The sequence below is a fragment of the Lynx rufus genome, unplaced genomic scaffold, assembly GCF_022079265.1.
Source record: "Lynx rufus isolate CCGP_SWC_20201006 ecotype Redwood Valley unplaced genomic scaffold, mLynRuf1.p SCAF_15, whole genome shotgun sequence".
Taxonomy (NCBI): Eukaryota; Metazoa; Chordata; class Mammalia; order Carnivora; family Felidae; genus Lynx; species Lynx rufus.
In genome coordinates this window covers 18,421,017-18,997,732 of record NW_025814829.1, presented here as the reverse complement: position 1 = coordinate 18,997,732, position 576,716 = coordinate 18,421,017, and the positions used below count along the sequence as shown (strand labels likewise).

The following is a 576,716-nucleotide window of genomic DNA, read 5'->3' as shown; positions in this document are numbered from 1 at the left end:
GAGACAAACCATTAGGGACTCTTAAATACAGAGATCAAATGGACGGTTGATGGGAGGGGGCTGGGGAAAGGGGAAAATGGGTGATGGGCACTGAGGAGGGCAACTGTTGGCATGAGCACTGGGTATTGTATGTAAGCAATCGACGATGGGAATCTACCCCCAAAACCAAGAGCACACGGTACACACAGTATGTAGCCAATTTGACAACAAATTACATTAAGAAAAAAAAAAAAAGATATTGTTTGTGATGAAGACACACTGGAGGTGACCACAAGGTCCACTCGGAGAGGACCTCTTCCATCACCACACAGCAGGCAAGAAGGCTCAGCGTCCCTGAGCTTGCTGACCTGGAAAATGTCCCCACGATCTTAAGTGGAAAAACAATACAGATAAAGCATAATTCCATTTGGTTGTATTTTTAACCATACACAACAAAATTGTACGTTTTCATAAGCACACATATGCATGTATTCAAGAAGGCTGACAAGGATGTATGCATCAAATGATACGGTTACTTCTAGGACAAAAGGTTTGTGAGGTGAGGGGGCTTTTGATTTTTCGGAACTGTTCCTATGAATACTTCCTTATTTATGTTTAAAGGCTGAACAACTCTGTAAAAATACACTACAAATCACCGAAATGTACCTTTGGAGTTAGTGAATTTTGTAGTATGTAAAATATATCTCAAGAAAACTATCCAAATAACTTAGGAGCATCTGGGTGGCTCAGTCAGTTAAGCGTCTGACTCTTGGTTACAGCTCAGGTCATGATCCCGGGGCACATGGATTGAGTCCCATGTCGGGGGATTCTCTCTCTCTCTCTCTCTCTCTCTCTCTCTGCCTCTGCCCACTGACACCTTCTCCTTTTCAAAAATAAATAATGAAAAACAGAATTAAAAGAGAGGATGATGATGTAGATGATGAAGAAAAAGGTGTTAAGGCAATGAAAGTCCAAGAAAGACCAAGAAAATGTCACAGACCAGAGACTAAGACAACATTTACATGCAAAGTGGTATGGAAAGACATTTCGTGAATAAAGTCTACAATTGTATTCATAGGACTGTGCCAATGTTAATTCCTTACTTTTGATACCTGTACTCTGGTTATAAAAAACGTTATCGTTACAGGAAGCTGGATAAGAACTCTACACTATCTTTGCGACTCTTCCGTAAATGTAAAATTACTAGAAAAAAAAAAAAATCAGCAGCAGCAAATACACTTGGCCCAGATATAAAGACACCTCCACAGGCTCACTGCCAAGGCCCCAGTGGCCCACTCCAGAAAAACCTGTTTGTTTTTTTCTCGTGTAATCCTTTATCCATATGCATTGGAAGCTGTCATTTCTCAAATCTTCCCCCAGTTTTACCCAAGCTTTTCCCCCAAAGGCACAGCGGACTGACACAGTACCTGTTCCCCAGCAAGGCAATGGCACAGAGGTCACCCTTCTGTACCTGAGGCAGACCAGCAGGGGGCACCACGAGTCCTGGCAGCATCAAAACTGCAGCAAACGAAAACAAATGCATCACAACCTGTATTCTGCCTCTAAACAATTCCAAGTTCTACTTCATCATTTATTCGTTCACTCAACCTACAAACCTTTATCAGGTATCAGCAAGGTTATTCATAATGAAAATTAAAAGACGGCAACCTGAGTATCACAGCATTTCCCTAGGGGGGCTAGTGTCCAACTGAAGCATCAAGGCCAGTTCCATGACCTATCTTATTCTGGTTTCCCAAATTTAGCCTACTGACTTAAAGGACAGCATATGGCAGTTCACAAACTATTTTCTCATTGATGTACAAAGTACAAAGCTGACTGAAGCCTTTCAACAGCGTCGTAGAGGCCCAGGGACCTCACGGAAGCAGTCAAGAGAGAGATGAAACGCAAACGGGGGAAAAATTCCATTTTTCAACCATATGAACGCAGGAAGCGGGTACATTTATTAGAGGAGTCGGTCCTTCCTAAGCGGGTTTCAGTCGATAGCCAGAATATAGGGAAATCTTCTTACCTGCTCCCCCCACCAGTTTTTCAAGCACCAGAGGCCACGTCGTGAAAGCTGGGAGAAGGTCAGGATAGGACCACAAGGCATACACTGCCCAAAAAGAGACACAGATTTATTGCCAAAAAGTCAATCCCCTGGGGCACTGGCAAAGCCAAATGCGAAGGCCACTTTAATTCAGGGACAGTAAAGGAACTCAGCTCAAAGCTAGAGAAGAGACTGTGAGGCCCAAAGAGGGTTCATTCTGTTTTTTGTGTGTTTTTTTTCAAATTTAAATGTATTTATTTAAATTCAAGTTAGTTAACATACAGTGTAGCCTTGGTTTCTAGGGGCTTCCTTTCTTAAACTAGGCAGATTCTTTTTTTTTCTAATATACCTTTTTATCTTTTAATAATCGCAATATAAGCGATTACAAATATACATAAAAATGCTTACAAACCACATAAACATATTTATACCATTATACAGCCATATAAAATGGAAATATGGAAGGATAAATATTAGGATATCACCAAGAATTTCCCCATTTGTGAAGGTGGTAAAACTACTAAAAATTGAAAAAGTATACATATATACAAAAGTACATGTGAATATAATTTTTAAAAATTATAAATGGTTATCACTCCTTGTCTTTAAAGCTCTCTCCTCAGTGACTAAGGAAATCTTCTGTGGGTATGCTTAGGAAATAACAGGGAGGCAGTGGGCCCACAGGCTTTGCTATTGGAATGAAGAAGGTAGATTCTTAAAAACCTGGATGACACCTGAGACTGGGAGGCCCCATCATTCCACCTGATTGTAGCTGTAGAAATGGGCACAGCAGGTAAAAGCGGGGACAAAGACCAAGGAGGATTCCATTTGTGACCTCAGAAACAAGTAGACTAAGAACAGGTAAACAATTTGGAAATTTCCGCATGTTTATTATTTGTATTCCCTCTGTTTTCATAGTGATTAGTGGTAAAAACCCTTAGATCAAAAAGCGCCTCCTGTGTCCCTACAGCAGCAAAGTGGGGTGGGGGCAGGAGCGGCCCAAGGAGACCTCCCTACGCTGCTGCAGCCCGGCTTAGGGCAAGAAAAGCCCCAGTGACAAAGCAGGTGTCAGCAGCTAGAGACAAAAGGACCCTAGATGTCTGAGTTCTGTCACAAGGAGAGAAAGCAAAGGATCCTGAGAGCCAGATAGAGCCGAAGGAAGAATCCCTGTGAGGTATCTCGATGGGAGTACATCACTAAGACCGCTGGGTACGTGGTTTCATTAACCCAGCTTCTTTCCTATCACAGGATCTTTTCAGTCTCTAAAGAAAATCCTGCCAGTCATCGTTTTAAGACGTATTTCCTACATGTCCTGAAATGCCACCCTTTTCGAGACCCCTGCCCCATCCCTAGTTAACCCACTAGGAACTACTATTCCTTCATCTCAGAATATCTCTTGGCAACCGCGCTCTTTCTGTATTGGCCCTTTCATTCTCCCTCCTACGGCAGTAAGTCTCGACCTTGAAAGACCCAATTCTAGGGACACTGGGCCCGAAACGATTCTTAGGGATGGTACTGGGAGATTTGGCACTTACTGTTTTGAGTAAGACAGGTGAATGAAAGAAATAAGGAGTAACGGATGCCAGGCAAGGATTACAGTAATGGCCATGTCCATCCTGTTGCCATACCTGTCGGGTACAGATTTTTCTCCACTTCGAACAGGATGGGGTTACCACCGCTCACGTACACAGTCACTGCATCCCCTCTGTGAGCATACAGTTTCACAATGTTGAGCTCCTCCTTTCCAGGTACCAACACAGAGACCTGATCTGTTCCTAGAGTGGGGAAAGCAGCCATCACCTCAGCCCAAAGCTTTCTCCTGCAGAAAGCAAACCAATGAGTGGTATGAATCGTGCCTGGATGCGTTTTGAGAAATGCAAAGGATTCGGAAGGACTTACTATCAAATCAAGGGGCCAAGGAAAAACTGCTTTATGATGCCCTACTCTCGTACACTCTTCCAAAACATCCTATTCTCTTTCACATCCCATGTCTCCTCTATTGTCACATATTCTTGGGGGCAAGACTTTCCATTTTACGAAGAAAGAGGGAAACTGAGATCCAGGCAGTAACCAAGTTAGCCTGACTTTGGAAATTCAGCCCTGCCTTCCTGCCTCTATGCCTAGCCCTCGCACCCACTCCCTTCTCTCTATGCTTGGCAAACCTGTCCCAGATGGTTAAAAAGCTATACCAGGGCACCAAGAGTGGTAACTATAGAACACGGGGGCCAAAATTCGCCACGTGCTATCTGCGTTTGCGACACTGTCTGAACAGATACAGGTCTCCTCAAAACATGTCCCGTAATTCTCCCTCACCTCTCCCTCCATCTGTCTCTCCTGCCAGAAGTAATCACCAGACACTTTTCCTCCTATCGTTGTAGTTCTCGGTTCCCCATCTGATTTCTCCTCAGGGACTCTAAGCTCTTAGGAGAGTGGCACCCTGTCTGTCTGTCTGTCTTCCTTCTTTCCTTTCTTTCTTTTTTGGCGCCCTCCGCAATACCTTCTACAGATCGCAGTCAGTAAGCGCTGATTGAATTACGTTTTCCTTTAAACGAACTACAATATCCAAAAGATAGCCTGGGAGATAAATTCAGGCCTCCTCTCCCTCTTCACCCTCAAAACATGTCTATTCCAGCCTGGTCCCCTGGGGTCCCTTCCCCCGCTGGACCCCGCGGCCTCCACCCCGGGTCGGCTGAGCTAGTCCAAAAGGGCTGTGGGCCAGCCGGGATGGAGAAATGGCTGGGTGTCCTGGTGGGCGGAACAGGGCCCTCCTCTCCCTCACCTGTCCGACCCCTTGATGGCCGTGTTGGACTTGACCCGAAAGGCCTTGGCAAACATGTCTGCTGGAGTGGCCTGGGGAAGAGAAGGAGAGCACAGACGCCAGGGGCCGTCAGGAACGCGACAACGCGGCACCGTCCCCACCCGCAGCCCTGGGGGCAGCCATGCTGGGGCCCGGCCGGGAAAGAGGCCCGGCTGGAAACCCGGGCCGCGCAGCTTCGCGGCTTTGGCCGCTGCCCAGACCGCGGCCGCCCCTACTGACAGGACCCGGAACTGAAGCGGGGGGGGCGGGGCCCGGGGAAGGCGGGGCGGATTCCCGCTCCCGCCCTGCGCCTGCGCGACTGGCTGGCTCCTGCACGCCTGCAGGGGTCCCGCGGTGGCTAAGTGCCTCTGTCTATTGCCGCTCGGTAGGCGTTAGGGCGTCTTGACTTCCCTTCAGTTTAATTCAGCCCCACAGAAGTAATTGACCCTTGTGTTTTATTCGTTTCGTAGCCCTCTCGAATGGTTTTCTTAAGGGCTTTGTCTTTGCAATTAATTGCACGCTAGGAAGTCTCCGAATTTTCTCTTTTGTTTTAAATTTACATGGGGTGATAGCAATACGGGAATCCGCCCTAGTCCAAGGTTTGCGCCTCATGTTATGAGTAAAAACACTACAAACAATCTTCAAATCTGTTTTAAAATATTTTTGACCACCTCGAGGTAACTTTTGCAAAGCGTTACTGCATTTTGCGTTCAGGTGTTATTTGGGGAGGAGAGGGGTTTCCAAAACTAATTAAATTATTCACGTTGCTTATTAAAAAAAAAAAAAATCTGTGAGCCAGATTAGGGTCAGGTTATGGCTTGGCTTCTCCCTAGCAATGTGATCCTGGGCCAACGGCTTATTCTTTCTAAAACCCTTGCATTCTCTGAAAGATGTGGATGGAGTACCTACATCATGGGGTTTCCATGAGAAACGATTGAGGTAATGAGTGTGATGTGTTACACAGTGTTTTGCAAATTTGCAGTCATATTTTTCAAAACTCTGACAGGTGTGAAGTTTTGGGTTTCCCTGAAAGGGACTGCTGTGTGCCCTGGAGGCATGGATTTAAAGACCTGGGGTCTTGGCTCCTACTAGGTTAATTTTTGCGTGTGGGAACGGTTAAGGGCAGAGTGTCCATCCACCAAGAAATAAATACTAATTGCTCATTCGCTGACACAGTTACACAAAGGAGGATTTCACACTGGGCGTCCAAAGATTAGGTCTCCCAGTGTCTGCCCGCCACCAGGATTCTTACAAGGGCCCCTAACGTGGCCTGGGGCCAGGCGCAACTTGGGCTCCTCCTACCCTTCTGACCTAGGAGGCCTTTCTTCTCAAGCACCCCAGCGACAAGGCCAAGGTCAGAGGAGCCCAGAGGAGCCCAGAGGAGGGCAGTGCCAGACAGCCTTTTCCCTTCTGGCTCCCAACGCAGCCACATGTGGGGACGCTTGATCCAGACTGTGCTGGTGACCAGTGTCTACCGCAGCACAGCTACTGAGGCAGCCTCGGTGCAGGGAGCTGAGGAAGGCTATTCAAGAGAAGATTAGAATGATAAATACGAAAACAGCAAGGTACAGATAAATGTGTAAAATCACCTCCCTTCTATATATTGAAAAAAGGAGATTAATAAACACTGGGAGGATGACAGAAACTAATAAAAATATAACTTTATTAAATGAGGAAACAGATAAATGATGGAAAAAGCTTACTCTTCAGAGAGCCTTGTCATGTGACTTTGACTTTTGAAACATGTAGCTGTTTTCCATATCTAAAAAGTTTAGCTTAATAGAGGAAGAAGCATGATTTAAAATTAAAATATGAATGCAAATAAATGTAAAAGTGTATTAAGTTGGGAAGTGAACCAATCAGAGATAAGGATTATTTGAAGTCATTTTGGAAGAGAGTACTTACATTCAGAGTTGAACATCCCGGGACAAAATAAATGCAAAGACATTGTAACCTTCATTCAGTAGTTTACCTGGTAGTAGTAATGTTTGCATTAAACTTTTTATATTATTTTTGCAAATGTTGAAACATAAGAATATGTGAGTAAAGAGAAGAGACAGAAAATGTACTAGAAAGTTTTTAACCCTGTGTTATTAAACTTGAATTGTAAGATCCAATAGGAGCAAATGAATTTTATTTTTTTTTTTATTTTTTATTTTTTTTTTCAACGTTTTTTATTTATTTTTGGGACAGAGAGAGACAGAGCATGAACGGGGGAGGCGCAGAGAGAGAGGGAGACACAGAATCGGAAACAGGCTCCAGGCTCCGAGCCATCAGCCCAGAGCCTGACGCGGGGCTCGAACTCACGGACCGCGAGATCGTGACCTGGCTGAAGTCGGACGCTTAACCGACTGCGCCACCCAGGCGCCCCGCAAATGAATTTTAAATTTCACTTCTGTTTCAGTCTTCTGACAAGCCAAAAGACATTTAAAGACGTTTCCACGGTGTTGAACATTTCTATTTCAACATAATTCTCTTCACAGGATGGTACAATTCTTGGGCTCTAAACACTATTTCCCAGTAAAAGGAATCAGACCCCTTTGGAAAGGTGTATGCTTACAGGCATTGGGCAGGGAAATACCCAGCGAGCCTGGAACATCATGTTGTCTTAAGAAATGCTCAAAGAATAATGGGGTATAACAAAGCAATCAGCAGCTAGTTTCAAGAGGCTCTCAACTAGCCAAATTTGGGATAATTTGAGCTTCAAAGACAATGGCTAGGATTAATTATGACAAATTGAATAAATAACAATTCAGGAATCCATGCTGATTATTTATTTATTTATTTATTTATTTATTTATTTCTTATTTTGAGAGAGAGGAGAGCTCGGTGGGGAGAGTGGGGCAAATGGAAAGAGAGAAAGAATCTTAAGCACACTCAGCGCACAGCCCAGAGCTCAAGCCCTGGGCTCGATCCCATGACCTGAGCCAAAATCCTGTTGGTTGCTCCACTGACTGAGCCACCCAGGTGCCCCGGTGATACATTAAAAAAAAAAAAAAAAAAAAAAAAAAAAAAAAAATATATATATATATATATATATATATATATATATATATATATATAGGGCCCCTGGGTGGCTCAGTCGGTGGAGCATCTGACTTCAGCTCAGGTCATGATCTCGCCGCTGTGAGTTCCCGTCCCGCGTTGGGCTGTGGGCTGGCAGCTCAGAGCCTGGAACCTGCTTCAGATTCTGTGTCTCCCCCTGTCTCTGCCCCAACCCACTCGCATTCTATTTCTGTCTCTCTCAAAAATAAATAAACATTAAAAAAAAATTAAAAAAATGTGTATATATGTAAAGCTATCAGAAGGTCACTATTATCAAGTTCTTATTCTAAAATATTCCTAGTTAGTACCAAGGGCACAATAGTTGGATTCTAAACACTATTTCCCAGTAAAAAGAATCACGGGTGCCTGGGTGGCTCAGTTGGTTAAGTGTCCGACCTCCACTCAGGTCACAATCCTGTGGTTCATAGGCTCATGCCCTGTGTCTGGCTCTGTGGTGCTGACTGCTCAGAGCCTGGAGCCTGTTTTAGATTCTGTGTCTCCCTCTCTCTCTGCCCCTCCCCCACTCATGCCCTATCTCTCTCTCTCTCTCTCTCTCTCTCTCTCTCTCAAAAAGAAATAAACATTAAAAAAAAAGATTCAGACCTTTTTGGAGACATGTATGCTTACAGGTATTGGGCAGGGAAGTATACAGCAAACCTGGAACATCATGTTGTACTAAAAAGAAAAGAAATGCTCAAAGAATAATGGGGTACAACAAGGCAATAAGGAGCTCATTTCAAGAGGCTCTCACTAGCCAAATTTGGGATAATTTGAGCTTCAGAAATAATGACTATCTTTAATTGTGACAGTTGAATAAATAAAAATTCATGAATTCATGCTGATACATTTATTATTTTGTCAAATTTTTAAATTTATTATTATTATTTTTTTTTTTTTGAGAGTGAGAACTCAATGGGTGGAAGAGGGGCAAAGGGAGAGAGAGCAAGAATCTTAAACAGGCTCCACAGTCAGCACAGAGGCTGAGCTGGAGCCCAGGGCTCAATCCCATGACCCTGGGATCATGAACTGAGCCAAAATCTAGTCACATGCTCAACCAACTGAGCTACCCAGGCTCCCCACTGATACAACATTTAAAAAAAGAAAAAGAAAAAGAACAAATATCTCTAAAGCCATCAGAAGGTGGCTTTATCAAGTCCTTACTCCAAAAATTGGAAATTAAAGAGCAAATATAAAGATTTACCAAATCTTTTTAGGTAAAAGTATTAAGGAGTTGGCAAATCAACAGTCATCTTTACACGGGAATGGCAATAAATGCAGAAAAATATTAGATTAATCTTAAAAGTTGCTATTTCGCAGCCAAAAATGAAAATAATTGGTTATAGGCCATATTGGTTACAAGGCAAGTGTCGTACATGCATTCCACAAGCTTTGGGTGAAAGGTTCTGGAGAAATAGTCTATACACCAATATTGACAGCAAAGATAACTTGTGGATTGTAACAATATTCCTTTAAATGTGAGAAAACTGACTGTCATTTGTGATTCAGATTTAGATAAATTGGCTCCAGTAGAGACAGCCTGGTTTCTCATCCTGAGAATACCACTTGATTTGATGCAAATGAAGGAAGAAGATATCACCTTAAGATACTTTTACCTTGGATGAGCACTGGGTGTTGTATGGAAACCAATTTGACAACAAATTTCATATATTAAAAAAAAATACTTTTACCTTGATTATATCTTTATTTTCATCCTAAAAATTTCATGTTTTTGTAGAAGTTAAAAATGTTTTCGGTCAACTGATTTTAACTGTTTATGTTGTTTGAAATGTATGAATTTAAAAATTGCATTTCAGACTCTTGTGGTTGAATGTGTTCAAAACTCTCTATACCAAGAAAATCATGGAGATGTCATTAGATTTGAACATCTTTACCAAAGAGGTCTTCATAGTTCTCAACATGTATTGCCTTACTTTATCTTTATTTTAAAACATCATATTCTTGTGGTTCAAAGGTGATGTATGTTAAAGACAGATACAATGCAGAATGCAGGTTAGTATTAAGAAGTTAAACAGCTACTCTTAACCCTAGTTTCTCTAAATTCTGCTGTCAATTTTTTATTGTGCTTCCTGACAATCTTTGTTTTATAAATATTTATTCAGTGTTCAAAGCACACTGTGTGTGTGTTTACACTTGACATCAGATTTTTTGTTACTTTTCATGTCATGTTATCATAGTTATGTACCCAGTTCGATTCTAATCTCCCTTTATTCTTTCTTTAATTTTTATTGTGCTAGAGAGTTGTCTTGTAGGAGATCATGTATTCCATTATTTTTTTGGTATATCTGTCTTTTGATAGATAAGCAAAAGTAAGTAATAACTACTTACATCGTGTTAACATAGGTATGACATAGTTAGGTTTTGAAGTGTTTGTGAAGTGAAACTATTTTGAAGATGGAAAAGCCTTTTCTCCCATTTCCTCCAAAACGGACGGTCTCAGGAAGCCTCAGAAGTTACCGAGGAAGATTTGAGAAAGGTAGGAGAAAGATGCATAGAAGTCGTCACTGAAGTGATTGAATCTCATTTCTTGTCATAGATATTTTTTTAATAGGACACAAAGCATTTTGGTTTGCCAAGTTTTAATGAAGTGCTTTTAAGAAGTGATTTATTCACTTCTCAGATTATAATTACATCATCCATGAAATATTTAACACAAATTCTGATATGAATATAAAGGAGTTTAACAATACCTGACAAAATAAGCATGAAAAATTTGAATAAATGTACATGTTTTAATTTTAGGACTGCATCTTAACCATGTTTTATACACAAACAGGATAGGTCAGTTTCCCGTCCCAACAGGTTGCTTGGAATGTTTGTTGTGATGTCTGTCTACGATATCCAGATTTACATTGAAATTGAACAGTTTCCCTTGTTTGGAAATATCTCTTTTTCTTAGAAGACCATCCTAATTGTATGTTATGTTTTCTCATGGTTTCTTCTGATACCATACAAACATCTGAAGATTTAAAAAAAATGAACATAAGCATTAAGTAGTAAACAAATATTTTCCACAGAATTTCAGACTTTCAAAGCAGAATTGTCTGCACTGGTCCAGGGCTTTGTTCTCAAAACCTTTTCCAACCAGTTCATTGAAAATCCATCACATAGATGTAAATCATTTTAATGATTAACGATGTAAAAATGAGGTCCTGTGTTTAAGGTGTGCTAATTAAATGTTATAATGAAAGATGCATCATGTCAATAACAATAGGAAGAGCTTTCATTAAAGAATATTTTGTTGCTGTGGTTGCTTGAATAAGACTTTTTTTCTAATTTTATTTCTTCACATATTAATATTTGGTAGTCAAACATTTGATAGAATGATTGTGGTTAATCCACGAATATTCTGTTAATAAAGCAAAACACCTTTCTCATTATAGTGATTTTCCCAGGATCCAGGTGAATATTAAGATATTTACCCAAGCATTTTGGCGGTTCTGACCACTGTCCATATCTGCATGTGATGACCTTGTTTCCCTCAAGCACATACAAGGACTGGCACTGGTACTGAACAGATGACCCTGGAGCATATTCTGATGTTGGGAATGTGGTCATGTCTCCATTGTCAATAGCCGGAGGGGGCCCACATTTTTCTTTAGGGTCTAAAAAAGAATATTATTTGATTTATTGAACATCCAAAGAAAAACAGGGTAAAGTAAAGCAAATAAAAATATAGCATAATATACAACATCAAGACTTGTGATTTCTGCTGACAGAAATGATTCATTGGAGAAATTCTAATCACTTAAACTGAGAAGAACACTTTTAAGCACTTCCTTTTATCCCACATGAAAGCACACACAAAGCATTAACAAATTGTCTGCTTTGCAGTATTCTGGTATTCAAAAACATTTTCCCTAGTGAATAAATGCCAGACAGATGGAGAGCTAATATACACAAAGAAATTTTCTCATTAGTTACAACATATTGTAGTGTCTATTGGATCTCAAGTCACTGTGTATTGACTTTCATTGTTACTACAAAAGAAACATCAGCTTTAATTAAGTCAAAGAAATACAAATTTGTATAATGTGAAAGGGAATTGTTGGCCTCCTATTCTGGACAAGGTGAGGTAGAAACATTTCTGCTAATCCCTTTGCTAAGTAAAACTAAAAACCCTGAACGTATCATAAAAAACAATAAAAGGGATTATGGAAGATGCAGAGTAGATATCGATCTAATCAGAGACCTTGGGATTCAAGGAATTACACTGTAGTTAGTGAGTTTGGGTTTTCATTGTCTCTTCTATGGATCCTGGACTGAGCACTGAAGAAGACTGGAACCCAGAAACAATATCAAGTTAATGGAAAAAAAAAAAAATTCCAAGAATTGCCTGCTCTCTTTAGCCAAAGGCCCAGGAAAGGAGTATTCTAACAGGACAGAAGTATTTTTTACAGTATTCGAATAACTCCGAAAAAACATCATCAAGAAACCTTGACCATTCCTCTCCACGTGTTGCTCAGAGATCAACAGTGATCAACACAGGCCACGTGAGGTGCCCAGACTTCTATCCACACTCAGGGAACAAGACGCCTCTCCACTTTCCATGGTGTCAGTGGAGGCCAAGTGGGAAGTCTGCACTTGCACTCTGGCAGCTTTGGAGGCCTGATAAATAAGAGATGTCAATAAAATCCGGAGCCTTAAAACATAATATCCCAAATGTCTAGAATACAACTGAAAATCACTCATTATAGGGGTGCCTGGGTGGCTCAGTGGGTTGAGCATCCAACTCTTGATTTGCACACAGGTCACGATCTCACGGTTCGTGAGTTTGAGCCCCGTGTTGGGCTCTGTGCTGGCAGAGAGGAGCCTGCTTGGGATTCTCGCTCCCTCTCTCTGCCCCTCCCCTGCTCACACTGGAATGAGTGCTCACTTTCCTAAAATAAATACACCTTTAAAAAAAGAGAGAAAAACATCACTCATTATGCCAAAGACCAGGAAAACCTCAAAAGAGAAAAGGTAATCAACACATGGCAACATTGAGATGACACAGATAATGGAATTATTTAGTGATGGTTTTTCAAAATCCAATGGGAATTATAGAACAGAAAAATAGAATAATGGATTTTTAAAAATCCTCACTGGATGGGCTCTATCATGGATTACAGATGACAGAAGGATAAATAAACTCGAATATAGAATACAGACTACTCACTTTGAAAACAAACAAAAGTGGACAGGGCTTCAGGGACCAGTAAGAGTATAGCAAAAGACTGGACAACCAGAAAGGGAAAAGAAAGGGGTTAGAGATGAAAACAAACAAACAAACAAACAAAAAACCCTCAAACAATAATGGCTGAAAATTTCCCAAGTTGGGCACAAGGCAGAAACATTCATACTGAAAAAGCCAAACAGGACAATCCTAAAGAAATTCAAGCCAAGATACATCATAATCAAACTGAGGAAAACTAAAGAAAAGGAAAAATCTCAAAGCAGCTACACAGAAATTAGGCAAACCTCTAAGGGAAAAGGGTTCAAGTGTCCGTGGGGTTCTCATCTGTGTCCATGGAGCCAGAGAGAAGTGACAACGTTTCTCAAGTGCTAGAAGAAAAGAAACTGTCATCTCTGAATGCCACATCCAGTGATGCCATCCTTAGGATACAAGGGAGAAATAAAGACGTTCTGAGACAATGGAAAAGGGGGAAAATATCTCCAGCAGACCTATCTTTAAAGAACTGCTAACGGAATTCTTCAAATAGCACCGAAAAGATAACAGAAGGAGGACTGAGACTTCATGCAGGAAGAAAGAACAAGGCAACTGAGAAAAATAAGGGTAAATATAATAGACTCTTTTTCCTAAGGAGTTTGTTATATTGGATGTTTGGGCAACATTGTGTCATTTCCTATAGTGCTCAACATATGTAGAAGAAACACTTAACATTTATCCCCCCCCCAACCCCACAAAAGGTTTATGTTTAAAATGTGGGAGGGTAAGAGGTGCCTGAGGGTTTTAGTCATGTAAGCACCTGACTCTTGATCTCAGCTCAAGTCTTGATCTCAGGGTGGTGAGTTCAAGCCCCGCAATGGGTTCAACGCTGGCTGTGAAGCCTACTTAAAAAAAAAAAAAAAAAAGTAAAATAAAATAAAATGTGGGGAGGATAAATGGACCTAAATCGAAGTAAGGTTTCCACATTTTACTTGAAGTGATAAAATGTCAATTCCGGGAGGAGTGATAAGCTATCTATGTACATCTTAATATTAGGGCAACCACTAATGAAACTATACAATGAGATATGCCCCCAAACAATATAGAGGTGTCAAAATAATATTATTTTAAGATGTTTCAAAAATCTACAGTGATGAGAAGAAAGGAAATGGAAGTGAGAAACAGGAAACACAAAACAAACAGTAAAATGCCTGACACAGCCCCTAATCTATCAAAAACTACTTTAAGTGTAAGTGGTTTAAATACTTCAGTGAAAAGACTGAAATGGCAGAGTGCACACATAAACAAGAACCAACCGTCTGGTGTCTAAAGAAACTCACTTTAAACATGAAAACATAGGTGGGATCAAAGTAAAAGACTGGAAAATACATATGCCAGGCGAAAGTGGATTTGAAAAACAAGTGGCTATAATATCTCCTTTGTTGGCTCCCCTTCTTTCGTAAACTCTAAATGCTGGAGTGTCCTATGATCAAGTTCTCAGACTCTTTCTTCAGTATACACTAATTCCTGGGTTGAGCTCAACTAGTAACCTCCCTTTAAATATAATCCACACGCTGAAGAAGCCCAAATTTGTATCAAATTCTGTGATCACGCCCCAGCTGCGGATTCCATGTCTCCAAGTGGAATTTCATGGAGCTGTCAAATGTCCTCAATGTATCTTTAATACATTTATTCCTCAGGAAATAACCGAGGGTCTTAATGCTTAACACAGAGAGAATTTTCCATGATTCCAGCTGTCCTAATCTGGTCAAATCTTTCATAAAATAAATACATCCACAAAAGAGTCCACTGAAAGAAAAAACTGGATTTTAAGCACCATCATTTTATTTGAGATTAAAAAATGAACCAAAATAACTACTTCATTATATATTTATATTAACATATTTAGTCCCTGAAATATTCTCTTAATATTTAAAGAGAATATTTTAAGGGAAATAAAACACTTTACCTAGGCACTGAGGTGGTTGTGTCCAGTTCCCATTTGAACATGTCACTTCTCTGCCCCCAACCAGGTAAAAAGGTATGATGCATTCATAACGTGCCCTCTGACCAGGTAGATACTTAGACATCTCATCCAGTATAATAGCATTTTTCACTCTGGGTGGATTCCCACAGGAAATATCTGAATAGAAAGAAAAAAAATCGCATCTCTAACATAATGGTCATTTTGAATAGCAAATCAACGAATGGGATTCCAAATAGATCTCTAAGAGGATTTTAAATCAACAGTTAATGTGTCATGAAAGGCTGCTAATTTTAAGAAATTTACATATAAGATTGAAGAAAAGGAGATAAAGCAATATATTTTATTTTATAAGACTTAAACTTCTATGAAACTGAGAGCTTTTCTGGACATATCCCTTAGGGTCTAGTCAAATCACTCTTCCAAATTATGTATTTTCAAAATGAATTTATAAACCACAAGAAAATCAAAATAAAAAGATTATTCGACATCAGAATTTGGCTTGCAATTATCCTGTTTATGAATGTAATTTTAGGCCCTTAGAAAAATAAACACAGCAGCCACTTCCTTAGAGAATAAATGAAGAATTAACACGCTTTGAAGAATACCAGAGCTGAAGGAAAAAGATGATTAACCGAGAGTGCAAACAGGAGATGAGTGGCAAAATAACAGAAAAATAAATGTACAATTGACAAAAACAGCCTTCAATGATTCTTTTTTGCAAACGCTTAAGGACATTTCAATGCATAATGTAGAATTCACCAGTGAGATTCAGGTGGACGTAAATATAACAGGCTATCGGTATGGCTCCTAGACTGGAGTATACACTGAATCCCTTGGGAATTGTTAAGACACTTTCAGGGTTGCAGCCCCAGAGTTTTTGCCACCACAGGTCTGAGCAAGCCTGTGAATTCACATTTGCATTTCTAACCATTTCCCAGAAGATGCTGATTCTGTTCTTCCAGAGACCACAGTTTGAGAACCACTGGGCTTTCAGATTGACCACTGACTACACAATTATGTCCCTTTATGTTAAAACATAAACTTCTTCGACCTGGCCTAAAAGAATAATCCATGTCCATTTCATAAGTGCTGTTAGAAGGAATTGCATATTATATTAGTTAAGACATTTTCACAAATAGGTTTCAAAATTGCATTGAAGTACCTCTGCATATTGGCTTTCCTATCCATTGGCTGTTAATACACTGGATAGTATTTGGTCCATCCAAAAGGTAATTATTTGGACATTTATAAGTCACTTTTTCTCCTGACCTATATAACGTCTTCTTCTGGCCTATGGGTGTGGCATTACCGAAGTCGGGTAAGCTAAAACAATCCGTGTCTGAAAGAAAAAGAATATGTACTTGTTCAGTAAATATTTTAAAATACATAATGGCTAATAACTATAATGTAGAATAATAGGTACACACCGAACCAATGAATACCTTGCAAAATTTTTTCTTGTACCCTGAAAAAATATGTTAGAAGTCTTGCTTAATTATATTGAATAGTCCTATGTTTATTAAAGTATAACATGGGGATGATGACATCGTAAGCCTGAAGAGATATGGATACATGTAATGCTTGAGATCACACTTCTTGCATTCAAATTCTTTCTTGCCCATACAAGCCATCTACCTTATGTATTTGCATTTCCACCTCTGTCAAAATCTGTTACCTTTATTCGTGTCAAATATCTCAGAAAACTATATACATACAAGGAGATAACTGACAAACTAACAGTAAATTGAATAATGATGGGATTGATGAGCAGGGACCAGCTGTGACACAGGAACAGGGATGAGAAGTCTGAGGATGTGTATCACAGGAGGTCTAATGTGCACACACGGTGACATGAAAGTGAAATAATTTGGCTCATGCTGTCACACTTTTATTATTACTATGGCTATTAATTCTCTACTAGAATCCACAGCTTCCCAGAGATACCCTGTTGAATTCTGGAATTACTGCCTAGTTTCATATTTGTACCATTTATGCTCTGAATTAAGAATATTTATCAGTCGTAGAGTAAAATTAAATACACTATACTTTTGCACTCTGGTGGATGGGACCATTTTCCTCCTAAACATCTTATGAATGAAGGTCCATTAATCTCAAAACCTTTGGTGCATTTGTACGTTACTTCTTCTCCATATTGGTAACTGTCTGATACGTGAGATAGAATACCATGTGGAATCAAGTGTGGTGGCGCACAGGAAAGTCCTAAAAAAAGAAAGAGACAAAGAAAGAATGACTCCATGTTTTACTAAAACTGAAACTTAATTTTATGCATTGGTTGCCATATTTGGCAGTTTTATTTGAAAAAAATAACACAGGATCTGCAATTATATCACGGAGATGGTGTGCAAATGCTTCCTAAAACCATCATTCTGATGTATCCAGTTGACAACCTGAGTAGGAATTTGAAACTAAACATGTCAGTACATTATCGGCCATAGCAACTTCTTTCTAGATAGGTTTCCTGAGGCAAGGGAAACAAAAGCAAAAAATAAAGTGTTGGGATTACATCAAAATAAAACACTCGTGTACAGTGAAGGGAACAATCAACAAAACTAAAAGACAAGCTACAGAAAGGGAGAAGATATTTGTGAATGATGTAACTGATAAAGCGTTAGTAACCAAAATATATAAAGACCTTATAAAACTCAACACCCCCAAACCGTAACCCAGTTAAAAATGGGCAGAAGGCAAGAACAGACATAGATCCAAAGAGGACATACAGACAGCCAACAGACACATAAAGAGATGCTCAACATCACTGATCATCAGGGAGATGCAATTCAAAACTACAATGGGATATCACCTCACACCTGTCAGATAGGCTAAAATCAACACACAAGAAACAACAGGTGTTGGCAAAGATGTGGAGAAAGGGAAACCCTCCTGCAGTGTTGGTGTGGGAATGCAAACTTGTGCAGCCACTCTGGAAAACAGGGTGAAGATTCCTCAAAAAGTTAAACGTCGAACTACCCTATGATCCAGCAATTGCACTACTAGATATTTCCCCAAAGAATACAAAAATATTACTTCAAAGGGACTCATATGCCTTGATGTTTATAGCAGCATTATTTCCAATAGCCGAGATACAATGAATAAAGAAGAGGGGGTACAAACACACAATGGAATATTACTCAGTCACAAAAGAAAGAAATCTTGCCATTTGCAATGACACAGATAGAGCTACAGAATGTAATGCTAAGCGAAATAAGTCAGAGAAAGATAAATAATATATGATTTCACTTATATGTGGAAGTTAAGAAACAAAGCAAATGAGCAAAGGGCGGGGGGGTTGGGGGAAGAGGGAGAGAGGCAAACCAAGAAACAGACTCTTAATTATAGAGAACAATGTGACGGTTACCAGAAGGGAGGTGGGTGGGAGGATGGGTTTAGCAGGTGATGGGGATTAAGGAGGGCACTTGTGATGAGCACCGAGTGTTGTATGGAAGTGTTGAATCACCATATCCTACACCTGAAACTAATATTACACTACATGTTAACTACCTGGAATTTAAACTAAAACTTAAATAATAAAAATAAAAAAATAAAAATGTCAATATATTTATGAAAGACACTATCAGTGTTTCTCAAACTAATAGCGAATAATAAAAGAAGAGCATTGAGAATTAATCATCTTATGTACCATGTGTTGTAAGAACTCAAATGACATTATAGGAAAAACAAAAGAAATTTATAAAAACTCATGGCAAAGCAATCAGTACAAGTTCCATATATAAATGGGTAGGAATATGAATAGGCGGTATGTATATGGACAGAGAGGTTTAGTTGTACTACACATCTAGTTTTCATTAAACAATTGCAGGAATTCAAAGTGAGTCTGTAATGAGTGAATGAAATTAACACAAAGAGGATAGATTTGATTATGCAAAAATTGCTGGTAAGGTACATAAATATATAAATGATTTTAGATATTTAGCTATAAATGAGTTTGTATATTTAGAAATCTAAAGGATTCTTTCTCACGAATTTGACAATTGATTATGCTTAATGGATTATATCGAAAATAGAATTGTGGTTTGCATACTGTCCTCACCTACACACCGAGGTGGAGAACTCCATTTTCCTATGTGGCACGTTATCTCATCTTTTCCAGATATCCTGAAACCATCCTCGCAAGTGTAATTTAATTTGGTGCCATGTACATAAACCTCAGGTTTCAAAGTTTCGTCCATCTCTTCTGAAAATTGAGATGATTTAATGGTTCCATTTTCTATCTGAGGTGGTTGAGGACATGGGCTTTTTTCTGTATAAACAACAGAGATCAATGTTTAAATTGAAAAATGTAATCAAATACTAGTTGAGGTTGTAAAATAAGGATAATCTGAAAAATTAAATTACTGAAAAACTAAAAAACATCTGAAATTTGCAAGCTCATGTCTCCAACAAATCTACAGTAGTATCTGCTTGTTCACTCTGCCCCCACATTCTTGTCCTGTTCATCATGAGGGAAATTTTCTATGGTATTTACACAGTAACCCAAAGTTTTGGTCTGTTTCTTTCATAGTAGAAGTGAAAGAATGCCGATTGATTTGTATACTTAGATTGCAATTTACTGTTTCAAGATAAAGTGAAATACATAGACAGAAAGGTCCTTATCTTGTTCATTTACACAAAGCACGGGGAGTATTAACCTCATTTGAAAGAATGTTACAAAGCAAGTTATGCATTACTGACCAACGCAGTGTGGTATTGACTGCCATCTTCCATCCTTGCACACGATTTCCTCTGCATCCTGAATTATATAATTGTCTTGACAGACAACAGATACTTTTTCTCCATCCTGATAATTTACCGTCGTTGCCATATTGTGAGCATTGGGAATCTGAGGTGGAGGTGGGCATGACTGCATTTGTACTTCTACAAATATGAAAATTAGATTTCGTGATGAAATCAGAGTTAAAAATATTAAAGAGAAAAATTAAAGAGAAAACTCAATAATAATGTATCATAAACAATCAAATAATAATGTTATGCTTAAATATGTGATACTCTTCAGCTTGTAGAGCGCTTTAATACATCACACGTGGTCTTAATGGTAGTATCTTCCTTTTATTCCTTCTGTGATAAATTGTGCATAATTTATGTAAAACTTCTTTTAATTATTTCTAATCATTACGATGTACTAACTGAATCATCCACTCAGTAACAGGCACTAAATAAATACTGATATTAGGATCTTTTTACAGCTATCTATAATCAAATGTATTGTGATTGCATTAAAACCCGTATAAGATGTGGAATGGAAAATAATTAGCCAAAGGAAGAATTACATGTAGTTAAAGATCAACTATTTGATACAGGTCCTGGCCAAGACATGAATTAGATATGGTCATTAGTGATTAACAGTGTGTTGTTTAAAGTTCAAAACTCTCTGGAGATACTGTTGACTAGGTTGCCGACACTGTTTAGAGATACACAGATGATGAAATGCACCCTGTTTAACGGATTAGACAGCCTGACTTTCCTTCTATGACCAGCAAGGTATACAAGATTCCTTTGCAAACTTGCGTTTGAGCTCCCATAAAGCAGAGATACCTCACATGTATCGTGGCAGTTCATAACCTGGAGACAAAGATGTCCTGTTCCACTGAGGGAAGACTCTGGACGGCTAACCCTGGAGGCTTTTGGACCTCTCTGTGATACCTACGTTTTGCTTTCTCCTGCCATGCGTTCATTTCATTAAAGACCTTATGTGACTGCACATTGGGAAGTCTCCTGAGTCCGTCCAATTATCTGACACTTTGTATTCAATTCAGAGAAATTGTTGACGGAATATAATTCATTCATGCTGACTAATATGCTCATATTTTCTATTTCTATCTTTAGACAGATGCAGGAGTATTTTATATTTAATCAAAAGTTTTTTTCTTATTTCTGTTTTCATTATCTTGGCATATTTTTTCAATGTATTCTCAAGGATTTATTCTCTTCTATATCTGCTTGTTTAAGCATTTTTGTCCTAATAATCTTAATTTGTACTTCCTCTTGATACATTTTACCAGAGGTTGGTCTGGCAACTAAATCTCCGGCAGGTGCCATGTCTGCACTTTCCCTCTACCTTGATGGCACCAGTGGGTGCACTCCAGCCCAGGGCTCTCCTGTGGCTTCATCCAAGCCGGCGAGCGGGCCCCAGCCCTGCATTCTGCTGCCTCGCTAAAGCTGGCCAGCATGCTCAGCCCACAGAGGGCACACTCCTTGATCCCCAGGCTCTAGTGGCCTGAGGGGCTTGCATTTCTGGGGCCTGCAACACACTACAACAATCCGAGAGATAACTCTTGGTGGGCCACGACCTCCGGGGCACCACAAAGCAGCCTGAAACACAGCCCAGACTTTCTGGGGAACAAGCCTAATTATCTGTCTTAGACCGGTAGCCTGAGGGGTGGACTTGAGATTTGCCACACATCTGGAGGCCACCGAGGTGCTCTCAGGGAACGTGGACCAGTGGATGCCATCTTTGTGCTCTCCTCAGCCTCAAAGAAAACCAAATCACTATTTCTTAAAGATACCCGACCAGCGTTAATTTGAGGCCATCAAGTTTCTGGGTGGGTTGTTTTATAGCTGACTGAAGCACTGATGCACTTAATATCTAGAAATGATGTTTTGCTTAGTTTCTAAATTCCCTTCTGGCTTCAAAGTTATTTGTAATAATAAATAGCTAAACATGTTTAAAAGATGCCCAAATACTGCTTTGGCAAGTTCGGAGGAAATAGAGTAAGATTTTGAAAGTACTATAAACAAGAGCTTACCTGTGCAGTTTAGTTCAGGATCCCATCTTCCATTTATGCACGTTGAGTGTTTCTGTTCTAATTTTCCTCTACATTTGTAAGTTATGTTCTCATTATGATCAAATTCGGTCTTCAATGGATTTACCTCACGTATAGTTAAGCTGTGTTTACACTTCTGAAGTTCATCTGTTGCTAGAAAATGAAAATATTGCCTTGAAAAGACTACTTATAAGAATCAAAGCAGTTAATGCAGAACAATAGCTTAGACTCAATAGTATATCGAAATTAGAATATATGCCCGTAAGTCCCACCAACCAAGTCATTCCTGATCATATTGCATGTGATGGGCTATTTATTATGTCTGAACATAAGTCCCGTGTCCAGGCTTTGAAATTTCAGAGAAAATGTCTGCCATAAATACAGCCTGCACTTTGGGGATTAGAAAAGCATTAAGAGGCTCACTTTTTTGGATGATTTACACACTGAACAGTCATAACCTGGTTAACTTTGGTCTCTTATTTATCTGTGGAAATAGAATATATGAAGCTGCCAATTTAAATATCGTGTTTCAAAAAAACGAATATATTTTTTCACTTATGGTAATTTAATAAGCACATCTAAGATGTATTACGTAAAATGTGAACACTTAAGCAGATCTTTTGCATGATCACTAAAATGGGACAAATACTTGGTAAGAAATTGGGTGCTTCAAGTCACAACCTGTTTACTGTATATACTCTTCCAATCTTTGGAAAACGATTTTGTACATCAGGTCAACCTATAATTCAATAATATTGTAAGAGTCCATTTTGTTGACTCTAATACGAGTATAACAACTTTTTATACAACTACATACTTCAAAACTTCAATGCAGCCCAGAGTACTTTGTCAAGTTGATAAAATATCAATTGATGTAGGTCTTTGGATTTTTTAATAAGTACCCAAAGAAGTAATGATTTTGTAATACAATAAAAAATAAAACAAAGGGGACTAATTCAAAACACACTAGAGGCTGAAAATAAATTCTGGTTTTAGGGCTTGTCCTCAGTTGTGAAGAGAAAACAAGGTTTTCTTCAGGTGATAGCAACTCACCTATAGTCAAAAGGAGTGGTGGTGGGTGTTGTCATGGTCCTATGATTGACTGGTTTCTGAAAGAATTTCCTTGATTCTTACGAGAAAAACATTTTGAGAAGAGTGAAAAGCTAGATAGCTAGACGTACAAAATAAACACTGAGAGGAGAAAATTGGAGTAAGGTCTATGATAGTTAAAACTGGATTATGGTAAACTTGAATATAGGTCGAAGATTAACCTTGGAAAGGCAAACTCTGAGATCTAAAAAGAGTAATAAATGAAATAGAGGTTTTAGTATAAGAGTGAAAAGTTGAGAGTTTTCATGCCTGTTACAACCTTGGGTTTTCCCCCATATAAAATGAGGGGAAATCGTTTGTGGAGATAGAAGAGGACAAAGATGAAATTTGGTCTTGAAGGACTGGCAACACTTCTCGTGGGAATGTGTCTAGCAAAAATGTAAGGATTAAAAAGCAACAAAACTTAAGGGTTCATTCAACAAACTCCTACTTAATGTCTGCTGTATGTTCACCAGTCCTTTGTATATTGGGAATACATCGTGAACAAAACAGGTGTCAATCTCTGCTCTCATGGAACATGAGCCTAAGCCCTACCTTCTCCTTGGAACAATTAATGCCTAGACATCTGGTGAATAAGTAAGATTGGACATCCAGGACTCTCTTTGAATGTAGGACCCAAGAAAACTGTAGGAAAGAACTCATTCCAAGGGAAAAAGGAACAGGGCCCCCAATATTTTCTCAGCTAGTCATCAAAGACATGGTCATCCAAAGGTCAGGATGATGCACATACATCAACCAGAGTGAAGTCCAACAATCAGGTTTGTTTCCTGGCCCCACCCTGACTGCCTCCTTTGACTGACTTATACTGCAAACCCAGAGGATCTGCAGCTCACCCACCCTTTGGCACATTAACTTCTTGCTGCCGCATTTGAAACAGACTGAGAAATCCTTAGAAGCTTTGAGAGAGGCAAGATTCCTATAGGGACGTAGCAAGTGGGCACTTTCTTGACTTTGTCTGTTTTCCAGGGCCTGGAAACAAGAGTGCCGCGTAAAACAAAAATGGGATTTATGCAAATACGCTTCTATTTTCCTGGCGATTAATACTCAGATTTAAATCATATGAATAACTGTAAGTAAAATTTAGCTTCACACTTAAAAACCATGTTAATTTCAGGGATAGAAAGGGTGATCAGACTCTCTTGCTAGTTTATATTTTTCCTTTGTAGATGATAAGCAATCATTATAATTTAAGACCTGACATTTTCAAGCATATATCTAAATTTCAAAACTATGTTTGCAAATACAGTTTTTACAATACAAATATTACATTTCATTGACCGTCTATTTGAGAAGTGTCTTCTCACCAATGCACTGAGGAAGTTGGGTCCATAATCCTCTTATACATGTAATTGATTTCTGTCCAATCATTGTGAATCCTTCTCTGCAATTGAACTCCACTGAATCTCCATGGTGATAGGGAGGGTTAGAAGTCTGAACAGCGTAGCCGTAATTAAGTTCTGGTATATCTCCACATGTAGTCTCCACCTCTGTGAAAAGTTCAGAAAAATATGTTTACTTATAAAATATAATTTATGTGTTTCTATAAATATAAAAGGTTGGTTTATTTTAAATATGAATATATTTTATACATTACCAATACAAACAGGCAAGTCTGTCCACTGTCCATCAACACACTGAATTTTATTAAAACCCTTCATCAGAAATCTAGGATTGCACACATATTCCACCAAATCGTTGTGTTCATAGTTTTCTTTCTGTGTTTCTTTAACTTTCCCATTAAGGAGTTGAGGAGGTGGAGAACACTGTCTTGGTTGCTCTACAGGAGAAATAATGTGTAAATAATGATCAAATTACCTATTTCACAACTTAAAAAACAATAAAATGGGGAGTTTTTTCTTTAATTAATTTATATTACTTATAATGTACTTTATTATAGCCTTCTTAAGCAATGAAAAACAAATAGTGCTTAAACAAGAAACATGTTTCCCAGTTCCTTTTTCAAAATTATTATTTTAGAAAGAGAGATAGAAGATAAGAAGGGAGAGGAGAAAGAGAGAGAGTGAGAATCTTAAGCAGGCTCTATATGTTCAGCATGGAACCCGACATGGGGCTCGATCCCATGACCCAGGGATCATGACCTGAGCTGAAATCAGGATTCAGATGCTCAACCAACTGAGCCACCCAGGCACCGCAACCCGGTACTGTTAATTACACTGAACTAGTATATTGGAAGTATATTGAAACCCAGAAAACATGTTTAATAATCTAGATATTCTAAAGATGTATGCAAACCAATTAATAAATATGGTCATGTAAATGTTAACAATATTCATATGCCATGGAAAAATTTTATCAAAACTGTTTGAAAAAAATGTCATCATTTGAGGCTAGCATTTTATCAACATATTTTAACTTTGGTTAAGGCATACATGTGATTGAATGGACTCAATTAACTATACATTGCTTGAATATTGTTTAGACACTCGATGAAGGTTGAGGGAAGGCCCATGCCATACCAAGTGTCCACTATTAACAGTGGAATTGTAGTCAAAAGGAAAAGTAACAAACACTGAGGCATAATATACGTATCTATGGCTATTACCACTACATATTTCAAGAAACAAGTGGAGATTGAGTTCTTAAATAAGAAAATCTGAGATATCTACTACGCAACACATGTCCTGGCTTAATGAATTAGATTACAGACACACACACTTGAAGCCAACAGAAAATTAAGCGTGAGAGAAACAAAAACATAAAAATGTTGGTTTCAAAAATCCTATTTCTTGTTGTAGCATTTAGAAGATAAACATTCACCTTTACATGTTGGAAGATTAGGGGACCATCCAAAGTCGTAACACTGAACTGAATCTGGTCCAACTCTTTTAAGTCTTTGTGTGCAGAAAAATTTCAACACATCTCCGACTTTATATTTGTCTTCTTTAGGCTGAATATTTAAGTTATCTTCGATTTCAGGAATCTTGCATTCTATTTCTATAAAAATGTTCAAATAATTTGGTGTGAATATAAAATTAATCATTGGCAAAGTAAATTTTATATGTGTCTTATAAAAATGAGGTGCTGGGTACTGCTTATACAGAGGAACCACAGAAAATTTTACATATTAGGTTTTCTATGCCCTCTAAATTCATAGGGGACCCTGAGAAATATTAAGGCATTGAAGAGCAACATATGTACCCTGAAAATGTATTTGGAAGATCAACTTGCTTATACTGGATCTGATTTTATAACTGACATTTATAAAATAAATGCTATATTATTTTGTACTCCCAAAACAGAAACATATTCTTCACATTAAAAAAAAAAAACCCTGATGCTACATTTTTAGAATTGCACTCAAATAAGATTAGTATTTTGTTTAATGTAAATATAATGGGACAACCAGAACACTAGGAGACATTTCTAACAGTTTCTAAGAAACTATTAAAATAGCTTAATTTATATTGATTATATTATATTAGTACAGAAATCAAACTGAAAAATGAAACAAAATAAGGAACCATGTTCAAAGCCAAATAGGCATATTCTAGGCATCCTGAGTATTTATATCATACCCAATTATCTATTCTTATTAAACCTTTATACTATCTATTAATAAATTATTGATTATTCTGATTCAAATTAAGAATGTGTAAAATTATCCCTTCAAGTTTGTCAAGTTTGTGACATTCATGACATTCCCAAATAAAAATAAGATAAATTCCTAAAATAAAGAGCTTCTCTCAGGGTCTGCAGAAATTAACACTCAAGGCAGAAGGTGTAAAAGCAGAAACTCAGGAGCAAAATAGCTGAGGAAATTCTAAGACTACCATTTTGGTTTTCATATAGCATACACTCAAAGAACCCAGTTTTAAATAATATGATAGCCTGCATTTAGAATAACAAACAAAATTATTCTTTGTTTATAAACCTATCATGTATATGGCCCATAGGAAACACTGTGTTAAAGAGAGATAATAGTCCTTGGGCTTTCAAACACCCTCTTCTCCCAGGTTACAGTAAATCAGAAGAAGACATCTTGATTTTAATCATGACTTCTTAAAACTTAATTAATTAATTAATTATTTTTAGATGATTATTTGTTTTTGAGAGAGAGAGAGAGACAGAGTGTGAGTGGGAGGGGTGGAGAGAGAGAGTGAGACACAGAATCCGAAGCAGGCTTCAGGCTCTGAACTGTCAGCATAGAGCCCCACATGGGGCTTAAACCCGAGAACTGTGAGATCATGACCTGAGCCAAAGTCTGAGGTTCAACCCACTGAGCGACCCAGATGCCCCCAAAATGACTTTAAATAATGCAAATTTGTTCAAATTGGGATATCTTAAACACGTCTTGTTAATTTTGTTAATCCTGAAAAAAAATACCTGGAAAAATGGTACTTACCATAACATATTGGTTTATGAGACCAACCATCGTTCCCACACACTATTGAACCTGCGCGCCCATCTTGGCTTTTGTATCCATCGTGGCATTCATAGTCCAACTTGTCATTGAGTTTAAACCACGTGACATTGCTTTTGGCTTTGGCATTCTCAAATACTGGCATGTCACAAGATTCTAATGCATAACAGAATTGAAGATTTCAATTCTAATATTATTTAATGGACGATGTAATTAAGTGCCATTCCAAGGAGGTAAAAAAACACCTTTATCAATTAGCTTGTGCTAGTAAATTCAGTATCATATTAAATTAATCTAAGAATACCAGTGATAAATCATTGTCTTGAAAGTTACTCGAAATGAAAAAATATGTTTCTACACAGCATTTTTCTTATCACTTAAACACTCTGAAAAAATTTTTCTACGAACACTTTTCTCAATCAGTTATACTTATGTGTTTATGCAATGCTTGTAATCAAATAGGTCATTACAGGTGCATCCTATTTTAACTAGCAGAGAGGAATAGGATTTTGTGAACTAAGATGCCACATTCACTAGCAAGGTGACAAATATTCCAGACAAAACTGGATCAGTTGAATACGACTGGTTTTCAAAAATGCAAGTAAATTTTTAAACATTCTATAAAACTCTACTTTAAAACATCACAATTTCTAAAGCTCACATGCTGATTTTCTTCCTCAAATATTTTCCTAATGGCTGTTTATTTTTCTAAACTTACCAAGATTGAATGGAGAGATAACTATTTTTATTATTAGTTATAAGAAAGTAAATTGTTAAAAGTTTTAATTTTTGCTAACAGTGTGTTCATAAAGATTAGGTAATTCATCTCAAATTCTATGCTGTGTTACGGAGCCAGCTACCTTAAAGCTTTAAAAAACAAAGCAAAACTATACTAGTGAAGAGAGACAGTGTGTTTCTCTTCCATAGTAAGTATTACAATGGATAACTAACTAACATTCAGTATAAAATGACTTTATATGGGAGCCACTTTTATGATTTTTTTTGTGGCTAGTGCCCATAGTAAGCATGGAAATTGAAAAAAAAAAAAAAGGAAATGAAAACAGTACAAAAGGATATTCAAATATCCACTTCCTTTAAAGTGAATATGTAAATATCGGTTCAAAACTATCACTGTGTAGCTTTGGAGGATAAGATAAACTGAGGAAACTGTTCATAGAAATCTTCATAAACATCCAGGGACAGGGAAATCTTTCAACACAGCTGTAGTTGGCACCATCTAGCAGTATTTCTTCTCCACTAACTAGATGTTTACGAAGATTTTCTAAAGGAGAGGATTTTTAAAGTGGTCTACCCTGGAATGTCAACCATGAACTCCATACTTTAATTAAAATTCTGCACTATGGACCCACATCTTCACTTACAAACATAACTTTCATGTCTAGAAACAAAGATTCTGTCATCAAAGTCCGATCACCTAAAAGCAGGAATAGGCACAAATATATTTTGCCAGCCAAAAATAAGTGAGTTTCCAGGAGAATACACATAAGGCTCCCTAACTCGTTTCCAAATCACAGGATGTTTTAAAGTGGAAAATAACGTAAACTGAAAGATGTCCTGCTACTACGCTGTATAAGTGATTACTCTTAAAGGCAAAAACTTACATCGTTTTTCATTTATCTTTTCAAAGGGGAATCGTGTCAGCCCCTCCCCTCAGAAAAGAAGTAATTTAGAGTAAACTTTTGTTCAATAGCCATCAGCATAATGAATAGGAACATAATAAATTACTCACTAATACATGTGGGTTGAGGTGACCATCCACTTTCCAGACATGTAACCGATCCTGAAGTTTTACCATCTGGTGTTACATATCCTGGTTTACATTGATACTGTGTTTCTTTATTTAAGGAATATGTAGGTTCATATTCAGAAAAAAATCCATTTTCAATTGTTATCTCTGATTTTGAACATGTTTCTGAAAGGCAGAATGTATAAGGAAAAGATATGCATATAAATAAACATTTTTATAAAGATTCACTGTAACAACACAAAAATAAGGAGTCATTTACAAATGAAAACCTGAAAAAATCTCAATCATCCAAATTCCTGGGACAGAAAAAGTAAGCGACAAAGATACTAAATCAAAATAGTTCATTAATTTTTTCTCTTTGGAATGAAGTGACATTTAGAATACCCAGAATCCGGGGTGCCTGGGTGGTGCAGTCAGTTAAGCGACTTCAGCCAGGTCACGATCTCACAGTCCAGGAGTTCGGGCCCCGCTTCAGGATCTGGGCTGATGGCTCAGAGCCTGGAGCGTGTTTCCCATTTTGTGTCTCCCTCTGTCTCTGCCCCTCCCCCGTTCATGCTCTGTCTCTCTCTGTCCGGAAAATAAATAAACGTTCAAAAAAAAAAAAAAAAAAAAAAAGAAAACTGTTACCATTTTCCTGATGAATGGACTCATTATTATTATATAATGATCTTCATCTCTAGAGACAGTTTTAGATTAAGTCAGTTTTTTTTTTTTCTCATAGAAGTTTAATCACTCCATCATTCTTTGGTTGCCATTTGCATGAAATATCTTCTTCCATTCCTTCACTTTAGCCTATTGTGTCTTTAAATCTAAAGTGATTTCTTGGTTATTTTATTTTAAATCATTCAGGTACTCTATTCCTTTTAATAGGTAAATTTAAATTTAAGGAATTACTGGTAGGTGAACACTTACTATTAACATGTGGCTAATTGTCTTCTGTTTTGCATCTGTTTTTTTCAATTTGCTCCTCTTTTGATGACTTCCTTTGTTATTTGATTATAGTTTGCAGTTATTTACTTTGATTCTTAGTATGCAGTACATTAGATCTCCGGAATTATTTATCTTATAACTGAAGGCTTACACGCTTGGACCAGCATCCACACCCACCACCGGTACAGAACTTCCATTCCACATTCTGCTTCTAGGAATTTGATGTTTTCTTTTTTCTTTTTTGATTTCATATAGAAGTTTTATCATGAAGTATTTGCTATCTCTGGATTATTACACTTAACGTATTGTCCTCTAGGTTCAACCATGTTGTGAATATCAAGATTTTCTTCTTTCTCATGGGTAAATAATATTCTACTGTGTGTGTGTGTGTGTGTGTGTGTGTGTGTGTGTGTGTATCTCATATCTTCCTTATCCATTCATTTATCAGTGGATCCTAAGCAGGGTCCATTCCCAGTGTGGAGCTCCACATGGGACTCGATCTCAAGACTGAGATCATGACCTGAGCTGAATCAAGAGTCTGATGCTTAACCAATTGAGCCACCCAGGAGCCATGTTCCTCAGTCTTGAATGTCCTCCTCCCTGGCATCCTTATTTCCATGACTCCCATCCAAACTTCAAAGCCTACCCAAGATGCCATCGTGACCCTGACAGATTTGGCTCTCTTCATTCCACCTCTTACAAACAAACTCCCCAACCTGATCCCACTCCAAACTCTCATTCCAACTTGGATTTCTTGCCTCCTCTAAATGATCCTGTAGTCTCTCTTTTGCTTGCCTCCATCACAATGCTTTATACAGTAAAATACAGTATGTTGACGAAATACAATAATCATTCCTTTTGTTTTCCGCACTAAATGGCCTTTTGGTAAATGCTAGTCCTAATGCCTGGCACTTAGCAGGCACTTAAAAAGTGACCACTGGATGGGCAAATAAATGAATGAAAGAATGAATGGATGAATATGAAGCTCTTTTGGAACCTTTCCATTATATCCGCAGATTGCAGGCAACCCATGGGAACAGCACAGTGGACGGCAACCAGTGTAAAAGGTAAGACATGAGAACACCTGTGCAGTGATCTCAACGCTCTATTGCATGAACCCAAGAAACCCTGCTATCTGTAACTCCATTGTACCTCTTGTCTACATGTCTTAATTTTGAATTTATGCCATAATTTTGAAGTCAGGAATCATTTTAATTTTGTTCAAAAAGGCTTTTGGGAGCCTTTGAAGGAACAATTGTATAATCACTTTCCTATCTATTACATTTTTGGTCAACATGGTTTGAGAAACTTGGTTCTTTCAGTTAAAATGTCCAAACACATAAAAGTGCTCTGTCAAATACTTTTACCCCTTTCCTTTTGTTCTTTTTTTCTAAAATATAGCACTTTTTACCTCAATTACATCATCTCTTGTTTATGCACCATATTCTGAAACTAGTTAAAGTTGTTAAGATATGGGTAAAGTGCACATCAGGTAAGTGAGCACAGGATAGACTGGTTGGGAAAATCTTACATCCTGCGCAGGTAGGGGATGGTGTGTGGGGTGAGGGGCGAGGCATAACTGGTATGAAGGAAAAGTGCAAAGGTTGTAGAACAATGAGGGATTGAGCAAAGAAAAGTGGATCAATGTAGACTTTGGCAGAAGCCCTAGCAATCAAAGGCCAAAGATGAAGAACCTACTAATTTATTTATCATTGGGGGACTTACTTTCAGCTAAGAACAATTCCATCAATACTTAATAATTCAGTTCTAGTTTAACATTATGTGCAGGCAGAAGAGTACCATATGGATTCTCTACATATGTCTACATTAAAAACAAGGCTTGCTGTGGCACACCTCTCCCTCTTGTGACACTACTGGGGCATCTGCTCTGACCCTTCTCATGGCGCTCACTGTCACGCTTCACCCATCAGATCTCCCCTCCCCAGGGCCACCTCACCTTCCAGAGTTCCTTAGTCCCCTTCTTCACCCTCATCATCCGTTTCTACCTTTCCTCACTGAAATTGTAATAGAGAACTTTTCAGCTTATAATGATTCACAGTAAACTGCAGTAAATACTATTGGATTTTACTATTCTAAAGTATTTATTCACAGTGTTTGTTACTCCACATAAATTTCAGGTTTGTTGAATCTAGTAATATCAATACAGTTCTTTTTTTCTTTTTTAAAAAAACATTTTCTTTTTTCTTTTTTTAAATAGAATTTATTTTTTTAATGTTCATTTATTTATTTTGAGAGAGTGCAAACAGTAGAGGGGGAGAGGGGGAGAGGGGGAGGGGGGTAGAGGGAGAGGGAGAGGGGGAGAGAGAGAGAGAGAGAGAGAGAGAGAGAGAGAGAGAGAGAGAGAGAAATCCCAAGCAGGCTCCCAGGTGTCAGGGCAGAGCCTGCTGTGGGGCTCAATGCCACAAACTGTGAGATCATGAGCTGAGCTACAATCAAGAGTCGGATGCCGAACCTACGGAGCCACCCAGGTGCCCCTACTACATTTCAAAGAAGAGAGGATACTGAAGGCAGTTGGGCCACTGCACAACTTTAAATCACACCATATAGGTAAACATCACACAACTATTTCTAAAAACTGGAGTTTTCTTGACAGCAGATGGCGAATTCCTATTTATCACATTGGCATTGAAACACAGAATTCGGGATTAAACGCCACTACCTCAAGTTTTCTGGATTACATAACTGTGTATAACATTCATACACATCTTTATAAAATAGTACTTTTAATTAATTTATAAGTAATTCTTACGATTGATAATGTCAATTATTTTTTCCATTTGAGGGTTAACTCTAAAATTGGAAACCATCTTGTACTTGAAACAATATACAAAAAATTGTTTTACTTTGTTTTCTGATAGAAGAGAATCTCTCTAGCTTTGATCTATATTTTACTCCTGAAAGATTATTTTTGGCCCTTGAAACCTCCAGAATTAGGTAACACCCACATCTCATGAAAACTTATTTTAATTTCTCTTTCTGATAGTTCATTATTAGTGTTCAGAAATACAGCAGATTTTTCTATATTGATTTTGTATCCTACAACTTTACTGAATTCATTTATTAATTCTAACAGGTTTTGTTGATGTTGTTGTTGTTGTTGTTGTTGTTGTTGTTGTTGTGGAGTCTTTAGTGTTTTCCCTACAGAATACATCATATGCACACAGAGCTAATTTTACTTGTTTATTTTTTATTTTTATGTTTTACATTTATTTATTTTTGAGAGACAGAGAGAGACAGAACACAAGTCGGGGAGGGGCAGAGAGAGAATGAGACACAGAATCTGAAGCAGGCTCCAGGCTCTGAGCTGTCAGCACAGCACCCAATGTGGGGCTCGAACCCATGAACCATGAAATCGTGACCTGAGCATAAGTCGGATGCTTAACCGACTGAGCCACCCAGGTGCCTCTTTACTTCTTTATTTCTTATTTGGATACATTTTATTTCCCTTTTTCAACACTGATGAGAGTGGGTATCTTTGAAAATTTCCTGATCCTTGAGGAAACCTTTTAGCTTTTCATCAAATGTGGTGTTAGTTATGGGCTTCTTATTTATGGTCTTCATTATGTTGATGTACATTTCTTCAATACCTAATTGTTGTCAGTTTTTGTCATAAATGGATGTTGAATTGTGTCAAATGCTTTTTGTGCATCTATCTGGATGATTATATGATTTTTACCTTTCATTTTGTTAATGTGCTATATCATATTACTGATTTAAATCTGTTGAATCACCCTTGAGTCCCATAGATAAACCCAAGTTCATCATGGTGTGTGAATCTTTTAATGTGCTATTGAATTCAGTTTGTTTACATTTTGTTGAACATTTCAATATTTATGTTTATCAGTGATGTTGGGTATAATTTTTTTTGTAGCATCCTTGTCTGGTTTTGATAGTAAAGTTAATATCTTGTCAACTACTTTTGGAAGTGCTCTCCCTCAAAATTTTGGAGTTTTTAAATAAAAATTGGTATTAAATCTTCTTTTAATTACCAGTGAATACTTCTGTTCCCAGACTTTTCTTTGAGGAGATATATTAAATTAATTATTCAGTGTTGTTACTTGTTATTGGTTTGTTCAGATTTTCCATTTCTTAATGATTTTGTCTTGTCAGTTTTATATTTCCAGGAACTTATCCATTCTCTGTTATCCAATTTGTCAGTGTGTAATCATTTATGGTGGTCTCTTATGGACATTTGCATTTCTGTGGCATCAGTTGAATATCTTCAAGTTCATTTCTGTTTTATTTATACGATCTCTCTTTTTAATTAGTTAATCAGCTTAGGTTTGTCAATTTTGTCTACATTTTGAAAAAGGTAGGTATCTATTTTGTTGACTTTTTGGTCTTTATTTCATATATTTCTGCTCTGATTTCTGTTATTTCCTTCTTTCTGCTAATTTTAGGCTTAGTTTTTTCTTCAAGTTTTTTAATGAAAAAATTTCATTTTATTTGTTAGAGAGACAGACGTTACAAGTCGGGGTAGGGAGGGGTAGGAGAGAGAGAATCTGAAACAGTCTCTACCCTCAAGTGCGGAGCACTATGTGGGGGTACAAGCCCATGATCCTGGATCGTCGCCTGAGCAGAAATCAAGAGTTGGTCACTCAAGCAACTCAGCTACCCAGGTACCCCCTTCTTTTACTAGCTTTTTGATGTATACAGTTTGACTGTATATTTGAGATCATTTCTTTTTTTACTGTAGGCATGTATTACTAGAAACACCTCCCACAGAAGTGCCTTTGTATGTGAAGCATGTTTTTCTTTCTTGTTGCTTTCAAAATTCTTTGTACTCTAATTTTTTTCTAGATTGACTGTATGCATATATGTATTTAAGTTTTAATTTTAATACCGGTTGGCTGACATACAGTGCTATATTAGTTTCAGGTATACAGTATAGTGATTCAACAATTCCATACATCACCTAGTGCTCGTAATGACAAGGATACTCTTTCATCTCCATCACCTATTTCACCCATCCCCTCTGCCAGCTTTCTCCCCTCTGGTAACTATCATATTGTTCTCTACACTTAAGACACTTAAGAGCCTTTTTTTTTTTTTTTTTTTTTTTTTGGTCTCTCTCTCTCTCTCTGTCTCTCAAATTTCCTCCCTTTGCTCATTTGTTTTGTTTCTTAAATCCCACATATGACTGAAATCATATGTATTTGTCTTTCTCTGACAGACTTATTTTGCCTAGCATTATACTGTCTAGTCCATCCAAGTTGTTGCAAATGGCAAGATTTCATTCTTTTTTATGGCTGAATAACAGACCATTTATCTTTATCTATTCATCAATTGGTAGACACTTAGGCTGCTTCCATATCTTGGTTATTGCAAATAATGCTGCAATAAAGATAGGGGTGTGTGTATCCCTTTGAATTACTGCTTTTGTATTCTTTGGGTAAATACCCAGGAGTGTGATTGCTGGATATTACAGCAATTCTATTTTTAACCTTTTGAGGAACCTCCATACTATTTTCCAGAGATGCTGCACCAGTTTGGATTCTTGCCAACAGTGCAAGAGGGTACCCCTCTCTCCACATCCTCACCAACACCTGTGAGGTGACATCTTATTGTTTTTTTGGTTTGCATTTCTCTGATGATAAGTGCTAATGAGTATCATTCATGTGTCTATTGCCCATCTGTATGTCTTCTTTGGAGCAATATCCGTTCATGTCTTCTACCCATTTTTCATTGGATTATCTGGTTTTGGGGTGTTGAGTTTTATAAGTTCTTTATATATTATGGATACTACCCTTTACCAGACATGTCATTTGTAAATATCATCTCCCATTCCATAGGTTGCCTTTTAGTTCTGTTGATTGCTTCCTTTGTTGTGCAGAAGCTTTGTAGTGTAATGTAGTCCCAATCGTTTCTTCTTTTTTGCTTTTGTTTCCCTTGCCACAGGTGATCTATCTAGAAAGCTGTGGCTGATGTTAGAGAACTTACTGCCTCTACTCTCTTCCAGGAATTTTTATAATTTCAGGTCTCACATATAGGTCTTTAATCCAGTTTGAATTTATTTTTGTGTATGGTGTAAGAAAGTGGTTCAGTTTCATTCTTTTGTATGTTGCTGTGGAGTTTCCCCAACATCGTTTGTTGAACAGATTGTCTTTTTCCCACTGGATATTCAATCCAGCTTTGTTAAAAATTAATTGAGTGTATAATTGTAGGCTTATTTCTGGGTTTTCCATTCAGGTCCATTGATCTATGTGTCTATTTCTGCCCCAGTACCATATGCTCTTGATCACTATCTTTGTAATATTAATTTGAAGTCCAGAATTATGATGCCTCCAGCTTTGCTTTTCTTTTTCAAGATTGATTTGGCTAACCAGGGCCTTTTGTGGTTCCATACAAATTTTAGGCTTGTTTGTTCTAGGTCTATAAAAAATGTCGTTGGTATTTTGGTAGGGATTGCATTGATTGTGCAGATTGCTTTGGGTTGTGTAGAAATTTTAACGATATTTGTTCTTCCAGCCCATGAACATGGGATGCCTTTCCATTTTCTTTGTGTTGTCTTCAACTTCTCTTATCAGTGTTCTATAGTTTTCAGAGTAAAGATCTGTCACCTCTTTGGTTAGGTTTATTCCTAGGTAGTTTATTATTTTTAGTGCAATTGTAAATGGGACTGTTTTCTTAATTTGTCTTTCTGCTACTTTATTATTGTTATATAGAAATGCAACAGATTTCTGTGCATTATTTTGTATCCTATAGCTTTTCTGAATTCACTTCAGTTCTAGCACGTTTTGGTGGAGTCTTTTGGGTTTTCTGTATAGAATATTATGTCATCTGCAAATAGTGAAAGGTTTACTTCTTCCTTACCGAGTTGAATGCCTTTTATTTCTTTTTGTTCTAGTTGCTGTGGCTAGGACTTTCAGTACTTTATTGAGTAAAAGTGGAAGAGTAGACCTCCTCGTCTTATGTCTTGTCTTGTTCCTGACCTGGGGAAGAAAGCTCATAATTTTCCCCCATTAAAGATGATGTTTGCTGTGGGTTTTTCATGTATAGCCTTTATTATGTTAAGATATGTCCCCTCTAACCCTACTTTGTTGAGATCTTTTATCACGAATAGATGTTATACTTTGTCAAATGGTTTTTTTGGCATATGTTAAAATGATCATACGGTTTTCATCTTTTCTTTTATTGATGTGATTTGATTGATGTGATGTATCACACATTGATTGGTTTGTGAATATTGAACCATGCTTGCAACTCAGGAAGAAATCACCGGGTATAAGTCGTGAACAGACATGACTTGATTGTGGGGAATAATTTTTTAAAATTTATTGTTGGATTCGGATTGCTAGTATTTGTTATGCATTTTTGCATCTATATTCATCAGAAATATTGACATATACTATAGTTCTCTTACTTTGTGGTGGCTGTATCTGGCTTGGTATCAGGGTAGTGCTGCTTCATAGAATGAATTTGGGAGTTTTTCCTTCTTTTCCTTTTTTTTTTTTTTTGGAGTAGTTTGAGAATAGGCATTAACTCTTATTTATTTATTTATTTATTTATTTATTTATTTATTTATTGCTGGTAATTGATCTGTTCAATTTTCTTTCTTTCTTCCTTTTTTTTTTTTTAATATAAACATGGCAAGGTTTATTTGGGGAACTCCCAAATTCTTTTTTTTTTTAATATGAACTTTATTGACAAATTGGTTTCCATACAACACCCAGTGCTCATCCCAACAGGTGCCTTCCTCAATACCCATTACCTCCCCACCCTCCCTTCCCTCACACCCACCATCAACCCTCAGTTTGTTCTCAGTTTTTAAGAGTCTCTTACGTTTTGGCTCCTTCCCTCTCTAACCTTTTTTTTTTTTCCTTCCCCTCCCCCATGGTCTTCTGTTAAGTTTCTCAGGATCCACATAAGAGTGAAAACATATGGTATCTGTCTTTCTCTGTATGACTTATTTCACTTAGCATAACATTCTCCAGTTCCATCCACGTTGCTACAAAAGGCCATATTTCATTCTTTCTCATTGCCATGTAGTATTCCATTGTGTGTATAAACCACAATTTCTTTGTCCATTCATCAGTTGATGGACATTTAGGCTCTTTCCATAATTTGGCTATTGTTGAAAGTGCTGCTATAAACATTGGGGTACAAGTGCCCCTCTGCATCAGCACTCCTGTATCCCTTGGGTAAATTCCTAGCAGTGCTATTGCTGGGTCATGGGGTAGATCTATTTTTAATTTTTTGAGGAACCTCCACACTGTTTTCCAGAGCGGCTGCACCAGTTTGCATTCCCACCAACAGTGCAAGAGGGTTCCCATTTCTCCACATCCTTGCCAACATCTATAGTCTCCTGACTTGTTCATTTTAGCCACTCTGACTGGCGTGAGGTGGTATCTGAGTGTGGTTCTGATTTGTATTTTCCTGATGAGGAGCGACACTGAGCATCTTTCATGTGCCTGTTGCCCGTCAGGATGTCTTCTTTAGGGAAGTGTCTATTCATGTCTTCTGCCCATTTCTTCACTGGATTATTTGTTTTTCGGGTGTGGAGTTTGGTGAGTTCTTTATAGATTTTGGATACTAGCCCTTTGTCCGATATGCCATTTGCAAATATCTTTTCCCATTCCGTTGGTTGCCTTTTAGTTTTGTTGATTATTTCCTTTGCAGTGCAGAAGCTTTTTTACCTTCATGAGGTCCCAATAGTTCATTTTTGCTTTTAATTCCCTTGCCTTTGGAGTTGTGTCAAGTAAGAAACTGCTGCAGCTGAGGTCAGAGAGGTCTTTTCTTGCTTTCTCCTCTAGGGTTTTGATGGTTTCCTGTCTCACATTCAGGTCCTTTATCCATTTTGAATTTATTTCTGTGAATGGTGTAAGAAAGTGGTCTAGTTTCATCCTTCAGCATGTTGCTGTCCAGTTCTCCCAGCACCGTTTGTTAAAGAGATTGCCTTTTTTCCATTGGATATTCTTTCCTGCTTTGTTAAAGATTAGTTGGCCATACGTTCGTGGGTCTAGTTCTGGGGTTTCTATTCTCTTCCATTGGTCTATGTGTCTGTTTTCGTGCCAATACCATGCTGTCTTGATGATTACAGCTTTGTAGTAGAGGCTAAAGTCTGGGATTGTGATGCCTCTCGCTTTGGTCTTCTTCTTCAATATTACTTTGGCTATTTGGGGTCTTTTGTGGTTCCATACACATTTTAGGATTGCTTGTTCTAGCTTCGAGAAGAATGTTGGTGCAATTTTGATTGAGATTGCATTGAATGTGTAGATAGCTTTGGGTAGTATTGACATTTTGACAATATTTATTCTTCCAATCCATGAGCATGGAATGTTTTTCCATTTCTTTATATCCTCTTCAATTTCCTTCATAAGCTTTCTATAGTTTTCAACATACAGATCTTTTACATCTTTGGTTGGGTTTATTCCTAGGTATTTTATGCTTCTTGGTGCAATTGTGAATGGGATCAGTTTCTTTATTTGTCTTTCTATTGGTTCATTATTAGTGTATAAGAATGCAACTGATTTCTGTACATTGATTTTGTATCCTGCGACTTTGCTGAATTCATGTATCAGTTTTTGTTCCTGTTCAGTATTTGTTCCTGTTTCAGTTTTGGTAGGTTTATGTTTCTAGGAGTATCCATTTATTTCAGATTGTCCAGTTTGTTGGCATATAGTTTTTCACAATATTCTCTTATAGTTGTTTGTATTTCTGTGGTGTTGGTTGTTATTTCTCCTCTCTTATTTGTGATTTTATTTATCTGGGTCCTTTCTCTTTTCTACTTGATAAGTCTGGCTAGCAGTTTGTCATTTTATTAATTGTTTCAAAGAATCTGCTCCTGTTTTCTTCGATCTGCTCTGTCGTTTTTCTGGTTTCTATATCATTTATTTCGGCTCTAATCTTTATTATTTCCCTCCTTCTGCTTTTTGGTGTTTTGTTTGTTGTTGATTTCTAGCTTAAGTGCCAGGTTAGGTTGTTTATTTGATTTGTTTTCTTGCTTCTTGAGGTAGACCTGTATTACGATAATTTCCCTCTTAGAACAGTTTTGCTGCATCCCACAGGTTTTGAACGGCTATGTTTTCATTTTCACTTGTTTCTATGTATTTTTTTTCCTTTTATTTCCTGGTTGACCCATTCATTGTTTATTAGCGTGTATTTTCACTTCCGTATATTTGTGTCCTTTTCAGATTTGTGTGTGTGTGTGTGTGTGTGTGTGTGTGTGTGGTTGACTTATAGTTTCATAGCACTGTGTTCTGAAAAGATTCATGGTGTGACTTTCATCTTTTTGAATTTGTTGAGGCATAATATTTATACAGCCAACTTGTGACTCCACAACATAAAAGTTGTATCTTCTTGTTGGGGGGGTCCCCTTTATTATTATGTAGTGTCCTTCTATGTCTCTTATTACATTCTTTGTTTTAAAGTCTACTTTCTTCAATATAAGTATTGCTACTCCAACTTCTTTTCACATCCATTTGCACAATAAATATTCTACATCCCCTCACTGTCAATCTCCAGTCAATCTGTAGTTGTCTTTTGGTCCAAAATGATTCTTCTGTAGGCAGTATAGAGATGGGTCTTGTTTTTTTCATTCCGTCACCCTATGTCTTTTGATTAGAGCATTTAAACCACATACATTCAAAATAATTTTTGATATGCATTTATTTTCATTGTATTACTTGTTTTGTGGTTGTTTCTGAAGATATTCTCTGATCATTTCTTCTCTTTCTCTCTTTCATGGTTTGATGGGGTTTTTCTTAGTGATATTTTGCATTTCTCTCTCTTTATTCTTTGCATATTCATTACTGATTTTTGATTTGTGGTCACCATTAGGTTTGTATATAACATTTTTTGTATATAGCAGTCTATATTAAGTTGGTGGTCATAAGTTTGAACCCAAACATTACTCCTCTCTTCTCCAGATATATGGTGTCATATGTTATATGTTACATCCTTTTATTTTGTGAGTTCCCTGACTGAAATTTGTTTCCAGAAATATTCATCTTGAGTGCTTTTGTGTTTCCTACCTTCATACTGTCACTTTTGGTCTCTCCTCTCCACTCAAAGAGTCCTCCTTAATATTTCTTGCAGGTCTGGTTTAGTGGTCATGAACTTCACTGGTTTTGTGTGTCTTGGAAACTCTCCTATTATGAATAATAGCCTTGCTAGATGGAATATTCATGGCTGGATAGAGTATGTTTCCCATTCAGTACTTTGAATATATCATTCCACTCCCATCTGGCTTGGAAAGTTTGTGCTGAAAAATGCTCTCATGGCCTTATGGGTTTTCCCTTGCTTGTGACTGCCTTTTTTTTTTTTTTTTGTCTTGCTATTATAATTTTTTCTATATCCCTATGTTTTGCCAATTTAGTTACAATATGTTTTGGTGTGGTTTGCATTTGTTGATTTTATTGGGGGTTCTCTGCCTTCTGTATCTGCATATCTGTTTCCTCCTTCCACATTAGGGAACTTTTCTGCTATTAATTCTTCAAATAAACTTTCTGCCATGTTTTTTCTTTCTTCTTCTTCTGGGACTACTCTAATATGAATGTTGTTATGTTTGATGGAGTCACTGACTCCCCTGAATGTATTCTTATTTTGCACCATTCTTTTCTCTCTTTGTTTGGCTTGATTACTTTCCATTACACGGTCTTCTAGGTCATTAATTTGTTCCTCTTCTTATTCCAGCCTGCTGTTCATTCCATCAAGTGTGCTTCTAATTTTGTTTGGTGAATCCTTTATCTCTGCTATGTTTTTCCTTATCTCTTTATTAAAAGTCTCACTCATGTCTTCCACTTTTTTTCTCAAGTCCAGTGAGTATCTTCATAATTTTTACTTTAAATTTCTATTAGGCATGTTACCTATATCTGTTTCACTTAGATCTCTGGCATTGGCCTTGTACAGATCTTTCATCTTTCACAGATCATTCTTCTGTTTTGACATTTTGTCTAAGTTTCTGTGCCTGCCTCTCTGTATTAGGAAAGTCAGCTACTTCTCCTGTTCTTGAGGCTAATGGCCTTATGAAAAAGAGGTTCTGTCGTGCCCTGAGGTGTCACGATCCCTGTTCCCCAGGGCCTGGCACTTCAGGGAGTGTCTCCAATGTGTGGTGTGTTCACACTGCTCTTGTGTCCTGATCGCTTTGTCCTTCATTCCCCTCATCTGCAGAGGCTCTCTTTGCCTGTGTGGGCAGTGTTTGGTCTCTGGGCTGAATGTGGTGAGTTTTAACTTGGTGTGCTCTGGTCTGCTTGTGAGATGAGACTTCTCACCACTGCTGCTGGAAACATGGCACCCCAAACACCCAGGTTGGGAGATGAGGTGTGGGCAGGGATTTGGTCTGGGCTTTTGGGGTTGGGGGCCACCTGTGCTGGGACTGAGGCCAAGTGTGACTGGGAAGGGTGATTCCACTGGAGCATGGGGAGGCAGGGCTTGGTAGAAGCAAGTTAGAGAGCAAGTGTGGGTCCTGTGCTGGTTCCCAAAGGTGACCATGTCTATATGCTGAAGGGCAGGGGAGGGAAATGGTACCTACCAGTTCCTTTGTTCCCAGAGGGGTCTCTGTGAAGGCTGCCTTTCTGCAATATTCTCCAAGGTGAGCAAATAACCTCCCCACTGTGTTCTCCAAGTGCTCTTCAGATTGCTGTTTCCATGCTGTATACCCACAGGCTCTTTGCTTGCCTTTTCTCCAAGAGCAGCCTCAATGCTGTTTGAACTCTCCCAGGGCCAAGTACACTGTCCTTATAATACCCTAGGCTTTAAGCCCCACTGCTTGCAAAGCTCACAAAATTTGGCCCCTCTCCCTTTCCAAACCAATTGCTGTGGAGATTTGTTTTCTCGTGTGTGCTCACCTGTGTTTCAGTCTGTCTCTCACCATTCCCTCTGACCACTACTCCTTTCCCACCTCAGTGTTCACAATCTGTTTCTTCTCAGTTTGGGAAAGAAAACTGAATCTCTACACATCTTACTTCATTGACGTGGCTTGTTCTCTACCTTTAGTTGCAGAATTTGTTCTGCTGGTCTTTAGGTTAATTTCTAGGGTATTTAGGATGATTTGATAGTTATCTAGGTGTATTCATGGGATGAGGTAAGCCTAGGATCCTCCTACACCGCCACATCTACCTCCTTCCTCTTGTGTCACCCTATATTAGAGGTTTCTTCCTTGTACTTCTATTACTGTTTTCTTGACTAATGCCTATCAGTAAACATTTATTTTGCTATACATGTATCAAGAAATTTGTATATCCACTCATACACACTTGGAAAAAATAAAACTAAGTAGTTCCATAGGGGAGATAAGAAAGTTGTTATAAATATTTTGTTACAGTCAATATAGATGAGGGTTAGAAAACCATAATACACTGGGATCTCAGATCATTTACTTACTGAGAGGAATGCATTCAGGAGGAGGGAACCAGCCATCCTCTGTACAGGTCATTACAGTCTGCTCATTTTGAAGACTGTGGCCAGAATTGCAGTTAACGTTTACATTTTCACCTTGTAAATATTTAACTCCTTGTTTTGGATACTCTCCATTTTTCAAATGATTGAAGATACATTGTCCTAAAAATAATGAAAATAAGAAACAAAAATTTTTTAAAACCCATAAGTTCAGTGAAAATAGCCAATTAAAATTATTTCTACAAAATTTAAACTCTAATGCATAAGTATCCAAAATTAAAGCTACTACCAAATGCTGGGAAAAAAATCACTGTTAAATATTATTTATCTTCACGTTTATAATTAAGTCCTTGTAAATGATATAGTTATTTTCAGAAAGCCTCTCTCTTTATCTTTAGTGTGATTTTTATGAAGAACTCTTCATAAAAGGAAAAACTTATATTGGTATTTTTGCTCATAACATTCATCCTTTGGCCTTATGTTAGTCATACTAAGCTTAATTGTATTCACTTATGTGTTTTCCCCCTCTACTATTTGAAATATTTATACACATACAATTATAAAGGTTGACTTACTGCGGCATGGTACTGCTGGTGACCATCCTTCTTGTGTGCAATGAATATGTTCCCAGGGCTTTTGTGAAACAGTCACAAAATTTTGATCACAGGAATACCAATATTTTTCTCCTACACGTACTGGAAAGTTTTGTCTATAGTTACTTTCATGGTGTAGACTACCATGTTTTATTTCTGGAAAATCACAACGATTCCCTTGCAATAAAAACAAAACAAACAAACACAGTATAAATGATGTTTTACCTTAAGAAAAAAATCAGATGGGAAATGAATTGTTTCACTGGTGAATCATATCCTCTTTTTAGTCTAATTTCACTCATTGCATCAGGTTTTCTAGGACAAGAGAAGTTATAAAATTCAGATGACTGGGATATGCTAATGAAGTTAAAATTATATCTTGTGGGTCATATGATATAGAAACTTGTATGAAGACTCTTCATAAATAAAACTCTATAGATCTATTTGGGTATGTATATGATCTACCGACTATGTATATCCTAGCCCTGGTATGTAAATGAGCAACTTGATTGAGAGATGAAAGTATTGATTTTATTTCTAAGATCATCTATCTTCTTTATTTTCTTTTCTGCTCTCATCAGAAATCAGAGCCCTACCTTTTCTTCTCAGACCAACTCAGTGTAGGGAAATAGTTTGATTTTTTTTAGATAAACTTCATTAATTTACTTTTCTATTTATTCAAATAGTGTAAGAAATACAGAGAAACACATTTTCCATTCATCACATTACACAGAAAACTAACCTTCTAATTAATGCCTGAAAATAATCATCAAGGAAAGTTTTCATTTAATCAGACAAATGAACTAGGACTATTTCTTAATATTCAAATAGTTAACATTACAGTAAACATTTGATTGTTATTTCTAATATTAATTGGAGAATGCGGTGTTTTAAAGTATGTCACATGTGTCTCAGAATATATATAACATATATACATGAGGTGACTTAAAATGTCATTCATAGTATGTCATAGCATATAAGGTCTATATGGCACACATATATAACATATATATCATATATAATGTGGCATATGTTGTAACATGTACACATCATATATATGAGGTGTTTATAACATGTCATATGTCATAATATATATATTTTTGAATACAAGTGAACATTTGATGCAACCATAGTTCAATACTTTTTAAACACCAAAATGTCGTATTGTTATTGAGGTATAATATAATTGCATTTTATTGAGTTTCTTATATATGGAATATTTTTGACACATGTTTAAGTGTTAAGCTGTTTATAACACATTTATATATAATATTTCCCAGAAAAAATTTCCGTTTTCATTTGATGATTTAGAGATAATCTAGTACTTTTAATACCATACCAGTATTAGTTTTTTCCCCATAAAATGATTCTATTACAAGGACCGTTGTGCAACACACGAAAAAAAGTTCCAAACACACACACACACACACACACACACCCCAAGTATTCATTATCATCTTCATCTTCCTTTTTTTTTTTCAAGGTTTATTTACTTATTTTGAGAGAGAGAGAGAGACAGAGACAGAGCATGAGCAGGGGAGGGGCAGAGAGAGAGGGAGTCTGAAGCAGGCTCCAGGCTCCGAGCTGTCAGCACAGATAGCCCCACAGATGTGGGGCTCAAACCCAGAAACCGTGACCTGAGCCGAAGTCAGACGCTTATCCGACTGAGCCACCGAGGTGCCCCTCATCTTCATCCTTCTAAAGTCCACTGATAACATTTTCTTTCTTGTTTGATTAAAGATTCCAGTAGTTTCAGCAGACTTATGTAGATTATACACCTTGAATACGTGAATATACTGATGTTTTTCTTTAGTAAAGATTTGTATATGATACCTTCTCTAGATATAGGTTCTTGGCCTCCAGTTTATAGCTCTCATTGATAAATTTTTTTCCACCACATTTTTGAAGCTTCCAATATTGAGATCAAGTGTTCATTCAGTCTTATTCCATTTCAGTAACCTTCTAGGTATTTTTCTCCACTACTCTTTGACAATTTAGATTAACTTCTCTTTATCCTTGTATGATCAATTTCATCATGATACATCCCAGATGAGTGTCATTTAACAATCATTCTACCTTGCGCAAACTTCAGTGTTTGGATTTGCAAGAGTAGAGTCTTAAAGAACTCAAATACATTGGTGTAAAATTGTAAAGGAGAGATTTGAACCTTGGTGGTCTGATTTTAGAACAAATCTGGTTATCCACCTATTATGGGTTTTCAAAGGATATCAGTTAGGAGTTAAGATGGTGGAGAAGTAGGGGGACCAAGACTTCACTTGTCCTTCAAACACAGCTGTTTTGGGGTCAGAACACTTGGAACACCCAGGAAGTCTATCTGCAGAGTGACAGAAAAATCTGCACACGTGGAAGGAGACAGCTTGGTGTGACAGACATGTGTGTATGTGAATTGGGAGAGATAAAACAGCATGGGTACAGAGGGGAGGGATCCCCTTCTGTGGACAGACAAAAGGGAGAGAAATAGAAGCTGTGGATTGTGGCATTGTGTTAGGACAAGAGAAAGACCTTTTCCAGACCACAAACTGGGGAACAAGAAATACGGAAAATGTCAGTCTCTGCTTTGCAAATAGCCTTAGGAGCTGAAGATAAGAGTTTTCAAAAGTGTGTGGCATTCTCTGGACCAGAGCCACTGCTGTGTGCACACGCCTGGGGGTGGGGGTGGGGGGAGAGGAGTCAGCCCCAGGGCGGGTAGAGATATCAGGGGTGCACTGGGAAAGAACAGTCCCCTCCTTTGAGTACTGTGGGAAAAATGTATATTGTTCCCCCAAGGACTAAAGACCCGGCAGGCACCAGCCATATCTGCAGGGTGGAGTGGCGCTATCCCAGAATTGGGTCCATGTGGTACATGATCCTTGAAGACATGGGATTTTGAATCTCAGCCTAGCACCTAGGAGGCACAGGAGAACTGTGGAGCAGAGCAAACTACCTGCCTGTGCTACTCTGTGAGGGGTGCCTGAACAGCGAGGTTTTGGTTTTGTTTTTTGTTTGTTTTTTTAATTTTTTTTAACCTTGATTGATTTTTGAGACAGAGAGAGAGAGCATGAACGGGGGAGGTTCAGAGAGAGATGGAGACACAGAATCCGAAACAGGCTCCAGGCTCGAGCTGTCAGCACAGAGCCCAACGTGGGGCTCGAACTCACGGACCGCAGGATCATGACCTGAGCCGAAGTCGGACGCTCAACCGACTGGGCCACCCAGGCGCCCCTGAACAGCAAGGTTTGAAAAACACAGTCCAGGGAGGAGAGACTGGGGTATCGCCATTTTTCTCCCCATTGCCAACGTGGTGGGTCTACAAGGAACAGGACAGTGGCTCCTAATGGAGGCAGGGCCTGGTGACAGGAAACCCTACCCTGCTGTGCCTGGCAACTGCTTATCTACTGGAGCAGGACTCACATTGGATGAACCAGACAACCTCTCCTCCAGACCAGCAGAGATGGTCCCAGGTATCAACAGACTACTGTCCTGTGGTTTTGTACGCTACTTTGTTGCCCTTTGTTTTCTTTGCTTTTCTTTGGTTTTCTTTCTAACCTTTTTTTTTTCCTTTGGAATCAAGCTCATATTCTCTGATTTGATTAAAAGAAATTTTTTTTAATGTTTCTTTTTGAGAGTGAGAGAGACCGAGCATGAGCAGGGGAGGGGCAGAGGGAGAGGGAGACGCAGAATCTGAAGCAGGCTCCAGGCTCTGAGCTATCAGCACAGAGCCCGATGTGGGGCTCGAACTCACAAACCATGAGATCATGATCTGAGTTGACATTGGACGCTCAACCGACTGAACCACCCAGGCGTCCCTGATTTTTGGTCAATTCATCTCTCTCTCTCTCTCTGTATATTTCTATATATCTTTTTTTTTCTCTGCTTCGTTTGTCTGTGTAATCAGGCATTTTAATTCTATTCTTTTACACCTTTTTTATATCTCCTTCTTTATTTGCCTTTCTCTCTTTCTGGATTAAGCCCTATAGTTTCTTTGATTCTCTGCTTGGTCTTTTTTTTGCCTCTTCCATTTTTCTCTTTGTACGGGATCAGGTCCCGGTCTTTTTCCTTCTTTCCACAGTTGCTTCAATGAACAAATAAAAGCACCTGGTGGAATGTCTCAATGGTGGAATGTCTAAGATGGTGTCTAAACAATCCACCACCAAGAGTAAGGAAGACCTGGCTAGTGGGATAGCGCAGCCAAATACGCAACAACAACACAGTGCATGCAACACACTCCAAAAACACTTCCTGAAATCCCAGGCCCTGGACAGTGTAGGACTCCTTTTTAATATAGTAGTTCTCAAGGTGCAGGACATAAAACCAACTATTAAAACACATAAAATACAGAAACCAGGCCAAAATGATGAAACGAAATTCTCCTGAAAAGAAATTCCAGGAAGAAATGACAGCCAGGGAATTGCTCAAACCGGATACATGCTCTAATCCTTTTTATTTCCTTCCTTCTGCTTTTTGGGTTTTTGTTTGTTGTTTTTCTAACTTCCTTAGTCATCAGGTTAGGTTGTTTATTAGATTTTTCTTCTTGCTTCTTCAGTAGATGTGTATTGCTATAAACGTCCCTCTTAGAATCGGTTTTGCTACATCCCACAGGTTTTGAACAGTTGTGTTTTCATTTTCACTAGTTTCCATGTATCTTTTTGTTTTTTTTCTTTTATTTTCTGGTTGACCCATTCATTGTTAGCATGTTATTTAACTTCCATCTATTTGTGATCTTCACATTTTTTCTTGTGGCTGACTCCTAGTTTCATTGCATTGTGTTCAGATGTGTTGCATGGTGTGATTTAGATCTTTTTCAATTTGTTGACACTTGTTTTGTGGCCTAATATGTGTTTTATTCTGCAGAATGTTCCATGTACACTTGAAAAGCATGTATATTTGGCTGTTTTAAGATGGAATGTTCTGAATATATCTGTTAAATATATCTGTTCCAGTGTGTCTAAAGGCATTGTTTCCTTGTTGATTTTTGGTTTAGACGATCTTGTCCATTAATGTAATTGGTGTGTTAAAATCCCCTACTATTATTTATTATGATTGAGTCATTCTTTGCTATTTGTTATTAACATTCATGTATTGAGGAGCTCACATGTTGGGTACATAAATATTCACAATCGTTACCTCTTCTTGTTGGATTGTCCCCTTTATTATTATATAGTGTCCTTCTTTGTCTCTTATTACATGCTTTGTTTCAAAGTCTACTTTGTCCAATATAATTATTGGTACTCCTGCTTTCTTTTGACATCCTTTTGCACAATAAATATTCTACGTCCCTTCACTTTCAATCTGCAGGTGTGTTTTGCTCTAAAATGAGGGGTTTTTTTTTGTAGGCAGGAAAGAGATGGGTCTTGTTTTATTCATTCTGTCACCCTGTGTCTTTTCATTGGAGCATATAGTATATTTACATTCAAAGCAATTTTTTATAGATATGCATTTATTGCTATTTTATTGCCTGATTTATGGTTGTTCCTGAAGATTTTCTCTGATCATTTCTGGTCTTTCTTTCATGGTTAGATGATTTTTTAATGATATATTGGATACCTTTATCTTTATTCCTTGCATATTTATTGTGGTTTTGCTTTGTGGTCATCATTAGGTTTGTATATAACATGTGTTGCATATAGCAATCTGTATTAAGTTGGTGGTCATTTAACTTTGAACCCAAACTTTACTTCTCTCTTCCTCAGGCATATGGTGTCATATTTTACATCCGTTTATTTTGTGAGTTCCTTGACAGAAATTTGTTTTACAGAAATATTCATTTTTACCGCTTTTGTGTTTCCTACCTTTATACTGACACTTTTGGTCTCTCCTTTCTACTCCGATTCGCCTTTAATATTTCTTGCAAGGCTGATTTAATGGTCTTGACCTGCATTGGTTTTTATTTGCCTGGGAAACTCTTTATCTCTCCTTCCATTTTGAATATTGGCTTTGCTGGATAGAGTATTCTTGACTGGATAGAGTATGTTTCCTATTCATCACTTTGAATATATCATGCTACTTCCTTCTGGCCTGGAAAGTTTGTGCTGAAAAGTGCCTTAGTTGCCGTATGGGTTTTTCCTTGTATGTGACTGTCTTTTTTTTTCTCTTGCTGTTTTTACAATGTTTTCTATATTGTTATGTTCTGCCAGTTTAGTTACCCTGTATCTTGGTGTGGGTTTGCTTTTGTTGATTTTGCTGGGGATTCTTTGTGCCTCCTCGTGTATCTGGATATCTGTTTCCTCCTTCCAGTTTAGGGAACTTTTCTGCTATTCTTCAAATCAATTTTCTGGTCCCTTTTTCCTTTCTTCTTCTTCTGGGACACCTCTAATAAGAATGTTGTTATGTTTGATGGCGTGACCGACTTCCCTAAATGGATCCTCCTTTGCATAATTCTTTTTTCTCCCTTCTGTTCAGCTTGATTACTTTTCATACTATGTCTTCTAAGTCATTAATTAATGCCTCTTCTTCTTCCACTATGCTGTTCATTCCATGAAGTGTGTTTCTAATTTTGTTTATTGAATCCTTTCTCTCTGCTATGTTATTCCTTATCTCTGTATTAGGGTCTTACTCATATCTTCGAATTTTTCTCAAGTCCAGTGAGTATCATTATAGTTATTATGTTAAATTCTCTATTAAGCATGTTACTTATATCTGTTTCACTTAGAGCTCCAGCATTGGCTTTGGACTGCTCTTTCACTTGGGACAAATTCTTCTGTTTTCTCATTTAAGTTTCTGTGCCCGCTTCTGCGTGTAGGAAATTCAGCTACCTCTCCCATTTTTGGGGTAATGGCCTTATGAAAAAGAGGTTCTGTCGTGCCCTGAGGTGTTGTGATCCCTGTTCCCCAGGGCCTGGCACTTCAGGGAGTGTCTCCAATATGTGCTGTGTTCACACTGCTCTTGTGTCCTGATTGCTTTGTGCTTCATGCCCCTCATCTACAGAGGCTCTCTTTGCCCCTTTGTTGGCAGTGGTTGGTCTCTGGCTTGAATGTGGGGAGTTTTAACTTGGTGCACTCTGGTCTGCTTGTGACATGAGACTTCTCACCACTGCTGCTGGAATCAAGGCTTCCAAAATCCTCAGGTTGGGAGATGAAGTGTGGGCAGGGATTTGGTCTGGTGTTTTAGGGTTGGGGGCTCCCTGCTCTGGGACTGAGGCAAGTGTAACTGGGAAGGATGGTTCCATTGGAGCATGGGCAAGTGGAGCTTGGTGTAAGAAGTTAGATAGCAAGTGAGGGCCCTGTGCAGATTCCCACAGTTGACCCTGTGTTTATGCTAATGGGTAGGGGAGGGAAATGGCACCTGTCAGCTCCTGTGGGTCTCTGTGAATGCTGCCTTTCTGCAACATGCTCCCAGGTGAGCAAATAATCTCCCCACTGTGTGCTCCAAGTGCTCTTCAGATTGCTGTTTCCATGCTGTATGTCCACAGGCTCTTTGCTTGCCTTTTCTCCAAGAACAGCCCCAATGCCCTTTGAACTCTCTCAGAACTTAGTACACTGACCTTTAAAACCCTAGGCTTTAAGCCCCACTGGTTGCAGGAACTCACAACATTTGGCCCCTTTCACTTTCCAAGCCAGTTGGTTTGGGGATTCGTTTTACCTGTTGGCTCCTCTGTGTGTCAGACTGTCTCTCACCCTTCTCTGTGACCACTACTCCTTTCCTACCTCAGTGGTACAGTCCATTTCTCCTCAGTTTGGGAGGGAAAACTGAATCTCTGTACATCTTACTTCTCTGATGTGGACTGTTCTCTATGATTGGTTGCACAATTTGTTCTGCCAGTCTTCAGGTTGATTTAGGATGATTTGATAGTTATCCTCATGGGATGAGGCAAGCCTAGTTTCCTCCTTCTCTGCCACATCCCCCTTGTTCTCTTGCTGGTGTCACCCTACTTTACACGTTCCTTCTTTGTAGTTCTTTTACTGTTTTCTGACTAGTGACCATGTACTTACCAGGAGGAAGGCATTCAGGAGCAGGCACCCAGTCATCTTCTGTACAGGTCATTACAGTCTGCTCATTTTGAAGACTGTAGCCAGCATAGCAGTTAACACTTACAGAGTCACCTTGGAAATACATTTTTGCTGGATATGGATATTCTCCATTTATCAAATAATTAAAAATACATTGTCCTAATAATCATAAAAATAGTAAACCAAATTTGTCAAACCCTAGATTCAATGATAATAGCAAATTAAAAATTATTTGTCCAAAATTTAAATTTTCATGCCTAAGTATCCAAAAATAACCTATAACTTAAGACAGACTAAAGCTACTTCCAAACGTTTCAAAAGAAGAAAATCAGTATTTAAATTATTTATCTTCAGTTTTTATAATGAAGATATTTGGAAATGACATAGGTATTTTCGTAAGCCTCTATTTTTAGTTCTAAGGTGATTTTTATGAAGAACTCCTCATAGAAGGAAAAACTTACATTGGTCGTTTTGCTCATAAAACTCATCCCTTGGCCTTCTTTTTGTCATATTAGGCTTAACTGTACTCACTTATGTGTCTTCCCACACCACTCTTTGAAATATTTACGCATACACAATCATAACAAGGTTGACTTACTGCGGCACGGTACTGCTGGTGACCATCCTTCTTGTGTGCAATGAATATATCCCCCGTTCTGTTTTTTATCTGTCACGAAATTGTGGTCACAGGAATAGTAATATTTTTTTCCTACAGATACTGGAAAGTCTCGTCTATAGTTATATTCATTGTGTAGTAGTCCATGTTTTATTTCTGGAAAATCACAACGTTTCTCTTGCAATAAAAAAACAAAAACAAACAACAGTATAAATAATCTTTTATCTCAAGAAAAAAATCATATTAGAAATTAACTGTTTCATTGGTAAATTTACCCTCTTATTAGCATAATTTCACTCATTGCATCAGGTTTTCTAGGACAAGAAGTGTTGGAAATATGGATTACTGGAATATGTGATGAAGTCATTGCTAATCAAGTTAACATTGTATCTTGTGGGACTTATGAGATATAAAATTGTATGAAGATCGAGGAATAAAACTTGATAGATCTTTTTAAAGGATTCTCCTTGAGTATGTGTATCCTCAGCATGGTTGATTAAATGAGGACCTTGGTTGAGAGATGAAGGTATTGATTTTATTTCTCAGGTCATCCAACTTTTTATTTTCTTTTCTGTTCTCATCAGAAATCAGAGCCCTATCTTTTCTTCTCAGACCAACTCAATGTAGGAAGATAGATTTTGTTTAGATTAACATTCATTAATTTATTTTTCTGTTTACTGAAAATAATGTAAGACATATAGAGAAACACAAAAATTTTCCATTCATCACATTATACAGAAAAATTACATTTTTCCTAACCCCTCAAACCAATCATTGAGGACAGTTCTCTTCTTCATTTAATCAGAGAAATAAACAAGGACTATTTTTCAATATCCAAATACTTAAGATTGTGGAAAACATTTGAATGTTATTTTTTAAATTTTGTTTTAGAGAGAGAGGTGGCACAAGAGAGTGAAGAGCAGAGAGAGTAAAAGAGAGAGAGAGAGAGAAAGAGAGAGAGAAGCTGGGCTCACCTGGGGCTCGTGGTTTTACCTGAAGCAGGGCACTGGCTCACCCAAAGTGGGGCAACGAGCTCACCTGACGTGGAACTCGAACTCACCAACTGTGAGATAATGACCTGAGCCGAAGTCAGATGCTTAACAACTAAGCCACCCAGGCACCATATTGTTAATTCTAATTTTAATTGGAGAAGGAATGGTTTTAAATTATGTCATACATATGTCATAATATGTATGACATATATCATATATATGAGGTGTGTTAAAGATGTCATATATATTTCACAATATATATGACACTTGTCATATAGATGAAGTGTTTAAAACTATCATACACAGTATGTCATACTATAATGATATATATCATATATATCAAGTGTTTAGACAGTATGTCATTTATGTCCCCAATATATATATTTTTTGAATAAAAGTGAACATTTAATGCAACCATAGTTCAATTCTTTTTAAACACCAAAATGTCATTTTATTGAGGTATAATATAATTGCATTTTACTGAGATATTCTTATATACGGAATATTTTTGACATATGTTTAAGTGTTATGTTGTTACAACACATTTATGTATAATATTTTCCAGAAAAGTTTCCCCTTTTCATTTGATGACATAGAGATAATTTAGGACTTTAATACCAGACCAGTATTGGGTTTTTCCCATAAAATTACCCATAAAATTACTCTATTACCTTGTACAACACATGAACCCAAGTTCCAAAACACACACACATACACACACACGCATACCAAGTATTAATTATCATCTTCATCTTTTTTTTTTTAACGTTTATTTATTTTTGGGACAGAGAGAGACAGAGCATGAACTGGGGAGGGGCAGAGAGAGAGGGAGACACAGAATCGGAAGCAGGTTCCAGGCTCCGAGCCATCAGCCCAGAGCCTGACGCGGGGCTCGAACCCATGGACTGTGATATGGTGACCTGAGCTGAAGTTGGACGCTTAACCGACTGAGCCACCCAGGCGCCCCTCATCTTCATTTTTTTTAAGTACACTGATCCATTTTCTTCTTGTTTGATTAGAGAAAGTTTCTAGTAGTTTAAGCTGACTTGTTATGTGGATCATACCCTTTGAATCCTTGTATATACTGATGTTTTTCTTTAACAAAAATTTGTATATGATACCTTCTCTAGATATAGATTTTTGGCCTACAGCCCATGTCTCTCATGGATAGATTTTTCCCTCCACATTTTTGAAGCTTCCAAGGTTGAGACTAAAAAGCTCATTTAGTGTTCTTCCTTTTGAGTAACCGTGTAGTTTTTTCCCCCCATGACTTTTTGAAGATTTAGATTATTTTCTCTTTATCCTTGGATGAATTTCATCATGAGACATCAAGATGTGTGTCATTTAACAATCTTGGGCAAGCTTCACTCTTTGGATTTGCAAGAATTGTGTCTTAAAGTACTCAGTTAAATTACCTGTAAAATTGTAAAGGAGAGATTTGAACCCTGGGGGTCTGATTTCGTAACAGCAGTGGTTATTCTAGTGTTTCAAATGATATCAATTAGGAGTTAAGATGGTGGAGAAGTAAGGGTTCGAGGATTTCCCTCATCCCGGAAACACAGCTGTATTGGGGTCAGAACACTTGGAAATCTATCTGCGGAGTGACAGAAAAATCTGCACAGGTGGAGGGAGACAGCTTGGTGGGACAGAGGTGCTTGTATGCAAACTGGGGGAGATAAAACAGCATGGGCGTGGAAGGCAGGGATCCGTAGAGAGAAAAAAGGGAGAGAAAGAGAAGCTGTGGATTGCCCTAACGCAAGTTAGGACAAGAGAAAAACCTCCAGATCGTGGACTGGGGAATAAGAAATATGGAGAGTGCCAGTCTCTACTTTGAAAACAGCCAAAGGAGCTGAAGACCAGAGTTTTCAAAAGTGTGTGCCATTCTCGGGACCAAAGCCACTGTCACGTGCATGTGCCTGGGGAGGAGGAGAGCAGTGGCAATCTCAGGGGTACACTAGGAGAGAACAGTCCCCTCCATCGAATACTGTGGGATATATTGCACCCTCAAGACAAAAGACCCTGCAGTCGCCAGCCATATTAGCAGTGCAGAATGGCACTACCCCAGAACCAAGTGCCTATGGTGCAGGATCCATTACTATATTGGGTTTTGAATCCCAGCTGAGCACCTAGAAGTATGGGAGAACTGTGGAGCAAGACAAGCCACCTGCCTGCGCTACTGTGTGAGGCCTGCCTGAACAGTGTGGTTGAGATTGGGGTGTCATCATTTTCTTCCCCATCACCAACATGGTGGGGCTTCAGGGAAAAAGACCCCAGCACAGGCGTGATCTGCTTACGTGAAGCCCCACCCCTGTGTGCCCGGAAACTGCTCATCTACTGGAGCAGAACTGACACTGAGTGAAACAGATGACCTCTTCTCTGGACCAGCACAGCCGTAGGTCCCAGACACCAACAGACAACTGTCCTGCAGTTGTGTATGTTAGTCTGTTGCCCTTTTTTCTTTTCTTTTCGTCTTTCCTTTTCTTTCCACCTCTTGTCTTTTCTCATCATTTCTTTCAACCATCTTCTTTTTTTTCCTTTGGAATCAGGCTCTTAGTTTCTGATTTGATTTTTGGTCAATTCTTATATACATATATATATTTTGTCTTTTCTTTATGTTTCTGCTTTGTTTGTCTGTTTAGTCAAGCATTTTTACTTTATTTTTTTACAGTTTTTCTATATCTCCTTCTTTCTTTTCCTTTCTTTCTCTCTGGATTAAGCCTTATAGCTTCTTTGATTCTCTGCTTGGTCCTTTTTTCAGAACTTTAATTTTTTTTTCTTTGTATGGGATTAGGTCCCCTGCCCTCTCATCTTTCTAGGGATACTTCAATGAAAAATCAAAGCACCCCTGGTGGAGGGTCTAAACCATCCACCACTGCAAGTAAGGAGGAGCCTTAGAGAAGATTGTTTGGTGGGTTACAGCAACCAAATACACAACAAAGGAGTGCATGCAACACACTCCAAATACAATTCCTGAAGTGCCAGTCCCTGGACAGTGTATGACCCCTTTTAAATATAGTAGTTCTCACAGGTGCAGGACATATAACAAACTATTAAAACACATAAGGACAAACCAGGCCAAAATCATAAGATGGAAGAATTCTCCTGAAAAGAAATTCCAGGAAGAAATGAGAACCAGGGTAGACATGTAAGGGCCATAACAGACCTATCCACTGAAACTTGGCAGGCCAGGAGGGAGGGTAGGAAACATTAAATGTGCTGCATAGGAAAAATATGCAGCCAAGAATCAATTATCTGGCAAGGCTGTCATAATTGAAGGAGAGATAAAGGCTTTCCCAGACAAAAATAACTAAAGGAGTTCATGACCACTAAACCAGCCTTGCAGGAGATTCTAAGGGAGACTCTGTGAGTGGAAAGCGGCAAAGACTACAAAGGACCAGAAACATCACCACAAGCACGAAACCTACAGGTAACACAATGACACTGAATTCGTATCTTTCAACAATCACTCTGATGTAAATGGACTAAATACTCCAATGAAAAGACATAGGGTTTCACCATGGGTTAAAAAAAAAAAAAAAGATCCATTTACACGCTGCCTACAAGAGACTCTAGTCCTGAGGACAACTGCAGATTGAAAGTGAGGGGATGGAAAACCTGGTGTCATGGTACTGGATGGCAAAAGAAAGCCGGAGTAGCCATACTTATACCAGACAAACCAGATTTTAAAAGAAAGACTGTAATAGGAGATGAAAAATTTATCATAATTAAGGGGTCTATTCATCAAGAAGAGATAACAGTTGTAAAAATCTATGTCCCCAATGTGAGAGCATCCAAATATATAAATCATTTAATTACAAACATAAATAAATGTATAGATAATAATACCATGTTTGAAGGGGACTTTAGTACTCCACTTACAGCAATGGACATATCATCTAGGCAGAAAATCAATAAGGAAACAATGGCTCTGAAGGACACATTGGACCAGATGGACCAGTTGGATATTCTCTAGATCACATACTGGGTCACAAAACAGAATATATAAAAGGACTGAGATCATACCATGCATATTTTCAGATCACAATGTTATGAAGCTTGAAATCAACCACAGGAAAAAATTTGGAAAGCCCCCAAATGCATGAAGGTTAAAGGACATCCTACTGAAGAATGAATGGATCAACCAGGAAATTACACAAAAATTTAAAAAATATATGAGGTAAATGAAAATGAAAATATGACAGTTCACACCCCTTGGGATGCAACAAAGGCAGTCCTAAGAGGAAAATACATTGCATTCAGACCTATTTCAAGAAGCAAGAAAGGTCCTAAATATACCACCTAACCTCACACCTAAAGGAACTAGAAAGGCAGCAGCGAGGAAGGGAAGATGGCGGCGTAGGAGGACGCTGGGCTCACCGCGCGTCCTGCTGATCACTTAGATTCCACCTACACCTGCCTAAATAACCCAGAAAACCGCCAGAGGATTAGCAGAATGGAGTCACCGGACCCAAGTGCAGACGAGAGGCCCACGGAAGAGGGTAGGAAGGGCGGCGAGGCGGTGCGCGCTCCACGGACTAGCGGGAGGGAGCAGGGGCGGAGGGACGGCTCGCCAGCCAAGCAGAGCCCCCGAGTCCGGCTTGCAAAAGCGGAGGGGCCTGACGGACTGTGTTCCAACAGCAAGCGCGACTTAGCGTCTGGGAGGTCATAAGTTAACAGCTCTGCTCGGAAAGCGGGAAGGCTGGAGGACAAAGGGAGGGTGAACTGCGGAGCCCCCGGACGACAGAGCTCAGTTTGGCGGGGAACAGGAGAGAATAGGTGAACTAGAAGATAAAGTTATGGAAAAAGAGGAAGCTGAGAAAAAGAGAGATAAAAAAATCCAGGAGTATGAGGGGAAAATTAGAGAACTAAGTGATACACTAAAAAGAAATAATATACGCATAATTGGTATCCCAGAGGAGGAAGAGAGAGGGAAAGGTGCTGAAGGGGTACTTGAAGAAATTATAGCTGAGAACTTCTCTGAACTGGGGAAGGAAAAAGGCATTGAAATCCAAGAGGCACAGAGAACTCCCTTCAGACGTAACTTGAATTGATCTTCTGCACGACATATCATAGTGAAACTGGCAAAATACAAGGATAAAGAGAAAATTCTGAAAGCAGCAAGGGGTAAACGTGCCCTCACATATAAAGGGAGACCTATAAGATTCGTGACTGATCTCTCTTTTGAAACTTGGCAGGCCAGAAAGAATTGGCACGAGATTTTCAGGGTGCTAGACAGAAAAAATATGCAGCCGAGAATCCTTTATCCAGCAAGTCTGTCATTTAGAATAGAAGGAGAGATAAAGGTCTTCCCAAACAAACAAAAACTGAAGGAATTTGTCACCACTAAACCAGCCCTACAAGAGATTCTAAGGGGGACCCTGTGAGACAAAGTACCAGAGACATCACTACAAGCATAAAACATACAGACATCACAATGACTCTAAACCCGTATCTTTCTATAATAACACTGAATGTAAATGGATTAAATGTGCCAACCAAAAGACATAGGGTATCAGAATGGATAAAAAAACAAGACCCATCTATTTGCTGTCTACAAGAGACTCATTTTAGACCTGAGGACACCTTTAGATTGAGAGTGAGGGGATGGAGAACTATTTATCATGCTACTGGAAGCCAAAAGAAAGCTGGAGTAGCCATACTTATATCAGACAAACTAGACTTTAAATTAAAGGCTGTAACAAGAGATGAAGAAGGACATTATATAATAGTTACAGGGTCTATCCATCAGGAAGAGCTAACAATTATAAATGTCTATGCACCGAATACCGGAGCCCCCAAATATATAAAACAATTACTCATAAACATAAGCAACCTTATCGATAAGAATGTGGTAATTGCAGGGGACTTTAACACCCCACTTACAGAAATGGATAGATCATCTAGACACACGGTCAATAAAGAAACAAGGGCCCTGAATGAGACATTGGATCAGATGGACTTGACAGATATATTTAGAACTCTGCATCCCAAAGCAACAGAATATACTTTCTTCTCAAGTGCACATGGAACATTCTCCAAGATAGATCATATACTGGGTCACAAAACAGCCCTTCATAAGTTTACAAGAATTGAAATTATACCATGCATACTTTCAGACCACAATGCTATGAAGCTTGAAATCAACCACAGGAAAAAGTCTGGAAAACCTCCAAAAGCATGGAGGTTAAAGAACACCCTACTAACGAATGAGTGGGTCAACCAGGCAATTAGAGAAGAAATCAAAAAATATATGGAAACAAACGAAAATGAAAATACAACAATCCAAATGCTTTGGGACGCAGCGAAGGCAGTCCTGAGAGGAAAATACATTGCAATCCAGGCCTATCTCAAGAAACAAGAAAAATCCCAAATACAAAATCTAACAGCACACCTAAAGGAAATAGAAGCAGAACAGCAAAGGCAGCCTAAACCCAGCAGAAGAAGAGAAATAATAAAGATCAGAGCAGAAATAAACAATACAGAATCTAAAAAAACTGTAGAGCAGATCAACGAAACCAAGAGTTGGTTTTTTGAAAAAATAAACAAAATTGACAAACCGCTAGCCAGGCTTCTCAAAAAGAAAAGGGAGATGACCCAAATAGATAAAATCATGAATGAAAATGGAATTATTACAACCAATCCCTCAGAGATACAAACAAGTATCAGGGAATACTATGAAAAATTATATGCCAACAAATTGGACAACCTGGAAGAAATGGAAAATTCCTAAACACCCACACTCTTCCAAAACTCAATCAGGAGGAAATAGAAAGCTTGAACAGACCCATAACCAGCGAAGAAATTGAATCGGTTATCAAAAATCTCCCAACAAATAAGAGTCCAGGACCAGATGGCTTCCCAGGGGAGTTCTACCAGACGTTTAAAGCAGAGATAATACCTATCCTTCTCAAGCTATTCCAAGAAATAGAAAGGGAAGGAAAACTTCCAGACTCATTCTATGAAGTCAGTATTACTTTGATTCCTAAACCAGACAGAGACCCAGTAAAAAAAGAGAACTACAGGCCAATATCCCTGATGAATATGGATGCAAAAATTCTCAATAAGATACTAGCAAATCGAATTCAACGGCATATAAAAAGAATTATTCACCATGATCAAGTGGGATTCATTCCTGGGATGCAGGGCTGGTTCAACATTCGCAAATCAATCAACGTGATACATCACATTAACAAAAAAAAAGAGAAGAACCATATGATCCTGTCAATCGATGCAGAAAAGGCCTTTGACAAAATCCAGCACCCTTTCTTAATAAAAACCCTTGAGAAAGTCGGGATAGAAGGAACATACTTAAAGATCATAAAAGCCATTTATGAAAAGCCCACAGCTAACATCATCCTCAACGGGGAAAAACTGAGAGCTTTTTCCCTGAGATCAGGAACACGACAGGGATGTCCACTCTCACCGCTGTTGTTTAACATAGTGCTGGAAGTGCTAGCATCAGCAATCAGACAACAAAAGGAAATCAAAGGCATCAAAATTGGCAAAGATGAAGTCAAGCTTTCGCTTTTTGCAGATGACATGATATTATACATGGAAAATCCGATAGACTCCACCAAAAGTCTGCTAGAACTGATACATGAATTCAGCAAAGTTGCAGGATACAAAATCAATGTACAGAAATCAGTTGCATTCTTATACACTAACAATGAAGCAACAGAAAGACAAATAAAGAAACTGATCCCATTCACAATTGCACCAAGAAGCATAAAATACCTAGGAATAAATCTAACCAAAGATGTAAAGGATCTGTATGCTGAAAACTATAGAAAGCTTATGAAGGTAATTGAAGAAGATTTAAAGAAATGGAAAGACATTCCCTGCTCATGGATTGGAAAAATAAATATTGTCAAAATGTCAATACTACCCAAAGCTATCTACACATTCAATGCAATCCCAATCAAAATTGCACCAGCATTCTTCTCGAAACTAGAACAAGCAATCCTAAAATTCATATGGAACCACAAAAGGCCCCGAATAGCCAAAGGAATTTTGAAGAAGAAGACCAAAGCAGGAGGCATCACAATCCCAGACTTCAGCCTCTACTACAAAGCTGTCATCATCAAGACAGCATGGTATTGGCACAAAAACAGACACACAGACCAATGGAATAGAATAGAAACCCCAGAACTAGACCCACAAACGTATGGCCAACTCATCTTTGACAAAGCAGGAAAGAACATCCAATGGAAAAAAGACAGCCTCTTTAACAAATGGTGCTGGGAGAACTGGACAGCAACATGCAGAAGGTTGAAACTAGACCATTTTCTCACACCATTTACAAAAATAAACTCAAAATGGATAAAGGACCTAAATGTGAGACAGGAAACCATCAGAACCTTAGAGGAGAAAGCAGGAAAAGACCTCTCTGACCTCAGCCGTAGCAATCTCTTACTCGACACATCCCCAAAGGCAAGGGAATTAAAAGCAAAAGTGAATTACTGGGACCTTATGAAGATAAAAAGCTTCTGCACAGCAAAGGAAACAACCAACAAAACTAAAAGGCAACCAACGGAATGGGAAAAGATATTTGCAAATGACATATCGGACAAAGGGCTAGTATCTAAAATCTATAAAGAGCTCACCAAACTCCACACCCGAAAAACAAATAACCCAGTGAAGAAATGGGCAGAAAACATGAATAGACACTTCTCTAAAGATGACATCCAGATGGCCAACAGGCACATGAAAAGATGTTCAGCGTCGCTCCTTATCAGGGAAATACAAATCAAAACCACACTCAGGTATCACCTCACGCCAGTCAGAGTGGCCAAAATGAACAAATCAGGAGACTATAGATGCTGGAGAGGATGTGGAGAAACGGGAACCCTCTTGCACTGTTGGTGGGAATGCAAATTGGTGCAGCCGCTCTGGAAAGCAGTGTGGAGGTTCCTCAGAAAACTAAAAATAGACCTACCCTATGACCCAGCAGTAGCACTGCTAGGAATTTATCCAAGGGATACAGGAATACTGATGCATAGGGGCACTTGTACCCCAATGTTCATAGCAGCACTGTCAACAATAGCCAAATTATGGAAAGAGCCTAAATGTCCATCAACTGATGAATGGATAAAGAAATTGTGGTTTATATACACAATGGAATACTACATGGCAATGAGAAAAAATGAAATATGGCCTTTTGTAGCAACGTGGATGGAACTGGAGAGTGTGATGCTAAGTGAAATAAGCCATACAGAGAAAGACAGATACCATATGGTTTCACTCTTATGTGGATCCTGAGAAACTTAACAGGAACCCATGGGTGAGGGGAAGGAAACAACAAAAAAAAAAAAGAGGTTAAGTGGGAGAGAGCCAAAGCATAAGAGACTGTTAAAAACTGAGAACAAACTGAGGGTTGATGGGGGTGGGAGGGAGGGGAGGGTGGGTGATGGGTATTGAGGAGGGCACCTTTTGGGATGAGCACTGGGTATTGTATGGAAACCAATTTGTCAATAAATTTCATATATATATATATATATATAAAAAAAAAGAAAGGCAGCAGCAATGAAAGCCCAAAGCCAGAAGAAGCAGAGAAATAATAAAGATTACAGCAGAAATAAACAGTCTACAATCCAAAAAAAAAAAAACCTTAAAAAACAAAAAAAAATTAGAATGGATTAATGAATGTAAGAGTTGAGTTTTTGAAAGAATAAACAAAATCGATAACCCTGTAGCCTGACTTCTCAAAAAGAAAAGAGAAAGGACCCAAATAGATAAAATTATGAATGAAGGAGGAGAGATCACAACCAACACCACACAAATACAAACAATTATTAAAGAACATTATGAAAAATTACATGCCAACAAACTGGACAATCTGGAAGAAGTGGACAAATTCCTAGACACTCACACACTACCAAAATTCAAATGGGAAGAAATAGAAAATTTGAACAGACCCATAAGCAGTGAAGAAATTGAACTGGTTATCAAAAATCTCCCAACAAGTATGAGTCCGGGGTTAGATTGCTTCCTAGGGGAATTCTACCAGACATTTAAAGCGGAGTTAAGACCTAATCTCAAGCTGTTCCAAAAAATGGAAATGGAAGGAAATCCTCCAGACTCATTCTATGAAGCCAGCATTACCTTGATGCCCAAACCAGACAAAGGCCCCACTGAAAAGCAGAATTACAGGTCAATATCCCCGATGAACGTGGATGCAAAAATTCTCATCAAGATACTAGCAAATTGACTTCAACAGTGTATTAAAAGAATTATTCATCATAATCAACTGGGATTCATTCCTGGGCTGTAGGTCTGGTTCAATATTCACAAATCAATCAACATCATACATCACATTAACAGAGGAAAAGATAAGAACCATATGCTCCTGTGAAGAGAAGCAGAAAAAGCATTGGACAAAATACAGCATCCTTTCATAATAAAAACATTCAAGAAAGTAAGGATAGAAGGAACATACCTTAACATCATAAAAGCCATATATGAAAGGCCCACAGCTAATACAATCCACAATGGGTAAAAACTGAGAGCTTTGCCCCTGAGATCAGGAACATGACAGGGATATCCACTGTCACCCCTGTTGTTAACATGGTATTAGAACTCCTAGGCTCAACATTCAGACAACAATGCAAAATAAAATGTATCGAAATTGGCAGACAAGAAGTCAAATTTTCACTCTTTGCAGATGACATGACACTCTGCATGGAAAATCCGAGACACTACACCGAAAACCAGGTAAGAGCTGATACATGAATTCAACAAAGTTTCAGCATATAAAATCAATGTACACAAATCTGTTGCATTTCTATACACCAATAATGAAGCAACAGAAAGGAATTGATCCCATTCTCAATTGCACCAAGGACCATAAATTACTTAGGAATAAAGTTAACCAAAGAGGTAAAAGATCTGTTTGCTGAAAACTATAGAAAATTGATGAATGACATTGAAGAAGACACAAAGAAATGGAAAACATTCCATGCTCATGGATTAGAAGAACAAATCTGTTAAAATGTTGATATTACCCAAGATAATCTACACATTCTAGCAATCTCAATCTAAATGGCATCAGCATTCTTCACAGAGCTAGAAGAAATAATCCTAAAATTTGTATGGAACCACAAAAGATCCTGAATAGCTGAAGTAATGTGGAAAAAGAAAACCAAAGCTGGAGGCATCACAATCCCAGACTTTAGCCTGTATTACATAGCTGTAATCATAAAGACAGTATGGTATTGGCACAAAAACAGACGCACAGACCAGTGAAATAGAAAAGCGAACCCAGAAATGGACATACAAATTTATGGCCAACTAATCTTTGACAAAGCAGGAAAGGGTATCCAATGGAAAAGAGATAGCTTCTTTAGCCAACGGTGCTTGGGAGAACTGGACAGCAACATGCAGAAGAAAGAAACTGGACCACCTTCTTACAACATACACAAAAATAAGATCAAAATGGATGAAGGACCTAAATGCTAATGTTAGGTCAGTGTTAAACAGGAATCCATCAAAATCCTACAGGAGAAAACAAGGCAGCAACCTCTTTGACTTTGGCCATAGAAACTTCTTACTTGACATGTTTCCAAAGGCAAGAGAAATAAAAGCAAAACGGAACTATTGCGACCTCATCGAGATAAAAAGCTTCTACACAGCAAAGGAAACAATCAACAAAACTAAAAGGCAGCCGACAGAATGGGAGAAGATGTTTGCAAATGACATATTGGATAAAGGGCTAGTATCCAAAATCTATAAAGAACCTACCAAACTCAACACCTGAAAAACAAATAATCCAGTGAAGAAACGGGCAGGAGATACAAATAGACACTTTTCCAAAGAAGACATCCAGATGGCAAACAGACACATGAAAAGATGCTCAACATTGCTCATCATCAGGGAAATACGGATCAAAACCACACTGAGATACCACCTCATACCAGAGTGGCTAAAATTCACAACTCAGGAAACAACAGATGTTGGCGAGGATATGGAGAAAGGGGAACCCTCCTGCACAGTTGGTGGGGGTGCAAATTGGTGCGCCACCCTGGAAAACAGTGTGCAGGTTCCTCAAAAAATTAAAAATTGAATTACCCTATGATCCAGTGCTTGTACTACTAGGAATTTATTCAAAGGACACAGGAGGGTTGATTCATAGGGCCACATGATAGTAGCACTATCAACAATAGTCAAATTATGGAAAGAGCCCAAATTTCCATCACTGATGAATGGATAATGAAGACATGGTATATTTACACAATGGAATACTACTCGGCGACGAAAAAGAATGAAATCCTGCCATTTGCAACAATGTGGATGGAATCAGAAGGTAAGTGAAATAAGTCAGTCAGAGAAAGACAGATATATTATTTCACTCATATGTGGAATTTGAGAAACTTTAAAGGGGACCATCGGGGAAGGGAAGAAAAAAAGAAGATACAAACAGAGAGGAAGGCAAATCATACGAGGCCCTTAAATAGAACAACCTGAGGGTTGATGGAAGTGGGGGGTTGGGAGGATGGGAAAAATAGGTGGTGGGCATTGAGGAGGGCACTTGTCAAGTGAGGAGTATTGGGTGTTGTATGTGAGTGATGTATCAAGGGAATCTACTCCTGAAGCCAAGACTTCTCTGTATGTTAGCTGACTTGTTAATAATAATTTTAAAAAATGATATTAATTAAATAAAACAGTCCACTGAGATTTCTTTTCAAGAGGTATACAAAGGGGGTAAAATTAAAGTAGGTATTATTATTATGACAGGCTTGAATCCCTTTGCCATATTCTTCTCTCATCTCGGCATACTTAAATATGTTTTATGCTTTTAGAATATCATCTCTGAAGTAAATATAATATTTCATACATGGTCTGATCAGCACTGGGATGGGCAAAATTTAGAACAGCCTCATTCTACCTTAGATTTCTATCGATGCAGGGCGTGGTCTCATTAACAGTAGTGGTGGTTCTGTCATAGTTTTGACTCAAAATGACCTCAAAATTGATTAAAATATTCACCAACTTTTAAAATTCTTTCTAATCTGTCTATACTTGTACATCTGATTCCTTTGAGTTATACCCAGGATCTTATAGTTATCACTACTAAATGTCACATTATTAGATTTAACAGAGGATCCTTTTTGAATGATGAATCTGTGCTAATGCAGATTCACTATCATGACCCCCTGAATAATTCCACTTGTGAATTTGTACTGTGTTTCCCCTAAATCACTGAACTATCTGATAACACAAAGGAGTAATGAAATAGGCTTGAGAACAAAGTCCTGAACTGATACTCGGGTAAGTTTACTTAATGAAATTTCAAACTATCTCATAAACCATCTAACTGGTCAATTTCCCCATCTTGTCCACAAGAACTTCATAAGGCCCCTTCTGGAATAAACTTGGTGAGATCCAGATCCAGTTGAGCTGATCTACCATTTCCATAAGCCAACCAGAAACACGATTAAATATTTCCTTTATGGAAGTGGTTCAAGATGGAGATGTAGGAGATCCTGAACACACCTCTTCCCTTGGACACACTGAATCTACAGTTACATACAGAGTAATTTTGTGTGGAGGAAAAAAAAAAACCTCTCCAAAAAATAACTGAGTGATTCCTACACACTGGGCAAATGAGAAAAAGCTCACATCAAAGTAGATGGAAGAAACTGAGATATGATCTGACCCTAAACCTCATCCCCAGCATGATGAGCCACAATTGGGAGGGAATTCAAAACCCCAAGCTTCTCCCTGAGGAGTGAAGTGTCTGAGCCTTACATCTGGCACCCCAATTTTAATATCTACACCTGACAGACAAGCCCCCAAAGCATCTAGCTTTGAAAGCCAACAGGGCTTGTGTCCACAAGACCCACAAGCTACAGCTAAGTGAGAAACAGCTCTTAAAGGGTCCACAGGCACTCACTCATCCCAGGGTCCAGCATAGAGGAAGCCACCTGAAAAGTGCCCAGACTTTCTGTGAAAGAGACTTATTTGCCTACCTTAAGGCTCCGCTCTGAGGGGAAAGCATTTAATGTAAAACACATCTAGGGGCTTAGTAAAACTCTCCTCAAAGACAGAGACCAGCAGGCACCATCTTTATGCTCTCCTTTTGCCTCATTGGCAGAATTTGCTAATTGCTCCCTGGTATCTCCAGGAAAGGAGCTTAGACCCTCCTCAGACACTCTCTGAATTTTGCAGCCACCACCAAGGAGATACCCCTAGATCACATGGCTGTAGTGGCTAGTGGGTCCTACAGGAATGTAACAAATAAAGAAAGACTTATTAACAGGCCACCACCCCCAAGGCACAGGAGAGTGCACAGACTGAAGCACCCGCCTTTCTCTGGAAAAGGCCAATCTGATTAATCTTTGTTGCTGTGGCCTGAGGGCAGACTTCTAATTAAAAAGACAACTGAGGGCCAACCATAATCCTCTACAGGGAACTTTGAGAATAGGCACTATCTTCAGGTCCTCCTTCTGCTGCACTGCAGGGCACTGGTAACTCCTGGAGGGAAATCTGGACAAAGATCTGGTGCCCCAGTTTCTATTTCTGGTGCACTGGATTTCGTGGCCGCCATCCAGGGGACATTCTTTGATCTAATGGTCCGTGGGGTTTGTATTCATGGTTCCCATGGGACTGTAAAAAGTTCAGCCCTGGCCACCACCGCAAGGGCACACTGTATATACAGACTGAACTATAATGTCAGTTTTTTCTACAAAAGAGGCCTGACAGCCTTTCCCGGAATTTTGGCTTGAGGAGCAGACTTGTGGCTTGGCACACATCTAGGGGCCTACTTAGGTGTTCTCTGGGGATAGAGGCCACTGGAGGCCATCCTTGTGATCTTCCTTGGCTTCGCTCTAGGTGAAAGGTATCTCTAGGAAAGGAGCTTATGCTTTTTTTTTGGTGCCCTGGCTTCTGTGTTTGTCAGGCAGGACTTACCTCTAGATTGCCTGGCTCTGGTGGTGCGCTCGGCTTATGACTGTGGGTCCCCCAGGACTGTAACAGATGGAGAAAGTGTTCTGAACCGACTACCACCCCAGGGCGCTGCAGAGAGGCAGGAGAATAAAGAATATACTTTTTCTGTGAAAGCCCTAGCAGCCTGTCTTCATACCTGAGGACTGAGAGGCAGGCTTCTCATTAAACAGACAAGTAAGGCCCAACTCTAATCCTTGTTAGAGACCTCCAGAGACTACAACTATGTCTTTGCTGCACTCTAGAGTGCTGGTATCTGCTAGAAGAGAGCTTATACACACATCTCTTGCCCAGTTTTTGCATCTGATGCCCTGGTATTTGTGTTTGATGCCCAGGTATCTCCCCTTGATTTCCTGCCTCTTATGGCCAGCAGAGCTTGTATTCGTGAGTTCAAAGAGATGATGACAGATAAAGAAATGTTTCTTTTTTTTTTAAGTTTATTTATTTATTTTTGAGAGAGAGAGAAAGCATGAGTGGAGGAGGGGCACAGAGAAAGTGAAAGAGAGAGAATCCCAAGCAGGCTCTGCACTGTCAGCACAGAGCTCGACATGAAGCTTTGATGCGATGACCTGAGCTGAAGTCAGATGTTCAACCAACTGAGCCAGCCAGGTGCCCCAAAAAACAGTTCTTAACTGGCTAACACTCCATTGGTCAGTATAGAAGGAACAGACACAACCCAGTCTTCTCTTGAAAGAGGTATATTTGCATACTTTAAACATTGCTGCTTGTGGGCCAGTCTTCCAATCAGCCTGAATCTAGGTGCTGACTGAGATCCTCCCCTTTGGGACATGGACAGGTCTTGACACACTCAACTACTGGGAATTAATAAAAATAAAGCTGACTGATTAGACAAGCACAAGACACGAACCAGGCTAGGGTTGAACAGTAATGATTATCTCCTAAGTAAGCCCATTCCTTCAAGACTAACAGAGGTGATTGCTTTTTCTAATGTACAGAAACCAACACAGAGGGGCAAGGAAAATTAAGTAACTTAGGAATATATTAAAAATGAAAGAACAAGATAAAACCTCAGAAAAAGATTTTAATGACTTGAAAATAAATTCTTTACCTGATAAAGAGTTCAAAATAATGGTTGTAAATGTGCTCACTAAGCTTGGGAGAAGAACAAATAAGCACAGGGAGAATTTCAATGGAGATAGATAATATAAGAAAGTACCAAGTAGAAGTCTTAGAGCTGAGGAATACAATAATTGTACTGAAAAATACAATAAAGAGTTTCAACAGCAGACTAGAGGAGGTAGAAGAAAGGATCAGTAAACTTAAAGACAGGCTGGGGGAATTCACCCAATCAAAGCAGCACAAAGAAAGAAGAATTAAAAAGAGTATTATGGCGCCTGACGGGACACCCTCAGCAGACAAACATGTACCCTATAGGATGTCCAGAAGAAGAGAAAAAGGAGCAGAAATCTTCTCTGAAGAAATAATGACTGAATATTTCCCTATCCTGGGGGAAGAACTAGACATACAGATTCAGGAAGTCTACAGGTTGCAAATAAGATGAACGCAAAGAAACCCACACCAATGCACATTATAGTTAAAATGTCAAAAGTTAAAAGACAGGGAGAGAATCTAAAAAGCAGCAAGAGAAAAACAACTTGGTGCATAGAGAGATACAAACTTTTCCAGACAAGCAAAAGCCAAAGAAGTTAATCACCACTAGACCAGCATTACAAGAACTGTTAATGGGAACTCTTTAAGTTGAGGTAAAGGGTGCTAATTAGTAACAGGCAAACATATAGAGTATAAATATCATTGATAAAGGTAAATATATAGTAAAATTCAAAATAATCTAATGTTGTAAAGTCAATTATAAAGTTAGTAACAAGGTTAAAGAGGCAACAGAAGTAAAAATAAGTATGACTACAATAATTTATTAAAGAATCCACGGGGCACCTGGGTGGCTCAGTTGGATAAGCATCCAACTTCAGCTTGGGTCACAATCTCACGGTTTGTGGGTTTGAGTCCCACATTGGGCTCTGTGCTGACAGCTCGGAGCCTGGAGCCTGCTTCAGATTCTGTGTCTCCCTCTCTCTCTGCCCCTAACCCACTCATGTTCTGTCTCTCTCTCTCTCTCAAAATAAATAAATAGACATAAACAAATTTTAAAAAAGAAAGAAAGAAAGAATCCACAAAACATGGAAATTGTGACATCAAAAATATAAACATGGGGGGAGTGAAAAGATTGTATTTAGAATACAATCAAAGTTAAGTTCTTTTCAGGTTAAAGTAGACTGTTATAAGTTGTTTTATGGAATCCTTGTGGTAACCACAAAGGAAAAACTTTTGGAAATGCACAAAAATTAAAGAGAAAGGAATCTAGGCATACTCTGCAGAAAATAATCAAATCATGAAGGAATAGAGTGAAAGAAGAAAGGACAAAAGGAATTACAAAACACTGGGAAAACAACCAACAAAACGGCAATAAGTACACTCCTAGCAATAATTACTTTAAATGTAAATGTACTCAATACATTGTGACATGTTAGACTAGCTAGAAAATGAAGAACAAAGCCTAAAATTAATAGAAGGTAGTAAACGACAAAGATTGAATGGAAATAACTGAAATAAAGGCTTAAAATAGAAAAGGAATTACAAACCACTGGGAAAACAACCAACAAAATGGCAATAAGTACACTCCTAGCAATAATTACTTTAAACGTAAATGTATTCAATAACATTGTGACATGTTAGACTAGCTAGAAAATGAAGAACAAAGCCTAAAGTTAATAGAAGGTAGTAAATGACAAAGATTGAATGGAAATAACTGAAATAAAGGCTTAAAATAGAAAATATTAATAGAAATATCAATAAGAAAGATAAATAAATCTAAAAGCATAATTTTGAAAAGATAAACAAAATTGACAAATGTTTAGATTCACCAAGAAAAAAGAGAGTAGGACTCATCCCAGGGATACAAGGATACTGCAACATCCACAAATCATTATGATACAACACATTAATAAAATGAAGGATAAAAATTATATGATCATCTCTATAATGCACAGAAAGCATTTGATAAAATTCTGTCTACAAGAGACTCATTTTAGACCTCAGGACCCCTTCAGATTGAGAGTGAGGGGATGGAGAACTATTTATCATGCTACTGGAAGTCAAAAGAAAGCTGGAGTAGCCATACTTATATCAGACAAACTAGACTTTAAATTAAAGGCTGTAACAAGAAATGAAGAAGGGCATTACATAATAATCACAGGGTCTATCCATCAGGAAGAGCTAACAATTATAAATGTCTATGCGCCGAATACCGGAGCCCCCAAATATATAAAACAATTACTCACAAACATAAGCAACCTTATTGATAAGAATGTGGTAGTTGCAGGGGACTTTAACACTCCACTTACAGAAATGGATAGATCATCTAGACACATGGTCAATAAAGAAACAAGGCCCTGAATGATACATTGGATCAGATGGACTTGACAGATATATTTAGAACTCTGCATCCCAAAGCAACAGAATATACTTTCTTCTCGAGTGCACATGGAACATTCTCCAAGATAGATCATATACTGGGTCACAAAACAGCCCTTCATAAGTTTACAAGAATTGAGATCATACCATGCATACTTTCAGACCACAATGCTATGAAGCTTGAAATCAACCACAGGAAAAAGTCTGGAAAACCTCCAAAAGCATGGAGGTTAAAGAACACCCTACTAACGAATGAGTGGGTCAACCAGGCAATTAGAGAAGAAATCAAAAAATATATGGAAACAAACGAAAATGAAAATACAACAATCCAAACGCTTTGGGATGCAGCGAAGGCAGTCCTGAGAGGAAAATACATTGCAATCCAGGCCTATCTCAAGAAACAAGAAAAATCCCAAATACAAAATCTAACAGCACACCTAAAGGAAATAGAAGCAGAACAGCAAAGGCAGCCTAAACCCAGCAGAAGAAGAGAAATAATAAAGATCAGAGCAGAAATAAACAATACAGAATCTAAAAAAACTGTAGAGCAGATCAACGAAACCAAGAGTTGGTTTTTTGAAAAAATAAACAAAATTGACAAACCGCTAGCCAGGCTTCTCAAAAAGAAAAGGGAGATGACTCAAATAGATAAAATCATGAATGAAAATGGAATTATTACAACCAATCCCTCAGAGATACAAGCAATTATCAGGGAATACTATGAAAAATTATATGCCAATCAAATTGGACAACCTGGAAGAAATGGAAAATTCCTAAACACCCACACTCTTCCAAAACTCAATCAGGAGGAAATAGAAAGCTTGAACAGACCCATAACCAGTGAAGAAATTGAATCAGTCATCAAAAATCTCCCAACAAATAAGAGTCCAGGACCAGATGGCTTCCCAGGGGAGTTCTACCAGACGTTTAAAGCAGAGATAATACCTATCCTTCTCAAGCTATTCCAAGAAATAGAAAGGGTAGGAAAACTTCCAGACTCATTCTATGAAGCCAGTATTACTTTGATTCCTAAACCAGACAGAGACCCAGTAAAAAAAGAGAACTACAGGCCAATATCCCTGATGAATATGGATGCAAAAATTCTCAATAAGATACTAGCAAATCGAATTCAACGGCATATAAAAAGAATTATTCACCATGATCAAGTGGGATTCATTCCTGGGATGCAGGGCTGGTTCAACATTCGCAAATCAATCAATGTGATACATCACATTAATAAAAGAAAAGAATCATATGATCCTGTCAATCGATACAGAAAAGGCCTTTGACAAAATTCAGCAACCTTTCTTAATAAAAACCCTCGAGAAAGTCGGGATAGAAGGAACATACTTAAAGATCATAAAAGCCATTTATGAAAAGCCCACAGCTAACATCATCCTCAATGGGGAAAAACTGTCAGCTTTTTCCCTGAGATCAGGAACACGACAGGGATGTCCACTCTCACCGCTGTTGTTTAACATAGTGTTGGAAGTTCTAGCATCAGCAATCAGACAACAAAAGGAAATCAAAGGCATCAAAATTGGCAAAGATGAAGTTAAGCTTTCACTTTTTGCAGATGACATGATATTACATGGAAAATCCGATAAACTCCACCAGAAGTCTGCTAGAACTGATACATGAATTTAGCAAAGTTGCAGGATACAAAATCAATGTACAGAAATCAGTTGCATTCTTATACACTAACAATGAAGCAACAGAAAGACAAATAAAGAAACTGATCCCATTCACAATTGCACCAAGAAGCATAAAATACCTAGGAATAAATCTAACCAAAGATGTAAAAGATCTGTATGCTGAAAACTATAGAAAGCTTATGAAGGATATTGAAGAGGATATAAAGAATTGGAAAAACATTCCATGCTCATGGATTTGAAGAATAAATATTGTCAAAATGTCAATACTACCCAAAGCTATCTACACATTCAATGCAATCCCAATCAAAATTGCACAAGCATTCTTCTCGAAACTAGAACAAGCAATTCTAAAATTCATATGGAACCACAAAAGGCCCCGAATAGCCAAAGTAATTTTGAAGAAGAAGACCAAAGCAGGAGGCATCACAATCCCAGACTTTAGCCTCTACTACAAAGCTGTCATCATCAAGACAGCATGGTATTGGCACAAAAACAGACACATAGACCAATGGAATAGAATAGAAACCCCAGAACTAGACCCACGAACGTATGGCCAACTAATCTTTAACAAAGCAGGAAAGAATATCCAATGGAAAAAAGACAGTCTCTTTAACAAATGGTGCTGGGAGAACTGGACGGCAACATGCAGAAGGATGAAACTAGACCACTTTCTCACACCATTCACAAAAATAAACTCAAAATGGATAAAGGACCTGAATGTGAGACAGGAAACCATCAAAACCCTAGAGGAGAAAGCAGGAAAAGACCTCTCTGACCTCAGCTGTAGCAATCTCTTACTCGACACATCCCCAAAGGCAAGGGAATTAAAAGCAAAAATGAATTACTGGGACCTCATGAAGATAAAAAGCTTCTGCACAGCAAAGGAAACAACCAACAAAACTAAAGGGCAACCAACGGAATGGGAAAAGATATTTGCAAATGACATATCAGACAAAGCGCTAGTATCCAAAATCTATAAAGAGCTCACCAAACTCCACACCCGAAAAACAAATAACCCAGTGAAGAAATGGGCAGAAAACATGAATAGACACTTCTCTAAAGAAGACATCCGGATGGTCAACAGGCACATGAAAAGATGCTCAATGTCGCTCCTTATCAGGGAAATACAAATCAAAACCACACTCAGATATCACCTCACGCCAGTCAGAGTGGCCAAAATGAACAAATCAGGAGACTATAGATGCTGGAGAGGATGTGGAGAAACGGGAACCCTCTTGCACTGTTGGTGGGAATGCAAATTGGTGCAGCCACTCTGGAAAACAGTGTGGAGGTTCCTTAAAAAATTAAAAATAGACCTACCCTATGACCCAGCAGTAGCACTGCTAGGAATTTATCCAAGGGATACAGGAGTACTGATGCATAGGGGCACTTGTATCCCAATGTTTATAGCAGCACTCTCAACAAAGCCAAATTATGGAAAGAGCCTAAATGTCCATCAACTGATGAATGGATAAAGAAATTGTGGTTTATATACACAATGGAGTACTACGTGGCAATGAGAAAGAATGAAATATGGCCCTTTGTAGCAACGTGGATGGAACTGGAGAGTTATGCTAAGTGAAATAAGTCATACAGAGAAAGACAGATACCTTATGGTTTCACTCTTATGTGGATCCTGAGAAACTTAACAGAAACCCATGGGGGAGGGGAAGGAAAAAAAAAGAGGTTAAAGTGGAAGAGAGCCAAAGCATAAGAGACTCTTAAAAACTGAGAACAAACTGAGCGTTGATGGGGGGTGGGAGGGAGGGGAGGGTGGATGATGGGTATTGAGGAGGGCACCTTTTGGGATGAGCACTGGGTGTTGTATGGAAACCAATTTGACAATAAACTTCATATATTAAAAAGAAAAACAAAAAAAATAAATGAAATCAGTAAAGTTTCAGGATACAAAATCAATGCACAAAAATCTGGTGTGTTTCTATACACTAATAATAAACTATAAAAAAAGAAATTAAGAAAATAATCCCCTTTACAATAGCATCAAAACAAATAAAATGTCTAGGAATAAATCTATCCAAGAAGGTGAAAGGTTTGTACCCTGAAAACACTAGAAAATGAAGAAATAAATCAAAGACTCAAATAAATGAAAGATAGTCCATGTTCATGAATTGGAGGAGTTACTGTTAAAATATTCATACCACCTAAAGTAATCTAGAGATTCAATGCAATTCGTATCAAAATTCTGAAGGCATTTTTCACAGAAATAGAACAAACAATCCTAAAATTTATATGTAATCACAAAAGAATCCAAATCGTCAAAGGAATCCTGAGAAAGAAGAACAAAGCTAGAGGCATCATGCTTCGAGGTTTCAAACTATATTACAGAATTAGAGTAATCAAAACAGTACAGTATTAGCATCCAAGATGACACACAGCTCAACAGAACAGAACAGAGAGCCTAGAAATAAACTCATACATTTAAGGCCAGATAGTTTATGACAAAGAAGCGAAGAATATGCAGTGAGGAGAGGACAGTCTCTTCAGTAAGTGGTGTTGTGGAAACTGCACAGCCACATACAAAAGAATGAATCTGGAACACTATCTACAACATACACGAAAACTAACACAAAATGGACGAAAGCCCTGAAAACATAAAACTCCTGGAAGAAAACATAGGGGATAAGTTCCTTGACATTGATCTTGGCAATTATTTTTTAGAATTCACACCAAAAACAAAGGCAACCCAGGCAAAACTAAACAAGTGGGACTGCATTAAACCAACTACTTCTGCACAATAAAGGAAACCATCCACAAACTGATGAGTAGCCTAATGAGTAGGAGGAAATATTTGCAAATCATATATCTGATAAGGGGAAACATCCAAAATATATTTTAAAAACTCATATAATTCAGTAACAACAATAACTAAAGGCCCAATCTGAATAACACATGGGTAGACGATCTGGACAGACATTGTTTCTAGAGAAGAAACACAGATGACCAAAAGGCACATGAAAAGATGCTCAACTTAACTTATCATCAGAGAAATGAAAATCAAAACCACAATAAGATATTACTTGATACTTGTTTACATGGCTTCATCAAAAAGAAAAAAAAATGTTAGTGAGGATATGGAGAAAAGGGAGCATTTCTGCCCTGTTAATGGGAATGTAGATTGGTGCAGCCACTATGAAAACGGCATGGAGGTTTCTCAAATAATTAACAGAACTACCATATGATCTTACAATTCCACTTCTGGGTATTTATCTGAAGGAAAGGAAAACACTAACTGAAAAGGACATATGTGCCCCATATTCACTGCAGCATTATTACAGTAGTCAAACTGTGGAAGCAATCTAAGTGTCCATTACTGGATGAGTGCATAAGAAACTAGGATTATTATTCAGCCAATAAAAGAAGGAAATGTTGCCATTTGTGATGACATGGATGGACTTGGAGGGCACCATGCTAAGTGAAATAAATCAGACAGAGAAAGACAAATACTACATGAGCTATATTTGGAATCTAAAAATACTAAACTCTTAGATAAAGAGAACAGAGTGGGGGTTGCCAGAGGCAGGGCCTGAAGGGCAGGAGAAATGGGTCAAGGGAGGTCGAAAGGTACAAACTACCAGTAATAAAATAATAAAATGATGGGGATGTAAGGTACAGACAGCATGGTGACTGCAGTTATTAATACTGCATTGTATATTTGAAAGTTGCTAAGAGAGTAGATCTTAAAGGTGCTTCCACAAGAAAAAACATGTTAACGATGTGGTGATAGATTTAACTACAATTGTGTTTGAAGTCATTCCACAATATATAAAAGTATCAAATCATGTTGCACATTTGAAACTAATATGTTATATGTCGATTATATCTCAATCAATCATTCAGTATTTTTATTATAATTGTTTTACACATTAAGGTCTGTTTCATGTTGATGATAGGGTCTTCTTTAAGGGTCTTTTGATTTGAAAATTCATTTTGGAGTTATCCCTAGAATTAATATGGAGGCCACTGACCTACTTTTTGTATCATAATGTATTCATATATTATCCAGTGTAAGTGCAGTACACCTGTACAACCAAATGTGGTATGTAAAGGAAAGGAATATAATTATAGAGACAAAAAAATACCTGGAAAAGAGTAGAGGAAACATTCCCCAGGAAAAAAGACAGTACTCTGTTGAACTGAATGGAATTTTGTTACATGGATGGTTTTGGAAAATTCTACAGTGTCTTTTTCTCCCTTCAAAAAGAGGAGCCTAATTCTCCTCCCTTTGAGTATGCAGGACTTAGAGACCCACTTCTAAAGTTTAGATATGGCTAAAGTGACAGTGTGTGACTAGTTTGTAAATGGTATGGAAGCTTCTGCCGCTCTCTCTATCAGATCATGAGCTCTGGAGAAAGTTAGCTGCCATTCGTGAAGCCTATGGAGATTCCCATGTGGTAAGTTACTGAAGCTTCCTGCCAAAAGCCTTGTGAGTCAGCCGTCTTGGAGGCAGATCCTCCGGCCCCACCAAGCCATCAGGTGACTGCAGCCTAGGTCAACATCCTGACTGCAACACAAGAAGTGCCTGGCTCAGAACTAGCTAGCTAAGCCACTCCCAAATTCCTGACCCATAGAAACTCTGAGAAGATAAAGGTGTGTTGTTTGAAGCCAATATGTTTTGGGGGAAATCTGTTACACAGAAATAAAGAACTAATATATTAGGTGTTCAATGACACTAGCCTTGCCAAATGTTTTATTTATTTATTATTTATTTGATTATGCCAGCTTTACTCATAATTGGTAAAACGTAGAAACAACCAAGATGTCCACCAGTATACGAATCTAATGAAGAAACCGTGATATATCCAGGCAATGGAGTATCATTTAGAGCCAAAAGAAATGACCTCTCATATCATGAAAAGACTTGGAGGAATCATAAATGCGTATTTCTCAGTACAAAAAAAATCTGAAATGAGACCCACTATATGACATTCTGTTTGCAGAGACTGAGCAAGGGGAGGAATCAATAGGTGGAGCACAGAGGATTTTTAGGGCAGTGAAAAGGTCTGTATGATACCATAAAGATGGACATTTGTCTAAACCTATAGAATGTACATCAGGAGTCAACTCTAAGGTATACTACTGACTTTGGGTAATTATGATGGTTGAATGCAGTTTCATCAATGTGAAAACATACCATTTGGGGGGGTGTTGATAAATAGGGAAGGGATGCACGTGTGGCAGCAGTGAGTATATAGCAAGTTTCTGTACCATCCTGTCAATTTGGCTGTGAACCTAAAATTTATTAATTTATTTACTTATTTGTTTACTTGTTTCAAGTTTTAATTTAAATTCCAGTTTGTTCACACATAGTGTAATATTAGTTTCAGGAGTAGAATTTAGTGATTCCTCACTTACATACAACACCCAATGCTCATCACAACATGTGCTGTCTTCAATATCCATCACTTATTTAACTATACCCCCCACCCACCTACCTCCCCTTCAGCAACCCTCAGTTTTTTCTCTATAGTTAAGAGTCTGTTTCTTGGTTTGCCTTTCTCTATTTCCCTCCCATGTTCATCTGTTTCATTTCTTAAATTCCACATATGAGTGAAATTATGGTATTTGTCTTTCTCTGACTGACTTATTTCACTTAACATAATACATCCTAGCTCCATCTATGTCATTGCAAATGGCAAGAGTTCATTCCTTTTGGTGGCCGGGTAATATTCCACTGTAAATATATATGACATGTTCATTATTCATTCAACAGTTGATGGACATTTGGGCTCCTTTCATACTTTGGCAATTGTTGATAATGCTGCTCTAAAAATTGGGGTGCATGTATCCCTTCGAATCAGTATTTTTTTTATCCTTTGGGCAAATACCTAGTAGTGCAATTGCTAGACCGTGGGGTAGCTCTATTTTTAACTTTTTGAGGAACTTTTATATTGTTTTCCAGAATGGCTGCACCAGTTTGCATTCCCACCAGCAACATAAGAGGGTTACCCTTTCTCCACAGCCTCACCAACATCTGTTGTTTCCCATGTTGTTAGTTTTAGCCATTCTGACAAGCGAGAGGTGACACCTTAACATAGTTTTGACTTGTATTTCTCTGATGATCAGTAATGTTGAACATCTATCCTTTCCTATGTCTGTTAGCCATCTGGATCTCTTCTTTGGAAAAAATCGATAAAGAAATTACCAAACTTAATGCACAAAAACCAAATAATCCAGTTAGGAAGTGGGCAGAAGACATGAAAAGACATTTTTCCAAAGAAGACATCCATATGGCTAACAAACACATGGAAAGCTGGTCACCATCACAGGCAGGAAAATACAAACAAAATGGTTTAGTTCAGATATTAGAATTACATTAGTTAGAGAAACTTATATTCATACACACATATTTAACATCAAATGGCATAAAATAGTTTTTAATTTTCAAAAATGTGATTTAGACCATGCTTAAAATTGTCTACTTTGAAAGGAATGTCTCTGTAGCCCCTGCTTTACACACACAGTAAGGCAAAGATTTGGATTTATTGTGTCCCCATTTTTGTTGCTGTCGTTTAAGAGACCGTAATTTCAGAATTAAGAAGTAGGTCAAGATATGTAGGGAACTTACCACATTTTGGCTGAGGTACCCAGACAGTTTTAGTACATGTTGCCATTTTTTCTCGGTTTGAAGGATAAAAGCCAGGTTTACAATTATATGTGATTTCATCTCCACTTCTGTATCTGATGCTTTGGGGCGTGTAGTCACCATTTTGAATATTAGGAGAAGGACATAAGAATTCTGGAGAAAAAAGGACATGTGGATCATGTTGAAGCCACTACCCATTAAAATAATCAAGTACACAAAAATATAGAAAGTGGATATTATTTTTTTTGTCCCTACCACAGGAAAAATTGGGATTAAAATGAGGATAGTCTTATATCCTTCCCACCATATCACTCATGTCCCAGTACTCTATCTCTTATCTGCTGTATTTGTGCACCCCTGGACTCTTGAATCCTCTTTCCCTAAAGCCATAACATACATCGTAATATTCCATATGTGGCAATAAACTCACGACAAATCACTTTAACTCTTCTTTCCAACTATTCTTCAACTTCCTTGGCATCTGTGGTTCTCATAGGGACTATTTACAAATGGTCTGAGTCTCTTCCTTCCAGACACTTAATAGGAGTGCATATCCCTGCACATTTGAAGGAGACATGGCCCTGTGATTTGCATAGGACAAGGAAATGAATGTAACCTAACATGTTTCCCTTTAGGGAGGAAATTTTAAAAGCCATTGTGTGAATTTTTATGTTCTTATTTCCACAGCTGCAGGGATGAAGGAAAGTCATGGAGAGGTGATGTCTATATCCCTTGATTCTTACAGCTAATATAATGAGCAGAGTCCCTTCAGACTTACATTGGAAGTGAGCATAAATAGGAAATAAACTTTAATTTATTAGGCTATTGCAATCTTGGGATACATTTTTCTTACTGTAATAGAATAACCTAGTCCAGGGTTTGGAGAAAACCTATTTTATGTAAAGATAAAAGGTCTCTGTCCCAACTACTCAGCATGAACATAGTCCTAAAAGATACATAGACAAATGAACATGGCTGTATTCCAATAAAACTTTGTTTACACAAAGGGCACAGCCTGGATTTGATTTTCAAACTATAATGTGCTCTCCCATGACCTACTTTATCTTAATTCATAAAGCTCTTTCTCAGTTCTTTCCATCAACTTTTCTGTACCTCACCAATGGATCAGTTTGCAATACTCCTTTTCTTTTTCTTTTTTTAAATTTAAATTTTATTTTTTACTTTACATCCAAATTAGTTAGCACATAGTGCAACAATGATTTCAGGAGTAGATTCCTTAATGCCCCTTACCCATTTAGCCCATTCCCCCTCCCACAACCCCTCCAGTAACCCTCTGTTCTCCATATTTAAGAGTCTCTTAAGTTTTGTTCCCCTCCTTGTTTTTATATTATTTTTGCTTCCCTTCCCTTGTGTTCATCTGTTCTGTGTCTTAAAGTCCTTACATGAGTGAAGTCATACGATATTTGTCTTTCTCTGAGTGACTAATTTTGCTTAGCATAATACCCTCTAGTTCCATCTACGTAGTTGCAAATGGTAAGATTTCATTCTTTTTGATTGCAGAGTAATATTCCATTGTATACATATACCACATCTTTATCCATTCATCCATCGATGGACATTTGGGCTCTTTCCATACTTTGGCTATTGTTGATAGTGCTGGTATTGGGGTGCGTGTGTCCCTTCACAACAGCATACCTGTATCCCTTGGATAAAATACCTAGTAGTGCAATTGCTGGGTTGTAGGGTAGTTCTATTTTTAATTTTTTGAGGAACCTCCATATTGTTTTCCAGAGTGGCTGCACCAGTTTGCATTCCCACCAGCAGTGCAAAAGAGATCCTCTCTCTCCACATCCTGGCCAACATCTGTTGTCGCCTGAGTTGTTTATGTTAGCCATTCTGACAGGTGTGAGGTGGTATCTCACTGTGGTTTTGATTTGGCAATACTCCTTTTCTAATAAAATATCATAGCTTTAAACTATTGTTGAAGTGTTATATAACCATTTATATTGGTGCCATGGTTGACATTCAGCATTGCCAGAAAATCATTTATATTCTCCCAAATTACTTCCTATTCCATTTCCCAAAGTAAGTGACTCATGATTCCTTATTTTCTTCAAAAGCCATCTAACACAATAGCTCCTTCATTGACAAATAAATTCTTGCATTCACAAAAAACAATTCAGACCACAAACTGTGGATTCCCTAGATTTCTTTATAACATGCTTTTAACTTTGGCTATATCTGTTTTATTTTATTTTATTTTATTTTATTTTATTTTTTATTTTTGGGACAGAGAGAGACAGAGCATGAATGGGGGAGGGGCAGAGAGAGAGGGAGACACAGAATCGGAAACAGGCTCCAGGCTCTGAGCCATCAGCCCAGAGCCCGAAGCGGGGCTCGAACTCACGGACCGTGAGATCGTGACCTGGCTGAAGTCGGACGCTTAACCGACTGCGCCACCCAGGCGCCCCTGGCTATATCTGTTTTAAACTTTAGCCTTTCCCTTACTCTGATGATAAGGTGTTTTTTTCATATTCATGTTAGCTTTTCAAAACTTTAATCTCCTGTAGAGCATCTCCCACAGAATAAACCATTGTTTATTCCTTCCCTCTCTCTTTGTCTACAATTCTCTCTTAAATGGATATGCAAGCTTCTCTAATTTTAAACTCCTTCTCTCAACCCTTTGTTCAAGGTAGTTGATGTACTACCTTCTCCTCTCCTTCACAACAAAGATCCTTCAAATATCATCTTACAATTAGTATCTCCAGTTTTCAACCTCCCATTTATTCTTCAATCTACTGCTATCACTGGCTTCTGACATCCCCAACAGGCTGGTGGTACTCAGACAAAAGTCACCAATGTCCTCTAATTTCCAAATGCAAAAACTCTGTATTGCACATATCACAGTGCCTGGTACTATAGACCATGGGCTCCTTAATTATTTATTGAACTGAAATAGATAAAAACCCTCTGTAATATTTGACACTGTTGATCACTGACTTCTCGACATTCTCCAATGCCTTACATTCTTATGTCTTCCTACTACTCTTTAATTTTGTCTGAACGGTATTATTTTATTTTATTTCTAGTTGCCCTCCTTCCTCTGCTCTACTTAATTTTAGGCCCTGTCTACTTCTCAGATCTCATCTCCTACCAAGGTCCCACTTCCTCTCTATACTACCAACACAATAGCCTTCTGTCTGGTGTTCACACATGCCAGGCTTATTCATATCATTTGCACTTTTTATTCCTTATTTCTTGAGTGATGCTCCTCTAGATCTTCCTGTTGACTCTTATCACCACCTCAGAAATATCTTGCCTGAAGACCCAACAAGTATTGTATGAATGAATAGCTATGCTTTACAGTTGGTTCTACATGAGTATTTGTCCTTGATTTTGTTGTTTGCTTCTTCACGATCTCTCTGTGAATCAAGACACTTCAATGATAAAAAGCTATCATCATTACGCTAATAACTCTTCAGTGAGATCCAAATCCATATATCCAACTGAAGCTTCACATTAGACAGGTCCATGTGAATAATTCAAAGGCATATCCAACTAACTACATGCCAAACTAAATCAACTTTTTCTCAATATATGCTTTCCTCCTGTGTTCAACATTTTAGTTTGTGCCACAAAAACTTCATGACAGGAGCCTGGAAATTTATCCTACCTACGTTCTTCCCCTTCATTTCAATATTCATTCACACAACACATTCTATAATCTTATAATTATTGCTTATATACCTCCTGCTCTTCATACCATGCTTCCACTGTGTACATCCAACTCCTAGAGGTACTATCAAAGTCTTAATTGGTCTTAAATTTGTACTTCATTCCTCCAGAATAAGCTTTAATAAGTCTCTATTCCAAACATGATAATATACTTTTTAGCAATGATTATAGTAGAGAGAATTAAATATGTGAGTACCTAACACAAATTTTAAGTATAATATCTCTACAGTGCCTGATTTTAATTTACACTACCCTCAGATGAGCCTTAAATGTGCTTATTTACTTTTATTTTTTCTCCTCACTTTATTCTGCTCTATCATATTTTCATAGACTTATTGCAGTGCAGTTTATTATATCCTGATTTTTACTTCATACTGTGGCTTAACTTAATTTTGAATTCAAAAGCTACAAAATATAAAAAACAAGAGTTTTATTAAGAGGCCAACAAAAAATATTGGGAGGATTTTGTAAAATAATTAAGAAATAAGATCTTCAGGTGATTACTCTTGAGCAGTGGACATAAATCACTTAATAAATTGTAATTCCCTACTTTCATAATTTCCATTAAAATAAATGATGCTAGTAAAACATTGCCAGGGCATGTGCCTCTATCCAAAACAGTACTGGAAATGTCTGCATGTGTGGGGTCACATTTTTTCCTACTGTTAGATACCACCAGTAAGCATTTGAAATAAGAACAAGAATTTAATGCTAGCACTCTATGTTGTTCATCATCAGAAAATCTGACTTGTACAGAGAACAGATGGATTTGGAGCAAAGGTGGCTTTTATTTAGCAGGTCTTGGTACTTTTAATTATTCCTATAAATGATTTGATGTCAGAGACTGGTTCCTATTAGACAAAGAGACCAAAGTTTTGACAAATCACCTTCAAACAGAACCCGTGAAGGGTGCCTGGGTGGCTCAGTCAGTTAAGTGTTCAACACTTTATTTCAGCTCAGGTCATGATCTCATGGCTTGTGAGATTGAGCCCCACAGTGGGCTCCATGCTGACAGTGTGAAGCCTGCTGGGGATTTTCTCTTTTCTTTCTCTCTGCCCCTACTCCCAGTCATGAGCTCTCTCTCTCTCTCTCTCTAAGTAAATAACATAAAAAAAAAAAAAACTGACACATAAAATCATAAACTGGATGGAAGAAATTTTAAGTATTTTATCCTAGGTTATTTTATTTTAATTTTATTTTAGTTCCAAATTTATTATAGATTTGGAGAAAGCAAGATCTATAGATTTGGAATTCATCATTACCGGCAGGTAGATCCTTCTATTGTCCTAGGAAAATAAGGAGAAGCATTTGTGATATACTAGCTAAGGTACAATGTAGAGTACCTTTTACTTTTAAACTTATTTTTAAATGTTTATTTATTTATTTTGAGAGAGAGGGAGTGCACGCACGAGGGCGTGGCAGAGAGAGAGGGAGGGAGAGAATCCCAAGCAGGCTCCATGGTGTCAGTGAAGAGCGTGATGCAGTGCTCAAACTCTAGAACCAAACTGTGAGATCATGACCTGAGCTGAAATTAAGAACGGTATCCTTAACTGACTGAGCCAACAAGGTGCCCCTGGAGTTCCTTTTAATAAAAGACTTCTCCGTATCCAGTTAATGAACCACTGTTGTAACAGAGAGTGCATGCTTATTTAATTTGGGGTGAACCTCTCTTTATATATGTTGATGTTTAGTAAACTGTTTTATGAGAGTATCCAATCTTAGTGCACCTCAATCCTGGCATTTCTCTCCCCAAAGAAAGGAGGATTCTAAGGCATCCTGTCTTGAGTTTTTGAGTTATACAATTGACTAAGAAAATGAAAAACAAATTCTAAAAAGAAAATGTTTTACAAATGTGGGATCTTTACTGTGTGTGTGTGTGTGTGTGTGTGTGTGTGTGTGTGCGCGCGCGTGCATGGGTGTGGTGTAGATGGGTCAAGTTTCAAGTAAGCCTAGGAATTGTAGCAACACATATGGGAAAAACAGACTTCCCACATTAAAACAAATATGTGCTCAGCAACAGCTTTAAGCAGGTAGCTATGTGACCAAGAAAAAGAATTAACTAGACAACTTCTATGGAGCAGTCAGGCTATCCTGAGTCCTATGTCAAAGTAAAACTGAATTCAGATTCTGACGTCTTACTTGGAGGTAAATTTCATTGAAACCTGGAATGATGATTTATTCTAATGTTCACTGAAATGTGGAGTGATTTATTCTAATGTTTATACAGGACAAAGGGCCTGATATAAAGTAAGTGGTTTATAAGTTATATTTTGACGACTGGATGGATAATTTAGCTCTCTAAATATTTAAGTCAGGCTCTGGAAGTAAAACATACGTCAGAAGCTAATGCCAGAGGACTTGTGCACCCACGTTCTTTGAGTAGGAGCCACAAATGCCATGAAGCCAAACAGCTGGACTCCACACACGATCAGCTGATCACAGATCTAATGTGGGTGATCACTGTCTTCTCTTCACTAACCTCTTTGTAAAATATTTTCTTAACAATGCCTGAAAGTGGAGGTCACTCAGTTGTAGGGGGATATATTTTCCAAGGAGTTACTTGTGGACTCAACCCCAAATTTTTTTCGGGGGGTTGGGGTGCCTGGCTGGTTCAGTCAGTAGAGCATGTGACTCTTGATCTCAGGGTTGTAAGTTCAAGCCCCAGGTTGGGTATGGAGCTTACTTTTTAAAAAAAGTTCAAAAAATTAAAAAAAAAGTTTTGTAAATGTTTATTTTTGAGAGAGACAGAGTGTGAGTGGGGGAAGGGCAGAAAGAGAGAGAGGGAGACACAGAACGTAAAGCAGGCTCCAGGCTCTGAGCTGTCAGCACAGAGCCCGACACAGGGCCCAAACTCATGAACTGCAAGATCATGACCTGAAGTCAGACGTTTAACCGGCTGAGCCACCCAGGTGCCCTCAACCAAAAAATGTTTTAAAGTAAGAACAAAATCATTCAAAATCTAACTCTAGTTTTTGTAAGAGAGGATCATTAAACAAGGTTTACGCATGGAATTATGAATCCTATGATTAAAAGTTCAGAGAGCTCTTAAGAGTTCAACTCTTCTCACCATCTCCCCACCTACCCTGGGCCACAATATGACCATATCTATAAAAGTCACCCTTTTAGAAAGGCACTTGACCTCTGATTTCACGTAGGATAGCACTTGTAACTTGTTTCACTCGCTGCTGCAGCCCGCATCCGAAGTTAACGCACCCTTTTCCATAAATGTTTGCAAACAGCTCAACACAGTTGTTACCGTGCGACATGTAATAGCTGTACCTTCTTGCTATTCTTCTAATGATATGATGTCTTAAACTCAACCTTTTACAGTTTTGCATCTGGACCACGATAGTTTGAAACTCTCTCTTTTGAAATGAGGTAGGCTAAGTAGAACACAATATTACAGACATAACTTTTGGTGGGCACGAAGCACAGTTGACGTGGATTCTACATCTGCACAATATCCCCCATTAGGAAGCCTAAAAGAGTTTGGTGGGTGCCCCCTCCCACCCCCCTGCATCATCATCACTATTGATTCATATTACGCCTGTGCTTAGTGAAATCTCTAGTTATTTCCATTTAATTCCATTGTTAATTGAGGGTTCCCTCATATGGTATTCATCTCATTTACTTTGTTTGCAAAGCTAACTGCTCGGCTTTACAAGAGCAATCTGTCTGAGAAGTAATCATGCCTGGGAAGCCTATTATTGCCCTGGCTCTGCTCTAGACTTGATTTTTGACCGCAGACCAACTACTTAACGAGCTATTGAACTCTTCTGTTCCTTTTATGTCTATTTTCAGAACGAGAGAATTATACCAAAATTAATTTTTGCACACATAAAACGTTAAGTATATCGTATTTATGAGTTGGTTCTTGTCAACATTAACGCTCCATTGTGAGAAAAAATAAACTGCTTCACTGTAAGGAATATATGAATGAAAAGAATTGATAAAATATATAGAAAAGAAATACAATATTACCTTTACATGAAGGGGTTGGAGTCCATCCCGATGCAGTGCATATGGCATCTCCTTTACTACTGTATTCATAACCCTGGTGACATGTATACTGAAATCGTTCGTTTTCCTTGTAAGTTTTCTTCAGAGATGCAGCATTTCCATTTGCGATTTCTGGCTTTTGGCAGGAAATTTCTAAATATAAGGGATTAAATTCCAAAATGTTTGTTACATGTTAAAGAGCCATATCTAAGACATAGTTAAAGATACAAGTTTTGTTTCCTTTAGGCAAATCAGACAATGAAACAAAACTTCTATTTTGACATGGATGCTTGAATTATTTATCTGTTGTTCTTAATTTTGATTTTTGAAATAAGGTAAAATTCTGATTAAACTTCTGTTGCTAGGGGTGCCTGGGTGGCTCAGTTGCTTAAGTAACTGGCTCTTGATTTTGGCTCAGGTTATGATCTCATGGTTCCTGGGATCATACCCTGTCTGTGACTCCCTGCTGGCAGTGTAGAACCTTCTTGGGATTCTTTCTCTTTCTTTCTCTGTCCCTCCCTTACTCATGCTTCTCTCTCTCTCTTTCTATCAAAAATAAATAAATAAATAAAAATTATGTTGCTTATTTTATTTGCTTTGAAGATAAATTAGTCCTCTTCAAGTAAATAGTGGCCAGTAATGATACCAACTATATATATATAATTGGGTATAGATATATAGGCTTATTGTGATAAACATTTTCACCGAATGACTTGTAAAAATTATGTATTTTCTAGTTATCGATAATAGAGTCATAATTGGCATAACACTTTGTCAAAGAAGTTAATTTAACCTATTGTCATTATATCTATGAATTACATCTTCTGTTTTTGTGGCTTTACCATCCATCAAAATTTTCTGTCAAGAAAACCCAAAAACTGGCCATCATATTTGCCCCCTTCTTCTCTCAAACATTTCCCCCTGGGATTATGGCAACAATAACTAATTTCCCAGATGCTATTCTCGCACCTCTGTCATCTATTTTCCTGTTTGTAACTTAATGACTGTTTTTCTTGTCCCTTCATCGCTCCGTTGAAGGATTCCACTGAAATCCTCCATCGATTCCCAATTCAGTCTGAATAAAAGCCAAATTCTTCAGCATGATATGGAGCACCTTAGAACCTTGCACTGGCCTATCTTCAAGCCATCACTGACCTACCCCTACTTGCGTCCTACACAACGGCCTTGAAGACATGGAACAGGGGAGCTTCAGGCTCCTGGAAGCCTCACTGCATTTGTACCTTCCTCTCCCTGAACTTCTCCTGACTGATATACTTTTCCCCTCCTCAACATCGTTGGAAAAAGTCTCATTCTTTCTTCAAAATGTATCTTATGCATTAGTTATTCCAGTAAGGTTTTACTAACACAGAAATTCAGGTTTTTTTCAAATTTTATTTATTTTGAGAGAGAGAGATTGAGAGAGACAGTGGGAGAGAGAGAGAGAGAGAGAGAGAGCGTGAGTTGGGGAGGGGCAAAGACAGAGGGAGAGAGAGGATCCCAAGCAGGCTCCACTCTGAGCATGGAGCTGGATGCCAGGCTGGATCTCATGACTGGGAGATCACAACCTCAGCTAATATCAGGAGTCTGATGTTCAACTGACTGAGCCACCCAGGTGCTCAGAAATTTAGTTTTAAGGAGGAAACCCCATCTGTGAGCCTCTGGGGTATACAGTATTTGCTGTGCTGAATAGAAATATGATTGCCATTACTGACTTGAAGAACTAATATTGTTAGAGAGAATTTTTAAGAACAGAAATGCTTTCCCTGCATCTCATTATAGGATAGACTAAACTAAGAAAGTGTGAATTTTAGATTATGTTAAAAAAATAAATATGCCAAATAAGTATTCGTAAAATGAAGTATGGCACCTCTAAGTAAACTGACCATAATGTTTCATTACAAAAGCCTGAACACCATACTGGTCATGATGCACTGGTTAGCAGTATTATAACTAAAGAAATCTTTTTTTTTTAATTTTTTAATGTTTATTTATTTTTGAGACAGAGAGAGACAGACCATGAACAGGGGAGGGTCAGAGAAAGAGGGAGACACAGAATCGGAAGCAGGTTCCAGGCTCTGAGCTGTGAGCACAGAGCCCGACGCGGGGCTCAAACTCACAGACCGTGAGATCATGACCTGAGCCGAAGTCGGACACTTAACCGACTGAGCCACCCAGGCGCCCCTATAACTAAAGAAATCTTGACTTGCAGTTTACTATAGAATTTTTTTTTAAGAGGCAGAAAGTTATTTAGTGAATTCAGTTTCGTTTCACAATATTTCTCTAAACTTACAGTGCAAATATAAAATAGGACCCCATTCTAGAAGTGTTATTCAATAACAGAATGTTATAATGATATATCAGTAGAAATAAATAATGACTTTTTGATCTTACAAATTAAAAGAAAACCTGTTCTGTAGGCCAATATTAAATCTTGCAGCAGAACTGCTTTTAATCTATTTGAGCATGAAAGCCAATTACAATTTAATTATGGATATGACCATGGAATTTGGTTTCAGATAACCTAGGTTTGAATCTTAACGCCACCGTTATGCCATCATAACCTTGGTCATGAGATGTAAGTTTTTGCCCCACAACGTCCTCAGTTATAAAATAGAGGTGAAAACAGTGCATAAATCACAGTCATTTTGAAGGTAAAATGGAATGTAAAGAACTTAGATCAATTACTGACAAATAGTAAGTGCCCAATAAATGTTAGTTTTAATGTTATTAGTATAATTAGTATTATTCTATGGATAATATTTAAAAGTGCAAATTTTCATGAGAAAAACTAAAACTGTCTGATCCCATGAACAGTAAATGTATCTTACCCACACATTTTGGGCTTTCTCCACTCCAAACACCATTTGTTGAGCAACGTATTTCTGCAGGCCCAACAAGCATGAAGCCTGAATTGCACACAAACCGTACTACTTGTCCAAAAGTATATTCCTTGTCTAGTTCCAATGCGCTACTGGTCAATCTCCCATTCTCTGGATGTGTCACTGGTAAACACTTAACAACTGAAAAAAATAAATATAACTTTTCCTAATAGAATTTGACAACTTTATTATGAAAAATATGTATATATACACATACAGGTATAAAGTCATTAACAAAGAAAGATTGGGGGAATTACTTAATTTTTTTAAAGAAGCATTTGATAAACCTGTTTGTTGGATATAAAGGCTTATAAATTAAAAAAAAATCAATAAGCTTATCTCTGATTATTTTCTATGAGAGCGGACAAAGAAAAAATTATTTCTTTGAATGTCAGTTTACATTTTTACAGTAACAAATAAATGTTCCTTAAATAATTGAAAAATATAAAGCTTGAGATAATTAGATGAATTTTTTCACTTAAGCCCTAGGATAATATAACACTGTATTCCTAAAAGGTATAAATGCAAACTTTCTGATTCTATTTCTTTCAATAGATAAACAGTCCTTAATTTTCCTTCCTCTCCCACATCAGTGCTCAAAATAATCTGAGTATTCCTTTTGATTTTACTTAAGATTTTCCAATACCTTGTAGGTTATGGCATTTAAACTTTATTTTAGAGTAGAATCATCCAGGATGCTCATTAAGATGGAAATTCTATGGCTATCTCCCTGCGCTATTACCTGAGATACTGATTTAGTAGGTTTTTAGTAACTCAAAATTTCAGCTTTAAACAAGCACCTCAGGTGATTTCAGTGTAGATGTTCCTTAAAACATTTAGATCTTTCCTCTCATTTCCGTAAGTTCTCTTCTTTAGGTAACAGGACTTTTGAGTGATCACATTCCCACTCGCCCTCCTCCTCCTCCTCCTCCTCCTCCTCTCCTCCTTCATCCTCCTGGTCCTCCCTCCCTCCCCCTTTTCCTCATTCCCTCCCTCCTTCCCCCTCTCTCTCCCTCTCTATTTACTTCTCACCATGGAACTAAGAAACACTACTCTGACTCATCTATTTCCATGATGACTAGAAAGATTGGCATTACTATCCCAAAATTTAGAAACAGGATCTACATTTTTCTCATTCTGACTCTTGGTTTTATGGATCAGTAAGAAAAGTAGAGCTCTTCCTTACTTCCTGCCTCTTTTCAGTAAGACTAAGACCACAGGAAAACCTCCTTTGCCATGCAAGAGGGGAGAGATAACTGAATCTGGTCTCCATTTCAGATGTTATTGACAATCTCTGCATTTGGGTGGATATTGATTGAGCATGTATTCATTAGTAAAGCTGAAATTCTGATCCTTGTGCTATTTCTAGTGTTTAGAATCCAAAAGGAAAGGAAAATAGGTTTTAGATTTCCTAATCTCTAATACTTTGAATACATTAGATCAGATGAAACTGCATTCACATTTGGTCAATAAAACACAAAATAACGTAGTAATAAAAAGCTCAAATATCCATTCTATATTAGAAGCCACAAAAATACTGAATCAAAAATATGTAATTACAAACTTTAAGCATTATCTTAATGTAGATATCTCAAAAAAGTCTTAGTTCTTTTAAATATTTGAATGTATTTGTAAACAATTTTACATATACCTTCACATATAGGAACATCATTGGTCCATCCATCAGATTCACACTCACGGAAATTGATGCTACCTAGCATCTGATACCTGAAAACCAAAAATAACAGAGTGGTGAGCTAATGTGTATTTATATGCAATATTAACTTTGATACATTCTGAATGTCCAGGAACTCCATTTCAGAGAAAATTAGAAGCATATACACTTCCTTCCTCTCTCCCTTCCTTCTTTCCTTCTGTCTTTTCTCCCCTCCCTCTTACTTTTTCCCTTCCTTTCTTTCTCTCTTTTCTTTCTCTTTCTTTTTTTAAAATTTCAATCTTTCCTTTTTTTAAAACTTGTGTGTTCTTTTTGTAAGTATATGAGATGAATAATTTTTTTAAGTTTATTTATTTTGAGAGAGAGAGGGAGAGAGAAAGAGAGAGAGAGAGATGGGCAGAGAGACAGGGAGAAAGAGAATCCTAAGCAGGTTCCCCATTGTCAGTGCAGAGCCTGATGCAGGGCTCAATCTCATGAACCATGAGATCATGCCCTGAACCAAAATCAAGAGTGGGACACTTGATTCCGAGGGAGAGGGTCCAACAAGGTGGAGAAGTAGGGGGATCTGAAGTTCTCTCATCTCTAAAACAAAGCAGTGTTGAGGCCAAAGGACCTTGAACTCCAAGAGTCCATGGCAAAGTGACAGAGATGCTTCCAGGGACCCACCGTGACAACCTGACGGGCCATAGGTGCATGATTGCAAACTGGGAGAGAGAAAATGAACAGAGGGGAGGGATCCCCTTCTGCGGAGAGACAAAGGGAAGAGAAAGAGAGGCTGGGGATGCATAGGACTCTATCTGGATAAGAGGAAAACCACAGACTGAGACATAGAAGGATCCAATCTCGAACTCAGGGGCTTCCTCCAGACTGGGGCCAGGCCAGTCATCCTATTTGTGCACCTGGGGAGGAGGGGAGCCAGCCCTGGGCTCGGTAACTAGTTCAGAGGCCCACTCCCCAGTGGGAGAAAGCAACCCACTCCCTGGAGTGCTGTGGGAAGAAGGTATATATCCACTCAAAGGAGCAGCACTTTCCCCCAAACCAGGGCGGAGGGAGTGGGAACCTTAAAGATATAAGGGGTTAATTCCAGCCAAGCACCAGGGAGGCATGGGCACGGGGGGGGGGGGGGGGGGGGACCAGGACAAACCACCTCATTTGCGCCAGAGGCACAGTGAAGACTGCTTGAAAAGAGTGGTTTGGGAAACCTGGTCCATGGAGGAGAGACTGGGGTGACACCATTTTTCTCTCCATCACCAACAAGGTGGGGCTTCCGGTAGGGGAAAGGGGCTTCCGGTAGGGGAGTGGGGCTTCCGGTAGGGGATAGCGGACCCACAGGGGAGGTAGGATCCACCCACACCAAACCACACCCCTCTGCGCCTGGTAACTGCCTATCTACCAGTGGGACTCACGTGGATGAACCCAACGGCCCCTCCTTCAGACCAAGGCTGTTGCATTGCTTGATTTAATTCCCCAGACAATTTTTATTATATAGATATATTCTTCCTTCCCTTTCTCCTTCTTATCTCTTCCCTCCTCTAGTCTGGTTCCTCTGGTTGTTGGTTTGCTTAAGCAGATACATTTAATCTATTCTCTTGATACATGTTCTATACTTCTTTATTTTCCTTTCTCACTCTGGATTAAACCATATAGTTTCTCTGTCTGGACAATTTTCTCTTCTCTTCTCTTCTCTTCTCTTCTCTTCTCTTCTCTTCTCTTCTCTTCTCTTCTCTTCTTTTCTTTTCTTTTCTTTTTTTTTCTTTTTCCCTGCCTTCTTCTTTATTTTCCTTTTTCTTTCTCTGGATTAAGCCATGTAGTTTCTCTGTCTGGTCAATTTTTATTTTCTTTCCTTTTTCCCTGCCCCTGTCACTTCTCTCTTTGTATGGGATAAGGCCTCTTGCATCAGCACCACCTCCACCCTGTTATTTACTTGTAGCTGGTGTTTCTGTTTTTTCATTTTTGGGTTTTTTTTTGTTTGTTTTGTTTTCTGTTTGTTTTTTGCTTGTTTTCCTTTCCAGGGCTACTTCAATGAACAAATCAAGGCACACCTGGTAGAGGGTCCAAAACACCACTAGGAATAGGGAGATAAAGTAACCAAAGTCACAACAACAGAGAGCAAGTAATGCTCTCCAAAAAAAACATCTTCTGAAAGCCCAGGCCCTGGACACTGGCCACTCTTTAATATAGTAGCGCTCGCAGGTGCAGGGCACATAACAAGCTTTTAAAACTCATAAGGGACAGAAAACTAGCCAAAATGATGAACCAGAAGAATTCTCCTCAAAAAAAATTCCAGGAAGAATTGACAGCTAAAGGATTGATCAAAACAGATATAAACAATATAACTGAACAATAATTTAGAATAATAGTCATAAGATTAATTTCTGGGCTTGAAAAAAGCATAGAAGACAGCAGAGAATCTATTGCTGCAGAGATCAAGGAACTGAAAAATAGTCATGATGAATTAAAATAGTGGGACACTTAACTAATTGAGCCATCCAGGCACCCCTTTCTATCTTTTTTAAGCTTCTTTCTTACTTAAGAAAGGCGCTAAATCTTCAGGCACACGGACTAGGAATAATCATAATCCTTGGTTCATGACACAAACTCATTACAATTTCGTGCTAAATATCCTCTTATGTTTTTCACTGAGTTAGTCAATTAGTTACACATTAACAATGTTATAACCTCCTTGAACTACCACCAAAACCAAAAACCAAAAACATGATAATAACCAAGAATTAACAATATGCTACCCTTCCTCTACTCTTGTTCCATACTCCTACCCTCCACAATTATGACATTTTTGGAACATTTGGGGCTTTTTACATAATCAAGGATAGTACTAGCCAACACAGCATGTGGTATATTTTTAACACTTGTCTTCATTTTCCTGTCTCCATCCTAGGCATTTTTTAGAGTGTGGTCATTGAGTCAGGTTTCCTTATAAATCCTATTCAATGTCAAATTTATCTAACTGTGGAACCCATCAAGCCAGTGCTGAAAATCCTAAATGCTCTACTTGCATGAAAGTTCCTTGGGGCAGATGCAAAATGTACAATCATTACTAGAGGCTTTAGAGCAAAGCAAGTCATCCTTCTTAACATTTTTTAATATTACAGTGGACAGCAAGAAGCAGAAATCTTTTTCTTAAAAAATAAATAATGGGCAGGATTTTGATAATCACAAGAGATAATTTTGAGAACGGGCCTCTCCTAAACTTCTAAATAATTCTACATAGACAAATGTTTCCTTTGTCTGCAAATAAGGATTGCTTCACCCATTACACAAGTAAAACAAACAAACAAACAAACTTTCTCCCTCAAAAAATACTTTGTATTTCTCTGAATGTTACTGTTTGTTCCTAATTCTCTGAAGGAAGAAAAACTTTTAATAGATTAAATGAGAATCACAGAACTTGAAGTCAAATAATTACTCTATGTTTTTTTCATATAAAGGAAAAAAATAATTGGCTATTAAAATTTCTTCTTTGTCTCCTCTACTGGTACCCTGCTCCAACGTAGAAAGTACTTTCCTGGTTAACATTTTCCATATACACCAGAAACCCACCTGTTTTAGGTGGGTGTTTTAGGAATTCTGCCAAATTCTACACAAAACTGCTTATGGCCCATATACATAGGGAAAGGGGGAAGAAAAAGAGCTTGTCCAAATGTTGGTACTCGGGTGAAAGTAATAGCTTATGTATCAGCAACCCCAGCTGGGCAAAATAGCAGAAAAACGTTTTGCAGAGTGCTTCCTTAAAACTACCTACCTGTAGGATACTGAAACTAGATATCCATATCAAGTATCCTGATAAGTGGCTAGTATTCAGCTAAATAGGCATTTAGCAGAGAAAAGGTGGATGGGGACAAGGGATCAAAGAGGGTCGGTTGACTAGCAGAAACCATGGGTGTAGTAAACCCATTCTACATTGTTTCCACAACTAGGACAAAAGATTTACATCCCTTCAGGTAGGTAAAACAATCTCTCTAAAATTTTTAAAATAGCATAAAATTGATGTTTGCTGATCTTGCATAGTCCAAGGACTTTTATTTCCCTGATGAATATCTAGTCCTTGGTGGAGGCCCAAGCTGAGTGGCAGAGGCAGTTACTTTTATAGAGTCTTTAACTGAGTTTGCCCAGAATTCATACAAGATGAAGGAAGCAAACATGAATTAAGTGGGGCCAGAGTAGGAGGTAAGGTATGTTGCTGATTTTTTCACCAAATTATAAATATTTATTGCTGAGGTCTAGGGAATCTAGTGGATGAAGTCTATGAGTTTTGATCCCTTTTTGCGAGGTCCAATATGGAACCTAAGGGGGTCAGACAAGCCTGTATTGAAAGGGATGTTACAGAAGTGAACAGTGAGGTAATTGGAAAATTTAGGCCCAGATGTCTTCATCTATGTGTTCATGTATAAGAAGTCAGCAGCAATGATTGAAAGTTGAACTAAAAATATGTTTGAAAAATCTCAGATAGTGAACAAAGCCTAAAATTGTTAAGAACTAAGACTTATTGGGTGTCTGCAATATCCCAAGAATGCTTTGAAGGTCTTCAGTGTGTGTCTTATTTATGTTTTTCACCAATCCGATGATGTACCTGCTATGTTTCTACTTTTTTTTTTTCTTTTTAGAGAGAGAGACAGAGAAAATGTGAAAGTTGGGAAGAGGGGCAGAGGAAGAGACAGAATCCCAAGCAGGCTCCATGCTCAGTGCATAGCTTGATGCAGGGCTCAATCCCACAACCCCTGGGATCATGACCTGAGCCAAAATGAAGAGTTGGATGCCCACTTGACTGAACCACCCAGGTTCCCCATGTTTCTACTTTCATAATTGAGGAAATGGGAGTGATGGCATATTAAAAATGATACAGTTATTAAGTGGTGAATTTTTGGGGATGCAGGCTTATTCCAAACCCTAACTTTTAAAATATTATATTTTATTGCCTCAAATCAAGAAATAAATGAGAGAGTAATAAATATCAATAAAAATCAATTTGTAATTTTGATCCTATTTTTATATATGCAGTATAAACTTGTAATGATGCTGTTTTTCCAAAGTATGAAACTTTCTTCAAAACAATTTGTTGACCTGGGTGGTCATAACAGGAATAAAGAACACTTAAGAGGTATTACAGTGTTAAGATTAGCCATGAAAATCCAGCAGGAGTTTAGAGAACAGAGTCAATGATTATGAAGGTAGTGGCACTTTTGGTCCATGTGATAAGAGTAATTTTCAGACCATGGAAACTTAAATAATGGTAATTATTATTACTTCAGTGTAAAATATTTACTTCTTTTAAATTTTAAAAGCTTAAATCAGTCATGTAATATGATTTTGTTACCATTCCCACTGTCCCTGACATACTGAAATCCCATATACTCTGCACATAATAGAATACAGTCAGGACTTGTTGGAATAAATCCTAATTTATATGTATACTATTTTCCAGCCCTCCTAGAACTACACTTTCTCAGCATAATTATGATTCATTTTAAGTTTTCAATGTTGAGAAGATAAGGTATCCAAATATAATCATTTCCATTATAGATTAATTTTTCAGGCTACTTGTTACGGTACTTATAAAAATGCTCATAGAAAAGTAAAGTAACCTTAAAAATACTAATCAGTACAGTCCCTATTTACTATCTAAATTATAATCATCTCAATTATAAATCTCTTTTCATATTGACTACATACCCCTCATTACATGTGTAAACAACCTTTGCACCATATTCAAACTTTTCTCCTCTTTCAAGTTGAAAAGTACCAAAAGATGTATCTCCAGGATGTCCACAGGGCCTTTCTAAAATGAAAAAAAGAATATAATTTTATTAAGTAACACAGGAAACACATTTTATGTAGGAACTCAAGGAAAATGACTTAATATTACATCAGAGGACATAATTGAAGATGTGGAAAAGTGAAAAATGGCAAAGTTATCATTTTATTGTTAAACTTATCTATATGGTTGGTTTTTTTTTATTTTTGGAAGATTACAACTCCTTATTAAGAATAATGATGGTATATTATTTTGTATTTAAATGATAATTGTGATATAATTCAGCTAATAATTCTATAATATCAAACATTCAGTGTTTTCAAACTAAAGTTTTCACAAATTTCAGAAATGTATGAATTACTTACTCTCACATATTTTCAGTGGATTAAGAGCCACCCATTCTCCATTCTTGCATTCCATTACAATAGATCCAAGAGTTATATATCCAGGTCGGCATTTATATTTAGCCTGAGTTCCCTCTGGATAGTTTTGTTCAGACCAGACACCTGACAAAATTTCAGTTTGTTTTCTTGGAGGAGGTCCTTTACAATCTAAAAACAATAAACAAAGTAATTGCCTAAAGTGTTTATTTAGGTTTACAATATGTTTAGTTTATTTTTGCTTTTAAAAATACCTATGCTGTTACATGTCCATCCAAATGTATGTCTTAATATATATATATTTTTTTTACCTTACAGAAATTGAATTTACATAAATTTGTAAAAATAGCTTTCCATAGAAATTGCTTTACTTTACTTTATTATTTTTTTATCAAAATAATGATATTATTTGTTATTTTTATCACTACTTTAGACCTGAAAATAAACTGACAGCCTGCAAATGTATGCCACTTCATGAAGATTGTGGAACAATAGTGATATCCATTGTAGAGAGCTAAAAGTGACTTATCCTTGGTGTGCCTAAGTGGCTCAGTCAGTTAAGCATTGGACTATTGATTTCAGTTCAAGTCATTATCTCGCTTTTTGTGAGATGGAACCCCACATCAGGCTTTGTGCTGATAGCACTGTGCCTGCTTGGAATTCTCTCTCTCCCTCTTTCTCTGTCCACCCCCCCCCCCACCACCACTTGCACTGTCTCTCTTTCTCTATCTCTCAAAATAAATACAAAATCTTTAAAAAAAATGACTTATCCTTTGGGGATGCAAGGACAACATACACAAAGGTCATCAATGGTGAGAATAGTGGCAAAATCTGCCAGTTGGAATTTGTGTACCAACAGAAAGTTGAAAAATGAATGTAAGGGAACATTTGCTACCCCTGACCTCTTAGCCAGGGAATATGGGTGAGATATTATATTATTCTTAACTGCTGCACTGCATTCTACTATTCATCTGTTGATTTGGAAAATACTTACTCGGTGCTATTCTAAGTTCTGAAGAAAAACAATAAATTTAAAAAGAGACAAAGTACCTGATCTCAAGTGTTTCCACTCTACCAGGGAAGTTAGTTATTAAATAAGTAATTAAAGACATGTACAATATGCATTACAGGTAGATAAATTCTAGTTAGTGAAATAAAGTGTGGTAAGATGATACAAAATTGCATGGGAATATTCCAAATATGACAAAATAGGTTGGAACAAAACAGCATCCTACTGCAAATTGGAAAAACAATAACAAACTCTGTGTGGGGAGGGCGGGGAGCAGTAGGGGTGTTTTCATGTGTGTGTGTTGAAAGGAACTGGAAATCCTGGAAATAGTGAGAAGAAAAGTGATTAAATGAACTAAACCAAAGTGGGAAAGGCTCCTTTAGCAACATATTGTTTCTGGCCATCTCTTACCTGGTTATGTTTGCCAACTCTGGGTATGGATTGAAGATTAGGCTTTGCCTGAATGGAGGGATGTTAATGAGGGAAAGAAGAAGCAGACACTTTTGGAGGTATGTCTAACAGGAAAAATTCTGAAACCTTGCACAATGAGGGTGCTCTGCTGGAGCCTAAGAGTCGAGTAAAAATTCCTATAGTTTCATAGAAAAAGTCCCAATGAGAAAAAGATCCTGCTTCAAATACACACCTGCATCCTCATCAAAACAGTTGCCAAATTTGAAAGTCACTCAGGGTGAGATTAAAGAACAGAGGTCAAAACATCAGAAAAGCAGGATAAATCCCTCAGAGTATTTTGGGATGGATGAAGATGAGACCAATCAGATTCTTGATAAAAAGGCAAGAAGGTCTTTACTTTTAGACTTTTTAAACCAGAAGTGGACTGACTCAAACCAGAAGTGCAACTCAGACCCATCTGAGCTCATTTCTTGATTAGATCAATAAAAAGCAAACACTCTTGTCAATAGGGGTGGGGGACGGTAAATAATATGAACATTTACATTACATTTATTTCATATGAAATGTATGGCTTTGTATAAAAAATTAAAAGATACATAAAGAAGCAAAAAATGTGATAAAAAATGAAGCAAAAACAAATGGATTCTGGAAGCCAGACACTCATATTCAGATGTTGGAATTAGTGTCAAGGTCACTAAAATAGCTATTTTAAGTATGTTAAAGGAACGACAGGGAAACAATAGATAAAATAAATTTTAAAAAACAGATATTCAAAAGAAAATTGAAACTATAAAAATAACCATGCGTTATACTAAAATTACAAATAAATATCTGAGATATGGATACATTGGATGGTCTTAAGAGCCAAACAGACACAGCAGAACACAAATGTATTAAACTTGAAGAAGACTAATGTAGAAATATAAAAAATGAATACAGAAAGATAAGAGTGTAGAAAACACCAACAACAAACAAAACAGAGTGCAAGAAATGTGTGAAGCAAAGTGATACCTGTTTGTTTAATTAAAGTTCCAAAACTAGAGGAGAGAAAAGACAAAAATATTTGAATTAAAAATAGCTAGAGTTTCCTAAAATTGATTAAAAAAATATCAACTCTCAGGTCCCCAGGGAGGACCTCTGAATGCGGATCCCTGTGCAGTACTTGGCAGAAGAATGGGGACAACTAGGGGATGGGGGTGGGCTTTGTGTCAATTAGGCAGAACTCTTTTGTCCTGAAACACAAATTCTTAAAAGCAGACAGAGAAAGAACACATTTCTGTCAGAACAATGAAAATAGCAGCCATGTTTGTAACAGTAACTACTGAAGCATGAAGACATTAGACATGCCAGTGTGCTGGCATTTCTAAAGTGCTGAAAAATGAACAGCAATAGAGAACTCTGAACCCAGTAGAAATACACTGCAAAATGAAGGAGAATAGAAACACATTCTCAAACAAATAAAAACAGAGAGCATTCAATAATAGCAGACTGACACTAAAAAACAAACAAAAAAACCAACAAAAAAACCCTACTAAAACTCTCTAGGTTGAAGGAAAATGATCCCATAGATAAGCCAAAAAAGAGTAAGAATAAATGAGCAAGACTGAAGAAAATAAACATATGGGTTAATAAAAAGACTACTGAAAAATAATAATGTGCTATGTATATTTTAACACAATCGAAAAAGACCATTGACTTAAAATCAGTAACAATGTCTTATAGTGTTTATAAAACATTCAGAAGTAAAATACATAACAATAATAACAAAAATTTCAAGAGATAACAAATGAAATTAAACTGTTTTAATGTTTATATAGTTTAGAGTATATTAAAAGTATTAATTTAGTGTAGACTGTAATAATTTGAGTATGCTTACTGTAAAACATTAATATTAGGAAATATATAACAAATAGAAATTATATAGTGAGTTAGTAAAGAACATTTCATTAATATTTTATAAAGGCAGAAAAGGAGGAATAGAACAACAAAGGAGAGATGACATGAAAAATAAATGGCAATATGTTACGTTTGAGCTTAACTGTCTCAGCAATTACAATAAATGTAAATGGATTCAGCACTCCAATTAAAATATAAACACTGACTGGAGGAAAACAAACTAAAACAGAAGTGTATGCTGATTACTCTTAATAAAATGGGATAGATAAGTTGAAAGTAAATGATGAAAACTGATACATTATAAAAATATTAGTCAAAAAAGGGTTAGTATGTTAACATCAGACAAATAATAATTTAAGGTAAAAAGTATTGCTAGATAAAAAGAGGGCCATTTCACAATAAAAGAGCTACTTTAACAGAAATATGTAATAATTCTAAATGTGTATAAACATTTAGAATGATTGCTGGAGTTGGCTCACACTGACTCACAGAAGCTAATTATACACATCTCTTCCTAATACAGTATTCAGTGATGTCACATTTGTAACTTGAAATTGACCATATCATGAGTATTTACACTATATGAACTGGCACATTCTATAAGTCAAGACTCTTTCTTTTTGTTTAATAGTTGATTGTTATATAATTGCCAGCATGTCACTGTACATAAATGTAATAATATGTCTTCAAGATATAATAGAAGTAAAAGAAGTAAACAAATCTGTCATAATAGTTTGAGATTTAAATGTACTTCAAGTGTCTGGTAAACAAGCAGATAGACAAATAAGGATATAGAATGTATGACAATTATTAAACAAAGAAATCTTTTATATAGTTACAGAATGCAACCTTAAACAGCAGCAGATACATACTCATTCCAAACACACATGGAATATTCACTAAAATAGACTATAGGCAAATCTCAATAAATTTCAAAGGATTGAAATCACTCTAAGTATATTGCCTGACCACTAGATATTGCTAACAGAAAATAACTGGAAAAATCTCAAAAGTTTTGAGGTTAAGCAACACTTCTGAATCACTCATGGGCTAAAGAAGAAATCACAATACATATTAGAATATAAATTGAACTAAACAATAATGAAAATATGATATATATCAAAATTTGTGGCATGCTATGAAGCTGAATTCCTAAACTTTACACCTGGGAGCCCTGTCCACAAAAGCCCTGCATCCTGACCTCAGGGAATGCAGGGAGGTATCTGGCTCTGGCCAAATTTTCACCCCTTCCCCTTAGTGGATATAGGCAGTGATGACTCAGGAGGCAGGATCTCACTATTGTTGGAGGTTTTAAAAACCTCAAGAGTTCTCGGGTGCCTGGCTGGCTCAGTCAATAGAGTATGTGACTCTTGATCTTGGGGTTGTGAGTTTCAGCCTTACGTTGAGTGTGGAGATTACTTAAAAAAGAAAATCTTTAAAGCAAAACAAAACAATCCTCCAGAGTCCTATAACACAAGCATGCAAAAAAACCCCCAAAATCTCAGTTTATAAAACTAGTTGGCTTCACCAGTAACTTATATAAAATATGCAAGGAGAAATAACGTTGCTATTAATATCTGAAATAGCTAGTGAGAAAAAATTTTAGTGGGTAAAGGACTTGAATAAATATTTCACCAAAGAGAATATCCAAGTGATCAAAAAACTGATGAAAAACTGCTCAAACTGAAAATGAAAATGAAAACCATAATAAACCATGAGTAAAATAACATGATACAGGGGCGCCTGGGTGGCCCTGGTGGTAAGCGTCCAACTTCAGCTCAGGTCATGATCTCATGGTTCTTGAGTTCAAGCCCCGCGTCGGGCTCTGTGCTGACAGCTCAGAGCCTGGAGCCTGCTTCTGATTCTGTGTCTCCCTCTCCCTCTGCTCCTACCCCACTCACACTCTGTCTCTCTCTCAAAAATAAATAAACAGGGGCGCCTGGGTGGCTCAGTCGGTTAAGCGTCCGACTTCAGCTCAGGTCATGATCTCACAGTCCGTGAGTTCCAGCCCCGCGTCGGGCTCTGTGCTGACGGCTCGGGGCCTGGAGCCTGCTTCAGATTCTGTGTCTCCCTCTCTCTCTGCCCCTCCCCCCGCTCACGCCCTGTCTCCGTCTCAAAAATAAACGTTAAAAAAAATTTAAATACATAAATAAGTAAATAAATAAATAAATATTAAAATTTTTTTTTAAATAACATGATATTGGCAAAAATTTAACAAGTTAAAAAATCCCACCATTTGGAAATAATGTGGAGCATTAGGAACTGTTGGTACAAAGAAAAATGGGAACCACCACAATAGAAAAGAATTTAGAAACTTGTAGTGAAAATTCAAAGTATGCATTGCTTATTACTTGGAAATTTTACTCCTAGGAATACATCACTGAGAAACTAAGACACATGTGAACTAGATTTCATGTGTGGCAATATTTCTAGCATATGATTTTTAATAGCCAGAAACAACTCCAATATCCATCAGTAAACAAATAAATAAATAAATAAAATTTATGGTATATTCATGCAATGGAATAGTCCACTCAATGCTACAAAATGACCTGAAAAGAAACGAAATAATAATCACATGAAGTAAAAGACACATAGGTGACTTTTTAGGAATATTTCAACTATATACAATTTAAGAACAAACGTATATATTAGGGATGTGTACATAGGCTGTAAAGCTATTAAAGAAGAGCAAAAATGTAATTACCAGAAATATTAAGATAATGTTTTCTTCTAGAGCAAAGGTAGGGTTATTGACATAATAGAAACCCATGGGGATTTTCAGGGATGCTGGGAATGTTTTGCTTCTTGACATGGTGATTTATTATGTTTGTAATATGGTAGATTCATATTTTATTCACTCATATATTATATTTCATAATAAAGGTATTAAAGTAACAGAATCTGCATTTACAGTATGATTCTTATTTTGCAAAAAAATTAAATGACATATAAAGAGATCACAGGATGTTAATATGAAGCTCATGCCTACACATATTTTTATTTTAGAGAGGAGGGAGGGGCAGAGGGAGAGAGAGAGAGAGAGAGAGAGAGAGAGAAAGAGAGAGAATTTTAAGCAGATTTCACACTCAGCACAAAGTCTGAAGCAGGACTCAATCTTAGGACCCTAAGATTAAGACCTGAGCTGAAACCAAGAGTCCGACACTCAACTGACTGAGCCACCCAGGCACCCCATAATTGCTAATATTTTTAATACTGCTTGCTGCTTAATTTAGGTATAACTACCCTTGATATTAGAGTGACTACGGGAAGACCTAAGAGGGTGGGGTAGTAGAAGGACTGATTGCCTCATCCCTTGAACACACTAGATAAATATCACATCATTATGAACACCCAAGATATTGATCTGAGGACTGACAGGAAAAATTCCATAACTAGAGGGAGAGAAGGGGCCACATTGTGGAAGGTAGGAGGTGTGGAGCAATGCTTTGCGGGAAAAATCAATCATGGGTACTATGGAAGAGAGCCTTGGTCATGGAAAGAGGAAAGGAGAGAGAGGTAGAGAGAGAGAGAGAGAGAGAGGGAGAGAGAAGAGCATACAGGGACTGGCACAAGGAAAACGACTGGGAAAATGAAAGGGGCTGATTTTTGTGAGTTTTTATGACCAGTAGAGCTCAAATACTGAAGGTTTAGAAGTCTTCTGCATGGCTGGTGTGAAGCCCTCAGGGCACTGCAGTGCTCCTGTGAAGAAGGAGAGCAGATAGGCCCAGGGGGCAGAAGGTGCTATTCGAGGACCCTCTGGGACACATTGTGAAATATGGTTCCCCCTTTTTAGAGCACATGTTGGAGAGGTGGCATTCCCTCTCCCCAGGACAAAAGAACTGGCAAGCACTATTTCTCTCCCCTGCCTCTCAACATAGGTGCAGAGACACCTGTTGAAGGTGGCTAACCCAGACATCAGCTCTTTGATGTGCTTTACTCCAAACCCACAGCCCTGTTCTGTGGTACAACTGCCCTTCTAGGACAAACCTACATCAGTCTCAGTGTGGCAAGACCTTTCCCCAGAGGACCAACATGCATCTGCACCATGCCAGGTCCCTAAAATTTTGAGTTTTAAATTTTTTTTTCAACGTTTATTTATTTTTGGGACAGAGAGAGACACAGCATGAACGGGGGAGGGGCAGAGAGAGAGGGAGACACAGAATCGGAAACAGGCTCCAGGCTCTGAGCCATCAGCCCAGAGCCTGACGCGGGGCTCGAACTCCCGGACCGCGAGATCGTGACCTGGCTGAAGTCGGACGCTTAACCGACTGCGCCACCCAGGCGCCCCATAAAATTTTGAGTTTTAAAACTCAACCAGCCTGCCTGGGATAGAACACAGGTGCATTGTGCTGCCAGGCAAGCAGAGAGGCCAGACACAGTCAGGGTGAAGGTAGGAATCTGAAGGACAACTGGGACACATGACTGGAGATTATTCCCTCTCCAGGAGGGCATTCTGGACAGTGGTGGGCATGATGTCCCCTTTCCAGGAATGAGGGACAGGGCTGGCACCATTTCCCCCTCGCCACCCCTCAACATAAACTAACTTCAGTAAGCAGCACAGCATCAACCTGGCGGCCTAAACCATTTATACCAAGTCCCATACCCCTGTGCTCTGAAGGTGCTTCTTTACTGGGGCAGGTGTGCCTGAGAACCAGCTTTGCGGGCTTCTGCCCCCAGAAGACCAGCACAAACTCCCCCACATGCACCATGTCTACTGATCATAGAGTGCTGAAAAGCTTCAGCTCTAGTGGAAATAGCATCAGATCTCTTTTAGCAAGCAGACCAGAGCAGACCTAGTTAAAACTTGCCACACTCTGGCCAAGGTCTAAATATTACCCACTGCAGGCAAGGAGAAACTCTGCAGAGGAATGACCTATAGGAAAGAGCAGCCAAACACAGCAGCACACTGCAGACACCAGAGGCACTTCCTGAAGTGCTAGGTGCTGGACAGTGCATGACTTCTTCTGTATAAAGCCATTACTCTGAAGAGTAGGAAACATAATAGGCTTTCCTAACATACAGAAGAAGACAGACCTAGACAAAATACCAAGAAAGACGAATTAATCCTAAAAGAAAGAACAAGAAAAGGTTACAGCCAGGGATCTAGATGAAACAAATATAAGAAATATGCCTGATTCAGAGTTTAAAGCAACAATCATAAGGACACTAGCTGGGGTTGAGAAAAGCGTAGAATGCACCAGGGACTCCCTTACCACAGAGATAAATGACCTAATAACTAGTTAGGCCAAAATGAAAAATGCAATAGGTGAGATCTGAAACCAACTGAATGTAATGACCATTAGGATGGAAGAAACTAGGAATGAACCAGTGATTTAGAAGATAAGCTTATGAAAAATATTGAAGCTGAAGAAAAGAGGGAAATAAAAATATTATACCACAAATGTAAAATTAAGGAACTCAGTGACTCCTTAAAGTGTAATAAGATTCATATCAGGAGTCCCAGAAGAAAAAGAGGGAGAAAAGAGAAAAGGCAGAAGGATCATCTGAGGAAATTATAGCTGAAAACTTCCCTAATCTGGGGAAGGAAACACACATCCAAATCCAGGAGGCACAGAGAATTCCCATCAAAATGAACAAAAGCAGGCCAACACCAAACATATTGTAGTTAAATTCACAAAATATAGAGATAGAGAAAAAATCCTAAAAGCAGCACAAAAGAAGTCCCTAACTTTAAAGGGAAGATAAAATAGGCTAGCAGCAGATCTCTCCACAGAGATTTGGCAGGCAGAAGGGAGTGACATGATATATTCAATGTGGTGAATGGGAAAAATATGCAGCCAGGAATACTCAATCCAGCAAGGCTGTCACTCAGAATTGAAGGAGAGATAAACAGTTTCCAAGACAAACAAAATCTAAAGGAATTTGTAACCATTAAATCAGCTCCACAAGAAATATTAAAGGGGACTCTTTGAGTGGAAAAGAAAGACCAAAGCAACAAACTTTAGAAAAGAACAGAGAAAATCTCCAGAAACAATGGCAAAACAAATTAAAAAATGGCACTAAATTAATATCTATCAACAATCACTCTGAATATCAACGGACTAAATGCTCCAATCAAAAGGTATAGGGTATCAGAATGGATAATACAACAAGACCCATCTATATGCTGCCTACAATAAACTCATTTTAGACCCAAAGACACCTATAGATTAAAAGTGTAGATTAAAAGTGAGGGGATACTCCCTCTCTCTCTGCCCCTCCCCCGTTCATGCTCTGTCTCTCTCTGTCCCAAAAATAAATAAAAAACGTTGAAAAAAAATTAAAAAGAAAAAAAAAGGGGCGCCTGGGTGGCGCAGTCGGTTAAGGGTCCGACTTCAGCCAGGTCACGATCTCGCGGTCCATGAGTTCGAGCCCCGCGTCAGGCTCTGGGCTGATGGCTCAGAGCCTGGAGCCTGTTTCCGATTCTGTGTCTCCCTCTCTCTCTGCCCCTCCCCCGTTCATGCTGTGTCTCTCTCTGTCCCAAAAATAAATAAAAAACGTTGAAAAAAAATTAAAAAAAAAAGTGAGGGGATGGAGAACCATTTATCATGCTAATGGATATCAAAAGAAAGCTGGAGTAGCCATACTTATATCAGACAAACTAGATTTTAGACCAAAGACTGTAACAAGAGAAAAAGAAGGGCACTCTACCATAATAAAGGGGTTTTCCATCAAGATCTAACAATTGTATACATTTGTGCCCCCAACTTTAAATGCCCAAATATATAAAAGAATAACAAACATAAAGGAACTCATTGACAATAATACAATAAAGTACGGTACTTTTATACCCTACTTACCAATGGACAGATAGTCTACACATAAAACCATTAAGGAAACAATGACTTTGATTGACACACTAGACCAGATGGACTTAACACATATATTCAGAACATTTCATCCTAAAGCAGCAGAATACACATTCTTTTTGAGTGTGCATGGAACATTCTCCAGAATAGATCACATATGAGGTCACAAATCTGACCTCAACAAGTACAAAAAGATTGAGATCATAGCATGCATATTTTCAGGCCACAACCCTATGAAAGTTGAAGTCAACAACAAGAAAAATTTTGAAAAGACAACAAATACATGGGGTTTAAAGAACATCCAACTAAATAATGAATGGGCCAACCAGGAAATTAAAGTCGAAATAAAAAAATACATGGAAAGAAATGATAATGAAAACACAACAGTCCAAAACCTTTGGAAAGCACCAAAGTAGTCCTAAGAGGGAAGTATATAGCAATACAGGTCTACTTCAAGAAGCAAGAAAAATCTCAAATACGCAACCTAACCTTACACCTAAAGGAGCTAGGAAAAGAACAACAAACGAAGCCAAAAACCAGCAGAAGAAGGTAAATAATAAAGATTAGAGCAGAAATAATGTTATAGAAACAAATTTTAAAAATCATAACAGATCAATGCAACCAGGAATGATTCTTGGAAAGAATTAATACAATTGATAGCCCCCTAGCCAGACTTAACAAAAAAGAAAAGAAAAAGGACCTAAATAAATAAAATCATGAATGAGAGAGGAGAGATAACAACCAACACCACAGAAATACAAACAAGTATAAGAGAACATTATGAAAAATTATATGCCAACAAATTAGGCAATCTGGAAGAAATGGATAAATTCCTAGAAACATATCAACTACCAAAATTGAAACAGGAAGAAATAGAAAACTTGAACAGACCGATAACCAGCAAAGGAATAGAATCAGGAATAAAAAATCTCCCAAACAAACAAAAAAGTCCAGGACCAGGGGAATTCTAACAAACAATTAAAGAAGAGTTAATTAATTCTGGGGCACCTGGGTGGCTTAGTCAGTTGAGTGTCTGACTTCAGCTCAGGTCGTGATCTCGTGGTTTGTGAGTTCAAATCTCACATCAGGCTCTCTGCTGACAGCTCAGAGCCCACCTTGGATCCTCTGTCCCTCTCTCTCTGCCCCTCACCCACTTGCACTCTCAAAAATAAATTTTTTTTTTAAGTAAAGAAGAGTTAATACCTATTCTCCCCAATTCCTTTCAAAAAATAGAAATGGAGGGGCGCCTGGGTGGCGCAGTCGGTTAAGCGTCCGACTTCAGCCAGGTCACGATCTCGCAGTCTGTGAGTTCGAGCCCCGCGTCGGGCTCTGGGCTGATGGCTCAGAGCCTGGAGCCTGTTCCTGATTCTGTGTCTCCCTCTCTCTCTGCCCCTCCCCCGTTCATGCTCTGTCTCTCTCTGTCCCAAAAATAAATAAACGTTGGAAAAAAAAAATTAAAAAAAAAAATAGAAATGGAAAGAAAGCTTCGAGACTCGTCCTATAAGGTCAGCATTACCTTGATTCCAAAACCAGACAAAGACCAAAATAAAAAAAGAATTACAGGCCAGTATCCATGATGAACCTAGATGTAAAAATTCTCAACAAAATACTAGCAAATCAAATCCAGCAGTACATTAAAATAATCATTCACCAAGATCAAGTGGGATTCATTCCTTGGCTGCAAGGATGGTTCAGTATCCACAAATCAACATGGTACACCACATTAATAAAAGAAAGAATAAGAACCATATGATCCTCTCAATAGATGCAGAAGAAACATTTGATAATATCAATATGACAATATCAATTCTTGATAAAAACTCTTGGGGTGCCTGGGTGGCTCAGTTGGTAAGTGCCTGACTCTTGATTTTGGCTCGAGTTACCATCTCAGGGTTGGGAGATCAAGCCCCATGTCAGGGTCCTTGCTGGGTGTGGAGCCTGCTTAATACTCTCTCTCCTTCTCCTTTGTCCTTCCCCTGACTTACATGTATGTTTGCACATGCTCTCTCTCTTTCTAAAAAAACAACAAAAACAAAACAAAAACAAAGAACTCAACAGAATAGGGAAAAAGGAACGTACCTCATAAAGGCCATATATGAAAGACCCACAGCTAATATACTTCTCAATGAGGAAAACTGAGAACTTCTTCTATGGTCAGGAACAAGCTAGGGATGACCACTCTCACCATTGTTATTTAACATAGAACTAAATGTCCTGGTTTCAACAGTCAGTCAAAAAAGGAGAAAAGAAACGAAAAGAAAAGAAAAGAAAAGAAAAGAAAAGAAAAGAAAAGAAAAGAAAAGAAAGAAAAGACATTAAAAATCAACAAGAAAGAAATAAAACTTTCATTATTCACAGACAACATGATACTTTATACAGAAAACTAAAACACTCCACTAAAAATTGCTAGAACTGATACACGATTCAGTGAAATCACAGGATTCAAAATCAATGTACAGAAATCTGTTGCATTTCTATACACCAACGATGAAGCAGTAGAAAGAGAAATAAAATAATTCACCCCATTTATATTTGCACCAAAACCCATAAGATACCTAGGAATAAACCTAATCAAAGAGGTAAAAGATCTGTACTCTGAAAACTATAGAACAATGATGAAAGAAATTGAAGACGACACAGAGAAATGGAAAAATATTCCATCCTCATGGATGGGAAGAACAAATATCATTAAATGCCTATAGCACCCAAATCAGTCCACCCATTTGCTGCACCACCAGAATTTTTCACAGAGCTAGAACAAACAATCCTAAAATTTGTATGGAACCACAAAAGACTCTGAGTAGCCAAAATAATCCTGAAAAATAAAAGCAAAGCTGGAGTCACAGTTCCAGACTTCAAGCTGTATTACAAAGCTGGAGTCACCAAGACAATACTGAGATAATACCAAGATAGTACTGTACAAAAACTGACACATAGATCAGTGGAAGAGAATAGAAAACTCAGAAATTGACCCACAACTATATGGTCATCTAATCTTTGACAAAGCAGGAAAGAATATCCAATGGAAAAAAATATACAGTCTCTTCAACAGTGTTGGGAAAACTGGGCATTAACATGCAGAAGAATGAAACTGGACCACTTTCTTATACCATACACAAAATAAATGCAAAGTGTATGAAAGACCTAAATATGAGATGGGAAACCAACAAAATCCTAGAGAAGAACACAGGGGGTGCCTGGGTGGCTCAGTTGGTTGAGCGTCTGACTTTGGCTCAGGTCATGATCTCGCGGTCTGTGAGTTTGAGCCCCGCGTCAGGCTCTGTGCTGACAGCTCAGAGCCTGGAGCCTGCTTCGGATTCTGTGTCTCCCCCTCTCTCTGTCCCTTCCCTGCTCATGCTGTGTCTCGCTCTCTGTCAAAAATAAATAAACATTTAAAAAAATGATATTTTTGTGTAGTAAATAATACTTGTGTGAGATTTGATATGCAGTATTTTTTCTTTGATGTTTTAGCAAATTTTTAGCACATTTATGTTAGGGAACTTTTAATAAATGATTCCACATTACAGTTTTGATTTTTCGAATTTAAGTAAACATTCTGGTTGTCCACTAGATGGTGCTAATATCCTACCATAAAACACTACAAACACCTCTTTGGATTCCCCCACTCCCAAAGAGCCAGATTTTTTGTTGTTGTTCATTTTTAAATTTAATGTTCATGTTTTCACATGAATGTTTTATGCTTAATTAAAGGCTAATAAGTGTGTTTTTCATGTTATAAATTCATACTTCATGGCATTCAGATTATTGGGAAAATAAGTTAAATTTCAAACAAAGATGCCAATATTTTGAGTTACGGAACTATTTTTCAGTAATATATTAACATTTTGATAAATAGTTCCTTATCCTATTAAGTTAATGCAAGGTAAGAGTAATAAAGCTTTTATCAATTAATTTATTCAATTTAAATTATTTTTTTAAAACTAACGAATCTTCCAAAACAGTAACCCATCTTCAGAACATTAAAATAATCAACACACACACACACACACACACACACTAGACCATTAGGTAGCCTGAAGCAAACACATTTTCTTTTGGTTATATTTCAAGATAATATATTTATACCACTAGTTCTTGAGTTTTCAAATTTGGTTAATTGCTTTTAACAACCAGATGGAAAAGACAAGGATACATGTCTTTCACATAATCTTCCTGTTACAGCAAATTCTCGGTGCCCAGTAAAAGACAAGAGACACACACTTGGGAAATCAGGAAAGACAGTTTCTCACCGGTGCCAGCCCAGCGGAGTCACCTCCAAAGGCTGACTGCTGGGTCCTGGTGCTGGCCTCCCTTTATGGGTAGGATTGTTGGGGCTCAAGGAGGAAAAACAAGGGGAGGGGGCTCTTACCAATTGTGCTACATGGGCAGTTGGCGGGTGCAGGGGGCAAGCAAGATTTCGGAAGCCAAAAGCATGCAAGGGGAGTATCCAACCTTGGACATCTGGCTGGCCCCCTTTTGTATCTGCTCTCGCGAGATTTCCCTCTCAAGACATCTGGCTGGTTTTTTTTTTTGTTTTTTTTTTTGGCCGGCTTTCCTTCTCAGTCCTACCAGCTTCTCACAGTATTTACTGTGTATATATATTTACTGTAGAACAAAAGTTCTCATATCGATTACCCTTTCAAATAATTCTTAAAATTCTGATGCTTTTTCCATGAATTTAAATGGCATCTCTTGACTGTAAGAAAACGGTATCACTGCCCCCTACTCCATTTCTCCATCTTTCCACTGCCATATTCAAAATTTTAGTTCTGATTATGATCATTTGCCACCTTGACTAAGAAACAGCTGCTAACTAGTCTCCAAGCCTCCATACTCCACAGGGTTACACAGGATTTTTTTTTTTTGCAAAATTGGTCATGCCAGTCTTGTGATTAAAATCTTTGGTGGCTTTTGCTTTTACTTGTAAGACATTGTGAACTCCTTACCTTGCCCTTGGAATGCCTTTTCTGGCTCTTGCCATTCTCTCTGATGTCATCATGTCACCTATACCATTTACGCATCACACCAAAGCCATCCTGGTTTGTTTGTATGTTGTTGTGCATGTCAAATGTATTTTTTCCTTTAGGTCTTTTGGTTGTTTTCTCTCTTGGAACGTGTGCACCAGAGACTCTTGGTGCTTGCCTTTGTCTCATCTTTGGGGATCTTCTGAAATATTGTTTCCCCAAAGTGACCCACTTAAGACTAGCCCAGCTAAAGTCTCTGTACCCCAGTCATTTTTCCCCGGCCCCTACCTTACTTCCTTCACAACATAGTTCACGATTCATTATTACTTTTATGTTTACAAGCATTTCGTCTATCCCCCATCACATGTAAGCTCCCAGAGAATAATGACCATCTCCTTCCTGTTTTACAGAATGGAGCGATTTTCTTTAATACGAAGATCTTCTAACCTCAAATTTACTTCCTGATAACTTTTGTTCTTATCTTCAATACACTGAATACAACTCATGTCCTAACAAAATATTTAAATGAGTCACTGTCTTTGTTCTAGCAGTAATAAAGCAGATCTTATGACATGACTTTTGCTTGTCTGAATTGACCAAAAAACCATTCAAGCTCAGTTAAACCACATTCTCAGAAAAGATTTTTAATTAAACAAAAAGTTATTTTACCCCATGTAGCCAAATTGTTGGCATGTATGAATAACAACTGCATTTGCTTGAATTAAGTTGGCAGTTCTTGAAGAAACAGGGCAGGGGGCTTATTAAATAGGTAACATAAATATATTTCAAAAGCATACAAACATATTTTAAGGTAGGACTTAGCTTTTGACTTCTTTTTTTTTTTTGAATAGCCATCTCTCTCCACAAGTTCTACGTTAATGAATGAACTAATCTTTCTTATGTCTTAAGTATTACTTAGGTTTAAACAATGAATATTTCATCTTATGTGTTTTGTAGACATCTAATGCCAGTTAAATGATATACATATATATATATGTACATATACACGCATATATATACATATACATACATATGTATAAAACACTACCTGGTGAACTTTTTATTCTCTTGGTCTGATTTTATAATTTAAAATTATTCTGGGGAACTTGGGAGGCTCAGTGGTTTGAGCATTTTACAACTCAGGTCATGATCTCAGGGTTGGTAGGTTCGAGCCCCAGGAAGAGCTCTGTGCTGACAGCTCAGAGCCTGGAGCCTGCTTTGGATTCTGAGTCTCCCTCTTTCTCTGCCTCTCCCCTGCTTGGGTGTGATCTCTCTCTCTGTCTCAAAAATAAATAAATATTTAAAAAATAATAAAAAATTATTCTGTCCTGGGGCGCCTGATGGCACAGTCAGTTGAGTGTCTGTCTCTCAATTTTGGCTCAGGTCATGATCTCACAGTTCGAGCCCCGCATCAGGGTCTGCACTGACAGTGCAGAGCCTGCTTGGGATTCTCTCTTTCCCTCTCTCTGCCCTCTCCATCACATGCATCCTTTCTCTCTCTCTTTAATAATAAATAAACATAAAAAAGATTTAAAAAATTATTTTGTCCCTAAATGAGAGTGTGAATAGATTTGGCAATTGATAGGAATAGGATTGATTTTGCTTTAATTTGAGGGACGCAGTTACAAAATTTTTGTTAAAGTTAAAAACAAATATCCTTGATAGTTTAATAATCATCACTTACTGAATTTTTCCACTTTCAAATTTTAAAGGGGCATGATTAACATACAACACACACCTAAATACTTGTTTTTAATGTCAATATATCTATAAACTATTATTTGAAAAGTGTTCTTAATTGAATAAAGTAAATCATGATAAAAGCATATATTTGAGAAAACATTAATCAAATGTGTACCAGATTGTTTTGGTAGACTCAAGTTGGGCTCTTTGCACAATTTCTCTATTTTTCTAAAATTATTTTGGGAGCTCTTTCTGTGCCAATAGTCTTCTTGCAGCCATGGTGAACGTTCCTAAAACCTGTCGGACTTTCCGCAAGAAGTGTGGCAAGCACCAACCCCACAAAGTGACACAGTACAAGAAAGGCAAAGATTCTCTTTATGCCCAGGGAAAGTGGTGTTATGACAGGAAGCAGAGTGGCTATGGTGGGCAAACTAAGCCAATTTCCCAGAAAAAGGCTAAAACCACAAAGAAGATTGTTCTGAGGCTTGAAGGTGTTGAGCCCAACTACAGATCTAAGAGAATGCTGGCCATTAAGAGATGCAAGCATTTTGAACTGGGAGGAGATAAGAAGAGAAAGGGCCAGGTAATCCAGTTCTAAGCTTCATATTTTGTTATGTTATGAAGACAATCAAATCTTGAGGTTATGTTCACTTCATTTGGTTGCAGTTGGTCTTTTGAGTGTGAAATAAGCTAGCGCCCTCAATAAAATTCCCTTTGTGGAGAAATTAAAAAAAATAAATATATAAAATAAAATTATTTTGGGAAAAAAAGAACAGGAGATACTACTTTTTAAGTAGCCTAATTTCTAAACTTAGTAGGCACTAGAATATATTATAAAGCAAAACTAAAAATCAAAGTGGAAAATGTAAATCAAGGAGCGCCTGGGTGGCTCAGTTGGTTGAGCATCCAACTTCCACTCAGCTTATGATCTCACAGTTCAAGAGTTCAAGACCCCCCACTGTCGGGATCTGTGCTGATAGCTTGGAGCCTGGAGCATGCTTCGGATTCTGACTCCCTCTTTCTCTACACCTCCCCTGCTTGCACTCTGTTTCTCTCTCTCTCAAAAATAAATATTAAAAAAAATTTTTTTAAGAAAAAATAAATCAAATGGACAAAATGGAAATAGCAAAAATAGATATTTTATGTTAAATTTCTTTCCTATCTTCTCATTGGTATATATGAATATTAGTTACATATGCATATACATGATATGATCCAAATAACTTTTCAAAATAAGATATATTCAGATTATTTTACAAATAACACAAGAATAATTAAAGATATGTGGCAAAGAATATATACACCTCTATAAAGAAAATATCAGTTGTAATGAAGTTTAAAAAAAAAAAAAAACTCGGGGGGGTGCGCCTGGGTGGCTCAGTCAGTTAAGTGGCCGATTTCAGCTCAGGTCATGATCTCGCGGTTCACAAGTTCGAGCACCGTGTCGGGCTCTGTGCTGACAGCTCAGGGCCTGGAGCCTCTTTGGGTTCTGTGTCTCCCTCTCTCTCTCTGTCCCTGCCCCCCTCAAGCTCTGTCTCTGTCTCTCTCCGTCTCAAAAATAAATAAACATTAAAAAAATTCTTTTAAATAAAAAATTAAAAAAAAAACCTCAGGCAAAAGCAGATAGACATTACATTACACTATTAAAGCATTTGAAAAAATAAACTTACACTTAAAATTTATTTAAATATGATTACGCAATTTCTTCTTGAAATTTTAACAACGTAAAGACCAAGAAGATAATTCCAGGATTATGAAAAGCAAATGGGAGAATAGGTCATAGCAATAAGAAATTGGGCAGAATACAAGAATGCCATAATTAGGATTCAAACAAGTTACTATCAAGATACAGCTTGCATATATCTCTGAAATCAAATTTCTCGAAATGTGTAGTATTTGGGTCGCTACTACCTAATGCCAATTATTGTCCAAGTCAAAATGGTAGCTTCTTAAAGTAAATTGTTCGTATATATTGACTAGTTGCTATAAAAAGGAGCTTAGTTACAGGGTGATATTAAAACGAGGACCTTTAAAAACTGTAGCAGGAATGATTTTGCATCTGAATAATTATGATAATCTTGAGGATAAGGATTGAAAAAGAAAAGAAGAAAAACAGCACACACTATACCCAAATTCACCTGTAGTACTTGTGGAATTGTAACTGATGGCAGATTTAGAAAGGTGGGGATGATCACAATCCTCCATTTTTACAGATCTACTATGAGTCCTTTGTAAACACAATTGTTGTTTCCTCAGTTTTTTTTTGTTTTGTATTTTTCCTTTTATTTTTTTTAAGGAAGGGGCAGGGGTAGAAGGAGAGGGAGAGGGAGAGAAAGAGAGAAAGAGAGAGAGAGAGAGAGAGAGAGAATCCCACCAGGGTCCATTCCCAGTGTGGAGCTCCACATGGGACTCGATGTCAAGACTGAGATCATGACCTGAGCTGAATCAAGAGTCCGATGCTTAACCAACTGAGCCACCCAGGAGCCATGTTCCTCAGTCTTGAATGTCCTCCTCCCTGGCATCCTTATTTCCATGACTGCCATCCAACCTTCAAAGCCTACCAAGATGCCATCGTGACCCTGACAGATTTGGCTCTCTTCATTCCACCTCTTACAAACAAACTCCCCAACCTGATCCCACTCCAGACTCTCATTCCAACTTGGATTTCTTGTCTCCTCTAAATGATTTTGTAGTCTCTCTTTTGCTTGTCTCCATCACAATGCTTTATACAGTAAAATACAATATGTTGATGAAATACAATAATCATTCCTTTTGTTTTCCCCACTAAATGGCCTTTTGGTAAATGCTAGTCCTAATGACTGGCACTTAGCAGTCACTTAGCAGTCACTTAAAAAGTGACCATTGGATGGGCAAATAAATGAATGAAAGAATGAATGGATGAATATGAAGCTCTTTTGGAACCTTTCCATTATATCTGCAGATTGCAGGCAACCCATGGGAAGAGCACAGTGGACGGTAACCAATGTAAAAGGTAAGACATGAGAACACATGTGCAGTGATCTCAAAGCTCTACTGCATGAACCCAAGAAACTCTGCTATCTTTAACTCCATTGTACCTCTTGTCTACATGTCTTAATTTTGAATTTATGCCATAATTTTGAAGTCAGGAATCATTTTAATTTTGTTCAAAAAGGCTTTTGGGAGCCTTTGAAGGAACAATTCTATAATCACTTTCTTATCTATTACATTTTTGGTCAACATGGTTTGAGAAACTTGGCTCTCTCAATTAAAATGTCCAAACACATAAAAGTGCTCTTTCAAATATTTTTACCCCTTTCCTTCTGTTCTTTTTTTGTGATATTTTCCTAAAATATAGCACTTTTTACCTCAATTACATCATCTCTTATTTATGTACCATATTCTGAAACTAGTTAAAGTTGTTAAGATATGGGTAAAGAGCACATCAGGTAAGTGAGCACAGGATAGACTGGTTGGGAAAATCTTACATCCTGGGCAGGTAGGGGATGGTGAGTGGGGTGAGGGGGAGGCATAACTGGGAAGAAGGAAAAGTGCAAAGGTTGTATAACAATGAGGGATTGAGCAAAGTGGATCGATGTAGACTTTGGCAGAAGCCCTAGCTATCAAAGGCCAAAGATGAAGAACCTACTAATTTATGTGTCATTGGGGGACATACTTATTTTCAGCTAAGAACAATTTCAACAAAACTTGATAACTGAGTTGTAGTTTAACATTATGTGCAGGCAGAAGAGTAGCATATGCATTCTCCAAATATGTCTACATTAAAAATAAACAAGGCTTGCTGTGGCACACCTCTCCCTCTCGTGACACTCCCGGGGCGTCTGCTCTGACCCTTCTCATGGCACTCACTGTCACGTTTCACCCATCAGATCTCCATTCCCCAGGGCCACCTCACCTTCCAGAGTTTCTTAGTCCTGTTCTTCACCCTCATCATCCATTTCTAACTTTCCTCACTAAAATTGTAATACAGAACTTTTCAGCTTATAATAATTCACCATATATTCAGTAAATAATACTAGATTTAACTGTTCTAAAGTATTCAGACTATTTTTCATTCTACACAAATTTCAGGTTTGTTGAATTTATATGTGTAAAACATTTTCTTTTTTTAAATACAATTTATATTTTTTAATGTTTCAAAATTTATTTTTAGAGATAGAGTGTGAGTACTGGAGGGGCAGAGAGAGTGAGAGAGAGAGAGAGAGAGAGAGAGAGAGAGAGAAAGAGAAATCCCAAATAGGCTCCAGCTTTCAGTGCAGAGCCTGACATGGGGATCAACCCCACAAACTGTGAGAACATGACCTGAGCCAAAACCAAGAGTCAGATGCTTAACTGACTGAGCCACCTAGGTGCCCCTACAACATTTTCAAAGAAAAGAGGATATTGAAGGCAGTTGGGCTATTGCACAACCTTAAATTACATCACATAGGTAAACACCACACAACTATTTCTGAAAACTTGGGTTTTTTGTGAAGGGAGAAGAAGAATTCTTATTTATCACTTTGGAATTGAAACATAGAATTTAGGATTAAAAACCATCACCTCAAGTTCTGGATTAGATAACTATGTATAACATTCACATATACTTTATAAAATAGTACTTTTAATTAATTTATAAGTAATTCTTATGATTTACAATATCAATTATTCTTCCCACTTAGGGTTAACTCAAACTTGAAACCATCTTGCATTGAAACAATATATAAAAATTATTTTGCTTTACTTTCTGATAGAAGAGAATCTCTCTAGCTTTGATCTATAATATATTTTAAGTCCTGAAAGAACATTTTTTGCCCTTTAAGCCTCCAGAAATAGATAACACCTATATCTCTCCAAAAAGAATAGCCAGTGTGTACTTGGACGTGTTTCAGTAGGTTTTAATTTTTTCACATTTCTCAGCCAAGAATTTCTGGGCTGGGGTTACTTTCAAAGATTATACACTTTTGAGACCCGAAGTCTAAATGGTCTACTTGAAAAGCTTGGTCATAATATATCCCAGAAAACAGAAACTATGTGGTAAGATTGAGGGACCGTTATTCTAAACTTTGTCCTGTAAATATGACCAGTTCTTAGCAGCCTGTGGTGATTCGTCCAACTGCGATGTTTTACAAGGAAACAACTAATGTTTCTACACACCTGGCAATGGCAAAGCAGACAGCCTATTGCATCGAAAAGGTACTAACTGGTCTCCATGAAACTTGGGCCAATAAATTCTTCCTATGGGCTATGATTCCTCTTTAGAGTGAGGAGGATTTTTGGAGGAATGTTCACTCTGAACAGGACAGAGGCAATTTATGAAATGCTAAAACATTAAGACTGGTTGAGTAAAGCAGATTGTGCTGGTGTTCCAAACTGTCTTCTCAATTCCTCAATTTACCATTCACTATTCAATTTGGTATTTCTAAATATCTCAATTTAGTATTTCATATTTATTTCTACATGGGAAATAAAGCCAGAGGCAACTACTGAAGGATATATAGATATTTTTAATGAGCAAGGCTATCTTGCTGAGTGAAATTTGCTAGGTATGGTAGACTGATGGAATTGGCATTTCAAACCAGTTTTAGAACTTTTTGGCAAAGAAGGAATAAATCACAGCTCTATATCTGCTGAAAATTCATGTAATTTTTTTCCTACTCACTTGTGCATCATGTGTGCTTTTGTGAAAATCATGAGGCTAACCTAAGGATTGCTTTAAATAGTAATGCTATACTTCCTCTGTTAGGAAGTAGCCAGATATGGTGAGTCAGTCTCACCATAGTATGTAGAGTGCTAATGCCCAATTCACCAGCAGAAACGGATGCCACATTTAAACACATTTTGATGAAATAGAAAATACAGGTGAAATGAGTCAGCTGGAATTGATTATGTAAGTAGCTTAAATCACTATTACTTAATTTTTAATACATGCTTTATAGCACCTGATTTTAAAATTTCAAATTCCACTTTGTAATCACTTAAACAGTTTAATTAAACTTGGCATCAATTCTTGAGTTTTAAACATGAGCTGGAAAGAAAACAAATCTTCCTTACATGACAAATGATGTCTACATAAAGCCTAGGCAAACAATATGTAAATATTGAGACACTGAACATACTCCTGCTAAAGAAAAGACAAAAACACTTGTGTACAGAAAAAGATGTTTGTAATGGTTTCTAGCATTAAGAGTGTTCTGGAACTCTTTGCCAATACAATAATATTTTACATTTGAATACACACTGCAATATTTACATATGCAGTAAATACGATTGTATAGCTAGTTTCAAAGGTGGCTGGATATAAGGTTTCTGAACTAAAAATCAAGCAATAGCATATCAGAATGTGAAACTAAAAACGCACCGTGTCTCAGAAAAAAAAATTAAGCATATTTGAATAAACCTTAAAAAAATGACTGAGGAATATAACTAAAGAGAGATATCTGCCTTCATTTTCTAGATTGAAAGACCATCAGTGACAGAGCTTTAGTGTTATTTGTTGGTATTTCTCAATGCATAGAGGCTGACAGGAAGTAAGCATTCAAAAAAATTTGTTGACTTAGTGAAATGTTTTGGAAATTTGTGAATGATAGGTAACTCATTTGTTTTAAAAATGTCATTCAAAAAAAGTAAATAAAATAGTATCACATAGTTTCCTATCATGAACTAGAAACCAAATTCCATACAAAGAAAGTTTTTAATCTGTTGAGAAGTAGTGTTAGAATTAAATTTAATTATATGTCTAGAAATTCCCTTACTAATGCCAGAAAATAAAATCTTCTACATTCATATTCACTATTCTTAAGACTGGTCTTCTAGAATATACCTCAAATACAACCACAGGAAAACACCCATTAGAATATTTGGATGTACAAACATTGCATATTCAATTTTCAAATTTATATGATATATTCATGCCAAAGGTACAAGTAATGCTTGTTTGTCTATAAGACTTTTAAGGCCGTGACAATAACAGTTGTAAATGCTAAAGGGATTCTTCTTTAGAAAGAGTTAACATCTATATCGGAGATAAATCTAGTCATTAGATGATTTGAAGGTTTCTATTGTCTAATTTCTGTTCTGGTTCTATATATGTTCATATGCTTCTTAATACTTTCACAGAAAGCATTTGGGTAAACATTCCAAGCATAAAATTATGTTTTATGATAATTACAAGGGAAATGCTTATATTACAGCTTTCAAAATATTAAAACATGTTTTGAATTTTTACATTAAATAAAATTATGATGAATAATCACGACATCTAAATAAGCTGCTTCTATTTTTTGAAACTTAACAATGTCAAAAGCCACTCACACACTAAGCTACAGAACAGTAATTAAATCACAATCTAGACCAAATTCCTATTACCACTGTGAAAAGCAGAACAGAAAATGTTTTATAACACAGAAAAGGCTTTCTTTTTTCACTCTTACCTTCTGCAACACAAACAGTCCACCACATAAGCCAAACAATCTGTGCTGGAAATCTCATTTTGAGGATCGTTTAGGGGCACATTTAATAGCCGACACTGCTTACACTATGTCAACTGCTCTTCTGCTAAAAGTTGTGATTAGAGCAGGAAGTGAGACACAGTTTGGGAATGAAAGGGATTACTAGATGCTCCGCCCATCAGAAACTTTTGCAAAGTAAAAGAAAAAATCGGTTACAAGCCCCAGCAATGCCAGTGTTGGAATCAGATTTTCACTGTATTCCCACTGAATGTTAATGCTGTGACCTGCTTTGGTTTGTTCTTATAAACCCAGGCATGTTCTCTGCTGGAATGTGCTCAGGTTATTGGAATGTGCAAGAATGTGTAACCGGTGATAAACTTTGGATTTCATTAACTCTCTAATTATTCAAACCCATTCAGGTCTATCATGTGTAAACCTCAAAAGATAATAATAAAAGCTCCTTTAAAAATCATTTACTGGCGCACCTGGTGGCTCAGTTGGTTAAGCCTCTGACTTCAGCTTAGGTCATCATCTCACAGCTTGTGGGTTCGAGCCATGAGTCAGGCTTTGTGCTGACAGCTCAGAGGCTGGAGCCTGTTTCAGATTCTGTCTCTGTCTCTCTGTGTCCTCCCCTGCGCATGCTCTCTCTCTCTCTCTCTCAAATATAATAAACATTAAAAAGGAAATAATTTACAGAGCTTGACGTTAGGCAACGCTTTCACAAACAAGACCCAGACAACGTGAGTGAACTTTGCCAAGAATGCAGTGCTGGTTGATATTTGCGACCTGCTTTTCCCGCAAACCATGCACTTATTCTTTTAAGGACGTGTCACATACGTGTGTGAAACAACAGGATCACTCTCATTGGACATAAATGAGTTTAACAATTCAAAACTCAAGAAACTGGAATGCTGGATTGCTAAAACTCTATGTTGAAATACGATAAGCATGAAGAGAAGGGAAGCAAAGGGTCTGCTGAATCTCGAGAAGGTGAAGACGCCTCTGCAGCAGCACCGAGCTCAGGAAACAGCGCAGCACTAGGTCTCAGGGAAGCCCCGGTTGTCCCTTCAGTCAGTCCCTCTCGCCCTCCTCTCACCACACACAGGGTGACCACTCTCCAATCTTTTAAGATTTCACAAGATAAATATCCAAAATATAGAAAGAACTTATAAAGCTCAACACCCAAACAATAAATAATCGAGTTAAGAAACGGACAGAAGAGGGGCACCTGGGTGGCTCAGTCGGGTAAGAGTCTGACTTCAGCTCAGGTCAGGATCTCACAGTTCGTGAGTTCGAGCCCTGCGTAGGGCTCTGTGAGGACAGTTCAGAGCTTGGAGCCTGCTTCGGATTCTTTGTCTCCTGCTTTCTCTGCCCCTTCCCTGCTTGCACTTTGTCTCTCTCTCAAAAATAAATTAACATGAAAAAATTAAATAAAAAAAAACGGCAGAAGACATGAATAGACATTTTTCCAGAAACACACCCAGATGGCTAACAGACTCATGAAAAGATGCTCAACATCTCTTACCATCAGGGAAATACAAATCAAAACTACAACGACATATCACCTCACACCTGTCAGAATGGCTAAAATTAACAACACAGAAAACAACAGGTGTTGGTGAGGATGTGGAGAAAGGGAAACCCTCTTGTACTGCTGCTGGGAATGCAAACCAGTCCAGCCACTCTGGAAAATAGTATGGAGTTTTCTCAAAAAGTTAAAAATAGAATTATTCTACAATCTAGCAATTTCACTGCTAGGTATTTACCCAATGGGTACAAAAATACTAATTCAAAAGGCTACATGCACCCCAATGTTGATAGCAGCAACAACAGCCAAATTACGGAAACAGCCCAAATGTCCATTGACTGATAAATGGATAAAGTAGAGGTGATGCATATACATATAGAATGGAATATTTCCTAGCCATAAAAAAGAATGAAATCTTGCCATTTGCAACAACATGGATGGAGCTAGAGAGTATAATTGCTAAGTGAAGTAAGTCAGCCAGAGAAAGACAATTACCATATAATTTCACTCATACTTGGAATTTAAGAAACAAAACAAGCAAGCAAAGGGGGACAAAAAAGGAAGAAAGGAAAACAAGAAACAGATTCTTAACTATAGAGAAATAATTGATGGTTACCTGAAAGGAGGTAGGTGGGGGCGATGGGTTGAATAGGTGAATGGGATTAAGGAGTGCACTTGTGATAAGCACTGGGTGTTGTATGTAAGTTTTGAGTCACTATATTCTACACTTGAAACTAATATTACACTGCATGTTAACTAACAGGTATTTAAATAAAAAATTTACAAAAGTAATTTAAAAGTTTGACGTGATTTTCTTTTTTTTAAAAATGTTTATTTATTTTGAGAGAGAGAGAGCACCAGTAGGGGAAGAGCAGACATAGAGGGGGAGAGAGAATCCCAAGCCAACTCCACACTTAGTGGAGCCCCATGAAGAGCTTGATCCCATGACCGTGAGGTCATGACCTGAGCAGGTATTCTGAGTCCGATGCTTAATGGACTGAGCTACCCAGGCACTCCTTGATAAGATTTTCTTTATGGCCCATTATCTGGTCAATATTCTACCTGTATCAGTAGGTCAAATTTATGATTCCATTGTTCCAATCTTTTATATTTTTACTATGTTTTGATCTGTTTATTCTAAATATTGGAAGGATGTATTAAATCTTCCATTATGAATGTGGATTTGTCTATTTTTCTGTTTAATTATGTCAATCTTTTAAAATATATTTTAAAGCTATGATGATGCTTACATACGTATTTAGTATTGTGATATCCTTCTCTTGCATTGATTATTTACCATGAAATGTCTTTCCTTACTTTTAAGTGTGCTTCCAGTATGATTTTCTGTTTTATTTCTTTTCTTTTTGTTTGTGTATTCAGAAAATTTGATACACAGAGTGCCTGGGTGGCTCAGTCAGTTAGGTATCTGACTTCGGCTCAGGTTATGATCTCACAGCTCGTGAGTCAAGCCCTGCATCGGGCTCTGTGCTGACAGCTGAGACCCTGCAGCCTGTTTTGGATTCTGTCTCTCTCTCTCTCTCTCTCTCTCTCTCTTCTGACCCTCCCCTGCTCACACTCTGTCTTTCTCTCCTTCAAAAATAAATATTTTTAAAAAATTGATACACAGAACCAGACTTATCTTTTGAGTGAATAAGAAACAAAATAGCATATGTGAAAAATCAAGCAAATGTAAATTTTCAGCTATTATTCAGAAGTTGAATTTCACTTAACTGGTGGCACAAAAATTAACAGTGTAGATTTAAACTACCTCTTTATTTTTCTTTAGTTTTACCTGTCTGAGTATGAATCCAAATATCTTTCCTTATTCAGATTTCTAACAGTATTTCTTGTCTAATAGCAATACTAATTTAACCTGTAGGGAGTGGTCTCGAATGTTATCATGATTAAAACTATTGAGTGCCAACACTATACCAAACATAAATCTAAGCACATTTAGTCAACACTGTGCTTACAACAACACAATTATATTGGAGACTATTACTGTCTCCAACGTAGAGATGAATGAACCAAGCTGCAGAACATTAAAGCAACTTCATCAAAGTCACAAGACATTGAGAGAACCAGATATCAAATCCAGAGATAATTTCCTGAATCTTACTTTTAACTTATGCAGATCTGTCTCTCAAATGATTTGCACCCTAAGCAAATGCTTACTAAGATTACCTAAATTCAACTGTCAGTAACTCCTTTATATAATTAAAAATATTGTAAAATATTTACAAATGTATTCTAGTGTATGGTACAGTTACCTATGTATTTTATAATCATACATTCATATTACTATAAAGATTTTTAATGTACACACACATATTTATGAGGAATTTAAAGTATTTTGGGGGGTGATTTTACTATATAATTTTTATTTTACTTGCAATTGCTGAATGTAAGATGCTATTCCATTATTCAAGTGAAAATAATGCCCTTGAATTAATTTCAACAATATGTTTCAGAAATATTACTTTCACTGTTTTTTCTCTTCTTTGTGATTTCCAAAACCGATAGATAAGGCTTTAGTTGAGTGTTATTTCCTTTGTATTCTTCATCAATACTTTAAAAACCAAAACTTTAGACTACATTAAAAACCAAATGTCTATTTAAAAGAGATTTATAAGAACACAAGTGCCAACATGTTATTATTTAATAATGTAAAGTTGTTATAGAGTATTTGATTACCATTAGCAAGCACAGACAACAAATAGGTAACTAATAATACTAAGAGGTTTATAAATTTGTCTTAGAGTAAAATCTCATACTTTTCAAATTAGAAGTAAATAACGTCTATGCTTAGTAAAAAATGACCATTGTGATCAATACATACCACAGGAGTTTAGAGGAAGGAGAAATTACTTTCCCAAAAGGTTTAATTTGGGAAGTTCTGAGGAATATTTGGTTATTAAATTGAGAAATTACTTTCCCAAAAGGTTTAATTTGGGAAGTTCTGAGGAATATTTGGTTATTAAATTGTAGTTTAAGGGAGAAGTACAGCTGAACAAAGATTCTAAGGTACAGGAGAGAAAAGAGTGTTCTAGAATTAATGAGAAGACTAACACTGGAGAAATGCTTTTGCACAAGGAAGTTGTGGAAGAAGTAAGAAGAACTTTGAAAAAAGTTTTGAATTTCAGACAAAAAATAATAAATTATTCCAGCAATATGTAATCTTTAAGGTCTAATCAAGGAAAAGGAATGTAAGATATGCAGTATTTAAGAAACGTTGCTTTGGCAGTTGCGTTAGTATGGATGGAGGGATAAGGACTTAGAACGAAGCAGATTACTGAAGGAATTCATCATGCAACAATTATACGGAAGCTCAATGATAAGAACAAGGGGGAAAACTGAAGTATACAGTCAGAACTTGTTTTCCTTTGAGGCCAACGGGGTTTAAGCTTCAAGCCTTTTAATTTGAACACATCCCATCAAAGATACGCGAGGGAACCAAGTGATTTTTTTTTAATTTTTTAAAATTTACATTTATTTATTTTTGAGAAATAGAGTGAGACAAAGCATGAGCGGGGGAGGGTCAGAGAGAGAAGGAAACACAAAATCTGAAGCAGGGTCCAGGCTCTGAGCAAGCAGTCAGCTCAGAGCCTTATGCGGGGCTTGAACTCACGAACTGTGAGATCATGACCTGAGCCGAAGTTGGACTCAACCGACTGAGCCACCCAGGGGCCCTCCAAGTGATTTGATTTTTTGTGGTTATTTTTTTGTTGTTGCGGTAAAAATTAAGACGCTACCTTAACTGCAAGAAATAAACTATTATCTGTTTCTATTCTGATTGCCCCTTCATCATACTTCCTCATACTAACTCAGGTTAGTTGACATTAAATAATCACAGGCATTTGAAGGACTCAACCAGGAAGTCAAGGAAAGAATACATTTAGTTCACTGTCAGTGAGGTATATTCCACAATCACAACTGTATATAATTTGCTCACTGATGTCCACTGAAGTGTAAGAATGGCTTCCAGGGATACTCCTAACACCCCCGTGCCAAATCGACTGGCACCAAAATGCAGAGATGCAGGGTAGAAGACACAGCACATATGGGTATATGGCATAATGCCTGTCACCAGAAGTATATGAGTAATGAAGGAGAAACATTTTTAAAAGCATGGAGACAATCATCAGATGTGTAATTTTAAATAGATAATTCAATTCTCATTGACGCCTAATGAGAATGGAAGTTTGCTTCTGTCACGCATGATATATTGACATTAATAGAGATACCATGACACTCATGTCTTTACAATGAGGACACTGAGAGCAAACTAATTTACAATACCTCAATTCAAGTAGTATTTAATATTAATTACAGCACAAGAACTCTTTTAATGCCCTGAAATCTTGTTGTTCATTATATTAAGGAAACTTGACAGAGGTTTTCCAAAATTTGACAACAATCCTAAAAAATTATAGAACATTACAAATCACGAGTTGTGAACCTGAAAGAACTTTGCTAATATTTGAACAATAAGTAACAAATTTAAATCAAACATGCTAAAGGAAAGAATGAATTGTCTACTTTATATTGAAAATATTAGAAAATTGTGTCTTGTGGAGATATTACCTCTAAAGAATATTCAGTCAAAAATGTAAAAATTAAAGGTATCATAGGGTTGTATAAAACAATTCATATACATGCTATGTTAACTTTCTGGTTTTTATGATTTCTGTGGTATTTTGTCAATTTAACTTTATAACTTGTAATACTTCATTTCTAATTTTAATTTTCTTTTTTTAATTATAATTTTAAATAAATATTTTCTTTTAAACCTAATTTTTGTTCTCAGTTTGTGGACTTTTTCTTAGGGAGGCCCAACCAAATTGTATGTTGCAATCAAAAACCTGTGTCTTTCCACCTAAAAAAAACAGAGAACAAAAACTGATGGTTGCCAGGGGAATGAAGAGATGAGCATAACGGTGAAGAGGAGTGGCAGATACAGGCTTCCAGTTATGCAATGAATAAGTTGTGTGAATCAAAGTCCCAACATACGGGATATGCTTAATGATATTGGAATAGCACTGTGTGGTGACAGATGGTAGCTACACTTGGGGTGAGCACAGAATAACATGTAAAGAAGCTGAATCACTCTGCTGTATACCTGAAACTAATGTAGCACTGTGTGTCAACTAAACTCAAATAAATTTAAAAAAAACAAACAAAAACAAAAACAAAAACAAAAAACCCTGGGGCTTTGGGGCTCCTGGGTGGCTCAGTTGGTTAAACATCCGACTTCGGCTCAGTTCGTGAACTCATGGTTTGTGAGTTCAAACCCCGTGTTGGACTCTGTGCTGATAGCTCAGAGCTTGGAACCTGCTTCAGATTCTGTGTCTCCCTCTCTCGCTGCCCCTCCCCTGCTCATGCTATTGCTCAGTCTCTGTCTCTGTGTCTCTCTCCCTCAAAAGTAAGTAAACATTAAAAAATTAAAAAAAAAACAACTCTGTCTTTCCTGGGGCACCTGGGTGGCTCAGTTGGTTGAATGCCTGACTCTTGATTTTGGCTCAGGTCATGATCCCCAGGTCATGGGCTTGAGTCCCGTGTTGGGCTCCATATTGAGAGCAGAGATTCTCTTTTGGAATCTTAAGAGATCTTAATATTCTCTCTCTCTCCTTCTGCCCCTCTCCTCCACTCGTGCTCGCTCTCTCTCTCTCTCTCTCTCAAATAAAACAAAAACCAGAAAACAAACAGGCAAAAAAACTGGGTCTTTCCTTGAATAGCCAAAGTAATTTTGAAAAAGAAAACCAGAGCTGGAGGCATCACAAAAGACTTTAGCCTTTACTATAAAGCTGTAATCATCAAGACAGTATGGTATTGGCACAAAAATGGACACACAGACCAATGGAATAGAATAGGGAACCCAGAATTGGGCCAACAAATGTATGGCCAACTAATCTTTGACAAAGCAGAAAAGAGTATCCAATGGAAAAAAAGCCTATCTCTTCAGCAAATGATGCTGGGAGAACTGGATAGCAACATGCAGAAGAATGAAACTGGACCACTTTCTTACACTACACACAAAAATAAACTCACCAAAATCCTAGAGAAGAAAACAGGCAATAACCTCTTTGACCTCAGCTGCAGCAATTTCTTACTCAACATGTCTCTAAAGGCAAGGAAAACAAAAACAAAAATGAGAGTTATTGGGACCTTATCAAGATAAAAAGCTTCTGCATTGCAAAGGAAACAATCAACAAAACTAAAAGGCAACCGATGGAATGGGAAAAGATATTTGCAAATGGTATATTGGATAAATGGTTAGTATCCAAATCTATAAAGAACTTACCAAACTCAACACCAAAAAACAAATAATCCAGTGAAGAAATGGGCAGACGACATGAACAGACACTTTTCCAAAGAAGGATGTAGAGAAACGGGAACCCTCTTGCACTGTTGGTGGGAATGCAAATTAGTGTAACCCTTCTGGAAAATAGTGTGGAGGTCCCTCAAAAAATTAAAAATAGAATTACCCTATGGCCCAGAAATTGTACTACTAGGAATTTATCAAAGTAGTGCTGATTCATCGGGGCACACATTCCCCAATGTTTACAGCAGCACTATTAACAATAGCCAAATTATGAAAAGAACCCAAATGTCCATCAACTGATGAATGGATAAAGAAGATGTAGTTTATATGTACAATGGAATACTACTTGGATGAAAAAGAATGAAATCCTGCCATTTGCAACAACGTGGATGGAATTGGAGGATATTATGCTAAGTAAAATAAATCAGAGAAAGACAGATATCAAATGTTTTCACTCATATGTGGAACTTGACAAACTTAACAGAAGACCATGAGGGAAGGGAAAGGGAAAAAAGAGTTTCAAACAGAGAGGGAGGCAAATCATAAGAAACTCTTAAATAGAGAGATCAAACAGGGTTGATGAGGGGGCAGGGGAGAGGGGAAAATGGGTGATGGGCATTGAGGAGGGCACTTGTTGGGATGACTACTGGGTGTTGTATGTAAGCAATGAATCATGGGAATCTACTCCTGAAGCCAGAGCACACTGTATACACTGTATGTTAGCTAACTTAACAATAAATTATATTAAAAAAAAAACAACCTGGGTCTTTCCTGATTACATTGTAGTATTAAAAGTGACAGATACCAACTAAGATCAGTCTATACTGTGAAATCTACAATATCTTAAGGCCCCTTATGTAGTCCTAAAGACATATTTTAAAGGGACGATGCTTTGAACTTTTGATGTCTACTGAAACTAATTACTACGTAACCAGTTTTGTTATTGGATTTGGATGGGCAGTTGGTAGCTATGGCTTCTGAGCCAACATCCATAATGGCAGTTATGAACAACTTATTGCTATTTAAATTTAAATTTAAGTTAATTGAATTCGAAATCTAGTTCTTGATTTCCATTTCTGATCAAGATAGAACATAGGGACTGGATTTGCCTACCATCTGAACAATCAAACACAACCAAAAAACGGACAAAATCTGTGAAAAATAGCTTTCAAGATAATGGACATCAGGCCATAAAAAACAGGGATCTCTGAGTTGAAATCAAAAGAGGTGAGCCCCATAATAAGGTGAGGCTCCAGTTTGTTTCATTGAGAGAATATCTGGTGTTGAGGAACTCATGTCGAGCCAGATAGACTGGAGCTGGAGATAGCAAGGTGGCTAATTTCGCAGGACAGCTACTGGAGAAGAGGCAGCTGCATACAGAGAGAAATCCAGAGACATTCATATTATTCCTTCAAGTATTCATATTCAGCCAGAACTGATTAATGACTGCCTGAATGTAAGAAAACTATTTAAAGCACTCCCTGTCCCAAAAAAATTCCACCTGGAAAAACTAGGAGTAATACTCCCAGATTCTGACACAGGGCTGAGTATGTTCCTTGTTACCACCAGTAGACTGAACAGTTAGAGGGTACTGAAGGGTTTCATTTCAGTAGCTGGAGGTAGTTAGCTCTAAGCTGAGCACTGCTCCACTCTTACCCAGTAAATATTAAAAAATCAGAACCAAAGGATCAAACTACTTACCAGTTACTTAACTGCATCCCAGAACAAAGCTCAAGAATATTGATAGGATAATTTTAAAACCCAGAAACCGAAAATGTAAAATTCAAAATGCCCAAGAACTGATGAAAAAATCACTGGGCATTCAATATATCAAGGATATATATAACTCACATTAAAAAGAAACATTAGTTAATTGAAACTGACTCAGAACAGACATCAATACTAGAATTAAAAGACAGGGCATGATATCAATTATTGTAACTATATTCTATATGCTCAAAAAGTTAAGTGGAAACATGGAAGATATTAAAAAGCTAATAAGCAAATGAAAATTAAACTAGGTGGGATTAAAGACTGATTAGACATTGCAGAAGAAAATATTAGTGGCCTTTAAGAAAGTAGCAATAGAAACTATCCAAAAGGAAACAGAGAAATAAAAGAGAATTAAAAAAAAGAAGAAGAAGAAACAGAAGAACATCAGTGAAATGTAACTCATGTTAAACTTGAAGAGGAGGGACAGAAAAAGTTTTCTTTCTTTTTTTTTTTTTTTTATATGAAGTTTATTGACAAATTGGTTTCCATACAACACCCAGTGCTCATCCCAAAAGGTGCCCTCCTCAATACCCATCACCCACCCGCCCCTCCCTCCCACCCTCCATCAACCCTCAGTTTGTTCTCAGTTTTTAACAGTCTCTTATGCTTTGGCTCTCTCCCACTCTAACCTCTTTTTTTTTTTCCTTCCCCTCCCCCATGGGTTCCTGTTAAGTTTCTCAGGATCCACATAAGAGTGAAACCATATGGTATCTGTCTTTCTCTGTATGGCTTATTTCACTTAGCATCACACTCTCCAGTTCCATCCACGTTGCTACAAAAGGCCATATTTCATTTTTTCTCATTGCCACGTAGTATTCCATTGTGTATATAAACCACAATTTCTTTATCCATTCATCAGTTGATGGACATTTAGGCTCTTTCCATAATTTGGCTATTGTTGAGAGTGCTGCTATGAACATTGGGGTACAAGTGCCCCTATGCATCAGTACTCCTGTATCCCTTGGGTAGATTCCTAGCAGTGCTATTGCTGGGTCATAGGGTAGGTCTATTTTTAATTTTCTGAGGACCTCCACACTGCTTTCCAGAGCGGCTGCACCAATTTGCATTCCCACCAACAGTGCAAGAGGGTTCCCGTTTCTCCACATCCTCGCCAGCATCTATAGTCTCCTGATTTGTTCATTTTGGCCACTCTGACTGGCGTGAGGTGATACCTGAGTGTGGTTTTGATTTGTATTTCCCTGATAAGGAGCGACGCTGAACATCTTTTCATGTGCCTGTTGGCCATCTGGATGTCTTCTTTAGAGAAGTGTCTATTCATGTTTTCTGCCCATTTCTTCACTGGGTTATTTGTTTTTCGGGTGTGGAGTTTGGTGAGCTCTTTATAGATTTTAGATACTAGCCCTTTGTCCGATATGTCATTTGCAAATATCTTTTCCCATTCCGTTGGTTGCCTTTTAGTTTTGTTGGTTGTTTCCTTTGCTGTGCAGAAGCTTTTTATCTTCATAAGGTCCCAGTAATTCACTTTTGCTTTTAATTCCCTTGCCTTTGGGGATGTGTCGAGTAAGAGATTGCTACGGCTGAGGTCAGAGAGGTCTTTTCCTGCTTTCTCCTCTAAGGTTCTGATGGTTTCCTGTCTCACATTTAGGTCCTTTATCCATTTTGAGTTTATTTTTGTAAATGGTGTGAGAAAGTGGTCTAGTTTCAACCTTCTGCATGTTGCTGTCCAGTTCTCCCAGCACCATTTGTTAAAGAGGCTGTCTTTTTTCCATTGGATGTTCTTTCCTGCTTTGTCAAAGATGAGTTGGCCATACGTTTGTGGGTCTAGTTCTGGGGTTTCTATTCTATTCCATTGGTCTGTGTGTCTGTTTTTGTGCCAATACCATGCTGTCTTGATGATGACAGCTTTGTAGTAGAGGCTGAAGTCTGGGATTGTGATGCCTCCTGCTTTGGTCTTCTTCTTCAAAATTCCTTTGGCTATTCGGGGCCTTTTGTGGTTCCATATGAATTTTAGGATTGCTTGTTCTAGTTTCGAGAAGAATGCTGGTGCAATTTTGATTGGGATTGCATTGAATGTGTAGATAGCTTTGGGTAGTATTGACATTTTGACAATATTTATTTTTCCAATCCATGAGCAGGGAATGTCTTTCCATTTCTTTAAATCTTCTTCAATTACCTTCATAAGCTTTCTATAGTTTTCAGCATACAGATCCTTTACATCTTTGGTTAGATTTATTCCTAGGTATTTTATGCTTCTTGGTGCAATTGTGAATGGGATCAGTTTCTTTATTTGTCTTTCTGTTGCTTCATTGTTAGTGTATAAGAATGCAACTGATTTCTGTACATTGATTTTGTATCCTGCAACTTTGCTGAATTCATGTATCAGTTCTAGCAGACTTTTGGTGGAGTCTATCGGATTTTCCATGTATAATATCATGTCATCTGCAAAAAGCGAAAGCTTGACTTCATCTTTGCCAATTTTGATGCCTTTGATTTCCTTTTGTTGTCTGATTGCTGATGCTAGCACTTCCAGCACTATGTTAAACAACAGCGGTGAGAGTGGACATCCCTGTCGTGTTCCTGATCTCAGGGAAAAAGCTCTCAGTTTTTCCCCGTTGAGGATGATGTTAGCTGTGGGCTTTTCATAAATGGCTTTTATGATCTTTAAGTATGTTCCTTCTATCCCGACTTTCTCAAGGGTTTTTATTAAGAAAGGGTGCTGGATTTTGTCAAAGGCCTTTTCTGCATCGATTGACAGGATCATATGGTTCTTCTCTTTTTTTTTGTTAATGTGATGTATCACGTTGATTGATTTGCGAATGTTGAACCAGCCCTGCATCCCAGGAATGAATCCCACTTGATCATGGTGAATAATTCTTTTTATATGCTGTTGAATTCGATTTGCTAGTATCTTATTGAGAATTTTGGCATCCATATTCATCAGGGATATTGGCCTGTAGTTCTCTTTTTTTTACTGGGTCTCTGTCTGGTTTAGGAATCAAAGTAATACTGGCTTCATAGAATGAGTCTGGAAGTTTTCCTTCCCTTTCTATTTCTTGGAATAGTTTGAGAAGGATAGGTATTATCTCTGCTTTAAACGTCTGGTAGAACTCCCCTGGGAAGCCATCTGGTCCTGGACTCTTATTTGTTGGGAGATTTTTGATAACCGATTCAATTTCTTCACTGGTTATGGGTCTGTTCAAGCTTTCTATTTCCTCCTGATTGAGTTTTGGAAGAGTGTGGGTGTTCAGGAATTTGTCCATTTCTTCCAGGTTGTCCAATTTGTTGGCATATAATTTTTCATAGTATTCCCTGATAATTGTTTGTATCTCTGAGGGATTGGTTGTAATCATTCCATTTTCATTCATGATTTTATCTATTTGGGTCATCTCCCTTTTCTTTTTGAGAAGCCTGGCTAGAGGTTTGTCAATTTTGTTTATTTTTTCAAAAAACCAACTCTTGGTTTCGTTGATCTGCTCTACAGTTTTTTTAGATTCTGTATTGTTTATTTCTGCTCTGATCTTTATTATTTCTCTTCTTCTGCTGGGTTTAGGCTGCCTTTGCTGTTCTGCTTCTATTTCCTTTAGGTGTGCTGTTAGATTTTGTATTTGGGATTTTTCTTGTTTCTTGAGATAGGCCTGGATTGCAATGTATTTTCCTCTCAGGACTGCCTTCGCTGCGTCCCAAAGCGTTTGGATTGTTGTATTTTCATTTTCGTTTGTTTCCATATATTTTTTGATTTCTTCTCTAATTGCCTGGTTGACCCACTCATTCGTTAGTAGGGTGTTCTTTAACCTCCATGCTTTTGGAGGTTTTCCAGACTTTTTCCTGTGGTTGATTTCAAGCTTCATAGCATTGTGGTCTGAAAGTATGCATGGTATAATTTCAATTCTTGTAAACTTATGAAGGGCTGTTTTGTGACCCAGTATATGATCTATCTTGGAGAATGTTCCATGTGCACTCGAGAAGAAAGTATATTCTGTTGCTTTGGGATGCAGAGTTCTAAATAGATCTGTCAAGTCCATCTGATCCAGTGTCTCATTCAGGGCCCTTGTTTCTTTATTGACCGTGTGTCTAGATGATCTATCCATTTCTGTAAGTGGGGTGTTAAAGTCCCCAGCAATTACCACATTCTTATCAATAAGGTTGCTTCTGTTTATGAGTAATTGTTTTATATATTTGGGGGCTCCGGTATTCGGCGCATAGACATTTATAATTGTTAGCTCTTCCTGATGGATAGACCCTGTAACTATTATATAATGTCCTTCTTCATCTCTTGTTACAGCCTTTAATTTAAAGTCTAGTTTGTCTGATATAAGTATGGCTACTCCAGCTTTCTTTTGGCTTCCAGTAGCATGATAAATAGTTCTCCATCCCCTCACTCTCAATCTAAAGGTGTCCTCAGGTCTAAAATGAGTCTCTTGTAGACAGCAAATAGATGGGTCTTGTTTTTTTATCCATTCTGATACCCTATGTCTTTTGGTTGGCGCATTTAATCCATTTACATTCAGTGTTATTATAGAAAGATACGGGTTTAGAGTCATTGTGATGTCTGTATGTTTTATGCTTGTAGTGATGTCTCTGGTACTTTGTCTCACAGGGTCCCCCTTAGGATCTCTTGTAGGGCTGGTTTAGTGGTGACAAATTCCTTCAGTTTTTGTTTGTTTGGGAAGACCTTTATCTCTCCTTCTATTCTAAATGACAGACTTGCTGGATAAAGGATCCTTGGCTGCATATTTTTGCTGTCTAGCACCCTGAAAATCTCGTGCCAATTCTTTCTGGCCTGCCAAGTTTCAAAAGAGAGATCAGTCACGAGTCTTATAGGTCTCCCTTTATATGTGAGGGCACGTTTACCCCTTGCTGCTTTCAGAATTTTCTCTTTATCCTTGTATTTTGCCAGTTTCACTATGATATGTCGTGCAGAAGATCGATTCAAGTTACGTCTGAAGGGAGTTCTCTGTGCCTCTTGGATTTCAATGCCTTTTTCCTTCCCCAGTTCAGGGAAGTTCTCAGCTATTATTTCTTCAAGTACCCCTTCAGCACCTTTCCCTCTCTCTTCCTCCTCTGGGATACCAATTATGCGTATATTATTTCTTTTTAGTGTATCACTTAGTTCTCTAATTTTCTCCTCATACTCCTGGATTTTTTTATCTCTCTTTTTCTCAGCTTCCTCTTTTTCCATAACTTTATCTTCTAGTTCACCTATTCTCTCCTCTGCCTCTTCCATCCGAGCCGTGGTGGTTTGCATTTTGTTTTCCATTTCCTTTAAAGCGTTTTTCAGCTCCTCGTGACTGTTCCTTAGTCCCCTGATGTCTGTAGCAAGAGATTCTCTGCTGTCCTGTATGCTGTTTTCCAGCCCAGCGATTAATTTTATGACTATTATTCTAAATTCACTTTCTGTTATATTATTTAAATCCTTTTTGATCAGCTCATTAGCTGTTGTTATTTCCTGGAGATTCTTCTGAGGGGAATTCTTCCGCTTGGTCATTTTGGATAGTCCCTGGTGTGGTGAGGGCCTGCAGGGCACTTCCCCTGTGCTGTGGTGTATAACTGGAGTTGGTGGGCGGGGCTGCAGTCCGACCTGATGTCTGCCCCCAGCCCACCGCTGGGGCCACAGTCAGACTGGTGTGTGCCTTCTCTTCCCCTCTCCTAGGGGCGGGATTCACTGTGGGGTGGCATGGCCCATCTGGGCTACTTGCACACTGCCAGGCTTGTGATGCTGGGGATCTGGGTATTAGCTGGGGTGGGAAGGCAAGGTGCACGGCGGCAGGGGGGGCAGGCTTAGCTCGCTTCTCCTTAGGTGATCCACTTCAGGAGGGGCCCTGTGGCAGCCGGAGGGAGTCAGATCGCTGCCGGAGGTTTGGCTCCGCAGAAGCACAGAGTTGGGTGTTCGCGCGGAGCGAGCAAGTTCCCTGGCAGGAACCGGTTCCCTTTGGGATTTTGGCTGGGGGATGGGCGGGGGAGATGGCGCTGGCGAGCGCCTTTGTTCCCCGCCAAACTGAGCTCTGTCGTCCGGGGGCTCCGCAGCTCACCCTCCCTTTGTCCTCCAGCCTTCCCGCTTTCGGAGCAGAGCTGTTAACTTATGACCTCCCAGACACTAAGTCGCGCTTGCTGTCGGAACACAGTCCGTCAGGCCCCTCCGCTTTTGCAAGCCGGACTCGGGGGCTCTGCTTGGCCGGCGAGCCGCCCCTCCGCCCCGGCTCCCTCCCGCCAGTCCGTGGAGCGCGCACCGCCTCGCCGCCCTTCCTACCCTCTTCCGTGGGCCTCTCGTCTGCACTTGGGTCCGGTGACTCTGTTCTGCTAATCCTCTGGCGGTTTTCTGGGTTATTTAGGCAGGTGTAGGTGGAATCTAAGTGATCAGCAGGACGCGCGGTGAGCCCAGCGTCCTCCTACGCCGCCATCTTCCCAGAAAAAGTTTTCAAAAACATAATGGCTAAAAATTTTCCTAACTTGATTAACTCATAGTTCCATCAAGCTCAATAAACCCCAAGCAAAAGTAACCCGAAGGAAACTACACCAATGTGCAATCATAATCAAATGGCTCAAAATCAGTGATGAATAGAAAACGTTACATTACATGCAGAGGATGAGGATAATGGGAAAAAAAGAGAGATCGTTCCTAGGAAATAATGCAAGTGAGAAAACAGTGGAGCAGCATGAAAAGAAAACACAGTCAACCTAGAATGGTATATTTAGTAAAAACAACAACCAAAAAAACCCTATAAGAATGAAACTGAGAGGAAGACTTTTGAGATACACAAAAACTGAAATTCATCACTAGCAGATTCATGCTGCAAGAAATGTTGAAGGAAAAATTCAAGCAGAAGAAAAATGATACTAAATGCAAATATGAAGCTACATTAGGTAATAAAGATTAGGAACATTTGATAGGTAAGCCAATCTAATTGATTTTTAATAATCACAGATGTTAAGTAGCAGAATTTACATAGGAAGATTCTGTCATCTTTTACTCTATGTGGGACTTTTATTTTGCAGTTGTAGAGGTTGGGGCTCTTCTATCTGTAACCTCCCCAAACCACCACTGCTTTGATGGAGAGCACCACTACTCATACAAAATACAAATTTAAGTTGCAAAGAACAGGAGAAAACTTGTGGAGAGTCCATTACTGTTTCTCTAGTTAATTGAAACCAGGAGCAGTTTGCCCGTTTCAGTCACTGTTCCTGAGCTGAGCTCAAACTTTCCTCCACTTACTGACTCAGATGTATAATGGTCACCTTTGTCTTCTGACAAATTCCCTTGTTATCCTTCCTTATTGGTGACATGAAGAATGAGGTACATGCTTTCCTACATTGGAAATAATTGGAGAATTATTGGAGAATTATTTCCTACATTGGAAATAATTGGAGAAGCCCAATTATTCCAGAATTCCCTGGAATTATGAATAGCATAATCTATGAATAGCATAGATTCAATAAACCAAAAGATGGAACATACTTGCAGTTCCTTGGGATCCTGCTTAATGGTATTCCAGTTTTTATTTTGCTCTGTGAAGAAATGATTAGAAATACATTCCAATGCCCAGGTTATGAAGATCCTTGCCTATAAAAATCTATTTTTTAATTGTTCACAGATGAAAGTTGTCATTTCCTGACAGGTGCAACTCTGGGGTCTTATACATGAAAACTAATTGAACTGCTGAATAAAACAGTCAACTGTACTTGTCCCATTTGTTACCTTTCGTCTTGTCTCAGCAGTGGCCCAAACTCAGGCTTACTGCAATGATCTGTTTCGTGGTACAGGAGGGGGAAAATGACTATTCTGATACTGATATCTTGAAACAGTTACAGCATTTAATTTTAAAAAGGCATCAATAGTGGGGGTAATTGGCTATATAAGACAGCTTTATGATAAGGTTAAGTAACCAATAACTTTCTTTTGTTCCTAAAAACAATGGTCAGATTTAATGGAAATCTGTTTTTTTTTCTTATGAACTCTATTCTTTTAAAATTTTTTTTTTTTTTTCAACGTTTTTTTATTTATTTTTGGGACAGAGAGAGACAGAGCATGAACGGGGGAGGGGCAGAGAGAGAGGGAGACACAGAATCAGAAACAGGCTCCAGGCTCCGAGCCATTGGCCCAGAGCCCGACGCGGGGCTCGAACTCACGGACCGCGAGATCGTGACCTGGCTGAAGTCGGACGCTTAACCGACTGCGCCACCCAGGCGCCCCTGAACTCTATTCTTAATGAAAAAAAAATGGCTGCTGCTAGTTTTTGACAAAATCTCTCCACTAGCAGTACCTATCTGATGGCAAACACAGCACAAGATTCAGGGCTAGAAGAGCTGAATAGCAGTATTCTTCTAGTCCTTATGTTATTTTAAGATTGAACTACACATTGACCTTAGTAACATGAAATGAAATGGTATCCTGATTCTTTCACAGAGAGCTGGCTGCAAAGAAAAGCTGAATTAGATGACACAGCAGGGAAAGAAAAAAAAGAAAGAGAGAGAGAGAAAGAGAGAGACATCTCTTACTTCAGTATGAACGTAACTGTGAAAATCAGTTATGTAGTAATGGCTAAAATAAATTACAGGACATTTCTAAAATGAGACTAAATTTGTGAAGTTACAGATGCTATGAATTTTTATGTTGCAAACCATTTCAAATTGTTGCCCAATAATGTCATCCTAATTCCCACCCCCCACCCGCCATAGCACGTAAAAACATGCTGTTAGGGGTTTTGCTAACCTTGCAAAAATTGCTTAATATAAAAATTTTAAATAATGGTAATTATAATGAGTGAAAAAGCATAATTTATTTTTGTTTTGATGACTTAAAATTTTTTTTTAACGTTTGTTTATATTTGACAAAGAGAGACAGAGAGACAGAGCATGAATGCGGGAGGGGCAGAGAGAGAGGGAGACACAGACTCCCAAGCAGGCTCCAGGCTCTGAGCTGTCAGCACAAAGCCTGATTCGGGGCTGGAACCCATGAACCATGAAATCATGATCTGAGCCGAAGTCAGATGCTTAACCAACTGAGCCACCCAGGCACCCCTGTTTTGATGACTTTTAACAATTTTGATTAAATTTTGAAAAATTTTGAAATGATGGTGTTTGATTATGAAATTAATTTCTTCACCACTCACACACATCCCAGCTATTTGTAATTTTGGTTCATGTTTTCTATCTAAAACGGTTATCTTAGAACACTCCTAGTGAGCTTCCTAACCATTTATTTAGTCCTTTTCAATGTATTGGTCTCCTAGGGATACTGCTATAAATGACTACAAACTGGGTGGTTTACAACAGAAGTTTGTTTCCCCACAGTTCTGGAGGTCAGAGGTCTGCAGTGGACGGGTTGGCAGCCCCACACTATCTCCAGAGATCCTCAGGAGTATCCTTCCGTGCTCTTCCTAGCTCCTGGTGGTTGCTGTCGTCCTTGTAGTTACTTGATTTGTAGTGGCATCATTTTAATTTCTGCCATTGACATGTGACCTTCCTCCGCATGTGCTGTCTCCATGTTTCTGTGTCTAAATCTCCCTTTCTTTTTTATAAGAACACCAATCACTAGATTAGAAATCCTAATCCAGTGTAAACTAGTCTTACCTTGATTATACCTGTAAAGGTCCTGTTTCCAAATAAAGTCACATTACCAGGTATGGATGTTAGGACTTGAATACTTCATTTTGGGGGACATAATTCAACCAACAGTACTCAATCTTATTAAAAATGCCCCATACCCTCTTTGATGCATTTGACACTACGTTTTTTTCCTTTGAAACTTTGCCTTCTTGTCTTCCATGATACTGAATTTTCTTTTTCTTAATCTTCTCTAACCTTGTTTAATTATGTTTTCTTGGTTGTTTCATTTTCCGGCTGTTTTCATATGGAATTCCCATGCTTTTGTCTTTAGTTTTTTCTCTTCCATATTCTCGATCTCCATGCATTTAATAAGCACACACTGGTAACTACAGGTACTTGTTTTCTGGATGTTGGTTATGAACATAAAAACAATCATAGTTCCTTGGGAACTTGTAGTAAACTGAGGGACTCAGGTAAACTACCGATAAGTATAACACTGAGTAGAAAAGGAACATAAACAATGCATTAAGAAAGACTTCAAAATATAGAAGATACTCTAACTGAATTTTGAAAAAAATGAGTGTTAACGGGCTAGTTTCCATAAATTTCTATTACACTTTTCTTGATGGAAAGGTTTTAAATACGAAGTACATTTAAAAAATAGATATAAGAATATTCATATTACTATTTCTCCTTGTGCTAACATTTAATAAGCTTTTTTAAGGATAGTTTTCAATTTATAGAAATGTTGCAAAGATAGTACATAGAATCCCTGGATACTTCTTTTCAGTTTCCTCTATGATTAACATTTTACATTACTCTGGTACATTTGTCACAGCTAATAAACCAATACTGATAAATCGTAATTAACTAAACTCCATGCTTTACTCAGATTTCCTCAGTTTTTATCTAGTGTCCCTTTTCTTTACCAAAATCCCATCCAGAGTATCACATTACATTTAGTCATTATGCCTCATTATGCGTTTTTGGAGGAGGACCACAGAAAGGAAATGTCATTCTCATTACATCATATCAAAGTTACACATTATCAACATGGTATCACTGAGGATGTTAAGCTGAATTATCTAGCTGAAGTGGTGTTTGTCAGGAATTAAGAATTAAGTTTCACCTCCTCATGGGAAATATTTACTTAAATTATTTAGAATTCTTCAGTATGGAAATATGTTTCTTTACTCCCATTTATTTATTTGCTCAATCATTTATGATTATCAGTATGGATTTCTGGATGTTTTAGTTTATACTTCGGGTGATAATCCAATATGCCAACCTCAAAATGAGAAACAGTTCAAGAAGCAAAGCTTTTATTTGGGATCAAAGTATTGCAATTTGGGGTTCACAGATTTAGGGAGAAGCCTAAGTAGTGTCCTGATTACAGGAAGTAGACTCAGGATTTTTATGGGAAGAAAGAAGATTAAATAAATTGTTTTTTTTTTTTTTTTAATTTTTTTTTTAATTTTTTTTTCAACGTTTATTTATTTTTGGGACAGAGAGAGACAGAGCATGAACAGGGGAGGGGCAGAGAGAGAGGGAGACACAGAATCGGAAACAGGCTCCAGGCGCTGAGCCATCAGCCCAGAGCCCGACGCGGGGCTCGAACTCACGGACCGCGAGATCGTGACCTGGCTGAAGTCGGACGCTTAACCGACTGCGCCACCCAGGCGCCCCAATAAATTGTTTTTAAGAAGAGTTCTTTGATGCTGAGAAGCAGAGCTACATTTGTATTTCCTTGATTGGTCATTCAAAGTGATCACTACACAAAAGTTCATTTTTATCAGTCTTTTCTGACAGGGTATTCTCTTTCCTGCTAGTCGACTGCTTGGAATGCTGGCAGTTTAGCCCAATTCAAAGGTTCAGAAAATAGGACATGCAAAGGCACTTCCGCTGAAATGGCTGCTCTGGCTCCATTTTAAAATGGCTCTACGTATGTCTTGGGTTCATGAATACTACATTATTTATTTTGTTTCTGAAACTGGTCCTTGAAAGGTTGACTCCTGTGTACTTTAGGCATGTCCCTATAATTTTGTTTTTTTAGTACTTCCTTCCTCTCTCACCCTACAAGATGACTCAGGATCATCTTATACATTTCTTGCTTCAGACTTAGAACCAGTCATTTCTCCAAGGAGCCCTGGTTCCTTTTGTTAGAGGACAGTATTAGAAACCAAGGTCCAGGTGCTGACTGTGTTTGTTGTTACTGTGTTTATTGCTTCTAGGCTCTCTCAGCCAGCAGAGCTAGAAACTACATGAATGTACACCTGTCTGTGCATTTACACACATCTATAATAATTTCCATATCTATTTATATCTACATGTTCAGACCAGTGACTCTGACTTAACCCAATACTAGCTAGTTCACTCTAGTCTTCCTTCTTGCTTATCTGTAGCCTTCCTTTGCAACACCAAGAAACCTGGCTCCTACCATCTGACATTGATTTACTTTTGTTTAATTCCAGTATACATGGATAGTATTTTCAGATTCATCAGTCCACACCCATATGAGAAATAACTTCACCAGCTACAGTACTATGTACGTACAGTTCTTTTGCCTTTAGTCTTACAGTTCCAGTAATTTCTAAAGTTACTTAGTGATGTTATAGCATACATTTATAATACAGTTAATTCTTTTGTTACATTCTGCATTCCATCCTGAGATCCTTCAGACTCCTAATTCATTTTTAAAACTTTGAACAGATTAATTTTTACTTTTTGTACTGTAAAGTTTAATAAGTTTTGACAAATGCATAATGTCATGTATCCACCACTCGAAGTACCATACAAAGTTTTACTGCCCTAGAAAAAAATCCTCTGTGCTTCACCTAATCGAATTGTGAATTTGTAACTCACTAATTTTTATTACCTGTCTCTCTTTTTCTCCAGTAAATCTCTTCATATCTTGGCTAATGGCCTAAATTACCTCTCTTCTGGATTGTTAGAATGGAGGCTGAGAGAAGAGGGGAGTATAACAGGGATGCATTTACTTTGTTGTCATATAAGGAATTCTAGCTCTGTAAAATTACTTTTCTCAAGTTTTATTTCTTAATGCCTTAATGGGCTTTTTCAGTGAAACAAATCTGGCTGGAGCTTAATGTATGTATAATAGACTTGCAACCATATCCACATTTTATACAAATTATTTATTTATCTTAAAGAATTTTATCGCAACATTAATATAATTGTGGCTAAAGTGTCATACCTTGTCATTAATAGAAATTCTTTTAGTGTTTCATCATTAAATATCAAATTTACATCTATTATTATTTAATTAAGTTTCTTAAAAAAGACAAATGACTGTAAATTTTGCCAAATATCTTTTTATGATATATGGCAATATCAGGTAGGCTTTTTCTTTTGGTTTAATATTATGGTTATGTGAAGAGACTCCCCAAATTGAGGCATCTATAACTGGTTAACTAATAGGCATCTCAAACCTAACATAAATGAAACAAATTTTTTTTAATGTTTATTTATTTTTGAGAGGGGTGGGTAGGGGCAGAGAGAGAGGGAGACACAGAATATGAAACAAGCTCCAGGCTCTGAGCTGACAGCCACAGAGCCCGATACAGGGCTTGAAGGCCCAAACTGCGAGATCATGACCTATGCTGAGGTCAGGCACTTAAACGACTGAGTCACCCAGGTGCCCTACAAAATTCTTAATTCATCACTCCATCCCCCAAAATCCTTAGTCTTCCCATCTTAATGAATGTTAATCAGTTGCTCAAGCCCCAAAGCAAGGGATCATCTTCAATTTTTCATTTTCTTTTTTACACCACAGCTGATGCATCATAAGACATGTTTACCTTATCCCCCCAATACATCCCAGATCCATCCCCTTTCACCTATCCCCTTATGCAGCTTTAGTTTCCTCCATAGCTTATATATAGTTACATACATAAATCTACACTACATTTATTGGTATATTTATTAGCCGTTTTTGGTGCTTCTTCTCTGTAATACCTATTCATTAGTTTGTCCATTAAAAAAAATAGGGCCACCTGGGTGCCTCAGTCAGTTGAGCGTCCAACTTTAGCTCAGGTCATGATCTCACAGTTTGTGAGTTTGAGCCCCACATCGGGCTTGCTGTTGTCAGCACAGAGCCCGCTTCAGATCCTCTGTCCACCCCGTCTCTCTGCCCTTACCCCACTTGCACTCCTCTCTCTCTTAAAAATAAATAAATCATTGGGGCACCTGAGTGGTTCAGTCGGTTAAGCGACCGACGAAGGCTCAGGTCATGATCTCCCGGTTTGTGATTTCAGTCCCATGTAGGGCTCTGTGCTGACAGCTCAGAGCCTGGAGCCTGCTTCAGATTCTGTGTCTCACTCTCTCTCTGCCCCTCCTTCACTTGTGCTCTCTCAAAAATAAATTTTAAAAAATGTAAAAATAATAAATAAATAAATAAATCATTAAAAAAACATTTATGTGTAGGGGCACCTATGTGGTTCAGTCAGTTAAGCGTCTTCAGCTCAGGTCATGATCCTGAGTTTGAGCCCCACATCAGGCTCTGTGCTGACAGCTCTGAGTCTGGAGCCTACTTCCGATTCTGTGTCTCCCCTCTCTCTGCCCCTTCCCTGCTCATGCTCTGTTTCTCTCTCTCTCAAAAATAAGTAGACATTTTAAAAAAATTGTATGTGTATTCTATTATTTATTTGTTGGAATTCTTTATAAGATGATAACATATGACTAATTTCTTGTACCCCTGTGTTTTTTTACTATTTCATGTTTTTGGAGTCCTTTGCTCAATACAAATTTTAATTTTAAAGTAGTTGAAACTATCTACAATTATAGATTAGGACTCTTTTGTTTGTACAAGAAATTCCTTCCACTGAGGGCACATATTTCATTATATATTTTCTTATAAAAGTTTCAAAATATTCCTTTCAGATTTATGTCTATCTAGAACTGAGTTTCTATAGATAGTGTGAAGTAAAATCCAATATGATTTTTGCCAGTATAGATAATGGATTTTCCTAGTATCATCTATGTACAAGACAGTCCTTTTCTTTTTTTTTTTTTAATTTTTTTTCAACGTTTTTTATTTATTTTTGGGACAGAGCGAGACAGAGCATGAACGGGGGAGGGGCAGAGAGAGACGGAGACACAGAATCGGAAACAGGATCCAGGCTCCGAGCCATCAGCCCAGAGCCTGACGCGGGGCTCGAACTCACGGACCGCGAGATCGTGACCTGGCTGAAGTCAGACGCTTAACCAACTGCGCCACCCAGGCGCCCCGACAGTCCTTTTCACATTGATGGGCAATGTCACTTTCAGTGTATATCTATTTGCATTCATAAATGGTCACTTGTAGGACTCTGAATTTTAGCTCAGTGATCAATTTTTGTCTTCTTACTGGCAATCCCATACTTATTTACTTATCACAACTTTCTGATAGATCTTGATATTAGATAAAACAATTTCCCTGCTTTATTCTAGAATATTCTAGAATCTTTGCTCTTCTAATAATTTGAAACTGCTTCAGTCAGTTGTTAGGAAATTTATTGAAACTACCCTTAACATATAGATCAATTTGTATTCTTCTATTTCCACAGACATGGTATAACCCCCTTTTGGTTTTCTTTAAATTATTCCAATACAATTTAATCATTTTATCTATATAGGTCTTCAGCCATTTTTCTTATATTCATGCATTGCTAACTTATGTAATTTTTAAAATTACATTCTCTAAATCTGTCTACTGCATTGGCACAGATTTTTAATTTTTTTTATAATCTTTCATTTATTTTTGAGAGAGAGACAGAGTGCAAGCAGGGGAGGAACAGAGAGAGAGGGAGACACAGAAACCGAAACAGTCTCCAGGCTCTGAGCTGTCAGCACAGAGCCTAATGTGGGGCCTGAACTCACAAACCATGGGATCGTGACCTGAGCTGAAGTTGGATGCTTAACTGACTGAGCCACCCAGGTGCCCCGGGAACAGATTTTTAGGTCAACATTGATTATAGCTGAATAGAGATACTCTTTCGTTTTTTTTCCTGATATTAAAGAGAATGATATCACCATGTTTTCACTAAGAATGTTTGTTATTTGCCTATATTGAGGAAGCTTTCATTTCTTTCTTATTTTTTTTATGAGTTTCTCTACCATTAATGGGTGTTACATGTTATTTTTTTCTTCATTCTTGAGTTCGTCACACAGTTTCCTCCCTTTATTCTGGTATATATTTATACATTTTAAAAATTCTATAATGTCAACACAACCTTACAATACTGGAATAAATTCAAAGTACTTATGTTAACCTTTATTTACATTGTTGAGCTAATTTGCTTTTTTTTTTTTTTTTTTTTGCATTTGTTTCATAATTGACATCAGGCTATAATATCTCTTATAATACCCAAACCTAATTTAGTTAATAAGTTATACTGACTTTTTAAAGTGAATTTTGGAGGAACATCTGGGTGGCTCAGTCGGCTAAGCGACGGCTGACCCTTGATTTTGGCTCAGGTCATGATCTCTTGATCATGAGATCCACACACCCAGTATGGAGCCTGCTTATGATTTTCCCTCTCTCTCCCCCCAAACCTGCCCCTCTACTGCTTGTTTTTTTTTCTCTCTCACTGTCTCTCTCTCTCAAAAATAAAGTGAATATTGGGTATGTCCATTTTTTTTGTATTCTTTGGGAAGCTTTGTATAAAATTGGAGAACTGGGTAAGGACAGGTAAGGACAGAGAGAGAGGGAGAGAGAATCCCATATAGGTTCCTCACTGTCACCGCAGAGCCACATGGTTGGTGAGATCATGACCTGAGCCAAACTCAAGAGTCAGAAGCTGAACCAACTGACCCACCCAGACACCCTGGACCTTATTTTTCTATATTGGTTAAATTTTAACTGCAGGTTCAGGTATCTTCATAGTTAGTGGACTATTGTGGCTTCCTCTTGATTCTTGATCCAGTTTTATCAATTTTGTTTAGTTTTGTAAGTTTTCTGTCATAAATGTTTATCTAGTACTGTCATCATATCAGTTATAGCTGTCACTGTAGTTATGTCTCTTTTTTTCATTCTCAACATTGCATATGTGTTGATCAATATTGTCAGAATGTTGTTAATTACACTAATCTTTGCCAAAAAACAACTTTGTCTTTTAAGACAAATGTTTATTTTAGTATAATTTGTAGGCAGTAAAACTCATGCTATTTTAGTATACAGTTCAATGAATTTTGGGAAATGCTGTCATATAACTACTTCTAGAATCAAAATAGAATATTTCCATTATCAAAAGTGTTCCTTGGTGTCCTTTTGTATTCATTTTCATTCCTTCTCAAATATTCCTTTCATTTCCATTCCTTCTCAAATATTAATTTGATTACTGTCCTTGTAGTTTTCCCTTTGCCTAAATTTCCTACAAATGGAATTATAACACAAGGAGTCATTTGTTTCAAATTTTTTCCACTTAGGAAAATGATTTTGTGATTCATCCATAGTGTTGAAACCATGCCATATAGGATTAATGAGGTTAAAATTAGCAAAAGTTGAAAGCTTGTTTGCAGAGAAATATTTTCTCCTAATCAGCTATTGTAGTTTTTTTTTTTTTTTTTTCAGAGCCCACTACAAATCCACTAGCTGTTTCTGCAGAATCCTGGATTCAGGGTAACTGATAGGGTTCCAGACTATGAACAAGCAAGGTCCTACATTCCTTATCCAAGATCATGAGTCCAAGACCCCATCCAGTTCACCAGCTCTCAGAACATGCCTGTCACCCTTTCTCCTTGTCCTAAGATAGCCTCCTGATGTCAGAGGCTGAATTTTGCCTCCTTCTGCTGTTGTCTCCATCCTGAAGTGAACATGAGACGCATGTTACATCTATGTTTTACTCCATACACATGTGACATCTTTGCTCATGAATGGTCATGATTTTCTCTGCCTTTTTCATCAGTATGTACATAGTCTCCTACCCTGAATTTCCCCTTTAAAAATCCTCTTCCTTACCCTGGAACCTCAGAGATGGTCTCTGGACATCTGTCAGTTGTCTCCCCAGGTTGCTGGCCCCCTGAATAAAGCAACCTTTCCTTTTCACCTATACTTGTCTCTTGAGTATTGACCTCTGAGAAGTGAGCAGCAGAACTTGAGTTTCAGCAACAATGTTGCATAGACCAGTTGTTCATTCATTTTTATTGGTGAGTAGCATTCAGGTGTATGGATGTATCACAATGTATTTTTCATTTCACAGTTGATAAACATTTAGGGTATTTCCTGTTCTGGAGATTATTAATAAAGCTGTTCTAATCATTTTTTGTACAGGTCTTTGTATGGACATAAGATTTTCTTTTTATTTGGTAAATACCTAGGGGTGGAATTGCTGGTTCCTATCTATCCTAAGTGTTTGCTTAACTTTATAAGAATCTGCCAAATTGTTTTCTAAAATGGCTGTGCAGTTACGAAAGTACTGGTTCCTCTACCTCCTCACCAGTTCTTGATATTATCAGTCAGGGTATAAGTTGAGGTTTTAAATAGGTTTGTCAGAGTAAACCTCACTGAAAAAATAACACTTGAGCAAGGCTTGAATGAGGAAGAAAATGCTCTGGGTTTTTTGGTCTTAGCAATTGAAAAGTTGGATTTATCCTTAAAAAACAAAGACACAACGAAACAGAAAAACAACTGGATTTAGCAACATTAGAATCACTGATGACCTTCACCAAAACAAGTTTTGGTGGTATGGAAAGAGTAAAATCTTCCTGAAGTGGTGTTAAAAACTGAAGTGAAAACATTGAATATTGCCCGTGAGTTTTGCTTTAAATAGGACATAAGTAACTCGGTAAAACTTGAGGGAGGGAGACATGAGGTTAAAATTTTGTTTTTGTTTTTGTTTTTTGTAAGATTGAGGAGATAAAATATTTGCTGGTAGGGATGACCTCGTATATTGTAGAACATAGTGGAATAAAAGTGATGATCTTGAAGGAAAACCTGGATGGAATTGATTCCACAATTAGAAGGACTGGCTCTAGGTAGGAGCAGAGGCAGTTTACAGTCAAAGGAGAGAAAGAAGAAAGCAGGAATTAAAGATGCTAATTGCTGGATAAGCTAAGTGTAATGGTGGGAGTGTGGGCATTTTTGTTTGTTGCTTCAATTTTTTCAATGAAAGAGAAGCATGGTCATTAGCTCAGATTAAAGATAAGGCAGATGGAATTAGAAACTTAAAAGAAAAACAGGAACTTGGAAATAGTTTTGGTTTTTTTGTGTGTGTCTTTGGTTTTCTGAAGCATGAATGTGACATGTGTAGGGGTACTTTTTTGGAATTTATTCTGCTTGGTGTTATCTAAGCTCCCTGGATCTGTGGTTTGGAGTCTATCATTAATTTTTGAAAATTCTTGGCCATTATTATTTCAAGTATTTCTTCTGTTCTTTTCTGTTTCAACTTCTGATATTCTAATTATACATATTTGATTCCTTTGAAATTGTCCCAGAGTTATTGGAGGTTCTGTTCTGTTTTATTGTTATTATTATTTTCTTTTTGAATTTTAGTTTGGAAAGCTTCTATTGACTTATTTACTACTTACTCACTGGTTCTTTTCTTGGCTACTGAAAAGTTCTTTTTGAATTTTAGTTTGGAAAGCTTCTATTGACTTATTTACTACTTAGTCACTGGTTCTTTACTTGGCTACTTGGTCTACTGAGGTATTTTTCATTTCAGTTACAATGTTTCTAATTTCTAACCTTTCTTTTAGATTCTTTTTCAGAACTTCTATCTCCTTGCCCCAGCTGTGTTTACATGTTGACTATTGTTTCCCATTGAAACTCTTAACATTTAAAAAATGTTTTGAGGTATAGATGACAAACCCTTAACATAGTTATTTTAGATATTCTGTCTGATAATCCCAACATCTGTGTCATAGGTGGTGTTTGCTCTTTTCTCTTCAGACTGTGTTTTTTGTTGCCTTTTGATATATCTGGTAATTTTTTGTTGAATGCCACTCAGGTTATATCAGATAATATGTTATCTGATAATATAACTTATATATTATATAACTTACTATATTATCTGGTAACGTATTATCTGATAATGCTTATCAGATAATATTTACTAAGGTAAATAGGTGGCTACTGGGAAGATATATGATCTGGTTACGAGCTGGGCTTTATTTCGTGTTTGTTGAAGCTATATGTGCCAGAGAAGTGAAATTTCTCTTGTCTCCTTACTTTTGTCTCCTTTCTGGATTTTGAGCTTTCCTACATACTCTTCTTCAGAAAAAGCCTGTGTCTCTCAGCGTTTTCATCTGTAATCAGCTGGAGGCCTGTTGGTATGGTGGTGAGGTATGGAGAAGGGAGGGGGTATTCTATAGTCTTCCAATTAAATTTCATTCTTAGTGTGGGTCAGAATCTTGGGCCTGTGACCTGTACAGGAGGGGTGTTTGTTTTGTTTTAGATTTTTGTTTGTTTGTTTGTTTCTGGTTTTCAAATCTTCCCTCTCAAGGAAGGCAGGAAGGGCAGGTGGGGCTGAAGTGAGAGGAATATCTTTTCCCCCAAAACTCTGGGACAAGGCTCAGGTACTCTTTGCTCTGGAGAGTGGGCCTTTGTTATGGAAAAGCCTCTGGACACACTTCACAAGGATTGTTCTCCCTCTCCTTCTGTAGATCCAGGAGGGAAATCTTTCTTGGCTCTTTTTTGTGAGAACCTGGTATTCCTCAAAGTAAAGCCCACAAAAATGCAGGGATTCCCTCTAAGATTGCAGCCCCGGGAATTCCTCCTTCTCACACTTAGGCCACACTTAGTCTCCAGCAACTTGTCAAAATTATCATTGAAATCTAACCAGTTATGGCTCCAGTGACTTCTGGTCTTGATAAGCAGATCTGGGCTGTGGCTGTCTGGATTTACCTCTCTCCAGATGTCAGGGTGGCGGTTTGCCTGCAAATCCAGTTCTTTGTTGAGTTCAAGGAGTCACTGATTTTTCAATTTGTCCCACTTTTTCTTCTTGTACGGGTATAAGTTATGACTTATTGAAATTGAAAGTTCTGTATACTATTGATATGATTGTTTTAGCTCCTCAAATGTACGGGCATTTTGATTGGATGTAATGATAGGTGACCCCTGTCCTTGGCTTCTAAAAAGCGAGAAGAATAGCCCTGACCAGACAATGGAAGCCCCGTCAGACCACAAAAGCTTAGATAAGAAAATGGCCATTATTGTTCCTATGCTGACAGAAGAGTAACTCTGAAGAGAAAGCCAAGTCATGCTAATAACAAACCTTCAATGGGCTGGACAAATCTTAGAACAATATTAACTCTCAGGGGATATTCAGATTCTGTAACAATGATGACTCTTCTGAGAAAACTGTTTAAATCATATCATGAGCTATTCTAGCACAACTGAATAACACAGGTTGACCTTGAATGAAGTCAAAGTCCAAGGCACCACCCAAGTTACCATGTTGGCAACAATTTGGACTATAATTCAAAGAAATGGTGTCATAGACTAAATTGCGTCCCCTTCGAATTCAGAAGTCATAGCATTATTTAGGTGCTATTACAATATTCCTAATTCCTAAACAATATTCCTAATACTGTTTAATTCTGCTGTTCTCTTTTAGTTCTAATTACTCTTAGAGGTTTATTCATTTTATTAGTCATTCAAAAAATTCATTTTTAACCTTCTTATTCATCCTTGTTTTTCCAACTTCGTTATCTTCTGTTATCTTTATTATTTCTTCCTTCTACTTTTGTTGGATTTATTGTTCTACTTTTAATTCTATATGATAGTCACTTAATAAATTTTTAGCTCATTAACTTTTACATTAAAAAATATTTATTTATTTTGAGAGAAAGATAGAGTGGCAGGCATGAGTGCAAGTGGCAGAGGGGCAGAGAGAGAGAGAGGGAGACAGAGAATCCCAAGTAGGCTCCCCGCTGTCAATGCAGAGCCTGATGCGGAGCTGGACCTCACAAACTGTGAGATCATGACCTGAGCTGAAATCAAGAGTTGGTTGCTTAACCCTCTAAGCCACCCAGTCACCCCTATCTGTTTTTTAATGTAAAAATTTTAGACTGTTGTTCATTTGCCTCTATTTTTGCTTCAACCCAATACTCTTGAGTTATGATATGTAGTATTTTTATCATTCTATATTTCTATGTGTTGCCTAATTTCAGTGGTGATTTATTCTATGATCCATGAGTTGTATGTGTTTGTTTTTGTATTTCCAAATGTAGTTTTATTCTAGTCAGTTTTGGTTACTGTCATCTTCCTTAAGGCATTGGCACCAGACATTGAAGTCTCTACCATAGCAATTATTTGTGAGTTTTTAAAACTACATTTATGACATGCACATTATCACTTTCCATAAATATTCCATATATGGATGAAAAATGTGTATTCTTCAACTGTTATGGTATAGTATTCTAATAGTTCTAATTTGGTGATGGTACTGATCAAACCCTTCAGATTGTTTGCTATTTTTAAAATAGTTTTGTTTCATGAACTACTAAGAGGGCTATGATGACATAACACAGAATGACAATACACTTATCACTCCTATGGATCTGTTATTTCACTTTTCCTTCACTCTCTGTCTCCCTTCATTTCTCCTTTCTTGACTTGTTTGTTTTTCTTCTGTTTTGTTTTCTTATTTTTCTACTTCTATTTTTATTCCTTAGTTATCTTTAAATTTTATCATACAGATTTAATTTTATGAATGTAAAGTTAATCCAGATTTTAGTCATCCTCTCAAAAAGTAGAATATTTTAGTACTTAATAAATCTGTTTATGCCTTTCCCAATTTACATGCTATTATTGACCAGATTTTCATTCTGTCCTTTTTGTTTACAAATTCCACTAATTAAAAATTATTATTATTAATTTTTAAACAGACAACATTTATTTAAATTTACCTATAGATTTGCCAACTTAATTGCACCTTAATCCATCCCTGTGTTGTTATTTTATAAGGCTTGTATGGCTAATTTTATATGTCAACTTGAGCAGATTACAAGATGCCTACATACTGGTTAAACACTATTTCTGAGTATATTTGTGAGGGTGTTTCTGGATGAGATTATTATTTGGTCTATTTTTAGTAAATTCTTAGCTTTTTATCTAAAAAAGATTTTTTTCCCATAATTTTTTTCAAAGATAGTATTCTTGAGTACTCAATTAGAGGCTTTTATTTTGTCTTAGCAATGTAAAGAGAGTATTCCCTTATCTTAGTTTCCAGCTTTGTTTAAAAGGCTTCCTATAGTCTAATAGTCTTTGTTTCACTGGTGATTTGTCTTTTCTCTCTGTCTGTTTTAATATTTTCTTTTTGTCTTTGGTGTTCTTATGCTTTATTAATATATTCTTAGGTGTGGGTTTTTATTTACTTATTTACATCCCTTTTGTATTCCTTGCTTCCTACCTGCTTTTCATTTGTTTTGACAAATTCTCAGCCTTGATCTCTACAAATGTTCTTTTCCTTTTTATATATTCTCTTCCCGGAACTCAGTTAAAGATATATGATGCTTTCTCCATACTTATTGTATTGCTCTTTTATACATACTACATTCTGGGTTGTTCAGATTTACATATTTATTTCATATTATGTGACTGATAATTTCAGTATCTAAAGTCCATATAATTATCAATTTTTTGTTTTTTGTTTTTTTCACTCTTACTTCTGAAGGCAAGATTCTGTGTGTGTTTGATGATCCTTGATTGTCAACTGATATTTTCTTGGTATGTGAGAATACTGACAGTCTATTTGTTTTTTGTAAGAGAGAGAACATTTTCATTTAATTCTGCCAAGTTCCAGAAATCAGTATGGTGCCATAGAAAGTTTAGAATAGTTCCAAGTGTCCCAGTAGCTAGATACAGTGGCAGTAAAAAATAAACCTGGAATTTAATGCCTTATGATGATATTTCTATTTGTTTTTATATATAAAAATATAGATATACAAAATGCATACAAAATATTATATTTTTATACACAGGGTACAAAAATCAGAAAAATTTAAACTTATGTTTAATGAGTATGTTTATATAACAATATATTTGTTTATACTATTTCTCACTCATACTATTTTTTTTTAATGTTTATTTATTTTTGACAGAGCATAAATGGGGGAGGGGCAGAGTGAGAGGGAGACACAGAATCTGAAGCAGGCTCTAGGCTCTGAGCTGTCAGCACAAAGCCCGACCTGGGGCTCGAACTCACAGAACGCGAGATCATGACCTGAGCCAAAGTCGGATGCTCAACCAATTGAGCCACCCAGGCACCCCTCATGCTATTTGTTTTTAATGGGCAACCCATGGACTGACATTATATCTTGTTCTTACCTCAAGATCTAACCCATCTGACATGCCACCAGTCACCAAGACAGAGGGAAAACTATCTGGCTAATTGTGTATGATTTCTGAAAGCTTCTGCCTAGTGATCACACAAATCACTTCAACTCTTATTTCATTGTCCAAAGCAGGTTCCATGTATGTATTTAATATAAAAAACCGAAGTATGGTCCTACCATGTGCTTCTAACATCCTCCTTTCATTACTCTTGATTTTGTTAGGTTTAACATTTATTCTACAGTTCTAACATTTACACTGAATTTCATAACTAATTTTTCCATTTTCTTCAAATCTTAGTTTTATATCTAAGTGGATATCTTTTTTTACCACCAGTGCTTTCCAACTGTGGCTTCTCAGTTATTGAGATCTTAATTTTGATTCATCTTTTTTTTCCCCTTGCATTTCATAATTTTTAAGACAGGCTCTTGGACTCTATTCCATGATTTCTTGCATATTCATGAATTTATTTCTTTTATACTAAAATGTCAACTTAACTGAATATAAAAAGTCTTGAGTCACACTTCTTTCTCATACGTACTTCATAAATATTTCACTCATTTTTAATGTAGGATTATGTGCAAATGTCATTCATATTTTTCTTTTTTGCATGGCTTTTTTTCTCTGGATGCCCATAGGATGCTTTCCCTTTTTGAAACCAAGGTAAATTGAATTGTATTTACCTTTTCAAGTTAGAAAAAAGTCTGCTGTTTTAATATGTCATATAGCTTACATCCTCCACCAATCTCATCTCCCTGGGTTTGTTTTTCTATTCTTAAAAAAAATCTAAATATTAATTGAATTATATCACAGATACAGAAAATACGCATATCATGATGTCTAAAGCAAATTAATTTTATAAATGTGGATTCACCAATGTAAACAGTATATGGATAAAAAATAGAATACCAGTATTCTGGAAGTTTCCTCACGATCCATGCCAGCTGTTCCTTCCCCAAGGAGTGACCATTTTCCTGACTTCTAACAACTAAAAGTATCGCCTATTTTTTAAAAAACAGAAAACAAAGAAGTTCTTTGGTAAATAAAATTTCACATAGACACAAGTAAAGAGGGAAGGTAACAAAGTTTATACAGTTTTTATCAATAAAAGCATTTGTTTACAGATAATGTAATATCAAGTGAAAAGAGGCATGTATATTTTCAACAGTCACATTTGAATTAGGTTTTGTGAGCAATTTGAAAGTAGACTTTATTTCCATGCCTGAAGGCATACATGATTGTACTTTTGTGAAAAGAATGGTTAAATTTTGACTCATTGCTGTTTTAACAATACCTGTTTTTCTAACCATAGGTTACTGATTGTAAGCTTATTTAGCAAGGCCTTTTTGGAAAAACTTTTAATTGAAGTACTATATACAGATGAACATTAATTATAACCACACAAGACCCATGAAACTATTAAACAAACAACGACTAGCATACCTTACATCCCTCTTCACTCTTCTGACTTCTAATGTCAGAGTATTTTTGTATACTATATAAATGGTATCATACACTATTCTTTCCTGGCTTCTTTCACTCAACCTTATATTTGTGAGATTCATCCCCATTGTTGTGGGTGGTCGTACTTTGTTCTTTTTGATTACTGAAATGTATGTGAAACATATGTGTTGTCCTGTGTACTTTTAGTGTGTGACTAAACCACAGTTTATCTATCCATTCAATGGTTAATAGGTATTTGGGCTTTTTGTTTTACCATTACAAATAGTGTTGCTGGGCATTATACCTAGGAATGGAATTGTTGAATTGTAGGGTATGCATATGTTAAGATTTAGTAGATTCTGCTGAAGAGTTACCTAAAGAAGTGTCCATTCCTATCAGCAATAAATGAGAGTTCTGGTTTCTCCACATCCTTCTCAGTACTCAATGTCATCTGATGTTTTCATTTTAGTAATTTCTAGTCGGTTTGTAGTGATAATGCAATGTAGTTTGAGACAAACCATTTAACAGTTTTATACTATTCAACAGCTTTTTTTCTAGACTCATACACAAAGATATATAGATTTTTTCCATCCTCCTCTCATTTTTATTCATCATTTAATACCTACACATGATTATTTATAACATATATGAAGAATTAGTACTGAATGAAATTATCCCTGCTTCAGAAATAGAATGTTATCTTTGTAGAATTCTTCATCTGTCTTTGGAATTCAATATTTTCAATATCATTTATCTTTTTTACTAATCATTTTTAACATATATTTTGTAGTAATATAACATCAGAAGCAGTGGAGATAATCTTACTCTCTAGCTCAAAGTCCCCTTCCTCCTTTCATTTTGTTTTTACTTACTCTCTTATTGCCACTACCCCTCCTGTTTCTCTTTCCCTCCTCCCAATTGCCTAACATGTTAAAATGTTTGATGGGTAAACATTTATTTGGACATTCTCTTCTAAAACATAAATGTGTATTTCACATTTTTGTACACATTTTTTCTCCTGTAGATCTCACATTAGTTCTTAATTCTTTGTACTCAGCATTATATAGCAGGATCTGTCTATGTTTATCTATGTATTGCCACATAGTTTTCCATAACGTGTACCTATCACAGGTAAGTTCTTTCCTCAGTGACAGTCACCACTTACATTGCTCTGACTTCTTGCTACCCCATCATATGACATAACATCCCTCTTTGTACTATTTCCTTATGGATGATTATGAAAACTTCTGGAGCTATATTGCTGGCCCTAAAATCTAATGTATACCAAATATAATTTCATACTGAAAGATGTTGTCCAGAATGACTACACCAGTCTACATTCCCACACAGTACATAAGGGTTCCTACATCCTTTTATCTCACTATTGTTTTAATTTACATTTCTTTAGTTATAATATGTGTAAACATTTCTTCCTATATTCATATTCTTATCAACCTTTTTTGTTTTCTTGGGAAGTCATAGCTTTTGTTGTTGATATGAAGACATTTCTTATATATTATTTACATATTCTAAATTAACGCTCATTGGTTTTAGATATTGTAATGACAGATTTTTCCCAATGTGATTGGCCCGTTAATTTTAACCGGTGTCCTTTTATTTTTTTTATTTTTTTATTTTATTTTTTTTTAATTTTATTTTTTTTTAACGTTTTTATTTATTTTTGAGACAGAGAGAGACAGAGCATGAACGGGGGACGGGCAGAGAGAGAGGGAGACACAGAATCGGAAGCAGGCTCCAGGCTCTGAGCCATCAGCCCAGAGCCCGACGCGGGGCTCGAACTCACGGACCGCGAGATCGTGACCTGGCTGAAGTCGGATGCTTAACCGACTGCGCCACCCAGGCGCCCCAACCAGTGTCCTTTTAAAAAAAATAATAATGTTTATTTATTTTGAAGGAGAGAGAGACAGAGCATGAGCAGGGGAGGGGCAGAGAAAGAGAGAGGGAGACACAGAATCCAAAGCGGGCTCCAGGCTCTGAGCTGTCAGCATAGATCTTGACATGGGGCTCGAACTCACAAGCCATGAGATCTTGGCCTGAGATGAAGTCAGACACTTATCTGACTGAGCCACCCAGGTGGCCCATAACCAGGTGTCCTTTATTCAGAAAAGATTGTGCAAGTTTATCTTACATACGGCAATCTTGAACTTTTTATCAATGCTCATAACTTGTCTATTGATTCAGCTTCTTTCAGCCTAGTATTTTTCTTAGTTTTATTGCTATTGATCAACTTTTCCTAGAATATCAATATGCACTTTTAACCTATAAATAAGGCATTTTTTCTTTTCGGGAAAGTATGCTTATAGCAAACCTTTGGATTTTAGACGAGATAGGGCATTTTCAGGGTGGTATGGCTGCAAACCTTTGGATTTTAAAATACGTGTTCTATGTTCATGTATTACCGTGTTCTGTTCTCATAATTGGTATTGTTGAATGTATATTCTGTTCTCACATTCAGTAACAATAATTATGCATATATTGAATTTCCCTTATCTTCAATATCTATGATTTGATCTTTGTTTTTTTATTAATAAGAACATTTTATTGAATTTCAGTAACTTGGTAATTTCTTTTAAATTATTATTTATTATTACTTTTTAAATTACATTCAAGTTAGTTAAAATATAGTGTAATAACGATTTCAGGAATAGAATTTAGTGGTTCATCGCTTACATATTACACCCAGTGCTCATTCCAAGTGTCCTCCTTAATGCCCCCTGCCTGTTTAGCCCATCCTTCCCACGCGACACCCCTCCAGCAACCCTCAGTTTGTTCTCTGTATTTAAGAGTCTTTTATGGTTTGTTTCCCTTTCTGTATTTATATTATTTTTGCTTCCCTTCCCTTATGTTCATCTGTTTTGTATCTTAAATTCCACATATGAGTGAAGTCATATATTTGTCTTTCTCTGACTGACTTATTTCACATAGCATAATACACTCTAGTTCCATCCATGTTGTTGCAAATGGCAAGATTTCATTCTTTTTGATCGCCAACTAATATATCATTGTGCATATATACCACATCTTCTGTATTCATTCATCACTCAATGGACATTTGGGTTCTTTGCATACTTTGGCTATTGTCAATAGCACTGCTTTAAACATTGGGGTGCATGTGCCCCTTCGAAACAGCACGCCTGTATCCTTTGGATAAGTACCTAGTAGTGTAATTGCTGGGGCATAGGGTAGTTCTATTTTTAGTTTTTTGAGGAACCTCCATACTGTTTTCCAGAGTGGCTGCACCAGTTTGCATTCCCACCAGGAGTGCAGAAGGGTTCCTCTTTCCACATCCTCACCAACAGCTGCCATTGCTTGAGTTGTTCATTTTAGGCATTCTGACAGGTGTGAGGTGGTATCTCATTATGGTTTTGATTTGTATTTTCCTGATGATGAGTGATGTTGAGCATTTTTCATACCTGTTAGCCATCTGGATGTCTTCTTTGGAGAAGTATCTATTCATGCATTTTGCCCATTTCTTCACTGGATTATTTGTTTTTGGGGTGTTGAGTTTGATAAGTTCTTTATAGATTTTGGATACTAACCCTTTATCTGATATGTAATTTGCAAATATCTTCTTCCATTCTGTCGGTTGCCTTTTAGTGTTGCTGATTCTTTCCTTCACTGTTCAGAAGATTTTTATCTTGATAAGGTCTCAAAAGTTCGTTTTTGCTTTTGTTTCCCTTGCCTCTGGAGACATGTCAAGGGAGAAGTTGCCACGGCCAAGGTCAAAGAGGTTACTGCCTGCTTTCTCCTTTAAGATTTTGATGGCTTCCTGTCTTACATTTAGGTTTTTCATACATTTTGAGTTTATTTTTGTGTATGGTGTAAGAAAGTGGTCCAGGTTCATTCTTCTGCATGTCGCTTCAGCTTCCCCAACACCATTTGTTGAAGAGACTGTCTTTTTTTCCATTGGATATTCTTTCTTACTTTGTTGGCCATATGCTTGTGGGTCCATTTCTGGGTTCTCTTATGCTGTTCCATTGATCAATGTGTCTGTTTTTGTGCCAATACCACACTGTCTTGATAATTACAGCTTTGTAATGCAGCTTGAAATCTGGGATTGTGATACTTCCAGCTTTGGCTTTCTTTTTCAGGATTGCTTTGCTCTTTGGGGTCTTTTCTGGTTGCATACAAATTTTAGGATTATTTGTTCTAGCTCTGTGAAGTATGCTGGTGTTATTTTGATAGGGATTGCATTGAATATAGAGATTGTTTTGGGTAGTATCAACATTTTAACAATATTTGCTCTTCTAATCCATGAGCATGGAACATTTTTCCATTTTTTTGTGGTTTCTTCAATTTCTTTCCTAAGCTTTCTATAGTTTTCAGTGTATAGATTTATTTATTCCTATGTATTTTATGGTTTTTGGTGCAATTAAAAATGGGATCGATTCCTTGATTTCTCTTTCTGCTGCTTCATTTATTGGTGTACAGAAATGCAACCGATTTCTGTACATTGATTTTATATCCTGTGATTTTCCTGAAATCTAGCAACTTTTGGTGGAGTCTTTTGGGTTTTCCACATAGAGTATCATGTCATCTGCAAAGAGTGAAAGGTTGACTTCATCCTTGCTGATTTGGATGCCTTTTATTTCTTTGTGTTGTCTGATTGCTGAGGCTAGGACTTCCAACACTATGTTGAATAACAGTGGTGAAAGTGGACATCCTTGTAGTGTTCCTGACCTTATGGGGAAAGTTTTTCCCCATTGAAGATGATATGAGCAGTTGCTCTTTCGTATATGGTTTTATGATCTTGAGGTATGATAATTCTATCCCTACTTTCCTGAGGGTTTTTATCAAGAAAGGATGCTGTATTTTGTCAAATGCTTTCTCTGCATCTATTGAGAGGATCATGTGGTTCTTATCCTTTTTATTAATGTGATGTATCACATTGATTGATTTGCATATATTGAACCAGCCCTGCATCCCAGGAATAAATACCACTTGATTGTGGTGAATAATTCTCTTAATGTATTGTTGGATCTGATTTGCTAGTATTTTGTTGAGAATTTTTGCACCCATGTTCATTAGAGAAATTGGTCTCTAGTTCTCCTTTTTAGTGGGGTCTTTGTCTGGTTTTGGAATCAAGGTAATGCTGGCTTGTATAATGAGTTTGTAAGTTCCTTCCATTTCTATTTTTTGGAGCAGCTTCAAGAGAATAGGTGTTAACTCTTCTTTACATGTTTGGTAGAATTCCCCTGGAAAACCGTCTGGTCCTGGACTCTTTTTGTTGGGAGATTTTTGATTACTGATTCAATTTCTTTACTGGTTATGAGTCTGTTCAAATTTTCCACTTCTTCCTGTTTCAGTTTTGGTAGTTTATATGTTTCTAGGAATTTTTCCATTTCTTCCAGATTGTCCAATTTGTTGGCATATAATTGTTGACAATATTCTCTTATTTTTGTTTGTATTTCTGCGGTGTTGGTTGTGATCTATCGTCTTTCATTTGTGATTTTATTTATTTGGGTCCTTTCCTTTTTCTTTTTGATCAGTCTGGCTAGACGGTTATCAGTTTTGTTAATTCTTTCAAAGAACCAGTTCCTGGTTTCATTGTTCTACTGTGTTTTTTTTTTTTTATTTTGATATTATTGATTTTTCTCTAATCTTTATTATTTCCTGTCTTCTGGTTTTGGGATTTATTTGCTGTAGCTTTTTTAGGTGTAAGGTTAGGTTGTGTATTTGAGACCTTTCTTCTGTCTTTAGGAAGGCCTGGATTGCCATATACTTCTTTGTTATGACTGTCTTTGCTGTATCTTACAGGTTTTGGACTCTTGTGCTTTCATCATCATTGGTTTCCATGTACTTTTTAATTTCCTCTTTAATTTCGTGGTTAACTCATTCATTCTTTAGTAGGATGTTCTTTAATCTCCAAGTATTCATGGTCTTTCCAAATATTTTCTTGTGGTTTATTTCGAGATTCATAGTGTGGTCTGAAAATATGCATGGTATGATCTCCATCTTTTTGTGCTTGTTGAGGGCTGATTTGTGTCACAGTATGTGATCTATTCTTAAGAATGTTACATGTGCACTTGACAATGTGTATTCTGCTGGTTTAGGATAAAATGTTCTGAATATATGTTAAGTCCATCTGGTCCAGTGTGCCATTCAAAGCCATTGTTTCCTTGTTGGTTTTCTGCTTACATGATGTGTCAATTGTTGTAAGTGGGGTGTTGAAGTTCCCTACTGTTATGGTATTATTATCAATGAATTTCTTTATGTTTGTGATTAATTGATGTATATATTTGGGTTCCATCATGTTGGGGGCATAAATTTTTAAATTGTTAGATCTTCTTGGTGGATAGACCCCTTAATTATGATATAGTGCCCTTCTTCATCTTTTGTTATAGTCTTTATTTAAAATCTAGTTTGCCTGATATAAGTATGGCTATTCTAGCTTTCTTTTGGCAACCATTAGCATAGTAGATGGTTCTCCATCCCTTTAATTTCAATCTGAAGGTGTCTTTTGGTCTAAAATGAGTCTCTTGTAAGTGATATATAGATGGGTCTTGTTTTTGTATCCATTCTGATACCCTCTGTCTTTTGATTGAAGCATTTAGTCCATTGACATTTAGAGTGAATACTGAAAAATATGAGTTTAGTGCCATTGTGTTGCCTATAGAGTTGGAGTTTCTGCTGATGTTCTCTGGCCCTTCTAGTCTTTGTTGCTTTTTGTCTTTTTTGTTTTGTTTCATCTTTTCTCTACTTAAAGAGTCCCCTTAAAATTTCTTGCAGGGCTGAAGTTTAGCGGTCACGACTCCTTTAGTTTTTCTTTGCCTGGGAAACTCTTTATCTTTCTTTCTATTCTTAATGACAGCCTTGCTGGATAAAGAATTCTTTGTTGCAAATTTTTTCCGATTTAGCACATTATCCTGCCACTCCTCTATGGCCTGCCACGTTTCTGTGGATAGGTCTGCTGCAAACCTGAGTTGTCTTCCTTTATAGGTTAAGGACTTTTTTTTTCCCTTGCTGCTTTCACAATTCTTTTTTGTCTGTGTATTTTGTGAATTTGACTATGATATGCCTTGGTGATGGTTGGTTTTTGTTGAATTTAATGGGAGTTCTTTGTGCTTCTTGGATTTTGATGTCTGTATCCTTCCCCAGATTAGGAAAGTTTTCTGCTAAAATTTGCTCACATAACCCTTTCTCTCTCTTCATCTTCTGGGACTCCTATGATTCAGATGTTATTCCTTTTTAATAAGTCACTGAGTTCTCTAAGTCTTTTATCGTGCTCTTTTGCCTTTCTCTCTTTTTTTTCTGCTTCATTATTCTCCATAATTTTGTCTTCTATTTTGCTGATTCACTGCTCTGCTTCCTCCATCCTTGTCACCGTGGCAGCTGGTTGAGATTGCATCTCTGTTATAGCACTTTTAATTTCGTCCTGACTAGTTACTTCTTTTATCTCTGCAGAAAGGGATTCTATGCTTTTTTTCAACACCAGTAAGTATTCTTATTATCATGGTTTTAAATTCTAGTTCAGACATCTTGCTTATATCTGTGTTGATTAAGCTCCTGGCTGTCATTTTTTCCTGTTCTTTCTTTTGGGTGAATCCCTTCATTTTGTCATTTTAGCAGAAGAAAAAAAATTAATAAAATAAAAAATAAAACTTAAAAGCTAAAAAAAAATCAAATAAAGGAAGGTAGATCCTAGGTGTGTTTTGACCTGCTTGTTGAAAGAAACTTGATAGAAAAGAGAAAAAAAGGGAAAGAAAAGAAAGAAAAAAATAAGAAAAAATTTAAAAATTAAAAAAATGTATATAAAGAATAAAATGAAATAAAGTGAAATAAAATAAAAATTTATAAAAAAATAAAAATATATAGTAAAATAGTAATTCAAAAGTTAAAATAAATTTTAAAAATGAAAAAAATAAATTTTTCTCTTTCCACTGAGTTCTGTGGCTCAAGCTATGCAGATTGTTGTGTGAATCCTCAGATCAATTTCCTAGGTTTGCAAAATGGTTTGGTGCTGATCTACCTGCAATTCTGGGATGAGACAAGCTGAGAGCTTCCATGCTGCTCCAGTACCTTGAACCTCTTTTATTGTCTCCACTTAATTTTTTTTTTTAATTTTTTTTTTCAACATTTATTTATTTTTGGGACAGAGAGAGACAGAGCATGAACGGGGGAGGGGCAGAGAGAGAGGGAGACACAGCATCGGAAACAGGCTCCAGGCTCTGAGCCATCAGCCCAGAGCCCGATGCGGGGCTCGAACCCACGGACCGCGAGATTGTGACCTGGCTGAAGTCAGACGCTTAACCGACTGCGCCACCCAGGCGCCCCATGTCTCCACTTAATTTTTGAGAGTAAACTTGAATGTGCTAGCCACTGAGGTCCAACCTGTGTATAGTCAGCTGACTTGAGATTCTCCTGCTCACAGTTTGAGTTTGTCAGGAGTCTTCACATGGTGAAGTTAGGTTCTCTGCTTTAGTTTCACCAGCTATAATCAAGATCTTAGCTTGGCTGCATTCTTATCTTCTATATCCACATGAGAGTGCAGGAAAACTGAGAAAACTTCCAGGAACTTGGTACTTTAAAGATTTTAAACCTTTGCACACAAATCACCACTATACTTTCTACAATAGTGGAGGTTGGGACTTGAAGATTGTCACTTATGTCCTCGTGTCACATAGCATGGAAATCCCAAGTCCTAACACTGTCCTGCCCCTTCTGACCTTGACTCAGGATCTATTCTGTTGTTCCAGGGAGAACAGAGAAGGGAGTGGTGTCTTTAAGGAGCTCAACTGTCCACATGAATACTCTAAAGATGCCAGAGTAAGATGGATCCAAAATCATGCCCAGACTCCTTGTAAGATCTGTTTCATTTAGTGTTTTTAAATTCAACTTTTGTTTGATTCTATCAAGATTGTTATGCTCCAAAATACAGAATACAAATGTGTGTATGTTATGAACACACTGCTTCTAATGCTGATTTGACTTCTAGAATTGCTTTATCTCACATATTTTTCTGAGCTCTATGATCTTATCTCGTATTTCTAATCTTACTAAGTTTTGTCTTCATGTTTTATTTGATGCATTTGAATGCAAAAAGACTTGGTTAAGTAGAAACTATCTTTTGATTCATGGTATCTTTCTTCTAGTGGTATTTTCTTTATATGCCTTTTTCTTCTTACGTTGCTCTTTTCCTACTCGTTTGATTTTTTAATCTATGTGTATGTCACTTCTTTCTGATTTTTAATAATTTTGAATAGGGCATGTATGTCTGGTTCAGATATTTGTGAAATTAATTAAGGGTGAAGGATGAAAGCTGAAGTGCTGGAAGTTTACGACATAACCTTCACCACCTCTGTTTTGTTATCTCATGAGGGAAAGGCTCTGCTCATCATTTATTTTTCTCATGTCTGTTGAGCAGAAAGTCTTTGGAATTTTCACAGGAAAGCCTTAAGCTCCAGGTGTCTATGATGTATTTAGTAGTTATTTATTTTTGTATGGCTTTGATTAGCTATCACCAAGATGACCCTCTTCTTGTCCTCTTTCTGAAAAGATGACTTATCTATGTAGCTTCTTATTCAGCCTTCCCTCATTCATCAGCTTTGCTTTAAAGCACCTATATTCCACTCATACCTCCCGTGTAAATTTTCTTTGATCCTTTCAGAGTTGTGCCATCTACTCTGAGGGACAGAGGCACTATTTAAAGAATCTCTAGAAGTTTGTACTTACTGTTGACACTTCTGTCATTTTGGCCCTAATAATTTTTTTTTAATTTCTATTTGGAGTTTGTAATTTGGGCTGTGACTATCTCCTAGTCCCATTGAAGATATATATAGCAGACTTCATTTTTTAAATATTAGATTGTTGTTTCAGCTGGCATTCATAAGAAAGTGGATAAAATTACAGAAGGGGAGAATGCTTAGTTTACTGAAGTATAAAACTGGTCAGTAAAAATATTTTTAATCACTTATCTTTTAAAGCTTGTCATTATTTTAAAATGCTTTACATTTTTCTAAGGGATCAAGTGCTTTGTGGTGGGTAATTACTGTATAATGTAAAATTGGGGACCTGAACATAGAATATTTGTGCACGCCAGTAATTTGAAAATTAGCATCCAAACCACAGTGGAATTTGATGAAAAATAAAATGGAAAGTTATTATATCACTTAGTTTTATTAGGAAATTATTCTCATATTGGGCCAAAAACAACAAGTAATTATTCATAGCACCATTGAGGAGATTGCCATATGTGATATACATATATTTATTCGTTAGGGTTTTTTCAGGTACAAGTGATAGAAATTCAGTTCAAAACATCTTAAGTAAAAAGAGAACTTATTGATATCTTTGACTGGCTATTCTAGGAGTGGCACTTATTTTATCTTGTGTTGCTGCAAAGTTCTGGTTATTTTCAAATGGTTTGTGTGAAGAACACATAGAGCTCCCAGTTAGAAACCCCACCAGAAAGAGAATTTCTTGCTCCTGATATCCCTACGTGAAAGATTCCTTTTTCCCATTGTCCATACTGCTTGAGCCAAATTTGGATCATATGCCCATGCAAGTTTGTAAGAATGGGTAGTAGAATCACACCACAATCAAATGAGAAAAAGTAGGACTTTTATATACAAGAACAGGATGTTGGTAGACCAGACGTTAAGTCCAATGATTAATTGATTGAGATGTACTATCTCAATATCCTGATTGCAACATGATCTCAAAAAAGATTTTACACTTCTACTTTAAGCATGTTGCAGAGTCACTGAAGTCTGTTCTGTGTTGTTTTGAAAGGGATTAGGGGAAAGAACAAACCATAAGACTGGTTTGTTTCAGTGATCTTTATTCTTTAGTTGCAGATTGAAAAACCAATGGCTCATGGTATTTACTCTGGTAGCTTCAAGTTTTTCAGGGAATCTTAGGTTTAAAGATGCTCTCATTTCTGTTGGAAGTGAATGAACTAGTCCTCAGAGCTTCTGCAATTATCATAAATCACAGGGAGAGACATGGAAGGCCAGGCAATTAAATGTAGAGGAACTAAGTCTTTTGTGGCATCATTAGTTCATTATATCGTCTTGGCTAAAACTGGTCTATCTCTGAATTTCTCCATATGTGCGATAATAGTTTTTCTTTTAATTTTAAAAGGCATTGTAGATCACGTATTCTGCTACTAATAATCAAGAACATGGGAAGGAATACGCCAGGACATTTTTGTCCATAGCCTTCACTAATAGTGTCAAAATCTCCTTTTCTGAGAATTAAAAATCTACTAATATGGATTATGTCATATTGACCTTAATGTTCTTCCTGTAACTCCTATTACTCTATCTAACTGGTTCTGCAATATATCTAACATGGATATCATTATTGCTATTTAGTGATGACTTGGGAATTTGTGTTTTCTCTCCTATTTGATTCATTCCTACTTATTAACTCTCACATGACTTCAGCATAAATAAACGACCTACCTTCTAGTTTGCTCTTTCTAAGTGACTGAGCTGCATCTAGGAACTTGGCACTAGTCCTTCATCTGTGATTGCATTTACTAGGGAGATGATCCTCAAAAAGAGATTTTAAACATTGAAGAAAAATGAGAAAGAAGGACAATTGGTGGGAAATTAAAAAACCAAACCTTTTGTGAAAAAAAGAGATTATTTATTTATTTATTTATTTATTATTTATAGAAATAGAGGGAGTGAGAGCACACGAGCCAGGGAGAGAGGCAGTGGGGGAGAGGGAGTGAGTATCTTGAGCAGGCTTTACACTCAAGTCCTGATGCAGGACTTGATCCCGTGACCATGGGATCCTGACCTGAGCCAAAATCAAAAGTTGGATGTTCAATCAGCTGAGCCACCCACATGCCTCAAGAAACAAAGTCTTTTGATTTATCATTTTAACAGTCTTGATCCCATTTGACCCATGTTCCAGTATATTAAACAATGGATAAATTAGTTTTGAAGTGTTGCTTGGGTAAAACAGATAAGTCATAGAGAAATCATGGCCTTATACAATTTAAAACTCCTAAGAAAACTTATACAAAGTTAACTCTTAGGAAAATAATCTGTTATCAGGAAATTAGTTGAAAAACTCACTTTTGGCTGTCTGGTCATTAACATCTAATGGCATACAGCTTTTCTGCATCACAGTGTGCGACTTGGTGATTTTCCCAGAGCTTACGCCCAAGTGAAGCTCATAGGCCTGAAGGCAAAAAGAAAGGAAACAGAGGTGCAAAGGACAAACTAGAGTTGTTTCTTATTTGTGTTTCCTAAATCTGAGTGAATGCCTTGTTAAAAATGTTAATCCCAATGTTCTTAAATATCATTATTGCATTTCTGCATACTAATTAGTATTTCAATATAGTTTGTATTGATATTTGAGTAGGAGGTGATGAACTTTCCTCTTAATTATTGATTTGGCTCTGACATTTCCAGATTGCTTTTTGCCATATCCGTATTTTCTGCAACTGTAAAGTTTGCGTGGACCCAGTGTAAAAATTGCATTACTCATTTAGCTCTGTGGCACATGTTCAGCTTGTTGCATCTGAACTCAATATGGTGAATATTTTTTTCTGCTTTGCATGTGAATATAATTCAAGATGCTTGTTTTAATTTTAAATGCCTACATGCCATGGCTTCTAACTAGAGAATATTTAAGGTACTTTTCTGATTATCCATCTTTATTATTTCCATGCGAGTTCAGAAGAATCACTGAACAGCCAGATTTTTTTTTCTTTGTAACATTGGTACATTTATGATGTTTCAATTGCTCTGAGGATACATACTTTAGTTTATCTCATAAAAGGTAATCAAAGCTGTTCAACCAGTTGTGTGAAATTTGAAAAGCATAATTAAATTCATTAGTTGCTAAACACCAAGGATGAGTTTATATTAAGAAAAAGACTTCTAAATGTGTGGATGCCTACATTTTGAAAAACACATGTAATAAAAATGACAAACTATGTGGTGAACACCATTCTAAAATATTCAGACGTATTAATGGATTTTATCCTCCAAAAATAAGCACCCTAATTATTCCACTATGCAGAAGGGAAACTGAAGCACAGTGAATAAACTGCTCAAGGTCAAGCAGCTAATAAATGCCAGCGTCAGGATCTAAATCCAAGCAGTCTAGATTTAGAACATGTATATCCGATCACAAAGAATACTGCTTTTTAGGTAGGTGCATGGGTGGATTGGGAAGCAATGGGATCAGGTGTGAGGGAAGGCAAAAGAGTAAGGGTAGGTTTTAGGTCAAGCTCTACTCACTTCTGGAGTTCAGAGCCTAAATGATGGAATTGCAGCAAAGGATTTACTAAGATTTTATTTGTGTGTGTATGTATGTAAAAAGTAGGGTACAGCTTTTGTACCCCTCAGACTGAAGTGATCTAAGGGCAAAAACGTAGCATTTTCATGGAACATGAGATACATGCTAATTTACTGCTTTATTTTTTTAAAAAAAAGATTTAAGTAATTTCTATACCCAATGTGGGGCTCGAACTCACAACCCTGAGATCAAGAGTTGCATGCTCTACCGAATGAGCCAGCCAGGTACCCCAACTACTTTTCAATAATACATGCAACATGTCAAATGAAGTAGTCCAATCCAAGCTTGAAAAAGTGAAATCACTAATACTATATCACTTTTACATATCAACCTATTCAATCATATACTTCAGCTTCAATGATATATCTCATATTCTATAATTTTGTATTTTTCTGAAGACTGAAAACAGAAAGTTCAAGTGAGCTAAACAGCTGCTGGTTACAGCCATGCCTCTCAATTTCCTCTCTTTTCTTGATTCTTAAGTTTGAATATCTAACATCTTTTCATTGGTATCAGTATTTGTACTTTTTAATTTCATTCTATTTTTGTATAATAGAAAAAATATATAGTAAATGCTCACATTTTTCATAATTTGTACACTCAAACTGTACAAATCAAGATGGTAATGAACACAGAGCCTCCATTTAATATCTTGAAGTAGTGAGCTATATGAAAATAAAGAAAAATACAAATTTGGCATGTAAAAGTAATATAATTAATATTTACAACATATATAGATAAATAAAATACATGAATGTGAAGGATCTTATGTATTAATATATGCCAGTAACCTCAATATATCTAATGTTGTAAGAAAACTGTGAGAGTTTTCTAGTTTTTTTGACTTGTGGTTATGCACTGTGGTTCCACCATCATGTTATTTGCAATGAAAACTATTGTTAGCTTGTGGCCCAGGGATACTGCATAATAATCAGAAAAACTGGACTTCCATATCATGTATACTGAAATGGCTACTGAGTGACTTATTCTAGCTTTCTTTTGCCTCTGTTTAACCATCTTTGAAATGAGAAGAATATCTATTCCATTAATATAAAATACTGTCTAATTACTATACATTTTAAACTAAAGAGTCTGGGGTCATTTTAAATACTGGAACAAACAGACAGTGATTGTATAAGTTGTTGACCTATTATAGAAATAATACAGAAATCATCTCAAGTTTTCCTCCTTACAAATTAAATTTCTAAATAAGAAGGATCAGTAAAGAGTAATGACAATACCTCAATGCAAGTAAAACCATTTCAATTATTATGACCATATCCTAAATGCTTTTTTCCTTCATGAAAACATTCCTATCTCTCAAATCAAACCTTGCATGAGAAAGAGCCTACTATACCTATCTATAAGGCTCTGACAAATGCTTTTTAAATTTGCATGCCTTACTTAGTTTAGTATGACACATGCACACGGATACATATACAATCTTTTAAAACTAATGTCTAAAAGTGCAATGCAATTTTCCTAGATTGGAATGGAAAAATCTAGGTGATTACTTGAACAAGTCTTTTTTCCTTTTTTTTTAACCTCTCCTTACTTTCCTTTCTTATTTTGTATCACTCAGAAAACTTTGTTTTCAAGTCCATACTATTACACTAGGCACTATTCATTGTGCTGACAAGAGTCAACAAGGTCTTTGCCCTTATGGAGTTTGCATAGTGCTGAGAGTAGAGGAACAAGGAAAAAAGAAAGCAAAGAAATAAACACAAAATTAGATAATCTTTTTAAGAGATCATTGAAATTGGTGATATAATAGCTTGATATAACAGAGAGTGACTAGGTGTCATCTTTGTGTTGGGTGATTAGGGAAATCTTCTCTGATGAAGTGACAAAGAAGTTACGAGGCAGTCCTGGGAAGAAGGGAGGAAGATCAGGAAATATGAGTGTTGGGAAGGCCCCAGGTGGAAAAGAAGTAAAGTGGATTAGTAGGGTATTAATAGGGCAATCTTATAATTCTATTTTGTAATTTAGGTTACTAATTGGTAAACATACTTACTAGTATTGACTATAAACCTTCCCTCTCAGTTATACTGGGAAGTGTATGCACTTGGAAGTCATAAAGTCAAGGTTTTGAGTCTTGGCACCTTGTAGCTGGATGATAGCATCTCATCCCATCTTTTAAATATGGACAATGTTACTTAGTTTTGGAACTGTTGTAAAGGTCCTGACATAATATAGGGCACATAGTAGTTACTCACACTGTAGCTATTAATTTTGTAATATTTCAAGTTCTGATGCTTGACCAAGATATGACCTAATCCATTCATATGTGAAGCTTCTCATTCACTCACTAGACAGTCATCAACTAATTGACAATTACTGTGAAAAAGGCAAAGTGGTAGTTGTCATTCCTTGCTTTAGCAGGCTAGGAGATGACAAAGGTCAGGGTAGAGGGATTCATGAACAGGGTGCCTCCTTTAATCTATCAATAAGCAGGATTTGGGACCCTAGCAACATAAGGATCCAAGATAAAAACTGGAGTTTTCCAAACACTGCTGGAGATTTTTTCCTCACCAAATATATATTTACATATATAGTATGTAGAAGAATGATGTGGGTGTTATTCCTGGATTACTGTGCAAGAACATGCTTCAACATTATTGAAGTACATTTGGCGCTAAGTAATTCTCCCTCTGGCTCTGTATTTTCCCTCCAAAACTTCAGTCCAGTGAAGAGGGTTTAGACACAGATAAATGGAGGTATGTGTTACTGTTAAGAATGATGCTGAATAAGATGTGCATTTAGAGGGAGCTATGAGAAATGGAAAGGAAGCAAGGAGGAAGATCACAAAGGACATTCCTATTAATAAAATGTCAACTGTCTCCTGACAGCTTTCCATTGTAAGGTTTGCATACAAATTTTACCTTTCAGACAAGTTTTATTTTTAGAATGACAAAAAAACACTAAAAGTATTGGGTGGATCATGTTACATGTTGGCATATCTTCATAAACCTCCAAATGGCCTTCCCTTATACAACTTACCTGTGCTTTTTTCAGGTGGAATTTGTGAATTGAGTATGGTATTCTGCCTTTTCATTTTCTTTTTACTGCTTCTTTTCAATGTTACTGAAATAAAAATGATTCTGCTCATGTAGCTGGACATGCTTAGAATATAGGACAGGCTTTGTTACATTTTTCTTCCTGTAGATAGAATCTATTTGAGCTTGAATCAAGGGTCACAGAATAAAACTAATCAAGAAAATAGAGAAACACATGTCTCTTTACTCTGGTGGTAGAACCTGTATTCCCTCTGGCTGTGTGCCTAATCCATCACTTCTCCCCAGGCACCTTTCTGGGGCTCAGTCTCTGCCTGACTCTTCTCACAGTACGAAGGGCCAGGTGTATTTATCCTTTCTCTGTTGCAACAGCCACATTTATATGGATGCTTCCTAATTTGGTATCTCTGGACAAAAATTTGCTCCTGTTATTAAGACCCGTATATTCAAACTCTCTTTACTTCCCCATGTGACCTTTTGCTGATGGCTCAAAGTGTAATCATTTTCTCTCTCAAACCTATTTCTGTATTCCCATCTTGCCTGACAGTATTACTTGTCACCTATTTATTCATCCTAGGAGCCTAGAAAGTATCATTGATTCTTCACTCTCCACTAACTTTCACAGTCTCTCAATTATCAAGTCCTGTCAATACTGTCTTCTTAATTTCCTATAGATCTGTCCTCTACTTTCCATCTGCATTGTAACCACCGCCTCCCTTCAGACTACTGGCAAAGCTCACCTGAAATACTGAATAGCTCATAAATGGTCTCCATTCTTCCAGTCTTGTCCTCCTCACCAATCAATTATATACACAGCTACCATGGTGATCTTTGTCACTTACCTAAAGTCCTCAAAATATTCGTCACTGTCTTCAAATTAAAACCAAAACTTGTTGGCATGGTCTGGAAAGGCTCTCCAGATGTGGTTCTTAGTAAATCGTTGCTAAGCTTCTTGATGAGTTCTCTCCCTCCATTTCTGCTCCCTCCCCATGGAGGCATCCCCACTGAGCTCCAACTACATGATACTTTTGCATTTGCTAGAATCTGCCATTGCTTTCTTTTTTTGTTAAAGTGTATCCTTTTATTTTTAAGTAATCTCTACACCCAAACTCAAGTTTGGGTGGGGCTCAAACTCATGACCCCAGAGATCAGGAGTCACGTGCTCTTCCAACTGAGCCAGCCAGGTGCCCCTGACCTTGCTTTCTTATATTAATTATTTGTACCTGTTTATTGCTGCTGCTTTGGCCTCCACCTTACTCATTCACTCATTTTTTTCATCCTTAGTTAGAGGTCAGCTCCTCCAGAGAGCCTTCACTGATTTCCCCAACCCAGAATTAGATGTCTCTATGTGCTTCATAGCAACAGAGCAGCCAGCACTAATTACTAATGTGACCTATCACATTCCTGTGTGGCTACTGGATAGTCTGTTCTCCCCCATGTACTCTCCCTCCTCTCACCAATTAGACCATGAGAAGTTCAAATCATAGTAACTACTAAATAAATATTTGTTAAAAAAGAATTGAATGTGCTCTTTACACTGAGATATTGTTTTATAGCTAAATGATGCTATCAGAATAGATGTGGAATATGCTATCTTTTTCTGCCTCCATAGATCGGTGCCTCGAAGCATCTATGAAGTGGGTAGTTTAACATATATAAAGTTGCTTTTTTTCTTTTTAAAATTCATTTTCTTTTTTTTTTAATGTTTTTATTTATTTTTGAGACAGAGAGAGACAGAGTATGAGCAGGGAAGGGGCAGAGAGAGGGGGAGACACAGAATCTGAAGTGGGCTCCAGGCTCTGAGCTGTCAGCACAGAGCCTGACGTGGGGCTCGAACTCATGGAGTGTGAGATCATGACTTGAGCTGAAGTCAGACGCTCAACCGACTGAGCCACCAGGGGCCCCCAAATTCACTTTCAAATAGCTTTTACAAGGTAAGTAGATATAATCATTGATAGTTTTGAGAATTTTGTCATAAAAATGATATATGTAATATGCACATGCTTTTCAGTTTTAGACAACCCCCCCTCATATTCTATGATTCCAACTATGTTCATTATTCACAAGAAAATTATCAGTAAATTACTTTTTGTTAATAGAATTAGTGTTCACTCATGGGAATGAATCTTTTCTTTTAATAGTTAAATGTTAGCATAATTAATGTACTAGAAATCAGAGATTTAAGAATTTTTTTCCTATTAAAAAAGGGAAGAAACTAGAAGATATTCTCAAATGTATTTTTTAGAAAAAAAGTTTAATCTAGAGAATCAGTCTTCTTCCTAATCCTCATTCTTGATACTTTCTAGTCCATCAGCAATAATAGACCAGAAGATTTTTGGTGAGTACTCTTTTGTTAGTGTGGACCAAACTAGTCTATTGCTCTGATCTACACTAGATGTTGATTAGGGGGCTTAAGAACACCAGTGAGTATGGTGCAAAAGTGTAATGTACAGAACCACATTTAAAATTGTTTCTAAAAATCAAATGTCATGTTATGGTAGAATGAAAGCTTTCATACACACACAGAGAAAAAGAGTTTATGAAATGGGATATTAAGAGAGCACAGTGAAAAAAGAAACCAAGATAAAACAGTGAGAGTGGAAAATATATTTTAACAGCAGGAAATGACATGACATGACATGAAAAAAAAAAGAATAGAAGTGTAGAAAGACAGGTGGGAGAACTAAAAGTCAAAATTAATGATACAAAATAAAAGTCTGCTTAAAGAAAATGAAAAGAAAATATAAAGAAGAGCAAAAGAATCTTTCAATTACAAGTTTAAGTTTCAGTGCCCAAATATTACTTAATTGTAAGAATGTCAGGATAGTGGTTTTTATATTGCATTATTTTTAGAATTTTCCTAAATTTAGAAGTGTAAGTCTTCACTTTGACAACGTGAAGGCAAACAGAACATCAGTGTATCATTAATGGAGCAGTCTCCAACTGATCTGGCTTCAAATGGTACAGAGTCCCCTGTACCATTTGTATCCTGAACAGCTGGGCTAAGGCAGTATTGGCTGAGCAGGTTTTTACTTATTTACTTTTTTTCTCTTTATAGTGCATTTGCTTCCTCCTAAAATGTTATCTGGGCACTTGGAAGCCAAATAATTAAGACTGTGACAATAAAATAAGGGTGCACAGCTTTTCAAAAAGTATAATGTTGTGGCTTTACCCACTAACCTCCAGTTTCTCAGGAGTCTAATACTCAATAGCTAATTTTTTCTTTTTTAGTGCCTCTGAGTCTGTTACTGCTATCAAATATTTTGGACTTATGCCAAATATATAAAGGCAGACTATTATAATAAAAATATTAACGTGGAATAATAAAAAAATAAAATTCATAGAGTAATCTTAATGAAAGATGATAAGTTCCCAAATATAAATCAGATATTTAGTTTCCCCTCCTCCCCACCTGCCACAAACTAACAATGTAGTGATGTAATTTTCCCATTCTGCAAAGTGATTACCAAAGTTCATGCCAAAGAAGCATAAACAAATGCATAATTCTGGGGCTACAGCAAATGTGTAAAAATATTAATATTCTAGACTTAAAAGCTTTTAATGCATCTCAACACAGATTCGCTGTGATTTTGCTATTTTCAAAATACGTGTTAGAAAGATAAGCCAGAGGCAGGGGAGCAGGCCAGAATCTAGTAAGTACTAAAAGCAAAATACTCACAAGGGGTATGAAGTTTTCAGAGGAAGAAGGCACCATGATTTGCTGGAAGAATCAGGAAATCTAATAGAGGATGTGTCATTTGAGCTGGGTCTGCAAGAGTGTTCAGGATTTTGAAGACTGATACACAGGCTATGACCACTTTATTTCCACCGTGATTCCTCAGGTTTAGGTACTCATCCTATTTTATGTGATATTATCTTTTTTGCTGATTTCGTCTTGCATTTCCAACATTGTGTCTAAACCCTCCACTATGTGGAGAATTAATCATACCAAATTAACGATTGTCTCCTGAATAAACCAAACAGTTGTTTTTAAAATCACTTTGCCCTCCTCTTCCCATTCTCCCAGCTCGCTTCACTGCTTTCTTCCCTTACCTTAAGTAGGTTGCAAACGAGTATAGAAGGTTTGCTTCACTTTCATCGTCTTCCTGGACCCCTCCATGAATAAGTATGTTATCTCACTGAGATTTCCAAATCTCGTTATATGCTGTTTGATTACTGTGTCTCATACTGTATCACTTCATCTATAAGCTTGCTCCTCCAAGCAAAGCATGAAATTCTTGAGGGCACGGGGTGGGGGCGTGGGGGTGGTCTTCTGTGTCTTCAGGCCCAGTGCCTCTCACGTGGTTAGGTACTGAGCGTCTGTGCGCACCCTAAAGAAATCAGTGCTAGGCGGAAGAACTGTATGCAGACCTAGGGCTTGTACAGGAAGGTTCTCATAAGCAGCAGCTGATACTGAAAAACCAACTCTGGACTCATGGGTTCACTTCTTCCTCTGACTGGGTGGGTCACTACGAGGGGCACTCCAAAGGCAAGGCCACGCAACCTGGAAGCCCACAGCAATACTAGCAGCAGCAACAGTAATGTAAGTGACACTGCTACTAACATAATCCTCCATGCGTTTCCATGTGCTTTCCCAGCCATCATCTGAATGTTCCTCTTCAGCGGCCTAAAGTGGCCCTACATTCTTTTCCAGAATCCGGGAAACACCTTTCTTTCTTTCAGACCATGAGAGGGAAAAAAAAAAAAAAAAAAAGGACTTTCCTGGGACTGAGAGCGGGGATTCCCTCTCCACGAACGTGCACTCTCCACCACGCTCACCGGAGCTGAAGGCGAGCCCCGCGAAAGCGCGTGCGGCCCCTGGGAACACTCCCCACACCCGGCGGCCCCCGCCGCCCAGAGAAGGGTCTCGAGCCCGGGAATCCTCTAATTAGGCTCGCCCCCATTGGTTGTCCCCAAGGCACCTCCGTGCCGTCACAGTGTTATGCTAATGAGGGGGAGTCTCATTGGCTCGGCCCCCGGCGGCAGCTGCGACGGCTCTGGCGGTGAGAGCCGGGTTGGCCGCGGCTGGGACCAAACGCACGGTCCCTCTCTCGCCGGCTCCTGGCTGTGCCGCGTGCACGCCCGCGCGGGGACCCGCTGCCGGGATTGCCCTCGGAGGAGGCTCCTCGACCCGCCTTTTAGGAAAGTGCCTCCCCAGCCTGCAGCGCGCACGCCCCCTCCCCTCTTTCTAGGCACCGCGCGCTTTCGTTTTTGTTTTTTGTTTTTTTCCGCGAAGTAACTTTTGCATTCCCGCCTCCCCCGAGTCCTGGGGACCAGAGGCGGTGCCGAGCCTGGGGGCGGTCCTTGGCAGCGTAGATTCTTGTCAGAGCCAGACTTTTGCTCCTGGGCTCGGTTTGCATCATCCCCATCACACCCTCAGGAGAGAGGATCCAGCCCCCTTTCAGCCTCAGCTTCCGGCTCGGAGCGGACCCCTCCCCCTCCCAGGCCCCTTCCCCTTCCCCGTCCCTCTCCGGACCACGCATCTTGCTAGTCCCCTCCCTCTACTCCGCAGAATTTTCTTTTTCTCTCCCTCCACTCCTCTGTTCGTCGTTTTCTGTTTCCCACTCTTTGAGGAACGATGGTTGATTTGGAGAGCGAAGTGCCTCCTCTGCCTCCCAGGTACAGGTTTCGGGATTTGCTGCTAGGGGACCAAGGATGGCAAAACGACGACAGGTAAGTGGTGCTGTGCAGTCTTGCTCTGTCAGTACAGCTGAAAAAGGGACAGAGATGGGGAGGCTGAAGAGGGAAGAGGAGACAAGAAAAAGGGAGCCACAGACGGGAGGAGAGAGGGAAAGGGACTCTTTGATATGTCTCTCCATTTTGACTGTATTGAGCAGTTGCTATAGACAAGGGACCCTTTGCCTTTTCACTTTCTTATCCTTGCAATGTATTTATTGCATTTATTTGGTACTTATTCTTTTGTCTATCTGTGCTTTCCTAGGGTGTGTATAAGGCTGCTACGAGAGGTACAATACATCCAAATGGCACGCAGTATCAGTGCCATATAATTTTCATTTTTTCCTTTTAGGTGTTGTTCCTCAAATTCAAAAATGTATTCAAGGTAATTGAAAAAGCACATAAGAAACTTAAAATCTCTTGCACCTGTTTACTAACTCCTTGTCAGTGTTGTCTTGTTAAGGTGTTCACCTGCTGCTGGGAATTTTATACTCTTAACATCTGGAGTTGTAGGTAGACAATTGGTTTAAATATGTAACAGGTAGTTAGGAAAAATGACGTTTTCAATTGAAAATATTCACTTTGAGCAGGTAACTGTGACTGTGATTAATAATGGTGTTTGCATAACATGATCCAACCTTTTCATAATGAATGTGTTTTTAACCTAACTAGTATATATGTCACAAGATTAAAACTTAAGTTTCAAAACTAGAATATTCATTATCAGCAAAATATTGCTCATGTGTTCTATCTATAGCATTACTGCTTTGCCTCGTCAAACTTCTGAAATTCCTCCGGCTATCTGATTCATTATTTGAAGGACACATTTTATGTTTCATTGAATTTAGTATTTTCTGGAAGTCATTTCATGTATCACATGCTGTATGTTTTTGTGTTTAAATAATCTGTGTATACTAACTGGTCTCTCTCAACTCAATTGAAATATTTCCTTGAAGTTTGGTATTAATATTCTATTTTAATTACATAAAAGATCCATTATTAGTCCTGTTCAAAATCTCCCCGTTCAGCACTGGTTTTTTTCTCACCGTTTCAGCTTTCAATACCAACTTCTGACCATATGCACAGAGGCTTTTATATTAGGCATCAATTTTGGACTTCTTTGGTCTCGTATTAGTAATTTGAAGGGATATGAATGTTTCTCAGAGGGTAATATTTCAATGCAATCTCTTAAAGGTAAAACATATATATATATTTGTTAGAAATTAAAAGAACAAATTCCAGTTTACCAGTATGCTTGGAAAGTAAGGTGTTCTGGTTGACTGAAGATAAGGACATGAATATTAAACAGATTGCAGTGTTAGTTGACTTTTAGATAAACTGTATTGGCCTAGTTTAAATGGCTTATCAAATGCACCATCGTGTTCATAGTGATTGATTCTATATTTGTTACTTGAGGACCTTAGGATCATCATGTAGAATAGAAATCCCCATGGTGGAAAGCGTGAGATGGACTTAATTTCATAGAGAATATATTTTGGATTTGGTGGTGAGAGCATTGTTTGTTTCTTAATATTGTATCCAAGGTAGAAATGTTCATGTGACTCCCCTCATTTTTCTAAGGATGCTGAAGATATATTTCAGTAATTAATAATTTTGGTTAGTTGAATACTACCCAAGTAAGTCACTGCTATATTAAAAAAAAGTTTTACACATTTAAAATATCTGTTATTATCAAAGTTTCTGCTAAGTTTAACTTACAATCTGGGCCGTATTTACTATTAAAATGAAGTATTAAACATTAAAAAAATTGTTCATCCATTTGACTAGTTTTGTGGCTTCATGAAAACTTAATAGTTTTGGTTCCATTTGTTGTCCATCTTTGAAGACGAGATCCTTGGATTAATAGTGACTCAGCTTTCAATCCTTTGCTCATTTCTTCACTAGCTGAGTTGTCTTGGGTGAGTCATTCAGCCATTATGAGATTCAATAGTTTCTGTAAGGTACAGAACTAACACTTAGCACTAAGCACTGGCTTATGTTATATGTTAACTATGCTAATAGTGTGTGTGTGTGTGTGTGTGTGTGTGTGTGTGTGTGTGTGTGTGTAAGGGTATATGTATGTATGTGTGTATGTATTTTAGAGACTAGGAAACTAAGTGTATGGGCAATTAAATACTTGTCTTGGTAATATATCTTATGAGTGAAAAGATGACACCGGGGCTCTGTTCTTTGCAACATTCCTCAGGAAGGTCCTCAATTCTTTCCATTTAAGTTGTCTGAAATTGTAAGAATAATTTTACAGCATCCAGCACAGTTTAGGTGCTCATTAAATGTTAGTTCCCTTCTTCACTTCCTATTTGCAGTATTCAATTATTTTTTAAATTTTTCTTCAGAATCATTAATTAATATGCAGTAAGGTCATCTTTTTTTTTTGTCTTTCATATGCTCATAAATTTCTCTTTGCAACTGAATCTGAGTAGCCTTCTTGTTTGACTCTGTTATCATGTGCTCAATTCCTATGGAGCTGAGGAGAAAGCACTCTTTCATGTAAGAATAGGTGGATGATTTATACCAATGGATACATTTAGTGTTTTGTCCATATTCTCTAGGCTATTTTCTATGAATAGTCTCTGCCTGAGGTTTTTTGTTTGCTTTTTCCCCCTGGTCTCAGAAATTCCCCAGGTCTTGGAGAACAAGCCAGAAGTGCCATTGAGTAAATAAGGAATTGTTAGATAAATACCTTAGCTTTCTAACTTCTTGGTTGGATAATTCTAAAGCATATTCTACACTGTGTCCAATGGGACTGAGCTCCAGTTGCCCACAGTGGTAATTGGTTTGATATTACAAGCTTTATTGGCTTTCTTCCCCCTCTCCCCTACTGGGGAGATCAATTCTGGGATCTGTTCCCAAATAAACTACTTATGCTCCAATCCTTAGCTCAAGGTATGCGCTGGGGGAATCTGAACCAAGGTGGGTATCTTTTACATCTAGAGTAACATCCTAGAAATGGTGGAGGAATTAGCTGATGGGAAAGTAGACACTTTCTACCTTGCTCTTCTTGTTAAGAATTTTAAATCTTAGTAGGGCATGATTGATTGGAATGTGAAAATGAGTAAAGCATACTACTTTACCCCACAGATTTTCTGTAAACTAACCTTGGATACTTCACTTAAATTTATACTCTACCATCTTTTGGTAGGGAAAAACACACATGCTTAAGTGCATATGTAATGTACATGTGACATGTATATGTGTGTGTGTGTGTTTATATATATATATATATATGTATGTATATATATATATATATATATATATATAAATAAACCTATATATGAAACATGTATAGACTTTGTGTGTATCAATGCCATTTTTATATAATTATGTCTCCCTGAATTGCATTCTGGTAACCTTTTCTGAGTAGGACATAAAAGAACCGAGTTAGACATAGCATTGTAGATAACTGCACATTTAGCACATGAATAATGTAAGACTCTGAGGCCATGAAATAAGTTTGAGAGTTGCTAAATAAGAACACTGCTAAAGCCTAGAGATATCTGTTGCAGGTATGCCTCACATTTATTTCTTTGGCATCCTGAGTAAAATAAAAAAGTCTAATTCAGGTGGTCCGTGTGGTATTTCTTTAATGATCATTTATCCATTCAGCTAATATTTGACTACATGCTGCATCTCAGGGCCTTATCAAGTTAGGTTTTAGGAAGAATATAAGGAGGAATATGTAACAGTGCTTTGTCAGGTGTTCACAGATATAGGAATAAGCTCCCCTCACCCAAATATTGACAGTATTGTTTATGTTATGCTGTTTTTGCAGAATTTCAATTTTAAGACTGTCAAGAAGATCATGTACCCTTTGTAGATAGAATAGTCAGTGTTGGTTGGAAATAAAGTCCCTGTATTAGGGATGGCTCAAAGTGCTCAATATCATTCGAATCTAGTACTTAGGATATTTAGTATCTTCAAAGTTACTCTGTGATTAAAATATGACTAGAGACAGAATTTATCTGGTTTTATATGGAAGCCATTCTGTAATATGTAGAATTGTAGCAGTGTTATAATCTATTGTTTTCTGTTTTAATGTTTCTATGATTCACAAAACAATAAAGATTTAGAATGTTCTCTTGCAGTTAAGGATTGGTAAATTTCAAGTTTTAAATGCTTTAAGACAGAACAAGTCTTCATCGTGACTTAATGTTAAAATTTGGAACACAATGCACTTGATGTGGATAAATTGTCATCACTGTTGATAAATTACTGTTAATGGACAATTCTTGTTGCAGTCATACAGGAGTAGGGCTTTTATTTAATTAACACCATTCAGTTTTCAAATATCTGGTCGGTTGTTTCAACTCCAGTCATTAAGTGTAACTTTCATATTTTATAGGTGGCAGTTAAAAGTGATGTAAGCAAGTCACCTAATGTATTGTAGTAATAATTGAAAATATAAAAGGATTTGACAAAGAGTGCAATCCAGTCAATTAATAGTTTAAGAATTATTTATAAAATGGTGAAAATGTTTGGATAGCTTTTGGAGTATGTGTAATTTTAAATATCATACAGTGCAAGTATATTACTTTATATAATAAAATTGGAACAATGGATTTGGAATGGCACATTTATATAACCTACCAATTTTATTTCTCATAACAAAATTATATATTATTTTGAAAAGTAGTCGTTTGATATAAAGTACTTATTCTAAACTTGTAAGTTCAGGCCATTAAATACACTTTTAAAATATTTTATGTTAGTAAAAAGGAATGAAATGTTAGCACTATTATATTAAGGGAAATCTCCATGAATAAGGCAATAAAAAATTACCTACTACTGAAGTAGGTAGTGGTGAAAAAGACTTTAGATTATATATATATAATCTATATATATATAATATATATATATAATATATATATATAATTGTATAATATATACAATGCAGAGAAATATGCATTTTTAGTAATTTTTGTTTATCAATACTTACCAGGAATTTTTTTTTAATATAAAAAAGTATATGATTTTTTCCTTTTGGCCTGATCTTATGAACTGAAATGTGGCTTTTCAGATTACATAGAATTTACTTTTTATTTTTATTTTATTTTTTTACATAAAATTTACTTTTAAAGTGTGATCCATTTACCCACTCTCATATATATATCCACTTTCTGTATATGCTTATGTGTTAATAACACCTGTTCTGTATTATACTTATAACTTTTCAGAGTACTTCTACATATAATAAGTCTTGAATAAGGGAGGTTGGGAGGTAGTAATTTCATTTTCTACATAAGTTATTTGACATTTTAAGGAGATTAAACTTTCTACTAAATAATTTCTCTATAGCTTCAAATTAGTCTTGAGGATAGATGCAAAAACATAATTCTTTATGGATGACCAGCAAAATGACTTCAGCTAACTTGTCTTATCAAAATTATTAACACACTTTCCCTCTTTTTTGTTAGTAATGTCATTCAGCTTCTGCAAAAGTACGTTTGAAGGATAGTTGGAAAATAGTGCAGATGAAGGCTGAACACTTACAGCTTTCGTCTTCATTATTAGTACAAAATAAAAATTAACTAACAATGTATTTAGTCATAAGGTGTGACTGTAGCTTAGGCCATGCTTTTATTCTCTTGCTGTTAATAGTGAATGTGATAGTTTTATTGACTTTTCCAAATCATGTTCTTGTCTATTAAAATGTTTTACATGTTCATAAATCACTTTGTCATTGGTGGTTAATTGTTTTTATTAGTGTATTTATGTATTCCCAACATTGTCTTAATTATGCACCATCCTTCTCTAAGTTACTTTTAGAAAATGAAATCTAACCAGTTGCTTTATGTATTTATAGTTTGAAATTAAATTAGCTTGGCCTCTTCTGAGCATATTTATTTATTTATTTTTAAGTTTGTTTGTTTGTTTATTTATTTAGTAAGTAATCTCTACATCCAACATGGAGCTCCAACTCATGACTCAGACCAAGAGTCACATGCTTTTCCCATTGAGCCAGCCAGGTGCTCTACATGAGCAATACTTAATACTTTAATCAAGATGTTTTTTAGAGATGCCTGGGCGCTCAGTTGCTTAAACATCAGACTCTTGATTTTGGCTCAGGTCATGATCTCATGGTGGGTGGTGGGTGAGTTCGAGCCCCGTGTTGGGCTCTGCACTGTGTCAGCATAGAGCCTGCTTGGAGTTCTCTTTCCTTCTCTCTCTGTCCCTACTCCATTCATTTTCTCTCTCTCTCTCTCTCTCTCTCTCTCTCTCTCAGAATAAATAAATAAACTTAAAGAAATTAACAAAAATAAATTTTAAAAGATGTTTGTAAACTAATGCTTTTACTGAGTTTTAAGTTGCTAATTAAAAATAACCAAAATAATAGATGATGATCCAGAAAGACAATTACTTTTACTTTTTGACAAGCCTTGACTTGATATGGGTTATTTTTATTTTTTTTTAAATGGATCATGAAAACAACAATTCTTTTCACAAGGATCTTAATCATCAGATAGCAATAAAGTTGCAATGGAAGAGAAAATCACTTGGAGGACAGAGTGAAAAAGCAAAGGTGCATCTAGAGCACTGATCACATCTCATCCTCAGTACCAATTCAGGATTGGTTGTGTGGAACTGTAGAAAGTGAGATGTAAGTGAAGGTAGGGGATGTGGAGTCCTTTCGCATACTGAATGTACTGTTTCAGTAGGGTAGATATGGATAAGCAGGGCCGGAAATGTCTAATTTGCATATATCTCATGTGGCAGAGTGACCATGTGCTTGCTTACAGCAGATAAATAAAAACCCAGGCTCCATGAAGGCAAAGAAAGCACTGAAAATGGCATCAGATCCTTTGTATCTGATCATCTAGAAGCATAAGAGTGGATTCGAAATTTCTGACCTTGATTCCTCAGTAACTAGATAGAACTATAACAAGCTGACTTGTAAAGAGAATCTAAGATGTAGTATAATTTCAAGGGAAGGAGGAACCACTGCACATACTTGGAAAAATAAATCATTCATGTAAACAAATTCAGTGCACCAGTGGTATTAGATTTATTTGTTTCCTTTGGCTTAGAAATACAGATGGGTTTGGAGTTGGGAAATGAGTCAGTTAGAGGCTGGAAAGCCCTAGTTGCCTAAAAGGAGTAGGGGGAAAATGCTCCTGAGTATAGGGGGGAAAGAGGACAGGGAGATTTCTTTCCACAGTTTTGTCTTGGATCGATCACATTTATCTTTACCTATTTGTGACAAATAGAAGCAGTGAAGGTAAACAGAAACAAACCCAGACTGTCAAGCTCAGCTTGTCTGTAGGGGACTGTGGCTGGCAGCAAGTCCCCCATTCTTTGACCTTTTCTTGTTTAGAGTCTTCACTGGGCTTCTCTTTGGGACTGTGCTTTAGTGCTCTGCACCATTGCAGTTATGACATGGCTTTAAAGAGTGAGAATCGTGTCCTCTGTGTATGCATTCCTTAAACTCAGAGTTGTATTACTTCCAATTTCACAGTATGTAAATGTGTATAAGAAATGGATTTTGCATACAAAGCCAAAAAGCAGTGCATCTAAGAAATAAGGGACTGCTTGTTCTTGGCTTTCTTGTACTGGACTTTGCACAGAATCATAAAGATGAATTGTTATTACAGGGGCACACTTAGCCCATCTTGTAAATCACTGTGTGAATAGGGATAAGAGAGGATTAACACATTTCAACCTCATTTGACTCCCTGTGGGAAAACTTGTAGATTGTCCACATATTGCAGACAACCAGTTATTAACAACGGGGACCAGATGTGTGGTTTAATAATGGACAACCTGCTGTCTCGGGCCTGCCAAAAACTGAAATACCACTCGATTCCCTAGGAGTCACATAAGGTGATCAGTAAGCTGCACAAGTACCAGTGAAGAGTGATGGCAACGACTTTAGTCACTGCTGTAACGTGTGGTGATTACATTGGCAAATTATAAAGGGGAGCTTTCAGTATATATATTCTATTTCTTGCCTATCTCTCCACAGGGGTTCATGTGCCATTTCACCTATTTCTGCTGAAAATGCAGAAGATCAGGTGAAAACCAATGGTACTGAATTAGTAGTTATATAGGCAGGGAACATTTATCAAGAGCTTAATGTATGCCACACACTGTTCTAAGCATGTTACATGTATTATTTCATTTAATCTTCACACCAGCTCTGAGGAACTCTGTTCTTTGCCCCTTTTTATGGATGAATTATCTGAGGCACAGAAATGTATAGCTTGTTCTAAGTTACATAATCACAAAAGGTAGAATCAGAATCTAATTATTGTGCCTGTCAACTATGTTTAGAATGTAAACAGATGTGATTTAATGCTATTAAATAACAGGACAAAATACAAACAAATGTAAATGCTTTTAAAGGTAGAAAAAAGTCATATAGCATCTCGATCCCTCTGGGCCCCATATTACAATGGTTAACTCAAAAGAAAAGCTATGGAATTTTCAAAGTTGGTAATATTTTCTGGGAGAAAATAAGTTCTTTTCTTTAAATGGAAAGCATTGTTCTTTTGATAGTCTGGAGAGAGTAGATTAAAATAAGAAATTAGTAAAACAACTAAAACAGATTTTATTTGTTTAAACAAAGTATAGATGAATCAAAAAGGCATCATATAAGGTCATATAATTAACTTACTAATATTCTTAAACTGTTCACTTTAGAAGCTTTGGTCAAGGTCATCCATTTCCCATAGCTCTTTGTTACTTTAGTTAATCTACAATTGTCTTTCTTTAGATTTGGGTGGATGTTTTGTTTGTTTTTTGTATGTTCCTTAGTAGGACATTGGAGTTTCTTACTTACACTTCTACTGTTTAAGGTATTTGTACATGGATGAAATTCATTTTTCTCAGCCACTCTTCTGGTGATAATGAAAACTGTCCCTATGGGGGCACCTGGGTGACTCAGTCGGTTGAGCGTCTGACTCTTGGTTTCAGCTCAGGTCATGATCTCACAGTTCTGTGGGTTCAAGCCCCACATCGGGCTCTGTGCTGGTAGTGCAAAGCCTTGTTGGGATTCTCTGTCTCCCTCTGTCTCTCTGCCCCTCCCCCACTTGGGCTCTCTGTCTGTCTCTCTGTCTCTCTCTCTCAAAATAAATAAATAAACTTAAAAAATTAAAAAAAACCCTCTCGCTATGGTTTAAATGGGGGTAATGTGAAATTACTGACTGTGAGTTTAACACGTAACCCTACCTATTAGTTTCATCTATTCCAAAGAAAATTTGCAGTGGTTCATATAAATACATGCAATAGGATAAAATAAATTGAAAATACAGCAGAGAGAAAAGATAATAAGGGGGAAAAAACCAAATCAGGTGTAGAGTTGATACACAATGTGAATTCTATGAGTTCCTATATTGTTACTGAGGATGGACCTCAAAATTAGCCAGAGCAAAGAAGACATGATCAGTTGCCTAAGATGAGAAATAAACTAGTAGTTCAAGAGAAATATGGCTTTACTTGGTGTGCAGGCTGAAAAGACATTGCTCCTGTGGATCTTCAGTTAGTGTGCACTATCCTCATTCTCTCTCCTATCATAAAAGAATAGCAAGTTTCATAAGACTTTTGTAATGTCTTTATTGCCAGGTCCTGATATAATTAGAAAGAATTACTCACTTGAAGTAGATTTTCAGGACACTCATAAATGTATTTCAGTTATGTCTCGTAGGACAATAAAGGGAACACTTGACATTACTGATGGATTATGAGCCTTTCATGTATCTTTAAAATTTTTTTAAATAGTCTCATACTACTCAAAGTGATCTATAGGTTCAGTGCATTCCTTTTCAATACACCAATAGTGTTTTTCACAGAACTAGAACCAAGAATCCTAAAATGTATGTGAAAGACCTTGTGTAACCAAAGCAACTTTGAGAAAGAATAACAAAGCCGGAGGTATCACAATTCCAGATTTCAAGATATGCTACAGAGCTATAGTAATCAAAACAATATGGTACAGGCACAAAAATAGACACATAGATCCATGGAACAGGACAGAAGGTCTGGAAATAAACCAGCACATATGTGGTCAGTTAATCAACTGCAAAAGAGGTAAAGATACTAAATAAGGAAAAGATAGTCTCTTTAATAAATGTTGGGAAAACTGGACAGCTACATGCAAAAGAATGAAACTTGGCCATTCTCTTATACAATACACAACAATAAACTCAAAATGGATCAAAGACCTAAATGTAGGACCTGAAACCATAAAACTCCTAAAAGAAAATATAAGTAGCAATCACTTGGACTTTGTTCTTAGCAACATTTTTCTGAATAAGTCTCCTAAGGCAAAGGAAAAAAAAAAGCAAAAACAGTCTACATTAAACTGAAAATCTTTTGCACAGTGAAGGAAACCCATCAACAGAATGAAAAGGAAGCCTACTGAATGGGAGAATATATTTGTAGACTGTATATCCAATAAGGGGTTGCTATTCAAAACATATAAAGAACTCGTACAAGTCAATACCAAGGAAACCCAGATAATCCAATTAAAAAATGGGCAGAGGGCCTGAACAGACATTTTTCCAAAGAAGACATACAGTTGGCCAACACAGACGCAGAAGAAGATGCTCAACATCACCAATTGTCAGGGAAATGCAAATGAAATGAGATACCACCTCACACCAGTCAGATATACAGTATCAAAATGACAAGAAATTACAAATGCTGGTGAGGATGCGGAGAAGGAGGAACCCTCATGCACTGTTTGTCGAATGGAAGTTGGCGCAGCCACTGTGGAAAAATTGAAAATAGAAATACCATATGATCCAGTAATTCCACTACTGGGTATTTACCCAAATAAAATGAAAACACTAATGCACCCCTGTGTTTATGGCAGATACGGAAGCAAGCTAAGTGCCTATCACTAGGTAAATGGATAAAGTTAAACAAACACACACACACACACACACACACACACACACACACACTATAATGTTACCCATATAAAGGAATGAAATCTTGTCATTTGTGACAACATGGATAGACCTAGACGGTATTAAGCTAAGTGAAATAAGTCAGAGAAAGACAAATATCATACGATTTCACTTATGTGTGGAATCTAAAAAACCAAATAAACAAAAAAAGAAACAGACTCATAAATACAGGGAGCATCCTGGTGGTTGCTGTAGGGGAATGGGAGGGCAAGTGGAATAGGTGAAGGGGATTAAGAGGTACAAATTTCCAGTTATAAAATAAATCATAGGGATGAACAGTACAGCATAGGGAGTATCATCAATAATACTCTAATGTATGGTGATAGATGGTAACTACACTTATCACGGTGAGCATTGAATAATGTATGAAATTGATGAATCACTATGTTGTACACCTGAAACTAATATGACATTGTATGTCAACTAAATTTCAATTAAAAAAAAAAGATTCACATTAACAAAATGGGGAGGGCATCAAAACCAAACTTGGTCTATTTCATGATAGTTTTAAAAACATAAATGCATTCACTAAACTAAATTTGGTTAACTAAAAAAAGAAACCCAAAACTTTAAAAAATATAAATGACTTTGATTAATAAATAAGAATGCAGGGAGTTTAGAGTTGATATTCCATGTTGTGCACCTGAGTGTAAGCATTGTCAGTAGAGGCTAGGATGGACATAGCTTTATGGAGAGTCTGCAAAGATTCTAACCAAAACATAAGACTGAATTGTGGTCACTCTCACCTCCTAACAGACATTGGATTGTTTCTTTTCACACAAATGCCTATGGTAAATACCATAGTATTTAACATTCCGTTAAGACTTTGTAAGTATCCTGAATTTACTTATGGATTTATGTATATATATAAAGTGCATAATTATAAAGCAGACTTCTGGTTGCTAAGTAATTGATAAAATGTAACCCCAAACTACATATTTTTTCAGTTTACCCATCACCACCAATCTCACTATAATCTCCCTGAGTTCTCCATTTCACAACTTGGCAGTGGTTTTGTATTTTTCTTTTTGAGCTCACTTTTCCTAAATGCTTGATCTCCATTTGTTCTTTTTTGATAGGATTTCACTCCTTTTTATATTTAAGTGAACAGAACACTTGCCAGCGTGCTTCATTGTTTGGAGTCTGTTCTATGCACCCCACTTCTAACAATGTTCCATCGCCAGTTCAATCCCCACTTAACCCTCGTATCTTTATCATAGTCTTCTTGAATGTGGTTTTAACATATAGCCGTGTTTTAAAACCTATGCTATGTCACTAATGCTTATCCTATGAAATTTAAGCCACCGAGTTCAGTACTCAGTGATCTTCATTAATTGATTCCTTCATTATTTTTTCCTAAACTACCTTTTAGAATTTAATCAGTGTCATTATTCACAGAAATCACCCCTTGCCTCACATGCTAATGGCTGCTGACATGCTTGTATCATACTATGACCTGACGCTGTACTCAATCTCTTCCTGTTCACGTCATCCCCTATTTCATGACTGTACCCTGAATTAGACACAAAGCCAGAGTTACTAAAAACATTTTCCAAATCAGGCTTTTCAGTATATTTTGCTTATTTTTTTTAAAAGTCTGCATATTTTTCTGTTGTTTTGCAATTACTCATGTCATTTCAGGTTTAACATATATCTTTCTAGGGAAAGAGCTGTGTCTTCAGTTCATTTTGGATCCTCTTATATAGTAACACAAGTGGTTTACACAAAGACTTTCAAAATATCAATTCTGTAAAGTACTTTTAAAAGGAAAGAAAGTCACAGTTCTGAATATGTAAGTGTACCACTTATATACATATATACATTATTATAGTAAAAATAGAGGTCACTTAAATTTGAGACTTTTTTTCCTTCATGGAAAAAAAGTAGTTTTTTAAAGCTTATTCTAAAGCCAGGTCTGGTAGTTTGACTTGAAAATGCCTTTTCTACATCTAGTTTGATATTCACAAGGAGCTTTCCTTTGGAAATGGCAAAGCAGAATGTGCTTCAGTCCATAATTCATACTGTGACAGTTCAAATGACTGTTAAAGTGAATTCTGAAATTTGCATGGGGAACAGCTCTGGGAAAGCCATCAATCTGCGTGACAGCCAGCAGTGCCATCGTCCAAGGGACTTGTGGAGGTGTGAAAGATCAACTCATCTCCTGCTCACTTAGGTAGTGGTAATAATACTTATATAATTGGGATGAACAGAAGGGGGGCTTTTTTTTTTTTTGGTCTTAAATCTTATAAAATTTTTTTTCTTATTGAGGAACAGTGCTTACACTAGTTTACAGTGTATTTAATTTTGCAGTGTTAACATGAATAGGATGATTTTCTGGAGGAATAAAAACATGTGAGATGTATCAGTGACAGTTATCTAAGCATGTTCTGAGTCCTTGAATAGAAGGCACATTATTCTAAAACATGTATATGCCTGTTATTACTCTCTTTCCTAAGTCAGATCCTTACCTATTTGTTTTTGTCACATGGAATGACCACTTTTGATTTAACTTCACTCCTCCTTTTCAGTGCTAGAAAGAAGCTTGTCAGACATCTCTTTACACTTGCAGCTTTACTGCCACATGGAAGGTAGGAGAGAGACAAATTCTAATCACTTACAGAATTATATAATTAAAAGTATGCTTAAAAAAGACTAATTAAAACATTCATTATAAAGTTGTTCTGACTTGCTGATTCTATTTCTTCTGCGACGTATTCCAAGTAATGTCTCCTTTTAGTAAATTCACATAGTGAAGTGAGGGGAAGCTCCCTTTGTGCCTCCCAAATTGTGTTCAATTGAACTTACTTCTGCTACCAGTGAGGCGTGATGATGTATGAGAAATATTTGAATGATGTGATCCCACGCTCACACTATCCTTGAGCTGTTATTGTGTTGGAGGGATAAAACTTACAAGGTAACTACTATATAAATTAGAACATGGTACATCAGTATTATGGGAGTTTTGGAAAAGCTTCTTGGAGAGTTCTAGGGAGAAAGTAAATTTTATATATTAGGATTCATTTATTAGAAATAAAGTAGTAATGGCTAGCACAAAGGTTCAGTGGGTCTTCCACAGGGCATATTCTAGGAAAACATGCAGTTATGAGACTAATTTGGAAACTATCGGACACATGAGGATCAGTAATGGATATTAATAGTTTTGGGGGAAAGATTGTAGGAGACTTGTATTGCCAAGTGAAAGAGTTTGTTTGTTTTTTTGTAGCCTTTGGAGAATTGTTGAACAGTTTTAAATAAGTGGTATAAAAATTGTAGCTTCAGTGGAATTATTACTTTGGAACTATGTGTAAGGGTTCAGAAGAAAAAAAAGTGGGGAGATTAAACTGGTTAATGGGCTAAAAGAGATAGAACAGAGATAATGAAAATTGATAAAAATATCCAATAGAAAACTTTGGAAGTATCATTAACAAATTTGAGAATGAGTTAGGGCGAAGAATATCAATGTTTTGAAATGAGAAGAAATACAAAAAAGTGTCATGTTCATTCAATACAGTTTGATATTACATATTGGATTATAAATTCTAGGAGGCAAAATTTCTAGTGTGTAGTATCTAATTATGCCTTGCAAAGCATCCAAGAAAGGTGCGATTTAGTATACACACTTTTGTTATTGATCAAATGTAATTCAATCCAATAAGCAATAGTTAAGCCCTGACCATGAGTTGTGGTATGTGCTAATATCTCTGAAAACAAAGAATAAGATGTTGCCAACCTTCACTTATCTCAGAAAGGGAAGAAGGACAAATAACAAATAATTACTGTATAGCATACTATATTAGGAATAATGTAAATTTTGAACAAATTATGAAGTTAGCACGGAAGAAGAATGATTATGTGATGGTATTCTGTACGCATAATATGTACACGTAAAAGCTACTACATTGTATTTTGACCTTTTAAAATTTATTGTTTTTGGATTCTTTACAACATGACTAGAAAGGTAAAGCAATCCCACATGCATTTTATAGGTAGCAACTCAACTAAAAAGAACTTAAATACCCAGCACAAATAGCAGAAATTCTCTACTGATTCTTGTAGTTGCAAATTATAGAAAAGCACTCTAAGATAATCTTAATAATTAATACACACTAAAAACAAGAATTCTGGGGCTAGAGTAGTTTCAGGGTTGGCTTTAGAACCCAGGATATTTCCATTTTACCCTTGACATCCCCTGACAGATGTTACTTATCTTTGGCACTGGTCCCTCTTAGTCCCGGAAGGGCTGTTCTAGTTCCAAGTATGGTATACAGTGACAAAGTCCAGAGGTGGACAAAAGAATTGTCCTTGTCTTATACCCTTATTTAAAGTGAGAAAATTCAGTGCCAGAGCATTGCAACAGATTTACTCTCATGTGCTATTGAATAGAATTGGTTTTGTGTCATGCCCATGCCCAAATAAAACCATGGTGAGGGTAATGAGACCAGTATGAATAGCTTAGAACAGTTTCATTCAACCTCTGGGACTGGAGGTAAACTCAGCCTCCTTGAAATAGCTCTGCCACTTCTAGATAAATGAACAAAATCAGAATTGTTTATGGAAGAAAAATGTGTGTGCGTGTGTGTGTGTGTGTGTGTGTGTGTGTGTTTAGGTAGGTGAGGATGGATGCAGGTTGGGCAAGAGATGATGGCTATCATGAGGTAGGGAACCCATTGTTGTAATTTCACGTATAATTTTAACTTAGAGTATACTTTTTAAAACATGTGATAGTTTTCCTTCACTTTTGAGCAGCTTTCAGAGGAAATTATAATTTCTCCTGGTATTCTAAGTCTCTTGATAAACAGAATGGCTCAACATGTGAGTGCTCTCAAATTCCCTTAAGGAAATTGTAATGTAATATACACTACCTCAACTTGTAACTGGGTCCTTTGGAAAATGGTAAGTTACTCTGAATTGCCTCTGTGGTACATTGATTAATGGATCTCAAGAATGCAAATCTTTTAACAAAATCAGCATTTAATTGTATATGTGTTAAGGAAGTTTTGGTATTTTCAGTGCTGGGTAGTAGATGATAGGAAGGGAATATGTGTATAAGCTATAGCTGAGGTGAAATCTTCCTTACTGGCAAGTGACTTAGAAGCAGCAACTTTGTTTTACCTAGAAATTTTAAAGTAGATCAGCCATCAGGATTATGAGTAATGGAACATTCAGGTTCCTAACTGAAAAGTCATTCTTTATCTGGGAGAGCATGTCCCGCATTATCAGAAGATCATGGAAGAAAACCCTGAAGGTCCTGCCAGGTTATGGGGGTAGCAGGAGGTCCAAGCTCCAGAGGAGGAGGTGGTGGTGGGGGGCTAGGGCCGTCTTCTAAAACCTGGCCTGTATCCCAGGGACTATGGCACTATATCTCTGTCTTATAATCAGCCATTAAATCAGACAAGTGTAATTTGTCCTGCTCATTAATAAATATATTATCTGGCAGTAGCAGGTATCTGTTGATTACTTAAAGCAGATTGTGGGAATTTTATATAATCTTCCCTCTTCCTCTCCCCTGCTGTCCTTTTATATTTTTTGCTGGTTTGGCATATTTAAAATGGATTATGTGAAAGGTCATAACCAAGTGTGGGGAGAGGTAAAGCTGGACTAGTATTATATACTTAGTTTTATTCCTTTTAATTTCTATTTTAACATTTTAGTGATTTCCCTACGTCTAGAGGGCTATGCTGTTTTTAAAACAACAATGGCTACAAAAATGCTTTCTCTGGTATTGGAATGAGGAAAGCGAGAAGAATGTCAGTGTTATTTTATTAAAAAAAATAGCTATGGAAAGAGCCCAAATGTCCATCAACTGATGAATGGATTAAGATATATCTATATATCTATATCTATATCATCTATATCTATATCTATATCTATATCTATATCTATATCTATATCTATATCTATATAGATATCTATGTATAGATATCTATAGAGATATATAGATATCTGTATCTATAGAGATATATATTTATATATATAAATATATAGATATTAGATAAATATATATCTCTATAGATATCTATAGATATAGATATATAGGTATATAGATGTATACACACACACAAAATGGAATACCACTCTGAGATGAAAAAGAATGAAATCTTACCATTTGCAACAACATGGATAGAACTGGAGGGTATAAGGCTAAGTGAAAGAAGTCAGTCAGAGAAAGACAGGTATCATACGATTTCACTCATAGTGGAATTTGAGAAACTTAACAAATGATCATAGGGGAAGGGAAGGAAAAATAAGATTAAAACAGAGAGGGAGGCAAACCATAAGAGACTCTCAAATACAGAGAACAAACTGAGGATTGATGGGGATGGATGGGCAGAGGGTGGGGAAAATATGTGATGGGCATTAAGGAGGGCACTTATTGGGATGAGCCCTGGGTGTTATATATAATGATGAATCACTGGATTCTACTCCTGAAGCCAAGACTACACTGTATGTTAGCTAACTTGAGGATTAAAAGAATAGCTTTCAGAAGGTTTATAGGAGCACATCCTAGGTAATGCTTAGTAAAAATTGATTTAAATATTTATATGCCTAAAGAGCTCTTTTAATGAAATGGGATTAGTATGGTAGGTTATAAATTCAATAGCTGACACAATGAAAGAAATAGACTGTTAGATCTATTCAGAACATCTATAGAGATCCAAGAATATTAAAGGTATGCATGAGTAGCCAAAAATAATAAGTGTTAATGAATATACTAAGTGTCACAAATATATATGATTTTATAAGGAAGGAGCAGCTTCAAGATTGAGCATGATGGGGTGGTCTCAGAAGGGTTGGTGTGTGCTTGGATGGACAACCCAAAGATAGCTAGTTTTACAACTAGTTTTATAACAAAAACAAGGCAGGATGTTATATTTAAGCTTATTTGAAAATTCAGTTGCTAATAAATTTATCAAATTTTATCTTTTATTTTAAAAATCAAGTTTTGGTCTTTAATACTTCTAGAGTACAAATACTATGCTAAATAGTTTTTTTTTTGGAGAACACTTTAATGCAGTTAGGACATTTTAATGAGCACATAAAATCTTTGACTATTTACTTATACACATATACACATTTATTTTGTACATGTTGACTTTCAGGGTTATGTTTACAGGAATGGGGTTATACCAGAGAAGATACAGTTTTGTTAACTGTTGTTTTCTGGAACATATTGTTAAGTGCATCTGCTTAAATCTGTTACATGAAATGTATCTTTAAGTAGGTTCTGAAACAAGATTACTTATGATTGTATAGTATGCCATAATATGAATGTATTATATTTATTTACTTAGGTATTATTGTTGTTAGACATTTAGATTGCTTTCATGCTGATATACTTTTTTCCTCTAAATGTTTATAGCGGGGTGCCTGGCTGGCTTAGTCAGTTGAGTGTTTGATTCATGACTTCTGTTTAGGTCATGATCCCAGGGTCTTGGGATGGACCCCCATGTTGGGCTCCACACTGAGCATGGAGCCTACTTGGGATTCTCTCTCTCTCTCTCTCTCTCTCTCTCTCTCTTTTTCTCCCTCTGCTCCTCTCCACCACTCACATGCATGTGCTCTCTCTCTCAAATAAATAAATAGATATATAACTATAAATCCTTAATAGGCATCTCTAAGCCCCTGCTGATGATTTTCCTAAAATAAAAACTTAAATATGGGATTACTCTGTCAATGAATAAGACCATTTTATGGCTTTTAATGAATATTTCTATATTGCACTGCAGAAATATATTTTAGTTTCCATGTTCAATAATCCATGTATTATTATTATTTATTTATTAAATTTTTTTTGGCGTTTATTCATTTTTGAGAGACTGAGAGAGACAGAGTGTGAGCAGGGGAGGGACAGAGAGACAGGGAGATACAGAATCCTGAAGCAGGCTCCAGGCTCTGTGCTGTCAGCACAGAGCCTGCTGCAGGGCTTGAACCCACAAACTGTGAGATCATGATCTGAGCCAAAGTTAGACCCTTAACAACTGAGCCACCCATGCTCCCCAGTGGCGCCTATACCTATACAGATTCTAGATCATTTTAAAATACAAGTTTACAACATGATAGACTAGAGAGCTCTATATTAGTCCTTTTACCTTTCCTTGTGAATCATCTGTCTCACCATATATTTACTTTCTGTGTGTATTTTCCTTGTCTCATTATGTATTTGTATCATTGGCAAAACAGAAGCAAAAAAGAAAAAAAAAACAAGGAAATTGACCTATCAGTACATGTATTAGCAACAGCAATAAAAGCACCTGCTTTTTAAAAATGTCAAAATGCTTACAATAAGAATGTTTCCGTTTGCTAATAAAATCTCTATTTTTACTGTGTGCTGCTAAGGAAAAAAAAAAAAACCAAGGAAAAAAGGTGAACAAATCACACCTATACCTTACCCTCTAGGAAAAGCTGATGATGTACATGAATAATATTCAGGTTTTATTATTTCAAATAAATCATCACATTTTTGGCATACTGTACCCAAGACAATAGGGCAGTAGGTTTTAGTTTAAATGTTTTATTTGTTTTCTGTTTTTTCCCTGTCTATTTAACCCATGTTCAAATACTACCCCTGCAGAATTTGAGCTGCAAAAGCTGATATTCAAAGCCACTCTCTCTTGAAAAGGCAGTTTAGTTTAATAATAAGAAGAGAATTTGTCCTATCCTGACTCAGCTGACAGGAAAAGTTGTTTAAAGTATTGATTATGATGATGATGATCATGATGATGATGATAGTAATTTTTCCACACTATCTTATCAAGGCAAGAGTCAGCCAGGCATTGAGCCAGAGAGCTTTACTGCTTTTGAAGAGATGTATTCATTTTTCTCTAGAATGAGTTAAATAGTTGGGAGCAGTGGAGCATGTCAATATGTCAAAACAGAGCAATTTGAACTGTCTTAGCTTTGTAGTGGACCTTTATTTTATTTTATTTTATTTTTTATTATGTTACACTTACCTAGGCCACTGGATAGTCCATTTAGTTCTAAAAGCAAATATCAAGGAGCTGGTATTACATGTTCTGTGGGTTATTTGTGACACTTCTTTTCATTAAAACGGTAGATTAGAATTTAAATGGAAAATGAAAATAAATTTTCTGTATTGAATATTTATGTAAACATGTCTATAAATTATTATAATTAAAGCCTACAGAGATAAATCTTATAAGCATCCCCCTGAATTAGGACTCTGAGATGAAAACATGATACTTAGCAATTTGAATAATGATACAAAATGTTAATAAATGACAAAACTTCGTGAATTATAGTATGCTATGAAATAATTAAAAGGGAAAAGGTCATATACTTAAAAATTTTTTTTAATGTTTTTATTTATTTTTGAGACAGAGACAGAGCATGAGCAGGGGAGGGGCAGAGAGAGAGGGAGACACAGAATCCGAAGCAGGCTCGAGGCTCTGAGCTGTCAGCACAGAGCCCGTCGCGGGGTTCGAACTCACAGACTGTGAGATCATGACCTGAGCTAAGTTGGACACTTAACCGACTGAGCCACCCAGGCGCCCCGGTCATATACTTTTAATGTCATTGTAGTATGGTTGTTGATAACATATTAACTAATTTTTGCACTGGGTTTGGGTCTGTCTTCTAGCATTTAGTGACTGTGTACCTTTGGGCCATTATTTAATCTCTGTAGTTATCAATGTCTTCATCTGCAAAATGAGAATAATAATCTTACTGTCTTTGGGAAGTGAGATAATCTAGGAAAAGCCCTTAGGGTAGTACAAGGTAATAATTACTGCTAAATAAATGTTGTTTGTGTTGTTAATTTATTAGCAATATTTTGAAATTTTAGGATACCTAGTCAGGCTTTAGAAGTCATCAATATGTTGTTACTTGATTTTTTTGTTATGACTTAGAAAAATTATTTTTGAAACATTTTTAAGAAATATATCTTTTAAATGTAAGAAGTGTCAGCTCTGTTAAATTTTTATTTGAATGTTTCTGCATATGGAATATTTCCTACATTTCATTACACAGCTTTGAGAAAAATAGAATCTTGATTCTTGATAGCAAAAGTTTATTGCTATTTCATGTTTCGTAAACTCGGAGTTTGTTTTAACAGTATTATGGTAATTGTGCTTTGGGGAGTCAAGCTCCAAGATAAAGAATTCTTTCATTACTTACAGACAACAAGACTTTTGTTCTCATGTGAGCACTTATTAAATACTGCAGTTAAAAGATCAAGTGAAGAACCCCTGAAAAATGGTTTGTAATGATAGGATATAGTGGAAGAAATTGTAAATTGTACCATTGAATATTAAAAAAAATATTTTCTCAATTTTAATTTTAGTAGCTGTCTAAACTATTTTTTCCCTGGCTATATATTTCTCTCTACTTGTCTTCCTGAAAACTCATGTTTCATAAGAGGAAAGATGATTGACTGTAGGTTCTCCCAATAGCAGGATAAGAAGGTGACTCAGTATCAGATCAGTTACTACCATTAATGGTAACAGAAAAGAATACTAATGAGTATAAGAGATGTTATTCTTCTAGCAACGAAAGGTCTAACTTATTAATCAACTATTAGCAAAGCAATTTAAGCCCCCCAAATGATCAAATTCTTAATATTACTACTAGTTTTAAAACTTTAAATCAACAGTTTAAAAATCCCTTAAGATTTTGAACAAACCTACAAAATTGGAAACCTATTAGCAAGAAGAGAAGTGAAGGGACTGATTAATCCACTCATTATATTATTAAGAATTTAATAGAGTTGAGATTTATATACATTTAAAATAAATATTTGTTTCTGGATTTGTGTGCATTTAAATATCTTCCATGAGATGTTGCCTTTCTGAATATACTAAAGATGTGAAAATGTATGTATGTACTTGAAATAGTGCAGAAAATCTTCTATTACTTAGAATTAAAAAAAAGAATGTCATTGGTGTTTGCTTTTATTTTATTTAAAGAAAAATTTTTTTACTCTATTTTTGAGAGAGAGAGAGAGAAAGAGAGAGTGCCAGAGTGCGAGTGGGGGAGGAACAGAGAGAGAGGGAGACACAGAATCCAAAGCAGGCTCCAGGCTCTGAGCTGTCAGCACAGAGCCCAACGTGGGGCTGGAACTCATGAACCATGAGTTCATGACCTGAGCCGAAGTCGGACGCTTAACCGGCTGAGCCACCCAAGCGCCCCTACACTCTGAGTATTTTTTAAAGAGAGTTCACTCTTACTGTTCATTTTCATAGGAACTAAGCTCTAACATTGGAATCTTTTCCATGAAAGTGGCTCATTTTTGGACTGCTCCCCTGTGTCTGACTGGGATTGTGTTCCTGTTCTTCTAAATTATAGACTATTGCGTTCCATATTTTTGAGATGTATGTGTTTCTATCATGATGTTGGTTTTTCCTTGTTGCTGTGTTCTGTCAACCTTTTGGTGATTCCTCTGCAGTCGTAGAAGGTATGGGTGCAGATTTTCATTCTTTCTTCTTTTCCCAGATTCTGCTCTTCTTCTTCCAGATTCTGCTGTATTAGTATGATCTTCACCTTAGTGAACAACCATTTCAAGACCCTCTTTTTATAGTTTTTTTTTTAGTTTGATGACTTTCAGATCTAGTTTTCTTCAGCACCCTCTTGTAAGGCTGGAGCCTAGCATGACCAGAATTGCTTTACTTCTGGTAATTTGTACTGCAACATCCCACTGTCTAACTGATTGTCCTTCTGGCCCACACACTTCCTCACTATAACACTAACCTGATTTATTTTTACATTCATCAACACCTTCAGCCCCTTGTGCATTCCACTGCCATGCTTCTTTCCCATTCATTTTTAGCATCTTTTTCTTTTCTGCCTCTTATTTACTTGTCTACCTTCTGCACTTTCTTTTGTCTTACTGCCCCACCTGACACTCCTCTTACAGTTTCTGATGCCAAGTCCAGTGAACAATTTCTTCCTCTTTCTTGAAACTTCCTTCTCTTGATTTTTATGATGTCTTTCTCCTTCAGTTTATGTTCTGCCCATTCTTTCTTAGTTTTCATTTATAGGTTTCCCTTCTTTTACTTATTCTTAAAATTGGGTTTTACTAGGAATTATTCCTTGGTGTTTTGTTGTTTTCAGTTCTTATCATTTTCTAGTTCACTTCATTCAAACTTCAATAACTTTAATGATGTATTGATGATTTCCAGACCTTTATATTTGTCTTACTATTCTATCCAGAGCTCTAAAATTATATGTACTTTTTCCCCACTGAATGTCTTTGCATAGTTGTCCAGCGGATTCTTCAATTCAGAATGTCAAAATCAATTTTATCATCTTAAAACTACTTTTTCTCCTGTATTTTCTGTTTTTGGGAATGATAGCAACACACAGCCAGCCACCCAAGCCAGGAGCACTAAATTCTACCTAAAGCTTAGTTTACTACAAGTTTCATTGATTCAACTCATAGATGGCTCATGTGAATGTCTTTATGTTTTTATTTTAGTTCTTACTCTTATGACGGATATGATTGTTATTCTCATCTGGACCATTGAGAAGTGTCTTATTAATTTTTCTGCCTGCCTCAGGCTTTCCATCTCAGACTGCTGGCTGAGAACGCCTTCATTTGGAATGAGTAACCACCCTAAGAGGAATCCACTTCACCCCCATCCTGCCATCCCATAGTCACCCATATTTTTGATCACTATCACTTATCTTTTGTCTCAGCATTTTTAGGAAGACTTTATTTTCTGTAGATCTCTCTTCTCATAATCTTCTGTATTTTGCTCTTTCCAAACCATCATACTTTGTTTATTCTACTTTATCTAGTTTGGATAAGCTGAAGCAGCTGACATGGTTCATCTGTACCCTGGCCTGAAGCATTGTTGCTGTAAATGGTGTGGTGGTAAGAAAACAGTTCAAGGTGCTAAGTTTTTGAATCAAGCCCAGTCCAAGCTGCCCTGTCTTGAGTGTTTGCTAGAGGCACTAAGGTAGTGGCCAGGACTGAAGAAATGACAACCTGACCTTCCTTGGTAAGGGAGCTTGCACAACTTGCCCTCTGTCATTCTACCTAACCTGCAAGCCTCTCAAAACCTTAGCTTTGCTTCGCAAATTCATTTCCCGTTTCCATAAGAAAAAACGCAACTCTTTTTGTTTAATACCAAAGGTCCCCATGTTAGACATTGCATTTTTGACCCATGTCATTATTTATACATTACCAGAGGTTACAATTTATTTGTCAGACAGAATCTAAATAGAACACAACATGTCAAATCGAGTGATGTGCCTTTGTTTTTCCCACCAGATTTTCTTCCCCCTACTTTTTTTTTTTAAGTTTAAGGTAACATAGCAATTTAACATAATAAATAGATAAAAGGATGCAGGGCCTAGAATCAAGGAAGCTGGACTATTTTAGATCTGTATAGCTCTAGGATATTTCCTCCTGGCCTAAGTAATATGGGATTAAATCTGTTCATGGACTTTAGCTCCTTATTAGACCATTTATGTAACAATACTGTTTACCAGGCATTCTTCTCTAAGTCTTTTACATGTCCCATGAGAAAGTATAATATTATTTCCATTTTATAGATGAAGAAACTGAGACAGAGAGAGATTAAGTGACCGAGTGATAGTTACAAAGCTAGAAATTGGCAGAGCCAGAAACTCAAACCCTGTTCTTCTTTACCATTAGATTGTGCCCAAAGAAGATAGGAAGGTGTAGGAAGGAGACGTGGGGATTGGGGGAGGAGGTCTTTGGCTTATTTCTCTAAAATCTAATGTCGGTAGGGGCGCCTGGGTGGCTCAGTTGACTTCGGCTCAGGTCATGATCTCATGGTACGTGGGTTCGAGCCCTGTGTGGGTTCGAGCCCCGCGTCGGGCTCTGTGCTGACTGCTCGGAGCCTGGAGCCTGCTTCGGATTCTGTGTCTCCTTCTCTCTCTGTCCCTCCCCAGCTTGCACTCTGTCTGTCTCTCTCAAAAATAAATAAACATTACCAAACAATTTTTTTTATATCCAGTGTCAGTAAATAGGAATAGATAATCAATAGATATTAATAAAATACAAGTTGATTTTGAAATATACATCTTTTTTAAGGGAAACTTTCCTGAGGACTGGCAATATCCTGCCACAGAATTTTCTTACAAGAGAGATTTAATTTTCTAAAGTGTGAAAATTGAGATATTCCTAATGTCCATTATTCAACTATCGTATGTCTATTCATGTACATATTTAGTATAATTTAAATAAGAGACCAACAAAATGGAAGACATTTTTTTCCAAAACAAAATGAGATATAATGGAAGAAAGATAAATTGGGTGTTTTTTTATAAGACAGTACCTTTAGCAAATACTTTTAAGATTAGTTGAAAATAATTTGTATTTGAGTAGGACTTCTTTCCCTACTCAGAAAATTGTTATAAATGAATGAAAGCAAATCTCTTCTTCAATAATACTCTTCCCTGTGCACCTGCAGAGTTCTTCTTCTTAGGATACTTACCGAGTGCCTGTAGAATGAGTCAGGCTGCCAAGAAATGTTGGATTACATTAACTTCATTAGACTCAAATTCTGGAGTAGCCTCAGGCAGAAAGGGATTGGAAAAAAATGAGTCCGTATTCATCTAGTGGCATTCATTTTCAGGGAGGAGCAATGAAAACTCAAAAACCTCCACATTATTAAATTTAATGTTTTTTTAAAACATAATTATCTATTTAACATATAGATAAAAATAAAACTGCTTTTACTAAACTGGTCCAAATCTAGATGTTTGTAAGCATATGGATTTGGGAAGTTACAAAAAATGAAATTCTTAGGAGAAATATTTTCAGCTTTCCATTCCCTAAATATCATGTAAAAACAATATTTCTATTATAATAAAAAAAGGGGAGCATTGCAGCCTAAATCAGTATTTCCTTGGCACAGATTAGCATTTATATGATCTTATTTTAAGCCTATGTGATGTAAAAAGCTAAAAATGTTAAAATTATGACTAATTGCGTATATACTGATGTTTACATGTTTAATGTGTTTTAAACATTTGTATGTTTTGTAAATAGCTGTAGTAGCTGTAATTCCTTGAGAATAAATGACCCGATTTGAAAAGAAACAGTGTTTCTATCAGAATAATACATGTACATAGTTCAAGAAGTCAGAAAACTTACAGTAGGAAAGCAAGAAAAACAAAAGCGTCTGGCCCCTGCCTCCATCCTCTCATGATCTGCCTTTCAGATAGAAGTGCTTTTAAGTCTTTTAACTGGTTTTTCCAATTTTTTTTATTAAAAAAATTTTTTTTAACATTTATTTATTATTGAGAGACAGAGAGAGACAGAGCATGAGCAGGGGAGGGGCAGAGACAGGAGGAGACACAGAATCTGAAGCAGGCTCCAGGTTCTGAGCTGTCAGCACAGAGCCCTGCGAAGGGGTTTGAACTCACAAGCTGCAAGATCATGACCTGAGCTGAAGTTGGACACTTAACCCACTGAGCCACTCAGGCGCCCCAGGTTTTTCCAATTCTTAACTGTCTATATAGAGTGTTTCTTAGTTTTTCAATTTTAGGCAATATCCATTGACTTCCTTCTATGGTAGATGAGGAATTACAGTCTAAACACAGCACCACAACACAACTTCCATTCCTCGTCCACCATATATACTCCTGACTTTTGCTAGGGAATACCAAGTATGTATGTTCTATGACTATTTAAATATTTTTCAAGCTTAGTAATAAAATAAAATTTTATTGGGAAAATTATTTCCTCTCAGAATTTGGAAGGAATTGCTTCATTGGCTGCTATCTTCCTGTGTTATGACCATTTCAATGAGACTTGCTCCTAGTTAATGAACTTTTATCGTCACTCTTCTGATATTTCATGATGATGTACTCTGATGGAGGTCTTTTTTCCCCCCATTAATTTAGTAGTGAATTACAAGGAGTATCTGGAGGCTCTATGAATCAATGGGATTTGCTGCCTGTGGACTTTACTGTGGTTGGTATGGAGAGGGGCAGATCGTTTCTTTGTCATTTCTGCTCCCCCTCCCACTATCCCAGATGCCAGTGTTTGTAGTTCTTGTCTCTTGGGTCAATTTCCCCAGATTTGAGTTTTCCAGAAGCTTAGTGAAAATGGAGTCCTTTATACGTTAATCTGCAATGTTTAGACTTCAGTCTCTGTTTTTGGATAATGCCACTTCCCTTCCCACTTCCTTTTCTTCTTGGTCCACCCTGGTCTGCAGCTACTCTGACTCATCCTCCCATGCTCTGGGAGTCAGGGAGTGATATTTGCCCAATTGTGGGTGGTAGAAAAGGGGATATGGTACTAACAGATCTTGTATCTATTCTGTTTTCTCACTGGCCTTTTCTCTACTCCCAAGGTTCCTGGCTTCCCTACTGTCTTTTCAGGGGCTTCTTGTTGTCCTTTGTTATATAACATCTGTAGCAATTCCAGATCAGTTTCAATGGACTGTTTTTTCTCCTAACTATGGTATATGTAATGACTATTTGTTCTAAATTTTGATTACAAATGAAAAGTTTTTCTAATATCAATTGCTGTGTTTTGAGCACTGTATTGTATCAGTGACCTATGACAGTGGACAAGTAAATAAGCATTAAGTAAAACCCCACAACGTGCCAAAAACAGTGCAGTTTACATTTCTCATGCCCGTTTATTTTTTTCCAATGAGGAAAGTATCCACAGATTTTAAAATAACATACTTGAGAAGGATATAAGGAACTTATAGCCTCAATGGATTATATATATTTTTTGGCATTTTGTATTCCTAGTGATTTTTATTGGATTCCAGACATTTTGAATTCTACCTTTTGGGGGCAGATATCTCGTATTTCTACAAATATTCTGAATGCATTTTGGAATGATACCGTTTGGAAAGTGTTTGACCTTTTTGGGTCTCGCTTTTGAGATCTGTCAGGCAGCCGCAGAAGAGCACTGCTCAGATTAGGGTTTGTTATTCCCCACTGCTGAGGCAAGACCTTTCTGAGAACTCCAGCCCTGAGAATCCTGAAGTTTTCCAAGCTAGTTGATGTGTTAACAGGCAGAATCCCTGGCCCTGTGTTAGTGCCTGGCGATATGACCACAGGTTTCTCCCTTAGACTCTGTTCCTAATATGCATGTGTGTTAATCAGTAGTGAGGGGGATTGTCTGTTGATCTCTGGAGTTTTTTCTATGTGCACGTCTCACTTCTCTGGTCCTCTGTCCTGTGATTTCTACCTGCCTTGGTTTTTCCATACTCTGGGCACTGTCTACTCAATTTAGAGTCTGCTGGGCTCTATTTGGATTTGTCCCTCCCTATGGGAAACTTTCTTAAAGCAGAGTACACCGAGGCAACTGTGGGTTCACCTCATTTGTTTCTTACCTTTCAGGGAGTATGGTCCTTTGTTGCCTTGAAATTTTGTGTTTGTAGATATTGTCAGTTTTTTGGCTGCTTTAGGGAGGAGGGTAAATTTGGTACCTGTTACTCTGTCTTGGCCAGAAGTGGAAGGGACAGAGTAGATGTTGATTTTTTTACTGATTCTTATTGTACATGGTTATAAAAAGTCCATATTTTTTCAAGCAGTTGGTATGCTAAAGATTAATCTCTTGCGCGGGGTGACTGGGTGGCTCAGCTGGTTAAGTGTCTGACTGTTGATTACAGCTCAGGTCATGATCTCAAGGTTTGTGGGCTCAAGCCCCACATTGGACTTTGTGCTGGCCATTGCAGAGCCTGCTTGGGATTCTCTTTCCCTCTCTCTGCGCCTCCTCCACTTGCTTGCTCTTTTTCTGTCCCCTCAAAGTAAATAAATAAACTTAAAAAAAGGTAATCTTTTGGTATAATTGAATAAAAAATATCAAAATTCCTCTAAGAGGTTTTTTCCCCCCTATTCAGTATGTCACCAGAAGTCCTTACATAGATATCCACTTAGAAATTGTGCAAAGGAAAAAGTTGGTCACTTTTCCAAGAAAATGCTTTGATGGGAAAGGTGAGTTTAATTAACTTCATTGACTTTGTCCCTTAAGAAAATAAGGCAAGGAAGGAAGGGGAACTATCACTGATTAGATTGGTTGCTCTATGAATTCACACTTAGCAGTCTCAAAATGAACTTTTTAGCCAACAATGTCTAGTGACTTAAAAAGCTTTAATTAACTGCCTAATATAAACATGTATATTTAGGTGTATGTAGCCTTTTATTTAAAATGGCAAGTCTTTATAGATACAAAAAAAGTACCACAAGATGTTGAAGAGCATATTAACAGTATTTCCCATTTACTTTCTAATTTTCAAATATACATGTTTATTCATACTTTGCCTATGAGACCTTACAGATGTTTTCAGAATCATACGATGGGAATTATGTGTAAACTTTTCACATAATCATGTGTATGACAATATCTGCTTTACTCTGAAGTATGCTACTAGCTGGTGCTCCTAATGAGTTTTGCTTGGAATGTTTTTCTAAATAGTATAGGTCCTTTAGGAGACAGTAGATTGAAATAGAAAAACCACTCAAATTCCTGTGATATCACTATTTGTGCGTGTCTCCTTAGATAATTGGTTTAATTCTCCGAATCTCAGTTTTCTCTTTATAAAATGATAGTAGAGCCAAGAACAGTAGCTTTTAAATCTGCTATATCTGTATTTATACTGCTTTTTGTATCTGCTAGCCTTGAATTAATTAATCTTGGGAGGTTCAATTCAGTTACTTCCATTGTAAAATGAGTGTAACCATATCCATTTTGCATTATTGATATCAGGATTCTTTGAAAACATGTATATAAAGAACATAAAACACTGGTTGGCACTTCACAAATATTCACCAAATGTTGGTTACCATACCTGCCCCAACATAAGTTAACAAGGTAGTTGAGAAAATGCATGTTAGATTATAAATATAAACATATCTGGGAAATATTAAAAGCAGTATGCACATTAAATAGTAATATTATATCTGTGGTTGTTATATAGGCTCTGGGCTGTAAGCTTATAAACAAGTTGTCTGTAGGTTTGTGCCATAAATGTCCAAATTAAAGTCAGCTTAATTGACAGACCTTTCATAATCTGAATAATGGTTGTAAAATATTTCTTGGTTAGAGGTTAGGGCACTCACAGCTCTGCTATAGTCAAGGGACTTGTGGGCATTTTACTTATGACTCATTCACCATAAAACTGTAGTGTATTATTATGTGCATCATCTCAAAAGAGAGATGTTGAGTTAAAGGAAAAAAAAGACAATGTAGATACCATTGGCGAAACAGAAAATTACCCACTTGAATCATGCTAGTTCTAAGAATTCTGGATTAAAAGGGGGGATTTGAAGGGGTGCCTGGATGGCTCAGTCAGTTAAGCATCCACTTCTTGTTTTTTTTTTTTTTTTTTTTAACATTTTATTTTATTTTATTTTATTTTATTTTATTTTATTTTTTTTTTTATATGAAGTTTATTGTCAAATTGGTTTCCATACAACACCCAGTGCTCATCCCAAAAGGTGCCCTCCTCAATACCCATCACCCACCCGCCCCTCCCTCCCACCCCCCATCAACCCTCAGTTTGTTCTCAGTTTTTAACAGTCTCTTATGCTTTGGCTCTCTCCCATTCTAACATCCTTTTTTTTTTTTTTTTTTTTTTTTCCTTCCCCTCCCCCATGGGTTCCTGTTAAGTTTCTCAGGATCCACATAAGAGTGAAACCATATGGTATCTGTCTTTCTCTGTATGGCTTATTTCACTTAGCATCACACTCTCCAGTTCCATCCACGTTGCTACAAAAGGCCATATTTCATTTTTTCTCATTGCCACGTAGTATTCCATTGTGTATATAAACCACAATTTCTTTATCCATTCATCAGTTGATGGACATTTAGGCTCTTTCCATAATTTGGCTATTGTTGAGAGTGCTGCTATGAACATTGGGGTACAAGTGCCCCTATGCATCAGTACTCCTGTATCCCTTGGGTAGATTCCTAGCAGTGCTATTGCTGGGTCATAGGGTAGGTCTATTTTTAATTTTCTGAGGAACCTCCACACTGCTTTCCAGAGCGGCTGCACCAATTTGCATTCCCACCAACAGTGCAAGAGGGTTCCCGTTTCTCCACATCCTCTCCAGCATCTATAGTCTCCTGATTTGTTCATTTTGGCCACTCTGACTGGCGTGAGGTGATACCTGAGTGTGGTTTTGATTTGTATTTCCCTGATGAGGAGCGACGCTGAACATCTTTTCATGTGCCTGTTGGCCATCTGGATGTCTTCTTTAGAGAAGTGTCTATTCATGTTTTCTGCCCATTTCTTCACTGGGTTATTTGTTTTTCGGGTGTGGAGTTTGGTGAGCTCTTTATAGATTTTAGATACTAGCCCTTTGTCCGATATGTCATTTGCAAATATCTTTTCCCATTCCGTTGGTTGCCTTTTAGTTTTGTTGGTTGTTTCCTTTGCTGTGCAGAAGCTTTTTATCTTCATAAGGTCCCAGTAATTCACTTTTGCTTTTAATTCCCTTGCCTTTGGGGATGTGTCGAGTAAGAGATTGCTACGGCTGAGGTCAGAGAGGTCTTTTCCTGCTTTCTCCTCTAAGGTTCTGATGGTTTCCTGTCTCACATTTAGGTCCTTTATCCATTTTGAGTTTGTTTTTGTAAATGGTGTGAGAAAGTGGTCTAGTTTCAACCTTCTGCATGTTGCTGTCCAGTTCTCCCAGCACCATTTGTTAAAGAGGCTGTCTTTTTTCCATTGGATGTTCTTTCCTGCTTTGTCAAAGATGAGTTGGCCATATGTTTGTGGGTCTAGTTCTGGGGTTTCTATTCTATTCCATTGGTCTGTGTGTCTGTTTTTGTGCCAAAGCATCCACTTCTTGATCTCAGCTCAGGTCTTGATCTCAGGGTCATGAGTTCAAACCCCACAGGGTCATAAGTTCAAGCTCCATGCTCCCTACTTAAAAAAAAAAAAAGAAAAGAAAAGAAAAGAAATAATATGAAATAAAAGAGGGGAATTTAAGAACGTTGTCAATAATTGTCTTAATCCTCCATGGATTAAAGAATGATTTCACTTATTCAATGAACATTTATTGAATTTTCACTGTGTGGAATGCACTCAAGTAAGGACTTTGGATACAGTGATGAAAGATAAAGTCCCTCACCCTCTCAAGTGGGACAGATATGTATTTCAGCAACTATAATGTGTTATAATAAATGTTGCAATAAAATTTGCACATAAAAGAAGTTACCCAGATCAGAAGAAGCTTGTCAAAATATTGACTTGGAGTAAATACTAGAAATCACCAAAGGTCCATTCTTGACCTTCTTAAATCTGTAATACTCAAACATGACACTTTCTGCTTAGTGTCTCATAAAGGTGTCAATGTTCCATGCAAAAGTGAATTTGGAAATAGGACGGTTCTAGAAACAGTTTTCACAGTCATGGATCAGAAGACTCAATATAGTAAAGATAACAATTCTCCAAAATTGATTTATTGGGTTAATATAGTTCCTATCATTATTTCAGCAAGGTGTTTTTTGTTTTGTTTTTTTGTTTTTGTTTTTGTTTTTGTTTTTTGGCATAGACAGATTTACTCCAAAATTTATTTGGAAAGGAAAAGTCTCCAGAATAGCTGAAACAATTTTGTGGGAGGAATCAGTGTTCTTAATGTTAAGGCTTACTATCTAGCTGTAGTATTCAAGACAATGTGATCCTGGAGGAGGGATAAACACATAGTTCAATGGAACTGAATAAAAGATTCTAGAACTACATCTAGACAAGCATGTTTAATTAATTTTTAACAAAAGAGCAAAAGCAGTCCAGTGGAGGAGGAATAACCTTTTCGATAAATGCAGCTAGAGCAATTGGGCATCCATAGCTTAAAAAATGAACTTTGACCTAAGTCTCACACTTTAGACAGAACAACTCAAAAAGGATCATAGAGCTAAATATAAAACACAAAACAATAAAACTTCTAGGAAAAAAACATGGAAGGAGAATCTTCAAGACTTAGAATAGACAGAGTACTCAGACTTGACACCAAAGCACAATTCCTAAAAGGAAAAAAAAATGCACTCATTAAATTCACTGCTTTTGCTGCCACCTGTAAAGAGGATGAAAAGACAAACTACAAACAAAATATTTGCAAACTGCATTTCAGTAATGGGCTTGTATCTAGGCCATATAAAGAACTACTGAAACTCAACATTTAAAAAGATACAGGGTCACCTGGGTGGCTAAATTTTCTAAGCGTGTGACTTCGGCTCAGGTCATGATCTCCCAGTTCGTGAGTTCGAGCCCTGTGTTGGGGCTCTGTGCTGACAGCTTGGAGCCTGAAACCTGCTTCAGATTCTGTGTCTCCCTCTCTCTCTGATCCTCCCTGGCTTGTGCTCTGTCTCTCTCAAAAATAAATAAACATTAAAAAATTTTAAACAGAGACAAAACAACCCAGTTAGAAATGAGCAAAAGATATTCACAGACATTTAACCAAAGAGGATATATAGATGTCAAACAAGCAAATAAAAATGTGTTCAGTGTCATTAGCCATGAGACAAATGCATATTAAGAGCACAAGAGGATAATTGCTACGCTTTTAACAGAATGGCTAAAAGTAAAAAAAATAAAGTAAAAATAAAATGAAATAGCGATACCTTCAAATGTTGGCAGGAATGTGGAGACACTGGGTCACTCATACATTACTGGTGCGAATGTAAAATAGAATAGCTACTTTGGAAAGTTGTTTGGCAGTTTCTTTTAAAACTGAAAATAGATTTACTGTATGACCCAGAAATTCCACACTTAGGCATATATCCCAGGGGAATGAAAGCTGATTTTCACAAAGAAATTTGTGTACAGATGTTCATAGCAGCCAACCTTTGGTTAAATAAACTGTGGTAGATCTATACTAGGGAATACTAGTAAGCAATAAAAAGGAAAGTCTATTTGTACACTCAACAACTTAGATGAACTTCAAGGAAATTAGGCTGGGAGGAAAACAGAGGATCTCAAAAGACTATATACTGCATGATTACATTTATTTAGTGTTACCGAAATAGCATGATTATCGGAATGGAGAACAGATTAGTGGTTGGGAAGTATTAGGGATGGGGTGGTGGGTATGGCTATAAGAAGATACCTCTTTGGAACCTTGTGATGGTACCGGTAAGCGTCTTGACTGTGGTGGTAGTTACATGAAGCTACACGTGTGATAAAGTTGCATAGGGCTTTATACATTTAGCATACACACACACATGCCAGTGAGTGCATTTATAACTGGTGAAATCAGAATGAACTCTTTGGATTGTATCAATTTCAATTTTCCTGGTTTCAGTATTGTACTATAGTTATGTCAGATGTTAACTTTGGGGGAGGCTGGGTGAAGGGTACACAGAACACCCTGAACATTTCTTTGCCCTTCCTGTGAATTTATAATCATCTCAAAATAAAAGATTAAAAAAAAAAGCAAGCTATAAACATGAATAAAATAAATGCCTCCTGGGAGATACATTTTCACATCTCCATTAAGCACTGCAAATTGTTAGAAATAAAATTACTGAGTCTTATGAATATTTCAGCCAGTTTTCTGTGAGGTAGTCCATTCAGATGCTCCTCCTTCCTTCTCTCCCTCTCTTCTTTTCTTCCTTCTTTAACTCATCAATTATTTAGTGTTCAGAACACTTAGAATGATGCAGGATAAATAGCTAGAATAAAATATGAATATCGTGTCAAATCTTCAATTTAACTTTGAGTTCTACAGAGTGATTCATCAATTTAAGTTGTTAAGATCATTTTCACCTGTTCTGGTTAGAAATCAAGCCTCAGTAATTTTTTAAAAAGATAATTAAGCAATTAGATGTGGTGCTGGGTGTATAACCAGATCAAAAGCACTGTTTCTGCTAATTCAAGGAACAAGGAAATTCTGCAACAAGGAAAGTGCAGTTGATTTTAGATCCAAGTAAGCCATGCAATGAACACACACATACACACACACATGCACACACATGTTGAGGAATAATATTGCATACATTCATAGAATTTAAATGTATCTCTCAAGATCCTTTCTCTCTTTTTGGTATGTATTCTTAAAAGTTAAAAATTAGTTATAACTGTCACATTTTTCTATGAAGACTGTTAAAGGTCATTCTTTGAAGTTGAATGCAATGGTCCAAATCTCTGTAAAGGATCCGCAGTTATTTCCTGCCCCTCACATTTGGTAAGATTTGGTCAAGTACCCAATGTGTGCCTTGTGGGAAATTGAAAACCAACACTCAAAGTTTTCAAAATTCTGAAAAGACAAGGCCTGCAGTGGTTAACACAAGCTCAGATATACAGTTCCTGGAGATTCTTTTCTTCTCATTTACATGCATTCCTCTCTTTTGTCGCAGCATCCATCTAAACCTGGGACACTAGAGCCCCTTACCATTTATATCCCCATTTATATGGAGCAGAAATTATGCTTAAAGTTTTCTAAGAAACAGGAATCATTATGCATCAAGAAATAATTGAAAAGCATGCATTAGACATTCTTGTTTTTAAAGTCTCTGCAGCAACTCTTATGTCGGTGGTTCCCATGTTACTGGATCTACAGAGTGTCTGGCCTTCCATCATTTTAGTAAATTCTCTTTTCCTTTTTCATCAGCCTTCCTTGAAAGCCTACATTTGCCTATCCAAATGCATTAATAAAATAAAATAGCTTTTTATTAATAATATCCACCCTTACTAGAAATCATTTGCATTCCACAACAATGATGCCTTACAAATTATCCCATCAAAAGTGGTGATGGTGACTGAGATTTGCTGACAAGGTGGCAAAACCTATTTTTCTTTCTTACGCGGATGCTTCTTCTTCAGATTTCTCTGATTCACTTCATGGTACTCTCTCACTCCTTTGTACCTCTGAGAAAGCCAAGATTAAGAAACCTAGGGTCCATTTTGTGTGCTGTTTTCTAGTTTTGCCTTCTTTCCTAGATGCTGGTTCCTAGATGTTGGGAGAGATTCTCATTAACTTGTATTAGTCACTGGGTTATCGCTCTGACTTTTACTACCCAAGTTTAGGCGACTGGTTCTGGAGGATCCTGTGTTAGGCAGTTTTTCCTGCATTGAGAGATATCCCAGGTCCCTAGTGGGTCTTTGTATCAGATACAAAGCTTGAACTTGCAGGGTAAGGAAACTCTCAAAATATGTCAGTACCATATTCTCTTCTTTTACAGTCACGATTTGTTGTGGTTTTCTAGTCCACTAGAGAAAGAGATTAAAAGGTGAGTGCCTTTTAAGCCCATTAGCCTGTTGGCAGGATCTGAGCATTATGTAAGGCAAAAGGACAATGGTGTCATTTGGACCATTTCATTAATAGTGTCAGAATACATTACCTCTCAGGCCCTGCTCCTCATTTAAAAAAAAATCTCTTTTAGGCAAGTTTTAACATCTGGGGCAGATTTTTCTGTTAGGCATCAGGGGCAGGTTTTTCATGTGGATATACATTACCAAAGATACGCGCTATTTCCATTACTAAAACAAAGGAATTGACATTTCTGCTTTGTGAAATTCCAATAACACCCATTACCCTCTCATAAGCACACGTCTTTCCAAGCTGATTTGGACCCTTTCTATGGAAAGGGAACCTTGGGCAGTTACACAGTTTACTGGATCTCTGGAAATGTGGGTCTCTGCACTTCTCCTGGATTTGCACTATGGGAACTCTGCTTTGCTAGGCATTAGGGCCTGATTGACCTATTGATCACAACTATCTTGTTCATAGATAAGGAGTCTGTAATGGAAGAAGATGAATCCACATGGTTAATAACCAAGAACACAGATCTGTTTAGAGGACATTTTTGATTTGTGTTGAAAAACTATCTTCAGTCTCAAGTACCAAAAATTTTACATCATGGGGCTTATTTATTTTTACATTTCTTTCAGCTTGGGCCAAACTGCAGCCCAATGCTACCATATTCTGGGATGTTTCTCAAGGATAGCCATATCACCTCCAAAATTAATATCCTGAGCAGGATGAGTCTGGGGAATTCTTCAGATCTTTTCCCATGCTGGTCAAGTTCTTCCAACAGATACTGTAAATGGATCCATAAGCATTTTCTACAGCTGAGTTTATTTCTCCCCTTTCCGTTTAATAGCAACATCCTATTTCTTTGCAAAAAATATCTAACTTCAAAGCATTTCTTATTTGAACAAGTATGTGTTGAGCATCTCCTATGTATCAGGTCCTATGCAAAGTGTTGAAGTTGTACAAGTGAATAAAATTGGCAAACATTTGTGCCCTCATGGGGCAGGGGAAGGGGTGGTAAAAACAAATTAATATAGGTAACTTGTCATATAGGACACATCAGAGCTGTGTGGCAAGAGTAGGCTGCGAGAATGAGCTGTGTGCTCAAGTAACTTACTTTTGCCTTCTGAGAACTTCCTTTACAGGAAATGATGAATGCTTGATTTTATGGCTGCATGAATCATATGTAATCAGTTATTTATGGGGCACCTTCAAGATGAGCCCTCTGATTTTCAGTAGTTTGACATTTAGTTTTTACCAAGATCCAGTAGAAAGCCACAATCTTGCTGTTTCTGAAGAGAATGATTGTTACTCACCCAAGGGGGACTTATTCTTGCTTCAGAATTCTAGGCATCCTTGTTTTGTCCTTCCTTATGAGAGCTTGTCACACATTCTAGAGTAGCACCCTAATCTGCCACAGACAATTTATGTACCATTACATCTGCCAGCTTATAAGATGTGTAAAGTATTTTCTTGCTTTGAGAATACTACTCAAAGTATTATTCTGTACTCACAGCTCAACACTTTTTAGTCTACTTGGTACTGAGTCAGAGTGTAACACCATTATATGATAGAAAAGTGTTGGAATGAGGGTCCCACAAATAGGTCCAATTTAGGAAATCTGCAGATTCCTTTCATTATATTATGAAAAAGTTTATTTGACTGCCCTACAGTCATTTATTCAGGCTCAGTCAAAATGATGTAATAAAAACACATTGTAAAAATCTGCCAACAGCAATATTTAACAGGCCTTTAGCAATAAGAATGACCAAATTCCAACAATTTCTCAAAATGAGACCCTTTTTTTCCCCACAGTTACTGCATTTTATCCTAAGAACAGATTATCCTTGATATTTGGAAAATTTTTGGTTTCTTTTTATTGTTTTTAGTGGAAAGCAGTGTTGTTTTGCATTTCTCAGCCCCTTGTTACATGAAACCCTTTTACTCAAAGGACTTTTTCTTTCTATCTCAGGAGTCCCTTATTGTTGGTCAGAACTTCTCTACATAAGCAGAAGACCCTTGTAGTCCTTGAGAGACTCTGGAGGTGATTAACTTGATTGTAGCTTTCTGTCAGTCTCCACCCTTCTTCCCAACCCCCAAAATTGTCCCATCCCCCCTGTAATTAAGACAAAAGCTTGACTTTATTTTTAATAGAAGTTTCTAGCAGTGTGGGAAATAGCAGTCTTTTAATTTTCTCTCCAGTCTGGCCAATTTGGGTGAACATGAACTCCAGTTGCTTAAATTTGAATAGGGATCTGCAGCCCCAGGTCTGCTATTCTCTTCCTTCCCTGTGGGTGGTCAATATTACTTCCCTGTTGTTATTCTTTTGAATTAACTTCATTAAGAATTCAGGGGCTCTTTGGGTCTCTCTAGAAGCCTCAACTCCTTCAGTAATGTTTTGCCATAAATAGCTATAGCAGTAAATTATTCCAAATGATCCTAAAGAAATCTATAGAATTGAATTGGGATATGTAAAATAGAGGCTTCAACAAAGGCAGAAGTATAGCTTTACCCTCATGAAGTCCCCAAATATCATATAAATTCATAGCTTTATTAAGTTCCAGTTAAAGTTTAAATATATCTTTTGTTGAAAAATCAACACATCACTATTAAGTAAATTTGAAGAATAAATGTTGAGAATTAAAGAGGTCATTTTGAAAAATAGAGACAGACAATACCAAATATTAAAGTATATCTTAAAAGGACAGAACATTCTTTAAAAATTTTTATTCAAAATTGTTGTAGAGGGGTGCCTGGTTGGCTCAGTCAGTTAAGCATCGGACTTCGGCTCAGATCATGATCTCAGGGTTCATGAGTTCGACCCCTGCTTTGGGTGAGCTCGAGCCCTGTATCTGGTGAGCCCCACTTCTTTTGTTCTCTCTCTGCCTCTCTCTCCCTCTCTGCCCCTCATGGGATTCTCTCTCCCTCTCTTTGTCCCTCGTTCATTTGCGCCCTCTCTCTCTCTCAAAACCCACCCCCCAAAATAATCCCCAAATAGTTGTAGAAATGGATGAAATGGTATAGATTGTCCTGAAATTATGGAAACTAATACAAGAATTTAATGTTATTAGAAGTAATCAGTTGCCTTTTAAATAAACAAATTTAGAAATATAACTGACTATAAAAATCAAATCAGTTAACATATAAATATTTCAACAGATTAGGAAGCTAAACAGAAAACAAAACCCTAAAAAATTAGGAGGGACGAGATAGTAATTTTAGGGTATCAGTGAAAGGATGGAAACTTACTAGGAATAAAATTGTAGGGGCACCTGGGTAATTCAGTAGGTTAAGTGTCTGACTCTGGATTTCAGCTCAGGTCATGATCTCATGGTTCATGCTTCAAGGCCCACGTCAAGCTCTCTGCTGACAGTGCAGAGCCTACTTGGGATTCTCTCTCTCTCTTTCTCTGTCTCTCTCTCTGCCCCTTCTCCACTCATGCTCTCTCTGTCTCTCAAAATAAATACATAAACTTAAAAAAAATTGAAAAGGAATAAAATTGTAATAGAGCGAGCCACTACCTCAATGATTCTTGCCACATTCCGTGTCCTGGATTATCATTTCTTTAAAAGGATAGAAAAGTATCACAAGGGAGCACATCAGTTGGTTGGACTATACTGACTGAGAGTTGTTTGAGCTCAGAGTTATGTCTTATCTCCATATTCCCAGCATAGTGTCTTTCTACTATGCGTTCAACCAGAATTTACTATTTTCTCCAATTGTGTCAGACTCTGGAGAGGAAAAAGTCCCATTATATAACATAATGAAACCTTTTTAATTTGTGGTGAATGCAGATGTAGATTAGTATTGGGTATTAAGATGGAACAGGGGCTCCTGGGTGGCTCAGTCAGTTAAGTGTCTGACTTTGGCTCAGTTCATGATCTTGATGTTCCCCCGTTCAAGCCCTGTGTCAGGCTCTGTGCTGACAAACTCAGAGCCTGGAGCCTGTTTCAGATTCTGTGTCTTCCTCTCACTCTCTGCCCCTCCCTTGCTCATGCTCTGTTTATCTCTCTCTCTCTCTCTCTCTCTCTCTCTCTCTTTCAAAAATAATAAAATAAACATTAAAAAAAAACAGAGAGGAGGTAGTTCTTAATCTAAGAGGGGAGCAAGTTTCAGGCTTTTGTATTTTGTGTGTGTGTGTGTGTGTGTGTGTGTGTGTGTGTGTTTGAGAGGGGATTCCTTCTGTGCATGAATATTAGAGCTGCTGAGAATTGTGAACCACATAAATTGGAACCCAAGGCGACAGGCAGAGTTACAGTAAATGAAATCAAAGTCCCGGATGAAGGGAGGCTTGAATACGCAGGGAGGGTTAACGGTGGCGGTGCTGTCAGGCAGTTCTCCTGCTATTCTGTATCATCCCGTTTCTCACATAGGCTCTTTGAAAGGCTGTCCACTGTCCTCAATAGTCCTTCTTCACTGCATTCATCTGTTTCTTGAGAGAACACCTCACTGTGCACTACAGGAATAAGAATGAAGCCATCACACAGGAGAGTTTTCTCAAGTTCTTGTAACTGTACCTAAATGAGCACACTCCTGCACTAACTGCTCATGACACAAAGAAGAAGCATCTTTCCAGGGAGTGAGCGATCTACTTCTGGACCCTGTTTTCTCTCACTTCCTGATGAATGTCAAGCATCAGTTATCAATCCTATTGGCAAAAATTGTAGGAAAACATTAGAAAGTCCTAGATTTATGTCAACAGTATTTGAGATTCAGTGTTATCATGCAGAGACTTAGAAGCAATGTTGTCACAAGATTAGACTTCAGGGGGAGAGGGGACATGTGAGTTTTGCTCTTGACAGATAAGGAGATTATCAAGAGGCTGTGCTGTCAGGAAGGCATTCTAGGTAGATGGAAGAGGGCATGCAAAAGTGAGTTCTGTTCAAGGAGTGGTCATTAGTCTCATGTGGTGTAGTTAAAACATTTTTTGATGTTCAAGTAGAAGATTGAGTGATATGACTGGAGAGACTGAAATGTTTTATGATGGATCTATTTTAAATGGAGGAATTCATATTTAATTTTGTAATTAATATTCAACTAGTAAAGGTTTTGATTAAGGGCTGTATAATAACAATCTCAATTAGATGTCACATGAGCCTTGTTTTTTATGTATTTATATGTTTATGGAGTTCTCATACATAGTTTTGCTTATGGACCTTATGTGTATTTATGCATTGATTTTTGGAAAATACCGTCTCAAATTTCAACTACATGCTCAAAACCTAGCAATATTTTTATCTCGCTTTTAAAAATACCTTGTAATAGAACAAAGTGCTACCTCTCATAATCTATTTATGTACATCCTATACTTTTCTCATAGCAGGTACCCATATTATGTTGACATCTGTATGAACCATTCATCTATCACATTTAGCTATGGTAATGGTGTACAATTTCCTTCTTATCTCCAAGGAGGTGTCCTTTAGATAGCTATTTGTCAGTTGGCCCCAGCATGATGAAACTATAAAAATGGTTTATTCATTGTCAAACTATAGGTAAGTTTCCATTTAGATTTCATAAAGTTGTCTTATTTTCCATTCTCACTCCCACTGCTTTAATCTATCTTTTGATCACTTCACAACTGGCCTTGAAATAGCCTCTCAAGACTTGGGTTTTTTTGTCCCATCTCATTTGATTAATCTTGCATATAGTTGCCAAACTCTTATTCAGAAAAAATTGCTTTGGTCACATTATTTCTCACTGAAATATCCTTTATTGTGCATCCCCCTGTCCTCTCGGTGGTCTAAAGGACACATTTGAAACTCGGCAACTTAACATTGAAAGACCACCAATTTTGATACCACGTTACCTGTGAAATTACTCAAGCTGTTCTATTCAGAAACTGTCCTTTGCTACTTTATCATATTTCCCTTTCTGGAAGTTCATTTTTTTTCATTGTTTTAACCTAATAGAATTTGACCTAGGGATAATGGTTCCACTTCTCTTGTCAATAAAGGATGTTAAGTGATCTAACATTTTTTGTGACCCAAATTATCTTTTCTATCACTGCCTGCTTATTTCTGTTTTATTTAGGTCACTAAGTATTCACTAAGGTCTTAACGGGGAGGGGAGAACATTTTTAGGTTTTTGGCATAAAACGATAACAAGGTCCATTGCCTTGAAGTGATTGCATTCTGGGTAGCAATCCACACCAGATGATTTCAGTAACACAGAACTCTTCAACATCTAGGAACAATTATATTAAGCCAATCATCGTAATTCTTCATTACCTGTGTTTGGAAAAGGAATGGTGGTGGCCGGGTGGAAGGCATTGGAAGGAAAATTGTTCCTTCTCAGGGAGAATAACAACAATAAAAAAAAAATGCTTTCTCTTTTCCTCATATTCCTAATGTTGCTTGACTTTCCTGGGCAATTGGGAGGGCTAAGGACTAAGATCTAGGTTAAGGTCCTTAGATTCTTGGCAACTGTTGAGAAAAACCCAAAGCTGAAGGCACAGAATAATCATAATTTGATGCCCAAGTCCTAGATGTAGGAAAGCTCAAATAATGGGACAGTCTCTAAAGAATCAAATCCCGACTCCTTTATATTAATTGTCTCTACAGAAGGTAGGTGCAGAGCACGAATGAGTTCGAAGCAAAGATTCTGCATTAGATTTAGATGTTGGAATCTAGTTAAAAAGAAAAATACCTAGTGTGAAGGAGAAGAGTATTTTTATTTGGCAGTCAGTTTTTCTGGTTGTGTTTAATTTGTTTGCATTTGGCAAGAGAGGACTCTGGTAAAGCCACCAAGCTAAAATAGAATTTGCCCTGGAGTCAATTAGCTATTCAGAAAACAAAAAAAAAAAAAAAAAAAAAAAGAAGAAGAAGAAAGAAAGAAGACAAAACAAAACAAACAAGAAATTAGAACCTTACTTCAGGCTCACCAAAATAAAATTCAAAAACAAATGATCCAGTGGCCAACTTGTTATTATCATTTGATTCTTTTTAGTCACCTCAAATTCAGTATTTCCCAGTAAAGCAGTCTTACTCCCCATTCTGTGTTCATATTTCTTGGATTATCATGCTTCTTGTTATAAAATACTTTATGAGTTATCTTTACCCAATTTACCATGATATCCTCCTATTCATCGCCAGGTCCTATTTGTCTTATACATGAAATATCTGCTTCCCTTATCACTCCCATTTTGTTCCAAGCTCCTCCCTTTCTCAACCTGGACCCTGGAGTAGTTGGATGAAACTATTCCACCCCTCTAATCCATTTTCTCCTTTATAGCCAGAGATCATTTTGAAATATAAAACTAAACACACTTTACCTTCCTTCACATTTCTGAGGGAAAACAACTAAAAAAATTTTTCATACAATGTATGTTAATTACACTTGAGTAAAAAAAAAAATAGCAACAGCAATAACCACAAACCTCCCCCCACCCCCACCAAATCTTCTCCCAGTCCAGAAATTCTCTCCACAGAGGTAGGAGAAAAAGATAAAACTGTTATGCCCAGAATTTGTGATCCTCAAAGACCACCAGGGAGCCGAGTCTGATGCAAAAGCAAAAGAGCCTTTATTCGAGCTAGCTCGAGCTCAGTCCCCTACCTGCACCAACGCAGTGGTGAGATACCAGGGAGAGAGAGTTTCAAAAGCACAAAGGTTTTATAGGGGTCTAGGGGCAGCCGATTGGCTGGGGAAGGGGCATGGCCTCGGCCAATTGGCTGGGGAAGGGTCAGAGTCCTGTTACGCAGCTCGCTGGGCGTGTTTTGATCAGGAAGTTTGGGTGAGCGGGAGGTTACTCAAGGGGAGGAGGCGTGGTCTGAGGTTTCTGCGATTCCCCCCCCCCCCCCCGGAAAGGGGGCATGTTGGGGACATAGTCGCTCAAGGTGGAGGACACAGAACAAGATGGAGTCGGCCGGCGTAGGTCCGCTCTTTCAAAAACTTTTATCATTGAATAAGCATTAAACCCAGAATGTGATGCACATCACAGTGCACTAAGAGATTGCAAATATAGAAATATCAACCTTTAATCTAGCCAAGTAGATCAACCCGTTAACGTGTGTGTTGTCAAGATAGTAACTGGTCCCCAAGGAAGAGAACTTGACAGTGCCATTTGTCACACACAGTTTATTCTAACTTTACTTGGTAGTTGGGGTGACCATCTGTATTAACTAACTAGCTTTGTCCAGAGGAGAAACAAACTTCTCAGGTCTTTTTTACGGGAAGTAGTTGCAAAACTACTGAAGTTAGGCTGCTGTCCTACTACAGAAACTGAGATAGGGCGCTACCTCCCTTGATGTTTACATTTCAAGGAGAGGACTCTCAGGTTGAGAAAGACAGTCCTGGGGTCTGTAAAGCTCACAAGAGGCTTACCTAGTTCTCAGAAGGATTTATATCATTTCAAAGGAGGAAAGTACTTACACAAATTTTCTAAAGTAAATATTCAAAGAAAAGGGAGGTTGGAGAAATCCCTTTGCTTATTTTCAACTGGGAGAATTAAACCTCTTATTTTTAATTTGTATTTGTCTTGACAACACCAAAAACCTTTTAATGCTTTCCATTCTTCTTAGGATAAAGACCAGAACTCTTAAGAGGCTTATAAAGCTGCCTGGTCCCCCTACTTATCTCTCCAGCTTTATCTTTCCATGCTCTGCTCTCACTTTCAGCTCCATTGTTCTGACTTTACTGTATCAGAATGCACAGCACACTGTTTTAGCACAAGATTATTTTCCTGCTTAATCTCCTGCTTTACCCTTTTAGACATACTTGGTCAGATCTTCTACAACTCAGTTTGAGCATTCCTTTAGGTAATGGCTATCTCTCTCTCCTTAATGTTTATTTATCTTTGAGGTGGGGGGAGGAGCAAAGAGAGGGAGGAGAGAGAATCTGAAGCAGGCTCTGTGCAGTCAGCACAGAGCAGAGCCCATGCAGGGCTCGATCTCAGGAAGTGAGATCACGACATGGCCTGAAATCAAGAGTTGGACCATTAGAATGAGTCACACAGGCCCCCTAATGGCTGTCTCTTGCAATAGATTTTAAGCCACACGAGCACAGGGGCTGGATCAGGTCTTGTTCACTATTGCTTTATGCCAAGTTTGAAGTATGTTTTCTTGACGTATGGTAAGCACTTTGCTAATACTTTTAGAGGAATGAATGAAAAAGAATAACATGAAAAAATAAACCGGTAAAAATGTAAAATAGAATGTAACTGAATATTTATCAAATATATAAATGGAGGAAATCTTCCTAAGATTGAAAAAAAAACACTGTAAAACCAGTTTAAGTTTAAGAAAAGGAATGATAAATTTGCTTTAAAGTTTTCCATCTGTACACACACACACACACACACACACTTGCTCTCAAATCAGAAGGCAGATGACACATTGGAAGAATACAGCAATGGATTAACTGTTGTATTATAATTTTTTCAGAGGATATTTTGTGAGGAATTAAGTAAAAAATCCAGAAAAGATGAAATCCAAATAAATGCTAACCATAGAAAAAATACATTGCCAATAACTGAGAAATGCACATTAAAATGAGATGCCACATTTAGCAGTGCTTTTTACAATTGCACTTCTGAATCCGGAAGGGATATAGTACAATAGGAACTTTCTTACATCGTGACTGGGAATGTAGATTTGTAGAACACTTTGCAAAATGATTTGGCAGTATTTACCAAAATTCTCGAAGTGTCTGGACTCTGAACAGGAAATCCACTTCCGCGAATCTACTCAGACATGCAGTAAGAGTTTTGCACATAAGTTACTCTTCACTGTTTTTTAACAATGTAATATTAAGGGCAATGTAAATATTCAGAATCAGAGGAATGGTTTACTAATTTATGAATATATGTATGTATGGGATGAATTTCTCTGTAGGAACAAAATACGATCTTTTCAGGTAGTTTTTAAAAGCATGGGAAATATATTCTTTTTTTTTATTATTGCCAGGTTTAACATATACACATGCATGATACATATATATATAATACCTATAAATACGCATATGTAATACATATATGTAATGTTAAGTAGCAAAACTATTTCATTCATTTACTATGACCTATATTAGAAGAAGTAGATTATACATAAAAGAATTGTGAGAAGACACTTTACCTTCAGGTGATCTTTAAAAAGCTCTTATTTAGGTGTGATCAATTTAAGGAGAGTATTCAGTGAATCTTTTTTTCCCCAAGCAAAACTACTATTGTTTGCCCACTTAGTGTTTATTTTTTTAGAGTTTATTTATTTATTTTGAGAGAGAGAGAGAGAGAGAGCGCGCACAAGCGGAGGAGGGACAGAGAGAGGGAGAGAGAGAATCCTAAGCAAGTTCTGCACTGTCAGCACAGAATCCAGTGAGGGAATCAAACTCATGAACCGGGAGAGATTGTGACCTGAGCAGAAATCAAGAGTTAGATGCTTAACTGACTGAGCCACGCAGGAGCCGCACTTACTCATTTGTATTTCAAATAAATGTGCCTCTCAAGATATTGCTTTATTTATGATCAATCATAATGTATTGTCACCTTTTCATGAAACTGTATATAAATCTGTGTTGGAATTAGAGATTACTAACTAATTTTTTTTACATACTAAAAATATTAAAACACGGGCACATCTGATTCAGTATATATTTTTCAATATTACTGTATTTTCATAAGAATTAAAAATAAGTTTCAACTCTGAAAGAAAATGCATTTATACTATGTAAAAAAGGATAGAAATAGAAAATAGAAAACCATCAGAAAAATATTTGGGAAAAAAAGGCAAATATAAAAGAAATGTGAGCTCATTTAATTCAGCATTTTGTCTTCTTACCATTAGTTCACAGCTTATTTGTTTTTGGTTCTGTTTTCCTGGCAAATCATTGACCAAGTCCCCAAAGACATTAGAGATTCTGGTAAGTTACACACATTACTTGGCTTGTTACACTGGTTGTGGAAATATTATTTCTCCCATTTTCCTGCAAAAGCTGTAGGCCAAAACAAAATAAAAGAAAAAAAAACCCACAGAAGTTAAGGCGAATTTAAAAATTACTACACAATTATAGATCAGATATAATATCCTTACTTTATGGTCTTCTTTGTTAACTGATAACTTGAGGTAGATTTTAATAGATTTGGCATATATGATTTCCACTTCTTTTTATGGTATGAGAATTGCATTTATAATTTCTTCAGCAGTGGATTGGGACTGTGACCACTGAAGAACTTACTTTGGTCTCATGATCTCATAGTTATTTTCTATTTAGAAAGAAAAATCAATCATTCACAGTATTATAATAACAGCTTGCAGTGAAAGAATGCTTTTTGGAAAGTATTAGACATCATCCACTTTGCCAGGATGGTGATTTGTAACATTTTGGTGACAACAGTGAGATAAAATATTACAGAGCCTCCCTGTCAGGATGTGCAACCTCTCACATCTCACCACATAACAGTAATTAAATCACCTTGCTTTTTTTGAATAATTCTAAGAGGTATTTTTTTGAGAAAGAAGTTTGATTTCCTTGAGAACAAAAGATGCTTCTTAAAATAGTCAATATATGTTTTCATTTAAAAGAATGTAGATAGCTGGAAAACTGATTTATTAACCTACTTCATCAAATAAATTACCTGTTCTTGTTCACAAATAAGGCTTCAGAAATAGGTATTTTTTTTATCTCCCCTTTTTAGTGATCTTATAGTTTTCTTTCCTTTTTCTTTTCTTTTTGCATACTTCTCATCATTTTGATGTTAGAGGGGGCTAATTGTGGTAAGCAAAATTGAATTATTTTGCTAATTAATAAATTCTCTGTGCATGCTGGACCAGATGGTCATTTTTCTTATCAGCCTGCCATTTTTCTTTGTTTTTTTTTTTTTTTTTTACACAGAGATCATGTTAAGTCATAAACTTTGTAAGAGGAGAATATCCACAGGAGCCATGAAAAAGCCCATCTCGATCCTTAATTAACACCAAGCTGCTTACTATAGGTGATACAGTTCAGTGGGATTGTTCGTAGGCATCATTATATTCCTCCAGAAATGGGATAGGATTATATTTGCCATGTTTTTGGTTAATTCTTACTCAAAATTATGATACATGCAAATACTATAGGTATTATGAAAAAGAAGATATTTTATGCCATTGTTGTCTTTCTAAAACAGGAATGGTTTAGCTCTTAATGAACTACTATGGAGACATCTGAAAAATGAAAAAGAAAATCTCATGATTTTAATAATCAGTAATTCCTTTTAAAAACAGATACAATGTAAAGATGAACACAGCTATTGAGAATTGGGGAGTGTCATTTTATGGTATGGTCTCCGTTTTCCGTTGACATAAAACTATTTCTTCTCTCCTTTTTTTTCCTTTTTTTTTTTTTTTTAAAGTTAATTTGGGTCCAGGATAGGGATTGGGATTGGGAAGGTAATTATTGTGATGGCGTGATAGACAAGAATAGGCAGAGCAGCAGAATTGTCAAGAGTTTGAGGTTCATTGTGTTTATAAATACTCCTGACATATAACAAAATCCCATTACTTTTGATATTATGCCTAGATTCTTATTACATTATGAGCTTCTCAAAATATGTTTCACATGTCGTGGTTCATTATAGGTGCAACGATTCAGAAAGGACACCAACCAGGGAAGATAGAAGTGTGAATTGTTCTCCTTATTGTAGAAGGGAAAATGTCAGGGTGGAAAGTATGAGAGAAATCTGTTGAAATGCCTGGAGATATCCAAGCTCTTTGGGGAAGTGACCACATTGCTTACTGAAATTGATATGGTAACCTTTCTACCTAGCACTAAATGTATCCCACAGTGGATGTTTTATAAATAAATGTAATTGGGGGGGCCCTGGGTGGCTCAGTCGGTTGATCGCCCGACTCTTGAGTTTCGCTCAGATCATGATTTCATGGTTCCTGAGATTGAACCCCACATCGGGTTCTGTGCTGGGATTCTCTCTCTTACTCTCTCTCTGCTCCTCCTCTGCTTCCTCACTCTCTCTCTCTCTCAAAATAAATAAATCAACATTAAAAAAAATTAACGTAATTGGGAAAGGAAACTTGTTTTATCATGATTCAGAGACAGCAAGAAGCTACAGGAAATACATACACTGTCCCAGAGTTAGGATCTTACCTCATCCTAATGAAGTGGGTTCCCTATCATTAACACTGACTGCAAGGGCTGGGCATTTATCTTTTCTAGATGATTTAGAAGGTGCCCTCTAAGGAATAGAAGAAAGTAGATTTTAAGGAACATTCACATTTTAATTTTATATGATCCTACTTTATATATCCTTCCACACAAAAACTGCTGTCACCACCATCTAAATGAAATAAAAAGTAGTGAACATTTGTTATTTTATGTTTTAACTTTTTAAAAATGTTTATTTAGTTTTGAGAGAGAGAGAGAACGAGTGAGGGAGGGGTAGAAGGAGAGGGGGATAGAGAATACGAAGCAGGCTCCAGGCTCTGAGCTGTTGGCACAGAGACTGATGTGAGGCTTGAACCTGTGAACCCTGAGATCATGACCTGAGCTGAAGTTGGACACTTAACCAACTGAGCCACCCAGACGCCCCAACGTTTATTTTTATAAAACCTTTCCACTTAAGGCTCCCTCTCCTTTTAAAAACAGTCCTTCCATCTTCAACACCCTGAAAATCCCCACATCTACCTGCCACACACTGGCTCTCCTGTTGCCTTTAGATGTACTCTATACAATTTTACATATCAGATTTATGTTTTGTTCCTCAAACCAAAACAAAAACAGCTCTTATTCCTCAGTGCTTTTGCATCATAATCTGATGAAAATAATTTAACAGAAGTTATGGACTTAAGATAGATTTAATGATCTCAGAGGGTATTTAAGCACGAGTTAATCCTCATCAATCTCTAAGTAGTCAGGCATAGAAGAGGCAAAAACAAGGAACTGCTGAGTTTTACTTGCCTCCTGGAGGCCAAGCTGTGCCTGTTCAGTTTCTTTAGTGACTCCCTTAGAGGCAGCGCTGTAAAAACATGCACTGTGAACAGAGAGAACATGGTCTGGCACAACTTCTGCAATTATCTGAAATCATGAATCATAAATACATGAATGTGAGCAGTTTCTTGTATTTTGAAAAAAAAATTACATCATTAGGAACATAATCTTTCCATGTTGTGTTCAAATTTTCCATGGCGTCTAGCTGATTTGGCTTCAGCAATCTTCCTTCTACCATGGTTTTTTTTTTTTTTTTTCCTTTTACTGACCCACACCCTTTGGTTTGTAGAATGCAAGCATCTACCTAAAGGAAACAGAGATTCCCATGATAACTAAGCAAATGGGAATAGAAGTGAGAAACAGAACATGTTCAGTTTTATGTGTTTGCTGGCTGACTTATTTTAGAACCTGTGCGGATGACCTTGTGCCTATTTTTAAGCTTGTGTACATGGATAAAATGAAAGTGTAGTCTACATTTAAAGTATTTTTTAAGTAAGTTTTTAATCTTAATTCCAGTGAAGTTAACCCATAGCGTTATATTAGTTTTAGCACGTTTAAAATCTTAAATGGTTTTGTACATATTAACACAAAGCATAACTCAATGGAGAAATACTGCAAGGCTGAAGCTTTTTCTTGATTTTGATAATCGTTTATTAAAATAGTATATCTAACAGAAATTATTTATATGCAGTATAAAAATCCATCTTTTTTCTGACAGTGATCACAGAATGTGCCACATTTAAAATAACCAATCTTCATTCTGTGTTTTTTCTTACACATGGTACTTGAAGTAAAACACTTAAGTGGAATCTAGACGATCCAAATGTTTGATTTTCTAAATGATTTTGCCAGGATCTTTGAGCTTAAATTTTTTTTCTCTCACTCCTGCTGAGAAAGTGCATACATTTTGAAATTTAGTCTATTTGAGCAATGCTTTTTTCCCTTTAAGCTGATAATAAGCATATGGGAGTGGGATTGAATTTGAGACAAGCTGTTGATTCCTATTGAACACCCAAAAGATGTAAGGTCTCAAAAATTTTTTTTAAACTAACTATCCAGTTATGGCCTAAAAATGTATTAGAAATTCAGTAAATAGGGGCACCTGGGTGGCTCAGTCCGTAAGCATCCGACTCAGGTCATGATCTTAACGGTTTGTGAGTTGGAGCCCCACATTGGGCTGTCTGTTGTCAGCCCAGAGCCCACTTCAGATTCTCTGTCTCCCTCTCTCTCTGCCCCTCTCATGCTTGTGCTCTCTTTCTCTCAAAAATAAATAAACATAAAAAAAGAAATTCAACAAATTAATGTAAAAATCATCCTGATGTGGGGCTTCTAGGGAGGAAAGTATGCTTGTGATGCATTTCATAATTGGAGTTGTGATTATTTTGCCTAGTCCTTAAAGTTATAAAGTTACAGTTTTTGAGGAAGAGAATTAAGAAACAGATAGGGATACAGATATTCACACAACAGCAGCAAGAATATTATTATAATACCTATCATGTCACCATACTTTTGTTATCTTCTGGTTTGCTATTTTTAGAACCATAGCATTAGGAGTAACATATATATTGTTTTATATATCTAGATGAATATTCTCCTTAACCCCGAAGCAAGATTTGAACATACAGAGAACATACATTAGAGATATTAAATGATTTACTTATACAGTTTCTGCTTTTACGTATTGAGAAAGCAGGCTTACTGAGAAATCAAGTGATGCATGTAAAAGAACTGTGAGACCTGGATTTCATTTACATCCTTATGACCCTGCATACCTACAGCCATTTACCTTTGCTCCTTCTCATTCTCTTTGTAAACCCACAAAGCTGAACCCAAGGCCATTCTACCTTTAGTTTGTCTGAACAGAGAAAGGAATGGGTGTTTTAGAACATTTGTAAACACATGAGGTCTGGTTTTGGGGTCTTCTCACCTTTGTTTTGTCGGCACTGTGCCCAAATCTCTTCTTGCCCCCTTACTGCTTAAGACATTCAGCCCCCAAGGCCCATGAGATTTCCTACCAAACTCTGTCCTTCTTACCAAGATTTATTGGGTCTTTTATAACTTTCTGTTTAGCTTAACCTCTATTAAAATACCCAGGTCCTATTTAGTTAAATTCTGCTTTCAGCTAGCAATAAAAAATAAATACTTGACTTTTTGAGGAACCTCCATACTGTTTTCCAGAGTGGCTGTGCCAGTTTTCATTCCCATACACAGTGTGAGAGGGTTCTCCTTTTTCCACATCCTCACTAACACCTCTTGTTTCTTGTGTTGTTGATTTTAGCCATTCTCACAGGCGTGAGGTGATATCTCATGGTAGTATTGTTTTGCATTTCACTGACGATCAGTGATGTTGATCATCTTTTCATGTGTCTATTGGCCATCTGGATATCTTCTTTGGAAAAATGTCTATCATGTCTTCTGCCCATTTTTTAATTGGATTATTCATTTTTTGGGTGTCGAGTTTTATAAGTTTTTTATATATTTTGGATACTAACCTTTTATCAGATATGTCATTTGCAAATATCTTCTTTTATTTCATAGGTTGCCTTTTAATTTTTTTGAATGTTTCCTTCACTGTCCAGAAGCTTTTTGTTTTCATGAAGTCGCAATAGTTTTTTGCTTTTGTTTTCCTTTGCCTCAGGAGACATATCAAGAAAGAAGTTGCTATGAAAGAAGTTTGCCTGATGTCAAAGAGGTTACTGCATGTGTTCTCCTATAGGATTTTTATGGTTTCAAGTCTCCTATCCAGCAATTGCACTACTAGGTATTTCCCCAAAGAATGCAAATACTAACTCAAAGGGATACATGCACCCTGATGTTTATAGCAGCATTATCTCCAATAGCCAAATTATGGAAGTAGCCCAAATGTGCATCAACTGATGCATGGATAAAGAAGATGTAAGATACATATATATATATATATATATATATATATATATATATATATGTATACACATACACATATGTATACACATATGTATATGTATCACACATACATATATATGTATCACATATACACACACACACACACACACACACACACACACACACACACATTACAGCCATAAAAAGGAATGAAATCTTGCCATTTGCAACGATGTGGATGGAGCTAGAGAGTATTATGCTAAGTGAAACAAGTCAGAGAAAGACAAATACCATGTGATTTCACTCATATGTCAAATTTAAGAAACAAAATAAATGAACACAGGGGAAAAAAAAGAGGAGGAGGCAAACCAAGAAACAGACTCTTAAGTGAAGAACAAACTGAGGGTTACCAGAGGGGAAATGGGTGGGGGGATGGGTGAAATAGGTGACAGGGATTAAGAAGTGTACTTGTCATTATGAACACTGAGTATTGTATGAAATTGTTGAATCATTATATTGTATACCTGAAACTAATATTACACTTCATGTTAACTAAAAGGAATTTAAATAAAAACTTCAAAAAAGTAAGTACTTGAATGTATCTAAATAACAGATTTACAAGGTTTTCAAACTTTAATATGTTACTTGTTGAAAATCCACATTTGGAACCTGGCCCTCAGAACTCTTTCATGCCCATTTTTAACAAACTCCCCAACAGATTCTGATGTTAGTTAAGAAACATTGCTCTAAAATTTTTACATATTACCAGTGATTTAGGATTGAATTCAAGTGTTAGTGACTAGAGATGGAATATTTAGGGTTTGTGATTTCATACTTCGCATCACGAAATAGCATTTACAGAACTTTTATGGGTTTTATTCCTTAAATTGCTCTATCTAGTGCGGGGGCCTATTACCTTCCATATGATTCTGCTGCTTTTCTCCTATGATATTTTCCCATAAAGTGGTTCACTTTGCAGTACTTAAAGTTCATGTATAAAAAAAATGGAGTCACAGTAGACAAAAATGGAAGAAAGGAACTTCCAAAATTTCATTGAATAACTAAATACATAAATTTTACTTTATCAAAACATAAAATCTAAAAGAATGTTTCCCCAAACTATAGAAACAGATCTTCCCTAGGTGACTCAGGGTAGAAGTGCCTGGCAAAGTATAGATTTTAATTATTTTTATTTATTCATTTCTATTGTTTTCTCTAATTCCCCTTATATCCTCATTTTCTTGGCTTATAAATGTTCTGCTCTTTTTTAAAGAACAGCTCCGTGAAATTCCTTAAAACCTATTACTCAATGTGTGGCCCTGGGCACTTATTAGAATTGCAGACCCTGAACCGACTCCAGACCTATACCAGACCTACAGAGGAAGAAACTGCATTTTAGAAGATTCCTAGCTGATTGGTATTTGCTCTAAAATTTGAGAAGCATTACCTTAAAATGCTTTTGTCTACCATACTGGAGTTTACTTCTAATCTGTTACTTTATGAAATGATGATTTTTTAATAAAAATGTTTTTAGAAGATAGCTGTATTGTTTTTTGTACAAATTACATATGTCCATTTAAGATACAACAATACAGATAAGCGGGGCGCCTGGGTGGCTCAGTTGGTTAAGCATCCCACTTCGGCTCAGGTCATGATCTCACGGTTCTTCGTCAGTTTGAGCCCCGTGTCAGGCTCTGTGCTGACACCTTGGAGCCTGGCGCCTGCTTCAGATTCTGTCTGTCTCTGTCTCTCTGCCCCTCCCCTACTCGCTCTCTGTCTCTCTCTCTCAAATATAAAAAATAAAACATAAAAAAGTTAAAAAAATACAAATAAGGAAATATGAATAAGGAAACTCACTCAACCACTCAGAAATAACATATAATATGTTGTATGTTATGTTAATAATGATAATTTCAGACGTCTTATATACAGATGTAGAGGCAGCTATAGATAGGAAGATGGGTGTATGGATGTATGGGACAGGATGAGACAGTTTTACTGAAGTGGAATCATGCTATATGTAAAACATTTTAAAATGAAAGATATTAATTTTTCTGAATTCAGAATTATTCAGAATTGATTCAAAACAAAGAAATTTAAGTGAAATTGAAGATATTGCTGAAACTGAAGCAATTTTTTTTTTAATTTTTACAGGAAGAGAGATTAGCTTTTAAAAGTCTTATAAAATGTAATGACATCCTGGGATGGGTGTGTTTCAAGTTCAGACATCTGCTATCTGTCAAATGAAGGATGGGGAAGTAAATATCATTGCACTGCCTCACACTTCCACCTCCCAATTTTGTTTTTTCAAGATAGTTTTTTTTTTATAATGGCAAGGTTTCTAATATTCACATTCCATCCTACAATCATAATTTCAATACTTGTTAGAGCTTATTTTTTTATCTAGAGTTATACTTATCAGTAGTACTCATAGCATCTCCCACCCTGAGCTTTTATTTTGATTTCTCTCTTAAATGAAACGATTTCATTAAAGAATTTTAGAGTGTGCCCAGGAAAGTCTAATGGGTCAATACTCATTAGTTTTCTTTAACACAGTTTTTTTTAACTTCTTGCATGCTTGAGAAGATATGTCTTTTTTATTGAATGACCTAATTGCATGGACATATAATTCTTTTGTTGTTTAATACTGTAGATATCACTGTGTTTTCAGATATTATTTCCTTGAAGAAACATCAGATCACTCAAATCCACCTATCCCCCTTGTAATTTACTGAATATATGTAAAACTTATTCTATGAAGGTTGGTAACTTTACTAGACTATGTCTTACCTGCTATCAATTTTTTATTACGCATAGTGTGCCATAAGTTGCCGCAGATTGGAGTTTTATTTCAGTACAGTTTTCTTCAATAATTTAAATTTTTTTTTTTTTGGCGTACTCATTTTATTTGTTCTCTTTTTTTTTTAAAGGAAGTCTGTCTGTGTGTTTAGAGTTCTTTGTTTTTCTTCTATTTCAACCCAGTAGTAACAGTAACACAGATTTCGTAACAAGTGTGTTAATCACTCACTAGGCGTTGGGGCGCAGGTTTTCCTTCTGTACTATCACCACCCTTTGGGAATTAGCACCAGCATCCTTTTTCAGAGACTAATAAATGTTTTGGACTGTGGCCACAGGGCAGAGGTGACTTGGAAAACACTCTGAGTTCTAGGAAGGTGTCCATCTGTTAATCATGTAAGTGTCAAATTGTTGGCTGCAACCCTAGAAGGTCCATATGCCCCAAAGATGACATAGCTCATAGGGTTCCTCTCTTGGAAGATACATAGTTTTCCTCTCTGATAAAGACAAATGCTCTGATACCATTAGTACACATGTCAAGGGAAAAAAATAAATTTACTTTATCAAAGTTAAAAATTTTTGTGCTTCAAAGGACATCATCAATAATGTGAAAAGGTAATCGATGGAATGGAAGAAAACATTTGAAATCATACATCAGCTTTTCTAGATGTTTGTATCTAAAATACCAACACAACTATTAAAACTCAATTATTAAAAAAAGACGACCCAGTGGGAAAAAATGGGCAAAAGATCTGAATAGATATTTCTCTGCAGAAGATGTGTAAATGGCCAGTAAGCACACACAAAAAAAGATGCTCAGCATCGTTAGCTATCAGGGAAATGCACATCAAAACAAAAATGAGAACTTACTTGACACCTACTCAGATGGTTATGCTGAAAAAGACAGATAATAACAAGTGTTGGTGAGAGTGTTGAGACGTTAGAACCCTTGTATGTTACCAGGGGGCCTGTCAAATGGTACAGCTGCTTTGGAAAACAGTCTGGCAGTTTCATTTCTGGAAATGAAATACAGATTTACCATATGACCCAGCAGTTCCCCTCCTTGGTATATCCTGAAGAGAAACGAGAACATATAGTCATGCAAAAACTTGTACATGGTTTTTACAGTAGCATTATTCATAATAGCCCTCAAATAGAAACAAACAATATACCCATCAGTGAATGAATGGATAAATGAAATGTCATATATCCATACAAAGGAATATTATTCAGCAGTTAAAAGGCTTTAAGTACTGGCTCAAGCTACAACATGGATGAACCTTGAAAACACTATGCTAAGTGAAAGGAGCCAGTCACAAAATATTGCATATTATATTATTCCGTTCATAGGAAATATTCAGAATAGGCATATCTATAAAGACACAAAATAGTTTAGTGGTTGCCAAGGACAGGATGCAGAGCCACTACTAATGGACGAATGAGTACAGGGTATTCTGGGGGGACTGAAAATGTTCTAAAAATGTTTGCACAACTCTGTTAATATACTAAAAACCAGTGAATTGTATACTTTAAATATGTGTATTTTATGCTATATGAATTATATCACAGTAAAGTCATGAAAAAGGCCAAGGGGAGTGCAGTCTTACTTCCAGGTTTCTCTTTGGTCATTCATCATGCAGTCTTTTGGAGGCTTAGCAACCTTCCTAACTTGACCCTGTTTCCCCAAGGTCATGACCTCTGCTCACTCTCCCTTGTGCCATGTCCGTATCCCTGTTGATGGTGCTCCCTCTTCTCAACCCAGGTGGTTCATTTCATGGTGGTGGTGAAGACTGGAGCTAAGTGCGTAGAGGTGGTTTTATTCTTTCCTAGTTCTCTTAAAATTTTTATAGTCACTGCATAGTTATATCCTGCTTAAGTTCCCAAGGTCTTCTCTTTTCATTTCCATAAACCTCTTGCAGTAGAAAAAATCTAAACTTGGACGGTTTTTTAATGGTTGTTTTTGGAATTAGGACTGTGGGAAACATTTCATAATTCAAAGGAGTTGTAACTTCTGCTAGTAGCTTTTTGCGTGCATGGATAAAGTATAACACATTTGAACCGAATTCTGTTTTCCAAACCTGTTGACTTTTGAGAAGTCCACTGATCTTATTTTTTAAAAATCTTCTGCTAAGAATGAAGATTATATTTTTTCCTCTTTTCTTGGCCAGAAAAAACATTTCATAAACTAGCTTTAAACCCAATATTCCTATTTTTGTGAAGTCAGTTATTATTCCAAAGTTTTTTCTCAACTGTTCACATCCTGAGAAAAATCTCACTGCTTAGTCTCACAGGAGACATTATTTGTATTACAAAACAAATTTGATCATGTATAATGAGACGGGAAAAGTGCCAAGCCTACCAATGTGCCTTAATGCTACTCAGGGCTTTCTTTTTCCAGTGAACTCTGTCTGAAAACAAATTAGGATGAAAAGCCTGCTCAGTGAGAGTATGGAATCATATCAAAGAAAATGCTCAAACCACTGGAGTATTTCTGACACCCAGCAATTCTCTTCCAGACCAGAGACATATTAGGCAAATTTATTTCCAACTTCGAAACCTAAAATTCCTCATGTTACCCTTTTCACCTTTCTAATTGCAACCGCATGTACATTAAAACCTTTCTGCTACTCTTGGAAGAGAGTTATTAAAAGCTGAAATACATACATGTTTTATTTTTAAAAAATGTATTTGTTTTTTTAAATAGGTAATGCAGTTACATCGTTTCAAATTTTAAAACACTTACAGGAATAGAAGGAATTGAGTGAAAATTGTCTCTTATCTCTGCCCCCACCCAGTTTGCATTTTCAAAGGCAATCGGTTTAGCTTGTCTTCTGTTTTTGTATATGCTTCATGAAACATTCTATAAGCTTGGAAGGAAGTACGTGGATGTATGTATATTTTATCTTTATACAAATGATAGTGACTATATAGTCTGTGTTGTACATTTCTTCCTTCACTTTATTTTTTTTAAGTTTATTTATTTTGAGAGAGCGAGAAAGAGAGGGAGGGAGGGAGGGAGGGAGCAGGGGAAGGCAGAGAGGAGAGAGAGAATGAAAATCTCAAGCAGGCTCTGCACTGTCAGTGCAGATCCCAATGTGGGGCTTGAACTCACAGGCTGCAAGCCATGACCTGAGCCAAAATCGAGTCGTATGCTTAAAAGAAAAATATTTTTTAAAATATTTTTTTAATGTTTATTTTGAGAGACAGAGCATGAGCAGGGGACGGGCAGAAAGAGAGAGAGACAGAATCCAAAGCAGGGTCCAGGCTCTCAGCTGTCAGCACAGAGCCCATAAGCTGTGAGATTATGACCTGAGCTGAAGTTGGACACTTAACCGACTGAGCTACCCAGGCTCCCCTATTTTTTTTAATGTTTATTCATTTTGAGAGACAGAGAGAGAGAGAGAAAGAGAGAGTGAGTGGGGGAGGGGCAGAGAGAGAGGGAGACATATAATCCGAAGCAGGCTCCAGGCTCTGAGCTGTCAGCACAGAGCCTGATGTGGGGCTCGAACTGATGAGCCGTGAGATCATAACCTGAGCTGAAGTTGGAAGCTTAACCCACTGATCCACCCAGGCACCCCTCACCTTATAAGAAGTCTTGGAGATAGTTCCATAACAGAGCTTCGGGTTCTCCCTTTTTAAAAATTTGCAATGTAATCTCTTGTGTGGGCATACCATAACTTTTCGATACAGTGACCTTTCTTGAATGTTTAGGTTGTTTTAGAGATTCAGGTGTGTTGTTCCATGTATGAATAGTTCTTTTTATTCCTGAGTAGTATGACATGGTATACATGTACCACAGTTTATTCAACCATTCACCCTTTAAAGGACATCTGGGTTTTTCCAGCTTTGAGCTATTACAGATAATCTGCAATGAACATTTATTTGTGTGCAGGTTTTTGTGTGAAAATAAATTTTTATTTCTCTGACATTAATGCCTAAGAGTGCAATTATTGGGTTACATAGTAGTTGTATGTTTAGTTTTTTAAGAAATAGCCACACTTTCCCATCAGCAGTGTATGAGCGATTCAGTTTTCCACACCGTCCTAGCATTTAGTGTTGAAATCTTACTATTTTGGCCATTCTGATAGGTATGTAACTGTTAGGGTCAGGTGTAAGGCAGGGTAAAGATAGGAGTCAGAGGCTAAAAAAATTTAGCAGTCAAAGGCTTTATTTGGGAACTGAGGTCTCGGGCGAGGTTCTGTGACTCAGGGAGTGAGAGAGAGGAGTCAGGGAAGTCGCATCCAGGTGTGGTGGGGTGGGGTTTTTAAGCTGCAGTGGTTCTGGGTTTAGGTCTGGGTGGGCCTTTTCCTGTCAGGTGGTGCTGTGGCTCCGTGATTGGTTGACCTCCAATTTGTTCTGGCAGCTACTAGGGGCTTTTCCTTGGGTTGTGCTGGCAAGATGGCCGTCCCCTCTACTGTGGTTCCAAGGACATCCTAACAGTAACAAGCCTAATTTTTATATTATGAAATGTCACCAACTTCATTTGGTAAGAACCATACAGAAAATTTTAGCAGACGTCCATTTTAACAACATGGGATGATCCTTCAAAGTTAAAGAAATCACAAGTTAAAGATTAACTGTACAGTTTTTAAAATTAAGTTTGGTATTTGTTCGAACTCCTTTTACCTCCCAATATATTCTTTTTAATTATATTTTTACCTTCACAGATTTTTCTTTGAGAGTATTAAGATGATAGTAAATGTGATTTTTGATTTTTGTGTATTCAATCTGATAAAATGTATAGTTCTGTGGTTATACTGGAAGAGGCTTCCGATTGATATACCTCCTGAGAGGTACACAAGGCATTTTACTGAGATTAAACTTTAGTCTTCTGATTTTAGAGTCCTCACAATTGCAGTATGTTAAAATGTTAATTCTCTAAGATATTGCCAAGAGACAGATGGGTAATTATCTACATATCAAATATAATTGTTTGGAAGCTACAAGTTAAATCATGAGCTAAATTTCTTATGCATGTAGCTTGAGTCTAGTGAATTCCCTTGAAGAATGGTAAGTCAACAGTTTTCAAGACCACCACAGCTATATTTAAAATTAGTGTTTTGCCTACGTATTTGCTAAATAAGTATGTTATCAATTTATAGCTTCATGTAAAATATCTCACGGTATGTTTATTTTTCACTTTGCCTTGAACAATTTCTGCTTCTCCAAGTCCCATTAACTTTTTCTCTAGGTGATTCTTACCCTTCAGATCTCTGTTCCTTCATTATTTTTTTTCAGGGAGGGCTTTACTGACCTCTTTCATTCTTCCCCAGGGGCCATGCAAATCTCTGTATTGCCCCACTTTTAGAGTGTGTGCTGCCAGAGTGAGCATTGTTGAACTCTGGAACAGGTTAAATCCTTCCTCCATGTTTTCTTCACTCCTGTTTCTTAACACCCATACTGGCAGTTCCTTATCAGCCTGTCACAGAACCTCTTGCTAGCTGTCCTCATGAAGAGGACCATGCCTTTTTTGTTCATGGCTGCTTCTCCAGTGCCAGCCTTGGCAGTTTATCCATAGTAAGCACTGAATAAATTTATATGTTGAGTGAATGAAACAATGGACTTAAAAATACCTCCCAGCCTCTAAGTTCCATGGAAATACTCAATATTCTTTTTCCAGTAAATTACTTGTTCTGAACTCTTATTTCTTTGAACAGGTTGATGAACTCAGAAAGGAAATTATGTAAGAAGAGAGTATTGTAGAGTTGCCCTGGGAGTGGTTTTCCCTAATCACTTTCAGACATCCTAGACTGATGCTACAGCTCTGTCTCCTTCATCTCATATCTTATCAGAGTTCTATGAAACTGTCTAAGTGTTTACTGCAGATGAATGATTTCTGAAGTTTTATATTCATAAATGCGATCAGGTTCCTCCACTTTCTTGTCTTGGAAAGACTTGATGTCATTTTGTGGCTTTGTCTGTGGGAGAGTAATGCATATTAGGGTCAATTCATAGAAAGTAATTAAGAAATTCTGATTAAACAGAAAGTACACTTTAGAAACTATGTTTGCTTAATAGATGAGTTAGGCAGATTTTAGCTCAGTGTAAATGACTTAGATATATCATTTAACTAATGATTTTAAAATTATGAATGCTCTTTTATATTTCTTCCTTTTGTAAATTAAAACTATACATTTTTTTCAATTGAATAGAGGAAATGATTTGCTTAACGTGTTTGATGACCTCATCTTTAAAAAATAAACATATTTCTTTAATATTTGAATAGGTAGCATATTTACATATTTTAGTAATAAAAAACTATATAAGAATGTAGTGAAAAGTCTTTCTTCCAATCTTGTCCTCACGCTAGTTTTCATTTGGACCCCCAATCAATAAGCATTATTCTTAGTTTCATAACATCATTTCATCTCATACAACATGGATTATTTAAAAATGTAGAGTGTATTATCAGATAATTAAAGCCTCTGTAACCAAAATGTGAGTCTCTTAAAAGTGCTACTAAAATGTTACAAAATAGGTCTTCGCAGAAGATTGGATATCTTCCTCACTAGAGCAGAGATCAGCAAATTCTTCCTATGTAAAGCATCAGATAGCAATTATTTTAAGCATTGGAGGCCATAAAGTCTCTTCTACAGCTATTCAACTCTCCTGTTGTAATTTAAAAGTGTCCATAGACAATATGTAGATGAATGAACATGTTTGAGCTTGAATAAAACTTTATTTATGGACATTGGTATTTGCTTTTCATAAAATTTTCACATACCATGAAATATTCTTCTTCTGTGGATTTATTTCCAGCTGTTTAAAAATATAAAATCCATCTTAGTTCACAGGTTATAAAATAACAAGCAGTGGGCAGGATTTGGCTTCCTGGCTATTGTTCGCTGCCTCCAGATGTGGTTCAGGATAATGTTGTTGGGTTCTAATACAATTCATTTCATTTCTAATTAAGTTTTTCTTATATGTATTTAAAATGCTGATTATCAAATAACTTAATTTTTCAGTCTTGTATGTCCAATTCAATGTATTAGGGAGGAAGATATAACAATCGTTGATGATGGTTAAGTGCTAGACAGTTTTTTTGTATTTTATCTCAGGTAATCAAGTCACCAACTCTATGAAGTAGATATTCTTATTTCTATTTTATAGATGAAGTAATGAGGAAGAAGGGGATTGGTAACATTTCCAAGGTTATATTCTTGCTAAGAGGTAGACTGTGGTATTTAACAGATGTTTATCAGACTCTCATGTTTATAGAATTGAACAGCTATTTTTCAGCCACATAAAAATGCTGCTTCTACTTAGCACAGTACTATGCTCATGTTTAGGTGTTTCTAGTTTTGTTGTTTTTTAATTCGTTGATTGATATTCACCGCTGTTATTTTCTCAAAGATATAAACAGAAAAATTGAATTCATATTTATTTTCATTACATAATTTTCACCTGAATGATTTTGCTTTACCTAGCTTCCTTTTAAGGGGAATTGGCAAATGGAGTTTGAAACACAGAGTAATTTTTTTTTTCAGAGTCCAGAGTGCTAACCATTACACGATGGAACCTAATTTTTTTTTTTTTTCAAATATGGTCCCTGACTTGCAGTTATATATATAATTCAATTTTTAAATTTGCAATTTCAGTCCATTTCCTCTTGAGTCCTCAGATGTTCAGAATATATGATGACACAGCAATATTGGGAGTTTGTTTTTCACAATGGCTAAAGGGAGAATAAAGTGCTTTTATATGGAGATTATAAAATATGTTAAAGTACATATTCTTTTTCTGGACTTAAGACCAATTAAAAGTCATCCTTTTATTCAGTAACTATTGAATTACAGTCACAATGTTGATAGTAAAATTTGCTACCCTTCAAAATCGAATTCAACATAGAAAACACATTTTAATTCACTTTATTATTCTTTAAATTTAAACATACTTTTGTTGGATAGATATGGATTTATTTCCTAGAGATTATTTCAAAATATGTAAGGATTTATAAAAGTATTTGAGCAGAATTGTTAAAATAAAAGCAAAAATAAACAGCATGCCATTTTAACCAATATCACCTGTTTGGAAAAGGTTAAATTTCAAATTTGCAATTAAATCTTGCACTAATAGCTTGAAATATGTTAATTAATTGGGTGGTTGGGACCTTCTACAGTCATCTGCTATGCTGTAAAACATTTTCTCTTTAGCTCTGGGAAATACACATTTTGGAAGCCTTTTAGGGATTTGTGGGTTAATCTCCAGTCTATAGGAGCATTCTGTGATTAGATAATTGCATTACTGGTTCCAAATCATAGAGCTTTAGAGATCAGACCATTTCTTTAATTTTAATGATTATTTAAAGGCTAATCATTAGAAGATTCACCAAATGACCTGTAGATGTCAGAGAAAATGATTCACTTCATATCTGTCTCCAAAATTTAAAGCAGAAGCTAACAATGAGATCATGCCATTGCATTTTGTTTTATTGATAACAGTTCCAATCATTACTTAATGACCACCAAGATGAACAAGAGGGAAAATACCCTTTATAGTAGTTTATTCAAAATAAAAACTAAGTACTATGTGTGGTTAAATTGAAAATAACTAGCGAGAATGTGGACCTATACTGCCCTAAATTAGAGACATTAATATCATTAAAAACATTAGTTGGACTTAAATTAAAAATATTTTATGCAGGGCAAAATATTAACATTTTGAGATTCATAGGCATGAATCAGAAATCTATAATTAGAAGATGATAAGCTTATTGAAAAATGTGAGTATATAAATAGTTACACTTTATATACATGCCACAATGATTTAAGAAAGCCCTCTGAAGGCACTGTATTCCCAGCAGCCCATGCAGTGCCCAATATATATAAGCTATGCAAATATTTGTTAAATTAATAAATGGCACCTGTCCTCTGCATACTTGTTTCCTAAAGAAAAATATTATTTTCTTATATCTTTATCTCAGTCCTCAGTGAATTAGTACTGTTATTTGTTTTTATAATCAAAGAAGCTGAGTTAGTTTTTAATGGATAATTTTAATAAAATATATTAATCATTTTCAATTTTCATTTGTATAAATTTCATTATATTTATTTCTGTCTTCATGAAGTTATTTAACACTTTGCATGAAATTTATGAAATATTCTTAATTATATAAAACATAAAACTAACAACAACACAAAGAAGAGGTTAAAGCCATTTTTAAAATTTTTAATTGAAATACAGTTTGCATGTATTAGTTTCAGTTGTACAATATAGCGATTTAACAATTCACACATGATGATATGCTTACCACGGTAAGTGTAGTTACAATCTGTCACCACACAAAATTATTACACTATTATTGACTGTATTTCCTATGTTGTACTTTTCATCCCTGTGATTTATTTTATAATTGGAAGTTTATACCTCTTACCAGATAAAAGGGATTAAGAGGTACAAATCCACTTATTTATTTTTCATTCAAATAGAGATACATTTCATGGAAGTATGTACTTCATTTCTCACGCTCTAGTCCTCTTAATACATTTTAAAGTTAAATTTTCAACTGGCTGGTACTATGATAATAAGCAGAAGTTAGGAAATTTTAAGAATAATCAATAGAGTCAAATGGTCCACTGAAAATTGAATCTTACAATATAGTAAAACCTAATCTTAATATGGCTTGATATTATGTACAGTCACTGATACTTCAGGTTAGGGTTCCCTACGGACATAATCACTTGTATTATATATAACACCTTTGTCCAATAAGGTAGTGATGCCAATATAACCAAGGTTCTAAGAATACAGGAAGAAGGTGAGTATGATTCAGAAACAATTTTTTTTGAGGGGCTTTTTTGTGAGAGCCCAAAATGAGATAAATTGTATTATATTCTCTCAAATATTTGTTAGAGTGCTTTCAATTGTCATTTTTAATTGGAATTACCATTAACTGATTTAGGCATCTCTGGATTTCCAATTTCCAGTGTCCAATTTCCAATGTCCAAAGTGTGACAGATACTACCTTTAAATGAGTATTGCTAGTATTCTAATACTTTTTCTAATACATAGCAATTGAAAAATTGGAATTTTATGCTTTGAAATTTCAAATATAAAGCCACACAGAGGAAAAATGAGATAGTGGTTGGCCATTTTGGAAACACATCACAGTGGCCTTACCTAGATGAGGCCCATGGTGTAGTGTCTCAGACTCTTCAAATGCATCTGATTTTGTGGAGGCATCCGGAACAGTGCAATTTCAAATCATCTGCTTCATGTTTAGCAAACAAAAGTATGGCTGCGATAGAAGCCATATTGTTAGGGTAGTGACTTTTTTCACATTAAAATCATATGAGTAGAAAAGGAAATTATAATCAGAATTTTATATACATAACAATGGACTCAGAAATAGAGAAAAGGCAGGTATGTGACTTAGAATACTATGTAGTATGTAGTCCATGTTGTGACTAATTTCCAGTGGCAGAGTTATCAGAATTTGCCCTTATTGGGAAGGTTGACAATTCATCTCTTCCATGGATCCAGCATACAGAAATCAGTGAAGTTGTGTCTGTTCTGTAAAGCAGTCTGCTTTTTCTTGGAGTGGACTTTAAGATCTATTTATTATACATTGATAAAAACATATAAATCTTATTTTTATGGATTTTGAATTATCTCCAGGTTTTAATCAAATGCCTAAGAAGCAGGCTCCAAATTTTTTTTCTTAAGAAATTTTAAAGGCTAAGATGGAAGGCTTCTTTTATTATGTTTTTTTTTTCCTACTTAATGTTAATTTAGTTTTCAACAGCTTTCTTGGTTTCCCCATTTCCTTCTTATTCTTCATCTGAGAACAATCTCAGGACATAGACATTTCTGTATCAGCTCAAATAATTAGTCTCCCAAGTCTAGCAAATACTATGTTAATAATAATTCTGTGGCTTGAGTGTATTTATTGCCTGGAGTAGGATTTCAAAATGAGAAAGTTTAAAGTAACGTACCTAGCCAGTTGTGTACTTGAAATGCAGAGACAATTTCCCGGATAGTCTTGCAGGAAATCAGTTTACTCCATGGAACAATATCTCTATTTATGATTTTCTCTCAAAGTATAAATGGTTTGAGGCATTCAGCACTGTGGTGTGGATGCTCATTGACTAGGAGGCAATCTTTGCAAACTGGTTTTCTGAGATAGTGTATTATATATGTTAAGTAAAAAAATTCTCTCCTTTTTTACTCCATCCACCATATTCCAAGCTTTTGTCCACTGAGTGCAAGAATACTGGGTTTTAATGACAGATATCACACATTATCTCAAATTGTGAATGAAAGCCAATTTTCAATTAATAAAATCATTTTTGGGCTGACTACCTATGAGAAGCAAGTCCCTTGGCTCAAACAATATGGTACAACTGGAGGGGCCATTGGTGCTTCACACCTGCTCAATCTGTTGGCTCTTTCAGTGTCTTGGACTATGTATTCATAGCACTTATTTCAATTTGTATTTGAACATTTATTGCTATGTTTTTTGTTTTTTGTTTTTTTTTATATGAAATTTTTTGTCAAATTGGTTTCCATACAACACCCAGTGCTCATCCCATTAGGTGCCCTTCTCCATGCCCATTACCCACTTTCCCCTTCCCCCCATCAACCCTCAGTTTATTCTCAGTGTTTAAGAGTCTCTTATGGTTTGCCTCCTTCCCTCCATTTATTGCTATGTTTGTTCATTTTTTTATTCTTCTGACTGCTATATAAGCTTTGTGAGAACAGAGACTATTTTTCTTTTGTTCACTACTTTATGCATGATGCCCAATAGAAGAATAGAAGACTTAAAAATTATTGAATGAATGAATAAGGCCTTTGTAACCAAGCTGAGACTTTTCTTCCTACATGAATCGATTTAAAAAGATGCTAGATTTCTGATCTGGGAGGAAACTATTCAAATCTCATTTTGTAGTTGGGGAGACTGAGCATCCCTGAAGATGGAAGAACTTGAAAAGTTCCCAAATATATTTTGGTTCACAAGAGTGCTATCAATTAATGCTAGGACAGTTGGTTCCTCTTCATATCTTCTTTCCATATTATTATATTTCTCTCTCTCTCTCTTTTTTTGGGGTGGGGAGAGGGGCAGAGACAGAAGGAGAGAGAATCCACTCTCAGTGTGGAACCCGATGAGGGCTTGATCCCACAACCTTGGGATCATGACCTGAGCAGAAATCGAGAGTTGGATGCTCAGCCGACTGAACCACACAGGCGCCACAACATATTTCTTTTTAAATGATTTATAGTTATGAAGACCTATCCACAGAGAAATAAGGATCATGATCTCCTTTTGTAAATGAGAGATAATTTTCTTATTAATATGTAGAGTACTGAAAAGGCCAATAATTATTAAACATTGAAAGAAAGCTTCACTACATTAGTGACTTTCCTTATACTATTCTGTTAGCATCAGAAGGGACACCTTGTGCTTTAGAAGATATTAGCAGGTGTAAGAAATCCTAAATTGGATTTTGATATCCTTGATAACCCCCTTTGTCACTAACTTGACAAACCATTCTATTCATGATAGCATTTATGTAGTCCTTGTTTTGCACAGAAAAAGAGTGGAAATATAGTGTGACCCAACTGAGGTCTCTGTGTACGTCACTTATTTGAGACTTTCCTTTGCTTTTGAATTTCTACTTGAGAAGGGTAAATTTTGAATGACCAAAATATACTTGGGAGGAAACAGTGTTTCTAGGATCAAAGGGAGAAGTAAGCTGTCTGAACCTCTTTGTTTCATTGCAGTGTTTTCTGTTATAAGTCATATGGTTTTAAGCCTTGGTTTATAAGAAGATCTCAATAACTTGATTATTCATCAAAGCACATTAGTAGAGTGGAAGATTCTCTTATAATATCCCTTTAACATGTGAAAGTTCAGATAGAGAGTGGAAGTAACTGACTTTGGCTCAGACACATTGTTAAATACGTTAAAAAGTATGTTCTTGTTGATAAATTGTTGGAGATTGCAATATAGTCACAATCTCTACTTTTTTTCTATTTCATTTAATAAATGTGCACATAGAGTTATGCTAGATATGATGAAAATTCAATGAGGAAATAAGAAACATATGGTCTCAAGGATTATATATGTCTTTTCTCTTATTTATTTCAACAGTTTCCTTCTTTTCTGGTTAATACAACTCATGTTCCAAGTTTGAGTTTGGAAATGTTAAAGAGTTCCAGGATGTTAAGTTTAAAAATGAACTTAGCTGTTGAATGGTAGTGTTGATGTTAGTCCTGGAAACTCAAATGATGTCCAAATACATTACATAGTAACTACCAATCACCTACTTATCCCTGTTTTTCCGCTTGGCTACTGCTGGTGTTTATGATACTATTCAGAGTCAGAATGAGTTTTTCCTGGCAGCATGTACTGTTAGCCCAAACTCTGGTGTTTTAGAAAGATGTTTTATGGACTAAAGTTTTAAATCAGAATATTATTTCTGTTGATCCTCATTTGCAATCACTGTGGAATAAATAAATAGGAACATGTGATAGGGTATCCCTTTCCTAAGAGGGGGAAAAAAGAATAATGAAGATTTGTTTACTGAAAAAACTCACTTTGCAGTGTTGAGCAAAGGAAGCTGAACCACAAATTTGAGTTTCTTTTTTTTTCAAGTTTTTACTTAAATTCTACTTATTTAATGTACAGTGTAATGTTAGTTTCAGGTGTAGAAGTTAGTGATTCATCACTTACATACGACACCCAGTGCTCATCATAACAAGTGCCTTCCTTAATACCTATCACCTATTTAACCCATCCCCCAGCCCACCTCCCTTCCAGTAACTTTCAGTTTGTTCTCCATAGATAAGAGTCTGTTTCTTGGTTTGCCTCTCTCTCTCTCTCTCTCTCTCTTTTATTCCTGTATGTTCATCTGTTTGTTTCTTAAATTCCACATATGAGTGAAATCATACAGTATTTGTTTTTCTCTGACTGACTTATTTCGCTTAGCCTAATACACTCTGGCTCCATCCGTGTCATTGCAAATGGCAAGATTTCATTCTTTCTTATGTCTGAGTAACATTCCAATATATATATATATAGATATCACATCTCCTTTATTCATTCTTCAGTCAATGGGCACATTCCAATATATATATAGATATCACATCTTCTTTATTCATTCTTCAGTCAATGGGCTGTTTCCGTACTTTGGCTATTGTTGCTGCTGCTGCTGTAAATTTTGGGGTGCATGTACCCCTTCAAATCAGTATTTTTGTGTTCTTTGGGCAAATACCTTCTAGTGCAATGGCTGGGTTGTAGGGTAGTTCTATTTTTAACATTTTGAGGGCCCTCCATACTGTTTTACAGAGTGGCTGCACCAGTTTGCATTCCCTTTCTCCACATCCTCGCCAACACCTGTTGTTTCTTATGTTGTTGATTTTAGCAACTCTGACAGGTGTGAGGTGATATCGCATTCTAGTTTTGATTTGTATTTCCCTGATGATCAGTGATAATGAGCATCTTTTCATGTGTCTGTTGGCCATCTGCATATTTTCTTTGGAAAAATATCTATTCATGTCTTGTGTCCATTTTTAAACTAGATTATTTGTTTTTTGGGTGTTCACTTTGATAAGTTCTTTATATATTTTGGATACTAACCCTTTATGAGATATGGCATTTGCAAATATCTTCTCCCATTGCGTAGGTTGCCTTTTTAAAAACGTTTATTTATTTTTGAGAGTGAGACAGAGCATGAGTCAGAGAGGGGCAAAGAGGGAGGGAGACACAGAATCTGAAGCAGGCTCCAGGCTCTGAGCTGTCCACACAGAGCCCCATGTGGGGCTTGAACTTGTGAACCTTGAGATCATGACCTGAGCAGAAGTCAGATGCTTAACCGACTGAGCCACCCTCGTGCCCCACCTTTTGGTTTTGTTGATTGTTTCCTTTGCTGTGCAGAACTTTTTATTTTGATGACGTCCCAATAGTTTATTTTTGCTTTCATTTCCCTCGCTTCAGGAGACATAACTAGTAAGAAATTCCTATGACCCAAGTCAAAGAGGTTACTCCCTGTATTTTCCTCTAGGATTTTGATGGTTTTCTGTCTCACATTTAGGTCTTTTATCCATTTTGAATTTATTTTTGTGTATGGTATAAGAAAGTGCTCCAGTTTCTTTCTTTTCCATGTTGCTGTCCTGTTTTCCCTTCATTTTTTTTTTTTTGAAGAGACTGTCTTTTTCCCATTGGGTATTCTTTACTGCTTTGTTGAGGATCAGTTGCCCAGATAGTTGTGGGTTCATATCTCGGTTCTCTATTCTGTTCCAGTGATCTATGTGTCTGTTTTTGTGCCTGTACTATCCTGTCTTGATCACTACAGCTTTGTAATATAACTTGAAGCCCAGAATTATGATGCCTCCAACTTTCCTTTTCATTTTCAAGATTGCTTTGGCTATTCAGGGTCTTTTATGGTTCCATACAAATTTTAAGATTGTTTGTTCTAGCTCTGTGAAAAATGCCAGTGGTATTTTGATAGGGATTGCATTGAATGTGTAGATTGTTTTGGGTAGTACAGACATTTTAATAATATTTGTCCCTCCAAGCCATGAGCCTGGAATGTTTTTCCATTTCTTTGTGTCCTTTTCAATGTCTTTCATCAGCGTTTTATAGTTTTCTGAGTACAGATCTTTTTACCTCTTTGGTTAGGTTTATTCCTAAGTATCTTATGGTTTTTGATGCAATTGTAAATGGGACTGATTCCTTGATTTCCCTTTCTGCTGCTTTATTATTGGTGTATAGAAATACAACAGATTTCTGTAATTGATTTTTTATCTTGTGAACAATTCGGGCTTCTTGATAACTAGGCATAATCAGAGCAAGAAAGTTAATGCACAGATAAGCCTATCCGGGTACTCCTAGTTACCACTTTATAGAACTTCCAAAAACTGGGAAATACTGTTTCAGCCTTCATTTTCTCACTTCTGCCAGCAGCCATTGCTGAAATAAAGACATCTCTGATTACTTCATTGAGAGAGACTCTAGTACAGACCCACTAGAGATTCTGTTGAAATAATCACTGGGCTCTTGAGTTGTTTTTGTTATTTGAGTAAACTTATCACAAATCTACATTTCTCAGTGATAATCCTTTGAAACTTGTTGGAATGTCTGTTGCTTTAGGGCGAACTTTTATCACACTCGTGTGATAATAATGGTTATCATATTATCCCAGGTTACTAATTGTGTGAGAAAGAAAACATTAATTGAGAGTTTTTTGCATGCCAATTTCTACACTAGGTATTTCACCTGCATTCTCATTTTATTCTCATTAATATTAGGAAGTTGGAATTACCATCCCCATTTTACCACCTATAGAAAACTGTAGGTCTCAGAACAGGGAAATACGATAGGTGCCTTCAAAGCCCCACAGCCAGGCAGTCTTATTGTTGGATTTAAATGCAAGTTGTGTGTCTGTGAAGTTTGTACATGTTCCTTAACATTACAGTCTCCAGATGGCAACCTGTCTTTCTGGAAGTGTGCTTGGGGATTCTGCTCTGAGAGCTGTGAGGATATATTTTCCCTGATGAGGCTGGGAGAAAAGAATGGGACTTAGTTCGGTTGAGTTAAAGAAAATGCCCCCCAAGCTCTAAACATCAAAACCCGCACATTGTATTTGAAAGAATGGAAGAAGCACCTCCCACAGACTCTTCAGAAGAATAAAAATGATGAGGATATTAGATAATATGGTTCTTGATCCCTGGGTGGTGATAAGGTCAAAAGTTTATGTTCCATAAAATCTTTATTTACAGTAAATATTTGCCCTTTAAAGTTCTTGTTTGGAACCTCACAAATAATCCTGGGAAGTAGGCAAGGGGCTGAAGTCTAATTGGCTGAACTAATTAGTAAGTTGAAGTTAGGACAAGAGTCTCTCACTTCTGACTCTGAAGATGATGTGATTTCAAGCATGACGTATTTTGAAATGACCTAATGTCACCAGAGAGCAGCTGTTTGGATCTTTGTAAATGACATTCAGAAAGTGAGTTTGAAGGGGTAAGCATTTTAGGAAATAAAATGGTGGTTAAACTTTGTGATAGTGATGTTACTTGGTACAAATGATGGATCTTGTTTTGTTAATGTTTTATTTTTATTACATATAAATACATGGTCATTATGGGAAAGTTAGAGAATACTGATTAACAATAATCCAGAAATCTCAAAAAAACCCCATAATTTCACAAATTTTATAAATTCACAAAATGCTAAGAATTTGATGTGTAACACTTCAGATTTTCCCTCCCTATATTTCAATGTATAGATTTTACCCAAACAGGGTCAAACCACAATAGTATTTGGCAACTGTTTTTGTTTGTTTGTTTGTTTACTTGTTGCTTTGCCACTTAATATATCAAAGTAGCTTTCCATCATTTGTGATGGCATACTATTCCATACTATTGATGCATCAAGAAATATCTGATTTTTATTACTAGGCAATTACATTGCTTTGATTTTTCACAATCAGAACAAGATTATCATGAATAAGGCTACCAAAAATGTTTTTTTTAAGTTTATTTGAGAGAGAGAGAGAGAGAGAGAGAGAGAGCGAGCAAGGGAGGGGCAGAGAGGGAGGCGCAGAGCCTGATGTAGGGCTCAAACTCACGAAGCGGGAGATCATGACTTAATCTGAAACTAGGAGTTGGATTCTCAACTGACTGAGCCACCTAGATGCCCTCCAAAAATGCTTATGATGAGTAAGACAACAAAAGAAGTATATATACTGCTGTGTACCATTGTTTTTATACAGATTGCTAATCTCTTCCTAACTATTTCTTTGCTCTTTAATGAGACTTGTACATTTTATATATTTCTCCACATTTATTGTGTTCCTCAATACATCAGGCATTTCCTAGGGTGGATGAAACATCATTGTCCTCTTGGAATTTAGCATTCAGATTGTATACATTTTTTTTTATTGTAGAAAGCCCTTGCTGCTTGAATTATGATCACTCATATTTTTCTGGGTTGTAAGGCTCGTGTGTTTGGTAGACATGGTCTCAATATCATGGACTTCCTTATTTAACATCTGATTTTGTTTACTAGGTTACATTTTCGGACACAAGTAATGTGCTCTATAATTTGAACACCAAACATCCTGAGACTAAATAAAGATAAATAAAATATTTTTAGAAAGAAGCAGAGAGGAATATTGTGACAACTTACTTGCTATTAATGAATGCACAGTGTTCTGTAAAATAATCATGTTAACCAGTACACTGGTCTTCCTGTATCATCAACATTTCCTTAATAGTCTGTCAAGCAATGCTGAGTCAAAGATAGCATTAAAGAAATTAGAATCAGCTGCTGGAGCTGAAATGTTTACATCCTATAAAATCTTTCCAAAGTAATGGTAAAAACAAAAGACTCAATTCCTTTGATCATGCGACTGGATGAAGGGAGTTTGTGGTTGTAAACAAATTTCTTTCTCTTGAACAAATACTTGAGCAGAAGATCATAATGTCTCCACAGCTAGTTCCTTGCGGGTCCACATTTGTGCCTTTTCCACGACTTCAGCCATCAATATCGGATTCAAGAAAAAGGTACTGTAGGGTAGGCTGTAGCATCAGGGGGTTTAAATAATGAAAATGTTTGAATGTTTTTGTTGACATAGATAAAGCTATCACTATTTGCTTTTATTTATTCATCTAAAATAGAGTACTTTTAATAATCCATAGATTCAATGAGCTTATATTGCATGTTTTAAATATATTTACTTTAATGATCAACCAGAGATACACATTTCCAAAAATTCTCTTTAGCATTAGTGATATTCAATTCAGCAATTTATTTTTGAGATGCCCAATTGAGTTTATACCTTAGGATACTATGACTATATATGATTGAGTACACATCATTATCAAAATGCTCTTATTCAACATAATACCCTTTCTCTAACATTATTACTTAAATGAAAGGTATTTTCAATGTGTTATGCCCAAAATTTTTTCTAAAAAAAGCCATTCAGTTACATTATTTAAGGTACATGTTCAAGAGTTAGATATTTTTATATAGTATAGTTGTAAACATGAAAGGAATGGGGCAATCTAATGCACAGTTGTATCCTGCCTGCCTTTTTCTGTTTTTGACGAACTACAATAGCTTTATGTCCAAATGCGTTCATTTACTCCTGCTCCTTTTATCAGTACTTTTAAGGCTGGATTGCCAGCTTTCAGATGGGGTTGTTACAAATACATTGATGTCACCAGTCAAGGGAATAATTCTACCTAATGAGCAAGGGAAGTGCTAGCCAATTTTTATTACTGACAAGCAGTCATGAGCCAGCAAGAAGGAATCTCCCACAGAAGATAAATCTCTACTCCATTAATGATTGTATTTTTTATGATCAACACTTAAAACTAAAATGCTTTTTCCTTAAATGGAGTATGGTAAAGTAAGTGTTTGGGTAATAACCCATAATGAGTAAAGATTTATTACATTTCCTATTGGTTCTTTAGTCAATAATACTTTCTTTGACTTGGATATCATTAGAAATTAGAAGTCAGTGTATGCCATTTCTGTTTGAACCTTGATTGAAAAGAAAGTTGATTACTCTGAGAAATGTGAGGAAAGGCTCATATGTGATTTGTTTTCGCAATTATAATGGCACCTTAGAATTTTTTGTTGTGCTTGGAGGAAAACAAAGGGTAATAAAATTAATGGTATCTATAGACCATTTTTCAGCCTTTGTAAATACTTGGGGCTACCCAGAATTGTAACATTGGGTGGAAAATGTGTGTTTGGAGTAATTCCACATCTTATTCTAACTCTCCAGAGAATATTATTTTATGCAAAATCTGAAGGATTTGTCTTTCTGTGGATATACAGTGATCACAGCACTGATGTACTAAACAAATTGAAAAGTTATTTGAAAATGAGACAGGAAATTCTGACATAAAAAACATAAGCTTTTAATTTTTTATCTGGAAGTGGCCATTCTCTCATAGAAGTGATTATGGGGATCATTGGACTAGTGACATGGTGGCTGTCATTCCATTATTGATCATTATCCTGTGGTTTTCTTTTCAAAAATGCTTATTACAGGTAGTTAATCAAAATCCATTTGAGGCTAAGAAAGTTGGTAAGTTAAAAGTAAGGGAGAAATGGCAGGAGAAGTTTGGTACATTATCAAGAGCCATGACCTAAGAACCAGACTTATGCTCGGGTCTTGCTCTGTCACTGAATATGAAGGGGATGTACCTCATTTCAAATTGTTTATTTACTTTTGAGTTTCAGTTTGCTACCTATGAATAAAATTTAGCTCTAAAGAATTTCTTGTGTGGAAGAAGTTATGACCCTAGTGTTTGTACAAGATAAATTATAAGGAATTGGGGAGTAAATCTTCAAAATCCATTTTATTTTCACTATTACATTGCACTTTTATTAGATCTCAGCTTCATGACTTGCTAGCAGTGTGACCTTGGACAACATACTGAACTTTGTGAGCCTCACCAATCTCATCTGTGTAATGAAGCTAATCATTCTTAGCTCACATAATTTTTGTGATATTAAAATTTTACGAATACATACCTAGCATATAGCAGGCATATATTAAAATGGTATGATTGATTAATACAATACGAGTCCCTTTGGGGAATGAAAATTTTCACTGGTGTTGAAAATATTTTTTATCATGTTCATGTTAGTCATTGGGGATTGTTTTTTCTATTTCATTTTTACCTATATTTGTCAATTTCCTACTAAAGGCCTTGCGCATAAAAAGGATAGAATGATTGAACCAAATAACTGTTGAAGATGCAAAGTGGAAAACAGATTTCTTGAATAGTTTCTTGACCCCCACATTGGACATTGTCATGCCAACTACTCAACTAAACAAATTAGGAAATAGTTTTAACATCTGCAGATTATAGTGGGAAATTAATTCAACTTTATGCTTTATATATTTCTTGATATGAATTCTGTGTCTTCACATGTACCAGCAACTTTATTTCACATTAAATTATTTAAACTAATTGAAACTTTTCAAATTGTAACTTTATACTCTTTATTTAAATGTAAGTTCCTGAGTAATAAAGTGTATATCTATCATATGCTGGAAATATATGCTACTTTCAAAGAGCACATGCTGACTTACAAGTGGAATAATGGTTTCCTATTAATATTCTTCCCCATAAAAGAAATTCAGGCAGCTTTTAAAGTACTTGAAGTTGTAAAGTTAATGGCCTCATTTTTAGGATATTTGTTAGAGTATTAATATCATTGATTTAATGTCACCCTGTTTTGCTAGTAAAGTGTTGTTATTTACATGTGAATAATTACGAACACATTTCAGGTAATTTTCCCCAACTTTGTGGTGGTATGATGCATTTCTGTGTGTGCATTTAAAGCCTAGTAATACTTATACTTTAATAACTAAAGGCAAATTACTGAAGCTACTAAACAGCTCTCATAAATGCTATCATGTCCACCTTTCTCCATTAAAATGAGTAAGAGATAATTTGCCATTTCAAAAGATCTTTTGTTTCTTCAACAGAAACTTTTGAGGGATATACTGTAGAATCAACACGGTAAGGGGGATACAAAAAAGTGCAAGACAGTCAGTGCCTTTGTGTTGGTAACGTTTGGCGACCAGTCAAGAATACTCTAGATCATTCAAGTAAACTATAAGGGAGGTTCTGACCGAGTGTCAGACAGTATTACTTCAAATTTTATCTGTATTTATGTAATATGTATACATATATGTGTGTGAACATTTGATTTGTTCACAGTTATATAAATTTGCACATACACACATACAGTCATTTCTTCTTATTTGCACTAGTTAGGGTCGGTTAAGCCTCCACAAACACTGAATTAATGAATATAGGGCTGTTGTTCCTAAATCATTACAGGATTGTGTTCCTGCAAGGCTCTGGTCATATTTTCTTCAGCTGATCAATACATAACTTTATGTGTGTTTGTATATTTATTCCAAATATATATATATATATATGTGTGTGTGTGTGTGTGTGTGTGTGTGTGTGTGTATGTGTATATATATATACACTTTGTATATATATATTCTAAATATATATGTGTATATTATTCCAAATATATTTTCCAAATATATAATGTATACACACTATGTATATCCATATATATGGAATAATATACACATATATATTTAGAATATATATACACAAAGTGTATATGTATATATATATATATATATATATATATACATATATATATATTCCAAATAACTAAATATATGCAATATTTTTTTTATAATAAAACACTGAGAAAGGTTTCGTATTTTCTTGATCCTGGATAACATGACCATAAATTTCATTGGCTTTCGGCCTTGGAACAGTGTTGTCCATTACACTTTTCTTTGTATTAGTTATCATCTCATGAATCTACAAATTTAGCCAATTTTCCATCTTTTCCATAGCTTCATCATGCACTGTGGATGTGAATTAAACATTTTCAGAGCAGGCTCATGTATAGATTGATGGATTTCCTCTTCCTGTTTTTTTTTTTTAATGTTTATTTATTTATTTTTGAGAGAGACAGAGAGAGAGAGAGATAGAGAGTGAGCAGGGAGAGAGAGAGAGAGAGATAGGGAGGGGCAGAAAAAGAGGGAGACAGAATCCCAAGCAGGCTCTATGCTCTCAGCACAGAGCCCAATGCAGGGCTTGAACTCATGAACCGTGAGATCATGATCTGAGCCGAAACCGAGTTGGTCGATTGCCCCTCCTCTTCCTTTTTCTGCATGAACATTGAACTCACAACTGAAAATGGTATAATTCATTTCTGAAGAAAGCTTATTTAACAAACGCATTTTTTCTGTAAGGCTCATCAAAAATTTCTTGCATTTGGTACACTAGATAGCACCTTAGCATTACTGCTTAAGGATTATTTTATTTTATTTTATTATTTTATTTTATTTTATTTTGAGAGAGAGAGAGAGACAGACAGACAGACATAGTATGCAAGCAGGGGAGAGGAGCAGAGGAGGAGAGAGGTTAATCTGAGCAGACTCCACTCTGAGCATGGGCTTGATCCCACGACCATGGGATCATGACCTGAGGCAAAATCAAGAGTTGGACACTCAACCTACTGAGCCACCCAAGCGCCCCAGGATTATTTTAAGCAGTGAAATCACCAACAAAAAAGCACAAAGAACATGCAAGCATGACACTAAATAAACCACAGAAGAGACACTTGTTTAAAGTATAGGAGCTTAAAAAGGAAGGCAAAGTGTCACCTAATTCAACCCCATCTGGGGACTTGCCCTAAAGAAGACTCAAATTGTTTGCTGCTTTATGAAAATCCACAAATGATCATGAAAATGCTGTGAAGGTTGATTTGATCATGTTCTATCTGTCTACTCACTATTCTCCAACAATCAAAAACAACTGAATCTCTGATCCTTTTCTGGTATTTGCTTTCCTGTTAAATGGTACTCCCATCTAATCAGATGTTCTAGTTAGAAATCTGGTAGTAAGATTTGACTTCCTGTTCTTCATAGGGACCAAACAAATTACTAAATTGACTTCTTTCTATTCCTAAGTAAGTGTTTCTTTTGTTCATTTAACATCATCTTTTTTTCTGGACTAGTGGGTTTTCTCACATTTAATCTTGACCCTTTTGTGCAGTCTCTATGCTGATATAAATTATTGAAAATCACAGACATAACAAATAATTCTCTATTTAAATGACTGCCCATTACCTTTAAAGTCCAAGTTCAAGCTCCTTAATTTGATTTACAAAACCATAGTACCTTTTCTTGATCACTTTTTTTTCTCACTTTTTTACACTCCAGTTATAATATAAAAAAGATGAAAAACTGATGATTATATAATAAAACACTCATTTATAAAAGTTGAAACTTAGCATTTGATTTAAATTAATTTTTTTAAGGTAGAAGACAGTTTATTTAACACAAAATTACATCTAATTTGGTTGTCCTCCTTCCTGTAGCTGGAGATATATGTAAAATGAAATTTTGATAGCTAAGAACTGCCTCAATTGATACTCAAAATATTAAATTTAATAGTGTCAGTATAGAAATGTCCTAATGCAATTCTAATGTCATTTTCAGTATTATTTATGATAAAGATACTTAAGATACAAGAACATGAAGATCTTGGGGTACCTGGATGGCTCAGTCGGTTAAGTGTCCAACTTTGGCTCAGGTCATGATCTCCCAGTTCATGGGTTCGAGCCCTGCGTTGGACTCTGTGCTGACAGCTTGGAGCCTGGAGCCTGCTTTGGATCCTGTGTCTCCCTCTCTGTCTGCCCCTCCCGGCTCATGCTCTGTCTGTTTCTCTCTCTCTCAAAAATAAATAAACATTAAAAAAATAAAAAAAAAAAGAATATGAAGATCTTACTTAATTAACACTGAAAATAAATAAGACTTTAATATGAACTTTATTATTTTACACAATATCATACATTCATCATATCATATTTTACATCATGTCATACATCATATTGCCTTTTCAGTGGATATTAGTTATTTTATAGCACTGGCATCCATTTGCTTATTCTTGGTAATGATTCTTCAATTCTCACTGGGAAACTTCCTATTCCTAACTCTCAGTCCGTGGACTTTAGTGTCCTCCTCTACCCAAACTGTAATCCAAAATCCCTAATTTGAGATTGGAGAATATGAACAAGGCTAAGCCAGAGAACTTCATCTCCTGACTTCAGTGTTTAATTTAGAGATGGGTATGTGATACAGTCAGATCCATTGAGACTCAGTGGAAGCTTTTCTTGAAATTGTGGTAAAAACTTGCTTCTTTTTCTTTCTGGACTTAACATGAACCTTTGAGTAGATTCTTTTTCTCAGTTGCAGACCAGAGTCCTAAGTGATATAACGTATAACAAATAACATAGTTAAGGCATCTGCAATTTTAAAACTCAAAGCATAGACATGTAAGATTTAGTAACTTCATTACTCTGCAGATTTTACTGATTCCTCATGTACTATAACATTGTTTTGGTATAAGTACATCAGAAACTGATGGCATCTGTAATAATACTTTTTGTGTATGTATGATCTGTTAGCTTTTATATGTAATAGACTCTTAACTCAGGGACAATTAGTTTTTTCACTTGCATTAGTTTTTAATATTTTGTTAACATGAATTAACATGAAGTTAATTTACAAACAAGTTAATAAGAGAAAAACGTAAAATTTTCAAAAATGCATGAAGAAAGTGAAAGCTGGTTTGAAGTGCAATTGCCAAGTATAGATTCTTTCTGCATAAACATATCAGCTAAATATAATTTATAGAGATATTTATATTCTGTGGTATATTGTTAGGCAAAACTACAAGTATTGTTGGAATTTCTTTTTTTTCTTTAAATAGGAAAAATGTGATTGCATCATTAATGAGAAAAATTCCATTATAATTGATTCTCACTTATTTTCACAAGGTGTATCTATAGTCAGGTTTGATTTCATATCAACTTCTGTTTATAAGGAACACCTTTCTTGTTAATGGTAAGTTAATGATTGCTCAATTTTTATGGATGTAAGAGTGAAATATGCATATTTTCATGAATACTAGAGTTTTAGGTAAGTTTGCATACAGTTAGTATTCTTGAGTTTATCACCTATTTTATAATGTGGAATGACTGCTAACAGAAACCTAACAGCCTTATATATCTTATTGGGGGTCAGAATGTGAGGTGACAGCCTTCAGAGTTCTGCTGACAAACCTTGGGATCACTTGAAAAGATCACGCTGTAGTTATTCCTATAGTTGTGGATGCTAGTAAAGTTATCTTCTTCTCAAAAACACTATAAAGGCTTTACAACAGACTCTTTATAGTTTCTTTCCCTAAATACGGACAATGATGGGGAGCCAGGACTAAAATTTTCTCCATGTTCCTATAGTATTTTAAAAAATATTTTTTTTTTTCCTAAACCAAAGACATGGGTTATGACAAAAGGCTGAATCTCTAGAATACACCAAGTTATTTATTGTGGCTTTGTTTCTCTCTCTCTCTTTTTTTTAACCACATAAGCAGCTAGAAGCGTTTTATTTATGTATTTATTTTATTTTATTTCTTTTCCTTTCTTTTTTATTTTTTAAAATTTACATCCAAATTAGTTAGCATATAGTGCAACAATGATTTCAGGAGTAGATTCCTTAGTGCCCTTGCCCATTTAGCCCATCCCCCCTCCCACAACCCCTCCAGTAACCCTCAGTTTGTTCTCCGTATATATGAGTCTCTTCTGTTTTGTCCCCCTCCCTGTTTTTATATGATTTTTATTTCCCTTCCCTTATGTTCATCTGTTTTGTCTCTTGAAGTCCTCATATGAGTGAAGTCATATGATTTTTGTCTTTCTCTGACTAATTTCACTTAGCATAATACCCTTCAGTTCCATCCATGTATTTGCTAATGGCAAGATTTCATTCTTTTTGATTGCCGAGTAATACTCCCTTGTATGTATATGTGTGTGTGTGTGTGTGTGTGTGTGTGTGTGTGTGTGTGTGTGTATCTCTATCTCTATCTCTATCTCTATCTCTATCTCTTTATCTTTATCTATTCATCCATCAATGGACATTTGGGCTCTTTCATACTTTGGCTATTGTTGATAGTCCTGCTATAAACATGGGGGTGCATGTGTCCCTTTGAAACAGCACACCTGTATCCTGTGGATAAATGCCTAGTAGTGCAATTGCTGGGTCGTAGGGTAGTTCTATTTTTAATTTTTTGAGGAACCTCCATGCTGTTTTCCAGAGTGGCTGCATCAGCTTGGATTCCCACCAACAGTGCAAAAGAGATCCTCTTTCTCCACATCCTCGCCAATATCTGTTGTTGCCTGAGTTGTTAATGTTAGCCATCTGACAGGTGTGAGGTGGTATCTCATGGTAGTTTTGATTTGTGTTTCCCTGATGATGAGTGATGTTGAGCATTTTTTCATGTGTCGGTTGGCCATCTGGATGTCTTTTTTGGAGAAGTGTCTATTCATGTCTTTTGCCCATTTCTTCACTGGATTATTTGTGTTTTGGGTGTTGAGTTTGGTAAGTTCTTTATAGATTTTGGATACTAACCCTTTATGTGATATGTTGTTTGCAAATATCTTCTCCCATTCTGTCGGATGCCTTTTAGTTTTGCTGATTGTTTCCTTTGCTGTGCGGAAGGTTTTTATTTTGATGAGGTCCCAGTAGTTCATTTTTGCTTTTGTTTCCCTTGCCTCCGGAGACATGTTGAGTAAGAAGTTGCTGCGGCCAAGATCAAAGAGGTTTTTGCTTGCTTTCTCCTCGAGGATTTTGATGGCTTCCTGTCTTACATTGAGGTCTTTCATCCATTTTGAGTTTCTTTTTGTGTCTGGTGTAAGAAAGTGGTCCACGTTCATTCTTCTGCATGTGTCTGTCCAGTTTTCCCAGCACCACTTGCTGAAGAGACTGTCTTTATTCCATTGGATATTCTTTCCTGCTTTGTCAAAGAATAGTTGGCCATACGGTTGTGGGTCCATTTCTGGTTTCTCTATTCTGTTCCATTGATCTGAGTGTCTGTTCTTGTGCCAGTACCATACTGTCTTGATGATTTCAGCTTTGTAGTATAGCTTGAAGTCTGGGATTGTGATGCGTCCTGCTTTGGTTTTCTTTTTCAAGATTGCTTTGGCTATTTGGGGTCTTTTCTGGTTCCATACAAATTTTAGGATTATTTGTTCTAGCTCTGTGAAGAATGCTGGTGTTATTTTGATAGGGATTGCATTGAATATGTAGATTGCTTTGGGTAGTATCAGCATTTTAACAATATTTGTTTTTCCTATCCAGGAGCATGGAATCTTTTTCCATGTTTTTGTGTCTTCTTCAATTTCTTTCATAAGCTTTCTATGGTTTTCAGTGTATAGATTTTTCACCTCTTTGGTTAGATTTATTCCTAGGTATTTTATGTTTTTTTGTGCAATTGTAAATGGGACCGATTCCTTGATTTCTCTTTCTGTCACTTCATTGACGATAACCATATGATCCTCTCAACAGATGCAGAGAAAGCATTTGACAAAATACAGCATCCTTTCTTGATAAAAACCGTTAAGAAAGTAGGTATAGAAGGATCGTATCTCGAGGTCATAAAAGCCATATATAAACAACCTAATGCTAATATCATCCTCAATGGGGAAAAACTGAGAGCTTTCCCCCTAAGGTCAGGAACAAAACAAGGATGTCCACTCTCACCACTGTTATTCAACATAGTATTGGAAGTCTTAGCCTCTGCAATCAGACAACACAAAGAAATAAAAGGTATCCAAATCAGCCAGGAGGAGGTCAAACTTTCACTCTTTGCAGATGACGTGATACTTTATATGGAAAACCCAAAAGATTCCACCAAGAAACTGCTAGAATTGATTCATGAATTCAGCAAAGTTGCAGGATATACAATCAACACACAGAAATCGGTTCCATTCCTATACACCATCATTTGTTTTTTGAGATGAGTTATATTCATTTTTGTTTCCTCTCTTATAAACTGGTGCTTGAAATTCAAACTTATTTGGTTCAGGAGATATTTTACATGTTTCATTTCAGGGGCAGATAGTTTCATGATTCTAAAAGGGATGTTTTAACAGAGTTACTAAAGTGATAGTTTTGAAATTTAATGATATATTAATATGTAAATGAAAAAAGTCCAACAAAATTAAATAAATGGTAACAATTATTTTATCTTTTGATATAGATAGAAGCAATTGACTAGTTGCTTAAATATTCATATGTTGTACATGTACTTATTTAAATGTTTAAATATTTAAGAAAAAGTTCACAGTCCACATTTTAGCCTTATTTTGCCAGTAATTATTGTGCAGTGCTTTAGTTAGTCTGAAGGTATCACAAAGGCAAAAAAAAATTTTTTCAATGATACTCTTCTCTCACAGAGAAGAAAATAATGATACTGTTTCTTCCTCCTTTGGTGAACTATGAGGGGGAAGTTTGAAGGAAATTGCTAGGTGGGAGTTTCAAATAAACCACCACCTCAGAACATATAAAGAAGGGATTATGGAAAATTAGAAAAATCTTCAGAAGAGATTTAAAATTGACAGTATGATTTTGACTGATAGGAATGTAAATAACATGATCAAAAAGTTGACTTTTATATAGCAAAATTCATTCAACACTCAGCAAATATATTGAGTACACATATAAAAATATGTGTATATGGCATTGTGTTAGGTTCTGAAAACACAATGAAAATGAACAAAATAGGTACAGTTCCTGCCTTCACAATTTTAGAGCCAAACAAAGCTATTACTAGCAGCTTTGGAGGGACAGATAGCAAGAAACATGCCCTCAGATCAACTCTTGATGAAGCTTCTAGTTCTATGTTATTAATGATACATTCCATCTGGCTCTTGGTGGCTTCCTGTCTAATTCAGTCTATTTTTGCGCATTATTCCTGCAAAGCACTAAGATAAGCTATTTCTACTTTGTTCAAGGAGGGTATACACTTCCAAATTTGTAATCATAGATTTTTAAAAGTTATCTGTTTTCCTCCTTTAAATATCTGTGTTCTGTGTCCTATGGCATAGAACCAGTTATTTGATCTCTAAGGTCCATTTGAAAGATAGAGACCCTTAAAAAGGCAATCCTCATATATCGTAATAAGTCTATGGTAAAAAGAATAGAGTGCACTAAGTAAAAATACAGGTATGTCACTTAATAAAGACTTGGGTGAGGACCAAGTTTCAAATGAGATGAGACCTGAGGGAAGGAGGACAAGATCTCAAAAAGAAGGCAAAGGAAAGCTTAGTTCATTTTAAGGGTTATTTTTCTTAAGGTCCAGCTGAATATTTTTATTGAAAAGTAGTGACTCAGATTTAAAAGCCAATAACTTGTATGATAATTGAGTCTGGTAAAGGAAATAAAGAGGAATTATGGTATGCCAGAGTATTCATATCATCCATAGCAAATCAGAAGCATGCACTTTCAAATTAACAAATGTGTTCTTCCTTTTGGAGCATGGTTATTTGGGAATTTCTGTTTCCCAGCATAGATGCCAGATGGCAGTAGCCACAGATTGCCAGCCTCTGCATGCTGATAGTTGTGAACTTTGGATGCTAATGGAGTGTTAGAAGCAACTACTGCTGAGTAATTTTTAATTCCATGTATATTAGTGAACATCCATTATATTCTAGTGAACATTCATTGTATTCTAGGCACTGGGCAAACAATTATAAGTAAGCAAATACTGATTAATATATCTTTGGTGGAGCTTGAGGTTTAATGTGGCCTTAAGAAACTGTGTGAGGACAAACTTTATTCTCCCTTAAACCAATTCTGAATTTTCATAGAATCTTGGATGCCATAATTGGAATTCATTGGGGGAGGGAGATGATAGGCATAGAGAAAATTAGTAGGTAGATCAGAGTACCTTCTTTCTCAGACACAAGGTGATGGGAAGAAGAAAGTGGGTGGTTATTTCATTTACAATACTTCCCTCTGTGTCACTATACATCACTCACACTAGGGATCTAATCTGGCAGTTTTTACAGTCCTATCTAATTAAAGGTCATGCCTTAGAATAGAAGACTTTGCACATCACGGTGCTTTCAATGGTGTGAAATATTTTGCAGCTATTTATGTAGATTGATATATGAATGGAGCTTCCATTTCGGTTCAGTATTTCTATTTATCACTGAAAGGTTTGTTTCGTTTTGTTTTTCCATGGATTGCCTTAGAAAATAGATTTTAACCTGAAAGCAAGTTTAAATATCTATAGGTCATTTGTGCAAGTTAGGTCGTTGACTGAACATGTTCATTACAAGCATTTTTTTTCTTCTTATGCTAAAAAACTTTTTATTACTGAAAGAACTCTAGAGAACAATACAAATACGTGCTCAAATGAAAAGATAATTCATTTGACTTTTGTCTTGACCACCAGAAGGATGGATTTGCCATCAGCTCAGATTGGGAAATGTTAGGGAAGGAACTTAGAAAGTTTGGTTTGGTTATGCTGAGTTGGAGATGTCCACTAGCGATCCAAGTAGAAAAGTTGAATAGGTGGTTAAAGATATGAGTTTGGAAGAGAAGCCTAGGCTGGATATATAAATTTGATAGTCTTGGGCATATAGATGTATTACACATTAAAAAAATTTTTTTTTAATGTTTATTTATTTTTGAGAGTGAGACAGAGTGCAAATGGGGGAGGGGCAGAGAGAGAGTGAGACCTAGAATCTGAAGCAGGCTCCATGCTCTGAGCTGTCAGCACAGCCTGATGCGGGGCTCCAACCCATGAACTGTGAGATCATGACCTGAGCCAAAGTTGGACGGTTAACCTACTGAGCCACCGAGGTGCCCCTGGATTACACTTTGAGTATAGTTACAAAAGAGATGATTTTGTAAATATTTAGTTTTGAGAGAGAGAGAGACAGAGTGTGAGTAGGGGAAGGACTGAGAGAGAGGGGGACACAGAATCTGAAGCAGGCTCCATGCTCTGAGGTGTTTGCACAGAGCCCAATGCAGGACTCAAACTCAAGGACTGCGAGATCATGACTTCAGCTGAAGTCAGACGCTTAAATGCCTGAGCCACCCAGATGCCCCAAAGAGATGATTCTTGAGAATAGAAGAGAAGGAACCAGCCAAGGATACTCAGAAGGGGTAAACTGTAAGGTAGGAAGAAAACAAAGGGAAGAGTGCGTTGGAAGTCAAGTGAAGAAAGTGGTTCAGGATGAAGAAGTGATCAGCTATGCCAAATGCTAATAGGATATCTAAGATGAGGACTGATATCTGATTTTTTGTTTTGCCATATATACATCACTGGTGACCTTGCTAATTGCAGATTTGGTGACGAGGTGAAATAGGCTTAAGAAAGAACAAGAAGTGAGAATTGGAGTCAGTGATTTCAGGTTTATTGTTAGTAAGTGTTATGGACTGAGTTGTGTCCTGCAAAATTCATTTCAAAACCCTATCCTAGCACAGTACTTATATTTGGAAATAATTTAACAGGGTAATTAAGTTAAAATGAGGCCATCAGAGTGGGCTCTTATCCAGTCTGAATGTGTCTTTGTAAGAAAGGAAACTTGAACACACCAAGGATGCTTGAACACAGGAAAGACCTTGTGAGGACACAGTCAGCAGGTGTCACCTACTCTCCAAGGAGAAAGGCCTCAGGAGAAGTCAACCCTGCCAGCACCTTGATCTTGGAATTCCAGACTCCAGAACTGTGAGAAAATAAGTTTCCATTGTTTAAGCCACCCATTCTGTGGTATTTTGTTATGATAGCCCTAGGAAACTAATACAGCAAGTCTCAGTATTGCTTTCTTCTTTTCAATACCAGTCGGAACCATGGCCAAGAGGGTCAAGTGTATTCACCATCTTCGTCTGCTGCAAGGGATTTTTCTTAGCTCATGCACTGAAGATGTTGCCTTTCAGGAATTCTGTTTTTGTTGTTTTTTTTTTTTTTAATGGGGATTTCTATGGAGTTCTCTGTGGGAGGATTTCTTTGGGGGGACTTCTGTGGAGCTCTTTGTGGGGATTTCATTGACAAGTTTCCTGCTTGTCAAAATAGAAATTCTATACCATCAAAAATTGACAGCTGGCACCAGGGTGAACAGCAGCTTTACTGCTAGCTTACTTCACTGGATTCTTATTTTCTTGTCTTTTCTGTCTTGTAAGGATTTACCTTAGTTTCTTACTAGTTAAGCCATACATGTGAAAAAGTGGTGTGGTATGGTGGGGTGGGGTGTGTGTGTGTGTGTGTGTGTGTGTATCGATACGTGTGTGTCTGTGTGCCTGTGTGTGTATAGGACATCTCTTCTACCACATGGTCAGAAGCAAAATCCTCAATTACTTTGAAATTTTTCTTGTGATAAAGCAATTTGATGTTATTGATATATTGGCAATTTAATCGCAATCAGTTGCTTGCTTTTTGATCAAGTTGAAGAACCATTAAATTCAGTATCTCTGGTTTTAATTCTGTAGGAGCAGATTTTGATAGGGAGTTTGGGTAGTGGGCTGCCCTGAGAAAGGTGTGACCTCAGGTAAGGCGGCTCACTGTACCCATGACAAACCCTGATGCAGCTGACAGCTGGAAATTATTGGCAGTTATTGAAGGAGGGCAAACGGGTGCTATGTTTCCATGTTTACCATATCCAATTATATGCTAGTTAACATGATACAGTCTTAGGGAATAATATTTACTTATTAAAGTAGTTGAAGCTGAAATTGTTAAGCATTTCTTGGCATGTGTAAATAAATTTTGTCCAAAAAATTCCTAACATGTCTGTCAGCTATGGTAGTATATTTTATAATCTGTTTCAGCATACTATATAATCAGAAAAAAAACAATTTAAGAAATAAAAAAGAAAATTTGGGGTGAGGGTGGATAAGAGGTACAAACTTCCACCTACAAAATACATAAGTCATGTATGTAATATAACCATGGTGACTATTGTTAATAATACTGTATAACATTTATTATAGCATAGTTGCATATTGATATATAGCATATTTGAAATTTACTAAGAGAGTAGATCTTAAAAGTTCTCCTCACAAGAAAAAAGTTTATGATTATGTGTGATGATGGATGTCATCTAGATTTATTGTGATGATTATTTCACAGTATATACAGATATCAAATCATTATGCTGTACACCTGAAGGTAACATAATATTATATGTCAGTTATCTCAATAAAAATAGCAGAAAAGGTAAAGTTGATTCATATAATTTTTTCTTTTTTGGTTAAGCTCATATGTAATCAGGATTAAGTGTGTGGCTAGAGGTAGACTGCCTTGTTTCACACCTAGGCCCACCAGGTATTATTTGTGTGACTTTGGGCAAATGCCTCTGTCTCCTAATTGTAAAATGGAGACATTAATAGTGCCTGTTAAAGGTTTGTCTTGAAAAATTAAGTGTGGTAATACATCTTTGTGCTCAGTATAGTGTCTGGGCATTTTCAATAAGTGGTTGCTCCTGTTAACTTTATTGTCCGTGTTTATTAATACACTTCTTGACTTCTATTTAAGTTCTTTTGATTATGTCTTCTTTTCTGTCTTTGTGTTTTCATCTATTGCTGTTACCTGATGCTTTAGCCATTTTAACTTCTTTGAAGACCCTGAATATACTATATTTTTTCTCACACAATTTTTCCCTTTGAACCTGCTGTTTCTTACATCAGAAAAGTCTTTCCACGTGTCTCTCTTCTCATCCAAGCTTGCTAATCTTATTCTCTATGGCCCCCTACTAAATCCCCCCTGGGCTAAAGATTTGACTCATACGCTTATTTGGTAGACTTGGGGATTTCTTCTCACGTTGTACCCTTGAGTCCCTCTCACATCTGTTTTTTTAAAATAAATATAAGATATTTAGGAATTTCTTGTGTCCCCAGAGGTTCAGAATTAGTTTAATTATAATTCTTAGTTTGTGGCATGCTGTCATTTCATTCACTTATTCCTTAATCTATTAATAACTTATTAATAATGTATATACACCTATCAGCACTCAAAGAACTAATACTGTATGAATAACTTACAGCAACTCTGGATTCCTCCACTTTCTTCCCTGCCTTTCTCCCAGGAGTCGTTACAGTCGTTATTTTGGCTTTTCATTTATTTGCTTTTATTTATTTTATTTGTTTATGTATTTTAACTTTTTTATGTTTATTTTTGAGAGAGAGACACAGAGTATGAGTGGGGGAGGGACAGAGAGAGAGGGAGACACAGAATCTGAAGCAGGCTCCAGGCTCTGAGCTGTCAGCACAGAGCCCGACGCAGGGCTCGAACTCACAAAATGTGAGATCATGACCTAAGCCGAAGTCAGATGCTTAACCAACTGAGCCACCCAGGGGCTCCTACTTGCTTTTAAAAAATATAGTTTAACAGATTTTGTGTATCCCTCAACAAATTATTGTTTAGTTTTAGATATTTTTGAACTTAAAAGTGGCTAGCATGCTGCATGTAGTGTAGTCTTTTTAAACTTGCTTCTTACCTTCTGCATTCTGTTACTAAGATCCATTCTTATTGTGTCATATAGCCATATTTCATTAACTTTTACTGCTCTATTTAATTGCATAAATATGCTACAATTTACCCATTTCCTTGTAAGTGGATATTTGATTACTTCTGGTTTTTCTCTGTGCTCTCATGAAAAGTGCGTTTTTTTTTGACCCTTTTTGTATATGCATCTTAGTGCATGTGTATAAATTTCTCTATGGCATTTGTCTAAGAGTAGAATGACTGAACTGCCAATATATGAATATTCAGTTTTATTTGATAATGCGAAATTGTTTACCAAAGTGATCTCACCAACTTATGCTTCACCAACAATTAAAAAATCCTTTGATTCACTTTCTCTTCAACATTTGGCATTATTATGTGTCATTCTTGATTTTTTTCAAATGGATATAAAATGTTATCTCACTGTAGTCTTATTTGCATTTTCTTGAGTACTGATGAGGTTGAAATTTCATCCTCAGTTTATTAGCCAGTATAGCTCCTTTTCTCTAAAATGCCATTTCATATCTTCTGGCTACACGTTTGTCATTTTCTTATGATGTGTTAAGGATTCTTCATATATTCTTGATTTTTAACCTTTATTGGTTTTGTATCAAAATATCTTCTCCTAGCTGTGAATTTGTTTTTCACTCTCTTTATTTAAAAAAAATTTTTTTTTTACATGTATGTATTTTTTGAGAGACAGAGACAGAGCACAAGTTGGGGAGGGGCAGAGAGAGAAGGAGACACAGAATCCGAAGCAGGCTCTAGGCTCTGAGCTGTCAGCACAGAGCCCGACGCAGGGCTCGAACTCACAAACCGTGAGATCATGACCTGAGCCAAAGTCGGACACTTAACCAACTGAGCCACCCAGGCGCCCCTGTTTTTCACTCTCTTTAAATTAAAATTTAAAATTTATAAAATGAGCTATACAAATGTCCTAAGCCCATCCTTGAAGCTATTTAGTGATTTACACTCTTACTTTTCCAGGCAAATATTTTATACATAGTTTATGATATTATGTTTTTGTATCTTAAGTACTTTGACTATTCAGAAGTCAAAAAAGTATTCACCATTATTTTTTTCATAAGAATTTAAAAGTTTTCTTAACCTGTTTGGATGTAATTTAATCCATAAGTTGTGAGATAGGGGTCCAAGGTAATTATTTTTCCTATTTATTTATTTAAAAAGTCCATTTATTGAATCCTTTCTTTGTATTCCTTATTGATCTGTCATACTGCTTTTATTATATATTAATATTGAATATACACAATGAATCAATTTCTTGACTCTGTTTCATTTCACTAATCAATTTGTCTTTCTCTGTGCTACTTTTATAATGTCTTAATTATTGTAGTATCATAATAAGTCTAGATACCAGATAGGGCAAATATTTACTCTTTATTCTTATTTAGTTTGATCTTTTACTTCTGTAGAATCAGTTTATCAAACTCCACAAAATTTCCTATGTGATTTTGATTGGGATTTTATAGAATCTGTGGTATTTTATAATATAAATACCAAATTGTTTTCCAAAGTGATAGCACTTTAAATTATACTGATAATTAATAAGAAATTCTTAATAATTTGAAGAGGAGCTATTAAAATGTAATTTTTAATAGGTTGAAAGCTATGTCCCTCATACAAATATAAAATGAAAATGTCAAATATTATACTCAACTCATTAATTAATAAGTGAAACCGTAATACTTGAAAACTGGCCCACAGGACATTTAAGAAGCTAGGTATTACTAGGCAATAAGATTGCTCAGTTAGTACCCCTCTTCCAAAAGCCCTACAGGGCCATCAATGTTAACCTATGAGTTACCTCTTATACTGGGTGGCAATTCTTTGCATATCTATTACACAAAACTCGACACGCTAATGTCTGCTCCTTCACAGGTGTCAAATTGCACAGAAAATAGAAAGTCGAGTCTAGCATTTTACTGAAAGAACATCCAATAAACTCTTTTGCCTATTTCTAAATTTTGGATAATTTTTCTGACAAAAGTGACAGCAACTTCTTTTCTGGTATAATATTTTCGTGTTTTAACTGTATCATTTATTATATCTACCTTCTCAGACAGTTTGGGGAAAATGCATTGGGAAAGTTCCATGGGAGAACTTGATTTGACTATTAAAATGCTAAGATGATAACTAGATTTTCAGATTACTGGTGTATTCTCTGCCCTATATAGACATTTAAAAATAATTTGACATTTAACTTTCACATTATTTAGTGAAAATACAGAAAATGTATTTATTACTTATTTATATTAGATAATATAGATGATTTTTTCTTTAATGTTTTTTAAAATAGTAAACAAAGAAAACCTGAAGATCCATTTATGTATGTAAGGAATTAGTGAAAAAATAGTGTGTTGTTAACATAGAGGAATATATAGACTTATTTTGTAATAATTAAAAATGATGATCTAGGCCTGCATCTTTTAAGTTTAAGTAAAAATAATTAAGTTATAGAGCAGCAGGTGTGGTTTGATTCCCTTTATACTGTTTAAATTGAACTGTCACTAGATATTTATTAATGCAGTGAAACTAAACTTGTTTAAGCTCCCTGAAGTGAGTAAGCATTAAAAGTGTTTCACAAGATGATGTTAGAAGTCAGGTATTTATTAGGCTTTTTGAATCAGGGCTCAAGTGGTGTTAGGAGGATCTTTCAAAGAGAAAGGATTTGCAATGATCAACTTTCATGATAAATCATTTGGAACTGGAGGACATGGCAAAGTGAGGGTTTTGAAGTCTTAATGAATAATGAGTACAAAGACAATGCACATCTTAATGAGTAGTTGTTGCAGATAAGTGATGTGTTTGCCTAGGTGAACAGACTATTGTCTCCAATAAATTGATCTGTAGGAATTTTCTGAAGTAAACAGTGAAGTTATTTATTGCCTTATATCCTTATTTTTCTTAAGGAAATGTTTCTTGGAGGAATCAACTACATCAAACTGACATAAGTAATCCATAGTTTCTGTTTTTCCAATTATAAATGCATATTCTTTCTTTATTACCAACACACCAGAAAAAAGTTTACCAACACACCAGAAAAAAGTTATCAGTTGTGATTATTCAGTTTTGTAGGCTCATAATTTTCATAACAGTTCTGTTAACAGAAGTAATAACTGCATTGTACAGTAAATAAAAGTTAGCAAATTTGATAATCAAGTACATATAATCTGATTCCAAAGTCCATGCTGTTCTCTCACTTAATCCTTATACTGCACTGTGAAATAAACAAACAAATGAACATACAAACTACTGTGGGAAAAGAGTCAATTTCCCTAGAAAACCCATTAGTTTTACTGTTAAAATTTATGGAGTGAAATTCTATTTGCAACTATTTTCCCTTTTTCCTCCAAATTGTGTGACCTTATCTTTAAATATATCTGGGGCGCCTGGGTGGCGCAGTCGGTTAAGCGTCCGACTTCAGCCAGGTCACGATCTCGCGGTCCGGGAGTTCGAGCCCCGCGTCAGGCTCTGGGCTGATTGCTCAGAGCCTGGAGCCTGTTTCCGATTCTGTGTCTCCCTCTCTCTCTGCCCCTACCCCGTTCATGCTCTGTCTCTCTCTGTCCCAAAAATAAATAAACGTTGAAAAAATAAAAAAAAATTTATCTAACCCAATATGATGTACCTATTTCAAGTCATATATGTTACTTTTACCTGAGTTATGAGTGCTAAGTACTAGAATATTCTAAAGAAATATATGTGTCCTAGTGAGCTGTGCCCATTAGTGAAATATAACTTATGAGTGCCAAATGGAAGAGCTGATTGGAGGGTGGATTTAAAGTCTTATGTCATTGGTGCAAATAATTATATAAAATTAAAAGGTACTTCTTTCACTGTACATGAGTGTCTTCTTGTAATTTCTGGATTCATACTAACAACTAGTATCTGTTTAACATGACTTGACTCTTGAGATCCAGTGGGTCCCTCTTTGAAAACACACATTTTTTTCCCTCACCAAACTGGGTTTTGCTATTTAACCCTGCCATTCTTAGCCATCCTGGGCTGCATGAGCACCGTTATATTTTTCATCAAGGTTTTTAAATGACTGGGTTCACTATTCCAATATGAGTTAGAGATTAGGTGGTATCTTATATCCTCTTCTTACAAGTATAGAGATAAAGAAAAGAAGATTTGCATGTTGTAGCTGTTATGAGTTTTGATTGGTAGGCTGTTAGGTTTGTGGTGGGGCTGTGCTGCCTTAGTCATGTTATGTAAGCTTATAACCCTTTCTGGGGCTAATAGCTTTGTATATACTTCCAGAATGTATGTGTACATGTATGCATGCATATATATATATATATATATATATATGTATATACATGTGTATATATGTATATATATGTTTATGCATGTATATGTATACATGCGCGTGTGCGCACGTGTGTGTGTGTGTGTGTGTGTGTGTGTGTGTGTGTGTAATGGGAAGAAATAGAGTTGAGGTGAGAGAAAAGAAATGGACATGATCTTAAAGCATCTGATCTGTTTTTTGAGGTGGTGGTGGAAAAGATTTATAATGCATAACAAACACAGTTTACTGTAAGTCTAAATGCTATATATTTTTGCTACTTTTTATTACATACTTAGAATAAAAATGAATAAATGTTTGCAATTTTTTTCTCTTCTCTTCTCTTCTCTTCTCTTCTCTTCTCTTCTCTTCTCTTCTCTTCTCTTCTCTCCTCTCCTCTCCTCTCCTCTCCTCTCCTCTCCTCTCCTCTCTTCCCCTCCCCTTTCCTCCTTCTCCCTCCCCTCCCCTCCCCTTTCCTCTCCTCTTTTCTTTTTTCTTCTTTTCTCTTTTCTTTTCTTTTTTTTTAATGGCTTGAACTAGGCCTGCACCCAGCTTATGCAGTTGGGCAGGGCTATGAAAAGGCAAAATCTCCTTGCAACTTAAGTTTGAAAAAATGTACCTTTACACTTATCCTAGCTTTCTTTATTTTTTGCTTCCCATGCAAAATTAAGTTAAATGGGCTTGCCTACCTTTAATTATTTTAAATAAAATGAGGAAGTCCAGACAGTAAGTCCTGAAGATGAACACTGCACATGAACACATGAGTTTTCTAACTGAAGAGAAACTTGAATACAACAGTATTCTTGGGTGGACTGTGATGTGTTTTACCATGGAAACCACAAGCTTGTGTATTTCCAGCTACCTGCAAGCCTTGATTACCAGGGAGTGACAAGAACATAAATGCAACTATTGAACAGCTATCAGCATTATGTATAATGAAAGAAAATTGATAAGTGATTAGCACCCCAGATTCTTCCCTCATTACCAATACATCACTACATATATACATCCAAACACACATACACATATCCGTGTGCATATATGTGTGCGTATATGTTGTGAGTATGTATCTATACTACCTGGGTTATCTTTCCAAAAATGATGTTGTTTTAAATTTCATTTTAAAAATCAGAGAACATCCGGGCACCTGGGTGGCTCAGTCGGTTAAGCGTCCAACTTTGGCTCAGGTCATGATCTTACAGTTCATGAGTTTGAGCTCTGCATAGGGCTCTGTGCTGAGAGCTTAGAGCCTGGGGCCTGCTTTGGAGTCTGTGTTTCCCTCTCTCTCTGCCACTCCCCTGCTCGTGCTCTGTCTCTCTCTCTTTCAAACATAATAAATAAATGTTAAAAAATTTTTTTAAAATAAGAGAATACTATTGAAAGTCATCAGAATTAATCTCTGAGTTCTCATAAGATGTTACTGACTTAAAGAAGGTGAGAAACTTAGGCTTGAGTAATTATGAAAAGAATTGGATAGACAAAAAGAGAGGTTGGAAAATTTAGGAGGGACTTAAGAGTATTTAAAGTGAACTTAATTTTGTGCATGTAGTAAAGGTTGGAAGCTGGGTAGAAACCCGTTGGAAGCACTTGAGCAAGAACTGGTGAAGTTATTTTTTTAAGATGAAGAATTGATGGTAGGCTTATTCATTCATTTATTTATTTTTTTATGAGGCTCCCTTTGAATGGTTGCTGTATTAAATAAATTAGTTACCAGAAGTTAGGAGTGAATATTTGGAAATAGATACATGGGTTAGAGTCAATATTCAAAGGGCACAACTAAACAAATACTTGTCTTTATCCCTTGGTAGCTCTGGTGTTTGCAATGCTCTTTTGTAATATTTCACAAATGACCCAGAACTCTCCTAATAATGAAGAGTCTATGGTGAGGAAGCAGGAGGCAAGAAGAAGTAATAGAAAGAACAGTGTCCCAATTCTGCCTCAGTACTGGCTATGAATTTGGGCAATTCACTACAATTCTTTGAATTAAAGTATCTTTTTCTATAAAATAAAATTGATGACTGCCTTAACCAAGCCATATCAACATTGTAAAAATTAAGTATGATAGTGTATTTTTTCCAAAATATTCATAAAAGTCATGGGGAGATAGGGCAAATAAGTAAATCTAAATAATATTGAAACAAAAATATAAACCCACAGGGAATTATCTTTAATTATAAGGAAGATCAAGTTGGAATAAGAAGGAGCTTCTAAGGATTGAGCTCACTAAAAACCCAGGGTTTGCATCCTCAAATAGTTTAATCTAAGGAAGGAAAGGAAAATGCTTTTTATCTCTCCTACTGTACTATCCACAGAGAGTCCATAAGGTTTGTACCAAAGATAGAACTGGGGACCAATCTACCCTTTCATTCAGGTCTTCAGTCAGTCATAGTTAATGCCTAAAAGGTCCCAAGTAATAATGTGGCAGGCTAAAGATGCAAGCGTGAACCAAACAATACATTCCTGGCCCTCTTGGAACTTACATTCTAATGGACTTACTTCATAGAACTGAGAAATGCTACTGTCACCATCATAGAAAATGATTGTATTAGTTTACAAGGATTGTCATAACCAAAAACCAGAAACTAGGTGCCTAACAACAAGAGACGTTTATTAACTCTCAGCTATAGAGTAATGAAGTTGAAATGAAGTTGTTGGTAGTGCTATGCTCTCTTCAGTCTCTGAGGGAGAATCCTTGTTGCCTTTTCAGCCTCTGGTATTCCAGGTGTTCCTAAGATTGTGGCCCTAAAACTCCAGTCTCTGTCTCTGTCTTCACATGGCCATTTTTCTTCTATGTCAGTATCCAAATTTTCCTGTAATAAAGACACCAGTGGTATTGGATTAAGGGCCCATCCTACTCCTGTATGATCTCATGTTAATTTAACTAATTATGTCTGCAATGACTCATTCCCACATAAGGTCACATTATGAGATACTAGGGTTAGGACTTCAACATATTATTTTAGGGAACATAGTTCAGTGCATAACAATGAATTTAGAGAAAATAAGGTGCACATTCACAGTAATGTGTATTTGAAAAGTTGTAATTCTCATAATCATAAACCGCATTTAAGATTAGTAGTGGTGGGAATAAAGTGAGAGAAGCTTGGCAATAGTATACGGAGAGATTTTACTTTTTCTCCTTAGTCTTTGGAGTCAGAACACCAAGCATGTAATTAGAAGGATGTCCCAATTTAAAAACACAGAAATGATGTCAGGTGAAAAGTTCTTAGACATGGGAATTGCAATGGGAGCTATGTACATTAATTTGACATCCAAATGTAGATTTTCCAAAAAAACAAAAACAAAAACAAAAAACAACCACCAACAAATAAATAGACTAGCATGTATCCACTGAACCTGCCTGCTGGACCAGAAAGTCCAGGCAGATAGTGCCTTGTTTGAAATGAGTATAGTCATAAAAACTCGTGCACGGACTCTGTGACTGATATTGCAGAATCAGAGGGAGGCAGAAAGGAGCAGCACCAAGTAGAAATATAGGAAGAGTTTTCTTTTGGTAGTTCTCTATATCTGCTACAAGTTCCAAAGAGAATATTGGCAAATGTTTTGTTTTTTTTTAAGTTTTTATTTATTTATTTAGTTTAAGAGAGAAAGAAGGGAGAGGGACAGATTGAAGGAGAGAGAGTATCCCAAGCAGGCTTTGCACTGTCAGTGCAGAGCCCAATGTAGGCGGGCCTCAAATCCACGAACCACAAGATCATGATCTGAGCCAAAATCAAGAGTTGCACGCTTAACCAGCTGAGCCACCCAGGTACCCCTGCAAATATTTGACATCCTAAACAGAGCCCAAGACATTATTAACCCTTGAAAAAAGTGAAATAGTGTTTCTGAAAGAACGGTGTGTGGACAGTCTGGGACAGAATTTTTTTGTGTGATTAAAGTGGTGAGTCCGACTTCAGAGTTAGTGAAGAGGAATTTTAAGAGTGAAACAAGGAAATTGGTTTTTAACAAGATCCTGCATGATTTTTATACTAAATTCAAGTAACCAGAGTAACACAATGAGAAGGAAATAAAGTAACAAATTAAAATCAATATAAGGCAAATTGATGATGGTTACACAAAACGTCTCTATAGTCTTTAAAATTGTTACAGACTATAGAGAATCTGGAGAGTTTTTCAATTTGTATTTGAAGTTCTCAGAATAATCTAAAGATGATAGTACATCAATCTTAGTTATGACTATAGAAGAAGAACTCCTTAAAGTATAAGAAAATGAATCCACCAGTAAATTACCTGAATAATTAATGATTACCAAAATTATTCCAGACTTGAGAAATAATTGCATAATAGGAAAACTGTTGAAATAATTCACCAAATCAATGTCAAAAAAAAAATCCCAGCAAGGTACTATCAGTTTGATAGAGTCAAGTTAGTTTTTGATAACAATCAATATCCCTCTACTCCTGATATAATTTTTAGTAAAGTAGGAATATTTATTGAAATTCCAGGGTCAACAATATAATAATTGCTAAAGCACAAGAGGCCTTTTAAGAACACAAACCACAGTTGGTATTTTTTCTTCAATAAATGCTAGTCAGTATAATAACAGCTAAATGTAAACAAAAATATTGGAAATTTTTAGATGGCATGATTGTCCGCCCAGAGAACCCAAGCAATAAACCTGAAAAATAATATTACTACATATAAAGGAATTCAACATGGTAACCATTTACAATACCAAAACCAAAAGTTAAAAGTTGGAACAAAACCGTTTAAAAATAGCAACCAAAATTATAAAATACTCAGAAATAAATGTCACAGAGAAATATAGGATCTATGCAAATAAAACAATAAAATGTTGTTGACCACTATAAAGCTAATATTATTAAACAATGAAAATGTGTCGATGGGAGAAGATACCACTTAGTAATTGCTTTTCTACTTTATTTTTATTAAGTACAATCATAATTCCACTATTATATTGGGGTAAATGTGACTAAAACCATGAGGTTCTGGGGAAATCCAGAAGGAGTGCACTAAGTTGACCTATTTGTATAGAGGTAAATTTGGAGAGATGGGAGGAGAGGGTTTAGAAGGAAGGAAGGAAGGAAAGGAGGAAGGGAAGGAGGAAGGGGAGAAGGAAAAAAGGAAAAGCATATTTAAATCTGGAAAGGGAAATACAAAGAGGTTATATAAAATAAATTAAAATCATGAAAAAAATTAGGAAGGATAAACACTAAACTCTGTTAGAGAACTAGATTAATTAAGAGTTTTACTTCATATAATATTATAATGAGAAAGGAATCTGGAAGTCATTTAATCAGAGAATTTGTCTCATGCAAAATTGTCTTTATCTCAGGAAAAAAAGTCACTGCATTACAAGCTGTTCCAATCTTTGGCACAATTATATACATTGGAGGGCTCTCCACTTCACAATGATGGTCATTTCATAATTGGGTAATCTCATTCCTAATTCTCCTATTTCTCTATGATTAATTATATACAATAGAGGATCATGTATTGAGTCATGTCATGTTAATAGTGGTAACCACTTTAATATTTAAAGACAACCTTTGAGGCGCCTGGATGGTTCAGTTGATAGAGCATCTGACTTCAGCTCAGGTCATGATCTCAGGGCTTGGGCGTTTTAGCCCTGTGTGGGGATCAGTGCTGATTGCTCAGAGCCTAGAGCCTGCTTTGGATTCTGGTCTCTGTCTCTCTCTGCCCCTCCCCCGCTCGCACTCTGTCTCTCTCTCAAAAGTAAATAAACATTTAAAAAAATTTTTTAAAAATAAAGATAACCCTTATATTACTGCTAACTGTTCATATTTAGGCTAAACATTTCCAGTTCCTTAAACTTTTCCTCATATGAGACACTTCCCAGAATCTCATTATTTTGCATCAGGCTTTAAATGATCTCCTTTTAGTTAAACCTTTGTTATATACCCAGTACTGAAGTTCAGATATTATCCTGAACTCCTATTCTTATAAACTTGTTAACTCTAGAGCAAATCTGCATGGTCTTTGCTGAATTATTGTGTAATAGCCGTACGTCCTTTCAAATTTCCTTTTCTATCTATATCAAATTTGAAATAGTTTAGCTTGATCAGTGTTACAATTACTTTATTTAAAATGAACTGCCTTTTCAATCAAAAAAATGAGGGAAAAGACTCAGTGATGGATTCTAAGATACTACTGGAGTTCTGTGTCTCTATGTGTGTGCATGCACTTATGTGGCGTGTGTGAGTATGTAAGTTTGTGTATGTGTGTATGGGAGTGTGTACATGCACATAGACATGCATATGTAAGTGTTCTGCTAGAGGATATTGCAATTATTTTATTGAAGTATAGTTGACATACAACATTATACTAGTTTCAGATGTAAACATAATGATTGGACATTTGTATACAGTGATCACCACAATAAATCTAGTTATCATCTATCTCCAGAGTTAGAAAACATTTCTTGTGATGAGAATTTCTAGGATTTACTCTTTTTCTGATGTGTATGTATTTATTTTGAGAGAGAGCAAGAGCACAAGTGGGGGAGGGGCAGAGAGAGAGGGAGAGACAGAATGCCAAACAGGCTCTATGCTGTCAGCTCAGAGCCTGATGCGGGGCTTGATCTCTTGAACCTTGTGATCATGAGCTAAGCTGAAATCCAGTTGGCTGCTTCGCCCACTGAGCCACTCAGGCACCCCTAAGATTAACTTTCTTACCAACTTTCAAATTTGCAGTACATTAATATTCAACATAGTCACCCTGCTGTCTACTATATCCCCATTAAATTCCACTTAAATTTGTAATCTAAAAAATGCAACAAATGAACAAACAAAATGGAACAAAATTCAGAGATACAGAGAACAGAATGGTGGTTGCCAGAGAGGATGGCAGTTGGGAGGTGCAAAATAGGTGAAGGGAATTAAGAGTTACAAAATACCAGTTACATGGGGCACCTGGGTGGCTCAGTCGGTTAAGTGTCCAACTTTAGCTCAGGTCATGATCTCACGGTTCATGAGTTCAAGCCCCACGTCGGGCTCTGTGCTGACAGCTCAGAGCCTGGCGCCTGCTCCGGATTCTGTGTCTCCCTCTCTTCTCTGTTCCTCCCCTGCTCATGCTCTGTCTTTCTCTCTCAAAAATAAACAAACATTAAACAAATTTCAAAATACCAGTTACAAAAGATCAAAATTTTGTGATGTTAGGAAAAATGAAATTAAGTGTAATGTTTGTGTAAACATTAAAGTGCGTTTGTAGCTGTTTTGGAATCATAACTTAAAATAAATAAATGTATTTGAGACCATTAAGAAAATTGCAAATGATGATCATTAACAAATCATCATGAACATGATATTTCTTTTCACTCAATATTTAAAAAATATTAATTCTGTCTTAACATTTTTTTTAATGTTTATTTTTGAGAGAGAGACAGAGAGAGACAGACAGACAGAGCCCAAGCAGGGGAGGGGCAGAGAGAGAGGGAGACACAAAATCGGAAGTAGGTTCCAGGATCTGAGCCCTCAGCACAGATCCTGATGTCAGGCTTGAACTCACAGACTGTGAGATCATGACCTGAGCCATGGGCGCTTAACAGGCTGAGCCACCCAGACACTCCTAAAATATTGTGTCTTATCACATGAGAGAAGTTTGCTGGAATTTAGGGAGAAAGCAAATGTATTTATTAGCAGGCTACTATTTTTTTAGACTGTTGATAGTATTTTATTATACATCACATATATAATATTCAGTTCCTTCATTGTTTTATCTGGTTTATAACATATCTATGTTGACTTTAAAAAAAATTTTTTTTTTTCCACGTTTATTTATTTTTGGGACAGAGAGAGACAGAGCATGAACGGGGGAGGGGCAGAGAGAGAGGGAGACACAGAATCGGAAACAGGCTCCAGGCTCTGAGCCATCAGCCCAGAGCCTGACGCGGGGCTCGAACTCACGGACCGTGAGATCGTGACCTGGCTGAAGTCGACGCTTAACCGACTGCGCCACCCAGGCGCCCCTCTATGTTGACTTTAACATTCTACTTGTCATTACTACCCTTTGTTGATCATGTGTATATTAATATTAGCCTAAATAAATAAATAAAATGGTAAAATGTCCCATAATGTGCTGTTTCATATAGGCTCAAGATGAAGGGAAGGACTTGTTAAAAATAGATTTTCCGTCCCAGGCCCTTAAGATTCTGATGCAGTGCTTTGGGTGGTGGGGGTCAAACTGGATCAGTTTGCATTGACGCTGTTCAAACATCCAATTGATTTTAATAATGGGAAAAACTTGGGAAAACATTGATTCAAAATTATTCCAAAGACACATATTACTGCTGTTTTGAATCATCCATACCACTCATTATATCCACTAATACTGATAATAGAATTAAATATGTAAGATATTTGAACTTACTATGTTTAGAATTGGAAAGTAACGGGTTCTTTACAAAAAATTGAGCATTTTACTCAATTTTCATTTTCTGTAGTAGGGGTTTGTTCAAAGTATATTATAATGCATTAAATAAAATAATTTTATTCTTTATGTATTATTTTTAATTATATTGTTATCTTCTGCTTGCAGGGTACAAGTTGAATTCTATATGAATGAAAACACATTTAAAGAGAGACTAAAGTTATTTTTTATCAAAAACCAGAGGTCAAGTAAGTCATTCATTTTATTCTCCCATCAACATGTTTATACATATGTTTAACTAAAAAAAATCAGCTGTGCAATCCTTTAGCATAATCTTGTCTGCCAGGCAGTAAAAATTCAGAAAGTTATTGATGTTACATGTGGTGGTGTTAGGGTGTTTGAATACCTGCAGTTCCCCAAATCCCACACCAGTAGGTAGACTTGTGAGAGGGCCATTTGGATTAGTGAGGAAAATAATTTAAATGAGGGGTCCCCTTATTTTAACTGTGAGGCACATGTAAAACTTGGTTTGAGAAGGCTCCAACCAGATGGGAACAACTGTCTGATTTACTGGGGAAGAGTTTAATGTTTCCCATTCATGCCTGATAATAAGAAACATCTAGGGTTTTCTGAAATGTACAGATTACTAACATCCTTCTCTGGAGATTTTGAATCAGGAAGTGTAGGGCTCAGCGCACAGTTTCATACTCCACTGATTCTTCTCATCAGATAAGTTTAGGAAACATTGCAACTTGAGGAAGACATGAAATTGGCATAGTTACTGAGCTAAGACCATTCAAGGCTGATGGGTCAGTGATACCTGTTGCCTCCCCGTAATACCACGTATTTTTAAAAAGCCAAAAATAATGAGTCAGTATGCAATTTTTCACATGATTATTGCTTAAAATGTCAACAAATAGTGGAAAGGTCTACTATTGGAAAGTGGTGTAGACTTTGTTCTTTCTGAATTTTGATCTTGGAATCTTCTTTGGGTGGTCTCGATTAAGTTGTGCCCTTATAGGGTTCAAAGAGAAAAGCCTGAGTTGTTGGAAGTTATCAAAATACTGACTCTAAGGAATATTTCAGACTGTAAGGCACACTGCTTAGAGATTCTTAATGGCAACTTAGCTGCAAAGGTAAGGCTAAGAATAGCTAATGCCTCTCTAACCTGGTTGTTTACAATTTCCAAGGAAGTCCTACCAATAGATGTAAACTAATGGGGCCATATCATTTGAATAGAAGGTCTTCTTGATCTTAATGCTAATAATTCTCTCTCTCCAGGCCAGGAAATATAGATGTATTATTTGAATACTTTACCAGCAGCCAACTTTGATTAAGCAGTCTTTTGAGGAGACCGGTTCTATAAAACCAGGGCAATTTCATTAACAGTTTAAAAGACTTTATAAAGAAGTTAACCCGTAAAAAGTGTACCTGCCATTTTAATAAGGAAGCCTAGGAAAATTACAAAATTAATAGGCATTAATCTTTTACTGTTAAGAAATGTTACCTCAAGTACACTCACATATAGCAGAGAAAAAAAAATGACATTTCACTTGCAGATTTTATTAAATAATAATTATAAGAAGACCTTTCTCAAAATTTTATTCATAATGCATGAATCAGATACCACCTGATAATTGCAGGAACGGTAATGTTTCTATTAATCAGACTTTAAGCATATTTTGCTTAATGTTAATTGTTCTTCTTCATCACTAAGTATTATAAGCCTCATAACTGTGACTTACACAGTTTCACAGATACATATATGACAGTCTCAATACCCCCCAAATATCTAAGATTGCATTAGTACTTAACCTAAAGGAAAAAGTAAGTTTCAACTGGTAGAACTAAAATGTGTGTGAATGTATATGTATTTTCCAGCAAATGCTATTATGATTCTTCTATAATTATGTAATTACTGAGTGTATAATATATAATTATATACATGATTATAATTTCTTTACAATCAAATCTACAAGGTGTTCTGAAAGTAAAGGATGTATAACTTATCTGGTGGATTTGTAAGCAGCTAGATTTTCTAGCTAGCTAAAATTTATTCCAAAATTCATGGATATAAAAAATACTTATACTTCTAAGCATACCTGAACCAATCATGATTTTTGTGGCTTCTCAGTGCTCAAACCAAGATTTATTCTTGGGTGTAATATTTGCGGCCATTTGCAGTGCATGCAGTCTGTCAATCTCACATTTTTTCCCCAATATTTAGCCAATTAAAATTCAGATGTCTAAAATTTAAAGAGTTTTTAAATACAATAAGTGCTATATTTAAAGTTGTTATTTGTGGCAATTTTTTTAGACTTTCGTGAACTAAGTTAACATGAAAATTAAATTTTTGTTGTTTGTTTAAAGGTCTAAGAATTCGTCTATTCAATTTTTCTCTCAAATTATTAAGCTGTTTATTATACATAATCCGAGTGCTACTAGAAAACCCTTCACAAGGAAATGAATGGTAAGATGTCTTTGAACTTCAACAACAGTCTTTCGATTATTTTGAATTGTATTATAATTTTGAAGGGTGTTCTATGGAATTCATTTTCTTAAGGATGTTTTAGGTATTTGTCACAATTAAATTGATCTGGCTTTCAATTAATACATGAATATAATCGTTGTAGGTTCTTTTTTAAACATTTCTTCTTCCGGTGCCTGACTGGCTCAGTCAGAAGAGTGTGCTCATCTTGGCGTCATGAGTTTGAGCCCCCTGTTGGGTGTAGTGATTACTTAAATAAATAAATAAGCTCAAAAAAGAAAAGAAAAGAAAAAAACATTCTTTAAAGAAAAGTAAACATCTCTTCTTTTATTATCTATTTATCAAAGCTAATACTGGATACCCACCCATATAATTTCTATTGCTAACCAAAGTACTCTTAAGTAATTGCTTAGTATAGAGTTAGTCTCTTTAAAGACCCATATACCTCTCTCTTCTTGATTTACATATACTCCAAAAAGGTATACTCTTTTGTATGCCAGCTATGTAAGTATTTTCAGTTCTACCAGGTGTTACCTTTTCTTTTTAAAGATTCCTTGAGGGCATTATGTTAAGTGAAATAAATTAGAAAACTGGAAATACTGTATGATTTCATTTATCAGTGGAATTGAAAAACAAACAAACCAAAAAACCCAAAAAACCCGAAACAACAACAACAAAAATCTAGTGACTTTTGAAGCACTCCAGCATATATACTGGGATGCATGACTAAGTCTCAGATTTAGCTTGTGTAGCTCTTTATCTTATTTGAGTTAAATGACTTATTGACTTATTTTAACTTATTTTTCCATACATTATTATGTTGCTTTTATTAAATTGCATTTCTGTTCATTTATAGACTTCCCTTTTTAGGCTCTATCCTTCACTAGAAGTAGTAGGGAAAGGAACTGTCTGTGTAAGAGCATGAATAATTTTTAACTCATCACCATCATGGTCTCCTGTCCAACCTACTAAATTTAAATAGTTTTCAAAGCAGAAAACAAATTTGGTGGCTAACTTTTGTACAATTGTTTTTCATGTGGAGGTTCACCCTAATAAAATTGAGAAATACGAAAGATCAAAATAAAATGGGAAGTGATGATATATTATGCATTTAAATTAGTCGGTTACTCCTCAGCTTGTGTAGACAGTGAAAATTATTCTGTATTTATTAAAGGATTAAAGATGAACAACTGAAATTTTCCTATATAACAATTTATGTGATAATTCTTTGTACAATTTTAATTTATTTAATGAGATATAATTATGGCTATTCCACTATATCTTTATTGAATACTTGGCATGTGTTTATATTTCTGTGACTCAAGATACAACATTCTCTACCCTCAGGGACTTTTCAGCCTGTGAATGGTTGTATATTTTGGAGTTCTTGCTCTTTTCTGGCATTGGTCTAATTGTTTTATTTATGTTATTACCTTCAATATGCACTTAATCTTATTATTCCCACCTGACATACAGAGAAGCAGAAATTTTCTTATATTTGCCCTTCGCTTTGTGGCCTTCAGCACTAATATTTTTCTGCCTTTATCCATGGTTAAGTCATTGACCCCAGAAGCCAGCACCTTCCTGGTCCCTGCCCTGGTCGCCCACCCCTACTCTCCCCCGCTTTTGAACTGCATATTCATCCTTTCTACTTGGATGTTTAATAGGCATTTCGAAGTTGCCGTGTTCCAATTGGCTTCTTCTGTGCTTTTCCACATCTCAACATGTGACAGTTCCATCCTTCCCCTAGCCCTGCCCCACTCTCAGCCTTCCACATTTCAGCAGAACCAAATTCCAACCTAACAGTTGCTCAGGCCAAATGCTTTAGAGTTATTCTTAACTTCTCTTTTGGTCTCACACTCTGCAGCATATGCAAACCCCTTAGAAAATTCTGTCATTTCTATTTTCAAGATATATCCAGCATAGAATCACTTCTCAAGGCTGCCATCCTGGCACAGGCCACCTTCTGTCACCTGAGTACTGCAGTAGCCCTCCTAATTAGTTCTGCTAATTGCGCCTTTGCTCCTCTTTGGTTTATTTTTAATATAGCAGCCAGTGTTTCTTTAAGTTCTAAGTCAGATCTTGACATGGCTGTGCTCTGAATGCTGAGGTGCTTCCCATGGCTTCCCTGTAACTTCACCTCCTCCTCCTCCTCCTCCACCCATTTTGTTCCAGTCACATTGGCCTCTTCTCTGTTTCTGGATCATACCAACCACAGAGCTGGCTTAGGCCTTCATACCTGCTGTTCCCTCTGTCTGGAATTCTCTTCCATCAGATAACATAAGGCACACTTCCTCAGATCTTTACTCAAAATTGTATTTTCAGTGAAACTTTACCTAAATATCCTGTTTAAAATTGTATTCTCCTCACAAGACTCCCTCAAATACTTTTTTTCTTTTCCCTTTTAACTTTTCTCTACTGCCTTTATCTCTTTCATATGTTATAAGTAGTATACTTGTTTTGTTTCCTGTGTATTCCACATGGATTGCTGTGGCTCTTCCATGAGGGCATCGATTATTGTCTGAATCCTCAGAAAAAATTTGACTCTCAGTAGTTATTTATTTGTTTTTAAAAATTTATTTATTTACCTTTGAGAGAGAGAGAGAGAGCTAGCGAGCATGTGTGAGCAGGGGAGGGGCAGAGAGAGAGAGGGAGAGAATCCCAAGCAGGCTCCACACTATCAGTGCAGAGCTAGACAGGGAGGGGGTGGGGGCTGAAACTCATGAACCATGAGAGTTGAAATCAAGAGTCAGATGTTTAACCAACTGAGCCCCCCAGGCAACCAGTAGTTAGTTATTAAACGAGTGAGTGAATAACTGAATAAATGAAGGTCCTTTATAATCTGACCTTTGCTTATCTCACCTTACCTCCTATCCAGCCAAGCTCACCTACCTCAAGCCACTTATACATACTCTGTTCTCCTTTGTCTCTGAGCCTTTGCATATTCTGCTTTGTCTTCTTGGACTTCTGTTTCCCATTCCTAGCTTCCCTACCTGATGAGGTTTTGGGGTGATAGTGGGGTTCAGGGGGTCCGGAGCCAACAGCCAAGAAAGAATTCTTGAAGATGTCTTTGGTGCAAAAAGGTGATTTTATTAAAGCAGGGACGGGACCTGTGGGCAGAAAGAACTGCCCGGGGACCATGAGGAGAGACTGGTTGTATACTCTGGAGTTGGGGGAGGTAAAGTCCAGGGGAAGTTTCCAATGAGATTTTCATATGCTAAAAAAGACCCACAGGATACTGGAGGCCTAGCTATGGTCTAGCTAAGGTTTTTCCCTCTAGCAAAACCTTAGCATTAAAATGGTAGGGAGTTCCTGGAGAAACTTTGCTCTGCTTGCCTCAAGTGTTTGTCAGTGGGCTGCAGGTTATGAGGAAATTTAATTTAATCTGCCATTTCCTTCTGCCTTTGTTTCCCACATCACTACCTACTCCTTTTCAACTTGGGTCAGGACTTGTGGACCTTCAGGGTAACAATTTTGGGTAGCACCTAATCTGAAATTCTCACCTGACATCATGATCTATAGCCCAGTTTTACTCTGGGTTAGGAGTGGCTTCTAGGGAGTCTCTGAGCCTCCCGCTACCACCCCCACCCCCACCCTACTTCTGTCCCAACACTTAACATGTTGCCTATGTTCTCTTTGTTTGCTTATGGAGGGCAAGGACCATGTTCTACTTGCCTCTGTAGCTCTCATATTTAGTGTAAGACTTGGTGGGTCAGGGAATGTTGTTGAAATAATGGAATTATGTTCAACAGTTTTATTGATAGTGTTGCATAATCAAGATGATTAAGGGCCACTGGCTAGAGATGGCAGTGAATATTACATTTATTACATTTTTCTGTCTATGTATTATTAAAAATGGTTCACACTACACTTCTTTCTAAACGCACACTACAATAGTTCTTAAAATTTGGTGATTTATAAATAAAATGTACATTAGAGTGATCTGAAAATCATAAAATTAGGCATGATAGAATCTCTCTAAGGGTGAGAGGGCATTGGGGAATGATGGCAGAGTAAAATTATATTATTTGAAAAACATTAAGAGGAACAAAGTTTCCTACAATTAACTTCTGTGTCATATTACTGAGAATATTTAGCCATAATTATAGAGGATATACATTTGAAAAACCAGATTACTGCAATTAAAAAACATAACAACATAACTTATGGCTCCATTTTGAATACAATGTTCTGTTCAGTTCCCATTGTCAGTGCAGTATTGGTTAATGAAAAACAGAAGTGGCCTTTATGGGCACAGACTCTACTTTAAAATAATGAGGCTAATTCAGCAAAGAGATTTATTTAATTAGAGTTTCTGACATAATAAAGCTGTGGATATTTTGTGCTGCTTTGCTTTATTTTTAAATCTCTTCAGAGCGAAAATTGATATAAAGATGTTGCAAGTATGGACAAATGAAGATATGAAAAAGTGCTATTGTTATTGTATCAAATTGTACAAGTGACAAACTGTGATGTCCACACAGTTTGTAGTAAATGATTTAAAAGCATTAGCAGAGGAAACACACCTCCACCATGTAGTTTATGAATTTCATTGAGACATGAGCCATCAGCATTGACTCATTGCCTGCTGGTGCTTAACAGTTCTTCATTGTGTGTCAAAACCAATGCATCCTCTTCCATTTTAAAAATTGTGGAAGTGATTATTAGTTTTTAATATCAAGGGATAGAGACAGGGGTAAGAAGTACATGAATGTGCTTATCCTTTATAGTATTTGGATTGACATTGAAAATCAGTGCCTAACAGAGCAACAAATGTGTTTAAGTGACATTCACATTTTAAAGATTATTTCTTCTTTAGGGTAACAGTTATTAAAAGGAGAAATAAAATTTTGACAGTATCTTTCAAATATGTGATGTCCAATAGGAAGGAATGTCATAATGTAGACCTTTTCTTCTCTCATGTATATTAGTTGCAGTAGAGATTAAAGTTAGCACCAAGTGCTCCAACATATATATCAAAAATTTAAAAGATTTTTTTTTGTTTACTAGTGTCTAATGCTGGTGCTTTTAGTGTAGATATTTTCTCCACTGATTCACGCATACACATACACACACCCACACACGCACACACGCGCATGCTCTATAACATGTAAGTACATTATTATGTATGCAGACCAGTTTTATTTTGTGTCTATATGCTGGGACCTAAGAATCCTCTATAGTTTTCGGAAAGGTAAAGAAAGCATGGAGAAGGTATATATACACTTCTTGAAATTACTGTCAAACAAATGACAAACATCACTTTTACTTGTATTTTATTCTCGTATCTCAGGTGAGAATTAGTGATATCACCATACTCTCACTGAAAGGTTGAGAAATGTAGCCTTTGGGTCAAGAGTGGCTTTTTGCACTCAACTCTATACCATGGAGAGGGGAGAGGAATGTTGATAGAAAGCCTAAGCCAGTGCATATGTAATGGAAAAACTCTTAAAAGTCCAATCTCTCAAAGAGTTAGCATTTAGTCCTCCCTCTAACACCCTAAGGATAGGCTGTGTAGCCTGGTATGAATACATCTAGTGTTTTGAAAGGAATCAGCTTTTGAAAAATCTCCCTAATATATTGTCAAGACTCTACTATGTGTCAGTATCCTGGTCTCCTTGGTTTCAGACATGCACTAAATTTTATATGTCGTTGAGATGTGAGCCTATATACCATACCTAGTACTCAGTTCTCAGTATTCGTTATGATTAGGAGAGTTTTATCATTTCCACCCTGGTTGTGGGTATTATACTTCTGTTAATAGAAGCTTGTATTTGTTGTCTTGGAAAGCTATCAATCTGCGTTCATCTCGAGTTTGTGAGTCACGGTCCTTTCATATGAATTATGCCCCACCTATTGACCCTATTACTTTCCTGTGCTTAACAAATGCTTTATTCTTCTGGTTAACATATTCAACCCTGGACTTCTGCCTCAGCTGCCAAAGCTTATCAGACATTTTTAGCAGCTATTTTCTTACCTTTTGGAGAAGCCATAAATAAGCATGCTGTGAAAAGTGGCTGAGGCTACAGGTCATTAACTTTCTATATTTAACTGTTGCTGTAACTTCCATTGTTTGATCTGGTTCTTCCAGTTTTCATAATGATGCTTCAAACATGGATTTTATCTATAAACTTAGTTTAATCTGAATAACTGAATCATATAAATTTTGTTTTTATTTTTTATAATTAAAAAAGTGAAATTTATTTTATTTTTCATGATTTTATAGTTGGTTCATGATTGTTACTATATGAATACCTATGGCAAGTAATACACTATTACTATATGAATACCTATGGCAAGGAAAGGAAGTAGAAGTTACCTAAAATATCAACACCTAGCAATAAGTACTTTCAGTGTTTTGGTGAGCAATCTTTTGTAAATTCTCTCTGTATAAACACATATACCTATAACATGCTCATACTGATGTAGTTAGGACAATATTGTATACATCGTTTTTTCAATTATTTTTTTCTCGTTCATGTTATTTTTGCTATTGTTGATGACGAGGATGCTTTCTCTTCCAGCTACTTCCTACTACAAATAATGCTACAATAAATATTCCTGTACAGCTATTCTTTCCTCCTAGTACTTTATTGTCAGTGGGATTGAAGCTGCATTTGGAAATACGGTCTGATTGCCAGGTTCACTTTCACTTCTTCTTTGTTCTGGAGGTGATCTAGAAATGTGCAAATTAAATCCTATATTCTTTTTTCAAGATAAATTCACTTTATAAAGAAGAGTTTGGGCACTAGCTTTTTACTAGAATTTATACATTATTCTTCTTTGTATTTATCCAATTTAGTGCTTAGTAAATTGGTGGAGAAGATGACTTCATTGGAGATCTCACTTCACACTGCAATTTATATAGTAGAGTTTTGTAGAAATGTTTTTTTAAGGATTATGAAACCTACTCCACATGACCTAGCCTTGTCTAAGAAAAGGCTTTTCTTCAAGGTCTTATTTAAATTTAAATGCTCTATGACACTTCAGGACCTATCAAAGCAACATCTTGGACCAAAGGAAATGCTATTTGTTTGATAGCTAGCTTTTAGTAAATCCATATTAAGTATTAATTTCTCTTTGAAAATGCTTTCAAGCTTCTGATTCACAATTTACTTTATCATTTTCCAGAGATTGCTATTTACTTGATTTTAGTTGTTTTTGTGGCACATCATTTTCATCTATGAAATCTGTGTCCATATCTCTCTTTGGTCTTACATATCTTGTCACTGAGAATATAAGAGATGTGTTTTTGCAAGGACAGTGTTGTGAACTCATCAGCCGTAGTTTTGCTTTTATGGTACCATCAATTTGTTTATATCGAATGCCTTGCTTACTAAAGACGTTGGGACTATAATGGTGAGTAAAATAGACATACTGTTTCATCTTAGGGAAACTTGCAGTTTAATGAATAGATAATTACTAAAGAACTACATCTGCAAATAAACGCAAAGTTAAAACCAACATAAATGGCAGGAGAAATGTGGTGAGTGATGTTGCCAAAGAGATTAGTTGACTACATTGATCAAGTGGCCGCCTCAAGGAAGGTTTCCCTGAGACAGTGGAGCTGAGAGCTAGGATAAGGGAAGAGCTCATGTAAAAAAAGGTGTGATAGGAAGGATCGTGTCACAGTTGAGTAAGTTTAAGAATGCCATTTTAGAGTTTTGGTCTTTATCTTAACAAAAGTGTAGTGCCAATACATAGTGGAGTGATGTGATCTAAAATACATTTGGAAAGAATCTGTGTAGTAGTAATTTGGAGGAAAAATGTTAGAAGGCAAAAAGTGGCTTAGGTTCCTAGTTAGTAGGCTTTTGCAAGCGTCCCAAAAAGTGGTAGTTTAGATTGCGATGATTGTGGTAGTAGAGATGAAGAGAGGTAATCCATTCTACAGATATGTGGTGGAAAGAATTGGAAGTTTTGATTACTTGTGTATTAAGTATTTGAAAATACGGGAGAGGAAAGTATCTAAGATGATGCTTAAGCTGTTGGGTAACCAAGCACAATGGAATTTAGTGCCATTTGCTGAGAGGTGAAAAATGGAGAGGACCAGTTTTTTGTTTTTTGTTTTTTTTTTTTTTTTTTAATGTTCGTTAACTTTTTGAGAGCGAGATAGGGTGTGAACAGGGGAGAGGTAGAGAGAGAGGGAGCACAGAATCTGAAGCAGGCTCCAGGCTCCGAGGTGTCAGTACAGAGCCTGATGCAGGGCTCAAACCCATGAACCATGACGTCATGACCCAAGCCGAAGTCCGACGCTTAACCGACTGAGCCACCCAGGCTCCCCAGAGAGGACCAGTTTTTGAGAGAAAGGTCACAGGTTTGGTTTGGAGCAATTGAGTATATTGGTTATCCAGGTAGATATGACATTCTGGAATAACAGAGTACTTTAGTTTAATATGGTAGGTAGGTTCTTTGAATGGTATTTTAAAGTTTATAATTCTTTTTAAAACTAGAATTTTAGAGAGTTTATTGCTCTTTGTTATTTTTAACATATTACCAAAAGGATTTAAAAATATACTTAATATCTTATGGGACTCCTCTAATACTTCATAACTATAAAGAGTGAGTAGGCTTTGTTCTGTTTTGTATGGTTTCTTGTTTATTTGTTTATTTGCATTTTTTGGTCAGCATAATATAACTCTTCTCATCTTTTCATGAGCAGATTATATTGCTGTGAATGACTTTCATTTGAATCAGCTGTATACAAAAAAACTGTAGGCAATAGTATGGTATAGTTAAAAATTATAACTAGTTGGGGCACCTGGCTGGCTCAGTTGGTAGAGCATGTGATTCTTGGACTCAGGGTTGTTGAGTTCTACCACATGTTGGGCTTGAAGCCTACTTAAAACATTATAATCTGTGGGACATTAGAAGTGTATGGTGTTTTCTGAAGAGCGTAGACAATTTTTAACATCAGGGATTATATGATTTTTAGGGGATATTTAAAGATAGTTGCTCTTTGTCCTGCATAAGGTTTTATTCTAACCTCAGCCGCAGACTTTTTTGGTAGTATAATATTTTATACAAATCCAAACCTGAAATATAACTGTGTTCTATAATATAAGTTTATTCTGATTACTGATACTGTTGACTTTATATTGTCGAAATATTAATAGTGTTAAATATAACAAAATCTTAGGGTTTATGGCAGACCCTTAAGTGACTTTTCAATGGAGATTTGACTAGTAAAGGGTTTGAGGTTTTTCTACCTTGCCATAATCACTCTTTAAATAAGAGGACATTATGTTTTCTTTCATATTAACATGCAAATGAAAGCGAAATTAGAAATGCTTTATAAGAAACACTCCATTCTTTGATTTCTGGAATAGAAGTGAATATTATCAAAATGAAAACTGAAACAGTATAAAGTTTTTCTAATTTTAATTTTGATATTTTATTGTCTTGTAGTGAAGCATTATTTAAATATCTCCAACTTCAATTGAAGATTTAAAATGAGTGCATTTTTTCATGTTTGTAAAAATTAATATCTCATCATTTTTTTATAGGTCTCATATCTTTTGGGTGAACAGAAGTCTACCTTTATGGGGCTTACAGGTTATGTACAATTTTGTTTTATACCTATATTTCTGGATTTAATCATATTTCACAGAGAAATACTATTGGAGAGAAAACTGTTGATAAGAGAAATGAATTTGCTTTATTGCTTACTTAATCTTGATGCACATCTTAGACAAACAATTTTATTTCTATCTTTGTTTGCCTGAGCCCTGCATTCTACCTTTTGAGAATTCCCTTCTGATCAGGATTTGACTTTAGAAAAAGGTTTGGAGGGCATGGAGAAAACCAGAGTAAAGGAGTGTGGTAAGGCACCACAAGTTCCCCAAACTACTTTAGGTATTCACCTTATATAATCCTTGAAAAAGTAATCAGAATCTCATAACCATGTTTGCTCTTCTACTTTATATCCGTAGTGTCTGGAACATGGCAGAATCTCAATAAATAATTATTAAATGAATAAACAAATGAATGAATGGCTCATATTACCAATAGCAAGAGCTTGGTCCCTAAACAGATAATTTTGTAAATAAAACAAAAAGTATATTTCTGGCATAAAAGGGGTCCTGAAGAAAGAGTCAGAAAATATGAGAGGGAACAGCATGTCTGAATTATGTTGCTGCATTGTTCCCTAGAGTCCTCTGTATCTCTGCTTTGTTCCTTGTTCTATTGAATTTTATGCCCAGCAAACTTTGTAAGTTCCCATCTCCTCTACTCCTGTCTCTCTCCTACACGTACTTTTTATTTTCTGTTATTTTTCAACTGTGAAAGTTATCCAAAGGATAGATAAAATGGTAAAAAATTACAGATTGGAAGACAGTTGAGTCTGGAAGTAATGGAAAGACTCTAAAACTCACTGTTTATAAGCAACCTTTAAAATATGTTAAAATCAAATGTTCGCTTTGTCTTTTAGTCATGAGGATTGTAAAGTCTGTACATTTTAAAGTTTAAAGTTTATGATGAATTATTTTAATTATGTATGCATTGTGATCATAACTATGAAATCACATTTTTACTCTGTCTAGATATTTCATACTTTTTTGAAGTCAAGTTGCATTTCATGTTTTTTTTACACTGATTTGCATTGCAATGTCATTAATTACAAATACCCTTTCAAATATTTAAGTGTTTACTAAAAATGCAGTCTATTAATCTCTAGCTTGATTCCTATATTATCCTTCAGTGAGAAGCACATTTAAAGTAAGTGAATATTTTTGAGAGTAGTCGTATATGGCCTTGAAATACATTTTGATCTATTCAGATTACTTTTATCTAATAGTGATATTTTACAATAATGATAATGCTTATTTTCAAATAGGATTTTGAGTAGTCATGCCACAAATGTTGTAGGGATCTTCTAACACTACATATAGGAAAAAGCACGGATGATGACGATTTAAAGGACTAGTAGGGAAAATCTATGAGATGTGCATGTAACGTCAGAGCAGTGCCTGGCTACCGTATGTACTTCTGAACATAATTTACTTATATTGCCATTCATTCACATGCTTTTTTGTTGTTCTTTTGTTTTGATATTCACTTAAATCAAAGTTTTCATTCCAACAGGAGTTAAAATTTAAAACTCCAGGGTATCTGCCTTTCTTATGTAGATTGTCTGAAATCTCAAAAGTGTATAAACAAACATATTTGTTCTCTGAGTCATTTCTTGTTTATGCTTGCGTATTTTCTTCTATTCATGTAGCCCAAAGTGCTGAGAGTATTTAATACAAAATCATTTGGATATCTTTTACAGTTACTTTTCCTGTTGTGCAATCATAGCTTTTTGGTAGTTCAGCAGTGGAAACTGTACACAGATCAGCGAATGTAGATAAAGATGGAAACTTGTCTAGGAGGGTGTAGGGTATGTTCTTCCAGCTGTGAAAGGGGAATTGGTTAGAAAGTTCATTTAAATAAAATCTGAAAGTACCTTGAAGTGTTCACATGGGACTATTTTGTTTAGTGTTCAAGGATGCTGCTCTTTCATTTGGTGGGTGATAGGATAGAATGTATCACTCAACTCAAAGCTTATATTCTTTTTATTTTCTGAAAGGAATATTTTTGGTAGATGTCCTAGAGGTGGTATAAGTCTTGGTGGGAGAGGGTGGTGGTTGTGGTGGGGCAGTTGTGTGTGATTGTGCATATTAAGAACATACACAAAAGAACTATTCTTTACAGATCATGCAAGCTCCAGCTAGCCTGACTCTTCTAATTCCACATTTATATTTGAGATAAACAATAAGTATTTATTCAGGAGTATTAGAAACTATAACACTAAGCTTGTAGTGCTGGGAATAGTTTGCAACCTCTCACGTGTCTATGGAAGTTAAAGTGCCACATAATACCTCCTTACATCTATATCTGGATGTTCTACAAATATGTGTATACAGATACATATGCATATATGCAAATATTTGTAAGGTAAGTACTACAATCATAAATATATATATTTAATTCTATTGCATTTTCTCATTAAAGTACTTTTTTTTTCCAGGTTTCAGTGGCATTGATAAGTCTATTTGAAACAATACTACTTGGTTATCTCAGTTATAAGGTAAGTTATTTTAATTAGAAGTTTTCTTTTGATAGAACACATTACTAGCATTTACCCAGTATTCCTTTATTTATAATTTGTACCCTGGGGATAAAGCAAGTTCTCCTTAAGCCTCTTTAATTATTTTGGGCCTCTGTAGTATGTGATAAGAATCTGTAGTTATATAGTAATGTTTTCCTTGGTGGCTTGAAAATATTTCACTAATTCCTGTGGGCTAATTACCTATTATATACATGCTCATATGAGGCAAGCAAATGGAATGGGTTGGCTTTTAACTGTTCCTAATCTCTTTTCCTCATCTGTATAAAAAATATTGAGGGAGCAAAAACATGTCTGTTAGGAATTATTTTAATGATTTCTCTTCATTTTTGGTGAAGGTTTGTTTGGCTGAAACAATTTAACAAATACTTATTTGGTGAAGAGCTCTATACTGTGCATTGTTCTTCTCTCATTGAGTTTCCATCTAGAAAGGGGGATATATAGGAGAAAATTATACAGACAATAATAATACAAAACAGAATACGAGGTACTTTCAGTGAGGTGCAAATAAAGTCCTATGGGGATAGAGAGATGGCATATCATAGGATGAAAAGAAAATACTTGACTGATTTAAGCAGAGTCCTTGAATCAGTGATTTCAATAAGGAAAGATGAAAAGGCAAGACACTAAAGATTTATAGAATTAGCAAAGGCATAAAAGAAGTAATGTGCATATAAAATTGGAAGAAGAATAAATAAGTTTGGGCAGAATTTTGGGACATTTGGGAAAATATTGGTTGGGAAAATTTGGCACAATATTGTGAGGGCCTTGTATAGCACCATATAACGGGAATTTGATGGAGGATGTTGAGCATGAGAGTTCTGTAATTGTAATTAAGTTTTAGGAGTATTAGTTCAGAACATCTGTGCAGCACAGTTCAGAGAGACATCGCACTAAGGCCATGTGCTCAATTAAGACACAATTGCAGAAAGGAAGACTGGGAGTGAGGTTTTAGCTGGGTGAAAGAAATAGAGGTGACATAAGATGAAATATAAAGGTAGAAACTAAAGAAACCATCATCTGTTTGATTGAAAAAGTGGAGGAAAAGATAAAGTCACATATCGCTTTAACATATTTTAAACTCAAATGGCTGGGAACATGGTAGTAAAACTAAGAAAAATTACATCAAGAAAAAAAATCAGATTGGGGTCAAGATAGATGGAATAATGACAATCGTTTTGGAAATGATGAATTTGAGGTGATCATGGACAAATAGGTAGTCATTCTCAACTAAAAATGAGAATCTGGAACATAGAGATTTAAGATGTGGAAGTCATTTTCACAGAGATAGTGGAGGAAGCATGCGAGTTTATTAAGTACGGGATAATAATGAGGGAGAAGCTAAGGCTCATTTGATGGAGATGCTTACATTGTGGTTGCTGGAAGAAGAACAGAGTAATCAGGGAAGACGGAGACATAGACAAGAAAGGCAGAGAGACTTCAGAATGGCTGTCATACTCATCACTAACCTTCAGTTCACATTTTCTGCATGTACTGTATCATCAAGTGTACTACTAAAGGTTATGTTTTGGGGGAACTCTTATATCAACTGCTTTCTCACTTTTTAAGACATAGGATTTTAAAGATAACATTTGTTAGACTACTTTTAATCCTAAATTAAGAGCAAGATACCTTTACAAACTCACCTTTTCCTGTGGCTTTATTAAAAAATATTATCCTTAACTCCATCTGAAGAAAATAATGCTGATATCTGATGAGGTGAGATTGGTGAATTAGAAAGTATAGAAAAAAAAAAAAGAATGTGGGCTTTCCAAAAAATATAGATGGGTTGATTTAGTATTTGTGAGAAAAAATTGGGTGTTAGAAATTCTAAGGAAGAAAAGTGTTCTCTGAAAGCATTGGAATTAAAAGTTTAGTAAGAAGTTTGAGAAAAGGTCATTGGATTTACAGTTTAGAAAATCATTTGCTATTCACCTGTAGGAAAAAATTTTAGGGTTGTACAATTGAGAGTAAAAAGCATTAAATGAAGAATGTTGATTGGGGTAGGAGCTCCCTAGAAGTGGTCAAATGAGGCAGAGAAGATTGCCAGTGACGGAAAAAATCTGTATCATTTAGAGAAAGTAGGTAGAGGGGACCAGAAAAAAATGATAGGCAAAGCAAGTTTTATGCAAAATAAGAATAAGCTGGATTAGGAACCTGAGGTCTACTGATTCACTTTGGATACATTCCATTCTTTTCTGAGAGCACAGAAGATGGAAAATGATGCACAAAAGAATATTTTGAAGCTAGAGAAGGGAACCTGAGAGACCTTACATGTAGGTAGTCGCTCATCCTTAAATAACCTAATTACTCACTCAATGATGAATTGTTTAGACTAAGATGTTGAGGAAGATCTTTTAATGGCTTATAAATATATCTTTTTGTCAAAATAGGTGCTCTAGAAACATATACTGATTGAAAAATCTGGATTTTGTATACCTAGAAGAGCAAAATACAAATCAAGTGAATTAATATCCAAGATTGTATCTCCGAAGTTACTTATTATTCAAGTACGTGATGAAAGTCGAATGTAATATACAAAAAATGACATGCTGAAAAATTAGGCACATGGGTGTTTTTGGTAAATGTATTAAACCTCTTCCACTGGTTCTAGAGTGTGTACAGATATATAACTGGCTAAAATATTAATCTACATTTGTGAATGTATTTTCTCTAAATTCTAGCCAAAAGGTAATATGAAATTAACTTTGGTGCTTAATGAAACTCTTAGCCCTAATCTAAAAAGTCATTTAAAAAACACAAACAGATTCAAGATAATTTTCCATTATAATCATATGATGTTGACATTTGTCATTAATTAATTCCTGCCATTTATAAAATGAGAGCAAAGCATTATGAGACCTAGTGGCATTATAAGAACTAGATGATATATAATATTTCCCTTCTGACCTTCATAAACACTAATGGCTTAGATGGTGGAGAGGTAGGTGGTAGTTGAGTTTTGTGTGTTTCAAAGAAGCAAAGGATAAAAAGGAGTTACGTGATATTGGAAGGACAGGTTTCTATTAACTACGTCCTTTTTCCTCTCATAAATTCAGTCAAACTCATGGACTCTTTTTACCCCACCAACAGGCTGTTGGATAAAATATGTGAAATGAGTAAATTAACTGTTTGGTAACTATAATTGGTAACTGTTTATGGCCTATAACTAAGGCAAATTTGGATAGCAGAATCTCAATTGAGTTCCTCCTCTCAAATTAGATTTTTAATAAAAATTATAGACAGGTGGGCAGAAATAGATGTTACCTTAGAAGTGTACATATTCCCAATATTGTTCTGGGATACGTTACATTCTCAAATATCTATTAATGGCAAATCAATATTTATTTTTCTAAAATGTCTTTACTTCTATATATGCAGATAATGCGAATATTTATAGATAATATACATGTGCCACATATAGTATTTAAAAATAAACTTAATATAGTATTCTGTAAGCACTTTATAATTCTTGAAATTAAGCATTCTAAAATAAACACGACTTAATCCTTAACAATTAAAATAGTTTAAAGTATTATGGCGACTGCAGTTTTTTATTTTTTTCTGTGTGTTTTTTTTTAACATTTATTTATTTTTGAGACAGAGACAAAGCATGAACGGGGGAGGGTCAGAGAGAGGGAGACACAGAATCGGAAACAGGCTCCAGGCTCTGAGCTGTCAGCACAGAGCCCGATGCGGGGCTCGAACTCACGGACCGCGAGATCATGACCTGAGCCAAAGTGGGCCACTTAACCGACTGAGCCACCCAGGTGCCCCAAGACTGCAGTTTTTTAAAAACAAAGTGTATGTTGAGGTTAGTGGATAATTTTAAAAGTCCCTGACATCACCTTATTTTGTCCTCTATCCTACAGAAGTGCAGGTCTGTGCTTAAACATCATTCCATTCATGTTTATAGCTACTTGGCAGAACAGCCCCAGGATCTCCCAGCAGTAATGTTCTTATTCTTCTGTTACCATAAATACCCTCTATGTCTTTATCAACTGCCTTCAAAATAGAACTCTATTTATACATACACATTCATTAAATCATAAGGAAACGAAAACAAACTCCAGCATAATTTCCAAAATTCTGCAAACAAAAATCCAACATACCTAGAAGGCTTATATTAAATCTGCAGTTCTTTTTTCTATAATCACTTGATGAAGAACAATGGTTTGAGATTGTCACACCATGATGAGCTCCTTTTTGGTCAGGAACAAAGGGTTGGACAAAGGAAAGGACTTTTAGATGCTGATGATTCTGCTTACAATACCATGGAAATGGTAAATCTAAATATTCAGTTTACATTTAGAAATACAAAATAAGGCTACCATAGGATTACTACACTATTTTAATTTCATCGAAGGAAGATAAGTTAACAGCCTTTTTAGTTATGTATTTTAAATATAGGTATTGTTAATATTGAAGAAGAAAGTGTTTTTAAAAAGTCTCTTGGATGGGGCACCTGGGTGGCGCAGTCGGTTAAGCGTCCGACTTCAGCCAGGTCACGATCTCGCGGTCCGGGAGTTCGAGCCCCGCGTCAGGCTCTGGGCTGACGGCTCAGAGCCTGGAGCCTGTTTCCGATTCTGTGTCTCCCTCTCTCTCTGCCCCTCCCCCGTTCATGCTCTGTCTCTCTCTGTCCCAAAAATAAATAAACGTTGAAAAAAAAAATTTTAAAAAGTCTCTTGGTATATGCTGGGCTAACGATTTAATTACCATACATCTTATAATTTTTTTTTTTTCATCTTATTTTTTTTTTTCATCTTATAATTTTTTAAGTGCTTTTTGGAGGTACTTAGAAATAGTTACAAACTTCCATTTTCCTTTATGATAAAAATAAAAACCTGATGAATTTTAGAAAATTACCTATTTTCCTCCATTTTTATTAAGGAAAATGATGTCCATACCAAATAATGTAGAATGGTTGGATTAATGTTTATTTATATTTTACTGAATTCTTTCAATAAAAGGAACACAGTTTTACACACTTAGAACAGATAAAGAAAGCTACCTAAGAAATTTTTTTTTGGAGGGTGCCTGGGTGGCTCAGTTGGTTAAGTGGCAGACTTTGGCGTAGGTCATGATTTCACGGTTTGTGGGTTCAAGCCCTGCATTGGGCCCTGTGCTGACAGCTCAGAGCTTGGAGCCTACTTTGGATTCTGTCTCTCCTTTTCTCTCTGTCTCTCCCTTGCTCACAGTCTCTATCTCTCAAAAAATGAATAAAAATGTTAACAATTCTAAAAAAATTAAAAAAAAAAAGAATTTTTTTTTTTTTAAGAAGTTACCTTTTGAGGGCAGGTTGTGCCTGGCTGGCTCAGTTGGTAGAGTGTACAATTTTTAATCTCAGGGTCGTGAGTTTAAGCCCCACATTGACCATGGAGCCTAATTTAAAAAATAAAAATAAAAATAAAAATAAAATAAAATAAATTATTCTTTGGAAGAAGACATGCCTATTACCTCCTTTGTGAAAATAAGATTAGGGGCGCCTGGGTGGCTCAGTCGGTTAAGCATCTGACTTTGGCTCAGGTCATGATCTCACGGCTTGTGAATTCGAGCCCCGCGTCAGGCTCTGTGCTGACAGCTCAGAGCCTGGAGCCTGTTTCAGATTCTGTGTCTCCCTCTCTCTCTGACCCTCCCCCGTTCATGCTGTCTCTCCCTGTCTCAAAAATAAATAAAACGTTAAAAAAAAATAAGATTAAATGAAATAAGTATTTAACATAATTTTGAAGGACATTTTGGATTTTATTTTATGCTTCTCTACATAATGTCATTCTATAGATACATTTTTTTCACAATAATTGTTTTTATTATGTGGATTTTTATAACCATAGTTAGGTTCCCTAACACTCAGTGTAACTTGGGAATACTTTTTATATTTCTTTTTCATTAGCTAATTTTAGGGGAGATATTTATTCATGTATCTCTCAGTTCAGGAGAAAACCTGAGATCTTAGAATTAAACCTAGTGAATACAATAAAAAGACATGCATTATTTTTAGCAATGAGTATATTGCCTCAGTGTATAATTTTAGATCATGAAAATTAGCCCTTGGAGGGAAGATTATTCATTTTCAGGGGATTGGCACATTAGGTGTGCCTTTAGAAAAATAATCTAGGTAATGTGGTAGGTGAATCGGAATGGGACAAGAATGAAGGGAAGGAGACCAGCTAGGAGCCTCAACCAGATCAAAGAGGGGGAATGAGTTAGAATAAGAACTAAGCAAACTCAGTATCTATTTATGAATCAGGAGATCTTATTGACCAATTATACTTAGGTAGATTGGGGGAAGGAAGATGTTAATAGTTTCTCCAGGATTTTTGGTTTGTGTTACTGGGGAACCAATCAGGGCAAAAATCATAAATTTTACTTCTAGACATTTTACACACAAGGTACCATTGAGGCTTCTGTATGAAGCAGTGGCTTAAATAGTGGAAATGAAACAGAATCTCAGAGATACAATATTGATCTGGGCTAGAGATACAGCTTTGGAAGTCATTGGTTTATTATTGAAAACAAGTTGACTTTGAAACAGACGAAACTACCTGAGATAGGTTTGTAGCCAAGTACTCTTAAAATACTTTCCTGCAGAAATTTTCCATTGGAACTCTGTGGTTACAAGTTAAACAACTAATGTATAACTATATTCAGGTAGGCTTCAAATAATAAAATCCTTTCAAGCATTTCCATTTGGATCCAATAGAAAGAAATACAAATACTTAAGTTGAAAATATAACACAGGGGCACCTGGGAGGCTCAGTCAATTAAGTGTCTGACTATAGTTCAGGTCATGATCTCATGGTTTGTGAGTTTGAGCCCACGTTGGGCTCTCTGCTGCCAGCGCAAAACCCACTTTGGATCCTCTGTCCCCCCTCTCTCTCTGTCCCCACCCCATCCTCTAGCGTGCACACTCTCTGTGCTAGCTCTCTATCTCTTTCCCTCTCTCTCAAAAGGAAATACACGTTAAAAAAATAACACAATATGCCAAGAGGGGGAAGAACATTTATAAAATATTTGGGAGTATAATTTATTCATTAACATGAGCCCTAACAGGCATAGAAACAAATAGTTGTATAAAATGTTACAAACTCTTGTCAGGAGAGTAGTGGTAAAGGCATGGAGAGTAGGGCATTCCAAGCAGAGGGAGAAGTATGAGCAAAGTTATAAAACTATGAAATATCCTACCATGTTCAGAGAATTGTATAAAGTTCAGCGTGGATGAATCTGTGGTTGAATTCAAATGGAAATAGGAGTATAGTAGGTTCGAACCAGACCAGTAATCAGAGTTAAGTTCCAGATTATGAACTTTCATATAATATAAGGAGTAGTTTGGTTGTTACTATGTTGGCAATGACATTTTAGAATGAATACTTTGCCTTTAATATAGAAGATAAATCGGAAATTAATTAAGTCAGATACCAGTTATGAGAGTTTTTTTAATTGAGAAAAAAAATCATAAAATAAAATTGAAGTATTACAAATGGAAATGAAGCAAACCATCAGAGATAGAAAAGATTTTTGCTGGGGCACCTGGGTGGCTCAGTCGGTTAAGCATCTGACTTCGGCTCAGGTCATGATCTCGTGGTTCCTGAGTTTGAGCCCCACATCGAGCTCTGTGCTGTTGGTGCAGTCCTCTGTCTCCCTCTCTCTCTGCCCCTCCCCCCACTCATGCGTGAGCATGCTCTCTGTCTCTCTCTTTCTCTCTCAGAAATAAATGAACATTTAAAAAAAGAAATGACTTTTTACAAGAAAAAGGTTTTTTATTTACTATGAACCAAGTTTTTCCAAAGAGTGTCTCACAGCTATGAGAACTGATATAATCCTGCTGTGCCTTAATAGACATAGCTTTCCATATCACCAGTGGTAACTATTTTCAGACTCTTTCTTTTGTTGATTACATCATTCCCTTTCCCCGTGAACAATCATTAACACCAAAGAGAGGTATACAATCAGTAGTAAAAATACACCAAGGACAGAATAAGCCAAATGTTTAGCATTCTGGAAACTGAGCCATGTAAAAGACTGATGAACGAAATGGTGATATTAACCTGCGCGCACACACACACACACACACACACACAATCATGACGTAATTAAGATCAGTTATAACTGGTTTATTAAATATGTCTGACTTATTGCAAGTAAGAAAGGCCTCTAGTTTTCCTATACTTTTTGAAATCCTCACATCCTCCTGATCCATGCTGATCAGATGATATCTCAGACAGATCTCAGAGCTTTTCCAGTCTCTTCAATCACAAGGCAGATTCGTTTTAGTATTTAAGAAGTTATGGCCAATATATATAAACATTAAAATTCTCATGCACGTTAAGGCTTTATCTAGTCCTTGGCTCAGACCTGTGTGGGACAGGGAATCATTGTGGAGGCCGTCTGCTGTTTTCACTTCCTCTCTTATTTGAGGCTGCTGATTCTGGTCCCACCAGGGCTGAGGAGGCACAGGGAGTGGGGTGAAGTCAGCTTCTGGGATACAGGTGCCTGACTGACACAAGTGTAGTCTGATGTTGGGTTTTCCTGCATGACAGATACAAGTAGGGCTTTTGTGGTCTTCCTCAGGCCTTTGGCTGAAGGCCTTGGATGCCTCAGTGCCTCTGGCTGGACCAAACTCCTAAGGTCGCCATCTGTTGAGGTCTCGCTTCCCATTCAAGTATAGTCTTCCTGAGTATAAACTCCTTTAAAATGGCCATACGTTTTATTCTTTAGAGCCTATATATCGTTCCCAGAAAACAAGTACCTTTGTTTTAGAATTGGCAAAATTGTGACTTGCTCTTATTTCAGCCCTCTTTCTTGTTGCACTGTTTTCTCTTCATGTTTAGATGTTTTAGGCATTAGCCAAATACAGTTTCTATGTGTGAGTCAAGCTCTTTAAGTGGCTCTCTTGAGCCCTTCTCACTTAGCTTGAAGTAATGAGAGAAGCTCCAAAGCACCACTAACCTCTCTGTATGGAGGGCTTCTCATTGCTCCCATTTCTTCCACCTGCTCCCTCTACCACTTTTTATGTAGCTTGCAGATGGTAATGAACGAAATACAGGAAAACTTACTACCTAATATTTGAGTACATGGACAATAGCCAACCTAGAACCTTGCTTTGTGATGTAGAAGTATTTTGTATCACTTTAATGTTTTAAGCCTTTGGGACTTCAAGGATAATTAAGAAAGACTCCCCATCCTGAAGCCAGTGTTATAAAATAATTGAAAATTACAGAAACCCAGATTTCCAATTGCGTTTTAATATGGAGATCTCTTTATAGAAGAATAAGCTGCTTTAGGGCATTCAGAGTTGTTTTTCATCGGACACCATTTAAGAAAGAGCCAGTGATTAACCTGTTTATATCAGAGTCAGCTTTATGGGTGTTTAATATGTGCATTTGCAGAGTGTTAAAGATTTAGAAGGACCTGCTCTTATTTTAATATTCTTATGTCACCTTCTGGAAATTGTTAATAGATTGTTAATAAGAGATCCTGAATTTTCATTGTGCACTAGGCCCCACAAATTATGTTGCCAATTTTTATTAATATTGTTGTACTATGTGTGTCGGGAGATTAGAATCTAGATGATTGAAAAAGCCCTTCTTTTTACATTTTATCGATATAAAACCATTGTTAATACCAATAAACATTAACAAGTGTATGTGTTTATAAACTATTTAATATGCTTTACAGTTTGTGAATATAATTCACATAGTAAAAACATTAAGATTGAATCACTTTTTACTGATTCTGTAGGTTCTTTGATATTTGTTTTATTTTTACTAGTAACCTTTCTTCCATGAAATAGTGTATGATCAAAATGTGTTGTGTACAATATTCAAGAATTACTATAAATGTTTGCTTTATTTCTTAAACTTACCACAAAATTGAGAGAGTACAATTACACTTAGAAAAATACTCTTTGAAAGTTATTGCTATATCTTTATAAAATGATTTGGTATTCTGTTAATGTAAGCATCCTTGCTAGAGAAATTCTGAGTGCTGTCTTTTTCCCCCTTTAATGGGATTCAGTATAATTGACTTTCATTTTTATTTATTCTTTCTTGGAAGGGAAACATCTGGGAACAGATTTTACGAATACCCTTCATCTTGGAAATAATTAATGCAGTTCCCTTCATTATCTCAGTAAGTCCTAAAAGCATCTTTAAAATAAATAATTTTGTTATTGGACTTAAGTCTTTAAATCTAAATACTAATATATAATATATTAGTTCCAATAAATGATTTTGGGCTTTGGTTAGAATCATGGTATTAAAAATAAGTAATAAAATCAGTTGGATAACTGGATTGTGAAATTAAATGAAAACTAATGAGATTTAGTGCAATAGCAAAATAAAACACTTTTTAGACATATATGCTCTAGATGTGCCATTTAAACAGGTGTGGGTATTATCTAGACAGAGTAGAAATTAATCATTCCACTTCTTGTGTGTATTATGGACTTAAAAAAAAGAAACTAACAAAAAGCAGAATGAGACCTGTAAATATAGAGAACTGATGCTTGCTGGCAGGGGTGGGGGGTGGTCTGGGCAAATTGCTTGAAGGGGAGTGGGATACAGGCTTCCAATTATGGAATAAATAAATCACGGGAATAAAAAGCACAGTATAAGAAATGCAATCAATGATACTGCAATAGTGATACAACAGGACAGATGATAGCTATACTTAATGGTGAACATAGCTTAATGTATAAACCTGTCAAATCACTAAGTTGTACACCTGAAAGTCATGTAACATTGTGGGTCAACTATACTCAGATTAAAAAAAAGATGTCAAGCATTTATAAAAGTTTCTCATACTGAGAATATATTTATTTCTAGCTTAAACACAATTATTTTACTATGTTCAATTCTCTTGTTAATAAGAAAGTTGCCAATAGCCAGACAGCTAGCAATTTTTGCTTCTTTACCAAAATACAGTGGAGTACCAATTCTATGAAGATCCTGCTCAGTTGCAGCCCCATAAACACATAACCAGCACTTTCCCATTGCAAAATTAGGTTTCAATCTCCATTTCATAGAGTTATGATAATGTCTGTTGGGAATATGCTTTGCAACACTTTATTTGAGTTTTATTTGGAAAATTATGAAAGTAAGAAAATATTATCTAAAGCAGTTGCTTACTTCTGATAATTATTTTACTTTTAGTGATTTATCTAGAGGAACAACTGGAACGAGATTAAATGACAGACTACCTAACTATAATCCAATTGAATATGGTTCCCAATGTCACTTAAAATGTTTGAATCTGAAGAGAGTAAGTGGTAATGTTAAGCAAAAGGAAACTTTCTCTTCTTACTCCTACTTTCCCCCTCAAGTTGTAGGGAAGAGAGAGGTGATGTCTGTTGTAAACGGTCACACTGAAAGATTTAATGGTAGAATTACCATAGTTGTAGCTGATATTCAGTGGGAGCTTATTATTTCCTTTCTGCTTCTACAATAATTCCCAAAGAAGTTTTCCGTAAGAAAGACTTAGATGATAAATGCAAAGATCATATCTTCTCCTTGCATTTCATTAATGAGTTTAAAGTATTTGTCACATTTAAAAAAATTATATGTCCTTTAATCACTTTTTTCCTGTTCTACATTTATTTTCAATTTGCTGGCTATGATGTTTGCTTTGAGATAAAAGTTTAGCTCTGGTTTGTTTTTCAGATCTTCTGGCCCTCCTTAAGGAATCTGTTTGTCCCAGTCTTTCTAAACTGTTGGCTTGCCAAACATGCCTTGGAAAATATGATTGTAAGTATGACAGGGAAGTGCAAATACAAAACTATTTTCAACCCTCCATTATTTCTTAAATCCTTTTGATGCTCAGACTAAACAGAGAGAGAAGATGATTTGAGGTCTTAGTCTTGTACTTCCACACTCTTCCTCCCTATAATAGAAACTCATACTATTGTGATTTATTCAGGTATAACTAAATTTCTAAATGTCTTATTTTTAAACTTCTTTTAAACTAATTTAGTATTTTAGTAATAGTTTCATTTAAATGTTTATGAAAATGAAAAAGTTTTGGTAAAATACTTTCAAATAATGAAAGTGATATGTTGTATTAACATTGAAGCTAATAGACCCTAAGTTTGCTTGTATCCTAATTCAGGATGACAACTTTTTAAAAATTTTTTTTTCAATGTTTTTTATTTATTTTGGGACAGAGAGAGACAGAGCATGAACGGGGGAGGGGCAGAGAGAGAGGGAGACACAGAATAGGAAACAGGCTCCAGGGTCTGAGCCATCAGCCCAGAGCCTGACGCGGGGCTCAAACTCACGGACCTCGAGATCGTGACCTGGCTGAAGTCAGACGCTTAACCGACTGCGCCACCCAGGCGCCCCCAGGATGACAACTTTTTAAATGCCCATATTGCCAAGTCACTGCCTTTGTAAGGCCCTTTGAACTGGTAAACAAAAATCATTCAGATTTTCTAAATATCACCAAACCAAAGCTACCTGCTATTTGGACAACAAGTTAACCAATCTTGTGAAGAGGAATAACCTTCCTAGGCAATCTGTTGATATATAATGGGAGTCCTTGTTTTAAGGATTTAGGAGGTGATGTCAAACTGCTCTTTTTTTTAATGTTTATTTATTTTTTGAGAGAGAGAGAGAGGATGAGCAGGGGAGGGGCAGAGAGAGAAGGAGAGAGAGAATCCCAAGCAGGCTCCGCCCTATAGCACAGAGCCTGATGCGGGGCTCAATCTCATGAACCATGAGATCATAATCTGAGCAGAAATCAAGAGTCAGAAGCTTAACTGTCTGAGTCACCCAGGAGCCCCAGATGTCAGACTGTTCTTAGCTGTAGGTTTTCTCACATTCCATAAAAATATGTGAGATTTTGTGAGGTTCTGTATTGAAGCTGGAAACCCTTCATTTAAAGTCATCCTTTTAGATTTTGTTAGGTTGGGTTGTGAGTGGGATATGAGGAGGGAGAAAGAGAAGGAGAAGTAAGAGATTCAGAACTCAAGAGTTGTGCCACGGTTGGATTTTGCTGAAGGCTGACCCTGTGTGGAGGGACTGATTTATAACTATGAGCAAAATGTGTTTACTATAGGCTTCAATATAAGTGAGCCGTGAGACATTTTCTCTTTAGTCATCAATTCTATAAATGCTAATATGAGTCTACTATGTGCCAAGCACTCTGATATGATAGCTAATGATTTTTTTTTTTTAATTTTTTTTTCAACGTTTATTTATTTTTGGGACAGAGAGAGACAGAGCATGAACGGGGGAGGGGCAGAGAGAGAGGGAGACACAGAATCGGAAACAGGCTCCAGGCTCCGAGCCATCAGCCCAGAGCCTGACGCGGGGCTCGAACTCACGGACCGCGAGATCGTGACCTGGCTGAAGTCGGACGCTTAACCGACTGCGCCACCCAGGCGCCCCATGATAGCTAATGATTTAACTTTCTTCATCTTCAAAACAGAACAAAAGTACTTACATTACAGACTTGCAATGAGAATTAAATAAAATTACATATATGTATAAACATATATATGTGTGTGTGTATATATGTATAAAATATTGTATCTGGCACAAACACAGTCAGGGCTCAAGCAAGCCCTGAGCCAGGGCTCAACAAGCAGACTTGTTTTATTTTAAATGTTTTTTTAAAAAGAAATGAACCTGAAATTTTAGCCAAAGGAATATTTGGAATAACATTTAAGTATTCTCAACCAAATGAATGTTTCCAAACACTGAGTAGCAACTGGAGTCTCATGAAAATACATGAGCAAACAGTAGGGGAATGTGGCCTGTGAAGTGGTTTGAATAAACATTGGGCTGTCTTATCTGTCCCCCCCCCCAAAAAAAAAAACCCAAAAAACATTTTTTCACTAAATATATTTTGCCCAAATTGTTAATGAAAAAAATACACCATGAAAAAATAAATCTCATTTTACTAATTTGTGTTATTAGTTGGTGGAAAAAAAATAACCTAACCACGGGAGGAATCATTAGTCAATCATTGAGAGCAAAAGTAGTGCTTTGTAATATTAAGTTAGGATTCATTTTCCACTGTATTTCTATATTTTGCTTCTCCTTTCACTGATTGCTAAATTTTTAGTTTTTCTGCTCATTAACCCTCTGTCAAAAAGAAAGTAAGGAATGAGAGGTAAAATTGTAACCAACTTATTTTTTTTGTTTTCATAACAGTTTTGGTTAAATATGTGGTAGAAGAAGGTAAAGTAATGTTTTGTTGAGATTTTATATTGGTGAATTGATTTATTTCAAGCAATACCGATTTTAAGATGGTTAAAAGTTTATTATAAAATTTTTGAGATGAACAGAAAACTATAAAGTAAATTATGAAAACCTATAAATCTATCAGACTTTATATCCTCCTAATATTTTCTATGAAAAACATGCATACCTATCATATATGAAATTTTGTGTTCAATTTTATAATTTGAATTAAAAAAAATTTTAATGTTTATTTTTGAGACAGAGACAGAGCATGATCAGGGCAGGGACAGAGAGAGAAGGAGACACAGAATCCAAAGCAGGCTCAGCTCCTGAGCTGTTAGCATAGAGCCTGATGAAGGGCTCTAACTCACGAACTGTGAGATCATGACCAGAGCTGAAGTTGGATGCTTAACTGACTGAGTCACCCAGGCGCCCCTTGAATTTTGTTTTTATAGTGCCCAATTTCCTATATCACTAAATACTTTTTTCAAATCATTAAAAAAACTTTTTTAATCTTTATTAAGTTTTGAGAGAGAGAGAGAGCATGAGGGTGGGAGGGGCAGCGAGAGAAGGAGACACAGAATCTGAAGTAGGCTCCAGGCTAATGAGCTATCAGTACAGAGCCCAATGCGTAGCTTGAACTCACAAATGGTGAGATCATGACCTGAGCCGAAGTTGGACACTTTGGTTGGACACCAACTGAGCCACCCAGGCACCCCCTTTTTAAATCGTTTTTAATGGCTGCATCTAAATCTGTTATATAGTTTTGATCAGTTAATCATTTTGTATTGCATATTTTAGTTACTTTAATAGTAATGAACATTTGTTATTTCATATAAGTATTATAATTTTGTAATAAAGGTGAACATATGTAAATATTGATTTTTATCTCTGATTATTTTCATGTGGTCAATTTTTAGAAATTATGTGATTGAATAAGTACTCACTAAATTAATGAATGAATGTATGAAATAAAAAGGACAGGGCTGTGACCTATGTTACTAAATCACCTTCAAGACATTTTATAACAAAGTACATAGGCAATATCATATGTGAGTGCTCATATTTTGTATCTTAAACAACACTGGGTATATATTCTTTAATGTCTTTCAAATGGAAAGATTAAAAAGCATATCTTGAATTCAACTTTAAATTAATGAAGTTAAACTTAAAAAATTTTGTTCATTGGCTATTTAGCCTTTGATTTTTATGATAGATTGCCTGGCATATTTCATGTCATTTTTCGTGATTCAGGGAATGAGATGTGATTGTAGCTTGACCTACTTACTGCTTTCCCCTAAATTGAATATATTGTTTTCTGATCTTTTAAAGTTAGAATTTTCCATAAGAGATCGTGCTTATCATGGAGGGCTGTGAGAGTCAGTGCAACATCTCTGTAGATGTTGGTAAGGCAAGTAACTGAAATTTGGTGCTTTGGTGGTCCCCCATAGTATTATGTTTGTCATATGAATGCTAAGGTAAGTTACATTTAGACCTAGGCAAAAATGAAGATATGTTGCTATATCCATTTAAAGTATATGTATCAAGTGTGTACAAGATAGCTAAAATATAACACATGGTAATAAATGTAGTGAAACTCATGAATATTTAGTATTTTCAAAATTAAAATATGCTTTTTTTTTTGGTTTTATTTTAGAATGATCTGCACAGAGCCATACAGCGTACCCAGTCTGCAATGTTTAATCAAGTTTTGATTTTAATATCTACATTACTATGCCTTATCTTCACTTGGTAAGATTATACATATCATTTTTATTGTTTCATTTAATTAATAGTTTTTAAATATTATATATCATTTGAAATGAGTTGGCTAAAATACATATTCTCTACAAATGTAAAGGATCACCTACAGAATTAAAAGTGAAATCTCTCCTTCAGTCTTACAGAAAAACCAAGAAAGCACATCTATCATTTGGTATTGATATTTACTGCAACTTTGACATTTTCCCAAATGCTGTAAACAACCAAATCACAAGAATTTGCACTGCATGCCGTAGTTGTCAAACAAGAAATTTTCTTTCAAACTGCTGACTTGGAGGTGCCCTTATCTTTCTTACAATCTTCAAAGCAGAAACACTGTTGAGAAAACTGTCATTACCCATCACTGTCTCTGCCTGTGCCTTCTCTCCGTGATGTTTCAGTACGCAGTCAGGCGGAAAGCAAGGGCAGATGTCCTGCCAGTGCAATGTAAGACCTGGTTCTTTGCTTTGTTGTAGAAAACAGGTATTTCTTTTTCTGGAAAGTCTCACCTTGATGATGATAAAGTAATCCAGTGGGAAATGGTGCTCTGCACATATGGACTCATGTAGATCCTTAAGTGGAGGGAAAAAATGTGAAAATCAAAAAATGAGGTAGAATAATATATCAGTTACAGGAGTCTTAAATATTATGTGCAATGGTGCTCTGTCCTGGATTTGACCTATTCAGAAAGAGAAAAAGCTAATTAGGAAGTACAAATAAGAAGAATGCCTTCATGTGCTAGTACAACTGAATCAGATATAAATAGAGCTATAGGTGTACGTGTGTAAACATAGGTTGAGATATATAGGCATAGTAATACTTTGTGTCAGTAGTTTGCAGTGCCTATCTCTATTAACTGGATTTAAAATGTTTTATTGCATACTTTATATCTTAAAAAATAAATATATTTTAAGATACTTAATGTCTGTAGATACAAACTCTCTAAACTTGACACAAAGCTGTCTTATCATTTAAACCTTTTTTACTGTTCACAAATTGTTTTTATTGTTCACCTCGTAAACACCTACCTGCATAAATATGAAATATTAAGAGTAATGATTTCCCTCTAAAGTCACTAAAAATTCTTAATTTTAAGATAATGACATCATATAAATAGTTTAAGAGGGTTTTTTTGTTTTGTTTTACCTAAGGAAAAATAGTACAAATTAGATTTTTTTTTACTTATGTACATGTTAATATTTCAAATGCTGAAAAATTGAAGAAAGTAAAGTGATTTAAAAAATATTATTAGAGTCTGTTAAAGTAAAGTTAGTAAAGAAGCAATTGAAATATTAATGCTAAAAAAGGATAAATCATTTTTATATGGTAACGGTTAGTTCAGTATTTTTGTTTTGGAAGCATCCTTATCACAGTGAATCATGCATAGTGGGCTCTCTATTTGCTCTTACTTTCTGCGTATATGTCTATTTCTTGAGTAGTTTTTATTTTCAAAAGAAGCACCTAGCCACTTTTCTCACACCAAGGAATGCAGCAGTGCTAGATAGAGGGTTTTCATGATGTATATGAATTTGCTGTTATGCAGTTTATTTCTCATTTGAGTCATTTTTTTCTCTTTTTATTTTGTTTGAAGTTAGAGTTGCTTTTGTTGGTGTTGATCTTGTGTACTATTGTTTTTAATCACACGTACATTATCAATGTGCAGTGTCATTGTTTTTAATCACTTGTATGTTCATACATTTATATTAACATGTTTCTAAATTATAAAATCTAGAATGGGGAAACTGAAGTTTGATTTCTTTGTGTGTCCTCCTCTAGCCATACAAGCAAATTGTCATCATAAATCATGACCATCATAGTAAGGTAGAATAAACCTTGTACGAATTCACCATCAAAAGTGCAGTTATGTACAAGAAAAAATATAAACAATGTTATATTGGTTATAACACACAAGCTGTTGTAACAAAGTTACACCACACACACTATAAACTATGAATATACACAAAGATTCAGCAACTTAAACAAATAGAAATGTTTAAGTAGTCTGTCCAGATGCTTGGGTGGCTCATTTGGTTCAGCATCTGGCTCTTGATTTTGGCTCAGGTTGTGATCTGACAGTTGTGAGAATAAGCCCCGAGTCTATGTGGAGCCTGTTTAAGATTCTGTCTCTCTGTCTCTCTGTGTCTCTCTCTTTCCCTCTTTCTCTCTCTCTCTCTTTCTCTCTCTCTCTCCCTCCCTCCCTCCCTCCCTCCGTCTCTCCCTCCCTCTGCCCCTCCCTCCCACCGAAAAGAAAGAAAAAAAGAAAGAAATGTTTAAGTAGTCTTCCTAAGAAGGTTACATTAGCTTAATACTGCTGGAGACTAAATTTTCTTGTAACTTGTTTTCTACCATTCCCAAAACATGGTTTCCATTTCATGGCTCAAGATGACTACTCTATTCTTGCCTATAGGCAAGCCTGTAGGAAGGAGGAAGAGAAGGAACAACTTGGAAATTGCATGCATAGTTTAGGCAAGAATTTGGTCATATATTCATACACAGATGAAAGGAAGTCTCCAAAAATCTGGTCATGGTGGGAAACAGTATACCAGCTGAATATTGTGCTATCGTGGAAAAGCAAAACTGGATACTGTGGAACAATAAGCCATCTCTGGCCCTGATAAGTCATACAAGTCCATATGTGCATCCTTTGTTTAAAACTCTGCTATGTTAGTTTGGAGCCCATGGGCAATTTACTTAATTTACCCAGCCTTTTATGCCACATTATTTATTTATTTATTTAAAAAAATTTTTTTAATGTTTATTTTTGACAGAGAGAGACAGAGCATGAGCGGGGGAGGGGCAGAGAGAGAGGGAGACACAGAATCCGAAGCAGGCTCCAGGCTCTGAGCTGTCAGCACAGAGCCCTATGCGGGGCTCCAACTCACAGACCATAAGATCATGACCTGAGCCGAAGTTGGACGCCTAACCGACTGAGCCACCCAGGCGCCCCTTTATATGCCACATTATTAAATGAGGGTGATATTAATCACCCTGTAAGATTTTTGTTGTGCTTTTTTAAATGAGGACAAATTAGGTATGTCATACAATGTCTATCCGAGGATGTGGCATTTGGTGTGAACACTCCAAAATTTCATTTTTTTTTTCTACTTCAAATGTCCTCTTTATATACAACGATTGAATTTTGTGAGTGCACAAAAACTAATTTGCTCTAAAATATATAAGCATCTTAACGTGTTAATAATAACATAAGACTTAACATGATGCCTAAAATATATATTTATTAGGAAATATGAGAGAATATTTTCCTCCATTATAATGTATTCAGACTTTCTGTGCTTTCTACATATTTCTAATATCTGTTTCCTCTAGTTAGCTTCACTAAATTAAAAGTAATGGTAGCATCTCCCTCTTTCAGGGTACATTTAATACTTTATACTTTACAAATACGAGTGTGTGTGTGTGTGTGTGTATACACACACATATATATTATCTATGTATATAATTTTTTTTTTTTTTACATTTTGGTGAGATTAGTCTTAATCAGTTGCTGTTACATTATGTCATAGAGCAAGACTGTCAGTGTTTTTCCAAAATCACAATTTTTAATACATAAATTTAAGCCCCTAAAGATTCAACAGCTAATAGTTGGTGAACTGGCTGTGTTGTTCATGAATCTCACAATCTTTAAAATTACCTGTTTGGGGAAGCTGCTATATAGTTTTAAAAATGTATCTTCTCTTCATCATTATTAACATTACAAAGAACTATCATTAAGCATCTGTCTACAAGAGACACATGCCAAACTGAAATAAAATTAAGCAGCTGACCCACTGTCTGTAGGGAATGTGCTCAGAATTGTTTTTCCTGTCATTGTAATGGAATTGGACTAATCTTCCCCCACGTCTGCTGTGTACCCCTCTTGATCAATAACGCACACTTCCAAGACAGCTGGGGATTGTGATTCAGCCTGTGTCTCTGTAACAAAGCAGAGGAAACTGGTACATCGGGAATTAAGCGCATGACTTTAGCTTAATTATCAACATAATCTAACCAATGACAAGAACTCTAATTTATAATGCATTTGGCATTTCTAATTTTACACTAGTAGATTTATTTTGCACCTACTTTGTTTCAAACTTCAATTTTTTATTTGAATATGTATGTTTGGATATTTTTATATTCTTTCATAGAGCTGTAGCATAAGAGCTTTATTATGTTAATGGATGTTTCATGTTTTAGTCCAATGAAAACAATTCAGTATACATTCTCAGTCTTACTTCAGGAGAAAATAAATCCATTTATTGTTTAAAAATGTGACCTAGTTAAAATTATTAACATGCTTACTTAAGTCAGCGCTGAATATTATATATAAGTGATGAGTGAATCGCTAAATTCTACCTGAAACCAATTTGACCATATATGTTAACTGACTAGAATTTAAATTAAAAAAGTATTTGTGATTTTCTTGTGAATCTTTAATACTTATTTTAATGCTCGATGCTGAAGTTCTTGAATTCTGTTTACTGATTTAACTCTTAAGGTAAATAGCCGCGTGGGAGGTGCACAGTCAGAAAATAAGTACTGAAGTTTGGAGAAAGTATTAAACCATGTTCTAATGGTGTTATCACCACTGTGATATTTGGTTACTAGTTTTGTTTGGTCAGGTTTGTTTTGCTTCATTACAAGTGAATGACAGAAAGTGCATTTGTCTGAGGATCTGACTAACAGCCCCCAGGTTTGTATTACACTAGAACATATAGAAACCTTTTTGTCCCAACTAAATTTTGCCTAAGTGGGCAGCCAGATGTTAGGCAATTAGGATTTAGACCATCATTGAGTTATGAGGGTAATGTATAGTTATTTTCAGGCATACAAGAACTTAGAAAGTTTGCTACCTACATATTATTAAGGAAGTACTACAGAAATAAGACAAAAAAGGATAAAGGAAAAGGAAAAAAATATAGCTTATGAGAATCTGTGGAATATGAAGTTGCAACACCTTGGATGTTTCTCTGGGAAACCCTATTTTCACATTGAGTTTTATCAGAAGTGCAGTTGAAGGCTTACCCAGGCAGAGGCAGAGACACGAGTTTTAATTTTTATGGCATAGGTACCTGGCCAAGGGTGGTTTTCAATTAGAAGGTGGGGTGAAGGAGTGATTGAAAACCAAAGTGGCCATGCCACAGTAATTCTCATGTTACAGATAAGAAACAGAGGCACAGAAAGGTCAAATAAAATGATGAACCTTAGATTATTTTAGGTCCACAAGTAGTAAGAAGCAGAGCTCAGATCTAGACCTAGGCAAATTTGTGCCAGAGCCCACATACTTAACCACTGTAGTATTATTTCTTTGATATTCTAGAAGTCACAAATAAAAAAATAACCTAAAAAAAATCAAAGAGAATTATGTTAATTTTCCCATTTCTATTGTGAATTTTTAAATCACTGTTTGAAGTAGCATTATACTTTAGTAAGACATTAAGATGACGAACTCTTGGGGCGCCTGGGTGGTTCAGTTGGTTGAGCATCTGATTTCGGCCCAGGTGTTTTGATTTTGCAGTCCGTGAGTTTGAGCCCCATGTCGGGCTCTGTGGTGACAGCTCAGAGCCTGGAGCCTGCTTTGGATTCTGTGTTTCCTTCTCTCCGCATCTCCCACCCCCGCCCCCATGCTCTGTCTCTCTCTCTCTCTCTCTCTCCCTCAAAAATAAATAAACGTAAAAAATTTAGAAAAAGACGACAAACTCTTAATTTTTAGATATTTTTGATTAAGGACAGAAGAATATTTTAGCTATTGCTGTCTCTTTTGTGTGAATAATTAGTTGCCTCAAATTCAACAAGTTTCTAATCTTTTTTTTTTCTTTTTTAACTTTAGCAAACATAAGTACAATACATTTAGATAAAATTACAACATCTACATGACTATAATCTGTTTAAATTACTTTAATTTATCTGTTCATCCATCTCCCTTTCTGTATTTTTATCTGTAGAGATGGGAATATATTCAAGTGATTAGATATGGATATAAGAATTATGCATCATGTTTTCAACTGTCTTCCATATACTTTCTGCTATGGTGTCAGTCTTCATAATGAACATGTATCCTTTTTTAAAACAAACAACTGTAGCAAAAATTAAGGAATGTAAAAAGTGACAACAAAATTTAGCACAAATGCCAAATGTAAAGATCACATTCAATATGATTTATGTGATTGATTTCCTTCCTTTAGTAAAGTGATTCTCATATTAAGTTTTTTAAATATCCAGATTCCCCATCTTTTTCTCCTACTTCTTCGAGTCTCAATTTTTAAATTGAAGCCCTGCATTGAACTTTTCCTGAAGGCTGTCTGAATAATGGGAGATGCCTAAACTTTGTGCTTCTCAGAGTTGGAAAAAAATGTTAAATGTTGAATGCTTCTTTAATTATCAGTGTTTCTTGGTAGATTTTCATGATGTATAAGAACAGAGTCAGTTTCCCTTTCTGACCATTTTATGCCCAGCGTCTCTGTGGTTGGAAAATACAAGATGCTTAACAGACGTTTGCAGTAGATAGACAGTAACATTCAGGGGCCAGAATTCCAAAACAGTATCTTATCAGTTGGAGGTACTTAAATATATTGTAAGCTAAGTATGTTGAAACCATATATTTGGAGAGGTTCCTTTAAATACCTTCTTTTCACAGTTAACTTTGCTATGAGGTCATGGAAGGAATTAAAATCTAACAAGTGTAATCTATGAAGATATTCTAGGAATGTTTTATTTCTGCCAAGGAGATATAACTGGGTAGTAAAATGTCTACAAATTTAATTAAAAAGAAATACTCTTTGAAATAATTTTTATAAATTGCATATACACACCTCATAAATAAGAATTTCAGATAAATCAGACTTTGGCTGTTAATTTTGTCTCCATATAATTTCTGAATTTACGTCTTGAGAATTTTTCTTCCTTCAACTTTAAAATTTGTGAGAGCAAAATAATTTAATAAAATTACTGAAAATACCACCTCCTATATTGAGCTCAGAAACAAATTGATTAAATACTAGAGAGCATTGCAGTACATGCGCCATCATGCCGTTTTTTTTCCCCTCATCATCTTTCAGGATTTTTGTTTCCTCTTTTCTTTCTTTCTTTGGGTTTTTTTGGTTCAGTTGCACTTTTGCTTCTCCCATCTGATCTAAATCCTGATCTTCTCCCAAAAAGTGTTCATCATTCATTTATTTTGAAACAAAGAATATGCAATTGTGGGCATTAGGGTATAGGGTGAGGTATGGTCACTTTTCATGAATTACTAAATTGCAGTATATGTTGACCTCAGATTAATGGTTTATGGAGTGATTCGGTAATCTTATTTTTGCATAGATACAAGGACAATGCCCAGGAGCATAAGAACTTTCTTGAAACAATAGAAAAACTAGATTTATTATTACCTTAAAAACAACATTTCTCCCTAGAAAATGTAAAAATCCGTACAGCTCAGATATCTTAAATTCCATGGGAATATTAGGTTTTTGGCTGATACCCTGCAGGAAATGAAAATGATTATTTGGAACAATTTAATTGGTATTCATTCAATAAATACCAAAGTGCAAGTCGTGGGCTGATTTGAATACTAATGTCTGAACTACAAGCATGAAATCAAAGTGTTAGATGCTTTTAGCACAGAATGCCATTGCTAATTAAATTTTTCCAGTAACTGTGCACAGCAATAGGATTCATAGGGAGTGCACAGATATTTAAGGTTATTTATTTCTGCCACGTGACTTTTTTTTCTCTGAAAATATTTTATTGTACAAATTGACATTTACCAGGTGGTGACAAAGTTAACAGTCTCAGTATTTCCTTTCATTCAACTTAATGTTTTCCTTATAAAACTTGCCGAAGCTTGAAAGCTTGTATAGTAAGTAGTCCCCTACTAATACACAGGAGATACACTCCAAGATCCCAGTGGATTCCTAGAACTGTGGGAAGTACTGAACCCTATATATATATATTTTTTTTTCCTACATACACATGCTTATGATCAAGCTTAATTTATAAATTAGGCATAGTAAAGATTAACAATAACTAATAATGAAAAGAATACTTATAACAATATATTGTAGTAGAAGTTATGTGAATGTGGTCTGTCTCAAAATATCTGATTGTACTCTACTCACCCTTCTTCTTGTGATGATGTGGGATGATAAAATGTCTATGTGATGAAATGAAGTAGGGCGAGTGGCACAGGCATTGTGATGTAACATTAGGCTGTTGTTGACCTGACGTTATGACAGGATCATCTGCCCCCACTGTAGGTAGCTGAAACCCCAGAAAGCAAAACCATAGATAAGAGGGACTGCTACATAACCAAATGTATAGTTAACATTTCAAAAGGCAAATTTTAAATAAAGTTTTAAAAAATGTTTATTTATTTATTTTTTGAGGAAGGGAGGGAGGGCGGAGAGAGAAAAAGAGCAGGAGAGGGGCAGAGAGAGAGGGAGAGAGAATCTCAAGCAGGCTCCACTCAGCAGAGCCGGATGCAGGGATCAAACTCACAAACCATCTAACTCATGAACCCTGAGATCAATGACCTGAGCTGAAACCAAGTGTCTGTCGCTCAACTAACCCAAGCCACCCAGGTGCCCCTTCAAAGACAAATTTTGAAGAGCACTAATTACAAGTGATTAGTAATTAAGATCCCTTTTTTATTATATATAGGGTCATTAAGTAAGCAAATCAAGTATGATTTTTCAGTCATTTTAAATAGGATAACATGAGAATCTGTATTTTAAATCCTAATTAAGTGTTCAGATTTTCTTTTAGAATTGCATAACACTGAAATTATTTTGTATGGATCTGTGTCAAAGATAACACTTTAGAATGTTTTGTGGGAAGCAGGCCTCCAGTAAACTCTTAAATCCAGCATTCTTTATGAAACGTTTAGAAAAATAAACTTTTTTTCTAAAAAAAACGCCCCCAAACCCTTAAGCTAACATTGAAGCTTTTTAAATTAACTGTATTTAATTCATTTACATTCTTTTAATATTTGACATGAATTCTTATCTAGTATGATTTGTCAGTGCCTATCATATTTTTCTATTTTTGAATATTGCCTTTTTTATGAAGAAGACATTCATTAACAAAATTATATACGATGCTGCAATAAGGTAGGTGTGACCCAGTTGCAGGTTGGTACTGAGGTAAGATAGTGAGTCTCCTACTACATCTGTTTAGCTCTTACCATATCTGCATTGGGAGCTTGGTCATGAACAGCTCCATAAACCATCCAAGTGTCCAGGGTCACATCTTACTTGAATGCTTATCTGTGCTAAGAGCTGAGGTCCATGGTCATTGCTGTGAATGGTGCACTTCAAGGCCATGAATTACCTGGAGCTCTCAAGCAATCAGTGAGTGCATTCTCCTCTGGGTCAGGACAAGCTGTATATGGAGTCATGTTACCTACTGGCTCCTTAAGAATGATGTGTGAGCAACCTTGACAAAAAGGCAATAGCTTTATAATCAATTAAAAAGATTCTCCAGTCTGGTTCAACTTGTGCTTAAACTTTTTCATTTACCATGTGCATACACGGTGGTTCATCACATAGTTATCCTATTTTCTGCCACATAGTATGGACTTCAATTTCCACTTTAATGACAACTGTTGTCACACTGAGTGACAACCGAGTTCTCTACAACCTGTGACTGTCTTCATTTAAGATGTGCTTGCTCTGTGGTATAAATGGTAAAAATCGTAAATTGGAACTATATAGTTCTGGGTTCATATTATGACCCCACGACTATACCTTCATATCAATTACTGTATGCTTATCCCTTTCACGCAGAGGGTAGATCTCATGTTAAGTGTTCTTACTTCAGTAAATTTTTAAAAAAATAGAAGTGATACAGTTTTGATGACAAACTGGATGTAAGGTGTGGGAGAAAGAAAAATTGAAGGATGATTTTGAGATTTGCATTTTGGGAACTGACTGAATGATAGTGCCATGTATGAGGGTGAGGCAACCTGGAAGGAAACATAAAGAGGACGAGAAATAAAGAGTCCATCATAGCTGGGCTGCCTTTTAGAAACCTTAGTTAGGTATCAAATAGCCACTTGTCTATTTGGTAGTTAACATAAAAGTAAAAACTAGTGGAAATGCAGAGGGAACTTGATAAGAGTGTAATTGTAGCAGAAGATTTTAATAAAGAATCATATCTCTAAAATAGAGCCAAGAATTCTTTTTATTTTCACTTCTCCAAACATAGCCCTTCCTATACCATTCAACCCAGATGGTTGCCTATTTTTAACCACAGTCAACGTCAGAGCTTTTATAGTACATTCTCATTATAATAAAAGCATTTTCTTACCAGCAAGCAGTCAAATCTGTGCAGAATTCATACATCCTTCTAAACCACCACAAACTCTCTGTTTTTTTCTCTTTTAAATTCCTCCTTATTTTTTCATCCTGTCTTTCCCTTCTTATTAATTCCTCTTCTTTTACCTAACTCCTTAAATTGCTTAGACACTTTTACATTTCAGCTGACTTTTAGAATCCTTATATTTGGGATCGTATATCATTGTTGTTCTCCTCACAATTTCTTATTAGTAAATGCGTCAGATTATTTCATTGTGTTATGATTTGCTTTCTTTCTTGCCCATAATCATTGCCAATGTATTTTAGAATATTTTGATTCAGAGTGTTGAGAGACTCATTTTAGCATCATCTCCTTTCTCTAGATTCATTGCTTAAGCTGGTGTATCTCCTACTCCATGGTTATATTAACTAGCACCAAAGCTATGCAGAGGTTATATAGAATATTTCTTTTTTAAAGTTTCATTATTTATTTATTTATTTATTCATTCATTCATTCCTTCATTCATTCATTTGAGAGTGAGAGAGTACACAAGCAGGGGAAAGGGGCAGAGAGAGGGAGAGAGAGAGAAAGAGAGAGAGAGTCAGTGAATATAGGGGAGAGGTGCAGGGGGAGGGAGAGAGAGAATCTCAAATAGTTACATGCTCAGTGCAGAGCGTGACCCAAGACCCTGACCCTGGGATCATGACTTGAGCCGAAATCAGTAGTCAGATGCTCAACCAATTGGGCCACCCAGTAGCCCTATACAGAATATTTCTGACTACCCCTAGTAATCCAGTTCATTTGGTTGATTCCTGTCCATTGAGCCATATCTCTCTATATAAGTTTTTGGCATTTCTTTTTAAGATCTTGGTTTGCTAACAAATTGATTTTAAGATGTTCTAAATATATCATTTGACTTTCATATGAATTTGTCCCCTCTGGTGTGTCTGCTGCAAGGTCAAAACCACTTTTAATACCCTGCTTTACAATTATCTTTTGTATTGACAATTAAGCACCCAGTCATCTATTTTTTCAAGCCTAAAATATCCCCCAAATGCTTTAACTTTTCTCCCCAAGATATTTTGGTTTGTTTGCCTTTTACTAAATCTTTCTATTTTATAATTGTTAATTCAAACAGGACTCAGTGCTGAATGACCACCAAGATCAAGATAATTTATATAAAAGTATTTTGTAAACTATAAAATGCTATTTAAACATAATGTATTTTTTATTGCCATAATTTAGAGGAAAGATTTGTAGTTTAGAGAAAAAGTTGTTCTTCTTAGGCTTTATTTCTCACAGGGACATATGTGCATATACAAGTTTCTGGAGGGACCTTAGGTAAAAAGATATCTTGGCTGCGTCACCTTCTTGCGTGTGACTTTAACGGATAGTCTTTCAGCTTTAATTTAGTAATTTTGTCAAATACAGAGAGAAAAATATTGTATAAATTTCAACAAAAGGCTTGAGGTAGTTTTAAAAGCAGACATGAAATTGGGTCTTCATAATAGGAGAAGAAACAACACATCAACATAATAAGAATGAATTATAAATCTGATAGTAAGCTTGAAGGCAGCTGAGGTAGATGGAGAAGTGTAATTGTATTTAGCTCTCTTTATGGGAAGGAAGAAATCACACAAATTTCTCAATGTAATCAATATCCTCCTCTCCCACTTCCTGAAAAACTCAAGAATCTCATTCTTTTTTTTTTTTTTTAAATTTTTTTTTTCAACGTTTATTTATTTTTGGGACAGAGAGAGACAGAGCATGAATGGGGGAGGGGCAGAGAGAGAGGGAGACACAGAATCGGAAACAGGCTCCAGGCTCTGAGCCATCAGCCCAGAGCCTGATGCGGGGCTCGAACTCACGCACCGCAAGATCGTGACCTGGCTGAAGTCGGACGCTTAACCGACTGCGCCACCCAGGCGCCCCTCAAGAATCTCATTCTATAGGCAGAATGATAGACATTATATGTAAGTATAGAGACACAATAAATGTCATTTCTTACTAAAAAATTTAAATGCAAAAATAGTAATGGTTTCCTGCTTATTGGCTTAGTGTTTCATATTTGTAATTGCTAAGAATAAAGATAAGTGCTATTGGGATACTCTGTTAAATGAAATTTTGAGCTAAATGAATCTCATGATGTGTAAAAAAAAATAAAGGAAATAGCGTATTGATTGCGTACATTGAATTAAAAAAATGCTATCATATTGCTTAGTTAATTTTTTTCTGATGTAAAAAACACAGAATCAAAGATTTCCTTGAATGGTGTACCTTAATTTCAATTTTAATTCCCAGTTTAATTTCTTTAAGTATAAATAATTTGATATGATAATGTTCTTAGCAGATTTTTTTTTTTAACGGAAGCCATGGGAGCAAAATGTGTATTAGGTAAATGTCCACACAAGTCATGTTTTCCAGTAGATTTCTTTAGTTCAGAATGTGTCTTGTCCTTCCAAAACTGTTCTTTGAACAAATATCATTGATCAGGAAAGCAGGTGTAATTTCCAGTGGAAAAAAAAGGATGATTATTTACCTAGGAGACCATTTTACACAGATAACTGGTGTATTTGACCTCATCTTATGAACAATTAAATGCACCATCAATGGAAATGTTAGCTGAACGTGCAAAAGAATCAATCAGATACTTCTCAAGAGTGTTCTTACTCACATATGGTTATATTTGTTTATTACAGAATTATCTGGATATTATACTCTATGAAATAGACTGTGAGTAGAGTATGAAGCAGAGTGTTCTTACTCACATATGGTTATATTTGTTTATTACAGAATTATCTAAATATTACATTCTATGAAATAGAGTGTGAGTAGAGTATGAAGCAGGCATATGTTTACTTAGCCATCTCTTAGAAAGAGGAAATTTTCCAGTTGATTTTAAGCAGTGGTTAAATATTATAAAAGTAAATATTATAAAAGTTTGCATTATTGCAAACTTTTCATGACAGATTAGCATTACATTTTAAAAGCTGGGTTCAAATAAATTATTATATAAAAATAAGAGTCACCTTTGCTCTGAGAGTAATTCCCATTCCTTACAGTGTGAAGTAACATGGGAAGCTCTATATTCTGTTTTATTTTTAGTGACTGATTAAATTTGGACTATTTCAGATAGAATGAGATAAAGCTTTATTTTGTGCCTTATTTAATTTCCAGAAACTGTTGACCAGAGACAGAATATTAGGGATTAGTTTTGTTATGTGGTAGCAACTAGCATTACATCCCTGTGGGAACATGTTAAATGAGTGTAAATCAGCTTAAATTAGTTGATATTTATTTGGTGCTCACATTTCACATGAGCAAGGATATATAAATAAGTGTTGTTGGGGGGCAAGAATGTTCTGTCTTCGGAGCGCCTGGGTGGCTCAGTTGAGCGTCTTTGGCTCAGGTCATGATTTCATGGGCTGTGGGTTCGAGCCCTGCGTGGGGCTCTGTGCTGACAGCTTGGAGCCTGGAGCCTGCTTCGGATTCTGTGTCTCCCCCTTCGGATTCTGTGTCTCTCACCCTCCCCCATTCATGCTCTGTGTCTCTCTCTGTCTCAAAAATAAATAAACATTAAAAAAAATTTTAAAAAAAGAATGGTTTGTCTTATTCTAGGTTCTTGTAGCTGAAGTAAGAATCAAATTGACATAATAGAGATTAGCAGGAGAAAATCAAATTTAATTTAGTATGTACAGGGAATCCACATAGACATGGAAGTTCTAAAGGCAGTCAGGAAAAATGAGGTATATATGTTATCCTGAAATAAGAAGGAGTGGGAAGAGGTCTGGAACTTCAAAGGGAGAGAATGCAATTCACAGGAAAATAAAAAAAAGTGAAAATACGGTAAACGAATGTTTGCCTTGCCATAGATGCGTTTTTCAGATAAAACTTATTTCTGGTAAACACTTATTTTGGGAAAGAGCCCCAATGTAGATTTTTTTGTGCAGTTAAGGGAGGGGCAAAAGTTTCTCTTGAGACTGTAAGGTCTCAGTTGTCTTTAGCTCAAAGTACTACATATGCCAAGTGGCCCAACTTGGCTCCTACACTGTTTATCTTACTAATTTCTTGAAAAGTAAAAAAATAATGTGAAATATAATACTAAGTCTCAAACCTTTCCTGGAGAGAATTTGGATATATACATATTTCATTTTTATGAACTCTAAGTAGGTACATATGTTTAAATGCGTAATGGGAATTAATGGTGTGTAAAGCTAATATTTTATTGGCTAGGTACTTCACTTTTAAGAACTGAATCAGGTAAAAAAGTTCAAGGAAAAAAAGAGTAAATGGCAGAGAGGCAAGAGCTCACAACTTAGAAAGTGCTTGAGGACTGAATTTTGTAGCTTTTTTACATCCATTATTTCTCTGTTCACAACTCTAACTTCACTTGGATGATTTGCATCGGTAGTGTCTTAAAGTGCTTTGTCAGTCTGGAGACTGAGTCTAGTGTAAATATAGTTGCTGCTTGGAGCAGGAGTAACCACTTAGGGTATCAGTAGACTTTTATTAATGAGCTCAGCAACTACTCCATTTGATCACATCATTCATTCTCTTGCCTAAAGTTTTTCATTTGTGTCTTCAGGATAATGTAAAATCCATGGTGTTGTATGTAAAGTGATTTATAATTTGTCCCTGCCCACTTCACTGGCCTCATCTGCCCTTATTTGTCTTACTCTAAAGGCTCTCCTTTAGCCATATTGCCCTAAAGGAATGCGCTCACAGTTGGTTTTTTTTATGCAAAGTTTTTCTTTGCAACTAATAGAAGTTATATTGAACTGTTCATGACCTGATTATGAAGCCTTTCCTGTTGAGAATACCTTTTATTTTAAGTAAACTAATGGTTAGGAAGAAGTGCAAATAAAAAGGAAAGCAAAACAGATATTGTGATTTTTTTTGGCTTGTTTTTGAAAATTAAATCTTAAAAAAGGAGGAAAAAGGAATATGATTCTTGGAACTATTGACCTTTTTCTATTATTCTGTTTCTGGGAATGAAGTAGAGACAGGTTTAGAAAGGATCTCTAATGTCACGGTAGAACTCAGAAAGCCAGTGTAAGTCACTGACTTTAATATTTCCAATATTCCAATATTAAACATTAACAATTTACATGAAGAATCATTTAAATGCACATGGAGGTTATGAGCATGTCTGTGGGCATGTGAGGCCCATATATACATACTGCATAAATGCATGCACACACACATATGCAGATATACACTTTTTATGTCCTCATCCTCTTCTATAACATTTCACTAAATGATGTATTTTCTCATTGATCAGACCTTGGCTTTTTAATTTTATTTTATACTTTTCCACTAGGAATACATTATATATTTTAGCTATATTTTCTGTAATCCCATAAATATTTCAGTGTAGTGTGATATATTGTCTATAACAATTAAGAGATAGTAATAAGCATGTGAAGGACTCTAGTGAGGAACCCACTCCCAGGCTATCATCAGTTCAAACATCAATATCAGAATCCTTATATATGAACAAAAGTGGAATTAAAAATATTTTCCAAGGTGTATAGTTGGCAAGAAAGTATTGTTTGGTCTTATCTGCTCTTGCATAATTGGATCATAAGAATAACCAAGCCGAACCTTGCAGGGAGTGGTCATGTGGGTCTTGAGACCCTTTCAAGAGTGTTCCCACTTAACAGAGGATTCTGTTGTCTGATTCCACCAGCCTATTAGCTGAACCTGCCCTTAGTATATTTTCACATTTTTTGTTGGTATGAACCTTTCTTTCAGTGTATTTGTTGTTATGCACAGAAAGAACAGGAACCTCTTTGATCTTACAGAACAGGAATGATTGTTTTAGGTGGCAGAATTTGCTTTATGACTTGCTCTCTCTGTTTAATGTTTGGTCGCAAGGTTGTTGGGGAGTAGGGTCTGATGCCTCCACTTTGCCTCTTTACGTTGGAGGTGACAAATGAGCACCTCAAAGAACCTGATAATTGTGAGCCAACAAATTGTCTTAGGTCAGTTTTTATGGTTCTAGTTACAACTTTTATATTCAACTGTTTCTTTGACATACCCTCTTAGACTCCTCAATGTAAGTACGTCCAAGGGCAAATTTATGCTATTTCTTTTCCAAATTGTCCACATCTCTGAAATAGCAACTACTGTCCATTCTTTGGGGGCAATTCCAAAGAATGGAATCATTCTTAATGCCTACTATTCTGTGACACAACACACAATCGACAGATCCCACGGATTTTATCTCCTTAGTATCCTGAAAATCTATCCATTTCTATTCCTCTCAGTCATCACCTTACTCATCTAAACTATCAGAACCTCTTTACAACAAGTGCTGTTATAACTGGTTTACCTATGTCCACTCTGGTTCCATTCCAAACCATTCACCGCATGGCAACCAGAGTTTCCTTTGTGAAATGTAAATATAATTGTGTGACTGCTTGCTAATGCTTGTTAAAAGTTTTCCATGTGTTTTGGGATGAACACAAAACTTCTTACTTAATATGTCCTAAATTTCCAGTACAATCAGGATTTTCCTCATCTTTTCATTTTCATCTCACATCCTTGATTTTTCCTCTGCTCGGGAGTCCTACTTTTTTTCCCTTACTATTCCCATCACACTAACCTTCTTTATCCTTATAATATTCTACCTTATTTTTCTTTGCAGAGTAGAATCTGTCTTACCTTTTTTTTAAATGTTAATGGAAACATCACTTTGTCATTTATGTCCAGTCCACCTGATTAGGTCAAATTCAGGATTACAGGAGAGCATAGCAAGGCAGGGGCAAAAGGGCTCTCCTGTTAAATTTATGTATATCTCTTTCACTGGACTCTAATTTCCACAAGGGACCAGTCCTGCCAGCTTTTCCATACCACTGTCTCCCCTAGTACCTAATTCTTTGCCTACCATGTAGTAACACCTAATAAATAGGTGAATAAATTCATGTGAAACTTTTCAAATGTATATGATCTACAATAGAGCAAAAATAAAATGATAAGCACTTTATTGGAGATTCAGGAGAGAAAAATCCTGAGTTTTCCAGGAAGCAAGAAGTGGTAAATAAAACATTTTTATCTATTAACAGGAATGTGAGATGATTAAGTACCACCTTGTCTTTATTTACTGTCTTACCAATTTTGTTTTAAAAATATGAAAATATAATAGCATTCTGCTGATGTTACAGGTTTTTATTGTTTTTTTTTCCCTTAACGGTTTCATTTCTTAACATTAGAGGCTCCTGAAATGAGTTACAAGAACATGATCATGATTTTACCTGATTCTTGACTAAATTTTGTCTCATTTTCACCTTGCTAATCTGTTTTACTCATCTCTCATATCCCACTGCCTTATTTCTTTGTCTACTTCCTTCACAATTCACACTAGAAAATACATTTTGTATTGAGACCCAGTACACATTTCTTACTAAATGATTATAGATGAATATGAATATATGCTCAGTGCAGCATATAACCTGAGGAACACAGAACAAAACACTACATGATTATAGTTCCATCCTTCCTACCATGAACAAAAAGACCCTACTTCCATCTGATGCATTATCGTAGTAATGGCCCATAGGCTGATGCGTCTATGAGTAATTTACGAAGACTGTTCCCCAGATGCTTTTATTTTGCTTAAATCACTAATGATGAAAGGAGAGGAAATGAATTTAATGTAATTTTGTTAAAAGAAATATATTGAATCAGAATAGTAATGGACAATGTGGAATCCCTTTAATTGAAGCGTTTAATATAAGAAAGAAGACTTACCGCTCTGTTATGGTTGGTGTAGCCTTAGATAATTTCTGTCTCATATCCTGGTGATCTTTCTTTTACTAGGTGAGTCAGAAAAAAATATTTTAAAATATGTAAGTTAACATGTTAGCTTTTTCCTAATGGAAGAATATTTAGTTAAAGTGAAAATTTCAAAATTAATACATTGTATTAGCTTTTTTATTACCAAGAGTATTTATAACTTTAATGCTTGATATGGTATATATTCTGGCTCTATGCATTTAGTGCAAAATGGGGCATAATCCTTTTTGTGTGTGTATTAATGTGGTTATGGCTTTTTTACATAAGTGTTTGAATAGTTTCTTTAAAATTATTCTTAATGAGATTTAACAGTATTTTAGTTAGGAAAAAAGAATTTTAAATTCTTTTTAATGAGATACAATTTGGAGTCCTCCTTTCCATATGGCATGCTCAATTTGGTGGTGCACATTTCAAATAATCACAGCATTTATGAAAAAATTTGTCCTATTCTCTTAGCTTCTTTGTCAGCAGAGAGAGGAAGCTTCTCTGCTTATCCAGTACTCAGTATGACCGCTGTTGTCCTGTATTTCTAAACTTTGTCAGGTATGTTCAAAGTTTAGATTTGTAGGAAGTCAGCAAAGACCAAGGAATGATGATTGAGGCTTATTTATTCTTGTGGATCTAAGGAAGGAATGGTAGGTCATTTGAAACTGCATGTTTACAGATTTGTTAGCAGTCTTAAATTGTGATTAAGATAGAGATGGAGCACTTTTAAAATTAAATGTTTTGATTTCCATTAAGAAAAAGTAAACAAAAAAACCAAAAAAAAGAAAGAAAAGAAAAAAGAAAAAACCTCAGGGCCTGACAGTTTCATTGTTAAATTCCTTCAAGGAACAGTTAATCCAGGGTGATATAATTCAGGGCATGGACAAAGATAAAAAATTACCCAAATCATTTAATTATTAAGCTAAACTGATTCTAAAATACTGCGACAAAGCACAAACTATGAGCTAATGTTCTCCTAGTTGAGTTAATAAGACCCTAATCCTTTGAGATACTCTCTCAAAACTAAGAATTTTGGCAGGTGTGTTTCGTTAATCTTATGAAAATTATTCTACTCTTGGAGATCCACAGTAAACATTAACTCATTAAAATGATCTGTAAAGTCCTTTACGAAATAAATAAATATGTTTAACCTAGAGTTGCCAATTTTTTTTTTCTGATAAATACGGGTTTAATGATACATTGTTCTTCACACAGATGGCTACAGAGGGTTTATAATCCGGGCTATATAGCCATGCAACACAGACCAATTAGCTGAGTGGCTTACCAGATACAGTGCTAGATTGGCTTTTCAAGGAACATATGTTGAGATACAGAAATATATACCAAGGTCACTTTCAAGAGATAGATATAAAATTCCTATAGTAGTAAATTGAGAGACTAAAAACAGAAGTTTACATTAGAAACTAAATCAAAACAAAATAAAATATCAAACAAGCAAAAGGGCACTTACTAAATATTAATATTAATTACCTTAATGATAGATAGGAGTAGAATAATACTAATAACATCATATATATCCTCTATCATTTGTCTAGTAATAGAAAGTGAATATTATAATAAATTCAACCTCTTAAAAAATTAAATAATTTTCTCCTCTCTCCACCTGCAAAGTTTTCCCTAATATTTTTTACCTTATAACTTTTTATCCATTGCCTTCATCTTCTGATGTCTATAGGTCATACTGGAAAATCTACAAACATTGGTTGAAAATCAAATAAAACATTATACCTCTCAAAAACTGTATTTGTTTCATATGGTTTGAGTCATGTACTCAATCTCTTATCCTTATTGATTGTGAAAGTTTTAGATGACATGTAATTCCCAAGGGTATTTTTCTGTTTTTCTGTATATTTAGTGTGTTTGTGGTAATCAAGTTCTGAGCAGGTATTTAAGGATGTATTTTGTCCTCTAGTCTGCATAGTTTAAGTGCTTGGCCACTTTGATTCAGAAAATCTTGCCAAGGTACCATGCCATAAAATTCCTTAAGGATTTTTATTCAGTAACAGTCATTTTTATTTTATTTTTTATTCTTTTTAAGTTTATTTATTTATTTTCGAGAAAGTGAGCAAGCAGGGGTGGGTCAGAGAGAGAAAGAGAGGGAGAGAGAGAGAGAGAATCCCAATCAGGCTGCACATTGTCAGCACAGAGCCGGACTTGGGGCTCCAAGTCACGAACTGAGAGATGATATAACCTGAGCCAAAACTAAGAGTCAGGTGCTCAACCAACTGAGCCACCTAGGTGCCCCAAAAGTGATTTTTAAAACAGACATCATCACAAATGGGTATTCATAAAACTATATTACATTAAGGTAGAAATGGCTCTGTGAAAGTTTTGAAAGTCCAGTTTAAGCTATTGTGAATATCAACCACAATTATGCAAAAACATAAACACATGCATGGCAAAAATTCTCTACTTTACAAAATGCATAGTTTCAAAAATAGGTGTATTTAATCTTCGTAAAATAGAAAACCTATAAGTTAGATATAATTAAATATCTATTTAAATAACAGCGAATATGGGGATGCCTGGGTGGCTCAGTCAGTTAAGCGCCTGACGTCGGCTCGGGTCATGATCTCAAGATTCGTGAGTTTGAACCCCGTATGGGGCTTTGTGCTCACAGCTTAGAGCCTGGAGCCTGCTTTTTATTCTGTGTCTCCCTTGCTTTTTCTACCCCTCCCCTGCTTGCTTGCTCACACATGCACACATTCTCTTTCAAAAATAAATAAACATTAAAAAAGAATGGTGAATATGAATGTATGTGTAAAAATAATATAAGAAGAGCAAATTTTGTTGGTATTTTCCCCCCTAAATACTAACATTTTAACATTCAAATCATGAATATTCTCATATGATGATATACTTAGTAGTTACCCAGGTCAGTGAGTGAACTATATAAATAAATACATATTTTATTTATTTATATTTATTATATTTATATACACACTAAATACTAACATTTTAACATTCAAATCATGAATATTCTCATATGATGATATACTTAGTAGTTACCCAGGTCAGTGAGTGAACTATATAAATAAATACATATTTTATTTATTTATATTTATTATATATATATACACACACACACACACATATATATATATATACACACACACACACACACATATATATATATATATATATATATATATATATATATGCAGGCTTACATAATTGTGTGAAAATTCTTTCATTCAGGCAATCTCAGAGATAACTTGTCCTTTTTAAAACATGTCACTAGCCTGTTATTGACATTTTGGCCGAGAAATAGTGCTTAATCTTTTTTTTTATCTTGACTGCATTACCAAGAATTAGTTGTCAGTTTCCGTAAATGATGATAGTGAACCCTCCAAAGGTCAGCTAATATCAGCATGACTCTGGTCTTTGTAAATAGTTAAATATTATGAGTTTATTTTGCAAATTGCCTAACTTTTCTTTTTGCAAAGTTGAGAGTTGCAGGTTTGAGAAAAGATTGGACAAGATTACAGCTACTCTCATTAATTCATGGATGATTGTTTGCTGCTAATAACTCTGTTACTAACTCCATAGTAAAGAGGAACAGACATGCTACTTTCTCAACCCCAGTCTCTTTCCCCATAGTCTATGCATATACTGTGTTTATTTTTAATGTTTATTGATTTTGGGAGGGGGAGAGAGAGAGAGAGAGAGAGAGAAAGAGAGAGAGAGAGGCAGACAGAGACAGACTGCAGGAAGTGGCAGAGAGGCAGGGAGCAAAGGAGAGAGAGACTCCCAAGCAGGCTCCATGCTATCAGTGCAGAGCCCCACGTAGGGCTTGATCTCACGAACTGTGAGATCCTGACCTGAGCCAAAATCAAGAGTCTGATGCTTAACCAACTGAACCACCCAGGCACGCCATGCACTGACTATATTGCTCTAATAGTACATTTATTTTCTTGTCAAGTGAAAAACAAAGGCTTTATATCTATTTTGTGTAGATAGTTGATTCTTATATTTGACTCATTTTTGTGCTTTTAGTTCTTTTATGCTGGGCTGGAATTTAAATAAATACATTACTAAATAAATTACTAAATAAATAAATAAATAAATACTGAATTCATTGAGCATTATTATGTGTCAGACATTTCACTGAGCATTATTAGTTCATTGTATTCCCTTAAGAACCAAATGAAGAAGTTAATATTATTACATTTACTTTCCAGTTGAGGATAAGGTTTAAAAAGATTAAGTAATTTACCTAAGTTAGCATTAATCGAGTTATAAGTTAAATGTTTGATTATTAATTTATGGTATGATTATTAGCAATATTATGAAGTTGGGGTTAAAATCATTCACTTTAGATTTAGAAGCTCTTTTATGTAGATGACGGTGTTGTATTCATATCTACATCTCTATTATACAGTACAATGCTTTATTTTAGTAAACCATCCATAAATGTATTTGTATGAAAACACATGACTTACCTTTATGAGTAAGGTTACCCTTTTTCTGTTATGAAACATTTAAGTTGTATCGCACCTATTGGTTTTATATAAATCAGTTTGTTTCTTATTTAAAATTTACAGGTATTTTTAAGAACATCGAAATTTTAAGAAAATCATATTAATTTGCATTTTTCCATTTCAAAATCAATGAGTATAAATGAATATGAGTAATTTTTATGTGGATTAACTAAACAAAGATAAATTGAACATGGTGTGACATTGTTTTATTTTTTCCATCTTAAATTGGAATAAAATATTTAATTTCAAATGTTCAGGCAGACAATACAGGATAATAAGCAAAATTTTTGTTACAATTACATATCCACTAAAATTCTAAGCAAGACTTTTTGGTTTTAATGTTACGGCCCAGTCACAAAACAGTTTTAAATTTGATTACTATAAAATTTAAAGGCAGGAGTGTTTATTTACATCTGTCAGCTATGCTTATTTAGTTTTAAATTCTGCATTATTAAATTCTTCCACCACTTTCAATTCAAGATATAATTTAAACAGTTTAACTGAGTCTTTGACTGACTGAAAAGATGTATCTCTTATGATAAGGCAAAATAGGATATTTTTATTACCAATGTGGACTATTTGAGCACATTCTTAGATTTAGTTTATCAGAAAATCTGCACCCATCATTAAAATCACTTCTGGGTACAGGCACAAAATAATAATTAACTGAAATTCATCAATTATGATCAGGGAGAAGAGGCAGTTTTTGTTTAATAAGAGCTCCAAAGACATATATAAATGAAGTAAGATAACAATCTATATTAAAATGGTTATAATCACTAAATGGTTTCAGATCCTTAGCTAGCATGTTGTAGCATTCATAGTTCTTGGAAAAATAGCTAATATATAAATAAAATATTAATGTTTATGAATAATGCAAATCAAAAGTATGTCAATGCTGTAGTAGCCTTAAGAATTATATGATAAAGTAACAATAAACTATCTGTGTATCTATCTATCCTGAAGATACACTTTTTTCCTTTAATTGAAGTACAGTTGACACTGAAGATATATGTCTTTCATTCCTTCATAAAAGGAGCTGAATTACTGTTTGGAAAGATAGCTTAAATGAATGATCTAAAATTATTTTTTAGTTGAATGATTGACATAGAACACTAATATACATTTTTATATTTCTTAACTTCAAAATATTGCTAGATGTGTTACTAAAACCAAAATAGATTATAATAAGTTGGCAGATACTCTTAACATTCTCCACATGTTCCATATAGATACTCCATAACTGGTATCAGGAAATGATGCTATAGCCAAATAATATGATGAGAATAGTCCAGTTTCTGCCTCGTATTAAACTACTCCACATCTTAGTTTTTACTTTTATAAAATTATAACACAGAATGATACTTTTCAAAATACTTTTTAAATCTAATTTTTATGATTTGGTGAGGAGGTTTGAGAGCCTTTTTTCTTTTTTTTCCTTTTTGCTTAAATAGTGTGAATGTTCTTTCTTTAGAATTTGTTAAGCTTGTGCAAATTTCTGCAAAATTCCCTTTAAACTGTTTCTACCCTTCAAGTAACATGATTCTTCTAAATAAATACAAGAGAGCAAAAAGGAAGTAGTTTCAAAAGTTAACGTGACAGTGACATTGGAGTCCAGAATGTATAGTTATTTTAGGCTGATTTCTCTCTAATATCGAGAGTAGTTTCTTTCATAAATCATAAGCTAGACACTTTCCATATTATGAAAAGTTCTATAACTAACATGGTTGAGTTTAGTATTAAAGTATGTAATATTCATGAACAGTGGCAAGTGTGTGATTTTGGGTAAAGTCTTTGATTAGGAAATAGTTAAATGTAGCAAATAATTCAATAACTCAGGTAGTTTTAAACATGTTAGTGACATAGAGAGTTTAGAATGTAATGAGAATAAATATAAGTTTTATAAATACAAGTCAATTTCCAAATTTCAAATTTCCAATTCTTCATTTATCATATTATTTAAGTAGTACTACTAATGGAAACAAATGCTGGAGTTACGAATACTAATTACTAGGGAGAGTAAAACCCAATTCTCTTGTTTATAGAACTTGAATATTTCAAGTGATATTGATTAAAAGGTGGTGGGAAAGTCCATAGATTTATGGAATATTGCATTTGCCTCCCTTGGCAAAGAAGTATTTAGTCTTGCCACTTATATTAGATTCCACAGTTAAGTCAGTGGCCATATAAAGATTTTGGATGCTTTTTAAAAATTAATAAATTGTATTTAGTTTATATCTGAAGAGGTTAAAAGGCTTGGTGATTTAAATATGGCAGTAGAAGTCCATGAACGGTATTATGTGCTTAGCAATATTTTAGGTGCTCAGACAACATGGATAAAGAAAGCACTTGGCCTCCATTCATATAGAGGATTATAGACAGTGGACACCAAACCCAACAAATGATTAAAACTTTTTCTTTTTCTTTTTTTTTATTTTATTTTATTATTTTTTAAATTTACGTCCAAATTAGTCAGCATATAGTGCAACAATAATTTCCGGAGTACATTCCTTAATGCCCCTTCCTCATTTAGCCTATCCCCCCTCCCACACTCCTTCCAATAACCCTCTGTTTGTTCTCCATATTTATGAGTCTCTTCTGTTTTGTCCCCTTCCCTGTTTTCATATCATTTTTGTTTCCCTTCCCTTATGTTCATCTGTTTTGTCTCTTGAAGTCCTCATATAAGTGGAGTCATATGATATTTGTCTTTCTCTGACTAATTTCACTTAGAATAATACCCTCCAGTTCCATTACATAGTTGCAAATGGCAAGATTTCATTCTTTTTGGTTGCTGAGTAATACTCCATTATATGTATGTATATATATATATATATATATATATATATATATATATACACACACACTACACACACACACACACATACCACATTTGGGCTTTTTCATACTTTGGCTATTGTTGATAGTCCTGCTATAAATATGGGGGTGCATGTGTCCCTTCAAAACAGCACACCTGTATCCTGTGGATAAATGCCTAGTAGTGCAATTGCTGTGTCATAGGATAGTTCTATTTTTAGTTTTTTTTTAATTTTTTTTCAACGTTTATTCATTTTTGGGACAGAGAGAGACAGAGCATGAACGGGGGAGGGGCAGAGAGAGAAGGAGACACAGAATCGGAAACAGGCTCCAGGCTCCGAGCCATCAGCCCAGAGCCTGACGCGGGGCTCGAACTCACAGACCGAGAGATCGTGACCTGGCTGAAGTCGGACGCTTAACCGACTGCGCCACCCAGGCGCCCCTGTTTTTAGTTTTTTGAAGAACCTCTGTATCCTGTGGATAAATGCCTAGTAGTGCAATTGCTGGGTCATAGGATAGTTCTATTTTTAGTTTTTTAAAGAACCTCCGTACAGTTTTCCAGAGTAGCTGCACCAGCTTCCATTCCCACCAACAATGCAAAAGAGATCCTCTTTGTCCACATCCTCGCCAACATCTGTTGTTGCCTGAGTTGTTAATGTTAGCCATCTGACAGGTGTAAGGTGGTGTCTCATTGTAGTTTTGATTTGTATTTCCTGGATGATGAGTAATGTTGGGCATTTTTTCCTGTGTCAGTTGGCCATCTGGATGACTTCTTTGGAGAAGTGTCTATTCATGTCTTTTGCCCATTTCTTCACTGGATTATTTGTTTTTTGGGTGTTGAGTTTGATAAGTTCTTTATAGATTTTGGATACTAATCCTTTATCTGATATGTCGTTTGCAAATATCTTCTCCCGTTCTGTCGGTTGCCTTTTAGTTTTGCTGATTGTTTCCTTCCTGTGCGGAAGGTTTTTATTTTGATGAGGTCCCAGTAGTTCATTTTTGCTTTTGTTTCCTTTGCCTCCGGAGACCTGTTGAGTAAGAAGTTGCTGCAGCCAAGATCAAAGAGGTTTTTGCTTGCTTTCTCCTCGAGGATTTTGATGGCTTCCTGTCTTACATTGAGGTCTTTCATCCATTTTGAGTTTCTTTTTGTGTCTGGTGTAAGAAAGTGGTCCATGTTCATTCTTCTGCATGTGTCTGTCCAGTTTTCCCAGCACCACTTGCTGAAGAGACTGTCTTTATTCCATTGGATATTCTTTCCTGCTTTGTCAAAGAATAGTTGGCCATACGGTTGTGGGTCCATTTCTGGTTTCTCTATTCTGTTCCATTGATCTGAGTGTCTGTTCTTGTGCCAGTACCATACTGTCTTGATGATTTCAGCTTTGTAGTATAGCTTGAAGTCTGGGATTGTGATGCGTCCTGCTTTGGTTTTCTTTTTCAAGATTGCTTTGGCTATTTGGGGTCTTTTCTGGTTCCATACCAATTTTAGGATTATTTGTTCTAGCTCTGTGAAGAATGCTGGTGTTGTTTTGATAGGGATTGCATTGAATATGTAGATTGCTTTGGGCAGTATCAACATTTTAACAATATTTGTTCTTCCTATCCAGGAGCATGGAATATTTTTCCTTTTTTTGTGTGTCTTCTTCGATTTCTTTCATAAGATTTCTATAGTTTTCAGTGTATAGATTTTTCACCTCTTTGGTTAGATTGATTCCTAGGTATTTTATGGTTTTTGGTGCAATTGTAAATGGGATGGATTCCTTGATTTTTCTTTCTGTTGCTTCTTTGTTGGTGTATAGGAATGCAACCGATTTCTGTGCATTGATTTTATATCCTGCAACTTTGCTGAATTCATGAATCAATTCTAGCAGTTTTTTGGTGGAATCCTTTGGGTTTTCCATATATAGTATCATGTCATCTGCAAAGAGTGAAAGTTTGACCTCTTCCTGGGCGATTTGGATGCCTTTGCTTTCTTTGTGTTGTCTGATTGCAGAGGCTAAGACTTCCAAACTATGTTGAATAACAGTGGCGAGAGTGGACATCCCTGTCTTGTTCCTGACCTAAGGGGGAAAGCTGTCAGTTTTTCCTCATTGAGGATGATATTAGCGTTGGGTCATTCATATATGGCTTTTATGATCTTGAGGTATGCTCCTTCTATCCCTACTTTCTGGAGGGTTTTTAAGAAGAAAGGATGCTCTATTTTGTCAAATGTTTTCTCCGCATCTATTGAGAGGATCATATGATTCTTGTCCTTTCTTTTATTGATGTGATGAATCATGTTAATTGTCTTGTGGATATTGAACCAGCTCTGCATCCCAGGTATAAATCCCACTTGGTCATGGTGAATAATTTTTTAAATGTATTGTTGGAGCCGGTTGGCTAATATCTTGTTGAGAATTTTTGCATTCATGTTCATCAGGGAAATTGTTCTATAGCTTCTCCTTTTTAGTGGGGTCTCTGTCTGGTTTTGGAATCAAGGTAATGCTGGCTTCATAGAAAGAGTTTGGAAGTTTTCCTTCCATTTCTATTTTTTGGAACAGCTTCATGAGAATAGGTGTTAACTCTTCCTTAAATGTTTGGTAGAATTCCCCTGGAAAGCTGTCTGGCCCTGGACTCTTGTTTTTTGGCAGATTTTTGATTACTAATTCGATTTCCTTACTGGTTATGGGTCTGTTCAAATTTTCTGTTTCTTCCTGTTTCCGTTTTGGTAGTGTATATGTTTCTAGGAATTTGTCTATTTCTTCCAGATTGCCCATTTTATTGGCATATAATTGCTCATAATATTCTCTTATTATTGTTTTTATTTCTGCTGTGTTGGTTATGATCTCTCCTCTTTCATTCTTGATTTTATTTATTTGGTTCCTTTCCTTTTTCTTCTTGATCAAACTGACTAGTGGTTTATCAATTTTGTGAATTCTTTCAAAGAACCAGCTTCTGTTTTCATTTATCTGTTCTACTGTTTTTTTTGGTTTTGATAGCATTAACTTCTGCTCTAATCTTTATCATTTCCTGTCTTCTGCTGGTTTTCGGTTTTATTTGCTGTTCTTTTTCCAGCTGTTTAAGGCGTAAGGTTAGGTTGTATATCTGAGATCTTTCTTCCTTCTTTAGGAAGGTCTGGATTGTTATATACTTTGCTTTTATGACCAGCTCTGCTGCATTCCAGGGGTTTTTGGTTGTGGTGTTATCATTTTCATTGGCTTCCATATACTTTTTAATTTCTTCTTTAACTTCTTGTTTGGCCCATTCATTCTTTAGTAGGATTGTCTTTAGTCTCCATGTATTTGTTACCTTTCCAAATTTTTTCTTGTGGTGATTTCGAGTTTCATAGTGTTGTGGTCTGAAAATATGCATGGTATGATCTTGATCTTTTTGTACTTGCTGAGGCATGATTTGTGTCCCAGTATGTGGTCTGTCCTGGAAAACGTTCCACGTGCACTAGACAAGAATGTATATTCAGCTGCTTTAAGATGAAATTTTCTGAAGATATCTGTTAAGTCTATCTTGTTCAGTGTGTCATTCAAACCCATTGTTTCCTTTTTGATTTTTTTATTACATGATTTGTCCATTGCTATGAGTGGGGTGTTGAAGGCTCCTACTATTATGGTATTATTATTAATGAGCTTCTTTATGTTTGTGATGAATTGATTTATATATTTGGGTGCTATCACGTTCGGTGCATAAATGTTGTTAGGTCTTCTTGGTGGATAGACCCCTTAATTATGATATAATGCCCTTTCTTCACCTCTTGTTACAGTCTTTATTTTAAAGTCTAGATTGTCTGATATAAGTATGGCTACTCCGGCTTTCTTTTGTTGACCATTAGCATGATAGATGGTTCTCCATCCACTTATTTTCAACCTGAAGGTGTCTTTAGGTCTAAAGTGGGTCTCTTGTAAACAGTATATAGATGGATCTTGTTTTCTCATCCATTCTGTTACCGTTTCTGACTTTTGATTGGAGCACTGAGTCCATTGATGTTTAGAGTGAGTACTGAAAGATAGGAATTTATTACCATTATGTTGCTTGAAGAGTTGGAGTTTCTGGTGGTGTTCTCTGGTCCTTTCTAATCTTTGTCGCTTTTGTAATTTATTTATTTATTTATTTATTTATTTATTTATTTGTCATCTTTTCTCCCCTCAGAGAGTCCACCTTAAAATTTCTTGCAGCGCTGGTTTAGCAGTCACAAACTCCTTTAATTTTTGTTTGTCTGGGAAACTTTTTATCTCTCCTTCTATTTTGAATGACAGCCTTGCTGGATAAAGATTTCTTGGCTGCATATTTTTCTGATTCAGCACATTGAATATATTCTGCCACTCCTTTTTGGTCTGCCAAGTTTCTGTGGATAGGTCTGCTGCAAACCTGATCTGTCTTCCCTTGTAGGTTAAGGACTTTTTTTCCCTTGCTGCTTTCATGATGCTCTCCTTGCCTGAGTATTTTGTGAATTTGACTCTGATATGCCTTGTTGTTGGTCGGTTTTTGTTGAATCTAATGGGAGTCCTCTGTGCTTCCTGGATTTTGATGTCTATGTCTCTCCCCAGGTTAGGAAAGTTTTCCACTATGATTTGCTCACATAACCCTTCTACCTCTATTTCTCTCTTACCCTTCTGGGACCCCTATTATTCTGATGTTGTCCCTTTTTAATGAGTCACTGATTTCTCTAATTCTGAAATCATGCGCTTTTGACTTAATCTCCCTCTTGTTTTCTGCTTCATCATTCTCCATAAGTTTGTCCTCTATATCATTGATTCTATGTTCTCCCTTGTCCATCCTTGCCGTGGCAGTATCCATTCAAGATTGCAGCTCAGTTATAGCATTTTTTACTTCATCCTGACTAGCTTTTACTTCTTTTATCTTCACAGAAAGGGACTCTAATCTATTTTTGACTCCAGCTAGTATTCTTATTATTGTGATTCTAAATTCTGGTTCAGACATGTTGCTTGTATCTGTGTTGGTTACGTCCCTGGCTATCGTTTCTTCCTGCTGTTTCTTTTGGGGGTGAATTCCTGCTGAATTCTGTGGTTCAGGCTGTGCAGATTGTTGTGTTAATCCTCAGATCAGTTTTCTAGGTGTGCAGGATTGTTTAATGTTGGTCTGGCTGTATTTAATGGATGTGAGACACACAAAAAACTTCCTTGTTGTTCTGCCATCTTGGCTCCTCCCCCAACTTTTTCTTTTTTTTTTTTATTTGAGCAGGATAAGAAAGATTAAGAGTATATATGATGGTCAGTATAGAAGTAAAGACTTGGAAGATGTGAGGAATTAGTAATTAGTGATGACAAAATCTGGCGCAATAGGGTTCTAGACAGAGAGAGTGGTCCATGACAAGGAATATGCCTCTTATGTTGATCAGAGAACAAGAATGCCAGTGTAGCTGGGTAGAGTGAAACACAGAGATAAGAGTAGAAAATAAGTCTGAAAGGCATAGGGAAGGGTCAGATTGGTTAGTGTGTTATAAACAAATCTAAGAACATTAGCTTTTAGTCAAATGAAATTGGGAGCCCTCTTAGGGTTTTTAGTAGGGGAATAGCATGATCTGACCTATGTTTTCATAGGATAACTCTGGCACGATGGTGATAGGTTTCTAGGAGAAGGATGGGAGTGTTCACTGTAGTGCAGGGCAGAGAAGATGATGGCATGAAATATTGCAGTAGCATGGTGAGTAGTGATAGTGGGTTCTGGTTATATTTTGAAGCTTGAAACAGTAGGGTTTGATAAGGGTTTGGATGTGATTTGTGAAAGAAAGAGACAAGTCAAGGATGACTCTAGGATTTTGACACTATCAACAAGAGAGCTGGGTTTGCCAACACTGGATTTGAAGAATTTGTTAAGAGCAAATTTAGAGAGGAGTTTTTGGATTCAGTTTTGATGTTAGAAATATTAGAAATAAAAGGAGGATGTTTAAAGAAGATTTGGGTGCTACTTTATGTTTCAGGAATAGCAGTGAGGCTGGTGTGGTTGGAGGGCAGTGAGTAAGGGATGGTCTTTAGAAGATAAGATCTGAGAAGAGCCAGGGGCTTTTGGATTTTATCCTGAATAAGATAAAAGGGCATTGAGAGTTAGGAACAGAGAGGGAACAGATTAGATCTATAACTGAAAAGGATTACTGTTTTCTTGGGCTAGATATTTAAATATGGTATGCCTTATTTTCTTATGGGAAGAAGAAAGTAAATTCATTTATTTATTACAAAAATAATAATTGACTTAGAAGATAATATATTAGTAACACCATTTTTTTTAAATGTAATGACATTGTTATCCATGGACATAAGCAGTGACCCAGTAAATGAAACTCTAAATGAAACCAGTTGGTGGGCCTATTCAAAATCAAAGAGAAACTCTAAAAGTAATTCAGTATATTTACCTTAATCGTTCTTAAAAAAGTTGATTTTTGTTTTTATGTAATAATATCAGACATGTAACAGCTGGTGTGGGAGTCTTCATTTTCATGTTGCTTTAGTGAGTTTTAAGGAATATCAAGTCTTGAATCTTAAATGTGAAATTGATAAATATGTGAAAGGTTCATATAATTTTTCTAGGTCAAGTAAAATGGCATTTTACATAAGGATTATAAGAAATGATTGCAAGTATTGATTAACTACAGTTATGTCAAAGCAATTAAATATCTTAGACTGTAATTCAATAAAATTTATTATGATTTATATAGGTTGTGATAAGTTTTATCACTTGTACAGTTTGGTGAACTGAAAAATAAAAGTTCATGGTTACAAAATTCTGTAGCTCCTCTCATGAGGGGGTGGCATCTATTTCCACACCCCTCCAATGCGAGCTGATCTTGTGACTTGGTTTGGCAAACAGAATGGGGCAGATAAAGCTAGGTTCTTAAGAGGACTTTCAGTTGCCCTTATTGCCCTGAGACAGTAAGGAAGATGGTTTAGTCTATTTGAGGATAAGTGGTCACATGGAGAAAAACCAAGCCAGGCACACAGACAACGACGAACACTGGCCATTTGGCACAGGATTGAGGCCATCTTGGACATTTCATTCTAGCCAGACTTCTAGTCCAATGAGCCACGTGAGCAAGCCTAAGAAAACCAGAGAAACTTCCCATGTAACACAGAATTTATCATGTGAAATGATAAATTTTTACTGTTTTAAGCCATTGAGTTTTGGGCAATTTGTTATTCAGTGATAAAAAACTGAAACGCATGAATGAAATACTTTTTAGAGTTTGCATATATTATCTGAGTATGGTTTAACCAGGTGTTTTTTAGTTCATTTAGCAGTTAGTTAATCAGTGCCTACCAAGCACTTTGTGCTCAGTGCTCTAGGAAATAAAAATATACAGTTTAAATAGTGTCAGTAGGGTAAATAATAGTTGAGTTGGGATAATAAGTATTAAACTCTAAAAATTGGTATTTGTATAAGACATGAACTCATACGCTCTCAGAATTCAGCAGGAACTTCTGGAATTTCTTGAAATTGAGATTCAATAAAGCCTATGAGGGAGCTTCATTTTTGAGCTAGGGTTCAAAAAATAGGAATCGTAGTAGGTGTTGCAGGAAGAGGGCTCTCAGTTGAAGGGAATGGATTAGGCAAAAGTAGAAATAGAGGGTAAGGATTATATACTATGATACGTATACGACGTAAATAGTAAGTGAAAGGGAGGTAAGTTTGAGAAAACACAGATTAGATCCAGATGCTAGAGTCTAGTTAATTCTGTATGTATCACATATCTATTACCAAATAACAAGTCACCTAAAGAGGAGTGCCTTAAAACAGTACAGTTTGTTGTCTCTCACAATTCTGTGGTTGGTAACTAGGCAGTGTTTCTCCTGATCTCACCTTCAGTACTCTTGGCTTCAGTCATGTGATGGCCTGACAGGAGTTGGAGCATCCAAGGTGGCCCTACTCTCATGTCTAGCAGTTGGTGCTGGCTGTCAGCTGGGACATTTTGGTTTTTTCCACATGACCTCTAAGCCTTCAGTAGATTGTACCAGTCCGCTTCATAGAATTGTAGTCTCAGTCTTCTAAGATGGTGAGAACAAGAGCTTCAGGATCTTCTAAGATCCACACTCTGTGACCCACACAGCATCACTTCTATAGTATTCCGTTGGTCAAAACAAGTTATTAGGCCATTAAAATGTAAGGACGTGGAGAACTAGTTTTCGCTTTTGATGGGAAGTACAGCAATACCACACTGCAAAGGGGTATGAACATAGGAAGACTTGATTTACTGGCATCTATCATAATAATCTATCACACCATGAATTAAAGAGTGTTGTTAAACAGTAAGAATCCAATGGCTGTTTTGAACCTGAGATTGGCGTATGTGTATGTAAGCTTTGTTTAAGAATGTGAATATGGCCCTTATGAATAGGTCATTTTAAATATGAGAGCAAACTGAAGAGCAGGAAGTAAGAGTAGGGGACTTTTCTAGTAGTTTAGGGGAAGATAATGTTTGAATTACAAAATGGACATTTTTATCTGTAAGCAGGAATTGACATTTAATGTGTAGTTATGCAAAATATAGTAAGCCTTCACATTTGAATTTTTAAAGATGTATAATTTATCTTCACTTTTATTTTCTACTATAGTATAAAAGATAAGTATAAATTGTTTACATTTTCAAATATATATTATTGTAAATAAAATAAAAAACCTAATCCACAAAAATGTTTGTTATCAAACAGTTGTTCTCTTTGGTTATGGTAAGATTTTATCTGAATAGTATTATAATTAGCTTGACTATTATACTGCATAGGGGCAGCTGAGCAAATAACCTGATACAAATGAACTCATGTGACCTGGCAGGAAGCTCACAGAAAATTCCTAAGCATAGAACAAGGGCAATTTTTACATTCTGAAAACCTGGAGTTAGAAAAAGAAAAAAAAAAAAAGAAGGGGCACCTGGGTGGCTCAGTAGGTTAAGCGTCTGACTTTGGCTCAGGTCATGATCTCATGGTTCGTGAGTTCAAATCCTGCATTGGTCTCTCTGCTGTCAGTGCAGAGCCCGCTTAGGATCCTTTTTCCCTCTCTTTCTGCCCCTCCCCCGCTCAGTCTCACTCCTCCCTCAAAAATAAATGAAAATGTTTTTTAAAAAAAGGAAAAGAAGAAAAGAACAGTTTCTGCCTCAGCAGTAAAATGATATCAAGTACTCTAGGATTTCTCTTCTGTCCCTTGATTTAACTACTTCTGTGTTTACCCAACTACCTAACTATCCACCTGCGTATTCTCTGCCTTAGAAAAGTAAAACAACAAAAAAATATTTAAGATAATTAAACATGTTTTGTATGTAACTTAAATAAATAAGAAAATTATCTTAAAAGGATAGAAAAGGAATTTCTTGAATTTAAACATTGAGTACTATTTATTCATGGTCGCCAAAATCACGCTATGTCCGCTTGTTGTGCATAGGGGTTGGAATGAGTGTCCAAAAGTAAACACAGATTGTTTTGGACAGATTTGTAGAGGAATAATTTACATGCCTTATAGTGCACTCATTTTAAGTGTAAATACCAACCATTTTAAATGCATTTACAGAGTTCTGCAATCATCACCACATTCCCGTTGTAGAACATTTTCTATTACTCTATTCCCACCATCAGCCCCAGGCAGCCACTGGTCTGCTCTGTTTCTCTTTTCTGGGCATTTTGTATTAACAGTATCATAAAGTCTGTAGTCTTGTACATCTGTCTTCTTTCACTCAGCATGTTTTTGCGATTTATCCATATTGTAACATGCATCAATACTTGTTTTTTTCCCCCTTGCTGAATCATATGCCATCATACACCGATTTATGTTACAGATATGATTTATGAGAGATATGACTTATATCTCCAAAAATGTACAATATATATGTTTATTTCATAGTGTCACCATGCCTTTTATTTATTTATTTTTATTTTTAGTATTATTATTTTTTTAGCCTGTAGTTGGGCTATTTTTAGTGCTATTTTAACCATTTTACTTTGGGGACATCTTGTAACAATTTCTGTGCTACTCTCTGACTTAGCTTTGTACAGATGGTGATCTCTTGAGAGTGAGTTGGCACCTGTTAAATCCTCAAACCTTTCATGTATACATGAAACACACACACACACACACACACACAATATACACACATATTATACAATAAGATAGCTTCCTGTAAAAAAAAAAAGACTATCACTCTTTTACAGGGAATAAATTTAGCAATTTCTGTCTCTATGTTCCCTGGCATGCATTCAAAATGTCTGTGTAAGTCAGCCATGAAATTCAGTCTATTCCTTTTACATTCTACTCAGGTATACTCTGTGATATTTTGGCTACAACTTTTGATTATTAGTAAAAATAATATTATATTTGGTTAATTAGGTAAAAACTTAAAAATTATGTTTTCATGAGAAAAAATATATTGTACAATATAAGATTCCAACTCACTGAATGTGCTTTATGTAATGTGCTTTGGCTTTCAAAAGAATAATAAGAAATAATGTGCCCAATTTAAAAGTTTTAATTTTAATGCACATTTGTTTCCTTAGCATTTGTGGAATCCAACATCTCGAACGGATAGGAAAGAAGCTGAATCTCTTTGACTCCCTTTATTTCTGCATCGTGACGTTTTCTACTGTGGGCTTTGGGGATGTCACACCTGAAACCTGGTCCTCTAAGCTTTTTGTTGTTGCCATGATCTGTGTTGCTCTTGTGGTTCTACCCATACAGGTAAACACAGCCAGGTTAAGTTTTATAGAAATGTATAAAGCCTTATAAAATGAAATCTTCCATGCTTAGAATGAAATGTGGGCGGTTTATTAATCTATTAACACATGTTATTATTGTATCTAGTCAATTAATTAAAATGGCCTCAGGAAATTCCTTCTCACTTTATATTAGAAACTGATTTTTTACCCCTATTCATGAGTGATAAAGCTCACATCTCATTCCAGTTCTCGAAGATGTTTCTTTTATATAGAGGGTATTTAACTTGTTAATTATAAGATCATAGGATTTAGTTGTAATTATAGAATGATAGACCAAGGAAATAAGCTTATGAAGGTTTGATTTCTTTTGACTCTTGAAATAATATAAAAGCTGAACATTGCAGTAAGTAAAAATGGATCACATTTATTGGTCAACTAAAACAAAATCTGAAGATGATACATAAATATTATGCAACGTTTTGGGAGTGGATAAGGTGGTCGCAAAGGGACAGAGGTATAAAAGGAGACTAAAGATGAGTAGCTGCAATCTGCAACTCGTTCTTACAGTGAGCTTTTGGGTGCCTGTGGGTGAGCAGGTTAGAAATAAGATAGGGCAAATACAAATCAAATTTGTATCTTCCATTACAAACCCTTGGCCACAGTTTATCTAAGTATACTTTATGTAGGTATGAAAAAGATCTTCCCACTCCTGTTCAACCATGCGTGTATTCCTTCCTGACATCCCTCCTCTATTCCATCTACTTCCCTTACATACCAACTGCTGCTATGCAACTAGAATGTGGCCGTGTGTGTTGGGTATCTCTCATTGCATGAGATGTGTGCTGAACTTGGTAGAAAAATGTAGAAGAAATGCCATTGAGGTTTTTCTCTTTGATGCAGCACATGGCACATCATGGCTGCCTGCTTTCCTGGGCGTAAAGCAGAGGCACAGACCTTTTAGTGTTGTTATGATGTAATAGGAAATTCATATTAATATGTTTCTATAGAGACCTGAAACCCCCAAGAAGCATTAGCGACCTCTGCAGCAATCACATGAAAAGTCTGTTATTGAAGGGAATGTGGATAATTTGAATCTCAATGAGTTCCATCTAAGAAATTGAGTATATCTAATAAACAATGGATGTATTGCATTGGTTTTTATTTTCATGCCTAGTGTTTTTCATTCATATGTGGAAAATGCATTACAGTTTGAACAGCTGGCCTATTTGTGGATGGAGAGACAAAAGTCAGGTGGAAACTATAGTCGACATAGAGCTCAAACTGAGAAGCATGTTGTTCTGTGTGTCAGTTCACTGAAGATTGATTTACTTATGGACTTTTTAAATGAATTCTATGCTCACCCAAGACTTCAGGTACATTAAAATTATGTTATGCATTTTACTGGATCATACCTAACATATTGTCAAAGTCAATTAACTGAAGGTGCAGCCTGCGTTCTGGAGGATTTTATTTATATGCTCCAATTTAGAAAGAGTAAATGAAGAACTACAAATATAACCGGGAACATAGAAAAAATGCTTAAAGAATACACAGTATTTTAAGTTTCCTTCTGTATCTACACTAAAAGACAGATGGAATTATGTTAATGCTACAGAGAAAGGTTTTCTTTGAATTAAAAGGATTGTTTTTTTTCTCTTTTGGGTAATATATAAATGATATTTTTATGAAACAGTGAAATTTAAAATAAAATATAAAACAATGAAAAAGTAATTTCACAGTATCATCTACTTGAAAATATCAAAAATTTTATCAAGTGTTGCTGATAGAAATGTACAAGTCTGAAATTTCCATTTTTTCCTTTGTTTCCTAGAATGTAACTAGGTCGTATAGTAGCAATGAATCACCAAAAATTGGACAATAACTGGCTGAATTGAGAACACTAATTCAGAAAAAAAAATCTCTTCATCTGTCTATGCAGATAAAATCTTCAGATACTTTTCCACTTGCCATGGTAGTGGGCCAGTGTAGATTTAGGTAGTCTCCTTTCCTGCTTAATGCACTTAATTTAGGTCAAACAGGAAAGAGCTACTTGAATGTCTTGTATTTCCTCAGTCAAGTTGTCAAGAGGTTGGACAATCTTAAGGTCAAGACAGTACTGAGTACAGTTCTAATTAGATCTCCCTTAAATTGGCTTTTGGAGAACTTAAAAAAATTTTTATTATTTATTTATTTGTGTGTGAGAGGGAGACAGAGTGTGAGTGGGGGTGGGGTAGAAAAAGAGGAAGGCACAGAATCTGAAGCAGGTTCCAGGCTTTGAGCTGTCAGCACAGAGCCCGACGAGGGGTTCGAATCCATGAACCATGAGATCATGACTTGAGCTGAAGTTCAGCCCTTAACCAATTGAGCCACTCAAGTACCCCACACTGGAGAACTTTTAAAATACTTAAAAAAATATTTAAAAAAATTCAATTTATAAGTGATACTTAAATTACATGATACATTCTTTTGTTTTCATATAATTTGCATTTTTGAAGAAACACCATATTTATTTGTTTTTATTATTATGCATATTAAATAATTGCAGGTTTTCTCTTTATAACCCATAAAGAAAATCTATTTTGGGGAAAATTTGAAGCCCCAAATTTTGATATATAGTAATTTATTCTGATAAATATCAATATGGAGAGTTCTCAAAACTGCCCAGATTTCTACCGGATATATTTTAGAGTGATAAAATGGTGAATGTTTACCACAGAATTGTAATTCCTATAACCTGTGTATTAAACTATTTTATCACTCAGAATACCTTTGTGTTTTCTCCAAAGGACCATTATTTTGAAATACATGATCTTAAACTGTTAAATTTACTTTGTATTATCAATATTCTTATGAATCCTTATCCATTCAGATATTCATCAGAGATTTTTCATTATTATCAATAAATAATAATATGACCAAATGATATAAATCACCATCATAGTTTTTCAAACAGTAAGTAACAATTTGAAGTATGAATTGATTTTTAAGCACCTCTTCCCTGTGTGTATTGTATATTTTAGAATTAGCCTGAAGTTATTACTGAAAACTTCATAGGCTGGAAATGTATACATAGTAAGCACCGGTTACTTTCTCTTCATGGTACTAATGAGACTGAAAAAGATCAGGATTATTGTATTTTGTTTTATGTGATTTTTATATGTCTCAGTTATGTTTATTATAGTGTCATGTTAATTAATATATGCCCAGGTTTTAAATGCAGATTTTTAATTACTAGTGAAAGTTTATTTCTCTTTCATTGTATTTCTAAATGTTCTTAGACATTCTGTTTACTTATGTAATATAAAACACAGCATTATAGATTTCATCCTATTGCCCATTTTATTTTGAACAGGATTATTATGTGGTGATTTTGTGTCCTACTGAAATGGATGTGCAAGTTCGGAGGGTACTGCAGATTCCAATGTGGTCACAAAGAGTTATCTACCTTCAAGGCTCAGCCCTTAAAGATCAGGATCTGTTGAGAGCAAAGTAGGTATCCCTATCTATTTTCCATCTTGCAATACTTTAATATCTTTTCTCTCCTCCAAATTTTAGCGGTTTTCTTCTTGAAAGGTGTATTTAAGTACTTTTGAATACAGGGTCTTGCCTTTATCCTACTGCTGGTCAAATTGAAAGGTTAAAAATATAAAACCAGTGTTTTGCTCCTCTTTCTCAGTGCGAGGATATTCAGTGAACCGTGTCCACACAACACAATAAGGAGTGTGGCATGGTGTAATTAGCTGAGTTATCCAGACCCACTGTTAGAGTAGTCTCTGAATCCTTGAATACTGTTTTTATTCCACAAATAAAAATCTTGTGGCAAACATTATGTGAAATGCCAAAGCAGTTTGAGTCACGGTTTAAATTTTTAGAGTTTGTATTATATAGTGGGCAGATGACACTTCTGTTGCCTGGTGTTAGAGTTGTCCCTGGGGGCTGGAGGAATCAGAAGAGTAACTGAGTCTTAGTTGCTCTTTTCCTGTTGCACATGTGCTAGCCAGCCTCGCTGAAAGGTGACATGGGCGTAAGCATTTGTCACAAATCATGGGGTCATTCCATATAAGCAGAGTGAAAGCATGGTTGGGCAGACCATGGACACCAGGGAGTCAGGGCATCTGCAAACAATACCCATAGCTTCAGAAGCCAGAAGAAATCTTTAGCAGAGGTGGTTTTGCTCCATGTTTTTTGTTGCTTTTAAAGTTTTAAACATGTCTTTGTTGGGGAGGAAAAAATATCTTGTCCCTTTCTAGGTCCTTCTAGCTGGACTAAGAATCAAATTGACAAGAGACAGATTAACAAGAGAAAATCAAATTTAATAGTGCATGTACAGGGAATCCATACGGATGTGGAACTTTCAAAGATAGTTAGGCAAAAGGAGGTATATATGTCATTCTGAACTAAGGAGAAGGGGTAGAGGAGAAGGGGTAGAGGTCTTCCAAGGGAAGGAAAATAATTTACAGGAAGATGAAAAAGAATAATTAATTTGGTAAGCATATGTTTGCTGGGCCACTCAGAGAGAATGGGACATGGAAAATTTTGATCAAACAGGCCTTGCTAGGTTCCTCCCTCCCTATCCTACCTAGTTTATATCCTAAGGTAGTTATCTATGGTGATAGCTCTCTTCCTGGAGCAGATTTTCTCATCTAATCTAAATTCTTCTTAGACAGTGAGGAGGGAGATAAAGACCTTTTCCTGAATCTGCTGGGTTTTGATTGCTTTTTAGCTTAAAATAGTCTTCATGCCAAAGTGGCCCATCTTGGGGTGGCCTGCCCTTGGATCCTACATCTACATATTTATCCTTGAGTTGTCTTACAAAGTCTTTTAAATATGTCTCCTCACTGAATTTTAGAGCATACTTTTTTTTTTCTTTGTTGTTGTTGTTTTATTTTTTTCTGGCTGTCTTGGTACGTGTGTTAATGGGTATGGGTGTGTTTGTGCGTGTTCTGTATGTGTGTGTGCGTGTGTGTGTGTGGTGTGTATGTGTGTGTGTGTGCAGGATGGTGATGGAAAAGAACAGAAGAAAATTCTCAAACTCTTTTTTGCTACATACTCCTGCAAGTTGATGACTAGATATTTTGTAACTGGAACTTTGACATTACTTTTGATTTAGATACAACAGGTCACTTAAAGTGAGATCTTCAATGATTTAATACCTTCTGAAACAAAAAAGTTAGTAGAAACTATCAGGATATAATGAATGGTGCATAATTAGGAAATTTAGTTTCTTTGAAAATGTATTAGTTTTTTTGGCAGATTAAATACTTCATAGTTGTCACTGTACGTACAGTAGTTAAGTCAGATTCTCCCACTACCTCAAGTAAAAGATGGCTTTAGGTGTTTGCTATTTGCTATCTAAATGCATTATTTGGGAACTCTAAAAAAAATAGTTGCTTAGGCACTAACACAACTTGGATCTTTATATTCATCTGCATCGGTAATCAATATGTTTATTTTATTGTATACATTAAGTTCTTCACATAAGAATAATTCCCATATTATGTTCACTATGAATTTATGTGATAAATGAAGCCTTTTCATTATGTAATAAATTAAGCTCTTAGAATTATCTGTTAGTATTTTAGCTTGATACTATAGAAAGTAGCAGAATTTGCTGCCCCCAAATGTGCCTCCAAGGCAGGATTATCACAAGCTGGTTATTTTTAAGGAAACAGTAGACTTAGGAAAAACTGAAAGCCAAGTAGAAGTTAACCCTTTTTGTAAGGGATATTTACATTTGTAAGGAACATCTCAATCCATAAGGCTGTCTCCCCCTCAGTGCCTGGAAGAGGAGGATAACTCCATCTCTGGAAATTTTTGTGAATGAAAAGGCAAAGACCTAAATCTGCATAACAATCTTACCCTTGTTTACTGTGCTCTCTTGATAGGTCCCATATCTGGTTCCCCCTACCTTTAGCCAAACATCTTTTGTCTTTAGCTGAAGAAGGAGTTTAAGGTGGTAGCCTCATGGGAGAGGAGTTAATAGTTTTCCTTTGTGTCTCCCACTTGTACCTTATACAGGAAGTATATGTGTTATTAAACTTGTTTGTTTTTCTTCTGTTAATCTGTCTTTTTATTACAGAGGGGTCTCAGCCAAGAACCTAGAAGGGTAGAGGGAAAATTATTTACTTATATATTTATTAATTTCACAATTTAGAATTAGCATAATTCATTTATTATTAATAGTATTAAAATGATTTCTCAGCAAAATCAACCACATTTACAAGAATCATTCATTCATTGGAAATTAAAAAGGATGATAATGAGGATGAGAGAGGTAGCAGGCTGGTAATACTAAAAAATCTGGGTTAAGAAAGAAGTATTCATTTTATGTTCATTTCTTATCCTAATGTCATATAAAGATTTGGGATTTAATGTTAACTAATACATTCTTCAACACAATTTCCCATGCAAGAAACAAGGAGTAGGATTCTCCAAACCAGTTCCAAAGGTCAGTTGCATGAATTTTGAATTGCTTTGTTGAAGATGATGTTTTGAAAATGTTATGCAATACTCATTATCTTATAACCATGGCTTAATATTTTTCCAAAATTGTTTGGTTTGGTCTAATTTCATGGACTTTTCTCTTTTTGCTGCATAGAAAATATAATTTTTGGGAGGGGGGAAGGTTTATTTTATCATAATGAACCAAAAAGACAAAACATTTCTTATTTTGAAATTAACGTTTTGATGTTTTTATTTTTTTTAAGGATTTAAAAAAAAATTTTAAGTAATCTCTACACACAATGGGGGGCTTGAATTTACAACCCCTGAGATCAAGAATCGCATGCTCTAGGAACTGAGCCAGCCAGGCACTCCAACATTTTTAGGTTTTTAGAACATTATTCATCAAGCACTGAAACATACCATTTACCACCAAATTTAAGAAATGTAGAACTTTAGCATAAGGGACAGTGGTTTGGAACAAGATGATGAATCATCTCCAAGAAATGTAAATGTATAGTAGAGTTTGACTTAAGAATACTAATTAGCTCTGTTCCTTCTCTCCTAGTTAATTGAGTAACTTTGCAGTTAAAATGTAACTAATCATAAAATAAAGACCAATACAACTCCCTGAATTTAAACAAAGCACATACATGAAAAAATATATAATCACAAAATTTGAGTACTTTTTTTTTTTTTACTTTTGTCATTATGATCTATTGAGTTATAGCCAATTCAACAATTGTTTTGTTCACAGTCAAGTCCAGTCATGATCTGCTAGAAATCTAACTTTCATTTAAGCCTAAGGATACTCATAGTTTATTTATACTTTGTGTACATTGGATTAAGCATTGGAATTCTATTTTTCAGAAAATACACAGATATTTCAGTGTATGATTATTTTGTTTTTCTGTCTGTATTTAGGATGGATGATGCTGAGGCCTGTTTTATTCTGAGCAGCCGTTGTGAAGTGGATAGGACATCATCTGTAAGTTTCTAAATTTTCTTTCATAAATTGTGCTTCTTACCTTCGAAGATTGTTTTTTGGATTTTTAAAAAAAATCTGCCAATTTTAAATATAGGTGACTTTAAAATATTACTAAAGGGAAGCAAATATCTCTGAACAGTCTTTGCTATGATATATGAATAGTTGCATTATGGCCTATATCAGTAAAACTGTTTTTGAAGTAGTTTCTACTAATTCTTGGGTTTTCCATTGATCAAAATGAAATGAGTCATATACAAATAGAACTGGACCATTTTTTAAATTATGTATGTCCTTTGCTATGTAATTTTGTTAAAATGGTCTCATTTTCCTCAACTAAAACAAAGCAGATGGATCAGGCAGTCTGCACTAGAATCAGTTGGAGGGCTTCTAAAAAAGTATGCATTCATGAAAATTCTATTCTAGATATATGAGGTAGGGATCCAGAATCTGTGTGTTTAAAAAGATTCCCACGTGGTTGGGAAGCACATTCCAACTTGGCATCCTTTGGCTTAGATGATCTCTGTGATGTATTTTTATCAGACTTAAGTTATATAAACTCATAATTAAATTGTATAATTTACCAAATTATAACTTCTATTTTTAAACATGCATTCTAATTTTATTGTTTTTGGAAAGTACTTTATTATTTTATGTTGAGTAGGTACTGTTAACTCTCGTGTTTCTAAGCCAGTGAGTTTATCTCTAGCCATATCTGTGGTGCAGAGACAAAACCTTAGTGTTTCCTGTAGTGACTAAGGAAAAGGTAATATTTCATGGGTCTTTCTGGGACATGATTTGCTTTTTCCTGGAATAGTTAATAAGACCCTCTTGTTATATTAATTTAGACTATATGAGTCCTGAATGTGGCAAGCTCTGTGCTCTCCTGTTTACCTCACTCTAATTTACCTAAAGTGTTTATTGATTTTTAAACCAATTTTCTCATCCTTTATTTGAAGAGGGTTGTTGTCGCTTGGACTGTGTCTCCCAAAACTCATATATTGAAGTCCGACCCCCCAGTACCTCATAATGTGAACTTATTTGGGGATAAAGTCTCAATAGAGAAAATCAAATTTTAATGAGCTCTCTAAGGTGGGCCTTCATCCAATATGACTGGTATCCTTGTAAAAAGAGGAAATTTGAATACAGGTAGTTATGAGGGAGAATGCCACGTGAACATGAAGACAGCCATCTGTACACCAAGGAGAGTGGCCTGAAACAGATCCTTCCCTCCTAGCCCTTAGAAAGAATCAACCCTGCCAACACCTTAATTTTGGATTTCTAGTCTCTAGGACCAAGAGACAATAAATTTCAGTTATTTAAGCCACCCAGCTTGTGCTACTTTATCACTGCAGCCTACTAAACTGAGAGCATAGAACAAATATAGTTTAGAAAATTTGTAAAATATTTCTCTTTATGAAAATATATTTATTTTTTTCTTTAGTGTTTCCTTATTAATGTTGAGAGAAAGCATGAAAGGGGGAGGGGAGAGAGAGAGGGAGAGAGAATCCTAAGCAGGCTGCACTGGCAGTGCACAGCCCAATGCAGGGCTTGAACCCATGAACCATGAGATCATGACCTGAGCTGAGGTTGGGCACTTAACTGACTGAGCCACCCAGGCACCCCTACAATATATATTCTTTATATACATATTCTTTTTTAAAATGTTTTTTATTTTTGAGAGAGACAGAGAGAGACAGAGTGTGAATGGGGGAGGGGCAGAGAGAGAAGGAGACACAGAATCCAAAGCAGGATCCAGGCTGTGAACTGTCAGCACAGAGCCTGATGTGGGGCTCAAATTCGTGAACTGTGAGATCATGACCTGAGCCGAAGTTGGATGATTAATTGGCTGAGCCATGCAGGAGCCCCTCTAATATATATTTCTAAAAATTCATCTGCTCCCCTTCTTTTCCCTGGTTATTATCTTAATTCAAACCACGCCCTTCTCAGTTCACTTAAGTATCATTGCAGAAGTTTCTTAATTAGTTTCTTAATTAGATGCTCCAAATGTATTTATAAAATAAATGAATTTGAACTGATTACAATCTCCTGTATGTTTCCATAATTAGTTAACTTTTGTAATTGTGAATCTAGTGCCCCTTAAGTGATAACTTGGTTTTAAAGTACTTGCTGCCCTCCAGTATCAATAATGGTTTGAGTATTAAAGAGGAATATAAACATTAAGAAATAAATATATAATATCTTTTGGAGTACCCTTTACAGTGTGAGTTTGGGATTTTTCAGTTAAACAAATATGTTTCATTTTTTTCTGACACTCTGCCAAATTAACAGGAAATGAATAAAAAATTACACTCATAAGGACCAAGGAGATGGTAGATGAGACAGCACTAACACAAGTTTGGAAGCTAGAAAGCAGATGGATGAGTGGTAACTGACTTAGAAGGAAGTTAAAATTTAAGTTGAGAGAGGAAACAAGTCAGAAGCAGGTTGCTTTTTGCAATGGAACTTCAAAAATCTCAGGATATAGAGGCACCAGATGCTTCTGTAAGTAAGGTTATATGTAGGACTAAACATATGAATAGTGATTAAAAGTCTGTAAGAGAAGCAGTTAGTTTCCCTGAATCCCTTCAGAAACCCATTGCTGATCCCTTTCCCCACCCCGGGGAACAGGTTTAATATTGGCAGAGTTTGACCCAGGGATACCCTTCACTCAGAACCAGAAGGTGCAACTAAGAGTCAGGGTTAAGTCAAAGGTATTAAAGACTAAGTCGTTTCATTGAATGTGAGGTGCTTCTCCCAAGTGACTCAGAATCCTAATAGCCATGTCCACACCTCCATTGGAACAAGATTGGAGTAGTTTTCTGTAGGGAAATGATCCATCACAAGATAGAATGCTGTGTGAAATAAGATTCCTACATTCAATCAAGTCTCAAACAGCTTTTGAGTGTTTCACTTCTGCATATGTTCAGAGTACAGAGATCAATAGATGTTTAACAAAATTCCTGACAAGGGAAAGAAAGAACAGTGAACAAACATAAAAAAAACATTAAAAACAAAGAACTCAGAGGAAACAAACAAAACTATACAATTCTAGGAGAGGAAGTAGATTTTAAAATGTATAACAGCTATCCCAATAGTAATATGAGAAGTTGCAAAGAGTGTACATACATAAAGCAAGAATAGTAGGCTGTAGAATAAAACAATTGAAGACAAGACAGGAAACATTTCATGAACCAAAAAGAGCTCCTGGAAATTAAAAATAGGGTAACTCATGAAAAATTGTCTAAAAGGTTCAGGAGAAAAGCAAGAGAGGGGAGGAAACAGGGCAAAATACTATTTCTACTATTGGAGAGACTCACAGTCAAATACAGAGAATAGTAATTTCCCAGAGCAGAGACTCATAAGTGGAAATCAACCTGGGAACCAGTGTGCGGGCAGGAAAACCTCAATTGCATTTGATGAATTTCTGGGGGTTCAGTGCAGATAACCCTGAGAGTTAAAAACCCCTGGGGAATGTAGTCATGGGGAAGGGGTCTCTTAATTTTGTGAGATTCACCTCCAGGAGCTTGACCAGGTTCTCACAGTAAATATGAGAGAAAAATCCCCTTGGGAGCAAGGGTCAGGGAAGAGGAAACATTTTGAAATACAGCAGAGCATTCTGTTCTGCTTAACAGTCCCTGCCCTCAGGGAAACTAGTTAACCAGACCTTAACCTGCTGGAAACATAGTTATCGGAGCCCAGGTGATCTGGGGGAAGGATAACACACAATTCCAGACTACTGTGGCCATCCTCTTTCACATAAGAGGGGCCAGGACACTGAAAAAAACATTTGCGAAGGTCACAGTCTAGAGATACCGGCTCATAAAGACTGATGCTAACTCAGGATTTAGAACGCTTCGCCTTACCCCATGGCTCACTCCCTCATTTCTAAAGATCTATTTATAGCAGCTCCTTTAACTTGGTGTGTAATGACTGGCTATCAAGAAAAAATTACAAGGCATACCAGAAGGCAAAAACAAAACAAAACAAAACAATTTGAAGAGACAGAGCAAGTATCAGAACAGACATGGCATGGATGTTGAACTTAGACCAGTAGTTTAAAATAACTGATTGATATGCCAGGGATTCTCATGGATAAAATAGACAGCATGCAATGACAGATACATAGTGTCAGCTGAGCTAGAAACCTTAAGAAATAACCAAAAAGAAATGCTAGAGATAAAAACACTAACAGAAATGAAGAATACTTTTGATGGGCTTATTAGTGGACTGGACATGGCTAAGGAAATAATCTTGGAACTTGAGGATAAATCAACAGAAACCTGCAAAAGTAAAAAGCAAAGAGAACAAAGACTGGACAAAAACAAACAGAACAGAATATCCAAGGACTCTGGGACAATTACAAAAGGTGTAACATAGATGTAATGGGAATACTAGAAAGAGATGAAAGAAGGGGATAGAAGAAATACTTGAAAGCATAGTAACTGAGGATTTCCCCAAATTAATATCAGACACCAAACCACAGATCCAGGAAGCTCAGAGAGCATCTAGAAGAAAAAATGTCAAATAAATACACCTAGAAATATCATTTTCAAATGATAGAAAATCAAAGATAAAGTACTGAAAGAAGTTGGGCGTGGGGGTGGGGGAAACACCCTAATTATAGAGGAGCAAAGATAGGAATTTCATCTGACTTATCTTCAGAAACCATGCACACAAGAAGAGAAAATAATAAAATATGTAATGTATTGGGAGAAAATACAGAAGGGAAGTCAATGTCAGAGTTTCGGGCACCTTGAACAGAGGGACAAGGAGAAGGGACCGGGTCCCGGTAATTGAATGGAGTTTTATGTCTTGACAGACGGCAAAGAAGAAAAAAACCAATATCCATGAGTGGCACTAAGTATACAGTATTTCTGCTCCTTTGGCAAAGACTGGAGGGTCTCACAACTGTGCTGTATTTTCTGTATGTGGTCTCATGGATTTATCTTCAGCTGTTAGAGAAACAGCCTTTCAGGACTTAATTACAAAACGGACAGTAGGCTGTTCCTGGTTTGCTCAAATTTGGACACACCAGTGGGCTTCCTTTCATCTCTTTTTGTTTGTTTTTAAGTTTATTTATTTTGAGAGAGAGTGTGTGAGTGGGGTAGGGACAGAGAGAGAAGAGGGGAGAGAGAGAGAGAGAGAGAGAATGTGAATGGGGGAGGGTTAGAGAGAGAGAGGGGAGAGAGAATCCCAAGCAGACCCCACACTGTCAGCATAGAGCCTGACGTGGATCTCGATCTCATGAACCAAGAAACCATATCCTGAGCCAAAACCAAGAGTCAGACGCTTAACCAACTGAGTCGCCCAGGCTCCCCTCATCTCTTTTTTAAAATCATTTTTACATATATGGACACAATGACCCAATTAAAGATTTATTTAGAAAAAAATACAGAAACCCAGAAAAATGTTGCACTAGCTAAGTAGCTTTAAGTGTTGAGGTAGAGGACACCATATTCCCTAATAAGGGCCTAGTGTAGTCACTTTCAAACAGTTCTACACTGTTTCCTACAGAGAAGTTGGTTCAACAACTTCTGGTCCACCTGCCCCTCCACCCCCATTGTTTGGCTTAAATCCTATCAGGAGAGTTGAAATTCTGCTTTTTGATTTCCTAGAGGTTAATAAATACATACATTTTGGTAAAAAATCTAGGTCATCTTTTTTTTTCTTTGTTTGTATCTTTTTGTTTGTATGAGGGTTTGGTCCAGACAAACTATTTTGGTTGCCTCTCCCCAAGTACATCGTTCCTTTTGGGAGGTGGGTAGAAGAAGAGAATAACTCCTCCTTTATGATGATTTAGTCCTGCTACAATTTAATCATTTCACATTCATTAAATTTTTCTTGTATTTTCATTTAGAGGAAAATGAACTCTAGAATTCTACTCTTAAGCAGCCAAGTCAGTAGTACTGTCATTTATACTTGCTTTTGGGAGTGAAAATAAGTGGGTGTCTTGGGAGGGCCAGAAGGCATGGAATCATGATGTGTTCTTACCTGATGGAATTGTGTTCCACTTGACTAAGAGCTGTCTGGTCTCCTTAATTTTAATCAAGCCCACTCTTATTAGACAGTAGAATCACATGGGAAAATTCTAGGAGATTCTTGGGACATTCCTTCTCTATCCTGCAGTGGATAGCAATCAGTCACTCGTAGGCTTCATAACTCTGCAACATGGGTTGAGAAATAGTGTTGAAACTATTAGATAGTGAGAAGAAACAAGTAGATTTATATTTTACAGACAGTTATGGAGCAAAGTAAAAAGTTTTACTTTGTTTTAAAAGCTGACCAAAAACATAAGGTCAGTTACATTGAACCTTCCTTGGAGAAATATTTGTTAAATATTTATTTGTTAAGTAAATAAGATTAGGCAAGTTTATTTTTCTTCTCTTAATTTTAATTCCAAAGATATATATGTGAAGTTAATTACTGAATTGTTTATGATTTCTCAAGAAGTAATTTAGATTAATTTTTTATATATTTGGTTGTAAGATGAACCTTTCCAATAATTATTTTTAATATATTAGATTTACCTGGCAATATTTTCCTGCTGTATATATATATGCACATTTGAATCATAATTATCTGTTGTGTGGAAAAAAATGTTAAATCTATAGAGCTGAATTTTTAATATTAGGCATACTGTTAAAGAAATTTTTCTAAATACAGTCTAAAAACATTCTGGTGTGATGGCCCAGTAGACGCATGAAAAGATACTCAACATCACTAGTCATCAGGGAAATGGAAATCAAAACCTCAGTGAGATATCACTTATCAGAATGGCTAAAATAAAAAAGACAAGAAATAACAGAGTTGGAAATGATGTGGAAACTAAGGAACCCTCATGCACTGTTTGTGGGAATGTAAATTAGCACAGCTACTGTGGAAAACAGTATGGAGGTTCCTACCAAAAATAAAATAGAAATACCATATGATCCAATAATTCCACTACTGAGTATTTACCCAAAGAAACAGAAATACTAATGCAAAAAGATATATGTACGCCTAATTTTACTTCATCAGTATTTACAATAGCCAGGATATTGAAAGCAACCTCAGTATCCATCAAGAGACAAATGGATAGGGGTGCCTGGGTGGCTCAGTAGGTTAAGTGTCTGCCTTTGGCTCAGGTCACAATCTCACCATTCATGAGCTCAAGCCCCACATCAGGCTCTGTGCTGATAGCTCAGAGCCTAGAGCCTGCTTTGGATTCCGTGTCTCCCTCTCCCTCTGCCCCTCCCCTGCTCATGCTCTATTTCTTAAAAATAAATAAACATTGAAAAAAATTAAAAAATAACGATAAATCGATAAGGAACATGTGGCATACATGTGCACACACTCACACATACACACACACACACCACACACTCTAACAGAATGGAATATTATGCAGCTTCTAAAAAGGATGAGATTGTGCCATTTGTGACAACATAAATAGATCTAGAAGGTATTATGCTAAGTGAAGTAAGTCAGTCAGAGAAAGACAAATACCATATGGATTCACTCATATGTAGAATCTAAAAAAAAAAAAAAAACAAATGAATAAACGAACAAAAAGCAAAATCAGACCTACAAATGTACAGAACAAACTGATGATTGCCAGTGGGGAGGAGAGTAGGGGATTGGACAAAACAAATGAAGAGGAGTGGGACATTTAGGCTTCCAGTTATGGGATGAGTAAGGCATGGGAATAAAAGACACAGCATAGGGAATATAGTTCATGACATTGTAATAGTGTTGTATGGTGACAGATGTTAGGTATACTTGTGATGAGCATAGCATAACATGTAGAGATGTTGAATCACTATGTTGTACACCTAAACTAATATAACACTGTGTGTCATCAATATTCAAAAAAATGTTTAAAATCATTGTGTTATGAAAATGTTCTTTTACATTATTTTCTTTGGTACAGTTACACCTGTTGAACAATATTGTTTGCACACTTTCTGATAGATACATATGCATGTGTTATTGCTGGGCTGCAAAATTGAATGAATGAGTTCCTCTTTTGTTCTAGTAACATTTTTTAAACCAGGCAGAATAATTCCGACTCTAATATTAGTTTTGTACATTCTTCTAATTGGAGGAGAGGCAGAGTTGTGAAAAACATCAAAATGAAAAATTAATAAATGTTCCAAAGGACTCTGTATTGGAATTAATAATATTTCATAAAAAGAAATGTATTCCTATGTAAAGTTTTATATTCTTTATTCAAATATTGTAGGGTTCTCATGAACCTGAAAATGCCATAGCAGCATCTTTAGTAAAGTTTTTTTTTCTTTGTATTGAGTGCCAAAAGTTGTTTTTAAAAAAATCATTAAGTGTTCGTTTCACCTAAGTCAAAAATTCTTTTTGATGTTACTAAATCAAATTTAATTAAAAAGAATGAAGCTCATAATAAATGGTTTTTAAAGAAAATGCCCATATTTTTTTCTTAAGATGGTTATTTATTTATTTATTTATTCATCTTTTTATTTTTATTTTAAAGATAACAGGCTTTATCATCCAGCAAGTGAAAGTATTCAAACATGTATTTCTCTACATAACATTGTGAAGGATGATAAATAAAATTTTTAAAACTTCTAATATTCTATTGCTAATTTTCTACAAAAATCTTGCATGTTTATATAGAACTGGAGTTCTAGTTAATACTGCTATTCTTGGTATACATAGTTTAGCTCATTTTTTTCAAGTCTATTTATTTAATAAAATGCAAACAAACAAGGAACCAAACAAATTTGATATTTCGTGAATAGTGTCCATGTGGTGAGGCATTTTGTGCACATCGTGGCATTTCATGCTCACTGCAATTGTTCCATAGATGAGAGAACCATGGCTCAGGGGTGTTAATTAGATTTCCTGCAGTGGCAGAGCCTGGCGTCTACCCAGGTCAGGTCAACTTTAACACTCTTCTCTTTGTACCCAAACGACTTCCCATGGTGATAATAGCTTACAGTTCCAATAGGTCACACATTTGGACATAAAAGTGGTCCCACAGTTTGAAATTGTAATCAGGAGAATATATGTGTGTGTGTGTATATATATATATATATATATATATATATATATATATATATGTGATTTTAGGCATCAGTTGTCACTCCCACTCCCCATTTTTAGTCTATTTTTTAAAAGACAGTTACTTTAAATCCATTAAGCCACTGATATTGTATTTTGTATCTCTGCTTTGTAAGAAGAATATGGCGTTTGTTTTCTTTTTTCATTCAGCTGCCATTCTCAGTTTTCCGTGATCCAGTTTTGGCCTTCTGTACTTACATTTTTGTATATGAAGGCTGATATCATTTACTTTTTATCTGGTGATTAAAACTAAATGTTCTGCCATTGTGTATTGATGAAGTCTTAATGTTGAATGCAATATACATTTAGAATTTTGTGACTATACACACTCTTTTCACTGAAGAACCAGTGATCACTTTGATTACATTTTCCCTTTTTTGTATTGTTTCCTGCCATCCCCTAAATTCTCAGAATCAGGTGTACATTATAGGTATATGTCGTAGACTCTGGGTCTAAAATTCTCTCTTGTCTAGCAAAAGAGCAGGACTCAGGATTGAAAGTGAGAGATGGCTAATGTCTGGGAAAAGACAAGAGCCCCGAATAAGGGTACTTGCCCTGTTTTTATTAGGATTAGAAGGCTTACAAACATGGCGATGGATGTGTACAAAGGGATAATGAATCTGTGAACATTAACTTGTGGAAGTGAAGTGAAGGGTGTCTTGAAAATATTCGTGGTTAGGGGTTTGGGTTAATACAAAACAAAATCCCGGCGCCGGCAGTCTGGAGGAAGATTGTTTAGAGGGGACAGGAGCCAGCACCTCTGTTTACCTTAGCCTAGGGGATGAGACAGGTAGGGGAAATAACCTCAGGGTTGACAAGGCACCTTTTCTTTTGTTAACCATTTCCCCTTTGGGCTGCTTTGCCTGCAGAGCAGGGTCCATAGTCCAATTCACTAATTTATCTAATCTGGCCCTAGTCTCCTATGAAAGCAGCTTTTCTGCTATAGTACTAAATTGGGGGTGCTTCCACCCTGAATATCTAATCTTGTTTATTTCATATACCTATGTATTGGGCACCTTTGCACCTGTTCCTATTTTAGGCCTTTGCCTCTCCCTCTCTATTCTGAGTGCTCTGCACCCCCCTCTATTTTGGGGTGCCTTTGCACCTCTCTATTCCTGGCACCTTAGTGCCTCCCTATTCTTGGGGTGCCAATCTGGTTTGCCCAAACTCAGGTGTGAGCATTTTATGACTTTGTATTTCTTTATGCCTTGTTAACCCATTGGTGTAAGCCCTGGGGGATTCCTAAACTTATCCCCCACAGGTATGTGTTACCATTCATTACTATTTTTTATTGTTATTTATTGTAGATTTGTTATCTGCACTCACTATCCTATTGTATGTTAATTTATTATTCACATTTGCATATAAAGTTTACATGTCTTAGTTCACTTAGCTTCCCATTTACATGGGGCCAATTGACATAATTATTTGTATGCTTCTTAGACCTGAGCATAGCACTTTACCCAAGAAATAAAAGTGCCCTAGGGTAACACTATCACCGTTTTTAACCATTCATTCACTGAACAAATATTTATTGAGTGGCTTATAGTCCAAGCATTGATGTATCAACTGAAGATACATTTAGTAACAAGGCAGTGAAAAAAATCTCACGAAGCTAGCCTACTAGAAGTGACAGTCGATGTACTAATTAAATAAATAAATGGAGTGTTAGCTAGTGATGAGTGGTAAGGAGAGAACACTGGGGAAGAGGCATATGGAATGTTAGAGAAGGCTGATCTTTTAGATTGAAACATTAATTCAAAATTTTGAAAGACTAACTTAAAATTTAAAGCTCATTAATTATTATTAAGGCAGGAACACATAAAGCAACACCATGTTGCTTTCACTAGAATATTTTTATGGCACCTAGTACCTACGCTACTTGTATTCTTATACGTAGTACAGTTCTTCCTCCTTTTTAGGTCTAACCTCTTGAAAAAGTGACACTCACTTTTTCAAACTTATAATGCCCTTAGATTGCTCATTCCAGTTTACACTGCATCCATATCCCTGACAGTCTTTTTTCTAAAAACACCAAATGTCCCCTAGTAGAGAACATTTTGTATTATTTTCTTGTGCTCCCCATTTTGTTCAATAACCATTGGTACCTTTTTCCTCCTTCATGCTATTCCCTTCTCTACTTGCTTTTGTGCCCTCAATCTTTGTAGAATTCCTTCTTAATACTTAAGCCATTATTTCTCAATTGCTTTTAAAGGATCTTCTCTAAAAAAATATTTTGTATTTGTTAAAGGATCAATGCATCAAAAAGACATACCATTCCTCAATGTGTGTGCACATACCTTATTGTGAAACCTCAAAGTGGCAAAACTTCAAGAAGCTACAATTGTTAGAAATTCCAATATTGATCTCTAAGATACTAACAGAATAAGTAGAAATAGAATCAGTATGGTTATAAAAAAAAACTTGAACTAATTTTCGCCAACTAGATCTAATTGACATATAGAACATTGCATTCAACAACTGCAGAATCCACATTTTTGCAAATGTGTATGGAATATTCATGAAGGCCATATGCTGGACGATGGAAGAAATGGCAGAAAAGTTGAAGAATGTAAACATACAGAGTATGTTCTCTGATCATAATAAAAATTAGTTAAAAATCAATAAGAAAACAACAGCAGGACAATACCCAAATATTTGAAAATTAGCACAGTTCTAAATAATCTATGGGTAAAATACAAAATAACAAGGAAGACTAGAATTATTTTAATTGAATTGGGATGAAAATGCAACGTATCAAAATTTAGGGGACACAGCTGAAGTAGTGCCTAAAAAGAGATTCATGGCTTTAAGTTCTTGGATTAGAAAAGAAAGTTTAAAATTAAATAGTAAAGTGGAAATGAAGGCAACAATTACAGAATTTAGAAGTGGTTTCTACAAATAAATGGGGCAGCACCTGATGGTAATATGTGGTGAAGGAAGACTTTGTTTTTTCTGCTTTTTCTTTCTTTTTTTAGTGGGCAAAATTTTTAGAAATTCTGTATCCTAAAGGAAATGATCCACCAGAGATGGGAAAATGAACGATACAGGAAAGTGAAAAGTTGGAAGAATACAGTCAGAGGATTTATAAGATAGAATATGATCCAGTGTAGAAGGTTTCTCTCTGCTAAGTGTGTAAAATGCTCACTCATTTTAACAAGAGGCAAGTATGTAGTCAGATGTGGTGGAGAGCGCTATGGACGCTTTATTATTTCTATTTTCTTATAGTAGTTGAGATCGTCAGAAAAGAGGGAAGAGATGGTAGAAGTTTGAGGAGCTATATGAAATAGTTCTCTAGAGCAGCAGGGGAGTGAATGACCTGGAGAAATGTGGAGTTGCTGAGCAACACTCCTCTCCTATGTGATAGTATGGACTCTGAATGTGAAGTAAGGCCTGTTTAGCACATACGTGTGTTTGTGCCTGCCATCTGTTATTTGTAGTAGAAAGAGAGTTGGATTTAGCAAGGTTGTAGTTCTGCCTATAGAGTGGGCCTGAGTCAGAGAGGCAAGCAAAATGATTGTTTATGCCAGAGTCTGCTTACTTGGTGAAACATTTGGTACAAGCCGGTAAGCAGGGAAATGAGAATGTGGGCATAGAGATCTAGAGAATGAGAGTATCGATAGATTGAAGTTGCTGATGATGTCGGACATTCTTTGGAATCACAGTCCCAGATAGTGAGCTGGAAAGTAAGAGGTGCTGAATGGACAGAGGAATGTTGGCTTATGTTGTGATGTGTTTTAAAAGGTTTAGACACAAGGGATGCCTGGGTGGCTCAGTTGGTTAAGCATCCGACTTTGGCTCAGGTCATGATCTTGCAGTTCACGAGTTTGAGCCCCGCGTCTGGCTCAGTGCTGACAGCTTGGAGCCTGGAGACTGCTTCACATTCTGTGTGTGTGTCTCTCTCTGTCCCTTCTCTGCTAGTATTCTGTCTCTCTCTCTCAAAAATAAATAAAACATTAAAAAAAAAGTTTCAGACACTTTACTTTCAATATCTTGTTCACTCAGTCTATCATTAGGTGTACTCCTAAAGATTTGTTCAAAGTTAAATATCCATGCAGTCATTTTAATGTATGCAGCATAGTAGATTTACCATTTAGACGTGTTTTCTTTGCAGTGGCAAAAGAATTTAATTTTTTGAGCTCAACTGGACATATGGATTTTTACATAAATGGCCTACTTCTGAAAAAAACCTGTAGTGTTTACTTTGCTCTTTTAGCTTTCTTGGCACAACTGATTTTTAAACTTTTTGCTTTTGAAACTGAAAAAAAATACATAATAACACCTCTCATTTATTTGCCGTTACTAAATATTGATTTCAGGCTAAAGATTATTTATATATATTTATACATATATATGTGATGTGTTTTCATAACAACCTTGCAAGGATGTTATTACTAGCTTCCGTTTGTAGATTAATAAAATAATACTGTGGTTAGCTATTTTAAGTTCTTAGGTGCATATGGTTCAGAGCTCACAGACCTAGTATTTATACTTTATTCTGTCTGTGTCAGGGAAAAATTGTATCAGACATTGTTAAACAAGCAAGGGAGATTTTATTTAGGACTGTTGCCGTAAAGGAGAGAGATTGAACTCAACAACTTGGAAACAAAAGGTTAGAGGATTTTTAAGTTCTGGGATGAACACAGTGGAAAAATCCTGGAGAGGGGAGATTGCTCCATGTGATTCCACCATGATTTGCTAATTGTCTCTTAAGAAAGTTAGGGTCCTATGTTCCCATAGATAAGGGAGGTAGAGGCTCTCGATTCTTTGTTGAATACCTTTCAGAGCAATGGCCCCTCAGGTTCTTGAGAAAGACATTTCTGGTTTGTAAAACCGGTGAAAGCCTGGGAGAAGATTTAAATCTCAAAGGGGCAGAAAAAAAGAATTTATAATTGGACTTTTTCTAAAATAAAGGTTCTAAGAAAAGGGAGGTCAGAGGCCTATGGTCAGGAAGAAACCTGTCAGGAAATCAAGCTGAGGGAAACTTTAAAACCATCTTGGTCATCTGACTCCAAAGACTTTAAGTTGTAACTTTCAGAAAAAAGATTTATTTTAAACTATGTTGTTAGCTTTCCTCTTAAATGTCAAAGATGCTCATTTTTTCCTGATTATTACATGCATTTTTGAACATATGGAATCTTAGAGTAAAAGGCAAACAGTCATCAAACACTCAGACAGCAAATTCCCTATGTGACCCTTTCAGACAGCATGAGAAAAGAGCTGAAATACAATGTTTGCAGTTGTAGGGGGGGGGAAAGTAATTTTCCTTTGCACTCTAGGTTCTGTGGCTGTTTCCCCCTGGTAATAAAAGAATAACAAGAGAAAAGCAATCAGAAGTTTAATATGTATACCTCATGTGTACATGGGAGATACCCAGGAAAGCTGTAAAACTCCCCCAAATGACCCAAGCCATCACCTTCAATACTATCTTCAGCTAATGACAAAAGAACGATGTGGGAGTGGGGAGACTAGTTCTGGGAGATTATCAAGGCAAGTATAGTAAGGTTGTTATGCTGATTTAAGTCTGGTGCCTTCTCCACTGATAAAGAGCTGTCAGTCATCCTTCTCTTCCTGGTACAGGGAGAGAGTTACACTTACAATGGTGATTTACTTTATGAATAAGGGTAGTATCTACTCTGATTTAAGAGCTTCTCCCATGGCTGCTTTTTCTCAAAAATAATCAGATCAAAATAATCTTTATGCTAAAAAGGCATACTCTGGAATGGCATATTCTGCTACCCTTCACAATTTAAGCTTTTTTAAAAATAATTTTATTTTGTCTTAAGCAGATCCATTTTGAGCATTGCAACACTTTAACACAATAACCATTTCTGTTATGTCATTACCTAATAAAATGTACCTTAAATTCTTTGGAAAGGTATTGCAAAATTTTTTGCTTGTTAATTCAACCCAGTGGTTAATAATACATTCTCACAAACATCTTCCTGTCTAATTAATAAAATCACAGAATTTCAAACTGTGAATTTTAAACTTGCTAAGACACCCTGTGATCACCAGTGTAACTCATTTTTTAATCTGTCCAGAAATATCTTTTGGTAAATTCTTGGCAGATGATTATCACTGAACTTCAGGTACATGCTTTCAAGATAGCCTAGCCTTGGGGCGCCTGGGTGGCGCAGTCGGTTAAGCGTCCGACTTCAGCCAGGTCACGATCTCGAGGTCCGTGAGTTCGAGCCCCGCGTCGGGCTCTGGGCTGATGGCTCAGAGCCTGGAGCCTGTTTCCCATTCTGTGTCTCCCTCTCTCTCTGCCCCTCCCCCGTTCATGCTCTGTCTCTCTCTGTCCCAAAAATAAATAAACGTTGAAAAAAAATTTTTTTAAAAAAAAGATAGCCTAGCCTCTTCATGAATCACTTTATTGATTATTCACTTGACACATGTCAATGGGCTTTGTGAGAGTTTTAAAATGCTGTGGTCACAACTTTGTCAAGAATAAATCAGGGAAGACTCAAGAGGATTATGATCTGGAGTTAGATTTGCTGTTAGTGGTGATTCCTGAAGAACCTGGGAAAGGATTTTTTTTTTTTCCTGGGAGAGGATTTAAATATGCAAAAGACACCATTTAAGGGGTGTAAGGCTCTGGGCAAATTATTAGAACTTAGGCCAACAAGCTCTAAGAAATAATACAAGATTTCAGCTTTGAGAAGCAGAGCGCAAAATAGGCTTTGGTTCTTGACAAGTAAAGACAGAAAGTATATGTGTTATTTAGCTGACCATAAAGTAGACTCGGTACACAGTCCCAAAATTTCTGGTAAGAAGATTCTAGGAATATGCTATATCTGGAATTTCAAACAGCCAGTCAGGTTTTTGCCATTATGCATCTGTAACTCTCAGCTGTAAGAATGGAAATCAGAAGTAGGATTCCAGTCCCTGAGAGATCATTGGAAGGAGCAGGAAGTACAAATAATCTTAAAACTGGAATCCAAGATAATGTTTCTGTCTCAGACATAATGTCAAATCCCTTCTGTTTAAACTTGGCAGAAAGATGAAATTATCCTAGCAGTCAAGTTTTGATACCAAAATCTAGAGTGCTAGACTAAGATTTCTTTAATTATTTTTGACTATGGTGTCCATAGTTCATGAAGATTGGGTTACTGCTGAACCTATAGATGTTTGACTCAAACTAGATGGCTTCCTAATAGCTTGGTAGTCTAAAAGGCAGCATGATGATTTAATGTTTTATATCTATTAGAGTTTTTGGTTATATGCTTCATTTTTAGTATTTTATTTAAGAACATTCTGAATTACTTTTGTACTTAATAAATATACATCAAATGTGAAGCCTAATTCTCCAAAGACATCAATTACAATTCATTACAAATGAACTATGCATTTTCCTTAATTCAATCATAAAGTCAAGCCAATTAATCATAGATAACACATACATAGATCCTATGTATCAGAATTACATTCAATTTTTTTGTATCATTAGCTGTATATATATGTGTGTATATATACATACATATATATGTATATAGGCAACCTTATAATATATCAGCTATATATCTAACCTTATAATTTATCAGTTTACTTATTAGACCCAGACAGTGTAATTGTGAACAAAATGGTGCTCAAAAGTCAAGGTGCTTTTGAGTCTAATGCAACGTCTTGAGAGGGACTTCTAGGAGTATATTATTCTCTAGGCAAGGAGTATATTTGGCAAGAGTTGTTTATAAAACAGTACATTTGAGTTGTGTTTAGGAAAGATTTGTTTTCCAGTTTGCTCCAAGTTGTTTTACTCTTGTATAAATGTTGTATCTACATTGTTCAAGGATCTATAAATTGGGGGCAAATTTATATACATACATTATTTTAAGTTTCATAATTCAGTTTTACTTGATCCTAAAAACTGTTTCCAGTAGATAGGTTATCAAAATATAAAAAAATAAATCTATCATTTGTTAAGTGCTACATATGTATGTTTATAATTGAAAATGGGGTTGAAAGTGACCTTTGATCACACTAACGTCTTAGCCATTTTCTGAGTTGTAGACTGTGTTTGAGAATCTAATGAAAATTACAGATTCTCATGGAGAGGTGGGGAAACAACTTATGTATAAAATTTCATCTAAAATGTTGAGTTCTTTCATGGGTCACTTGGAATTCAGGAATAAAGACCTTTGCCATAGGTAAAGGGATTTGTTTTAGGTCCTTAGAATGCCAACAAATAATTTTTAGATATTTCAAATTATAAAAGTTGAATTTTATGGAGGTGATTTTAGCCAATTTAATTTTTAGGTAAACTGACTTTAGGAGAAATGTTCTGCTTTCACAGCAGCAATAGACACTTATGATGACCCAATAATACCCTGTGTTATCTTCCTTTATTATTTAGGCTGTTTATTCCAAAGTTGTCACAGTTGATGCTTTTATTTTTTGGTTACAATTAAATTTAGCGTGTCTTATTTCAGGCTGAATTTTGTCAGCAAGGAAAAAAATGAAATCAATATCATTTTCTGTTGTTAGAAGAATGAATTAAAAATCTTGTTTCTGTGCTGTTTTATTATCTGTATTAGCAAATACCTATTTCCTATTCCTTATGTGACACTTATGCCCTGGTACCTTGTTTCCTTTTTTCCTTACTTAGTGCTCCACTCACAAGGTCATAGATGCTTGTTGGTAGGGCACAATGCATGAATAAAACAAGGGAGATTTGTGGGCTTTTAGGGTCAGTACTTCATCCATCTATTTATCCACTTATGTGACAGATTTAATAAATGCTTTCTGTGTGCCTGATGCTTCTTTACATTATCTCACTTGATGCTCACAATATCCCTATGAAGTAAATATGGTTTTTCTTACTCATCTTTGAAAAGCAAATGAAAGCTGGTTGCTAGAGATGAATGAAGTACACTTAGGATGAATGAAGTATAAACATGGCCCTTGTCTTCTTAGAGCTTACAGTGTAGTGGAGATCAACTTAAAAACACAGGTGAGTGAATACTATGATGGTCAAATACAGAATGCAGTGGAAACAGCTAGCATGGACTTCAGTCAGAAGAAGAGGGTTTCCTAGAATAAGTGACAGAAATTCTGGAGGCTCAAGGATGGAGGATGAATTACCACTGGAACAAAGAGTGCAAAGGCTAGGGAAGTAATTTGGGGACAGTTTAATAAAGGGTCTTGCAAGCCTTGTTAAGAAGTTTGGGCTTGATGCTCAGGATAAGGAATGCCACTGTAGGGTTGTCAGCAGCCAAATATACAATCAGATTGTAGTTTGAAAAGGCAGTAAATCTGATAAGAACACACAATTAGTAAAAAATATAAACCTTGAGATAGATTGATTTGGAGGTTGTTGCCTTCACTCCAAGCTTGAAGTGATGGCTGTTTGGACTCGGGTTCTGGCAGGGAGCTTGGAGAGAAGTGGACGTATTAGAACAATTTTAGAAGACATCATCAACAAGACTTGAGGACTGATTGACTGCAGGGGTATGAGGGAGGGAGGGAGAGAGGGATGGAGGAGAGTATTGGATGCAGAGGTATCAGGATTTAGTGTCTGGTAAAACCCACCTCTTTGACAAGAAAGAATTACCAGCAGATCTGAAGATGAGTTCAATTTGGGATAAAAAAGCCAAAGGACAATCAGGGACATTGGTGTCATGGAAGCCAAGGGAGAAAATTTTAGGGAGCCAGTGGTCTACCTGTCACATGTTGCCAGACATCATGTGAAATAAGAAGAGCCAGCTGCCTACCTCCACTTTACAAACAATTGAACCTTTTATTCTGAGAATCAGATTTGGTTAGTAATTTTACTTACGCAGTTTGTAAATTCTACGGTGAAATTAGAGCTCCGAATTTGTGACTAAAGCTCACGCTTTGTCTGCTTGTTTTTTTTTAATAGACTTTTTTATTTTTAGCAGTTTTGGGTTTATAGAAAAATCGAACAAAAAATATGGAGAATTTCCACCATCCCTCCTCCCCAGTTTCCACTGTTACTAGCATCTTCTGTTACTGTGGTACATTTGCGACAATTGATTTATACATGTTGATATTTGCAAATAAATACATTATTATTATTAAAGTCCATAGTTTACATTAAGGTTTATTCTTTGCTTTGTACATTCTGTGGGTTTTGACAAATGTAGAATGATATCTATCCGTCATTACGATATCTTTCAGAATACTTTCACTGCTCTAAAAATCCCCTGTATTCCACCTATCCATCCCTACTTCTCCACCTGCCCCCACTTCCAAGCCTGTTAGCAAACACTGATCTGTTTACACTTTCTATAGTGTCCCTTCTCCAGATGTCATATAGTTGGAATCACATGGTATGCAGCCTTTTAAGTTAGGCTTCTTTTATTTAGCAGTATTTGAGTTTTCTCTGTGTCTTTCCATGGCTGGACAGCTCATTTCTCTTTATTGCTGAAAAATGTTCTATTATTGGGATGTACCCATTTGTTTTTATCAATTTACCTATTGAAGGACATCTTGTTTACTTCCAAGTTTTTGCAATTATGAATAAGGTTGCTGTAAACAACTAGGGGCAGGTTTCAGGTGGATAAATCATTTGGGTAAATACCATGGGACCCAATGCTGGATGATATGGTAAGGGTATGCTTAGTTTTATAAGAAAGTGTAGACTGTCTTTCAAAGTTGCTAAACCATTTTGCATTCCCACCAGCAATAAATGAGACTTTCTGCTGTCCCACATCCTCACTGGTATTTGGTGTTGTTGGTGTTTTGGATTTTAGTCATTCCAGTAGTTGTGTGGTGGTATTTCACTGTTTTAATTTGCAATTCCCTAATGATATATGATGTTAAACATCTTTTCATATGCTTATTTGTCATCTGTAAATCTTCTTTGGTGAGGTGTCTGTTAAGATCTTTTGCTCACTTTCAAAGTGGGTTGTTTGTTTTCTTATTATCATTTACTCCTTTTCTCTTACCAGTAACTTTATATTTAACATGCATCTCTCCTAAATTGCTTATGGTTGGGTCTTATTTCTTTTGTTCTAATATTCTTTATGTTTTAATATGTTCAGTTCATTAACATTCAGTGCTATCATTTATATGGTTGGATGTAGGTCTACCTAAGTTGTTTTCTGTTTTCCCTTTTCTACATTTAAAAAAATTATTTGACTTTTTTTTCTTTTAGGAATTCAAGTTTTATATACCTATTGGCTTTTTAGGAATTATCTCTTGAAATTTTTTTAGTGACTACTCTAGGGACTACAATACATGGCCTTACCTTTTCATAGTCCACTTCATGTTAATATTGCACCATTTATTTTTAAATATGACACAAGTTATTGAAGTTAGAAACTTTGCACTTATTCTTCTGTTACTTTCATAAATTTCATATCCCATAAGACAATACTATATTTTTTCTTTATGAATATATCTGTATTTTAAAGAATTCCAGAGGAAAGCTCTTATTTTATATTCACTCAATAGTAACCATTTCTTATAGTCTTATTGTCTTTACTTCTTATTGTCTTTACTTCTGGTTTTCAGTAATTTAACTACAATGTGATTAGTGTGGTCATCTTTTCATTTATGCACTTGGGGATTTTCTGAGCTTCTTGAACTTGGAAAAGTATGCCTTTAACAAAATTGGGCAGTTTCTGGCTACTATTTCTTCAAATTATTTTCTGTTCTATTTTCTCTTTTGTGTTCTTCCTGGAAATCCAATTATATTATATAAGACATTTTTACATTGTTGCACAAGTCCCTGAACTGTGTTCCTTCTCTATTCCTCTTCTCTTTGTTTTTCAAATTGGATAAATTCTGTTGATCTATGATCAAGTTCACTGACTCTTTCCTATGTCATCTCCATTCTACTTCAAAGCCCATTCAGTGAATATTTTTCAGGTATTTTTGCTTTTTGTTTAATTAAAAAAAATATTTTTTAGCGGCACCTGGGTAGCTCAGGCAGTTAGGTGTTTGACTTTGGCTCAAGTCATGATCTCATGGTTTGTGGGCTCGAGCCCCATGTCGGGCTCTGTGCTGATGACAGCTCAGAGCCTGGAGTCTGCTTCGGATTCTCTATCTCCCTCTCTCTCTTTGCCCCTCCCCTGCTTGTGTGCTCACACCCACTCATGCGCTCTCTCTCTCAAATCAACAAATAAATATTTTTTAAAATTTTAAAATATTTTCTATTAGTTTAGAGTTTTCCTCTATTTATTATGAGCATATTTCCTTTATCTCAGTGATGATATTTTTATTATCTGCTGTAAGCCCTAGTCTGATAATTCAAACATCTAGATCATCTAGAGGCTAATGTTTATTGGATTTAATTTTGTTTGTTTCCCATGTAATAAACAAATAGGTCACATTTTTCTGGCACTTCATGTATTCAATACTTTTGCAATGTATTCTGAATATTATGTTATGTTGTGGAGACTTGGAATATCTTATATTCCTCCAAAGAGTGTTGATAGTCTTGTTTTAGCAAGCAGTTAATTTGGTTCACTTGAATACAATCTCTCTTACCCTAGCATTTGGCAGTGATTCAAATCTCAGTTGAGATTGCTCTTATTCTGTCCCATGTATGCATGGTTTAGCGGTTAGCCAGTGTGGTATAAATTTATACACAGGATTTGTGGCTTCTGTTCTCTGCCTGTCCCTTTTCTGGGGTCTACCACCCATCCAGAATAATGTTTAACCAAATACCAGGGCACCTCATGATCCAGCCAAGTTGATACATAAAATTAACCATCACACTGTATCAGGTTCATTGAATGTTTGCCTGGAAGACACACATTGTCCATTTATCCACTTTAGGAATTCGGAGTTACTATTCATCAACTTTCATGCCACTTAAAGTTACTAACTACCTACAGCAGCTTCTTTCTGCACTTCTTTAAATAATCCCTTATATCCATTTATATTTTTATTTGCCCTCTTGTTTCCCTAACAGCATTGTCAAATAGAACTTCCTTTGATGATACAAATGCTTATATCTCCACTGTTCCATAAAGCTTTGGATTAGCCACATGTGGCTTTGAACACTTGAAATATGGCCAGTGTGACAGGGAAATAGAATGCTTAATTTTAGTTACTTTAAATTTAGACAGCCACATGTGGCTAATGGCTACTCCAAGGGCAGTGCTACCCTGGAAAATGTTTTTGTTTCCTTTTTCAAATGTATTTTAGCTGACTCATTTCTCTAATAATTTGCTTTGATCTACTTAATGAATTAAGTAATAATTTATGGGGTCACACTATGTGTAAGATTTAATGTTAAGCAGGATTTTTATTCCTTTTCTAAATCTTAGTACCTTCTTTTTTTTTTTTTTAACTGTTTTGGTATTTTTAATATCTGAAAGTTACTGATCTTTTCCAACTGACCCATGTAGAGTCAAGATTCTCTTACTTTTACTTTTACTTTTATATAGAAACAAATTTTAAATAGTGTATTCTCTACATGTGTGGTTGCTGTAGTCCTTCCTCTGTTGCCAATCTTTCTAAAAGTGTTAAAATTGTTATAAATCCATATTTTTTCCATGGAAACTGTTACTAAAAACTATTAGTTGTGCTGCATTGTTGAAGGCTTCTGACCCTCAACTATTTTCCAAGAGGAGTACTTTTAAGTTTTTGAAGAAACTTTCCTCTTACTCTCTGCTAATTTTTTAAGTGCTGGTAATTAGCACTGATTAAATTAGGTATTGTTAATCTCCTTTGTAGAAATAATAAATATATTTACAAATAAGTCCTTGAATTAATTATTTTGTATGTTTGTATGTTTAATTAAAATATGTTTAACTTTAAATTGTGGATGTGCACATTTAACACACTGGTTGATTATTTTTACTGTATGTAGTATAAATTTTTCATTTTATTTCATGATATTTTGATATTTATCATTTCAGGACCACCAAACAATTTTGAGAGCATGGGCTGTAAAAGATTTTGCTCCAAATTGCCCTTTGTATGTCCAGATATTGAAGCCTGAAAATAAATTTCATATCAAATTTGCTGGTAAGTTTAATTTCAAATTTCAAATTGGATGGTAAGAGATATGTCTCTGAAATTAGTGGCAACTTAATATATTCATGAATGTATAGAATAGAGGGATTCCTTTTATCATCTACTTGTTATAAAAGAAGTTACTCACTTTAAAAAGTGGCAAGATAATATTTTGGGAGTGTATCTTTGATTTTTTATATAACTTGGTGATTTTAGCAACCGAATTTCCTGGATATCTTGATAAGACTATAAATAGATTAGCACTTATAGTTTTATGCATAATATAAACACAGGTTTCAAATGCTGTATATCTATTAATTTATTCTTATGTTTACACAGATAGTGTTTTGCTATAGATTATTTAATACACAAGTAAACTTCCCATGCATTAGAGTAATACTGAAATGTATTCAAGTACAATTAGATTTATTTAGAGATAGATTTTGAAAACATTTCAAGAAAAACATACATGTGAGTTTTTCATAGAGACACTGCTTTTGAAGTAATTTCATCTGAGATTATACTTTAAACTGTTAGGAAATTGAACAGTAAGATGATACTTTAATTTTTTCCTAAATGTTTCTGTAGGAACTAATTTTGATCCAGACAGTAATTTATATTCATGTAAAAAAAAAAAACAACTTTGTTTTTTTAACATTTCACCTTCATAATTGAAGCTGCAAACACCATTAAGATGTAAACCATTTTAACTATGCGTTAGCAAAATGTATTTCCTCCAGAAGATGTGTTTACATATCTTATAATGTTTACCTATTTGTATATGATTTTTAGTGAAAAAATTATAAGCACTAAGAAATTTCTAAATAATAACAAAAAATATTGCCATTCAATTTGCTCTGTTTTTTTATCTTTTAACTTTGCTTCTAATGGCATCATTTTTTTTTTTCCTAAAATTTATTGTAAACAAAGCAATGGCTCTCAACTATGGCAGCATTTAAGTATCTGTCTGGAAGGTTTTTTTAAGTACTAATAACTGATTAAAATTGTGATGATGGTGCCAGGGCATTTTTAAGCCTGTTCCCTAAACTGAAAATTAAAAATAACAGTACCTCCTTTGTAAATGACTTTGTGAAATTTAGTGGAAAATACATGTAAATTCTCCATCTGCTACCTGTTACATATTTAATTAGCATTAAAGAAATGCCAATTGTTTATTTAAAAGACCTTTGCAACTAAGCTGCTCCCTTTTTATTGTTATTTAGCAAAAGGAATATTTTTATAAAGTTCTTATCATACCTGATAATGACTTCTAATGATATAATTTTTTAGGAAGGTTGTAATGGCATAAGCATCAGACCAAGTCCTAAAAATGAGAATTTAAATTTGAGTGCCACCACTTAAGATTTAGGTAGGCAAATTAGAGTTCTGAACCCCATATTTCTTTTTTGTTAAATTATGTATCGTAATTATGATGTCTTTATTCCATTAGTTAGGATTAACAGTAAGAATTAAATAATATCGGAAACATACTAGGTGCTCAATAAATGGAAATCGAATGTGGATCATAATTTTGAATGTGTTATTACTAAATTTCAGAATAGACTTTTGTTCTTTTCCCTTTCTTAGCAGGCCATAGATAGGCTCACAACAGATAGATCAAACTCACTGAAACAGTCCACCTTTACAAACAAGAAATTACAAAGACTATTTGTATCGATTCTCTTTCATATTCTTAATTTGCCATTTTTTTGATAAACCCATTGAAATGAATGAGATAGTTAAAAATTCTATCCTGATAGTGTATCACAATATATCTAATTTATGGCACCTGCTGAAATTCCTCTTAATGATGTCTGTATTCTTTTATGGCTGAGATTACAACATCTCAGAGGAACTCTTTTCTTATATTATAAAAAGATGAAAGCATCCTGGTTTCATTAAAACGCCATAAGACAGTTTGGGGTGATGTATGAGACTCTGCAACCAATATAATATATTTTACATCTCAGCATGAGGTTAAAAGATTATGGACTTTGCATTTCAAAAGGAAGTGTATCAAGCTGTCACTTAGTTTGTATGGAAGATTGTTAAAATAATGGTCTTCAATGAACCATGTTCCCTGTGTCTATGTCCTATGTTGATGGGACCTTGCAGCTTATACCATTAAGAGATGAAGTGCAATTCCCCACCACTTGAATAGGTGCTGGTCTTGTGACTTGCTTTGCCCAATAGAATGTGACAAAAGTTACACTGTATGACTTCAGAGGCTAAGCCTTAAAAGTCTATGCTTTTGCTTTCCCTTCACTGGAACATTACCCAGAGACTGCATGTAAAGGATCCCAATTTAGCCTCCCTAAAGATGAACAATCACTTGGAAAATGAGACTTATCCATCCTAGGCATCCTACCTCTCTAGCTCCTGACTTGCCCACAGCCAACCCAAGGAGTCATGTTAACCTACAGAATTTTGAGAAATAAAAGTGTTGCTTGCTTTAAGTCACTATGCTTTGTAGTTATTTGTTATTTGGCAATAGATAACAAATATCATTTGTAATAAAATAATATTTGCCTTACTTTTAAACCATATCATTTGATAATATTTATATTACTGTCTTTTCATTCTTATAAATGTTAAATAGCACAATTCTAATTATCACAGGATATAAAATGAGATAATTTTATTTTTTTATTTACCTTAAAATGTTTGTTTATTTTGAGAGACAGAGCGCATGCATGAGTGAAGGAGGCATAGAAGAGAGAGAGAGAGGGAGGGAGAGAGAGACTCTCAAGCAGACTCCATGCTGTCATCACAGAGCCCATTATGAGGCTTGGTCTCAGGAACCATGAGATCATGACCTGAGCCAAAATCAAGTCTGACACTTAATCAACTGAGCCACGCAGGTGCCCTGTTTCTCTTTATTTAAATAGCCCCTTTAATACACCCTAAATTGTGGCACTACTACTATGACTATAATTTATATATTTTTAAAAAGTAAATCCATGTTTTTAAAAAAGGAAAAGAAGAAACTTCAAAATTTGGGTTATGAGTTTATAAAATATTAAAAAATAGAAACAATATAGCAACCTACCAATTATTCCTTTGTACAGATCTACCTTTCCTATCATGTATGGATCCTTTTCTTCTGAACAAAATGACTATAGGCATTCATTAAGGTAAACTATTGACTTGTTAAAATATCATTTGAATGAATTATTATATCATTAATTATAATTAAAATAATCCTCTACACTTTGATGAGAGTTACAGGGGAAAAGTCTAGGTGGGCTTGATTTCAGCAGCAGAAAAGATATGCTTTTATTCATTTCACCAAGACAGGAAAGTAACAATAGTAAGTCTAGAGATAGAAAGTCCTCAGTAGAATAATAGCTATGATACAGAATTTCTGAATATAAACCCATGCACACTACAAATTTCAATGAGATTCAATAGCATAAAAATATACTTCATAGATAATTTGATTATTTTAATCACCACAAGTTTCCTAAGAAGAAAATAAACTCAAACAATCTCATACAACAAGTTTACTTTCAGCAATTTTCCTTTTTATAATAAATTTGTCAAAGTAAAGAAACTGATATTGGGAAATCTGTAAAGAGACCATCCTCAGTCAAATCTTCATTCTCTTATATAGTAACTGCATGATCCCAAGCTCCTTAATTTCTCTTGACTTGAGTTTTTTTTTAAAATTTATTTATATTTTTTAATTTTAAAGAGAGAGAGAGAGAGAAAGCAAGCAGGGGGAGGGGCAGAGGGGGAGAGAGAGAGAGAGAGAGAGAGGGAATCCTAAGCAGGCTTCATGCTCAGCATGGAGCCAAGTGCGAAGCTTGATCCCACAACTCTGGGATCATGACCTGAGTCAAAATCAAGAGTCAGTCATTCAATTGGCTGAGCCACCCAAGCGCCTCTCAACTTGAGTTCTTTGATATAGAAGAAGAGGATAATAAGGGAAACTATCCCATAGGGTTGTTATGATAAAAAAAATATTCAAAAGAACATCAACCACTAGTAATTGGTACCTATCAAATTGATGATTATCATTAATCTTAAATGTCTATTTCTCATCCTAACAAAACTGTGTTACCCTTGTTTCCAGGAAAAGTAACTGAGGATTGCTCATGTTTTATAAACTGCTAATTATAGTAAATATTCAAAAAGCACATAGTTCTCAGCTCGCACATGTTTTCCAGAAAATAGAAAAAAAAGATATTTCCCAGACTCATTTTATGAGGCTATCCTAGCCATGATACAAAATTCATTGAAGAGAGTATAAGAAATGATTAGAGACCAATTTAGTATATAAAATATACTACAGAAGTAACAAAGTAATGTATTTAAAAAATAATATTACCAAGCTGAAATTATTGTAGAAAGAGATCTTTATGTTAAAAGAGAAATTAGTATCATGATTTTAATGCATACAAAAAAAGCATTTGAGAGAGGATTCAGTATCGATTTACAATTAAAAAAAAAAAGAAAGAAACAGGGTTAGAAAGCCATGAGGAAAACATTCATTAAGCTAAGGAAAATTATCTACAAAATAACCTAGAGGAATAAAGAACATTTAATGACCACATATTGAAAGTTTACTTTTAAGAGTACATTCAAACAAAGGTGCTTACTAAAACCACTTTTACTCAGCTTTTTCCTGGAAATCCTAAGGAGTGCAGTAAGATTACAAAAATAAATAAAAGTAGTAAGCATTGAAAAGGGTGAAGTAAAATTGCCATTATTTATATAAGATTATATAATATATAATTGTACATATATTCCACTAAGAAAAAGGGGATCTTATACATTTATATGATTTCCAAAATTAAATCTCTGCCTCAGTATTCACTATGAGCTTCAGTCTTATATCTCCAACTGTACAGTCAGTATCTCCCATTAGGTTTCTAACAGTTGTCTCAAAATTAAGATATCTAGAAATATTTATTGATTCTTCCTGACTTGAAATCTGTTTCTGTCTCTTTCTTCCCCAAAACCTATGAGTCATCCTTCCATTGTTTGCATTCAATCCATCAAGTCCTACAGGGCAGACTCCCTGAGTATCCCAGGCTTATCCACTGACACCACACTAGGCCATGCCATGATCATGGCTGTGTCAGAATACTCCACTTTTCTTCTTTCCTGGGTGTCCACGATTTCTGCCTATAAGCTTACTGGTGCTCTTCATATTCCTCAGCACATTTGCAACAGCAATCACTGTTTGTGTGTTATGGTAGGCAGCTATACCTTTGTACCTCTAACGTCAACCTAAACTCACTAGTTTCCTTTTTCCAGTATATCAATGCCAACATTCTTTTACAATATCATTATTGTAAGATTCTTCCTGGTGGATTATTTTTGTCAACCTCTGGAGAACAAAAGTCAAATGGTACTATAGCTTTGGTTGTGTTAAATCTCTTTTCCAGTGAGAAATATTTTTTATCAATACACTTCTTTTTTAAGAAGTGGCAGTTGGTACTGAAACATAGGAAGAAGTAATGGCAGTGTTCCATAGCTATGACTAATATAAAAATGTGGTTTTGTAACATCTTGTATTCTCTGTCAGCTTCTTGTAGGACTAGCAATTCTAGTAGAGTGCCTCCAAGGTCATATATGTGATCTGAAATCACCTAGAAAAAAGGACTCCACATTATTAAGCCCTTCACAGATTTTCTCCTCCGTGGCAAAACCATGATGAAAAAGGAAAACATTATAATAGTTCAGCTTTCAGACATGTTTCTGTAGATTTTAATCAGAATAAAACCAAGCCCATATATCTTTCTTCACTCTGTATTCCAAAAATCATTAGAAAAGAAAACATGAAACAAGACAAACATAAGAAAAAAATGTGGTATACTAGGAAAAGAACTGCTTTATTGAAAATCCTTGAATGAACTTAAAGAATAAACTATGCTGTCCAATTATTTGAATCTAAAAGAAGTTTGCTATTTGTCTCCTAGTCAGATGAAATTACTCAGAAAATCAGTGGGAGGTGAATTCCTGTTATATGAGTAAATTCATTGCTAAATTTACACTGCCTCTATCTTCACCCCCCAAATAAAGGGTTATGTCACCTGTGAGTGAATATTCAATTCCCTTTCTTTTGTCAACAAACTTTCAACATTCTGGGTCCTTGAAAATTTTCTACGTCATTTTAACAGAATGTAAGAAGACCTAAAAATTAAATTGGTAAATTTTCACCTATAGATAGGCGTGAGGAATGTTAATAAATTTGTAGGAGTAGAAAATGTAAAAGAATAAAGAACATAAAAATCAATTTGTAGGTTGTGAATTTTCTATAAATTTTATTTTCCATGCTTTGACTATGATATTTCATAAGTAAGAGAATTTGAGTTAAAGTACATGAATGAAAGGAAGAATCGTACCTCAAGAGTAAGTGTTGACTGAATGAAATTCTCTCTACTTCACAGCTTAAACATGCCTAGAAGAATGATTCATTATACTAGAACAGTAGGAGTTGGTTCTGGGAATTAAAAAAAAAAGATTTCAATTGCAATACAAGTTAAAAGTATAGACAAAAATATTTTTAACAATACCATTGACATTACTGTAGAAACTTATATCTTTCTTATAGTAGGTAGTTGTGGCTATCATTATAAAAGCAATATTGTTTACAGTATGCACATATGTGCACATGTCTGTGCCCACACAAACACAGATCTTGGAGAAATAATTTGACTAAAAACTGAAGGTCTTATCTCAATTTAGTCACCATTAATTTTATGGCTGAAACACCAGACATTCCAATGCCTCACTTTTTTCTACCCAAAAAAGAGAGTAGAAAAATATTTCCAAGTAATATAAATATTGGAAATTATCTCAGCTGTTTCTAAATAACATATGTAAGTGCAATGCTTGACTTTCACCATATGGTAAGGTGTGAGTTTTTCATGCTGAATAATTTCATTTCCCATATAACACCCACATAGATATCATTTTAAATTTCATTCTTACAACCTACTTAAGAACATAATGCTTTGAATTCCTATTTTTTTCAAAAGATAAGTTACCACAATTTTGAAAATTCTTCATTTTCAGGTGGAAATTTTTTTTTTCTTTGATTTTGTATTCTGATAGAGATTATCAGAAGCCACTTAACCTAAGGTCTGTTCAAAACCAGCACAATTTGGAGGGTCTTTAAATTTTTTTCTTTCCTCACTATTTTTTACTTTGCAAAAAATCAAACATATACAGTTTAAAATTATACAGTGAAAACCTGTATTCCCTCCATTTACATTCAGCAATTAACATTTTCCCACATTTGCTTAATCTTCTCTCCCTACAGACACACACTCACACACACACACACACAGATACGCACACAGATATGCACATATTTTTAACTTCAGCATGCTTTTCCTAAGAATGACATGCTGCCGTGTACCCACAATAACATTTTTACCTCTGAGAAGATTAAATAATTTCATGAACCAGTCATGTTTAAATGTTGTCAGTTGTTCCTGAAATATCTTTTATAATTGTATGGTACTATTCAGTATTAAATAAATATTCCATTTTTTTATTGCATTTGCTTTTTAATTTTTTATTGAAATAATTAAATTTGGAAGATTAGTATATACAGTATAGAGCATTCCCATATACCCTTCATATCACACAGCTTCCTGGGATGTTAATTTCTTATATAATCATGGTACATTTAATCAAAGCTAAAAATTAACATTGGTGTAAATTATTCCTTAAGTGAAATATTTTCTAGTATTTCATTCCTCTTAACAAAAATATCGGTAACTTACTTGCTTTACTTTTTTATAGTTTCTAAGATTTTAATTTGTGGGTCTATTAAATAACCAAACCAACTTTCCTGTTTGTTCTCTTTGACACTTGATTAAATTGCCATTGAACATTAGGTATTTCAAGCCATTTTCTTGTGGGGCACTTAAAATTTAATGAACTTGAAGCATCTTTATATTTTTCTCCATTAATTTTCTTATAGTCTTATATTTCTCCAAGACTCAATTTCATGGTTCTGAAAGCCAGAGTAGCATATTTCTTCTTCTGTCTTTGGAAAGTGCCAGGCATTTTCTATCATATCCTAGATCTATGATTTTCAGTCTGTAATGTAGTTTCTTAATAACAACGATTTATAAAGAATAACAGGTATATCATCTTGCACCCACATTTACTCATTCAAACAATGTTATTAAGTCCTACTGTGAACAATTTGTTATTCTAGGTACTAGTAGTATGATGATAAATCAGATGGACTAGCTGTCTATTCCAATGGCCGGTTTTCTCATTTTCTTTACCTTTCACCCTTTTTATCAAGAATGAGCCAGTGTACTTTTACATTTTGCCCGAGAATACTACTCTAACAGAGCCTGTTCTTTCCACATAGAGCTTCAACTATGACCTTATGATCCTCCTCTCCTGCCCTTGCCACCCTCCATATATATCAAAACTCATGATTCCATTTCTGTTCTAGACTTATCAGATTTTGCTTGATGAGATTAGTCAATCTGATAGACCTATTTTAGGTAAAGTTTTTTATAATTTAATATAATACCCTCATCTCTGGAGTAATTATGTTTGTATTGAAAAGTCTCTTAAAATAAGACTTTTAACCCCCAAAGAATGAAATCCTAATATAAAGATGATGGCAAATATTATCACAGGATATTTATCTAATGTTGCCTCAAAACATGTATGACAGCATGCTGTGCACACACAAGCATGTGTTTGGGGATGGGTGGAGAGAGACTGTGAATTAGCCTTTACTAAAGAATTGGAACGTTCCAGGAGATTAATGAAAGTTATTGTTGAAGGTATAACATTTTAACTAGATAATAAAGTAACTCCAGGGGACTTGTGGATTGCAGTGGACAGGACACAAAGGGTCTCATAGGGGTGATTATTTAGGAAGCTATTAGAGTGTTCAGGTGAGAGAGACTGAGCGATTGAACCAGAGTAGTGATGATGGATGTGGAAAGTGAGAAAGATTCATGAATCATTTCAGATATATTCTGTGGACCAAATCATCACTTAACTATGGGAGCCAAAGATAGTGAGAAATCAGTTTATTTGATTTTTGCCACTCTCCTCTCTTTTTTGTATATCCTCCCATTTAATATAAATTGTATTATAGCAGTTTATGAATTGATTTGTAGCTTGCTTCGATTTTCATTTAACTCCTGAGTAGGAGTTTCTTTTTTTTTTTTTTTTTTAAAGATTTTATTTTTGAGTAAGTCTCTACACCTAATGTGGGGCTTGAACTTACAACCCCAAGATGAAGAATTGCAAGCTCTACTGACTGAGCCAGCTAGGTGCCTCTAGCTAGAATAGGAGTTTCTTAAATGCTCTTCAGTGACATGCACAGTGCTCGACTCATAGTATCTTATTATTACTAGCATATAGGCTATATTATAAGATTTAAAAACTTAAAAGATCCATTAAGAATGTTCAGAAGTAGTACTATAACTCAGTAAAATACAAATATGCAATAATATATAAAATAGTAAAAAGGTTGGGGCGCCTGGGTGGCGCAGTCGGTTAAGCCTCCGACTTCAGCCAGGTCACGATCTCGCGGTCCGGGAGTTCGAGACCCGCGTCAGGCTCTGGGCTGATGGCTCAGAGCCTGGAGCCTGTTTCTGATTCTGTGTCTCCCTCTCTCTCTGCCCCTCCCCCGTTCATGCTCTGTCTCTCTCTGTCCCAAAAATAAATAAACGTTGAAAAAAAAAATAGTAAAAAGGAAAAAAAATTGCAATCTCCCCCCCCATCACCGTGTAGGGAAAAACCTGATTCTTTCCTACTGTGTTTTCTCCCTGGTGAGAGAGTACTTCACTAATCACATAGGAACATCACTTCTGACTCTCTGGTTACCAAATATGTAGAGGTGTCTTCCCCACATCAAGCAGTTCTCTAGGATACCAGCTGAATGTCTTACAGTTCAACTCAAGTCTGTCTCTACCCAGAGATAGCATCAGATGCCACACGGGAGGGCTCAGGGACTTCCCTTCCCCCACCCCTTTCAGAGGCCATTTGCATGTCCAGGTTGTCACCTGTGCTTCTGCGGACCAACATTTGGCTATAGATTGCAAGTCCTAGCACCCCCTTCTTGGGTTTGATTGATTTGCTAGAGTGGCTCAAAGAACTCAGGGAAATATTTACTTACATTTACTAGTTTAATAAAGGGCATGGTAAAGGATACAGAAAACAACCAGATGAAAAGATTCATAGGGTAGAGGCCTGGGAGGGTCCCTTGTGCAGGAGTTTCTGTCTTTATGGAGTTGGAGCATGTCACCTTCCCAGTGTATGTATGTACCAAACTGAAAGTTCTCCTAACCCCCTACTGTTGGGATTTTATGGATGCTTCCTCCTGTGGGCATGATCAATGATAACTCCATTTCCAGCCCCTATCCTCTCTCTGGAGGAGGGGGGAGGTGGAGCTGAATCTTCTAATCTTCTAATCATGATTTGGTCTTTCTGGGGACCAGCCCCCATCTAGGAGTTATCCAGGAACCCATCCAAAGTTGCTTCATTAGAACAAAAGAGGCTCCTGGCATTCTTACCATTTCAGAATTTACAAGGGTTTTAGGAGACGTGTGTCAGGGAGTAAGTCAAAGACCAATATTAGAACAAAAGAAACTCCTAGGGCTCTTATCCCCCAAGAAATACAGCATTTCAGAAGCTCTGTTCCAGGAACTGTAGACAGATATCTATCTATCTATCTATCTATCTATCTATCTATCTATCTATCTATCTATCATCTATCTATCTATCTATCTATCTATCATCTATCTATTATCTATCTATCTATCTATCTATCATCTATCTATATCTATATATCTGACATATATATGTCTTTCAGATATGAAAGTAATGTTTCATCATATTATAGTAAAAAAAGTTGTGGAGGAGAAGAGTGAATTAGAGTAAGAGCATCAGAAATATAAACAGATTCCTGTAATTTTTTCTGCATCATTTCATTTTTTTCCTTGAGCAGCATTTCATCTTAAAATGTGTGTTCTTAGAATGCCGCGCTAGAGGTAATTTTAGGAATTGCCTGATGGGGAGCACAGGTATGAGTTTATTTGTTTAAGTAGTAAAAGGATGTATAGATAGAAATCAAGAAAGGATAGAGGCATCACTAACATCTGTTTACACAGTTACATGAAGGTTTCATAAGGAAGTAGAATGAGTTGCATACAACATTTAAGTAGAAGGACATTTATTAAATTTTATTATAAGGATAAATGTAGAAGGAAACAACAATGTCTAGCCATATGAGAATAGATACACAAGATACATGGATGTGGTGTGTATATGTATTTTCCAACCAAAAGTCATTATTAGATTATATTAAAATGAGAGGCAATACAAATGAAATAAGTAAGATATGGAATTACTTAAAGTAAGGTAACAATTTTATTAATATAATTCATGTATAATGAATTTTATTTCATTTTTATATAGAAACATATTATTAGCTAGAAGGTGATTTTGCTGATAATGTTGTTTTTTAATTTGCTTATAGATTTTATATTTTTACATTTTTTTCACATAAGGTCCAAATTATTAAGTATAATTAATGCCATGAAAATATTTATAAATCGTTATATCTAAGCAGGGAACATGTTATTCACTTAATTACAGCTATAAAAATTATGTTTGTATAGACTATAATAATTTGTTAATGTGAACTAAAATATCATTATTAGGTAGGTAAAAGATAATGTATATAAATTTATGAATCTGTGAAATCAGCATATTGTTATATTTTATAACCCATGACAAATGCCATGTAATATTTTAATATAATAATAACTTTCATTGGTGCCAAGTTCTCATTTAAGCCATCAAGCTATTCTGTAGCCGTATATTCATAGAGACAAAAACTGATGATCAGTCAGTACCTACTTCCTTCTTGAGAATGTTAACTTAGCTTCCAATGAAGGATGAAAAATAAGCAAAATTAAAAAGTGATAGCTGTTTTTAAAAATCACCAAGGTGAATGTCATGAGCTTAGATAAGTTATTTCCAACAATTTTTGGAAGTTTATGTGTTTGAAAATAAGAAAAAGAAATGTGTGATCTGTTGAAATTGTAGATTAGTAATTTTGATGAATTAGCTCCTCCTTGGATTGTGTATTCAATATTCTTTGTTTTTCAGCGTACTAAGACTCACTTTTGTCAAGAACTAAAATAATAAGTAAATAAATAAAATAATACATCCTCAGTTACCATAAGAGAAGTTTTCCTGGACGTGGGCGATAAGCTTAAGATGATTATCTAGTGTAATTTCTAAGGTGAATAGTATGTGTCCTTTTATGATTGTTAATATGCAGTGCCAATTTGCTCTTCAGAAATGTATAACTTATTTTTGCAAAAGTAAGCAATATTCCTTTTAACTCTTGGCCCTTGGGCAAAGGAAAAATAATATTAAGAGTTATCTTATTATTATTATAGTTACACTAATATTGGCAGCCAACATTTATATAATGCTTAGTATGTGCAAGGACTACTGTTCTAAAACACTTTTTGTAGATGAAGTCAATTAGTTTTCATCACAACCTTATATTATAAAGTAATATGTTAGTTATCTATTGCTGTGTAACAAGCACAAAATTCTGTGGTATAAACAATAAACATTTATTATTTCACAGTTTCTGTGGGTCAAGAATTTGAGAGAAGTAATAATCAGGGTATTTATGATGTTGCAATGAAGATGTCAGTTGGAACTACAGTTACTGAAGGCTGGACCTGCACTGGGAGATCTGTTTCCGGTGTGGTTCACTCTTTACTCACAAGTGCCAGTACTCACTTACTGGCAAGTTAGTGCTGGCTGTTGCAGGAGGCCTCAGTTCTTTACTTCTTGGACTTTTTCTTGGGGCTACTTGAGTGTCCTTACGATGTGGCAGCTGACTTCTCCCAAAAAACATTGACCTAAAAGGCAGCAAGGCAGAAGCCACAATATCTTTTATGACATAGCTCTGGCTGTCCCACACTGTTATTTCCACGATATCCTATTGGTTACACAGATCAGCCCTATTCTGTGAATACCAGGATGGGAGAACCACTAGTGGCTGTCCAGGAGGCTTGCTACCATAAGTAGATTTTATTGGTATAGTTCACTCTCGAACAACACGAATTTGAGCTGCACGGGTCCACTTATATGTGTATTTTTTTGTCCAATAAATATAGGACAGCACTATAATTATATTTTCCTTATCATTTTCTCAATAACATTTTCTTTTCTCTAGCTTACTTTATTATACGAATACAGTATATAATACGTATATTATACAATTTCTGTGTTAATCCACTGGATGCTATTGGTAAGGCTTCTAGTCAATGGTAGACTATTGGTAGTTAAGTTTTAGGGTAGTCAGATATTACACGTGGATTTTCCATTTATGCAGAGGTTGGTGCACCTAACCCTCATGTTGTTAAAGGAACAGTAGTATTCTTGTTTTACAGATGAGGAAATTGAGACACAAAGATATTAAGTAAAGTGCTGATGAAGCCATTATACTAAGTGGTGGAACTAAGCCTTTAATCTATGTTCTCTGTCTCCAAAATGTGTGCTATTAAGAGATATGTGATATTGCTGTTAATAGTTCATTTTAATTTTCAATTATTGATTACTGACAGAGCTGTTCATTCACATGTATCTATTGTCCATTTAATTTGTGTGTTCATTCATATGTAAAATATAGCCCCGAACTCTTACTTTCTATAGAGGTGACTATTTTTCTTAGTGAATTATAGAGGTTTTTCATACTCTTAAGTTATGAACACTTTGATTTTTTAAAAATTGCATTGTTTTTTTCAGTTTTCAAGTTGTCTTTGGATTATGTTTATGGTGCTTTTAACTAACAAAAGTTTTATCTCTTTTTGGCACTTTTGTGATTTTTGCCTCTAGATTGTCCATAGATTCATCATTTAATAGTTCAAATCAGTGTACTTTCCAGAAGTTACTTCCTTTTAGACAGAATTTGTAGCAACCTCTAGAATTGTCCCTTAAGGTCAAAAAGAGTGTGTGGAGAGTGAATGACTAAAATGTCCAATTTACTTTATTTCTTGGAATCTGTTGATATGAATATTATATTGAAGAATTGTGGGACTGTTTGGTGGAATTTTGGTGATATTGAGGCCAAGTAGGGAAGGACTCAGCTAGACAAAACATTTGGCTCAATTACCCATGAAATGAACCTCACTTTTGCATTGAGGAATTCCTTTTAAGTTACATATGCCCCCAGTAAAACTCAAATTTCAATCTTCTTTTGTCCTTTACTTTTACTTTGTTTAGATTGTTAGATGACCATCTAGTTGACAGTAGCAACTATCTATCTTTCTATCTATCTATCTATCTATCTATCTATCTATCTATCATCTCTCCCCCCCATATCTATCATCTATCTCTCTATCTAATCTATCACCTATCATCTATCTCTCTATCTTATCTATCTATCTATCTATCTATCTATCTATCTATCTATTTATCTATCATCTATCTGTCATCTCTCTCTCTCCCCCCTCATATCTATCATCTATCTCTCTATCTAATCTATCACCTATCATCTATCTAATCTATCTATCTATCTATCATCTATCTATCTTCTATATATCATCTACCTATCTATCATTTGTCATTTGATACAAACATTTTGGAGGAAAAGGGAAAGATTTGGTTATTATGGGAGACTGCCAAAAGGCGGGCAATAGCCAATAAGTATGTATTAAATGCCTAATATAAGTGATGAAGTGAGAGCTTCTTCTGAAATTTTGTCCAGAGTAATGACACTAGCAAAAACAGCTGTCACAGATTACACATGACAACTATAAATATGGCTATGGGTTGTCATTTGCCTGGGAGGATCAGATAAATCATAGCATCTTCTTGTATTGTTAAAGGAAAGGTGTACACTCATATAAGCTCATATTTCCATTTATTCTCCATTTTTCTAAAACAAAAATATTTACTTGGTATAGAAATTTATAATTTACTGCATGGTGTCCTATGTTAGTTCAATCTGAAATTTATATTTTTATAAGGTAGATGTAAATAACTATACCTATTTGTCTAATATGTTACTAAGCATAGTTGCCTAAAGACTACATGCTTAAAGGCATGGGATTCAGACTTGTATTTTGTGACTCCAAATCTAATGATCTTTAAATAGAGTACAGGACAACATTTGTAACATTTTTCTACTTTATCATGCACTTTTACAAGTGCTAAGATATTATATTTAATCTTCATAGAATTTAATCTTGATTCAGAAGATCCATTTTCCGTTTAATTGGCAAGAATTCCTTGAGAGTTAGAGTGAAAGAGGTATGTAATGGAGTATTTACCTGGACTTGACATCATCGCAAATACTTCCAGTCTTATTTACACAATTCAAATCTCACAATACCCAGCCTCAATCTTCTGTGTTTCAATTTTGCTTATTCAACCATCCATTACTATCTAAACACACTCCTTCTGCCTCATTATGACTTTTAGTGCAGTGCTATTCAAAGTGTAGTCCAATGACAAGTTTTAGTCTACAGACTTTTGCTGGGCTACAAGTACATCAATTGAGAGTAAGCATTTAGAAACTTTGATAGCAATTTGACATCACTGTGACATCCAAGGGCATAATCAATGTGTTATCTCTTTGGAAAGTGAATAGACTCACATCAGAATCATAGGTGAGTGACACATGGCATGAGTTCTATATCAGCCATGCACAATAGACATGGATGGTGTCTGCAATGGGTTGGAAATGAAGAAGAAAAAAAATACTGGTTCTTCATCACAAATAGCTGAGGAGCATTGTTCTAATGCATCATCAATCTGGATTCTTCATGGGCCTCTCTTTCCTTTCTTCTCTTCTGCCCTCTTTAAACAACCTGAGCTCTGTGGGCTGTCATTTCAACCAAACTCATATCACTATAGTAATTTCCTTTATTTTTGAAAAGAAAGCATACACACAACAAGATCCTACATAGGTGGATCCTTTTTTTCCTGCTCCTTGGCTGAGCACTGCTGGGGAAAAAAAAATCACTTAGAGGGTCAGATTCATGTCCTCGTAAACTCATTTGGGCAGCTCAGAAGCCATCTTAACAGAGTGGAATTTTTTCTTATCAAAACACTCTTTTGCTCTTGCAGTTACAATTTCAAACTTTATCTCATTTTTCCTAGTTTTCTGAAAACAATAAGTGGAAATTTCCTGAAGTTTTTGCTACCATATCTTCCAAATGTTACTTCATTTTCACTTATTACTCCCTGCTTTCCTTCTATTACAATACACTTCCCTTTAATCTGTATGCTGGATCTCATTGTCTCATAGTCTGTCAGCAACCTTGTAATATTTTCTCTCCTTAATCCTTAGACCTTTCTCATTTTTTGTTAATTTAGTTTCCATAAAAGTTTATTCTCCTACCTCTGATTTTATTTTTAAGAAAATTACCTCTGTCCACTTTCTTCACCATTCAACTAATTTATTCTTAATTTACCCTTAAAATCTTAGTTTATTTTTTAAATTCTTTAAAGTTTATTTATTTGTTATTTTTGAGAGAGAGTCAGCAGGGGAGAGGAGGGGAGAGAGGGAAAGAGAGAGAATCTGAAGTAGACCGCACTCTATCAGTGCAAAGCCCGATGGTGGGGCTTGAACTCACAAACGGTGAGATCATGACCTGAGCTGAAAGCAAGAGTTGGATGCCCCAAAATCTTAGTTTAAACATCACTTCCTTGGGGATGCTTTTGTTGATTTGCCCCAGGGCAGGAAAGGTGTCCTTTTGTATCCCTTTATAGCACCTGGATTCATTCATTCATTCATTCATTCATTCATTTATTGTAACAGTTATCACAGTATAAAGGTATATTTGCTACTAATGAATATAGAGATCTTTCAAAATCCCTTTGTATCAGTGACTCAAATCATTTTAGTCCAGCTGTGATTTTAGTGTGTGTAATTACGAAGTGGTGAAATTGTTTTCAAGGTCAAATTTGACTTCATTCCTTCCAAACTCCTTCATGAAATGGTGGGTTTCGAGGAACATGGTGGTTGTATTTTTTTCAGTCATCAGTTTAATTTAGTGGCTGTTTGAGCCATTTGTCCCTCTGATAGCAAGCAGCAATCTTTAATGTGAGTTCAGGAGAAGGAAAAACCACTTGAATATATCACTTATTTTAATGTGTTCGGTAAATGAATTTTAGAGTTGTATAATTTTTGTGGAGTTTTCATAGGTAGTTTGAATTTAAATTAATAATGAGTTTAGGCAAGTTATTTTACCTCTGAACATCTGATTCTTTATCTGAAAATGGTTTAACACAATATACATTATAGAGCTTTTGTGAGGTTTAGTAAAATATATACACATACACACATATATAAACACATACATATGTACATAAAAACTGAAATGCTGGTTGGTATTGTTATTACTATTAAGATGATTAAATGACTATATCATTAACCCTCATGACATCAATAACTATCATGAGCTAGTGAGGAAAGAATACTTTTGGCTAGAACATAAAGAAATAAGGATTCTGAGGACAATAATTTTTCAAAAACGATTAACTTCTGTTTTCTGACATGTGTAAAAGAAAGAGAGGTTAATAGAATTAAACTTTTGCACTAGAGTACAGGAAACTTGATTCTCCTTTTGAGCATTTAATTAGTATGATACTTTAAAATTGCAGCATTGAAATAATGCAGGGATTCAAGCAATAAGAAAATCAGGCAAGCTTTTTATACTCTTTATTATTGAGGTGAAATAAATCTGTTTTATAGAATATTGCCAATCTCAGATGGAGTTGAATCCTATATATTTAATATGCATTCTTATATTTAGATCTTGTAAAACTAAATGACTTTTAAAGGTTTACTTAAATCTATTCTTAGCCAGTTAGTGGTTGCATGGCTCACAATCCTGGAATTGGCAAAAGTCTCTGATGTGTGCTGATGCATGTGTGTACATATATATGTGCACACACACACACATTCATCAATTGGTTATTTTATTGATTAAAGTGACAAAATCAAAATAAAGCTCAATTGTTAGAGATTATCCATTCTCTTCTAAGAAGAAAAAGCAATTTTCATAGCAATCGACCCACTCATGCTTATAAACAGTATAATAAGCAAAGGATATGTGAGAGTTTTTTATAACACAATTTGTTCAGTCTGTGCAATAAACTTTTCCCCTTAAAATAAAAGCAAATAACATTCAATTTTTCAAGTTTATCCTGTTTTGTGTTTCTGTTTAAAAGCTCTTTTCCAAAGGATATTTGATTTCTGTAAATCACAACCCTGCCTTGGTTTAGTGCACTTTCCACTGTTGTTACTGCTTTCCAAAGACCTGTTACCTAGCAACTGCATGGAAGAAGCTTCTAGTATTTTAAATCATACAAGAGCTCAGAAAATACTGAGGCAGACTTTTAAAAAAAGATTCTGACTTGTTAAAATGTAATTAACAATTTTATTTGCCATAAAAGGGACTTGAAAATAGATTTGCTTCATATGTATCTATTAATTTGTATATTTAATTATAATGGCTTATCTAAAAGCCTTTGAATTTTTTAAAATAATAAACATCACAATAAAAAAGAAACCAAACATTTCACATAATCTTATTTTAAAAATGATAGTCCTTGAAAACTTTCCCACTCCTTGAGGTAGTTAGTATTAACAGTTTGGTTCCTGTTCTTACAATTTTTTGTGTTTATTCAGACATATATGTGAACATATGAACATACATGCAGAAGTCAGCATTTTTATAAGACTAGGATCATGTTTTAATTCTATAACAATAAATTTATGTTATATTGTTTGGCTACTTAAATTTTTTAAATATATTATTGGCATTATTTCAAGACAGTTTATTGAAATCTTTGTTTTTAATATGCATGATTGCAATGATACATAGTACTTGTTTAGAATTTAGATCAGCATTTCATAGTCATTGTTTACTTTTCTTCTCAGAAAATATGAGGGGTGCCTGAGTGGTTCATTCAGTTAAGTGTCCAATTCTTGTTTTCAGCTCAGGTCATGATTTCGCAGTTTGTGGGTTCGAGCCCCATGTCAGGCTCTGCGCTGGCAGTGCTCAATCTGCTTGGGATTCTCCCTCTTTACCTCTCTCTCCATCCTGCCTGTGCTCTCTCTCTCTCTCTCTTTCTCTCTCAAAATAAATAAATGAACTTAAAAACAATTCTATGAGGCATATTCTATTATTATTCACATTTAAAAATAAAGCAGATTAGGCTCAGAGGGATCAGTGTTTGCCCATGGCTTGGCCCACTTAGTGGTGGTGACACCACTTGATCTCATGTGCTTATGCTTTAACAGCAAGCCACAGACAAGAAAGGTCTAAAGTAAATACACAGAAACTTCAAAAGGTTGAGAATATATGAGATGCACGTAATTTTGAAAGGAAATGCTTTCTTCAGCAAGGGAGGGAAACGAGAAGCCATAAAGAAAAATGGACAGATTTTATCATTGCTAAGGAGTTATCTCTGTCTACATAATCAAAACTGGGCTTTTGCCATATATGTGGTCTCACCAACAAGAAGGAAGGAGTTTAGGAAAAGTGGTTTTGCCCACAAAAAAACAATACAGAATTTGGACAAACTTAGTCATGTGACCATATCTAACGAATGGGAAGCTGGACAATGTAATTTTTACCTGGGCAGCCATGCACCCAGCTAAAATTTGGGGATGAGTGAGAGGAAATAAGAACTTCTATTACTGAAAGGAAGAAGGAGAGAATGAATATGGGTGACAGCAGTTGCAGCCACAGTTCAAATCCTTATTCATCTAAGCATTTGTGTACGATATTTCCCTTTACATTAAGATACTCATCCATTAACACGCACACGAATAAATTAGTTAGCTGCCTCCACCCCAATCCCATATGAATATAAAATAGTGAAACAAGATAATTGTAATAAAATATTGGTGTTTGGAAAAAAGAACCAGAGACACACAACAGTTATTGGCCCATAGCAATGATGAAATCCTGTGGAACATGAATGGCAGAGACCTTGCAGTAAATTCCTTATCAGATACTCATTCTGCTCTTAGAGAATAACTCTTTTGTCTATTCATAACCATGTCTCCTTGTGCACTGTTCTATTCTCTGTGGCCTTAGAGGAAGTTCAAATTGGAGCAGATTTCTTTCATTCCTTTCCCTGTGTCAGTAATTGTTTTCAAAGTTCTTCTCCAAGAACTCTCTTAAACCTGACTTATACTGGCTTTTGTTGTCCTGTTCATGTATCCTTTTTGATTATAATGGCAGCTACTTTGGCATCACTTGAAACAATAAGTTTGAGTGAGAAGGCTGCACTTTAATCTGATTCTTGCCACAGGTCTGGTTTTATTGGTTTGGGAGAAATGTTAATGGAAGGCCTCTGATGAAGATGCTGGAAGAGTATCATCTGCTATTTAGGGTGCAATTCACTTTTTGGTTCTGCAACTGTCCAGATTCTTGGACTCTTGATTTGGCTTTCTGGCTTTAAGCAAACAGTGCCCTACTTAAGAGAGCTTTATTCCTTTTTCTCTCTGCTTGCAAAGTGATCAGTTCTTACCTGAGGTCATCTTTCTATATGTGACTAAAGTCAGCAAAGTGCTACCACTACTCATTAGTGTTCTTATCCTTTCCAAACATGTTTCTAGACATGTTTCCATAGATATGTTGTTTCTGCAGATAGAGTGGAAAATGGATAATAAGGAAAAGTAGCACTTCTGTTACAGGCATAATTCTACCTTATACATTTCAATAGTACTTACATTTTATGTAACTTTGTCTTACATTTGTAATTATAAAATTATTTGATAAAAACTGGCAGTTTGTGACTTGAAATATCCCAAAAAGGAAATACTAGTAGCTGATAAAACAATTGAGCTCAAAAACGCTCATTCTCCATGTTCACTCTCATTCTTTTCCAAACTGCTTGGTCATAATATTCAATGATACTGGTAGCCATGAAAGTGATTCTCTCAATGCCCTAGACTTGTGTACCTATAATTTCCCTATTATATATGTTCTTGTTCACCATCCTAACTCAGCATCCACATCCAGAAACACACTCTACAGATCATGTTATTACCTGTTAATGTGACGCCCCCCCCCCCATCTCTCTTCTTTGACCGCTGCCACTTATCATTCCAGTTCACATCCTCTAATCGGGAACTCCAGCTAACTCTTCACTACACTGGGAATGACATTCATTGTTTCTACCAAATGTTTACTATTAGTTACAACTGCAGATCCTGCCTTCTGTTCTTAACCTGTATGAATTCCATAGCACACCATTATAATCCATTATTATAATTCATTCTCTGTTCATTGAACTTCTGTACATAAGTTAGACTTGTTTGTCAGAAGTTAACGGTGGTGAATTCTTTTTGACAGAAGACGGTGTTTACTTCCACACATTTGAATGTGGCCAGAGGAAACAAAATAAACGAAAGACAGTCTGCAGACTATTCCCACTTTACATTGATCATCCCTGATTTCTTAAACAACTATGCTGTATTTTCTTCTTTCACTTCCATCCTCTTACTGAATCATCATTTCCACCTATTCCACCAAGAAAATAGAAACGTAAGAAGAAAAATAAAATTTTCGTAAACTTCCACCTACACATCTACCTACTTACCTGTATGTACACACATATGACCTTCCTTCTTTCCTGTTATTATAGATGACCAGTTTTAGCAACAATGAGACAGAGAAGGGTCATAAAAAGATGGTATAGTATGTTAGTAAGATTACCCAAATTCTGGCACTCTATGATGTCATTTTAAAGAATTTGAAATATATCCTATAAGTGTTAGGATTCAAGAATGGTCATTAAACCATTGGCTAATCAAACAGCCCTATCCAGTCATTGGTGATAATGGAAATGTTCTGTATTTGCAATGTCTGATACTGTAGGCAGTAGCCATAGATGTTATTGAGCAAGTTATTGCTATTGAAATATGGCTAGTAAGATGGAGAAACTGAACTTCTGTTTGTATTTTGTTCTAATTTATTTAAATTTACATACCCATATGTGGCAGTGGCAATTCTCATTGGACAGCACAGTTTTACAAGGGTAATAGGTAGAATGCTGAAGTGTTGGAAGACAAGAAGAGCAATTAAGAAGTTATTGTTGCATTTGTCTAGGTGAAAGATAATCAGTGTTTAAATAATGATTCAGGATCCCTTAGTGTAGTTCTAAAATCCAGAAAATATCAGGGGGAAAAAAAGCATTTCTGTTGTTAGTGAGATCTGACCTGACCTGAAATTATATGGTGGCAATTCCAACACTGAATTTTATTTTTTCCACTAATATAGGTGTTGACACATTTAACTGCAGAAATAATATTTTAAAGCATAGGTTGCTTCCTAGATGTATTACATTAGGTAAGGTAGATGAGGCACATTGCCTTTCTAAAATCTAAAAAATAATAATAAAATAAAAAAAAATAATTCTAAGAGTGGATATCTGGCCCTTAAGAATTATGGATAAGGATTGGAAGCCTGTAGCAAGTCAGGAGAATGGAATGGATAGAGACGGCTTTAGTGATATCAGTAAACCTTGGCTGTCGTATGACATTGGGAAATGAGGGTCAAAGTAGCAGGAAAGAATCAGTTTCTCAGTTCAGGTTAGGGGACAGTGATTAGTATTTTAAAAATGTCTCAGAAGGAGTCATATATTTGAACTTAAGAGGAGAGGTCTAAAGATATATTCACTTCTGTTTTACAGAGTGGGCTTCAGTTTTCTGTAATTTATGCAAAAGAATATACCTAGTTGAATATTCTATCATATTTCCCTGTGTTGATCAGCCATATTGACTAAATCAATTTCTGTTTTATGAAAAGAATACTGACTTTTTATTTTTATCTAACAAGGAATCCCATGATAATTATATATTAACTCATTTGTCTAAGACAGTGGTTTTCAACCAATGGCATTTCAACCAGTGCCTCCTTTATACAGTAAATATTTTGTAACACTTCCTTTACTACCCTGGAATGAAATTCAGAGTAAATATAAGTATCTATATAAACACATTTAAAATAATAAATATATTAATCATAATTTGAAGGAGAAACAAAGGGGAATAATAATGTATTTCAATACGTAAATGTGCAGGTATGAATACTCAAGAAAGCACAATGGAAAGGAGAGATACTTGCACCATTAAGTATGTGCCAGCTACTGACATTGCTAATATTAGTAATTAAACATCTTAAATTTGTATAAATGACATACAATGCCAAACAGAATAAAATATATTTTCTCCTAATTTACACAGTATTTGTGTTCCTAGATAATTTAGTATACAGTTTTGCCCCTTGAACAACATGGGTGTTGTTGCACCAACCCCTTACTGCCCTCTCCCCTCCCCCGCCACATGCCTGGCCCTGCCCTGTACAGTCAACTTTTGATTCCTCCAAAACTTTAATAGCCTACCATTGGCCAGAAGCCTTACCAATAACATAAATAGTTGATTAATGCATATTTTGTATGTTATGTGCATTATGTACTATATAATTACAATAAAGTAAGCTAGTGAAAAGAAAATGTTAAGAAAGTCATAGGTAAGAGAAAATACATTTATAGTATTGTACAATATTTACTGAAAAAAATTTGTGTAAGTGGACCTGTGCAATTCAAACCTGTATTGTTCAAGATCTATGTCTACTGAAACAGTTCCAAACATACTCTGTATTTATGTGCAAAGTTATCTCCAGTAATGTGCGCTTTGCTGATGGGGTAATAGACACTGTAAAAGCAGTAAAGAAAAAAGAGAAGGCAGAAACATTGTTAGCAGATGCTTGATTTTTCTTTTTTTTTGATGTTGAGTAAATCCTGAGATGTAACTGTAGCAATTTCTTCCATAAAATGTAAAAGAAAAAGTAAATAAATAAGAAAATGAAGGAAAAAGAAAAAAATAATGGGCTCTTTCATATGGTAACTCATGAAACCAGGAGTAAGTTTATTATTTATCTGTCCAGGGCATTTGCTGCACCATTTCCCAAGTAATTTTTTATGTTTCTTCATCAATGGTGTTGGGTATGTGTTCATTGTATAGATATCTGACTCATCTACAATTCAACCTTCTGTTTCTTAATTTAGCTAAAACTATTTTCTAAGAATATTTATTATCTTAGAACTTTACACATTGTCTTTACTTCTAACGCCAGCTCTAATTGTTTACTTGGGAAGGGAAGGTTTTTTCCCCAAAGTAAACAATACCTTGTTCACTTCTGTCAAATATGACTTCTGTGGAAAATTGCATATCTGGCATCTGAGCCTTCCTCGCTCTATGAAAGTAAGGGACGTGGGCTGAGTACCCCCCCCCCTTAATGTGGCCTGTACCCTCTCATGTACCACCATATTTGGCACTCTATTGTTTTTATGTAACTGAACTTCAATTGTTGTTTTTTATGTTTCCTGATTGTACCCTATCATCTTTTGAGTTTATGACCGTAGGTCTTGAGGTCAAAGTACAATTAAACTTAAATTTATTTTAGCATTAATCTCTATTGCTTGATATTATAGTTGTTTGGATTGTACAAAATCTATTCCTATGTTATGTATATGTTATCTACCATGTCATTTAGTAATTCTGTGTGCTGTGTGACTATGAATTTGATAAATTGATAATGCTTTAAATCAATACTAATACATTTTTACCATAGAATTTTTATCAGAATTAAAGGAAACTTTATACAGTCCCAGATTTATTTTCCAGACTGTACCTCAAATCTATCTGCCTCTCATCTGCTTGTCCAGAAGAGGCATAAGAAAAGTAAGCATTTTGCCAAAGGCTGCCTATTTCACTAATGACAGAACTGGGGTTAGTATCCCCTTCCCTCTTGATCACTTAACTCATAATCTAGTACTCTCTCTTTTGAAACATTTTTTCCTGGGGAAAATTGCACACGTAAAAGCATCTCTAAGACAAGTGTCTTTGTGTTGAAACTTTTGTAATTTTATTTATTGTTTTATTTTAATATTATTTAAAAATACTACTATCCCAAGGTAAATTATTCTTATTTACCTATTTTATTTCAAACAGATCATGTTGTTTGTGAAGAAGAGTTTAAATACGCCATGTTAGCTTTAAACTGTATTTGCCCAGCAACATCTACACTTATTACACTTCTGGTTCATACCTCTAGAGGGCAGTAAGTATATTTTTTCTTTAAGATAATGCATTTTAAATTATAAAAAAAAATAATATAAGTGTAGTTATGTGATTTAGAGGTATAGTAAGCCAAGATATACAGCTAGATATGTACTAACACTTGTATTTGTGTGAATTATCTTCATATGACAGATGGATAGATACATAGATGGATAGACAGACAAATACAGACCTGTGAAGGGGAAGACCAAGACATAGAAAATTGACAGAGATTTGCTGTTTTTTTTCTAATGAATCTTGAGATAATTTGTTTCATCTTAAATTCTAAGTGTCTACATCATTTGTTAAGTCTAGGATTAGGGCACTGTTTCTATTTTTGAGATACTTAGGAAATAAAATTTTTAGAAATGAGATGATGAGAATCATTAGTATGAGATCTGAAAGCTATTTTGTCTTCTATTCCTAAGGTAAGTTCTTATTTCAAAGCTATATGTACATAATTGACATCAAAATTAAATTTTTATAATTATTACAGAATAACAAAGTATTTGATAAAACTAACAAATGTATAAAAGAAATCACTTTTTATATGCATTTTGAGGTAGATGATGGAGAGTCATATCATCAGACCAATTTGTTCTATGATAGAGTTTGTATTTGACTCAGATGATCAAGGAAAGTATAATCAGTGAGTACAGTCCCACTCTTATTTGAAGAGACAACGTTGCATTGCATTTCATACCTTTTCCTATTCTTTATTTGGTATTTTAGACAAAATGTTGATTTTATAGGAAAATTTTACTGTGGTGCTTGTGATTGTGATTATTTAAATTTAGTAAGTTAATTGATATTTAAGTGAAGTGCCAAGTCAAATAAATCAAGAAAAAAGGAAAATTCTTTTTTGGGATTTAATACCAGGTGGAGTAAGTTGCTAATTGGAAATAGCAAATGCCCTGCAATATGTCCAGGTAGATTTTACTCTCTTACTCTAATTATGTCTCTGCTCTACTGAGATAGTAAGATTGTCCAAGGATTAATTTTCTTAAAGTTCGAAATGAAAATATTTCTATTCTGTGCATTTGTAAGCCTTTAATTTGTGCAGTGGAAAAGATGCAACAGGGTCATGAATGAATTGTTTTTCTTTGAAGAAAGTATGCAGCATTTTGATGAAATTAAACACTGAAAACTATTTTAACACCAATGAATGGAACATTCACAGAACTCGTCACATGGGCTCATTATTTTGCCATACCCTTTTTGTCATAGAATCATACAACTTTAGAACTGAATATCTAGTCTCACTTTATCGTTGTAGAAAGGATAAAATGTGCCCATCAACACTAACATACATCATTACTCATAGACTGGTTGAATTACGCTGTTCAAGTCACAGTAAATACTATTTATTGGCACATACACTATTGCCCTAGTGAACACATGCACTTGATATAAGCTAAAAAAGAATTTTAATGACCCTTAAAATAGGACTTTTCCCAATATACTTTAATGAATTTTGTCTTATTAAAAAAGAATGTTGTTGAAGACCTTGTTACCACATAATTAAGGATTGTCCATGAATAAAATTGACCAGCAAAATTATGTCACAATAAATGCGATAGTCCACCAGCATAATTTTCTTCATAGCAACTTTATTGAGACATAATTCACACGTCATAGAATTCAACTGTCCACAATGTACGATTTAATGTCTTAGTGTATTCACAGAATTTTGCAAACGTCACTGCTATCTAACTCCTGAATCTTTTCATCACCCCATAAAGACATGTTCTATCTTTTAGTAGTCACTCACATTTTCCCACAACCCTTTCATCCCCACACAATCACTAGTCTACCCTGTCACCATAGGTTTTCCTATTGTGGACATTGCATATTGCATCTAAATGGAATCATACAATATGTGCTTTGTTTTTTTTTTGCTTGTTTTGTTTTGTGTTGTGTTTTTGGACTGGCTTCTTTCACTTGACATAATGTTTTTAAGGTTCATCTGTGTTGTAATATGCATCATTACTTCATTCCTTTGTACAACTGAATAATATTTCATTATTTGGATATATCATATTTATTTTTTATTCATCAGCTGATGGATATTTGGGCTATTTCCAGCATTGTAAATAAAAATGCTTTTAACATGCATGAAAAGATTTTTATGTGGACATATACTTTCACTGCTTTTGTTTATACTGCAGAGTTACATGGTAACTCTGTTTAGGAACTGCCAGAATGTTTTCCCAGGAGACTTTAACATTTTGCATTCCCACCAGCGAGGTAGCAGGGGTCCAATTTTTTTTTTTCACAATCTCAGCAACACTTGTTATGGTCCAATTTTTGATTATAACCATCCTAGTGGATGCAAAATAGTGTCTCACTATGGTTTTGATTTGAATTTCATTCATGGCTAATAACCTTGAACATTATTTCATCTGTTTATTGGACATTTGTATATCTTCTTTGAAGAAAAGCCTACTTAGGACCTTTGCCAATTTTTAAAAATTGGGTTATTTGTCTTTGATTATTGGGTAGTAAGAGCTTTTGTATTTTCTAAATTCAAGTACCTAAATCAGATATATACCATCACTTGAACATATATAATCATCCAAACAAATCACTCAGTTTAACATATCTAATATATTTTATTAAATGTATTGTTTGACCAAGTATTTGTATTGTCTTTTGTATTATGCATTAACTGAAGATATAGTCAAGATTCACCTATTAACAGAACATGTTTGAAATTTTGCCCTTAAGCATCAGCAGAAATTAGAGAGTTCAAATATACTGAATTCATAATAAGAGAACAGACTTGGGAGGTGAATTAAGTAGTATAATGGGGAAAATGTTGAATAGTCTAAGAAATGTTTTATGCAAGGATTATCAAACCCTTAATTGAAAACAAAGCTTACAATTAATGCTCAATTTCTCCACTTTAAAAAGGAGAGATTATGCTACTAAAACTTCATTTTATAATAAATGGTGATTTTGACTACAAATAGTTGATATTCACAAGCTGTTGTGTACTATATTAGTTGGTAAGAAGTGAAAAGAGAAATTTATACTTTAGGATCCAACAAGCTGAGAAGTAAATATAATATAAAACATGAAATGGTCTAATTTAAAAATATATCTTTAAATAAAGTGTTATATAGATTATAGTATTGAGAGAAAATAATAAATATGAATTCTGAAACTAATGAGATAAATCAAGAGTTGAGATCAAAGATCAGCTCTTTCATGACAGACCTGCCTTAGTTCACAGTGATAATGGAGTTCCTAATTCAGCTCTAGAGATAGACTCACCCACTCAAACACCTTTGTCTTCTTCTTAGTTCTCTTCTAGCCAGTGGAAATGGGGACAAAGATGGAAGTCACATATTAAGGATGAATTGCTTACCTCTGGACTTTTATAGAAAAGGAATATTAATTAAAAAAAAATTCTATCTTATATTTTGGAGTCTCTACAGCAACTTAGCCAATACCCTGACTAATATAGCTCCCATGGCTATTAGCACTCTTAACGATCTTATGTTCTTTCTTCTTGTATATTAATATATTCATTCCAGTTCTAGTTGATGTATAAGTCATAAAGTAACTTGTAGATGACTTCAAATAAGTGGTTTCGTTTTATTCATTGAGAGTTTCCTCTGTATTTTGGCACTTCACTATTTTCCCCCCTCAGTTCATTTGCATTTGAGTGTTCAGTGCAGTTGGCAGTGGTATTCCTTATTCTTGATTAAGTTAACATTTTTATTTGTTCAGCAGTCTTACCAGGAAGATGAATGTAAGTTTATTCTTTGGACAGAAATTACTGTAGGCTGTTGGACATCGACCATGATGATTTTAAGCAAGGAAACACTGATATCAGGCCAGTTGATAGATCTGACCCATATTTCATCCTTGTCAAATTGAAATTTTTCTTTTCTTTTCAATTTATTTTCATTCAAATAATATTTCATTATTCCGTTGAAGAGGTTGAGTTTTTTGGCCTCAGTGATAATCAATGGGAAAGAAAGAGAGAATCGCTAAGAAAAATACTGCAAAGTTAGAATTTACAGAACTTGGCTACTGAATAGATATGAATGTAGGAAAAGGGAAAGGAAAAGAAAAATCTCTAGACGTGTGTCTAGATGGTAGAGAACTATAAAACATGTGGTTTGATAGAAGAAAAAGGAGTTTAATATGAATATATTTGCCTCCTAAACAGATATACTTAGTGGTGGTAATTACTGCTTCTCTTGGTTCCTGAGGTGGGGTCAGTGCTATTTCAGGTCCATGAAATAGGGGTCAGGTGAAAGTAGAAATAGTGGGGATTTGGGAGAAGTGACAACTTAAACTTTTCCTGTTAGGTAACAGGTGGAAAAAAAGGGGAGCAAATACAGTATAGTGCAGTGGAGTAAATAGGAGTAAGGATTTCTAAAACAAACCGGATGGTAAACATATAGATGATTTAAGATGGATGGATGCTGAGCAAATGGGCTTAGTAGGTCACTGGTCTCTGGGGACTTCTGACAAAACAATTCTGGACAGTGGAGACTTTCTCATTTTGATAAAAGATGAACAAACAAAGAGATGATAAGAAAGCGAAGCCTGGTTGAAGGCTACCACTTCATTAGGTTTGTCCATGAAGATGAGAAAGAAAAATAATGAAAGCTCTATTGAACAGAAATGTTAAGGACAGCTTTTTCTAAATATGTTTCATGCACATCTATGTGTATTTATCTGTTTATTTTCTTTTTGCTTTTAAAGTTTAATTAGTAGGGTAAGTACCAGTGAGGAGACAGAGATTGAAAATACAACCAGAGGGTAGGGGATGGGATGTGGAGAATGTCTGGAATATCTCTACTTAGTAAGGAGAAGAATCGTTTCTTCCTTAAGAATGGTAAGGAAAGGGGTAGCTTACAGTAATTTTATTTATGCACAATAAAGAATATTACACTGGCTAAAAATATGTTCTGCTCTACATAACAGCTAAAATTAAGGGTGGTATTTTATTTTATAAGTGAAATATCTGGGGATCAGCATCTAGAGCAGCTTATCTGACTCAACAGTGCACCCAGTTCTTTCCATTTTTTTTTTTTAATTACAACATTTTAGCCAGTAGACTTAATCCTCAGGATTCTCTCATTGTAATCACAAAATGTCTGCTTTGGTTCAGGCTATTCTCTTCTAGGTAGGAAGAAGGAGAATGACAAAGGAGCAAAGTATTGCCAACTGAGACTATTTATTAAAGCTTTCCATGAAGTCCAATCATTGCCTTTCCACTTTTTAAGATACAGTTATAGTTTGCATATTAGGATATGAGTTTGATTCTACTTATGTCTATTAGCAATGTAAATAATTTTAAATAAAAAAATGTGTGTATATATATATATATATATGCTTTGTGTACATAGACATATATACACACATATTTACTTACATTTGTATGTTTACTTTTTTAAAATAATTAGGTTATATATCACAAGAACAAAAGATAAATCAAAGGATCTTATCTGAGGGTATATTGATTAATACAAATAGCTGTGAAAGCCTAAGTTTTATATGTGAAATACAGTGAAGGTCATTGCATCCTATTAGAGGGGGAGCTAAAATGTGGTGACGCAAACTTGGCCCTATTAAAAAATATTGTTAAGTATATCCATAGTATAGTTGCTAATTATTATTACTTCTTGATAGTTGGCCTTTTACCTGAATTTTAACGTATTAACTATCAGTGAGTCAAACCCAAGCGTGTTATTATTATAAAATACGTGGATCAGAAACTTCTCATTAAAGTGACAACTAAAACTGGACTTTCTGGGAACTGCATATCCTAGTCACAACTAATATTCCCTCTGTTTGGTAGTGTTTATGCTGCAAATGGGGCTCATAAATTCAGGGAGGAAATGTGACAGAGATAAAAGATCCCCGGTTCTGGCAGCTTGAAACAGTTGACTCACTAACCGGGAGAGTTAACTAACATGGAACCGATTACATACTCCATTTAATTCTCAATCATTTTCTATGGAAAATTTGAGCTAATAATTTTCCCACCCATTACTTTATTCATTTATTTGACAGTTATTTATTGACTGCTTACTGTGTGACAGAACCATTCCAGGTGTTGTGGTTTCCACAAGGAAACCAACAAAAAAATTCCAGCTGTCATGAAGCTTTTATTCTACTTGAGGAGACACATAGTAAACAAAAATAAATAAGTTAAATATATAACCTCTCTTGGAAGGCAGTAGTGCAAAGGGAAAAATAAAGCAGGAAAGAACAATGGGAAGTTCAAATATGGAACAGTGTATCCAACTTAAATAATAGAGTCACGGAAGACCTCATCAAGGTGTTGATATTTAATCAGTGACCTGAGTAGGTTAAGGTAGTGAGCCATGTAGATTATTCTGAGATGTGAGTCTCCACTCTGAAGGAAAGGCAAAGACTCTGAGATACAAACACATCTGATGACTTGGGAAACAGCAAGTAGGCCAGTGTAGCTATAACCAAGGGATGAGAAAGGTAGTAAATGCTGAGATCTGACAGGGAAACAAGGGCCTTCTAGGTCATTATAAGGGTGGTGGCTATCATTTTAAAATGAAAAAATCATTGAAAGAGTCTGAGCAAAAGAGTGGTAGGAACTGAATAATAAGAGGAACAAACTCATTGGCTTCTTGGTTGAGCAAAGCAATCAAGAGATTATGCGGAAAATCTAAGCCAGAGAAGTTAAACCTTGTTTTGGCAAGGGCACAAGCATGTGATGAGAAGTGCTGAGATTCTAGATGTATTTTGAAGGCATTGTTGTCAACAGTTTTTGATTAGAGTTGGGGCAGAAGGAGAAGAGTCTAGCGTGAATGCAGAGTTTTGGACTGAGAAGAGTATAATTGTGATTTACCGCAATTAAGGGGACCGTGGAAGATCAGGATTTTTATTGTAGACATGATCGGTTTAAGATACTTGTTACACTCCCTGAATTGTGTCCAGTATACAGTGTGGAGCTTAGGGACAATTCTACATGGATGATAAAAATTTGGTTTCATCAGCATACAGACACTTTAAAACCATGAAACTGGATGAAGTCCCTTCACAGGATTATTTTGAGGATTACTTATAGCCATGCCAGACCATAGTAGGTGGGGACTCTTTGGTTCCCTCACTGGCTGTATTCACCTGTGTCAAGGGAGTCAGATTTTATGTGCATCAAAACTATTTTTTAAAATTTGGTCAGGGGCGCCTGGGTGGCGCAGTCGGTTAAGCGTCCGACTTCAGCCAGGTCACGATCTCGCGGTCCGTCAGTTCGAGCCCCGCGTCAGGCTCTGGGCTGATGGCTCGGAGCCTGGAGCCTGTTTCCGATTCTGTGTCTCCCTCTCTCTCTGCCCCTCCCCCGTTCATGCTCTGTCTCTCTCTGTTCCAAAAATAAATAAACGTTGAAAAAAATTTTTAAAATTTGGTCGGAGACAGCTTGAGGGTGGCAGGAGAGTTGCTTTAAAGACAAAGCTGGACACCTAGAACCTTATACGTATTTGTGATGGAGAAGAAAAAGACTCAGGTCATGCACACATGTATTTTATATGTAAATTAGAATATGTTCAAAACTTTGTTTGCTTATTTTTTTGAACGAAGAATGACATGAATGAACACTATATATCACAGTCCTTCCAAGCAATAAACAGTGAAGGTATATAATTTACCATGGCCAATCTTTTGAATCACTGTCTTAAGACACGGGGTTCCTTGGTGTAATGGTTAGCTTTCTGGACTCTGAATCACTGTCTTAAGTATTGCAGAGATTAGGACTACATATATTTTGAAAAAGATGACTCAAATGTGTACAGTGTGAGGCATTTTACTCTCAAGCAATATATTATATTATTCAGTCATGGAATAATTTTATAGAAGAAAGCCAAATAGAATTGTAGGAGGTATAAAAGTATTTTTCTTCTAAAAATATATAGGGTTTTAGTGACCTTTTCAAAGTTTGTTTGGAAGAAATGCATTATAAAAATAAATAAGAAAATTGTTAAACTCAGTAAAATTATTTTAAAAGTTAGCAGAAGAGAAAAAGATTAAAAAAATCAGATACCAGAGAAAATGGTTAAATTATATGGCTATAAACAGATAACAGTTGCTGGCAGATTCAGGTAATAATAATACATCATTACAAAGTGTTACAATAATTTTATTTTGATTTACATGGCCACAAAAAAGAAGACTTCAAATACAAATCAATTGGTATATGATATATATTTTAAGTATTTTGAATAAATGAAAAGATACAAGAATTCCAATGATACGTTCCATAAATACATAGTAGAAATAAGGGAAAAGCAAAATTGCTTTTATAGTTTAGTAAAATCAATTTTTAAAAAGTTGCAATTTCATAAATATGTTCCCCGGCAGGGTTATTTCATAAGAAGCCCTTCATTAAGATACCGGGTGAGTGTGTTCTATCCATCAATGGGATCTGGAAACTGCATATTTGGGTTATTATTGCAATGCTTTTTGTAAAATGAAAGCTAAACACTATTAAATTTTGTCTGTTTTCAACGTAATTGGTCTCTTTAAAAATAGAACACCTTCATTTGTGGTTATTTCCTTAGCTTGCAAAATTTTATCATACCTCTAACCACATGCAACGTGTTTGTAAAATTATAGAAAAATAGTCTTATTCAGCTTTCTATCATGAGCATTATAATTGTGTTCATTTAAACTTAAGTGAAATTTAGGATTTCTCAAGTAACTATTTCACCAGAGATTGCTTAATAGTTTTGGGAAATCTTCAACCACAGCAGAAACACATTAAGCCAATATGCAGTGAAATTAATTTCTGTGTGTGGCATATAAATAGTGGTTTTGTTATTTCATAGAATTGCCAAATTTGTGTTCCAAGGCACAATTAATAATGCTTTTGGATGGATGTTAGTAATTTTCCTGAAAAATAAAATTAGGTGCTCAAATAAGATTGGGAAATGCTGGATTACATATTAAAATTTTAATGGCTTTAAAAAATCTTTTTATTTTAGCTAAATTTAGACTTACAGAAAATTGCAAAAATAGTCCAGAGTTCCTACATACCCTTCCCATATTAACTTCCCTTAATATTTACATCTTACATGATCATAGTGCAGTTTTCCAAATGACCAATTAACATTGGTACGATACAAGTGACTAAATTATTGGCCTTATTTGAATTTCACCAGTTTTACCATTAATATCCCTTTTCTGTTCCAGGATCTTTTCCAAGATCCTGCATTGCATTTAGTTGTTATTTCTCCTAAGCCTCCTCCAATCGGTGGCAGTTCCTGTGGATAAGATTGGAATCAGTATAAACTCATGACATTTAATACACATTTATGCAAAGATAGATTCAGAAATATAGATGTGTATGTCTATGGGTCTGTGGACACACACACATATAATTCCTAGCTCTGTTTACTTAGAGAGCCTCGAAGCAACGACAGCTCAGTAGCACTTAGCACACTTTAATGCTCACATCTCAGTTACTAAACATAATTCTTTAATAAAAACAACCAGGGCTCCTTGGGGAATCAAGGATTGGTTGAATCCAGGATGAGGGCAGAGAAAGTGTAAGAGGAGTCTGGAAAGTCTTTTGGTGCAAGAAATTAAGGAGTTGCTCAGAAGAGTGTGAGGGGTCATCAAAATGACACAAGAAGTAACCTGAAGGAGTTCCTAATAAGCCAAGATGGGACAATTTGAGAAACAAAATAAATAATGATAACATTAGATTTTGACCCATAAAATCAAGTAAATACACTGATGTAAATAAGCAGTGGGATAAATAAATAAGTGGGAAAGAAGGAATAGCTCTTTCTTACTTAAGAATTCCAACTAGGGGCGCCTGGGTGGCGCAGTCGGTTAAGCGTCCGACTTCAGCCAGGTCACGATCTCGCGGTCCGTGAGTTCGAGCCCCGCGTCAGGCTCTGGGCTGATGGCTCGGAGCCTGGAGCCTGTTTCCGATTCTGTGTCTCCCTCTCTCTCTGCCCCTCCCCCGTTCATGCTCTGTCTCTCTCTGTCCCAAAAATAAATAAACGTTGAAAAAAAAAAAAAAGAATTCCAACTAATAAATGTAGAAGGAAGAGAGAAATAGGAAGTCATCATTAGGCAAACAGTTGTTGTAGACAAAATCATCTAAAGGGTGCTAATATTAGTGGGTGATAATTTGAAGACAGCCAGGATCACTGTGTGGTTTCAACGTGCCTGTCCATGATATTTGATAACTATGAAAGGAAAAATTACAATTTTATAGTGAAATAACCTTCTAGACACTGCCTTAATCAAGAGATCAAGGTAAACATCACCTTGATCACCCACAAAAAGAGATGTCAACTTCATGTAATCCCTATGATGCACTAAGAAGTACATGACAGAAAAAAAGAAGTACATGACATAATTTCTTTGGTATTCCTGCCAGCATGTTCTGATTATGAGAAAAACATAAGACATACCAGTATTGAGAACATCCTACCACATAATTGACCAGTACTCTTCCAAATGTCAAGGTGGTGAAAGACAAGGGGAGCTCAAGGAACTGAATATTTCTTTTTAAACATTTTTGTCAGCTTTATTTGAGAGTGATTTAAATATTTCAGGTAGTATTTTGACTGGAGGAATTCTCCAAGCAAAATCTTTAAGAAAAAAGTATATCTGGAGACAACAAAGAGCAGGGTCAATGGCAGGTAGGGCAATATTTTGTATATATCTTTTTGTTGTTGTTTTTAGGTAAGCTCTACACCACAATGTGGGACTTGAACTCACGACCCTGAGATCAAGAGTCTTACGCTCTACCGACTGACCCAGCCAGGTGCCCCTATTTTGTTGTATCTTTGAACCTCAGCAGAACTATAGGGACCTGGGCTAGAGATTGCAGAAGGCTTCATTGTTTCTCTGACCTCAGATGAAAATTAGCCATGAGACTTCCTTTGTCTATGACACTCCAACATCCAGGAAGTCCTTATTTTCAATACTGTGTTGAGCAAATAGGCAAATCGAATGTCTTTTACCATCTCCAGAAAAAGGACTGAGACAAGGGAGGGAAGCACAGACAGAGGTACAGATTAAGGTTGGAGAGTTTTTCACCTTTTAATACTAAGCTAGTCACAGAGGGCCCAGGGAATCAGTTGCCATGAGAGAGGAGGAGAAAGTTTCTTAAAAGTAAGATTATAGTTACCACCTTGACTGAAAGAAAGGAAAATGAAAAAAAAAAAATGTGAGGGTGGGTGACGGGACAAGCTCAAGAGTTACCTTTAGTTCTGTTGGAAGTTTCGCATTCCAAAACTGTGACAGAAGATTACGTTTCGCAATCTGGCAGATCTAATCCAGTCACCCTCTTCCCGTAAGAAGCTAAAAGTAGAGTGTTTACAAGGATGACGGGCACTTGGTTTTCCTTTAGAGCAAAACATAATTGTTTTCTCCAGTTCTAATGTTTGATTGCTCTATTTCAAGTCATTGTCACTTGAAGTATAAATCTTGAAATTTATTTGATAGAACTTTCTTAAATCCGAGGCTCTATTTCCGTTAACATGTTGATGTGTATACTTTTCAGTGCTTTCAATCAGAATTGAGAATATTAACAGGCTTTTTTTCTCTCCCACCAAACCTCGAGTCTCCTTTCCATCCTTAATACCTCACACCATTAGGAACCTAGTAACTTACTGCTACTCAGACTTCCAGACAAGAAAGGAAGGTCATAGAAAGGGCTTTTATATATTTCCTTCCCCTGTCCTTTGCTTTTCCACTACGGAGCATGAATTTCACTGCATCAGGAAACTACTTTTTCTTCTAAAACTCTTCCACCTCACATTACCCTGCTCTAAAGTGCTTCAATTTTCCTGGCCATTGTATTAGTTTGCTAGGACTGCCATAACAAAGAAACTGGGTGGCTTACATTTTTTTTCTTTTTCTTTCTTTCTTTCTTTCTTTTTTTATTTGATAGAGAGAGAGAGAGAGAGAGAGAGCGAGCCCAAATAGAGGAGAGTGGGCCAGGGGAGATTGAGAGAGAATCCCAAGCAGGCTCTCTGCTCAGTGTTGAGGAAAGTGGGTGGCTTAAATAATAGAAATTCAGTTTCGCAGTCCTGGAGGTTGGAAGTCCAAAATCAAGATAGTGGCCGGTTCGTTTTCTCCTGGGGCTTCTCTCCAGGCTTGCAGATGGCTATCTTCTCATTGTGTCCTTACGTGGTCTTGCCTATGTGAGCATGTATCTCTCAAGTCTCTTTGTGTGGCCAGATCTCTCTTATGAAGACACCAGATTGGACTAGGGCTCACACTAAGAGCCCCATTTCAACTTAATTACTTCCTTAAAGGCTGTGTCACATTCTGAAGAATTAAGGGTTAGGACTTTAACATACGATTTTGTAGGGGGATAAAATTCATCCATAACAGCTTTGGAGTTGGGAGATACCATGGGTTTTATTGGAACACATCTATAGATTGTTATTATTTCCACTAGACAAACAGTTCTGCTGGTTCTGTGGAAACCATTTTTTCATCATGGAAATTGAGGAAGATGGCATTGTCTGTGTTTCTCTAATAGTCATTTTTCCGTTTCTCCCATGAAAAACGGTTTTTAAAAAGGACTTCAAGATTAGAGGTCTGAATGGAAGTGATCACAAGAGAGATGCTGCTTATTTTTCTTTCATGTAAGTTAACGTGTACTGAAAATCTCCACAGAAATTCATTTTATTCGGTGTGTCTAAAATCTACTTGATTACCTGAGAAATGTAAAAGATCAATTGGAACAGTATTTTATTAGACATATTTTGAGCAATCTGGGTGTTTCTCTAGTCTGGCAGTCCGCTGCTTGGAAAGCCTTTAGCAGCTCATCATTCATTATCAAATTAGATTCAAATATGTCCATTTAATTTAAGGCCCTCTATACTCTAGTCCTAATTTATTTTTATATCCTTATCTCCCATGATTCTCTTATATATATCATGTTCCCCAAATAGCATGATCCTAAATATACTTTGCGGTTTCCACCTTCTACATCTTTTTAAAAATGTTGATACTGTTGCATTGAATTCATTTCTTCTGGCTTTTCTGGAGGATTTTGCTAAATCAAAAATTCTATTTCCTCATGAATATTTTTAAACTTCCCAATTTAATGTGATTTTTCATTTTTATGAACTTGCATAGAATTTTAATATACCCTGCCCGAGTATGTATTATGTTTTTTTATGTATCTATTTTTTCCTGCTTAGTAGGCTATAATTTCATCAAGGTAGAGAACATGTTGTGCTCATTCTTATGCCTTCTAAGATGTTTTTCACAGCATGGATGCTCAATAAATATTAGTTAAATAAATGAAGTAAAGGATTCACTGAGATGATTCATTGAACCCCTTGCTTCAAACTAGTTTATGATCCACATGCCTTTGTCTGCTCTCCCTCATGAGACTCCGTTGAAATGATGACAGAGAAAGAAAAAATGATAAGCTTTCATTAATGAAAAATAAGTGAAAGGTGTAAGAAATTTCAATGAATTTCTGAGAGATGGAAAAAGGAATATTTTCTGATGAACTATTCCCCACCTCCCAGAAGGATTAGAGGCTGATGCACCAGGACAAAATGGCAGCTCCCAGTGAGGCTCTAGGGTACATGATCTCTAGAAAAACAAAGCAAATCTTCATTGAATTCCTGTGTACTGTACAAGTTACCCTTTTTCCATCCATCATAGTACCATTCCCTTGTAGTTAAGTTTAGTCAGACATTTATCACTGGGAAAAATCAGATTTTTTTCTGAACAAATTAGAAGAAAATGTCTGAATTATATGCTAGTAGACAGTTTGGAGTTGGGGTTCAATCTTCTATAATCAGGCATTTAGTGGCCCCAGACTAAATAGTGTGATCCCTTCCTGTTCACCATAAAGTGTAACCTGCCACTTAACAAAACATTTACAGACAAAGGAATCCGTTTAATATCCCTATACCTCATACTTAGAAGTTTGAAATATGGCTCCTGCAATTTGTTGACTATCAGCATGCAGTATGAAATTACGGAAATAAATCCAGCCAGATGGAAACAGCTATCTCTATTCTCACTGGAATTGTTTTGGATCCATAGGGAAATAGGAAAATTTGGTCTTACACTCACCAGTTAAAAAAAAAGTCAAAATTCAAAAAGAATCAAATATATTTTTTGAAACAAAGTCTCCATAAACAAGAAAATATTTTAAATATATTTTTAATAAATAGAGAAGTATACATAATAGTTTAGAAGAATATTGAAGGTTATAAAAGGATGATGATGACTGTTTAAAGGAATAAGATGCTGAGGAAATTTTTTTTGTTTGTAGAATTTTTATTTTTCAGAATCCTTAACTTAAATGTCTGTTGACATTTCTGGAGGATTGGATTTTCTTTGTAATAATAAGAAAAAACCCATAACAAATAAGGACAGATCTAGAATAGTTTAAAATAATTACAATTATTATTCTCAGGAAGATTTAAGAAGACCAGAGTTATGGTGTACAAATAGAAAGTAAAAAAGACCTTTTGAAATTGACAGAGTGCTGAAATTAAAATTTAATAAAATTCAGTAAACTCCTACAACTCAACAGCAAAATAAATCTGATTAGGGTATGAGCGGAGGATCTGAATAGATATTTTTCAAAGAAGACATAGATGGCCAACAGGTACATCAAAAGGTGCTCAACACCGCTAATCATCAAGGAAATACAAATAAAAACCATAACAAGATTACCACCTCATGCTTAGGCTATTATCAAAAAGACAAAAAATAACAAGTGTTGGCTAGGGTGTGGAGAAAAGGGAATTCTTGTATACTGAAGGTGCTAACGTACAATGGTGCAGCCACTATGAAAAACAATATGGAAGTTCCTAAAAGAAAATGAAAGATAGAACTACTGTATGATCCAGCAATTCCACTTCTGGGTATTTATTCAAAGGAAATGAAAAGACTAACTTGAAAAGGTATCTTGCATTCCCATGTTCATTGCAGCATTATTTGTAATTGCTGGGGTATGGAAATGGCATAAGTGCCTATTGAATAAATGAACGGATAAGTAAGTTGTGCTATGCATGTGTGCGCGTATGCACACACAGAGTAGAATACTATTTAGCCATAAGAAAGAATGCAATCTTGCCATTGGTGACAATGATGGACCTGAGGGCACTACACTAAGTGGAATAATTCAGATAGAGGAAGACGAACATCATAGGATCTCACTTATATATGGAATTAAAAAAACAAAAACAAAAACAAAAAAACCCCAGAAAGCCAGCCTCATAGATACAGAGAATAGATTGGTGGTTGTCATGGGGCGGGCAATGGAGTTGGCAAAATGGGTGAAAAGGGTTAAAAGATGCAAACTTAGTTATAAAATAAGTAAATCATGGGGATTTTATATACAGCATGGTGACTATAGTTAATAATACTGGATTTCATATTTGAAAGTGGGTAAAAGTAGATCTTAAAAGTCCTCATCCCAAGAAAAAAATTCATAACTATGTATGATGATGGATACTGGACTTTTTGTGGTGATCACTGTGCAATATATACACATATAAAATCATTATGGTATATACCTAAATTTAGAATAATGTTATATGTCAATTATACCAAAATAAAAATTTTTCAAAAAAAAAGTTTTGAAAGAAATATCATAGAAAGTTTGAGGATTGCAGATAAAAGGACAGAGATAGAATGCATAAGAAAAAGGATTTGCAGTGCAGGTCAATCCAAGAGAAATAATATCTGATTTAGTGGAAGTTCCAGAGAACATGGAGAAAATGGAATGTAATAAATTATGACAGAATAAGGGAGATTCAGATCTTTAAATTGACAAGAGTCTCTTGCTGTAAATTATAATGAATGAAAAAGAACTATACCTAGATGCATACATAGCATTGCCAAATTACAGAGCAATAATGGTGAAGAAAAACTTCTTAAAACTTGTACAAATGGGGGGAAATCTTAGTATTGACTAGTGTTCTTAACTTTATACAAGAGTATCTACTTAACAAGTTTAATTGTAAAGAGATTTATGGAGGAATATGGATAACACTGAGCAAGAAAGTTGACCTCTATCTTGGCTAAACTGACACAAACAATTTCCCCTGCTACTCCACACAACTAACCAGGTAAAAATCCTAGAACCATACTACCTCTGCAACAAAACGGATGCCACTTGCCCGTCTGTCTCCTCATTTAGCTCTCTACCAAAGTAAATCCTGCATTTGTGTCTGATTGATGGGACCCAGGTCACATGTCTGCATCATAGCTAAAACCAAAAATTCCTAAAAGTTATGGTCCAGATAAGAAAAGTCAGACACTGGGTCTCAGGAAAAGACTACACTAGATTAAAAGCTACATCACAATGTGATGTGGCAAAGGAGGTATCTGTTTTCTCTCCCAGCTGAAAAACAAAACAAACCGAAACAAACCAAAACAAAACAACAACAAAAAAATGGCAATCATAAACTCCGAGAAAAAAAAGGAACTAAAATAAAGCCAATTAAAGTGTGCCATAATACTGAATAACATGTTGGTTGGTAAGGAAAGAGTAATTTTTAAAATAGTCACTATTGAATAACTTAGGGTACTATGGTGAAGCTTTCATAATTATAGAATTCCCTTTAGCTCTTAAGTGAACTATGTTGTAATAATCATAATAATGTGATCACAGCACAGTTTCTCTTCTTTTCCAGCTTTATTGAGGTATAATTGACAAAATCATTGTGTAAGTTTAAGGTGTACAACATGTCCTCTCTCTTTTTTTTAATTTAATGTTTATTTTTGAGAGAGAGAACTAGTGGGAGACAGGCAGAGAGGGAGAGAGGGAGACAGGGAATCTGAAGCAGGTTCCACACTATCAGCGCAAAACTCAAACCCACGATCCATGAGATCATTGACCTGAGTGGAAGTTGGATGCTCAACCAGTTGAGCCACTGAGATGCCCCTCTGCTTTTAATCTTAAGCCATTGACTTTTTGCAGCTAGTGAACAAAGTATAAATATTTGTAATTTCAACAATGTAGAAAAAAATTGTACAGCGAATAACGGTTTAGAATAAAAGTAGGGAGAAGATGTGGAAGGGAAGAGGGTCATTAATATCCTCAGGTTACATAATGGAAATCAAGACTGGATATAGTTAGTGTAACAGAGTTAAAGTGTGTTATTTAAAGTTAAAATGTAACTAGTGGATCTGAAGTTTCAAACCTAATCACCAATGAACCAACTTATGTTAGCAGATAGGTTTTATTTGGCCACCAGCCTGATGGAAATATTTTTTTTTTTTTGAATTTGCCTTTTCAGCAGGCATGTAACAGCCAACCCACCCAAGCCTGCACACTCCCCATTGTGTCACATCTGGCCTGATTTAAGCATTTACTTTACTAACCTGCTCTGTGGACACTAGAGTTGCAGAATAACTCTGGAAGAGGAATCCCAAAGAGGAATTAAAAATGGTAGTATCGTTATCTGAACAGCACCTGTGGGGACTCTCTTGTGAGATCATTCTTTTGTCTCATACCTCAGAGAAGGCAGTCAATAGACAGTGCCTAATACTGATTATAGTGATAAAGCTTCAGAGCATTATCATTAAGAAATGCCTTAAAACTCTGCATTAAGCTGAAGATTTGGAAGCTTTTTCTTTCTTTTTTTTTTTTTTTGGTTAAAATTTGAGGTTTGGATGAAATAACATGCTAAAAAAGCACTGAGTTAAAATATTGTTATGTTTTGGCCATTAATTCATTGTATAAATAATAAATGCATGCATCCATACAGTATAAGGCACTGTGTTAGAAGTTTGGGAAATGCAAAGCACAAGTACATTCTTGTTTAAAAAAATTTTTTTTAATGTTTATTTATTTTTGAGAAAGAGAGAGAGAGGCAGAATGTGGGCAGGGGAAGGGCAGAGCGAGGGAGACAGAATCTGAAGCAGGCTTCATGCTCTGAGCTGTCAGCACAGAGCCCAACACAGGGCTCAAACTCAGACTGTGAGATCATGACCTGAGCCAAAGTCAGACACCCAACCGACTGAGCCACCCAGGCGCCCCGAGAACAAGTACATTCTGATGAGAAAAGACTAATATTCAATACAGGGTAGAACACAATGTAAACATGGCTTATATATGGATTTGGGACATATTATAAACTTCCCCTAGATTTATTTTATTAATGAAATATCTTCTCTCTGTGGTAAGATTACCTTTGCATACCTTGAGAATAAATCAAATGACAACATGGGAAAACAGTGAACAAATCTCCTAGTTACAAATAATTTTAAAAGGGGAAAAAAAAAAGATACTCAAATGGCAAAATGTAGATAATAACAGCAGGAGCTTCTGAAACTCCTATATCCCCAAATATTAGTGTTTATGGTATATAACTTCCCTGGGAAATTCACAATGGTGTTCTAAACTAAAGGGATAGATAGAGTAGCACTATGTATGTGTACAAGGGCACAAAGTACTTTATTAGAAGCTGAGTGTATGGTTTTCAGTAAACAAGCAGGCTGTGTTCTGAGAAAGAAAGGGGTAAGTGCACTTCAGGTATGAATTTGTATTCATTCTGATGGAGAACAGTTTAAAATCAGTGGGCTATGACTTCATAGTAGCATGAAAGAGCTGAGAATGACGTTCATTATGACAGAAGAATTTACCTTTTCACCTGACAGTTTGAAAAGTAGATGAAAAATCTTTACAGAATTTTAGGATTTTTGTGTGTGTGATAATTAGGCAGCTTTCTGAATTAAGTGAGCATTTCAGAAAATCACATTGGAGTAAGGGCAATGGCTTTTGGCCCACCTTCAAGTATAGTGGGCCCTTTAGATTTAACGTTTAAGCTGTATTTCATTTTTTCTTGAAGTAGATCCCTTTCAAAAGAGTGTTCATTGTTTAAGGTCACTATTAACAATGTTTGAAAGCTGGTGCATCTGGGTGGCTCAGTCCACTAAGCGTCCAACTCTTGGTTTTGGCTTAGGTCATCATCTCATGGTTCGTGAGTTTGAGCCCTACATCAGGCTCTGTGCTGACAGTGTATAGCCTGCTTGGTATTCTCGCTCTCTCCCTCTCTCTCTGCCCCTCCCCTACTCTCTTTCTCTCTATCAAAATAAATAAGTAAACTTAAAAAATTTTTTTAAAAATATTTGAAAGCTATATGGCATTTTTCTATTCTCCCCATCCCAACAATTTTTCTTTTCCCAAGAATGGCAAACAGCTTTCCAGTTCCATCTAGTGGTAGAAAGTTGATTAGCATCCACTGACTTGATTTAATCTTAGGACTCAGATTTCTATTTTGGTGTCTGATGACATAAAAAGCTGGGGAAGTTCAGTTGTTCAAGAGTAGGAATGCATAAGCCTCTTCCTGGTAGACCAAGACATCTTAATCTTGTGTTTTATTACTTTTTCTATATTTTCTTTTTAGATAAGAGAACCATATTTGTATGTCAGTTCTGTCTGCAGATTAACAAGAATAAATGTGCATCAAAGTTGTGTGTTAGCTGTTTCTTTTGTATCCTCCCTGTTTTGGAAGCTTCTGTATATTCAAATATACACTTTCCACCTATAAATTACAATTATGTTTCCAGTGACACAGGCTACAATTTGTCAAAATCATTTCTTTGGCCTACAGTCTTCACTGTAGATTCCTGAGGTTGATAGTAAAGGCAAGATTGTAGTACAATTTAAATAACTTGATTTTTAAATAATGTTACAGTTTGGGACCATTATGAGTTAATGCAATTCATGTGTGTTTGCAGAAAAGCACCCTGTAAAGAATATAAATAACTATGTGCAAGCAAGCAGACATTAAATTGGGGAAACACAACAGTATAAAATTAAATAAAATGTATTAATTTTAATTAGATTTAAACCTTTGGGTTTTAAATCTACTTTCAATCAATACAATGAGGTAACAAATATCTTCTTGAAAATGGAGCATCAATAAGGAAATTTTATTTTATTTAACATTTCAACTCTAAATCTAAATGACATCCTTTTCCTAAGGCAAAAATTTCCACCTAAGTTATATGTGAAGCCTTTTATTACATAGTGAAGAATGGATTTATATCAAAGATACCTTGTGACAAGGTGCTTTTTATTCCTACTGATGTGAAAGTAATTTAGTTTGATAAAAAAATAGGTATATAAAAACAACTAATTTGGCAATCTGTGTGGATTTCTACTAATGATTACATTTTATAACCTTGAAGGTAGGGCTTCATAATATCATGCTTACTCTTCTTGACTTTACCTATAGTTTTGTGGCATGCTTATATGCATACAGAAAATATGAAAATAAAATCAAATTTTATTTTCTAAAAGTTATTAGTATGAGTTTTTTTAAAAAAAATACCATCCATTTTTATAAGAAAATAGGAATTTGTCAGTAGAATAAGGTTTTATGATGTTTTTGTTTTTAATGCCAACTCTGTTATTGGGCAGAGCAGTTCAGCACATTCCTGAACTAGAAAGAGATTATGTACTATAATACAATTTCAACCTCTTCTATCTGGCACAGGAAATTCCAGTTAAATCCTTGTTTTTCCCTTTGGGAAAATTTGAGGTGGGGAAACTTCCAGAGACAAAATTATGTAAAATTCTTTTACTGCATTCAGAAGCCTGCATTAAATACATTTCTGCAAAGAGCAGACTCAAGTACTTACTAACAGTCCTCCTTACACTTGGTTGACCGTGTTAAAGCTCAGGAGATTGGTATGTGAGTTAATTTGCTTTCTGGCAATAAATACCCATTTGCCTTGAAGGTATAATCATAGATTAATGAGGAATGTGCAACTTGCATCTAAAAGAAAAATAAAATCAGTTGTCAGAATTGATTTATGTATCATCCAGAAGTTAACTGGAACAAATTTTCCCAGATATTTCTAACTTAGGAAAACTAAACAGAATTGAGCAAATATACTATTTTTACACCAATACTTACTATATTGGGAGGGACTTTTCATGCCCCCCAATTGGTGAAAGAGGAGATTAGAGAGGGGGATGGATAGAGGAGTACAGTGCTCTTGCACCTACCCCAGCCATGTGAGGAGAAGTACAAAAGAATTATGCATTACTCATGGAGAATAGGGCTGTCTGCAGGAAGTGGGAACTAGCATCTCATCCTTTAGTTGGACATTTGCTTATATTGTTTCCTGTGATTAATTGAACATGAGGAAAAAAGAATTAGAGAAAAATGGCAGAGCTAGAAGACAGCCTTCAATCCCATGCATGGGTTTTCCACAGCATGACTGATAGCTTAAAAAGATCTGAGCCATATTCCTGGTACCCCATCTGAGTGTGTTGGTCACAAGGTGAGGAAACTCAAGCAGTTAGATTGTAGGATGTACCACTGGTAAATAAGATGAGGGAAAGTGGAAGAGACTTTCTTATTGGTGATCATATACCAAAGTACAGCCCTCATTCCCCATAAAGGGATATTCACATGTGCCTACAAGACCCTTTATAGTGATTACTAATTAGAATTACTTTGAAGAGCAGCAACATCCTGTGGAGAATCAGCCTGAACTGGTAGGATTGAAATTTCAGATGGGGTGAGACTGAGCTTTTTAATAACTGAACATGATTTGAAAGAAATGGGACCTGCCCAAGATATTATTATAAGACAGGAATGGGGGATTTGACAGGACATGCTTAGAAGGCTACAAGGTCTTGAAGACTTTGACAAAGGGTTAGTTTATTCACTTGACTAGGCGTTTTTTCCCCCTTTCTCCTAAGGAATTGTCTATCACCTTTCCTTCCACTTCTCTTTAAAAAAAAACAAAAAATCACTCACTTAGACATTTGTTTAGAGTTTAGAATGCATAGGAGAGCAGACACAAGCTTTGTTGCCTTCTAAGCTGCCTCATCTAAGTTTTTTCAAGGCTCTCCTGACTCTAGTTTTGGGTGCATGCATTTTACAGCATATCTCTTTATGCAGGGGAAATAGATATCTCAAAGAGGTTCTTTCAAATATGAAGCATATACTGTTACTCTGTACTCCATTTATTGTCTTAATAGAATATTTCATTTTCATATTCCTATCAGTTTTCTTTTTCTACTATACTTTTATAAACAGCTGGAGATGCCAATGATTTTGAAAATAAAGGTGGACATAAACTAGTTTAGGAAGCATTGATTACCAGTAAGTTTTCAGTAAAAATCCTAGAACATCCTAAAAAGGGTATGGAGTAAACTAGGCTGTACTGTTTTACAGGTTGCAATATACTTTGAGCTTGACAGTAAGTAAATGCACAAACCAATTATTTTCCCTAAAAGTTCATTTGCTTAGTGTAAACACATCTTAAATCTTCATTAAATGGCTTTTTGTAACTTTCACTAAGCTTTCCATTCTGTGTTTTTTGTCCCTAATATTTTTTGTGTTTTTACTGCTGCTGAGGTTAAATTTATTTCATGTCCATTAGCGATTGAGGAACTCCATGATTATTTTTTCTAATTCTAATGGCAAATTCATCATAGGGAAAGTAATTGGTTAGACCTAAAAAATGATTCTGGTGAGAAGACAGGTATTATATAATTAGGAAAGCAGAACATTTAGTAATTGAGCATAAAGAACATCGTTAGGTTATTCTTTGTTCATTTAACCAAACATTTATTAAGCACTTACATTGTGTCAGAATGGATGTCAGAGTCTCAAAAGTATAGTGGTAAACAAGACATGATCCCTTTCCTCATGTGGCTTATTTCACAGGGAAGCAAGACATTAAGGAGTAATTAATACAATTTAGTGTTACTATATCATGAACAAAGTACAGCACTGCAAAGCTAAGAAGTAATGAGTAAGCTATAGGTCAGAGAATGAGTAGAGCTTTGGAGATAGGACGAACACCCTTGTGAAGAGTCCAAAATATAAGAAAGAGTTTCTTGTTCAGGGTAAATTAAGGAGTGCTCATGGCTGGAACACACGAGAGAAAGAAGACAGAGGTAACAAATGAAATTTGAAAGGTAGGTATAGCATAGGTCCAGAGGGCTTTGTAATGATGATAAAGAAGTTCACATTTTTAAAATGGAAGGAGGAAGCCCTTTAAACATTTTCAACAGGAGAGTGACATGAACTGATTGGAGTTTTTGAAATTCAGTCTTCTGACAGCACCATAAATAGATTTGTAATGACCAATACTGGAGGCAAGGAGGCCAGACAGTGGGATAGGACTATTTGAAAAGTGTAAGAATTGATGGAGAAAGGGACAAGTGGTGAGATCAAGACCCACCTAGATGGTGGAATTAAAGAATTCTCTGGTATGAGAAGTTTGGAAATATCTTTTTATTTATGTGATTGTTTTCCTCCATTGAAAAATAATCTTGAATTGTTTCTGCCTATAAACATAAAGTAAGATAGATGAAGAGAAAATTTAGGGAGAATAGTAAATTGAAGACAAAGAAAAGTTTTTTTATACGTCTACAGGCCGTAAAATGCCCTTTTTAAAAATAGAGATATAACTGCCATATAATATTACATTAATGTCAGATGTACAACATAATTCTCTCTATATATATGGGTATATGTATACACACATACATACATATATGTAGAGAGGAAATGATCATGCCAATAAGTCTAGTTAACATTCATCACCACACATACAATTTTTTTTCTTGTATGCCCAACTTTTGAGATTTACTCTCTTAGTAGCTTTCTAATATATAATATAGTATTATTAACTATAGCCCTCATGCTGTACATTATATTCCAGGACTTATTTAGTATATAAGTAGAAGTTTGTACTTTTTGCTCACCTTAACCTGTTTCACCCATCTCCCCAACTTCCCCTTTGGCAACCACCAGTCTGTTCTTTGAATCTAGGAGTTTACTTTTTGTTTACTTTTTTTTTTCGATTCTACATCTAAATGAGACCATATGGTATTTGTCTTGGTGACTTATTTCACTTAGCTAATAACCTCAAGGTCCATCCACATTGTCACAAATGGCAGGATTTCCTTTTATATAGCTGAATAGTAACTCGTTATATATATTTACACCACATTTTCTTTATTCATTCATCCATCTACAAACTCTTTAGTTATTTCTATGCCTTGGTTCATGTAAACAATGCTGCAATGGACATGAGGTGCAGATATCTTTTTGAGTTAGTCCTGTTTTTCTTTTTTTGTGATGCAATTATAAATGTCTCAGACATTCAAAAGTTGTAAGATTATTGTCATTAACATCCAGGTGCCTAGCATTTCAGATTAAAAAAAAATAAACATTACAAATGTTTCTGAAGCCCACATATATTATCTCTGATTGACTTCTTTCTTTCCTAGGACTTAGTTAACTAAAATAACAAATCTGGAATCACTTCTTTTATTTAACATTTTATATTTGAGATTTCTCCATGATGTTTTATAATCAGTAGTACCTGCATTTTCACTCTTATCTTTATGGATTCTATTTATTTATTTGTTTATCCATATTTCTGATGGACATGGGTGCTCGAGATTTTTATATATTTTTTCTCTTCCATTAGCAAATCCTTTCTGGTCTACCTTCAGAACACACCCAGAGTCTAATCTGGTCCAAACCATCGTCATCTAGCTGGATCATTATATTAACCTCCTCATTGGTCATTACCCCATCTTCAGTCTCTTCTCAGCGTCCTGACCTGTGGGGATTTTTGTAAAATTTAAGTCCGAATCTTCTCCCATTCTGTAGGTTGCCTTATAGTTTTGCCGATTACTTCCTTCACCACACAGAAGCTTTTGATCTTGATGAAGTCCCAATAGTTTATGTTTGCCTTCATTTCCCTTGCTTTTGGGGACATGTCTAGTAGGATGGGTAGATGGGTGTTGGGTATTAGGAAGAGCACTTGTTGTGATGAGCACTGGGTGTTGTATGTGAATGATGAATCACTGAATTCTACTTCTGAAACCCATATTGCACTGCATGGTAGCTAACTAACATATAAACAATAAAAGAAGACAAAAAATTAAAGTCAGAATCTTTTGCACCCATCTTTGAAATCCTCCAGTGACTGCCAAATCATCCCAAGTACAAGTCCAAGTCATTGTAAAATTTTGTAAACCTCTATATGACCCCTCTCCCTTCCCAGTTATCTCTCTGGCCTCATTTTTTCTCCTCCCCTAACTCCAGCCAAACTGGCCTCTTTGTTCTTTGTTCTCTGCTTCAGGAAAGTACTTGTTGGTACTTCTGCCTGAAACAATATTCTCCTGAGTATTCCTATGGTTGCCTCTCCCACTCTCTTAAAGATTTTTACTCAAATGTCAACCTCCCAGCAATGCCTTCCTCAACCCTACCTTTTACTTTTCAATTCACTGCTCAAAATTATTCCCTCTCTGATTTTTCTCTCTACACTAATCACTTCCAACATAACACAGTTTGCTTCTTTTGTTTACTGTCAGTCTTCCTTCACTAGAGGCTTCAAACAAGAAAGCATTTTTTTCTTTCTTAACTGCCATAACTTGTGAATCTAGAACTTCCCTGACACAGCCTAGGTGCTTGATAAATATTTCATGTAGGAATTAATAAGTGAGAACTGAACTTACCCAATGATATTAAATGGCGTTATTAATTTCTTACATTTCTCAAAAAAATTACATGAGCTAAGAGGGGAACATTTTTATATATTTACAATTAGCTGAACCTAGAGATTCTTGGTTACCTATTAGGAATATATTTGAAGAAATCATAAAGATGTCTCCTGGCATGAAAACATAAAATAGCATGAGAAGAAGCAAATGATTTAAGGAAATCCATCTGAAATGTCCTTGTATACTCTCCTTTTCAAGCTACAATATCGTTTTCCCATTTCAGCCGCTGGACTTAGATGTATGATTCTTTTGAATAGCTTTTAGTACCCTTGTATGACAATTATTTGACTCCATGCTACCTTTTGGATCTCAAATAAACCATGATGAATTACCGGCATCTTCTCTTACATTTCCAGCCCATTTAAATGGATTCTGTCTTTGCCAAGTATCATCTTGCCAAGTAGCACTGTGGTACATAACAAAGATGATTTTATTTTTGTTTGCCAAAAGGAATGTTTTCTCTACCAGGAACAGTTATTCCTAGAAAATAATAGTTAGATGTAGCCATATACAGGCTATAGTCAAAAAGTGTTTTTACTTTATTTTTCTACTTCCAAAAACATATTAAAATTATTACAGAAAAAAGAGTAAAGGTTTTAAAAGCATTAGTGTTCAATAGGTTGCCTGGGCTGCTTAAAGGTGTCTCCAGAATCTAGTAATGAGAAAAGTATAACAGCAAAATAATAATGGAAGCTAACATTTTCTGAGTGATTACTATGATCCCAACATCTGCTAAGTGATTTATTTGTATTACCTCATTTTATCTAATCCAGTGAGGCTGATACTGTTTTTTCACAGAAGAGGCAGAGAATCACTGAGAAGTTAAGTAACTCACACAAGATCTTAAAATTAGGATTCAGATCAGGCAATCAGACTCCAAGGTCTAGGCTCTTGACTCTTAAGCACAATTAAACATACCTGGGAAATATATGATTTTTTAAAACTTAGTTACTCTTCTAAATGTTAATAAATGTATTATCTCTAATAATCCTTTAGACAAAACTCAAGAGTTTAAAATGTTTTTAAAACCCTAAATATGACAAATATGATTTGTTATCTGCTTTTATCCATTCAAAATCTATAGACAATCTACTGAAATATTTTGGTATTTATACATTTATCACTTTCCTCCTAGAATATGCATTTTTTGTGTTTATAGAGTCCATAAGCTTTATTCAGAAAAAGTAAATGAAATATATTATAAAAAATAGGAAAAAATAATTTTTCATAGGTTGACTTTTTTTATATATTTTCAAGGCCACTGAGGAGAGCATTCCAGAAAATAGAAACTGTACTTTTTGTGATAAACTTATATTCTTTTAAAAAATACTTCTGGTGATTGAAGACCCTTTTATCTTGAAGAGGTATCTTTTCTTAACTGCTACATAATTGGAAGGAAGCCATTGCTATGATATGGACAGAAATTAAGAGTATGTTTTCTGTGAAATCAACTTGATAAGTTGACATGTATGAATACATAATTATAAATATAAAGCAAAATCAGTTACCTACAGGGGCCAAATAGGTATCATAAATGAGATGAAGTAGGTGCCATGTTACTTAGACTATAAAACAAGTGTAATATGTAGGATATGCATGACAGGATAGACATAAACAGAAATTAAAATGAAATGCTATAAATGCTATATCTCATTGGTTCATGGTCAGGATAAATGTTTTCATTAACTGGAGTATGAAAAACTACTTTCTAGGATTGTGTCATCTTTCAAGCTTATTATATATTGTGTTAGTTTCAAAATTTTTGTAGTAATTCTTTGTGTTTGTAAATGTCATCATTTAGAGCACCATACATATACTTCTTTGCACTGTGTTTACTAATTCTTCCTGGGAGGAAACTCCAAATTATGTATGGCAACTGTTTTTTTGTTTTTTTAACTTCATTCACTGTGTTTTTCTCTTGGTGTGCGTGTATGTGTGTGTGCTTTTGTTGCAGAGAAGGCCAGCAGTCACCAGAACAGTGGCAGAAGATGTATGGTAGATGCTCTGGCAATGAAGTATACCACATTGTTTTGGAAGAAAGTACATTTTTTGCTGAATACGAAGGGAAGAGTTTTACATATGCCTCTTTTCATGCGCACAAAAAGTATGTTTCTGCTTCCAGAGTGGACTTAAAATATAAATCAATCATACCTTTTAAACACAGTTTTCTTTTTTTTTTTTTTTTAATTTTTTTTTCAACGTTTTTTATTTATTTTTGGGACAGAGAGAGAGAGCATGAACGGGGGAGGGGCAGAGAGAGAGGGAGACACAGAATCGGAAACAGGCTCCAGGCTCCAAGCCATCAGCCCAGAGCCTGACGCGGGGCTCGAACTCACGGACCGCGAGATCGTGACCTGGCTGAAGTCGGAGGCTTAACCGACTGCGCCACCCAGGCGCCCCTTAAACACAGTTTTCTAAAATACAGCCCATATTGGTGCTCATGAATTCCAAGTATTATGGAATTTTTAATGTAATTACTGAGACATTTGAACTCTGAGCTTCTGTATGATCTCTACAAGTTAATATTGTTAGGTATAAAGTATAACTTAGTAGGAATATTGACTTTAGTAACTTCTTTTTAAAGTTGATTTTGAGAAAGACCGACACAGTGCAAGTAAGGTAGGGGCAGAGAGAGAGAGAGGGAAAGAAACCCAAGCAGTCTCCATGCTGCCAGTGCAGAGCCTGACATGGGGCCTGAACCTATGAAACCTTGAGATCATGACCCCAGCCAAAACCAAGAGTCAGATGCTTAACTAACTGAGCCCCCTAGGTGCCTCGACTTTAGTGATTTTTAAATTGTCTTTAACATATTTTAATCTATTAATGGGGCGCCTGGATGGCTCAGTTGGTTAAGTGTCTGACTTCAGCTCAGGTCATGATCTCGTGGTTCTTGAGTTTGGGACCCCTTGTCGGGCTCTGTGCTGACAGCTCAGAGCCTGGAGCCTGCTTGGGATTCTGTGTCTCCCTCTCTTTGCCCCTCCCCCGCTCACACTCTGTTTGTCTCTCTCTCTCTCTCAAATAAATAAACATTAAAAAACTATTAAAAATATTTTAATCCATTAGGAATTTACAAATAAATGAAATGAATCTTATTTGGAGATCTAATTATAAAGTGTTGTTTAAACATGTAAACAAAGGGGTCACCTGGGTGGCTCAGTTGAATGTATGACCTCAGCTCAGGTCTAGATCTCTTAGTTCTTGACTTCAAGCCCCACATCAGCTCCCTGCTGTCAGCACAGAGCCTGCTTGGGATCTTCTATGTCTGACTCTGCCCCTCCCCAGCTTGCACGTGCCCTCTCTCTCTCTCAAAAATAAACATTTAAAAAATGTAAACAAAGTCATAATAACATTTATAAAAACTAGACATTTAAAAAAAACTTTCTTTGTCCAGAGAAATAAGTTAAAAAGTAATCAGTAGTATCTTCTAATTCAAACATGAAACATAATTTTTTTTCCTTTTTGAGAAAAATTATTTACTGAAGAAATACAAATGTATGTTTATAATGAAAGTAATATATTATCAGTATTATAAATATATTGATAAAACATTTTTAGGGTTTATTTATATCTAGTATATTCTACTAATGTAATATTTTATGTATTACATTTAAATTCTCCATGTGATTCTATCCATACATACTAAATATACTTTTGATGTTTAAAAAATATTTAGTTTATAAATAATTTGTATTCAATAGATTTATGTGAAACACTATAAGACATATTGAAATAAAAACATTCAGGGCATTTTCTGTTCGGAGCATAACCTGAAAAAGTATAAAAGCAATTATTAATATGTGTTCAATTCAGTGCTTGATATTTCTACTAATTAAGCTGTGCACCTATTCAGACTATTAAATTTTTTATTCCTAAAATTCAGAGTAAACCAAATATGGTAGACACAGAACTAAAAGAAATTTAGGGACCCTGATTCTTTGTCATGTGACGTTGGTAAGTTTCTTCCTCTCCTTTAGGCCAATGGCTTTCAATTTTTTTTGACTAAGTAATATTGTTTTATGTTTTTTGATCAAATGAAAATACGTATTTAAGGAAAGACCCAATACACACACACTTTATAAAAAAAATTCTTACCCTTCCTAATGATATACATGCTGATGTTTTCTATTATCTTTTATTCTCTTCTGCTTTATTTAGGTGAACATATACATACATACATATATATGTTATAATCAACTAAATTGATTTCACAACACACTAAGGACATAGTTTCTTTTCCTGTGAAAATAGGAAAGTCTTGAGAATCTTGAGTCTTGAACTTTTAGGATCTTTTCAAAACGCTTTAAAAGGCTTTGATTTGCTGGAGCGCCTGGGTGGCTCAGTTGGTTAAGCGTCCGACTTCAGCTTAGGTCATGATCTCACAGTTTGTGGGTTCGAGCTCCATGTCGGGTTCTGTGCTGACAGCTCAGAACTGGGAGCCTGCTTCAGATTCTGTGTCTCCCTCTCTCTTCTGCTTCTCCCTAGCTCATGCTCTGTCTCTTTCTGTCTCAAAAGTAAATAAAAGGCTTTGATTTGGGTTTTAATTTTCCTCTGCCTTATAACAGTTTGCTAATATGAAAACTTAAAAACAAACAATAACTAAAAGCTTGCTGAATCACAATTCTTAAACTTTTATTTATTTATTTTAAATTAAGGTTTGGCGTCTGCTTGATTGGTGTTCGGAGGGAGGATAATAAAAACATTTTGCTGAATCCAGGCCCTCGATGTATTATGAATGCTACAGATATATGTTTTTATATTAATATTACCAAAGAAGAGAATTCAGCATTTAAAAACCAAGACCAGCAGAAAAAAAGCAATGTATCAAGGTCATTTTATCATGGACCTTCTCGATTACCTGTACATAGCATAATTGCCAGCATGGGTAAGTATAAATAAATTTGAAAATATCATTAGTTTCTTTCTTATTTTTTTTTTTAATTTTTTTTTCAACGTTTATTTATTTTTGGGACAGAGAGAGACAGAGCATGAACGGGGGAGGGGCAGAGAGAGAGGGAGACACAGAGTCGGAAACAGGCTCCAGGCTCTGAGCCATCAGCCCAGAGCCCCATGCGGGGCTTGAACTCACGGACTGCGAGATCGTGACCTGGCTGAAGTCGGACGCTTAACCGACTGTGCCACCCAGGCGCCCCTAGTTTCTTTCTTTAAAAAAGCATAATATTTCTGGGAAGATGGCGGCGTAGGAGGACGCTGGGCTCACCGCGCGTCCTGCTGATCACTTAGATTCCACCTACACCTGCCTAAATAACCCAGAAAACCGCCAGAGGATTAGCAGAACAGAGTCACCGGACCCAAGTGCAGACGAGAGGCCCACGGAAGAGGGTAGGAAGGGCGGCGAGGCGGTGCGCGCTCCACGGACTGGCGGGAGGGAGCCGGGGCGGAGGGGCGGCTCGCCGGCCAAGCAGAGCCCCCGAGTCCGGCTTGCAAAAGCGGAGGGGCCTGACGGACTGTGTTCCGACAGCAAGCGCGACTTAGCGTCTGGGAGGTCATAAGTTAACAGCTCTGCTCGGAAAGCGGGAAGGCTGGAGGACAAAGGGAGGGTGAGCTGCGGAGCCCCCGGACGACAGAGCTCAGTTTGGCGGGGAACAAAGGCGCTCGCCAGCGCCATCTCTCCCGCCCATCCCCCAGCCAAAATCCCAAAGGGAACCGGCTCCGGCCAGGGAAATTGCTCGCTCCGCGCGAACACCCAACTCTGTGCTTCTGCGGAGCCAAACCTCCGGCAGCGATCTGACTCCCTCCGGCTGCCACAGGGCCCCTCCTGAAGTGGATCACCTAAGGAGAAGCGAGCTAAGCCTGCCCCCCCTGCCGCCGTGCACCTTGCCTTCCCACCCCAGCTAATACGCCAGATCCCCAGCATCACAAGCCTGGCAGTGTGCAAGTAGCCCAGACGGGCCACGCCACCCCACAGTGAATCCCGCCCCTAGGAGAGGGGAAGAGAAGGCACACACCAGTCTGACTGTGGCCCCAGCGGTGGGCTGGGGGCAGACATCAGGTCGGACTGCGGCCCCGCCCACCAACTCCAGTTATACACCACAGCACAGGGGAAGTGCCCTGCAGGCCCTCACCACACCAGGGACTATCCAAAATGACCAAGCGGAAGAATTCCCCTCAGAAGAATCTCCAGGAAATAACAACAGCTAATGAGCTGATCAAAAAGGATTTAAATAATATAACAGAAAGTGAATTTAGAATAATAGTCATAAAATTAATCGCTGGGCTGGAAAACAGCATACAGGACAGCAGAGAATCTCTTGCTACAGACATCAGGGGACTAAGGAACAGTCACGAGGAGCTGAAAAGCGCTTTAAAGGAAATGGAAAACAAAATGCAAACCACCACGGCTCGGATGGAAGAGGCAGAGGAGAGAATAGGTGAACTAGAAGATAAAGTTATGGAAAAAGAGGAAGCTGAGAAAAAGAGAGATAAAAAAATCCAGGAGTATGAGGGGAAAATTAGAGAACTAAGTGATACACTAAAAAGAAATAATATACGCGTAATTGGTATCCCAGAGGAGGAAGAGAGAGGGAAAGGTGCTGAAGGGGTACTTGAAGAAATAATAGCTGAGAACTTCCCTGAACTGGGGAAGGAAAAAGGCATTGAAATCCAAGAGGCACAGAGAACTCCCTTCAAACGTAACTTGAATCGATCTTCTGCATGACATATCATAGTGAAACTGGCAAAATACAAGGATAAAGAGAAAATTCTGAAAGCAGCAAGGGGTAAACGTGCCCTCACATATAAAGGGAGACCTATAAGACTCGTGACGGATCTCTCTTTTGAAACTTGGCAGGCCAGAAAGAATTGGCACGAGATTTTCAGGGTGCTAGACAGCAAAAATATGCAGCCGAGAATCCTTTATCCAGCAAGTCTGTCATTTAGAATAGAAGGAGAGATAAAGGTCTTCCCAAACAAACAAAAACTGAAGGAATTTGTCACCACTAAACCAGCCCTACAAGAGATCCTAAGGGGGACCCTGTGAGACAAAGTACCAGAGACATCACTACAAGCATAAAACATACAGACATCACAATGACTCTAAACCCGTATCTTTCTATAATAACACTGAATGTAAATGGATTAAATGCGCCAACCAAAAGACATAGGGTATCAGAATGGATAAAAAAACAAGACCCATCTATTTGCTGTCTACAAGAGACTCATTTTAGACCTGAGGACACCTTTAGATTCAGAGTGAGGGGATGGAGAACTATTTATCATGCTACTGGAAGCCAGAAGAAAGCTGGAGTAGCCATACTTACATCAGACAAACTAGACTTTAAATTAAAGGCTGTAACAAGAGATGAAGAAGGACATTATATAATAGTTACAGGGTCTATCCATCAGGAAGAGCTAACAATTATAAATGTCTATGCGCCGAATACCGGAGCCCCCAAATATATAAAACAATTACTCATAAACAGAAGCAACCTTATTGATAAGAATGTGGTAATTGCTGGGGACTTTAACACCCCACTTACAGAAATGGATAGATCATCTAGACACACGGTCAATAAAGAAACAAGGGCCCTGAATGAGACACTGGATCAGATGGACTTGACAGATATATTTAGAACTCTGCATCCCAAAGCAACAGAATATACTTTCTTCTCGAGTGCACATGGAACATTCTCCAAGATAGATCATATACTGGGTCACAAAACAGCCCTTCATAAGTTTACAAGAATTGAAATTATACCATGCATACTTTCAGACCACAATGCTATGAAGCTTGAAATCAACCACAGGAAAAAGTCTGGAAAACCTCCAAAAGCGTGGAGGTTAAAGAACACCCTACTAACGAATGAGTGGGTCAACCAGGCAATTAGAGAAGAAATCAAAAAATATATGGAAACAAACGAAAATGAAAATACAACAATCCAAACGCTTTGGGACGCAGCGAAGGCAGTCCTGAGAGGAAAATACATTGCAATCCAGGCCTATCTCAAGAAACAAGAAAAATCCCAAATACAAAATCTAACAGCACACCTAAAGGAAATAGAAGCAGAACAGCAAAGGCAGCCTAAACCCAGCAGAAGAAGAGAAATAATAAAGATCAGAGCAGAAATAAACAATATAGAATCTAAAAAAACTGTAGAGCAGATCAATGAAACCAAGAGTTGGTTTTTTGAAAAAATAAACAAAATTGACAAACCTCTAGCCAGGCTTCTCAAAAAGAAAAGGGAGATGACCCAAATAGATAAAATCATGAATGAAAATGGAATTATTACAACCAATCCCTCAGAGATACAAACAATTATCAGGGAATACTATGAAGAATTATATGCCAACAAATTGGACAACCTGGAAGAAATGGACAAATTCCTGAACACCCACACTCTTCCAAAACTCAATCAGGAGGAAATAGAAAGCTTGAACAGACCCATAACCAGCGAAGAAATTGAATCGGTTATCAAAAATCTCCCAACAAATAAGAGTCCAGGACCAGATGGCTTCCCAGGGGAGTTCTACCAGACGTTTAAAGCAGAGATAATACCTATCCTTCTCAAGCTATTCCAAGAAATAGAAAGGGAAGGAAAACTTCCAGACTCATTCTATGAAGCCAGTATTACTGTGATTCCTAAACCAGACAGAGACCCAGTAAAAAAAGAGAACTACAGGCCAATATCCCTGATGAATATGGATGCCAAAATTCTCAATAAGATACTAGCAAATCGAATTCAACAGCATATAAAAAGAATTATTCACCATGATCAAGTGGGATTCATTCCTGGGATGCAGGGCTGGTTCAACATTCGCAAATCAATCAACGTGATACATCACATTAACAAAAAAAAAGAGAAGAACCATATGATCCTGTCAATCGATGCAGAAAAGGCCTTTGACAAAATCCAGCACCCTTTCTTAATAAAAACCCTTGAGAAAGTCGGGATAGAAGGAACATACTTAAAGATCATAAAAGCCATTTATGAAAAGCCCACAGCTAACATCATCCTCAACGGGGAAAAACTGAGAGCTTTTTCCCTGAGATCAGGAACACGACAGGGATGCCCACTCTCACCGTTGTTGTTTAACATAGTGCTGGAAGTTCTAGCATCAGCAATCAGACAACAAAAGGAAATCAAAGGCATCAAAATTGGCAAAGATGAAGTCAAGCTTTCGCTTTTTGCAGATGACATGATATTATACATGGAAAATCCGATAGACTCCACCAAAAGTCTGCTAGAACTGATACATGAATTCAGCAAAGTTGCAGGATACAAAATCAATGTACAGAAATCAGTTGCATTCTTATACACTAACAATGAAGCAACAGAAAGACAAATAAAGAAACTGATCCCATTCACAATTGCACCAAGAAGCATAAAATACCTAGGAATAAATCTAACCAAAGATGTAAAGGATCTGTATGCTGAAAACTATAGAAAGCTTATGAAGGTAATTGAAGAAGATTTAAAGAAATGGAAAGACATTCCCTGCTCATGGATTGGAAAAATAAATATTGTCAAAATGTCAATACTACCCAAAGCTATCTACACATTCAATGCAATCCCAATCAAAATTGCACCAGCATTCTTCTCGAAACTAGAACAAGCAATCCTAAAATTCATATGGAACCACAAAAGGCCCCGAATAGCCAAAGGAATTTTGAAGAAGAAGACCAAAGCAGGAGGCATCACAATCCCAGACTTCAGCCTCTACTACAAAGCTGTCATCATCAAGACAGCATGGTATTGGCACAAAAACAGACACACAGACCAATGGAATAGAATAGAAACCCCAGAACTAGACCCACAAACGTATGGCCAACTCATCTTTGACAAAGCAGGAAAGAACATCCAATGGAAAAAAGACAGCCTCTTTAACAAATGGTGCTGGGAGAACTGGACAGCAACATGCAGAAGGTTGAAACTAGACCACTTTCTCACACCATTTACAAAAATAAACTCAAAATGGATAAAGGACCTAAATGTGAGACAGGAAACCATCAGAACCTTAGAGGAGAAAGCAGGAAAAGACCTCTCTGACCTCAGCCGTAGCAATCTCTTACTCGACACATCCCCAAAGGCAAGGGAATTAAAAGCAAAAGTGAATTACTGGGACCTTATGAAGATAAAAAGCTTCTGCACAGCAAAGGAAACAACCAACAAAACTAAAAGGCAACCAACGGAATGGGAAAAGATATTTGCAAATGACATATCGGACAAAGGGCTAGTATCTAAAATCTATAAAGAGCTCACCAAACTCCACACCCGAAAAACAAATAACCCAGTGAAGAAATGGGCAGAAAACATGAATAGACACTTCTCTAAAGAAGACATCCAGATGGCCAACAGGCACATGAAAAGATGTTCAGCGTCGCTCCTTATCAGGGAAATACAAATCAAAACCACACTCAGGTATCACCTCACGCCAGTCAGAGTGGCCAAAATGAACAAATCAGGAGACTATAGATGCTGGAGAGGATGTGGAGAAACGGGAACCCTCTTGCACTGTTGGTGGGAATGCAAATTGGTGCAGCCGCTCTGGAAAGCAGTGTGGAGGTTCCTCAGAAAATTAAAAATAGACCTACCCTATGACCCAGCAATAGCACTGCTAGGAATTTACCCAAGGGATACAGGAGTACTGATGCATAGGGGCACTTGTACCCCAATGTTCATAGCAGCACTCTCAACAATAGCCAAATTATGGAAAGAGCCTAAATGTCCATCAACTGATGAATGGATAAAGAAATTGTGGTTTATATACACAATGGAATACTACGTGGCAATGAGAAAAAATGAAATATGGCCTTTTGTAGCAACGTGGATGGAACTGGAGAGTGTGATGCTAAGTGAAATAAGCCATACAGAGAAAGACAGATACCATATGGTTTCACTCTTATGTGGATCCTGAGAAACTTAACAGGAACCCATGGGGGAGGGGAAGGAAAAAAAAAAAAAAAAAAAAAAGGACGTTAGAGTGGGAGAGAGCCAAAGCTTAAGAGACTGTTAAAAACTGAGAACAAACTGAGGGTTGATGGGGGGTGGGAGGGAGGGGCGGGTGGGTGATGGGTATTGAGGAGGGCACCTTTTGGGATGAGCACTGGGTGTTGTATGGAAACCAATTTGTCAATAAACTTCATATAAAAAAAAAATTAAAACTGAAAAAAAAAAATAAAATAAAATAAAAAAGCATAATAAATATACTCCAATGTTTGTTAAAATTTCAACATCAAATTTAGAAACTACTTGTGTATATTATAAATTTGGTGTAGCTGCATATACAGATCAAAGTTTCTAAGCTGTTAAACTGGTAAGAAATGTAGCTAATTCAAAATTGCCAACAATTGTTTCATATTTTTGATTATAATATGAATACCCAACACTTGTGTATTTCTTTTGTAAGTTCTGTATCCAGTTATCAACAGAGGCTATTTCAGATATTCACCATTTTTCTCAAAACTCTTCTTCCATCCTCCATCTCAGGATTGAAGTTAGGTTTTATAACCTAGAAGTTAAAAAAAAAAGGAAATAGATCCAGAAAAATAAGAATTTCCTTTAAAATTTGCCACCAAACTACCTACAAGCCCACAAACATTCAGTTTTTGTCACAAGGAAATGTGTCCTTTCTTTTAACATTTAATATTTTAATAGGAATGTCATCACTTATATAGTGGGCCCATCTCTTTTACCTCTTCTGGAACCTCACCTGTGTTTTGATTCATCCTCATTACCTAACTTTATTTTTTTCAAAATCATTGGCTCATTTCTCCTTCCTTTGTTTTTGTCTCTGTCTCTGTCTCTGTGTGTCTCTCTCTTCATAAACACACACACACACACACACACACACACACACACACACACACCCCTGAACCTCTTGGAATGACATCTTCACAGGTAAATTCCTTGAAAGAGTTGTCTTCAGTTGCTGGCTTGTTGTCCCTTCATGCTCTACCCAGTTCAGTCTGAAATCTGCAGTCCTTATGTCACTACTCTGACAAAGTCATCACTCTTCTGTTTGTCACTAAATTCATTGAGCATCTTCCAGCATGGGACAGTTTTGACCATGTTCTTCCTGAAACACTCTAGTGCTTTTTCTCTGTATCGTGTACATTCATTTTTCCCTAAATAGTCCCATCTGTTCCTATAGATTGATTTGCCTGCCAAAAATTGATGATTCTCTCATGTAAATGATTAACTTAAATTTCTCTTCACAACAACGTATTCAACGGTGTACTGGTTATTTCTGTCTGGATGCCTCACAGGAAAAACTAGCACAGCATATTCAAATTGAACCAGTCTTTCTGCCATCATGCAAAACCATCTTCCTCCTCTATTTTTTGGCTAAAGAACAGATGACACATTATAATTTATAAAGTCACAATTCTGACTTTTCACTCTTTCTCTCCTCTCATATCTCAGAATTCACCCAATTCTATTAAATCTGATCATTGAGTAACCCTGAGAGTCATTCCCTTCTCTCTTTGTGCATTGTCTGTATGGTCATGGTCTCAGTCTCCATCATCTTTCCCCTTAACTGCAGGGTCAGTCCCCACAACCTTCTCTCCATGCCTTGGTGCTGTCTTGCATTCTTCTCCACCTTGAAACCAAAGTAATAATTTTTACATAATTTTGATAGTGTCATTGTCCCACATAAATCATTTGAATTGCTTCTTATTGGTCAATGGGAAAAATAAATCTAAATTTTATAATATCACATGGCTTATAATTTGGATGACCAAAATCTCTTATTCTCATGAGTCAATCCCAGTTTCCCCAGGACAGTTCCAGTTTATATACATTGTCCCGGGTGTAATTATTGAATTCTTGATTCTCAAGAAGATAAATTGCACACTTTACTTATAAATTTTTTTAATGATTCCATCTTAATTTTCTAGTCCTGTATTTTATCATCCCTTTAATTGCACTCCTAAGTCCCAATCATACTAAATTCCTTTCAGTCTTCACTAATGGTTTCTGACCGGTGGACCTTCGCACATGAAGTTTCTTTTGACAGGATCTACTCCCCAGCCTCCAACTTTGCCCTGGTTAACAACTTCTAATCCTTTGTATCTCGGTCTCAATATCAGTCTTTCTGAGACATATTCCATGGCTCTACTTGGACTGTATTAGGTAACCCTGTTTGTCATTGACATAGCATATTATCTTTCTTCTACAGTAGTCCTACTCATTATCTTTCCATTATTCACAATTACTTATGGAGTACCTAGTATGTGCTGGAAACTCTTATAAGTATTTATGATAAATTAGTAAACAAATAGACAAAGATCCCTACCTCCCAGAGCTTACATTCAATCACAGGGAAGACTGGCAATAAATAGCACATAAAAAATAAATTATTTAGTGTGTTAGAAAGTGATGAGTAATAAGAAAAAAGAAAGAGGGAAACAGAGCTAGTAAAAAAAAGTCTATGAATTCTGGAGAGAGTGGATTTTTAATTTTTTTTTTCAACGTTTATTTATTTTTTTTGGGACAGAGAGAGACAGAGTATGAACGGGGAGGGGCAGAGAGAGAGGGAGACACAGAATCGGAAACAGGCTCCAGGCTTTGAGCCATCAGCCCAGAGCCTGACGCGGGGCTCGAACTCACGGACCGCGAGATCGTGACCTGGCTGAAGTCGGACGCTTAACCGACTGCGCCACCCAGGCGCCCTGAGACTGGATTTTTAAATGAGGTGGTTATTGGGCCTTATTGAAAAGGTGACATTTGAGAAAGTACTTGAAGAAAATGAGGGAATTAGCTCTGTGCATATCTGGAAGAAGATCAAGTCCCCACTGGGAGCCTAACTGGGCGGTCTGGGAACAAGGTTCCCAAGGTAAAAAGGTTCTTGTGACTCAAACACAGTGAGGGATAGTGGGGTATAGGAGATGAGGTAGAAGACGTAAAATAAGACAAATTGTGTTGGGGCTTTTAAAGTCAAATTAAAGATTATTGTTTCTACTCTGAGTGAAGGAGGATTCATTGAAAGTTTTAAGCAGAGAAATGGCATGACCTCATCTATGCTAACCTATGTTTTAATACAATCACGTTGGCTGCTATTGAGATTCTTGGTTTGGCCAAAGGATCAGAGTATTATCAAGTGGAAATAGTAAGAAGGAGAAAATTCTGGGTAAACTTTGAAGATAGAATAATTAGGGTTTGCTGATGATTGTAAATAAACTGAGAAAAGAGAACTGTGAAGAACTCCAAGGTTTTCAGTTTAAGCAACTGGAAAAAGGGAATGGCTGTCTGTTGAGATAGAGAAGGCTTGCGGGAGTGCAGGTTTGGCTGGGGTCGTGGGGGGGGGGTGGGGTGGGTAAAAAGTTCAGTTTGGGTCACACTGAACTTCAAATGTTTGTTTGACATTGAGAAAAAGATGTCACATAGGAAGTTAGACATAAAAGTCTAGAGTTTAGGAAAGAGTTGTATACCGAAAAGGTAAATTTGGGGTTCGTGAGCTTATGTATTATATCTAAAGCCATGAGACTGAACAAGATCATTGATGAAATAAGTATGGACAGGAAAGGGATAAAAACAAAGAGTAAATCCTGCAGGATATCAACATTAAATATCAGGGAGATGAAAAGAAACCAGCAAAAGAGACCAAGAAGGAGCCCTTGGCAAGGTACTAGGAAAGCCTGGTGAGTGTGTGGTCTTAGAATCCAAATGAATCAAGTATGTCAAGATACTGGAGTGATCAGCCATGGCTACTGCCACCAATAGTTCAAATAACATCAGAATTGAGAACTGGCAATTGAATGTAACAAAATGGTGACCGTTGCTCTTTCATTGGAGTGGTAGCGGAAAACGGCAGATCGGAGGGGTTCATGACAGAATGGTAGAAGACAAATTAGAGATGCTAGGCCCATTGTCTCTCAAAAAGTTTTGCTGCAAAGGGATGCAAAGAAATGACTTTGTAGTCATGGTGGATATACAAGGAAGTGAGGAGGGCAAGGCAATCGGGAATATATTTAAGAGAATGAACATAACGATGGACCGTGGAACTTAATTTAGCTAAGGAAATGAAAAGCCATCTTTGGTTGAAGGAAGCTGAAAAGGTAGTGGATTCAAAGATTATAATTCCACTGGGAATTAAAAAGGGTAGAGGTGGAAGGAGAAGAGGTGAAGGTACATATCAGAGAATGAGATGCCAGAAATAGAGTTTACATGTACTAAATAGTAACTGTCAGATTTAGGGTATGACTGTGAGAGTGAATCGTTAAAGAATGGTGGAAGAAAAGGCCATTAGTGGATGAAGGGACAAGGAACTAAGTTTAGAGTATTGGAAGGATCATCTTCATGTGTAATGAAATATAAATCTATCTACATGCATAAAGAACTTGCCAAAAATGAGGACAGACATTGTACTGGACGGACTAATGCAGGAACTAAACTATCCAAGCATATTCATTTGCATTGATGCAGGTATCAGTTAGTTAGAGAGTTGAATTTAAACAGGATTTGCTTTTGCCAGGAGAGTAGGGGAGCAAAAATGTGACGAGGGAGCCAAGAGTGTTTGCTAGCAAATAATCATACTGCTTAAATATGGAGCCTAAGGTGGGTAAGAAGAGAAGACAGAACATGAAAGGAGTAAGGGAGACAATTCAAATTTGGTATCATAAATACAGTTGAAGTTCCAGTGGAGTGAAACCATAGCTGAAGTTGAGACACAAATAAAAGTGACCTAAAAAGATAGGAAATAGTGGTGGTCAGAGGGTGAATGCAGGAAATGAGTAAAGGGAGCACTGTTGTAATTGGTTATAATAAAATCTAAAGAGTGAATGTGGAAGTGAGGGGCTAAGATAAGGTGAAAAGTGATTTCTTTAGTAAATTCAAGGAAGTGAGATTTTGGATGTGGGAAGGTTTATTTACCTGCATTTTTAACACACTGAATGAGGCAAGAAAAGTGTTATGCATTGGATTATGTCCACCAAAATTCATATGTTGAAATCCTAACCGCCCCCCCCCCGCCCCCCGTAACTCAGAATGTGATCTTTTGGAGCTAAGGTCTTTACAGAGGTGATCAAGGTAAAATGAGATCATTAGGGTGGGCCCAAATCCACTGTGACTGGTGTCTTTATAAGAAGGGGAAATTAGGACACAGAGACACATCAAAGGAAGACAGTGGGAGGTGACATAGGGAGAAGATGGCCATCTACTAGCCAAGAAGTGAGACCTGGAACAGATCATTCCCTCACAGCCCTCAGAAAAAAACCAGTCCTTCTAACACCTGGATTTTGGATGTCTACCCTCCAAAACTATGAGGCAATAAATTTCTGTTTCTTAAGCCAACCAATTTCTTTGGTTCTTTGTTATGAATGCAATAGTATTGGAGAAACGGACTAGAATCTTTAAGAAATAAGTAGAATGGCATAGTATTAGTTACCAAACAAAGCCATGAAAGATAGCGGTGGTAGAATCTTGAAGGTATGGGATACAAAGCTGGTATTTTCTAAAGGATAAAAGGAAAATGGCTTAAAAGAGACAGTGACAGCACTGAGGGTATTTATCTACCCCCAACCCACCGTTTTAAAGGGGTGACAAGAAAATGTTAGGGAAGAGCCAGGTTTGTTAAGGAAAGGAAATGTTCCAAGAACAGCTTGTTTCTGTAATTGAAACTACTTTCTAAATTGCATCTTCCCTGCTAGATTCTTTCTCAGGATCGTATCCCTCAGGCCCAGTTTGGTGCCAGGTGTCCGTGTTGGCAGAATAATCAGGAAGTGACCAAATTTCCCTATGTTGGGCAAGAAAGTGATAAAGCGGTAGTTGGGGGTTATGTGGAGTCAAATATATTTGGAGAATGGAGTTAAAAGATCATGATTCCTTAGGAAGCAGGAGGGGATTTAATTCCCCCAAGAAGAGTAGGGATGAGCTTTATGTAAATGGAGGTATGTTTGTTTGCTTCTAAGTAGAAATAAAGGAATAAAAGTTTGGTGAAACTTTCATGTTTGTTTAAAGTCAGGGAATTGAAGGGTTTTTTCTACATTAAGTTCTGTTTCCTCCCTGAATATGGCACTGTGGTTATCTGCAGAGGATAAATAATATACATATGATTTTTTTAATGTTTTAATGTTTGTTTATTTTTGAGAGAGAGAGGGAGAGACAGAGTGCAGGCAGGGGAGCGTGCAGAGAGAGAAGGAGACACGATCCAAAGCAGGCTCCAAGCTCTGAGCTGTCAGCACAGAGCCCGATGTGGGGTTCAAACTCACGGACCCCAAGATCATGGCCTGAGCCTAAGTCAGACGCTTAACCGACTGAGCCACCCAGCTGCCCCTATACATATGAATTTTAACTCAAAATCTTAGGATATAAATCATGTATTGCTTTTCTTTATTTTTGTAGTCAAATATATAAAATTTAATTTTTAATCAATTCCAGACTTAATAGAAAATTTAATCTCATTTTCTCTAGGATCCCCATTCACCCCTCCCCCAAAGAGAATGAGTTATAGATTAGTCCTTATTTATGATGCTAAAATTTTGGGTGAGTGTATAGTTTCTGATGGCAACCACCTTTACCTTCGCTCTGATATTGGAATCGCTGAGTGCTGGTAGCCACATCTCTTTCTCAGAAACAGCAGTTCTAAATATGTTCATATATGCCCCTCACACAAAGGCTTCCCCACTGACTACAGACACACTAGGCTTCTTGTCCCTTTAATCTGAGTATGTGTATATGAAGAGGTACCAGTCTCTGAAACTTGACCCCCAGAATTTATTTGAATTTTGAGGAATTCTCAAGTATTCTCACTAGACTTGTGCTACCAACCCTCATCCTCAAAAACATTCTGTTCATCTGTCTTTCTGTGAAGACTTGTAGTTGCCTCAGAGGTTTTAGAAATCAGTTGCTGACCTCTCTTTCCATGGTACAAGGAAAGAGATGCTGAAATCCATTAGTTTTATTTCCCCTTTAAAAATTCCTGCTGAGATAGTAAAGGAGGCGGCAAGGTCAGGTTTGAGAGAAGTGGAGAATGTTTTAATAGATGATTCAGATGGGACAAAGTGAGGTCTAAGGGCTTTTAGAAAGATGACGAGGTATCACTGAGTGCACACATGAAGTGAGTGGTAGTGAAACGTGATGGCATCTATCAGGTAGATTGTATTATTTTCTTCAGAAGGGTAGAGACATCAACTTTCCACAAATTGGTGTTTAAATTAATTTCAAAATTCCAATGCAAAAAGTCCCAAAGGAATTCTTTTCTTCTGTTTACTGTTGAGTACCTCAAGTATTCAAAAGCCTTAAGCTATCTGGGTTTGCTGTTCCTGCCGTCTCAGGGTATTTCCACAGCTCCTGAACTTGCACTCACTATTGTCACTATTGTCTTTCCTGTCAAAAATCAAAAGTCATGACTTCAGAGTAACCTTCCTTACCACCTGGTGAAAAGTTCATACATCCTCCTGTTCCCAACCCCACTGTTCTTTTTCACATCATTTGTTTTGTGTTCTGCATGGTATTTATCATTATCTAAAAGAGGTTTCTCCCCCCATTTATTTGTCTACTTGGTTATTTTAAAGATAAATGGTTATATGTGGAAACATTGTCTCACTCCCTGCATATCCAAAGTGCCTAGGTTAGGTGCTTGCCATGCGGTGATTACTCAATAAATATTTGTTGAATAAATATAAAATATTAATGGTTCCAATATAAAAAAGTGGTTACGAATCAACAAGAGAATAATAACAAAATGAGGGGAAAGATATGATGAGAAATACACAATATTGCAAAGGATAAAAATTCTTTTTATTAATTTTAAGTAAATGTAAATTGAAACAAGGTATTTTTTTCACTTTAAATTCCTAAATATTTCAGGATTTCACAAGTCTTATGTTTTGTGCAATAGAGCTAGACTCAGCAAATACACTTCTGCACAAATACACAATTTTTTTTTAATCCACGTAGGTAAGAAATGCCCACGTGAGAAAGAAATAACTTTGAGATTAAAGGATAAACAATAATATGTTCCCTGGTTATACTGGTTGTATTTTTATCATTAAATGGTTGATTCTCATACAGATGGCAAATGTTTTGATGGATTTTTATGTTTCATTGTTGCAGGTACGGTGGCTATAGACTTGCAAGACACAAGCTGTAGATCAACAAGCGGCCCCACCCTGTCTCTTCCTACAGAGGGAAGCAAAGAAATCCGAAGACCTAGCATTGCCCCCGTTTTAGAGGTTGCAGATACATCATCTATTCAAACATGTGATCTTCTAAGTGATCAATCAGAAGATGAAACTACACCAGATGAAGAAATTTCTTCAAACTTAGAGTATGTTTAGATAGTCTAAATTGTAAGATTTACTGGGATTTGTGCTACTATGAGACATTAATGTCCTTACTTTTGGACATCTTAGAATCAATTCTACATACTTCTACCAAAACATCCTTCCTACTAGCCAATATAAAAATAGAAAATATTTTAAGACCTCAAATTTCTGGCTTCAACATATATTTCCAGGCTCCATGTTCTCTCAATTATCTTTTATCCTTTAAGAAGAAAACACATAAGTCGGTATTTTCATGCTATAAGATGCATTTTCATGATTGTATGTTTTTGTTAATTATATTGTACTCTCTAAACTTTATATCCTTCCATGTCGATATTGAAGTTCAGTTATCAAATGACATGTAATGGAGCTTTCTTCCATTAAGCTTCCCTTCCAAATCTCAGCATTTCAGCAGTCTTTTGCATATGATATACGTCAATAATATTTTGAATGCATGGATAAAGGAAGTACTTGTGCTCTTTACTGTGCTTCCATAACACATAGGGCCAATGTACATGCTATTAGTCACATTTTAGCCTTCAGTAGGGTTTGTTTACTTGTCTTCATCACATATTATATTGCTATTTCTTGAGGAAAGCACAGTGGTCAACAGTCTTGACTATGGAGTCTGAAAGAATTTGTTTCTCATGGCAGTTCCACCTTATACTGGTTATGTACAAATGACTTTGATTAAACAATCTGAATCACAGTGCCTATATCTATAAAGTGAGTATAATTGCAGCTTCATGATGTTCATATGAAGTTTAATTGAGATAATGGAGAAGTGCTTATGACAGTGCTTTGTGCAGATTAAGCATTCAATGAGTAATAATTACTAGGAAGTATAGCAGGGCTAGTAGTAGTGTCAATGGTAACACCATTCACATACTGCTCCTGATATCTTTCATATAATAGATGTTCAATTAACATTGATGTTAATGTTGAATTGAACTAAAATAGCCTGAAATACAAGTGAAACTTAAAAAAATCCTTCTTTTAATCCTTTACACTTTAAAAAAATCTATTACAGGGAAGTTTGATGTACCTACAGAACACAATGCACTCTCCAAGAAATCAATAGTACTTAAATATAGTTATGAAATATTTGATGGGAACAAGGAGGTTTGAGTGCCAGGATTTTCCTAGAAATTACTTTGTGTGCTGTGATTGAAATTCTTTCTTTGCTTGTGCTTTTGAAAAGATTGAGAGGTTGAATTTTTTTATTTTTAGAAAACGGAAAAAGATGATGAAGTAAAAGTGGAGATTATCAGGTTCTAAATTTGCAAAATGGGCACCTTTTTACCCTCCTAGCTAATAATGTCTGGAAAACAGTTTAAACTAGGTTTGAAATTTGGTTTAGAAGGTAAATTTTTACTGAGAAAACAGTTTTCATATTGGATAAAGGGATTTTGCCTCTACTAAATTTTATTTCTTAATAAATAAATAGTTCTTTTTTCTGCTGCTGCTACTTTTTGATAGTTTTATTTTGAAAATCAATACAGCCATGATGTACAAGTGGCTATTTTCATGAAGTCAGCAAACAAATGAATGTTTTTGATGATATTTTAAGGAAGATTCCAACAATATTGTTTTTGGTGAATGTTTGAGTGATTAAATCAACTGTTTACTCCTTTGTGATTATGCATCCAGGACTAATGAGTATTGACGAAGTAAATCATAAAAGTCATTTTGCTCTAGGGGCGCCTGGGTGGCTTAGTCGGTTAAGCGCCTGACTTTGGCTCAGGTCATGATCTCATGGTTCATGGGTTCAAAACCCGCATCGGGCTCTGTGCTGACAGCTTGGGACCTGGAGCCTGCTTCCAGTTCTGTGTCTCCCTCTCTCTCTGCCCTTCCCCCACTCAGTTTTGTCTGTCTCTCAAAAATGAATAAACGTTAAAAAAATTTTTTTTATTTTTATTTTTTTTAAATTTTTTTTTCAACGTTTTTTATTTATTTTTGGGACAGAGAGAGACAGAGCATGAACGGGGGAGGGGCAGAGAGAGAGGGAGACACAGAATCGGAAACAGGCTCCAGGCTCTGAGCCATCAGCCCAGAGCCGGACGCGGGGCTCGAACTCCCGGACCGCGAGATCGTGACCTGGCTGAAGTCGGACGCGTAACCGACTGCGCCACCCAGGCGCCCCTAAAAATTTTTTTTTTAGAAAATAAGTCCTTTTGCTTTAAATGTGTTTTATAAAAAATAATGGTCATATTTTAAAAAGTCTATCTAAATTTTTAAACCGAGGATTGGCAAACTTTTTGTACAGGAACCAGCTAGTAAAAATTTTAGACTTTATGGGCCCTATTTGGCTGTACACACCCAGCTATTTTTGACACATGAAAGCACCCATTGACAATACATAAAATGAATGAGTATGGCTGTGTCCTAAAGAAACTTTACTTGTGGATACTTACATTTTAATTTCATAATATTTTATGTGACATGAAATATTATTCTTTTGCCTTTTTTCAACCATTTATTTTTTAAAGCTTTTTCCAATCCTTTAAAATAAAAAACAAAACAAAACACTTTCAATTCACAAAACTAGCTGATGGGCCAGACATGGTCCACGAGTCCTGGTTTGCTTATCCTTATTATAAATCCTTTCTTTATCAAAATGTAATTGCAACAAAAAGAGTTGCATCTAACTTTATGAAAATCGAGGGGTATGGCTATAACTTAATGGTCCAGCTTTGTGTGTTTTGTTCAAGGCAATTCAAATATTTCATATTATTTTACAGATATGCTAAAGGCTACCCACCTTACTCTCCATATATAGGAAGTTCACCCACTTTTTGTCATCTCCTTCATGAAAAAGTGCCATTTTGCTGCTTAAGACTAGACAAGGTAAGTAATTGTTATTTTCTCCAAAACTGAAATTATAGCATTTTGTAATTACATATATTTAAATAATTTTGTATAATCTTTTGACTAAAATATGTTTAAAGAGCATTATCTTTTCAAATGTAAATGTAATACATAAAATGGTGAATTGTACTTTCTTAACTGAACTGAAGATTACCCAAGAACTCTACTCTTCTACTAAAATACCCAATGATTCAGCCAGTCATCTTGTTAAGGAAAAAACAAAGGTGCCAGAATCTCAAAGTTATGAATTTTCAACATCCAAAGTCTCTCAAAATTACTTTGGCCAAATGGGCACTATTTATTTTCCCAGGTATTTTTGCCTCAAAACTTAATGTGTGATTGCTTGACATGGTAAAATTAGCTGATCTATGTGTTAGCCACAAAGGTTCATTATTGATTAGACTGAAAGCTAATATCTCTGTCGTGGTTAATATCTCCTTTCCTAAAGATTTTACTATAGTTCTTGGTTCCTGTCTGGATGTTCCAAAGAAACCATTCAAAACAGAAAGATTCCAAGAAGGCGAGCATTTTTAAATCTCTTTCATGATATGGCCAATTGGCATGACCTGTATAAGAGCTTGTTCTTTTGATGAATAAGAAAGCAGATAAAAAGAAGATTCTCAACTGCCCCTCCCACCTCCTAGAAATTAAAATGTGCCACTAATTCTAACCAGGAATTTTACTGTAAATTTTGGAGTTAATGGGTGTTAAAATCTGCTTACAGGCTTTGAAATTTGGGCAAATAATTTCACCATTAAATTTCAGTTTCCACATCTGCAAAATGTTTGTAATTTTAATATGAGCCTCATCGGGTTCTTTTGAGAATTCTATAACTTAGTGTGTGTAGAATGCTTTTAACATAGTGCCTGGAAGTTAATAAATGACTAGGCACTTAATGCATTCTGTTAGTATTCTTGCTACTATTACTTTTTTGTGTAATAAACATCATGAGTCTTGGCTATTACTGTCATTCTTGAGGAAGATTAGCAGAACATTAGAAAATTTCTGCCTTTATCATTCTGAAGCTTTTTTTTGTAAATCTTTGTCATTGCTTCCAAATATTCATCTGGGTCCATTAAGATGGACAGTTCCATCTCTCAACGCCTTTTTCTTTTGTTCTTGTTTTAATTTACCGTGTGCAGTATTTGATAGTACTATCTGTGTATTTTTGGTAACAGTAATAAATCTGAAGCTTCAGGACTCTTCACCTGTATTGACCCTTTCTAAGAACCTGTGACTAATTTTTTTAGTTTATAATATTTGTGTTATTTTCCTTAAAGAACATTCCCCAAGAAACAGAAGCTTTAGGCCCCACAAAACCTGGATTCACTTCTTGTACCATTTTATTTTTTAACACACAGTTCAAGAGAAAAAACATACTGGGAGACCAAAGAGGGGAAATGATTTATCCCCAAGCAGGACAACTGATATAACTGAAAAGTTAAGCTTTCAGAGATACAGATTGGTGGACAATAGAGGGCCCTTTAAAACTAAAGACTGAACTGTCTCTCTACCATATAGAGAAGGCAAAGTTTCTGAATGTTGCTGACTAGCTGTGACATCTGGTATTATCATATATTTATTTAGCATTAGGCTGGCTGGAGGTGGTGGTCTGCTCCATAAAGGAATGCCTACTTTGTAATTAGAAGATGGGGTTGGGCAGCCAATCCTACTGCATCTGTGAAGTGTGAGTTGGGATTATGTTGCCCAGTTCATTCTGCATCAGCATCAACAAGCTGGTTCCTGATCAAGGTTTATCAACGCTAAATTCCTTGTTTTCTCCTTTTTGTTTTCTTATTAATTGAGCAACTTCTTCTTAAAAAAATTTTTTTTGATGTTTATTTATTTTTGAGAGAGAGAGAGACAGAGCACGAGTGGGTGAGGGGCAGAGAGAGAGAGGGAGACAGAATTCAAAGCAGACTCCAGGCTCCAAACTCTCAGCACACAGCTGGACACAGGGCTTGAACCCACAAACCGTAAGATCATGACCTGTGCTGAAGTTGGACACTTAACTGACTGAGCCACCCAGGTGTCGCTAATTGAGCTACTCCTAAATTAGTTCTTTTTTTTTCTCATTTTACCTAATAAATCTTCAAGTTCTTAATAGTCTCAACATCACCTGTCACTCTTCCCTTTCCACGGCCTCTTTGTGAGTGACCTCATTCCTTCATATGGTTGCAGATCCTACTTAATATTAGTAAATCTTCAGTCATACTTCCAATGAAGGCTTATTGCTCCCTCCTTTTTAAAACCATTTCCCCTTTCTCTATTCTTTTTTATACCTTAAACCTTCCTTCTGGATTCATTTTTCTACTTCCTAGATTATAGCTTTTAGAAATTCTCTTACTAAGGTCCTATCAGTGTTGAATTCTGTCAATTTCAGTTTCTCTACAAATATTCTTAATCTTAAAAGATAGATTTGTTGGGTGTCCAATTCCAAGCTATGAGTTTTCTTTTTCCTTTAAGCACATTGGGATTTTATTTACTGCCTTATGGGCTCCATGTTGCTTTTGAGAAGTGGCCATCATCCTAGTTCCTATTCCCTGTGGAGAGTCTCTCTTTTCTGTTTGGCTGGTTTTAAGATCTTGTCATTGCCTTGGTTGTTCTGCACTTTTGTTACCATGCATATGAAGCTGGATTTTTATTTATTATTTGACTGAAGTTTTGAGTATTTCATTAATTCTAGAAAATCCTCAGTCAGTATTTACTTGAATAGGGCTTCTTTCTGATACTTTCATTTTCAGGCATCTTGTTTAAATATATGTTAGACACTGTCACACTGTTTTCCAAATATCTTCATTTTTTCTTACTACTTTATATCTTTTTCCTTCTCACATTCTGAGTAGTTACTTCAACTCTGCCCTGCAGTTGACCCCATTCATATGCATCAAATGTGTAATATTACCCAGCTTTTGAGTTTTTATTTTTAATTAGTGTACTTTTTAGTTCTAAAAGAGAATATATGCATTTCTTAACTTTTTTTTAATGTTTATTTTATTTTTGGGAGAGAGAGAGCATGAGTTGGGGAGGGGCAGGGAGAGAGGGAGACACAGAATCTGAAACAAGTTCAAGGCTCTGAGCTGTCAGCACAGAGTCCAATGTGGGGTTCGAACTAGGGAATGGTGAGATCATACCTAGGCTGAAGTCAGAGGCTTAACCAACTGAGCCACCCAGGTGCCCCAAATATATGCATTTCTCTTAACATCTACCTGAGTATTTTAAATAATCTCTTCTTATTTGTTCATACTTTAAATGTTCTCTTTTATTTCTTTAAATACAGTAAACGTGTTCGTTTTATATTCTGAATCTAATAACATCAATAATTTGTAGTCTTTGTGAGTCTAATTCTATCATTTATTGTTTCTGTTGACTCATGGTGCCTTGTTCCCAACAGCGTTTTGTAATTTTTTATTAAAGAATGAAGGTAGAGAATATTCCAGAATTGGTGATGAATCCACAGAGAATCAACTAATCTCAACCCAAATAAATAAACTCACATAGAGACATAGATAGATGAAAAAGCAGAACACTAAAGGAGTTCTCCATGCAGATAATTTAGTTTAAAAGAACCTTGGTTTAATACTGCTATGTCTATTAAGTACCAGCCCCCTAGAAAATAGCAAAATACCCTGAGGGCAACAATGAGTTTTGATAAAGTATTGCTATTGTTTTTGTTGTTATTACCAGTAGTAGTATTGTACTTTTGTGTATTTCTATCATTATCTTGACAGCTCAGATATACAGTTATATAATTAAGGATTTTGTTTTGTTTTGTTTTGCTTTTTTGTTTTTTAACAACAAAGAAAATGTTTTTTCCATATTCGTCCCTTTAGATATTCAGTACTTGGAATGTTCAAAGGTTATTTAATTATGCTATTTCTGGCAATGAAAGTCAGAAGTAGATTTTTCCCAGCATTATTGAGATATAATTGACAAATTAAAATTGCATATATTCAAGGTATATATAACATGATGTTTTGATATCCATACACAGTATGATAATTTTTAAATATAGATACCCAGATGTCATCTAGTAGTAAGTTTCAGTTTCCAGTAGAACATGTGTGCACACATATTGCTGACTTTTTCTTCCCCTCATCATGCTACACACCCGCAATCATTTGTCTTGCCATACACATCTTCGTTTCCTGAAGCAGGCTGGAGAACGGCATAGAAAAATGTAACTATTTTCAAATTTTTTATAAAATAAGGGATTTACTAGGTTAACTTAATTTTACTTTTCCATATATCCTAAATTTTTTCACCAAATTTTAGTGGAGTGTAAAAATGGCATTTCTTTGTATAATTTTTCTTCTCTAGAGTTGCCAGCATAACTACTATGAGGACGCAAAAGCCTATGGATTCAAAAATAAGCTAATTATAGTTGCAGCTGAAACAGCTGGAAATGGATTGTATAATTTTATTGTTCCTCTCAGGGCATATTATAGACCAAAGAAAGAACTTAATCCCATAGTACTGCTATTGGATAACCCGTAAGTATATTTTAAAATACCCAAACAAGACAAAGAGTTTTTAACATTATATCAAAAATAATTTACTTTACTTTGCTTAGAATATTTTAAATCAGATACATTATGGCACATGATTCATTGGGAGGTATATTTTGTGCTAAAACAATCACTGAATATGGTTATGTTTCACAAATACTACTTGAAACATCACTGGAGCACTCTGAGCGTCTTATTTAAAACTATTTTGCACGTTGTTATCACTCAATATCAATGGGAAAGACGCCATTGAAATAATTGCAGTTATTTTCTTTAAGTTAATCAGCTAGCCTGGAAAATTTCTGCCAAAACTAGACAAATTTCTTGTCTTTTGAAAGAACCATTAATTATCCGCTAAGCATATTAATGATCCATTCTTATGTGATAGTATGATACATAATTATAAGTTATTATGATTCTTCCACTGTTAAAACATACATTCTATACCATAACATGAATAATTGATGCTTTACCATGTTCATTTATTTTGAAAACGTGGGATTGATATACTCTTGTGAGATAAGACTACTTAAGCATTTCACAATCCTTATGCAAATATAAATGTGGGTCACTGAATGTTATGGTCAAACCCATTGTGTCCTAAAATTGTGATATTCCTCTCTGTGACTCAAAATTGGTAGCAGATGGTTCTTAGATCAATACCATATTTTAGGATCCTCCAACTCTCCTCTTAAATTCCAAAGTGATACAAAATTTCAGGATAAACTAAATGAGGCCAAAATCTGTTGCCTTGTTCTGCCTTTAAAATTTATCAAAAGAAGTTTTTCAAAACAGAAATCTCTTTTCACTATTTTAACTTAGTGACATTGTTTATTCTGAATATACCAATATCAAGACACTCCTTGATGCGTCTTTTTTAGCATCATTATTGCAATGATAACTCTATAAATTGAGAACACTCTAGAGGTTTCAGTTGAAGAATTTTCAGGTATGATGAATCAGTGACTTTCCTGTTATCACTTTGGCATCCAAGGAAAGATTAGGTAAATTTAGGGCAGGTATGGGGAAGCAGAAACTTGGATTTGATGTCAGAAGAAATTAAAGCTTAATGAAACAAATCTTAGGAGGCTGAAAGTTGGGTTGCGGGATGGGTATGGCAATGGAGTGGTTGTAAAATACCTCCAAGGCCTTTGAATGTATCCCTAATTCTAGAACCTCTTTGGCAGGAAGTTCTAAGGGACTGGTTGAACTGGCACACAAGAAATGCTCAATTGGCCCTGTGAATTGTAACACATCAGGTTTTGGCTCTTTGTGCTTTTGGTGTGTTTGTTCCCTTAGAGATAGTATTTAAGGTAGGTGCATTTTCAAATTGATTGCCTTAGAGCATCCTCATCTTGTATGGCTTGGATCGAAGTGGATCAACTGAGGCCCCAGAATACAGAGAGAAAGATAGGAAGAGGCTTGAAAAAGAAGTATCCCTGTGGTAAAGCAAGGGGTAAAAACTGACCTTTCCCCTGCTTTACATTATTTCAAGGTAAAATTTCTTGTTCTAATGTGTAAATCTAATTGGGTTCCTGGACCCAGTTTCAATGTGTGTATGTGTTGGTGGGTGGTTTCCCACATCCCCAGCAAGCAATACCCGAGACCAGCTGGGTGTCCTACAATTCAAGTCAATTCTGACACTACTGTCTGGGTTAAGGGTTCCACAGGTTAAGAATTCAGTCCTACAAGATTACTTCCTCCATTCAGAAGCCAATCACAAGCTCAGCTTATCATCTGTGTTTCTGACCAACCAGTTATAGACTGGAGGTTCCAGTGACCCCCTCCTTGGACTTGAGGTGCTACTCACAAGTCCAGGTTGTTAGCTATATTTCTTTCTTTTTTTTTAAGTTTTTTTTTTTGACAGAGAGAGAGAGAGAGAGCACAAGTGGGGGAGGAACAGAGAGAGAGAGAGAGAGAGAGAGAGAGACTCAAGCAGTCTCCACACTGTTAGCACAGAGCCCAACATGGGTTTGAACCCACGAACCATGAGATCATGACCTGAGCCAAAATCAGGAGTCAGACATTTAACTGCCTGAGCCATTTAGGTGCCCCTTTAGCTATACTTTTGACCAACAGACTAGAAATCAGAGTTCCCTACTCAAGTTCCATTAATTTCCTAGAACAGCTCATAGAACTCAAACGTTTACTTCCTGGATTACTGGTTTACTATAAAAAGATATAACTCAGGAACAGCCAGATGGAGTTGATGCATAGGGCAAGGTATGGGGAAAGGGCATTGAGTGTCCACACCCTGTCTGAGGGCACCACTATTGCCAAGTGTCCATGGGTTTACCAACCTAAAAGTTCCTCAGACTCCTTCCTTTGGGTTTTTATGGAGGGGTCATTACATAGGTAGGCATAATTGGTCAAATCATTGGTCATTTGTTGTTGAACTCAAACTCTAGCCCCTCTCCCCTTCTCAGAAATCAGGGTATGGGACTAAAAGTTCCAACCCTGTATTCATGGTTTGTTCCCCTGACAACAAGCCCCCAAAAGAGGTGGTTCCCAGAAGTCACCTCATTAATATCAACCTGGTTGTGATGGAAAGGGGCTTGTTATGAATAACAAAACACCCATTGTACATCTATGGCTCTGAAGTGATATCAGGAACTGAGGACAAGAGAACAAACATTATGGCAAAAAATGTTCCCATTCTCCTTTCCTCAGGAAATTCCGAGGGTTTTGGGAGCTATGATCCAAGAATCATGGATGATCTGAATGTCCAAATATATATTTCTTATAAGTCACAATATTACACCTCCCAAAAGAATCCATATCTCCAGATTTTGGAGTGGTGTTTACTCCATGGAATAGAGATGGACTTTTCTCTGTTTTAATATCTAGTCTTATTAGGTAATCCCATGTCAGCATCATTAATCCTCCTGTGTCTACTTTATTATCCCATTGAGCAGGTGGCAGGGTCTAGAGTTCCTTCATGTGTGTGTCTTATGTAGATTTTTGAATGGTTATATCTAAATCAGTCCCTTTTTGTTTAGTTCTGAATAAATAAGTTGCCAAAATGCCCAATTACTGATGGATTGGTTGAATGATTGATTTGTAATTTAGAGTTATAAAAACAATTGGTCGTTTTTATAGTCTTAATTCCTAAATCTGGTCAATCATGGAAAAACCTGAAAACTCTGTTCCTCTTAATTATTGGAAAACTGGTCAGTATTTCTGCATAAATCTAGATGCAGCTTTTATTAGAGAGAGTATTTTGTCTGAATGAGACCATAGAGATCCTTTAATAAAGTCAATATTCTTTACTTCTACCCTCTGTTCATAACAGTAATAATTGTTGAGCACTTATTGCCTGTCAGTCATCATACTGGACACTTTACTTTTATTTTACATTTGTTCCCCTTAGAAATATATCTATATCATATACTGATGATTTATCCTCAGAGAGATGTACCAAGCAGCTTAAAATCTCAAAGTTTAGAAGTTACAATGATAACATTTAAATAAACCAGCTTGTGTCACTTGGTTACAGTACTCTTAATTTATAGACAAGGAAAAACAGACCAAAGAAGTTAAATGACTATTCCAAGGTTAGTTCTAGGATTAGAACCTTCTATGTAATTCATACTTCATTGTTCTTTCAACTATATGATGTTGCTTAACTTACAGGTTTTTAACATATGCAAAAAATACAGTGCGAATTCTTTTTAGAAACAGTAATATATTTTAACCGGATTATTTTGCATTAAAATTTTTTTTGCTTTCCTAATAACTTACATTTTGGAATCCAATTATTCCCATGATGTTTTTTTGTTAGATGACTTTTGTAGGGTTTGACTTTTCTTTCAAAGTGTTACGATGAAAGTACATGCTGTAATGTTTATTAGCTTCCTGAGTCCTTCCCAAAAATGATGTCTAAAATTTTTATTTGTTGTCCTCTGCTCTTTTGGCCAAGAATGAGGAAACGAAAACTAAACACTAATAAATAATGTTCCAGGAAGTTTTATGCAATCCTTTTTTTTCAAACAATGAAATGTTTGTTGCTCTGCCATGACTAGTATTTTGTAATCTATCCTACAATGTTACAAAGAAATATGATGCTTTTCTTCTTCAACATATTTCCATGTTATAAGAATATGTATGCTAAGAATTGTATACACTTTTTTAATTATTAGTTAGTTTAGTGGGTTTTGACTTTGTTTTAAATTCACATGAGCATTGCTGAAAATAATATTCAGTAGATGGCTATTTAAGTTGAAAGAACAATTAATTCAATATAACAAATAAACAATAACAGATGTCATAAGTATGGGATTTTAAGATGTAAATTAAATTGATAATATTCCCAAACATAATATGTCAAAATATGTTTTCATAATGTTTCCAAATAGAAAGACTTGTGGATCTCATCTGATAACTTAATGAAACCCAGTCACAATGGAAAAGATCTTGCATTTGATATTGGCTCATTAGAGCTGGTCTTGATTCTAATTGGTTGGCCATCTGTTTTGTTTGGTCTCTTGTTGTGCTATGCTGATCTTAAATATTTCGATGACCACCACAACCTTCAAGGTCATCTAGTCATCTGATAATACCATTTCATAAAAGAGATGGAGACAAGAGTCAAGAACTTTGGAATATATTGCCCAAAGCTACACAAAGTTGAAGTGCAAGATCCAGGCTTATGTTCCCAAATTTTTACATCTTCTTTCTACAATCCTTTTAGTGCATCAATCTTCTTTTCATATATAGTGTCCAGTAAACTTCAGCTTATTTTAAAAGCAATGATACATTGTCTGATATATCAGAGTCCTTATTAAAGACATTCAATCTTTGGACTCATGGATCTGAGATATGATTTAAGCTTACTTAACTTCTTGATAAGGCTTTTGCATGTTATCAAATATCTCTAAGCCTCAGTTTTCTCATGTGTAAAATGAGTAGGACATTTATCTGAACAGCTAATTTTGAGACTTTATAAGACAGTGTGTATGAAGCACTAGTGAAATATCTCACTTAGAAAGGCAGTCAGGAAATGTCAGTTGTTCCCCTACCCCCCATACCAATCAAGAAAATGACATTGTCACTATTCAAACTGATGAGTGGATTTGGGTGAAAACCCAATTAACAATAAAGGGAAATTTATTTTAAGCACTTAAATGAAACTACTTATATATTTTTAAGAAAGGAATAAACTACTTAACAGAATTATGAAATGCTGACAAAATAAACTGTCTTACTATATTCATTCACTTCTTGAATTTGAAATACAAAAATTAAGTCCATCACATTTATTACTTAAATGGGAAATAATGATCTTCAACTTTGCAAATCCATGCAAATCCACAAACCTTTTCACTCCTAACAATCAGTAGCTAATTAACATTTGCATGTAATGGCAATTTTTATAATGAAAGCTTTTGTAAGAATATGATGTTTTAGACTCATAAACAGTCATCTTTCTTAATATAATTACAGTTAGGTTGCAGATTAATGATGTGCTCGCTTTTTTTCTGTTTACTAACATCAATTACGTCTGAGTTTGTTGAATTTTAATTTCTTTTATTACTACTTAGATACAACATGTTTTATTTTAGTCTGTGTACATTTCTTTTGTTCTAGATCTCTTTTCCTCTTTATCTTTTCTTGATTTGAAATACTTTTTTGTATATTAAGCAAAAAGAATCTATGAATTTATAAGTAACATATAAATATATAAGTAACACATTTAAAAAAAAAATGTTTAGTTTTGGGGCGCCTGGGTGGCGCAGTCGGTTGGGCGTCCGACTTCAGCCAGGTCACGATCTCGCGGTGTGTGAGTTCGAGCCCCGCGTCGGGCTCTGGGCTGATGGCTCAGAGCCTGGAGCCTGTTTCCGATTCTGTGTCTCCCTCTCTGTCTGCCCCTCCCCCATTCATGCTCTGTCTCTCTCTGTCCCAAAAATAAAAATAAACGTTGAAAAAAAAAATAAAAAATAAATAAATAAATAAATAAAAATGTTTAGTTTTGAGAGAGAGAGAGAGAGGGTGAGCAGGGAAGGGGCAGAGGAGAGGGAGACAGAGGATCTAAAAGCAGGCTCTGCGATGATAACAGAGAGCCCAATGTGGGACTTCAACTCACAAACCGCGAGATCATGATCTGAGCTGAATTTGGACGCTTAACTGACTGAGGCATCCAGGTGCCCTTAAGTAACCCATTTTTAAATGTTTGTTTCTTTTTTGCTAATTTTTTTGTGATGAGCTTTAGAGTTAAATCTGTAATTATTTTCACTTTTCCATAATGTAATATCTAACATAGATAGGTCTTCTGTATTTAACATTCAGATAAAAAATGCATACATTTTATTCTATAGTATTGATGGTTTTGTTTTCCTACATTCCATTCTTCATCTGTCCTTTGTTTAGGGTGCAGCATAAGAATGGGACATTTCCTGTTTTTATTAGAGTTTTATGTTTTTGCTTAGTGTCTTTCAATGTAAAGGTTATGTTTGCCAATTAACTTCAATAATTAGAAAGATTAGTCTATTAAGAGCCTATGATATCATTTATGTCACTCATCAATTACTAAGCAGTTTAGTGACATGAACACTGTTGCCAATTTATTTAAATGAGCTAACATAGTACATACAAATGTACAATTGCTATGTTCTTTATGTTTCAAGTTTCCTTATAAACTAACTTTATCAATAAAAGTAGATGAATCTATTCGTTATACAAGTTACATTTTGCAAAAAGTATGGCATATAAGATTCTCTACATTAGATATGCTTCATCAAGATTATGTATTTACTAGGTTTCAAGGGCTTGATTTACCTTGTAACATAGCTGAATTTGTGTAAGGATGAACTAAGCTAGCATAATGCAGATGCTAATGTAATTTCTGAGGGTGTAGAAGGTTGCTTGCACATCGTAAATACATGTTTGTGGCAGAATTGCTTGTGGCTAAACTTCATGAGTTTCCTAAAACAAGGGAATAATTTTGATGTCTAAGTACCTTTAATGATTCCTACTGGAAAAAGCAACAAAATGCAAAGGACATATTTTTATTTTAACTCTAATTGGGAGCATTGGCATAAAGTAAGGACTTAATTTTTGTCCCCAGTGACCCCACTACTATTTATTACACAGTTTTTCAGTATTTTCATTAAGTTGAGTTATTCAATAACATTATTTACTCTTGCTTTACTAGCCTTTAGAATAGAAAAGATGGCATAAAGAAATTGAAATGATCTGAATGTAAAAGAATGAGTCAGAGTAAAAGTGTGGTTATTCCAGCCAGGGTATGTATCTGCAATTAATAATGAAGAATTATAGATCCATCTCTGTCACATAGATTATTGAGCTACTCACTTTATCTGAGTAGAACTGCAAAGGAGTAAAGAGAGATGAAACAAAATAACAACCGAAAAAAGACACAGGCAAAATGATTTTTCAAACCACCGCAAAATCTCAGTACGGTCCCAATCTTGTGGTGTCCTCACACCTGCTTCTATAAACATGAGGTAGGGGAGGAGAGTCATGGAAGTTATCGAATGAGCAATGAGAATGGCACTTCTAATTTTAAGAAGCGGAGCAGTGCTCAGACCGAACCAGAAAGTTCTATAAAAGACTGCTGCTCGGACTGTATATTGTTATAATATTCATTGAAATGAACATGCATCATGAGTTTTAAAATATCTGTATTCTGTGATTCATTAATATCCTTATATGAATGCTTTGGCATAAATGATTTAAAAACTAATACAGGAAAATGTCATCTAAAGATGTTCATACCAGTATGGTATATAATAGCAAGATATAGGAAATAACCTGTAACTTCAAGAGTTAACAATATGAAAGTGAGAATAATTTATATACTGAATAATTGAGGATTTTAAACATTAATTGTGGTACATTTATAATATGTTATAATATGGGGCCATTTAAAATGACTATGAGGAAACTTAATGTTGAGCTGAATCAACATTACAATAGTATTCTTTGGAAGATTGTCTTTTTAGCTTCACTGTATTGTGCATTCTTTTTCTTTAGAGTTAAAGGGTTAAGAGGATGATCAACAGGAAGAAAATAGGTCAGAGAGGAAAAGACTTCATCTAGCTGGGATATTATAGATGCTATCCTTCCCTTTTCCTAGAATTTCCCTCTCCTTCTCTTTTACTGGCAAACATCCAAATTTAATATCCCTTCTGTGAAATGATCCCCAATTCTGCTTTCTGAGTGCAATCTATTGTTTTTTTTTTCTGATTAAAACATATATTGTAATTATGTGCTTTTGTACATGTGTTCCGAAAGCTGTATTTTATATAGTACAAGGTAACATGATATTCTTTTTTCTGTATGCCTTAGTATAGAAATGTCTATTATATAAATATATGGGTACATATATGCTGAGTGAATAGATGCATGAAAGAGTTAATAACTTTATAAAATGAATATAATAGATTAAGTGATTTCTAAGGAAGCATCCAGGTTTATGATTCTTTCCCCAAATATGCCTATAAGTATAGATTTTAATATATATTTGCTCAACAATATACATGGAGTAAGTCAATTATGTAAAGGTGAAATACTTTTAATTTTATATGATACATATGTTACATGGGTGCATATACTATATTTATTGATTAATAGGCTGATACATTAAAAAGGGCATGTTGTAATTGTGTATATCCCTTAGAGAGGTTGCTCTTAATAAGCATGCTAATTTAGTTCTCTATGCTTTGGGCCATCCAAGAAAAAAATCATTAATTTCTCATTTTACAATTCCTCCTCTGCATGAATAATTTTTAAAGTCATTGATAAGACTTTTTAGTCATAATTAAGGATATCAATTCAGTATTTTTGTAGAATAATGCCATAATGTTTCTGATTTAGAAAGCAGAAATACAACTTGTTTTTATAATATAATATAATAGTACATTGTATTATTCATAACAAGTACAAATGATATTTTCTAATTAATGTTAAGAAAAAAGGCACTTAAAATTAATCTTGTCAACAGTGTTTAGTTTTGGAAATGCAAACTAAGTCAACTTACTTCCTTTCCCTAGAAGCGCTGCCACTGTTGTGACATTGTGTTTCATTTTGTAACCCATCTGCTACTTAGGCCAGATATGCATTTTCTGGATGCAATCTGTTGGTTTCCAATGGTTTACTACATGGTGGGCTCTATTGACAAGTAGGTGACAAAATCTTTGGCGCACTAACTAGTGTGGTGTCCTGTGGTTTGTCCTGTGCTGTGCCCCGTGTTGCATGATGAGTGTAATTTGCCATTTCAGTATTGCAAATATGGTGTATTTTGCATGCAGAGCTTATGGTCTCGTGTTATACATCTTGTATTCAAACTTCCTAAAGCAGTAATCTGTTGTTGAATTAAAACAAATCTTGCTGCATGAGAATTTTGTCACATTTGTTTAGTTTCTAAAGCTATTTTAGTTTTGCACTGTCTGTAGCAATAATGTTGTTACTAAGGGATAGAGAAAACCTAAAGGTTCAGTGTTGTGATGCATTGATATCATTGTCATAACTTCTGGAAACCTTCAAAGTAATTTAGAGATGTTTGTTTTAGGCCAGATTTATAAACTGGAGCATTTCCTTAAGAGTTTACTTTATTCTAGTAACATATATCAATCTATAACTTCTAAAAATGTGTTAATTAAGAAGTCAAATGTGTGCAATATGCTAGTATTAAAATACAAATTCTTTTATATGCATGAGCATATAAGAAATATAAAAACTAAAGATCGTAAAACTAATATGCACATAAAATGTGTTAGCTACCCATTAACAACAAAATGTCTACCAGAACCGTCGAAACAAAATGCTAAAAGTTATCAATTAAGAACTTTCATGCTTACGTTTTGTCCTGTAGATATTGAAAAACAAAGTCTTATAACTTTGGAAGTGTTTATTGGCTGTTGGATATATTAAAGACCAAACTAACTTATATCTAGCCTCTAGTCTACATTAATATAATTTACATGATCAGTTATCTTAATACTAACCAACTAAGATGTAGTTAGACGCATTAATATTACTATTTAAATCCATGAATGTGAAATCAAACTATATTTTATCATTAGTAATGTTACTGTGAAATGATAATATTCTATTAAAATTCATTAGAAAAACAGAATACTTAAAAGATGAATAAACCTCCCATCTGTCTTTGTTGCTGTAAACTATGAAATGAATTCTTCCTCTATAAAAGTGTTTATGTTGAGACAAAGAACTGAGAGGGTCAAGTTCCTATGAATGGAGAAAAAAGCAGGATTGGCAACAAGTTGATAATTATTGAAGCTGGGTTGGGTGATTGAAATATGGAGGTTCACTGTGTTATTCTCTTTTGTCAATGTTTGAAATTTCCCTTAAAAAAACAGACACACCTTTGAACGAATTAAAACCCATTCACAACACTGCCATATACTCATACATTCACATTGTAGTTCTTGGGAAGGAAGGCTTAGAGAAGGGTACAAAGGAAGTTGTTTCCTCTTGAGATTATCTTTTTTTCAATGTTAACTTTTATCTTAGTCAGCCATCTGGTGGCCAAACTGTGTAAAGCAACTGTGCTGAATAAAAACATAGGCAAGTGGCTTTGCAGAGAGGATAGTGTGGAAAAATCATGATAGACATGGCATTATAATTCACTGGTAGCATAATAAAGATAAAAAAGGAATAAAATGTAATATTAAATGGATACAAAAATAATTGATTCAAAGTTAAAACATGAAGAACAAAATGTTTCTACGTGTTTCTGAAATGCCATTCCAATTTTATGTATTTTCTACAGATTTAAACTCGTACTTAATCATAATTACTAAAATCATTTGCCTAGGTTATATGTGAACTACAGCAGCCAATATTTTGAGTATGGAATTAACTGATACATATAGGTATAGGTAACTATTAGCTATTTGGCACAGGTACTTACAGTGAAATTTTTTGTCAAGTTTCAACCTCATTGATTTATTACTAATGAAATATTCATTTTTCTGTCATAACTTTTATGTGTATATCCTTTTCCAGTCAGGCTTACCTTCTTCCACCTGATCTGTCCCTCTTTTTATGTAGATAATTATAATGGAGAGATGATTTTTTTTTTAATTGGGGAGCAGGATTTTAAGAGCTGACATAGAAAGCGACTTAAAATTATAATAAAGTGAATTGAAGGCATCATTTTTATGGCCCATAAGGGACTATATCACATTAATTTTCTACCTATTTCTTTGTTTTTAAAAAATGTATTTTAATAGACCTAAGAACAATTATGAATTTCTTAGTTAAAAGGAACATCCAAATAAAGTATTTCTAGGGATTTAAACTTGATCATCATATTGATTGGACATTGTGGTACTGGCCCCTCTTACCATAGGAAATTTATTTGGAATAACATTCTGTTTCCATAGTTTTAGCCATAAAATCTTTGCCACAGAGCATTGTTCCTGATCCAAGCAAAATATTTTTTCTGAACTACCCCTGGGGATCTTGGACTCAGAGCTTTGGTAATACTCTCTCACCTCACAACAGAATAAGAAATCCCACCTCCTTCCTTATCATAAGAAGAAAACAGTTCCCTCTAAAGTAACGTGACTAGTTCAGCCAATCACACACTTGGAAAATATCCTCAGGGAACTGACCCTTCAATTGAAGAATTTAAAAGGAACTACTGTTCTTTAAGGTCTACACGGTCTTCAGTCAACTTTGTACGAACAACATTCTTACACTCATTCAAATTTAGTCTCCTTTATCTACTTCAGCCCTATTTTTCTAGTTTGTATGAAGCAGAGGCAGTGAGATAATGGTTTCCTTGTTTCAGTTTTAATGGTAACATTTTCTTTTAATTCAGTGGGAAACTGCTAGTTTTTATCAGTGATAGGGGAGAAGTGACTATTATAATTCACAGGAACTTGTATCTAGTTTAGCAATTATTTCATGCAACTAAAGAAATTAGGTTATTCAATCGGTTGCTCAAAAACTAAATGGTAAATGGTAAGTTTGAATACAACTGATATTTATATATTTTTCATGCTCGTGGCTGTGTTGAACCAATCTTTAACACACAGCTCTCACAAAGAGATAATCCACATTTGAGAATATTTCATAGTTTAACATTTCTTTGTTGGGCTAGACCATCTAAGGTAATATGAGTATTCATCTCTACTCTTACCAAAAGTACTGTAGGGATAAAGAAGATGTAAATGTCATGTCTTTGAAATAGTGAGAGAAAAGTTCTGATATGCTTTATTTCTATTTGATTGCAAAATGGGTGTTTTCCGTGTTTTCCTTATATAATTAATAAATATTATTTAAAAATTCTTAAAGCATAGTGCTTTGAAACGGTTAAGATCTAATGAAACATAAACAGCTCAAAAATACAAATTATTTAATATCTGTAGAGAATGTATTATAATCCCCATTAACATCTACCAGGGCAAACTCTGTGAAAGCCATCTATGAGGGCAACCTATACAAGTGTAGTGGGTAAGCAAGCACTGATCTTAGTACTGTGATTTATTGAAAGTCCATTTTTCTCTGTTGATTTTTATCAAAGCCTAGATGATTTACTCAGGTGTGGAGTGACTTTCGCTGCCAACATGGTGGTTGTGGACAAAGAGAGTACCATGAGTGCCGAGGAAGACTACATGGCAGATGCCAAAACGATTGTAAACGTGCAGACCCTTTTCAGGTAACTGTCTGAATAGCTCTGCCCTGCTGTCTACTTACTGCTAAAAATCTGTGAAATATTTGACTCTGAGTCTGTATAAAAGGAGTGAACATGAGATACTTACCCTGAAGTTATGTTCATTCATTCAATCCAAAAGCAAATACTTATTTAACATCTAATGTATGACTGGCACTATATGTTTAATTTTTTTAATTTTTTTTAAAGTTTATTTACTTATTTTGAGACGAGGGGGTGGGACAGAGAAAGAGGGAGAGAGAGAATCTGAAGCAGGCTCCACACTATCAGTGCATATCCTGGCTTGGGGCTTGAACTCACAAACTGTGAGATCATGACCTGAGCCAATGTCAGGAGTTGGACACTCAACCCACTGAGCCAGCCAGGCACCCCACCATGTGTTTAAGTTTTAATGCAGGATCATCATTCTTTTAAAAATAAATAGAATAATAAGTGTGTTTTTTTGGTATAGTTTAACATAACAAATTCTAAATCGTGTGCTGTAGTAGTCATGATTTGTGACAGACCATGTATGTTACAATTTTGGTTTTATGCCTGGCAGTGGCCAATAGTACGCGTTTACAAACTGGATTACTAGGAATGAAATATCGTAAGACTGTGAGCAGGTAATTTACCCATGTTAGGAGCCAAGTCATAACTCATCCAGATAGGAATTTTCTTTATGGTTTCTTTGAGTAACAGTGAAAACCAAAGAAAAGGTCATGCTATAAGCAAAGTCAAAAACTCCCCTGTAAATGAAGACATCTATGTCACTTGAATGGTTTTTTCTGAAATCATTTTAAAATTTAAATATCTTAAAGATCATTATTTCAGTTTCATGATTTTTGCACAAGGCCAAAGGACATACCTGAGCTACCAAATTATGGAAGTAAATAAAACAATCTGAACTCCATCATCATCTCCCATTACTCCACCTTTATAACCTTTATATTGTAGCAAAGCATATACTGAGGGTAATTTTCAGTTTATAGTTTGAGTTTAGAATTCAGAAGAGAGAGGCTAGATGTGAGTCCCACTTAAGTTGATTATTTACTATATGATCTTGGGCAAATTACTTTCCTTCTCTAAACCTCAATGTCTTAATCACAAAGTTGATTGGAATTTAAAAATATATAATGCTGTAGCACGTGACTGGTAGTTTTCAATTATTCAGTGAAGGCTACTGTAATATTAACACTCTCATGATCGCTTTCATCTGACGGAGTGGAAAAGCCACAGACCTTGGAACAATATAACAACAAACTTCATCTGTCCCAGAGGTGCTAGTAGACACTATGTGACCTCAAGCGTATTTCTTAACTTCATAGAAATTCAGTTTCTCTCATGCATAAAATGCATGTGGACAATAGTTAACCCTTCTTGCAGTGTTAATGTGAAGACTGGAAATTAGGTATATAAAGAGTCTCTTTTCCAGCATCTGGAAAATTTACTCTGAACTTGCATGAGAAAGTCTTGTTTCAGAAGGAGAACAAATGTACCCTCTAAAGTTACTGTAATGAGGCGGTTCATTTAGAATAAGGCTGACTAGTTCTTGAGCTATATGAAATAGTACAGTTAAAGGGAGAATAGCACATGTTTAAAATATGACAGATATGTAAGTAATTTTTTTTCTCTAGAGAATGCAAAAGGATATTATAGGGTATAAAATTAATTTAGAAGGATGAGATTTATAGCCAGTGAACAACGTAACATCATCCTTTTTATTCCGTGTGGCAAAAGCTAGTTATATTTTTAACAAGAGAGGATCTTTGGTTCTTTTGATTAAACATACCATTTTAGCTTTCAACTTATCATGAGTTTATTTCTATTATGGTAAAGTTTCTATTGACCTACTTTTATTATATATACTATGAATGAATAATTTTGATTTTAAGATAACAATCAATCAATCAATCAATAATAAATCCCCATCTTACTGAGCGATGCAAAGGCTCTAATATTTTTGAACTAACTGACCAGAATAACTAAGGGTAGATATACATGTAGTGATATTACCATTATTTCACTAAGTACATAACAATATTTTCCAAGAAAACAGTTCTGTGAAACATTTTTTGTAGGGTAATCCATGAGCTCCTAATCTAAACTAGTGCTAGGGGCGCCTGGGTGGCGCAGTCGGTTGGGCGTCCGACTTCAGCCAGGTCACGATCTCGCGGTCCGGGAGTTCGAGCCCCGCGTCAGGCTCTGGGCTGATGGCTCAGAGCCTGGAGCCTGTTTCCGATTCTGTGTCTCCCTCTCTCTCTGCCCCTCCCCCGTTCATGCTCTGCCTCTCTCTGTCCCAAAAATAAATAAACGTTGAAAAAGAAATTTTAAACTAGTGCTAAACTAGGCTGGTCTTATATAATAAAGTGCAAAAGTAAGACACACATGGATCCCCATGATGTGCTGAATGTTATTTATATAGATAAATGACCAAAACTATGCAAATTTATTAGTTTCATCGTATAGGTGCAGTCAGTTACCACCCTTGAGGTCACCCACATTCCTTGAAGATTTTAGTTCCTGATTCACTGTGACTCTAGAAATCCTGCTTCTATCATAATTCTTGATGGTATCAGCAATCCTACACAGATGATCTTTTCAGTGTTTTACCTCAGCCACCTGTTCTCATGGTCGTAGCCTTTACCTTGAAGTAACAATGATTTTACCCTCCTTCTTTTCAGTTTCATTCAGTTCTCTGAGTACTACTACTCTGAGTACTATTGGGGGTATTTCTTCTAATACCCTCAATCTTAGCAGCCTTTTGTCTCCACTAGAACCTACTATCCACTGGTTCTGCTACCTTTTCACTGTCCTTAGTCATCTGAGGGCTTTTCTTCCATGCTTAACAGATTAAGTTCCAATATCAATCATTATAATCACTCCTGTGCTGAAACCCTGAATTAGTGTCCACTAATTACTGATTAGTGTCCACTACTGTGGACTGACACCGATCTTAACTCTCTTTCCTGTCTCCCTTCCTCCGCCCTCAGTTTTCTATCCTTTCAGCTTCTCTGCCCATCACCTTGCATGAAATTTCTTAGAGACAGATGACAAAATTCCAGAGGTAGGATCCAGTTATCTTCATAAGTGAGCACCAGGCAATCAGAAATCCGGTCATAGTGGCTGGATACCAAGCTATTTAGGATTAAAGCTTAAGGCTCCATCTCTAAGAGAACACTGAGTATATGAAAGTCAATAGTGTTAAAAATGAAGAAGACTAGTTAAGTGATACAAACAGACTTTATTTAACATTTCACGAAGTGGGCAGTCTCCATTCTCAAGGATCCAGACAACTACAAAATGGGGTGTGAGGCAGGAAGCTTTTATGGGATAAAGAGTAAGGAATAAGAAAGAGAAAAACAAAAAACGAGTAAGGAACAAAAAACAAGGAAATAAGTATAGACCCCAGAGTTGGCTTGGCATTTTGGGATTGGCTGACTGGATATATTGTGTTTCTGGTCAAGTGGAATATTTACAGGTATCAAGTAACAAACCTAAAACAATTTAGTAATGAGTTTGATTTTTTTAAAAAAATGTTTATTTATTTATTTTGAGAGAGAGAGAGAGAGAGAAAGAAAGAAAGAGCACGGGAGGGGCAGAGAGAGAAGAAGAGAGGGAATCCCAGGAGGGCTTTGTTCTATCAGGGCAGAGACCAACGTGGGGTTTGATCCCATGAACCATGAGATCATGACCTGAGCCAAAATCAAGAATCAGACACCTAACCAGCTGAGCCACCCAGATGTCCCAAGTTCGATATTTTTTAATCAGTGGAAAGCAGCCTGTGAATTGGGGGAGTACAGTGCGTCACAAGCAGTGAGACACTTTCCCGGAGAGATTTTGGGCAAGAGTGAGTTTTATAGAATGTTAGAAGAGGCAACATGGAAACAGGGCATGATGGGCTAGGAGGTCAGGCATTTGCTAAGGCTAGTAATAGATCCTGTTTTCTAGCATAAGCTGAGCTAGCTAAAGCTGAGTTGGAGGATTAGGGTTGGTGTATATTAGGTTTCCTTGATAGATATTTACCAAAAGTACAGGCTGACATGTTTAGATTTGTAACATGGGCCAGGCCACTGAGACAGCCTCTGTTTTGTGGGTCCCAAAATACAAATTAACGTTATCACAGAGACAGAAAAGTTATCTAAGTTTTTAGTTTGCTGGCATGGCAACCCAACAGGAGAAGCTCCATCGTGGTCCTAGAATTTTTTTTCAATAATAATATCACAAAAATATCTCAGCCAATCCTTATATCTTTATGAATATCATTAATTTCCTCAAACAAGAGCCGAATTCTAATCTTCTCTGTAGCTGTATATATTAAGCAAGTTAAGATTACCTTCTGCTGTTGCTCTGTATAGAGCAATGCTACATTTGATTAGCATTAGTTTGTAAATGACTGTGTAGTTATTAGTTTGTAAATACCATTTATCTTGATTATTTTGACATTCCATTTTGACATGGGGCATTTTGACCTTTACATTTTCAGCTTTTAAAACTACTAAAGAATATGTTAGAGGAATCTTCAATCTGTGGTTGTATTAGAGTCCAGGACATAAGAATGAGATGGAATTCAAATATGAAATGAAAGCAACAGTGCTCTAGTTCTAGTTATTGATAAAAACTGGTATGATTTGTTTTGCTGGCTAGGAATAGGGTTAAATTTGTTGTTATTCAGAAGCTCACAGTGACCACTTGAACCCGTACCTGCCCAGCTTACTATACAGCTTCACTTGACAAGGCCTCTCTTTTGTCCAGATTGTCCAAGGACCTTTCAGAGTTACTCAGTCCCAAAAGACCAAAGGGAAAATAGGAGAAACTCACTAATTCACTAGCAGTATATTTGGGTGGCGGGGCTAGGAAGAATTAGAGAACAGTTGGGGGCATCGGGAGAATTCCTTTTCATCTGGAATTGCATTTATAACTCAAACATAGTTTTGTAATTGAAAACTGGATTACATAATTCAATGTGTCTTTATCCAGTAGGGCAATTATATATTTGCTTGTTTGGCCCTTGCATGTTTCTTCCAGAGGACCTACCCAGGAAGTGTTTTATTTTCCATATCCAGAATCTGGAGCATGACATACAAAGTGTTAACACTCAGATGTTTGATAAACATTCCTTAAGTTTGTTCTGGGATGGCTGGGACAAGAGGGGCCTCCAGCCTCAGCCAAGCTTTGTCACCAGAACAACCTAAACAGGCCCTGTATTGATCACTTGCCCAAATTTGTTCCTTCACTTACGATGAGTTCACCTTTGTGGGTTCGGAGTAGTCCTTTATAGTAAGCAGCAAACTCCTTCAGGGACAATCTATTCCAGAGGTTCCAGATTCTCTAGGTAAGAGAGTATCTCTAGTACTTTATTCTGAAGAGATTCCTTGAATCCTAAACAATTGGCCCATCAACATTAGAGACCATTTCAAAGTACCAAAGACTATAGGAGATAAGGTCTTTTCAAGTCAAATATGGCCAAGCCTCTTTCTCTCCTGTGCCTATGGACCTTAGTTTATACATCTAAGAGAAAACACTCATGGGTCATTCTCCTTGAAAGATCTGCTAAGTGAGTGTCTGATTTCCAAATTAAAAGAAAAGCAGGTCCTTACTTTAAAATTTAAGTGTCTCTTGCTAAAGTTTTACCTCACAAGCACTTGGTGTATTGAAAATATTGCCTGTTTTCACATTTTTATGAACGTGTTAATATCTAAACTAAATTTAAAGAAGCATGCCAAAATGTGCCTTGAATTAAAAACAACCACTTCAAAATGGCCATGTCATCTATCACTATTCTCATTTAACTTAAGAAAAAAGATGATATTGAAAGCAACTTACTAGCTCATCCTATCCTATATAGGAAAAAAAAATGGCCGATTCAAACCAACAGCCTAAGTCTGTGTATCAGGAGAAAGGGAGAGGAGAAAATTAACTCAAGGAGTCATGAAGCAAATGTTTTTCTAGAGAGCACACAAGATAGATAAACATTAGTTTAATACAGAATGGGTACAAAAGTAAATACTTGCTAATTTTAAAAGATGAACTAAGGTATATTAAAAATTTTTTAATTTATTTGAGCAAAAATCAGTTCAGATTTGTCAGTGCCAGGTAGGAATTAGTTAGAAACACTCCGTGGACAGGAGTGAGGGACTTACAGAGAAGAGGCAGAAATAAAGCAAAGAAATAATTGATCAGCTACAGCATAAGTGGTTGTATTATTTGAGAAAGCCTAGTTGACGGTTTGTGATTGGCTGTCCTTTGGTTTTGATTTCTTAACCTTGAGGCATGTATAGGTTGAGGTGTTGACTTGTTTAAGTAACCTGCTAAGGTATTAGAGCCATCTCAGTCTAATGGCCTCCTTATTTAATTAACATTAGTTTTGTTTGCATTGTAAAAGTCCAGGAATGATTTAGTTCAGAAGTCTCTTAGGCTGATTTTGTTTTAATATAAAGATATTTTTGCTTTTGATTTTTTTCCTAAAATGTAGCTGATCAAACTGGTAAGATAATCAGTGCTCTGGCAATGGGAACATATTCAAGTCATGGATCTGTGTATTGCAGGAATCAGAGAAATTCATGCATTAACCCCATAGTAGGTCAGGAGGACGTCTACAAACATCTACACTTGTGATTTATTCATGGTATTATTGAGCATCTAGTAAGTTTGGGGACTATACAGAATGCTATGGCTGAGCCACAGTGCCTAAGGCAGACATAGTGATCAGTAGTGATTAAGTAGTGATAGTCTAAGCAGGGAACATATTAAACAAGAGATTCCAGTAGAGAATTATAAATGTAGCAGCTACTGAAAAGAGTATAGTGTTATACAGGTACAGACAACAAGAATGTATGATCTAGTCCAGTGGATCAAGGAACACCTACCTATTATCTCCCTGAAGAATTTACTCAGTTGTTTACTTGATAGACTAAGCAGGCAAGGAGAGGAGTAGAACATTCCACAAGGGGGCAGCATATCCAAAGGCTCTGAGGTATTGAGGCGGGCAAAGTTGATGACTTGGAGCAGAGCAGGTGGAAGACTGACAACGTGAGGCTGAAGTCTGAATCTGAATCAGAATATTCATGGCTTTGTAGAGCACAGTAGCCAGTTGATCTTCATTATAAGAACAACAGGAAGGAAATCACTGAAGGATAGAGTTTAAAAATACTATTTTAGCTACGACGTGAAGAGTGGTTTGAGGGGAAAGTAAGAGGAGGGGAGAGCTGTGCAGTTAGAAGACTTGCATCCCCAGGATGCAAAGAGCATAAATGGCAAGTTAAAAAATAAAATCAAAAAAGAATATTGTCTTTATGTTGGCACAAGTAAGATTATTATTGGCACAATAATCATAGTTATTGAGGAAATGTCATACCTCTGTATGTGGGAAAAGACGTAATTGAAAATATTGATAATGAGTATGTATAAATACAAGAATGATTCATTTATGTAGTACAGAAATATTTTTATTATTTTGATTGGTTTACATAGATAAAAAATTACATACAGGAGATATCTGATATCTCAGACTTAAAGTGTTTAAAAAGTATTTTTAAAAGATTAAAATATATTCATATTTATTTTAGTGTTGAGAGCCAATTGTAATCTGAAACTGGTTTTTTACATATCTAAGTGAGTCTCTATACCTATATATTAATATATATGTTTGTTATTCTGAAACATCATTCCTACCCACCACAACAGATCAAAATTTATAGTGTAGCACACTAGCTCCGTTTTTTTAATTAAAATATTGTGAACATTTTCCAGATTTGTATGCCCTTATGTTTATTTTTCTTGAATATATAATTGCAGGTAGTCTCAGACTTCTCCCAGTGGTCTGTCAAGTAGAGTATACGGTGTGTTTTTCATCTTCTATTAGTTAGCATAACTGGGCATGTCTGTCAAAAGTATTTTTTGAATAAATTATACCAAGCAGAGAATTAGTCCATAGAGATTTTGCACCTCTCCACAATGATGCTTACATCACTCAGTCAGGACATAAATTAATTGTAGAAAAGTTTTAAATAGAAAAAAATATTATTTTTCTTGTTTTTAATGTTTGTTTTTGTTTTTGAGAGAGAGAGAGAGAGAGAGACAGAGACAGAATGCGAGTGGGTTAGGGGCAGAGAGAGAGAGAGGGAGACGTGGAATCTGAAGCAGGCTCCAGGCTCTGAGCTGTTAGCACAGAGTCCAATGCAGAGCTTGAACTCATGAACCGTGAGATCATGACCTGAGCTTAACCAACTGAGGCACCCAGGCACCCCAGACCATATTATTTTTCAATTACAGTATTGCTTTATTATGATCTAGTACCTAGGGAAAAATAAATTTATTATGTCATTTTATTTCTAAAGTGTTTTATACTCAAAATGTGTTTAGGTCATATTAAAGCCCAGAAATAGATTTACAGATTCATATTTTAAGATACATAATTAAAGTTGCTAAAAAAACAAATTTATGAATGTATTATAATTGAATGTAAGTAATAGTTTATAGATATAAAAGGCAATGCACTAAAATATTTCATTAAAGTATTATTTAGTTCTAGATTTTCACTAGGTGGCAGACGTAGACAATGCATTCACTTTCTCAGTTTCAAATAACATAATGGTATTGGTTCATTTATATAGAACAGAAACAGCACATCATATAAACTTTTTGGTTCTATCTAATTTCAACTCTACAAGTCACTTAAATACAATGACTAGATCAACCAATCATATTATCATTCACTGTTACTCAGCTCTCAAGTATATAGCTACACATTTCTACTTGATATAATGTGTTAGGAATCATCCCAGGTAATCCCACAAAAGTATCCAAAGTTTGAAAAATAATATGTATGAAAGATAAAAGCTATATTTCGCAGAGAAAATTTAAACTTTCCAAAAGATGAAATAAATTTTCATTGTTTTGCAGCTATGTTTTTCTCACAAATTACTTCCCTGGCCTTATATCTCAACACTGTCCTGGATGCTTCTCACAAGCTATCCATTTACTGGTGTCCTAATGCTGCATAGTCTGTGAGATTCAGTCAGCCATATTTATCACTCTTATAAAAATATATACAGCCTTATAACTTACACATTTTTATAGTTTCCTCTATTGGGTAGTAGAGTCTAATTTAAAGGCCAGCGTATCTCTTTATACCTCTTTTTAGGTCTTGGAGACCAGAGCTTTCCAATAACAAACACTTCATTATTATTTATTAAATTAGATATTAAAAATATGCCTCAGTTAATAGAAATAACAAAATGAAGTTATGATCTGATAACTATTATCGTGTGTGTGTGTGTGTGTGTGTGTGTGTGTGTGTGTGTGTTTTGGGAAAAGGTGGTGAATAAGAAGGAAGCTAATGCAAAGCTATGGGACGCATGAAAACTCTCAGGATCTTTCTAGAATAACACTATCAGTTGAGCCTTGGCCTCAATTCATTACAATGAAATGTTATTTGAGTTAAAATATTTTCTTTTCTCAGGAGATCATTATAGCAAGATGTGACCTTCAAAATCGCATACTATGAGAATAGGGAATCTTAGAAGATCAAAGAACTCATATTATGGACAATAAGCTCATCACGTGGAATTTTTGTCAATTGTCATATTCATCTTATAAATTTCTCTTTTGCTATTATCCACAAAGTCACTTGTGACTTCTTAAATTAGCTTCATGAGCTTCTCTTCTATGCCATTTCATAATTGTAGAGAGAAAAATATCTAATAAAAAGCCAAATTACTAAATTTATTTTTCTTACAGTGCTAAAATGTTGGTTAAAATATTCTTTGGGAAATAGCATGTCATTTTTCTTGCATTGTACAGACAGTTTATGTGACAATGCCTGCTGTTGTAATTGCATGTAGTTTTATGCCCAAGGCTAGGAATCACTCACTCATAAATGTGTTCTTACAAAATATACCATATTGGATTGTTAGTGTGATGCAAATGCTTTTTTGTGTGTGTGTGTTTTTAAATGTAGGTTGTTTTCCAGTCTCAGTATCATCACAGAGCTTACTCACCCAGCCAACATGAGATTCATGCAATTCAGAGCCAAAGACTGTTACTCTCTTGCTCTTTCAAAACTGGAAAAGGTAAGACTTCCTATTAAGGAGGTTGCATTTAACTATTTTTCTTGAAAGGGTAACTCTGCAATTCCTGTATATAGAAAGAAATGCCATGGGATAGTAGAAATAAAAATGCTGCTGTGAATTCTTGTTTTGGAGCTAAAAATCTTCGTTTATAATTTTTTAATGGGAGTTGATGGATTTGAACCATTTGTATCACAAGTGAACATACTGAAGATATCTTGTTCTCTCATCATTTATTATAGATTGAAAGCATGATTTAAGAAAGAGTTAAATGCAACAAGAATGCATATACCCGCTTATAATGTCAGTTATATTGATAATGTCATGAGCGCTATGTCAAGAAATCCATGTTGTATAGAAGGCTTTGCAGTTTAAAATAATCCTTAAGGCCTTAGAAAAGGCTTTCTTGAAAGTTAGCTTCCCAGATGTCACCAACACAATCTGAGACAAAGCTGAGTTTATTGCTTACTTAGATAAGGGAGATGGTCATCTCAGAACTTTGGCAGTGCTTTAGAACTGGGTCAAAGTTTATTGGGTTTTGGAAATCTTACTTAGTGAGGGTCTTTTGAAGTGGGAGTTTGATTAGGATTCACAAGGGGTCAGGGTAATGTGAACGGACAAAGTAGTTATGTGGACAGAGAGGTGTGGTTTCCATGCTTAATGTCTAGACAGAGTGTCAGGGTAAATGGTTTTTGCATGCAGCATTGACTTGATATTAGTATACTGGGAGAATTTCATATAGAGAAAACAATAAGATTCAGTCTTATACATGTGAAAATGTGTTAAGTCTGTTCTATCTTCATTGTTTATAACAATATAAGAGATACAGAAAACGATGCCTTATATTTGTTGTTGTTGTTGTTTGGTTAGTTCATTTTTTCACTTCATTTTGTTTCGATTACATAGTCCTAATTGCTAGGAGATATATTGCTGAGTAAGGGCATTTCTGTACTCTGGTTTGTTGATACCCAGCTTCAGAGCTGGTCACATACATTGTGTCAGTAGAGCCTTCCCACTGTTCCTTTGTTGTCATAGTTAAGTTTTGTCAGGCACTGCCTTCAGAAGAGGGAACTGAGTTTAAGCCAGGTAAAATAAGTTTTCCAAGATTACATAGCTGTCAAGTCAGTGCAGAGAATCTTAAAGACATTAGCATTGAGGACAGAAAACTTCCATTATGCCACACTGCTTTAACAACATAGAAAGTGTGGTGGCAGGCATAGTGAATTGGCTCAGCATCCACAGACAAACCCAGTTACCAGGAATCCAGCTGGAATCGGTGCTGGCTTGGTGTCTGATGGTCTCCTTCATGACAAAGTGAGCGAGGATCACCTAATGATGAAGAATACAAGCTCCGGAGTTAGATTGGTCCATTTCTCTACTACTTTCTAGGAATGGAACCTGGCTAAATAAATTATTTACACATTGATAGCTTTGGGATTCTTCTCTGGAAATAATAGTAATAGACAAATAATAGGATCGCTGCAAGATTACACCGCATGATCTATCCAAAACATTTAGCTGTTTTGTCGTATAGTCAGTACCCAAATAAATGGTACTAAAAACATAATTATAAATTGTTGTGGATGTCACTAATAAACATTCCATTCTGTGTATTCAATTTTATGCCAAATAGATGTTTCAAGGTCATAACTGTGGAAGATGTTTTCAGTAATGTTGACTGTATGTGTCTATATTTTTGTGTGTCTGTTGCATTAGGGGAAAAGAAGAACAAAATGATATTTTTATTTTTGTTGGGGAATTAATTTGAAGTCTTCTGCCAGCCTAGAAATCCTCTTCACAAATGTAGGAAAGTTTTACTTGAATAAGCATTAAATCAGGCTGCAATATATCTCAAGCAATCCACTAAAGAGATTGCAAAAAACAGAAAGGCATCTCATCCTTTTATACAGCCAGGCAAATACAGTCATTTGCATACATGCTAATGTCTTGATAGAAAGGAAAAATAAAACTTCTTGTATTTCTGCAACAAGTAAAAGTTACAACTTCAAGCCCGGCACCTAGGCTAACCTCTCAGACCGAAAGACAGGATGCTTTATGCTCACATTTCAGAAAGATAGTTCTAAAGCTCCCAAGAAAGACTTCACTGATTTACAAAAACTGACTAGAGATTATTCGGGTTTTCAAAAGGTTTGCATCCGTCTCAAGTAGAGAAAGAACTTACAATCGGCAAGTTTTCTAGGGGAAATGCTTTAGCAAAAAAGAGCAGGAAGGAATGAGTTTTCTTTGTCTTTTGGCATCAGAGGAATTCACTTATTTTTTAGATTTGTATTTACTCTGACATGCTCTAGGTATTTCCCAAAATAAATAAAGGAATTCGGTACATTCCCTAATTGTTTAGAAGTAGAGGGGCCAGGGGAATTGGAATTAAAACCAATTGGTTTGGAGGTTATAAAGTCATAGGAAATTCTTTTCAATTCAGTCATTACCACTTTGTTCATCTAAATAAGGATTTGGTACATAGAAACTTTTTAGACTTTTGGACTGTTTCGACTTAAATTGTGTTCCTCCCCCTCAAAAAAACATGTGTTGGAGTCCTAACCTCTAGCACCTCTGAATGTGATCTTATTTGAAGATAAGGTTTTTATAGGGGTAATTGGATTAAAGAAGACCATTGGCGGGGGGGGGGGGGGTCCTAATCTAATACAATTGGCATTCTTATAAAAATAGTAAATTTGGACACAGAAATGGACACACATAAAGGGAAGACAATGGGAAGAGAAACAGGGAGAAGACAGCCATTCACACATCAAGAACAGCCTGGAACAGATCCTTCACTTAAAATCCTCAGAAGCAACTGATGGTGGTGACATGTTAATTTCAGACTTCCAACCTCCAGAGCTCTGAGGCAATAAATTTCTGTTGTGTAAGCCACCCAGTCTGGAGTACTTTGTTAGGGCAGCGCTAGGAAACTAACACATGTGCCATCAATGATATGGTAACTGTTCATTTGCAATCAGTGCTTTTTATCTGATATAAATACAGCTAACTTATCTCTTAAAGTAATTATCTTTCTTTGTCTTCTGGATACAAGGAGATATTTTTAGGATTAGGAAACTGACCTTTATTTCTAGTATTTGAGTAACACGTTCTAGAGTTATATTGGCTGAGGAATAGGTAGATTTTTATTCTTTTGAATGTAATTATGAATATCATTTTATTCTATCTCTAATTAGATGCACTTACACAGATGAAACCTTCACCTTTAGAAACATAATCAGTTTTTGAATTAGAAACAAACAACAGCTGGGCTGCTTGCCACACTTTTTTGACACTAAGTGGTTTCCATTTAAACTCAAGAAATGCTGGAATTGGTCAGGATGCTTGTGGAAGATTAGATTGCTTTGACCCTGGCTGCTTTACTTGTGTGATGATTACATTTGGGTGGTTTCCTGGTAGACCCTGCATTCTAATAGAACCTTGGTTGCCATTGGTAATGCAAGTAATAATCTGTAAGGATTCTCTGGAAGAGGCCACTCACGGAAGAATATCCACAATAATAACTTCCATTAGGAAGAGGAGAGAACTGAGAACATGGAAGGATTACTGGTCTGTGACAGTGATGTGAACAATAGATATTGTTGAGGACCTCCGTCTGTTCTTATAAAAAGAAAAGTCCTTGATTATTCCTTGATTACTTTTCTTAGATTTGCTGTCTGGAGGTATTCCTTTTTCTGTTGTCTTATGTGATCCCTGTCTCACCTCAAGCTTCTTCCTAAACTATTTTTATCCACGTCACTTTGGGAGTACATACTTCTTGCAGCCTGTGTGAATTTTGTGTCTTGCTTATTGCTTATGCAAATTTGAAAAAAATCTAAAGATCTTTAAGCTTATGAAAGCACTTTTTTCCCAAGACATTTAAAGTCTAAAGATTTTTCAGACTAGTCTGCTAATTTCTCTCAAAAACTTGATAAACTTCTGGTATACTTACTTCCATAAATTTTTATGGCCAGACTGTCCTCAAAATTCCTTCTTAAAATATAATTTTTGAGTTTTTATTTCTTCGTCTCCTCAATCCATGCATCTCTCTATCTCCTTGGAAGCTACCTTGAGGTTATTGAGACAGTGTTGGGTTCGACTTTGTTGTTCAATGCCTTGTTTCAGTTTTGTCTCCTGTGTTGTTGGCATTTAGAAGTACACAATTTTTAAATATTGGAGGCTCCTAATCTCTCAGCTACCTGTTTATTTTTAGTCTCTACTTGAAACTAATTCTTGCCTGAACTACTACTGTCCTTGTAATGCCCAACGAAAGACAGCAAGCAAATAACAGTATATATACACCAATATTAAACAGATAGAAGTTTTTATGAGCCAGGACTGAGAATGGCAAATAAACTTCCACCCATATGCCATTGGCTAGAACTCAATCGTGTGTCCACACCAACTTCAAGGGAGACTGGGAAATGTAGTTCAGTCATGTGCCTAAGAAGAATTGGGCAAAAGATTTTGGTGGACAGTCAACATTCTCTGTCACATGCAATATATCACTGATTTTTTTTCAAATGTATATAATCAAGACATTTTCTGAACATTAGTGCTTTAGTTGGCATTTTCCCATCATCTGATCTTTCTTTTGTTATTATCCACTTTTGTTCCTGAGTTGTTTTGCTTTACAATATTCTTTTTGTCCTGGATATTCCCATTACTGCCAGTTTTTTCCCAATATTACTTCCCACATTTGGACATTGGTCATGTTGGGTCATTGAGACTTCCCCTAACAAAGTAAGTGTAACAGCATCAGAAACACAGTATTGGAGCTAAGCAGAGATGAAAAATGTGACAGATAATAAGGAAACAAAGAAGAGGAGGACAGCAATATGGAAAAGAGAAATTTCTATCTCATTTCCCTCTGAAGACTTATTTCATCTCTCTTGTTTTGATGCATTTCATAAAAAAGCCTTTTATTCATGCAGATGACGCAATTTGCTTTAAAACTGCTTCCTTTAAAATGGCTTTGGAACTATCACCATTCCTCAATAATGATCATAATTACACTTGAGCAATCATATGGTAATTGCACACTAATGTAAGAGGCAAAGTAATGAAAATATGAGTTTAATAGTGTGGTATAATAATAACTATATATATATATATATATATATATATATATATATATATATATGTTTGGTCTTTGTCCCTGGTTCCTAATGCAGAGCTTCAAAAAATCTTGGAATTTAGGAGTGTCTTTTGTTGTTCATATCTTTCAACCATACCTGATATTATGCTAAGGAAGCAACTCATAGAGGAGATAGCTTCAGCATGAGAACCAGAAAAAGCAACCTCATGATTAGAATATTGAAACTTTCAATATCTTCATCACCTTTCAAACCTCCAGGGACAGAAGAGGGGCTGGACATTGAGTTTAATCACATGACTAATGACTTAATTAATCGTGGCTACATAATGAAACTGATAAAAACTTGAAAAACGAGGATTCGAGAGCTTCCTGGTAGGTCAACATATTGATGTACCAAGAAAGCAGCATGTCCTGACTTCATCGGGACAGAAGCTGCTATGCTCACGATCCTTCCAGATTTGCCCTGTGTCCTTTTTTTATCCACCATTCATTTTCATTCTTTATAACCAAATGATAATTATTAAATATAGCATTTTCATGAGTTCTGTGAGCATTCTAGCAAATTATCAAAACTGAGGGGACTGTGGAAAGCCCCAAATTTATAGCAGTCTGGACAGAAGTACAGTTGCCTTGGAGACACATAGGACTTGTGGCTGAGGGTAGTCTTGTGGGACTGAGGCCCCTTAACCTCTGGGGTCTGAGTCAACTCTGGGTAGTGTCATAATTGAATTGAATTGTAGGACATCCAGTTGGTGTCACAGAACTGGTGTCAGACTGCAAAGAGTCATGTCTGCAAATCATATCATTTTGTAGTCAGTGATAGAGCAAAATGATAAAAATTGGAGATAGCTTCTGGGAGAAATAAGTGAAGACTATCAGAATTATTTGTTCAACATATCAACTGTGAAAAAGCAAGAAGGCAAATTTTTCATGTTCTCAATTTAAAATGAAGCCAATAAATATTTACTAAGCACCAATTATGAGCCAAATACCTTACTAAATGCTAGAGGTTTCCAATAGAATAAATACTTGGAATTTGTAATGTGACGGGAGGAACAGATAGATATATAGGAACAGACAAAACATATGGCCTTACTTTTTTGTGTGTGCAAATAATTGGACTACTTTTTGTTCATAATCAAAGTACTAGAATGGCTGAATGCAAGTTTGGTGTCAGCTGCCTACATGAGATTTGATTCATTAGGAAAGATTTTTATCCTGTTTTTAAGCAAATATTTACCTTTTCCCTTACTGGTCCACAAAGAATTTGAAGAAAATATTGGTATTAGTTTCTATTTCTTTTGAATGTAGAAAAGCATTACCTGATCCACTCTGGAGGAGTGATAAAATGTTATTTATGTGGATAATTATTAATACCTTTTTAATGTTTATTTATTTTTGAGAGAGAGCACAAATGGGGTGAGAAGCAGAGAGAGAGGAGAGAGAGAATCCCAAGCAGGCTCTGTGTTGTCAGTGCCGGGCTCAATGCAGGCCTCGATCTCATAAAATGTGAGATGATGACCTGGGCCAAAATCAAGTGTCAGATGCTTAACTGACTGAGCCACCCAGGTACCCCTGGGCAAAGTCTTTCTTCAGGTATCCTTCAAAACATCATGTCTATGCTGATAACCTAGTCAGAGTGGAATTTCTCCTGTAATTATTGTGTCAGTGGTATTTTCTAACCTTTCCTGTTCCAAAATTTCCCCCAGCAAGAACTATCAGCTGCTTCTGCAGACATTTTATTTGGTTCTAATTCTTGATCTCTTTTCAGTGAGATATGTGCATGTCACATGCTGTTTTGTTTTTCAGACCTTCCCTTGTCATGGGAATTATTGTTGATTTACCTTATTTTACTAATTTTTAAAAGGATACTTGTGTTTTATGAACTATAACTTTTGAACAACATTAAATGGTACTGAACTTACCTTTATTTTTGAAAAGTACATACAGGTAGTTTATTTTATAGTTTATAAAAGCACAAGAAGGAATAGCTGTTGCTTTTCTCAAAACCAAAGCTAATGAAACTGTAAATATTTTAGATCTCTTATTCTGTAAAAAAGCAGAATAAGATCATGCACATGGAATGCATAATTGCTTCCTGTTTGTTTGGCAAACTTGCCTTTTAAGGCTCTGCTCTGATGTCACTTCATCTACGACACCATCTGCATCCTCGTGAGGCTTCTTTAATACTTAGACTTCTACAGGCTCACATCACATGGCTTTGTAAATACTTGATTTTAAGTTTGTCTGTTAAGCAAAACTATGAATACCTGCAAAATTGGAATCTTCTGTTAATCATCTTTGCATCCCATCAACCCAGTTCAGTGCCTGATACATAACAGTTAATGGATAAGTGTTTCTTGATTGCACTGCTTTGTTTTTTCCGAAGCCATGGGAATAGTCAAAGCTTTTTTTTTCCTTTTTTCCCCCCTTAATTTAACACACATTGTAAATGTGTTTTTAGTTTACTATATTATTTCTGATATAAGTTACTGTTTAAACAAGATATGAGCTAACAGATCTCTTGACTCATTTCCAACTACGTGTCTTATCTTCCAAAGTGGAAACCAAGAGCCTCACCATACAACCAGGTGATACAGATGAATCAAGTGAATCATATGTAAGAAAGAATGAATCTAAAAGGAAGCAGATGCTTTCAATTATGGCCAGTTGTTGACATGACCTATGATATCAGATTTTCCAAATGTAAAAGGAATCAGAAATTTAGACTCTTAGGTTAAGTGTTGGAACTTAGCCTCAGTAAATTCACGCAGGCCAAATGACACTCCTGCAGTTTCAATTGGACTGTGCACTGCCAATGTGTAACTGCTAGTGTATGTGTTGTTTTTGAGAGACAGAGGCGTAGATAAATGATACTGTCCCAAGAATCATGCTGGAGGGGCGCCTGGGTGGCTCAGTCAGTTAAGCGTCTGACTGCGGCTCAGGTCGTGATCTACAGCTTGTGAGTTCCAGCCCCGCATCGGGCTCTGTGCTGACAGCTCAGAGACTGGAGCCTGATTTGGGTTCTGTGTCTCCCTCTCTCTCTCTCTCTGCCCCTCCCCTGCTCACACTCTGTCTCTCTCTTTCTCAAAAAAATAAATAAACATTAAAAAAATTGAAAAAAAAAAGAATGACACTGGAGTGGATGGTAAGACTAAGTGTTAGTCATGTATAATTTTTTCCCCCATGTATAAAATGGCATTTATAAAAGGGAGGTTTAAGAAATTAATCCAACTTCTTCTTTGTCTAGAGGAAAGAAATTGTGGAATGTATTCTCATCAAGATGGAATGAGTTACTTGAGCTCTTACTTTTTTATGTAACTTAAAAATTAGTAGGACTCAAAAATTTTATTATAGGATCTTCAGTGTTTTTTCTCCACTATAAGGGAAGTTAATACTAAAAAAGAGAGTAAATCACAAATGCAGAATTGTTCACATACACAGAAGGGCAGCATCCCTCAATAAGAAAGTGTTTTCTGAGTGTGTAAAGCATAATAACCATTTAGAGAATGAGGAGGATTTTCAGAGCTGACATTAAGAACAGTGAATTCTCTAAGATGAGAATATTATCCACTGTGAGGTAGAATCTTAATCTGGGGAAGGAATTTTCATATCTCACCAGACAGCCAATCTGACTCATCAATATCCATGCTGGGAAGAACTGAGAAGTCATCTCCAAACCACCTACACGTACTGTTCAAACTAAGCGTTCTCGACACCTTGCCTCCTAAATTAGAGAATATACTAGGATGTAATGGACACAGACAAAAATTGGGGCATCACTTGCTTATTTTTCCTTTTGCCCTCTCCCTACAATCTCAAGTGAGGATATTCTTATAGTCTAGACAGTCTTCTCAACCAGATGGATGGGATGGATGTGGTGTAATAACTCGTGTCACTACTTGGAAGGGTCTCATCTGTCCAAGAGCCTCATCTGTCCTCTTGGACAGACCTCATTTGTTTGTCCAGGGGAAGCCCAGGGGTCAGATCACCCTCATGCCTTTCACAATAAGCAAGGGCAGTAGTCCTCTTTCATTCTTTGAGCAGTAGTCTTTTGCACACAGTCTTCAAATCGGGGTATGGGAGGCTCTCCTTCCCTTCCTTCAGATTTGCTACTTTGGAAATGGGAGCTTACTTCCTTTGCCTTAAACACCAAAGTTAACGTTGCCATTTGATCATAGCTAAGATATGAGTTTTTTATTTGCTTAGCTGTATCTATCTTTTCCAAGGAAAGGTGGCAACAAATGAAACCAGCATTTTTGAGATTACTGTTGGCTAAGTAAAAGATTAACTTCCGTTCTTAAGAAGCCCCTTACAGTCTTACACAAGCATTTGCTCTCATGTCTTCATTTATTAAGGGAAGTTAATTGCAACAAAAATTTTCAAAAGAAACTCCCATACACTGTGATACACACACACACATAATACACACACACACAGTTTCTTTTCTTTTCTTTCTTTCTTCTTCTTCTTCTTCTTCTTCTTCTTCTTCTTCTTCTTCTTCTTCTCCTTTTTGGCATTTAAAGAACTTAGCTGCGGTTTGGTGTGGCTGGGCACAACTTAAAGGTATTTAGAGAAATGAAAACTCAGATGACCGAAAGTTGGAAACCCCTGGATGTGGTGGCTCCTACCTGCCTATTTTTGTGTCCTCACACAGGAGAATATCCAAAAGTGAAGCTTCCAGGTGTTATGATACTTTATGTGGTTTTAGGTTTTTTTTTTTTTACATTTTATTAAGTCCTTTATTGTGTTTGTTCTTTTTATTATATTACCTCAAGTCTTTTGCAGAAATATATATGAAGAGTAAATATTTTTAACCTAGAGAACAAACTGGTGGTTACCAGAGGACAGGTGGGTGGGGGATGGGTGAAACAGGTGATGGAGACTAAGGAGGGCACTTGTGATGAGCACCCAGTGTCTAAGTAAGTGTTGAATCACTAAATTCTGCACCTGAAACCAATATTACACTGTATGTTAACTAACTGGAATTTAAATAAAAATTTGAAAGAGTAAACACATGTTTAACATATGAGAGGATTAACCTTCCTTAATTATTGGGTACTTTAACTGGTGAAGAAAACTTGGTCATGAAAAATAAAGGGACGTATTAAAAATGCAGTTACATGTACTTACCACAATGTGTGAAGTCATGTACATGTGTAGCCACCAACCGTTTAATGAAAATATCTTCTTCACATGTATCAGGAAAACATAAGCAGAAAAACGTAAAATCTAGAATCCTCACAAATTTTTCCATTTCAAATTTCTGAACAGAAAGAACGAGAGAAAGGTTCTAATTTGGCCTTTATGTTTCGACTTCCTTTTGCTGCTGGGAGGGTGTTCAGCATCAGTATGTTGGACACACTTCTGTATCAGGTATGTGGTGTTTCCTTCTTTTCTCTCTACCGTATTTATCCTAATCTCACTTAGATTTTATTAAATGAATAATCCCTCTAGTGTTTCTCATGCAGCTGTTACCTTAAGATTGGCTTTGGAAGTAATTCAGTGTTTTATTTTGTGTGGTTCATGACAAATGTGCCTGTGAAATATTTTGTAAGAAAAACACTATTTTTCAGAATAATCTATGAAATAATTTTTAGTCATTCTTTAGCATCAGTGTCCTACAGTGTTTACTGTGACATTTTAATACATTTTGCCTATTACTCTCAGCATATTACCACACTAAAAAAAAGAAGCTAAGAAAAAAATGATTACAGTAAAAAAAAAAGACACCCTTCTTCATAATGCACATTTTATGGAAATAAGACACCAAATTGATGTCAATAAACTGATAAACCAAGGATGTTTTAAATATCCATTAATTATTGCATACCTTAGAAAATATATTAAAAAGATTTTGCAACATCTAAAACACATTTAGTTTGTTCCTGAACGCCAAAGTTAACGTTGTCATTTGATCATAGCTAAGATATTTAGAGATGTTATTTTGCACCAATATATTTTAATCTTTTTTTAAGGCTACCAGAAACTGAACAGCAGTAACATTTCATATTCTCTGACTCAAGTAATCAGACAATTTATAAATGTTCCTATTAAGAGAAAAAAGGTGTTCATGGAGCTTTAAATTACTTGATAGCTTTAATCTCAAATTACGTATTCAAACATTTTGTTGTGCTATTTTCTTTTTGATTATGTATTTTATGTACCCTCTTCTGCAATGCTTGACTGAATAAACTAATCTGAAGATAGTTAGAGCTGGCCTTCGGGCTAATTATGCCCCTGAATATGCCTCTAGCAATGTCACAAACCATCTGCTTATGCCAGATGAGTCCAGGAACAAATGCAACAGAGGAAAATAAACACTCCTGTTCACCCTGAAGTTTCCAGACACATTATCTGGGCACTCCAAGAGGGGGACCTCCACCCCCACACACCATTCCCACACATACACTTCTGATCTCTTAGGGGATTGAAGAGTAATCCTGAAACTGAAGATTTTATGTCACTAGCAGTCAAATGGTGGATGTCCTTATGTACCAATGTTTTTCAGATTTCTTAGCCCTGGTATCTTATGTTTCAATAAAATCTCACTAGAAAGACTAATATATGGGGTAAATAGAAGGGAGACTGTTCTATAGAAGTGGAAAGCAGTGGTTATTTCTTTCTCTTCATTTATACCTTATTTTTTTTTTGTTGTTATAAATACAAATGTAGGAAGTTGGTGTTTTCTGAAGCTAGCGCCGAAAGCATGAACTAGAACAATAATTTTCAAAGTAGTAACTGTCTAGCTTTGCCTGACATCAGACAAGATATGTTATGTTTCATTTTTCAGATAGGTAAAGAGTAGTCATTTATGGGTTAAAAAAGATATTAGAAATTATAAGTAAATTTCTAAAATTATATAACAAGCATGCGTGTATTCTTAAGATATATACTAAATGCCATCTAATTTTTTTGGTTAATGATTTGAACCCATCCTCTTGTGGATAAATGTTTATATTATGTATTTAAGAACTATTATTAATGACTAGAATTGTACAGTGATTTACTATTAATGTAATTCTATTCTAGACATAATATCATTTGCTTCCTCAAAGAAAACTCTGATATAGGCAGTGTTATCAATCACAATAGAGGAGACACAAGGGCTCAGAAAGATAAATTATCCCATGGTTAGTGTGAACCCGCATCTTCAGACCATGCACATCTCATTTGATTACTCACAACCTCATCCCTGTGGTAAATGAGTCCATATTTGTATAGTGTTTGAGTTTCTTGTGGTACTTTTTTTTTTAACTTACCAGAAGGTTGTTTCTCTTTATTAATATCTTCTCAGTCATCCTTTTTCTCCTTCCCACTTGAAACACAGATCACTTGTACATTTTTAATAGTTTTCTTAATTTTTCTCTTTGTGGACCTGGAAAACAAATGATTAAAAAATAAGTACTAATGGGGCTCCTGGGTGGCTCAGTCTGTTAAGCGTCCAACTCTTGGTCTCAACTCAGGTCTTGATCTCAGCATCATGAGTTCCACCCTCATGTTGGGCTCTGTGCTGTATGTGAAGACTACTTAAAAAAATAAGTATTATCTGCGGAGGAGTCAGGGAGGGGTGGGGGAAAAAAGTATTATCGAAAATAAAATTAAATAGATACTAAAGGAAACTGAAAAAAATTCTTCTGTGATTGAATTATATGAGATTGAATGCATGGATTTTGTGATATCAGGTGGGACTGTCCCTGTCTTTTTGGCTCATTCCTACCTCTTGTCTTTGACCTGATGACATTACAGGACAAATGATCTCTGGATAAGGAATACTTCAGTGACAAACACAGTGAACAAATCAGCTGTATTACCACATCTGACTCAAAAATAATTTATAACGGGGGCGCCTGGGTGGCTCAGTCGGTTGAATGTCCGACTTCAGCTCAGGTCATGATCTCGCGGTTTGTGAGTTCAAGCCCCGTGTCAGGCTGTGTGCTGACAGCTCAGAGCCTGGAGCCTGCTTCGGATTCTGTGTCTCCCTGTCTCTCTGCCTCTTCCATGCTCATGCTCTGTCTCTCTCTGTCTCTCAATAATAAATAAACATTAAAAAAAATAATTTATAATGGTTATTTGCCAAATCCTCAGTTTACTTTCTTTTCCATGAGCGCTTTCAATTTTTCACTTTGGAAAATAGTTTTAAGTGGTTGAGAATGTATTTATTTTATTTTTTTTAAATATAATTTATTGTTGGGACGCCTGGGTGGCTCAGTCGGTTGGGCATCCGACTTCAGCTCAGGTCATGATCTCACAGTCTGTGAGTTCACGCCCTGCATTAGGTTCTGTGCTGACAGCTCGGAGCCTGGAGCCTGCTGCAGATTCTGTGTCTCCCTCTCTCTCTGCCCCTCCCCTGCTCATGCTCAGTCTCTCTCTCTCTCAAAAATAAATAAAAACATTAAAAAATTTTTTTAAATATAATTTATTGTCAAATTGGTTTCCATACAACACCCAGTGCTCATCCCAACAAGTGCCCTCCTCCATGCCCATCACCCACTTTCCCCTCTCGCCCACCCCCTCATCAACCCTCAGTTTGTTCTTGAGAATGTGTTTTAAAAGTCCTCTTTAGCACACACACTGAGTTACGAGTGAAGTTGGACAGTGCTTGTCACCACTGCTCTTGATAACTACAAGAAGACTAACACACCTTAAAACCAAACTGCCATTTCTTTGGCCTGAGATAAGGGAATGGATGTGTTTCCTTATGTGCTCGTTTAAGTGGGAGGGTTTAGTTTTCTGATGTTTGCTGTTGGTAAAAAGTACTGGACAAAGTAGTCTAGTAAATGTATTTAAAAGGTATTATACCTTTAAAAAAAGTCTTTGCTATGCAAAATAACTAGACAATTATTTAATCTTTTCTTTTTTTTTAACACTTGAAGATCAAATTCAAGACAGTCATATAGTTTATGAAATAATTACATGGCATGGTGAAAATGTACTAGTATTGGTTGAAAGTTTTTCTTTTCACTCAGAGCTAAGAATAAATTGAAAAAGTTGGAAGCATTGTTAACTTAATGCTCTGTTGAGTAGTATTCTAGCAACATATCAAAATATATGCTACCACATCAAATAGTTTGATGATGATATTTAATGCTAAAATATTAATGATTAATAATTAGACCTACTGAAATATTAGAAATTTATTCTATTAGCAAAGAGCTTAGTCCCAAAGAAACCCTTTGGAATATCCCCTTGCAAATTTTAGTTTTCAAGGTTTTTTTTTTTTAATATTCTCTATTTTTTTTAACTCATAGTTTTTTGGTATTAAAAATCTAAAAACACTTTTATCATGACTGATAGCATACATAAAGTTTAAGCATATCAGGATACTCTATAAAACAATCATTCCCCATATTTCCTTATGGACATCTTAACTGTACCTGTGTATTTAAGACACTGACAGGATAGATTTTTATTTCCTTTTTTGTGGGGGCTTAATGATGTGTTATGGAAAGTAACCTTTTACTGGTTAATGGTAAGATGTTCTCACTGAGCTATTCTGTACATTTCATACACATATTAAATACATATTTTGTTTATATTGCAGTCATTTGTAAAGGATTATATGATTTCTATCACCAGACTTCTGTTGGGATTGGATACTACACCAGGATCAGGGTTTCTTTGCTCTGTAAGTTAATATTCGCTGGAATAGAAGATTGTTCTAAGAGATGTTTCTGAAATCCATCTGTGGTATAGTTTGACTAACTCATATATGTCACTTTTTTCCTCTAATATGTGCTCAAAGAATATCATCATAGTTTTTTTTTTAATTCTTTAAAAATTTTCGGGGAAACATTATTTGAAGTTAATAATCATGAAAATAGCAATTCTATACAAAATTCAGAACCAGTGTCTTTTTTTTCTAGCTGGCATTTGAGACAGACAGTTTCTGACATGACGTTTAACGTATGACGTTTGACGTTTGACGTTTCAAAATGAGTACACTATATCCAGGCATATTCAGTGAAGTGACTGGCCAACTATTAAGATTTTTGATAAGTGAAGAATGACTAGTACTTAATTATGCCTTCTGTCTGGGAGCCCCGTACTCATCCTGCTACACCTTTTTCTCATTATTAGAGTTATTAGGACTTTGGATGGACAGTTTCTTTTTGTGCTGGAGTGTGTTTTGCACTTGTAGCATCTGTAACATTGGCAGACCCTGCCTGCTAAACTTTAGTAGCAGCCCGTAATCATTGCAACATTCACAAAGTCTACACGTTTTGTAACATCTCCCGGTGAACTAACAGTGACTACTGTCTACCGATATTGAACTGATACAATGTGACTACTGTCTACTCTATTGAACTAATATAATGTCCTGCTGCCACAAATTGAGTGGTTGGTCTTCTAAAGTTTGAGGAACCCCAGGGATAAGCTGAAGTGAAATGCTATGACTAAGTTCAATACATGGATAAGCACTTATGAATGTCACTTTGAGATTTCAAAGTTTTAATGAATTCTACGTTTAAAAAGTGAAAAACAACCACTGTATTTTTATTTTTTTAATGTAATATGTAAATGATTCGTATATCTTATAGATGAAAATCACTGAGGATGACCTATGGATCAGAACTTATGCCAGACTTTACCAGAAGTTGTGCTCTTCTACTGGAGATGTTCCCATTGGGATCTACAGGACTGAGTCCCAGAAACTTACTACATCTGAGGTTTGGAAATACCAAAATATTCCATTTTAATGATTAACCTGATTAAATATAGCCATTTCTAATTTTAGAAATGGATTTCTAAAAAAAATATGTCATAGAAAGTGACAAAGAATGCTTTCTGGACATGTAGTGTCATCTCAGAGGCAAAAACTTAAATATTTGTTTATGTAAACTATGTCAGAATTTCGCAAAACATTGTTGGCTAAGGGGCTATTCTAGAGTTTATGAACTTTGGGTTCTGAATGCCTTTTGTGGATCTAAGATTTTGCATGTCTAGATTGTCAGGTAGCAAATTAATTTTAAGTAACCTTCTGACACATAAGAGAGCTTCTCAGGGCAAGCAATCTAGCTTTCTAATATACTGTTTATTTCATATACACACATTTGGAAGGAAGTAAATTGAAGTTAGTAAGCATTGAAACTCACATTTTTCAAACTCTAGATTAAAGACTACTCTGAAGCCAAGATAAAACCCTCCAGGAATAGTACCAGACCTTCCCAGAGGAAAGCTCAGTCATTTTAAAAGCAGAATAGAATCTGTTAATATAGAACAAAATTTCTGATGGCCTCATACAGCTGAAAACATATTCACACTGATCTGGCCCCATAATGTTGTTCTAAATAATTTTTAAATCCTTGGCAAAACATGCACTTAAAAAAAATTTTTTTTAATGTTTATTCTTGAGACAGAGACAGAGCGTGAACAGGTGAGGGGCAGAGAGAGAGGGAGACACAGATTCTGAAACAGGCTCCAGGCTCTGAGCTGTCAGCACAGAGCCCCGACGTGGGGCTCGAACCCACCAACTGTGAGATCATGACCTGAGCCAAAGTCAGACGCTTAACCGACTGAGCCACCCAGGCGCCCCATAACATGCACTTTTTAAATTATATTCTCTTATGAAATAAAAATTTTGGATAAATGTACTATTCTACCAATATTTATAAAATTACTTAATATAAATATTTTGAAATATTTTTTCTTGAAATATTCTTGAAATATTTTTCTTCTCAAATACCTTAAAGGTATTTGAAATTTTGGTTAGCCATATTTATTTCTGGTCTTATGCAAAATTAACTCAACTGTGAGGCTCAGATCAGTTATATGCATTTTAGTAATCCATGCAGCCATTTTACCAGTTTGTGTTAAAATAAGTGAATCCATATATATATATATATATATATATATATATATATATATATATATATATATAAATATATATAAAGAGCTTTATGAGTAAAAGAGTAGATTTTTGTTTATTTGATAAAATTTGTGGTTTGACATTTAAAAAAGTAATATTGAGGGCAGCAGGAAATAGTTCAGTTTTTCTGAGGTGTTTTCTGGCACTTTCACTGTAGATCAGTAGTGCTAGAAGGAACTTTATTGCCATCTCTGCTAATTTGTAAGATAGTTTAGCCAGATAATCCTAAAATTTTAAGAATACTGGATCCAAAAAAATATTATTTGATTAAAAACCTTTAATAGAAGACAAGGGCTTTCACACCTAAGCAATTAACCATTTCTTTTTTGAACTTGGTAAATATAAAGGAAATTTACATTCAACAGAGAATTATCATGCTCTTATCTTACATATAGGCTTTGCCAATTTGAATGTAGTAAATTCTGCCCTTGATCAAGTTCATATTCAGATCATTTTATATTATTAAGGGACTTTGTTTTATTCTGTTTGCATTATATGTAGGGAAGGGATAATAGAGTATTTGTATTGCCATGAAGCAGCATTTAACACTACATTTTGGTCAATTCTTCCCATCACAAAAAAGATCACTTTATTAAAATGTTTATAAATCCCCAAAGCTCTAGCTTATATGGAAAACATATATTCTTGGGGAAATAAAAGGAAACTGAGTTAAATAAAGATGATACCCCTTGTCTTCCTTTATTGAATTCAACTCATCTTTTGGAACATATATTTTTGCCTGTTGTATAAAAATTGAAGCAACTTAAATAATTAAAGATAAAAATAAAGCCATCAAGATTTTTTGACAACAAAATATATTAATAGAGGCCGAGAAATGAATGTTATTCTACATCTAAAATGAACTTAGTGCCACAGTTGAGCCAGAATTCTACTTTTACTTTCCTGGCAAGTAAGGCAAAAATAGAACTGTTGAATTATATAGTAATTATAGTCTGATTCATGAAAAGATAAAAATTAATCTTGAGAAAGATTGGTTATTAAAAGAACACATATAATATAAGCTTTCTTATTTAAAAGGTTTTAGATAACATGAAGAAGAGTATCTTCAATCATAGTTTTGTAAGATGCAAAGTGCCACTAAATGCATATCTTTTAAATTAATCTTTTATTTATTTTTAAAGGGGCATCAATTAAATAATAACTCAGTAAAAACATTGGATTTTGTGTGAAGAGGGAAACTTTTTTTCCTGACCATACAAAAACAAAGAATAAGACCTTAGCATCTCTGATGAGATGAAAGAGTGACTCATACATTCCACCATCTTTCTCAAATACCAGATGGTTCAAGAAAAGTCACGTTAGAATTCAAATGATTTACCTTTGCCTCAAATACGAAGGTTGTCTTACTTTAACTGAAGAAAGACACCAGATTTCAGGAGGTAGAAACTTCATTTAATAATTAGAATTGGAGAGTCTAACGTATTCTTTTCGGATAGCTGTCAGATCCCCATTCCCCTTGACAGTTCAGATAGCTGTATTACTGTCCCTCACTCCACACTGGCAAAGATTGAAGACTGTTTCAATGGAGAGATGACACAGATACTGTGGACTGGGAGACATTAGGCATAGTTGAGGGCAGTGATACATACTAAATTCAGGGAGCTTAGTGCAAGGTACATTTTGTATAGTGTACCCATCAGCAGTAGGTTAGAAGAGTCTTCCCTAGGGAATCTGACCAAGCCAAGTGAACAGCCTAAAGATGTAGACATGGGATATTCAATGATCCAGTGATCACCATGAAACTCAATAAAAAATGTTTCACTAGGAGCTTTCAATAAATGTTATCAGTCCCCTACTCTTAAATACGAGTAGACAACTAAAAATTCCATATGTCAAGAAATAGAATGAAACTCAAAGGCACCAAAATAAACAAACATGAAGAAAAAAATTATGTAGGAAGAATAGATCATTGAAGAAGAAGACAATTTCAAAGCACAAAATGAAGACTTGCATTCCTCAGTATTTACCTAAGACAAATGAAAATACATCCATGCAAAGATTTGCAATTTGCATACGAATGTTCTTAGAAGCATTGTTCATAATAGCCAAAATTTGGAAACAACCTAAATGTCCATCAACTAGTAAACAGATAAACAAAATGTATATCCATACAACAGAATACTATTTATCAATAAAAAGAAACTACTTATATGTACTGTTACTTTGATGAATTCAAAAATATTATGATAGGGATACCTGGGTGGCTCAGTCAGTTAAGCATCTGACTCTTGATTTCAGCTCAGGTCATGATGTCATAGTTGGTGGGTTTGAGCCCCATGTCGGGCTCTGTGCTGATAGCTCAGAGCCCAGAGTCTGCCTCAGATTCTGTGTCTCCCTCTCTCTCTGCCCGCCCCCCCCCCCCGCTCACTTGCTCTGTCTATCTCTCTCTCTCTCTCTCTCTCTCTCTCTCTCAAAAATAAATAAACATTAAAATAAATAAATGTTTAAAAAATATGTTAAGGCAGACACAAAAAACCACATATAGTATGATTTCATGTTTATGAAATGTCAGAAAAAGTGAATGTATGCAGACAGGAAGCAGATTAATAATTGCCTAAAGCAGGGTGAGGTGGAGGAAATGGGGAACCAGTTAATGAACATGATGGGGTTTATTGGGGTATTGGAAATATCCTGAAACTCACTTATGGTGATGGTTTTACAACTTGGTAAATTTACTAAAATATCTGAATTTTACATTTGAAAATTATGTCAAATATATATTATTAGTAAAGTTATATATTGAAAAGTGATCAGTAACATTAGAAAGATAAGATATTGCAAGGATGAAAGATGAACAGGAAACTAAATTTTTAAAAGAATATTTAGGAAAGAGGAAAACCTTGGGAACTGAAAATGTAATACCAGAGGTAAAAAAGTTCATATCATAAAGTTGAAGAAATCACCAGGAAACTAGAACAAAATTTCAAAAATGGAAACAGTAAAGAAAGATAAAATTAGAGGACTAGTCCAGGAGGTCTAAGATCTGAATGATAAGACTTCCATACAGAGGAGAGGCGGGAAAATTGAAGAAATATCAGTGTAATAACTTAAGAATAATCCCAGAATAGAAGTGTGTTAATTTTCAAATCGGAAGGGTCACCAAGTGCCCACTATAATGAATTAAAATGAATTCACATCAAGACTCAGCAGCATAAAATTTCAGAATATTAAAGGAAAGGAGAAGATTCAGGAGGAGAGCAAGGTGTAGGTCATATGCAAACTATACTTGGGATTTTTCAACAGCAGCTCCGTAAGCCAAAAGACAATGGAACAATGCCTTCAAGATGTTGAGGGAATGTTTCCAACTAGCTCTAGTTCCAATTCTGAACTAGAATTCTATATTCAGCCAAACCTTTCAGACTTGTGTAAAGGTAGGATAAATCATATTTTAGCATTGTCTTCAAAAACATTCTTCCCATGGCTGCTTTCTAAGGAAACTACTCCCACCAAAAGAAATGAATGCACTGAGAAAGGAATCATGGTATGGAAGAAACCAGACATTTTGTAGAATCCAGGCAACAAATATGAGGCTAAGGAAATCCCTCCCCAGGATTGCACTGAAAAGACCACTAGGCATAAGAGCAACCTGGAGTGGGTCAGAAGGTTTCAGAGAGATTTCTTCAGGAAGATGAAATCTACAGAATACCTTATATATCTCAATATCTTACAGAAAGATTAGACAATTGCCAAAGACCTTAGGATATATTAAGTACATACATAATTAAGCAGTTAATAAAAATAAGATAGTTATTAACTATAGGAATACAGTATTACTACTGACAAAAAATTTTGCAGGAAATCAATAGTAATCACATTTCCTGTATAGCTCATCTGTAAATTGCATTTAGTCATAGTATGCCCTCAATTTTGATCTGACCAAAATTATATTTGAACAATTTTGAAATGATGGGAGATGGCAAAGGTACTCAAATAAGTGGAAAAGATTAATTCCTCTCCCTTCAGAGTATGAAGTGAATAGATGAAAGCAGAGGCTGAAAAAAAAATTATCAGGCGTGCTATATAAAAAAAAAAACAGAGATAAAAACTACATATCCAGCTAAAAGACAAAAGCAGATGAACTCTAAGGAAATAAAAGTGATGATAGTGGAAGGTTCTATTTTTCAAAACAAATCATAACATTTTCTGACGAAACTATGTATTTATAGCTAATAAAAACAACTAATAGATTTATAGTCATATATAGTCATATAAGACCCAATCATTTATTATTTTTCAGATTATACTATCAAGTGTTAAGTTCCGTCCTATCCTGTGGATAATTTTTTATTAAATGCCGATATTTCATATCAGAATGTAGGAGGGATAAACACAAGTAAAAACTAGGCCTTGCTACCTTGTTATTTCATGAAGTTAAAAAAAGTTAAAGTTGTATTTAACTTTACGTGGGATTTCATGCCAACTCATTTTCTAGTCTGTCTTTAGTATCTTCTTATATTCAATGTATAGAAAAAAAGTTATTTTGCTTTGTGGGAGTAGGGGAAATACTACTCTAGCAGACGTCTTTGAGAAGATAAATGATGATGAAGAATATTTATCATTAAAATTGTAACATGTACAAAAGACCTGGAATACAGTATGCTTTTTGGTGAGCTGTATACTGGTGGAAGGAGAATTCATACAAACACAGAGAATAAAGCATAGGTTCATACAGTGACTCAAGAAATCAGTCCATGGAAAGTAGGGTACAGCTGGATCCGCCCCCTTTTAGCTGGTGATATATCACCATGCCAGACTTCTACACCGTCTATATGTGTCTATTTAAGGGAATCTTTATAAACATCAGAATCTCCTGGTTCAAAAAACACAGGATACACAAGGACTCATGCTGCTCTTGCTGACAAAGAGGAACTACATTTCTGTCCACAATCCTTTATCCACAATTCCGAAATCCAAAATATCTCACTTGAATTGTGAGATTTTAATGTTATTATTCCACTTAAAGTTAATATTCTTTTTTTTTCATGTTTATTTATTTTGAGAGAAAGCATGTGTGCACGAGCTGGGGAGGGGCAGAGAGAGAGGGAGAGAGAAAATCCCAAGCAGGCTCCGTGCTGTCAGCACAGAGCCCAAGGCAGGACTCGATCCGAGGAACTGTGAGATCATGACTTGAGCCGAAATCAAGGCTTAACCAACTGAGCCACCCAGGAACCCTTAAAGTGAATATTCTTACTTTTCATTGCAGAAATATTACTATTTTTTATCATGAAATGTTACCCAAGACCCACTAGGGACATTTCCTACCACACAGTATATAGTACAGTACCATTTTCCGAAGTCTGTTAAGTTCTTAATTGATAGACATATTTGTTCTTATGGTTGTTTGGTAAGAAAATGTGAAACTGCATTTACCTCGTTTTCCAGTGTACTGAAAGTCCCATTTGTTTGAAGTATATTGTAACCACTGAGAATTGTACTAGAAATTAGAAAAAGATCATTTTAAAGAACATTAAAGTACCAGTATCTCTTTGGTGTGCACAATAAATTAGTGGAATATGTTACTCTGATTGTTGGTCACCTTCACAGTTAGTAAATCCTGTAACTTTAAAGCATGTGATTTAATGGAATAGTTAATCATTGACTGTCCCATCTATCAGTCATTAACTCTTGACTATTAAGGTGAAATGTAGTATTTTTAAATGTACAAAATCACATTAATAAAATTATTTTAATAAGGATTAAGATAGAATAGTTTTGAAATTCTAGCTGCCCATTCTGCCATTATTCACTCAAGCAATGTTTTTATTTTCTTGGGCCATGTGTTAAGAATCCTGAGATCAACAGTTTTAAGGAGGCTGTAATTAAATGTTCATTATGCATTTTTTAGATTTGTGACAACCGTTAGAATGCTAGACAATTTGTCAGACTTGAGTAATGTTATATCAAAGAATATAATTGAAAATTTTGCTTCCACTTATTGAAAAGTGAATAGAATGTTATTCTTTAGAACTGAAGAATAAGATAGCATGACTTTTATATCCCCTAATTACTTAAGGGTTATATGGTGACTGGACAGATCAAGTTTTAGACGTCACAGCCCATGTGAAAGCTCAGAATATTTCTCAAAATGAATTAAATTTATGCATTGGAGAAAAACAATCTTATTACAACATCTAAATTTAGAAGTATTAAATTTTAGAAAACAATTTTATATGAGATGCAAATTTTAAAACAGTACAGATATTAATGCCAACAATGATTATTGAATGCCAATAATCATATCAAATATCCTCTCATGAACTTTATAAGCTTCTGTCAGTTGTTTTATTTTCTCTACTTGTACCACTTTTTCTTTTGATCAAACATTAGAGAGACAGTTTTACCAAACAAACAAACAAAAAATAATCGAATAAGAAGTTTCTGGGAAGCTTTTAAAATAATAATCTATTCTTTATCTAATTTTATTCAGAAGTCCCGTGATAGAAAATGAATCACATAATTGTAATGTGAGTGCTAAGTGGGGACTTGTCATATTTTGTCTTTGTTGCTGATCGTTTCATGTATGTATTGTTTAGTCATTGTTTAAACTGTATTTTGTATGTTTCTTTTTTCCTTCCTTTGTGTCAGTCTCGAGAAATAGCATCACAAGTAAGTATTTTGTCTCCCTTTCCTCAACCAGTTTAATTGTGAATTCAGAGCTGTTAAAAGGAAAGAATATTAATGATTGAATTCAATATTTCAGATATTAAAATAAAACAAATTGATTAAGGTGAGGTGTTATAAATGCTCTATTTTCAAGTTAGTGTGTCTGTATTTCCCTAATAAGATTGTGAGATCACTTTACCTGTTTGTCTTCAAACAATGTTTATGTATTAATCCAATCATATGTTTTACTGTGTGATGTCATTACCTACTCATCACTTAGTGGCTGTGGATTGTCTGTCTGTCCTTGAGTGAGGGGCCCACCTTAAATGCAAGCAGCTGGGACTGAAAATGTGATATGAAACATACCTTTTTGTACACTTCCTGTGTAGGCTGGTCCCCCTAGAAGGGGTTATAGGAACAATAGGACCTGGGATGGCTTTCTCTAGCATACTTTTTAATGTTGAATTTATTCTTTAATAGTTTTAATTTATTGTCATGAAGAAACCATCAGTTTAGTGTTTGATAACAGTGATCAGTGCTAATAATTGATTTATTACAATGAAAACAAAGTTCTTACTATTATGTATGTATACATGCACTTATATTGCTGAAAACCTTGATATCATCTTCCTGTGATTCGTATTTTTAATTTTATTTTCCACTTTCTTCGTATAAACTATGATAAACAATTGTCATTATGGTCTTAGCACCTAACACACACTCCCAAATGTTAACATAATTAATGTAACTATTACAAATCTAAGCATTTTCAACTTTAAAAATTGCATTTTGAATGTGAAAACAGTGGTAGAATTCAGCCCATTAAGTGTAAAACTTGTGTGCCAAAGTTGCCATCTGAGAGTACACGTCTGTTTTTCAGCTTGTTGAATTTTGGAGAAAAGTTCTGTATTATATTATCCAAATTTTTGGTGTAATGACTATTGTCTTACGTATGTCATACATTTGAATCTATATAATAAGTGCAAATTCTGTTCACTAAATTATTTTAAACATCTTAAATTATTTATTTAAGGTTTTAAAAGTTGCAGCTATTATATTTTTCAGTATTCTTATTTTGTTTTATTGTATATTAAATCTTTTAGAATTTACTAAGTAATCACCAAGGAAACTTCACTTTGGGGTGCATGAATGATGTTTTAGAGGACTGCTTTCCAACCTATTTCACATGATGGTCCACACTGAAAATATAGTGTTTGTTTGGCATGAAGACGCTCAGGTGTTTCAGCTACCATGACTGCCCGCAGGTTGAGCAAATTAAGATCAAATTTTAGATCAATGTAGAACATATCCCTGGCACATAATGATTTTGGGGAACATGTTTTAGAGTTTTATTGTTGCTTTTTTAGAATGTTTTATAACACTTTGAGTTCAAATGAGATCAAACATATATTTCTAAAGTTTTAAAGTATACCAATATCTGACCTGACCAGCTGCACAAATGAAATTTCAAGTGCAGTGAATTGGCATCCAATATTTAATAAAATATTTGGTAATATGTCACAAGCCAAGTTGTTTCACCTTGCTTTTCCTCAAGGGATTCTCAGGTATAAGTCCAGATGTGGTAGAAACACAGTGGTAGAAACACTTGCTAGGGTTTCCTCTGTGTCCCAGGAAAAACAAAATTTTCATTTGGTCAAAAACTTTATAGTTTTATGTTTGGAAATGGACTGAATCTTTCAGATGTAGGTTTTGGCTATGTTGCAGTTCTACATATTGATTCAGATGTTCTGCATTTGTATTCAGGTGGTACACATCACCATCACCTCTTTTCTCCAACTCACCACTTTGGTGCTAAAAGGCAAAAGTTTGGCACATTGCTGAATCATGGCAGCCAATTGCAAGTTTACCCATGGAAGTTTTTTCTTTCTCATAGATATTATTCTAGGGCTAAACATCTTTCAGTCAGCTCCCTGTGTAAGCAAAGTGTCTTCCCTTTCATTTACTGAAGGGTTTGAGTCTTCCAATATAAGTATCGTTCTTGCAATACTTTTTATGAAGGAAAAACCTCTAATTGTACTGTGGATATGAAGACATTTATCTTTGTAATTCTGATTGTTTCTACAACAATTTTCACCTTTTCGAGCTCTAATTTTTGTTTTTAGGTTTTTTTCTCTCCCCATCAACTCTCTCCCTTTACCTTTGAATATATGGGTTTCCCAAATTCTCAAGAAAAATTTCCCCTTTTATTCTTTTTTTTTCTTATCTTATTCTTGCTGTTAAAATCTGAGAAAAGCTCATATGGCTGTTTATTCTTTTCCTTATCAATGTCTTCCACAGTTTCTCCCCACTACTGTATTTATTCTCTTCTTGAATCACTAAAAGTCTTTAGCCAAAATCATGGACATTTTAAACTAGTTTTAATTTATTTAGACATCATATAACCTTTATCAGGGTTCATTATCTTCTACATCTTAAAATTCTTTACCCTCAGTTTTTATATTATGAGTTACTTTCTTTATGTGTTTTATCTGTTTTTATTGGTTCATTTCTTAAACTTCCCTCCCTCTTTCTATTGTTCAATTTCTGCCTATAACAGCTCATTTGAGATGCTGCCGACGTGATCTCCCATCTGAAGGCTTGTCCTTAACCCGTTGTCCGTGGGATTGGCTCTGGAGCTCAAGACTCCCAAGTAGCTGCAGCAATCTAGGACTTCTAGGACTGGTCTTCATCTTTAACTTCCAGAAAGTACTCCATTAACCACCTGAGTTTAGGCTAAAGTTCATTGCAAGTAGTCTCACCTGAAGGCTTAATCTTGATCCCTGCCCAGTGCTAAGCACTTTATTATTTTATTTAATCCTCACCATAAGCCAATATGGCAGACAATATTATTCTCATTTTTTTAAGTTTATTTATTTACTTTGAAAGAGAGACAGAGCGAGCAAGTTGGGGAGGGACAGAAGGAGAGGGAAAGTCCCAAGCAGGCTCCACACTGTCATCACAGAGCCTGATGCAGAGCTCGAACTCACAAACCGTGAGATCATTACCTGAGCCAAACCAGGCGTCGATGCTAAATCGACTGAGCCACCCAGGCGCTCCAACGTTATTCGCGTTTTTAAAGCAGAGATATAGAGAAGTTAACTTGACTAAGGTCAAAAGCCCTGGAAATAGCAGACCTGGTTTTAGAATTTATCACTGACACCAGAGCCTCTTTTAATCACCAAGTCTCACTGTAGCAGCCTCTACCGGTTTCTGAACTACCTCTCTCTTTTCCACCATCTGCTCTGAGGTCCTCAGATGCTTTGTTTAAGAACCAACATGGGAACTGACACTGGAACCATAAGCAGGCATTTACTAAATGTATGTTTTATAGTCTTTTGGTCTTTTTCTACACTTGATCTTGCAACAGTCGTTGTGTCTTATGGTTTCAGTTATTACCTCTATGTTGATGTATGGCAGATTTGTGTTTTCCATCCTTGTAATTCATAAAAATGAAGACAAACCTATTTTCTGCCAGATCCTGTTCACTTTGTTATCTACTAGGAGGTAAAAATATTTATTGAGCACCACTAGGCACCAGATGCACCCATCAAGATGATCGGAACGTGTCAGTAAACATACAAGGAAGATTTCTCGGAAAGCTAACATGAAAACTTCATGTCTTTTCTTGAATTTAATTACTTCTTGGTGGATTTACAATATCTAAATTCTCTTCCCTTCAATATCTTGCATAGAACAGATTAATGATCATATTCCTTACGTTACTCACATGATGCATGATGCATATAGTGGATATTTGATGCCTACTATATCAAATCAAATTTCTTATTGCTGGATTTTACCCTACTTCATATTCTAGTCATTCTTTATTGATAATCTTTCTGTCCCTGTGTCTGGTACAGATCATTTATTCAGTTACTCTGCCTGACCAAATGAGAAATGAACTGGGTATCAGATGATCTGGGTTTAAATGTTGGCTTCTCCCTTTACTAGCTGTGTGTAAAATGGTCTCTTCTCAACACATAGCAAAGTGAAGACTAAGTAGGGAGCATATGATTATCACTTCACAAATTAGAATAAAGGGCAGTTGTGTGTTAATTATTCATAGCTACTGGCAAACGATTCTGGAGCAGAGTACATAGAGTACCATAGATCTTATTTCGTCAGTTTTCACTGCTGCACCATTTTGAGTGGATGACATTCCTTAGAAAGCATTTGTATCAACACACTTAAATTTATAAAATAATATAATAGTAAGTATTCTTGTGATTTGGATAAATACTTTATAATATTAGTCAAACATGTATATATTCACTATATACCTCAAATGCATTCTAATTACACACACACACACACACACACACACACACACACACCGTGAGTCTAAGCTCATCTGTAATTTTGTTTCACATTTTCTCTTACAGAAAATATACTCTTAGATCTTTTTTCTTACCTTATTTTACAATTATTTTAAAATATTTTCTGGCTTTTATTCTTATCTTGTGCATTTCCACCGCCAGGAAAGCATTTCTTACTTGCATTATGTCCTTACTCTAACTTAATAAGAATCTCATTGAAACACTTATTAGCAGGAAGCTGTTTAAGTGAATCCAATCTGTTTGATTTAATTTAACTACATAGTCATGACTTTCTGTCCACTTAACATCTTAAACTGCATGGAGATCATGCTTTCACTCTGCACTGCCATAAGAAGTAAATTAGGCCTTTAGTTACAGCTTTCTGTTGAATGGCCACTAGAGTCTACAAAATCAGAACCAGATGGAAAATTATAAGATTGGTCTAGGTCTGCATAATGGAGTGGTGTTCTGTAAGCAACAGTATACTTGGATCAATAATACTGTTTTTTGTAGATTCTTTACATGAGAATGTGAATATTTATATCTGTGAAGTCTTATATCATTGTATCTATTCTTCTTTTTTTTATTTTTATTTTTTTAGAGGGGGAGGTGAGTGAGAGGGAGAGGGAGAAGGAATCTTTAGCAGGCTCCACACTCAGTGCAGAGCCCAACATGGGGTTCAATCCCGTGACCCTGAGATCATGACCTTAGCTGAAATCAAGAGTCAGATGCTCCACTCAGTCACCGAGGCACCCCCATTATGCCTGCAATTTAATTAAGACATTAAATATATCACAGAAATTTTCTTTCCACAGGCTCATTTATCCATAACTACCATATATTTTAGGTCAGTGGTTCTCAAATGATAGAAAAAAGAAAGGGGGAGAGAGAAACAGTGTTTAAAATGGTGGAATTGGCCCATTAGAATCACTGTAATGGTTTTTCATGAATTTATATGCTTAAGTCCTTTTACTCTGGACTGTAAAATGCTGGAGGTGATAGAATGGTATCCTCCCTAACTTGCCCTACAGTGGGTAGGATCTGCCCCCACACACATATACTCACTGTTGAAACCATTGTTTTAGGCTGTGTATTCCTGTAATTCTGGAAAGTGGTAAGAGAAAATTGAACTATGAAGAAGACAGAGCTGGCAATGAAAATATGATTCTAATAATGTAAGCCATTGGAATGCCTTTATGAGGATGTTAAACCCATGTGCTTATTCAGTGCTCTTCTATTTGTTGATTGTAAGTCAGTTTATTCAGATGTATAAGCTATTCTTTACACACACACACATAAGTGTGTATAATACATTAAAACCTAATAGGGGCGCCTGGGTGGCTCAGTCGGTTAAGCTTCCGACTTCGGCTCAGGTCATGATCTCACGGTCCGTGAGTTTGAGCCCCACGTCAGGCTCTGTGCTGACAGCTCAGAGCCTGGAGCCTGTTTCCGATTCTGTGTCTCCCTCTCTCTCTGCCCCTCCCCTGTTCATGCTCTGTCTCTCTCTGTCTCAAAAATAAATAAACGTTAAAAAAAAACATTTTAAAACCTAATCATAGAAACCCCAAAAGGGTGTTTTATGTAGAAAGCAAGTACACTCTTATGTTTATTTGTTTCTAGACATAAAATGGATGAATTGGTCAAAGAAAACCACTCTTTAGTTTCCTTATAAACCAATATTTAATGATGATGAAATCAATCTAAATTTGGGCCAGACCTTCATTCTGGCCTAGTGGACACACATCAACATGTGGCACACAACAGTTAAATAACAATTAGAAGGCTGAAGGGGTGTCTTGAGGCCTACAAAAAAAGTACTTGTGAAATATATGGTAATAGCAATTCTGATGCTGATAATATCACTTTCTCTTTAGAAAGACAAAAAACGTAAGCATTACTTGGAGAAGAAATGCTATACCTTCAGAGAAGACAAAAACATTCCACTACTACACAGTGAAAAAAAGTGGACATCATCTGACTTCAAAAGAAAAACAATGAGAAAATAGTGTAAAATAGTGTTAGTGGCATTGGTTAGTGACATTTTCATGGAAACATGACATAATAAAGGCATTTTCATTAAACATTTAAAATATATTTCTGAACACTACAACTTAAAAGAGTTATGCGTACTTTAGAGAAATATTAACCTTTAAATATTGCTGTTTAGCAAATTCTTTTCTCAGGATCACCAGTAACTTCTATAACATACTTGTATGAATAAAAGGTGCATAACTTTTATTTAAAAATCTCCCATCATGGGTAGTGCTATGGTCCTAAATAAGCTAATGACCTTTTATTATGTCTTTTCTTCTTCCTCAGTGCCTCTATAACAATAGCTATTATTTGTGACATATATAGTAGAGGGCAAAAAGCTGTAGTAAGAACTATTTGATAATATTCATCACCCATTCTATTCCATAAAAAATGCTTCATTCTTGGCTTCCTGAATAGTCAATTTTTCTATACATTCTCATATTCTTAATTTCTTATTTCTCATCTATTTCATATTCCCCAACTGAGGATTCTGAGATATAAAAGTTAAAACGAGGGCATTATCTCTAAACCACATCTTTTTTTTTTTTTACCTTTTTTAAGGTTTATTTATTTTGGGGGGGGGTGGAGAGGCAGAGAGAGAGGGAAAGAGAGAATCCCATGCAGGCTCCAAGCTATCAGCACAGAGCCCGATGCTGAGCTCAAACTCATGAACCATGAGATCATGACCTGATCTGAAATCAAGTCAATGCTAAACTGACTGAGCCACCCAGCCCCTGTGCCCCAACACCTATCTTTTCATTATTAAAATTTCCAACTTATATTAGTTAATCATAAACAGAAGCTTGGGAGGACTCTACAGATACAGCATAAAACTGCACAGCATAAAACTGTTGATAATAGATGGCAACACAACTCAAAAATTTTGCTGAGCAGCAGGAAGTGAAATCAGTTAATAAGCCTCAGCAAAAGAAGATCCTCAGTGGCACTGGCCATTGCCTGCATACCTTGCTTGCTGTGCCAAATATTGAGATCAACCCTCATAGACAGGAGGGACACCTTCACCCAAATCTGGTAAAAGTGTTGAGACTGACGATTCCACATGTGCACCAAGAGGGTAGGGTAAAGGGCCATAAGTCACTGTATTGGTCTGAGTCTTCCAGAGAAACAGAACCAACAGGATATATATATATATATATATATATATATATATATATATATGAGAGAAAGAGAGAGAGAGAGGTAGATGTGTGTGTGTGTGTGTGTGTGTGTGTGTGTGTTATTGTAAGGAATTGGCTTATGCAATTATGGGGAGCAAGAAGTCCCAGGATCTTCAGTTGGTAAGCTGGAGACCCAGGAGAGCTCGTGGTGTAACTCTAGTCTGAGTCTGAAGGCCTGAGAGTCAGGAGAGCTGAGATGGAAGCTGCATTCAAGGGCTGAAGACTGGTGTTCAAAGTTGAAGCAGTTAAGTAGAATAGCCTTTTGTTCTATCAGATCTTCAGTTGATTAAATGAGGCCCACCCACATTGGGGAGTACTACCTGCTTTACTCAGTCTACCAATTCAGATGTTAGTCTCATTCAGAAACACCCTTACAGACACACCCAGAATAACGTTTGGCCAGATGTTTGGGCACCCTGTGGCTTAGTCATGTTGACACACAACATTAACCTTCATGAGTTCACTCTTTGTCAATTAGGCACCTTATACATCTGTTCAAAACATGCTTAATCTCCAAAGACAATAACAAGGTCCTAATTCCTTTTAACATGTTAACATAACTATTTTGCGTACAAATAAAAACACACTAAGTCCTTCACCAAAGGGGAGCTAAAGTCCTTGAGTGATATTTCCTTGTCTCCCTGATGTCTGTAACTTAAATAGTATGCTGTAAAATTAACAATACTTAAATAGTATGATATAAAGCCTATACATTTTACGTTACATGGTAAATAAGAGAGGGAAGAAAACAAAAATATTTCTTAACACACATGCACACAAATAAATTTATAACAAAATAAGGGAGAGATATGCATGACAATTGCATTCCTTATTTCTGTTAACTATTCACTTGGTCATAGCTGGTACTTCCTTCCACTACCTTTTGTATTCTATATTCCTGTTGCCTTCAGCCAGCACCTGTCTGGCGAGGTGACTCAAATCTTCATTCCTGTCTAGTGGCCTGGGCCATTAGTAGTTCTATCTGGATTGGATTTTTGCAGTTTTCCATTGACCTAACCCACAGAGTATAATAATACTAAGAGAGCCCTAAAGAAGCTTGCTCTTTTGTTCGCAAAGAAGAGTAGCCATTCGCAGAGGATGGCAGGGTTTTGCTCCCAACAGCATCCCTATCTGCCAGCAACACTGCACGCACCATTGGTTTTACTAGATCCTAGAGCCCAAGCGGCAGAGCACTTGCATAGCAGCCTGGACCTCTTACAGAGCCTTTTTTTTTTTTGGTCTGGGATACTAAAAATTGGCAGGTTTTGGGGTCACTCAGTAAATGGGCCAGAGTTAACACACCCAGATGAGGAATATGTTGCCTCTAATGTCCAAAAAAGCCCACTAGGTATTGTGCTTCTTTTTTGGTCCCCTTGAAATGTCACTGAAGTAAGAGTCCCCTGTATTTTTGCCAGATACGTCTTCCACCTTCTGACATGCAAATGTCTTATCAGTAAGTTTTGGGTAGTTGCTGCTTCCTGCTTACTAGGTCCAATCAGCATAATGTCATCAATGTAACTGGCGCACTATCTTGTGGAAGGGAAAGGTTGTCAAGGTCCCTACAAACTAAATTATGGCATAGAGCTGGAGAGTTGATATACCAGTGAGGTAGAACGGTGAAGATGTCCTTGGCAGCCCAGAGCAAAATGCTCCTGGGTGTTTCTTATTGATGGAGATGGATAAAAAGACATTTACCAGATCAATAGCTACATACTAGGTACAGGGGATGTGTTAATTTGTTCAAGCAATGAAACCACATTTGGTGTAGCAGCTGCAGTTGGAGTTACTACCTAGTTAAATTTAGGATAATCCACTGTCAGTCTCCAAGCTCCATTTGTCTTCTGCACTTGCCCAATAGGTGAGTTGAGTGGGGTTGTGATGGGAATCACTGCAACTGCATATTTCAAGTCCTTGATGGTGGCGCTGATTTCTGCAGTCCATCTAGGATTTTGGTATTGCTTTTGGCTTAATATTTTCTTCCACTAGTCTAGTGGCTTCTGCTTGCCCTTTCCCATCATAGTAGGTCAGTATGGTCAGGGAGCCAATGTGGGGCTGGAATTGGAAAAATATCATTAGGATGGGTTCTGGGACCTACTGAGTCCACTGTGTGACAGACCTGAGCTATTGGTCACATGACGACCATAAGCCCCTACCCTGACTGGTGGACCAAAGTGATGTTTTGTGTGTCCTGGAATTAGAATCATTTCAGAGCCAGTCTCCAGTAGTCTTTTTAAAAGGTCTGATTATTTCCTTGTCTTCAGTGTACAATCACCCTTGTAAAAGGTTGTATGTCTCTTTGGGGAAGGCTGGGAAAAAGATTAATGGTATAAGTTTTTGGTACTATGCCAGATCCTTCCCCAAAAGGAACAAGCTTCTTCTCCTTTGAAGTGTTCTAGTTGTGTAAACTGACTCAATTCTGGGGATCATTTGAAAGTCTGTGACACTCTATTTTTATGATTCAGGTTAGATTTTTGTTCACTTGACCTAGATGTTTTATGCTTATGCAGATCAGGTAAGAGTTTAGTGGTTTTTCCCACCTATTTTACCTGTAGGAACACCAGTGCCATGGGTCTGTGCAAGTCAGACTATTCTAATTGCTGCTTTGACTCTGTTGTCCATTATAACCATGCTTACCTTGGGCAGTTGATTGCTACCACTTGGCCCATGCCTCCTTGGGATCCAGCTACTCCCATTGCATTCAGGTTTCCCAACTGAGTGACTGCAATTATCAGACGATGGTCTGGCCCAGGGAGAAGAGTGATCTTGGAACTCTTCAAGGGTACTGAGGATCTGCTCACAAATTTATTTCTCACAATTGCGGTGAAAGGAATGCCTTCTAGACCCTCTCACTGTGGGTGAATATGTTTTAAGTGAAAAATCTACTCTTACATTCCAATCTTCTCACAACTTTAAATCCCTTGCTTTACATTAAACCAGATTAGATTCCGCATGTCCAACTTGCTTACTGTGGGTCACCTTTTGGTACATGTTTCAGCCAATCAACCAGATAAACTGTTAGAACCCTTTCTAACTCCCCAAGCTGAAACTTTCAATGCAGAATCTCTATTTAATGAGTCCATATCAATAAATACTGCCTGATCCAACTTTATGTTTCTTCTACCATTGTCCCACACACGTTGCCCAGATTTTGGTCTATATAAATTAGAGAACCCAAGTAGTTCTTTTGGAGTATAACTTCCTAAACATGTGATGAAAAATAAAGTAGCTAATATATATGCCATCCATCTATCATGTACATCTTTAGGAATCACTTTACTAGGACACCTGATATAATAATACAGCCAATTAAAATAAGAACAACATTCCCTTCTCAATTTGTTCTTAGTAGCTCAGATGAATGTAAATTCTATGGAAGACAGCCACCATGTTGTTAGCAATTACATAACAATAATATTTAAGATCTTAAAGAAGAAAAAAGTACGATTTTCTGGGTCTAAAAGCACTAGGAAGGCTGTTAGGTAATTGAAACCCCTGTACACTGATTGTTTCTGAATGACAGTTTTAAAGGCCCAGGGGAAAAAATTAACCACAATGTGAGAAATAATATCAAGACGATAAATTAGCTAGGTTTCAAAATTCCACAGAGACCAAAGAAAGGAAAGATTTAATTAAACACACATTCATGCACACACACACACGAAATATTGCCAAGGATGTGTGAATATGCAACTTAATGTATAAATTTAGAACAAACAATAAAAAAGAAAAGTGAATTCATAAGTATAAGAGTAACTGACTAGGATTGATTTTCTTTTAGGGACAATAACAGAAAGATAGGTACTAGATATGGGGTGGGGGAGATGGAAAGAGAAAGAGGAGAAAAAAAGAGAAGAGAGAGAGAGATGTATTCTGTTCAACAGTGCTAGAAAGCTAGGACAAGTCTGTGGATTATTTAGCACTGTCTCTAAATAGACAACCTGGGATTTTTTTTCACTTGGACATAAAATTAAATTTTGACTTTGAAGTTATCAGATTGGAATGGTGAGTTGCTAGAGGTTCTACGTGCTATGGGTAAACTTTATATTCACAGACTAATAGATGAAATAGAACATGGAGACAAAATATCTGATTTTTAGATACGGAAAATGAAGTCAAGAAGAGATTGAAATTAGTTTTGCTATTCCACCAGGTGATTAACTTTTAAAAAGAAGCTATCATTTGAACCTTAGTTCTTGAGTAATTATTTGACTTTAGAATTTATATTAGAGAATTACTACAGAATTCTTTTGTTTGTTTTTGCATCGAAAATTGCGAAAATTGTCACTATTTTTCAAGAAGCTTGGTTGGTTTGTTCGAAGTCATGAGGTATTAGCCTGGTAGGACTGAAAATACAATGTAGTATTGGATTCCAAAGTCAGCATATTTTAGACTATAATGTTGTTGATTGTCTACTTATCTCTGTGATTCTGAAAATATGCTGAAAATACATCTAAATACAATGTAACTAGTTATTTTCTATCTTTTCTTAGATCACAGACTAAAGGAATTGGTTAATCTGAGCCTTTATAGAAAGTGGGGAAACATCTTTCTGTGAACTTTTTTAAATGCAAAGAAATGTCCATGAGACCCCAGATCACTAGCCAAGGTGCATATGGATTAAATTCAGATGATCTCTCAAGTATTCTTACACTTTAACCTTCCTTTAAATTTTTTTATGTTTATTTATTTTTGAGAGGGAGAGATGGAGTGTGAGCAGGGGAGGGGCAGAGAGAGAGAGAGAGAGAGAGAGAGAGACGCAGAATCCGAAGCAGGCTCCAGGCTCCGAGCTGTCAGTACAGAGCCCTCTGTGGGTCTCGAACTCAGGAAAGGTGAGATCATGACCTGAGCCAAAGTCAGTTGCCTAACCGACTGAGCCACCCAGGCGCTCCTAACCTTCCTTTAATGGAAAACATTAGATAGGAATTCTTTTATAAAGTGTTAAACTAACATATCTTTAGTGATTTCATTTTCCTCAGTTTTCTTTAACAACAATTCAGGATGTCTTCAATCATAAATCACATAGCACAGTTTAAGTCTATTTTAAAGCCTATAAAACTATTCTTAAGGGAGTCATGAATCTAGATTACAAACACTCACTTTCAAACTATTGGGTGAATTGATTTATTTTAAAATACCACTTTGTTCCACAGATTGCTCAGTAACCTTATGACATGAATAACTTCAACAAAAAAAATCGAGAGGAAGTTGAACTGAGTCATTTTGGGGTGTGTGTGTGTGTGTGTGTGTGTGTGTGCATGTGCATGTGTTTGTGTGTGTAGAGTGTGGAAAAGAATATTTGATATATATTGTGATTCTGACACTTTCTACCTTTCTGAAAACAATGAAACTAATTAAGCTGTTTTAGGCATAAGAAACATTTTCTGCCAATTCTCATTCTTGTGAAAAAATATTTGTAGGCTTTTTAAAAGCTATATTAAGTTTGATCAATATTTGGAAAATAATATAATTTTTAAAAATAATAATGTTTTAAATTTATATGAAAACTGTTGATTAGCCATATGAATTTTTCATTTCCTTATTGAACTATATAAATATGTTCCCAGAAGCATTTCATAAAAAATATGTGTTAGTCCATTCAAGTTGTTATAGTAAATTACCACAGGCTCTGGGTAGCGTATACACAACAGAAATTGATTGTTCACAGCTCAGGAGGCTGGAAGTGGGAGATGAGGGTGGTAACATGGTCTGGTGAAGGCCCCTTTCTGATCACAGACATCTCATTGGCTAATTCCAGGGCAGAAGAGGCTAAGGATCTCTCTGAGGTCTTTTTACTGAAGGCAATAATCCCATTCATGAGGGCTCAACACTTACAACCTAATCATCTTCTGAAGACTTCACTTACTAATACCATCACTTTTGGGGCTTAAGATTTTAACAAAGAAACTTTGAGGGGATACAACATTCAGATCAGACCATAGCAATAGCAATATGAAAATGTCTTTTTTCATTCTTGTAAACATTAGTATTAAATCTTGATTTTCATATTAGTAATTATGTTAGTCTTCTGATAGTAAAAGTACAAAAATCTCACACCAGAGTCCTCCCTCCCGTTATTCATAGAAATGATAAAGAATAAGTTCTAGAAGCATTGCAGAGCAATAAATCTCCCCTTCCACTTAAATACTTGTTCTCTTCTTCAGATTCACAAAACTTTAACCAAGGAATCTTTACGCCCAAGGAATCTTTGTTTACAACACCTTGATTTCTTGTAAAATACAGCCACTGATAGAGAAAACTACATCAGAAAGATGAGTTATTCCTGTCTTTTTCATACCCATTTCTCACTTTTATATAACCCTTCATAATTATTTCTTCCTCTTGTCTCCCTTTTACTGTCTTTTCATACCAGATCATGAACCATAATATTAACTAATATTTAGTGAGCATTTTCTGAGACAGGCACTATATTGTGCACTTTTCAAGTATTATCTCTTAGGTCTCAGAAAAACCATGTGGGCAAAGTAAAACTATAATTACCACTTTTCATATAGGGAAATGGGCGTAATCTTAGAGAGTTTAAATTACATAACCACGAATGCAGAGCTGGTAGATGGTGAAACATGTATTTAAACCCAGGTCTATCTGATGGCAGTGGTCTTGCTTTTAAGCAGTCTGTCACTCTGACTCTAAATTCAGGAAAAAGTCCTACAATCAAGGCACTTTCTTCGTCTCCCAACACCACACTGTTTCCACTAGATTATGGTGTGTCATGTTAAAAACACAATAGAGGTAATCCAGATGATGAGATGGCAGCAAGAAAGTATATTTATAAATGGACTTAAACTTTTTTTTAACATTTATTTATTTTTGAGAGACAGAGACAGAACATGAGTGGGGAAGGGGCAGAGAGAGAGGGAGACACAGAATCCGAAGTAGGCTCCAGGCTCTGAGCTGTCAGCCCAGAGCTCAATGCGGGCCTAAACCCATGAACTATGAGATCATGAGTTGAGCCAAAGTCAGAAGATTAACTGACTGAGCAACCCAGGTGCCCCTAAATGGACTTTTTAAAAAGCACACAGGTGTACACACACATATTTGCTACCCAGGAATAGAAAAACTAATGTTTATTTCCAGTGTAATTGTTATTGTCAATAATTATTCTAACTAGGATGTGTTATTATTATTATATGTAGAAAATTATAGTTGGCACGTATTTTCTTTTTACATTGATGTGTTATAGGAATTTGCACAACATTTCAATGAGGTAGAAGATGGTTATTATTATTCTTATTTTACATAGTGGTTAAAGCAGATTTGTTGTAGGAACAAAGCTAGGAAATATCCAAAATATCATTCAAACTTGTGATCTTAATACATAAAATTCAGTGTACTTTTCATTATGTCATATTGGAAATATGGGAGAAAAACCTGCAAATTTCAAAACACAAGGAACAATCTATGTGTTGTCAGGTTCAAATTTCTTAAAATTAATCTTCAAATCCTTCAAATTCCTTTTTTCTGTACTTAAAGTGAAATATACAAAGAAATGATACTTATTTTATTGAATAATTGACAAAAAGGCCTTGTGATCCCTATGGATTTTCTTTATAAATCATGCCATTCCTTTCTTACGAAAATTCAAAACAATGATGAACAGGGTATTCAGTAATTATAGCTTATACATACGTAGGCTTCAGTTCATGTTTTAGATGTTTGCTTGATACATTCCCTGGTATATATAACTAAGAAAAATCATTTGCAAAGACAGATAGGGTTTCATCCTCTACTTGAATTATGGGACTGGCAAGGTTACTATTTCCACACATTTGTAGGAAATCAAACTATTACTCACAGGGACTTTTGACTAGAAAGATCACTTCAAATAAATTTAAGATTAACAAAACCCGCAAGCCAAAATGTCTAAATCTGTATTTTTTCATTTTTGCTACAAAGTACATATAAACTGAATCTACTGAACAAAGATTGGTATTATTTAATGATGGTAGATATTAGTCAAGGGCTTATGTATTTTACTTCCACAGAAGAGGGTTTACAGTATATTATCAAGTAGGTGAGACTAGAGGAAGTTAAGACTCATAAAAGTATCCATGATTGCAAAACCAGGCAGCATCCAAATTTTATTACTTCCAATTTAAATTCTGTGTCTCAAATAAGTTTTCTAAAAACACTAAAATAAAATTTTCTCTTGTGGAGATTTGAAAGTTAAAACAAATTATTTTTAATATCGCTCACTGTTTTGAAACAGAAATGTGGATGAATATTTAAATTTTTTCATTGAATTTAAGTGTGAGGTAATGTCATAGCTTGCCACTAGGAATTGTATGGAAGGCATTGACTGAGACTTGGTAACTTACATTCACTTTTAAAGGGTTTTATTGGATCTACCTCTAGACCTTACTTAAATTGGTCATTTAAACGGTATTACTTTGAAACCCAGCAAAACATGAATGATAGAGCTAAAGTTCAAACTTCCATGCATAGAAGGGAAACACGGTTAGCAGATTCATGAGTATTGCCCTTATGTACAGTACAATTTAGGAAACTGTTCATTTGCATATGCATCCTTTTAGAAGGTAAGACCTTCAGCTTTGATCAATGTTGCATTTCGTTTAAATTCCTGGTATGAAAAGCAACATTTTGAAACAGCTTTTATTTATTAAGCTTTTATTTATTAAGGGCCTACAATCAAAGGAAAGCTTCTTACTTTAAAAATCAGATTTAGTAGTAAAAAAGTAAATCAAAATACACTTTCTGAGTTTGTTTATTGTTTTTGCTTCCAATGGAGAATAGCCTGATTTAAATTTTATTTATGATTCTGGAGTACATTTGTGAAATATTAATATTTACAACAGATTTTCACTTAGAATACTGAGAACAGTTCCTGAAATACGTTTTAATATTTTAATCAGAAAAAGGTTTATGTCATGAATAGTTAATGCATGAACTAATTAAAAAGTGGTTTTGTTTTCTTCTGGGTCATGTGAGTAAATTAAAAAAAAATCACACTTTACAAAGTTCATTCCAATGCCATTTTGAGAAAGAGCAATAATTTAAAAATCCTTTAAAATATTATGAATTCCAAAAGTAAAACAACTTGGATTATATTTATTTAAATTTCATGTGAAATGCCTGTAGTAGATTTGGAAAAGTTCATTACATTGACTTTATTTGAATAAAATTTTAAAATATTTTTTTGTGGGGTGCCTGGGTTGGTTAGTCGGTTGGGTGACCAACTTTGGCTCAGGTCATGATCTCACAGTTCATGAGTTTGACCCTTGTGTCGGGCTCTGTGCTGACAGCTCAGAGCCTGGAGCCTGCTTTGGATCTGTGTCTCCCTCTCTCTCTGCCCCTCCCCTGCTCATGCTCTGTCTCTCTCTGTCTCTCAAAAAATAAATGTTAAAAAAAAATTTTAAAAATAAGATATTTTTTTTGTTTGTGTCTCCAAACAACTCTATGCTAGTAGGGTTATATTGAAGATGCAAAGATATCTGGTTCATATATAAGTTCAAAAGAAGTATTCTCAAATAATATTTTTGGTGGTAACAAAATGTACTCAATGATCAAGATTTTACTCTTTCTGGGGATATATAATTATACCAAGATATTAGCAAAAGATATCAGCTTACCTCCAGGTTACAATTATCCCTAAAATATCTAATTATCCATATCCATTTCCTTTACAGTCTCAAATATCTATCAGTGTAGAAGAGTGGGAAGACACCAAAGACTGCAAAGAACAAGGTCATCACCGAAGCAACCACCGCAACTCAACATCCAGCGACCAGTCAGACCATCCCTTGCTGCGGAGAAAGAGCATGCAGTGGGCCCGAAGACTGAGCAGAAAAGGTCCAAAACACTCTGGTAAAACAGCTGAGAAAATAACCCAGCAGCGACTGAACCTCTACAGGAGGTCAGAAAGACAAGAGCTTGCTGAACTTGTGAATAATAGAATGAAACACTTGGGTCTTTCTACAGCGGGATATGGTATGCTCTTTAAAAGTATTGTGTGATATGGACTTGTGATTTCTTGCCATGGTTGTTGTATAGCTGGTTCACATTTAGTAAGTTAAGAATCACATTTTTGTTTCACAGGCCAATTTGAAATAACTACTGGCATTTATCTAATATAGAAAATTATGATGACAGCCAAAGTAAATGCAAAAAATGTTAAGTATTTGCATAGTTCTTTAGGCACTCTGCTGAACCTGTTACATAAATTATCTTAATTTTATTTTTCACCAAAACTCTTCCATTTTAGAGATAAGAAAACTTAGTCAATAACTTGCTAATTAGCTTGTTAATAGCGTGGCTGAGATTTATAACCCGTTCTGTCATGTTCTTACACATGCACACGCGTGCACATGCACACACACACATACCACATCTCATTCTAGGATCTGGGATAAAATGAATTTGAGGCATGGGCAAGCAACTAAATGTAGCAGTCACAGATGAACTGAAATGTCTCTTTAAATTTGTTTAGTTTCTTGTGGTCCAGGAACAAAAGTCTCCAAAAGCTTTAATTTGAATTCAAACAGTACTTGATATATAGTATAGATCTGTATCAATAATTATTATTTCCTATGTTGATCTGTGACTGCAGTATAGATCAAAATGCACAGCTGAAATAAAAAACAAAGATAATTTAAAAATACATTGTTTACTAGCCTATGAATTTTATTAAAAAAATTTGTCACACTTCAGAGTAAAGCCAAATGATAAATAAAATGGTGTTGTTATAAATATAACTTGGGTAAATCAGAAGCTAAGATAATGTAAGTATTATGCAGGTTAAGGATAAAACGGAATGCACTCTATATTTGCCCCCAAAGTCTCAACTTGAAACAGTGTACGTAGGGAGAAAGTTTAGTTGTTGAATTAGTTAGAGTTTAAAAGAAGTTAGCCTGTGTTTCTCTAAACATATTTACTGAGTACCAACTCTGTGCCAGGAACTATGCTAGGTGCTTTATGTGTATTTTTCATTACTCTTCATAACCCTGATTGGATAGGTGTCCCGTTTTACCCTAAGAATTTGAAGCTCAGAGCTTAAAGACCTTGCTCAAGGACATACAGTTGAAATGTATTGGAGTCAGGATTCCATATGTAATTGAAACAATTATTTTTTACTTAAGTGTAGTACAGACTCATCCATGACCAATAATTTTAATATAATCACACAAGGTCTTACATTAAGAAATAAATTAGAAGAAAAATTTAGCTTCTTTTTAAAAATTATATGAATAGCTCTTTGCTAATTTGATGACACTAAGTATGATTGTATTTCGTATAGAACTATAGTCCTATATTTGTGTGTACTTTTGTTAGTTATTATTCAGCTACTCTTTCTTTTTTTGGAAAGTTCTAGTAAATGATTGTTCATCCAAGTTCCAGCTGTGTTTCATGAACATTATAACCCAAGGCTGGTCCTGTAAGCAGTGTGGCAGATAACAGTTTGACTCTAAGAGACACAAAAATGCATGAACTGGCTGCATGGGAGAATCATCAGGGAACATATTATGTTTTTGCTAATGAAACTTCTATCAGGTACCTTGCATTTAGTTATTATCTGTGTTGTGTTTTTTTATATAAATTTGTTAATTTAATTCTCACACTAACTCTTACAGAAAGGAAGAATGGATATTGTCCACCTTCTTTTTTTTTTTTTGCTCTCTTTTCCTTTTTATTTCTTCTTCTCTCTGTCCATTTTAACCATCTATCCATCCATAGATCCATCATCCTTTCTAAAGCCATGTGTTGGACACCTTTAACAGCATAAAGATTATGAAAATAGGACTTGAGATTTAATACATCATGGACTTACTAGACTTCTCCATGTGTTCCTAACTCATAATAATTCATCCATGCAACAGATATTATTGGTCTGTACTGGGAATAGACTAATGACCTGTTGAGATAGGACTTCTGCATTTATTAGACTTATATTTTAGAAGCCAATAGATTTATCAGATTATTTAACTCCTCCAAGCCATTTTTTTTAATCACTGTGAAATGGAAATAATAATACCCATCTCATAAGTGTCTTGTGAGGGACAAATGGGATAATCAGTAATGTCCTTAGCTCAGAACTGGCATTCAATTAATACCACAAATCTTCCATATATCTATTTAAGTACTGTATGTATATCTGTGTTTTATACATAAAAGGAGTAAGTTGTGGTTTTTTTGCCCACCTCAAAAAACAAAACAAAATAAAAACAAAAACAAGTTTTGCACCCTCAGAGGCAATATTGCCTCCATTGAGGATGTAATAACAAAACCAGTTATTATTTTGCATGTTTGCCTTCCTTCCTTGAGAGAAAGGGAATGTCTTACTCATCTTTTCATCTTTGTATCCCCAACATATTACACATTTCCTGACACATAGGAACCCAGTAACTGCACATTGAATGCGTGAACAAATGGAATGCTTACAGGTGAGAAAACAGGGTCTCAAATATAAATGATTTCCTAGCCTACTAGACACTCAAGTCAGTACTTTAAGACTTTTGACTCTATGTCTATTTATGTTTCCACTATACCACATGTTCTTTGTACATATTGTCAGTATTTTATGGTGATTTACAGTTGAAAAATATTTTTACATACTTAAAAAAATGCATGATGATTAATTTAACCACAAGTTATAATCTGCTTTTTTTCTGAGTTAGGTCTGGCGTGCTCTAAAAGAATGAATAGATTACTTTTGACCTGTTGGATATGAGACATAAAGGAGAGGGAAATGGAAGAGTCAAAAGATGACTTCTGAGGGTTCTTATTTGAACATTAAGTGTATGGCGGTGACATTCACTGAGCTTAGAAAAAGAAGACAAATATGTTGGGGTAAAGATACTAAATTTAACTCAGTGCCTAAAAGACTTCCAGTAGGTGATGCTGTAAAAGAAGCTGAATTTCTGCTATTGGGTGTCAGAAAAAGAAATGAGATGTTATGTAGACTTGAGACTGTATATGCTGATAGAGCATTTGGATTTTAATTAAAGTCATAGGAGTAGATGAAATAACCTCTGATGAAGGGCTATTCTCTTAGAACTTTGGAAAAAACTTGTATTTTTCAGAAATGTTAAGGGAAGGAATATTCTTTAAAAACAAGAGACTGAAATGTCTATAACTGAATTGCCCAAAAGATGTGCCATATTACAGTAGTATGCTATCGTGTTACATGGTTTATCATGACACTGATCCTTTATACTTTCAGAAAGCCCTGTGGGACCTGGGGTGGTTAGAGGCACTCCTCAGGCTGGTTACTTCCAGCCATAAGCAATTTTGTCTGTTATCCCAATGTGAGTGCAAATATCATTTCTTTTGTGTTCTATGATGTGAAAAATGTTGGAAAGCATTGGGCTGAGAAATAGGAAGCAATATTAATAATGCCAAAGAGTATTGTTGAGCATAGTGATAAGTCATTGATGGACCGTGGTGAAAGTTGTATCAGTTAAGTGGCATGCGTACAAGTCAAATTTGAGTAGCTTGAGGAACGATGTGAGGTAAGGATTTGGATATAGTGGATATAAATATATTAGGGACCCCAAGGTATTGAAAATGTAATCTATCTCATTGTTCTACCATCTATTGCTTCTCTTGCCAAAATCATATTACAGTAAAAGATAAATGTGGGAACTCTGATTCTTTTGTCCACATTCCATCCAGCAGGTAAGAAGGAGATACCAGAGAACAAAGAGTGGTCTTTTCAGTTAAAACATATTATCAAATAATTACACACACCATTTCTATTATGTCCATTGGAAAAGAATATGGCTTATTTTTGATGGCCCAAACCTAACATTAAAGAAGACAAGAAGAAAGACTATTTAGAGACAACTATCTGTCTGCCATAGTAGATATTTTTTAAGAATTTTCATTGTGAAGGAAAGGTGAGAATACGGAGCTAACTGCATGGGAAAGTGGTGAGGGGAGAGAGACTGTTTTGAAGATCAGGGAGATGGGAGCGTGTTTATTAAGACTGAGCCATTAGTGAAGAAGTTGGAAATACAGGAAAAAGATCATAGTTGGAACACTTAGCTTAGATATTTGGAAATGAGCTTAGATATTTCAAAATATTTGTTTTAAATGCAGTAAATTTGTAAGTATTTTGACAGGAAGGTGAGTAACATTTTATGTGATGTTACATAGTATACATTATGTGGCCAATATTATTTTCTAAATCTAAAAATTCAATTCTGGAACACATCTGACCCTATGGATTTGGGAGATGGAATTTGAGGACCTGTATATTTTGGAAAAATAGCTGAAGTGAAAAATCACAAATTCTGCTTGCTTTCCATTGAATTTTGGGGGGAAATTTCAATATAATTTTTAAAACTTCACCTCAAAGTTCATGGCATTGTATACTAGCTAGCCATGTGTTTTGTTACTATCTTCCTGAAAATCATGTTTTTTTAACCATCAAACAAGGATAATAAAGCTTTCCTAAAGGGATGTGGTATAAAATAATAAAATGTATGTGCAAAAAAATAATCTATAAACTATACAGCAAATATGAATAATTATAATTTTATGTTCATAACTAGCCTTATTCTTCAACAATATATTTAGAATGGCTCTCGCACTCACAAAAAATTATTCTTTCCAACTATTGACAGATTCTTGATGATTAGCCACAGAATGGCACACACTATTAAGTATAAATTGGCAAGCAAGTCTTCCTAGTGTGACTGCTCCTACAGGTGCTAGCCGGTTTTGACATGGATTGTTGTAAGTTTCGTACTGTTACTAAAAGATGAAACCCCAAGGGAGGAAAAGAAAGAAATTCCTTTCAGTAACAAAGAGATAAGTACTAGTTAGACACTGGCTTTTATTACATCTATCAGAAAGTCTTAGTTTCCTTCTAAAGTAAATTTATAATTGCCCAAAATAATGAACAGATTAGACAAAATATTGTTTTAATAGCCAATTTAGAGACTCAATTGTTAATTATTCTCCTTCTTATGGGAAAGAAATAAGCAAAATTAACAAAAAGATCGTTATTCCCACCCAAGTTACAATAGAAAAGGTGGTGGTAGAAGGAGGAGGAGCAGTACTAAGAGGAGGAGGAGTAGTAATAATAGCAATCATGAATTTCTCATACTCTTTTATAAATCAATGATCATTTTTGTATAAGCTTTTAACAAAAAATATCGCAAAATCTTAATCCAAAAATCAGGTACCTAATTTAGTACAAAATTATTTACAAATTTATCCTAAAAAAAATTACCAAGAAAGGAAAAAGCTCCATAGATAGGTATTTCTTATGGAATGTTTTGCAACATTTAGTACTTAGGAGGAATAATGTTAGTATCTGAAGTCACTGTAACAACTTCATCAACACTTTAGTATTTCAAAAGAAATTGGTACTAAATTTTTATTGTTTTTGAAATGTATTATTTAACTTTTTCCAATACAAATGAATACAATAATATTGATATATACAGTCAATATGCTCCCGGTATAGATTCCCAGAATATGGATGATTTTATGTTACTCTGTATTTCCAGAACTGATTCATTCTCATGAAGAGTCAGTCAGAAATAGAAGAATACATAGATGTGCTTGTTTTATGTTAATCTCATTGTACATATAGAATATTAATAGAAAAATATCAAACTCAATGCTTTTCTTAATAGATAAAGTAATGAAGCTTTCAAAGGGCATAATTGATGAGGTGATAATGATTTCTGGTAAATGAAAATATTTGAGCAATGAACTTTTCATATATCCCTAAATTGAAACTATACAGTTTTTCTTCATGGAGTTGTAACATGTCCTTCTCAGGACATTAATTTTTCAATAATATCAATATTTTTACATAATTTGACACTGCAGTCAACTTAATTGCACTTAAGTATACATATATTTTATCATTATGACTAGAAATTCAAATGCTGTGTTTTATGTGTGTGTAAGAAAAATGTGGCAAATTTGAATAGTGGCCAATTTGAATAAACGAAATATTTTTTACCATTAAGAAACACTGTCGGTTGAATGAACTTTTTACTCAGCATATTATTGACAGAGCAAAGAATGGCTACCTGAAAGCATTAAAACAACAAAAAGAAACTTCCAATTATGATGACCATTTATGCTGTCAATTTAAATAACTAGAAAAAATATAAATCAATAGCGTGCAGACACTTGAACAAAAGAAATCATAACTCCGTTTCCTGAAAAAAGAGAATCAGATGGACCCAAAATAAAATATATATGCATTTATATGACCTTTTCCAGTAGAAAAATCAGTCAACAGAAACAGATCCAGAAAAGCATAAATACTTAAGTAGTTTTTACAGTATCGTTTATATGTTCAACATTGTAGAGGAAAACAGAAGTATGATAAGGAAAGAAACTGAAGATTAAAAGAGACCATACTAAATTTCCTAGAGGTCAGAATTTATGATGCAGTATTAAAAATGAAATGTATGCTGAGTGGCATTAACATCAGAATATTGCAGAGGAAAATATCAAAGAACATAAAGCCAAAGCAATAGACTATCCAAAATGCAGACTAGAGAGAGAGAGAGAAAAAAAACCTTGAAAAAATAGAATGTTACTTATGGTGCGATAGTATCATGTAGTCATGTAATTGGTGTCTCAGAAGGAAAGAAGGGAATGGATATTTGAAGAAATAATGACCAAAATTTTTCCAAAGTTGATGCAAACTATTCAAGATCTGAAGTTCAATGAAGCTTGAGCAGTATAACAAATACAATAATGCCAAGACACAGTGTACAAAATTGCTGAAAGCCAATGATAGAAGACTTCAAAAGGAGCCTGAGGAAAAAGACATTTTATAAATGAAGAACAAATACACTTGAATCTTGAACAACACAGGTTTGAAATATGCAGGTCTACTTATACATATATTGTGTTCAGTATACACATACAGTACTGTAAATTTATTTTCCTTATGATTTTCTTCAAAACATTTTTTCTCTAGCTGACTTTATTTCAAGAGTACAGTATATAATACCTATAACATACACATGTGTTAAGTGACTTTATTTATTGGTAAGGCTTTTAGTCAATAGTAGGTTATCAGTAGTGAAGTTTGGGGGCAGTCATAGGTTACAAGCAGATTTTCTACTACATAAGGGGCTTGCAACCCTAACTCTTGCATTGTTCAAGGGTCAACTGTACAAGGATGACAGCAGACTTCTTGACAGAAACCTTGCAAACCAAGACACAATAGAGAAACATCACTGGAGTACTGAAAAAAAAATAGTGTACCTAAAACTTTAAATACAGTAAAAATATATTTGTAAAATAAAAGCAAATAAAGACTATTGTAGACAAACAAAAGCTGAGAGACTTTGTCAGCAACAGATCTTCACAATGAAAATAAATGTTAAAGGAAGTTCTTAAGACAGAAGAGAATTGATGCCAGGTGAAAATTTAGATCTGAAAAGAAATGGTAGGGGTGCCTGGCTGGTTCAGTCAGAAGAAAATGTGACTCTTGATCTTGGGGTTGTAGGGTCATAGGTTCAAGCCCCATATTGGCATAGAGATTACTAAAAAAATAAACTTTTTTTTAAAGAAAGATAAAAATAAATGGTAAATATGGGAAAATATAAAATATATGTTTTACCTCATAAATTTTGTTTAAAGACAATGTACTATTTATAACAAACATTTTAAGGTTTATAGAATATATACAAGCAAACATGTATGGCAATAATAACTCAGATAATAGGAAGGGAGAAATATAAAGTAGTCAGATTGTTATACTACATATGAAGTGGTATGTTATTTAAGCATACCTACTGAGAAGTTAAAGCTGTACATTGTAAACCCTAGAGAAAGAAACAGCAAAGTACAGTACACCAGTGTTTGTTAAAAAAAAAGAAAAAAGAAAGAAAGAAAAAGAGAAAAGAAAAAAGAAAAAGAAAGAAAAAAACAACCATCCTTGCTTGTTTGTATATTATCTGTGACTACTTTTACTTTAAAGTGTAAAAAGTTTAATAAATACAACAGAGATTGTATAGCCTGAAAAGCCTGAAATATTTACTATCTAGCCCTTTACAGGAAAACATTTGCCAAACTATGACCAGGAGAAAATAAAAATAATGAAATCAAAGAGATATAACTAACAACCAATAGTGCAAATGAATTGAAATGATTATAAGAAGAAATTTTTAAAATCTTAAAAACACAACTAGGAAGAAGGTAAATTAAACATAATTATATTGATACTTATATTAAATATAAATGGACTAAACATTTCAGTTAAAAAGCAGAAGTCATCAGATTAGATAAAAAAAAAGGCAGGGTCCAACTCTGTATTGTCTAAGAAATGCACCTAAAATTTAAAGAAACAAATAGGTTAAAAGTAAAAGCATAAAAAAAATATATTTCTTGCAATCATAAATCCAAAGAAAATTGAGTGGCTATATAAATATTAAAGTAGATCCATGCCATACCATGGATGCTTGACATTGTGCAAACATACAAAGAGGGGAAAAGCCATGCAGAAACACACTGCAGACTTCTAGAAAAGTGATTGTTTTTAGAAATAAGTGATTGCTAAGGGTTGGGGGAGTGAGAGGAACAACCGACAGCAAAGGGCAGGAGGGAGCTTTTTGGCATTATGGAAATGTTTTCTATCATAATTATGGTATAGCTTGCATTACTGTACGTATTTGTCTAGACTCCTTGTACACTTGGAATTAGTGAATTTCATTTTTTGTTTAACAGCAAGTGTATGAGATAAAAGAACAGCAGTGATTATCCTAAGATAACTTAAAGAATGTTTAAAATCATATAAGAAGTTTACAGTAAATTTAGTGTTATAAGTAAACCTATAACTACAGATGCGTGACCTCTATTCTGAAGACTGTATTACATACTATACTGCTTCTCAGAAAATTGCTAAAAAGGTCTGTGAAGGAAAGGACTTGGCCTATCTTTTCATTGCTCTGTCCTCTGATTTAGAATTGTAACTGGTCTAATCATACCAGTTAACATTATTAAATGACTAAATTGAAGAACAAAATAATACATGTGTGACAAATTATGATTATGAACTATCACAAAAGTGCCTCCTATAAGTCATATGGAAATAATACAGGACAGCTGCAAAATTGGAAAACGTTATTTTTAGGTTGTGCAGATATTATGTTCAATACATTTTCTTCAGCCTCAGATATTGTTTCAGGTGAAGTATCTGTAAATTTAAAGCAGTGTGGTCAATTGTTGAAATGAAGAAAAAATATATAGTCTTTCCAAAATCTTTTAGATTTTCTGTGGTATATTTATTCTACTTTTTAAGACTATCAACTAGAGTCATAGTTTTAAATTTAGAAGTACTTCACCTGAAAACATACCTAACACATTTGAAAATGTAATTAATGTTCTACTTAAAAATAAGTGTACCTATACTCCTGACTTTGCAGACAACCTGTATCATTTTGACTCACATCACTTAATATAAAATATCTGCCGTCAGAGTATTTTGAAAGAAACGAGCATTTATTGAGCAGCTCCCATTCACCAGGGACACAAAATTACTCTGAATTACTCAGTACTTGGTGGGGGTGGGAGAAGGGCACATGCAGTGGAGAAAGCATTTTAACAAAACAAAACTGGACTTTACACCATTGAAAAAATATGTTCTTAGAAGTATTATTCACTTTTACTTCCATTATTTTTGTTTTTGAATACTCTATCAATTTCAAAAATAATGATAAAATAGGGTTTTGTGTTTTGGTCTTTTAATATTTATAAAAGATAATAGATTTTAAAAGGTTAGGAAACATTGCATACTGTATTTTAAAAGGAAAATTGAGCCTAAAGTAATTAGTTTTGTGTCTGAAGCTAGTAAGTGATGGAGTGGCTCATGGCAGAGTTGGAACTGAACAGTTTCTGAAACTTGGCTTTATATCATGCTGCTTGTTTTACTAATTGTTTCATCTAATCTTCATTTCTTAGTGGTTTATATGAAGGGAGGTTACAAAAGTCCTGATTTTTATCTTATGTATCATAAAATAGTTCTAAATTATTGGAAGGTAATGAAAATTGCTTAAAATAGAGGTAATTAAACAGAAAGATTCTTTTATCCTTATCTCTAACCTTTTTTTCCCCTTAGACTGGTAAGTTCAGTAAATTTGACAAAAGAGTTGTACTCATAAGCATAGCTTGGTATTAAACTAAAACAGATGAGCAAATTAAGTCAGCATTATAAAACTCGCCAGTTTTATAGTTGAATAACACATAATATGTTTAGAAGTTTAGAGATGGGAAAAATGAAATCATCACTGGATTATGCTACTACTGATTATTTGGATTATTGGACTATGTAGAAGAAATAAGCACTGTGCAACTGAGAGTATTTTCCTCAATGAGGTTTCTTGCAGTGACTGAAGAAAAACATACCCTCACTCTGATACATCAATTTCTTTGTCTTTGCTTTTTTCATCAGCATCCATATATGCTGTTGTATCTCTCCCATCTAAGACCATCTCAGTCTCTCCTTCCCTCCCTTATGGCTCCCATGTTTCCTACCCCTACTCTATCCCCACTTTCTCAGGCTCGCTATCCCCACTCTTTCAGGCTCACTAGCTATCTTTTCCTCCCTTCTTTCAAATTTCCTTCATTTCCATTGCTCCCAGGATACCATCATCTTTCACCTGGGCTTCTGCACTGTCTATCTACTCTTCTTGAGACCAGACTTGAGGCCCTAACGTCCATTTCCCACAAAGCAGCCAAGGAACATAATATAGTCAATAGGAAATTAGATCATACCACTAAATCTTCCACCCTAATAGCCCTTCTTGGTTTCCCATTGCTTTTAGAATAAAATTCGAGCTTCTGATGAACATCTATAAAGCCCTACGGGATCTGGTCCTAGCTTGACTTTTCAACATTGACCCCAGTTAATCTCCTTCTTGCTCACTTCAATCCAGGGCCTGTTTTCTGCAATTTAAACTCAACCATCTCAGTCTTTCCCATTGCTGTTCTCTTTGGACACTTTTCTCCCCCCTGTCTTTGTATGCTAACACCTTCATGCTGCAATATCTATACAGTTATTGTTTATAGGTTATGAAATGATTTTGCCTGCACAATAATAATAGGAAACCTTTATGTAGCATTTAATATAAATCAGACACTGATTCTAAGAACTAAATATTTATATTAATATATTAATTTTACATTATATTAGTTATTCATTTATAATTTAACTCTAACATTAACCTATGAGATAACACTATTGTTCGCTTCCCTTTTACAGGTGAGGAAATCGAGCACAAAAGATTAGAAGAAATTAAGTAATTTGCCTAAGGAGGCCTTAGCATGAGTAATTGAGAAAACTGGATTTCTTTCTTTCTCTTTTTAATTTTTATTTATTTTGAGAGACAGAGCACACAAGCAGGGGAGGAGCAAGAGAGAGAGGGAGACACAGAATCTGAAGCAGGCTCCAGGCTCAGAGCTGTCAGCACAGAGCCCAACACAGGGCTTGAACTCATGAGCTATGAGATCATGACCTTGAGCCCAAGTCAGACGCTCAACAGACTGAGCCACCCAGGTGTTCCGAGAAAGCTGGATTTCAACAGAGGCACTCTGGTTTTAGAATCTCTGTTCTTAACTGAGTCTCTTGATTTAAAATGTCTCTTTAGGGGAGCCTGGGTGGCTCAGTCTGTTAAGTGTCTGAATTTGGCTCAGGTCATGATCTTGCAGTTGGGGAGTTCCAGCCCGCATTGGGCTCTATGCTGACAGCTGAGAACCTGGGACCTGCTTCAGATTCTGTGTCTCCTTCTCTCTCAGCCCTTCCACCCCTCCTCCCCCCGCCTCTCGCTCTGTCTCTCCCTCTCTCTCAAAAATAAACATTAAAAAATAATAAAAAAAATAATAAAATGTCTTTTTAATTATATAACACATAATGGATATGCTTTTGGAAATATTTAATGAAACCTACACAAATTATGTAGGATTTCAATTTCTTTCTTATCAAATTTCGTTCTCCTTATTTAAAAGTATTCTTAAAATACTTTAACAAGAAGTATTTTGTAAGAACAACAGGAGTATAAATCCATTTCCTTTCTAATGTGATCTATTTACTTGAAACACTCTAAGCAGAATATTTGCTCTATGAAGATTGTGATTGAATAATTGCATATGCTAATTAATACAGCAAATTAAGTTTCTTGGTAAATACTATTGGAAAATTTAAAATATCTTTTAAATTTTTCAATATTCTAGTACATTTATTTTAAATTTTCGCAAGATAATTTTTAATTTATGATAATTATATCAATGATGAAATAATTTCAATAAAATGATGCAAATGAAGAGTGATTTTTATTTTCTCAGGGTCAGATGTTATCAGGAACACGCTGAATGTTCTCACAACAGATTTTCTTAGCAGATATTTTTCTGATAGGACATGGAATATTGATTCTGGTTCATGAAACATTTTAAAAAGCAAATTTATTAATTCACTAAATTTGTTGTAGTTTTGGTAAAGAGCCTTATTTAATCCACTGTGACTTTGCCACTACCAAAGAGGATGATTATATTAGGATCTTAAAGATCTAGGAGGCCTACCAGTTTCCCCATCAGAATTCAGAAATAACAAAAGAATAAATATAAGGAATGACCGATAGAGACAATAATTCCAGACTTGCAGCTGAAAAACTAGACCATTGAATGTGGTTTTGATATGTGGCCACAACAGGCTTTTAAAACCTTGCTTCCTAATTCTTAACCACAGAGTCACAAAGGGAAGGAGAATGAACTGCAGGACTTCCCAAAAAAGCAGCGTGACAGAGAAAAAGCAGACCAGAATTAACTCTACAGCAAGGCAGACATGAAAGAGAAAGAGAGAGTAGCTTTGAACTCAGCAACTTCTTTTAACTTCTTTTAACCTAACACTGAGGAGAAGTCAGCAAGGGGTGGATGAGGAAAGAAACCAGGAATGATGAGCTCTGATTGTGTTACCCATGCATGTCTTGATATAAATCATATGGGATTATGGAATTGAGCACATTAGCAAAACATTTCCTTTGATTTCTGGAGTGCATGGAAAAATGAAAATCTTCAAAATGATAAATAAGACTACTTGAGCAGAAAAAAATCAACACAGTAGTTGTATCTATTGCTATAAAGTTCTCAGCTATCTACACAGTTTTTTCACTTATAACAAGCAAACCAAGTCACCAATATATCTTGACTTCCTTCCAGGTGTAAAATGAGTACAACATTATTTTAATAGTCAACGAGAGAGGTTGGGGATTAACATGGACTGAGAAGTTATTTGTTAAAATTGTTTTTCCTCTAATGCCATTGTTCAATAATATTCATTGTTTATATGAGAAATTTAAATAATGCCACTGTTTTACATAAGAAATTGAGTTAGACATAACCAAATAAGATGGAGATTTTCTGGTAGGCTGGTTACATTGTAGAGCATCATGTTTCAGTCTCCAGAATGTACTATCAGTATGTTCCTTTGTATAGCACCTGGGGAAATTCAGACAAAAGGAAAGTTTCTCAAAAAGCATAGATAAATCAAAATTGCTTTTTATAAAGAAAAAGGATCTCTGTCATCTCCTACCAGTACAAGATGTTTTGAATTGGAATTATACCTAATTTGAAATAAGCTCAACATCATATATTCATTGGATTTCCAAGCTCCAACTGGTTGAGTTAGCCATCTACCTGTATAGGTATAATTGACAGGTTTGGCAAATAAAAAAACAGGGTTCCCAGTTAAATTTGAATTTCAGATAACAAATAAATGTTTTAGCATAAGTATATCACAAACAATATTTGGGACACATGTGTGTCAAAAAATTATTAGTTTTTATCTGAAATTCAGATTTCACCAAGCAGTCTCTATTTGGCCTGACAATCCTATCCCTATGCCAGGATACAATTACTTGTGTCCACCCCAGAGACATGCAACCAAACATGTTCTTTTTTAAATATAAATGTTATGATTTTATTATTATAATGGTTGTATTGGCAAACTTATTGTGAGTTCGATTACATTGCAGTTTATTGTCCTTGTAAGATAAAGATGTTCATTTACAGACTTTAAAAGTAGGGCACATCTGCATATCAACTTGAACTATCATAACCGAAAATATTATTAAATTTTGCTCATTAGAGTGATAGGCTTCTAGTTAGAGGAATACAGTGATAGACATTATTTTTTTAAAAAATGATACGTATTTTCGAGTGCAGGAAATTATTAGAGTCAAATATGTTGGCCTAAAAAAGACCTTTACTTGACGCATTTGAATATTGATATATCTCCATTGGTATGAAACACATTCTTAGAGTTTGGATCAAAATGCAAAACTCAGTACTTTTGTTCAGGAACCAAGCTTATCTGCAACTGAAGTGGCTAGAAAGATATTGTGGCTCTAGAGAAGGATTTTGAGCAGTATCCTCACAACCTAAAAATACTACCTTTGGGAGGATTGATGTTTACTGAAGTATGTGTCCACATGGCTTTACATTTACATCTTATCATAGCTTTGGCAGCTAAGAAATTGAGATCTCAAAGCTGTTTTATTTTTAAGTGCCCAATATAATGCAAGTTAGCTCTCCAAACTTGAAGGCTGACAATGTCTTCAGAGTGAATTGAAAAAAATGAAAGAACATAGCCTTTTATTTTAAAAATACATATTGTCTTAGAAGAAAAACAAATAATTTAGCAGTACACTTTCCTTGAAACTTACAGTTAATTCTACGAGAATCTTTATATTTTGCAAAAACATATCAGGTATATCTTATAACAAAGTCAAACATATTTAGAGCCTTCAACCTTTTTAGATAAATTTCTATTGTGTTTTCTTTTTTTTAATGTTCATTTGTTTACTTAGAGAGAACGTGAGAGCGGGGAGAGGGACAGAGAGCGAGGGAGAGAGAAAATCCCAAGCAGGCTCTGCACTGTCATCGCAGAGCCCCTGACATGGTGCGCTGTCTCAAGAACCATGAAATCATAACCTGAGCCAAAATCAAGTGTTGGATGGACATTAACTGAATGAGCCACCCAGGCACCCCTCTGTTGTGTTTTCTAAACAGAATGTCATCAGATGATTTTTCACAGAATTACCCATATGAATGTTCATATCTGGGATGGCTACCTATAACCACAATTAGTTTTTATAATGAATAAGACATAATAAACTAATAAACATTTTGTCTAACTATTTCTTTAATAGAAAGACTTTCAGTGTAATAGCTTAAAGAGGGTAGAATATAACTGTAGTTGTTCTGAACAGAATTAGATACTTTATTTCTATCATCTGTTGGAACAAAAAATGAGTACCTGTCAGATATTCCAATAACAGTAATTTGAAAATAGTCAAAGTTATGTACACAATCATGCTGTGGGCAGAACTATAGCAAGCTCTCGTTGACAGCTATATGGTTTGAAGATTAGATGCTCTACAGTAATTCCTGTAATTTTCTGTAAGTAGTATAACAAACTTGGCATTTATTTATCTTCTAGATGAAATGAATGATCATCAAAGTACCCTCTCCTACATCCTGATTAACCCGTCTCCAGATACCAGGCTAGAGCTGAATGATGTTGTGTAAGTTGATCTCATATCTCACATAAGGCATTTATTTTTAGAAAACCAGTTAATTTATTTATTTTTATATTTTTGTTTTCACCATTATAGTCCCTTATTTCTTGTGTCATAAATGCTTAGAAACTCCAAGCCTAATTTTTGTGTTCAATAAACAAATGTATTTCATGTATTTCTATGTATTCTATGTATTATGTATTTTCTATACTATAAAAAACATTGTAGCATGTAGAGGCATAAAAGAAGGAAAGAGCAGAAGAATTCTGTATTCTATGAGCTCCTATATATTTGGAGAAATAAGAGAAAATATGTGGAATAATAAGAGAACAGCTTAGAGGGAAACTTGATATACCCCACACTATCTCCTCAATATCTTAGAGTTTCCAAAAGCTCTGAGTAATATAAGTCAAAAGACTTATTAAGAAAAGGTCTATGGTAGTAACTTGATTAATCAAAAACTCTGTATTATGCGTGTACAATTGCATTAGTGTTTCCTTAAAAGTGCAATAGAGATTAGATGTTTTTCCTGACTTCAAAGTGCTTACATTCTAATTAACAAAACTGCAATTTAAACATAAAAAATTTAATAGCAATATATACTGTGGCTTTGTTACTAATGAATTAAGCATCCACTGAGTGTGACAGTGTTTTTCTCATTTCAAAGAGGAAAACTGTGAATTACAGTGATTACAGAGGATATAAGGACTTGAACTAGACTTTGAAAGGTAGATAAGATTTGTGTAGTTGGAAAGCACAGGACATTCCAGAACAGGGAAATGGATAGAGAAAATGCACTACATGGGGATTGCATAATATGCTTCATTTGGCAACCCTACAGAGTCCAGTTTGACCAGAGTAAAAAAGCTTTGTATTATTAGCATCTCTGTTGTTAATTAAACCTAATATTGGAAATATACATTAAACCTGACTCTGGAAGGACTTTAGATGAAAAATACGGAGTTTAAACTCAGTTTAAACCTTATAGGCAAGGAACAGTGCTTAACATATGAACAAGAAAGTAGAAAGATTTTAGAAAGGCATTTTGACAGTTCATGGTGTCAGCCTAGGGGAGAAATTCCTAATGTGCATCTGCCCTTGAGGTCCAAGGTCCTGAGGCTGAGCTGGATCAAGAGCTGCTGAGCTAAGTGAGGTAGCTAACTCCAGGTTTCATTACTGACTTAATACAAATACCAAAGATCCAAAAGTCTCAGCGGGTGTTAGGTCCACAGGATGTGTTTGTATCTATAATCAGGAAAATCATTAATAAAGTCAGAGACTAAGAGGACTGAGAACATTCTGTGATGCAGAGCATGAAATGGATCCTTGCAAGTGGTTTAGAACTAAAGCTAGTAATGTGCCAAGATTTAGAAGCCTACCTTTATATGTTTTGTGAGAGATTTCTTTTGAGATGGAAAAGGTACTTTTTTTTTTTTTTAAGAGCATTGCAAGCAGCAGTAGAATTTATTGGCAGGATGGCTTAAGGTTGAAATAGACATGAAAATAAGGAAACCAGTTACATTGTTGTTAGGCAGGTGTGAAGGAGATAAGAATCTCTGGAAGCATTAGGATAATGGATTGTAAAGGCAGGTTTCTATGTAGATACATTTATGGAGGCAAAGACTAAGACTTGTTCATTGATACGGGACTTGGAAAAGGAGTATAACATGGCAATTCTATTTGATTGCAAAATAAATAAATGAATGCTCGTTCACTGAAGCAAGTCAGAAAAGGGAAGCAATTTTCTAGAAAGGAAAGGGGGCATTGTTGGCTGTGGAGAAAAAGGAAATGATTAGTTTTCTATTATGAATAAAGCTGATATGAACATCCAAAAAACAAGAGAGATAGATGACAAGCTAGAGTTTAGATACATCATTCAGTGTGCTACATGGAAATGTCTAGAAAGCGTAAAGAAATAGAGTACTGGAGCTTTGAAAGGAAGCTAGTTCTATGTAGAAAATATTTATTTTTCATCTTCCAGATGAGCAAAGCTAAAAAGATAATGATTTTAGGGTAGATACATAAGTGTGTTTCAAAAACTTCTTAGGAAAATACATTAGCAGGAGTAACTTTGATCCCAAATCAGTGTGAAAACAGCTTATAATGCACCTCATATACAACTAATTAGTATAATGCTTTATTTTGTCATTTGATGATACTGGTTAGAATATAGGAGCTTTGGAGAATGAGATGAATGGTAATTTCACCTGTTAGAGTTCTTAAAGCAGCTGTCAAAAATTATGTCCAGTGGTGGTACTGAATTTATGGAGGACTTTAAGTGGCATGAAAATATCTTATTTATGATGCATCTGCTTTTAACTGCACATTCTGGAGACTTTACCTGGTATATTACTATAATAAAACAAAACTGCTCTGTTTTTCTTGTGTCCATATTTATATATGTCTTTCTTCCTTTAAGCCCATATTTTTATTAATTGTCAATTTTTGTTTTATTAATTTTTATTAATTTTTCATCTGCTAATTGTAGTCCCAATCTTTTTATACCTCTTTTTCAAATTAGTTGTAATTATGTTGATGATATAGTGTTTTTAAGAAGTTATGCTTACCTTATTCATATTTCATAATAAATTATAGGTTTTTGAACTTAATATAATTATTTCCCACGACTATTTTGGAATGAATGGGGAGATTTTGTTCATCTTTTGAGTCTAAACATGTCCTTTCATTGAACATACATTTATAATTTAAAATAATTCTCCCCAAATTAAAACTTAGAAATAAAATATGTATGTTACAATATGTATTTTACAGGTAAAATAAACATGACATTTTCTGCCTTATTGATACTATTATTTTTCATTTATTTAAGCTAAAACATCAGTTTGACTGCTATAGGGAAGACACCTTTTTTTTCAATGATCTGTATTTGTGGCCCTTAAAGTAATTGTTTTACTATAACTGGAGCAATGATAAATGCCATGAAAAAATGCCTACTGTGACAAGTATTAAATAAAAACATGTTTAAGAAATTTATTTTATTAGATTCATAGGTTTAGTAGTGATAATAATAAGGGAAAGCAACTTTTGCAGCTATTTCAATGAATTCAGGGGATAATGAATTATACTTTTTGTTTCTCTAAAAAAATGCTTTCAAACGTTTAATTTAAATAAAGGGGCAACATTAATTTGGCTCAAAGAACAATAAGTAACTAAGTGATTGGTATTAAGCAGCTTAATGTTCTTGAAATAAATGAAAATGAAAATACAAAATATGAAGATTTGTGCAGCAAAAGCAGTTCTAAGAGGAAAGTTTATAGCAGTAAATGCATATATTAAGAACTTACAAAGATCTTAATTAAGAATTAGAAAGATCTCAAATAAAGAACCTAACTCTACACCTCAAGGAACTAGAAAAAGAAGAAGAAATTATGCCCAGATGTAGCAGATGGAGAGAAATTAAGTCAGATAGAAAAATAAATGAAATGGAGACTAGAAAAATAATAGAAAGTATCAATGAAACTAAAAGCTGTTTTTTTAGAGATAAAATTGACACACTTTTAAGTAGACCAACTAAGAAAGAGAAGACAAATAAAATTATAAATGAAAGAGGACACTACAACCAATACTACAGAAATACTGAGAGACCACTATGAACAATTATATGCCCCCAAATTACATAACCTGAATAGTTATGTATAAAATAGATACATTTCTAGAAACATACAACCTACCAAGACTGAATGACTGAATGAAGAAGAAATAGAAAATCTGAACAGACCAATAATGACTTAAGAGATTGAGTCAATAAAAAAAAAATTGTAATACAGAAAACTCCACAGGCAGATGGCTTTAATGGTGAATTCCACCAAATACTTAATGAAGAATTAATACTAATCCTCCTCAAACTCTTCCAAATATCAAGGGAGAGGGAACACTTCCAAACTTATTCTATGAAGCTGTGTTACCTGGATACCAAAACCAGATAAGGGTTTGAAAGGAAAACTATAGATGAATATCCCTGATGAATACAGATGTAAACCAAATTCAAGAACATATTGTAAAGATTATGCACCATGACCTAGCGGGATTTATCCTCAGGATGTCAAGATGGTTCAATATATGCAAATCAATAAATGTAATTCATCATATTAATAAAATGAAAGATAAATATCACCTGATCATCTCAATAGATGCAGAAAAGGAACTTGACAAAATATAACACCCTTTCATGATAATAACCCTTAACAGATTGGGTATATAAGGAATGTATCTCAATATAATAAAGCCATATACAATAAACTCATTGTTAACATATAAATAAGAAAAACTGAAAAAGTTTTCTCTGAAAAAGTTGCCAAGGTTGCCCACTCTTAATATTTCTATTCAATATAGTATTGGAAGTCTTACCTAGAGTATTTAGGTAAGAAAAAGAAATAAAAGACGTCCAAATAATCAGGAGGAAGAAATAAAATTGTCACCATTTGCTGAAGATATGATCTTATATAAAGAAAATTCCAAAGAGTCAATCAAAAACCTGTTGGAATTAATGATTTAAGTAATGTGAGACATTATAAAATCAACTTACAGAAATCAGTGGCATTTCTTTAAACTAATGATGCAGCATCAAAAAAAGAAATACAACTATCCTATTCACAGTAGCATCAAAAACAATAAAATACTTAGGAATAAATTTACAAAAGGAGTGAAAGATCTGTACATAAAAACTACAAAACTTTGTCCCTGGTGTGATTCATCTTATGTGGCTGTTCTGTGGAACAACAGTCGTTTCTCTCTGCCCATCTTCTCTCTCACCTAAGTGCATGTCACCACCACATTGAAGATTCGATGGACATGGACGTGAGCCCTCTGGGGCCCCAGAACTTTTTGGTTGTGAACTAACGGCTGATAAAGATTATCACTCTAAGGTGGATAATGATGAAAACGAACACTAGTTATCTTTAAGATCGGTCAGTTTAGGGACTTGTGCAAAGGATGAATTGCACATTGTTGAAGCAGAGGCATTGCATTACGAAGGCAGTCCAATTAAAATCACACTGGCAACTTTGAAAATGTGTGAAGAGCCAATGGTTTCCCTTGGGGACTTTGAAATAACACCACCTGTGGTCTTACAGTTGAAATGTGGTTCAGGGCCTGTGCATATTGAGTGGACAGCACTCAATAACTGTGGAGGAAGATGCAGAGTCAGAAGATGAAGAGGAAGAGGATGTGAAGGTCCTTAGTATATCTGGAAAGCGTTCTGCCCCTTGGAAGTGGTAGCAAGGTTCCACGGAAAAAAAAATGAAACCTGCTGCCGATAAAGATGATGATGAGGATGATGATGATTTTGATGATGACAAATCTGAAGAAAAGTCTCCAGTAAAGAAATCTATAGGAGATACTGCAGCCAAAAGTGCACAAAAATCAAACCAGAATGGAAAAGACTCAAAACCATCAACACCAAGATCAAAAGGTCAAGAATCTTTCAAAAAACAGGAAAAGACTCCCAAAACACCAAAAGAACCTAGTTCTGTAGAAGACATTAAAGCAAAAATGCAAGCAAATATAGCAAAGGTGGTTCTCTTCCCAAAGTGGAAGCCAACTTCATCAATTTTGTGAGGAATTGCTTCCCGATGACTGGCCAAGAGGCTATTCAAGAAATCTAGCAGTGGAGGAAGACTCTTTATGAAAGTAGTTTAAACAGTGTGTTAAAACTTTCCATCTTATTTCACTTCTGTACCAGTTGATATCTGACTGTCCTTTTTATAATGCAGAGTGAGAATGTCTGATGAACACTGTCCAGGTTCCGTTGCCAAGAATGTGTTGTCCAAAGTGCCTGTTTAGTTTTTAAAGATGGCACTCCACCCTTTGCTTGTTTTTTATGTATGGAATGTTATGATAGGACATAGTAGTAGTAGTGTTCAGACAAATGGAAATGATAGGGAGACAAAAATGTATATGTGAAATAAACTCAGTGTTTTAATAAGGTGGAAAAAAAACTACAAAAATTTGGGGCACCTGGGTGGCTGAGTCAGTTAAGTGTCCATCTCTTGATTTTGGTTCAGGTCATGATCTCACAGTCCATGGGTCGGAGCCCCACGTTGGGCTCCATGCTGACAGTGTGGAGCCTGCTTGGGATTCTCTCTCTCTCTCTCTCTCTCTCTCTCTCTCTCTCTCTCCCCCTCTCCCTCCCTCCCTCCCTCTCTTTCTGCCCCTCTCCCCCCTCAAAATAATTAAATAAACTTTTAAAAAAACTACAGAACTTTGCTGAAAGAGCTCAAAGAAGATACAAAGATATGTAAACACCTCTTGTGTTCATGGATTGAAAAGATAAATGTTGGTAAAATGGTCACACTACCCAAAGCCATATACAGACCCTACAAAATCTCTATCAAAATATCAAAGGTATTCTTCACAGAATTAGAAAAAACAATCCCAGAATTCATGTGGAACCACAAAAGATCCTGAATAGCCAAAACAATCCTGAGAAAAAAAGAACAAAGTCAGAAGTATCACACTTCCTGATTTCAAACTATACTACAAAGCCATAGTAATATAAACGGTATGGTACTGGCACAGAAATAAACCTATAGGTCAATGGAACATAATAGAGAGCCCAAAATTAAATCCCTGTATTTATGGCCAACTAATATTTGACAGAGAAGCTAGGAATACAATGGAGGAAGGAAAGTCTCTTCAAAAAAATGATGTGGGAGACACTGGAGAAGCACATGTAGAACAATGAAATTAGACTTCTGTCTCATCACTAAACAAACAAACAAAACACTCAAAATGGATTAAAGACTTAAATATAAGACCTGATATCATAAGACTTCTAGAAGAAAACAGAGAAGAAACTCATTGATATTGGTCTTGGCAATGATATTTTGGTCATAATGCCAAAAGCACAAACAATGAAAGTAAAAATCAACAATTGGGCTACATCAAACTCAAAAGCTTCTGCACAACAAAAGAAACATCAACAAAATGAAACAGCCTACAGAATGGGAGAAAATTTTTGCAAATCGTAACTCAGATAAGGGGTTAATATCCAATATATATAAAGAGCTAAAACTTATTTTAAAAACCCCAAACAATCAGACTAAAAAATGAGTCCGAACTAAATATTTTGCAAAGAGGACACGAAAATGGCCAATGCCATGGAAAGACGTTCAACATCACTAATCATCAGGGAAATGCAAATAAAACCACAATGAGATATCACCTCACACCTGTTGGAATGGCTATCATCAAGAAGACAAGAGACAACCTGTGCTGGTGAGGATATTGTAAAAAGGGAACCCTTATATACACTGTTGTTAAGAATTTAAATTAGTCCAACCACTATGAAAAACAATATGAAAATTCCTCAAAAATTAAAAATAGATTTACCATATGATCCAGCAATTCCACTTTGGGATATGTTATCTAAAGGAAATGAAAACTGGATTTTGATGAGACATATGCACACCCACGTATATTGCAGCATCATTCACAACAGCCAAGATATAGAAACAACCCAAATGCCCATCAATGGGTGAATGGATAAGAAAGATGTGGATATTATTTAGCTATGAGGAAGGAGGATATCCTGTCATTTGCAACACGTAGATGGACCTTGAGCACATTATAAAAGCGAGATGTGAGAGAAGGAAAAGTACTACATGATATCACTTATATGGGGAATCTAGAAAGAAGTCAAACCCATACCAAAACAGGTTGTTACTAGGAGATGGGGAAGTAGAGGGATGAGACTGATGGTGTTTAAGGATCCAAACTTATAACAAGAAATAAATAAGCCATAAAGATCTAATGTAGAGTATAATGAATACGGTTAATAATGATGCACTATAATGATGTAATGTGATGAATATGGCATCAATGGCAATCGCATTAAAATATATAAATGTATCAAAACAACGTTTTACATCTTTAATTTACAATTTGTAATGTGTTCAATTTACCAAATTAAAAAAAAAAGAGTTTAATGTGCACTATTAGTTGTCTTCATCAATCTACAATGCTAGTGATATTTAAAATAATTATAAAGCAGTGTGCATGGAGAACAATATCCAGTTAATAGATTCAAGGACATTAATTTCAACTTTTATTTGATTGGAGAAAATAGACTATTGTGTTTTAAATTGCCTTTTCTCATATTCATTAAAGAACATGTTTTCTGAATATTTTTCTTCAGTTTTTAAGAGGAAACGTACAATCCTCTATTAGACTAATCTCTTCAAATTAGGTTTTCTGTTCATTTTTTGTACCTCCCAAATTATTATAAAACTATGAATTACTAGTTTCATTTGCATCTGAAACAAGACTTTCTTTGAGTGCTGCATTGCCCGGATTTACTTTCCTTCTCTCCCTGAAAACTCTCAGTGGCTTCCCACTGCCTTTGGGACAGAGTTTGAAACTAAACTACTTTATCCTGAAACTTAAAGTCCTCTGCTAGCTGTTTTCTATGCTTCTTCCTGAATTTACCTTCCACTATTTCCTGGTTTAACCATTCTCCTGAAATCAAGCTCACTTTCGGAAGAGATCAGGAGCAAACCTAGAGACAAAGTTCAACTCAGCCTTCTGAATAGTGTTCCCTAATTCTCTCTGTCGCTTCTTTTTTCTCTTTCTGTGATGTTTGGAATTTATTTTTCTTGTGTTTATCTGCTTTATAAATTAAACTCAATGAATCTTCTGCTGGACAGGTGTTGGGGTTTGCGACCTTTTGTAGTTCCAGTTCCTAATGCAGTATTCCAGAAGTGCTCAAGAAATGGAAGTTCGTTATTTAAGATCTGAAGTAAAACATCTCTCTTAAGACAAATTATAACATTATTTAAATGTATGAGTTTGGCAGATGAACACTTTCCTATTTACTAGTTGAATAAATTAAGAATTATTTTTTATTTTGTATAAGTGCTCACCATAGCATAACCTAAATTTTAGATTAATTTCCAGATAATCAAAAGGTTATCTCTGTACAATATTCTTCAGAGCATGTATTAAATCATGACTTTTTTTAGAATCCTGAAGTATTTAAATAAAGAACTAAAGAAATTATTTAGATCAAATTTATTTATGAATTATAAAAGTAAGACTAAGAGCAGTTAAGTAATAGAAGAATCATGGCTAAGATTTAGGTCTGCTTCTTAGAAAAATAGCCAAAGAAAGGGATGATAAATCAATAAAATACTAAAATAAAACATAAAATTTTGATAAGATGAAGATGGTGAAATGGATTATAACTAAAAAATAATAATTCTTGATTCATCAGTATTTATCATCATAATCTTAGGTATAGAAATAATACAAGTCCTGCAAAATATTTTAGGTCTATTAAAAAGTGAGTCCTGCTACCAGTGCTGTATCTAGACACGGTTTAGATCACCTAAAAACTGAATACATTTGAAGCAGGAGTCTAAACTGTAAGTGTGAATTAGTTTTGCCTTTATTTACTATTACAGTTATTTGCTTTGTTTTCTTTTATTAGATACTTAATCCGACCAGATCCGCTGGCATACCTTCCAAACAGTGAGCCCAGTCGAAAAAACAGCATCTGCAATACCACAGGTCAAGACTCTCGGGAGGAAACTCAACTTTGATAAAAAGAAAATAAGAGACCTTTTTTTTTTTTTTCCTACAAGAATCTTGCTTAAACCAACTCTAAATCTTAGGGGAAAATAAGTGCTGCTGGCATGAAATAAACTCGATCAGAATATATTCCATTCTCTCATATTAAAAGAAATCTATTCTCTTAGAAGTATAGATTATTTTAAAATTTAAAGTATTGCTTCTTGGTACTCCTCTTATTAATATTTGAAAGACATCAATGTAATGATTTTGAAAACCTAAATTAAAAGACAAAATTTAAATTGGTTATTTGTTTGACAATAATCCAAAGTGTATGAAGCCAATTTTTTAAAATATTAAGTTTTTATGAAAGTAAGCGAAAAACCCAAGTATATTTGGTGCATCACAATGGACATAGAAGATTGTTGCTCTTCTTAAAAGTTAAATAGTCATATCCTTTAAACTTGCTGTTTTATAAAATTGAGCTCATCATCAATGTCTAGCCTTCTCTACACAGAGATTAACCAACAAACTTGTGTGGCTGACTTTTGTGTAAGAGTCACAATTTGCTTTAGCATATAAATCTTTAAGTCATTTTAACCTTTTTTTGTTGCCTTTCAGATGATATCATATTCATTTTAGTATTTGAGATGTTCATAGCATGTTCTATTACACTGAAGAAACCAAAAAATGTCAAGTACCTGAACTTTTTGCTAACTTTATGTCCGACACACGTTGTTTGCCAAGAAAAGTGTATTAAAAAGCAAATATTTATTGTTCTCCTAAAAGAATAGCTAACAGAGAAAATACTTAAAGCCCATATGTTAATTTAAATTTAAGCCAAGCGTTGAAACATTAACTGAAACATGCAGTAATGGTTTTCATTAGGCTCTGGAGTTTTAACATTTTCATAATCTATATAGTATATCTTATTTAGAAAACTCCTTTAAAATTCAAAGAGGCAAAATGATGCTGTTTATGGAATACAAGGACATTTCAAACATTAAAAGTCCTCCTTTATGCCTTTAGTATCGAAATCTCATACACAAAACAGTGGTATCTTAAAAAATTTGATTTAATTTTGAAAAATCATCTATAGGAACTATGTTTTCACACGGTGAGGAAAAACACATGTAACGACAAGTAGTTTTCGCCACTGAAGTTTAGTATAAATTATGAAGAACTTGACAATTATCAATTAAATGTAAATCGCTCCTTGATGCCATCAGTGCTGCTATCTTACTGCTTTATTTCCCTTCAGAAACAGACTGAAAAGCACAAGAGCAGTGTTGCCAAGTAGTTGGAATGTGTTACAGCTTTCCCATGAGAGAGAGATGGGTAAATTTCAAAAGGTATTTTTCTTCTAATTTTGTATTTTAAAAATTTCTGGCCTTGACATTGACTTTTAATTCCACAGAAAAGAAGATGTGTAAGACTAGAAAGAGACAATTTCTTCTTTTCATAAAGAAACAGATAAATTGGAAAGACAGTGGAAGAACTTAAAAAAAACATAGAGAAAGCCTAAAATTCCCCGAATAATTCTACGAAAATGAAAATGTAAAACCTAACATGAAAAAAGGATAGATTATAGCCATTGTATAATTTGGCTTAGAGAAGAAGAAATGCCTGTTTGTTATTGGTTTTTAGTATTTTCTATTACTCTCATTTTAGCATAACAAAAACACCAAGAATTTCTCCTAAAACAGAGAGCCTATCTTTAATTTTCTTTAATCAGATAAGAAAATAGAGAATTTATAACAAGCTTCTTAAAATTGGAATTATATCTTAAAACGAAGATTGTATGCATATGTGTGCGTGTATGCTGTAGACACATGTGAAATATACTTGACAAATTTACACATGCACCTATAAATTATTCAGGCTAAAGGCAGAATTGGATTAATGTCTGTAATGGAGAATGACAATGAATTTAAGTAACTTATTTTATATTTGCACATAAAAAATCAAAAATCATATACTTCTTTAAGTTGCCATTTCATTACTCCATTACAGTTATTTTTAGGAATAAATGTAAGATTTTATGAATATTCTATTTCCCCACAGGATCTCAAGTTCAGTATTTTTGCATTATGACCATTGTCAAGACTAGGACTTTACACTAGGACATGACTATATTTCCTATAAAACTAAAAGTTTTGTTTCATAAATTTTACAATGGTTATTTTTGATTATGCACATTACTCCAAATTTAATAGTTGACACAATTCATAGCAGCTTGCTATAATAATGATAGTTTATTAGTCTTTCTGTTATTTAAATAATAGAAGATGCTTATAAAAGCCTTTTAACAAACTGTTGCCTTTTTAAAATACTTAACTTGCACACAAAAGAAAACATAAAGTCAGTAATACTCCTTGTAATCCTATGGGAATCGGTTCTGTTTATTGTCTATGTACCATTTTGCTACCAGTTACATTGAATTGCTTAAAATAAATAATAAAAATTATTTCTGATGGTGAAAACCCCTTGGTGCTTTTTGCCAAAACTTTAATTGTTTAACCAATTATGTTTTGAAACCACAAAACTCCTTTGCCACTTTTATATTTCAAAACCAACATAAACACAAAGGTCTTCTCATTGGAAAAGATAGCCATAAAAAACTGGTTGAATTGCTTCTTAATGTAATAGTTTCTGAATAACTAATGTAGCAGGAAAAGAGGAGGGAGGAAGGAAGGGTCAGGGATGGGAGGTGGAGAAGAAGTGAACAAAGGCAAGGGAGGAAAAGTAGAAAATAAAAGGAAGGGGGAAAAGAACGAATGTAGGTGCCACAAGAGAATTTTTTTTTTGTGCAAATCAGAGCCAATACACTCATTTAAAGGTCAGGAAAGCACTGGTTAATGAAAAGAAAAATAATTTTAAATGCAAAGATAGACTTTTTGGCTCCAGGAAAATGGAGCCTATTCTTCCTACTAAGTATAGCTTAAAAAAACAAAAAACAAAAAAACAAAAACACAAACAGAAAAACCCCTCTAGATGTTATTTATGAAACAAGCATCAGAAGACTGCGAAGTGAAAAGAAGGAAGACAGACCAGGGAGCTGAGTCTTGCATTACAGCACAGGGTTGAGGGGAGTGTGTTCTCTGGGTTTGTTTGTGGTCTCCTATGTAACTTACTCTGGATATTGGGAAATACCAATGAACATGGACAAAAAAGTCCCAAGAAAAACGTGTTCTCTCCTTCCAAGGGATTGACTCTTGCAGCAGGTGGTGCACAGCACAGAGTCCTGATGATCCTGCAGTGTGTGTGTGGTTTCTCCAGTCAACGTACCCAGGGGCCAGGAGCTGCCCTCAGCACCAGTTCAGATGGTCCAGTGCCTCCAGTGAGACCCTTCCCCATGAACGACTCCCCCAGATTTCCAGCAGGTTCTGTCAGTGCGAGTACCACAATGACTTTTCTGCAGTTCTGTGAGCCACTGCTAGGCCATCTCAAGATCTTGATTTCAGTCCCAGGGTCTTTTCTTGGGGCACTGTATCTCAGGCCTGACAATGATGCATGCTTCTTATATATCTGCTGTCGCTATATTATTTTCAAGTTCTCTTTACTTATTACTAACTCCAAAGCTCTGCTATGGCTAATGATTCTCTACATTAAACTTTCTCTGTCCAGATCACCATGTGGTTTCTCTGTCCAGATTGAATCTTGGCTGAGACATGATGCACAAATCAGCAGTTCTTCAATCTGATTAAATCTGACATAATATTGATATCAAATTTCAAGGACTGCAATTTAAAGGACAGATTTTGGGGAAATTCAACAAATTAAATAGCATCTGCTGGGAAACTTTTAAAACACACCATGCTCATCCTGTGGAGTATTAGGCCACGTTATTTCACTTTGATCTTCTCCTTTTCTTTTTCTTTCTTTCTTTCTTTCTTTCTTTCTTTCTTTCTTTCTTTCTCTTTCTTTCTTTCTTATAGGACTGCTCTCTAGTGTATTTTATTTGGAGAGACATGTCAACTTTAATTATGGTGGATCAATCTAATATTATACCATATGGTCCTAAAAGTACAGTTATTTGGCTTATCATTAAAGTCCGTATTCTTATTATTCAAGAGAATTATATTTTATTATTTATATCTAAAATTTTGTAACAGAAACAAAAATAATGATATGTTTTCCTAAGTATAAATCATACCAGAAATCTTTAATAAACTGTACTGTAATTTAGTCTCATTCCTGTATAGTTAGTCTCATTCATGTATAGTTATACACAGATATTTATATTTTCTGTTTCTACTATATACAAAATATGTTTCATTTAATGTTATGCCAGGCTAGATATCTTTGCATTTGAAAATTAAATATAATTTCCAAAAGGAAACATTCCTAAATATATAGACTTTGATTCCCTGGTCTGTGTTAATATTCATTTAGAATAAGAAAGCTTGAGATGGTCTTGAAATACAAGTATTTCTTTTCTTTTTTCTTTAAAAATTTTTTTTTTACATTTATTTATTTTTGAGAGACAGAGAAAGGCAGAGTGTGAGCGGGGGAGGCACAGAGAGAGGAGACACAGAATCCAAAGCAGGCTCCAGGCTCTGAGCTGTCAGCATAGATCCTGATGTGGGGCTCAAACCCATGAACCATGAGATCATGACCTGAGCCAAAGTCGGATGCTTAACCAACTGAGCCACCCAGGTGCCCCAGGTATTTATTTTCTTATCTGAAAACTCTCAACTTGCAAAAGACAGGGCTATGAGACATTCTTATTACTAGACCTGAGGTAAGGACTGAAGTTGAGGTTTGTAAATACATTGCTTAGTCATTCAGGGCACAAATAAAGTATATAATGCTAAAGTAATAATTTTTAACTTGCATTTTTTATTACTCATTATTGTCGTATGTCAAAAGTTGTACCAATATGCATCAAATGTAATGGATTCTAAATTTTAATGGAGACCCACAAAAATGAGACCCACAAAGAAATCTGTCAGAATGTCATTGTGTTAGTCCATTTTTGTGGTAATAACAACAATACCATAAACTGGGTAGCTTGACAAACATTTATTTTTCACAGTTCTGGAGGCTGGGAAGTCTAAGATCAAAACATCAGCAGATTCACTGTTTGGTGAGAACCTACTGCCTGGTTTATAGATGGCTTTGTTCTTGTAACCCCACATGGCAGAAAGTAGAGAGGAACAAAGTTTCCTGGGACTCTTATGAGGGCATGAATCCTATTTATGAGAATTCTGCCCTCATGATCTCATCATATCTTAATTTCCTCCTAATGACTCCACCTCCTACTATCATGACATTGGGGACTAGGGCTTCAGCATATGAATTTGCAAGAAGGGGATTATAAACATTCAGCCCACAACATTCTGTCCCTGCTCCCATCCCCCAAATTCATGTTTTTTTTTTCCACATTCAAAATACATTCATTCCATCCCTACAGTTCCAAAAGTCTTAACTTGTTTCAGCATCAACTATAGAGTCTAAAGTCCAAAATCTCATCTAAATCTGATCTAAATCAGATATGAATGAAGCCCGCAGTACAATTTATTCAATTACTATATTAGTCTGCTTGGGCTGTTAGAATAAAATATAATAGACTGGGGGTGTTTAAGCAACAAAGGTTTATTTTTCCTAGTTCTGGAAGCTGGGAAGTCCAAGATCAAGGCAGAATTGTTGTTTGGCAAGAGCCCACTGCCTGGTGTGTAGGTGGCCATCTTGGTGTCCACTCACATGGTGGAGAGTAGAGAGCAGCAAGCTCTCTCAAACTCTTTTATTTTTTTTAATGTTTATTTATTTTTGAGAGAGAGAGCACAAGTGGAAGAGGGGCAGAGAGAGAGAGGGAGACACAGAATCTGAAACAGGATCCAGGCTCTGAGCTGTCAGCATAGAGCCCAACGCAAGGCTTGAACTCACAAACCTTGAGAACATGACCTAAGCCGAAGTCGGATGCTTAACTGACTGAGCCACCCAGGCGCCCCCTTTCTCAAACTCTTTTAAGGGCATTAATCCCATTCACAAGGCTTCACCTTCATGACTTCATCTAACCCTAATTATCTCCCTTTGGGCACCTGAAATCATCACACTGAAGGGTAAGATTTCCAAATACCAATTTGAAGGAGAGACACTCAGTCTAGCACAGTCATAATGATCTCGCAAGGAAACTGGCACTTTATGATACATATTTGGCAGGACAGTTTTGGCTATGCTGCAGTAATAGTTAAACAAACACCATAATCTCAGGGTTTAATATAATAAAAAATTATTTTAATCTAGAAGAATGCCCAATGAAGAAAATGACCTTAAGTTTTAGGTTAAAGATTTTATAAATATATATTCATTGGAATAATATAAGTTTCCAAATCATTACAGTAACATAAATATAATAGAAGTATTTATTACCTTAATCAAGTATTCAAACTTGAACAGAAAAAGTTGAGAAAATAGTAATAACTTCTTGAAAAATACTTCAGTTTTAGATATTTTGCACCAACTAAGTTATTTTAAAAATAGAATTATCTTATGATCACTTTTTAATGAAAACTAATTGATTTTTAATGTTTTTGGCAAAAAGCATGCTGTGAGATGACTATGAAATGACTGAAGTTTCTACTGGAAAACATGTTGCTGAAAATAATTAAGTAGCTGTACGTGATTTATTATCTCTGACTAAAGGAGCAAAGTTCTTTATTTTGGACTGCTCGACATCCTTCGAGTTAGTGTGGGCAATACTCATTTCTCACTTTAGTGAAATTAAGATTTTTTCCTTGACTAGGAAACAAGTTGCAATCCAATTTGAAGCAAGAGGAAAAGTCATCACTTACCTTGGTGTGCTTATAAACTTAAAAGGCTAAATTAGAAAGAGAGAAGGAGGTTCTTTGGTTACTTTGGAATGTAAATATTCCAGGGCACATATTTTAAAACAAGAGATCTGTTCTTTTTTTTTTTTTTTTGACCTATTTACTAATATGGTTGTGATGTTTATCAGATAGTACTAAAAGTTAAAATCACTTAATAAAATGATTTTATTTCATCAAGTCCTTTTGGGGTCATGCTATCATTTTTTTCTTGTTTGTTGAAATGTGGATAACCATGTAATGCAAGTAACAAACTATTTAAAAGTGTATTATTAAGAATTTGTAAGAGCAAAAGCTTAGTATTTCAAAATAGTTTCTGTAATATTTGTAGTTTTTTCTTAAATAGCCACTTTTAAGAGATATTGACAAGATCTGCCTGCCTTATAATTATTTGGTCTCAGAGCAATTTTTCAATATTAGAAGAATCAAATTTCCCCGACATTTTTCAACATTCCTTAACACTTTCCTTTTGTTTACCTATTTATATAAACTAGCCACCAAAATAATTACAAATTTCATATAACTTTGACATAATTTAGTGAAGTAATTTAACATCTCTTTGTATCATAGATAGAAGACAATTTTCAACTAAGTCTAAAATACAATTGTTTCTTTATAACTCTTCTGATAGCATCGCAGAATAAACTGCAGGATACAGATGATAATCAAGGGTAAGTCATTTGTTTTGTGTATACGGTATTGACTACTCTGTAGACTTATCTGTGTCGTAATTGCCACATCTCGCATTGTGTCCATTCCCACAGAGGTAGCTATCTGGCCCCAGGGCATACAGATGCTGAATGGTAGGACAGTTTGGCTCCTAAAAAGACAGTTGGTCAGCCAGCATCAACTCCCTGATCTTGTAACATGGCAGTTGAGTCTGTGTCCATTTCTTATCAATCCAATGAAAAGGGAGGATTGCTTAAAGTCACAGAGGGCTCTGCTGGAGAAAGTAAGTGTTGAGTTTGCTTCTGGAGACAGTACTCATTCCAGCTGGTTCTGTCAGAGGCTCTGAAGAGCAAGAAACCACGGACCTTGGTACCTGAGTGATGAAATTGGAAATGATTTTTGTGGAGAAAATGGCTATAGATTTAGACATCTTAAAATTATGATGTAGCAATTGTCTGTTGTTATGAACTAAAAAAATGATTGACATGAAGACTTTAGAAGCTCAGAAATAAATCTCTGTTGAAAATTATTGTAAATATATTTGGCTGACGTACCCGTTGTTTATGATACCACTCAGACTGTCATCTGTCCACAGGATATAAACACAAGACTGTTGTTTTATACTAGTTCAAAAAAGAGATTCTCAAATGCACAAGGGCAAACCTGAGGCCCATCTTTGATTTTCCTCTTTTCCTTCATTACTCCTTCCCATCAGTTAATGTCGGAGTTCTGTTATTTCTTCCTCTTAAACAGCTCTCATGTTCTATGTTCTCACCAGTTCTGTCCCACACCGGAGTACTGAAACGCTAGCCTGCACCTGGGCTACTCCAGTGAATGTGCCAAACCCAATCTTGCCCTCCTCTATCCTTTTCTCCAAATTATGATCAGAAAGATTTTTCAAAAATCTAGATTTATTATTAGTTAAAATCACTCAGAGGCTTCTCATTGGTGCTAGAATAGAGACCAGAATTAGCAGGCCTGATAGTTATGATCTGACCCAATGCTTTTACCTCTTCCGCCTCACCTCTTATTCACTACGTTTCACTCACAATGCACTGTATTCAGTTTTTCAAATAGGCTGCATGCTTTTTCTCTAGTGAAGAACCAAGCATGTTATTTCTCTTGCCTCAGATTATATTCCTCCTACCTTTGGCTATCTAACTCCTCCTCATTCCATCTAGTCATTCAGTTATAACAAATATTTATGTAGACATATCTTTAAAATAAATTATAAGAAATACTTCTTCAAGGAAAGTCTCACAATATCGTTACTAATAGTTGAAATAAACTAGTGAAGATTCCCTTTGTACATTTTCATGGTATCCTGTACTTTTTCACACCTCTTGCCCCCATTTGCCTTTATGATATTGTTAGTAGTATTATGATCCACTATTGATTCATAGGGAGGAAACCCAATTCTAAAATCTGGTTGCAAATCTCTCTCTGAGAGAATGTACCTTTTTCTGAGAAATACACTCTTGGGCATATCTGTCTAAAAGAGAAGCCTCTATGAGAATAGCATGAATAGCCTAGGTTTAGGCAATGTCAAGTGGCTGGTGACCTGGGCCTCTTCTTTATTCAAAAGACTATTAATTCTATATCTTCTCCAGTTTTGAAAGTGGAGTCAAGGTCAAAGTCTCTCATGGGTTACTTGACTCCGGTTCTACAAATCAAATAAAACTTTGGTGGGTTGCCTACCAGTTTCATTCCCAGAGACCCAGGTTTCATTTCACCACTGCTAATGAAATTATTTCAGAAATCAGATGATAACATCAGACCTGCTGCATTGGAAGGTAATTGTAGTAATATGACTTGAAAGGTTCAGAGTTGATACTTAGTCTTGCCACCCTGGGATTCTTCCCTTCCTGCCGAGGTCACTGCATTCGCCGTTCTTTTCAGTCACATTCTGGACATAGAACAGTAATAAAGGATGAATCAGATTTAGATATTATAAGCTCTCTTTGTGAGTTATAACTTTATGCCAGTGATTCTTCTCTTTGTTGCAAGTTAGAATTAACTGTGGAGCTTCTAAAAAATATCAATGCTCAGGCTCCTTTCCAAATGAATTAAATAAAAATCTCTGAGGGAAGAGTCTCAGGTTTGTATATTTTTAAGGATCTTTAAATCATTCTAATGGATAGCCAGCATTTTTTTGCTCCCTAAATAAGGATTTAAAGCACTATTGCCTCTGAAAATGAATTTTTGTTGTTGGGAAATAGATGTGCTTTCCTCCATGTGCCCATTCAGGAATTGACCACAACTAATCTCATGTGTCCTTTATTGTTTATCTCTGTCACCACAGGAAGCCCCAGGCCAAATCTTCATTTCCACACTGTAATCTAAATCTGACTCTGCATATTAATACCTGTGTTCCATCACCCTTAACTTTTGAAGTCATTTGATTATGGTTTAAATAGAGCCACTTTAGACATAATGCAGACTGCTCAAAGTGGAATGTGAACTATCTTACAAAAAGAATGTTGTACTTAAAACTTTAGAAGCTTGTCTGGAATCTTTAATATTGCTAAAAACTTCTGGAAAATAAACTATGAAATCATGGAATTCATAATTAGGCTTATACTTCTGTGCCTGGGTCTGCAGTTTCTTGATATGGAAATAGTCTTGGCTTAATTTGGCTCTGGACTGGAAAGAAACCATAAGTTGTGGTCATAATTATCCTCAGTATTTATCTCTGTTATGCGGCTCAAATATATGATCTCCAAAGTTTTAAGTGCAGCTGTACAGTGGCTATTCCATATAATGATCCAATAAGAAGTGTCCTCAAAAGAAAGAAGAAAGAAAGAAAGAAAGAAAGAAAGAAAGAAAGAAAGAAAGAGGAAAAAGGAAGGGAAGTAAAAGGAAACAAAAAAGGAAAGGAAGGAAATGAAAGAGAAAGAAAAGAGAAAAGAAAAGAAAAGAGAAAAGAAAAAAGAAAAAAGAAAATCTGACATGGCATTTAGAAATGGAAAAATTGTCATTCTAAGTCTACACTTGAGCACGACATATTAAATACCAGTGCAGACCTAGATTAGTCATATCCCCAGGTGATAATGGTTCATTCTCCCTGCTAGACTAAAGAATAATCAAAGAGGAGATTGAGAATTGAAACCAGTCTATTTTTCCATTCCTGTTCTATGAAATTCTGGCTCCAAGATACTTTACCATTTCTGTGCTAAATAACTCTAGCACATAGCATGCTTTCATTTTTTGTGTGTCAAAAAACATTGCCTTTGGCAAAAATTATTAGATTCTTGCTCCAGGAAGTGTTTCTGGAAGATAAGATTATGAACCAATAAAACAATGATCATCATTAGCTGCCTACTCATCATTATTCACTTTAAGATTCTTTCTGTGCCCAGCAATGCAAGTTTTATGTCATGAACTTTACAGAATCGCAGTCAGTTCCCTGCCTTGCAAAATCACCTTATATCATCCAGCCCAGGCCTTAAAACTTGATTTTTCCCTTCTGAGATTCTACTCAAGTTCTGGCAAAACAGTATTCTTCTTTATTATAGTAAGTCTGACACATAAGTTTGCTTGCTAAACCTCAACATCAGCTTTCTAGTGGATATTTTGGGAAGTCAAAAGCTGACAGATCACACAACTCTTTTCTCCTTCATCTCCTGGTATGTGTTAGTTATGATATTACTTGTAAGTATTCTCTTGGTTTTAAGTACAATTTTAAGTAATATATAAAAATTTCATTCCTTAATGTACCAAATTCAATGTATTTCAAATCTTCATTAGCAAAGACTGAAGATTCGTCATTAATGAAGACACCGAAATAATGCATATACATATTTTCCCATTTATTCGATTAAAAAAATGGTTTTTTAAAGACTATTTATTTATTTTTGAGAGAGACAGAGACAGCACGAGTCGGGGAGGGTCACAGAGGGAGGAGACAGAGAATCCCAAGCAGGCTCCACGCTGACAGTGTAGAGCCTGATGTGGGGCTTGAACTCACAAAACTGTGAGATCATGACTGGAGCCAAAACCAAGAGCTGGACGCTTTAACCAACTGAGCCACCCAGGCGCCCCTTAAAAATGTTTTTATTTTGAAATTGTCAACATTCGTAACATTTATCTTCCTGAGGCTGTTTAATCTCATTTTGGAAGCAAATCCTTATTGCCAGTGAGTAAAATCACTTTAACATGGTTTTTAACATGGTATTTCTGATCAGCACTTGGTTTTTCTAATGTGTGTGTGTGTGTGTGTGTGTGTGTGTGTGTGTGTATGAGATAAATCAGGAATGAGATAATAGGACAGAGATATAGGCATGTGACCCAGATCCTGGCAATTCAATGATAAACAAACTGCATTCCTGGCCACAGTGGGATAGAGTGTCATATATATATATATATATATATATATATATATATATATATTCCACTGAAATAAGACCCAGTGGGTCTTATTGGTATTCTTACATGTATGAGAAAGTCTGCTATTGTTTGAATGACAGCTTTGGTGGATTTTATAATAAACATTATTGCATTGCTCTTTATTCCCTCTGAACTGTGTGGAAATTGCTCTATTGCATTCTGGCATTAGATGTATCAATGGAAAATATCTGGAAGCTTGGGGCCAGCCTGATAGTATTTTTAATCTTTATTTGCAAGGGACATGATATTTCTGCAAAGATATCAAAAAAATCCTTTATCTTTGAAGCTCAGTAATTTCATTAGCATATGTCTGGTTATTTTTGTGTCATTTTCTTTCTTTCTTTCTTTCTTTCTTTCTTTCTTTTACAAAACACTGTATGCTCTTTTAATCTGAAGATTTTTCTTTTTCTTTTTTTTTTTTTTTCAACGTTTATTTATTTTTGGGACAGAGAGAGACAGAGCATGAACGGGGGAGGGGCAGAGAGAGAGGGAGACACAGAATGGGAAACAGGCTCCAGGCTCTGAGCCATCAGCCCAGAGCCCGACGCGGGGCTCGAACTCACGGACCGCGAGATCGTGACCTGGCTGAAGTCGAACGCTTAACCGACTGCGCCACCCAGGCGCCCCTGAAGATTTTTCTTTTTTAAAGAAAACTTTATTACCTAATGAATACTTCTTTCTGTTCTATTTTTATAATTTTTATTTGTTCTGTTCTCTTTTTTAAGAAATGAAATATTCTTATGTAAACATCTTTTCTATCATGTATTCTACTTTTGTTTTGTCTTTTATAAGTTTAATTTCTTTACAGTTTCCTCTACATTCAAAGTGATTTTCTTCGACTTTCTTTTAGGTTACTAATTTATTCTTTAATTCTGTCTCTATTTTTATCTCTTTTTTACATAATTATTATTTGTAATGTCATTTGGTTCTCAATTAATTTCCTCCTATTGTGGTCTCACTTTTCATTTGAAGCTTTTAGGAAGCCCATTTTTTAAGGAAATCTCATCTCTCAGACCCATGTCCTCATTAAAGTTCTTTCTTATAATGAGTCCTTTCAGATAAATCTTTTTTCTTCTCTTTTGTTTCCTTTGAGATTAGATTATTTGACTGTCTTTGCAGACTATATTTAGTTCCTGTCTCCCACCTTTTTTTTTAATTGAGATATTGAGATGTAATTGGCATGTAACATTGTGTAAGATTAAAGTGTCCAATACGTTGATTTGATACATTTATGTATTGTAATGTGATTGCCATTGTAGCATCAGTTAACACCTCCAACACATCACATAATTATCATTTTTCTTTGTCATGGGAATAATTCCTCTCTGCAAGTTTGAGGTTTATAACATAGTATCGTTGTCTATAAATACCACCTTTGTTTCCTTACTCATGCTCATTAGTGCCCGAATACGAGACTTTCTAGTTTTTTCTGGACTTCTTCCTTTCACTTTTATCTCATCTTCTTTGTCCACATTCTATGTCTTCCTATTTCTTTTCCCTTCCATTTTTTGTTTGCACAGTGGCCATTCCATTTATTTTCTTGCTCATAGTTAATGTGGGCAAGTTGTTGGAACTTTCTTTTTGTTTTGATATAGTGGGTAAATTCTCCATGACTCTTTTCCCATCTAAACCATGATCAATTTATAATTATATATAACGTTTATGGGTTGTTATTCATGGATCCTGAGGAAATGGGAAGAACAGGAGGTGTACGGAGTCTCTATGCAGCCTTGGTTGCTGTGCCTAGGTTCTGTTCTCTCACTAAAAAAACACAAAATGCCTTTTATAAGGCATCTACTCAGGTTTACTCTACCATTTCAAGTCTATCCTTTCCCATGAGGCTGAGTTCTCTTGAGTAAAAAATCAAATTAGGAACTATGTGAACTACCACTGATAAGTTAAATATGATGAAAACCAAGAATTGATTATTGGGTTTAGCTATGTGGAAGTTACTGGTTACCTTGATAGAACAATTTTGGTGCATTCTCTGGAAACCCTTGTTTTCCTGGATTTAAGGACAAATAAGAATCTTCTAATTGCTTTACCTCTGTGACGATAGCTCTCTTCCATGCAGCTCCTTACACTGTGGCAACTGCCTTCCAGTAGAGTGAATGATGCAACAGAGAGGCCAACAGAAAGACCACATGTCCTTTATCTTTTACTTTTAAATCACATCCTGTCACTCTGCATTGTTTTGTTAGAAATGAATCATTAAGTCTAGCCCACGTGCAAGGAAAAGGAAACCTTCTCTAGTGTCTTTTCTTATGAAGACTCTAATCCCATCATGATAGCCTACCCACATCGTTTCATTTAATTCTAATTTACTCTCTCAAGGTCCCCTCTGAAATAGCATCACATTGGGGATTAGGGATCTGACATATGAATTTTGAGAGACAGAAACATTCAGCACACAATAGCTGCCATCTCTGGTCTTTTTCAAAATGTACTGGATCTTTTTTCCATGTGTACATATGACACAGCATTTTTTTTATTTTATTTATTTATTTTTCATTATATGAAATTTATTGTCAAATTGGTTTCCATACAACACCCAGTGCTCATCCCAAAAGGTGCCCTCCTCAATACCCATCACCCACCTCCCCTCCCTCCCACCCCCATCAACCCTCAGTTTGTTCTCAGTTTTTAAGAGTCTCTTATGGTTTGCCTCCCTCCCACTCTAACCTCTTTTTTTTTCCCTTCCCCTCCCCCATGGGTTTCTGTTAAGTTTCTCAGGATCCACATAAGAGTGAAACCATATGGTATCTGTCTTTCTCTGTATGGCTTATTTCACTTAGCATAACACTCTCCACTTCCATCCACGTTGCCACAAAGGGCCATATTTCATTCTTTCTCATGGCCACGTAGTACTCCATTGTGTATATAAACCACAATTTCTTTATCCATTCATCAGTTGATGGACATTTAGGCTCTTTCCATAATTTGGCTATTGTTGAGAGTGCTGCTGTAAGCATTGGGGTACAAGTGCCCCTATGCATCAGTACTCCTGTATCCCTTGGGTAAATTCGTAGCAGTGCTATTGCTGGGTCATAGGGTAGGTCTATTTTTAATTTTTTGAGGAACCTCCACACTGTTTTCCAGAGTGGCTGTACCAATTTGCATTCCCACCAACAGTGCAAGAGGGTTCCCGTTTCTCCACATCCTCTCTAGCATCTATAGTCTCCTGATTTGTTCATTTTAGCCACTCTGACTGGCGTGAGGTGATATCTGAGTGTGGTTTTGATTTGTATTTTCCTGATGAGGAGCGACGTTGAGCATCTTTTCATGTGCCTGTTGGCCATCCGGATGTCTTCTTTAGAGAAGTGTCTATTCATGTTTTCTGCCCATTTCTTCACTGGGTTATTTTTTTTTTTTGGGTGTGGAGTTTGGTGAGCTCTTTATAGATTTTGGATACTAGCCCTTTGTCTGTTATGTCATTTGCAAATATCTTTTCCCATTCTGTTGGTTGCCTTTTAGTTTTGTTGGTTGTTTCCTTTGCTGTGCAGAAGCTTTTTATCTTCATAAGGTCCCAGTAGTTCATTTTTGCTTTTAATTCCCTTGCCTTTGGGGATGTGACACAGCATTTATAAATGGATAGATCATTTCTCCTCACCTTGTTGCATGTTTGTTACTTATTGGCTGAAGTTATGGATGTCATCACAAGCCATGGACTAGGGTTTAGTTATTTGCCCTGAATACAATTTCAGGAGAAAAAGTATCTTTTTAACAATGACAAAACACTATAAGCTCACATGACAGTTGTTAAGGTCTAAGATGCAAAGAATACAGGGTTCAGATTTTTCAGTTGCTGAGAGAGTAGATCTTTAGAGTTCTCATCACAAGAAAAATAATTGTAACCATTTATGGTGATGGATGTCAACTAAACTTATTGTGGAGATCATGTCTCAATATACATATATATCGACTCATTATATTGTACTCTGAAACTAAAATCATGTTATAGGTTAATTATATGTCAGTAAACTTCTTTTCAAGTTAAGATTTTTTTAATATGTAATTGGAACTTGAGTGATTAGATGTGAGACTTGAAGAGATTAGAATCAAGAGCTTATGCTTTTATAATATGATCACTTCCTCATTAACAAGCACTAAATTTCCCCTAAATTTAAAACATGATGGTTCTTTATATTATATATTAAAGAGCAAGACATACCTTTAGTTGTGCTGTGAATGCAATATAGGTATGAAATAGATCTTGATGACTGTACGTGTTTACAGTAATTAACAATGGAAGGCATTTTTTAAAAAATCCAACATTATAAAGTTATTATGTTATGTGTTTAAATTGTACTATTTGTGCAGTGTCGTCTGTAAATTCCTAATCCCAGCAACTATCATTTTGATGTGTAGGGCTTTCTGCATGTCAGCTACTGACAGATTGTTAACCTATCCTGTTACCCTCCTGTTGAAACATCTGAATGATTGCCTGATTACGCACTGACTCTTAATCTATCATTATGGAAATCTTTCGTTGTGAAGGCAGACAGCAATTTTTCAGTTTTTATTTTCTTTAAAATTATTACTTTCCATTTTTTGTTCTATAAATAAAATATATGTTGTCATTATTATTTCATAATTGTTATTATCTAGCATTAAATAATTCCAGAGAAAGCACAGTTTATTTTGTTGATTACCTAAAACTTAATAACTAGCTAAGTCATGGTTTAAAAAAAATTTTTTAGTGTTTATTTATTTTTGAGAGAGAGAGAGAGAGAGAGCATGAGTGGAGGAAGGGCAGAGAGAGAGGAGACACAGAATCCTAAGCAGGCTTCAGGCTCCAAACTGTCAGCACAGAGCCCAATGTGGAAACCACGAGATCATGACCTGAGCCAAAGTTGGATGCTTAGTTGACTGAGCCACCCAGGCGCCCCTACTAAGTCATGGTTTTTAATCAAACTTTATAGTGAGTTACAGTAGAAATAAAAAATATATATTTTATTGACTATTACCTAATGAAAGTCACTAAATTCAGGAAAGTGTTTGCTTTTATGGCTATAGAAAAATATTTTTTACTATTGTATCATATACGAGTATACATTTTATTATTATTTCAGAAAATGTTTGGACTTTATTATATTAATGAAATTCATGTTGAATAACATTCTTCTTATTGTATACATAATTTTGATATGATTTTTAAAAATTTTTTTAACGTTTATTTATTTTTGAGGCAGAGAGAGACAGAGCATGAACAGGGGAGGGGCAGAGAGAGAGGGAGACACAGAATCCGAAGCAGGCTCCAGGCTCTGAGCCATCAGCCCAGAGCCCGACGCGGGGCTCGAACCCACGGACCGCGAGATCGTGACCTGAGTTGAAGTCGGACGCTTAACCGACTGAGCCACCCAGGCGCCCCTGATATGATTTTTAAAAGTATTTTAAGAACATGGGTGACTTAGTTTTGAATATTTCTAAAGCAATGAAGTCTACATTCTTCTTCAGTGTGTAACATTTAACCACAGTTTCCTCTCACATACACCCTAGTTTGTCTTGTTAATTGTCAAATCTTTTAATTTAGATGTGAAAAGTCATCAGATTTGCAAGGCAGGCATAGTGTTCCTTCCAAAAATTTTATTACAAATTGAGCAACTAATATGAATTATTCAAAATGGATTTGTATGCCCTGTGCGTCTTTGCTCTCTCAGCCCAAAAGTTTTACTTGCATGGAAAAGTTTTCAAATAAAAGAGTGGTACAAAGCAAACTCTGATACCGCATTACTACAAATAAATCATTTTATGCAAGAAAAGAACACGTTGAAATATTTATAAATAAAAGATAGGTAACAAGTACAGATCTTTCTTAAGTGCTATTAAAAAAAAGTATCGGAGCTTAACAAGCAAGTGAAAAAGTGACATTATTAATAGTTAAAACCAAGATACCTGACAAAAGGAGAGAATTTCTCATTTCATCATCCAGCAAGGAAATTTTCAACACCACATTCTGGACTATGAATCAAATAAAAAGATATCACTTCAGAATAATATTATTATAAAATGCATTACATTCCAGATGATACAAAGTTGGCATTAATTCAGAAGTTGATAAAAGTCTTCATTGCAGATCAATGAATCTTCAGACATCAATTAATGTGCCCAGTTAATAAAACAGTTAAAATCCCTCAGAGATATGGAAGAACACTGAGTGTTTTGCAAAGAAATACCAAAATGAGCACCGAGGGAAAGATTATTCAAAGTGGACATGAATGCTTGAAACAAATTAGGTAATAAGGAAGCACTCCATAAGTTTGTGTATTGACTATGTGGCTACAATAACAAACGATGTATAGTCTTTAAATCAAGAGTTATTTCTGAGAAGCTGAGATTTAATGAGGGGATCGTTTTATTCATTTCTCTGCATCATGCTAAGAAAGCTCAGGCGCTTCAGCCTCATTAAATATAGGATACCATTGAGCCCCCATTTCTGTCACTCAAGCAAGTTAGCTACCAGCTAGAACATTAAAGCTGGAATTTCTGCAAGTTGACCTACATTAAATAATTTGGCACGAACTACTGTAACATTTCTCACCTCTTGGTCTAACTCCCTTAGAATTCACTCCCACACATGGTCCCCAGATTTCTGTCAATATATGTAGCAAATAAATCTTGCAATTTGGATAGTGTCTACGTTATTTCTTCCAGAAGTGTAGCATAGACCTGTCTTCTTGGAGCATGCTGAAATTTGACACCAGTTATGGGTTCAGCAGAACCGAGAAGTAATTATGATGGGTCTCCAGGAAATTGAGTGTCCCCTTTGTGTCAGAAATTCTCTAAAGAGACATTTCTAGAGAAGCAGTGTCTCTATCTCTAACTTACCTATATGTCTACACCTATATTTATATTATTGATATTTATATTTAGTGAAGGAATTTATTGTAAGGAATTGACTCATGATAATGGAGGCTGGCAAGTGAAGTCTGCAGGTTGAGTTGGCAGGCTGGGGAACCAGGGAGGAGCTGATGTTGCAATTCAAGCCCAAATCCCATCTGCAGAATTCCATTTTGCTCAAGAGAGCCCTTCAAATGATCAGAGGAAGCTCACCCAAATTATAAATTGATCACTGGCATGGAAGGGAAACTCTTATATATCTACTCAAAATTTACCAATTTAAATGTAAATCTCATTCAAAAACATCCTCCTGGTTGACACGAAACTCACCATCCAACCGTTCAGGCCATCTGCCTATTATAGGGTTCACTGACTAATTTTTACACGTAAAGCTTGGTGAGACTGTGAATTCAATTGTAATCTAGCAGCCCACAATTTTGCATTTGCTTTCTGGCCACATAGACCATGTGGCTACAAAAATTAAGAGATTCTTAAGGCTATCATAGAAGCTTTATGGTTATCAAGAAATGACTTGAGCTGAGAGTTGTCATTTTTTCTCTAACCTTCGAGTGTTCTCAAAAGAACTCATCTTGCACCATGGTCATGATTCCTGTGATAATCCTCAAGTGCAATCCTGATTTCCTTTGATTCCCAAGGCAGTGTGCTTCAGATAGTGCTTCATCACAATCGCAAGGGATAGCTTAGTTAATTGTGGTGCTGCTACAGGCCATGGATTACTAGCATCTCATCTGTTATTGGTGAGGAGGTCAGAAGGGTACTCAAGTCCAAGGGCAGGACCAAACCAATGGCAAAATCCCATGTGGGCAGTTCTAGCTCCTGGATCCACTTCTGGTATCAATTCTGTATCAGTATGAATCTATTCAGGGAAGAGAAACCACACTGGAATTTGAATAGGGAAAGTTTAATATAAAGAGTTCTTTATAGTAACAAGATTGAAGTAATGGGGGAATTGGTTAGTGAAGAAGTAAAGATACCTAAAGAATAAAGAATATGTATAAGGAGGTCATCATGCCTAGAGTTTTGATAGGGCACCCAAAGGACAGTCCCTCCACCTGCACACCAAAGCAAGACTAAGATACCCTGCTGGAAAAGGCAACAGCTGTGGCTCACGGATGATAGAGACATTTTTATGGTGCCTCACTGGCAGAACTTGCCATAAATCTGCCCTCCGGGGTGCCTGGGAAAGCTACCCTCAGAGAGGCGCTATGCTTCAGAACTTGCTATGAAGTCAAAAGGGAGCCCTGAGAAACTTCTCTGCAGCATGCCCTGCAGACCGCACTGTGCTCTGAAGCCTCCCGAAGGGTTGCCTGGACAAGCTGCAGGCTGCCTGCCAAGCATTGCAAGATCCTGTTTCTGGAGGAGATGTTCACTGCAGCAGCAGAAGGCAGGCAAGCCATTCACTGGGGAATCGGACTGAGGAATGTGTGTGGGAGCAGGCTGGTGAGGGGGGCACACGGGAACCAGGAAAAGAAGAAAATCAAAACCAAACAAGCTTTTCCTTGTCTAGTTGAGTATCCCTCCAGTGCTTTCTACTGACAAATATAAGCATCTTGCCAGCTGGAAAAGGAGAAATAGTTAAAGGGCCAGGGCCATTTTTACAGAACACACTATGAAGAATGGATTTGGAACTGTGAGGCCATAAATTGATCACTGGCATGGAAGGGGAGCTCTTATATATCAAAGTTTGCCTCTAGGTCTGAATTCCATTTTCAGTGATGTAATTGTTAATGTAAAACAATCCAAGCTGTGACCATTCAATTTTCTATATACCTTTTAAAGTTTATTTATTTATTTTAAGAGAGAGAGAGACAGCAAATAGGGGAAGGGCAGAGAGAGGGAGAGAGAATCGCAAGCAGGCTCTACAGTGTCAGCACAGAGCCTCTCAGCTTGAACCCACCAACTGTGAAATCATGACCTGAGCTGAAACCAAGAGTCAGAAGCTTAACAGACTGAGCCATCTAGGTGCCCCAACTTTCTATAATTTTTAACCCCCCCGCCCCCCCCCAAAATGAGAAATAGATTACTCAAGAGTCACTATTAGACAGCAAAGGAAAAGTTTTGATGGAAGTTTACCCATTAGAGGGGACTAATTTGTGTGAATTGTTAATCTTGCAAATTTGTCAAAGAATAGTTTCTGGCTTTAAAAAACAGCCTGGAAATAATCTTGCTCCAAGACTGATGGAAGCTTGTCAAAAGAACTTAGAAATCAGCTTGAGGTTTCCACTAGCCAATTTAGAGGGGAAAAAAAACTTGAATATCAGAAAGAGTAATGGCTTAAATTAATTTTTAAACACCAAATGTTTGAAAAATCTGTTGAAACTAACTCCCCCAACCCCTCCCCCCCCCCACACACATACACAGATAAAGACAGAGATGCAGAGAGAGAGAGAGAGAGGAGACAGAGACTGATCTAATTTTTAGTTTAGGAAGTATTCATGGGTACGAGAAAAAGTGATGTCATGATTATGTCCTACAGCAGGAGGGAGAGAGCACTCTGTGCCTTTTAGCAGAAGTGTTCTGTTTCTTGACCTGACAGTGGTTATATAGACACCCACTTTATAGTTATGTGTTAAATTTTACATACATGTTTCATGGGTTTTCCTGTATGTATATTGAGTTTCAAAATAAAAGAAATATTTTAAAACTATACATCTTATTTGATACCTCTGTACACATGAAACTAAGGTGACAGTAAAGAACCACTAGAAAAGACATTAATCTGTATTGACAAAGGGTTCTGAAATTAGGACACCTTTTCATTTTGAAAGTAAAGAAGTTAAAATTGTTTACCCGTAATTTTTATGCTAGTTATAATTTGAATCGTAGTGGAGTTATTTTTGTATGTGTTGGTGACATGCTTTTCTACTATTTTGAGATTCTCGATGTGAAAAATGTGGAATTTAGGATTCTTTCACTTACTATATCACAACATTTTCAACATTTTGTTTGTGGAATGAAAGAAGAGGAAGAGATGTTATATTTGGGAAAATGATCCATAGTCGAAGTATAATTCCACTAAATTCCATCTAATTACAGGAGAGAAGAGTCTGCCAATTGGAGAAAAAGTAATAAATACTGTACTTTCATGTGCTACCACTTACAAAGTGTTCATTGGTGTTGATTACTAAAAATTTAGAGTAAATCGGGAAAAATATGTGTTCCAAAATTGTGCATAGTTATTTCAAGCAGATTTGGGTACAAAATATGCTCATGAAAGCAAGTTTAAGATCTCATTCAAATAACTTGCAAAACTGTTATATATAAGTTGAGTGCCAATTTTATATTTATTATATTCTTAGGTACCATGTATTTTATCTGTATTTATCAAAAATGCATAAAGAAAAGAAAGAAAACTATTTTTCCATCAAACCCAACAGACCCCTCCAACTTCCCTTCAGTTTGCTTGTGTATGCCATACAGCCATATTTTTTTTTCTGTTCAGTCAAGTGAACTTCACTGGTTTGGAACACGCCGCTCTACAATTTAGCAGTGGTTATCATTTGGAACTGAAATGTGCACCAATGAACATTTGGAAATAGTGGGTAATGTTTGGTTGCCTAGTAAATGTCAGTAGAAGTACTGGCATGTAATGGGGAGGCACTGGGAATGTGAAAAGTTCCCCAATGCGTGGGAGGCCGCTGCACAATGAACTGTACATACAAAATGCAGACTTCTTTGAGAAACAGTGCCTTTTGTGGACAGCCACTCTCCTTAAAGTGGGGACACGTGATAGTGCAGCTCCAGGCTCTGTCATCTGCTGATGTATTGTAATCCTTGCCACCCTCTTAACTCCACTACATTTCAATTTCCCTACTGGCAGAATGTTCTGTATTTCCCACCTCCATCGTCAGATCCATTTGAGTAACAGATGAGGTTAAACACATCAAATCACATTGTAAAGGGAAAAGTGCTGTGCAAATACACGATCTTCGATAGAGAGAAACCACAGCATATCTGTCCCTTACTTAAGTTATAATTCATTACTCAGAGGTCATAATTCCAAATGATTTTTGAAACACCCTCCTCACAATAAAAATATAAGATAAAGGACCATTCACAACATCATTGGCAAGTTTTATTCCGATTCAATGCCTTGAGCTTAAGTTTTACCATGTGGTAAATTTTATTCTATTTCTTAAATGGAATGATATAAAAATGCTGTTTTAGTGGATCAAAGATGGTGAATTATTAGCATGGTTCAAACTAAAAATACTTGGAATTTAGTCTGCATATTCCCTTTGGAATATTCATAAAGATAGTGAATGCATTTAAATCTAGTGGAAACGGGATTTTCATAGGTTCATATTACTTATTTCTAAGTATACTTACCAAAATAAATGGTGTGTTTTTATCATGCAGTTTATTAAAGGAAATGTAACTAGCAGTATGCTGCTTTGTATCAGATATGACTAATTTAAAAATAACATAATTAAAATATATCTCTTTTTAGGAATTTAAATTGTGGACAAAAATATTTTGCTAATCATCTATTAATGAACAAGAAAAGAGACTGGTTTAAACCTTCCAATGCTTCAGTTTATTTCAGAGGTCAGAGGTTCTTTCTTCAGCTTAATAGTTTAATTAAATGTAACTGAAATCTGCCTTAATTCTTCTTTCATTATTTTATCAATAGCAAGATACATATTAACTTGAAATAAAATTTAAATTTTGTGTTTCTACAATGAAGGAAAAATAATAGAAAGCCATCCTATGACATAAATATCATGTTTTGTGCTAAAGATAGTTTAATAAGCTGAGGGCATTATTTTTTTTTTTAAATTAAACATACTAATACTGACATTATGTTTCATTGTTTTGTGCTTCCTGTACTTAACAAGTGAAATGGAGACATGACAACAATAATCTTCAAAAGGGTAAAGGAATATTAAGGATAATAATTTTTACCCAATAGAATAAATAATAAAAATACACATATTCATGACAAATTCTAATTGACTAAATTTTGACAGAAGGCTGTTTAAGGTATGAAAAAAAATCATCCTTACTAGATTTCATACAAATACGTCATAGACAAAAAAATGAATCAATTTTGGAGAAAAGATTATCCTCACTCAAAAGAATTTTAGTTTCAATTTTATAAAGACTGTCTTTGAAATTAATAATATTTTTTCATTTTAAAAAAAGCACAACACAGAGTGGCTTTCCTCATTTCTAATCTAAATTTAAGAAGGTAATATGTGTGAGGGTGATATATTAAGCACTAAGTATTATGTATTAAGTGATCTGCTTTTCCTGCCTCCATATTCTACCTAATCACTCTCCCCTTTGAAAGCTGGAAAGAAAAATATTCAGTGCTTTAGAGATTGTCCTCTGTAAAGAATAACTTTGTCAGATAATTTGTTCCAGAATTCTAAAAGCGACATTCAATTGAAAGGCAAAATAACTTTCCCCCTCCTTCTAGACAAAAGAAAACTGTCCCTGTGTTGAGGACTCCAAAGATTTTTGAGATGAATAAAGAGATATCTTACTCCCTTGGAACCAAATCCTAGGTTGGGGGAAAGGGTGGGGCAGTGGGATCTCCCTTGACATTTGTGGGTCTGTGAGGAGACTCTCAGTTCCATTTTCTCTGGAGAAGTCAAGCCTCTAGCAGATGTTTAACAGGGTGGACCTTGTAGCCTTGTCTGAGATCGGCAGAGAAAGCCCTCTGGTACTGCAAAAGAAGCAAGCTAAAATCCTCCAGCACAGAACTGAGCAAAGGTTATGTGTATTAGACAGCAATTAGACTCCAGAAAGATTTGAGAAGAGGTGAGAAGCAGCACATCCTGATGGGAAACAGAATGAAACCAAGTTTTATTTCTGTGCCTGATTGATGAATGGAAGCTAATGAATAATAAGCAGATTATTTCCTTGTAATTAAAAAGTGCAGCTTTGGGGTGCCTGGCTGGCTCAGTCGTGAGAGGGTGTGACTCTTGATCTCAGGGTTGTGAGTTTGAGCCCCAGGTTGGGTGTAAAGATTGCTTAAAAAACGTGCAGCTTTTATCAACTATACGAACCCACAGCTCTTTCCTCAATTTGATAAATTCAGCAAAGTAAGTAAAAGACATTTCTTTGTAGGACTCTGGTCTTTATTATTCTAAGTTTAGAAATCTCCAGCAGGGAGATACGGTAAGTGGTGGATTCCCAATGTCGTTTAACTTTATAAGCCATCTGTCGTCAGTATATACAAGCAAAAGGACGAGAGCAATGACGGATGAGATGCAGGGTCAGAGAGAAACTATTCACCATATTGTAGACAGTGGATGGAGATCTCCATAAAGGAGATATCCTGGATAACACAGGCCCAGTACAATCAATCCTGTGGTATATAAGATAAACAAGACTATCACAGCGTGATCATGCATGGTTCTCAGTCTAAAGGTGTGTCTCATAATATGCACATTTCTGAGACAATTTTCTACAGATAACAAGTAAAATGCCTTGTACCTAGAAAATCCATTTAACAGACAGATCGTATCTCAGATGGAAGTAAAAGTCTTAAGTACCCTTCAGGTTATTGACAGGGCTCTACTAAAATTCAAGGGAAATAGTTCATGGAGAACAAACAAAACCTCTAGATAAATTGGATATAAAAACGAAGAAAATGATTATATTAGAAACAAACAACATTAATAAATATTTCCCAAGGTTTACATAACAAGTTTGCTATAGGCTCTCATAATTTTACCAATTTTCTTTCTAAATGAATCCAAATGGAAACGTGTCAATTCTCATTTTACTTGGCCTTTCAATGGCTTATGACATTGTTTCGCTCTTCTTGTTTTCCATGACACCACATGACTTCCTCCCTAATTTGTTCCTGATCTGTTTCTAGGTCTCCTTTTTTTCTCTTCTGGGCCAGAGTTCATTGTACTCAATCCTTGCTCTCCTTATCTCACTCTACCTATGTTCTTTCCCAAGGCAATTTAATTTACTTCTGTAATAAAGTAAGGAATGTATACAGTTATTATGTTGATGACTTTCACGTTCAAATACATCAGGTCTCAGCATCAATATCCTTTACCCAGAACCCTTCTTTCATTTTCCAGTCTACACAGCATTCCTCATCACTATACTTATTAAAGCCTCACGTATACAATTACAATTTGTGTGACATAGTTATCTTGTTATCTTTTGGTTAGTGTCCTTTTTTCCATTAGATTGACAACAATTATTGTGCGTTGTGTATGATCACTGTATCCACTACATAGAATATTGTCTAAAATATTATCTAAAAAACTTTCTCGTGGGGCGCGTGGGTGGCTCAGTCAGTTGAGCCTCCGACTTCAGCTCAGGTCATGATCTCACGGTTTGTGAGTTCGGGCCTTGCATCGGGGTCTGTGCTGACAGCTCAGAGCCTGGAGCCTGCTTCCAATTCTGTGTCTCCCTCTCTCTCTGCCCCTCCCCAACACGCACTCTGTCTCTCTCTACCTCTCAAAAATAAAGAAAACTAATAAAAAAAAAAACTTTCTTGTGACCATAGTTATACTACTAGGTTTTTACAGAATTTAAAGCTAGAAATGCAGAATTAAATCTAATCTGTAAAAATAAGTCATCCAATATCACTGAATCTACAACTACAACGAAGGTACATTAAAAAAAGGAGCATTCATTCGCTAAGGCTTATATTAACAGTGTTTTTGCTTGAATAAGGTAAATGCACACGTGCTATTATTAATTATGCATATGCTTATAGAGATTAACATAATTATTGGAATGTACACAAAATATGAAAGACAATCTTTATAATTCACAATACCAGCACCTAAACATATTTTTCTTTTTTTTTTATTAACTTGTTTTATTTTTTATTTTTTTAAATTTACATCCAAATTAGTTAGCATATAGTGCAACAGTGATTTCAGGAGTAGATTCCTTAGTGCTCCTTACCAATTAGCCCATCACCCTCCCACAACTCCTCCAGTAACCCTCAGTTTCTTCTCCATATTTATGAGTCTCTTCTGTTTTGTCCCCCTCCCTGTTTTTATATGATTTATGTTTCCCTTCCCTTATGTTCATCTGTTTTGTCTCTTAAAGTCCTCATATGAGTGGAGTCATATGATTTTTGTCTTTCTCTGACTGACTAATTTCACTTAGCATAATACCCTCCAGTTCCATCCATGTAATTGCAAATGGCAAGATTTCATTCTTTTTGATTGCTGAGTAATACTCCATTGTATATATACACCACATCTTCTTTATCTATTCATCCATCAGTGGACATTTGGGCTCTTTCCATACTTTGGCTATTGTTGATAGTGCTGCTATAAACATGGGGGTGCATGTGTCCCTTCGAAACAGCACACCTGTATCCCTTGGATAAATGCCTAGTAGTGCAGTTGCTGGGTCATAGGGTAGTTCTATTTTTAGTTTTTTGAGGAAACTCCATACTTTTTCCAGAATGGCTGCACCAGCATGCATTCCCACCAGGAGTGCAAAAGAGATCCTCTTTCTCCATATCCTCGCCAACATCTGTTGTTTGCCTGAATTGTTAATGTTAGTCATTCAGACAGGTGTAGGGTGGTATCTCATGGTGGTTTTGATTTGTATTTCCCTGATGATGAGTGATGTTGAGCACTTTTTCATGTGTCGGTTGGCCATCTGGATGACTTCTTTGGAGATGTGTCTATTCATGTCTTTTGCCCATTTCTTCACTGGATTATTTGTTTTTTGGATGTTGAGTTTGATAAATTCTTTTTTTTTTTTAATTTTTTTTTTTCAACGTTTATTTATTTTTGGGACAGAGAGAGACAGAGCATGAATGGGGGAGGGGCAGAGAGAGAGGGAGACACAGAATCGGAAACAGGCTCCAGGCTCTGAGCCATGAGCCCAGAGCCTGACGCGGGGCTCGAACTCACGGACCGCGAGATCGTGACCTGGCCGAAGTCGGACGCTTAACCGACTGCGCCACCCAGGCGCCCCAAGTTTGATAAATTCTTTATAGATTTTGGATACTAACCCTTTATCTGATATGTCATTTGCAAATATCTTCTCCCATTCTGTCGGTTTTGTTTTAGTTTTGCTGATTGTTTCCTTCGCTGTGCGGAAGCTTTTTATTTTGATGAGGTCTCAGTAGTTCATTTTTGCTTTTGTTTCCCTTGCCTCTGGAGACGTGTTGAGTAAGAAGTTGCTGCGGCCAAGATCCAAGAGGTTTTTGCCTGCTTTCTCAAGGATTTTGATGGCTTCCTGTCTTCCATTGAGGTCTTTGATCCATTTTGAGCTTATTTTTGTGTCTGGTGTAAGAAAGTGGTACAGGTTCATTGTTCTGCATGTGTCTGCCCAGTTTTCCCAGCACCACTTGCTGAAGAGACTGTCTTGATTCCATTGGATATTCTTTCCTGCTTTGTCAAAGATTAGTTGGCCATATGTTTGTGGGTCCATTTCTGGGTTCTCTATTCTGTTCCATAGATCTGAATGTCTGTTCTTGTGCCAGTACCATACTGTCGTGATGATTTCAGCTTTGTAGTATAGCTTGAAGTCTGGGATTGTGATGCCTCCTGTTTTGGTTTTCTTTTTCAAGATCTTTTTGGCTATTGGGGATCATTTCTGGTTCCATACAAATTTTAGGATTATTTGTTCTAGCTCTGTGAAGAATGCTGGTGTCATTTTAATAGGAAGTGCATTGAATATGTAGATTGCTTTGGGTAGTATTGACATTTTAACAATATTTTTTCTTGCTATCCAGGAGCATGGAATCTTTTTCCATATTTTTGTGTCTTCTTCAATTTCTTTCATGACCTTTCTATAGTTTGCAGTGTATGGATTTTTCACCACTTTGGTTAGATTTATTCCTAGGTATTTTATGGTTTTTAGTGCAACTGTAGATGGGATTGATTCCTTGACTTCTCTTTCTGTTGCTTCATTGTTGGTGTATAGGAATGCAACCAATTTCTGTGCGTTGATTTTATATCCTGCCACTTTGCTGAATTAATGAATCAATTCTAGCAGTTTTTTGGTGGAATCTTTTGGGTTTTCCATATAGAGCATCATGTCATCTGCAAAGAGTGAAAGTTTGACCTCTTTCTGGCTGATTTGGATAGCTTTTATTTCTTTGTGTTGTCTGATTGCAGAGGATAAGACTTCCAATACCATGTGCAATAACAGTGCGAGAGTGGACATCCCAGTCTTGTTCCTGAACTTAGGGGGAAAGCTGTCAGTTTTTCCCCATTGAAGATGATATTAGCAGTGGGTCGTTCATATATGGCTTTTATAATCTCGAGGTATGTTCCTTCTATGCCTGCATTCTTGAGGGTTTTTATGAAGAAAGGATGCTGTATTTTGTCAAATGCTTTCTCTGTACCTATTGAAAGGATCATATGGCTCTTGTCCTTTCTTTTATTGATGTGATGAATCACGTTATTTGTCTTGCGGATGTTGAACCAGCCCTGCATCCCAGGTATAAATTCCACTTGGTCGTGGTGAATACTTTTTTAATGTATTGTTGGATCCTGTTGGCTAATATCTTGTTGAGGATCTTGCATCCATGTTCATCAGGGAAATTTGGTCTATTGTTCTCCTTTTTAGTGTGGTCTCTGTCTGGTTTTGGAATCAAGGTAATGCTGGCTTCATAGAAACAGTTTGGAAGTTTTCCTTCCATTTCTATCTTTTGGATCATCTTCAAGAGAAAAGGTGTTAACTCTTCCTTAAATGTTTGGTAGAATTCCCCTGGAAAGCCATCTGGCCCCAGACTCTTGTTTTTTGGCAGATTTTTGATTACTAATTCGATTTCCTTACTGGTTATGGGTCTGTTCAAATTTTCTGTTTCTTCCTGCTTCAGTTTTGGTAGTGTATATGTTTCTAGGAATTTTTCCATGTCTTCCAGATTGCCCATTTTATTGGTATATAATTGGTCATAATATTCTCTTATTATTGTTTTTATTTCTGCTGTGTTGGTTGTGATCTCTCCTCTTTCATTCTTGATTTTATTTATTTGGTTCCTTTCCTTTTTCTTTTTGATCAAACTGGCTAGTGGTGTATCAATTTTGTGAATTCTTTCAAACAACCAGCTTCTGGTTTCATTGATCTGTTCTACTGTTATTTTGGTTTCGATAGCATTAATTTCTGCTCTAATCTTTATTATTTCCTGTCTTCTGCTGGTTTTGGAGTTTTATTTGCTGTTCTTTTTCCAGCTGCTTAAGGCGTAAGGTTATGTTGTGTATCTGAGATCTTTCTTCCTTCTTTAGGAAGGCCTGGATTGCTATATACTTTCCTCTTATGACTGCCTTTGCTGCGTCCCAGAGGTTTTGGGTTGTGGTGTTATCATTTTCATTGACTTCCATATACTTTTTAATTTCTTCTTTAACTTCTTGGTTAGCCCATTCATTCTTTAGCAGGATACTCTTCAGTCTCCAAGTATTTGTTACCTTTCCAAATTTTTTCTTGTGGTTGATTTCGAGTTTCATAGCGTTGTGGTCTGAAAGTATGCATGGTATGATATCGATGTTTTTGTACTTACTTAGGGCTGATTTGTGTCCTAGTATATGGTCTATTCTGGAGAAGGTTCCATGTGCACTGGAGAAGAATGCATGTTTTGCTGCTTTTGGATGAAACGTTCTAAATATATCTGTTAAGTTCATCTGGTCCAGTGTGTCATTCATAAGCCATTGTTTCCTTCTTGATTTTTTGATTAGATGATCTGCCCATTGCTGTGAGCGGGGTGTTGAAAACTCCTACTATTATGGTATTACTATTGATGAGTTTCTTCATGTTTGCGATAAATTGATTTATACATTTGGGTTTATTCCACATTTGGTGCATAAATGTTTACAATTGTTAGGTCTTCTTGGTGGATAGACCCCTTGATTATGATATCATGCCCTTCTGCATCTCTTGATACAGTCTGTATTTTAAAATCTAGATTGTCTGATATAAGTATGGCTACTCCGGTTTTCTTTTGTTGACCATTAGCATGATAGATGGTTCTCCATCCTCTTATTTTCAACCTGAAGGTGTCTTTAAGTCTCAAGTGGGTCTCCTATAAACAGCATATAGATGGATCTTGTTTTCTTATCCATTCTGTTACCCTATGTCTTTTGATTGGACTGTTGAGTCCATTGACGTTTAGAGTAAGTACTGAAATATATGAATTTATTGGCATTATGATGCTTGTAGAATTGGAGTTTCTGGTG

General features: G+C 35.9%; 3 protein-coding genes and 1 pseudogene across 5 annotated transcripts; 3 read left to right on the top strand and 1 right to left on the bottom strand.

Annotated features, from left to right (window-relative positions):
* Positions 1-10,430: 10,430 nt before the first annotated feature.
* Positions 10,431-122,810, bottom strand: CFH (complement factor H). Its single transcript, XM_047076577.1, has 22 exons — positions 122,753-122,810; positions 98,551-98,736; positions 98,104-98,209; positions 92,389-92,465; positions 90,687-90,878; positions 87,841-88,011; positions 80,146-80,316; positions 43,946-44,140; positions 43,356-43,532; positions 29,064-29,246; positions 27,296-27,469; positions 25,711-25,887; positions 24,527-24,709; positions 24,237-24,419; positions 21,805-21,975; positions 19,733-19,915; positions 19,092-19,301; positions 17,069-17,242; positions 16,185-16,361; positions 15,005-15,178; positions 11,309-11,491; positions 10,431-10,845 (listed from the first exon to the last, which is right to left on the bottom strand). Exons 1-22 carry the CDS (start codon positions 122,808-122,810, stop codon positions 10,649-10,651), a joined length of 3,702 nt encoding a protein of 1,233 aa, XP_046932533.1. The 3' UTR covers positions 10,431-10,648.
* Positions 115,618-115,938, top strand: LOC124509961 (60S ribosomal protein L36a-like). Its single transcript, XM_047076578.1, has one exon. The coding sequence runs from the start codon at positions 115,618-115,620 to the stop codon at positions 115,936-115,938; it is 321 nt and encodes a 106-aa protein (XP_046932534.1).
* A 56,672-nt stretch (positions 122,811-179,482) lies between the features above and the next one.
* KCNT2 (potassium sodium-activated channel subfamily T member 2) lies at positions 179,483-545,877 on the top strand. 3 transcript variants are annotated; one of them, XM_047077236.1, is made up of 28 exons: positions 179,483-179,577; positions 282,922-283,001; positions 285,124-285,223; positions 294,745-294,793; positions 297,246-297,305; positions 307,398-307,472; positions 309,002-309,085; positions 313,182-313,276; positions 349,152-349,332; positions 350,519-350,683; positions 352,663-352,799; positions 356,676-356,739; positions 379,647-379,755; positions 404,756-404,864; positions 432,319-432,468; positions 435,017-435,246; positions 449,378-449,591; positions 452,331-452,436; positions 456,778-456,950; positions 466,033-466,104; positions 469,480-469,614; positions 479,570-479,681; positions 490,048-490,149; positions 494,318-494,401; positions 495,315-495,443; positions 520,460-520,760; positions 536,242-536,326; positions 545,766-545,877. In XM_047077236.1, exons 1-28 carry the CDS (start codon positions 179,483-179,485, stop codon positions 545,875-545,877), a joined length of 3,408 nt encoding a protein of 1,135 aa, XP_046933192.1. The 3 variants fall into 3 exon arrangements, with proteins under 3 accessions (XP_046933192.1, XP_046933194.1, XP_046933193.1); XM_047077238.1 differs by lacking the exons at positions 432,319-432,468; positions 466,033-466,104 and adding an exon at positions 503,249-503,269; XM_047077237.1 differs by lacking the exon at positions 466,033-466,104.
* Positions 538,141-541,967, top strand: LOC124510337 (nucleophosmin-like; annotated as a pseudogene).
* Positions 545,878-576,716: the final 30,839 nt, after the last annotated feature.

Bases quoted from the DNA above. Each gene is read 5' to 3' on its own strand.
- LOC124509961 (XM_047076578.1), top strand. From the start codon at position 115,618: ATGGTGAACGTTCCTAAAACCTGTCGGACTTTCCGCAAGAAGTGTGGC.
- CFH (XM_047076577.1), bottom strand. From the start codon at position 122,810: ATGAGATTTCCAGCACAGATTGTTTGGCTTATGTGGTGGACTGTTTGT. The intron at 98,737-122,752 runs GTAAGAGTGAAA...TATTGTTTTTAG, and splicing joins GACTGTTTGTGTTGCAGAAG to ATTGTAAAGGACCTCCTCCA. The intron at 15,179-16,184 runs GTACTTCAATGC...CTTTCTATTCAG, and splicing joins AGGAAAGCCAATATGCAGAG to ATATTTCCTGTGGGAATCCA.
- KCNT2 (XM_047077236.1), top strand. From the start codon at position 179,483: ATGGTTGATTTGGAGAGCGAAGTGCCTCCTCTGCCTCCCAGGTACAGG. The intron at 456,951-466,032 runs GTAAGTATATTT...TCTGCTACTTAG, and splicing joins GTACTGCTATTGGATAACCC to GCCAGATATGCATTTTCTGG. The intron at 495,444-520,459 runs GTTTGGAAATAC...TTTCCTTTACAG, and splicing joins AGAAACTTACTACATCTGAG to TCTCAAATATCTATCAGTGT.